The 576,716-nt window shown below is 43.5% G+C and overlaps 3 protein-coding genes and 1 non-coding gene across 10 annotated transcripts in view; 1 reads left to right on the top strand and 3 right to left on the bottom strand.

Annotated features, from left to right (window-relative positions):
* The first annotated feature begins 63,932 nt into the window (after positions 1 to 63,932).
* On the top strand, positions 63,933 to 253,282 carry map3k4 (mitogen-activated protein kinase kinase kinase 4). Of its 3 annotated transcripts, none has more exons than XM_078230123.1 (27): positions 63,933 to 64,172; positions 97,063 to 97,244; positions 138,623 to 139,998; positions 152,021 to 152,266; positions 154,183 to 154,338; positions 156,888 to 157,045; positions 159,476 to 159,592; positions 162,195 to 162,294; positions 162,417 to 162,500; positions 164,986 to 165,252; positions 165,912 to 166,061; positions 170,911 to 171,072; positions 175,792 to 175,925; positions 176,015 to 176,093; positions 177,107 to 177,173; positions 178,870 to 178,966; positions 204,362 to 204,478; positions 206,595 to 206,695; positions 211,157 to 211,237; positions 215,455 to 215,646; positions 218,055 to 218,125; positions 222,646 to 222,762; positions 225,986 to 226,145; positions 228,157 to 228,279; positions 239,934 to 240,040; positions 252,104 to 252,283; positions 252,752 to 253,282. In XM_078230123.1, the coding sequence occupies exons 1-27, from the start codon at positions 64,135 to 64,137 to the stop codon at positions 252,770 to 252,772; spliced, it is 4,683 nt and encodes a 1,560-aa protein (XP_078086249.1). In that variant the 5' UTR covers positions 63,933 to 64,134; the 3' UTR covers positions 252,773 to 253,282. The 3 variants fall into 3 exon arrangements, with proteins under 3 accessions (XP_078086249.1, XP_078086250.1, XP_078086251.1); XM_078230124.1 differs by lacking the exon at positions 63,933 to 64,172 and adding an exon at positions 65,397 to 65,496; XM_078230125.1 differs by lacking the exons at positions 63,933 to 64,172; positions 97,063 to 97,244; positions 138,623 to 139,998 and adding an exon at positions 151,165 to 151,213.
* Positions 96,124 to 96,312, bottom strand: LOC144504957 (U2 spliceosomal RNA). Its single transcript, XR_013499738.1, has one exon. It is a non-coding gene; the product is annotated as a U2 spliceosomal RNA (small nuclear RNA).
* A 9,517-nt stretch (positions 253,283 to 262,799) lies between the features above and the next one.
* Positions 262,800 to 368,663, bottom strand: agpat4 (1-acylglycerol-3-phosphate O-acyltransferase 4 (lysophosphatidic acid acyltransferase, delta)). 3 transcript variants are annotated; one of them, XM_078230128.1, is made up of 10 exons: positions 368,420 to 368,663; positions 367,408 to 367,465; positions 353,853 to 354,084; positions 319,245 to 319,414; positions 308,148 to 308,309; positions 306,214 to 306,367; positions 304,410 to 304,512; positions 298,362 to 298,437; positions 295,402 to 295,600; positions 262,800 to 268,829 (listed from the first exon to the last, which is right to left on the bottom strand). In XM_078230128.1, the coding sequence occupies exons 3-10, from the start codon at positions 354,028 to 354,030 to the stop codon at positions 268,741 to 268,743; spliced, it is 1,131 nt and encodes a 376-aa protein (XP_078086254.1). In that variant the 5' UTR covers positions 354,031 to 354,084; positions 367,408 to 367,465; positions 368,420 to 368,663; the 3' UTR covers positions 262,800 to 268,740. The 3 variants fall into 3 exon arrangements, with proteins under 3 accessions (XP_078086254.1, XP_078086253.1, XP_078086252.1); XM_078230127.1 differs by having other exon boundaries at positions 367,408 to 367,665; XM_078230126.1 differs by lacking the exon at positions 367,408 to 367,465.
* Positions 368,664 to 520,168: 151,505 nt separating this feature from the next.
* prkn (parkin RBR E3 ubiquitin protein ligase) overlaps positions 520,169 to 576,716 on the bottom strand; it is a 1,119,547-nt gene continuing 1,062,999 nt past the window's right edge. Inside the window, exons 10-12 of one of the 3 annotated variants that reach the window (XM_078230129.1) lie at positions 573,480 to 573,566; positions 529,387 to 529,504; positions 520,169 to 523,308 (exon numbers count right to left, since the gene is read on the bottom strand). In XM_078230129.1, coding sequence (XP_078086255.1) covers positions 523,199 to 523,308; positions 529,387 to 529,504; positions 573,480 to 573,566 — 315 coding nt within the window. In that variant the 3' untranslated portion in view covers positions 520,169 to 523,198. Of the gene's footprint in view, positions 523,309 to 529,386; positions 529,505 to 555,241; positions 555,750 to 573,479; positions 573,567 to 576,716 lie in introns of those variants that run through there. The other 2 variants (XM_078230130.1, XM_078230132.1) reach the window with 2 other exon arrangements.

Here is a 576,716-nt window from a genome sequence, read left to right on the forward strand (position 1 = left end):
CTGGAGTGAAATACCTTATGCTCACCAATGCCAAATCAAATGTAAAACTTAAGCTCTAGGCTAACTTCACAAAACACTTTAGAGTTTCGGGCCTGGATCTTAACAATTGGAGGCTCTTTGTGGGATTAAAATCTATATTCCTTCTTTGGTTTGGGATTATTGGACTCAAAGACAGTGAGTGGCGAGTACATTTGTGTTTTCTTTTCTTGTGTTGCGTTTAGTTTAAATAGGGAGTGCCTTGTGGCATAATGGCTCTTTCAGTGACTATAAGTTTCCTGGGTGTGGAAAAAGTCACTCGGGATGGTTTACAAAAGGTGATTAAAACAAAGCTTTTGGATTTGGCAAAAACACTGCAGTTGACATTACCTGAAGGGGTGAGGAAGATGGAGATAATTGCGGTGATGGCTGAGTATTTAAAATTGCCAGAAACACAGTCAGAATCATTAGAAATGGCTAGAATTCAATTACAAATAAAACAGCTTGAATTAGAAGCAAAAGAGGAGGCAAAAGCAGCAGAAAAGCAAGAGTAAGAGAGGAACAAAAAGCAAAAGAATTGAAACTGCTTGAATTACAGGCAAGGGAAAAAGAAAGGGAAAGAATAGCCTTGGCAGAGGAAAAATAAAGAAAGAGAGAATTTGAATTTCGAAAACCGGAACTGAAAAAGTCAACTTAAACTGATGGAGGTAAAAATACAGTCTGGGAATAGTGATGAGGACAGTGAGGAACAGCAATCATGTCATAATCAAAGGCCTGATGAGGATCTGTTTAATTATGTGTAAGTGCTGCCAATGATTGATGAGAAGGATGTAGAAGTCTTTTTCATTTCATTTGAACAAGTAGCTAAACAAAATGAAATGGCCACAAACCATGTGGATATTATTGATGCCAATAAAGTTGGTAGTTATAGCTAGTGGGGTGTTTGCATCACTATCAGAGCAGGTATTTGTGGATTATGATGAGGTGAAAAAAGCCACCTTAAGTGCATATGAACTAGTGCCAGAAGCCTACAGACAACAGTTTAGAAATCTAAGGAAAAAGCCTGGTCAAACATACATAGAATTTGAAAGGATCAAACAAAGTAATTTTGATAGGTGGATAAGGGCCTTGAAAACAGACCAGATGTATGATACTTTTGGAGAAACGGTTATTTTGGAGGAGTTTAAAAATTCACTTCCTGAGGTAGTGAGAACTCATGTGGATGAACAGAGAGTTAAAACTGCAAGGTTAGTAGCAGAAATGGCAGGTGATTATGAATTAGTTCATAAATCAAAGTTTGGGTTCCAACATCAGTTTCAGCCTGGGGAAAAGAGAAATCCTTAGATGGTAAAGGCAAAGGAGCTCTTGTGGGAGATAGTAAAGACAGTGTACCTCAGGTTAAAAAGGAAACACGAGGGTGGAAGAGAAATAAAAAGCCTCAGATGTTTTCCCAGCAATAAAGTAGGACACACAAAGCTAGATCAATAGTGTGTTTGCACTGGGCTGCACACTGACATCATGGAAATGAGTAAGCAGCATGAATGCTGCTTCTGGAAATCAGCTCTTTTTCCTTTGTTTGGACCAAGGTTGGAACAAGGTCTGAAACCGAGTGACCCTGGTGAAACTTAAATTGAGTAGATTGCTGCTGAGTAAATGTCACTTGTCAGCATTGTCAAAGACACCTTCTATCACTTTGCAAATGCCTAAGAGTTGACTGATGTGGGACTAATTGCCCGAATTAAAATTGTCCTGCTTTTTGTGGACAGGAGTACCTGAGCAATTTTCTATATTGCCAGAGTGATAGCTGTACTGGAAGGGCTTGCTTTAGGTCACAGCTACGTATGGAACACACGTTTTACAGTATTACAACCAGGATGTTGACAGTCTCATAGTTGTCCCTGCATTTGGTGCCTTCAGGGATTTCTTGATATCACGTAGAGTGAATCAGATTGGCTGAAAACTGGCATTTGTTCTGCTGGGGGACCTTTGGAGGAGATCGATCAGCCATTTGACACTTCTGGATGAAGATGATTAAAAAATGCTTTAGCCATATCTGTTGCATTAACATTCTGGGCTCCACCATCATTGAAGAGCTTTTGGTTGTGGAATCACTTAGCTCTATGAATGTAGCATGATGCTTCTATTGTTATGGATGTGCTATGATTTTGAGAGGGACCAGCAATGTTTTTTCTAAAAACAAATCTAAAATCTCAACTATTAAGAGAATGAAGTCTCAATTTTCTATAGTTTAAACTAGTAGAATTTTTACTATACAAGAATCAAACAAAGCAAACACAAATCGATGGGTGTGACTCTACCAAAGCAGGACTAAGCGTCCACGCCAGTGAGAAAACCAGAGTGTTTCCCACTGGCACTGGCTGCATCTGTCAATTGGGATTCTTCCACCTAATGGATGGGAATTTATGCATCCTGCAAATTATGCCGGCCAGCCTGGCGTTTAAGAGATCAGAGTGCCCCTTTTTAAAGGGCGCTACGATCTCCGCAGTTGCAGGCAGGTCCCATCATGCCAGGAGTGATCTTTAGGTTTACCAGGGCTCGAAGGGGCAGTCCAACCATGGGACCCCCATCCCGTGAAACAGTACAAAGATCAACCCCTTGCCCGCAGCCCAAGCCCGCCCAACCCCCAGGACCGTTGGGGATCCTCCCTCTGCAGCCTGCCAATGGGGCACATGGCTATTGGACCTACCTCCTTGACCACCCCACCTCCCCTCAGGATCTAGCATATCCACACTGGTCATTACCAGGACCAAAGGCCGCTCAGTGCATTTCCCACTGGGGAAGCGGGTGCATGGTGGGAGGTCGCTGAATGGGCGGTCCAGCCCTCTAATTATATTACAATCAAATTTTTACGTTCCCATGCAGTCCGAGTAGGAGTTTAAGCGTGGTGATCTTGATTGCCTTCACACCCAGTGGCAATTCTGATTTTAGGCTGACGCCCATTTAGCAGGGCATCGGGATTCCCACAGGCCGTTTAATGGGGCTGGAGAATCCCAACTATATCTTAGGTGCTCTCCAATACTCTAAAACATACTCTCCCATACTCTAAAACCTAGAATCAACATAAATTAAAAACAAATTCAAATGCAGCCAATTATAAACTATAAATTAAATGGCAGATACAATTAAAATGAGGCAGGAGTGCTGGTGAGAGATTGATTGAATTATTTATTTAGTCAGTGTGGTGAACCATAGATGGTTACCACTATGGGTACTTGTACATATGTTACTCTTGTTACTGTTGGGGTTAGGGTTGGGGTGTTCCACCTGTTAGCATTGTTCTGTGGTACACTCCGTTTGGCTCCGCCTTCTTACAGGAGTATAAAGGTCACTGCTACTTCCTAGTGGCCCTTAGTCTGGGATAGTATTGTTAAGCAGTATGCTCTATTCTTGTTGTGAATAAAAGCCTTTATTCCCGGGTACGTCCAAGCCTCCCGAGTGAATTAATCGCGCATCAATTTTATTCACAACAAAATACCGAAAATTTTGTTCGAAGAAAAATGGAGCAGATGCTGAAACCCGATCGGCTAACCTTGGATCCGCGTGCCGCTGGAGCGTCAAATACTTTCAACCATTGGTTGAAGTGTTTCGAGGATTACATTGACGCCTCGACAGCAGTCCAGTCCGACGCCAACAGATTGCGGGTCCTCCACGCAAGGGTGAGCGACACTGTGTATGCAACAATCTGTGATTCCCAAAATTACAAAGAGGCCATCGAATTACTCAAGAAGCTGTACCATAAACAGCCGAACGAAATTCATGCTCGTCACCTATTAGCCACTCGACGGCGGCAACCCGGCGAAACTACGGGACAGCACCTGCGCGAACTCCAACAGCTAGCCAGAGCCTGCAATTGCAAGGAGGTGTCGGCTATTCAATACACCAACGATCTGATCCGAGATGCGTTCGTGGCGGGAATCGGCTCATCCTATATTCGCCTGCGGCTGCCAGAGCAGGGTAACTTGGACCTGGCTAAGACGGTAGAATTGGCCGATGCAATGGAAACGGCCTCCAGAAGTCTTGAAACCTACCCCACCGACCACATGAGAACATCGTGGCAAGTACAGCCACCGCCTCAACTGTACCCGGCGGCCCCTCGGAACTGCGCGATAATGCTCTCAACTTCAGACCTGACGGCTGCGGCAGCTCCTGGAGGCCTACGGTGCTATTTCTGCGGATTGGCGAAGCACCCTCGTCAGAGATGTCCGGCCAGGACGGTGTTTTGCTCCGCCTGTGGGAAGAAAGGGCACTATGCAAAAGTGTGCCGAGCGAAGACCCCTTCCAAGCCCAGCAGTGCTGCGTGTGACTCCCCAGGATCCATCTCCTCGTCTCCGGCCTCGTCGATGTCTTCAGCCACGTGCGATTCACGGGCGCCGCCATTTCCTATGACGACGATGCAAGCCACATGCAACCTGCGGGTGCCGCCGCTTTCAACATCATCAACCACGTGCGATTCGTGGACGCAGCCATTTTGGTCGACACCGGCCGCAGAAGACCAGCAGGGGTCCTCGTCGTCGGCTATCTCAACTGCCTGCAGTTACACTCGGGATCCAACAGTGGCGTCAATCATCCTGGACCAGGCCAAGCCTCACAGACTCGACAAGTCCATGATGGACATAAGAGGTAAACGGGCGCCTGGCACATTGCCTGTTTGACAGCGGGAGCACGGAGAGCTTCATCCATCCGGATACAGTGAAACGGTGCGCTCTCCGTGTGCAAACTGTCAGGCAGACAATCTCCATGGCGTCGAGGTCCCGATCTGTTATCGTTCTTGGGAGCTGTGTGGTAACCTTAACGGTGCAGGGCACAGTTTACGAGAACTTCAGGCTCCTCGTGTTATCGCACCTTTGCGCTCCGGTACTCCTGGGGCTAGACTTTATGGTCCACCTGAAGAGTGTGACCCTGCAGTACGATGGGCCACTCCCTCCACTTTCAGCGGGAGAACAGCAGCCTCCAAATTGTCCAGCGCGCTCCACATGCAGTCTCTCGACACTCAAAATTACCCCGCCTTCCCTATTCGAAAATCTTGTGCCAGGCTGCAAGCCCATCGCGACTAAGAGCAGGCGTTACAGCGCTGAGAATCGGATCTTTATTCGATCTGAGGTTCAGCGGCTCCTCAGGGAAGGGCTCATTCAACCTAGCACTAGCCCATGGAGAGCACAAGTCGTGGTGGTCAAGACTGGAGACAAGCCCCGGATGGTCATAGACTATAGTCAGACCATTAATAGGTACACGCAGCTGGATGCGTACCCTCTCCCGCGCATATCTGACATGGTCAACCAGATTGCGCAGTACCGGGTGTTCTCCACCATCGACTTGAAGTCAACCTACCACCAGCTCCCCATTCACCCAGAGGACCGCAAATACACGGCCTTTGAGGCGGATGGCCGTCTCTACCACTTTTTAAGAGTCCCTTTCGGCGTCACAAATGGGGTCTCGGTCTTCCAGCGTGAGATGGACCGAATGGTGGACCAAAATGGGCTACAGGCTACCTTCCCGTACCTGGACAACGTCACTATCTGCGGCCATGACCAGCAGGACCACGACGCCAACCTCCAGAAGTTTTTACGCACTGCGACTCTCCTGAACCTGACCTATAACAAGGAGAAGTGCGAATTCAGCAAGCACCGCCTCGGATATGTGGTGGAGAACGGGGTCATCGGCCCCGATCCAGACCGTATGCATCCCCTCCTTGAACTTCCCCTACCCCCACTAGCATCAAAGCACTGAGAAGATGCGTAGGCTTCTTCTCGTACTATGCACAGTGGGTTCCCAATTACGCGGACAAAGCCCGTCTGCTCATAAAATCTACCTCTTTTCCCCTGACAGCAGAGGCTCGCCTAGCCTTTGAAAGGATAAAAGCCGACATCGCGAAAGCCACGATGCATGCTGTCGATGAGTCCATCCCCTTTCAGGTGGAGAGTGATGCATCTGATTTCGCCCTGGCCGCCACACTTAACCAGGCGGGCAGGCCTGTCGCTTTTTTCTCTCGCACCCTCCAAGGCCCTGAAATTCGGCACTCCTCTGTGGAGAAAGAGGCTCAGGCCATTGTGGAGGCCGTACGGCATTGGCGCCATTATTTGGCTGGCAAACGGTTTACCCTGCTCACGGACCAGCGGTCCGTGGCCTTCATGTTCAACAACACGTTAAAGGGAAAAATTAAGAATGATAAAATCTTGAGGTGGAGAATCGAACTCTCCACCTACAACTATGATATCATGTACCGTCCGGGGAAGCTCAATGAGCCCTCAGATGCCCTGTCGCGTGGAACATGTGCCAGTGTGCAGGAGGACCGGTTACAGGCCCTCCACAATGATCTCTGCCATCCGGGGATCACTCGGCTCTTCCATTTTGTAAAGGCTCGGAATCTGCCCTACTCTATAGAGGATGTCAGGTCGATAACTCGAAGCTGCCAGGTATGTGCAGAGTGCAAGCCGCACTTCTACCGGCCTGACAGGGCACACCTCATTAAGGCCACTCGCCCTTTTGAACGGCTGAGTGTCGACTTCAGATCCTTCGACAGATCGGAATGTGTATTTCCTCAACGTGGTTGATGAGTACTCCCGATTCCCCTTTGCCATCCCCTGTTCTGACATGTCCTCTGCCACGGTCATCAAAGCCCTGCTATTTACCCTGTTCGGCTACCCCAGTTATATCCACAGTGATAGGGGTTCGTCGTATATGAGCGAAGACTTGAGGCAATACCTGCTCTCTAAAGGAATTGCCCCAAGTAGGACTACGAGTTATAACCCCAGAGGTAACGGACAGGTCGAGAGAGAAAACGCGACAGTCTGGAAGGCTGGTGTAATCAGCAAGTTTGCGGATGACACGAAAATGGCTGGAATTGCGGATAGCGAAGAGCATTGTCGGGCAATACAGCAGGATATAGATAGGCTGGAAAATTGGGCGGAGAGGTGGCAGATGGAGTTTAATCCGGATAAATGCGAAGTGATGCATTTTGGAAGAAATAATGTAAGGAGGAGTTATACAATAAATGGCAGAGTCATCAGGAGTATAGAAACACAGAGGGACCTAGGTGTGCAAGTCCACAAATCCTTGAAGGTGGCAACACAGGTGGAGAAGGTGGTGAAGAAGGCATATGGTATGCTTGCCTTTATAGGACGGGGTATAGAGTATAAAAGCTGGAGTTTGATGATGCAGCTGTATAGAACGCTGGTTAGGCCACATTTGGAGTACTGCGTCCAGTTCTGGTCGCCGCACTACCAGAAGGACGTGGAGGCATTGGAGAGAGTGCAGAGAAGGTTTACCAGGATGTTGCCTGGTATGGAGGGTCTTAGCTATAAGACCATAAGACCATAAGACATAGGAGCGGAAGTAAGGCCATTCGGCCCATCGAGTCCACTCCACCATTCAATCATGGTTGATTTCAACTCCATTTACCCGCTCTCTCCCCATAGCCCTTAATTCCTCGAGAAATCAAGAATTTATCAATTTCTGTCTTGAAGACGCTCAACGTCTCGGCCTCCACAGCCCTCTGTGGCAATGAATTCCACAGACCCACCACTCTCTGGCTGAAGAAATTTCTCCTCATCTCTGTTCTAAAGTGACTCCCTTTTATTCTAAGGCTGTGCCCCCGCGTCCTAGTCTCCCCTGTTAATGGAAACAACTTCCCTACGTCCATCCTATCTAAGCCGTTCATTATCTTGTAAGTTTCTATCAGATCTCCCCTCAACCTCCTAAACTCCAATGAATATAATCCCACGATCCTCAGACGTTCATCGTATGTCAGGCCTACCATTCCTGGGATCATCCGTGTGAATCTCCGCTGGACCCGCTCCAGTGCCAGTATGTCCTTCCTGAGGTGTGGGGCCCAAAATTGCTCACAGTACTCCAAATGGGGCCTAACCAGTGCTTTATAAAGCCTCAGAAGTACATCCCTGCTTTTGTATTCCAAGCCTCTTGAGATAAATGACAACATTACATTTGCTTTCTTAATTACGGACTCAACCTGCAAGTTTACCTTTAGAGAATCCTGGACTAGGACTCCCAAGTCCCTTTGCACTTTAGCATTATGAATTTTGTCACCGTTTAGAAAATAGTCCATGCCTCTATTCTTTTTTCCAAAGTGTACGACCTCGCACTTGCCCACGTTGAATTTCATCAGCCACTTCTTGGACCACTCTCCTAAACTGTCTAAATCTTTCTGCAGCCTCCCCACCTCCTCAATACTACCTGCCCCTCCACCTATCTTTGTATCATCGGCAAACTTGGCCAGAATGCTCCCAGTCCCGTCATCTAGATCGTTAATATATAAAGAGAACAGCTGTGGCCCCAACACTGAACCCTGCGGGACACCACTTGTCACCGGTTGCCATTCTGAGAAAGAACCTTTTATCCCAACTATGAGGAGAGATTGGGTAGACTGGGGTTGTTCTCCTTGGAAAGACGGAGAATGAGGGGAGATCTAATAGAGGTATACAAGATTATGAAGGGTATAGATAGGGTGAACAGTGGGAAGCTTTTTCCCAGGTCGGAGGTGACGATCACGAGGGGTCACGGGCTCAAGCTGAGAGGGGCGAAGTATAACTCAGACATCAGAGGGACGTTTTTTACACAGAGGGTGGTGGGGGCCTGGAATGCACTGCCAAGTAGGGTGGTGGAGGCAGGCACGCTGACATCGTTTAAGACTTACCTGGATAGTCACATGAGCAGCCTGGGAATGGAGGGATACAAACGATTGGTCTAGTTGGACCAAGGAGCAGCACAGGCTTGGAGGGCCGAAGGGCCTGTTTCCTGTGCTGTACTGTTCTTTGTTCTTTGTTCTTCTGTTTTACTGGCGTTAAGGTCTAGGGGTCTTCCAGTCTCCCGTTGGCAAGAGGTACTTTCTGATGCGCTCCATTCAATCCGGTCCCTCCTGTGTACGGCAACCAACGCTACCCCACATGAGCGGATGTTTACCTTCTCTAGGAAGTCTTCCTCTGGGACCTCACTGCCGTCTTGGTTGACGTACTCAGGACCTGTCCTCCTGCGGCGGCATGTTAGGGCCCGCAAGTCCGACCCTTTGGTTGAACAGGTCCATCTCCTCCACGCCAACCCTCAATATGCCTATGTGGCATATCCTGACGGGCGAGAGGACACGGTCTCTATCAGAGATCTGGCGCCTGCAGGGGACCTGGAAACCCCCGTCACTCCCGCACCCCTGGTTAGGATTCCTTTGCCCATTCTCTCCCCTCCTGACACGGCGTGGGCAGCATCGGGACCTCAACTTAATCCTCTTACTCCCGTGTACAGCTTGACTCAGGAGATTGTCGCCACCTCGAGGTCCACAGGCGTGTGAGGATCTGGAGGAGTCACTGGACACCACCTCGGAGAGACGGTCGTCACCACGGTCACCAGAACCGGCACTGGAGCCAGTGCTGCGGAGGTCGCAGAGACGGTGCGGACCTCCGATACGGCTGAACTTGTGAACATGTGGACAGTTCGTATTGTCTCCTTACCCCACCGGCCTTTGTTTTTAAAGGAGGGGTGAATGTGGTGAACCATAGATGGTTACCACTATGGGTACTTGTACATATGTTACTCTTGTTACTGTTGGGGTTAGGGTTGGGGTGTTCCACCTGTTAGCATTGTTCTGTGGTACACTCCGTTTGGCTCTGCCTTCTTACAGGAGTATAAAGGTCACTGCTACTTCCTAGAAGCCCTTAGTCTGAGATAGTATTGTTAAGCAGTATGCTCTATTCTTGTTGTGAATAAAAGCCTTTATTCCCGGGTACGTCCTAGCCTCCCGAGTGAATTAATCGCGCATCAGTCAGTTAGTGTGTTTTTTTTTTGGCCTTTACTTTTGTAGTAGTATTTTTCTTAAGTTTAAAGTGAAAACCGGAAGTGGGCTGCTAAGGAGTCTGGGAAGGGTTTTTTAAGCGTGTGAAGTATAAAAGGTAGGCTGCAGTATACAGCGGGCAGCGTCGGGAGCGGGCAGTGGAGTGTGTGGGAAGCAGAGTGTGAGCTATAAGGGCTTTGGCTTAGGCAGAAACGGCGAGCATGGGTGAGTTTAATTCATTTTTGCTGTTTCTACCTGGTACTGGCAAGGTATCTAGAGGGGATGGGTGTGCAGGCAGTGCTATGTTCCTCTTGCACTATGTTTGAGGTGAGGGACTCCGTCAGTGTCCCTGCTGATTACACCTGTGGGAAGTGCACCCATCTGCAGCTCCTCCAAAACCGTGTTAGGGAACTGGAGCTGGAATTGGATGAACTTAGGATCATTAGGGACGCAGAGGTGGCCATAGACAGAAGCTTTAGGGATACAGTTACTCCGAGGAATGAAAATAGATGGGTGACGGTGAGAGGGGCTGGGAGGAAGCAGTCAGTGCAGGGATCCCCTGTGGTCGTTCCCCTTAGCAACAAGTATTCCGCTTTGGATACGGTTGAGGGGGACGACACACCAGTGGTGAGCCGCAGTGAGAGGATCTCCAGCACTGTGTCCGTCTCTGTGGCTCGGGAGGGTAAGGGGGAGAGCGGGAGGGCAATAGTTATTGGGGACTCGTTAGTTAGAGGGATAGATAGGAGGTTCTGTGGCAGCAAAAGAGACTCGAGGATGGTATGTTGCCTACCGGATGCCAGGATCCGTGATGTCTCGGAACGTGTTTTCCGGATTCTTAAGGGGGAGGGGAAACAGTCACAAGTCGTGGTACACATTGGTACCAACGACATAGGTAAGAGAAGGGACGGGGATTTAAAACAGGAATTTCGGGAGCTGGGCTGGAAGTTGAGAGCCAAGACAAAACATGTGGTCATCTCTGGTACGTTACCGGTGCCACGTGATAGCGAGTTGAGGAACAGGGAGAGAGTGCAGTTAAACATGTGGTTGCAGGGATGGTGTAGGAGGGAGGGTTTCAGATATGTGGATAATTGGAACACATTCTGGGGAAGGTGGGACCTGTACAAACAGGACAGGGTGCACCTGAACCAGAGGGGCACCAATATCCTGGGAGGGAAATTTGATACGGCTCTTCAGGGGGATTTAAACTAATTTGTCAGGGGAGTAGGAAAAGGAGTTGTAGTCCAGATGTCAGTGTTGAGGGTGGTGAGGTATTGGGGAAGGTATCAAGGTCAAGGGTGGGTACCGGTAGACAGGAAGGTGGGTTGAAGTGTGGCTACTTCAATGCAAGGAGCATCCGGAACAAGGTAGATGAACTTGGGGCGTGGATTGGTACTTGGGACTACGATGTTGTGGCCATTACGGAGACGTGGGTAGAACAAGGACAGGAATGGTTGTTGGACGTTCTGGGGTATAGATGTTTCACTAAGTGTAGGGAAGCTGGTAAAAGAGGTGGAGGAGTAGCATTGTTAATCAAGGATAGTTTAACGGCTGCGGAAAGGCACTTCGAGGGGGATCTGCACACTGAGGTAATATGGGCTGAGGTTAGAAATAGGAAAGGAGCGGTCACGTTGTTAGGAGTTTACTATAGGCCCCCAAATAGTAATAGAGATGTGGAGGAAGAAATTGCTAAGCAGATTATGGATATGTGTTGGGGTCACAGGGTAGTGGTCATGGGGGACTTTAACTTTCCAAATATTGATTGGAACCTTTGTAGGTCAAATAGTTCGGATGGGGCAGTTTTTGTGCAGTGTGTGCAGGAGGGTTTCCTGACACAATATGTGGATAGGCCGACAAGAGGTGAGGCCACATTGGATTTGGTACTGGGAAATGAACCGGGACAAGTGTTAGATTTGGTTGTGGGAGAGCACTTTGGAGATAGTGACCACAATTCGGTGTCTTTTGTTATTGCAATGGAGAGGGATAGGGCCGTACGGCAGGGCAAGGTTTACAATTGGGGGAAAGGTAAATTTGATGTGATTAGGCAAGAATTAGGGGGCATAAGATGGGAACAGAAACTGTCAGGGAAAGGCACTAATGAAAAGTGGAACTTTTTCAAGGAACAAATACTGGGTGTCCTTGATAGGTATGTCCCTGTCAGGCAGGGAGGAAATGGCCGAGTGAGGGAACCATGGTTCACGAAAGAGGTGGAATGTCTTGTGAAAAGGAAGAGGGAAGCTTATGTAGGGATGAGGAAACAAGGTTCAGATGGCTCGATTGAGGGTGACAAGTTAGCAAGGAATGAGCTGAAAAAGGGGCTTAGGAGAGCTAGAAGGGGACATGAGAAGTCCTTGGCGGGTCGGATCAGGGAAAACCCCAAGGCTTTTTACTCTTATGTGAGGAATAAAAGAATGACCAGGGTGAGGTTAGGGCTGGTCAAGGACAGTAGTGGGAACTTGTGTATGGAGTCAGTAGAGATAGGCGAGGTGATGAATGAATACTTTTCTTCAGTGTTCACCAAGGAGAGGGGCCATGTTTTTGAGGAAGAGAAGGTGTTACAGGCTAATAGGCTGGAGGAAATAGATGTTCGGAGGGAGGATGTCCTGGCAGTTTTGAATAAACTGAAGGTCGATAAGTCCCCTGGGCCTGATGAAATGTATCCTAGGATTCTTTGGGAGGCAAGGGATGAGATTGCAGAGCCTTTGGCTTTGATCTTTGGGTCCTCACTGTCCACGGGGATGGTGCCAGAGGACTGGAGAGTGGCGAATGTTGTTCCTCAGTTTAAGAAAGGGAATAGAAATGACCCTGGTAATTATAGACCGGTTAGTCTTACTTCGATGGTTGGTAAATTGATGGAAAAGGTCCTTAGGGATGGGATTTACGACCGTTTAGAAAGATGCGGATTAATCCGGGATAGTCAGCACGGATTCGTGAAGGGCAAGTCGTGCCTCACAAATTTGATTGAATTTTTTGAGGAGGTAACTAAGTGTGTTGATGAAGGTAGGGCAGTTGATGTCATATACATGGATTTTAGTAAGGCCTTTGATAAGGTCCCCCATGGTCAGCTTATGATGAAAGTAAGGAGGTGTGGGATAGAGGGAAAGTTGGCAGATTGGATAGGTAACTGGCTATCTGATCGAAGACAGAGGGTGGTGGTGGATGGAAAATTTTCGGACTGGAGGCAGGTTGCTAGCGGAGTGCCACAGGGATCAGTGCTTGGTCCTCTGCTCTTTGTGATTTTTATTAATGACTTAGAGGAGGGGGCTGAAAGGTGGATCAGTAAATTTGCTGATGACACCAAGATTGGTGGAGTAGTGGATGTGGTGGAGGGCTGTTGTAGGCTGCAAAGAGACATAGATAGGATGCAAAGCTGGGCTGAAAAATGGCAAATGGAATTTAACCCTGATAAATGTGAGGTGATTCATTTTGGTAGGACTAATTTAAATGTGGATTACAGGGTCAAAGGTAGGGTTCTGAAGACTGTGGAGGAACAGAGAGATCTTGGGGTCCATATCCACAGATCTCTAAAGGTTGCCACTCAAGTGGATAGAGCTGTGAAGAAGGCCTATAGTGTGTTAGCTTTTATTAACAGGGGGTTGGAGTTTAAGAGCCGTGGAGTTATGCTGCAACTGTACAGGACCTTGGTGAGACCACATTTGGAATATTGTGTGCAGTTCCGGTCACCTCACTATAAGAAGGATGTGGAAGCGCTGGAAAGAGTGCAGAGGAGATTTACCAGGATGCTGTCTGGTTTGGAGGGTAGGTCTTATGAGGAAAGGTTGAGGGAGCTAGGGCTGTTCTCTCTGGAGCGGAGGAGGCTGAGGGGAGACTTAATAGAGGTTTATAAAATAATGAAGGGGATAGATAGAGTCAACGTTCAAAGACTATTTCCTCGGGTGGATGGAGCTATTACAAGGGGGCATAACTATAGGGTTCGTGGTGGGAGATATAGGGAGGATATCAGAGGTAGGTTTTTTACGCAGAGAGTGGTTGGGGTGTGGAATGGACTGCCTGCAGTAATAGTGGAGTCAGACACTTTAGGAACATTTAAGCGGTTATTGGATAGGCACATGGAGCATACCAGGATGATCGGGAGTGGGATAGCTTGATCTTGGTTTCAGATAAAGCTCGGCACAACATCGTGGGCCAAAGGGCCTGTTCTGTGCTGTACTGTTCTATGTTCTAAAATAGATTTTACAAGTTGGCTCAGATGTCCACTCATGTTATTAATCTCAATCAAAAAGTCCTTCAAACTCTGTCTTCTTCACAAAGAATTTCAGCTCCTCTCCTGCTAGGGTTTAGCCTGATCCTTAACCAATTACAACACACAACTAATTTGGGTTCCATGGACATGCTCTTCACCAAAAATGGCAGGCATCTGCAGAACCTCCTCAACTCTGCTTACAATAGTCTTGATGGTCTCGATTCACCATTTTTATCAGCAACAACTATGGCAGGGATTCTCCTAAAACAAAACTAAGTGCCCAATGGGAGAGAAAATGGGAGAATTTCCCACCCATTTTTTGGGTATACTTACCTGAATGAATCTCCGACGCTCTGTGCAATGCAAAGTTCCATAGAAAGATTCACACTGAGAAGTGGGAGAGGGGACCTTATCCTGCTCGGGAGGCCGACAGCATGGTGCTGAGTGGGCCACTGCGAAAGCACCAATCTGTGAGTGAGGAGATCAGAGCATGCGCACTGGCCCCCCATCGCTGACCTCCTGATCGTTGGCCACCCTGATGTTTCTGAAAACTACCTCCCCCCCCCAATCACTCTCCTCTTGACACCACCAACCCCTCGATCGCTTGCCTTCTCGAAAACCCGCCCCCCAGTTGCTGGCTTACCGGAACCCACCTCCCCAGCCAGCCACAACCTCTGCCCCTCAGCCCCAATCTACCCCCATGATGAGCCCCAACCCTCCTGATGACCAGCTCCAATTGCCCCCTCACTCCCTCCCCCACCGATCCCACTTGCAGAGTGGCAGCAAGTACCCCCCACAATCAATCAGCCCTGCCCCCTTGGCACTGCCCGGTGCTGGGTGGGCAGTGCCAAGGTGCCTGGTGGCAGTGCCAGTGTGCCCCTTGGGCAGTGCCAGGGTGTGAGGCTGGCACAGCCCAAGGGGCAACCTCCTTGACTCCAACCTCTTGGGGGGGTGCCTCAATGGTTTCTGTCCCCACCAGCAGGGTGAGGACACCTGTTGCCTGTTAGTGGGGAGCAATTGTAAATCCTGTTGGTGGGAACCTCTCCCAGCTGGGTGGGAGACACTAGCGAGCCCAGTGACTACCGTCCCGAGCTCACTAATCATATTGAAAAAGCGATTTCAATATGATAATCAGCTCTGCACTGATTTCCGGCACGGAGCTTATTTGTGATGCTTGTGTACCTTTAAGAAAAGTTTTTTAAAAAATCATGTTTTTTCATTGTTGCCGGGCTGTCTAGTTAGAAGTCCTTTTGTTGCTGCTTCAATGGCTTAAATTAGGTTTTGTTTATTTTTACTCTGGACCTCAGGTACTGTCTGGGATTTTTTATGATCTTGCATTGTGAGAGGGAAGATTGACTGACAAGTCAAAGTCAAGTGGTTCCTCCCCAGAAAAATCTAAGGATTCATTTTCAGTTTTAGTTTAGAAGGGGGTGGACAGCAGACAGAAAAGCATTGTTTGTTTCTCCCTCCCTGGCATTGGAAATTCTGCTGGATAGCTGGAAGCAAGGCTTTTTTCCTTCCTGGAGTGCAAAAATCTGCTGTTGGTAGTTGGCTTGCCTCAGGTCTGTCTCTCCCTGGTGTTTTGGGGAGTTGTTCTGTAAATGCATCAAGAGAACTGCAACATTCGATCAAAGGTCTAAGTTTCAGCATCACTTGAGCATTTGTATTTTCTGTGCTAAACTTATGGCCAAGGTTTTGTGTAAGGAAGTTTGTTTGATTGGAACATTTCTTATATTCATTAATGGATATAAAATATCATGGCTGTTTTCTTTTGTTCATCGATGTCAGTGGTAGGGAAATTATTGGAGAGGATTCTTTAAGACAGGGTTTACTCCCAATTGGAAATAAGTGGACGTATTAGTGAGAGACAACATGGTTTTGTGAAGGGGAGGTTGTGCCTCACTAACTTGATCGAGTTTTTCAAGGAAGTGACGAAGATGATTGCTGAGGGTAGGGCAGTGGATGTTGCCTACATGGACTTCAATAAGGCCTTTAACAAGAATCCTCATTAAGAAGTCTCACAACACCAGGTTAAAGTCCAACAGGTTTATTTGGTAGCACAAGCTTTCGGAGCATTGCCCCTTCATCAGGTGAGTGGGAGTTGTGTTCACACAACTGATGTTGTGTGAACTCCCACTCACCTGATGAAGGGGCAGTGCTCCAAAAGCTTGTGCTACCAAATAAACCTGTTGGATTTTAATCTGGTGTTGTGAGACTTCTTACTGTGCTTATCCCAGTCCAATGCCAGCATCAAGGTCCCTCATGGCAGACTGGTGCAGAAGGTGAAGTCGCTTGAGATCAGAAGTGAGCTGGCAAGGTGGATACAGAACTGACTCAGTCATAGAAGACATGGGGTAGCAGTGGAAGGGTGCATTACTGAATGGAGGGCTGTGACAAGTGGGCGTTCCTCAGAGATCAGTGCTGGGACCTTTGCTGTTTGTAATATATATAAATGATTTGGAGGAATATGTAACTGGTTTGATTATTAAGTTTGCAGACGACACAAAGGTTGGAGGATTTGTGGATAGCGATGAGGACCATCAGAGGATGTAGCAGGACATAGATCAGTTGGAGATTTGGGCGAAGAGATGGCAGATGGAGTTTAATCCAGACAAATGTGAGGTAATGCATTTGGAAGGTCTAATACAAATAGGAAATATACAGTAAATGGCAGAACCCTTAAGAGTATTGATAGGCAGAGGGATCTGGGTGTACAGGTACACAGGTCACTGAAAGTGGCAACGCAGGTGGAGAAGGTAGTCAAGAAGGCTTACAGCATGCTTGCCTTCATCGGCCGAAGCCGTGAGTTTAAAAATTGGCAAGTCATCATGCAGCTTTATAGAACCTTAGTTAGGCCGCACTTGGAATATAGTGTTCAATTCTGGTCACCACACTATCAGAAGGATGTGGAGGCTTTGGAGAGGATACAGAAAAGATTTACCAGGATGTTACCTGGTATGGAGGGCATTAGCTATGAGGAGAGGTTGGAGAAACTTGGTTTGTTCTCACTGGAACGATGGAGGTTGAGGGGCGACCTGATAGAAGTCTACAAGATTATGAGGGGCATGGACAGAGTGGATAGTCAGAACCTTTTTCCCAGGGTGGAAGAGTCTAGTATGAGGGGGCATAGGTTTAAGGTGTGAGGGGCAAGGTTTAAAGGAGATGTATGAGGCATGTTTTTTACAGAGGGTGGTGGGTGCCTGAAACTCGTTGCCGGAGGAGGTAGTGGAAGCAGATACGATAGTGACATTTAAGGGACATCTTGACAAATACATGAATAGGATGGGAATAGAGGGATATGGTCCCTGGAAGGGTCGGGGGTTTTAGTTCACTCAGACAGCATGGTTGGTGCAGGGTTGGAGGGCCAAAGGGCCTATTCCTGTGCTGTAATTTTATTTGTTCTTTGTTCGTAATTGGTAAAAATTATTGCAAATTTTCTCTCTATACATGTTAACTGTATTCTTAAATAAACTTTGTTTGATAAAATCTCCCTAGTGGGTCATTTGAATCATACTGAAGTGAAATAACTCATGCTCACCCTCGCCAAATTCAAAGTGCAAAACCTCTGATCTGGACAAACTACATAAAACACTTTGGAATTTCTGACCTACATTATAACAGACTGCACTAAAAAAAAAGCACCTCAGAGATTCACGACTGGCCGGGCCTGGCTGTGAAAATCGCTAACAGCCCCTGCTGTTGTCTCTCAGCCTGCTGCGCTACTTGAGCAGCACAGCAGGCTGGGAGAATCCCGGCCTATATCTTTACTTATTCTCAGCTTCTGGGTCTAGCCTCTATCTTCCTTACCCTTCCTATATTGCACCACTGGAATCATTAACTTCTGCTGATCTTGAATGCCTCTGCATGCTTTTATATGTTTTAACCAGTATCAGTTTCCCCAGATGTCATGGGGAGGAATTTTCCATTCTATGCACTGTGTCGCAGTGGACATGGGGAACAATGTTTTCCCGCTGACCACAATGACAGGTTTCCATAGTGTATGCTCCCCAACTAATTAAATATGCATCCATGTGAAACCCACCAGATCACTGGCGGGTGGGCACTGATTCAGTTGCCCCAATGTAATCTCACTGCTTCCTCAGCCCAGACACCATATCTAAAACACACCAGAGAACAGCCTCCTTCATGTCTGCAGACCATGATTGCTCCAGATGAGAGATAACCCCAAAAAATGAAAACATCTGTGCCCAAATTTAGTGACGCCCCCCTGGGTTACCTGCTGTCCACGGAGGAGGATCACCGAAATGTCCCCTACCCTTGTGAAGGTTGTAAGTCCAACCTCCTCACCACTCCAGCTTGGGAGGTGGTAGCAAAGGCAGGCAGTTCCAACTCTTCACACAAGAGTAGAGGAAGAGGATGAATGATATCATCTATGCTGCCGGGTAAGTCCATCATTTCATTTTCTTAACTCACGGATTCACCAGCTCAGCATAGTTTCACATTGACCTCACACACTGCCAGCTCAAAGAACATCATCACTTACTCTCACTCACACCTCCAACAGGCTGCATCTTCTCAAGCTCACATCCTCATTCTGTCCATGGCTTCACTCGCCACATACACATGCCAGGCATCCTTACTATCTGCTGTGGTGTGTATCCTGCTCACATTCTTTCCATCTGTCTTTATGCAGAACAAGTTTGCACATAACAACAGGGAGAGGTTCCAGATCAGAGGTGAAGGGGCTAATGTTTGGCTCCTCATTCCCTGTGAAGAGCTGGAGAGGACGTTGACTGTGCATCTGGTAATGGGGAAGTGGGTGGCGCACACCCAAGTGAGGGTTCTCCACCAGCTCATCTGTCAGGAAACCGAGATAATTTTAAGTAATCAGTATTTATACGCATGGGTATTAGGAATAAGGTATATCTGTAAATAAGTTTCTTTTTCCGTATTTGAAAGGCTTAATGACTTCACTTTGGTTTAGATCCATGCATGGTAATGAGGGTTTGCAGAGTGAAAATAAACAGAGCTTAAATGAAAACTAGGTTGTTGCTTAGCAACCAGGGGCCACCCGAGGACAGAAATAACTTTTGAGTTATTTATAAGCTAGAGCCAGGAAGGCTGGACACAAGGAAAGGAACTGCTGAAAGCAGATTTCCCAAACGAATAAAAGAAAATCTGTGGTAGATGAATTTACATATCAGTACTTGAGTGAAGGAGTTCAATCATTGAATTTGAAGAGTACTGCAGCCAGATTGTTATTTGGCTTTTAATTTAAACAACTAGGGACGGGTGTGGTGCAGTGGCATTGTCACTGGACAAGTAATCTAGAGACCCAGGGTAATGCTCTGGGGACCCGGGTTCGAATCCCACCACGGAAGATGGCGAAATCTTATGGTCTAACTTGCAAGCATTTCAGTTTAATGAGACAAAAAAGAACATTAGTCGACTCTTAAATACAACATAAACAGTTGCATCTCATTAACTGTTTTACTTAACTTTAACTCTTCACTGAACATCAACTCTCAACTGAACTTTAACTCTTAACTGCATATTAACTTTAATTATTTAACTGAAAATAGATACTACTGAGTTTAGGAAAATCCTTGGCCAAGAAATATCCCTGATGTAGAATCTATCTCCTTCTCTGAAGCATACTGCAGGATGCATATCTTGTGAAGGTTAGTCTCTATCGCTGGCAAACAAAGGACTACAGTGACTTTTATCCACAAATCCTCCACTTGCTCCAGAAGATTCTCTGTCATCTAGCCAACTGTGTAACCAGAAACCGATCACATGGCTCAAACATCCAATGAAATTACTTGTGAACACATACTTCAAATTGCATGTTCCACACATAATATAATTCGAGGCCATGATGTCTGTTCGAGTGTAAACAACTTCCCTTATTTAGTCAACACGGGAAGCTTCAGATCACAATTCCCAGACCAGACCAGGTGGCACAGTGGGGCGGCACGGTGACACAGTGGTTAGCACTGCTGCCTCATAGCTCCAGGGACTCGGTTCGATTCCCGGCTTGGGTCACTGTGTGGAGTTTGCATGTTCTCCCCGTGTCTGCGTGGGTTTCCTTCGGGTGTTCCAGTTTCCTCCCACAATCTGAAAAATGTGCTCGTCAGGTGGATTGGCCATGCTAAATTCTCCCTCAGTGTACCTGAACAGGCGCCGGAGTGTGGCAACTAGGGGATTTTCACAGTAACTTCATTGCAGTGTTAATGTAAGCCCACTTGTGACAATAATAAATAAACTTTAAACTTTCAAGATCCTGACTTAGAGCAACTTTACGACCTGCATCTGATTTTAATTATAAATTGACCAAAAATCCCAACATGCTTAAGCCTCACCCAGAATTGCCATGTTAAAGCCACTAATGCCATTATTGTTGTTAAATCATTATTGTAGCTGTTCTTTTGCCATCTACAGTCCCTTCTCTTGATCCTGGACCATAAAGCGAAATGGATCACAGACCATAACCAAACTCTTTCCCAACAGGCAGTATCAAAATCCAGCCAAATTAACGATGAACATATTACAACTGTTATCTTTACAATTAACAGAATTTTGTTTTCATAATAACATTTCAATATGCAACTGTTGTATTATTTCTTTTTTTCATCTTACAGACTGATCAGTAAACAGTATCAAATAAATTGAAGTGGACAATATAATCAATCGTGCAATAGGGGACATCAGACAAACTAAAGGATGAATTAGTATATTTAGAACCCCAATTTCAGAAATCATCCCACCAATTTGTTTCCTTATATTCTGATCAATAGTTGAAGAGTTATCACTTGAATGAAAATGTGATAAGCAGTAGCTAAACGTGGTTTAATATATTCCAAATTTTAAACCATTTTAGGTCCAGAGTTAGGCACAGGATCATAATTTGTCATTGGTAGAGATGGAACAGGGAAACAAAATTTAAATTTGGATTTAGGAGGGTCATGTACCAAAAGATGCTGAAGGAGTAGGTTTAACTCTTATTTAATAATTAAAAATGATCCATATTTGCATAATAAAGGTGTTTGTCACAACTACCATATGGGCCTGATTTTACCATTCGGTTGCGCCTATTTCCGGGCGCAATAACCTGGTGAAGTTGGGGGTGAGGCAAGTAACGTGATCCACGCCCATCTCTGCGCCAGTTCCCCCCTTTACCAAGGCCCGAAAACGGCTGCGATTGGGACCGCGCCCAAAACAGATGCGATGGCCATTTAAATGCATTTGCATGCATTTAAATTGACTTAATGGGAGGCACGCCCAACTTTACCAGCACTTGCCCCTTTACCACCTCGTTCGCCCACTCAGAATCGGCGCGAAACAGACATACTCCATAGAAATCCAATTTGGGCGCTCCAGTTAGTGAGGGGGTAGGTGCCGAGTGTCCGACGGCTCTCTGCTTGAGATCAGTGGGGGTGGGGGTCCGCTGCCATTCTGCTTGAGATTGGTGGGGGGGAGGGGGGTCCATTGCCACTCTGCCTGCGATCAGTGAAGGGAAAGGGGGGTCCACTGCACTCTGCTTGAGATTGGTGAGGGTGAACGGGTCCACTGCCATTTTACCTGAGATCGGTGGAGGGGGAGGGGGGTCCATTGTCATTCTGCCTGAGATCGGTGGGGGGGGGCCGTGATTGGTATGGGTGGTGGAGGGGGTGGGTGGATAACGGGGTCAGTAATATTGTGGGGGTGGGGCAATGTCTGTGGGAGCCAGGGGAAGGCATTATCCAGCCCAGGAGGGATGTGGCAGGGGAACAGCATTCTATCACTTCTTCTGCGCATGGGCAGTTGGAGGCATCAATCGGAGCTGCAGGGTTTCAGGCGTGTTAAACCCCGCCCACAGGCTTCTGCAGCGTGATTCAGAATTGCTGATATTTTTTCAGGCAGAGTGCATATGGGGGCGCCTTAGAACTGGTCTTAAGGTCGGATTTGAAACACTCCCAGTTTTAAGTCCACCCAGCACTTAGAATTAAAATGGTAAAATAGGGCCCTATAAATCTGAACTTCCAACTATCACAGCTCAAAATGTATCTCCTATTAGCATACACATGCTATGTTCTTTTATGACTCTATTAACCCGATGTATCCAATATACAAGCAAGAAGTAATTCAAGTGATTTTCTGCCAGTTGAACAAATTGTAGAGAAACTCTTCCATCATTGCCTCAGCTTTTGGCTTTTTATTTACGAATAATATGATCTGCACAAATTGTTTATTTGTTCCTCTCCTAAGAGTTTTGACTCCTGTAACCCCAGATAACTAAATAATAGGAAAACCTGTCATCTGTTGTAATGTCACTGACACTTTCCAGAGCCCTTACCTTTCACAGGAAATTAACTCCTAACTTATTAGCATTTAGGTACATTGAATCAAACAGATTTTACATGTCCACATATGCATTTCCTTAGATAATATTTACTCAACATAGGAAACACACAAAACAAACAGATATTACTTTGTAAAATGATTCCAGATTCAAATGGTGACATCATAAACTGATAATATGGCCGCGATTCTCCCAAAAGTGTTGAATTGGTGGTATAACTGTTCTAAATCCTGACTGTTCTGTCAGTTCAGCTTCTCACCTGAATCTTCACACTCTGTGTAATGCAGAGGTCCCAGTCGTGAATCTCATTAAAAACCCAGGGGGGCGCCGTCTCTTCGCACCAGGGTCTGAAAGCTCTGGAACTCTGCGCATGTGCAGTGGCTCTGATCTGTCAGTCTCCCCATTTGTTGGCCGGCTCAATCGCTGGATCCCCACAGTGTTGCCCCTCCAACCCCCCGCCACGGCCCGATTGCAGCCCCCATAGCAATTCCCGAGCCAGCCCTGACACCCCCCCCTCCCCCCCTGCCCTGGAGCGCCCTGATGTACAGCCCATCCCCCCCACCCCAGCAGTAGCGATCCCCCCACCACCCTTACCCCAGCAGACCTCCCTCCCGCTGACCTCCCCCTCCGAGGTCAGAACCCCCCCCCCCCCAAAGGGGCAGCCCTCCTCCCGGCAGACCACCCCCCCAGCCTGATCCTGTCTGCAGAGTGACAGCAGGACCCTCTACCCCCTAGCCTCTAGGCCCTGCCCACAAGTGGCCCCACCCCCTTGGCACTGTCCGATGCCCAGTGGGCAGTGCCAAGGTGCTCCCTGCATGGACACTTTGCCCCTTGGGCAGTGCCAGTGGGCACAGGCTGGCACTGCCAGGGTGCCCATGCCCAGGGGGCACCACCCTCCCACCGCCCGACCCCCTGGGGGGGCCAAGATTGCCCCCTCTTCAATCCGGCGGGGTCTCCTGCTAGTTTCCCGAACGTGGGGAGCTAGTCTGAACCCTGCCGGAATGAAGTACTCCTGGTGGGGTGGGAGATTCAATGGGATCTGAAAGGTCCTGATAATGAGCTAATAAACATATTTCAAATACATGCAAAAAGATTTAAATGACTTACCTGCCTTCCCGTCGGTTTCCAGCATGGTATCACTGGCTCTGGGAGATGGGCATGCATTCCCGACGCAAATCCCTGTTCAAGGCCGGAGATATGCGTCTCCCACCGTGACCCGACTGAAAGGTTGTGGGTCACAATGGAAGAATCATGGCCAATATTTCAATTTATCCCTCTTCAGCAACAAATAAAAAGTTTATTTCCTCAAAACACAAGGCCCATACAGATTCTCTTTACATTACCCTTTATTTGTCAAAAATAATAATTTATTTATCCTTTTAGAATTTAGGTAACTTCCCATTTATATGAATTGGCTATTGCAAGCACTCAATTTATTTAATCAATTAAATATTAGAAACCGTAATACTTAAGTATAGCCAATCACTTTAATTCAAAGATTAACAGTGAGAAAATCTGAATGAGACAAAACCTTCAGGTCTCAATTATCACTAAGTTGTGATAAACAATATTGAAGTCTTGAAGCTGCTGGACTCGAATATTATCTGTAATTCACGATCCACCTGTTTAAAACTAAACACAAAAAATACATTTGGCTTGGAGCCAAATGAGTTAATTTGGTAACATTTGGAGGGTAACATTTCTCACTACCCCTTTTTTGGAAGCAAAGGGCCCCTTGTGTTCTTTGTGATGTCAGTCAGAGTTTGAGTTTGTGCTCCTTACCCCACATGGTCTGTTTTAATGGGATTCATGAGCATAGCATTTTCTAATAGGATATAAAATGACATCGTTCACCAGATACAGCAGGAACCTGCAGTCAGCAATGGCGCCAAAACCAAAGAAATAGCCACAAGGCGGAAATCGACTTGAGCCACTAATAGGACAAGAAGATTTAGAAAAGGTAAACAATCAACAAAGTTTGAAGTGGAATATTACTGATGTGGAGATAGACACTCCCCGAATCTTGGAGTCACAAGAAGGCTGAATGTTTTTTATTGTCATAGGAGGGGCAACTTAAGGCATAGGTGCAGAGCCAAGTCAGGCCAACTGAGTAGCCGATTAAAAATACGACACCAGTAAACAATGTGGAATAGTCTAACACCAACAATTTAAATACTCACTCACTGTATAATATAAAAGCAGATGAGATAGCCTCTATTACTGTAATGTACTAGGTAAATGGGAAACCTATTAAGATGAAAGTTGATACAGCGGCAGCAGTTATAGGTGAACATACATATTGGTACTTGAATGAAGGAGTTCAAAAATTGAATTTGAAGAGTACTGCAGCCAATTTGTTATTCGCCTTTTAATTAAACACCTTGCAAGCATTTCAGTTTAATGAGACAAACAAGAACATTACTCAACTCTTTAATTCATTCAACAGTTCCTTTATTTATTTTACACTTGCAGTACCAACTCAGACATAAACAGTTGCAACTCATTAACTCTTTTACTGAATTTTAACTCTTAACTGAACATCAACTCTCAACTGAACCTTAACTCTTAGTTGTACATTAACTGTAATTATTTAACTGAAAATAGATATTACTGAGTTTAGAAAAAACTTTGGCCAAGAAATATCCCCGCTGTAGAATCTATCTTCTTCTCTGAAGCATCCTTCAGGGTGCATGTCTTGAGATGGTTAATCTCTATAGAGTTGTCGCTAGCAGACAAAGGACAGCAGTGACTTTTATCCACAAATCCTCCACTTGCTTCCAGAAGATTCTCTGTCATCCAGCAAACTGTGTAACTAGAAACTGATTATATGGCTCAAACATCCAATGAAATTTCTTGTGAACAACGCCATTATGCTTACTTTAAACTGCATGTTCCACACTTAACAGCAATATAATTCGAGGCCACAGTGTCTGTTTGAATGTAAACAACTTTTCCTTATTTAATCAACACAGGAAACATCAGATCACAGTTCCTGAGTCAGAGCAACTTTACAACCTGCATCTGGTCTTAGTTATAAGTTGACCAAAAATCCTAGCATGCCTATCTCATCCAGAATAGCCATTTTAAAGCCACTATTGCCATTATTGTTGTTAAATCATTGCTGTACCCTTTCTTTCTCCTACAAATTTAACTTATGCTGGAGAAGCTGTAAAAAATAGTGGGCACTACAATGGCACATGTTAGTTATGGGCAACGGTCTGCCCAATTCCGAGTGTTCTTAGTGACAGGCAGAGGACCAACTCTTCTCAGCTACGATCAGCTTAAGAAAATCAAGTTAAATTTTACCAGGAATTTCCAAGTGCGGGAAGGAGGACTTCTAGAAGAAATATGACAGTGTCTTCAAGGATGAATCAGGCAAAATAAAAGGCCCGCAAGCAAAGATCTATGTGGACACAAATGCGATCCCTCAATTCTTTAGGGTGAGACTAGTACCACATTCTTTTTGAGAGAAAGTACATACTGAATTAAAGTGATTGGAAGAACTGGGCATTATCCAGTCAATTCAGTTCTTGGAATAGACAGCACCCATAATTTCCATATTGAAACTGGAGAAGACCGTCTGCAATTGTGGTGATTAACTCGAGCTGCCATGTTAGATAAATATCCAACCCCGAAGATTGAAGACCTGTATGCAAAGCTGGCTGGAGGTCAATCATATACAAAGATGGATATGAGTCGTGCCTATTAACAACTCAAAATAAATGAGGTTATGTCACAATAATATCACAATAATATCCCTCCAACACTGGTACATTGATTGCAGTATATGCCATCTGTAAGATGCACTGCAGAAATTTGTCAAGGCTTCTTCAACAACATCTCTAAAATCCATGACTTCCACCACATAGAAGGGCAGCAGGAACATAAGAATACCATCACTGCAAATTCTTCTCCAAGTCGCAAATTGTCCAGACTTGGAAAAATGTTACTCTTCCATTTTGGTGCTAGGTCAAAATCCTGGAACTCCCTGGCTAACAGCATGTGGATATACCTACACCCCCCATATAGACTGCAGCAGTTCATGTCAGTGGATTCCTACCACCTTTTCAGGGGCAATTGGGGATGGGCAATAAATGCTGGCTTTGTCACCAACATCCACATCACATGAATGAATTTTAAGAAGTGCCTCAATGAAGTACAATTTGATGTGTTTCCACATTGAAAACATTATATAAATGCATGTTTTTATTGTGCTTAAACATAATTGCGGCATATTTTACATTCACTCAAACAGCCTCATTACCTTACATCTCTGTTTAATGTTCTTATCTAAAAGGCAGCATCTCCAATGGTGTAGCACTTCCTTAGATGTGAACATGACCTGAAGTGGGGCTTGCTCAGTGACCCACAATAAACCTATTTTTTTACCTTCCACTCTTTTTGAGCTTGCAAGAACCCCATGCCTTTACGTACCATTATGCCCATGTTTATTCCCGTATTTGTATTTGTCCTTTTGCCATCTACACCCTTTTTTGATCCTGAATCTATCTCTAGCTCTCTCTGTTATTGTTCCTCTTCCATCACCACATTGAACATAAGAACATTGGCTCAAATATGGAATTTTCTGCCATATACTCCTATTAGTATCTGATAGATTTGCACTTTGAATATTTTGTTGAATTGTGGTCCTTGCCCATGACAAAGAATATCAAAACTCTGACCAAGGTGCAGAGAAAACAAACCAAGATTATGCTAAACCACAGAGCTCTGAGTTAGAAGGATATGATCCAGTTAGGACAATTCTGTATGGAGAAACGCAGGCCAGAAGAAAATTTGAAGTTCAAGAAAGATTAGTGGGACACTGATTTATTTGAGATGGATACAGATGGTGGGTCTGTCATATCTACTTAGTCCATAGTCAAAGAGTTAGGTTCAAATGTCAGGTAATATTTAATTTTACAGAGGGCCACCACCTTCTGGAACAAACTGGAAAGACATTTGTCACCAATACTTTGAATAAGTTGCATTTATTAATGGTTATGAGAGGAATGTGAAACTGCTGTCTCCAAGAGCTAGCTTTGTTTTCTTGCAAATTTACCAGAGTTGTTCCTGAATTGACTCCATATTTAGTCTTTGGATTCTTGCCTCTCCCAGGAACTAGTGTATTTAGGGGCCGGTGGAGCTAATGTTCAAAGTACAACAGATGAAAGTGGGCTGGAAACATTAGACATAAAAGCCAATAGCTGGAAATGTAAGTTGCAAGGCTTCCAAACAGCCTGAAAATATGGGAGAGGTGTCATTTACAGCCTGGGTGAAATTTGATAATTAAAGCTAAACCTGTTTGCCTAACCAATATAGTTGAGGGAAACTTTGCGTCGCTCACCTTTAATGGAAAGAGTTTTTCAATAAAACAATTGATAATCTGAATAAAGAAATCACTGAATTCTCACTTGGCTGTTGGCCCTCACATGATGGAAGTTCTTCAAAGCATTCTGTCGCAAACATAGGAGGCAGCTTTAATAAGTGGGATTGTACATGACTTATGTTTGAAGAATTTCCAACATATCACGAATCATCAAGGCATTGCCTCCAGGACTGTCATTGTCTTCGTCTCCTCAAGAAATCTTCTCTTGAAGCTCCAATCTCATAGTCCCCAGGTCCTAAAAAACTCACTTCTACCTCTTTCCCAAGATCCAAGACTTGTTGTTTCTGCCTTGCAAAATTGATTGCTTCCCAACTCTTTTTCTTTCTTGTCCAATCTCTTCAAACCTACATCCATGCCTTGGATCTTTCACTATTTTCATACAATTTCCTAATTGTACTCCCTCTGAACTCATCTTGGCCATGAGACATATCTCCTTGATCGTAATCTGACACCCCTTCCCCTGCTGGCCTCCATGTTAGTCAATGTTGTAAATGTTGTTTTAAGTGTTGTCCCTCTTTAAAACTGCCTTTATCATCCCTCTCGTCAGAAAACTAAGACTTGACCCCACATCCGAGCGAACTACTGTCCCATCTCTAATCTTTCCTCATGAAAGCTGTTGAATGTGATGTCGCCTCCCAAATCAATTTCCATCTTTCCAGGAACTCCATGTTTGAATCCCTCCAATGAGGTTTCTGCACCTACCACAGTTCTGAAACAGTTCTTATCAAAAGCCACAAATGATATTCTATGTGGCTGTGACAAAGGTGAACTTTCCCTCCTCATTGTCCTCTACCCGTCTGTGGCCTTTGACACAGTTAACCACACCATTGTCCTCAAACACCTTTCCACAGTTGAATGGAACTACTCTCATCAGGTTCCATTCTAAACTATCTAATTGTAGTTGACAATCACTTGAAATGGATTATCTTCCTGCTCCCTCGGCATTACCTCTGGTGACTCTCTCCTATTTCTCATTTATATCCTACCCCTCTGCGACATAATCTGAAGCAACAGTGTTAGTTTTCACATGTATACTGATGACAACCCCAGCTCAAGCTCACCAGCTCTCTTGACTCCACTACTATTGCTAAATAATCAGACTGCTTATCTGACATCCAGTATTGAGTGAGCAGAAATTTCCAGCAATTAAATATTGGGAAAACTGAAGCCATTGTTTTTGGTCTCTGTTCCAAACTCCAATTCCTAACTATTGACTCACCCCTCTTCCTGGCAATAGTCTGAGTTTAAATCAGCCTATTTGCAACTTTTGTGTCTCATCTGGTCCTGAGATGAATTTCTGACCTCATATTTGTGCAAAGTAGCAAACCTGAAGATTGGGCACAGTTTAGAATTCTGCAAAGGAGGATCTAGTGATTGACTAAGAAGGAAGAAAATGGAGTACGAGAGAAAAACTTGCAAGGACTATAAATGTCTCGATAAGTACGTAAAAAGAAAACAATTGTAGGTCCCTTATAGTCTGAAATGGGAGAATTTATAATAGAGAACAAGGAAATGGCAGAGCAATTAAACAGCGACTTTAGACAACTTTAGTTCTGTCTTTATGGAGGAAGGCACAAATAACTTCCCAGAGTTTATTTATTAGTGTCACAAGTAGGCTTACATCAACACTGCAATGAAATTACTGTGAAAATCCCCTAGTCGCCACACTCCAGTGCCTGTTCAGATACACTGAAGGAGAATTTAGGCCAATGTACCTAACCAGCCCATCTTTCTGACTGTGGGAGGAAACCGGAGCAACCGGATGAAACGCATTCAGACACGGGGAGAACTTGCAGACTCCACACAGACAATGATCCATTCAGGAATTGAACCCGGGTCCCTGGTACTGTGAGGCAGTAGTGCTAACAGTGTGTGCCACTGTGCCAAAATGCTAGGGAAGCAAGGCTGCAGTGAGATGGAGGAATTGAAGGAAATTAGTATTACTAAAAAAAAGTAATGATGTGGAGTTGCCGGCATTGGACTGGGGTAGGCACAGTAAGTAGTCTCACAACACCAGGTTAAAGTCCAACAGGTTTATTTGGTAGCACAAGCTTTCATCAGGTGAGTGAAGAGTTTGGTTCACAAACAGGGCATATATAGACGCAAACTCAATTACAAGATAATGGTTGGAATGTGAGTCTCAACAGGTAATCAACTCTTTACAGGTGCAGACAATGTGAGTGGAGAGAGGGTTAAGCACAGGTTAAAGAGATGTGTATTGTCTCCAGCCAGGACAGTTAGTGAGATTTTGCAAGCCCAGGCAAGTCGTGGGGTTACAGATAGTGTGACATGAACCCAAGATCCCGGTTGAGGGTGTCCTCATGTGTGCGGAACTTGGCTATCAGTTTCTGCTCAGCGATTCTGCGTTGTCGTGTGTCGTAAAGGCCGCCTTGGAGAACGCTTATCTGAAAATCAGAGGCTGAATGCCTTTGACTGCTGAAGTGTTCCCCGAAAGAAAGGGAACACTCGTGCCTGGTGATTATCGAGCGGTGTCCATTCATCCGTTGTCGTAGCGTCTGCATGGTCTCCCCAATGTACCATGCCTCTGGACATCCTTTCCTGCAGCGTAACAGGTAGACAATGTTGGCCAAGTCAAAAGAGTATGTACCATGTACCTGGTGGATGATGTTCTCACGTGAGATGATGGCATCTATGTTGATGATCTGGCATGTCTTGCAAAGGTTGCTGTGGCAGGGTTGTGTGGTGTTGTGGTCACTGTTCTCCTGAAGGCTGGGTAGTTTGCTGCGTACAATAGTCTGTTTGAGGTTGCGCGGTTGTTTGAAGGCACGTAGTGGAGGTGTGGGGAAGGCCTTGGCGAGATGTTCGTCGTCTTTGATGACATGCTGAAGGCCCAGAGAAGATGTCGTAGCTTCTCCACTCGGGGGAAGTACTGGATGACGAAGGGTACTCTGTCCGCCGTGTCCCGTGTTTGTCTTCTAAGGAGGTCTGTGTGGTTTTTCACTGGCGTGTCGAAAGTGTCGATCGATGAGTTGAGCGCCATATCCTGTTCTTATGAGGGTGTCTTTCAGCGTCTGCAGGTGTCTGTTGCGATCCTCCTCATCTGAGCAGATCCTGTGTATACGGAGGGCTTGTCTGTAGGGGATGGCTTCTTTAACATGTTTAGGGTGGAAGCTGGAGAAGTGGAGCATCGTGAGGTTATCCATGGGCTTGTGGTACAGTGAGTGATGAAGTGACCATCCTTGATGGAGATGCGTGTGTCCAAGAATGCAACCGATTCTGAAGAGTAGTCCAAGGTGAGTCTGATGGTGGGATGGAACTTGTTGATGTCATCATGTAGTTGTTTCAGTGATTGTTCACCATGAGTCCAAAGGAAGAAAATGTCATCGATGTATCTAGTGTATAGCATCGGTTGAAGGTCCTGTGTGGTGAAGAAGTCTTGTTCGAACCTGTGCATGAAGATGTTGGCATATTGAGGTGTGAATTTGGTCCCCATGGCTGTTCCATGTGTCTGGATGAAGAACTGGTTGTTGAAGTTGAAGACATTGTGGTCCAGGATGAAGTGAATGAGTTGTAGAATTGCATCTGGAGATTGGCAGTTGTCGGCGTTGAGTACTGAGGCAGTTGCAGCAATGCCGTCGTTGTGGGGGATGCTGGTGTAGGGTGCCAAGACATCCATTGTGATGAGGAATGTTCCTGGTTCAGCTGCTCCATGGGTGCTGAGTTTCTGTAAGAAGTCTGTAGTGTCACAACAGAAGCTGGGGGTCCTTTGTACAATGGGTTTCAGGATGCCCTCAATGTAGCCAGAGAGATTCTCAGACAGGGTCCCATTGCCCGATACGATGGGACGGCCGGGTGTGTTTGCCTTGTGTATCTTTGGGAAACAGTAGAGATCTCCAACGCGAGGAATACGTGGGATGAGAGCACAGAGGGTGCTCTGAAGGTCCAGTTCAAAGGTCTTGATCAGTCTGTTGAGTTGACGGGTGTGTTCTTTCGTTGGATCTGCAGGTAACTGTCTGTAATGTTCCTCGTTGTTCAGTTGTCGGTACACTTCTTTGCAGTAATCCGTTCTGTTCAGTATGACGGTGGCTCCTCCTCTGTCTGCTGGTTTGATGACAATGTTGCGGTTGGTCTTGCGAGCATGGATGACGTTGCGTTGTGCTTGGGTGACATTCGGGGCTGTCTTGTGAGTGCGGCTGATGAATCTGGCATTGACGCACCTCCTGACAGCTTGAGCATACATGTCGAGTCGAGGGCAGCGGCCTTCCGGAGGAATCCAATTTGACTCTTTCCTCTTTGGTCGCTGCACCGTAGATCTCTCTGTCATCAGTTCTGGTTCATTGGCTGTCTCATTGGGTTCGCTCTTGGCCTCTTGGGGTTTGTGGAAAAACTCCCAGAACCTCATTCACCTGATGCGAAAAAAAAATGCTGGAGAAATTAATGGGACTGAAAACCAATAAATCCCCAGGGCCTGACAATTTACATCCCTGGGTACTAAAGGAGGTGGCCATGGAAGTAAGGGATGTGTTGGTTGTCATCTTCAGAAATTCTGTAGATTCTGGAACAGTCCCCGCAGATTGGAAAGCGGCAAATGGAACCCCACTGTTTAAAAACAGAGGGTGAGAGAAAAGAAGGAATTACAGACTGATTAGCCTAACATCAGTAATATGGAAAATGCTACAGTCTATCATAAAGGATGTGATAACAGGACACTTAAAAAATATCAACAGGATTAGAAAAACTCAACATGGATTTACAAAAGTGAAATCATATTTAACAAACCTACTGAAGTTTTTTGAGGATGTAACTAGCAGAAGTGTCTCCATCACATCATGGTGGTGATCTGTGGAAGAGGTGTCTTTCATTTGTAGAATTGGAGAGTTCTGGCAGTGCATCTAAGATCCTATTCTCGATGGCAAAACCAATTCTTTGGACACAATAGTTGCTGCCATCTGGAATGGAATATTGGATGCACTGCCAAAACTCCCCAATTATATAAATGAAAGACTCATGACATTTCACCTACAGCATTGCTGGAACCAATATGCCACCATCATCAGCCCTAATGCCTTTAACTCCAATGAAGATGTTCAGGAAAAATTGTATTCTAATCTTGATGAAGTCCTCACTGCCATCCCAAAAGAAGAAAAGATCATCCTTCAGGGGGACTTTAATGCCAGGATTGGCCATGACTGATGTCTGGAGATGAACCATTGGGAAAATGGGGTGGGAAAGGCCAGTGTAAGTGGCATCCTCCTGTTGATGATACATCAGCTCGGGTGTGGAATGCTTCCATTCTATGAGTGTATCATTCAGCCCTAAAGGTCAGGAGTCTCCGGTCTTGTCAGTCTCATAATTGCGAGCAAGAACAGAAAACTTGAGATTCGAAATCAAAGCCACGAACGAGGAGGAAGATTTTAGTCAATATCTCCCCTAATCAGTACTGGCACCCCAAATCCCTTTTTCCTTCCCTATCTTTTCTGAACACTTTATGTCCTTAAATATTAAGTGCCCAGTTTTCAACATTTTTTAGTGACATTTCCATTATTGCCACTGCATCACAACATTTCCACACAGCTATTGTAGCTCCCAATCCTAAACAAAATATAGTGCAACCTTGAGCCTGGCCACTAGATGTCAGTATGTATTGGCATGCTTGGCCTTATTTGAAAATGTTGAAGTTATCGAGATATCACTTGTTTTGAAACATCCTAAGCATTGAACACGAGAATCTGTAAGAATAGATCAATTGACTTCTCTTATTTTGCTTATTTTGTGAAATGTAAACTAGACTGGAAATTAATATTGAGTCAACAAAAATTGACTTTTTAAAAATACCATATGAAATAAGAGAAAAATTTTCTAATTAATGTAAACAAAATATCACAAAACAGAACTCATATTCAAACTACATGTGTTTGAACAGAACAGTGTTGTTTGACTGCAAGTCAACCATTGTTCCAATAACTTTAAAGAAATGTGCTATTTGGTTCAGCCCATCAATATGGCTTTTCTATTTTTGGAGTGATTACTTAGTCCAGTTTCTAAATCTACCTCCACTCCACCATGTAATCTTCCCTGTGGCTCAACAGCCAGAATCCTAGCTATATTTATGGCATACAATAAGCTTACACTCTGTCAACAATCTCTTCTTCATCCAACGGAACCTGGGAGGCCGATTCTCCCAGAAGTGCTGAATTGGTGGGAAAACTGTTCTAGATCACGACTGTTTTTTCAGTGAGGCTTCAGTCCTGAATCTCCGCACTCTGTGCACTGCAGAGGTCACAATCGTGAACATCATTAAAAACCCAGGGGGCAGGGCCTATTCGTGTCGGAGTCTGACAGTTCTGGAACTCTGCGCATGCGCAGTGGCCCTAATCTGTCAGTCTCCCAGTTTGCTGGCCGGCTCAATCGCTGGCCAGCCCAAGACTCCCACAGTGCTGCCCCTCCAGCACCCCCCCACGACCCAATCACGGCCCCCACAACAATTCCCAGGCCAGCCCTGACACCCCCCCCCCCCCCATTCCGGGGCACCCCGATGTCCAGCTCACCACTCCCCCCAGCAGTGAAGAGCCCCCCACCCCCTCACCCCAGCAGATTCCCCCCCCCACCTCCACTGAGCCCCCCCCGGAGTCAGACCCCCTCCCCCCCCTCCACTGAGCCCACCCCGGGGTCAGACCCCCCCTCGGGAGGCAGGCCCCCCCAGCCTGCCCGATTGCTGGCCTCCCTCCAGCCCAGACCGAGCCCAATGTAGAGTGGCAGCGGGACCCCCCCCACCCCCACTCATCGCCCCTAGGCCCCCTTGGCACTGCCCGATACCTGGTGGGCAGTGCCAAGGTGTCCCCTGGGCATGGGCACTTTGCACCTTGGGCAGTGCCAAGGGGCACAGGCTGGCATTGCCAGGGTGCCCATGCCCAGGGTGCACCACCCCCCCACTGCCCGACCTCCTGGGGGGCCTCAATTGCCTGCCTTCACTCTGGCGGGGTCTCCCTCTAGTTCCCCGAACATAGGGAGCTACTCTAAACCATGCCAGAATGAAGTACTCCTGGCGGGGTGGGAGATGCTATCGGGCCCAGCAAGTTCCGTGCCACGCCCAATAATGGCATTTAAAATACATTTAAAATATATGTTAAATATATTCAAATGACTTACCTCACTTCCTCCCGGACTTCTGCGCGTTCCTGGCGGCGCCATTTTCTTCCGGTTGGGAGATGGATGCGTGTCGTAAAAGCTCGCAGGGAGCCCGTCAAAATGGCCGACACACGCATCTCCTGACCTGACCCGCCAGAAAATTTGCGGGTCACAATGGAAAAATTGGAAGATTGCTCAAATCTGCTGCAAGGCTCGTTAAAGGTTCACTTGTGGTCCCTCTAGTTCAAAGATGTTCTCAAGCATAATCCTGAGACTTAAGCCCTGATTTTAACTCTATTTGGGAATTGGGTAAGCAGCAAACTGACCTGTCCTTGGAAGCATAAACCTTCAGGAGATTTTAACTCTCAGGCCTCGTCTACATTCTCCCTCCTTCTCCTATTTTGTTACTTTCTGACCCAAAACCAGAGAGAAATACTAGCTGGCCATCAGGCAAGATAGTGATGTCAAGTGGCAGGAGGCCACCAGGGAGGGAAAGAATTGTCCCTGGCACTCTGATAGTTAGCACAGAGGATCACATTAACACCAATGCATTTGCTCTAGGCAGTGGGACTTCACTGCAATAACAAGACAACATTACATGTAAGTAATGACAATTTTATTTATTCATGGGATGTGAACATCAGTGGCAAGGCCGGCATTTTCTGCCCATCCTTAATTGTCCCTAATGAACTGCTTTGAAACACTGTAGTCCTTGTGGTGTAAGTACAACTACAATGTAGGAATGGAGTTACAGGATTTGAATGAGTGACTTCAAAGGAAAGATCTAATTACAGCTAGGCTAGCTTCGTTGTCGTCACAAGTACTTAAAAGTTAACAGCATCAAGCCACTGCTTTAGAATTCAGTTTTGTTCTCTCCAGTCCAACAGGTGTCCCTCTGAGCTGAGGAAGGTCTGCTGTTTCAGAAATTCAAAAGCTGGGCAAAAGGTAATAGGACCTCCCTTCTTTGAACAAAGCAGTTTTTAGCTGGGAGAATACATTTGAATTTAGAATCAATCAATGCTTAGAATGTGCCTTCTTGGAGACTGAAATCAAATGGCTTTCAATGTGTGTGCAGAGGTAATAGACACTATGTAATAAACACTCCACAGATAGTAATGACCACGTATACTAAAAGCAACAAATGCAGTGAATTGAATTTGTAATCCAATGTTATTCAAGCACCTACTTCAGAACATTTTGGAAAATTAGGGTTGGTATATTTCTTTCAAGATTAGTTTTTTGCACTACTTTGTGTGTAAGTCCCATTGTAACACCTTCTTTAATGCCGGAAATGAACAGTAATATGCGGGCAAAGTTTTTTTTATATTCATTCGTGGGATGTAGACGTCATTGTCTTGGCCAGCATTTATTTCTCATCCCTAATTGTCCTTGATAAGATGATGGTGATCTGCTTTCTTGAATTGCTGCAGTCCACCTTTTGTCAGAACACCAATGGTGCTGTTAGGGAGGGAGTTCCAGGACTTTGATCCAGCACCAGTGAAAGAATGGCAGTGTAGTTCAAAGTCAGAATGGTGTTTGTCATGGGGTCATCCAGTGTTTTAATTAGTCTGGTGCTGCAATGTTGTTTGATGTCTAGGGAACAAATTGACTAAAGCATGGAAAAAGGCATGAGAGACCTATCCTCAGGAGGAGAAGTATCAGTGGAGACCTATGTCCAGAGGTTTGCTCCAAGAACATTGTGTTACATCCCCATGAAGGCCGATAACTTATTTAAATTCTCAGAGACAAATTGATGGAATTGCACAAGGTTTCAAGTTTTAACACTTTTAATGTGCCAAAAGAATTAAAAACAACATTGACTAAACATGACTAAGTAGGTAACTAGCTAAAAACAAACCATGGATTGCTAATTAACTGTTAATACAAACAAAGCCCAATGCCACAGTTATATATTACACTGTCCTCTAAGATGACACTTCGTTCTTCAGGAAGCAGCCCAAAGTTATTTTCTTTCCAGCCAGGCAACTCTTCATCCCAGAAATGATTTGAGGTACCCTGGAGATTCCTTCCTCTAGTTAATCTTGGAAAATTTTCCAGCCTCCTTTAAATGCTCATGAACTTGATCTCTTCAATCTGAGCATGAGCTCGCACCCACATTCTGTGTGTTGACTAACAGAAGCAGCATTTTCTTTGCTAGTTACAGAACTGGCTGTTTCTGTCTCTGTTTTCTCTATCTCTTAGATCACAGAAGACTGCTTGTTTCTGTCTGTGAATTTTTGTAATCTCCTAACAGCTGCAACCCAATATCACAATGACTATGAATCACATGGGCCTTGTATCCTGGTAGAAATGTTAATTATTTCTCTTCTAGGCTCCAGAACTATCCCATTTTGGAATTAGGTATACAGTTTAAAGTATAACTTGCGAAAATTGCTGAAAAATGAGACATGTTGAAGCTTTTTGTCTTGCAGTCACCAGGACAAAAACAAGGATGCCAAATTTCAAATGATCACAATTTATACTACTGGAGAAAAAGAAGCTGATTGGTTCTCATTGCCATGGAGAAAATAACAGGGAACCACAGGCAGGTAATCCAAAAAAGAACGTCTTCCTTTCATTTACAAATAATGGGTCCCTGCATATGAATGTAGGTTGCTTCTAGCAAACATGAATGAAGCACATTGAGCATGACTGACTATCTTAAATTGGTAGTTACTGAAACTTTTGGCATTTTCAGAATTGTTCAGCACATACTGTCCAATCGCGGAATCACATCTAACAGTAAATATTTTGTTTTGGGTTTTGCAAGAGTGGGCTAGTTGAGTACAGCCTGTACTCTGCCTATTATGAACTGAAGGAACATGTTGTTTGACTGTACTGCCTCTAATGTAAGTATATCCATCCTTAAGTATGGAAACCACATTACTCCATGTGTGGTCTCACTAAAGCCCTGCACAAATGTAACAACACTTCCTTATTCTTGTACTTCAATCCCTTTTCACTGAAGGCCAACATGCCACTTGCCTTCCTAATTGCTTGCCGTACCTGCGTGCTAACTTTCTGAATTCCTTGTACGAGTACACCAAATTCTCTGAACATCAACATGCTTTTCTATGACATTCTACGTGAACAACCTCATATTCCCCCATATTATACTCCTGCCATCTTGTTTCCCACTCACTTAATGACTCTGCATCTCATTGTAGCTTCTCTGTGTCCTCCTCACATTTCCACCTAGCTCTGTATGATCGGTAAAATTAGATACATTACTCTCTGTCTCTTTGTCTAAGTCATTAATATGCACAGATCCTGGTGGCACGCCAGTAGTCACAGGCTGCCAACATGAAATTGTCTCATATACTCTTTGCTTCCTGTCCATTAATCAATCCTTTATCCATACTAACATATTATCACCAACTTCATTAGCTGTTTGCATATTATTATCATTTGTATATTAACATTTGGGTGAGATCTTCCTAAAAAAATTCAAAGTGCCGAACAACCAAGAAAATGGGAAAGTTTCTGACCCGTTTCTTGAGTGAGTTTGAAAATGCACTCAGTCACTTTTTTGGACAGAAGTGCGATTCTCACCAGTAGCGGGGTGCTACTGTAAGCTCATCAATGAAGCTGGCTGCAGACTGCTTGGGGTGCCATTGGGCAGGTGTCCCAATCTCACAGTGCACTGTGAGATCTCCCGCCACCCCCTCCCCCTCCTCTGCTGATTGCTCCCTGGACTGGTTCCGCACCCCCCCCCCCCCCAATTGTTCCCTCTGCTTGGCCATGCCCCTGCCCACCCAGGGGCCTCCGAGCACCCCCCAATATGGCCATCACATCTCATCCCCATTGGTGAGACCTCTCTGGCCTTGCCAGATGCGTTAATGACATGTTAAGCACGTCATTAATATTTAAATTGGCTTTGTGCCCTTTTTGGGTGTGAAGCCGATCACACTGGCAAAACAGAGCCAGGAAGATAGCTTTTGAGGCGAAACTGGTTCGCGCCCGGCGCAAAAGCCTCTGTGCTATCTTCGATTGGCACAGCAGGCTGAAAGGCACTTATGTGGCATTTTATTGAATGTATTTTGAAAATCCTAGTATACTGCAATTATAAATACCTTTATCTATCCTACCGGCAACATGCTCAAAAACCTCTAATAAATTTGTCAAACATGATTTCCCTTTCGTCAAACCACGTTGACATGTCTGATCACACAATACTATTTTAAGTGAATTGTTAAGACTTCCTTAATATTGGATTCCTGCAATTTTCTGATGACAGATGTCAGATGAACTAGCCTGTAGTTCCCTGGTTTCTCTCTCCATCTTTTGTTCAATAGCTGTGTTACAGTTGCTAACTTCCAATCTACTAGGACCATTTCAGAATCTAGGGCATTTTGGAAAATCATAGCCAATGCATCAACCATCTCTGTAGGTATCTCTTTAGAACTGGAGATACCCTGATAAGCAGATTGGCTGCCGGTTGCACAGAGGAGGGCAGCCAATTGACGTAATTAAGGCCTCAATAAGGGGTGATATTGTGGCCTTACCAATATTTTGCCTGTGGCAGAGTAACCGTCCCACTACACACAGAGACCATCACCTCAATGTAAGCAGTCTCCCTGGTGCAGGCTGACAACCCATCAGAGACAGAGGCTCCATGCCCCAAAGAGTGTGCTGCATTAATGAAAGGCAGCAGCCATGGAGCCAGCAAATGGGATCTCCCTCCAGACAATCACCTGTCCAGATGACAGACATTTGTTGATTGATATGCAGGCCACTGAGAGCACCTCCTGGTTGAAATGCTCTTGGGATCATGTGCCTATTTCAGCAATGCCTACCTTTCCTAAAGGGGCTGCCAAAGCTCTAGAGCTGGCAGTTCTCTAATTGGGCCAGCAGCATCAAGACCCCACCCATCATCCTTAACAGAATGGCAATCTCAGAAGTGGCCAATTAAGAGGCTGCCTCCAGGAAGCTTGCTCCCCTGGTCTTGCTGCAGGCAACTGCAGGTTTGGGATTCTTATTTGGTTCTGATGTAGTGTTCTGAAGCCGGCGGCAAAATCCAGCTTTTATTTTCCAAGATGTAAGTGGGCCCCTTATCCCTTCTACCAAAATGCACCACCTCACATTTATATATATTGAAATTAATTTGCCCATTCTAAAGTTTATTCATATTTTCTTGAATTTTATCACAATCTTCCTCAGTAATGTCTAGAATGTGGAATTTTCTGCCATATGGGGCAGTTAAAGTGAATGGATTAGAAGCATTTAAGGGAAAGCAATATAAAACACATGGGAGACAAAGAAATATAGTGATAGGTTATGATGACAGAGTTAGATGAATAAGGTGCCCATGGAGGTTCATGTAGAGCCAGATGAATTGAATGACTGTTTGTGTGCTGTACATTCTATGTAATTTTGTAATTGTACCCTGAATGTATTGTTATACACCAGTATTGAAATCTGACTTCTAATTCCCAAGATCAAATAGTTTATTTAAGTGATAAACAAGGGCCCCAGCACAGATCCTTGTGGAATGCCATTTCCCACCTTCTGCTAGTCCAAGTCATTACGTATTTTCTATTTCCTACTTTCTGTTTTCTATTTTGTAGCCAACTTGGTGTGAACTGTTATATTGTTGGAGAAGTTTTGAATGGAGCTGAACTCTACATAATGATCAATTATGCTGTATAATTGCTGTAACATTATGGCGGCATGGTCACTGATGAAACAATTGAAGATAATTAGAGCAGTGGATCATATCCTGAGGCATTCATGCATGACGCGTCAACTAGAATCTTTGGGCCCTTTCAATGAGGAAAATGAATCAGAAATGCAGAGCAGTTTCAGTACTTTGTGCAAGCAAATAAAGTTGCAAACAAGATACTCATACCAGTTTTTCTCTGCACAATATTAAGTCTAACCTTTAATTTGCTCCAAAGCTTGGTTTATCCAGCACAGCCATGATAGAGATCCTTGAAGAACTCTCCAAAGGCACTGATCATTGGGGAATGGTTCAAGTTCCACTGAACAAATCAAGTGGAATGGTGAAAGTATTGCTCAGTTTGTGGTAACCTTAAAAATTCGGCACAACATTGTGAATTTGGTGTGATTAGCATATACTGCTTGAGATTGTCTAGTTTGTGGTCTCCAAAATGAGACTACCCAAAGAAGATTGCTTACCAAACATGCTTTGACCTGAAAGACAGCAGTAGAAATCACATTGTCAATGGAACTGGCTGCCAAAGAGGTTTCACAGTTTGGTGCAGGAATGAAGATCCACAATGTGGGAACTGCCTATAAGAAGTCAAAAAGCAATAAGCATTTCAGATTTCATTGGCAGAGGTGTCAAAATGGACCATTCAGCCAGTGAATGCTGGAGCAAGAATAGTCAATGAATTATTTGAATTATATGAAGAATTGTGGCAAAATGAGTCACATTGCAAAAGCTTGTTGGGCTAGACCAGCTTACCCTGAGAAGAAGAATCTGGGTACCTTCAAGAAAAAGAACAAGTTGCATTCTAAAAAATAATTTACAACATAGAACAAAGAGAACAAAGAAAAGTACAGCACAGGAACAGGCCCTTCCGACATCCAAGCCTGTGCAGATCATAATGCCTAACTAAACTAAACAGAAAAACCTTCTGCCCTCACTCGGTCCGTATCCCTCTTTTCCCTCCTTATTCATGTACTCATCCAGATGCCTCTTAAACATTGCTAATGTGCCTGCTTCCACCACCACCTCCATTCCAAGCACCCACCACTCTCTTCATGAAAAACTTCCCCGCACATCTCTCTCAAACTTTTCCCCTCTCACCTTGAACCTGTGCTCCCTTGTAATTGACAATTCCACCCTTGGAAAAAGTCCCTGACTATCCACCCTATCGATGATTCTCATAATTTTGTAGGCCTCTATCATGTCTCCCCTCAGCCTCCGTCTTTCCAGTGAAAACAATCCTAGTTTATTCAACTCCTCCTCATAGCCAACACCCTCGGGACTAGGCATCATCCTGGTGAACCACCTTTGCACTCTCTCCAAAACTTCCACGTCTTTCTGGTAGTGTGGTGACCAAAACTGCACACAATACTCCAAATGCGGCCTACCTAAGGTTTTATATAGCTGCAACATGATTTCCCAACTCTTGTACTCAATGCCCCAACTGATGAAGGCAAGCATGCCATATGCCTTCTTAATCACCTTGGTCACTTCTAGGGAACTGTGGACCTGCATGCCCAGATCCCTCTAGATGTTTGGGTTCCTAAGGGTTTTGCCATTTACAGTATAACTCATACCTAAATTTGATCCTCCAAAATGCATCACCTCACATTTGTCTGGATTAAACTCCATCTGCCATTGTTGTGCCCAAGTCTGCAATCTATCTATATCCTGTTGTACCCTCTGGCAATCAACAACTCCACCAATTTTCATGTCATCTGCAAACTTACAATCAGACCATCCACATTTTCCTCCAGATCATTTATATATACTGCAAAGAACAGAGATCCCAGCACTGATCCCACTACTAGCTACAGATCTCCATTCTGGAAACCACCCTTCCACTGCTACTCTCTGTCTTCTATGACCAAGCCAGTTGTGTATCCATATAGCCAGTCCACCCCGAATCCCATGTGATTTTAATTTTTGTACTAGTCTGCCATGTGGGGCCTTTTCAAATGCCTTATTAAAGTCCATATAAATTACATCCACAGCCCTTCCCTCATCAATAATCTTTGTCACCTCTTCAAAAACAAATGGAAGAAAAGAATTACGACTGTGAAGAAGAGAATATCCAGAAATATGATGAGGTGCTTCAGCTGAACATCTTCTTCATATAGGGTGAATCACGTAGATGTTGGATGATTCTGAAGTGAAGTGGACAACCTATTAGGATGGAAGTTGATATTGGTGCTGCTGTATCTTTAATTGCTGAGATTACATACCAGCAAAAGCTGAAGCATCTTCCTTTAAAACCAGTTGATGTGATTTTAAGGTCATAGAAAGATGAGATCGTGCCATTAAAATGTTACATCATGGCCAATGTAGCGTTGAGTGGACAAACAGTGGAATTACCTCTCCATGTGATCTGTGGTAATTTTCCAGATCTATTTGGGAAGTCATGGTTGGAGAAGATGATGCTTAATTGGACTGTTGACAACGGATTGGTCGATGCCAAAACAGACCTACAACACCTTTGTGGTGATTTTTGTGATCTTTAAAAGTATATTTGCAGATTAATGTAGTTGCTGAATCTCAACCATTGCTTACCACTGTTACTCAGAAAGGGATTTTTCATTATAAAAGTTTGCCTTTTGGAATAACATCCACACCAGCCCTATTCCAAAGATTGATGTTTCAGATTTTAAGTGATCTCTCTGGTGTACAATGTTACCTGGATGATATTCTAATTACAGGCTCCAATGAACAAAAGCACTTGAATAATTTAGAAGCAACATTAGAACATCTTCAACCATATGTCATTGTATTAATAAAGAAAAGTGAGACTTTTTCCAGACATCAGTCCAATATTTGGGTCACGTTATTGATAGTAAAAGTCTACATAAAATACCTAAAAATATTGGAGACCATTTTAGAAGCACCAGATCCGACGAATATGAAGCAATTGAGGTCCATTCTAGAGTTAATAAATTATGATGGCAAATTGGTTCCTAACATAACTACATTATTGAAGCCATTGCATAATTTACTACATATGAAGCAGTTATAGACTGGACAACAGAATGTGAGAAAGCATACAAGGATGTCAAAAATGCTTTGCAGAAGTCTTAAGTATTGGTTCATTTCAATCCGAAGCTTCCTTTACTGTTTGCTTGCGATGCTTCACCTTATGGAATAGGGGCAGTCACAGTGCAGCACACAGGCAAAGTGAGGCGGAATGTTGACATTTTGGTACTATGGCAATCATTTCACATATACCTTCAGGAGAACAACCAATAATGTTTGCTTCGTGTACGCTGACTAGTGCTGAATCTAACTTTGGTCAGCTAGAAAAAGAATCATTGGGTATACTTTTAGGTGCACAAAAGTTTCATCATTATTTATATGGTCATCATTTCACATTATTGACTGACCCTTAACTACTATTTTTGGGTTGTATAAAGACATACCATCATTAGCTGCTAGCCAATCGCAAAAATGGTCACTGATCTTATCTGCACACTCCTACAATATAAAGTATCGTCAATCAGAGTGTCATGCTAATGCTGATGCATTATCACACTTACCTTAACCTATTGAGCAGATGCCATCAAATAGTTTTGCTAATATTTTTATTTTTCGCTGGTAGATCATTCTCTTGCGCCACCTTCTCAACTTTGGAGACATACCGGAAATGATCCCATGATGGGAAAGGTAATGGATATGGTCTTGAAAGGAATGATAGCTAGAACATATTGTACACATCCTGATTTGAAACCATATGTGTTAAGAAAGCTTGAGTTGACCGTGCAAGGTGGGTGTCTATTGTAGGGAATCCAAGTGATCATTCCACCTAGTCTGCATAGAAGAGTTCTTGAACAACTAAATGAAGGACATTTTGGTATAGTCTGGGTTAAGAAATTAGCACATAGTTATTTTTGGTGGCCAGCTCTGGATGCTCAGATTGAAGACAAAGTGGGACAGTGTCAATCCTGTGCACAAATAAGAAATACACCACCGTTATATGTGTATGGTGTATGTGTGCATAGATCCCTGAAAGTTGGGAATCAAGTAGATAAGGTTGTTAAGAAGGCATATGGTGTCTTGGCGTTTATTGGTAGGGGGATTGAATTTAGGAGTCGTAGCGTTATGTTGCAACTGTACACAACTCTGGTGCGGCCGCACTTGGAGTACTGTGTGCAGTTCTGGTCCCCACATTACAGGAAGGATGTGGAGGCTTTGGAGAGGGTGCAGAGGAGGTTTACCAGGATGTTGCCTGGTATGGAGGGGAGATCCTATGAGGAGAGGCTGAGGGATTTGGGATTGTTTTCGCTGGAAAGGCGGCGGCTAAGAGGGGATCTTATTGAAACATATAAGATGATTAGAGGTTTAGATAGGGTGGATAGTGATAGCCTTTTTCCTCTGATGGAGAAATCCAGCACGAGGGGGCATGGCTTTAAATTGAGGGGGGGTAGTTATAGAACCGATGTCAGGGGTAGGTTCTTTACCCAGAGGGTGGTGAGGGATTGGAATGCCCTGCCAGCATCAGTTGTAAATGCGCCTAGTTTGGGGGCGTTTAAGAGATCCGTAGATAGGTTCATGGACGAAAAGAAATTGGTTTAGGTTGGAGGGTCACAGTTTTTTTTTTAACTGGTCGGTGCAACATCGTGGGCCGAAGGGCCTGTTCTGCGCTGTAATGTTCTATGTTCTATGTTCTATGTTATCCCTTTACACCTTTAGGAGTGGCCAAAAGTGCCATTCCAATGATTGCATGTAGATTTTGTTGGTCCCTGTTGGGTTACATGTTCTTAGTCATAATTGATGCACACTCAAAAGCGGCCAGACATTATCATGAGATCAACTACATCTGAACAATCCATGGAGAAACTTGAAATCTTTGCAAGATTTGGCGAACTGGAACAGATTGTTAGCAATAATGGTTCACAGTTTACTTCACAAGAGTTTGAGGATTATTTCAAAGTAAATCCATGAATCAATGGATTAGCTGAAAGATTTGTAAAAGCCTTGAAACATTCTTTAAAGGCTTCAAAAGAGCAAGGTTCATTATCATGTCATGACAATAGCTTTTTGGCATCTTATAGAAACACAAGCGTGCAACTACCTGCATTGCTACTCAAGTTGCGAACTATGTTTGATCTGCTATTACCTCCAAAAACTTCAGAGATGATAGAGCATCAACAACAATCTCAAGTTGCTAGATGAGAAGGGCAGAACAACACTCATTTCAACAAGGAGATTGAGTGTTAGCATGTACTTATGCTACAAATGAAAAATGGATACCTGCCATAGTTTTGGCAAAAACAGGTGCAATTTCTTTTACAGTTCAAACTGAAGATGAACTAGTTTGGTGATGCCATGCTGACTAATTGTTGTCATCTCGGAATGTTTTCTCTGGATTATCTCCAAAAGTACCAACATCTTTAGTCCCTAGTCTTGTGAATACTACTACAGAAGACTTAGTTGAATCTGCATTGCCTGATGATTGTATGTTTGCTGGTAAACCACGTGAGAATTATGCAAAATTAGTTCCAAGAGAAGCAGTGTCTACCGCATTTTCAGATTAGTCTTCTAGGGTCAAGGACAGCCAAATTTCAGAACATCATATACAACCAAAGAGGAATACGTGTCCTGATTGACTTTCATATTGACCATGTATAGTGATTAATAGTGCATAGCACTGTGTCTAGAGAATCATTGATCCTATGTATAACATCATTGTAATTTGTTTCATGACCACAGAAATAAAGGGGGAGAGATGTTATATATTTAAATGGTTGCATGATTGCTTTCAGAGCTGATCACCTGATGTGATGGTGATGTAATTAGGGTGTTGCACAGGCTGCTGTTTTTGTTTCAGTTTGCATTCTATACAGGCAACACTTCTAGAATAAATCTGTTGTTGATAGTTTGAATCTACATTTGCAAACAATGTATTTTTCTTTTTATGTAAAACACACAACCCTTAATGTAGTTAGGACATTACAGTTAGTATCCTAATTCGAATAAGAGAGCAGCAAATTCTAGCCCACAGGTCTTAAACACGACAACCATGAAGAATCCGGAGCCTTTGCTGCATTCAGCATACTCAGCTGTTTCCTAATATCAGAATGAACCAAATTAACTGAACAGTGACATTAATGAGGCTGGAGACCTTGATAAGAGAGGCACAGTAAGATTATCTGTTTCTTCAAGTTGAAGATGCTTGCAAAAGGCCCCTTCCATTCACATGCATCACTAAAGTTTAACATGATGTTCACTGAACCGTCTCCTCCTCCTATTTGATAGTCCATTAGCATTCTGAAATGAATGTGGTAGGACCATAGAATTGTTGGCTATCAGATCACTTAACACAAGCTGTAGCCTGCTCCTTTAGTGTGCCAATATCTCTGTACTGCAACTTCACTAGGTAGAGACCACTTTCTGTTTCAGAAAGAATAGAAAACTCATATATTATTTTAAATGGACAGAGATTGCAGAACTCAGTGGTACAGAGGGATCTGGGTGTCCTGGTCCGTGAATCACAAAAAGTTAGCATGCAGGTGATGAAGAAGGCAAATTGAATGTTGGCATATATTGCAAGGGTAATAGAATATAAAATAGAAAAGTTTTACTGTAGCTGTATCAGGCCTTAATTAGACTACATCTGGAATACTGTATGCAGTTTTGGTTTCCTTATTTGAAAAAATATATAACTGTATTAGAAGTAGTTCTGAAAAGGTTCACTTGACTCATCCCTTGGATGAAGAGTTTATCTTACGAAGAAAGGTTGAACAGCTTGGCCTATGCTCACTGGAGTTTAGAAGAATGAGATCTAATCTTGCGATGGTAAAATCAGGCCATTATGTCCATGTGAACTGTCTGATGGGACTTTATGTTGGGGACTGTGGTAGTTTGCAATGCTCTGCAAAAAAGTAGTCATTATATGTAAATATGTTCTTGTTTGTATATATGTTCTGAGTTGGGAAGGTTTGGACTAAGGGGGAAGGGTGTTCATAAGATATAGGAGCAGAATTAGGCCATTTGGCCCATCGAGTCCGCTCCGCCGTTCGATCATGGCTGATATGCTCCTCGTTCCCATTTTCCTGCCTTCTCCCCATAATCTTTAAACCCATTACCAATTAAAAATCTGTCTAACTCCATCTTAAATTTACTCACTGTCCCAGCATCCACCGCACTTTGGGGTAGTGAATTCCACAGATTCACAATCCTTTGGGGGAAGTAGTTTCTCCTCAACTCCGTTTTAAATTTGCTACCCCTTATCCTAAGACTATGACCTCTCATCCTAGAATGCCCCACCAGTGGAAGCAGCCACTCCATGTCTACATTATCCATACCTTTTGTCATCTTGAATACCTCTATTTGATCTCCCCTCATTCTTCTAAATTCCAGAGAGTGTGGGCCTAAACTGCTCAATCTCTCTTCATACGACAAACCCTTCATCTCTGGAATCAATCTAGTGAACCTCCTCTGAACTGCCTCCAATGCCACTACATCTTTCCTCAAAGATGGGGACCAAAACTGTGCACAATATTCCAGGTGCAGCCTCACCAATGCCTTGTACAGTTGGAACAATATTTCCTTACCTTTATATTCTATTCCTGTAGTTATAAATGCCAACATTCCATTCACTTTCTTTATTATCTGCTGTACCTGCATGCTAGTTTTCTGTGACTCATGAACGAGATCACCCAGAGCCCTCTGCACCGGAGCACCCTGAAGTCCCTTCCCATTTAGATAATAAGTCGCCTTCCCATTTTTGTGACCAAAATGCATGACCTCACACTTATGTGTGATATATGTGTATATATTGTATGCCCCTTTAAGAGTGCAGGTCTGGTGACCCCTGAGCAATTAGCTCCTCCCAGTGTGGGACCCTGTTGGGCAGTCTTGGACCTGACTGTGAATGCGTGCACACCTGAAACAAAGAACTCCCAATGTTCAAATTATCAAGCCTATCTCGTGATTCTTTATGCGCCCTTAGTCCATAGGGGCATACATAATGGAGGAGGCCAAATGCACCAAGTAAAGCTGGATAGACCACATGACAAAGTCCCTTTGCCCACATATGTCAATGAAGTGCAACAGCAGACACATCACGCTTTATTCAGCATTACGTCAACATACAAAAAATAATTACTGTTGTGTATCTCTTTAGAGCCTAATTTCAAGTGCCCTTGCTTAGTCCATTGTTTCTACACAGTGCTACCCCTGTGGCTGCAGGGCTGGTGGAAGGCAGCTGACATTCACTGGTGGAGACAACAGATGGTCTTGCAGCTGGCCTCAAGTAGCTCTGGGCCTTGAAAGCCTGGCTTCTGACTGCACCACCTTGGCATGGGCAGCAACAATCTGGTTTGACTGATTGAGAGGCAATAGGAAGGGCACTGGCAGAGTGGCAATGGTGAGAGGATGAATGCTGCCATCCTGAAGGGCAGTAGGTTTGTGTTCCACGGTGCCAGTGTCACTCCCATGAAGCAGTACCTCAGCAATCCTCATAATCTGCTGGAGCATAGGTTGCTGGATTGCTGTCAGAGACTGCATGTCCTGCACTGGAACCCCACCCATCAATTGTGGCAGTCTGAGACTCCTATGCAGTGTGAAGGAGGCACTGAGACATTAGACTGAGGCCAATCTACTCTCTCATGTAGATGAAAGTTACTCCATGGCATTATTTGGAGAAGTCTCACAACACCAGGTTAAAGTCCAACCTGGACTATTTGGTAGCACAAGCTTTTGGAGCGTTGTAACCCCCATGACTTGCCTGGGCTTGCAAAATCTCACTAACTGTCCTGGCTTAAGACAATTCACACCTCTTTGACCTGTGCTTAGCCCTCTCTCCACTCACATTGTCTGTACCTGTAAAGACTTGATTATCTGTAAAGACTCGCATTCCAACCATTATCTTGTAAATTGAGCCTGTATCTATGTATGCCCTGTTTGTGAACACAACTCTTCACTCCCCTGAAGAAGCAGCAACGCTCCAGAAGCTTGTGCTACCAAATAGACCGGTTGGACTTTAACCTGGTGTTGTGAGACTTCTTACTGTGCTTACCCCAGTCCAACACCGCATCTCCACATCATTATTTGGAAGAACAGGGAATTCTTCAAAATGCTTTGGCCAATATTTGCTCTTTAAACAACATTACTAAATTATCAGATAGTGGGACTTTGCTGTGCACTAATTGATTGTATGCATCTTACATTATAACAGTGACTCCATTTGAGTTTTGAGGTCATGAAAGGCTCTATATTCGTGGGTTCGTGGTGGGAGATACAGGAAGGATATCAGAGGTAGGTTCTTTACGCAGAGAGTGGTTGGGGTGTGGATGGACTGCCTGCGGTGATAGTGGAGTCAGACACTTTAGGAACATTTAAGCGGTTATTGGATAGGCACATGGAGCACACCAGGATGATAGGGAGTGGGATAGCTTGATCTTGGTTTCAGATAAAGCTCGGCACAACATCGTGGGCCGAAGGGCCTGTTCTGTGCTGTACTGTTCTATGTTCTATATAAATGTAGCTTATTTACTTAATTTCCTTCTGTGCTGACATATTCTTTATCACCTGTTTACTTGGTTGTGGTTTGCAGTGCTCTGTAAGAGCCAAGTAAAACATTACTTACTGTTCCAATTCTTAGTATTGGGCTCTTACAGAACCTACATCCGTAATAAATTGCACACCCAACAACCATCACCTTCATCGCCTTTTCTCTTTAACCTGTTCAGGATTCAGCAAATTAAGTTTTGCTACTTTTGAATCTTCTCAAATCCTCAGTTTTTTTAATTACTGGGGTTTTCAAAAGCTCATAATCCAATCAAAATTCAATGCATCCCCTCATGTAGCAATTCTGCTCAGATCTAAACAATTAAATAATTTGTTACATATTACATAAGCTATCTGCCCTGGAAGGTTTGAATCAATTGGTTGGTTAATTAAATTTGACTTGTCATTATCATCTTTGCTGTCTGAAATCATTCTTCGATTTCTCAGAACTATTAACTATTTGCTTTATGTCAGTGCTTCACAAGGCTACTTATAACTGGTAACTGCGGGTTAAGCTGCACATTCCTCCTTTAGCTCAATTGCATTGACCAAACTTGAGGATATGTTCCAAACCATGACAGCTTCACAATTGATATTTGCGTGTTTATAATATGAAATGTAAACAACACAATTTAGTGAATAATCCCCGAGTTGGGCCTGCTGTGGTGTTGTGGACATAGTGCCTTTATGTTTGCTGTAATGGTTTGCCTGCTGGTTTACTTTAAAAATTCATTTTCTTTCACAAATTTATTGCAAATTAATGCACAAAAACATTAGGTTGAATTTTCTCATTTTTGTCAGAGTGCCAGCTTGTATGGGAAAAGCAGTGGGTAGCCTGTTGACTGTACTGCTGGTTTTTCCCACTGAATTTTTAAAGACTGAAAAAAATCCTGAAAAAAAAGGAATCCCCACAGACACAGAACAGAACTCCTCCCCCGAGAACTCCCCCACCATGAAATTGAAACCCTCCCATCCCCCGCCACAGACACTCAACTGCTGGGCACCACAGGGGAAGTGCCAGGAGGTGGTGCTAGTGGGCAGTACCAGGGAGCAGTGCCAAGGTACTGCCTGGGTATAACCCTCTTCCCCATGGACATTATACTAACCTGTGGGCCCCTGGTGGGTTCTTGTTCGCCAGTGAAATCACACTGCCAGGGTTGGGGAGGGGGGGATTTTCCAGTGGGGAGGCCCACTAATTACATTTAAATGTATTACAATTGGGTTCCCATCATTGCATAGCAGGAACTCTGTTACTTCACTGGCAGGGGTGGAGACAATTGAGCGGGGAAATCCCACCAGTGTAAATGCTGTTTCAGAAGTCCTCCTGTGATTTTCCACCCCTTTGGCATTCATGACCACTGGAAGTGGGGGCAGAAAATCAAAGAACAAAAAACAAAGAACAATACAGCACAGGAACAGGCCCTTCGGCTCTCCAAGCCCGCGCCGCTCCCTGGTCCAAACTAGACCATTCTTTTGTATCCCTCCATTCCCACTCCATTCATGTGGCTATCTAGATAAGTCTTAAACGTTCCCAGTGTGTCCACCTCCACCACCTTGCCCGGCAGCGCATTCCAGGCTCCCATCACCCTCTGTGTAAAATACGTCCTTCTGATATCCGTGTTAAACCTCCCCCCCCTCACCTTGAACCTATGACCCCTCGTGAACGTCACCACCGACCTGGGAAAAAGCTTCCCACAGTTCACCCTATCTATGCCTTTCATAATTTTATACACCTCTATTAGGTCACCTCTCATCCTCCGTCTTTCCAGTGAGAACAACCCCAGTTTACCCAATCTCTCCTCATAACTAAGCCCTTCCGTACCAGGCAACATCCTGGTAAACCTCCTCTGCACTCTCTCGAAAGCCTCCACATCCTTCTGGTAGTGTGGCGACCAGAACTGGGCGCAGTATTCCAAATGCGGCCGAACCAACATCAGACCCCAACTTTTATACTCTATGCCCCATCCTATAAAGGCAAGCATGCCATATGCCTTATTCACTACCTTCTCCATCTGTGACGTCACCTTCAAGGATCTGTGGACTTGCACACCCTTTATGGTTCTGCTATTTATCGTATAGCTCCCTCCTACGTTAGTTCTACCAAAATGCATCACTTCGCATTTATCTGGATTGAACTCCATCTGCCATTTCTTTGCTCAAATTTCCAGCCTATCTATATCCTTCTGTAGCCTCTGACAAATTTCCTCACTATCTGCAAGTCCAGCCATTTTCGTGTTGTCCGCAAACTTACTGATCACCCCAGTTACACCTTCTTTCAGATCGTTTATATAAATCACAAACAGCAAAGGTCCCAATACAGAGCCCTGCGGAACACCACTAGTCACAGGCATCCAGCCGGAAAAAGACCCTTCCACTACCACCCTCTGTCTTCTGTGACCAAGATGTGGAGATGCTGGCGTTGGACTGGGGTAAACACAGTAAGAAGTTTAACAACACCAGGTTAAAGTCCAACAGGTTTATTTGGTAGCAAAAGCCACACAAGCTTTCGGAGCTGCAAGCCCCTTCTTCAGGTGAGTGGGGATTCTGTTCACAAACAGAGCATATAAAGACACAAACTCACCTGAAGAAGGGGCTTGCAGCTCCGAAAGCTTGTGTGGCTTTTGCTACCAAATAAACCTGTTGGACTTTAACCTGGTGTTGTTAAACTTCTTATTCTGTGACCAAGCCAGTTCTCCACCCATCTATCCACCTCCCCCTTTATCCCATGAGATCCAACCTTTTGCACCAATCTACCATGAGGGACTTTGTCAAACGCTTTACTGAAGTCCATATAGACGACATCCACGGCCCTTCCCTCGTCAACCATTCTAGTCACTTCTTCAAAAAACTCCTCCAGGTTAGTGAGGCATGACCTCCCTCTCACAAAACCATGCTGACTATCGTTAATGAGTTTATTCCTTTCTAAATGCGCATACATCCTATCTCTAAGAATCCTCTCCAACAACTTCCCTACCATGGACGTCAAGCTCACCGGCCTATAATTTCCCGGGTTATCCTTCCTACCCTTCTTAAATAATGGGACCACATTAGCTATCCTCCAATCCTCTGGGACCTCACCTGTGTCCAGTGACGAGACAAAGATTTGCATCAGAGGCCCAGCGATTTCATCTCTCGTCTCCCTGAGCAGCCTTGGATAGATTCCAGCAGGCCCTGGGGATTTGTCAGTCTTTATATTCCCTAAAAAACCTAACACTTCCTCCCTTGTAATGGTGATTTTCGCTAACGGGTCAACACTCCCCTCCGAGACACTCCCAGTCAACATATCCCTCTCCTTTGTGAATACCGATGCAAAGTATTCATTTAGGATCTCCCCTACTTCTTTGGGCTCCAAGCATAACTCCCCACTTTTGTCCCTGAGAGGTCCGATTTTTTCCCTGACAACCCTTTTGTTCCTAACATATGAATAAAATGCCTTGGGATTCTCCTTAATCCTGTCTGCCAAGGATATTTCGTGACCCCTTTTTGCCCTTCTAATTCCTCGTTTGTGTTCTTTCCTACTCTCTTTGTATTCCTCTATTGGTCAGCATTTTTCCCTTATTTGTTTCCTATTAGTCTAAACAAAGCTGCACCGCTGTTTAATGATTCAAATAATCACACCCTAATTGTAACTGTTCTTGGTGTTACAGTTCCTTTTTATCCTTTACCTCTTTGTGACCTACCACAGACAAACAGTAAACCAACTCCTTTCAATCAATTTTTCTTTACCTACTTACGAAAATAGTATTCCATCAGTAGTAGAATCCTTGATATCACCCATTGCAATATAATCACAAGTATCTACTTACATCTTTTATATATTTAAAATGTTGAGAAGATACAGTTGTGTGTGTTGATGGTGCTGTTAGGATAGCATTTGTGCAGATCATCTGGTCCCAACAGTGTCAATCACTGTGATGTTCGCTGCCATTGAGGGCTGCAATAGAATTATTGGGGATCTGACTCATGCTAGAATTCCAAATGTCTGGTATGCCAGAAATGGCTCGATGGGAGATTCCACTGATGGTCTCTTCAGGACCAGTCAGCTTGTAAACTTGGATGTTTTGCCTGGAGCTTTCCCAAATCTTTAACATTGTTTTTTTCAAACAGGGCTAAATAAAACATGAAACATTTAAATCAGGATGAGTAACTTGACACTCCAACACCACCCCCCCCCCACCCCCCGCCCCCCGTGTTGCTAACTTCCATAACCATCACCCCTGACTTAGCCCCCAACTCGCATCCCGCTCACACCCTAACTCATCCCCCCAATCGTACCCTTGGCTCACTACCACAGGTGCATCTGTGGTTGGTTCTCTCCCCTCCCCTCCACCAGTACCCCTGGTGCCATTCACCACCCATGCCCTACACTTCTGATGATGCTCTGACACTCTCCTTCCCAATCCCCATCATTGCTCAACCCCAAATGGCACCATCAGCTCTGGTCCAACATCTACTAAGAAGCCGGGCAGGAAGGGTGGGCTGAGCCAGGGGTGCAAGGTGGGGGTAAATAGAACCAGTGGTGTGTGGGATGGAGGGAAGTGAGTACCACCAGGAATGCAGAAGGGTGCAGGCTGATGAGCAGAATCAGGATGTTGACAGTGTGGGATGGAGAGGGTGAGCCAGAATGAAAATTTCATTAAATAATATGTTTAAAATGCTTTTATACACCGCAAAGGGTGTGTCATTAGTTCATGATGACTGCAATTATGCCTTACTACGAGGTCTTGTGTTTCTTCTTGTCCATTTTGTAGTGGAAGATGAAGTTCTCAGAACTGCCCTTAGTGAAAAAGGTGCAAATGCAATCTAAAATGCAGTCAGCAGCATAAGCCACAGCTTCACCACTGACAGGAAGATCGATGCCATTACATTAGGCTAAATCTACGCTAACTGCACTGTGGGTGTTCCTTGATTAGCTGTGTTTATTTACCTTTCTCTTCACACTTGAATGCATCTAAACTATCCCCCCCTCCCCACGCATTGTTCCTAACTGCAATGTTCACAATGATTCTAAGCCCAATTGATAGCTGTGGTTTTTCAAAGGGAATAAGTGGTCTACAAAAGAGAGTGGTCTGCAAATTTAACCCCTTTGAAGAAACCACAGCTATTAGGTCAGGGTTAGGTTGATTGGCCATGTTAAAATTGCCCTTAGTGTCCTGAGATGCGTAGGTTAGAGGGACTAGTGGGTAAAATATATGGGGGTAGGGCCTGGGTGGGATTGTGGTCGGTGCAGACTCGATGGGCCGAATGGCCTCTTTCTGTGCTGTAGGGTTTCTATGATATGATTAGGAGCAATGGTGATGGGGTGGGGCTACTTCAGATGTTTTCAACAATTAAGGGAAAGGTAAATAAACACAGCTGACTGGAGCCTGATTTGAAACCATTAAGCTGTCAATCAAATCCTATTTCAAAGCACTGCACTATGAAATTGAAAAAGATCAAAGGTTTTTCAATGGAATAGAGAGGGTTTCAAAGCATTTGAGTTTGCTAGGAAGGGTCAGAGACTTCAAATGAAAGCTGTATGAATAGATTCAGGCTGAGTGAGCAGCTGTGGAGAAGGGAAACCCTCCTCAGTAAAACTGACATCTCTTATCTGTTGAAGAGGTCTTCAAAGAGGTCTGCTCACACCTGCAGCTTCTGACAGAGAGAAAGGGAAATCCCTGCTGCAGGGGCATAGAAATTAAAGTGACCAGGCCACTTCAAAATTTTCATAGCTCACAGGCAGGAATGAAGATGTTGATCACAGAGCTGTCTGCAATCACCATGCCAAGTGTGATCTTCAGGTCTAGAAGGGGCAGACCAGCCACAGGACCCCATACCCAGGGGACAGTGCAGAGATCAACCCCTTGCCACCAGCCCGAGCCACCAAACCCCCCAGGACCTTTGGGGGACATTCTCTCTGCAGCCTGGCAGTGGCAGAAGGGCAAATGGCTATTGGACCTACGTCCTTGACTCCTTCAATGCCCAACATGCCAGGTCCACACTGGTCATTATCAGCAGAAAAGCCCATAATTTACAGTTCCCGGTGGGGTGGCGGATGAATGCTGGGAGGGCATGAATCAGGCTTCAAGTTCGCAAATGGGATTTACAACAGGGGTTTTGAATAATAACTGGGTTCCCACCCGCTTACATTTCCAACTAATTGTGTCTCATCAGCAAACTTAGATACAAAAATCTTGATCTCTTTGTCTAAGTCATTAATCCATATTGTAAATAGCTGAAATCCTAACACTGATCCTTCTGGCACTCCATTACTCACGGACTACCAACTCAGAATTCCCCAATCCGTTTAAGCATGGTTGACCAGGAGTCTCTCCCACTCTTACCACCTGCCACTGGCGTGTATTGGAGAAATTTTGCGGATTGATCAACCTGTTGGCCACACTATGGACACATTTTCCTTGACCATCAAATCTCGGGGTGAGACTCAAAAGCTGAGCTGCTGGCACAGAGCAAGAAAATAACCCACTGCAGCACAACACACCCCCTTTCTTGTACAATGGAATCATATTTGCTAATCTTCAATCTGGTCAGTCCATTCTAGAATCTAGTGAATTTTGGAAAACCACAACTAGCAGATCCACCAACTCTGCATTACTTCATTTAGAACCCTGGAATGTAGACCATCGGGCCCTGGAGGTTTGTCAAGTTTTAGTCCCTTAAGTTATTAAAACAATTTTTCTTTGGAATTAATTACCTTAAGTTGCTCAGTCTTAATAGCCCCTTAGTTTCTGATATGCAATTTGTATCTTCGAGGTGAAGACACGCACAAATATTGATTGAATGTCTCAGCTACTTCCTAATTCTCAATGATAATTTCTCCTGTCTGTGCCTCTACAGACCAAAGTTTACTCTGGCTACACACCTTTTTCTATCCTTGTTGAAGCTCTTGCAAACTGGTTAGATTGTTGTGGACAGGTCAAACTGATTTCTTCTCACCACCTGTTCATAAGCAGAGTGTGTTTTGAATTATTTTTAAAGTATGCAGTGGCATCCCTCAGTTTGCATGATCCAATTTACCAATAATCCATGGCAAACTTGCATTACGAATTACTCAGAAGGTCAATTAACTTCACATTCAAAAACCTGGGAAAGGAGTTTTCATAACTTCCATATACTATACTCACATAGTAAAGGGTGGGATAGAAAAAGCAGTTTTACAGTATAAGAATTGTAGAAATGAATCCAAAAAATGAGTCCAAAGATGTGCGGGTTAGGTGGACTGGCCATGCTAAATTGCCCCTTAGAATCAGGGGGACTAGCTAGGGGTTATGGCGATAGGGCCTGGGTGGGATTGTGGTTGGTGCATACTCAATGGACCGAATGGCCTCCTTCTGCACTGTAGGGATTCTGTGAATCAATTGCAGAATGTTAACTCATGCGCTTTTCAGAATTCAAAGTCAGAGTCCAATGAGGAATTCTTTCACATAGGATTTTGAAGTCAGCTGGTTGAAGACAGGAGTTGTAGGGTTCACTTCAGAATTAGTGTCAATACTGCAGATGAAGTAGGTGCACAGAAATTGGGTCAGTTCTTTAGATGATGGTAGAAAATCTTTCAGCAGAGACAGATTTGGAGAAGCTGAGAGATGGTAACCAACTGCTTGCTCAGCTGGGCAGCTGGAGTTCTTTACAGTTGATGTTAAAACAGCAGGTTGAGGATTTCTCTCAGCAAGTCTGGTCTTTTATAGGGAAGATATGTCAATGTTCAGCTTATCAAGTTCCATGTTGATCCCAGCTGTCTTGCCTTATTGGCCAACTGCAATTCGTCTGTCAATCTCATGCAAGTGGTTCTGATGTTCCAGCTTGTCAGTGAAGAGTAGCATCTACATCCTTTTCATTTGTTTTGTTTGCCCGGTGCAATGGATTTTGTTCTCTTGTTGAACAGAGACTCTAAGTTCCAAGCACCCATTGAAGCTGATGGTTCATCGGCGGGTTAGCACCTTACTAGTCAAGGGCACCCAACTTGAATGATAGGTGACTGACTATTAGAACATGATGGTCCCCTCCACTGTCGAAGACAGTCTGTGGCACATGCTCATTATGTCAATAGAGTTGGGCTTATCATTCCCCTGTGCTATGTCTCTCCAAGAAGACATAAACCTGAGCAAAACATGGGCTGCCCAAACTTCAGAGTTCCCCTCTTGACCATCCTGGTTGAATCCAAAGGAATGCAAAGCACTGTGTCCAGAACTGAATTGGTTGCAGGAGGTGCCAGGAAGATGACACATTTAGGCATTGGTCTGTCTTTGGGCCCCACCCCTGATTTTTTGTCAAAGTTTTATTCCTTTAGTTTTCAACTCTCCCAAGGTATCCAAAAGGCCAAAAGCTGGCAGTTTAGTTCATGAGTGCCAGTGCTTGTCCACACGCAGGTGTGCCTTCACACTGCATGTCTTGGGGCCAAACCTCCCCCAAGTTCATCTGAAGCTTTAATGAGATACCCAGTTTCTACATGTTGCCATGAGAACTTGCTAATGGAGAGGTTGTGCACTGACAGAGAGAGGCTTACACATTTGTCTCTCTTTTTCACACTACTGCCAGCTATCACTGTAGCCTGAAAAGACAAGCAACTAGAGCACAATAGTGGAAAACATGCTAACCTCTTCAACCACACATTAGTCACATCACGTCAACCTGACACAATGTACATATTAATGATCTGGACGGTGGGCTCACCGTGCTAGAAGGAGGCATTGTAAGTGAAAGATTAAATGTAAAATCCTGAGGACAGAGGGCAAGAGATATTTTATTGCAAAAGGCTTGTGATACTGCACAATGCATTACCAAAGTTAGCTATTGAAGCAGAGCTCCTATCAGCATCCAAGAACAGCTTAGGTAGGTATCAAAATGAAAGAGGGATGAAAGGATCGGAGACTATTGTTTGTATGAGAGCATAAAAATAACATGAACACGGTGGGCCAAAAAATCATTTTCTGGGTTGTAATTTTATATATAATTAATAAAAAGAACATTATTAAACATGGCAAAATGAGACAGATGCAAACCAAGCCCATGTGACAAGGAATGATTGTATTAAATGTCATTATTTTTTAAATTCACAATTGGGATGGGAGTGTCACTGGAATTTATTGCCCTTCCCTGTTTATCCTAAATGCCTAATTTATATATCCATATTAAAATCTCATGTATAGTACATTCTTCCTGCATGTGTCATACTTACTTTCCTGTAACAATTTCCATTATACTTAAAAATTGGCATTGTTAACCTTATTTCTTATACTTATCTCTAGCTAACATATATAAGTAGTAACACTTTTGTTTTGAGTTTATTAACTTACAATAAAATCTTTGATTACAAACCTATCCATTTTATCCATAAGCAAGAAAGTGGTAAATCAATGTGTTGAGTACATATTGTGACTACAAAACTTTAGACAACTTCTGGAATGTCCGAACTATGTTAGGGGTTGTCACTCTGTGGTTTGCACATGTAGATTCAAACTAACAACAAGATTTATTCCAGGAGGTCTTGCCTGCACAAACCTGAAGAAAAACAGCAGCCTGTGCAATCAGCCTCATTACATCACCATCAAATCATGTGATCAGCTCTTAAAGCAACTATTTAAATATATAGTTTAAATAGTTGCTTTATGACAACAAATTACTAATTTTTTATACATAGGATCAATAATACTTGAGAAACAGTACTACGCATCATTAAGCATTATACACAGTCAATAAGAAAGTCGATCAGGAAAATATCTATTCCTTGTTGATTGTACACAATGTTCTGGAATTTGGCTGTCCTTAACCCTAGAAGTGTAATCTGGAAATTCAGTAGACACTTCTTCTCTTGGAATTAATTCTGCATCATTCTCACATGGTATAGTAGCTAAAACACAATCATCAGGCAACTCAGATTCAACTAAATCTTCCATAGTGGCATTCATGAGACTAGGGACTAAGGAAGTTCTGGAGATGATTCGGAGAAAACTAGTTAATCCTTGGTTTGAACAGTGTAAGAAATTGGACCGGTTTTGCTAGAATTTTAACTGGTACCCATTTCTCATTTGTGGCATAATTATGTGCTGATACTCCATCTCCTTGTTGAAATCAGTGTTGTTTTTCCCTCACTTCTCATTTAGAAACTTGAGATTGTTGTTGACAATTTACTATCTCTGAAGTTTGTGGAGGTAATAACGAATCAAACATAGTTCTCAACTTTCTCTTTAAGAGTAGTAATGCAGATGAACTTTGGGTAGTCACATGAGTTGTGTTTCTCTCAGATGCCAGAAAGCTATTCACATGACCTGATAATTAATCTTGCTCTCTTAAAGCTTTTAAAAAACATTTTAAGGATTGTCTGAATCTTTCAGCTAATCTATTGGCTGACGGATGATAAGATGTGGATTTTATGTGTTGAATATCTTTACTTTGAAATAATCCTCAAACTCTTGTGACATAAATTGTCAATCCTTATCACTGACAATCTGTTCCAGTTTACCAAATCTTGCAAAAATTTCGTCAAGTTTTTCATTGGTTTGTTCAGTTGTAGTAGACCTCAGGATAACAACTTCTGGCCACTTTGTGTGCATCAATTAGGACTAAGAACATAAGATCCTCAAAGGGAACAGAAAAATCTACATGCAACCATTGCCATGTGTTTTAGGCTATTTGCAAGAGTGTAATGGAGACAATGATGGCGTTATTCTTATTCATGCACAGAATTGACACTGTCCCATTTTTTTCTTCAATCTGAACATCCAGAGTTGGCCACCAAAAATAACTGTGTGCTAATTCCTTCATCTGGACTATACCGGGATATCCTTCATGTAGTTGTTCAATAGACTAAGAGAAATGATCATGCCGATTCCCCACAATAGACACCCACCTTGTATGGGCAACTCAAACTTTCTTCATATGATTTCAAATCAGGAAGAAAATGATGCTTTTCAACTATCGTACCTTTCAATACCATATCCATCAGTTTCCCCATCAGGGAATAATTTCTGGTATGTTTATGAACTTGAGAAGCTGTCACAGGCAAATGATCTACTAGTGAAAAATTAAGACTATTAGCAAAACTAGTTGGTGGTATCTGCTCAATAGGTAAAAGTAAGAGTGATAATGCATCAGCATTAGTATGACATTCTGACTGATGATACCTTATATCATAAGAGTGTGCAGATAAGATCAGTGAACATCTTGGCAATCAGCTAGAAGCTAATAATGGTACACTTTAAAACGGTTGCAAAATAGTAGTTAAGGGTCAGTGATCAGTCAATAATGCGAAATGATGACCATATAGATAATGATGAAACTTTGAATGCCAGAAATTATACTCAATGCTCCTTTTTCTAGCAAAAAGCACACAGAGCATTTTTTTCTTATTCGGTTTTCCTGCACAGGCACTTAAATCTTTAAACTGTTGTTGCTTTTTCCCAGCCTTTTAATATTGGAAAGGACCCACAGTGTTTTTTCTTATACTTAGGATCTTTTCTTAATGTTCTTGCTGAAACAAAATCCCATCCTCATCGTCAATTTTCTCTTCGTAATGTCCTAACTATGTTAGGGTTTGTGTGTTTTAAACAAGTAAAAGATGTGGTTTGCACATATAGATTCAAACTAAAACTAATAGAGTTATTCTAGGAGCTCAGAGTAGAATATAAAACTAAAAAGCAGCCTGTGAAACACCCTAATGACATCACCGTCAAACCATGTGACCAGCTCTTAAACCAATCATGCAACTACTTAAATATATAACAGGCCTCAACTTTTTACAATTCATATAAGGGGATGAAAGGACCAAATGTATGGTTGCTAAATTTGCTGATGAAATAGATGAGTAGGAAAATAAGTTTTGAAGAGGACATGGAATACAATATGGGAAAATGTGAAATTGCCCATTTTGGCACGAAGAATAAAAAAGCATATTATCTAAATGGTGAGAGATTGCAGAGCTCTGAGATGCAGAGGATCTGAATGTACTGGGGGTGCATGAATTGCAAAATGTTACTATACAGTACAGAAAGTAATTAGGAAAGCTAATTGAACGTTATTGTTTATTGCAAGGGGAATTGAATATAAAAGTAGGGAGGTTATGTTTCAGTTTTACAGGGCATTAGTGAGCCAATTCAGAGAAGCTTTCCTAGACTAATACATAAGGGTATTTCAGAAGGGAAGGTTGGGCATGGTTGATATGTATCCACTGGAGTATAAGGCAACTTGATAGAAATCTACAAGATTCATGGTAGATGTGGAAAGGATGTTTTCCCTTGAGAAAGAATCTAGAACTAGGTGTCACAATTTAAGGGGTCACCAATTTAAGACAGAGCTGAGAGGAAATTTCTCTGTGGGTTGAGAGTCTTTGGAATTCTTCCTCAAAAACTGGTGAAAGCAAGTAAGACAGTGAAAAATGCCGTTTGAGGTTAAAATCAGAAGAACCAGGACCTTATAGAATGGAGGAGCAGGTTCAAGGGACCGAGTTGCCTACTTCTGCTCCTAATTTGTATGTTCATATGTATGTTCACATATCACACCACTATTTGTTTTGGATGTAGCTGACTCTCCACAGGAGCAGCAGCGCAGGAGAGCCCCTCCACTCTCAGAACACTCTCCCCTGGCTGCTTTGCCCTCCACTCTGGCCAAACGCCCTCCTCTCTGGCCCCTCTGCTTGCTGAACACTCTCTACTGGTCCCTTTGCTCTCTGAACTATTGCTGCTGGCCTTTCTGCTCTCCAAACTCTTGCCACTGGCCCCTCCACTGGCTGAAGTCCCTCCGCTGACCTCCTCCACTCTCCCAACTCTCTGGCCCCTCGCTCTCCCACTACCTGCCATTGTCCTTGCGTAGCTTCTCTTATGGGCTTTTAGCCCTGTTGTTCTCATGAGGGGAAAGAAAGTTGAGAGGAGATTGGATAAAGGTGTTTAAAATCATGAAGGTTCTAGACTGGGTAAACTGTAGTTTCCAGTGGTGGAAAGGTCAAAAACCAAAAAATCATGGATTTAAAATGATTGGCAAAAGAGCCAATGACACCAGAAGGAAAACCCTTTGTGTTGAGTGAGTGGTTAGCAACCAGAAAGTACTACTTGAGAGCATGGTGGAAGCACAATCCAAGTTTTCAAAAACAATTTTGCTGGGCCCCTGAAGATAAAAATAATTGCCAAGATATGTAAGGTGGGGTTGGGAGTAGGGGAGTTGAACCAGCTGACTTGTTCTTGCAGAAAGATGCTATGGACACTATGGTCAATACCCTTATTCTTTGTCATTACTATTTTATGATTGTATAGTCATTGTATACCATTTAACTCTCCCTGCAACAGGCTATTCCCATCTCCCTCAAAAAATATACAATGTCTCCACTGTATGGCAAACTAGAAAGATCTACTTCATTCACATAAAACAAGCACAACACTGTGGATGCTGGAATTTGAAACAAATACAGAGAATGCTGGAAACCTCAGCAGATCTTGCGGCATCTGTAGGAAGAGAAAACAGAATTAATGTTTCAAATCCGTTTGACTCTTCACTCACATTGTGCAAGGAAACATTGCCTGTGCCACAAATAAAAACACTGCTGGCTCTCTTGCACATTATGGTATTTGAATGACCGGAGCCTTACATAAAGCCTTATAATTGTAACTCTGCTGCCATAACTAGAAGTATAATGATGGTCTCCCCCACCCATACAAATCAATTTACAAATTACAGTTATTAATCTGGAATCTACATGAAGTTATTACATTGTTTTATGAACTTGCCAAATCTCCCCAGGACGCCTAATTTTCATGTTGGAAAACTGGGTAGCCTTTTTGTACAAGGTTTTTTCTGTTTTAAATTTAGAGAATTTTTTTTTCGTTGGCGTGTTTCTCTCAAACAATCCCTCTGAATGAATATATTAGAGTAATTGTGCATGAGGTAAATCACATAATTAAAAATGAACTAATGCAGCCTAACAAGTGTACACCTGAAGGTGGTGTATTCAGGCTCTGAGCCGCCTTGCTGCCCTCTGCCGGCCGCGCTCTCCCTCTGGCCGCAGCGGGTTGCCGTAGTTACCACATACCGGTCGCAAGATGGCCGCCCCGGCAGCAGAAAGGCGTTCGAGCGCTGGCTGAGGGCTCCGGTCTCTGCAGCTCGCAGGCGCCGGGCCGACTTCAGCATTTATTCTTTTTTTTAAAAAAAACAAAAAACCTCCAGCCCCCTCCCTTTCGACGACAACAAACGCAGCTATGCCGTGCACTTTGCACCAGTAAGAACCGACATGGAGCCGTCCGAGCTGCAGCCGCCTCGAATGCAAAGGTGAGAAATGGGAGACGAAAGGGTAAACGGAATGTACATATTATATGTTGATCATGCAGTGATGGACTTGCACGGTGGAGGAGGTTTCGACAGGAAAAGGGCTGCAGACTGGGCCTCTGGCACCTTCTGCCAAATAGTGGTCTCCCGCCGACAAACATTGGGGTTGCAGCCGCCGCGCCTGCGCACGGCTGTCCCCTCCGCTTCCTGCCACATAGTGCACAGAGGGAAGAAATGAATGCAGCTTCTAATTTGCACTCTGAATGAGGGGAGGGGAGGGGACGCCAGTGCAACATTTTAACTTTTGCATTGCGCAGAAAAGTAAACGAGGTCAGCTATGCACACGCGTGTTTCGGCGTGAATTGCCTTTAACAGCAGGAAACGAACGAGTGAGTTTCATTTGCGACAATGCATCAACGAAAAATGTCAGGTTTTTGCAGCAAAAAAGGGGAGAAATGCATAAAAGATGCTGAGTGGCCGTGCTGCAGATAAAATAAATCTCTCTTTGGAGGCACTGAGCTGGGTGGTGCTGGCGATGATTCTTACAGAACCTATCACAGCCCACTGATACAAAGGAATTTGGCGAAAGGTGCGTCAGGTCACGCACAATGTGCCCAAAACTGCACGAATGCAGAATGAATTTTAAAACATCAAAGTGCTTGGGGCGCATCAATGTTCGAGTGTAAACGTTTGAAGAATTGCAACGAGTCCTGTTTGCAGAGTGAAGCTAAGATTCAATTTGCAGTTTCTTAACTGTAGAAAGTCCAACAGATCCCTCCACCCAGTTCTCTCACGGACAACCATCTCTCGAAATGCGAAGCCATGCTAAATCCAAGAGCTTTCTGAACCAGAACTCTCCTCTTTCCCTAACTCTGCCTGGTTCACATAAGACAAGGTGCGTGTAAAACATTTCTACATCGTCACCTCGAGTTAAAGCCTATACTGGTAACCTTGCAGCACATAACTTTTTTAAAATTTCACAAAGCTTTTGTTCAGCGTTCTCCCGTCCGGCTCTTTTGTTTACCAGAATTGTTCTGTGCAGCAGTCATCTAAACCGTTTTCCCTAGGGAGCACCTTCCAAGCGAGTAATATATCACCAATCTTTAGTTTGGCACATTTTTCTTTTAAAATTAAAACAAACTTCAGTGGAGAGCTGCACAAAAATAGCCAAGTCCCGGGGTATTTTACATCTACAGTGTGGTTTTGTGCAGGGAACTGGGGGGGTTTGCTGGAGGCAATGGATTTGAAACTATGCGGGTTGTTGGGTAGCTTGTGGAGGTGGTGTGCGTTGTCCATTTATCGAGAAATCATCTACAGTAGTTGCAAAGTAAGTTATGGGAAGAAAGTTTTTACGGTTAGAGTTTTTTGCGTGGGTGTTTGCGACAATGTGGCATTGCAGCCGGAACATAATTAAAACAACTTTTCACTGATTAGCTCGTGTTACCTCTATCCTTGTGTATCTACGAATTTGTACAGGACTTTTGAGAGGGGTTATGTCGGTCGGACAGTGGAATTTTTCAAGCTGTGCCTTTTTAAATACATATTAAAGGCAACGCCGCATTTCCCGGAATATTTTATTTTCCTTGGGTGCGGCCGTGTCGTTTGCCATTTAGTGCGTGTAAGTTATCCTGGAATTCGGGATGGCAAAGCAGTTTGCGGTGCAGTGAGGCTTACGATTAGTATGATATAAAAGATGTTGGCGTTAATGCTTTATTCGTTAGGCATTTTTGAAAGATCCGCTTTTAGATATCGGCATGCAAATGTCAAATGTTTTCTAATCGATTACATTTAGCAACAGTGCGATTTCTATGAGCAATGACAAATCTTTGGAGGAATTGTAATCCTCCATTTCTCCCCTCCCCCGAAACTAATTTCTGTTTCTGGCGAGTGAGATGGGTGTTATTTACTATTTGTAACATCTTGAGGTTTTTTTTGATGGCTGTTGAAACTTGTACTGCATGTCCGAATCTTGTTCGAATCATACAATCCCTCCGGTGCAAAAGAAAGCAATTCGGCCCATCAAGCCTGCACCGACGACAATCCCACCCAGGCCCGATCCCCGTAACCCCATGTATTTGCCCTGCTAATCCCCCTGACACTGAGGGGCAATTTAGCATGGCCAATACACCTAACCTGCACATTTTTGGACTGTGGGAGGAAACGCATGCAGACACGGGGAGAATGTGCAAAGTTACAAGTATTTGGGAGACAAAAGTCATCCTCTTCAGCCCCTGTCACAAACTCTGTTCCCTGCTTGAGTCCATCTCTCTCTGGCATCTGTCTGAGGCTGAACCAGACCATTTACAGACTTGGTGTCTCATCTCATCCTATGACGAGCTTCAGAACTACACTTCAGCTCCCATTACCTCCAAGACCATTTAAGTTCATCTGCCTAACGTTGCCTGCCTCTCTCCTGACCTCTGCTCAGCTGAAACCCTCATCCATACCTTTGTCAGTATGAGATATGGCTGTTAAAATGCTTTCCTTGGTGGCCTCCCATTTTTATCCTCAAGCGCAAGGTCATCCAAAACGCACCTGCATCCTCAGTCGCATTGAGTCCCATTCATCCATCATCCCTATGTTCGCTGACCTAAATTGACTTCCAGTCCAGCGAGGCCTCAATCTTAACTATTTTCTTCAGATTCCTCCATGGCCTTTACAACCTATTGCTTTCTATGCTTTTTAAGAGGTGACTTAATAGAGGCATACAAGATGATCAGAGGATTAGATAGGGTAGACAATGAGAGCCTTTTTCCTCGGATGGTGATGGCTAGCACGAGGGGACATAGCTTTAAATTGAGGGGTGATAGATATAGGACAGATGGCAGAGGTAGGTTCTTTACTCAGAGTAGTAAGGGCGTGGAAAGCCCTGCCTGCAACAGTAGTGGACTCATCAACTTTAAGGGCATTTAAAAGGTCATTGGATAAACATATGGAAGATATTGGAATAGTGTAGGTTAGATGGGCTTTAGATTGATTTCACAGGTCGGCGCAACATTGAGGGCCGAAGGGCCTGTACTGCACTGTAATGTTCTATGTTCTCTGCTTTCCTCTTATTTTTGGCCTTCTGCGAATCCCCTGTTTCAGCTGCTCCATCATTGGGTGTGCCTTCAGTTGCCCGGGCCTTGAGTTCTAGAATTATTTCCCTGAATTTCTCCATCACTCTTCTTTAAGATGCTCTTTATAACTTATTTGCCCTATTATCTGTTTCAAATTTTGTTTGATAATACTCCCAAGAAATACCTTTCCTTCGTGAACGGTATTATACAAATTATTGAGATTGGTATCAGGGAAATGTGATTTGAAGCAGGTGGACTTACTGTATTTCTGTTACAGTAAGACCAACCACACAGGATTACTGTGCTATGCTTTTTGAGCCACTTATTTTTAATATTAGAAAGTAGTTAAGATGTTTATTCTCTTGAAACATCATTTAAAAAATAATGAAAAGTTTTAGAAGATTCCAGATTGTTAGATGAATCGCTTGGGGTGCTTTTTGCCTTGGAATTAAAGCACACTAAATGTGGGGGCATTGCACCATTTACTACTATTAATGTGGTAGCCCATCCGGGTCCCACCACCTGAAACCACTTGCTGTCATTGTGAAAGTGGCAGCGCTTTTGTTTTACTTGCCCTTGTTTTCTTCTCTGCTTTTGGTTATTCAGCAGTTGAAAATGGTTTTCCCCCTTTAGACTTCTTCCAACGAAGCAGCAAAATAATTTATCATGATACAGTTGCCATGTAAATTCTTCATTCCAGTGTTATGCTCCTAATGACACTCTGGTTCTGCTTCTAACAAATTATAGGGTAAATAGAACAAAAAGATCACAAATTTCAAAGAAAGGGCATGTATTTCAAAAGTGCCCTTCACAACTTCATGATTCCCCAACGCTAATGTAGTTAGTACTTTTGAAGATTACTCGCCATAGGAAGTGTAATATAAGAAACACAGTGACTGATTTCTGCACAGCAAGACCCTTCAAACAGCAGGGAGATGCAATTTGTGACATTGGTTATGATAAATATTGGCCAGGGAAGAATTTCCCTGCTCTTCAAAATAGTCTTGTACAATCCTTTATGTTGCTTGAGAGGGCAGTTGCGCCCTTGGTTTGATACCTCTGACACTTGATGGTGTAGCACTCCCTCAGTACTGCATTGAAGTTTTGGCCTAGACAATGAGCCTGAACTTCTGCAGAGTGGCAATCAGAGTTGGATGGCCACTTTCCTGTCTGAAAATATTTTGGATCCTACTTTGCCTGATGTTCTGACTTGAGTTGGATGAGATCCAAGCAGTGCAGCATGTCCCTCGGAGCTTGCATTGAAGATGCATCAGTTGGATGCAAGGAGGCCATGCTCACTTTTTATGGCACTAATTGCCGTAAACCAAGTACGTTATTAAATTATAGGTCCTTGACTGACCAGGGAAAAGATAAATGTATAAATTGAGTGGGTAGGATCTTGTAATGGTCGGGTCAGGTCATTACAAAAGGGAGCGGTTGTGGCCTTGAAGGTCAGAATCAAGCTTTTGGTGGGAAGAGAAGGGATCGTGGCCGTAAAAATCTGAGTCGGGTCTTTTGGTGGGGGGGGCTCCCTATCCTGCCCTATCCCATCCTGTAACCCGGCACATTTATCATGGCTAATTCACCAAACCTATACATCTTTGGACTGAAACCAGAGCACCTGGAGAAAACCCATGCAAACAGTGGGAGAACATGCAAACTCCACACAGTCAGCCAAGGCCGGAATTGAATATGGGTCCCTGGTGCTGTGAGGCAGCAGTGCTAACCACTATGCTGCCCACGAATATTTCTAAGAAACTAATATTGAGTTAGGGCCAGTTTCTATGTCAGACAATGTAACAAATCAAACAGTAGATTTTCTTTAGCCCTCTTTATTTAGAGTTGTTCCAAGCAAGCCTTAGTGCGGCACATCCTGCCATCTCCCCTCTGTACCCTGTCTCCACTGCCCAAAAAAGCGCCTCAGCACTAAATCTTGCATTTGTCCTTGACTATCTACACTGAGCCAACAAAAAGTGCTAAAAATGCAATTTATAATGCAGTCAACTGTGTAAGCCACAGCTTTGCTGTTGACAGGAAGATCTTGCCCACTGCATACGCTCTACAATTTCAGATGCAATGTGCATGTGTCTTGCAGTGATTGACGCTAGTTTACATTCATTCCTTACCTTTCACTATTTTTCACTTTACTTCAAAATCTTATCACCACAATAATAGATATTTTATTGTACCGCCTAATCCTCTTATTAATTGTCTGGAATGAAATCTTGCAATTGCGCAGTGCCTTTTAAAGTAGCAAAGCATCCCAATGTGTTTTACAAGAGTATAACAAGACAAAATTTGACACCAACTTTGAAACAAATAGGAGATATTAGGACAAGTGATCAAAGTTCTGGGAACAACTTAGGTAGACTAGTGGATGGGTTGAGGGAGGCTGAAGGCAAAGGTGCTATTAGATCATAGTGGATGCGTAAGAGGCCATAATTTGAGAATTGCCGTTTTCAAAGGGATGTAGGTAGGGATGAAATGCGTTCTAGATCCTAAATGAATATTTCTCATCAGTATTTACTGTTGAGAAAGGCATGGATGTTAGGGAGCTTGGGAAATAAATAGTGATGTCTTGAGGAGTGTACATATAAGAGAATGAGGTGCATCATCATTAAAGCGCATCAAGACAGACAAGTTCCTGGGACCCGATGACGTGTATCCCAGGACGTTGTGGGAGGCTAGGAAGGAAATTGCGTGTCCCCTAGCAGAGATATTTGAGTCATTGACAGCCACAGGTGCGATGCCTGAAGATTGGAGGGTAGCAAATGTCGTGCCTTTGCTTAAAAAGAACTGCAGGGAAAAGCCTGGGGAACTACAGGCTGGTGAGCCTCACATCTGTAGTGGGTAAGTTGTTAGAGAGAGACAAGATCTACAGGCATTTAGAGGGGCAAGGGACAGTCAGCATGGCTTTGTGAGTGGAAAATCATGTCTCTCAAATTTGATTGAGTTTTTTGAAGGGTAACCAAGAAGGTAGATGAGGGCAGTGCAGTTGATGTTGTCTACATGGACTTTAGCAAGGCCTTTGACAAGGTACCGCATAGTAGGTTGTTGCAAAAGGTTAAATCTCTCAGGATCCAGGGTGAGGTAGCCAAATGGATACAAAATTGGCTGGATGACAGAAGACAGAGGGTGGTTGTAGAGGGTGGTTTTTCAAACTGGAGGCATGTGACCAGCAGTGCCTCAGGGATCGGTGCTGGGTCCACTGTTATTTGTCATTTATATGAATGATTTGGATGAGAATTTAGGAGACCTGGTTAGTAAGTTTGTAGATGACATCATGGTTGGTGGCATAGTGGACAGTGAAGATGGTTATCGAGGATTGCAACGGGATCTTGGATCAATTGGGCCCGTGGGCTGACGAATGCTAGATGGAGTTTAATTTAGATAAATGCAAGGTGATGTATTTTGGTCGATCGAACCAGGGCAGGACTTAGTTAATGGTAGGGCGTTGGGGAGTGTTTTAGAACAAAGAGATCTAGGGGTACAGGTTCATAGCTCCTTGAAAGTAGAATCACAGGTGGACAGAGTAGTGAAGAAGGCATTCAGCATGCTTGATTTCATTGGTCAGAACATTGAATACAGGAGTTGGGACGTCTTGTTGAAGTTGTACAAGACGTGGTATGGCCACACTTGGAATACTGTGTAGAGTTCTGGTCACCTTTTATAGAAAGGATATTATTGAACTAGAAAGAGTGCAGAAAAAAATTACTAGGATGCTACCGGGACTTGATGGTTTGAGTTATAAGGAGAGGCTGGATAGACTGGGATTTTTTCTCTGGAGCGTAGGAGGCTGAGGGATGATCTTATAGAGGTCTATAAAATAATGAGGGGCATAGATCAGCTAGATAGTTAATATCTTTTTCCAAAGGTAGGGGTGTCTATAACTAGAGGGCAGAGGTTTAAGGGGAGAGATACAAAAGGGTCCAGAGGGGCAGTTTTTTAACAGAGGATGGTAAGTGTCTGGAACAAGCTGCCAGAAGTAGTAGTAGAGGTGGGTACAATTTTGTGTTTTTAAAAAGCGTTTAGACAGTTACATGGCTAAGATGGCTATGGAGGGATATGGGCTAAACGCGGGCAATTGGGACGAACTTTGTGGTAAAAATTGGGTGGCATGGACAAGTTGAGCCGATGTGCTTGTTTCCATGCTCTATGACTTTAAAAGTGGAGAGGGGCAAGCCCATGGAAGGATTTGAGCACAAGGATGAAACGAGTGGCTGAAGGGAGCTTGGTCTGAATCAGGTTATCAGCAACTTCGAATGAGCTGAAATTTATGGAGAATGGAAGGTGGAAAGCTGGCCAGGAGAGCATTGTAATAATATTTCATTTTCAATGAGAAATGTCATAAATGTATGTACTCCACAGTTTAGTATATTAACTTTGTCATGCCCTAGATTGGAAGGCTTTAAGAAAAACATAAAAAATATGTGGAGCTGGAGGAAAAATGCAAAAGCTGTCACTTGTGAAAGCCAAAGAGCATAATACAGATGATCGCTGTTCAAAAAGCAAGTTACTAGAGGGGAATAATGAGCAGGAAATCTATTCCAAGTGGCGGAAAAAAGGCTGAAAGCAAACCGAGGCAATAAAAAAAAGCAAGTTAAAGAAGAAAAGTTTAAAAAAATAGCAAGGCCATTGGTAGGACGAGAGTGCTTGGTAGTTGAGCACATCAGGAAAAATAAAGGTGAATGGCTGGATGAACGTAATAAAATATGGTAAATAGGAAACCAAATTGGGAGCAGTTTAAAAAACAGGTGAAACATGGAGGTAAACATTGGAATTTATTGGGGCTGGGTTCGGTGAACAGGCTAGCAGCAAAAAGCACAGTGAGTCCTTCGAGCAGCAATTTATTTTGTGTTTTCCGTTTTAAAAAAAAAGTTAAGGAACACAGCTCATCAAATAGGCGATCAAGGTTGCAAACAGTCTGATTCGTTGGGACAGTGGTGGTAGAGAGGTTGGAATTGAAGGCAAGGGTTTGGAGTGTGAGTTGGAGCTGAATGAGTATCAAGCATACTTCTCCCCTTGCAGCCCCACCATCGCCAGAGGCTCTGCCACATGCACTAACTGCCTACACTATATGGACTGCAGCGCTTCAAGAAGACAGCTGTACAACCTTCCCTGGGGCAATTGGGGATGGGTAATAAATGCTGGCCAAGCCTGACACCCACATCCTGTGAACAAATAAAGCAAACTTCATTATGAAGGATATAATCGGGAAGAGTGACACTCGGCAATTGATTTGGAGATCAGAGGCAAAGGATAAGGAATTATAGATGCTAACAAAGAACTGGGATTTATTTTTTTAAGGTGTCAATTTCAAAAATAGTGGTTACATTACACTGATATAGGATCCTAGTCAGACCACATTTGGAGTATGATGTACAGTTCTATTCTCTACTGTAAAAACAGCATAGAAGCACTGGAGAAAGTGCATACAATTACAAAGGTGAATAAATCTACCCTGAAAAGTTGAACAGGCTGAGGCTTAGTGAAGACGGAGAACAATTGAAAAAAAGCTGAGTTGGACGGGGTAGTAATCGTAGAATCCCTACAGTGCAGAACGAGGCCATTTGGCTCATCAAGTCTGCACCGATCACAATCCCACCCAGGCCCTATTCCCATAACCCCACATATTTACCCTGCTAATCCCCTAACACTAGGGTCAATTTAGCATGGCCAATCAATCTAACCTGCACATCTTTGGACTGTGGGAGGAAACCGGAGCCCCCAGAGGAAACCCAAGCAGACACTGGGCAAATGTGCAAACTCCATACAGGCAGTGACCAGCGGCTGGAATTGAACCCATGTCCCTGGTGCTGTGAGGTAGCAGTGCTAACGACCGTACCACCCAGTTGTGTGGAGAATTGTGTAAGAATTCCAAAACTAGGGGCCATCAATGCAAGATGATTACTGATAAATACAAAAGGAAATTAGAAGAATTTTTTTTTTGGCGAGTGGTTAGAATTTGGAACGGCAGCTTAGATGCTTCCAAAAGTAAACTATGAGTAAATGAAAGAAAAGATAATAGAAAGATGTGCTGTAAGGTTGAGATAAGGTAAATGGGATGCGAAGGCTTGTGGATTTATAGGCATCAGCTCAGAGTTTGACTGAAAGACCTATTTCTATGTCTCGTGGGAGACTGGCTGCAAAGGATATGAATGTGAAAAAGTGAAATGGTGATTTGGATATGAAGGTGAAAGAGTGACACGGTGATTTTGAAGATTGGAGGCAAAGTGTGTGAACGTGATGAGTGACACTGTGATTAATTTGGTGTTACTCTGCCAAAACTGGACTTGAGGCAAAACATTCATTGTTAAATGGTCTGAAATTCTCCTCAATTCAAGTGTTGCTGTTTTAAGTGTAAATGAAGGAATATGGTGTTGACCAAGTGCTAATTTCTGAAGGTATGGAATATGATCAAAAGAAAGCATAAAATTAGCCAACCCCAGTTCTTTGGAGTGATTATTGTGTACATTACCTTCACACAAGTTTCTGCAGGAATGCTACAAGTTGGATTATGTTATTCTTGTATGTTCTTTTGATTTGAATTGACTTGATTTATTATTGTCACATGTATTAGCATACAGTGAAAAGTATTGTTTTTTGCGCGCTATACAGACAAAGCATACTGTCCATAGAGATGGAAACGAGAGAGTGCAGAATGGAGTGTTACAGTCATAGCTGGGGTGTAGAGAAAGATCAACTTAATGCAAGGTAAGTTGGTTCAAAAGTCTGGTGGAAGTAGGGAAGATGAGCTACATTTGCGACTTCCTGTAGTTTCTTGCAGTCTTGGGCAGAGCGGGAGCCCAAGCTGTGATACAACCAGAAAGAATGTTTTCTGTGGTGCATCTGTAAAAGTTGGTGAGAGTCGTAGCGGACATGCCAAATTTCCTTAGTCTTCTGAGAAAGTAGAGGCGTTGGTGGGCTTTCTTGACTATAGTGTCAGCATGGGGGACCAGGACAGGTTGTTGGTGATCTGGACACCTAAAAACTTGATGCTCTTGACCCTTTCTACTTTGTCCCCCTTGATGTAGATAGGGGCATGTTCTCCACTACACTTCCTGAAGTCGATGACAATCTCCTTCATTTTGTTGACATTGAGGGAGAGGTTATTGTTGCCGCATCAGTTCACCAGATTCTCCATCCCATTTCTGTTCTCTGTCCCATCATTGTTTGAGATCTGACCCTCTACGGTCGTGTCGTCAGCAACTTGAAAATTGAGTTGGATGGGAATTTGGCCACACAGTCATAGATGTGTAAGGAGTAAAGTAGGGGGCTGAGAACACAGCCTTGTGGGGCACCAGTGTTGAGGATGATCGTGGATGAGGTGTTGTTGCCTTCCTTACTGATTGTGGTCTGTGGGTTAAGAAGTTCAGGATCCAGTCGCAGAGGGAGGAGCCGAGGCCCTGGCCACAGAGTTTGGAGATGATTTTCATAGGTATAATGGTGTTGAAGGCCGAGCTGCAGTCAATAAATAGGAATTCATCATTTTAACTTGTATTCCTATAAAACATACAAGCCAACTTGTCAGTCCAAGTTAAGTGTGAACTGTTTTGCTAATTCGCTTTGGAAATTTGATATATTTAACACAATTGATCCCATAACGTATTTGGAGAGAGTTCCATGTTTGCTTTTGAGGTTTTAGTTTACATCAAAGTTAGTATGTTTGACTGTTGCATTTCATTTTGAATAATTTAAAATTATCTGACGTAGGGCAAGTCGGTAGCAGTCACTTGGATACCCCCCCCCCCCCCCCCCCCCCCCCCCCCCGGCCGGTTGTTGATGCTCTTGTGTGTGAGATACAAATGTTAACTGTGTGTGATTTTTTGTTCCTAAATGGTGTAATTTTTATAGCATTTTTGTATATTGGGCAAAGACAGAGCTCTATAATGGCTGCAGAGAAGAGAAGTTTAAAAGTTTATTTATTAGTTACAAGTAAGGCTTATATCAACACTGCAATGAAGTTACTGTGAAATTTCCCTAGTTCTCACACTTCGGCGCCTGTTCAGGTCAATGCACATAACCATAAGACCATAAGACCATAAGACATAGGAGCGGAAGTAAGGCCATTCGGCCCATCGAGTCCACTCGATGTATCTCACACACCAGCACATCTTTCAGACTATGGGCGGAAACTGGAGCATCCGGAGGAAACCCATGCAGCCACGGGGAAAATGTGCAAACTCCACACAAGCCGGGAATCAAACCCAAGTCCCTGGCGCTGAGAGGCAGTTGTGCTAACCACTGTGCCACCGTGCCACCCACATGTTCTTGAGAACTTAATACATTTATAAATGTATATTATATTATTCCTATTTGACATAACACACGTCAGATTTCAGCAGAGTTTTGATTTGATCGTACTTCTCGCCACTCTCTGACTTGCACGCTTGAGCGTCATGTTTTGATTTGCTCAAATTTCATATTAAAACTGTTAAGTGTCACCTAATCCTGCGGTGTATGACAGTTGAACGTGAACCCTTAAGTGGCTCTGGCTGTTGCCAAAAGGACTGGAAATTATCAATCAAAACTCTCAAACTTCTTGTTTCAGTAAAATTACTAACTGATAAAATTGTGGCTTACAAATTTTGTTTCATAAATAAGACGAAAGAGATAGTGGAAGAAAGAAAAGACTTGCTAAGAACTGCTAAGGAGAGTAAAACATAGAGTACAGCAGTAATATGGACGGGAGGGGGAATTAATTTAAACAGCCCTGATTACTCAGCTTACAACATGTCTAAACAGGTGATTTTGATTTCCCCTTTTATAAGTAGCGATGTATTTTCCCCAACCCTTGGTTTGGAGTGTTCAAAACATCTGTCAATAATCCCACAGCAAACTTGAGATAATATCACATGAGAGGGTTGATTTAGTTGCACACAGAAACAAGCCGGTAAAGGAGTTTTGCAATATCTGGCTCCTTTTACATTCAATCAGTAAAAGAGGGATAAGGGGTACAGGGCAAGACCAGAATATAAATAAGATCTATGAATTTTATGAGAGTCCAAAATTGAAAGTGCAGTAGCATACTTCAGGATAGTAGGCTTACTGTTGCAAGGTGATTTGCCTTTCCAAAAGCAAGGACTTCCGTGATGGGAGATGGCATGTTGAATTAGACTTGAAGGCACAAGTTCCACTGTTCCATTATTCAATGTAGATGAGGGACAGATTTATTTCTGCTGCTGTCTGCTCCATGGTAAATTGGTAGACAGAGACAGGCTGTTGGCTTAAGAGTCCTGCTTTCTCTTCTTGAGGTCAAACAGTGACCACCTGAGTTCAGTTCCACAGCAATTTTACAGGTTCAGCAGCTTAGGAGAGTTGTGACATACCTCCCACTTCTACTCCTGGGTCTTGGACAAAGAATATATTTTCTCAAGGTCTGGAATCTTGAGGTGTTTGATAGGAGTTGAGGGTCCTTTTTGTTCTTTGCATACCATCCCTGGTGGCCAGAATTATTCTTTAGAAACAAGAAGATACTTTGTGCCATTCCAGGAAAGGAGCATTAATTTTTTTTTAAAGAGATATTGAATCTTTGTTTGTCTGAAGGTTAGAGGCTAGCCTTGGTCCATTTAAGAAAAAAAACAATTTTATAGAGTAGCCAGGTTGGCGTAGATATATAATTTCCTACTGGCCCTTGACATTCAGTTGCATTACCATCATCAAATTCCCCCCATGGTGAACATCTTGGGGGGGGTTTCCATTGACCAGACAATGAACTGGACCAGCTTCACATGTACTGCGGCTACAAGAGCAGGTCAAAGGCTGGGATCACCTACTTGCTCTCCAAGCCCTTCGCACCATCTAAAAGGCACGAGTCAAGAGTGTGATGGAAGTCTCCCCACTTCCCTGGATGTGTGCCGTTCAACAATACTGAATAAACTTTGTGGCATCCTGGGCAAAATACGCTGCTTGATTGGCACCCTGTTCACCATCTTAAATTGTCACTTCCTTCAACACCACTGTTGCTGTAGTGTGTACCATTTACAAATTGTACTTTAGCAACTTGCCAAAGCCTTTTTGACAGCACCATCCAAAAAATACAACTGCTTACCAAACAGAGGAATTACCTGTAGAAGTAGGCCCTTTGGTCCCTTGAGCCTACTTTGTCATTTTTAATAAGATCCTGGCTGACATGTTTGTGTTTCAAATTCCACGTTCCCCTGATAACCTTTGATTACTTTGCCTAACAAGAATTCATCTACTTCTGCCTTAAAAATATGACCTGCCTCCACTGCTTTGAGAGTTCCAAAGTCTCACAATCGTTGGTGAGAGAAAAAAATTCTCCTGTGATTTGATTTATTGTCACATGTATTAGTATACAGTTAAAAGTATTGTTCCTTGCACGCTATACAGACAAAGCATACTGTTCAAAGAGAAAGAAAGGAGAGAGTGCAAAATGTAGTGTTACAGTCATACCTAGGGCGTAGAGAAAGATCAACTTAATGTGAGGGAGATCCATTCAAAAGTCTGATGGTGGCAGGGAAGATGATGTTCTTGAGTAGGTTGGTATGTTTCCTCCTACTTTAGTATCTTTTTCCCAACAGAAGAAGGTGGAAGAGAGTATTTCCAGGGTGCATGGGGCCCTTAATTATGCTGGCTGCTTTTCCGAGGCAGTGGGGAGTGTTAACAGTGTCAATGAGTGGGAGTTTGATTTGTGTGGTGGAGTGGGCTTCGCTTATGACCCTTTGTAGTTTCTTGTGGTCTTGGATAGAGCAGGAGCCATACCAAGCTGTGATACAACCAGAAAGAATGCTTTCCATAGTGCATCTGTAAAAGTTGCTGAGAGTCGAAGCGGACCTGCCAAATTTCCTCGCCCTTCTGAGAAAGTAGATGCGTTGGTGGGCTTTCTTGATTATAGTGTCAGCATGGGGGGATCAGGACAGGTTGTTGGTGATCTGGACACCTAAAAACTTGACGCTCTTGACCATTTCTACTTCATCCCCATTGATGTAGATCGGCATGTCCTCCACTACGCTTCCTGAAGTCGATGACTATCTCCTTCGTTTTGTTGACATTGAGGGACAGATTATTATCGCCACACCAGTTCACCAGATTCTCTGTCTCGTCATTGTTTGAGATCCGACCCACTACAGTGGTGACATCAGCAAACTTGAAAATCGCGGAGGAGAGGAATTTGGCCGCACAGTCATAGGTGTATAAGGAGTATTGTAAGGGGTTGAGGGGACAGTCTTGTGGGGCACTGGTGTTGAGGATGATCGTGGAAGTGGTGTCATTGCCTGTCATTACTGATTGTGGTCTGTGGGTTAGGAAGTTCAGGATCCAGTCGCAGAGGGGAGAGCCAAGTTCCAGACCATGGAGTTTTGAGATGAGTTTTGTAGAAATAATGGTGTTGAAGGCTGAGCTGTAGTCAAAAAATAGGAATCTGACAGGTGTCTTTGTTATCTAGGTGTTCCAGGGTTGAGTGCAGGGCCAGGGAGATGGCCTTTGCTGTGGACCTGTTGTGGTGGTAGGCGAACTGTAGTGGATCCAGGCAATCTGGGAGGCCGGAATTGTTTCGTGTCATGACTAACCTTTTGAAGCCCTTCATAATGATGGATGTCAGAACCACTGGACGATAGTCATTAAGGCACACTGCTTGGCTTTTGTTTGGTACTGGGGTGATGGTTGTCTTCTTGAAACAGATAGGAACCTCAGATTGTTGTAAAAAGAGATTGAAGTTGTCTGCGTATACCCCCGCCAGCTGATCCGTGCATATTCTGTGTGCTCATCCGGGCCAGTCGCTTTCTGTGGATTGACCTTCGAGAAGGCTACTCTGACATCTGCACTTGTGACCTCGGGTACAGGTTCATCCAAGGCTTTCGGGATGGAGAGCGTACTCTCGCTGACCTCTTGCTCAAAACGGGCATAGAATGCATTGAGCTCATCAGGGAGGGGTGTGTTGGTGTCGGCGATTTTACATGCCTTCAGCTGTCCTCACCTCTGTCCTAAATGGATGACTCCTAATTCTAAACAGAGCCCCTTAATTCTGGACTCCACCCTAAAGCAGAAACTTGTTAAGAACATTCAGGACCTTGTACTTCAATCGTCACTCCTCACTCTTTGAAACTCCAGTGTTCAACCTTTCCCCATTACAAAATCTGTTCATTTCAGGTATCAAACCTCCTTTTGCATCCTTCCTTGCATAAGGAGATCAAAACTGTACCCAATGTTTGAAATGTGTTCTCACAAATGCCGCGTGTGACTAAAGAATATAATCCTTACTTTAATGTTTAATTCTCTCATAATAAAGGATAGCATTCCATCAGCCGCCTTAATTACCAGCTGTATTTGTATGCTGACATTTGTGGCTCGTGTACTAGAACACCTAGATCTCTCTACACCTCGGAATTCTGCTAATTTTCCATTTAAGTAATATTCTACTTTTAAAAAAATTTTTTGACAAAATTTATATGTAGATTAAAGTCGCCCATTATTATTGTGGTCCCTTTATCATAAGCACCCAATATTTCTTCATGTATACTTGTCCCATTTTACTATTTGGGGATTGTAGACCACTCTACCTGTAGAAGGGCAAGGTCAGTAGCAACGTAGCATTTACACCACCTGCAAGTTTTTCTCATGCCACCCTATATCATTCCATCATAGTCCATTGTCGCTGAGTCAAAATGCTGGAACCTTCTCGAGGGCAGTTGAATATGGGCAATAAATGCTGCCCATGTCAATGACACCTACATCCCATAAATTAATTTTTAAAAGTACAGTAGAAGTATGGCAACAAAAAAAACCTTGTTCAGTTTACTGAAACTTATTTGGGATTCATAAACAGAAGCAGCATTTCAGTTCTTTAGGAATTTGCATGTCCATTTGTTGCTGCCTCTTACAAATTCAATACAAATGCTCACTTTGAAAAAGGTTTTTGTTTGTCTTGATTTTTTTTCACTCAGGTGGGTTATTGCCAGAGCCAGTAAATGTAAATCAATCTGTTTGAGAGTCATGCCTTGTGTCTGTTCTTGGGTTACAATGGAGCTAGTGCAAAAAATATTTTGGCTGAATGCATTTATCGTTATAATAAAACTCTAAAACTTGATATTTTTTACATTGATGAATGCTGAATCCCGCCACTATGAACAGGATACAATAACTTGGCTGTAGGAAAGCTGATTGTTAAGTAATTTCAAAACTGTAGCGTTGGTCGGTGCTAAATATTTTCTTTTTATAAAGTAAAATTTCATCAGTGTTTCTGAAAGACACTATGCCAGATTTTTTGATGGCCAATTTTGTAGAATAAGTCCAAGTTTTTCAAAGAGGTTAAGGAGATGCAAGCGGTGTAATAAGGAACTGATGATAGGACAGACCGGAGTACAAAGAAAGGTATATGGCCCACGCAAAAGTTTTAAAATTGAGGTCAAGTGCCATTTGGGATCTTGAAGCCTTAACTTTTGAACCACCAAAGTAGTGTCACATTATTTGCTTTGCATTGGGCTATAACAGACAAATAGAGTCATCAAACTGGAAGAACCAAATACTTCAGCAATAGTTCAGTAATCTATAATAACCTTGAAAGGAGTGAGAGGCGAATTGGGTGCAGGGAAGAGTTCAAAAATATGGGGTATAAATATAACAAGTCCAATAAGTAATCTGGAAGAGACTTCTTTGCCATAACAGTGGGTTGAATGTAGACTTGTTTCGCCCACCCCATGTAGTAGCAAATATCATGGTAATATTTAAGGGGAAACTACATAAATGCATGAAGGATATGCAATTGGTCTCAGATGAAGTAGGGCGCGAGGAAGTTTGTGTGGAGCATAAACATTGGCATTGATTGGTTACTCTGTTTCTTTACTGTAAGATCTATATATTTTTTAAAGTATTCATTCTTTCGGAATTGCATGCTAATCTAATGGGAGCTTGTTTCTTAGTTTCTGCTTTGTGGCTTGTTGAGTGCACAATGATCGAAATGTGGAAAATCTACTTGGTTTGCATTCCTCCGCTGAACGGTTTGTACATAATCACAACAGCGGGGGGTGACAATCATACAGGATTTCAATAAATAAAGAAAAATAGATGGTGAAAGGGGCAATCCACTGCAACCTAAAACACAAACTCGTATTACAATGTGTGGGAGTTCCAAAGAAGAGTCATATTCGACATGAAAGGTTAACTCTGTCTCTCTCACATGCTGCCAGACCAGCTGAATATTTCCAGCACTTCATTTTTATTTCAGATCCTCAGCATCTGCAGTATTTTGCTTTTATTATAACGTGTGGGGACTTGCGCATAAAAGTTAGTTAAATTAATAGGTTTTGCTTGCTAGTAAACAAGGAGTTATATTGTGCTTGCAGCAAATCTAGTAAACAAATTTAATTTGTACAGGTCTATAGCTGGAATTTGAGGGGCCTAAGCAGTAATTACCCTCATCGTCTAGACACCTTCAGAGAGCTATGTTGTGTTTAGCTTCCATTTAAGTTCAACCTGAGGTTTGGGACCATATTTACTCCTGGTGGACATTTTTAATATGTTAGTCAGGGATTGTTTAAAATTTAAAGCTGATCTGATGTGGGAGTGAAATTTGTTTGACTTTTATAAAAAATTGAATTGCGCATTCTTGTGATGTGTAATCATTCTATTTTAGATGAACAAAGAATAATTAACATATTTAGTGATCGCTTTCTGAAGACTATAGTAAAATGCCATTCACTTGAGAGATTAGCCAAGATTGTGCTGGCTTTGGCACAGTGATATTTTTTGCCTGAGTTCACAAATCCAGGGCTTGAGTACATAATCCAGGTGGATGCTTCACTACAGTAACGAGGGAATACTGCATTATTAGAAGAATCTAGCCTTGGAGAATGTTTTAAATTGAGGCATCATCTGTTTCTGGTGGAAATAAAAGATCAAATGGCGCTATTCAAAGAAGAGGAAGAAATTGTGGGCACTGTTTATCCTTCAAGTAACACCATCTGAAATCCTTTTGGACTTTTAAGATTTAGTTATTATAAATCAGTGACCCTCATGTTATACTTTATGGTATAAATCCAGAGTCCGAGGAGAATGACCAATAATATGTAGAGAGCTGATATCAGTGTATGCTTGCTGTCTACAATATAATATTTTCTGTCGCACTTTTGTCTGCTATTTTCATTAAAATTACAACGCCTGCGTTTTAAATGGAAATTTATGTTTTTCCTCTACAAAATGTTTGTCCATTTTTTGGTTAACAGTGAGGTTGTGTGTCTTGGACCACACGAAGATATAAACAGGATGGTCAAATGAACAGATAAATGGCAGATGGAATTTAACCCTGAAAAGTGAGGTGATACACTTTGGAAGGAGTAATTTGACAAAGTATTCACTGAACGGCATCACACTAAGAAATTTTGTGGAACAAAAAGACCTTGGTGTGTTTGTCTACAGATCTCTGAAAACGGAAGGGCATGTTGGTAGGGTGATGAAAAAAGCAGATGGAATATTTGCCTTTATCAGGTGAGGCATAGATTACAAAAGCAAGGAAGTCATGTTGGAGTTGGAGAACTTTGAGGCCACAGCTAGAGTACGGTGCGCAATTCTGGTTGCCACATTATCGGAAGGATGTGATTATACCAGAGAGGGTGCAGAGGAGATTCACCAGCATGCTGCCTGGGAGGGTGGTAGAGGCAAGTTGTCTCACTTACTTTAGAAAGTACCTGAATGTACACTTGTATGTCATAACATGCAAACTGTGGGTGATGTGCAGGTAAATGGGATTAGGTGGGAGGTCAGGTGTTTCTCATGTGTTGGTGCAGACTCGATGGGCCGAAGGGCCTCCTCTACTCTATGATGCTATGATTCTATTTTATTTCAATAATTGCATCTTAATGTCCAAAATAAATGTTTTTATTCACACAAAATACACATTACATGATAATACACTGAATAAAAACCTTTCAGTTGCAATTACCTCCTACTGGGTCACTCCTCAGCCTTAACTCTTCAAAAGAAAGAGACCCTTCTACTCATCCTTTCCTGAGAGATAGATAGAATCTTGCAGTTCTCCATCATCCTTGCAAATATTTTTGCACCCTCATTAGTGCCTCTATACTTGTTCATAATATGGCATTGAAACCTTCAGGGTGCCAGAACTCTTCATTCTGCTGATTCTGCACTTCTTTCTTCTTTTGATCCTCTGAACTGATGCGCCATGCCTTCAGCTCTTTTCACTTTCCTCTCCTCCTTTCAGATCCTCCCTCAATACCCACCTTTTGGACTAGGTTTTTGCTCTCCCCTCCTGCTACCACCTTTGGCTGGTACCCAGCTTTGGTTAGACTTCTATGAAATTTCAATGTTTTTCCTATGTTAATGCTATTAAATGCAAGCCATTTTCTCTCTCAAAATAGTTTGATTGACTGCTCACTGTATTGAGGATATTTGTGTTATAATGACAGTGAACTGTTGTCACTCCTTTGAATAAACCCCAGAGGAACTAATGTGACATACATGCATGGTAACTGAGTGCTGCCCATATTTACCCCAGTCCGAATGTCAGTTCAAGATTTTTTTCTAAACTTCAATTTGTCTCGCGTTATACAGATCTTGAATCATATTGTAGGCTGGGAACATATGATAGACAACTCTAAGCTCATTCGTAAAATGGTAATTTGTTAGCCCAGAAATACGCTGCATACCATTCATTTTTCATAAGGTTCTTTTTGTTGAATAGGGAGTCTAAGTCTGCCTATGGAAATGTGCCTTTTGTAGCAAACATGAGCATTGAGAGAATCTGAATCATGACCACTCTTCGTCCATTTTTGAAAATTATTTGGCTTTTTTGTTAAATGTTGGAAATATTCAATGTTCTTTGAAGAAGGATTATTTGACATTGTTTCACTGTTCTTGAAGTCCACTCTTATTTTAAGTGTGGGTTTTTGTTTTGGTGCTGATTTCCCAATGATGAGTTTGGGCAGCATGATGGCACAGTGGTTAGCACTGCTGCCTTACAGCGCCAGGGACCCAGGATAGATTCCCGGCTTGGGTCGCTGTCTGTGTGGAGTTTGCACATTCTCCCTGTGTCTGCGTGGGTTTCCTCCAGGTGCTCCGCTTTCCTCCCCCAGTCCAAAGCTGTGCTGGTTAGGTGGGTTGGCCATGCTAAATTCTCCCTTAGTGTAACTGAACAGGCGCCGGAGTGTGACGACTTGGGGATTTTCACGGTAACTTCATGACGGTGTGAATGTAAGCCTACATGTGACTAATAAATAAACTTTACTTTTAAACATATTGTGGTCGCTCTCTGCCTACATGGGTAGCTTTATTATGGAACTTAATGTATTTGCAAATTTCTCCTCCAATGAAGGTCCATAACATCTTGATTCACAAAATAATCCTGTACCATGTTCATTTGTGACTCTCCAGCATACACATTCCACAAAGGGCGGCACGGTAGCACAGTGGTTAGCACTGCTGCTTCACAGCTCCAGGGTCCTGGGTTCGATTCCCGGCTCAGGTCACTGTCTGTGTGGAGTTTGCACATTCTCCCCGTGTCTGTGTGGGTTTCCTCCGGGTGCTCCGGTTTCCTCCCACAGTCCAAAGATGTGCGGGTTAGGTTGATTGGCCAGGTTAAAAATTGCCCCTTAGAAGCGTAGGTTAGAGGGATTAGCGGGTAAATATGTGGGGATAGGGCCTGGGTGGGATTGTGGTCGGTGCAGACTCGATGGGCCGAATGGCCTCCTTCTGCACTGTAGGGTTTCTATGATTCTATGAAAGGCAAATGGCATGGTACCATCTGAAATATATTTAGCAATAACTTAGTTTGTGCCTTGCTGCAGCCTTGTTCCCTACCAGCAGGGTAATTGATTGGGTCCTACGAACTAAGAACTCCAAAAATGCTTGCAGATGATATCTGGGGACGCATGGATGTCAGCTCATTTTCACTGCATTTATTTATTCCTGCTGACAACATAGATTTACTCAGTCCCTGTAAGTGTTCCAATGCAAAATTACCTGGGCATTCTAAATGAATTGGTGCACAAAATAAGGATTTTTGCAACTTGGGGGGTGGGGTGGGGAGTGGAAGGAAAGAGAACCCCAATAGTTTGAGCTTATTCGTTGTATGACAAACAATCACTATAATTGCGTAGTTATATTTTATTTTTATTGAAAGAGTTTTGCCCTGTGGCTTTTTAAAAGTAGTTTTTCAATCCCAAAGCAGATACTTTATCCGATTACTGCTTAATTCAAGCAATATGCTTTGGTTTGTTTCAGCAAGACAAATTTATGGCACACCTTTAAAGGTCATCTAATCTAGGGGTCAGGTTTGGGTTTCCAGTGTGGTGTACCTCAGTTACCAAATGGGGATGTTCGCTTTGCATAACTGTTTGAGATTTTTGCAATAAATTAAATGCACCAGCTGACTTAGTTAATTTGCCATGTGCATAAATGATATTCTTGTTTGCATGTGTCCGTTGATATTTGGAACAGTTTTTTTTTTGAATTTGAAGATTTTGCATTTTATTTGATCATTTATATTATATTACTACAGTATATTTTCCTTTTTATACTTTGGAAGTATGCTTCTTGTCTGTTTTCTTGAATTACCTTAATTGGTTTTGCAAACAATAGTTCCAGAGCTATACTCCCTTCTAGTGTTGTATAGGTCAAAATACTCTGCAAGCATTAGTCCAATTAGAAGAACAAAATGTAATATAATTATACGCCTGATTGTTTGTTTTGTCGCACTTTTAGAATTGTCCTGTTTATTGAAATCCCAGGATTAGAAAATGTTTACAATAGAGGCATAATACTAAAATCCTTGCGGACATGTAGTAGCTTACACGGGCCAACTTTTGGACGACCTACTTGATAACTGTGCAGCTCAGCGGGGACATTATCTGCCATCTGTCTGCCCATTGTACCAGCCTCTGTTCTGATATCTACTGTTATCCCCTTTCCCGTTTACTATTTTGAATTTCATATTATCTGTAAACTTGTGCCCTGTATACCCAATTGCAGGTCATTAATATATATCAGAGTAATAGTCCAATCCAGCATCCTTGGGAGCACAACTACATGCTTCCTTCCAGTTTGGAAAAGGAACCATTTACCTCTGCTTTCTGTCAGCTAATTTCATATCCATGCCGCCACTGATCCTTTAATCCTACGGGTTTCAATTTTGTTTACAAGTACTTATGAAATGTTTTTTGAAAGGCTATGTAGTCAACATCAACAGCACTACCAGGGAAGGTGTTCACATTTTCTCTTCCCCTTCACCCCTCCTAAATAGCTTGTTTGTGGTTCATCTGGGTTGGCAACTCTGTGCTCATCCTTCACATCTAAAGTCTGGACCTTGAATTTTTGCAAGCTATATAGTCATTCAGGGTATCCCAGATTAATCCAATTTTGTGATTTTTTTTTTTTCTCCTACTGGATAGTAATGAGAAATGGAACACTGAGCTAGCAGGAGTTTGAGAAAGATAATGCTTGTTAAATATGGTGGTGTTCTTAAAATAATCTTTAGTTGGAATGTTATCTTTTGCTCAAAATGGTGGAAGGTTGAATCATGGAATGAAAGTGAGATAATGTTGAAATTTTTATGTCCTGTGTTTTAAGGGAAAATAATGTTGGTCCAATTCAGTTATCTGACCTACATTTTGCAAATCAAGTATGCAGTTGCATTTCACCCCCAGGTGGCATATGGCATGCATTATTTTCTATCATTTGCTCAGACAGCCTGAGAATCTCCTTACTCATTCTAAATAGGAAGCTTGGGATGGAAAAAAAAAATGCCACTAGTGTATAAGAAATGGCCCCAGTTATGTCTGGTATGGAATAAGCTGGGCTCATTGTGTAAAATCATGCCATATGTTAGTGCTATAAAATAATGATCTCTAAATGATTATGACGGTAGCACAGTGGTTAGCACTGCTGCTTCACAGCTCCAAGGACCTGGGTTCGATTCCCGGCTTGGGTCACTGTCTGTGTGGAGTTTGCACATTCTCCTCGTGTCTGCGTGGGTTTCCTCCGGGTGCTCCGGTTTCCTCCCACAGTCCAAAAATGTGCGGGTTAGGTTGATTGGCCATGCTAAAAATTGCCCCTTAGTGTCCTGAGATGCGTAGGTTAGAGGGATTAGCGGGTAAATATGTAGGGATATGGGGGTAGGGCCTGGGTGGGATTGTGGTCGGTGCAGACTCGATGGGCCAAATGGCCTCTTTCTGTACTGTAGGGATTCTATGATAAAAATCCCACTTTTTTTAAGAGTTAAAATATTCAGCCAAATTATTGGCAGAACAATCGTTAAATCTAATTCATTTTTCTGAAGAGACTGGTATCTGTCACGAAGAAATCCTTTGAGAATAAATATATGGCTTCAAAATCCAGTTTAGTGTTTCCCATGCCCTGTTTGCTTTGACCTCTTGAATAAACAATATCCAAGAGACATACAAGATAGATTGCATTTGCAGTAATTAGGTTTGCTGGCTTTTGAGAAGCTTAGTAGCATTAATGTATTGGGCTTCTGGAAAATTATTTTTATGACAATTTCAAATAAATACACTAATGAACCAGTTTTTTCATGGCTGATATATTTAATGTGCTGTGTTTAGTCTGATAACTTTTTGATAGCTTCCTGATGATGAATTTCTCTGAAGTGCATGCAGTCAGGATACAGAATTAATTCATTTAAAAAGAAAGTTATGTTGGGAACCTGTGATATACAGATTCCGTCCGCTCAGAACTATCAGCTGAATTACTGTAAAGCTACCATCTGAAACTTGTACGAGTTGGACCAGTATTAAGAAATGCTTATTCTGGCCTATGCATCCCACACATTCCTACAGGGAAATAAAAGGAACCATAATGTATCCATTGCTTTTTAAAAAATACTTTTCCAATTCAATCAAATCAAATCCAATTCAGAGTCTCAACAAGTTGAGACATTTCAGATCCAGGCTGACAAGACAGGGCGAGCGACCAAACCACCCTGTCCTGGGCCTGATCTACATGAGCCAAGCTGATTGGAGAAGGGGGAGGTTTCTCCTCCAAGACTTGAGCTCATTTGCATCTTAGCCAAAAGGCCGAGATGCCGCTTTTAAAAATTGCTTCATATGAAACATATGAAGCTTCAGTGTAACCTAATGACCTCGACCAAGTGCGGCCGACCATGGGCTGCCGACCATACTACACTTGATCTTAGCCAAAAGGCCTTTTTTAAAAACAAAAATTGCCAGCTAACACTGAATCATAATTCTCGTTCTATGTCTTAATTGATGTTGTAGAGATTAGATAAATGTAGATGTGCAAATATGGTGTATGTGTGTAGTCATATCAGACAGATTTGATTATTTAGAGCTTTTTATGGAGTTGTAGAAATGGCTTCATTGAGGTCAGTCTATCCCCGCCAGCTATGAGAATTAAATCAGAAATATGTAATATAAGCATCTACATTTATCTTCTCCATACTGCACAAACTGAAGTACTGAGCAGAATTTTGTGTCTCTGCAGAAGGATGGCACCAAAATTGAGAACTTAAAATCTTTAGGACCAACTGAACAGGCTGAGCCTTTTTCTTTGGAAAAGTGAAGACCAAATGTGATCCTCAGGGATCTTAGTAGTGTAGAAGAATGATAATCTTACTGGACTAGTAATACAGAGACCCGAACTAATGATCCCGAGTTTTCAGTTCAACTCCCATCACAACAGCTAGACACTCTTAATTAAAATAAGTAAATGTGGAATTGAAACTAATAATGATGACCTTAAAAAATTGCCAAGTGTTTGTAAAAACCGGTCTGATTCATTAGTGTCCGAAGGATGGAAATCTGACCTCTGACTCCTGACCCATGAAAATATGATGGACTCTTAACTGCCCACTGTAATAGCCTAGCAACGTAAGAAGTCTCACAACACCAGGTTAAAGTCCAACAGGTTTATTTGGTAGCAAATACCATAAGCTTTCGGAGCTTGCGTAGCCTAGCAAGCCACTCAGTCAAAACAAAACTGTTAGATAAAAGCATCATTAGAATAAACCTGGACAGAGCACCTGACTGGTCTAGGCAACAGATACCGTGGAGGGAGGGACATCCAACTCAGTTGACCCTGCAAAGTCCTCATCAGTAATGTCTAGGGACTTGTATCAAATTGGGATATGGTGAGAAGCTGAGTATTCTGCGGTGTGTAATTCACCTCCCGTCTTCCCAAAGCTTCTCTATATAATTCTCAAATGTGATGGAATACTCTACACTTGCCTGAATAAATGCTGCTCCAACAACCATCAAGAAACCCAAAACCAGTCTTTTGGCATTTATTTCCACTACATTAAACATGCTCATCCCAGCATTGATACATTTTGCAGCCATGGTACATCATTTGCAAGATGTGCTGTGGCAATTCGCCAAGGTTGCTTTAACAGAATTTTTTCAAATCTGCAACCTCTACTGTCTAACAGAACATGGACAACAGGTGAATGGGACAAGTTCTCGTTCAGATCACATGCTGTCTTTTGACTTGGAAATGCCATTCCTCCTTCATTGCTGAGTCCAAACTCTTGGAATTCTCTACCCATTAGCACTATGGGCATGCCTACATTATACAGACTGCAACAGACTTGTTGAACAGAAATAAATGCTGGCTTTGCCAATAGTATCCATGTTGCATAAATGAAAAAGCGTTGAAAATTATGTAGGTGTTAGAGTAAACAAAGAAAAGATGTTTCCAGGGAGGAGTCCAAAACAAGTGTACACATGCACTAATGTATTTAAATCAAAATTCGGGAAAAATGTCTTGCTCAGAGTACTTAGAATGTGGAACTTGCTACTCATCTCGACTATTCTACATGTTATTATGAAGTTACATTGAAGGGAATGCTAGATAAATACGTGACAGGAAAAGAATAGAAGGATATGTTAAGGTTGGCTAAAGTAGGGTTGTGAGGAAACCAGTGTTGAACATAAACATCAGCGTAGACCACTTTGGCCAAATAACCTGTTTCTGTACTGTAAATTCTGTGTAGTTTCATCAGCTTGTGAACAGCTAACTTCCTTTGGTTAACATGGGATTATCTTTTTTAAATTAATTACAAAGATTGGCATTTGCATTGTGAATCTACAAACTGAATCTTTTTTTAAAAATTAGCTTTTTGATGGTTAGTAGGTGATCATTTGAACAAAATGCACACTTGTATGGTCACCATGCACAAGAGTTTTTAAATTGAGCGAAGCATCTTTAAAGCTTTTGAAAAATGGTACAAAAATGTTTATTTGTCCGTTGTCCTCCTACATCAGGATGTGCAAAAACATCAGGTGGAGATTACATTCTTCATGGCTCTTACAACCCGTGCCCATCCACTCCTGGGGAAATAAATATATGCTGATGGCCAAGCGAGGGACAGGGTTAGGTATTGCTTGATGAACTCCATGGTTAAGTAATTTGCTAACATTCATTGTTTCAGCTTACTTATGAAGCTTGGTGAATAAGAAGAGCTACTGAAGACTGCCAGCACCTTGTTAAACTCTGTAGAATGAACAGGGCAAGCAGAAACTTCAAATAGTGTTTTACCTGCACAGTATATAAGTCCAATTTTTCAATGGCATATTATGGAAAATTATAGTTTAAAAAATTCTAAAGAACTTGGTCTATACAGTGTTTTAATCTGGTATAATTGGATTTTATTTGTAGCAAGGTATGCACAGTAAGTAGTCTCACAACACCAGGCTAAAGTCCAACAGGTTTATTTAGTAGTACGAGCTTTCAGAGCGCTGCTCCTTCACCAGGTGAGTCAACTACCCCAGTCCAACGCCGGCAACTGTACGTCATGCAAGTGGTATGCCAGTTCATTTAAAGTGTATGTGCCTGAAGAGGGTCGGTTAGCTCAGTTGGCTGGATGGCCACTTTGTGATGTGGAGTGATTCCAACAGTGTGTGTTCAATTCCTGTACCAGCTGAGGTTATTCATGAAGGCCCTGTCTTCTCAACCTTGCCCTCACCTGGAGTGTGGTGACCCTCAGGTTAAATCACCAATGGCCAGCTCACTCTCTTTAAGGGGAACAGCAGCTTATGGTCTTCTAGAACTTTGACTTACATGTGCCTGTGGTTATTGTACTGAATGGAAAGGTGTGATTGCCCTTCTTATTTTGTGATGTGGTTGTTTGCGTGTTTTTAAATAGCCATTAATTCTGCTTGGGGCAGTCATGGAGGGAATTGTCACAAAATCACAAGATAATTACAGACATTTTAGATCATTTGTCATATCTTGGTGAGGATGTATATGCTAATAGATGGTAAAAGTAATCCTCATGTCCCTTTATTGCATCCAGTTATTTTTAAATGACTCCAGGATTTTAACCTTGAAGTTTAATCTATCTGAAAGTCTGTTCCACATGTTGATCTTATTATGTGAAGAATAATTTCTTGAAATCAGTTCCAAATGCTAATTTGATCCTGAGAACCCTAGTTCTGCCCCCATTGTTAAGTTAGTAGCCTTCTGCGTTATTCTGAATCCTTAATTTGTATATATCTAAAATCTTCATTCAGAGTTTTCTTCCTAGGTTTAAAAAAACAAGATTCTTGAAACTTATTGCTGAGACTTAAGATTTAATAAAATGAACCCTTCAAACCTGGCATGTGTAAAGCGTTTGACAAAGTCCCTCATGGTAGGTTGGTGCAAAAGGTTGGATCTCATGGGATAAAGGGGGAGGTGGCTAGATGGGTGGAGAACTGGCTTGGTCACAGAAGACAGAGGGTGGTAGTGGAAGGGTCTTTTTCCGGCTGGATGCCTGTGACTAGTGGTGTTCCGCAGGGCTCTGTATTGGGTCCTCTGCTGTTTGTGATTTATATAAACGACCTGGAAGAAGGTGTAACTGCGGATGACACGAAAATGGCTGGACTTGCAGATAGTGAGGAACATTGTCAGAGGCTACAGAAGGATATAGATAGGCTGGAAATTTGGGCAAAGCAATGGCAGATGGAGTTCAATCCAGATAAATGCGAAGTGATGCATTTTGGTAGAACTAACGTAGTGGGAGCTATACGATAAATGGCAGAACCATAAAGGGTGTAGATACGCAGAGGGACCTGGGTGTGTGCAAGTCCATAGATCCTTGAAGGTGACGTCACAGGTGGAGAAGGTAGTGAATAAGGCATATGACATGCTTGCCTTTATAGGACGGGGCATAGAGTATAAAAGTTGGGGTCTGATACTGCATTTGTATAGAACGTTGGTTCAGCCGCATTTGGAATACTGCGCCCAGTTCTGGTCGCCACACTGCCAGAAGGACGTGGAGGCTTTAGAGAGAGTGCAGAGGAGGTTTACCAGGATGTTGTCTGGTATGGAAAGGCTTAGTTATGAGGAGAGATTGGGTAAACTGGGGTTGTTCTCACTGGAAAGATGGAGGATGAGGGGTGACCTAATAGAGGTGTATAAAATTATGAAAGGCATAGATCGGGTGAACGGTGGGAAGCTTTTTCCCAGATCCGTGGAGACGTTCACGAGGGGTCATAGGCTCAAGGTGAGGGGGGGGGAGGTTTAACACGGATATCAGAAGGATTTATTTTACACAGAGGGTGGTGGGGGCCTGGAATGCGCTGCCGGGCAAGGTGGTGGAGGCGGACACACTGGGAACGTTTAAGACTCATCTAGATAGCCATATGAACGGAGTGGGAATGGAGGGATACAAAAGAATGGTCTAGTTTGGACCAGGGAGCGGCGCGGGCTTGGAGGGCCGAAGGGCCTGTTCCTGTGCTGTTTTGTTCTTTGTATGTGTCTTTGGAGTCAATCTGATTTGGCCCACAAAAGAACCTGCAACATTGCACGCCCTCCCATCAATAAACATGTTTACTGAGCTGGTTGGACAGAGCATTAAGTAAGAAATAATTGGAGCTTGTAACAAAACAAATGTAATAATCACAGCACCTTTAATCTTATAGACTGGACAAATCAAATTGGCAAAAAGTAGTCTGGAAGATGAGTTTATTAAATAATTATGTGGCAGAATTTTGCAGTAGCTTTCTACAGTTGTTGGGGAGAAACCAATTTTAGATCTAGTATTATGTAATGGGGCAAGATTAATTAGTAATCTCATTGTAAATATCCTTTTGGAAAGAGTGATCATAACTTATATGGAATTCCATTGTATTATGAGAAAGACATATTTGAGTCCAAACTTTCTTAAACATAAAGCCGATTGTATAAGATTGAGGGGGACAGCTAGCTAAGTTTGACTGGGTAAATAGAATGAAAGATATGGCAGTGAGTAAACAATGGAAAACATTTTAAATGTTCAGATCTTTAACCAAAAATATGTTCCATTTACAAATAAGAAATAACTTCCCTAGTAATCATGGATAGATAAGTATGGTATTCGATTATATATAATATTGTGAAGGATAGTAGTAAGCATGGGAATTGGGTGAGTTTTAAAAAGGTGACAAAAAGTAGAATGAGAGTATGTAAGGAAAGATAGTAAGAGCTTTTACAAATATGTCAGTGTAGCTAAAGTAAATATTGCTCCCTTAGTGCAGCAGAAATTATCATGGGGATTGAGAAAATGGCAGAACCAGTGAACAAATAGATGGTAATTAATGGGCTGCTGTGGAACCTAAGGTAATTAATATTAGCAGAGGCAACGTATTGAAGAAGCTTAGGGACAAGAAACCAACAAGTCCCAAAGGAGCTTTGGTCTATAGCCTAAGGTTCTAAGAGGTAATGGTCATGATTTAAATACATTTCCTTGATTCTATAATGGTCCAAGTAAATTGTAAGTTAGCAAATACAGGCAGTCCTCGACTTTACGATGTTAGAGTTATGACAAACGGCATTTTGTAACATTTATAAATTGAAATCTCATTTCGAATTTGCAATGTGGTTTTGCCTTTATGGCACTATGCCAGCATGTTCATATGTGCGCATTGACATTTTGTGCTGTCCATCAGTATGATTGGACAGGTTGAACCAGCTTTATTAGATTGGGAACAAGTATTTTATTCTGTTAAATTTTTTGACACAACCGCTGCAATTTTAATACATTTATATCCTTGTGTTGTAGTTAATATGTGCTCATTCTCAGAAGCTCAAGGTTAAACAGGCAACTGACAGTGATCATATGGCTTTCTGATATCCCACCCAATAACCGAGGAACTTGTGCTATGGCATGCAGACATCAGCATTCAGCTCAGCGACTTGACATGGCAAGGTCAAGCATTTTACACTGCTGGCACAGTGGTGCCAGTGGTTAGCACTGCTGCCTCACAGCGCCAGAGACCTGGGTTCAATTCCGGCCTCAGGTGACTGTCTGTCTGTGTGGCGTTTGCTTGTTCTCCACGTGTCTGCCTTGGTTTCCTCTAGGTGTTCTGGTTTCCTCCCAGAGTCCAAAGATGTGTGGGTAAGGTTAATTTGCCATACTAAATGGCCCCTTGGTGTTGGGGATTAGCAGGGTAAATACGAGGAGTTATGGGGAAAGGGCCTGGGTGGGATTGTTGTCGGTGCAGGCTCAATGGGTTGAATGGCCTCCTGCACTGGAGGGATTCTATGACTCTGTCTCTTCCCTCCCATCCTTTGTGCAGTTTGGTTTATATTTGACTTCATGAAACATAATACTTAAATTTCATCTGCCAGTTGTCTGCTCATTTTGTCCAACTATGTGTTATGTCTGTATCCTCTTGAAGCCTGCTTATATCCTCCTCACTCTTATCACATTTTTAAGTTCCGTATCAGCTGTGTACATGAAATTATGTCCTGTATACCAGAATGCAAATAATTAAGGAATATCAAAAAGAGCAGTGGTCCTAAAACTCTTGGAGGGTACCTTTTGGTGTACTTCCTTCTATTCTGAAAAATAACCATTCACCCCTACTCTGCTTTCTGTCCCTTCACCAATTCTCTTATCCATTCTGTCACTGACCCATTACTCCAGTGGGTTTCAATTTTGCTAACACATGATACTTGATGAAGGTCCTTTTTGAAGGTCCATATACACGACATCAGTTGTACTGCCCTCACCAATCATCTCTAGTGGATGAACAATCTTAATATGGTACAAAAAGCCATTCAAGGACGGGGGTCGAATAGGAATGTTGTGATAATGTGGAATGGTATAGTTGGGGACAGACACAGTTCACAGGCTATATTGCCTTTTCAATTCACCAAAATTTGCCCCCTCCCAGTTGAGTATTTTCACACTTGATTCATGTCCTTTTTACATAACTATTCAAAAAACAATATTGTTGTTTCTGTTTTCCAAATGCTCCACTCCTGAAATATGCTGCACTTTCCCACTTTATTTCCAGAACTAGATCCAGCAATACTTCCTCCCTTGTTGATGACCTGGAAACACATTGATTGAGAAAGTACTTTAGGAATTCTTCCTCCTTGTTGCTCTTTATAATTGAAATTGCTTTTTATCACTATAGAATTCTTCCATCTTTCTGCAAGTTGTCCACAAATTTGTTCCTCCTTTATACTTTCTATGATTTGGTAACCTATTGTGTACACCCAGCAGAGTAATAACTCTTAATGTTCCTTTAAATCTAACCAAATAGATTGTCTTGAAACCCTCCATTATATCAACCCTTTCCAGTGCTGTAGCTAGATCATTGATCAATATTACCATGCTCTTTTTTTTCTTTTGCTATCTTACTGGACAACTTTATAGCCGGGAATATTATGTTTTCCGTCCTCCCTTCCTTGTCTTGGCTATTGCCACCGTATCATTTTAAGTGGCATGTTGTGCCTGCAGCTCACCAACGTTCTATATCACACTCGTACATCTATGCACATGAGTTCCAAATTCTTCCAAGTCTACCTCTTGTTTTGGCCCATGTCTGATCCCTCTTATTTTTAAATTGCATATTCTAATAATGTTTCTTTTTAATCCAATTCAATCCAATCAAGTCCAATTCAGAATCTGAACAAGTGAGACGTTCCTGATCCAAGCTGACGAGACAGGGCTCTCACCTCCTGTCTTGGGCTTGATCCACATGATCCAAGCTGATTGGAGTAGGCATTGCACCTCCTCCAAAGCTTGATCTCATTGCATCTTAGTCAAAAGGCCGAGCTGCTGCTTTTAAAAATTGCTTCAAATGAAGCTAAAATGTAACCTAATGACTTCAACCAAATACAGCATGTCGATACTACACTTGATCTTAGCCAAAAGGCAGAGAAGCGATCTCCTGGGCACCTTGTTTCTCCTATCTGATGCTTCATTTTGGTGCCCCTGGTGTCATGGATATGTTATGTCATGGAGATTTCCACTCCATCTGACGAAGGAGCAACGCTCCGAAAGCTAATGGCATTTGCTACCAAATAAACCTGTTGGGCTTTAACCTGGTGTTGTTAAAACTCTTACTGTGTAAATGTGTCATGGATATGCACCAGACTGCATTCCACAAGGTGTCACACTCCTTCAGCACTAGGAGTGCTGAAAACTGATTTGAGAGTACGATAGTTTTGGAGGGATCCTACACTGCTTGCCTCTTCCTGCCATGCCAGATTGCCACCCATTGACATTTAATGGCAAGAGTGAATAGGGATTTTTAGACTAGTTGTGGCTTGTCATAGGCCTTTTCAAAACCTGTTTTGGTTGAATATAATTTTATGGTGAATATGCAATGTTTTATTTAGCTTCATGCAATATTTCTAGCGCCATATTAGATTTCTCATCACTGAGACATTGTTCTCCCCCCGCCAGTGTTTTTTTTATCATTTATAAAACATACATGGCATATAACCTATAAGTCTGCATGCCAATTCATTGAGCTGATATAGTGAAACCAATTTTTAAAGGTATTCTCCATTCAGACACGTTTGTGGTTATTTGCATGTTTTTAACCACAAGGCCTTGCTTAAAGCAAAACATAGTTATTTTTATATATGTTGTTTGTAGAACAACTGGAGTAATTTATTTTTCCTTTTCTCAGGGAAGACAAAAGATCAGAGGATGTAGCTTCTGAAGATATTGAATCAGATGACTATTCTGATGAATCTAGCATTGAAGGTTTTTATGGAACTTCACCACCTAATACCCAGCGGCAAATGAAACGCATGTCAACTAAACACAGGAATAACGTTGGGAAAGCAGTCAGTCGTTCTGGTAATAAAGGTTAGTACGATGCAAAAGTTTGCTTTGCTTTACTTGGAAGACCGTGCCACAGTTGAATAATCTCATTTTGCAAGTTGCCGACAGTATAGTATTTAGTAGTAGTGGACCTGTCTGGAATAAGATGGACATTGAATTTTTTTGGCATTCAGGATACTCCAATTCGGTTTTCAGTGAGCATCAGGCAAGCTGAACTATTTTCCATTTTACACCTACGTTTTAGTGCATTTAACGTAAAACATCCCAAGGCACTTCAGAGTTATATAACAAATGATGACATGGAGCCCCATAAAGAGACAGTAGTTAAGATGACCAATAATTCAGTCAGAGGTAGGTTTTAAGAAGTGCCTTAAAGCAGGGTAGAGAGGTCAAGAGCTGTAGGGAAGGTATTCCAAAGTTTGGGGCCTAGGCAACAGAAGGCTCCACCAGTGGTTGAGCGATTTAAAGTTGGAGATGCACTAGAGGCCAGAGTTGCACAAGTGCAGATGTCTGAAGGTTGCAGATTGGAAGATGGGAGAGGCAAAGCCACAGACAGATTTGAAAACAAAGATGAAAATTTCAGAATCAAGACTTTGACCGGGAGTCAGTGTAGGTCAGCAAGCAGGTGTTAGGGGACTGGGATGGGCTGAGAGTTAGACATGGGCAGCAGAATTCTGGAATCCGAGGAATGATTCAGAGCGGGTTGAGAAAACCGTGGAAGTGATTCTTTGGCTACAATTACATAAGAATGGAAGTAGATGAGAATAGTCCAACTCAGTTGGGTGACTGTGGACAGATATTGGAAGAAGTTGGTATGGTGAACTATTTCAAGGGCCTCAAACAGATCAGAAAGGACAAGGAGGGAAAATTTACCTTTGTCGCAATCACAGAGGATGTCATTTGTGACTTTGATAAGAGCTCTAATGGGTGGAAACCTAATTAGAGATCTCTGGGAAAGGTGGGAACCAATTTGGGGGTTGTGATGACTTCAGCCAGACTAATGAGGTTGGCTTGCTAGAGTATGAACCAAAAAAAAAGCGGGCACCTGGTGCGAAGAGGGGCGGGTCGGGAGGATGACCTCCTCGTGAACCTGCTCCTGGGCCTAGCGAGGCGAGCCATCATCAGGTCCAGGCAGTGGGCGATCGACGGGGTCGTCCATCCTGACTGTCTGCCCCTTTACCGCAGTTATATTCGTGGTCAGGTGTTCCCGGAGAAGGAGCATGCGGTGTCCATGGGTGCAGTTGACGCCTTCCGTGCCCGCTGGGCACCGCAGCGGCTGGGGTATATTATAGACCCCAATAATCACCTTTTGATTTAATGTTTTAAGTTTCCTTTCTACTTTGATTTTTGGTTCGGGCTGTTCCCCCTCCTTTTGGGGAGCTGCCCCTTTTAATTTGTCCCTCAGTTAATTTGAGTTCGTTTATTTGGTTGGTATCAAATAAATATCTGATGAGCCTTAAATTGGTGAATCAGGGAGCCTCATGCTCCCTATTTAACGCAGGTGTGTCAGACTCCCAGCCTGCATTTCAGCAGGGAGCAACTGGAGAGCTGGCTGTATACAGATGTATGGTGTAAATAAAGTAACGCGGTGACAGGACTGTTGCCTCTGCGGAGTTATTACAGGGGTCAACAGCACGTTCAAGAACTTTGGAGAGAAAAGGGATATTGGAGATGAGATTGTAGTTTGCGAGAGGTGTCGAGGCTTTTTGTTTTAGGGTTGTGATGATGATAATAGCAGATTTAAAGGAAGGAGGAACAACATCTGGAGTGAGAGAATCATTGTCATCCAATATGGGGACCGGGGGGGGAAAGTTGAATTATTGGTTTAGTGGGAATAGGGTCCAGGGAGCATGACGTGATATAAACATGGCAATATATAAATCAAGTCCCATTTCTTCCTCCCCTGCCTGTTCTCTCTATTTACTTCTCCCTTCCTCTTTCCCTCTGCCCTTTCTTTCCCCATTCTAGCCAACACTTTATTATTTATTAGTTGTGGAAGGAAATATTAAGTAATTTGCTTTGGGGTATCTCTTGGCTTCACTGCTGTTTAGTCTTCGTGCCCCAGTTAGGTCAAAAATATTTTGCTCACAAGCCGTCTGAAGTTTTGAGCTGATAATGGTGCAATGAGAACATCAGAATTTTGAACAGTAGGAAAACAGTGTGCCTCTTTGACAAATGACATTTAAAAATTAAGAAATAAAAAGGAGGAAGATTGAGGAGGGGGAGTGCAATGTCAAATCAGATGGAAAAGGAGAAAGGGAAGGAAATAAATGTTGAATTGCAAGAGAGAAAAGACAAGGGAAAGTAAGTATTTTTCAAATATAACATGTTAATAACTCACTAAATGTAGGTATGATATTCTGCACTTTTGACTTTCCACTTTTTGGGTCATGATGGTTAATTAGCAGTCATTACCAGTTACCATTTCATTACTGGATTTGATTTGGGTGTCTTTAATAGATATTAAAAGACAAAAACAGAAACTTCATGAAAACCACAGATGCCATTTCCGTGAAACTAAAAATGGAGCTTTGCAAATTGTTTATTCTCGATTCACAGGTGTTTCTTTCTTACAAGTTGACGGTCAGTTTTCCTAATGATGATGTGCATCATCTTTTATTAATAATTCACCCTGATATCTCTAACTGTTGATGCACTAGGTCATACCAGCCTTACCCGTATCACCAATAGAAGAATTGCTCTTTTCCACCCAAGTCATTTCCCTGGTATACCGCTCAACTCTGCTCTGTCCAAGGGAGTAAGAAGTTTAACAACACCAGATTAAAGTCCAACAGGTTTATTTGGTAGCAAAAGCCACAAGCTTTCGGAGCCTTAAGCTCCTTCTTCAGGCGAGTGGGAATTCTGTTCACAAACAGGGCATATAAAGACAAACTCAATTTACAGAATAATGGTTGGAATGCGAATACTTACAGCTAATCAAGTCTTAAAGTACAAACAATGTGAGTGGAGAGAGCATTAAGACAGGGTAAAGAGATGTGTATTGTCTCCAGACAGGACAGCCAGTGAAATTCTGCAAGTCCAGGCAAGCTGTGGGGATTACAGATAGTGTGACATGAACCCAATATCCCGGTTGAGGCCGTCCTCGTGTGCAGAACTTGGCGATCCGTTTCTGCTCAGCGACTCTGCGCCGTCGTGTGTCATGAAGGCCGCCTTGGAGAACGCTTACCCGAATATCAGAGGCCGAATGCCCGTGACCGCTGAGGTGTCTCCTGTCTGGAGACAATACACATCTCTGTAACCTGTTTTAATGCTCTCTGCACTCACATTGTTTGTACCTTTAAGACTTGATTAGCTGTAAGTATTCACATTCCAACCATTATTCTGTAAATTGGGTTTGTGTCTTTATATGTCCTGTTTGTGAACAGAATTCCCACTCACCTGAAGAAGGAGCTTAAGGCTCCGAAAGCTTGTGCGGCTTTTGCTACCAAATAAACCTGTTGGACTTTAACCTGGTGTTGTGAGACTTCTTACTGTGTTTACCCCAGTCCAACGCTGGCATCGCCACATCCTGTCCAAGGGACACAGGCTTGAATGTCTTTGGTGAACAAATGGTTTAACCATTCATCTCCATATTGAGCTGGACCACTTAAACTATTATTAGGCTATGCTCACCATCTCTCAAATAGCCCACTGTAAAAGGTCACACCGGAAGGCAAAGATAGCACCTGGCTTCTCCCTTCTCTTTTCTCTTCTCCTTCACTTTTCTCTCCTTTTTTCTCTTCTCCTCTCTCTTCTTTTCTCTCTTCTCTTCTCTCTTCTCTTTTTTCTCTTCTCTTCTCTCTTCTCCTCCTCTCTCTCTCCTCCTCCTCTCTTCTTCTTCCCCCCCCCCCCCCCCCCCCCCCCTACTCAGTCCTTCACATTAAGGATTGCATAGTTAAAGTGGTTCAGGACATTGTATGACTTAGAGGGGATCCTTTTTAGGTGTTGATGTTCCTGTGCATCTGTTATTCTTGACCTTCAAATTGGTAAAGGTTGTGGGTTTGCACAATGTCACAATGAGTCTCGTTGAGTTGCTGCAGCACATCTTCTAGATGGTACACACTGCAGCCAGTATGTGGGTGGATGGTACAGGGAGTGGATGGTGGATTTGGTCTCAATCAAGTAGGCTGCTTTGTTCTAGATAGTGTTGAGATTCATGAGTGTTGTTCAAGCTGTACTCGTGCAGACGAGGGGACAGTGTTCCATCACACTCCTGACTTGTGCCTTGTAGATGGTGGACAGGCTTGGGGGAGGCAGGAGCTGAACGACTTGCTGGGGAATTCCCAGTTTCTGTGATCTGATCTTGTAGCCTCAGTATTTATATTGGCTAGTCCAGTTCAGTTTCTGGTCAATAGTCACCTCCAGAATGTTGATAGTGGGGGATTCAGCAATGGTTGTGCCATTGAATGTCAAAGGAATACGTTTAGATTTTCCCTCATTGGGCAGAGTCATTGCTTGGCACTTGTGGTGTGAATGCTACTTGTCACTTAACAGCCCAAGCCTGAATGTTGTTGGATTTGGACATGGACTGCTTCATTATCTGAGGAGCCGTGAATGGTGCTAACATTGTGCAATCATCTGCGAACATCCCCAGTGTCCTTAGAAAGGAAGCAAGGTTATGATGAAGCAGCTGAAGATGGTAGACGCAACCCTGAGTAACCCCTGCAGTGATGTCCTGATGTAGCAATGTCCAGAGACCGAGATTATTGATCTCCAGCAAACACAACCGTCTTCCTTTGCGCTGTGTATGACTCCAGCCAGTAGAGATTTTACTCCTTGATTCCCATTGATTCCAATTTTGTTAGAGCTCCTTGGTGCCACAATGAGTTAAGTGCAGTCTTGATGTCAAGACGGTTACACTCACTTTACCTCTGGAGTTCAGTTCTTTTGTCCATCTTCAGTTCAGGACGATACTGAGGTCAGGAGCCGACTGGCCCTAGAGAACACAAACGGAACATCAGTGAGCAGGTAAAAGTTCTGATGAAGGGTCATCCAGACTTGTAAAGTTAGTTCTATTTTCTCTCCACTGTTGTCACACCTGCTGAGATTTTCCGGTATTTTCTGATTTTACCAGTGAGCAGGTTATTGCTGTGTAAGCGCTGCCTGGTAGCATTGTCAACCTTCCTTCCATCAGTTTGCTGATGATCAAGAGTAGATTGACGGGCAGTACAGTAATTGCCTGGGTTGGATTTGTGCCGCTTTTTGTGGCAGGGCACAGCTGGGCAATTTTCCACATTGCTGGGTAGATGCAATGTTGTAGCTGTACTGGAACAGCTTGGCTTGGGGCATGGCTAGTTCTGGAGCATAAGTCTTCCGTACTATTGCTGGAATATTGTCAGGGTCCACAGCCTTTGTAATATCCATTCCTTGATATCACATGGAGTGAATCAAATTGTGTGATTTCAAGAAGAAACTAGACATCAGTCTTGGGTCTAAAGGGACAAAGGGATATGAGGGGAAGGTGGGATTAGGATATTGAATTTGACGATCAGCCATGATCAAAATGAATGGCAGAGCAGGCTCAAAGGGCCTACTCCTATTTTCTATGTTTCTATGTAAATTGGCTGAAGGCTGAAATCTGTGATGCCTGGTACCTCCGGAGGCCAGGATGGATCATCCACTCAGCACTTCCAGCTGAAATTGGTTACAAGCTTCAGCTTTGTTCTTTGCATTGCTTAGCTGTGCTCCCCCATCATTTTGAGGATGGGGATATTTATGAAGCTGCCTCCTGTTACGTCTGGATATGGTAGGACTGCAGACCTGATCCATTGTTTGTGCAATTGCTTTGTACTGTCTATCATTTTGAAATAGTCAACGATTTGTTAACAAAATACAATGTAGAGACTACAATATTGAGCTCCTGTTTCCTGTCAGAAGTATATGATTAAACTCTCACCAGGTATCATGTTTCAAGCTTGGTCTATTTGATACTGTTTATAATTAGAGATATAATGTTGCCTGACAGTGAGGTTCATCATTATGATTTGCCTCAATGTTGCAGGCTTATTTGGATCATCAGCAAGAAGCTGTTAAAGGTCGGCAAGCATTTTCTTACGGGAGAGTGAAATCTGGTTGTTGTTGTCTATCTCCCTCTACGGGACTACTAAAGGTTCTTAATTGGGTGTGATGTTAGAGGTGAATGATGGTGAGGGTATGGAGTCAGAGCCAAGTTTGTGGTTCCATAGGACATTGAGATTATGAACAGGGCCTGTACTGTGCTGTACTGTTCTATGTTCTTGATGCCTCTGCCTTTGCAACCCTACTGTTTTGTGTCTCTGTATAGTGAACTTGCAGCTTCTGTTCTACCAGTGGTATATGCACCATCAGTCATTGCATTCCTGTCTGCAAGAATTATTTTTCCAGGACCCCCTTTGTTGTCATAAATGTCTTCAAACACTTCCTTCACTGCCTTCAATTTTCCATGTTCCAGGCTCTCAATTTCTCCCTTTTCCGCCATGCTTGGTTTTCCAATTGATCCTCTGCATTGCAAAGTGCTTTGAGTTGACTTCCAAATTTTAGATGAGATTTATAAATCTAAGTTGAACTACAACAGCTGGCAAAAAGTGTCTTGATGAAGCCACTGAGTATCCTAATCAATAGATGACTTGTATTTCTATTATTATTACATTATTAATCCTATTCTGCAGAGAAGCTCCCTTAACTTGATCTCACTGTTCCTGATAAACCCCACAAACTGTAAACCTGATGCAGCAGCTAAAGCTTCATCATATCCAGAATTCGAGTGGAACCAATGCAGTGGCACGTGGGTTGCTAGATCTGTGCTTGAGATTTATATTGAAAAGCCACAAGATACTCCAACACATTGCAGTTGTGTAAAGTTTAAGTACATCGTGTGCTGTAGGTCAACATTTTTTTTCATTACGACCCGCAAAGCCCAGCAATTCCTTATTAAACGAAGCCCTGTAACTTGCTGGCACCCCAGTGTCGGATTTGGAGGGCGCATCAAAGATGCGCTGGGGGATCACTGTTGGAAGTTCCCAGGTAAGGGTTTACCTGACAATTGTCCCAAAGTGCTAATTTCCTCTGGACAATTGCATTGCATTGGGAACTGTCTGACAGAGTGATTTAAATTGCTAACTTTGGACGGTTCTGCCAGTATACATTGATGGTTGCTTTGAAAGAGTTAAGAGGAAATAAAACCTCTTCTAATTTCAGCGTAACTATTTTAAGCCCTAGACCAAACTCTGCACAGGACATCCCTCACACTCCACACTGCCAAAGCCCTAAGAGACACTTTCCTTCCACCTGACACTCTTGACACCCTGCGCCCTCACGGGATCTTACGATCCGCACACCCGGCCTGACCCCATGTCATTTCCACTTATTTTGTTAGGATCGTTGAACTCACTCACATTACGGCAGCTAATGCTGTAACTGGGGGCATGTCCTCCATCACTCCGCTTATTTCACACTTGGACGCTGGAGCCAGGGATGCATTGTGTTGCCTGGATCTCACCCAGCCTGAGTCAGGGATGTTTGGCGAGACAGGCCCTTTAAAATTTTGGTGTAGGTATGGCGTGGCAGTCCGATGCTGGTTGCCACTTTGAGGAAGTTATGGTAGCTCATTTTGCAGTTTTGAAAGATCAGCATAAATGATAACTGAGGAATATTCGGCATCAAATGAAACTTGTCATGGTCTTACAATTAAGATTTGCAAAAATATAACTAGAACAAAAAGGATGTGGTTAAACTGTGGCCTTTTGCACTGTGCAGTGAAAGACTTCAAACATTAATATTATGAAAGCATTTTCCCACTGAATTCTGAAAAGATTAGTTATTAAAACTTTTGCTGTTTTCTAGGATAACCCCAGATAATGTGTGAATGATTCAAGATGCAGCTGTCATCACACTGGGTAGGATCACACATGGACTTTAATGACATTGAAGGTCATGTGGGAGCCTATTCTCCTTTGGTGAAATGTCTCGAGTTTGTCTTCTAGTCAGGGAGAAAGTAAGATATATTTAGATGGTATTGATGTTGCTTATTGAAATGAAGTTCATTGCAAGTGTCAGTCTAATGAAAATGATGGCTGTTGATTGCAACAATCTTTGAATGATTGGACATATACCTCACTTCTCCAGTTATCTGTGAAATAAACCAGAAAGGCTTTACCCTTTTGACATGTTCTTAAAGTTGAGGGCACTCCAGCATGACCCACCAGAATCCACTCTAAGTCTTAGTTAAGAATCAACTTTTTTCCTACGGTTTTATGTGTAGCTTTGTATTTCTAGGTACTAGAAATTGACTTGATCTATTACTTTTTCATTGGTATGCTGGGGGAAGCCGTTATGGTTTGAAATTGAGGTCAAGTCCATTCACATCTTAGCTGATACAGTGTGAATGGTTGTGATGCCACCAGGAATGGAGATCTCAATTTCTTTATAGAATACAGAAGAGTTACTCCTTCAATGCAGGAGTTCAACATGTGGTCAATGGTCTGACTTGGATGCTAGTCATATTTTGATCTCCATTCGTGTTCTACCTGTGAAGTGGCCACATCCTCTCTGATCTGTCCTCAAGTGGTTGAGGGTTGTCCAAATTTTCAATGGAAGCTTGAAACCTGGGTCTTCACTCGGGCCACTTACCAGGCTGTATTTGGTGATGTTTGTAGTCACCCTGGAGGTGTGCTGTCAAGAGCTGGGGTTGTTGTCAGTTTTAGGATATGGAGTGTGTTCCAACAGAGACAATGTGATTTCAGATTAATGCATGTTTTTGTTTTGAAATCTTGTGGGAATGTTTTGTTGGCAATTAACTGTAGTGTTCTTTGTGGAGGAGGTTTCCCCTATGGATATCAGGAGGTTCAGTATGTCTTGGTAGTATTGAGGAGGTGGGGAGGCTGCAGAAAGATTTAGACAGTTTAGGAGAGTGGTCCAAGAAGTGGCTGATGAAATTCAACGTGGGCAAGTGCGAGGTCTTGCACTTTGGAAAAAAGAATAGAGGCATGGACTATTTTCTAAACGGTGACAAAATTCATAATGCTAAAGTGCAAAGGGACTTGGGAGTCCTAGTCCAGGATTCTCTAAAGGTAAACTTGCAGGTTGAGTCCGTAATTAAGAAAGCAAATGTAATGTTGTCATTTATCTCAAGAGGCTTGGAATACAAAAACAGGGATGTACTTCTGAGGCTTTATAAAGCACTGGTTAGGCCCCATTTGGAGTACTGTGAGCAATTTTGGGCCCCACACCTCAGGAAGGACATACTGGCACTGGAGCGGGTCCAGCGGAGATTCACACGGATGATCCCGGGAATGGTAGGCCTGACATACGATGAACGTCTGAGGATCGTGGGATTGTATTCATTGGAGTTTAGGAGGTTGAGGGGAGATCTAATAGAAACTTACAAGATAATGAACGGCTTAGATAGGATGGACGTAGGGAAGTTGTTTCCATTAGCAGGGGAGACTAGGACGCGGGGGCACAGCCTTAGAATAAAAGGGAGTCACTTTAGAACAGAGATGAGGAGAAATTTCTTCAGCCAGAGAGTGGTAGGTCTGTGGAATTCATTGCCACAGAGGGCTGTGGAGGCCGAGACGTTAAGCGTCTTCAAGACAGAAATTGATAAATTCTTGATTTCTCGAGGAATTAAGGGCTATGGGGAGAGAGCGGGTAAATGGAGTTGAAATCAACCATGATTGAATGGTGGAGTGGACTCGATGGGCCGAATGGCCTTACTTCCGCTCCTATGTCTTATGGTCTTATGGTCTTATGGCACAGAAAGCCACTTAACTTCTGTTATTGATCATGGCCCTGTGTTGGTTGTTGGCTGGAACCCTCAGTAGCAACACTTCTGCCCTCATGGCTTTGATGTATGCTGTTGAACACCAAATAGAGTAAACTATTGTTAATTAACAAAATCGCATTATTGCATTTAACAGTGGACTTTTGCCTGTGAATTTATTGACAGTGCAAAGGCTGCTATTGTCACATTGACAGAGTTCAGGTCATTATAATGTACATTGTGGAAGTGTCATTCTTTGTAGAATTTATTGGATCCATGACATTTTTTTCTTTCTTTAGCTCTCCCCCTCGTAATAATGAGAATCAAACTTAAGACCACAAAAATCAACTTCTTGAAGGATAATATTTGATGAGTTTCTGAAGACCTTTGAAGTTTGATTTCAATGTTCCATCAGATTATTTTCACTGGTTATGACATGGCAAAGCTGGGCTTAAATAAACAGCATTCGCTTACTGTAAAGACATTTAAGGTGCTGTACAGGGAATTGTTAGTGAGAAAGTGAAGGGATAAAATGATATGGATGCAAGGGGATAGACAAAAAAGAATGAATGGCTTAAGGAAAGGAATGGAAGAGCATGTGTCCCACCCTAAATGGAGCTTGCAGTCTTTATTGGCTTTTGTTGCAGTGTACCACGCCTTCAACTATCTCATGTCCAAAAGTAAAGAAAAATTCAGGGAAAGAAGTCAAATGATAATGGGAGAGAGAGAAATGGGGAAAGACAAAATTGTCTGGTCTGCAGAGGCAGGTTAGAGACTATTGGACTTTTCACATGGAGTGCCTTGGAAAATCAACTTGTTAAATTTTCAAATCCTGCGCCTCCATTCTTTTTCCTTTGTAATTTCCTTTAGTCTTCCTGATAATAGAAACTTTCTATGGAATATAGGAACTGGAGTAGACCATTTAGCCCCTCAAGTCTGTTCTGTACCTTAGCACTCCATATCCCTTTATACCCTTGCCTAAGATAATTTACAAGTTCTACTCACTCGGCATCCATAGCCTTTTGGAGGAGAATTGCAGATTTCAGCTACTGTTTAGGGAACATGGTGCAATTGATCTCTCCTGATAATTCTTTACCTTTGTGCAATGCCATGGGAGCCTGTCTAGTTTATTTTTTGTCACTTTTGAGCTATTGTATTTTCTTGATGTACTACAGGTTGAGTATCCTTTATCAGAAACACCTGAGATTGCGCTTCGATGTTCAGGTATTTTTGGTTTTCGGATGTGATGTAGCTATATGGTAGGCCTAGGCCTACTTGCATTATTATAATAGGCTAGCTATGGGCCACAAATATTAAGTTGTTCGTCCATTTGCCAACTCTCTCTCACCCTACTTATTAGCTGTTAACACTTATTGCACCTATAATATGCATTGCTTTACAAATATACAAATTTACTGTAAAGCCATTCAAAAATTTGTTTGGTTTTTGGATGTGTTCGGTTTTTGGATGTACAGATAAAGGATATGTGACTATTATATTGCACTGACCAAAGGAAACATAGATAGGAGCAGGAGGAAGCCATTTGGCCCTTCAAATCTGCTCCACCATTTATCATGACCATGGCTCATCGTCCAACTCAGTAGCCTAATTCTGCTTTCTCCCCGTAACTGGATGGAATTAAAAGAATTTTCTTCCACAGAAGAAAGAGGTAGCTTTGGGCTCTCTTACTTGACGTTTTTAGATCCAGTGTTGGATGTAGAATTGTCATGATCAAATCAGGTAAATGAATACAAATCTAATATTTGAGCAGAGCAGCAGCATTGAACTCTACATCAAGCTTTTATTTCATCTGGGCAACAAGAAACAGATTCCAATTGTGATGGCGATTGCAATAAAACAAGTGGAGAAACTGTCCTCCTTCCGACAAAAAGAAACTACATGAAATTTAGTCAAGCTATCTTTTTTTTAAAAATGAGTCCTCAATCTCTACCTCAAAGTTAGTATGCCAGCCTGCATGTAGAGGTGTCAGTATCCTCTGCTTCTAATTTTTTTACTTTTAATTGTAAATGATATAGTTTTCCTTAATTGATTCTGGTTTTACCATCAGTCCAATTTCATGTAGTAATTGTTTCCCACATTATGGAGATGTTCCTGCTTTCTTTGGTGATATGTTCGTAATGATGTTTCGATGATTCAGAATTTTTTTCAAATGTACCAAATTTCTGTTTTGTAGCACAAGAATTACAATCCTCATGGTATAGAATTCATGCTCCTCAGCCTCATCACATCTTTGCTGCTGAAGGTGATGATTTGGCTCATGATAGAAAATGGGAGTTGAATAGCCTTCAGGTATAATTAAGTCATCTTCCAGATTAACTGCAGTAGCAATGAGATGATAACTCAATCATGTTCATTGTTATGATTGACTTTTTTTTTCAACATAGCTTTTGTTTGTACAACAGGCAGATCGGGTCTGGAATGAAATTAAGCCTTGGGACTTTTGCTCCCTGGCTCACAATCAAGATTGTAACACTTAGCCTTGATGATGCTTACTTTATTTCCCTTCAATTGGGAAAGTGAAAAGGATTTGCCATTATATATTAGTTTGTACAGGCAAGAGTCCTCACCAGCTAGTTCAAATGGTTCTCACAAGATGCAGTAGAGGCAATTTTTCAATACACTTAAGGTATTATTTTTTCAGAATCTGTTGTTTTCCCCAAAAGAGAAAATACCAGCAATGTGCAGGAGACTAGCTATCATTTGTTGAGTGAGAAGACCAGCTGAAATTTTGGGCAGTGCGAATTAGAACTCTCAAAGATACTCTCTGCCCAGTGCCATAACCCATCTTCTGTCTACACATACTGACTGATCTGTATATTTTGAAAATCTGCAACCTCTACCACCGAGAAGACAGGGGCAACAGATGCATGGGAACACCACGATATGCAAGATCCCCTGCAAGGCACACACTTGTACTAACTTGGGACTACAGGTGTGGTATCTCAAAACTGACAACCTCGAGACCAAGTCTTTGCTGGATTCCGGATCTTGTTGGTTTTCAGTTTGGATTGGGTCGGTCATGTATGATGTTGAAGGTAAGTTTTTCAAGTAAAGTTTACAAAGGGCAGTTTTGAAAAGAATAGAGACAATGCTGCAAGAAAAGCTGAGAAATTCTTTGGAGCTGCTACAGATCCATCAGCGTTACATTGCTGGAAGCATGGCAGAAGCTCTAATAATGCATGTTAAGTGGTGGTGGCGGAGTGGGAGCAATCCAAGGATTTTCCCAGCCACATTGTCGATGAGGAGGGTATGTCTGCTGGTCGCAGCTTTAAATTCCAGTTTTTGGACATGCTAGCTTTCAGATAGCTGGATTTGGGTGGCAATGTGGCACAATGGTTAGCACTGCTGCCTCATATCACCAGGCACCTGGGTTCAATTCCAGTCTTGGATGACTGTGTGGCATTTGCACATTCTCCCTGTGTCTGTGTGGGTTTCCTCCAGTTGCTCTGGTTTCCACAAAGATGTGCAGGTTAGGTGGATTGGCCAAGCTAAATTGCCACTTAGTGTCCCAGGATGTAACAGGTTAGGGAGATTGAGGTGTAAAAAATGTGGGGTTACGGGAGATAGGTTGGTGCAGAATTGATGGGCTGAATGGCTTCCTCCTCTGTAGAGGTTCTATGATTCAATGAGACACTATACCTAATATATTACTGTCACTGGGTCAAAATCCTGGCGCGCACACTCCCTAACAGCACTGAGGGTACCCATGCCACATCGACTGCAGTTAACTGCCACCTTCTTGAATACAATAAATGTTATCCTTGTCAGTGACACTCGCATCCCATCAGCAAGTTGTATTTTTTTCTGATCTTTCACATTCAGTTTTTTGCATTTTGTTTGTTAGAACCCGTGGGAGTACTTTGAGGGGTGACATTTTTTAAATGTAGAGTTGTGATCCGGAATGCATTGTTTAAAGGGTGTGCAAGCAGATTCAATGCTAACTTTTAAAAGGGATATATATGCTTAAACATTTTTTAAAGGGGGCTATGGGAAACAACCAGGAGTTGGACTAAATTAGATAGTATTTTCAAAGAGTTAGCAAAGGTCCAGTGGACTGAATTTCCTCCTGTGCAGCATGATTCTGTGATGTCTTTACAACTTCTGGCAAACTCTTGAATGCACAGTCTTTGGCAGTAATAAGCAAAAGATTGATTATGTACATATGTATGGCCCCACCTTATTAAGATAAAAGAGAACCAACGTATGGTAAGCAGGCTTGGCAATTTTACATTGGAACCCCTTTGGGCAACAATTTTCATTTGATGAAATAACAAAAAAGGAGTTAGCCAGGTACTTGTTTAACACTTTTTTTCTAACAAATTCAAATAGTCTTGTTTTTGGGAAAGTGTGCGAAAGGACACAGTTTGTCCAGGATTAATTATTACTGAATTCATATTTTAAGTATCCTGTCCCCTCTATTGAAGATAACTAATTCATGAACAAGTTAATCATACCTGTACCTATGGTTTGGTCAGGCATTTGATCTTTCTGAAGGCGCATCTTCTGTTTTTAGCTTGGGTTACATGATATTTTAATCTATGTGAAACTAAAGGCCAAATAGCAAAACAATCCAATCTTTGTCACATAATTTGTTGTCTGGAAAACTTGCACTGGCTTCAGATGGATGAAAATTCAGTTGCTATTTTCTTGGCTCTTTCACATTTAAAATATGCTCCGATGAATAGCGGGAATTGTACTCTGCTTGTCCAAAAGATTCTTCGTAACAGTTCAGTTGACATGTTGGTTACAGCATCATAGTAATTCTGCTCTCAACAGTGCAATTAAGACACTGCATTTATTCAAGTTCATACCACAGTCCAGTCAGCAAGCATTTTCCACTGCTGGTTTTAGAATAAAGTAGCATGTCATTGAAGCATTTATATTAATATTTCTTGAGGTTCAATTTTACACATGGGTGAGTTGAGTACAAATTTCTGTTTTGGGCACTAACCCACTATTCATTCTGTAAACTGTCAATCTTTTGCTCTGGTGGCCTAAAAGAAAACAAATATTTATTAAAGCGCTGTATTAATAAAGAAATGCATTGTATTCCTTATTTGATTACTGTTCATTTTACGGTTCAAGTTTATTTATTAGTCACAAGCAGGTTTACATTAACACTGCAACGAAGTTACTGTGAAAATCCCCTATTCGCCACACTCCGGTGCCTGTTCGGGTACACTGAGGGAGAATTTAGCATGGCCAATGTACCTAACGAACATGTCTTTCGGACTGTGGGAGGAAACTGAAGCACCTGGAGGAAACCCACGCAGGCACAGGGAGAACATGCAAACTCCACACAGGCAGTGACCCAAGCTGGGAATTGAACCTGAGTCCCTGGTGCTGTGAGGCAGCAGTGCTAACCACTGCCACCATGCCGGTTTACTGATATATCTAATTGTGGATCAAGCATTAAACAGATTGTAAAAATTGAACATTGGTTTAAAATATAATTACCTAGGTTATTACTACAAATGTAGAATGCATCACATATCTTGCTGTTACTAATTTCAGGTCTGATTAGGTATTTCTCTACTTCAGTATTTTAAGATTGATTATAAATAGGCCCAATCCCCCCTCTTTTTCCCCTTTACAATTTGAAGTTTTCTTTGTACAATCCAATATATAGCCATACAATACTATCCTGAGGATGGTAAGATAAGAAGCAAGTTGGAATGTTGTAATGATGAAACCTCTTGTTACATGGACTGAGTATTATAAATCCCAAACATTTATTTCTCCAGTCTCCTAAAAAGCAATGTGATGAGCACATTGGTGGGGCAGGCTAATTATAAATCAAACCGATTGATTTACTTTGCAAACAATAAGGAAACAAACTGACTAGTGGCTTGTGTTAAGTCTGCCTATTAATTTAATTTATTTTTATGTTATGTGGATTATGGAAATGAGTAAATAAGCTACGATCACTGCTAACAAGACTGCCCAAAACTGGTTTGGCCTCCGAGAAGGTAACTTCATTCTGTAGCTCCAGCTTTCCCACCAGCACTCAAATAAACTGCTTTAGATATTCCTTCATTGTGCTTTCAGATGGACAGAAAGCTAAGAACTTTAACTCCTGAACCTCTCCCATCTCTGTTACAGAATTGGTCACCAATCAAACCAGATACAGCTTTCTATCTTCTCACTGTGGCACAGTGGTTTGCACTGCTGCTTCACAGCACCAGGGACCCAGGTTCAATTCCCGACTTGGGTGACTGTCTGTGTGGAGTCTGCACATTCTCCAGTGTCTGTGTGGGTTTCCTCCGGGTGCTCCAGTTTCCTCCCACACTCCAAAGATGTGCAGGTTAGGTAAATTGTCCCTTAGTGTTAGGAGGATTAGCAGGATAAATATGGGGTTATGGGGATAGGGCCTGGGCGGGATTGTTGTTGGTGTAGGCTCGATGGGCCGAATGGCGGCCTCCTGCACTGTATTAGGAAATAGCTATACACTCCAGCATGGTAGAATTTTTGAACTCTTCTGCAAAAAATACTTTGAGAGATGAAATTTCAGTTTTAAATATGAGATTGATAGATTTTTGTTAACCAAGGGTATTAAGAGATATGAGAGAGGCAGGTGTATGGAGTTAGGTCACATGATTTCAAAACATGCTCAAGGAGCTATATGGTCTACTCCTATTTCGATGTATGTCATTCTATTCTATGATTCTATAAATACCTGCAGTTGGAATGAACAATTACTGAAATGTTTTTAACGGATCTCTGTTATCTTGAGCAGTCTGAACAGATGAAATTTCTCAGTTTTCATCTGCATTCCAAATACATAACTGCTTTGTGAGCTGAATTTAACTTAAGATTGCTTAAATTGCACCGCAAGTACCTTGGCTAAGTTAACAGAAGTTCAAAATGTGGCTTGCATTAATGTAATATATATCTATAATGAGTAATTCTTTCATGAAGTGGATCTCCAGTAACAACCATCTTTGTCATTCAGACATCTGAGTATAAATGGGAGCACTTAAGATCAAAATATACTTTGAAAGTTAATGATTGTATTTCAGATAAGATTAGGGTGTTTGATTTCTTAGAAAATGTAAAAGCTTTAAAACGCTTGAAATTAAATTAGGTCAGAAGCTTTTTTTTATGTGAACCAGGATGTAGGGAATGAATGACATGTATCGGAATAGGAGTGGACCATATAGCTCCTTGAGCATGTTTTGGCATTTAATGAGATCATGTGACTTAACTCCATACACCTGCCTTTCTCCTATATCACTTAATACCCTTGGTTAACAAAGATCCACCAATCTCGTATTTAAAACTGACAATTCATCTAACAAAGTATTTTTTGCAGAAGAGTTTAAAAATTCTACCATGCTTGAGTGTATAGCTATTTCCTAATTTCACTCCTGGATGATTTTGCTCAAATTTGTAGATAATGGCTTGAATCCTAGACTTATGTATCAGTGGATATAGTTTCTCTCAACAACAACTGTGTTTATATGGTGCCTTTTAATGTAATAAAACTTCACAGGAGCATTATAGAATAAAATCTGACACTGAGCCAGAAAAGGAGAGATGAGATCAGCTGACCAAAAGCTTGGTGAAATGTAAATTTTAAGGAGCGTATCTTAAAGGAACAAAGCGAATTAGAGAGGTGGAAAATTGTAGGGAGGGAATTCCAGAGCTCAGGATCTAGCCAACTGAAAGCACCGACACCAATGGTGAAGCAATCCCTAATAGCTCATAGGAAGTGGGAAGGCAAAGTGCCGGGGAACAAATCTGGTTTGGCAGCAACCCACAGTCTTATAGCCAGGCTTTTAAAATGTTTTGCAGTTTCTTGAACACCGTCCAGCGGTCTTTTTTAGGAATTGCTGGATTGGTTGCTCAAGACCTGCCAAGGCTAGGCGGTGCTTGCACAATGCAGGCTACACTCAGTTGTACCTTAATTTTGCATGTAAGTACTAAAGCTTTTAAAAATGCATACCATTACAGGTGACCATCCTGTACACCTCGTAGACACCTGCTTCCAATGTGGTGACTGGATTTCTTGAAGAACAAATCAGTCATTGGTGGTCATTTTGTTGCTCGTCCTCTTATTGTCCATTTTACACCCAAAAAATGGCAGAAAGAGATTTTGACTTGGGAGATCAAAAGTAGGGGTCATTATTACAGGAGCACCTCTAATAAATAGAGAATTCAGGAGAAAATTCTTTATCCAGAATCTGGTTATGCTGTGAAACCAGCTGACATGTGATATAGCTATACTCATGAAGTAGTTGAGAAAATTTGGACAGATGCATTTGAGGGATACTTGATAGCGAATAAAATAGAACCCCTACAGTGCAGAAGGAAGCCATTTGGCCCATCGAGTCTCCATCTACCACAATCCTACCCAGGCCCTATCCCCGTAACCCCACATATTTACCCTGCTAATCCCCTGACACTAGGATCAATTTAGTATGGCCAATCAACCTAACCCTCATATCTTTGGACTGAGAGGAAACCTGAGCACCTGGAGGAAACCCACACAGACGCGGGGAGAACATGCAAACTCCACTCAGACAAATGAGGGATAAAGTAATAGATTATGCTGGTGGAGTTGGTTAGGAAAGATTGTGTGAAGCAAAGAAGAACACATTGACCTGGACGGCCAAATGTCCTGTTTATGTGATGTATGTTTTGTGTAATTCTACATAAATGGTTCATCAGATTTGTATTCTGGTAAGCTTAAAAATTGAAGACCATTAAACTGAAATACACTTGTTCAAACATCATCTGCATCTCCTGAAACTCGGCTTTGAGACAAAATAATATTCTGTCTCTAAGCTGACAGAATACTATCCAGTCTATGAATCTTTGCTAAAGATCTTGCCATCTAAGTATCCCATGACTTGTCAAATTTAGCTTTTGTTTAAAATGGTGTCCTTCCCTAATTCATTTCAAAGGAGACATGTTGGTTGGGAGAATTGCCCAATAGGCTTGCCATGCCGCTCAAAGACTTCTGTTTTACAAAAAACATTTAAATGACCAGACAGTTATTTCTAATTGAAGTAAATATAAATCTCTCCAAACAAAAACTACCTTCCAATTTGTCATTACAGAAAATTCATTATTAGTGTGATTTTAATATCAAACCTTCTGGCTTAACTGTGTATTTCTGTATTATTCTGTACAAGGATAAGAGAAGCAAAGTGAGTCTAATAAATTCAGAAATGCCTGGTTGGCGTCACCAAAGCCATGGTAATATCCATCAGTGTTCAGGAAACACCAATGATGCTGAGATCTCTACTTCAGCTGATGCAGGAGAATTCTTTCAAATCCCTCAAAAAAATACCAATAATGGCTGGCACCAACAGAAGCTAAATTCTGTACAGATCACTTTAGGTGCTAACTACTCATTTGGTAATATGGAATTCCTCTCCTCTTACAGGTCCTGACAAAATCCAGAATATTGCAGTTAAAGTAACCCCAGTGTCAGTCAGAAATGGAAACCTTTTGACCTCTGAAGAAGTTACACAAATTCAAAATGTTAATTCTATTTCTATCTCTACAGATACTGTCAGACCTGCTGAGTTTTCGCAGCATTTTCTGTTTTGATTATGTCTAACATTTGTTTTATCTGGCTCATGCTGTGGCTGTTTCAGATCTTATGAGCCTGGGCAAGTTGCTAATTAAAGTTGAGATGCCTCATTATTGATTATTTTTTATTCTGGAAGGACCAGACTTAAAACTGATGCAGAGATTTAAGTCATTTCCCCGTTTCACTTGATGGCCTGCTGTTCAAGTCAGAACTGAAGTATAATTTGCACTGTAGAAACAGGACATAGGGCCCTGAACAACTTAGGCAATCCTGACAGTTATTGACTTGCTGTTGTCTACTAGTTCCATTACACTGAAAAAGGCTTTGGGTGCAGACTGTACACTTTTAAGTATAAATTCCTGTTTTAATGTTGATGGCTAAATGAATTGAAGAAACCCAGGTTATATGCCATTGCATTTCTCAATCGGGTTCCAGTTTATGGTGACTGCATGACTGTTAAATGGAGCAATCTTCGCACACTTTCTAAATATTGTTGTCTAGATTCAACTCCAATTTGACAACGGCTGTCGATATAGCTCCTATAGAGCCATTCCACTTTGTCTGATTACTTTATTCTATTCCTCCTGTACGTGGAGGATTTGAATTAAGAAAGCTACATTGAACAGTGTACCTTCTCCAATGTATGACAAAACCATCCAATCATATCCTCAAGGTTTATGGTTTTGATTTTGGGAAGTTTGTGTTTTAAACTCCAGCCAAAGCTATATGGGACAGTGGTGCTGATCCTGGGCCTTGTACAACTAGGATCACCTAGCTACAGTATATTGACAACATTCAACAGGGGCGGCGGCAAAGTGGTTAGCACTGCTGCCTCACAACACCAGGGACTCGGGTTCGATTCCCAGCTTGGGTCGCTTTCTGTGTGGAGTTTGCACGTTTTCCCCGTGTCTGCGTGGGTTTCCTCCGTGTGCTCCGGTTTCCTCCCACAGTCCAAAGTCATGTTGGTTAGGTGCATTGGCCACGCTAACTTCTCCCTCAGTGTACCCAAACAGGTGCTGGAGTGTGGCGACTAGGGGATTTTCACTAACTTCATTGCAGTGTTAATGTAAATCTCCTTGTGATTTAAAAAAAAATAAAAATACAACATTTTTGTGTGCTTAGCATGTGGTTTCCTTAAAACCTTTCAAGCTAAGCTGTAACTCTAATGGTATGTGAAGAATGCATCTAATTTGAACAATGGTTGCAGGTAATCCATCTTCTCTGAAGATTATAGTGTTTAAGGTATAATTTCTACTGAAACCTAATGTTTCCCAAACAGCTGAATTGCTTTTTGGCTTCTGTTTCAAGAAAATAACTTTGCCTTTTGCAATGTGCGAGTGGAACTTTTTAATGAACTGTTGTAGATGAGCAGTTTTTAAAAAAAAAAAGATTTTTCAGTTTCTCTGTGGGACTGCTATATAAAGATGCTGATGGGCTGAAAAAGTAAAGAAAGATTGCAGAAAATGTCTTTTTGAAGTGCCATCAGTAGCCAGGAATGTATGAAAGATTACAAAAGCTGTGGTCATTGGACAATGATGGCATGTAATTAAGTAGAAGAGGGATGAGCTACAATATTCAAGAGAGAGCATCAGAAGGGAGGGAGAATCATTTCTAATATTTTGAAGCTTAAGTTGGGTGTAATGGAGGGGAGGACATATTTTCATTTTAAAATCTTCCACCGAGGATAGAAGTTCTGCTTTCAGGCCAATGATGGCTCTTCGTCAAACCGTTCATTCTGCTTATTCCATAGAGGTTGCCTTACCTGCTTCCAGCGTTTTGTTTTTTCAGATTTTTCAGTATCTGAAGTATTTTGCTTTTGTAGCAGTTCACCTTTCAGTTCATCTGTTCTAAGTTTGGATTTAACAAACCAAGTGTTCCAAGGTCTGTGGGCGCAGAACATTGCAAAAGATGTACACGCAAAGTCCGATTCTTAAATCAGAGTGCTCAAGTAGTTTGTTGAGAATTAACTGAGTAGGTTCGTTCTGTTAAATATCCAGGTCAAGGATATTGGAACCGTGACTAACTTGATCGTTAAATTTGTATGGTTACTATAGCAAGACCTGGGCCATATCCAGGCGTAGGCTGATAAGTGACAAATAATATTCATACCACGTGCCAGACGATGACCATCTCCAACAAGACAGCATCTAACCATCACCCCTTGACATTCAATGGCATTACCATCGCTGAATACCCCATTATCCACATCCTGGGCTCATCATTGACTAGGAACTGAACTGGACTAACCATCTAAGTACTGAGGCTACCAGAGCAGGTCAAAGGCTAAATTAGTGTCACAAGTAGGCTTACATTAACACTGCAATAAAGTTACTGTGGAAAATCCCCTGGTCGCCACACTCTGGCGCCTGTTTGGGTACACTGAGGGAGAATTTAGCATGGCCAATGTACCTAACGAACATGTCTTTCGGACTGTGGGAGGAAACTGAAGCACCTGGAGGAAACCCACGCAGGCACAGGGAGAACATGCAAACTCCACACAGGCAGTGACCCAAGCTGGGAATTGAACCTGAGTCCCTGGTGCTGTGAGGCAACAGTGCTAACCACTGCCACCATGCCGGTTTACTGATGATATATCCTGACTCCCCAAAGCCTACCCACCATCTACAAGGAACAAGTTAGGTGTGTAATGGAATACTCTCCACTTGTCTCGATGAGTGTAACTCCAACACTGGGTGCACCTACACCTCAGACTGCAGCGGTTCAGGAAGGCAGCTTATCACTACCTGAAGGGCAAATTATGGTCCAGCCAGCGATGCCCACATTAATATGAACTAAAAACTATAACTGGGCTATTTTGTTGAATGTTGATCTAGGAAGTGAAATGGAATCAAAATTATGTATCGCTAAATGTAAATTAACTACCATACTAAATTTACCCAACAGTGTGGGAAGATACTCCGATATCTCCGATCCACAAGAAGTGTGACAAATTGAGTTGAAACAATTATCAGCCTCCTCCCGATCATTGGTGAAGTAATGAAGGAGTCATCAAAAGTATCTTCAAATCCCACCTGCTGGTTAATAAGATCCATGCTTAATTTGAGTTTCACCAGGCCCACTTTACTCCAAACCTTGTCCCAGTCTTGATTCATATCTGGATTAGAGATTTGAATACTAGAATAAGAAATAAGGGTTGCTGCCCTTGACATCAAGACAGCATTCAGCCAAGTATGGTAGCAAGAAAACTAGCAGGATGGAGGGCAGTGAGGGTTAGAGGTGGTTAAATTATACTTGATACAGAAAGGTGGCTATGGTTGTTGGAAGCTTTCAACAATGTAACTTATGTTCCTAGTTGGTGTTGTAACTGGACAGCAGGATCCCAGAATGAAACCCTGGCTCAGAAGATTGCAATAGTTATTTCTTGTTAGTTTCAATGTCACCAGACTGCGAATTAGTTTTTAATAAAAGAAAACATTTTAAAAATGGATTATAATACAATATTCCTTCTTTTAGCCTTGGTTTTAATATTAATTTGATGACAAAATACATTTGAAGCTACAATCACTTCAGCACACAGTCAATATTTGCGGATTTCACCTCAGAATCCCACCTCAGATAATTGTCATATTAGAGTTTCCGAACTCCGCTCCAAAAATATGCTTTAAAATCTTCTCTTGTAGTAATGCTTTCACTTAGCGATCTCTATTCAAAAGATCTAGTTTGTGTTTTCCCAAAGATCCAGTTGGCCATGGTGGGGCAGCACGGTGGCACAGTGGTTAGCACTGCTGCCTGCTCCAGGGAGCTGGGTTCGATTTCCGGCTTGGGTCACTGTCTGCGTGGAGTTTGCACGTTCTCCTCGTGTCTGCGTGGGTTTTCTCCCACAGTCCAAAGATGTGCGGGTTAGGTTGATTGGCCATGCTAGATTGCCCATAGTGTCCCGGAATGTGTAAATTAGAGAGATTAGTGGGGTAAATCTGTGGAGTTGTGGGGATAAGGCCTGGGGTGGGATTGTTGTCGGTGCAGACTCGATGGGTCGAATAGCCTCCTTCTACACTGTATGGTTTCTATGTAAGAGTTTTAACAACACCAGGTTAAAGTCCCAACAGGTTTATTTGGTAGCAAATACCATTAGCTTTCGGAGTGCTGCTCCTTCGTCAGATGGAGTGGAAAAGGAGCAGCGCTCCGAAAGCTAATGGTATTTGCTACCAAATAAACCTGTTGGACTTTAACCTGGTGTTGTTAAAACTCTTACTGTGTTCACCCCAGTCCAACGCCGGCATCTCCACATGGTTTCTATGACCAGAGCTTCCACTCTACATTTAGCAGTGAGTCCATGCCAGGATTTTGGAGCAGCTCTTCGTGACTTCCACTGCCTTAACGGGATTATGCTGTTATACTGCTTTTGAGATCCCAGTCACTACTTTACAATTTGTTCACAAACAGTAATAAAAGCGTATCACCTGGTAGAATTACTTTTAGAAAGTTTTTTTCTAGTATTTCTCAACAATCTCTTATCTTTGTCTAATTTTCTGAAACAGGAGTCTGTTTTTGATCTCTGATCATTGACTTTTCAGATGTTCTGAAATAATCTTGTTGCAGGTCTCTGGATTTTCCACTACTTCCTTTCTGGTTTTCTCTGTGGAATGCAAGCACTGGCTGTTTGAACCATCACTATTATGAGGTTCTAGCTTCAAGCAGACCTGAGAGACCCTTCCTCCCCCTCTTCTAGTCTCCAGCTGAGCTAGTTTTTTTGCTGCAGACTCCGGAACAAAAGCTGCTTGCTCCTCCCTCAGGTTGCTAGGCAATTATCAATAGTCTGCATTCTGAAGCTCTAAAGTACAAACTGGATACTGAAATTGAACCCCCACACAGACAAACATTGTTTACTCAGATGGAAACTAATCACTGCTTCCGTGCAAGAACAAATATTAAATCTACCTAAAACTGTACCTTATTTTGAATGTTTACCCATATGACTATAAATTCCTTAAAACCAACTCTGTTTTCCTAACAGTAACTGACTGACCAGTCTCAATAAATTTAATGTATTATAAGACCATAAGGCATAGGAGCAGAATTAGGCCACTTGGCCCATCGAGTCTGCTCCGCCATTCAATCATGGCTGATATTTTTCTCATCCCCATTCTCCTGCCCTTTCCCCATAACCCCTGATCCCCTTATCAATCAAGAACCTATCTATCTCTCAAAGACACTCAATGACCTGGCCTTCACAGCCTTCCACGGCAAAGAGTTCCACTCTTTGTGCAGAAACACCAAGTCTTGAGTGGGATCACTATTGCTGAAGAAAATAATTCTACCCACAGGCAATCCTCAAATGCAATATGTATCTCCATTGGCCAGGATTTGTACATTTTCACCATCCAATCATATACAGTACTATGCTAATTGATTTGCCAAGGACAGTGCTATAATTTTAGAACATGATAACAAGCCTACATTTAACAAGGCAACAAACCTTGAATAATAATTAGTGCGTCACAAATGACCTAACTGAAATGCAAGCAAATCACAATCTGTAGAGGGAAACAGAAAATAAAGCAAATCTTTATGCCTTTCTAACAAAAATAATTCTTGAGATTTTCTGTGGACCAACTTTAAAACAAAAATATTGGTACACCTTTAGAATCAATTGTATGATAGTTAATGATACTTGACTGATAACCAGCAATTGAGAATTCAGATTTCACCATGGTAAATTGAGTTGAATTTGATGAAAGTTTAGTCCGGGCGGCATGCTGGTGTAGTGGTTAGCACTGTTTCCTCACAGCAGCGGGGACTCTGGTTCGATTCCAGCCTTGGGTGACTATTTGTGAATTTTGCATGTTCTCCCCATGTCTGTGTGTTTCCTCTGGGTGTCCAGTTTCCCCTCACATGATTGCCTTGTGTGAAGTTTGAATGTTCTCCGTGTCAGTGATTTCTCTGAGTGCTGCAGTTTCCTCCCATGTTCCAAAGATGTGCAGGTTAGGTGAATTGGCCATGGTAAATGTGTGGGGTTACATGGATAGGAAGGGGAGAGGACCCAGCTAAGATACTCTGTGTTGTAGGGAAATATCCCTTACCAGTGCAGAATAGAAGTTGAGTCGCAAATCAAGGTTCAAAGCCTGTCTTTATTGTACAATTACTGGGATCCCAGGGAGACCCCCGTAGCCAGCACAGAAACAGTGGCTTGGCCACGTTGATCTCAATTAAATCACATCAGCTCTGGATCTTTATAGGGATCCAAAATTCGCGCGGGAACATTTGATTATGCTTTTTTTACACAATGTATAAAGTGGTCTGTCAGTTTCAAAAGCCCCTAGGAAGTTTCATCGATTAGCATTTGTATGGTGTGTGTTCGTGTTAATGGGATTACTTGGTCCTGCCCCGGTGTCTAAATGCGTTTCCCATTATCATCTCTATGTGTCCTCTTATTTGAATTGATCCTATTGTTCCGTGTCTGTGTTTCCTGCTTGTGAGATTGAGTGTTAATGTCATCCTGTCCTGTTGGGTGTCTGGAGTATTTCATTCTTAACCTTTTATCCTTATCTCTTAGTTTATCAGATTTTTATGTCTGCCTTGGCCGAATTGGTAATATTTCAGTGATAGCTTGGTTTTGATAACCCACTCTATGTCTCGTTTCATAGGGATCTTGATCGTCCTTGGCCAGTTTAAAATGCAGCTGCGCGCTGTTGCTAGGCAGATTAGGGATCTTCCGTAGTTTCTGAAATTCGTGAGTCTCTCAGCTGTGCAGGGGGGGACCCGATCGAATATCCATCCGGGGGTGCCCCTCTGCATTGTTGGCCCGTTATGAGTGGTGCCAATTAGTCCAATATGTAAATATGTTTGATGATACAAATATGGTTTTCTGGAAAATTTCCTCCTTCAGTCCCTCCTCTCGTCCAGGGGGTGCCATTCATGGCTGACCCCCCATGGACGACCTTCAGAGGAACAGTGATTTGTACAGCTGTTGTCCTTGCCGTTGTTCCTCTTCTTCTGTGTCGTTGTTAAGTTCTTGCATCTGGATACTGGCAGTGGGTAGCATTCTTGATGTAATATTTGCACATATCACTTTAATACAGGTTAGGCCAAGGCAGAGTGTGAACAGGATGGCTACTACTAGGATTAATCCCTTCATAATATATGCTCCCCAAACTGTGTTAAACAGCCATCCTAACCACCCATCAGTCCCTGTTAACCCCTGTTTAAAGTTATCCAATTGCTTTTGTATCCCAGACATGGCTGCTGTTATGTTTAGTGTCTCGTCGTGTACGTATGTGATGCATTTTTCCTTGATGATGGTGCATACCCCCCCTTGTCTGGCTAGCTGATAGTCCACCGCATATCTCGTTTGTTGTGTGTATAGTCTGAGTTCTGCGAGTTCTTGGTCAATTGCGCCTAATGCTTGTAGGGTGTTGTTTCCTAAAATGGTCAGTCCACATATGAAGAAGTTCCTATTACTGGCACTGATCACCCCTGCGGCGCCTCCCAGGGATAGTGTCCCCAGAAATCCATATCCTAAAGAAGACCCTAGTGTGACAGGGGCCTGCCAGTCGGAGCAAAATTCTGCGCTGATGGCCCTGGTCACTATGCGTTTCTGGACATGCCCTTCACTTGGGCATGGAACCGTGAGAGGTCTGATTGTCCCTACGGAAAAGAACCTTGGAGGCCTGTCTGTGGCCGTCATATATACATTTTTAAATAAAAACACGTACCCGTCTTTAACCCGATAACATGCATTACCCCGGGGTCGTTTGACCGCATGGCCCCATCTTGTGGAACCTTCCCTCCCCCTGGACTGTCCACTTGATTGTACCTCTTGGTGAGAATCAAATGGATATGTCCCTGAGGCTGAGCTTACGTGGGTGCCGTTGCACTTGCCACACATAAGCTGCCTACCCGCGGTGACTGCAATGCATTTTTGTTGCTTGCAGTCACAAGTGAAGTGTCCTTCCCGGACCCAGCACTCCTGGAGAGCACAATGTGCCTCAGCTCACGAATCATTTTTAGGGACAAAGGCATGCACGCACCCCCATCCCTCTCCCTTAAAACATTGTGGGTAGTTCCCAAGTGTCTCCTCCGGTTGGGGTCCCGTCCCCCTTAGAATTCCCGGCTCAGTGAGCTCTACACACCTTCCTTGTATCCCTTGCTTAAAGTACCCAATATGTTCTTTGCAGGGTGCCCCCGATGTGTCAATAGTGAATAACTCTTGTGGGAGCCACCCTGGTGTTGCGATGAATAGGGAGTTTACTGATCGCGCTGAGGGGTAACAAGCGGTCCTATTCCCATAGATCTGGATGTGTGTTTTCAGGAATAGGTTTCCTTCCATGATTGGTGGTTCTGCTCCCCTAACCCCCATATGTTGGAGTGTATTTACAATGGTCAGGGTTATTATCAGATATGTCCCTGTTCCCATATCGCTCTTTTTTTTTCAACAGTATTTTACAATTACAGTATATACAGAAAATAAACAGGCAATCAAATTAAAAGTAGTTGGTTCCGACGTCTTGATAGTAGATCTGGTCCTGGTTCCTGTGGAAGTTGAATGAGCAAAACGGTATTTTTTAGTTCATTTGTCCTCATATAGTTTTAATTGGGTCCAGTGTTTCCAGACCCCCTGTCCCCTTATATCTATACAGGCACAGGTATCTCCGCTAACAATGACCTCGTAAGGTCCGTGCCATCTTGGGGCAAATCCTGGTTTTGCAGGAAGCACTTTTGTTAATACCCGGCTCCCGGCTTTTGGGACTTCTGGTAATATTTCTGAGTCCCCCTCTGCGTCGACCTGTGCCTGATTAGAAATTACGGACCGGCGCATCCCCTTCAATTGGGTGCTAAGGTCTCGGATGTATTGTCGGATACATCCATTCATTTGTATGTAGTCTTATCAAAAGACATCGCTTTCCCCATTAAAATCACATGCCATACAGTTCCGATCTTTATATGAGTACTCTTACACTATCTCTAATTTGATCATTTGTTTGCGTGCAAGCGCTACACCACAGTACTTCACAAAATAATTATGTCTTTATCAATGCCCAATATAGTATATGAATATATCATACAAAGTTGGTTAAGGCTTTTCAGGATTTGATGTTATTCTTGTGTCTATATGGCAGTGCTATACTGTATAATAAAAATAATCAAGCGGCAGTTGTATCATACCACTTTACACATCGTACCCGTGATATCCAAACCCTTTCAATTTAAGCCGTTTCTTTTTTTTAAAACTGAGCTCCAGATCGAAACCCCCGCACTCTAGGAAAAGTAACAGGCGCCGAATCAAAATCAAAGCAGGTACAATACATACCAGTTATTTGATTAGGAACATTTTGGTTTCTTAACTGGCTAGGTTTTAAGCTTTGCAGTGCTTTTATATTTGGCAAACCTTGAACCTTGATGGCTCATGAAATTCCGACGGCAGTACATAATTTTAACTAGTTCAGAATACTAAACTATCTGACGTTCGCAAATCGCGATATTCTGCGATTAATACTGTATTTCACTGACTTGATACACTTTAAACTAATTCATAAGACCTCAGTCTTTTGTTCCTGCTTTTCTACCTTTCCACAAAATAACTTATTTTCTTCTCTTAACTCCTCAACTAACTCTTATAATTTCTACTTCAAGACAAAGGAAAGAGCACATGCTTCCTTCCAAGGTTTAAATCCTTTCTTAACATTAAAACAAACAACAACAAAGCATCCACGCAACCACTTTGTTTAAACACACACACACATACACATGGAAGCTTCCAAAAGTCATTCCACAGTACATCCTTTTTCATTCAAACTTATCATTTCAGACTGGGATGAGTGTAAAACATTCAAAGAGAATACAGAACATTGATTAAGACAATCGCTTTTATTCTTCTTTCTTCCAAACTGTAATTAACTCAAAACAGAAGTAAATTCAAGAAATCCTATCACTTTAATCTTTAACAGTTTTAACACTCTCCCAGCCCCCTGAGGCTAAACCAAGGTGCAATACACTGCACCCACTGCCTGTAGCAAACATTCCACAGGAACAAAGAGCTCCCTGCTCTCAATCTAATTACAACAACAACCACCTACATTCGACAAGCTACCAGATCTCACAAACACACTGAAATACAAAAACTAAGATCTCTCCTATCCATCTGCTGCCTTTCCCCTGGCGTAAAAGGCTTATAGGTTGCCTTTGGTTGTGCTAACGTCCCTCCTCTCGTGACTGGCGCTAGATTATAATTTTCTACGTTTTCTTCTGATGCTGGAGTGGCTGTATGTTTCTGCACTGACTCGTATGGGCGCCGAGGGTCCGTTTCCTCTGATCTCTGCGTTATCTCCGCAGTGTGTCTTCTGTGTTCTAATTCCCTCACTCTCTCCTGTAATACTTTAATTTGTTCTGTCTCTTTGTGTCTCTCCTCCATTGAGGCATTTACTTCCTCAATTAGTCCAGCTAACTGGGTCTCTAATATTACTCCCATTACTTTTGTTTTGTCCCGTTTAACTCCGTCTACCCACTTTCTTTGATCTTCTAAAGTTTGTGATGCGTTCCACCCGTTCCGTTTCATCTTTGCAACAATCGCTTCTCTGGCTAACAGATACTTCAAAATGAGAGCTACTGCAGTTTCTCCCTTAACAACGTGGTCTGCCATTTTTCTGTCTAGCAGTCCTGCAACCCCCGTATGCTGGCTGCTACAGTAAAAGTGCCTCAACTCTCTCCCTTATCTCCTGTCACTGATACTGTCCCAGCACCGTCTGTATTGCTGTAGGGCCTCGTAGTGAGGTTCCAGTGGGTCTCTTTCCCCTGGGCTCCCCCAACTATTCCTGACACCTCACGCTTGGACTATTTTGTGTTGTCTTATTGGGATGTGTGCTGGTTGTTTAGTGGGTTTGTCCGCCCCTGTTCCCAGCCCCTCTAAGTACAACGCCTCCCGCTCGGCCACCACCCCCACTAGCAGGGTTGATCCGTTACCCCAAAACCGGGTATCCTGCTATGGGCTGTGGTGTTCCCTACAGACGAACAAGGTTATCAAACTCCGCCCGGGTCCCTAATGGATCCTCCGTCGTCGTGTCTCTTGGTCAGGATGGATCGGGTCCCCTTTTCCTCAACACTTACACACATGTATTCTGTTATCAAAGCCCCTGTTATAGTTAGTAACTGTATCGACTCTGAGGTTGTTCGTCCCTTCAGAGTCAGTGTTGTTACCCGATTTACACTGTCCGTGCCTTGCACCCTGAGTGCCTGTGCCTCTTAGCGCCCGCTTCAAAACCCAACCTTAGCGTGGGAGATTTCTCCTCTTAACGTCCAGTTTAGGGTAGGGCACCTTGAGTCAAGCACTCCCTTGTCCTATTGCCTTGGCACAGACAGCGGTTTCATTTACAATCCTGGGTTAGTTACACCAATTAGTTCTGCATGCGGTACTTATCTTTATATTAGTCTTAATTCCTGTTATCAAATAGCCCAAAACCTGTTATCTTTACCTCTGGTCCTTTACTCCTATTAAAGTTAAAAGTTACTTACCTTCTTCCACGCGGTCGTTCTGACCTGTACCTCTTTAGTGCGGACTTCTGTTTCAATTTAAAAACTTAGGCAAGATTATACAGTTCTACAAGACAACAATACTTAAAACAGACAAACCCTAACCCTTAAAGGTACCTCACTTTGAACGGAGACCTGCACTCGCCTTTGACTGCTCTGGATTTGTATCAGATTCGTTTAAATTTGATCCCGACTTTCAAACTGTGGCCATCAGTCAGAAGTCAGATATCAAATCCTGCCGTGACTACGCCATTTTGTTGTAGGGAAATATCCCTTACCAGTGCAGAATAGAAGTTGAGTCGCAAATCAAGGTTCAAAGCGTGTCTTTATTGTACAATTACTGGGATCCCAGGGAGACCCCCGTAGCCAGCTCAGAAACAGTGGCTTGGCCACGTTGATCTCAATTAAATCACATCAGCTCTGGATCTTTATAGGGATCCAAAATTCGCGCGGGAACATTTGATTATGCTTTTTTTACACAATGTATAAAGTGGTCTGTCAGTTTCAAAAGTCCCTAGGAAGTTTCATCGATTAGCATTTGTATGGTGTGTGTTCGTGTTAATGGGATTACTTGGTCCTGCCCCGGTGTCTAAATGCGTTTCCCATTATCATCTCTATGTGTCCTCTTATTTGAATTGATCCTATTGTTCCGTGTCTGTGTTTCCTGCTTGTGAGATTGAGTGTTAATGTCATCCTGTCCTGTTGGGTGTCTGGAGTATTTCATTCTTAACCTTTTATCCTTATCTCTTAGTTTATCAGATTTTTATGTCTGCCTTGGCCGAATTGGTAATATTTCAGTGATAGCTTGGTTTTGATAACCCACTCTATGTCTCGTTTCATAGGGATCTTGATCGTCCTTGGCCAGTTTAAAATGCAGCTGCGCGCTGTTGCTAGGCAGATTAGGGATCTTCCGTAGTTTCTGAAATTCGTGAGTCTCTCAGCTGTGCAGGGGGGGACCCGATCGAATATCCATCCGGGGGTGCCCCTCTGCATTGTTGGCCCGTTATGAGTGGTGCCAATTAGTCCAATATGTAAATATGTTTGATGATACAAATATGGTTTTCTGGAAAATTTCCTCCTTCACTCTGTCAGAGAGTTCGCGCAGACGCGATGAGCTGAATGGAATTCTATGATTTGTGGGATAGCACTACACAAAACAAAATTGCTTTTTAAAAAACATTTAATTGCATTGACTCCTAATACATGTCTAATTGGCCTAAGTGATCTTAGCTGTACAAACAATTACTTTTCTGGGCATTTCAGGCAGTATTGCCCTCACCCTTTTTTTTTACATTCATTTAGAGAATGTGGGTGTCACTGGCTCAGCCAGCATTTACTACCCATTCCTAGTTGCCCTTCAGAAGGTGGTGGTGAGCTGCTGCCTTTAACTGCTGCAGTCCCTGCGGTGTAGGTACACCCACAGTGATATTATGGAGGGGATTCCATGGTTTTAATCCAGCTACAGTGAAGAAACGATGACATATTGTGGTTGTGAACAAACTCCTCTATGTTTTATGTTTTTTATGTTTTCAAGGATTGTTGTGCGAAACTATTTTTCTTTGTCTAATCTGGATCTCCTGCACCCTCTGCAATTGTGAATTTGTTTTCATTGCAGCAGCAAATGGTGCTGGTCACTGAGGCTCATCAAAGAAGCATCTGATTTACGTCCCCAGCTTTGGAACATGAAGGGTCTGATACAAGTGCAAACTCTTTTAATGTGGGGAGAATAAAACACACTCCTTTACAAAGAATTGACAGCATAGAAACAGCCATTTGGTCTAATAGGTCTCTATCAGTGTTTTATGCTGTGCAAGTACCACTTCATCTCTCACTTTTGGCATAGCCTTCTATTTGTTTCTCCCTCAAGTGAACAACTAATTTGTATCTGTCTTCACAGAAGTTACAAGAAACATCCCTAGAATAATAGATAAGAAGGGGGCAAAAGACAGGAACATAAAATAATCACGATCACTAGAGAAAATGTGCTAAGAACTTTGGCTAAAGGTACACAGCAAGTAGTTAGGGTCTGGAATGCACTGCCTGAGAGTGTGGTGGAGGCAGGTTCAATCAAGGCATTCAAAAATGAATTTGTAAAGGAACAATGTACAGGGTTACAGCGAGAAGGTAGGAGAATGGCACCAAGTGAAATACTCATGTGGAGAGCTAGTGAAGAGACAGTGGGCTGAATGGCCACGTCCTGTGCTGTAACAACTCTGATTCTATTTCTCTCAAGATGACTGTTAGAGACACTTCACACTCAATCTGAACCATTTGAATCAACAAACCAGTGTTTGTGCTGGTAGCTGATCTTGGCTGGGGCAATCTATTTGGTATGTGTCTCGGGTTTAGATAAAATAAAGAAGCAGCTTGAATTTATACAACATTCTTCGCAATTCCAGGATGCGTCAATCTGTTCCACAGCCAACAAAGGACTGCTGAAATGCAGTCACTGGTGCAATGTATTGGTAACCAGCCTTCACACATCAATGCCCCAGCATCAGTAATGCAGCAATAAACAGACAACTTGTTTCCATGATGCTGGATGATGAATTTATAGCGTGATACTCTGTTGCCATTGAATTCTGCTTTCAACACCTGGCACAAAATATTAGTACACTGCTTAAAGAACATCATTCTACGCAGCATGTATTTCTTGTGCTGCTTCAAAACCTGAATCAAATCATCTGCTTGATCACAGGCAGCAGGAAAAAATTAGCTCTTGCATTTACATGCGAGCCTTACAATCAAATATGTTCTCCAGCTTGTGATGCTAAGTAATGGAGCAACTCCTGAAAAGAATCCTCAGTAATCCAACCCTTGTCATTCCTGTTTGGTGCAAACAAAGTAATGGCCCCATGGAACTATCATCCAGGAGGGGATATGAAATTCCAGTCACTTGCTGTTCATTCTTCCTCATCTCTCCAGTGCAATACTGGGTGGGTGTTGCATTGTTGGTGTTATCTGCTGGATGAGATGCCAAACCAAGGCTCTGCTTGCTTTCCCTTCCGGTCACACAAGATTCCATGATGTTATCCGCCAGATAACAGGGAAGCCTTCCCCTGACTAAAATCCATCACTCATCCAAGCAGTTGACTACTTAATCTCCCCAGCCCTTTTATAGTTTTGCAAAATGTATTTTAATAAAAGTTCATGTATTTGACTTTCGCAAAACCTCTTGTGGCTTTCAGAATAGGCCTGCTTTACTGTTTTCATGTTTCTCAGTGATACCCATTTGAGCTGATATTGTCCCGAAGTAAAATTATCTCTGGCTGTTGTTTGTGCCTCGCTTATTGTCAAGACTTTGGTTCATAGTTCTTGGGTGTGTGCCAGTGTTACCTAGCTCTCAATAGTTCACTGTACTAAACACGTCCCCTCAGAACTCAACAGAAAACCTTAAAATACTGGTAAACGATCTTGTAGGGTATTATAGTGTTACCTTATGTGCCACATTGTGGAAGTTGAGAACCTAGCTCCTTGTTAATGGATGTAGACAGATTAAACCTGGATAGTTGCAATTCCTAGAAGCAAAACAAAGTATTTCAGTTGGCTTCGTGCAGGATTACATTTTTGTGGATTAAATCTATTCTTGTGGCAAAGGTGTTTGCAACATTTGGACAAGTTCTTGTTGCTGTCAGTTGTGGCTCAGTTACCAATGTAGATAAAAATAGACCGCTCTTCCCACAACTCATAAAAGGGTGAAGGAAGTGTTGTGCTGCACAGGAAATGTTGCTGTGGTATTAAAAACATTGAGTTTTCCCAATAGAGCTTCATACCTAGTCTCTAGGCTTAATGGGGAAATGTTTAAGACACAATCAAAGCTTCAGTGGAATCCCAGGTTTCCTCCTCCTGCGTGCATTGTTAAATGCCCCGCTGAGGTCTGGGAGGAGGGCCCTAGAGAAAATGTTGGCATATTCAATTGCACGTTTCAATGTTGTAGTAGTAATGCCTCTTCTGACATCAACATGATTCCCAATAGGGTACTGCACCTGATATTTATGCATTTAAATTCACAAAATATCTTTTAATAATTCCTGTTTGTCCCTCCAGAACAAACAGGCAATCTGAGCAGGTCATTACCCAAAACCCTGCTGCCTTTCTGTTGTGGCCCCATAGTTCTCCTGAAATATGCCTAACACATCAATAAAGAACTACAAGGAATAATTTCGCACTCCCACACTAGGAATGCTGTTCTGAATGTTGATCACCCTTGAAGAAAATGTATCTTGTGCGCTAATTTTCTGTTTTCCCAATTGAAATGACTATGCACTAGTTCATGCATCACCCCAAATAATCTTATCCACATGTATGTTATTAATGCCTTAATAGAACAGAATCCAATTTCGTAAACCGGTTTCTTCAGCTAATCCAAAGTGCCCAGGATTATTATTCTTCCTTTGAGTAAATGGATTTTGAGAAGCGCTACTCTATTTGGTAACTCACCAAAGCCTTGTATAAACCTATTCTTATGGACCTACTTTTGTACTAAGTCTATACAATAGAGCTCAGGATATTGCTCTGATAATTAATTCATCTTGGCCACAGCACCTAAACCTTTTAAGGAGAAATCAGTGACCATCTCCAAGTTTCTCCTTAATTGTCATTTTAATCTACGCCCACGTGTATTATAAATGTAAATTCTGTGGATCTGTGCATAATTGCACATCAGTTTAGCCTGAACATGTGCCTATTTTACATCCACTTCTGAAAGATACTGATCCTTTTTTGCAGTGCATGAATTCAGTGACCATACTATGTTCCTTACTCTAATTTGTTGATAGGACGGCCCAACACCAATCCTGGATGTCCCCTCCCCCTATTTTTAAATGATTATTTTCAGAATAGGCAGCATTTTCCTGCCTCGGAACCTCTCTTGAGATGCATTAATGTTGGGCAGGGAAACTTCATTGCTTTGTCTCCTGATTGATTGGGAGGTTTTGACTTCTGTTGGCCAATAATAGTGTTTAATTTCCAAGTTCTAAAAGAAAAGTTAAAGTTAGTGATGTTAGTGCCTCTAAATCAGTCAGTATGTTTTAAAAAAAATTGGCTCATAACTGTAGTCTTCAAAGACATGTACTTTTACAGTGAGATTAAAGAACCCATAGGAAGTAATGTAAACTGAATCAATTAGTAAGGAGTTCTGTTACTTATCCTGACATTGGGGTCTAGAGTTCTGAGAGCTTGTTGGTTATAAAATTTCTTCACTGCATATACATGTGTGTCTGTGTTCATATTTCTTGGCAACTGCTGACTATTTTTTTTGATTACCGTTAGCTTCTAAAACATAGAACATAGAACAGAACAGGCCCTTCGGCCCACGATGTTGTGCCGAGCTTTATCTGAAACCAAGATCAAGCTATCCCACTCCCTATCATCCTGGTGTGCTCCATGTGCCTATCCAATAACCGCTTAAATGTTTCTAAAGTGTCTGACTCCACTATCACTGCAGGCAGTCCATTCCACACCCCAACCACTCTCTGCGTAAAGAACCTACCTCTGATATCCGTCCTGTATCTCCCACCACGAACCCTATAGTTATGCCCCCTTGTAATAGCTCCATCCACCCGAGGAAATAGTCTTTGAACGTTCACTCTATCTATCCCCTTCATCATTTTATACACCTCTATTAAGTCTCCCCTCAGCCTCCTCCGCTCCAGAGAGAACAGCCCTAGCTCCCTCAACCTTTCCTCATATGACCTACCCTCCAAACCAGGCAACATCCTGGTAAATCTCCTCTGCACTCTTTCCAGCGCTTCCACATCCTTCTTATAGTGAGGTGACCAGAACTGCACACAATATTCCAAATGTGGTCTCACCAAGGTCCTGTACAGTTGCAGCATAACCCCACGGCTCTTAAACTCCAACCCCCTGTTAATAAAAGCTAACACACTATAGGCCTTCTTCACAGCTCTATCCACTTGAGTGGCAACCTTTAGAGATCTGTGGATATGGACCCCAAGATCTCTCTGTTCCTCCACAGTCTTCAGAACCCTACCTTTGACCCTGTAATCCACATTTAAATTTGTCCTACCAAAATGAATCACCTCACATTTATCAGTGTTAAACTCCATTTGCCATTTTTCAGCCCAGCTTTGCATCCTATCTATGTCTCTTTGCAGCCTACAACAGCCCTCCACCTCATCCACTACTCCACCAATCTTGGTGTCATCAGCAAATTTACTGATCCACCCTTCAGCCCCCTCCTCTAAGTCATTAATAAAAATCACAAAGAGCAGAGGACCAAGCACTGATCCCTGCGGCACACCGCTAGCAACCTGCCTCCAATCCGAAAATTTTCCATCGACCACCACCCTCTGTCTTCGGTCAGACAGCCAGTTACCTATCCAATCGGCCAACTTTCCCTCTATCCCACACCTCCTCACTTTCATCATAAGCCGACCATGGGGGACCTTATCAAACGCCTTACTAAAATCCATGTATATGACATCAACTGCCCTACCTTCATCAACACACTTAGTTACCTCCTCAAAAAATTCTATCAGATTTGTGAGGCACGACTTGCCCTTCACGAATCCGTGCTGACTATCTCGGATTAATCCGCATCTTTCTAAATAGTCGTAAATCCCATCCCTAAGGACCCTTTCCATCAATTTACCAACCACCGAAGTAAGACTAACCGGTCTATAATTACCAGGGTCATTTCTATTCCCTTTCTTAAACAGAGGAACAACATTCGCCATTCTCCAGTCCTCTGGCACCATCCCCGTGGACAGCGAGGACCCAAAGATCAAAGCCAAAGGCTCTGCAATCTCATCCCTTGCCTCCCACAGAATCCTAGGATACATTTCATCAGGTCCAGGGGACTTATCGACCTTCAGTTTATTCAAAACTGCCAAGACATCCTCCCTCCGAACATCTATTTCCTCCAGCCTATTAGCCTGTAACACCTTCTCTTCCTCAAAAACATGGCCCCTCTCCTTGGTGAACACTGAAAAAAAGTATTCATTCATCACCTCGCCTATCTCTACTGACTCCATACACAAGTTCCCACTACTGTCCTTGACCGGCCCTAACCTCACCCTGGTCATTCTTTTATTCCTCACATAAGAGTAAAAAGCCTTGGGGTTTTCCTTGATCCGACCCGCCAAGGACTTCTCATGTCCCCTCCTAGCTCTCCTAAGCCCCTTTTTCAGCTCATTCCTTGCTAACTTGTAACCCTCAATCGAGCCATCTGAACCTTGTTTCCTCATCCCTACATAAGCTTCCCTCTTCCTTTTCACAAGACATTCCACCTCTTTTGTGAACCATGGTTCCCTCACTCGGCCATTTCCTCCCTGCCTGACAGGAACATACCTATCAAGGACATCCAGTATTTGTTCCTTGAAAAAGTTCCACTTTTCATTAGTTCCTTTCTCTGACAGTTTCTGTTCCCAACTTATGCCCCCTAATTCTTGCCTAATCGCATCATAATTACCCCTCCCCCAATTGTAAACCTTGCCCTGCCGTACGGCCCTATCCCTCTCCATTGCAATAACAAAAGACACCGAATTGTGGTCACTATCTCCAAATTGCTCTCCCACAACCAAATCTAACACTTGGCCCGGTTCATTTCCCAGTACCAAATCCAATGTGGCCTCACCTCTAGTCGGCCCATCCACATATTGTGTCAGGAAACCCTCCCGCACACACTGCACAAAAACTGCCCCATCCAAACTATTTGACCTACAAAGGTTCCAATCAATATTTGGAAAGTTAAAGTCCCCCATGACAATTACCCTGTGACCCCCACACATATCCATAATCTGCTTAGCAATTTCTTCCTCCACATCTCTATTACTATTTGGGGGCCTATAGTAAACTCCTAGCAACGTGACCGCTCCTTTCCTATTTCTAACTTCAGCCCATATTACCTCAGTGTGCAGACCCCCACGAAGTGCCTTTCCGCAGCCGTTAAACTATCCTTGATTAACAATGCCACTCCTCCACCTCTTTTACCAGCTTCCCTACACTTAGTGAAACATCTATACCCCGGAACGTCCAACAACCATTCCTGTCCTTGTTCTACCCACGTCTCCGTAATGGCCACAACATCGTAGTCCCAAGTACCAATCCACGCCCCAAGTTCATCTACCTTGTTCCGGATGCTCCTTGCATTGAAGTAGACACACTTCAACCCACCTTCCTGTCTACCAGTACCCACCCTTGACCCTGATACCTTCCCCAATACCTCACCACCCTCACTGACTTCTGGACTACAACTCCCTTTCCCACTCCCCTGACAAATTAGTTTAAACCCCCCTGAAGAGCCGTAACAAATTTCCCTCCGAGGATATTGGTGCCCCTCTGGTTCAGGTGCACCCCGTCCTGTTTGTACAGGTCCCACCTTCCCCAGAACGTGTTCCAATTATCCACGTATCTGAAACCCTCCCTCCTACACCATCCCTGCAACCACATATTTAACTGCACTCTCTCCCTGTTCCTCAACTCGCTATCACGTGGTACCGGCAACGTACCAGAGATGACCACATGTTTCGTCTTGGCTCTCAGCTTCCAGCCCAGCTCCAGAAATTCCTGCTTTAAATCCCCGTCCCTTCTCTTACCTATGTCATTGGTACCAATGTGCACCACGACTTGTGACTGTTTCCCCTCCCCCTTCAGAATCTGGAAAACACGGTCTGAGACATCACGGACCTTGGCATCCGGTAGGCAACATACCATCCGTGAGTCCCTTTTGCTGCCACAGAACCTCCTATCTATCCCTCTAACTAACGAGTCCCCAATAACTATCGCCCTCCCGCTCTCCCCCTTTCCCTCCCGAGCCACAGAGACGGACACAGTGCTGGAGATCCTCTCACTGCGGCTCCCCACTGGTATGTCATCCCCCTCAACCGTATCCAAAGCGGAATACTTGTTGCTAAGGGGAACGACCACCGGGGATCCCTGCACGGACTGCTTCCTCCCAGCCCCTCTCACCGTCACCCATCTGTTTTCAATCCTCGGAGTAACTGTATTCCTAAAGCTTGTGTCTATGGCCATCTCTGCGTCCCTGATGATCCTAAGTTCATCCAACTCCAGCTCCAGCTCCAGTTCCCTAACACGGTTTTGGAGGAGCTGCAGATGGGTGCACTTCCCACAGGTGTAATCAGTAGGGACACTGTCGTCGTCCCTCACCTCAAACATAGTGCAAGAGGAACATAGCACTGCCTGCACACCCATCCCCTCTAGATACCTTGCCAGTACCAGGTAGAAAGTGCAAAAATGAATTCAACTCACCCCTGCTCGCCCTTTCTGCCTGAGCCCTGTGAGCCAAAGTCTTATAGCTCACACTCTGCTTCCCACACACTCCACTGCCCGCTCCCGACGCTGCCCGCTGTATACTGCAGCCTACCTTTTATACTTCACGCGCTTAAAAAACCCTTCCCAGACTCCTTTGCTGCCCACTTCTAGTTTTCACTTTAAACTTGAAAAACTGCTGTTAAAGTAAAGGCCAAAAAAATACACACACTAGCTGACTAATTAAATAAATAAACAATTCAATTAATCTCTCACCAGCACTGCTGCTTTCAATCACCCCTCTCAGCTTGCTCCAGTGGATCAATGAGGGGGAACCTCCCAGGTAACTGACTTTTAAAGTTAAAATAAAAACCCTTCCCAGACTCCTTTGCTGCCCACTTCTAGTTTTCACTTTAAACTTGAAAAACTGCTGTTAAAGTAAAGGCCAAAAAAATACACACACTAGCTGACTAATTAAATAAATAAACAATTCAATTAATCTCTCACCAGCACTGCTGCTTTCAATCACCCCTCTCAGCTTGCTCCAGTGGATCAATGAGCCACTCTGTCGAAATGCGCAATGTTTGTTGTTTACCCCAGTCCAACGCCAGCATCTCCACATCATGACTACCATTGACACCGCAAACTGCCAGCTGCAAGTGGAGAGGATCTCCAAGAAGATCGCGCATATCGACACAGACATCAAGTTTCTCCCTGTTTGCTGTGTATGAGCAGATCTCCCACTCACCTGACGAAGGAGCAGCGCTCCAAATGCTAGTGGCGTTTGCTACCAAATAAACCTGTTGGACTTTAACCTGGTGTTATTAGACGACTCACTGTGTTTACCCCAGTCCAACACCGGCATCTCCACATCATGACTTTTCAAGGGAGACAGAAGGAAAGCAAAAGCCTTAAGTAGTGCGAAGTATTTCTTGGATTGGTATTGTTTAGTTCTCTGTGCTGATGATAGATCAATTCAATTGCATGTTGATAGAATATAAAATGTATTCCAATATCAGGAAGGATTTGAGATGATGGCTGTGGCAGCGATTATTGAGGACGCCGGCAGTGTCTGAGAGGAGCAATGTTATGGACACTATAGATTCAAGTTTGCTATTTTTTCTAGCTTTTTTTCTTGCTGTTCATTGGTATTAATCATGCTGTGCTATACTAATGCTTGGCATGCACCTGTCTTGAGGCATTGAACCATGCTGGATATACTTTTGTTACACGTTTCCAATTTTTTAGTGGAATTGAATTGGAGCAGCTATTTTGTGCTCATTTTTAAAAAAGAAAGGAATTTCTACTTTTAATGTTGGAATATATTTCTGCCTTTAATATATAATGCAGCATCTTCTCAGTAATGTTTCTTTGTTTACATTTCAGAAAAGGTAAACGTGCCAAAGCAGCTGACACCGAAAGAGAAGACCATTGAAAATGTGGCTATATTCAGTGATAAGCAAGGAAAGAAGCTACGTTCCAATATGCGAACAACAGAAAGAGACCATAAGAAAACCGTGCAATGTGCATTTATGTTAGACCCTATCACTGGGTCTTCTGCAAAGAATTCAATTCCTAACAAGCCTTACCTCTGCCTTAGCTGTAGTAACCCCAGCCCTCCAGTCTCTGTGCCGGTGAGCAGACCCACACGACAAACTTCCAGAACTGATTGCCCAGCTGACCGCTTGAAATTCTTTGAAACTTTGCGATTGCTTCTTAAGCTTACCTCAGTTTCTAAACGAAAGGAGAAGGAACAGAGGGGGCAGGAAAATACCTCGTATGAATTGAACAGATCAAATGAACTTATCTGGCTGGAGTTGCAGGCCTGGCATGCAAGTCGTAGCATAAATGACCAAGATGTTTACCTATATACTGCACGCCAAGCTGTCCCTGATATTATTAATGATATTTTGAACTTTAAGGTAAATTATGGAAATCATTGTGCTTGCAAAGGAGATGGTCATGTTGATGCTGCTGGAGAAGATGAGATTTTTGAACAGAAGACCGAATGTGTTAGGACTTCAGGAATGCATGTCTTCGGTCATAGTGATTATCAGGAACACCTCCAGTGTCAGAGAGTAGCGTTTGAACAGGTTAAAAGTATTATGGAGCTGCTAGAGTCTGTGGAAGCACTTTACCCATCATTGCAGGCCCTCCAGAAGGACTATGAGAGGTATGCTGCAAAGGACTTTCAAAGCAGAGTGCAGGCACTCTGCTTATGGCTAAATATAACTAAAGACCTGAACCAGAAATTGAATTTGATGAGAACGGTCTTGGGCATTGAGAAATTGCCAAACATTGGCTGGCCAGTGTTTGAAATCCCATCTCCTCGTCCTTCTGGAGCGAGTGAGCCAAATGGGGAAGAGGACAATAATGAGAACTGCTCGCAGACTTGCTCATTGGAAAATGAAGAGGAGCATTGTCATGGAGATGAAGTCACTGGGTTAGAAAACAGAGAACACAGTGCATATAGGCACAAAGAAGGAGTACATGTTCACTTTCAGCCTTTGGATGTTTTCCCAAAGAAGTTTGAGACATCTATGTCTGAAGATGAGACATGCTTCATGGGATTTCAGTCTGCTGAATGCCCATTTGACACTAGTTTCAACAGAAATTGTCAAACATCTATTTATAGGCCTTTTGTTGATAAAGCACTGAAACAAATGGGACTACGGAAGCTCATAATGAGACTTCACAAGTTAATGGATGGGTCCCTACAAAGGACTCGTATAGCACTGGAGAAAGATGTTAGTACACTGGAGGTAAGGACTCTGATCTACATTAGTAAAAATGCTGCAATTCTGAAGGTTATCGAACATTTGGTTCATGACATTGGCCATTTTTAAAATTTGTATTTGCCTTTCATGTTAATCTGTCCACAAACTATCTTTAATATTAAATGTAATAAGACTACAACTTGACTGGATGCAGGACGTTGCAGATGATACCTGTTATTAAAGTAAAAACAGAATATGTTGGAAATGTTAGCATGTCAGACAGCATCTGTGGAGAGCAAAAGCAGAATTAACATTTCGGATCAATGCCTTTAATCCAAACTGGAAAACATTAGAGATTTAGCAGTTTTGAGCAAGTGCTGAACCGGAAAAGTAGTGGGAAGGGTAAGGAAAGAAGAAAGGTAAGGTCTGTGAAAAGGCAGGAATGATAAAATGACAAACAGGATGATGGTGTATGGCAAAGGGCTGATAATAGAACAAGTTGTGTTTAGTAGTCAAACTTGGATAGGAAAACTAAAACAAGTTGCATAAATGTGGTACCTTTAATGCATTAAAACATCCTAAAGTGTTCCACAGGAGTGTTATCACACATAATTTGATACTGAGCCACCCAAAGAATTTACCAGGACAGATGCTGAGGCAAATTTTAAGAAGTCTCTTAAAAGATAAGGGCAAGATGGAGAATTTTAGTGATAGAATTTCAGACTTTACAGTCCAAGTAGTTAAAGAATGGCTGCTGATGACAGAGCAGCGAAAATTAGGAATGCACAAGCAGCCAGAATTGGAAGAACACAGATTTCAAAGGAATTTGGGCTTGAGGATGTTACGGAAATGGGAATGAGCGAGGCTTTGGAGGAATTTGATAACCAGGATAGGCTCTGATGGTCCGTGAGCCAATGTAGATTGGCAAGTATGGGTGATGACTGAATGGGACTTGCTAGAATTAGGATATGGGAGCAGCAGAGTTTTAGGTGAGCTCAGGTTTACAAAGGGTGCCAAGTGGATGCCAGCCAGAGAGCAGAAAGTAATACTGGTGGAATAGTGATGGCGGAAAGGTCAAGTGGAAATCCTAACTGAGGAGAGTCGAACTCGTTCAGAGTGGGAGAAGTGCTCGAGAATTAAATGCCAAAACAAAAGCAAAATATTGTGGATGCTGGAAAGCTGGTTTTTAAATTAGATTTTGTGTGTATAATTGTTCTTGAAATGGACAGGGTTTAGTTAGAGTAGATAGTATGAATAAGTTTTGTTAAGATAACCAGAACTCACGCCTTCTAAATTATGGGCAGAATAACCGGGTGGGAGGGGAGAAGGGGATTGGGAGAATAAGAATTAATTTTGCGTAGTGTTTCAAAATCTGGAATGTACATAACCTAAATGGCAGGAGGAGTATGCCAAAGAGCTTCTCGAGCATGCTCTGCCATTCAAGAAGACTACAGCTGATCTTCAACTGAACTCCACTTTCTTGCTGGATCCCTTGATTCCCAAATTCAAAAATCTTATCTGTCTTGGACTTGAATGTAATTGATGGCTAAGCATCTATGGCCCTCTTGGTAGAGAATCCCAAAGGTCCACATCCTTCTGAGTGAAGAAAGTTTTCCTAATCTTGATATAAGGATTGACCTTTAGACTTGGACAGTGATGCTTAGTTCTAGCTAGTTTTCTAGTTGCCCCTGGTCCCCATCTAAATGGATCAAGCTTTCAGCAGGTCTGTCAGGCTCTCTTAGAATCTTATATTTCAGTGAAACCACTTCTCATTCTTGAGCAACAGAAGAGTATGGGCCCATTCTTCTCAATCTTCATTGCGTAATAGTCCCATCCCAGGAATCAATCCAGTGAGTATTCATTACACTCCAGGAAAGGCAAGTATAACTTTCCTTGGCTGTGAAGACCAAAACTGTACTCCAAGGTGAAGTTAAAAGCTCTGTACAATTGCAGCAAGACTTCTTTACTCTTGTACTTGCTATAAAGGCCAACGCACAATTTTCCTTCCTAATTGCTTGCTGTACCTGTATGCTAACTTCCTGTTAACTAAATCCATCTGAACACCTACATTTGATTGTTTCTCTCCATTTAATAAAAAGCAATTTTTCCTATTCTTTCTCCAAAAGTGAATAATCTTGCCTTTCTCCACATTGTACTCTGTCACTTTCTTACTCTTACTTTCTATTCATATGCAGATTCTTTGGGTTGAATTTTAGCTTCACAAAAAGGTATCTTTGGTGTAATTGCCTAAAATTTCTTTCTCCAAATCTATCTCTATCCCATCTATTTCTAGCTTAACTCAGGCTGGAAGTAAGGAAAAAAGAAAAGTATAGATGGAGAGATGTAGATAGTGTATGGCATCTGAAGGCATGGCCATCAGTGGTGGTGTAATTGACACTGGGGATGCACAAGGCTAGAATTAATGGAACTCGACTCTTGAAGGTTGTGGGGCTAGAGATGGGGAGGGCTGAGGACATGGGAGGATTTGAAAATACGGATGAAAATTTTAAAATTATGTTGCTTGACTGGGAACCAGTACAGGTCAGTCAGCACGGGGATGAAGAAGAGAGGGATTTGCCTATGACCAGTTGTGGTCCATTTTGAAACTCTTTCTCTGTTGGACTTAAATACGACAACAGTGATGATTACCTCATTTAGCAGCCAGTCTTCCCCAGGAACTAACCCTTTCATAAAAATGGCATGCAGTTTTATTTTTTTCATCTAAAGGGCTTCTTGATTTAAAATTCCTATAGTGCTGTGTTTAATCTTGCAAACAAAATTATACCTACTATAAGCCTTTCGCGCACAAACCAGAAATGCAATCACAAATATTAATTTGCTGTATGAAAGCATATAAATGTTGATTTATTGTTTTAACCTTTTATAAGTGTTTAAATGTTGTTTTCTGTTGCAAATAAGTACCCACGTGCAATTTAATAGTATTTCTAGTTTTAAAATAGATTTAGAAATTGCTAAGCACATCAGTAATTTGAATTCCAATTTAAAATATCAATCACTGTTTTATTTGGTTTTAAAAGTTCTAATTTATTCCATGCTCTTTATACTTGAGACATAAAGAACACATTCTTATGGTACATGTGATTATGAATATAAAAATAACTGCAAATGCTTCTGAAATATTATTAGAGGGAGCAAGCAGAATATAGAGATCATATCAGGATACAGCAGCATTTCTCGGTCTATTTGCTGTACATTTCAGGTTGTAATGTATGTTTAGATAAAACTTAGGCATTTCAAAATAAGATTGTTCACAAGGACTACAGTAATACTCTTTTAAAGCCAAAAATATTTGTTATATTTATTGGGGTCTAACATGCTTTAATATATTTGTATAATATTACAGCACAAAAAGGCCATTTGGTTCTACAGGTCTTTGCTCCTGTTTGTTACACACAAACCTTCCCTCATCCTCTTCTAACTCATCAATGTACCCTTCTGTTATTTTTCCCTCATATTTTTATTAACCCTTGAATGCATTGTTTGCTATTTGTTTGGCAACTCTTTGTGATAATGAGTTGAATGTTCTAATCACTCTCTGGATAAAGAAGATTCTGCTGAATTCCCGATAGGATACATTAGTACCAAGCTTATGTTAATGGCACCTAGTCCTGGTCTCTCCCACTCCTGCACACTCAAACGTTCCATAATCTTGAAGATCTTGACCGATCCCTTTTCTAGAGGAGTAGAGCTCCAACTTATCCAGTTTTCCCGAATGGATATAACCCCTCAGTTCTGATGTAATTTCAGTAAATTGTTTTTACCTGTTCTAGTGCCAGTGTATTCTTTGTATGATATGGAGAGCAGAATTGTTCATAGTCCTCGTGCGATCTAACTAAGGTTCTTTACAAATTTAATAAATTTCACTGCTTTTAAATTCTATCCCTTTAGAAATGGACCCCAGTGCATAGTTTTTTTTAATGACAACCAACATTGCCACTTCTATTGATCTATGTAACTGTCCCCAGACTCCTGTGCCCAATTTAAGACAATTATTTTCCAAGAAGTATGTGGCCTTCGTATTTGTTCTGCCAACTTGTATTACTTCACTCCTATGTATATTGATGTCTATATTAGTCAGTTGTTGTTTCACTTAAGTTTTGGCACCTTCCAGCACCTCGTGCAGCTAACAAGGCGTCACATGTATTTCTATTCATCTTTCCTTTGGATACCATTCTACAAAATGGAGAGGCAGGTATAAATGCTCAGGAGCCTGTACATCCTAAACAATACCTAGGCTAGACAGCAAACAAGGCAAGGTAACTTTTTGGCTTGGAAGCTGAAATGTGAGGACCATGTGCCTTGGTATGAACAATGATGCATATTCTACTGCAAGTGTATACAAGGTGGACCTGATTGACCAAGAGCTACACAAGTTTGGTGTTGACATTGCCATTCTCCAAGAAACCAGATTAGCCAAAACAGACAATCATGAGGCCTATTCCACTTACTGGCATGGACAAAGCGCTGAAGAGCAACATGGGTATGGTATAAGCTTTACACTGAGCAAGCGGCTGATGGTCAGTCGCAACAGCCTGTCAGGGCTATATCTCCCTGCATCTGTCATATGATGGCACAGTCAGCATTGAATGCACCTGAACACCCAGTCTTCTATGCCAGCATCTCTGGCAAAGAGCTTTTCTGTGACTCCCTCGGTGAAGTTTGAGGGACATTCCAAACTACCAAGAGGCTATTATTCATCCTGGGTGACTTCAGTATATATGTGTTGGGACAGATGATTCATGGTCTGTGTGCCTTGGTCTCCATTTTGGGCAAATAAACAGTAACAAATAATACTTTCTTGGACTTCATGCCCTGAATGAACTTTGTCACAAACACTTTTTTTTTCCAGATCAGACAAGGTATCATGACACACCCTCCCCCAAACTCTGGGCATTGGCACCAGCTAAGTAATCACAAGGTGTCATCTGCCCAATGTTCTCCACATCTGCCATACTGCAGATTGCAACATCTACTTGCTTGTCAGCAGGAGAGTGAAGGTGCACTATGAAAGTTTCAACATTTCCAAATAGGATGTCCTGCCATGCATCAACATTCTATGCACATGTAATGGTGCCAAATACCAGCATTTTGCACTTTCACTACAATGATTGCTCCTCATCAAAGGTTTACCGATAAACTCTGGATGCTGGTATTGATGAAGCTTGGAAGTCTCGGAGCTCCTCAATCATCTATGATTATGGTAAATGTGGAATCCACAACTCGTACTGGTTTGAGATCATCTCGGCTGAGATGACATCTGTCATTGATGTTAAAAAGAACCCTACATAATACACAAAGTCTTCACTTAAAACACTGCACAACTCGAAGGTAGCAAAATAAAACTGCAAAAATTAGGGCGTTAATGCGCCAATAAACACTGGATCAATTAGTGATTTATGAAGGAGGTCAAGAGGATGCTTGGTCCTACTATCACTTGAGTTGCTGCTCTGAAGTCAGCAGATGGTGAACTACTTACCGACAAAACTAAACAGATGTCCCGTTGGTTGAACATCGCTACTGTAAGCTGTACTCCTGTCAGATGTGGGGATGCCGGCATTGGACTGGGGTAAACACAGTAAGAAGTTAAACTTCTCCTGTCAGATGGTCATCTTCCAGACGCACTTGACACTTTTTCCTGCAGTTTCCTGTTATGGATGAATTGGATGAAGAACCTGTATCACTTTTATCAACCCCTCTGGTTCACTGATGTCCTGAACGGAAGTCTCCCATCTCTACCTGATCTGGCCTACATGTAAAAAACTTTCTATGTAACTCCGACCTCAGGTGACTGACTGTGTGCAGTTCACACGTTTTCTAAATGTTGGCTTTTCTAAATGTGGGTTTCCTCCGGGTGCTCCAAACCGTCCAATGATGTGTGGGTAAGGTGGATTAGCCATGGTAAACGTGTGGAGTTACGGGGATAGGGTGGCAAGGTGGGCCTGGGTAAGATGCTCTTTGAAACCCATACACTGCTTAGCAAACAAAGACACCTGGCAAGGATGGAATCCTAGCCAAAATGCTTAAGCACAAAGTTCCATCTATTGCTATACCTTTATGACCATCTCTGCTATGGGAAGGAATGCTCCATTCCACAGGAGATGTGAGATTCAGAAATCACACTATGCAAAAACAGAAGAGACTGCATCAACTGCAGGGGATCTCACTCCTTAGCATCATTGAAATTTTCATGCTTGCGTTCATATTCTACCAATGGTTTCCCAAAAAATAGACAGGAAGGGACAGAAAGAAAATACAATAGGATGGTTTGGAATACTAGATCTGTGAAGATCAGGTAACAAGGGTCATACTTGGAACCATAGAATCTCTACAGTGCAGGAGGCCATTCAGCCCATTGACTTTGCACTGGCTCTCCAAAAGAGCATCTTACCCAGGCCCACCTTGCCACCCTATCCCCCTAACTCCACATGTTTACCATGGCTAATCCACCTTACCCACACATCATTGGACGGTTTGGAGCAAGAGGAAACCCACATTTAGAAAAGCCAACATTTAGAAAACGTGTGAATTGCACACAGTCAGTCACTTGAGGTCGGAGTTACATAGAAAGTTTTTTACATGTAGGCCAGATCAGGTAGAGATGGGAGACTTCCGTTCAGGACATCAGTGAACCAGAGGGGTTTTTATGACAATCTACTGTGGTTTCATGGTCGCCGTTGCTGAGACTTGTTTTTAATTCCAGACTTTTAAAGTTTAATGTAAATATCTGGTTACTGTGGTGGGATTTGAACCTATGTCCTCAGAACATTAGCCTCCACCTGTAGATTACTAGTCTAGTAATTTAGTAATGTCAAACTTGGGTACCTCATTGTGAAGTGAAAACCCAGGCATATTGTGTCTACTTTAATACCGTTGTTTTTTTTTTGTTAAAGAACTCAATAAAGTTGGTCCAGCGTGACCTTCCGTTTTGGTATCTGTGCTGACTTCTCTTTATTATCATTTCAGTTTCTAGTTGATTTTTTGTTGCATCTTTGAAAACTGATTCTATTATCTTACCGACTACTGACAAGCTAATTGGTCATTCCCTAGGCTTATTTAACATGCACTTTTACGGGATCACAACACGAGGAGGCCATTTGGCCCTCTGTGCTGCCACTCTGAAGGAGCACTTCACCTCGTGTCACTCCCCTGCTGCCTTCCCGTAGCACAGCACATTCTTTCACTTCAGATAATATCCAATTCCCCCTCGAATGCCTCAATTGAACCTGCCACCACCAAACACTCGCCCTCCTGTTGCCTTTACCAAAATCCACCAATGGGAACAGTTTCTCCCTATCTACTGTGGCCAGACATCTCATGATTATGAATACCTCTATCAAATCTCATCAAATTTCTTTTATCCAAGGAGAATAGTCCAACTTCTCCAAGCTATCTACATACTGAAGTTTCTCATCCCTAGAACCATACTAGTAAATCATTCTGCACTCTTTCTAATGCCTTCATATCCTTCCTGATGTGTGGCACCTAGAAGTGGATGCAATACTCCAAGTCAAATCAGTGTACAAGTTCAACTTAGCATCCTTGTTTTTTGTACTATTAGTCAAATCCTTTATTGCTCTCTCAATCTGTCAAACCATCTTCAATGATTTATGCACATATACATCCAGGTGCCTCTGCTGCTGCATTCCCTTTCGAATTATATCCTTTATATTCACTCTCCGCATTCTTCCTATCAAAATGAATCACTTCACAATACTCTAAATTTCATCTGTCATTTGCCTGCACATTCCACCAACCTATATCCTTTTGATGCTCTGTACTAAATTTTGAAATTGTGGCAAGTGCACTAAATTCTAGGCTATTAATATTTATCTGGAAGAACAGGAATCCTAACACCACTCCTGGGGAGCTCACTAATAAACCTTCCTGCAGGCTGAGAAACAATTGTTCACCCCTGCTGTCTATTCTTGTCACTCAGCCAATTTCATATTCATGTTGCCACTGTCCCTTGAGCTCTAACTTTGCTTACAAATTTGTTGTGCAGCACTTACTCAAATATCTTTTAGAAGTCCATATATCTACATAACAGCATTACCCTCATCAACTGTCTCTGTTACCTCATCAAGAAAATGCTGAGTTAATTGGAGATGATTTGCTCTTAACATTTTTAATTAATCGGCATTTACCCACGTGACTATTCATCTTGTCTTGAATCATTGTTTCTAGAAGCTTCCTCACCACTGAGGTTAAACAAACTGGTTTGTAGTTTCTGGGTTTATCTTCACATCATTGTTTTTGAATAAGGGTGCAGCATTTGCAATCTCTAGTCTTCTAGTACCATTCCTGATCTAAGGCAGAAAGAATATGGCCAATTTCCACTCCCGTTTCTCTTTATCCTCGGACTTCTCAATCACTTTTATGAAGACAATCTTATTTTAAAATCACTCAAGCAGTTGTCAGAAGTAAAATGTTGTTGCTTCAAGCTACCTCAGTAATAATGTGGCCATAAATGTTGCCACGGTACTGTTATTGATCAAAATATAAATAGAAACCTCACAGTAACTAACCTTCTGCGTACCATGATGTTACCAACTGCAACGCTTGCTTTTCAGACCTACTTTGTGGATTAGAACGCTTAGACACCTATATATTCAACACAACTGGATAATAAAGCAAAATAAATCAATTTGAAACTTGTGGTTTTACTGATTTAATGAGGTTCATTTCTTAACGTAATGGTGTACTTCCAATGACAGCTTAATACGTTTCCAGAAAAATAGTTGTTGCTGGACATTTTCTTTTGGTGTTCTTAAAAAAAAAACCTTTTTGCCCTTCCTCCCTCTTGCGTCCTCCACTTTAGGTTTCTGCAACTGTCAATTCCTCCCACATGGCACCAAATGTGATGAAGAGATGGCGAAGTTAATGCCTTTGTACTGTTGTTCCTTAATATGCCACAGGGGGATTAAGCAGGACTGATTCTGCTCTTTGGATTTTCCACTTTGCACTCAGATGATGTGCACCATCTGCTGGCTAGGAATTTACTTCAATTGAATGATTTGAATGACCGATGGAACTGACTTTTAGATTGTTTTTCTACTGGTCACCTACTTGGAGCTTTTTATGAATGCAATAGCATTTTTTCAGGATCCTAAAATAGACTAATGAAAATTGTTGCAAATTTAAAAGTTGGTACAACAACACCTTGCATGCCTTTGGTGTAATAAAATGTCCCAAGGCATTTCATAGGAGTGTTATCCAGCAGGATTTGAGAGTGTGCCAATAAAGGAGCTAGTAGGGCAAATGACCAGAAGAGAAATGTTTTAAGGAGCATAAGGGATGAACAGGTTATTTAGGAAGGAAAGTACAGCTTTAGAGCAGCTGAAGGCAGCACCATCAATGGGTGCTGCACTGAAAATTAGGGAAGCATAAGTGGCTAGAATTGGAGGAGTCCAGATCCCTTGCTGGGCTGTAGGGCTAAAAGAAGTTACCGAGATGGGGAAGGGATTTGAAAACAAAGTTGAGAGTTTAAAATTTTAGGCTCTCATTGTTTTTCTGTTCCAGAACCAGCGTAAGTCAGTAAGCTCAGTTCTGATGGATGAAATAGATTTGGTGTGAGTTAGGATACAGTCAGCAGAGTTTTGGATGAGCTTAAGTTTATGTAGGATAGAAGACGGGAGGCCAGGCAGCAGAACGCTGGAAAGTCAAATCTAGAGGTAAAAAGGGCACAATGAAAGTTTCAGCATCAAATAAGATGAAGCAGGATTAGCAGCAGCACATTTATTTACAAACAGAATCAGTGGGTGCACCAGGCGTACCTGAAAAGTCGAGGTACCCAGCCTGGTGAACCCACAACACATCTGTGCTAAACTCTGCAAACAAACTGAGCTAAGCAGTCCCACAGCCAATGGATCCGATCATTTCTGCTGTCCTGTTGAGAACCATCACCTTTGTCCCAGTCATGCAAGATATGTTTGCTAATTCCAACACTCATTGGGCTAATATTGGTATCTGCTTCATTACTTGCAGCATTTGGTAATGCCTTTTTTCCACTATTGTTTGGCTGCAGAACTGACAAAATCTCATTGATCAGAAATGAGAATTCTGGAGACACAATCTTTGAATATTTTTAAGGCAGAGTAGGGTTTGGATAAGCAAGTGGGGTGAAAGGTTATTGGGGGTAGATGGGAATGTGGAACTGAGGTTGCAATATTGAATGGCGGAGCAGGCTTGAAGGGGCCAAGTGGCCTACTCCTAGTTTATATGCATTATCTCTGAATTTTATTATTTTTTTGTGCTTGAGGCAAGACGGGGCTAATCAAGTAGTTCTGTGCCCCCTGTGCCATTGAGTTTAACTGTGGTGTCTTTCACCCAAAAATGCATGGTACATTGCTGCTGTTTGCAGTAGAGATGTAGCCTTGAGCAGCTTTTTAAAAAAGATTGCTGAGTGCATTTGACAATTTGGACCAAGTTAACTCAGAAGGCTAATTTACAGGACATCTATGGAGCTGCCATTTGGATTAACTATTGAATTTTTTGTTTTGATTTGGCCAAGCATCTTGTATGTCATGGGGAAAAATGCTGTCAATAAAGCCTTTATTGTTTTATGCATTCAGAACTTGAGTCTTTAATTTACAGGGGCATTTTGTAACTAAATGAATTAGGTGGTTTTGTGGAAATAGTTATAATGTTAACTAAGTGATTATAAACAGCCCATAATCAATTTTTTAAAATCTTGCTTTCCATCTTTCTTTCCACTGTCTCCCCTTTCTCCAACCCATTAGGGCCGGCCATCTGTTACATGTTTCATGTTATCCTTTGACACACAGTTTATCTTTATTCTGCCATTTACACATCCTGATCTGTATATGGGCCGCCACGAGCACACTTCTTCATGATCACTACCATCTACATTCCCTTTGTCTTTTTGTTTATGACATCTTTGTCAATCTCTCCCATTTCCACCAACTGCTGGCTATCTATCCAGCCCTCATGTTTCCCCTTCCCCTCCTCATAACACTGTATGTCTCATCCTATTCTGTATTGTCTTCAGCTCTGACAAAGAGTCATCCAGACTCAACGTTAGCTCTGTTCTCTTTCCACAGATGCTGTCACACTGCCTGATTTTTACAGCCTTTTCTGTTTTTGTTGCATAAAAATCAGCTTCTTGAAGGCAGAGGGGACGGGTCTTGTCTATTAGCAAGAATCCGACAAGAACGGTTCTGGGAAAAGAGAGACATAATGATGCAAGGGAAGGGAAAGGAAGAAGTGAGTGACCATGAAGGTGAGCAGGGAGGGGGCAGAATCTAGGACAGTGACTTTGCATGGGGGAGGAGTGACAAGAAAAGCTGAGTTGGACAAGGAAGGAATGTGCTTGCATAAGGTGGGTTCGATACAAGGGGTGAATGGTTGATTAAATAGAGGTGGCTGGCATGGTGGAAAAATATGAAGTGGAGGGTTGGAAGAAGATTGGGTTTTTATTGGAAACAATGCTAATGTGAACTGATTCTAGAGGCAGGTAGAGTACCTCCCGAGGTGGAATGGAGGTGGAAAAATGATGGTTTGGTTGGTGTACTCTAGATATTTTGGTCTAAAAATGTATCAATTGTTAAATGTAACATTTTTAATGCGAAGATTCAAATTTTTTTGAGGGAACATGTAGCCAGCTTCTACACCACCAATTTTATCCCTTTAAGGTTTTACTATATTTATCTCTTTACAAGGGAGGCATTTGAAGAATTTCTACAGCTTAAGTTACAATACCCATGTAATTACTTTATTAGCCTTCCATATAGAAATTAATCAGGACTGTTCTTGGCTTGGCAACTGTGCTAGTTTTTATTTGAAGCTGTTGGTCAACTTATTGCTACCACTGCATCTTCAAAGAGGAGAGAGTGAGAGAAGATCTGGAATAGTAGTTAAATATGTACAATGGCAGAAACCATGATAAAGGCTGTTTTGTAATTGGTCAAACACTATCCACTGGTTTGCTGTGTATGATTTAACCTCTTGTACATTGAAGGTTTGATCAAGTACAATCTAACTGTGGCATGCAATTATGAATTTACGCACCCTTTTGTCTGTATTCCAGTTCTCTGCTGTTCCGGAGCCTTTGAGATGCCATGACTACCTGCCTGAATTGTCGCACTCGTCTTCTTGCACAGAGCAGAAAGGCAGCACTGTGTCCTGGGAACAGCTGGAGGCCATGGAACTCCCATCTTTTCAGCCGGCCTACTTGGTCTTATGTCGAGTTCTCCTCAACGTTATTCATGAGTGCTTGAAACTAAGGTTGGAGCAAAGACCTGCAGGAGAACCATCATTGCTCAGCATTAAACAGGTAGCCTGCCAAAATTATTTTAGTCATAGCACAGGAGTTTAAAATTTGTGCCTGCTTTCATCTTTCTATTGGAACACTGGTGTAATTTCACATGCATTTTCTTTATGTAGTATTGACGTGTTAAAAAGTTCACTTTCCGACAGAGTGCTTTATAACTATCACAATTTATCTGCTGGCATGGATTATCTCTTTTAAGTAGAAAGAATTCACATGTTTTTATAGCTGATTTTTGCTTCTCAAATTTCATTATAAAACCTATTGTTTTGAATGTAGATAATCAAGAATTCTTGTGTCTTAAGAGTACATTTAAGGGATTAATTCAAATTACAAAATTTGAACATTTATATTTGAGCTGCACTGTAAATGTTCTGGATTTATGGGCTATTTTTAATACCAGTTTAATCATAAAATGTGCATTTTTTTTAGTCTATTGCAGTAACTCAATTTTTAGTCGATCAATAAAACAAATATGTTGGGGCAAATCTTGCTGGAGTGAGGCATCTTACGGTTTACATGATTAGACTTCTGCATCCTTCAGCTTGAATTTCTTTTTCAGATGTAGAGCACTGGAAGTGCAAGCCGATAATGGTGTGGAGTGGCAACAGGGCATTGGAGACCTTGATGAATGATGGGACCAATAATGTACCTCAATCAAGGAGATTTAAAAGATTGCAAAATAGGAATGATAGAGGTTGATCATGGCTATTGGAGTGGGTGAATTAAGAATTAAATCAGCTGGAGAGAAGGGAAGGAAGATTGAATTAAGAGTAGAGAGAAATGGGAAATAAAAATTAAAAGTCAATTTTTGTTAATTTTAAAAGATATTTAAATTGTTTCCTTTCTTGACCCAGAAGATTGATGATTATTGTAGTGATTGTCATTAAAAGGGTACTTATAAATTTCAGCCCTATCTTTCTGCTGAGAGTTTGATAGGCAATTAATATGCAAATCTAACCGGTTCTTAAGATTAACAGGGAGGCTCAAAAGGTGCAACGCTCTTTGCTTGGCACAGTGTAGTATAACATATGGAGATTTATAAATCTCAGAATTTATAAATTCTCCAGAACATTTTGGCTGATTTATGCACTTTTAACGTTGTGTCATTAACGCATTGTTTCTCATGTTTTGATACAAATACTGTTGCTACAAACATTTGTTTTCAAAACAATTCAGTTATATTAAAGAAATTAAATACTTCAAACAACAAGTACCCGGAGGTTAGATCAGAACCCAATAGTTTTGGTAATAAAGCTTGTTTTGCTATGTAAGAATGTCTTTTCTAACTTTTGGTCAATTCTCAGACTGCAATCACAGGGCTCCTATGTACTATCAATAATCTAGATTACAACATAGTTTTAATACTGACTTCCTATAACCCACATTATCAGCCCTTATAATGTACATCAATTTTATTTTTGCCTATTCACTTTCTCTCATGTAGATATTGATTTTTTTGTTGGAATAGTATTCCATGGATGCCATTAGCCCTGTGGTATCTTGCTTCAGTGTTGGCACTCTGCCTGTTAATGTCATCAGGGTATTAAGTCACGGGGAAGTTTTGATGCCAAACCTTACCCTGACGTCACTTGACATTCACACAGTTAGCAGGGGTCTCTTTTTAGTGATCAAGAATAGATGCCCTGATTGGAATTTCCCCTTGTGCATAGGAGTTCTGACCAATTGTGGTGCCCTACCATCAACTTGCCTGAAGTCAACTAATTCAGAGCTACAATATTTAAATCATTCTTATACAATGTCAAAAACTCATTGGTATATTTGCATTAGTTTTCTTGCCACTGTTGGAAATTAAAAAGCAATAATTGCCCCCATGTCAATCTTGCCAAAGAACTCTTTAGTGTTTGACTTGAACTCTAAATGTTTCCATATTCTGCACATAATGATTATTTGTTTTACAGTTGGTTAGAGAGTGCAAGGAAGTGCTGAAGGGTGGTCTACTTATGAAGCAGTATTATCAATTCATGTTGCATGGGATCATGGATGAATTCCAGAGACAGCAAAAGGTTAACAGTGATATTGATGAATTTGAGGAAGATCTACATAAAATGTTAATTGTGAGTATATTAATGAGTGAAGCACACTCAAACACGAGTTGAAGCCTCAGTTTTCATGATTTTTCTCTTGCAGCTGACAAGCCTTACCACATTGGGTAAAAGCATTCAGAATTGTATTGCATTATTGTGTCTGAAAATTAATTCTATAGCAGCAGCTAGGAGACAAGCTGATTCAAATTAACTTGACTCTTTTGAGTTAATAATGCTGAAAATACATGCTGTGTAAATTGTCGTCATGTTTTTAAAAAATATTTCACTCTAGTACCACTGTCAAACTGCTGCTTCCCATCAAGTTTTTAAAAATCACAACCATGTCTTTCAAAATGTTTGTTAAATTTTATATTTTGTATTAGGATATACACTTGCAAAGTTAGTATAGCTAACTGGGTAACTTCTGACCCAATAAAATGAATTTTGCACTGGTAATTTATATAAACTTTGTTCCATAGTTGTTTGTCATATGAATTTTTAATTAAAAAAAAAATGGCATAAATCATGTGTCTTATCTTTGTGCGCTAGTAGAATTTTTGTTAAAATCATTGCTGTTCTGCATTAAAACTTCAAACCGTGAAATACCATTGCTTAAATGTGATGTATTAGCTGCTTTAAGTGGAATACAACCACGTTTAAAAAGATCATTTGCAATTTACCCGTGGGTGACATTCTTTGTCGAGTATCCTGAACTGTCAGATTTTACGCTGAGAACTCCAGTCTATAACATTGTGGTTGGAGTGCACCATTGTTTTCCCTTTCCCTAATGTATTCTGAATAATTTTGTTCCGTTGTGATGTCCATTCAGTACCTATTCTGTAATTTTTAATTTATTTTTTATTTATACTTTTCCAATTCAATCAAATCAAATCCAATTCAGAGTCTCAACAAGTTGAGGCATTTCAGATCCAGGCTGACAAGACAGGGCGAGCGACCAAAATCACCCTGTCCTGGGCCTGATCTACATGAGCCAAGCTGATTGGAGAAGGGGGAGGTTCCTCCTCCAAGACTTGAGCTCATTTGCATCTTAGCCAAAAGGCTGAGATGCCACTTTTAAAAATTGTTTCATATGAAACATATGAAGCTTCAGTGTAACCTAATGACCTCGACCAAGTGCGGCCGACCATGGGCTGCCGACCACACTACACTTGATCTTAGCCAAAAGGCCGAGAACCTATTCTGTAATTTTGCTGAAGGTAGTGGCTGGAGTTAGGATACTGTATCCTGAAATGACTGTCATTGTGTGAACCCAGTAAGGTTGAAATGGTGTACACTTTTGTGTAAAGTGTTTTCTACATGCTAACCATTCAGTAAAGATCATTAGTAATGAGCAGAATATATTCATTAACCAGTCACCCCTCCCCCACAGTCATGGGAATGATGGCGTGTTTTATAGCACCTTCCATCTATCCTGCCTGAGTAATGGTGCATAAATCACAAATTAAAAATTGGTCTGTATGAATTGGGAATTACATTTTGCTCTCTGGAGGTATCTGGGAGCTCTCCTCGATTTTAAAAACATAGTTTTCTTCTCTTGATCTTGGATCATAACTGTTCAGAGCTGTTATGTACAGAGCTGTTATGTTTCATTCGTGTGAACTAGGCATCTTTCTTGACTTTTAAGTTGAGCTTCATGCCCCAAAGGCATTCCATCACCTACTGCCGACTTCCACCCATTTAGTATCGAATATCTGTTTCCAAAACCCTCATCCATGCTTAAGTTTCACTATTAAAATGCTTTCATGGCCAGACTCCCATCTTCCACCCTATATTAATTTGACTTCAGTCGAAAATGCTGCCGGTCCCTTTAACCCTATTCATGAACCGATATTACCTCCTGGTCTGGCAATACCATGAGTTTCTTTTCTGAAATCCCTCCATTATCTCCTCCCTCTGTAACATCCAGCCCTACAACCCTCTGAGACTTCTGCCCCTCCAACTCTGGTCTTTCCCGCCTCCTTGATTTTAATTATTCTATTATTGGCAGCCAAAACTGCACCTGTTTGGACTTTGGCATCTGGTCCTAGCCTGTTTCGTCTCTATCTCTCACCTCTCACTTTGGTCAAGTTTTTGATTGCATGTCCTAATATCTTTGTGGCTCAATGTTAGGAAAGATTATGGGATTTTATTTGTGACGACATGATTGAGTCTTGACCACCCCCAACCTTCGGTGATGTGGATTATTGCGTAAATGTTTAAACAAAAATTGTTCTCCATGGCGTCAGTCTGCCTCTGAGATTTGTGCAGAATGGTGTTCATTTTTGGCTTCTATCTTCTTTGATATTGGTATTTTTACAACTCTCCCATGGGCCCTTTAGCTGCTTCATTCCTGATATTGTCTCTGCTGGCTGTGTATAGATAAGATTGCTTGGAGCTAATAGCTATGTTTTATTGCAACAAATTTTATAATTTTATTGCAGCAAAGACATTCAGAGCTGGGAAAAGCAGGCTGGAAGTGAGTGCCTCTGTGTTCAGGTGTTAAAATATGCATTGGAACGTTTGCACAATTCATCTTTTTTTCCAGAATCTTTATGTATATGTTTCCTTTGGCATTATAGGTTTATTTTGATTACATGCGGAGCTGGATTCAGATGCTACAGCATTTACCTCAAGCCTCCCACAGTCTGAAGAACCTTCTAGAAATAGAATGGAATTTTACCAAAGAAATAACCCCTTGCATACGAGGAGGAGAGGCCCAAGCAGGAAAGCTCTTCTGGTAGGATCTATGTTGTTATGATTCCTGTAGAGGCTGATAACGTTAAAACAAAATACATTCAAACTCTCAGTTGATGGGTGAAAGGATGACATGACAAGATTTCATGTTTTAAGATTTTTACTGTAACAAACCAACTAAAAGCACTACTGACTAAACACTAGTGGACAACTTATACTTTTAACTACAAAACAGGGCTGCCCCCTTTTTACTTGTAACACAAATGAGGAACCCACTTCACAAGTATACTGTACACATCCCTTAAGTAGTCATTTGATTTTTCCCAAAGTGAATCTTGGCTCCTGAGGGTTTGTTTCTGTTCTTTTCCTTTCCCAGCTTCATAACTTTTTAAATTTCAGACTTGTCTTTTGCATTTAGATTTATTCTGGAAATTTTCCCTCTATCTAGGTGAATCTCCCAGTCTTGTTTCAAATCCTCACAAATTTGGCTCTTCCAATCCAAGCATGAGTTCCCACCTGCATTCCGCATTGTAAACCATAGCGATTTCTAGCCTCTAGCTCGTCCTTCTGTCCTGAAATCTGACAGAGTGCCTAAGTCTGTGAATTTTAGAAATATCTTGGGACTATTGTAGGAGCCCTTTCATATTGAAGTGGGCTTTGTATCCAGGTAGAAATGCTGATGAGGTAAACTTGAGACCTCAGTTCTCTCATTTTAAGCGTAAATGGCCAGTTTAAAGCACAATTGCTTACAAACTGCCATTTTCAACACATTCCTGGGACTTTGGAGACCAGCGGTGTAACGACTGCAAACATGTTTGCAATGCATTGTCTCCAAGTGTGAGCACCTTGTATCTTCTTTTGATGAAACAGCCCGGAGCACTCATCAATATTTAACAGCCATGTCAGCCAGGCCTGATGTTAGGCCAACTTCAGAACAAGTCACATGACCCTGCTTCATTTTACCTTAAATCAAAAACATTGTCGCAAAACATAATCTTATGAAGCTCATAATTGTAACAATGTACATAACACCATGTGGTTAACCACTGAATGCAATTTTCTAATTTAGGTGATCAAGTCTCACATTAGCAGTCTCACTGGTCATTTACCAACCTCTATAGACAAATTTGTATCCATTTTGTGTAATTTTTTTATCAGACTGAGCGAACTTATTAAATCTGATATTCTGAGTATGAGAGAGATTCATGAAATTGTTATCACAGGGCCAGAATTTTGTGGAGTAGGTGGGAACTGAGCACACATGTTTCCTTTAGAAAGGCCCTTTCTGCCTGCTATATTTTCATCCCAGGGAGGTGGTACAAGATGGAGTCAGTCCCAAGAAGACCCAAGTTGGTAGCAGAGGTGGGCACCACCCACCCCACATACCTCTTCATATCATCCATGCTCCTTCATATCACCAAGCACCTCTATGGCCACTCATCCAATATCCATTGTGGGCAGATCTCAGGATATCTTTGAAATGGGCATTTAAAAAATGAAATTCTAAAAATTTAATTTCGCTCAAACATACCATGTGGAGAAAAAAATACTCAAAAAAAGTCATTCCCAAAAAAATGAAATCCCCTCAAATATCATTCAAGATGTCTATATAGCCCCTTGATGAGTTAAGTATTTCCGACTTGTTAAAATTAATCCACAGTAGGCTGAATTGTCAGAACAAAATATATCCCAGACAACAGAGCCTATTGAAATTGTAAACACCGATGGCTAAATTTAGAAAACTTAGCTACACCATTTTTTCTTATGAACTTATGAACCAGGTGGCCTGTCAATGCACTCCAGCAACAAAGGTTTTTTTCATATGACAAAAATTAAAAACATTTTGCCCTAATTTGAAAAGGTTCTGTGCCTTTAAATCAATTGAGATAGTTATACCAATGTTTTCATCATTTTTGAATGCATAAAAGCACATTTTCTAATGGGAAAAGAACTCCAATGTAATAGTCAACTTATCTTTGCAGGACAGAACCATACAATTAATCATGCACTGAAAATGTAGCTACCTTACACTACAGCGTCTTACAATTGATACTGAAAGAACACTTTTTTCATATTTCAAAGCTTGTGAATGACAGAATTGTAGGAGCAGGTGATGATTTTTTGGTTGCTAACTTGGGGCTGGGGTTCCCCATAGTTCATGCCTCCTTTGAGCAAAAATTGCCGGAAACAGGAATGGGGACCGGAATCCCAAAATCAAATGAGTCATCCTGACTCCAAACTTTGGCTCTATTCTCGCTCTACAGATGCTGTCAAACCTTTCCAGCCTTTTCTGTTTTTGTTTGTGTTGCATATTTTACAAATGACTGATTTAATATTTTATGTACACTTTCGATGTTCTCTGTGGAATAGGAGCTATCAACTCTGTTCAGGAATGATCCTGTACATTATGTTCTAAGTAACAGTTTGGAAGTGTTGTATAGTTAGACTTGTAATTTTGCATTTTCCCAATTAGTGATATAGCTGGAATGCTGCTAAAATCCACTGGAGAGTTCTTAGATTCTGGACTTCAGGAAAGTTGTGATGAATTCTGGGCAAGCGCTGATGATAGTACTGCATCAGATGAAATCAGGTACTGTAAACATGTTTGTAATTCTTCAACAATTAGTACACAACTGTTCTGTATTTTTTCAAAGTTATTTGAGAAGAGTCTGTTGCAAATTGAATGGAGCATGACTTACTGTACTAATATTACAAGTGATTAGAATTTATTTTGTGCTTGTTTCTATGGCCATTTTCAACTGAAGTTAGATGAGGCACCAATGATGGGGTCAATTTATTTTAAGCAGAATAACTTATGTTACAGTGGGGGAAAGAGAGGGTTGTTTTAATTGGAGCTACTGCGCGTAAACTGAGCCTGAGCAGTGCATTTTGGCCGTAGTTTTTAAAAATTAGGACACTTGTGTGCACAATTATTTCCAAACTATTTTCTGATTGGCAGGCAGTGACTAGTGGGGTACTGCAGGGAACTGTGCTAGGACCCCAACTGTTCACATTATATATTAATGATTTGGAAGAGGGAACTAAATGCATTATCTCTAAATTTGCAGATGATACAAAAATTGGGTCGGAGGGTGAGCTGAGAGGAGGATGCAGAGATGCTTCTGCATGATTTGGACAGGCCGAGTGAGTGGGCATGTAGTATAATGTGGGTGCATGTAAGGTTATCCACTTCAGTGGCAAATATAGGAAGGCAGATTATTATTTGAAAGGCTCTAAATTGAGAGAGGTAGATACTCAGTGAGACCTTGCTGTTCTCGTGCATCAGTCACTGAAAGTATGTGTGCAGGTTCAGCATGCAGTAAAGAAGGCAAATGGTATGTTGGCCTTCATAGCAAGAGGAGTTGAGTATAGGAATAAGGATGTTATACTGCAATTGTATAGGGCATTGATGAAGCCACACCTGGAGTATTGTGTGCAGTTTTGGTGTCCTTATCTGAGGAAGGATGTCCTTGCTATAGAGGAAGTGCAGCAAAGCTTTACGAGGCTGATAACAGGTTTGTAATATGAGAAGAGACTAAGTCAGTTTGGATTGTTTTAAAAGAGTGAGAGGGAATCTCGTAGAAACTTAAATTTCTAATTAGATAGGGTTGATTTAGGAAAGAATGTTCCCGTTGGTGGGCGTATCCAGAACTAGAAGTCATAGTTTGAGGATAAGGGATAAACCTTTTAGGACTGAGGTGAGGAGAATCGTCTTCACTCGAAGTGGTGAATCTGTGGAATTCACTACTGCAGAAAGTAGGGCGGCACAGTTAGCACTGCTGCCTCACAGCACCAGGGACCTGGGTTCAATTCCTGACTTGGGTCATTGTCTGCACGGACTTTACATGCTCTCCCCGTGTTTGCGTGGGTTTCCTCCCACAGTCCATATGCTGGTTAGGTGCGTTGGCCGTGCTAAATTCTCCCTCAGAGTACCCGAACAAGTGCTAGAGTGTGGCAACTTGGGGATTTTCACAATAATTTCATTGCAGTGTTAATGTAAGCCTACTTGTGACAAGTAAATAAAAAGTTGAGGCCAAAACATTGTGTGATTTCAAGACGAAATTAGCTTTAGCTGTTGGGGCTAAAGGGATCGGGGAATTTGGGGGAAGGTGGGATTAGGATATTGATTTTGATCAGCTGTGATCAAAATGAATGGCGGAGCAGGTTTAAAGAGCCGAATGGCCTACTCCTGTTTTTATTTTCTATGTTTCTATGCCTTGTGGATAAAACAATAAGAATAAATAAATGACAGTTGTTGAAACAAGGCCCCAGGTGATCATAAAACCAGACCAGACCCTCAGGTGATCATAAAAGATCCCATTGCGCTATCCGAGGAGGGGCACAGGAGTTTCCCGACAGTGTCCTGGCGAATATTCATCCATCAGTCAGAATTACTGAAATCGATTAACTAGTCCTTACCAGTTTGCTGTTTGTGGGGGCTTGCTGAATGCAGTTTGCTTACATCACAGTAACTACATTTCTAAAGCACTTGATTTACTGTAAAACACTTGGAACATTTTCACCTTTGCTAAAGAAAGCTAATGGCAGATTACTCTTCATTTATAATACCATTTTTGATGCAAGAATAAAATGGGCAAAATAAATTTCATTGGTGACTTTTTTTTCTATTCCTGGGATGTGGGTGTTGCTGGTGGGCCAGCATTTGTTGCCCATCCATAATTACCCTTCAACTGAAAAGCTTGCTAGGCCATTTCAGAGGGTAGTTAAGAGTCACCACATTGATGTGGATCTGGAGGCACATGAAGGCCAGACCAGGTAAGAACAGCAGATTTCCTTCTCTAGCTCCTGAGAACTCCAAAAATTAAAAAATATGAGAGAACTGTCGGGCATCATTTTATACAGAATAAGGTCTCAAACACATATTTGTGTTGTCATTAGACCTCAGTAATCACAATGCTACTTTGTTTTATTCATTTTGTTTTGCGTCTCTCATTTGAGTTTGAAATGCATTTTGGAGAATGTAAAACAGTTACTCTACAGTGACTACATTTCAAAAGAATGCACCAAATACTCTGGGACATTCTGATGTCACTATATCACTATTTCCTTTTCTTTAATTGATGAAACTTGAGGGATTTCAGAATGAAGATTGATATTTTCCCCTTTGCCTACTGACTTGTGTGTTATTATTTCCAAAAAGATGAATTTGTGATGTAACATTGTCTTTACAGGAGGTCCGTTATAGAGACCAGTCGTGCATTAAAAGAGCTCTTTCATGAAGCTCGGGAGAGAGCGTCCAAGGCTCTGGGGTTTGCTAAAATGCTAAGAAAGGTAGTATGCATATGCCACTTGTATAAATACTTGTAAGTATAGCGTGGCACAATGTTACATTACTTCCTCAACAAAAAAAATTAGAATTTGTGCCAAAAGTAAAACTCTCTCTTCTGATTTAGGACCTAGAAATAGCAGCTGAATTTTCTGTGTCAGCTCCTGTTCCAGATGTTTTGGAAGCTCTTAAAACAAAAAGATATGTCAAGGTAATGTTTTTGTTTTGAATGTTGTCAATCAGTTTCCATATTGAAACCATGACATGCATTTATAGTCTGGAGTGTTCAATAAAGCTGGTATTTTGAGATAAAGCTAGACAGGAAAGGTTTTCCTCTTCCCTGCATTTAGCTAAGGTACTAATAAATCCTCAGTATTAGTGAATATTGTCACTTATTGTCACCATTCAGGTGATTTTTGAGTTTAACATTGTCGATCCAATGCTGCATTTGATTATCCAGCATTTGTTTACGTTAAGTTGATGATGAAGCCAAAGTTGTTATTTCAAGGTATCACATACATTTGATTGGCTAGACAAGCCTGAATTATACAATGGGCAGGATCCTGCCCTCGGTGGGGGAGGTGAGAGGCAAAAGTTGGCCGCCACTGGCTGACATGTGAGGGATTGTGCGTGTGTGCGCGCGGCAGCCTTACTCCCAGGCTCAGATTTCTCTCTCTCTCTCTCTCTCTCTTTCACCACCATATACCAACTGATGCTCACATAGTTGGGGAGGGGGGGGGGGGGGGGGAGAGAAAGAGCCATTGAGCATCCTGTGAATGAGCCTAGCATACACATTTTGGTCTTTTTTTATTAATTAACTGTCCTCAGCCTCTTGAATGAGGGCAAAAAATGGAAATGTGGCCTCAATTCCCAGTTATTTATTGAACATGCTTTTAATCATTTTAACACTTTGGATGATGCAATTTAGCCTTCTGATTGGTGATATGACATTTTTGACAATGTCTTTAGGCTTATCTTTGCGTATATGGTGCTTCATTTTGACCACTATCTGCATAATCTTTGTAGTTAAATATGTTATCTGTAGCATAAATATATATCTGATTAAAAGTCATGTACATCACACTGTTGTTGCATTTATATGTGTACAAAACATTATTCTTTTAGCATAAACTAGATTAATAGATGTATTTTTATATGCGTATGTTTATTATCTTATAGTTGATCACAATGTGTTCCGGTATCCCGTTGCAGGACCAATCAAATTGATAAATAAATTCTGCAGCTACTTTTTGTAGCCATGCATCTCTGTCACACACAATCTACGTACAGTTAAAAATATTTTAGTGCAGAGGAGATAATGTCATCAAAAAGATAAAAGTTATACATTTACAGAATGGAATGCAAATCTTTGCAATATTTTTCTTCTTTTGGGCCTACATTCTGACAGGATCCTGAATTCAGGCCCCAGGGATGGTTGCTTTAACCAGTCTTTCAGATTCGAATACTTAGTTGGAACTGTGCACATGCTTCACTGCTCCAGGCAATCTATACTTGGAATAGGGAATTAAGGGCTATGGAGATAAAGCAGGAAGGTGGAGTTGAAGTAGAAGGTCAACCATGATCTTATTAAATGACAGAGCAGGCTTGAGTGGCTAAATAATCTTTTATTTTGTATGTTCTTGTGAACCGTCCTACTGCAAATGATTTTTTTTCCAAAAAAAAAGCTTATGAGATTAAAATTATGTAGAGAGGTAAAAGAATATGTCTGGGTTTTCACAGATGAAGCACTGCACATGGCGTTCCCTTAAGGCACCGCAGCACAGCTGTAAAGTTCATTTGCATGGTTGAAGGTGTTGCTGATCATCCGCTTCAGATGACTATATCTCCAGTCTTCATGACTTGCCAAGCCACTGGGAATGGATGTGCAAGAGTGAGAAACTGAGGTTGGCCACGCACAATCCATCTCCTCTGTATTCAACTCATGCAACGTGCAAGAAGTAGCCATCCTCAAACAAAGGGAAATCAGCAATAACGGAAGGGATGAGCACAGTAAGATGTCTCACAACACCAGGCTGAAGTCTAACAGGTTTATTTGGTATCACAAACTTTCGGAGTGGCCACTCACCTGATGAAGGACTTCAACCTGGTGTTGTGAGACATCTTGCTGTGCCCAGTCCAACGCCAGCATCACCACAGAAGGGATGAGGCAAAGTGAAAGCTGGAAATACACAAATCTTGAGAGAAAATACACTGAAATTAAAAAAAGAACCTGTTGGCTATACAGAAAGAAAATTGTAGGCAATGGACTGAGCGAGTTAGAAAATAACTGGAATTGTAAATGCAGTGATTAAAATGAGCTGTATGCTATAATAGTGCTTAAATGTGCTGTTGTATTAAAATGCGCCTAATTTGCTTGTATAATGAATGTGACTGGAGATAACCTCTTGGAAATTATACAAACCTCTGCATTGTGCAGCACAATCTTGTAGTGCCAGTCTAAAATCTCTTTCCAATGGGATTAGGCAGTTTACTTACGTGGTGTATGCCCATGGCATAATAATAGTAATTATCGTACATAAAGGTCTTTTGATTAACTAAACTATGGTCAAGTAATCCAGTGGTGGTGATTTTACTTTGGATGTGAGTTAATTAATACTAGGTATAGAAAAATACAAATGTTGTATGGAAAATACTTTTGAACCTATTGTTTTTATTGCCATCGCTTTTCTTTTCAGGTTCAAATCCCTGGACTGGAAGACTTGCATATTTTTGTTGCATTTGACCTTGCAGAGCGAAAATCTCAGATACTCCAACTGCTTAATGCAACAGCTGGAAAGGACTGCTCAAAGGAATCTGATGAATCAACGGATGAAGCTTACTTACTTCTCATCAAAGACGACCCTAAGGATAGAGATCAGGAGGATAACTGGAAATTGTGGGGAGGCCAGTCTATCAAAGTACTGCCCCAGGTAGAAACTGTGGATACATTGAGAAGCATGCAGGTATGTAACTTAATGACTAAATCATTAGTTTGAAAGCTCATTTATATGTGATAGTATTTTATTCATTTTAATGTGCGACACCTTTCATTCCATAAATAGAATATTTGAAATTGATATAAGTAACAGTTTACAATTAGTTAAAACATTATTAACTTGTAATTATGTTATACCGTTAATGTAATAACATACAAAGGTGCATCATAGGAACATTCACAAGCCAAAACAAAATAGGGATTACAAGATAGAGAATGGTGAGAGCTGTTTCTGAAATTTAACACTAGCAGAACTTCTGTAGTTTTCTTGATGGATCATCTGGAGTTTAGAACACAGGTGATTAGGTGCTAATAGGCCAATATAGTTAAATGTAGCTACTTGGAAACTGCTTAAGCAGATTAGAGAGCATTAGAATGTGGAAATGATGAGATTGGGGGATGGATGGGCTTGGTTATGGAAGTATGAGGGTGATTGTACTCAAGTGGAACTAGACTAGGAAGAGCATTGTGGCATAAAGCAGGGAGCTCTGAGAAAGATTTGGAGATTGGAAGGACTAATGAGGGTTTAGTTACTATTTGGAATAAAGCTAGGCTCTGGTTCACTAGCAAATGGGGAATAAATTAACTACTTAATCTGCTCATTTTTTTTAACTTCACACTCCTCAGATTAATAATTTATTGTTGGTCGTCATGCAATCTTCCCATCTTGTGAGTCAGCGTAAAACGTTTCAACAATCCATAGAAAGTCTAATCTCTCTACACCGTGAACAGACATCCAGCCAACCTGTCATTGCCAAAGCTTTGGAGCAGCTAAAGGTATTTTCTCTCATGTTCACATTTATTTATTTTTCCATGCTTCAGAACTTTGTAACTAAGAATAGAAGATCCCATGACACAAATTCAATATTATGAGTAATTCAAATTTGCTCAGTAGGACATGGCTTTTAATGCTGTTAGTTTTTAAAAGTCCAAAGATGTGTCAAAAGGAAGAAGTGGTTACGATTATCTTACAGTTACTTAATTAAGCTTATAACCCCTATAATCATACCACCATCATTTTGTATTTAATTCTCAGCCTTTGTTCAATTGTAGTCAGTTGGTCACTGAAACAGAACATTTCTACACTTGGGACATACTGTTTTGCTACATTTGGATTTACGACTATAAGAAACCTGTTTTGGTGTTTTGGATGCAAAAGGAGACAAAAGCAGAGAGAAGATAGTTGAGCATGGTTGGGATCAGGCAAAGCACATTGAATCACTTAAACCAGTTGTTCCCAACTTTTTCCTTTATGCGAACTACTCGATAGTCATTAAATGCTTTTGCAGACCATAATGTGCACAAGCCGGTTTAAATAAGATTTTTCATGGAGCCTATCGCTAATGGGAGTCGAACTTGTATATCAATGGGCATGAAAAATGCAGCTACTTCTAATAGTTTATGATGCACACTCACAAATATATTGCGCTCGACACAGCACGTTCACCTTCAGTAGGAATGAGAAGGCTGATCTTGTTTCGCAGATGTCAGGTTCCAGGGATGACAGTCTCAATCTGGTTCAACATTAAGTTTATTCTGATATTTGGTGTTCAATGTGACGAGCTCTGAAAATCCAGTTTCACAAAGGTGGTTTGCAGGAAAAGGCATTAGAACTGCCTTGCCAGACAATTCTGGGTAAACCGAAACAACTTTAAGGCAAAAGTCAATCAGGTAGTTCTGAGAAAAACCCAGCTTTAAAGCGCTGTCACAGTAGGCTGTCTTGCTCTCAAGGTCAGGCTTGCGAAAATATCATCATCCAGGCTCGCAAAGGGATTTCATATCCAGTTGAACATTGTGTCGGGAATAGGGAAGGACTCACGTAGCTGTGTTTACAAATTTTGCAGGTGCTCTTTGATGTCATGTTTCAAACTATTTAGAAGCTGCATTTCTACCCTGGCCAAAATATGTGACATTCGCAAATGAGTCATATGCTCAAGTCATTTGGCCCAAATCTCTCTCTTCTTGATCATCGCTTCCATTTTGTCCTGCACATGAAAAACTATCACTGATTTTTCCCTGAAGACTCGGATTGAAACCATTTAAGTGATCAAAAATACCTGCGATGTATGCCAATTTGGCAAGCCATTGAAAATCACGAAAGAGTTGTAAGAGTTCAAATTGTGTCAAGTAAAAAAAATTCTCACTTTATCACGGGACTCAAAGACATTTCCTTGGGAGATCCAGTGAACTTCGATGTGCAGAAGTTGTTGATGGTAATCACTGACTATCTTGTCACATGAAGCTGCAAATATTCGCAAATTCGGTGGACATACCACCGATAAAATTAACTGTTTCCTCAAACGGTCATGAGATCAGCAGACATTTTCTTTACAACTAATGCCTCCCTATGGATGCTGCAGTGAATGGATGTTGCTAGTGGGGCCATTTCTCTTACACGTAGCAACCTCACTATGTTGGCCTAACATCTGTTAACTCCTACGCATTTTGACCAATCCTATTACAAATACTGTAATATTGATTATGATACGAGGTACGCGTAATTATATATTTTTTCCACTGACCACTGTAGTACCCTCATGGACCACCAGGTTGGGAACTACTGACTTAAAGCCTAGTTTTAACTTTGTTTTGTTATGAAGCTGCAACTGAAAGATTTGGAACATTCAAACACTCATGATCAAAGTGTTATAATTATCTTTAAGAATATTTTGACCTTATTGTGAAAGTAATTTTAACATTTGATGAAGCTCCACTTAGTAACTCCAAGGCCCTAGCTGATTATTTTAGTAAATAATTGACACTTTTGGGATAATCAGGTGGTCTGGTGATGGAATACCTGTGTCGCACATTGATAAGTTGCAGTTGTAAGACCATTTGAACCTGACAAAACATATGGTTGCAATGTAATCCTTTTATTGCCCATATCCTGACACATGCAATGCCATTACGCAGTAGCCATGTAGAGAAATAAATGCAATTGTTCGCTTTTTCTCTGGGTCGAAACATAAATGATAATTTTGACCCCACCCCACACTGCAAATTATTAAGTAAAGCATAAAATCTCGATCCATCACTTTTCATGCAGTGTCCTTGTTGATTCATGATGGCATGACATTTCTTATTATAAATAAGTCCCTCAGAAATGAGAGAGTTGTGATTAAACGCCAGATGTCAACTTGTTTACCATTCAGCCCTGTTATCCCACTTTCTATCTCGAGACTGTCTTGGCTATCTTCTTTCATAGCGGGGCTATAAAAAAGACATCAACATGAATCTCACACCCTGCAACCCACATCCTGCACCTCAGCAAAAGCAGAATTGTACAGTCAACTAAATTGTACCATGCAGCATTAAATCTTAAATCATTGTAGGAAAGAACAACATTTCAGCTATTGTACGAATCCACAAGAACTTACAAATAAACAAGTGAAAAGCTTAATCCTATAACTGTCTATTTGTAAAGTACCTTGCATAGTTTACTTCCTTCCCCTAAAGGTGGTTATCAGTCGAGTAACCTGAATGAACAAACATAGAGCACTCTGCAGATATGAATATACACTACCCTGCAGTGACCATAGTGAGTAAATCACCAAGGGTCTGTTCACCAATGTCCTGATCTGTGACCATACTTATGGAGGAAAGTATTGCAGAGTTAGAAAAAGGGAGAGATGTGAAACTTTCAGTCCCTCTTAATAGTTCCTGCCAATTACTACTTGGTCTTGTGGCTGAAGTCTCAGTAGAGCGCTAGTGGTGGGGATAAGATTGAAATGACATTGTTTAATTGCTGTTCAGGGTTAAAAGAAAGACTTGCATTTATGTAACACCATACTTAGCAAATATTGAAAGAAGGCTATTCACCACATTTTGAGTAAAACATTAAACTTCATTAGGGCCATAAAATGGGTGGTAACAGAGCAACTCTTCATGAGGCATCATACCCATTTTCCTTTTGGAAAATCGAGTTGGATGTATAAATGAACAATCCACTACCTCCTGTTTTTAAACCTAGCTGATGTTGAAAGTTTTGGCCACTTTGTCTTGCAGTGGTATTTGAAAAATTTCTCTGCCCTTCAACTTTGGTCATTGTGAGAAAATGGCAGAGGACAAGTCACCTTGGACTTGCAGATTGCTACAGGGTGGTATTCAGGCAGGTCAGCTCATCAACCTAGCTTAAAAAATAGTGCTAAGAGCAAAATACTGTGGATATTGGAAATATAATAAAAACAAAATATGTTGGTAGCATCCGTGAAGAGAGAAAATTGAAGATAATCAAATTGCCGAGTAATTCTAGCATCTTCTGTCTTAAATAACATATAGTACTGGGTGTTGTATTTAGGAATGCACAAAGAATTAGAAATGTGATAACTGGTGAGAAAACTAAACCGTGTAAAAAGAAAAATAGCAAACAGAATAAAGATTAGGAAAGTAGCCTTGGGGCATCAAAGCCAAACAGTTTTTTACAGTTAGGAGGTTGCCAGAATGAGAGCAGTCTTTACCTTTGTGTTTAAAAATGAGCTAGATTTGTTTCTTTGAGTTTGTCATAATTTTAACTTTCACTTTTAATGTTTTGCTGTTCTAATGGCTTTGTATTGTGAGCTTCGAAAGAACAGTGGGAAATATTTATAAATGTTTAAGATAACTAATTGTCTTCCTGTAAGCAACTTGCTTAAAGGCAGATTTTCCCCATTTTAAGTTAGTGTACCCAATGCATAATTTCGATCAAATCTGTCAATGGATTGAGTTCTTTAATTTTTGTTTTCATAGAATCATAGAAACCCTACAGTGCAGAAGAAGACAATTCGACCCATCGAGTCTGCACCAGCAACAATCCCACCCAGGCCATATTCCCGTAACCTCAAATATTTACCCTGCTAATCCCCCTAACCAATGCATCCCAGGACACTAAGGGGCAATTTAGCATGGCCAATCAACCTAACCCACCTTTTGTGTCCATTCATTGGAAATTGTTCTTCAACACTCAGTTCAAGAAAGTACTGCTAAATATTTTTGCAGTACTGTCATTAATGCACCATTGTAATTTATTATTTCATCGGATGTGTTTGTTTTCCGTCTTTGATTCCCCTTGAACTGAGTGGCTTGTTGAGGCCATTTCAGAGGGTAGTAAAGAGTTTAATCACGTTGCTGTGTCTGGAGTCGCACATCGGCAGATTTTCTTCCCAAAAGGACTTAGTGAACCAGATAGATTTTTATGACAATCAGTGATAGTTTCATGGAACCATTACTAAGACTTTCAATTCTAGATTTATTCATTGAATTCAAATTCCACTAGCTGCTGCGGTGAGATTGGAACTAATATCCCCAGAGCATTAGTCAGGGTCTCTGGATTACTAGTCCAATGACATTGCTGCTATGCCACCCCCAACCCCCCCTACATTTTGCTGAAATTATTTGTTAAACCCAACTCTGTAAAACCTTGTCCTTTGTGTATTACTTCAGAACACTTAGTTTTGAGGATCTCGGACAAACTGGGGATGTGGCAAAATTAGATTAGAACTGTGCAGGATATATACTTCAACTGTAATAAGATATGTTTGTTTTGTTTATTTTGTTTGAATGTCCTTGAGTGCTGGATGGAAATATTAACTTGAAAAAAAGTCCAACACCTAAAGCATGATAATTTAATGATTTTCAATTTAAATTTCAGCAAGAAGCCTTATTTCTGTGCAATAAGATTAGTAGTGCGATTGATAGGATTGACAAGATGTTTAATTCCGAGTTCGAAGCTGAAATGGATGAATCTGAATGTGCAACTTTACAGCAATACTACAGGGAAACCATGATTCAAAGCTATAACTTTGGTTTTGAGGTAATGTTTCTAATGCATTTGATCTTTTTTTAAATAAAAACCTATTCTATCAAGATCCCTTAAAATGAACTAATTGGGGTTTAAACTATTTAAAATCACTTGCAGCTGTTCTATAAAATGATTAGTAATTTTATACGTTAAAAATGATCCATATGGTGGTTTTTAGAATTTTGTTTGTCATTAAATTGCATATTTTAAAAATATTTACTTTTACAAATTAATCAACACCACCTCAGCTAGGATTATATACCTTCTCCCTGTTCACTGCGCTCCAACTGTTGCCATCAATATTGCTTCATGATTACTGGCTGTGGCTCAATTTAATTAAGAAGTGACTGAAATTTCATAAAGCAACATGCATTCGTTATACTGAGTTAGACAGCTTCAAGTTACAAGCAATCTTGGATTTGAACCTGCCAAACTGTTAGCGATCAAGCAAATGCTGTATAGCATAGATGTTTGAGGTTGTTTTCGAAATTCCATTTGTTAAGTTATGTTGCACAAAATGCCTCTTTAGTTTTGGTGCTGCTTTTCTTTGCCATTATCAAAGGTGTCAATTTAAAACAAGTGAGATTAGAATATTTGGCGTGTATATATTTTTTGCTTTCTATTCTGAAGAATGAAGCATATTTTTTAAATTTGGGTACTCAGTAAAGGTAGAGCCCCACTACACCACAATATGAGAATTAATTTATCAGTTTTTGTCTGAGTTGTGCCATGTAAATAACCACTAGAACCTTCACAGATGCACTTCATGGAGACTCATTATGACCATTAAAAAGAAAAGTAGGAATGGAAAGAGGTCATTCAGTCCTGAATCATTCGGTTAGAGCTGCACCTCAACTCTGTAGATGCTTTTGCTTCTTATTCATTGATACATTTACCTAACAAAAATTGATCAATTTCATTCTTGAAAATTGCACTTAACCGTGTTTGTAGCCTCTTGGGGAGAAAGTTCCAGATTTTCGCTACCCTGGTTTCACTTCTGAATGGCTTGGTTGTAATTTTAAGATAATGCCTTCTTGTTTTGGATTCCCCTTAGTTTCATTGTGTCTTCGCTGTTGCATTCCTTTATCATTTATGTTATCATGATTAAACTCTTGAAAATATAAGCCATATTTATCCAACCTGTCCTTTAATAAATCATATCTTTTGAGTGAATATGCTGCACATTTCTTCCAAAGCCAGTATGTACTTCCTGAGATGTGATGGCCAGATCTGAATGTAGTACTCCAGATATGGTCTGACCAAGACTCTGTACAACTGAATCCTCACTTCCTCCCTTTGTAAACCAGCCCCCTTGAAATAAAGGCCAACATTCCATTGGCCTTTTTGATTACCTTTTGCAGTAGCTTAGTAGAACAAGAACAACCAAATCCCTTTGCAATTCCCACAGCTCCTAGTCCCTGCATTAAGAACACATTCCAATTTGCTTTATTGGATCATAAGAAATAGGAGCAGGAGTAGGCCAATATGTCGAACACAGCCGTGAACATGTAAAATGGACCCAGTCCCCACATATCTCTCTGGGGGAAGAAAATTCCAAAGACTAATGACCATCGGAGGGAAGAAATTTGTCCTTATTCCCATCTGAAATGGAAGAACTTCCCCCCTCCCTCCCTCCCCTCATTTTGAAACTGTCCTTTAGTTTCCCATAAGGGAACCATCTTCTTAACATCTACCGTCATATTCACTCAGAATCATCATAGGTTTCAATGCTCAACCTTTCCTCGCAACAAAACCCCTCCATCCTAGGAATTAATCAAGTAAACCTTCTCTGAAATGCTTCCAATGTAAGTATGCCCTCAAGTAAAGAGACCAAAACTATATATAGTACTCTAGGTGTGGTCGCACCAAAGCCTTGTTTAGTTGTAGCAAGACTTCGCTACTTCATCCTCTTGCAATGAAGGCCAATGTCCCATTTGGATTCTCAATTGCTGTTTCTGCATGCTAATTTGTGATTCATGTGCAAGGACACCCAGATCCTTCTGTAACATTTTTGCAGTCTGTCAATTTGCATAATATTCTGCTTCTCTGTTCTTTGTATCAAAGTGAACAACCTCATATTTTCCCACTTTATATACTGGCATCTGCCAAATGTTTGCCCAATCACTTGAAAATCTGCGAAGATATATAGAATGGTTGTGTGCACCTCAGTTTCCTTTCCAATCTATCTTTCAACAGCAAATTCTCCTTCATCCAAGTCATGATTATAGATCGTAAATAGCTAAGGCCCTAGCATTGATTGGTTTGGCACTCTACTAGTTAGTTTGCCAACCTGAAAATAATCCATTAATCCTGATTTTCTGTTAGTTAGCCAATCTCTGTTTATGCTAATATAGTATGCCCAACACTGAGCTCTTATCTTGTGCAGTGATCTTTTATGTGGCACCTTATTTAAGTGCCTTTTGGAAATCCAAATGCAATATCTAATGGTTTGTTTGTTACATCCTAAAAGCACACTAATAAATTTGTCAAACATGATTTGCCATTCATAAACAATGTTGACTCTGATTGTATTTTGATTTTCTAAATGTCCTGCTACTAAACAATGGATTCTGTCACTTTCATCATGACAGATGTTAAGCTAACCGGCCTATAATTTCCTGCCTTCTGACCCCTTCCTTTCTTGAATAGAGGTGTTACTTTTGCAGTTTTCCAAATTGCTGGGTCCTTTCCAGAGTCTGAGAATTTTGGAAGATTGCAACCAATGCACGCACTGGCTGCGATTCTCCCATCTGCGCCCGCCACCTTTCTGTTGGGTCCGGCCAGGAGACGCACGTCTGCGGCCTTGAGCAGGGATTTGCGCATGCGCGGGGAACGCATGCGCATCTCCTAGACCAGTCACCGGTCAGACCACACTGGAAACCGGTGGGAAGGCAGTTAAGTAATTTAAATGTTTTTAGAATCTATTTTAAATATGTAGATTTGCTAATTATCAGAATCTTTCCGGTCCCGATCGAATCTCCCACCCTGCCAGGAGTACTTCATTCCAGCAGGGTTCAGACTTGCTCCCCACGTTTGGGGAACTACCGGGATACCCCGCCGGGACGAGGGGGGGGGGGGGGGGGGGCGCAATGGGGGCCCCCCCAGGAGGTTGGGCAGTGGGGGGTGGTGCCCCCTGGCAGTGCCCAAGGGGCAGTGGGGGTCCCACTGCCACTCTGCATTGGGATCAGCCTGGGATGGAGAGAGGGCAGTGATGCGGGCGGGGGGATGGTGGTGTTGCCTCCAGGGGGTCTGACCCCGGGGGGTGGCCTGCTGGGGTGAGGGGGGATCGCCATTGCTGCGTCTGGGCGCTCTGGCCGGGGGGGGGGGGGGCGGGGGGACACACGGACTGCGGGGGTCCCGGGCTGGCCAGCGATCGGGCTTTTGACAGTTTGGGGCCATTGCACATGCACAGAGTTCCAGAACTGTCAGACTCTGGTGGGAATAGGCCCCGTCCGCCTGGGTTTTTAATGAGATTCACGACTGGGACCTCTTCAGTGCACAGAGTGCGGAGATTCAAGTGAGAAGCTGAACTGTCAGAACTGTCGCGATCTAGAACAGTTTTCCTGCCAGTTCAGCACTTTTGGGAGAATCGCCCTCACTATTTCTGGAGCACTTCTAAGATCCTAGGTGCAGGTCAACAGGTTTGGGGGATTTGTCAGCCTTTAGTCCCATACAAGTTTCCCCTGTATGTTTTCTCTTGGTGATGGATTGTTTTAAGATTCTTCCTCCTCTTTGCCTTTTAATTGTCTACTATTCTTGGGATGCTTTTTCATCTTCAGAGTAGAAGGCAGATACAAACTACTTGTTCAAAGCCTCTTCTATTTCCTTGTTTCCCATAATTTATTCCCTGGTATCAGCCTCTAAAGGACCAATGCTTACTTTAGTCCTTTCATGTACTGTACAAACTTTTACTGTCTGTTTTATATTTTTTGCTAGTTCACTCGTATACCCTTGTACCTTTTTTTTCAGTTATCCTTTGCTGGTTTTGAAAATTTCCTAATCCTTTGGCCTACCACTGATCTACACAATATTGTACTCCTTTTCTTTCAATTCAATACCATCCTTAACTCACTGACTTAGCCACAAATGGTTCATCTTTTCGCAAAGTCTTTCCTTCTTAATGAAATATATCTTTGTTAAGAGTTATGAAATATCTCCTTAAAATGGTAATGTTGTGGTGCACATTTTTTTAACCTATTTTCCCAGTCTACTTCAGCTAACTCTGTTTTCATACCCTTGTAATTACCTTTATTTACATTTGTGATTATTTTGCCTTGCCCTTTTTCTTGAACTTTCCATTCCCCAACATCATTGCTTAGTTTAAAGCCCTCTCTAGAACCCGAGCTGCAAGTTTCACCAGGTAACTGGTCCCACCCTGATTCAGGTAAAGACTAAATGGTACAGCTGAATAGGACTGGTGCTGGTGACACATTGTGCTCATGAATCAAAACTCATTTTTCTCACTCATTTGAACTTCAGCTGCCTCAGTTTTCCCTTTCCCATCAGTTGACTTTGAACCTTAGTCATAGAACAGCCAATTTCCATAAAAATCCCTTTGTCACTGTAACTTGTTAATCTTGTCAAGCCTTTACTTACTGAAAAGCTATGTTTTTTGATTGTTATATCCTTCAGCTTCCTTTGTTGTTAAATATTATTTTGTTAAAAGCTGGAGTTTAAAAAAACACACATTTTGCATCTATAAATGTTTTAAAATTGCTTTTGTCTTTTCAGTATCACAAAGAAGTTGTACGTCTGATGTCTGGAGAATTCAGACAGAAGATGGGGGACAAATTTATAAGCTTTGCTAGAAAATGGATGACCTACGTGCTTACAAAATGTGAAAGTGGGAGGGGAACAAGACCCAGGTTAGATATGTACTTTTATTAGAATATATTTTCAATTTGTCTTCCTCCCAGATCAGTACTATCCTTCTAATATTATGATCCGTTTGCAGGTGGGCAACCCAAGGCTTTGATTTCCTTCAGGCCATTGAACCAGGATTTATTTCGGCTCTTCCAGAAGATGACTTTGTGGTAAATTGCCTTTTTCTACTTTGTTAAAATCATCGCACCATCTTTTGTGGTCTATACAGTGTCACCTGGTGATCATGTTTGGATGTTTGTCAGTAAATCAGGTAGGAACACTTCAGTAAATGGCCACTGAATTTGTAAATGAGTCATGCTAGTTTCTTAAGCTGAACATTAACGTTTTTTTTGTTCAAGTGCTGTTGCCTTAACTACGCAGTCCATATTACTGATCATTTTTAGATCACCACTGTGTTTAACCATGATGCAAACCTGTCATAATGAGGGGCATATGCTATTATCCCAGCTGATGGTTCTTCTCTGCTTTTAATCTCATACAAACTTCTACAGGAGCGCCTGCTAATTCCTGCCAAAGCTGTACGGTGCTGCATTCTGAACGTTCTAAAATGTTTTACACCCCTTATATACGTTTAAAGCCATCGCTGTTCTGACATAGGAAACGTGGCAGTCAATTTGTATAGAGCACAAACAATAAGTTAAATCACCAGAGTTTTTTTTAAAGTAATATGATCATATATTGCATGGGATAACTCCTTTACTGTTCTTCAGAATAGTGCTGTGGCATCTTTTATGAGTAGTGGAAGGCCTCATCTGAAAGATGGATGATGTACTGCTTCTCATGAATTAAAATATAAACCATACAACTACGCTAATCGTTTATTTTCCAACCGTAAAAGTAGGAATAATATATTTGATACCCTTCCTTTCATTGTGTACTCCTTTAAACAGTTTTAGATTCCAAACCAATAACATTTAGTTCAGAGTTCACATTACCATAACTTAGTGTATGTTACGTATTGACATAGGCTGTTATTTTCTGGGAAACGCACCAGTAAAATCTCTGTCAGCTTTGATTTTCATGGTGTACAGTCTGATGTTTTACAGAATGTTCATTGGGTTGTAATACTTTACTATTGATTTAAATCTTGGTGAGTGAGCTGACAGAATTCTTAACTATTGGTTGAGCTCTAGTGTTGAAGTGTATCCTTTACATTTTGCAGAGTTTGCAGTCTCTAATGAATGAGTGCATCGGCCATGTGATAGGAAAGCCTCATAGCCCTGTGACAGGTTTGTGTTCAGTGTTGTATAATTAATACAAATAATTTTATTTTATGTTTTCAGACTAGTTCAAAACATAATACTGTGGACTCTAGAAATCTGAAATCGAAACTAAATGCTGAACCTACTCACATCATGTTGCATCTGAGGAGGGAGAAGCAATGTTTCAGATCAATGACCTTTCATCAAAACATCTGCTATCTTTGTTTCTCTCTGCACGGATGCTACTCAACCTGCCGAATATTTCCAACATTTTCTAATTTTAGCATTTTTAATACACATTATTAAATATTGCCATTCTATGCCAACAATGCCCATTTTGACCTCTCCACTCTCACTTCTCTTTTAATCAGTTGTTGTGTTGACAAACTCCTGGCACATTTGTACTTTGGGATAGAATATATTGCGAGTCTCTGCTAGAGGTCTCAAGCAGATTACCCTTGATTGTACCCATTCCTTAGCTGGGTATCCATACACATTCAAGTGGACTGCATGCAAGCTCAATGTATTCCTTGTTACAAAAACAGAAAATGCTGGATAAACTCAGCAGGTCTGGCAGTATCTATGGAAAGAGAAACCAAGTTAATGTTTCAAATCCGTATGACTCTTCAGAGCGGGAGAGAGAGAGAAAAATGTGTATTGCTTGTTGCTAGGTTGCAATAATGGATGTTGGCAGTAAAAATGGTGCTGATAACACTTGTCACTTTTCTTAATCTGTGTCTTTTTACATGTACCTCTACTACTTAGAATTGTCAGTTCAGGTAGCATACCTGAAAATATGCCAAATTATTCAAAGCCTTTATTAAAAAAAATGATCCTAAAGAGTTTCTGCACCTGTAGTCTTGATTAATTATTTTTATTAATTGTCCTGGTAAACCCGACCATGCTTTTTTATAATAAAAGTATAATAAAACCTGGGGTTTTAAACACCATCTATAAAAGCCTAGTTTATTTTTTATGTCAATTATCAACTAAACTAGTAAAAAAAACAGTTGGAAGCAGGATTTAGGATGCAACAAGATTAAATTTAGAACAAATTGTAGAGGTTATAAGATCATACAATCGTGCAAGTATTCCTAGGGTGACTCCGTGTCACAGTGGTTAGCATTGTTGCCTCACAGCACTGGGGGCCTGGGTTCGATTCCAGCCTTGGATGACTGTCTGTGTGGAATTTGCACGTTCTCCTCATGTCAGCGTGGGTTTCCTACAGATGCTGTGGTTTCCTCCCACAATTAAGAGTTGCAGGTTAGGTGGATTGGCCATGCGAAATTGTCCCTTAGTATCTAAAGATGTGAAGGTGAATTAGCCATGGTAATTGCGCAGGTTTATGTGGATAGGGCACAGAGTAGGGCCTGAGTGGGAATTCGCAATTTCTGTTTTAAAAGTTACCACTGAATCTGTTTCCACCACTCTTTTTAGGCATTGCACCCCAGATCATAACTTGCTGCTTAATTTTATAAGATGTTGTTTTGTATTCATTTTGTATTGATGTACCATCAATAGTGTGTAGCATTTGGAAGAACTCGCTCCATTTGTTGCCATGGTGCTTGGTATTCAATTTGTAGCATTAATGCTTATAGCTTCACACCAGTATTCGTTCTGTTTAGAAATGTTTTTATGTTTCCTGAATATTATCCCTAATGATATCACAGATGTAATTCCAATAAGCATCTGAACTTGCATTAACTTCATTATGTACCTTCAGGAATTCATCGAAATAGCCCTCGTCCTATCAAAGTACCTCGATGCCATAGTGACCCACCAAATCCACATCTTATCATCCCTACGCCTGAGGGATTCAGGTATTGTACTCTGGTTCTCTCCACTTTGGCACAACTTGAAAACAGCTGAAAATTTTATTGACTTGTCTACTGTTAAGCCATTTTTTGGATAAAATTACAACACCAAAAACACATTTCTTAATACAAAAATTTATTTGTCGGTTTAAGTTACAAAAAGTTCTTCAGTAATGTCTGATTCCAGTGTTCGTCCTTGTATTAGCCGATGAGAAATGGACTCCTGCTGGAGATTCTGAAAATGCCTATCGACTATATTTGAGTATTTTCTAAACTCAGACTAAATCAACCAAAATTATAGTAGTTTCCTGCATGCACTTTGACCAATCTTTATCTCCTTGCAGTCTCTCTAACAAGTCATCGCCGTCAAGCAAAATTCTCTGACTAATAATCATTCTTCTGCAATCTTTTTTAAAAATGGTTTTATTCAAGATTTTCCCTATTTTTACTCAACGCAACTGACCCTCCAGAATTTATACAGTACTGCGTAATCATTTTGCTACATATACAGAAAAGACCACCAAATATCATTACAAATAATTTGGCATATCAATAATCAATTACAATGCATTATAATCATTGTTGCAATCAGTGCCTCTTTCCGTATGGATAATGAAAAGATATTACGCAGATTGGAGGATAAAAGGATAATGCCATGAGCGCATAGCTCAATGGTGCACACCCTCACCCAGTGGGTAACGAGGACCGAGCTACATAGCATAAGAGAACCCCTATGGAGGGAAATAAACCAATCAGAGCCCAAAACCTCCAAATAGTGAATGGGCACCACAGAAAGAGGGTAACATCAGGATACAACCCCAAACCCAAGACGCAGCCCCACGAATAACAGGATACCTTCCAGTAGGGAGACCTATGATATAGAAGGGATTCTCTGGGCCTGCTAGCTGCTGGCGAGAATCACGATGGCCTGGAGACTAGGGTGTCAGGCAAAAAACAGTTTTGGCACCCGGTGCCAAATGCATTACAATGCTCCTTGCTGGCCCCGATTTTGATCCCCGCACATAATGGGTGGCAACCCGATAATTATGCAAACCTGATAATTTTAATACAATTAGCAAGTTTGACGACCCATTCACCAGCCCTCTGCCATTCACCTGCCTCTCCAGTGAGTAATGTATTCGTTGGCTTTGGTTTTTAATGGACCTGGAGTACTGCACCCTGTAGAACCAGGGGCGCACCACTAATCCCTCAGCAAAAAGAGGCCTCCTCCTCCTCTCTCTTTTCCCCGTTCACAGCTACCATTCAGATAACGGGTCACCCCCACACCAATTAGCCATGAGGGTGCCTGATCCCCTCTACTCAGGCCCACCTTCAGGCCATATACCTTGGCAATGCCAACGGTGCACTGCCCCCTGGTACTGACACCCTGGACCCTGAGAAGGGTCAAGGGCATATGTCCAGTGGCCTCTCTCGCTGCCAAGACCCTTCAAGGATCCTGGGGGTTGGGTGGGTTCAGGCTGCAGGCAACAGGTTGACCTTGCCACTCTCCTCCGGGATGGAAGCCTTGTGGCTGGATTGCCGCTTCTAGCATTGGAAGACCTGAAGATCACTGCTGATGTGGTGATTTCCTGCAGCCTTGTGATTAACATCTTCACTCTTGCCTGTCAGCTGTGAAAATTTTGAAGTGGCCAGATCACTTTGTATTCAGAGGTTTGCTTTGAAGTCTCTGAACCTTCCAAGCAAATGAAACCTTTGAAACTCTCTATTGAATTCAAAACCTTTAATCGCAGCCAATTTCAAAGTGCCGTGCTTTGACATAAGCTTCCGTTGACAGTTTAATGGATTTCTACTCAGCCTCCAGTTATCTGTATTTATTTTCATTTCCCTTCACGCTTGAATGTATTTCAAGTACCTCCATTGTTCCTCACTGCAATGTTTACATAGACCCTAAACCTGATTGACAACTGTCATTTCTTCAGAAGGAATAAATGGTCTGCAAAAAAGGAAGTTAAACCCTGGCTGGTAGGTTTCTTGGGATGCATGAATTTGCACCCATCAAGTGGGTGGATTCCACCTTACCAATCCTGCCAGCGGGAATCCCTCCTGTTTTCCTGCTGGCATGGGCACTTTGTCCCAATTTGGGAGAATCGTGACCGTAATCTCCATACCTTGTAAGTATGAATTTTCAAAACATCTGCTACCTTTGCCTACACAACCTAAGAAAAGTAAGAGCCAATAAGCCAAGTACTCTCTCTCACCATAAAATAAGCCCCATTCATCTCCAACCACACCGGATGTGTCACTCAAGCCTCACCATCAGCTGGAAAATTTAATCTATTTCCCCACCAAGGAAACCCCACTAGCTGGAAGAAGAATTGTCAAGACACCCACAGATGGGATATCTCGGGGAAAGATACAAACCTTCTCCTCCCCACAGGATGAGGAAAATCCCATGGGATCAAATATAATAAATTGGAGCCTAAATCAGCACTCTGCCGACCCAGATAATGAAAGGAAACCTCAGAGAGAGGAACACCACAACAAGACCATAAAGACATGATTTGACAGTGTATGCTCCAACATGCAGGATATCAATAACATGGCCACATAATCTCTCGGGAGAAACTCAGATACCGTGGAGCCCAAGTGTCTGGGTTCACAGGCCCCGCAAACAACAAGATACTACCCCTCCCCAGAAGTCCGTAATAGGAGACCACTCGGGGGAGTACAGCCTACTCCCTCATCTAGAATGTTCTCTGCTGGGTCCAGGAACAGATACTCAAAGTAGCTACTGTTCTGACCTAACCAGCCAATGTAAACATAGAACAACAACACAGTTAAAAGGAAGGCTGACAGGCGAGGAATATTCGTACCACCTCCTGGGCTTCAAACAAAACAAACTACCCCTATCTCCAGTCACACCTAATACACTATTCAGTCCCTGCCATCAACAGAATTCCACCCATTTTCTCCCCATCAGGGAAACCCTACCAACAGGATGAGGAGTCGTCCAGACATCCACAGTCAGGATATCTCGGGGAAGGACAAGAATCTCCTCCTCTCAAGAGGATGATGTGCTCACTGTACATTCCAGGAGCGAAACTACCAAGTAGCCACTGTCACAACTCGCACAGCCAAGATAAATATAGAACACCAACCCAGAAAAGGCTAGCGAAATGAGGACTTCCTGACTAGGTCTGGATGTGCACCAGTATAAATTTCCCCCAATTCCAGTTATGCCAGAGGCATCAACGACAATAAAACCCAGTCTTTTCCAGGATACCTTCACAGGAGACCAACAAAGATTCTTTAACCCCAAACTAACTACAAAATAAAAGAAAAATGGACAGCATTAATTTTAAAGGAAATTTTCCTCACCCACTATGAGGTCATACCTACCACCTCTAGCCAACCACTCTGTTGTGATAAAGGATGCCATATAATATAAGCCTCCATTATAAATGCCAGGATTACAATACAAAAAAAGGATGAATATAGCACAACCCTGATGCCAAACAACCAACCTAGCATGCTCCCCAGTGGAACAAAGGAGACCCATTATCAGCCCACAAGCAAAGAAAATATCTCCGTATTACAAACCTGTAATGGATTTGTATTACAGGTGTATGGATTTGAGACACGGCCAGAAGCAGGGTGGGCAGATCGCCGTACCCACCCCACTCTCCCAGTGCCACATGGAAAGACTAAGATTAAATGCAAATGGTAACACATCTTAAACTAAGGTCTCCCTTCTTCCACCACCAGAGCATACCAGTGGATGAATTCCATTATGAATAAGTGGATATCCCTGGCTTTCAAAGAACAACAGGCAACATATGCCTCCATGCACACATGTTAAACACCCTTGTCAGGATAAACGACAGCATCACAAAGTCAGGAGTATAATCACAAGGGGAAAACAAAGAAAATTACAGCAGAGGAACAGGCCCTTCGGCCCTCCAAGCCTGCACCGACCATGCTGCCTGACTTAACTAAAACCCCCTATCCTTCCGGGGACCATATCCCTCTATTCCCATCCTATTCATGTACTTGTCAAGATGCCGCTTAAAAGTCACTACTGTAGTCTGGAGTAGTCAGGATTAACAACAAACTGCAGGATAGCATAGCCACTCACAGAACCTAAAAAGGCCAACGACTTAGCAGGATTGTCAAGCAACCTCAAGGATCCATCCGTAGTTTCACCGAAGCCTCTGTGCCTCTGTTGTATCATCACTCAGAAGCCCCGGTAGAAAGAAACCCAGACCATGGCAGGTGGCGAGGTCCAACTACTGCCTCTAGGCTCTCTTGTCGAACACGGAGGTCACAACAACGTGACACTAGTAATCGGGGCCTATAAACCAATCTCATCATAAAGACTAGATACAATATATTTCTTTGAACTTGAAACGCCTAGCCTTCAAACTGAGGTTATGGAAGCTTGGCAGCCAGTTGTCAAATTCAGCCCCCCCCCCCAAGAAGATCAGATGCACGGACATTCCTTCTCCAGCGTCATCTCTCCAAATCAACTGCCCCCTTGACTGACAGGGTTCTTTCCTCCGCTTCATCCATTTTCTTTAGGGTACCTTGCAGCTCATCAAAATGAGCACCAATGATTTGTGCCAGAGATCTGAGACCATCATCCACAACTTAACCTACAATGGATGCCATCATCTCATTACCCACAACATTGCCAGAGCATGGACCCGCTCACCAGCTACACCGCTACTGTAAACAAGGTACCGCCCCAGCTGTTTCTGACTGCCTTGATCAAACGAGGATTTTCTTGATTTTACATGGCTCCCCATCAGCCCAACTTAACCAGGATCTTCCAGGAACAGAGCACAGAGTGTACACTCCAGGATTAGATAATTATGGGTTGTGCATCAGGATAAATAAAAGGAGTACATTGGTGCCAGAGTTCATGAAAATGAAGCCACTCCTGCACTTGCATCACGTGACCCCTTCTGCAGTCTTTCTGATCAGGACATTCCTCACCTGCTTGCTCTACCACCAATAGTCATTCTGTTGCTTTCTCTCTGACCAATACTTATTCCCTGTGACTCCAGTAGTAATGCTCTTATAACCTCTGTGACCGATAGTCATGCTGTTTAGTAAATAGTAATTTAATTTATTCCTGCACCACAATCAGAACAAACATAGCTGTGTGTGTTGAGAATACTGTTCAAAGCACATTCCTGGTGATGATTATATTCAGCTGGTATCAATGCCCTGATCTTAGATGCCATCAGGACACCTTGTGGCATCATTTGTTCTGAAAGAAAGTGTTGGTTACACAAAGCTTGAGGGAAATAAGAAAGCTCAAGGGAAGAAATAAAGCATGTAGTCTCTGTTCTCATTTATCTTTCCCAAGCCATAAAATCCAAGGCAATAAAGCCATGCCTCATGGACCACTCCCTCCTGTGTTGCATTGCTCTGGTAGGTAAAGATGTTCTGACTTGGAGTTTTTTCTGATAACAATGGCAAGCTTATCATAGAACTGGTTTTTCACCTCTGTAGTGGAGCACTGTGTTGTAGCATAGATACTCATGACGTTAATATGTCCTGCTTGAGTTGAGAGGCTTATGGAGAGAACCCTTTCTAAACCACTTATTCGGGATTCTGTTGTCAAGAGTAACAAGTTTCTTATAGTGTAGCCTACATCTTGTTCACGCATTTCCTCTGAAGTGTTACCCTGCCAGATGAATGCAAGATGAACATAAAGAATGGGAGCGAGGAACATCAGAGACAGGCCACAGCACCTAAAAGAGCAGTGTAGAGGATGACCTGAAGACGGACAGCAGCACCTAAAAGAATGAAAGAGTGGAGAACCCAGAGATGGGCAGCAGCACCTGAAAGAACAGGAGAGAGGAGGACTCGGAGACTGTTGTCAGCACCCAAACGAGCGGTCGGACTGACTGCATTCTGAAACAAATCAATGTGATCTCACAGGAAGAAGTCTCACAACACCAGGTGTCTCACAGGAAAACAGGTAGTTCATTGGTGAGCGTTGTTCTTATTTATCTTTCAAAACTTGGATAATTTAGAAGTTTTATCAACAGTAGTAAAGCTGATTAGATTGGTGAGTATTTCCTATTTATCTTAACTGGGGAATTTTAGCCAGTGTAAGTACAACATTTATTGAAATAATATAAGCACAGGCTGGACTAGAGATATTAATTAAAATGTAATCAGTAAAATAATTAAATCCTATATAGGTGGTAGAGCAGATGTATGCTGACTGCAGAGTGAGAGTTTGTGGACGCCTATGTGATCTAGGCAAACACATCTGCAGTGAGTGTCTGCAGCTGCAGGAACTTCAGCTCAGACTCATTGAGCTGGAGGCTGAGCTGCAGACACATCAGGGAGGGGGAAAATTATGTACACACTTTATTGCAGGAGGCAGTCTCCTCCCCACAGACAGAGTTGTCCGATTTGTTTCGTGGTCAGGGACAGGAGGGTCTGACTGTGAATGAAGCAGATAAGAGGATTGAGAAGGCAGAAGTAGAGAAGCCTTTGCAGTTGCCCAAACGTTTGAGGTTTTTGCAGCCTGTATGGACAAAAGTAGGGGCTGCTGGCTGGATGAGCGAACTGACCACACCAGTGTGATCCTTCAAGCAGAAAGAGTCAATAGCAAAGTAGCGGTAGTAGCAAACAGTTTAGTCAGTGGGATAGACATAGTTCCCTGCGGCCAAGAGTGAGAGTCCAGATGGGTGTGTTAGCTAACTGAAACCAGAGTTTGGGTTATCTGCTCTGGGCTGGAGAGAACTTGCAGTGGGAGGGGAATAATCCAGTTGCCATGGTCCACCTGGTCACCGGCCTAGGTAAGATTACTAAGAGATTCTGCTGGGGGAGCCTTTAGCAGCTAGGGGCTAAATTAAAAATTAGAGCCTCAAAGGTTATTACCTGAGCCACTAGAAAATTAGAGTAAAGTGAGTTAAATGTGTGGCTCACAGATTGGTGTGGGAGAAATGGGTTTTGATTCATGGGGCACTAGCATCAGTACGAGGGAAGCTGTACCATTTGGACAGTCTTCATCTGAACCATGCTGGGATCAGTGTTCTGGTGAGTCATATAACTACGTGGTAAAGAGGGCTTTGAACTAAATAGTAGGGTGGGGGGGAGAAAAGCAAATTACTGCGGATGCTGGAATCTGAAGCCAAAAGAGAAAATGCTGGAAAATCTCAGCAGGTCTGGCAGCATCTCTAAGGAGAGAAAAGAACTGATGCTTCAAGTCCAGATGACCCTTTGTTCCAAAGCAAAAAGTCATAGAAAGTGGGAGATATTTATACTGCATGGTGAGGGAATGAAAGAGGAGTCATAGCCACAGAAACAAGGGGAAAGGTTGCTAATGGCAGTCCATAGAGAGAATAAAAGGTGTGAAGCTGAAATCAGAGGGTGAGCTGTGAGTAGGATGGGGGAAGATGTCATAAATTGAAGCGAAGACAGCAAGGTAGCAATAAGGGAATTGATAAACTCACTGTTGCAGGATGGGAACTTGAGTGCGCCAGCAGATGAGGCTTGAGGTTACAGAACTAATACAATTAAAAGCACTCTATCTGAATGCACACAACATTCGCAAAAAGCTAAATGGAAGTAAACAGTATGATCTAATTACCATTATAGAGGTATGGTTGCAGACTGGGGACTGAATGTTTAAGGGTATTCGATATTTAGGAAGGATTGACAGAAAGGAATTTGGTAAGAAAGGTTGAGATCAGTACATGAATGTAAGACAATCTTTTGGAGGATCAAGATGTCAAATCAGTTTGCATGGAACTACGAAATAGCAAGGAGCAGCAAATATTATTAGTTGTTTCTCAACCAACAACAGTGGTGGTAATGTTCAGCATGGTATGAATCAGGAGGGTTAATACAGTAATCATGGGGAACTTCATTCTGCTTCTAAACTGGGTAAATCTAATTAGCAGTATGTCGAGGAACCAGTTGGAGATCAGGCTATTATAGATTGTGCATTGAGAAAGGGCTAATTAATAATCTTGTTGTAAAGGAGCCTCGAGGGCAGAGGACCTGGGACCTCGAGGGAAGCTCATCTATGTGCGGATCCACAAGAGATGGATGAGATCCTAAATGAATATTTCTCATCGGTATTTATTGTTGAGAAAGGTATGGATGTTAGGGAACTTGGGGAAATAAATAGTGATGTCTTGAGTGTACATATTTACAGAGAAGGGGTGCATCATCATTAAAGCGCAACAAGGTAGATAAATCCCTGGGACCCGATGAAGTGTATCCCAGGACGTTGTGGGAGGCTAGGGAGGAAATTGTGGGTTCTCTGGTAGAGATATTTGAATTGTTGGCAGCCACGATTGAGGTGCCTGAAGATTGGGGGGTGGCAAATGTTGTGCCTTTGTTTAAGGGCTGCAGGGAAAAGCCTGGGAACTACAGGCCGGTGAGCCTAACATCTGTACTGGGTAAATTGTTAGAAGGTATTCTGAGACAGGATCTACAGCCATTTAGAGAGGCAAGGACTGATTAGGGACAGTCAACATGGCTTTGTGAGTGGAAAATCATGTGTCTCAAATTTGATTGCGATTTTTGAAGGGGTAACCAAGAAGGTAGATGATGGCAGTGCAGTTGATGTTGTCTACAAGGACTTCAGCAAGGCGTTTGACAAGTACCGCATGGTAGGTTGTTGCATAAGGTTAAATATCACGGTATCCAGGGTGAGGTAGCCAAATGGATACAAAACTGACTTGATGGTAGAAGACAGAGGGTGGTTATAGAGGGTTGTTTTTCAAACTGGAGGCCTGTGACCAGCGGTGTGCCTCAGGGATCGGTGCTGGGTCCACTATTATTTGTCATTTATATTAATGATTTGGATGAGAATTTAGGAGGCATAGCTAGTAAGTTTGCAGATGACACCAGGATTGGTGGCATAGTGGACAGTGAAGAAAGTTATCTAGGATTGCAACTGGATCTTGATCAATTGGGCCAGTGGGCCGATGAATGGCAGATGGAGTTTAATTCGGATAAATGCAAGGTGATGCATTTTGGTAGATCGAACCAGGGCAGGATTTCCTCAGTTAATGGTAGGGTGTTGGGAAGAGTTATAGAACAAAAAAACCTAGGGCTACAGGTTCGTAGCTCCTTGAAAGTGGAGTCACAGGTGGACAAGGTGGTGAAGAAGGCATTCGGCATGCTTGGTTTCATTGGTCAGAACAATGAATACAGGAGTTGGGGAGTCTGGTTGAAGTTGTACAAGACTTTGCTAAGGCCACACTTGGAATACTGTGTACAGTTCTGGTCACATTATAGAAAGGATATCAAACTAGAAAGGGTGCAGAAAAGATTTACTAGAATGCTACCGGGACTTGATTGAGTTGTAAGGAGAGGCTGGATAGAGTGGGACTTTTTTTCCCTGGAGCGTAGGAAACTTCGGGATGATCTTATAGAGGTCTATAAAATAATGAGCGGCATTGATCAGTAAGATGGTCAACATCTTTGCCCAAAGGTAGGGGAGTCTAAAACTAGACGGCATAGGTTTAAGGTGAGGGGGGCAGGGATACGAAAGGGTCCAGAGGGGCAATTTTTTCAGAGGGTGGTGAGTGTCTGGAATGAGATGCCAGAGGCAGTAGTAGAGGTGGGTACAATTTTATCTTTTAAAAAGCATTTAGACAGTTACGTGGGTAAGATGGGTATAGAGGGATATGGGCCAAACGTGGGCAATTGGGACTAGCTTAGTGGTTTTAAAAAAAGGAGGCATGGAAAGTTGGGCCAAAGGACCTGTTTCCATGCTATAAACCTCTGACTCTATGACCAAAATTTAATAGAGTTTTACATTACGTTTGGAAATGATGTAGTTCATCATGTGGAGTCTTAAATCTAATCAAAGAAGACTGAGGTATGTGGGCAAATTGGCTATGGTAGATTGCAAATCTACATGGCAGTATGGCAGTAAACAGGTAATGTTTAGCATTTAAACAATTAATGCATTGTTTACAACAAATATACATCCCTTGGAAGCACAGAGAAACTCAACAGGAAAGGTAATCCTGGCCAACGGAGAAGTGAAAGATTGTATTAGATCGAAGGAAGAGGCTTATAAAGTTGCCAAAAAAGCAGTAAGCCTATAAAGCTTGTGAACATTTTAGAATTCAGCAAAGGACCACCAAGAAATCGATTTTTAAAAAAAATAGAGTATGAAAGTAAGCTAGCGAGAAACGTAAAAACAGACTTTAAAAGCTTCAATCGGTATGTAAAGAAGAAAAGATTAGCAAGGCAAATGAGTCCATTACCAGTAGGGACATGGAAATGGCAGAAAAACTGAAATAATTTGTGTCTGTCTTCATGGAGGAAGATACAAAAGCCTCTTGGAAATACTGGAGAACCAAGTGGCTATTGAGAATGAGGAACTGAAAGAAATTAGTAAAAAAAAAAGTAGTAATGGAGAAATTAATAGGGCTGAAAGTTGATTTAAATTCCTGGACCGGGTGATCTTCATCCCAGATTGTAGAAAGAGATATCTGCTGAGATAGTGGATGAATTGGTGGTCATCTTCTAAAATTCTTTAGACCCTGGAACGGTCCCAGCAGATTGTAAAGTATCAAATGTAACCCCACTGTTTCAGGAAGGAGGGAGGAAGAAAATAGGAAGCTACAGACCTGTTATTCAAGAGGCGGCTAGATATAGCACTTGGGGCAAATGGGATCAAAGGTTATGCAGAGAAAGGAGGACTAGGCTATTGAGTTGGATGATCAGCCATGATTGTGATGAATGGCGGAGCAGGCTTGTAGGGCTAAGTGGCCTCATCCTGCTCCTATCTTCTATGTTTCTGTTTTCTATGTTAGCCTAATATCAAAGAACAAAGAAAATTATAGCACAGGAACAGGCCCTTCTGCCCTCCAAGCCTGCACCGACCATGCTGCCCGACTTAACTAAAACCTCCTACCCTTCAGGGGACCATATCCTTCTATTCCCATCCTATTCATGTACTTGTCAACGACGCCCCTTAAAAGTCACTACCGTATCCGCTTCCATACCTCCCCCAGCAACGAGTTCCAGGCACCCACTATGTGTAAAAAATCTGCCTCGTACATCTCCTTTAAACCTTGCCCCTTGCATCTCAAACCTATGCCCCCTAGTAATTTTCTCTTCCACCCTGGGAAAAAGCTTCTGACTATCCACTCTGTCCATGCCTCTCATAATCTTGTAGACTTCTATCAGGTCTCCCCCTCCACATCCGTCGCTCCAGTGAGAACAAACCAAGTTTCTCCAACCTCTCCTCATACCTAATGCCCTCCATACCAGGCAACATCCTGCTAAATCTTTTCTGTACCCTCTCCAAAGCCTCCACATCCTTCTGGCAGTGTGGCGACCAGAATTGAACACTATATTCCAAGTGCGGCCTAACTAAGGTTCTATAAAGCTGCAAAATGACTTGCCAATTTTTAAACTCAATACCCCGCCAATGAAGGCAAGCATGCCGTATGCTTTCTTGACTACTTTCTCCACCTGCGTTGCCACTTTCAGTGACCTGTGTACCTGTACACCAGATCCCTTTGCCTATCAATACTCTTAAGGGTTCTGCCATTTACTGTATATTTCCTATCTGTATTAGACCTTCCAAAATGCATTACCTCACATTTGTCCGGATTAAACTCCATCTGCCATCTCTCCGCCCAAGTCTCCAACTGATCTATGTCCTGCTGTATCCTCTGATGGTCCTCATTGCTATCTGCAAATCCACCAACCTTTGTGTTGTCTGCAAACTTACTAATCAATCCAGTTGCATTTTCCTCCAAATCATTTATATTATAAACAGCAAAGGTCCCAGCACTGATCCCTGAGGAACACCACTTGTCACAGCCCTCCATTCAGAAATGCACCCTTCCACTGCTATCCTCTTGTCTTCTTTGACCGAGCCAGTTTTGTATCCACCTTGCCAGCTCACCTCTGATCCCATGCGACTTCACCTTCTGCACCAGTCTGCCATGAGGGACCTTGCCAAAGGCCTTACTGAAGTCCATGTAGACGACATCCACTGCCCTACCCTCATCAATCATCTTCGTCACTTCCTTGAAAAACTCGATCAAGTTAGTGAGACACGACCTCCCTTTCACAAAACCATATTGCCTCTCACTAATACGTCCACTTATTTCCAAGTGGGAATAAATCCTGTCTCGAAGAATCCTCTCCAATAATTTCCCTTCCACTGATGTAAGGTTCACCAGCCTGTAATTACCTGGATTATTCTTGCTACCCTTCTTAAACAAAGGAACAATATTGGCTAGTCTCCAATCCTCTGGGACCTCCCCGATAGCCAGTGAGGACGCACAGATTTCTCTCAAGGCCCCAGCAATTTCCTCCCTTGCTTCTCTCAGTATTCTGGGGTATATCCCATCAGGCCCTGGGGACTTGTCTACCTTAATGTTTCTCAAGAACCCCAATACCACCACCTTTTTGACCTCAACATGACTCAAACTATCTACACATCCTTTCCCAGACTCATCCACCAAGTCCTTCTCTTTGGTGAATACTGACGCAAAGTACTCATTTAATACCTCGCCCATTTCCTCTGGCTCCATGCATAGATTCCCTCCCTTTTCCTTGAGTGGGCCAACCCTCTCCCTGGGGCTACCCTCTTTCTCTTTATATATGTATAAAAGTCCTTGGGATTTTCCTTAATCCTGCTTTTTCATAACCCTTTTTAGCCCTTCTTACTCCTTGAACAAAGAACAGTTCAGCACAGGAAACAGGCCCTTCGGCCCTCCTTGCTTAAGTTTCTTTCTAGTTGTGTTCCACACTTGCTTCAGGTGTTCCCAGCCTCTTAGCTTTGACAAATGCTTCCTTTTTCTCTTTGACTAGGCTCACAATATCTCTTGTTATCCAAGGTTCCCAAAACTTGCCATACTTATCCTTTATCCTTACAGGAATGTGCCAGTCCTGAATCCCTATCAACTTGCACTTGAAAGCCTCCGACATGCCAGATATTGATTTGCCCTCAAACATCTGCCCCCAATCTACATTCTTCAGTTCCTGCCTAATATTGTTGTGATTAGCCATCCCCCAATTTAGCACCTTAACTTGAGGACTACACTTATCTTTATCCATCAGTACCTTAAAGCTTACTGAATTGTGGTCACTGTTCCCGAACTGTTGCCCTACTGAAACATGGACCACCTGACCGGGCTCATTCCCCAATACCAGGTCCAGTATGGCCCCTTCCCTAGTTGGACTATCTACGTACTGTTTCAGGAAGCCCTCCTGGATGCTCCTTACAAACTCTGCCCCATCCACGCCTCTAGCACTAAGTGAGTCCCAGTCAATATAGGGGAAATTAAAATCTCCCACCACAACAATCCGTAGTGGAGAAAATGCTAGGAAAAGGATGTGATAACTGGGCACTTAGAAATTAATGGTATGATTAGGCATTGTTAACATCTACTGTGAAAGGGAATTCATATTTGACAAACATGTTGGGAGTTTTTTGAGGATGTAACTAACATAATAGATAACAGAAAACTAATGGAGGTAGTGTATTTGGATTTTCAGAAGGCTTTCGCAGTAAGTTTCCACACAGGCAGTTTGTAAACAAAATTAGAGCACATGGATTGGGGATAATATACTGGCATTGAGAATTGATTAACGGACAGAAAAAGGAGCAGGGATAAATGGATTATACTCCGAGGAGGAATTTCTTCAGCCAGAGCGGCGAATCTGTGGAACACTTTGCCACAGAAGGCGGTGGAGGCCAGGTCATTGAGTGTATTTAAGACAGAGAAAGATAGGTTCTTGATTAATAAGGGATCAGGGGTTATGAGGAAAAGGCAGGAGAATGGGAAAAATAACAGCCATGATTGAATGGTGGAGCAAACTCAATGGGCCGAGTGGCCTTATTCTGCTCCTATGTCTTATGGTCTTATGATTCGCAGGCTGTGACTAGTGAGGTACTGCAAGGATTAGTGCTTGGGCCCCAGCTTTCACAATCTATATCAGTGATTTGAATGGGGGGAGCAAATGTAATATTTCCAAATTTGCTAATGATTCAGAATTAGATGTGCATGTGAGTAATGAGGAGGATGTGACGAGACTTCAGTGGGACTTGGACAGGCCAGGTGAGTGGGCAAGAACATGGCAGATGGAATGTAATGTAGAAAAATGTTAAGTTATCCACTTTGTAGGAAAAATAGAATTACAGAATATTTCTCAAATGAGGAGAGATTGAGAAGTGTTGAATGCCCAAAGGAATCTGGGTGCTCTTGCTCATAAGGTTTTTTTAATTCATTCATGGGACATGGGCATCACATGTAGGCCAGATGAGGTATGGACAGCAGATTTCCTTCCCTAAAGGCCATTGGTGAACCAGATGTTCTCGAGAACAGCTTCTTCCCTGCTGCCATCAGACTTTTGAATGGACCTACCTCATATTAAGTTGATCTTTCTCTACACCCTAGCAATGACTGTAACACTACATTCTGCACGCTCTCGTTTCCTTCTCTACGAATGGTATGCTTTGTCTGTATAACATGCAAGATGTGGAGATGCCGGCGTTGGACTGGGGTAAACACAGTAAGAAGTTTAACAACACCAGGTTAAAGTCCAACAGGTTTATTTAGAACATAGAACATAGAACATTACAGCGCAGAACAGGCCCTTCGGCCCACGATGTTGCACCGACCAGTAAAAAAAAAACTGTGACCCTCCAACCTAAACCAATTTCTTTTCGTCCATGAACCTATCTACGGATCTCTTAAACGCCCCCAAACTAGGCGCATTTACTACTGATGCTGGCAGGGCATTCCAATCCCTCACCACCCTCTGGGTAAAGAACCTACCCCTGACATCGGTTCTATAACTACCCCCCCTCAATTTAAAGCCATGCCCCCTCGTGCTGGATTTCTCCATCAGAGGAAAAAGGCTATCACTATCCACCCTATCTAAACCTCTAATCATCTTATATGTTTCAATAAGATCCCCTCTTAGCCGCCGCCTTTCCAGCGAAAACAATCCCAAATCCCTCAGCCTCTCCTCATAGGATCTCCCCTCCATACCAGGCAACATCCTGGTAAACCTCCTCTGCACCCTCTCCAAAGCCTCCACATCCTTCCTGTAATGTGGGGACCAGAACTGCACACAGTACTCCAAGTGCGGCCGCACCAGAGTTGTGTACAGTTGCAACATAACGCTACGACTCCTAAATTCAATCCCCCCTACCAATAAACGCCAAGACACCATATGCCTTCTTAACAACCTTATCTACTTGATTCCCAACTTTCAGGGATCTATGCACACATACACCTAGATCCCTCTGCTCCTCCACACTATTCAAAGTCCTCCCGTTAGCCCTATACTCAACACATCTGTTATTCCTACCAAAGTGAATTACCTCACACTTCTCCGCATTAAACTCCATCCGCCACCTCTCGGCCCAACTTTGCAACCTGTCTAAGTCTTCCTGCAAACTACGACACCCTTCCTCACTGTCTACCACACCACCGACTTTGGTGTCATCAGCAAATTTGCTAATCCACCCAACTATACCCTCATCCAGATCATTAATAAATATTACAAACAGCAGTGGCCCCAAAACAGATCCCTGAGGTACACCACTTGTAACCGCACTCCATGATGAATATTTACTATCAACCACCACCCTCTGTTTCCTATCCGCTAGCCAATTCCTGATCCAATTTCCTAGATCACCCCCAATCCCATACATCTGCATTTTCTGCAGAAGCCTACCATGGTGAACCTTATCAAACGCCTTACTAAAATCCATATATACCACGTCCACTGCCTTGCCCCCATCCACCTCCTTGGTCACTTTCTCAAAAAACTCAATAAGGTTAGTAAGGCACGACCTACCTGCCACAAAACCATGCTGACTATCACCTATCAATTCATTACTCTCCAAATAACTATAAATCCTATCCCTTATAATTTTTTCCAACATCTTGCCGACAACAGAAGTGAGACTCACCGGTCTATAATTCCCGGGGAAGTCTCTGTTCCCCTTCTTAAACAATGGGACAACATTCGCTAACCTCCAATCTTCTGGTACTATACCAGAGGCCAACGACGACCTGAAGATCAGAGCCAGAGGCCCTATTTGGTAGCAAAAGCCACACAAGCTTTCGAGGCTCTGAGCCCCTTCTTCAGGTGAGTGGGAATTCTGTTCACAAACAGAACTTATAAGACACAGACTCAATTTACATGAATAATGGTTGGAATGCGAATACTTACAACTAATCCAGTCTTTAAGAAACAAAACAATGGGAGTGGAGAGAGCATCAAGACAGGCTAAAAAGATGTGTATTGTCTCCAGACAAGACAGCCAAATTCATCAGCCGCACTCACAAGACAGCCCCGAACATCACCCAAGCACAACGTAACGCCATCCACGCTCTCAAGACCAACCGCAACATTGTCATCAAACCAGCAGACAAAGGAGGGGCCATCATCATACTGAACAGAACGGATTACTGCAAAGAAGTGTACCGACAACTCAACAACGAGGAACACTACAGACAGTTACCTGCAGATCCGACCAAAGAACACACCCGTCAACTCAACACTCTGATCAAGACCTTTGATCCGGACCTTCAGAACACCCTCCGTGCTCTCATCCCACGTACTCCCCGCGTTGGAGATCTCTACTGCCTCCCGAAGATACACAAGGCAAACACACCCGGCCGTCCCATCGTATCGGGCAATGGGACCCTGTGCGAGAACCTCTCCGGCTATGTCGAGGGCATCCTGAAACCCATTGTACAAAGAACCCCCAGCTTTTGTCGCGACACGACGGACTTCCTACAGAAACTCGGCACACATGGAGCAGTTGAACCAGGAGCGCTCCTCGTCACAATGGATGTCTCAGCACTCTACACCAGCATCCCCCATGACGATGGCATTGCTGCAACGGCCTCAGTGCTCAGCGCCAACAACTGCCAGTTTCCAGATGCAATTTTACATCTCATCCGCTTCATCCTGGACCACAATATCTTCACCTTCAACAACCAGTTCTTCATCCAGACACACGGAACAGCCATGGGGACCAAATTTGCACCTCAATATGCCAACATCTTCATGCACAGGTTCGAACAAGACTTCTTCACCGCACGGGACCTTCAACCGGTGCTATACACTAGATACATCGATGACATTTTCTTCCTTTGGACTCATGGTGAACAATCACTGAAACAACTCTATGATGACATCAACAAGTTCCATCCCACCATCAGGCTCACCATAGACTACTCTCCGGAATCGGTTGCATTCTTGGACACGCGCATCTCCATTAAGGACGGTCACCTCAGCACCTCACTGTACCGCAAGCCCACGGATAACCTCACAATGCTCCACTTCTCCAGCTTCCACCCTAAACACGTTAAAGAAGCCATCCCCTACGGACAAGCCCTCCGTATACACAGGATCTGCTCGGATGAGGAGGATCGCAACAGACACCTCCAGACGCTGAAAGATGCCCTCATAAGAACAGGATATGGCGCTAGACTCATTGATCAACAGTTCCGACGCGCCACAGCGAAAAACCGCACCGACCTCCTCAGAAGACAAACACGGGACACAGTGGACAGAGTACCCTTCGTTGTCCAGTACTTCCCCGGAGCGGAGAAGCTACGGCATCTCCTCCGGAGCCTTCAACATGTCATTGATGAAGACGAACATCTCGCCAAGGCCATCCCCACACCCCCACTTCTTGCCTTCAAACAACCGCACAACCTCAAACAGACCATTGTCCGCAGCAAACTACCCAGCCTTCAGGAGAACAGTGACCAAGACACCACACAACCCTGCCACAGCAACCTCTGCAAGACGTGCCGGATCATCGACACAGATGCCATCATCTCACGTGAGAACACCATCCACCAGGTACACGGTACATACTCTTGCAACTCGGCCAACGTTGTCTACCTGATACGCTGCAAGAAAGGATGTCCCAAGGCATGGTACATTGGGGAAACTATGCAGACGCTGCGACAACGGATGAATGAACACCGCTCGACAATCACCAGGCAAGACTGTTCTCTTCCTGTTGGGGAGCACTTCAGCGGTCACGGGCATTCGGCCTCTGATATTCGGGTAAGCGTTCTCCAAGGCGGCCTTCGCGGCACACGACAGCGCAGAGTCGCGGAGCAGAAACTGATAGCCAGGTTCCGCACACACAAGGACGGCCTCAACCGGGATATTGGGTTTATGTCACACTATTTCTCACAAATATTTCTGCTTTTTTCCTCCTGAGTCTTTATCATGCGATCCTAGAATCAGAATTTATGTCACACTATTTGTAACTCCCACAGTTGCGTGGACCTGCAGAGTTTCACTGGCTGTCTTGTCTGGAGACAATACACATCTTTTTAGCCTGTCTTGATGCTCTCTCCACTCCCATTGTTTTGTTTCTTAAAGACTGGATTAGTTGTAAGTATTCGCATTCCAACCATTATTCATGTAAATTGAGTCTGTGTCTTATAAGTTCTGTTTGTGAACAGAATTCCCACTCACCTGAAGAAGGGGCTCAGAGCCTCGAAAGCTTGTGTGGCTTTTGCTACCAAATAAACCTGTTGGACTTTAACCTGGTGTTGTTAAACTTCTTAACATGCAAGAAACAATACTTTTCGCAGTATACTAATACGTGACAAATCAAATCGGATGGTGCAGCAAGCAATTCGGAAGGCAAATGGTGCGTTGGCTTTTATTGCAAAAGGATTTGAGTATAGGAGTGAAGAAATCTTGTTGCAATTGAATAAAGCTTTGGTGAGACCTCACCTGGAGTATTGTGTACAGTTTTGGTCTCCTTACCTATGGACGGATATACTTTCTATTGAAGAAGTGCAACAAAGGCTCACCAGAAATATCCCTGGGATGATGAGATAGACTTATAAATCGAGATTAGAGAATATAGACCCAGTCTCTTCAGAGTTTAGCAGAATGAGAGATGATCTCATTGAAGCATACAAAATTCTTACAGGACTCAACAGGTTAGATGCAGCAAGGATGTTTGCTGGCTGGGAGAGCTGGCTGGATGGTGGTCTCGAACCGGGGGCGGGGGGGCAGTCTGAAAATAAGAGGCCATTTAAGACTAAGATGAGGGGGAATTGCTTTAGAACCATAGAAAATTACAGCTCAGAAACAGGCCTTTTGGCCCTTCTTGTCTGTGCCGAACCATTTTATGCCTAGTCCCACTGACCTGCACTTGGACCATATCCCTCCACACCCCTCTCATCCATGAACCTGCCCAAGTTTTTCTTAAATGTTAAAAGTGACCCCGCATTTACCACTTTATCTGGCAGCTCATTCCACACTCCCACCACTCTGCGTGAAGAAGCCCCCCCTAATATTCCCTTTAAACTTTTCTCCTTTCACCCTTAACCCACGCCCTCTGGTTTTTTTCTCCCCTAGCCTCAGCGGAAAAAGCCTGCTTGCATTCACTCTATCTATACCCATCAAAATCTTATACACCTCTATCAAATCTCCCCTCAATCTTCTACGCTCCAGGGAATAAAGTCCCAACCTATTCAATCTCTCTCTGTAACTCAGCTTCTCAAGTCCCGGCAACATCCTTGTGAACCTTCTCTGCACTCTTTCAATCTTATTTACATCCTTCCTGTAACTAGGTGACCAAAACTGTACACAATACTCCAAATTTGGCCTCACCAATGCCTTATATAACCTTACCATAACACTCCAACTTTTATACTCGATACTCCGATTTATAAAGGCCAATGTACCAAAGGCACTCTTTACGACCCTATCCACCTGTGACGTCACTTTTAGGGAACTCTGTACCTGTATTCCCAGATCCCTCTGTTCAACTGCACTCTTCAGAGTCCTACCATTTACCCTGTACGTTCTTCTTTGGTTTGTCCTTCCAAAGTGCAATATCTCACACTTGGCTGCGTTAAACTCCATTTGCCATTTTTCTAGTTGGTCCAAATCCCTCTGCAAGCTTTGAAAACCTTCCTCACTGTCCACTACACCTCCAATCTTTGTATCATCAGCAAACTTGCTGATCCAATTGACCACATTATCATCCAGATCATTGATATAGATGACAAACAACAATGGACCCAACACCGATCCCTGCGGCACACCACTAGTCACAGGCCTCCACTCAGAGAAGCAATCCTCCACAACCACTCTCTGGCTTCTTCCATTGAGCCAGTGTCTTATCCAATTTACTACCTCCCCATGTATACCCAGCGACTGAACCTTCCTAACTAACCTCCCATGAGGGACCTTGTCAAAGGCCTTGCTGAAATCCAGGTAGACAACATCCACCGCCTTCCCTTCATCCACTTTCCTGGTAACCTCCTCGAAAAACTCTAATAGATTGGTCAAACATGACCTACCACGCACAAAGCCATGTTGACTCTCCCTAATAAGTCCCTGTCTATCCAAATATTTGTAGATCCTATCCCTTATCACACCTTCCAATAACTTGCCCACCACTTACTGGCCGATAATTTCCCGGATTTCTTTTGGAACCTTTTTTAAACAACGGAACAACATGAGCCACCCTCCAATCATCCGGCACCTCCCCTTTGTTAGAGGGTAGTTGGAATCTGGAACATACTCAACGAGTCTCCACACAGCTCCATGGAGTAGAGAATTTCAAGACAGAGATCTATAGATTTCTAGATATTAAAATTATCAAGGGATATAGGGACAATGCAGGAAAATGGTGTTGAGTTAGTAGGTTAGCTATGATTTAATTGAATGGTAAAGCGGGCTCGAAGGGTTGAACAGCCTGCTGTTCATATGTTCCTAATATTTCAATGATCCAATCTCAGCGAACCTGGTCTCTTATAGGAAAGCTATATGAAAGAATGTTCAGCCTATCAAGTAACATATTTCTCACCACTCTCTTGCACACGTTATCAGCAAGCTGCAAGTTGTCTGTCAGTAGTCTTGATATTCCAATTTGCCAGTTGAAGAGTTGGCATCTTCTTTCTTTTGCTTGTTTTCCTGGTGTGATGAATTCCTTGCAGTTGTTTGGCAAAGACTTTAAACCCCAGCACCCATTGAAGCAAATGGACTGTGATGGGTCAGCATGTTATGGGGGCTGCCCAGCTGGAGGTGAGTAGTGGCTGACCAATGGGACAACCTGTAGTACATGTTCTCTACACCATTCAGTTTGTATCTGCTATTTCCCAAGTTCGTTTAATGCCTTCCAGCGAAAGCGCAACCCTAGGAAAAATTTATGAAGAGAAGAGCTGTCCAAACATCAGGGCCCTTCTCTCACCCTGTTTGAGTCCAAAATAATGTCTTGCGAACATTGATTGCCTGAAAGATGGCTGACATATTTCAACATCAGTCCACCTTTGGGCTTCACTGCAGATTATTTCTCCTTTAGCTTTCAACACTCATGAGGTATCCACCAGGCAGTGGAGCTATTCACTCAAGGCCGGGAGTTTGGTTCATGAGTGCCATGGCGCGTTCACATGCTAGTGGGCTTTAGCCTAGAAATGCAAGGAACCCAGTTTCCATGAGTCACCAGAGAGAATTACACATGTGACTCCTTTTCACATTGCTGCCGGCCAGTGGTGCAGGCTGAAAATGAGAAACAAGCTGGTACACAAAAACTGAAAGTATGCTAACTTACTTCACCCGCGCACTATCCACATCACATCGACCTTTGCAGAGGACACAAAGAAGCTGCAAAGAGATATAGACAGGATAAGGGAGTGGACAACAAGATGACAGATGAGTAAGTATGAGGTTATTTGCTATGGTAGTACAAATAGAATGCGGAACATTTTTTTAAAATGTGAAACTTCTAAAATCAGAGATGGGTGTATTTACAAGGGAACACAAAGTTAGGATGCAGGCACAGCAAATAGTTAGGAAGGCAAATACCACATTGACCTCTCTCATAAAAAGATTAGAGTACAAAAATAGGGAAGTCTTGCTTTGGCAAATAGGATTTTGATTTTCATATCTAAGGACAGTTATACCCGCCCTACAGGTGGTACAGAGGAAATAGACTGAATTGGTTTGTAGTAGGAGAGGGTTGATGATGAGAGGCTGAGTAAATTGGGACTGCCCACGCTGGAGTTGAGGAGAATGAAAACTGATCTCATTTGAAACATACACAGTTCTGAAGGGGCTAGACAGAATAGACACTTTGAGGTTGTTTTCCTTGGCTGGGGATTCTAGAACACAAGGACACAGTCCCAGAATAAGGACTCAGTTGTTTAGGACTAATATGGAAAAAAAACGTCTTCAGTTAGAGAATTGTGAATCTTCGGAGTTGTTTACCACAGTAGGTTGTAGATGCTCCATCATTAAATGCATTTAAGGTTGAGATTGATAGCTTTTTATTCTCTCTAAACAATCGAGGGACCTGGCAAGTAGCAGAGAAATGGAGATGATGCAGAAGATAAATCATATTCAATGGAGGCTTGATGGGCCTTATGGTCTACTCCTGCTCCTATTTTTTATGTTCTTGAATTTGTATGAACCAATGTTAATTGCCTGCGTTGGTCATAATGGTCAGGCGAGCAATATGTTAGGCCATGAGATCACAGATTGCAATATAATAGAATCCTGCAGCTGTTTGCCCATAGTTCTTTATTGGTGCCAAGTCTGGTGCTGCTGTTCTCCATCTATCGCTTTTAGCATGGTATTTGTGCTGCACTTGATGGAGTGTGCCCTGCATATGAAGGTGTGACTTTGTCTCCACAAGGATTTATGCAATGGGCAGTCATCCAGTCCTGTTGTGCATAAACATGCCAGCGAAAGATAGATTGGTAATGCTGAGGTCAAGTTATTTTTTTTTCTGCCCTGTCGACTTATCAGCTGCCACAGGACCAGTCTGGCAGCTGGTCCTTCAGAAGAGTCAGTTGTGCTGCTCTTGGTGATGGATGTTAAAGTCCCCACCAGAACAAGTCTGTGTCTTTGCTGCTGTTGATGCTTCTTACAGGTGGTGTCCGTCATGGGGACTGCTGATTTATCAACTAAGAAAGGCAGCAGATTTCCTTGCCCATGTTTTACCAAATGCCATTTGATATCATGGATTCCAGAGTCAATTTTGAAGACTCCCAAGGCCACTCCCTCCACACTATACCATTGTGCTGCTGTTTCTGGTGAGTCTGCCCTGCTAGTGGAACAGAAGATACCCAGATGTGGAGTCTGGGTGTTGGTAAAAAGATTTGATCCCCTGAGTATGACTGTCAAGCTGTTACTTAAATAGTCTGTGAGATACCCCTGCCAATTTTGTCACAAATCCTCCGATATTAATGAGAAGGATTTTGCAGGGCTGGCTGTATCTTTGACATGCCTGAAACTGGTGTCAAGGCTGATGCCAGGTGATCCGCCAGGTTTTATTCTTAATACTGTTTTTTAAAGACTTGATAAACGTGGTTTCTAGGCTGTTTCAGACAGCAAAGTCAATCATGTTGCATTTGGTCTAGACTCATATGCCAACCCCACCAGGCAAGGAGAATAGATACCTTCCCCTAAAGCAATTTGTGAACCAGATGGGCTTTTATGAAAATCAGGTAGTCATTGCTGGTCCTAGCTTTTTAAATTCCAGGTTAACTAAATTAATTAATTGAATTAAAATTCCTCAACTGTTTGGTGGAATTTGAACTAATGTCATCAGATAATTATCCCAGACCCCTAGATTACAAGTTCAGTAAAACCACTATGCTACCATACCCCTTTTGTCTGTGATTCTTTGGCTCTGCTATCTGCTGTCAACATTTACAATGGTAGGTGTCAATTGTACTGCACATTGTTAGTATGTGCGTGAGATCATTGTTACATGATGTATGTATAATGGAAACCAAATTCTAAACTTTGTTCTAAATCAAGAGCTAGCCAATTTAGTTTGCTGTACTTGTTAACCAACTGGTAATGTTTGTTACCAATAGTATATCAACTTTTAGTTTCTAGTGGTGGCCTGAACTGATGGTCAGAATGTTGCCTTAAAAGTTCTATCTTCAAATTAAGGATATTTCAGCTTTGTTCACCACTTAGTATTTCTGTGCAACTCGGTTAATTTTCAGATCCTGATGAAACTAATAACTTGGGGGTGAGGATCCCTCACTGTAGAATTATAGCATTCTTCAACTGCACTTCATTAGGCTTTTTTTCTGATTGCTACGCAATAACCTAGCAACCTGCAGCAACACAAATAAAAAAAAAATAGTATACACTAGCGAAAAACATTATTTGACATTAGCAATAGTGAAACATAGAAACGTAGAAGATAGGAGCAGGAGGAGGCCATTTGGCCCTTCGAGCCTGCTCTACCATTCATTATGATAATGGCTGTCATCCAACTCCATAGCCAATCCTGCTTTTTCCCCATAACCTTTGATCCCATTCGCCTCAAGTGCTATATCCAGCCGCCTCTTGAATACATTCAATGTTTTGGTATCAAGTACTTCCTGTGGTAATGAATTCCACAGGCTCACCACTCTTTGGGTGAAGAAATGTCTCCTCACTTACATCCTCACTTTCGACCCTGAATCCTCAGACTGTGACCCCTGGTTCTCGACTCCCCCACCATCAGGAATATCCTCTCTGCATCTACCCAGTCTAGTCCTGTTAGAATTTTATAAGTCTCTACGAGATCCCTCTCATTTGTCTGAACTCCAGCAAGAACAATCCTAGTCAATCTCTCCTCGTACATCAGTCCCGCCATCTCCAGATTCAGCCTGGTAAACCTTCACTGCACTCTCTCGTGAACAAGAACATCCTTCCTCAGAAAAGGAGACCAAATCTGCACACAATATTCTAGGTGTGGCCTCACCAAGGCCCTGTATAATTGCAACAACATATCCCTACTCCTATACTCAAAACCTCTCAATGAAGGCCAACATGCCATTTGCCTTCTTTACCGCCTGCTGCACCTGCATGCTTACCTTCAGTGACTGGTGCACAAGGACACCCACTACACACATCCCTCTCCCAATTTACAACCATTCAGGTAGTAATCTGCCTCCTTGTTTTTGCTTCCAAAGTGAATAACCTCATATTTATCCAAATTAAACTGCATCTGCCACTGATTAGTCCATTCACCCAACCTGTCCAGATCATTCTGAAGGATCTCTGCGTCCTCGTCACAGTTCACCCTCCCACCCAACTTGGTATCATCTGCAAAATTTGAGATGTTACATTTTGTTCCCTCATCCAAATCATTAATATATATTGTGAATAGTTGGGGTCCTAGCACCGATCCCTGTGGCACCCTGAAGCTCCATTCACCATATTGCAAAACAACTTTAAGGCAATTATAGTTTCTTCTATGATTCTGTTATGTTCAGTGCACAAAGTAGAGCGCATGTTCATTTTGCCAATATTTATTCAATTAATTCTGAGCTTTCTCTTAGCATCAAACCACAAATGTGAACACTGTAGAAATAATACTGCATCAATCTTCTTTTATTTTTCTTTGTATAAATTATCAGGTACATTTGTATGTTCTTGAATTGTTTTCTACTCTGTTCATCACAGCCCGAGGAGTCTTGGCTCTGAAGTACGGAACCAATGCACCGCTGCTATTCGCTCAGCTCCAGTTGTTGGTAGTGACCTCAATTACATCAAGTCTGCAGGCACTGCGAATGAACTAAGGTAGTTTTACAGCATGAGTAGATGGCATTTGTGGCACTGTATTCTTTTTCAAGTATCAATTTCATCAACTAAATTGCTTAATTCAAATTTCCTTGTTGTACCAAAATCGCATGTTTCCAATAATGCTAATTATTAATTACATTGCTGAACTCTCAACCCAGCGATTGAATTTTGAGGGATGAGTAAGAATAATAAAAGAAATGCTATTCCTTAGCAATAGAAGTAGGCTTTTTTGCCCTTTGAGCCACCTTGCCATTTTTAATAAGATTGTAACATGGTTTTTCTATCTCAAATTTGCCGCCTTATACCAAACCCATAATCCTTGGTTCCCTCAAATCATAATCCAACACACTCTAAGTAGGCGATGCCCATTAAATCACCTTGTGTCTGACATTTGAAAGCATATCATTAAGGAGGAAATATACTACGGGAACCCAAGTATTTTTAATTCTTTCACGGGATTTGAGCATTGCTGGCAAGGTCAGCATTTGTTCCTCCTCCCTAATTGCCTTTGAGAATGTGGTGGTGAGTTGCCTTCAGGAAGCAATGAATTCCATTTGGAGTAGATACACCTACAGTGCTGTTAGGAAGAGAATTCTGACCCAGTGGCAGTGATGGAATGGCAATAATAGTTCCAAGTCAGGATGGTGAATGTCTTGGAGGGGAACTTGCAGGTTGTGGTGTTCCCATCTGCTGCCCTTCTTTCAGCAAGTAGAGGTTGTGGATTCAGAAGATGCTATAGGAGAATAGGAATTAGGAACAGAAGTAAGCAAATTCAGCCCTTCCAGCCTGCTCCACCATTCAATCAGATCATGGCTGATCTCTCCCTGGTCTCAAATTCACCTCCCGCTTGTTCTCCATATCCCTTTTATTAGAAATATATCTTGTTCTTGAAACTATTCAATGATCCAAACTCCATCACGCCATGGGGCAGCAAGTTCCACAAATTCACCACCTTCTGCGAGAAGTAGTTCCTCCTCATCTCAGTTTCAAATCTACTGCCCCTCAACCTGTACCTGTGATCACTTGTTCTAGATTGCCCCATAAGAGGAAACATTTGGTCTATACTTACTTGATCAGTCCCTTTTTAAAATATTATATAACTCGGTCAGATCCCCCCTCATCCTTCTAAACTCCAGCAGTATAAGCTCAGACTAATGTCAACCCTCCTCATATGTCAACCCTTTCATGCCCAGAATCAATCTGGTGAACCTCCTCTGAACTGTCTCCAATGCCACCACATCCTCCCTCAACTAAGGAGACCAAAACTGGACACACTAGTTCAGATGTAGTCTCATCAACACCCTATACAATTGAAACAGCGAGTTGTAACAACTATCAAAGGACCCTTTGTGAGTTGCTACAATGCATTTGTATGTAGTGCACATTGCTGCCACAGTTCATCAAGGTTGTTGTACACAGTGTTACATTTAAACGCAGTGAGTAATCACAATGCACATGGAAGAATATATAATGGATAAGTGAAAACAGAACTAAACACTCCTTTATTAAAATCTAAAATCTTTTATGTTGGTCTTTTCGCGTTGAGTACAAATCACTGGTGACCTTTCACAAAAATGGAAAGTTGTTACACTCTGTGTAACTGTATTAAAACAAGTATGCCGCATCAATTAGTCACATTTTCATCAGAAACTGTATTGGTCAGTTTTTCAGAATAATGTGTAGTAAACTGCCTGTAAGCCTCTTTCAGTCAGTCAATCATCATTAAAGCCTGAAAGCGTGCCCCTCTCCGGGTTATTTATCAACAGTTAAGCAACTGAAAGTTGATTTCATGAGCCTGCTATCTTGGATTAACATGCCTGCAGAAGCCAGTAATGTACCCTTTCTTGCTGTAAGCATGCAGCAGGCATCTGAGACCTTTTATCTGCCAGTTGATATCCCTTTGATTAAAAGAGTAGAACTAATATGGTTAGTGACAAGAAATCTGAAATAACGCCCTCCTGCCCTGCTCCTTGAAGTGCACAGAGAAGCAGTTCCTTTATATTTAAAGCTATTCATATGATACGGTATCAAGTGCATTGCCAGTAAATGTTTGAACTCTGAAATGCAGATGCATTTGAATGTTTCCAACGTGATGTTGTTTATTTCAAAATAGGGGTTCGAGTGTCCCTGAAAACGACCGCTTAGCGTCTATAGCAGCTGAGCTACAATTTAAGTCACTGAGCCGACATTCCAGTCCCACTGAAGATCGTGAGGGTAAGGAAGAGACTATTGAGTGTCGTCAATTTAAGGCGTGGTGCTTTATAACAGTCATTCTGAACTGTATTGTAGCCTTGATTTTGTCCGTGAGGTGAGGTCCACCTCCTGCTCCCTCCAAACTGCTAATCACCCAACTTCCTTTACTGGCCCCCAAGTTAGAACATATCGTTGACAGTTTATTGCCACACATATTGCTTTCTCCTTTGAATCAGACACTATCACCTCCTCTAATAAACAAGCCTTGATCACCCTGTCCCTTCCCCCTCAAGCTGCCACCTCCAATATGCCATTGCAATATGTGCTGTTTTTGTGTAGGATACACAAATTTACACCAGAAATAGCAGCAGGTTACCAAGGGACTAATAAAAGTGAGGAACTTAAGATAATTAGTATCAGTAGAGAAAAAATCTTGGAGAAATTTAACGAAATAAAAGTCAACAAATCCTTCTGATCTGATGGGCTATATCCCACAGTTCTAAAAGTGATTGTCACAGGGATAGTGGATACACTGGTGTGTTTATTTTCCAAAATTCTCCAGATTCTACAATGGTCCCAGCAGTTTGGAAGTTAGCAAATGTAATACTGCTATTCAGGCAAAGGAGGGAGAGAAAAGCAGAAACTATGCTGACACCAGACATTGGGAAAATGATTAAATCTATTATTAAGGAAGCCTTAGAACATCTTCGCATGATCAGACAAAGTCAGCACGTTTGCAGGGGCAACAAGAAATGGGAAAGCAAAGACATGTTTGCCTTGCTGCCAGGGGATTGACGTATAAGAATACAGAAATCTTACCATAATTATATAGGACTTTGGTGAGACCGCACCTGGAGGACTATGCACAGTTTTGGTCTCCATATTTAAGAAAGAATATACCCGAGTTGGAAGCAGTACAATGAAGGTTCACTAGATTGTTCCCTGGGGTAAGAAGATTGTCCTTTGACTGACTGACAGTGAAGTGGGACTATATTTCCCAGAATAATGGGAGGTGAGCTCATTGAAATATACAAGATTCTGAAGGAGATTGACAAAATATACACTGAAAGGTGTTTCCCCTGGCTGGAGAATCTAGAACACCGGAGCACAATCTCAGGGCAATTTATTTAGGACTGAGATGAGAAGTTTCTTCACTCAGAGGGTTATGAATAGTCATTTGGTCAATACACAGCACTTGTGTATTGCTCAAAAAAAGGTATTTTGTCAAAACCTTTCATCTTGCAAGAATACCAAAGTCAGGGAAAATAACTTCATTCTGTACGAGAAGAGTTCTGATTGGTAAGTGGACTCTGGCAAAGGCTGTGGAAAATGTACCAGTTGATGGTGACTGACCGTTAACTGCCGAGCATTGTTTGAAAATTTAAACCAGGCAGCTTGCCTCTGGTTAAGGCTTTGCCCTGAGGAGTGAATCAGCGAATGGCTATCACTTGTTTTTAGCTGGAACAGAAGAAATATGTGTACATGTTCCTTCTTTCTCCAAAGGACAGGAAGGGTTCTGTTTATTATATGTAGTTTCTAGTACATGCAAATGCCCCACACTGTAAATGCAACTGACAGTCTTAAATTGATGGTCGGTGTAATTTTTAGCGCAGAGAATTATTTAGTTGTCCATTCACGGAATCTAATGTTAGATGCTCTGTTTTGAGTTTTACACGCATGGGTATGGGGGTTTATTTGCCTGTTACGAACAGTGGAGGAGTTATGCTGTTTGGTACGATCTACCAGACTGGGATGTATGGCCTACATACCAAGCATTGCACTAGGACTGGAGTTCATAAACCATGTTACTCTCATTTGACGGAAGCATTGTATTCATGGTGGGTACCACTAGTGTTGCTACTGTATAGTAACAGCGTGAAATGGCTAGTTTCGTGTGTTGCTCAAATCATTGAGATACATTGCTCTTCCAGGTAGCTCAGCACTTTTCAGGGCCAAAAGTTACAGCTTGGGCCTGTTTGAGCTTGTGCAACATACAGCGTGAAATGATCTAATCAGGGTATCCATTATCCTACAGGATGTCTGTTATGTGTCCTATTTCAGTATCAAGCTTGCATGGTAAGTGAATGGCTTGAGCCCTATTTACACAAGGTTGCCGATAAGGCCAATCTTGTAGCTTGTGGAACTGTAAGAATCCCAACGTGTGTATTGACCAGTGAAGGTAGGCTTATGGTAGACCATGGTGGAGAACCCCCTGGCACATTTCTCAATTAGTATGTCGAGGGAAGGGAATTAATTTGACTGCTCCATTTCAGATGTGAATTTGAGCACAGGATGGGGCCATTAAGACATGAAATTATTACATGCAGCTGCAGATTTAAATATAACATATCATTAGAAATATGCAAGGTTAGGAGGTTAGGCGCCATTCCATCGAAGACCTATTTCTCATCGAACCCAACAAAGGTTTTGAGAGCTGAACCAAGAGGGGATCCCATGGCAACGCCATCTATTTGGTAATATATGGCATATACAATTCAGCTACTTGCACAGTTGAGTTCAGCTTTAACACCACATGCGATGTGCATCTCAAAGACTGACGGATCGTGTCAATTAGCATGTCCCTCAAAACGGTTTCCAAAGTTTGCATGTGATTCTACGATTGGATCATATTTGCTAATAAAAAGTACACTGGCAACGAATTTAAGATGATCAGTCGGGCTCATGGTGTGATGTATTTGTGTGTACTGGATGATGCATGTATTAATACACAGGCGCTGTTCTTTAAAGACAGAATACATACACATGTTGCATCTGTTTCAGCTAAACAAAATAAGTGACAGTCATTCTCTGGTTCTTTCCTCAGGGTAATACCATGACCAATCGGAGTCAAGCTGTCTGGTTTAAATTTTCAAACAATGTTGGGCAGTTAACTGTCAGTCACCATTAACTGATGCATTCTTCATGGCAATGCCTCTACCAATTAAGAGTCCATTTGCGAACCAATCACTCTTGTCGCATACAGTATAAAGTTGTTGTTCCCCTGACATGGTATTCTTAAAATTGTCCTGATGAGTGCAACATTAAAAGCTTTGACAAACCGTCTTTTTTTTTTTCCAGCGTGTTCAGGGTTGTGAATTTTGGAACTGTCTAATGTGGGGATTATGGATGCTCCATTGTTGGGCATATTCAAGACCGAAATCAATAGATTTTTGATCATTTTAGGAAATCAGTGGATATGGGCAGGAAAACAGAGTTGAGGTAGAAGATCAACTATGATTATATTGAATTGTGGACCAGGCTCATGGCGCTGTATGGTCGCCTACTCCTGTTTGTCAAAATTCTTTATAGAACATAGAACAGTACAGCTCAAAACAGGCCCTTCGGCCTACGATGTTGTGCTGAGCTTTATCTGAAACCAAGATCAAGCTATCCCACTCCCTATCACCCTGGTGTGCTCCATGTGCCTATCCAATAACCGCTTAAATGTTCCTAAAGTGTCTGACTCCACTATCACTGCAGGCAGTCCATTCCACACCCCAACCACTCTGAGTAAAGAACCTACCTCTGATATCCTTCCTATATCACCCACCATGAACCCTATAGTTATGCCCCCTTGTAATAGCTCCATCCACCCGAGGAAATAGTCTTTGAACATTCACTCTATCTATCCCCTTCATCATTTTATAAACCTCTATTAAGTCTCCCCTCAACCTCCTCTGCTCCAGAGGGAACAGCCCTAGCTCCCACAACCTTTCCTCATAAGACCTACCCTCCAAACCAGGCAGCATCCTGGTAAATCTCCTTTGCACTCTTTCCAGCGCTTCCACATCCTTCTTATAGTGAGGTGACCAGAACTGCACACAGTATTCGAAATGTAAATACCTGTGATAATAATACATCAAATCCAATTTAATTAATCAGCGGTGCTATGTAAATGCAAGTTGTTGCGTGTGATTATAGTAATGGACAAGTGCAGCTGACGGCATACTGCCATCGTATTTTGTTGTAGGTGGTGTCCTCATCATATTGGAATAGTAAATTAATTCAGTGTAGACTTCTTCACGTGGGTGCTGCGTGCTGTCAGTCCCATTGGGGGCGGAAAGAAGAGAAAGGCTTGCATTTGTATAGCGCCTTTCACAACCTTGGAACATCTCAAAGTGAGGAGGGGGGAATTTTCCCATCCTGCCTGCCAGGGGAATTGGGGGGTGTGGGGGGGGCATGCAAAGGTCCATTGACCTCGGGCAGGATTTTCCAGTTTCGGGGTGAGCGAGGCTGGAAAATTCCACCCACAATGTGTTTTCTTTTACAGTCCATCAAATACTTTAGAGACTCAGTCACTCTCGCAATGTGAGATTTTCAAAGTATCTTCCACCATAAAGACTGTTTAACCCCTCTGCCATTTCCTTGTTCCCCAAAACTTTCTCCCCAGATTCATTTTCTAAGTTGTCTGGTATATTTCCACCATTAATCACTTTGCAATTGTAAAATTCAGTGAATGTTTTCATTCCCCCTCTTCCCCAGAACCTGTATATCCTAAAGGAGATCCGAGTATTAGTGCACGAAGAAGCTGGGAGCTTCGGTCTCTGTTGAGTCAATCAAAAGGTAAATGCATAATTCTAGGAATATGCACGTGATGGCATTTAAAAGTTGTTCTGTAAAATAAGTGATTTGACAGAATTCTAAATTCCTGTCATTTTATTTTGCTGCCTTGGTTACATTCAAAGAGTATGCCCTCCTGCCTTGAATTTTTTTATTAAGTAAATGCATAGTGTTATGTCACATTATGCACATTTCCCTGAGATAGCTAATTCAAAGTAACTTGAGTTATAAACACAGATCTCTGTTCATTCACATTTAATAATTTTTATTTTCTGATGATCCTGATATCTACAGAATACACAAATGCATAATCCTGTAAAGTATTCGACATAATCCTGTAAAGTATTCTTATGTGGTATGAGATATTTTGCTTCACTCTTTTCTGGCAGTCTTATTAATTTCAATCAGAACTTCTGAAGTTAATTCTACCAGGGGAGCAATTGTTCATATAAGTTGACCATAAGACACATTGGGCTTGATTTTACCGTTGCGTCGGGCCCATTTTCGGGTGTGAAAACTTGGTAAAGTCGGGCGTTCGGCCATTAACGCGATCCGCGCCCCGCGTCTGCGCAGATCCCCACTTTACCAAAGCCCGACAATGGCTGTGATCCGAAATGAGCGCAACGGTGATTTAAATGCATTTGCATGCATATAAATTGAATTAATGGGCTGCCCGCCCAACTTTACAGCATTTCCCCCTTTGCCATTGCATTCGCGTGTCCAGATTCGGTGCTAAACAGACATGCTCGGCAAAGATCTGTTTTGGGCGCTCCAGCTTCTGAAGAGGTAAATTCAGAGCTTCTGGCAGCTCTCTGATACAGATCGGTGGTGGTGGTGGAGGGCGGGAGGCGGGCCAGATCATTCTCTGGTGGAAGGGGGAGGGAGGAGGAGGCTGGTCAGATGTATCTCTGGTGGAGGGGTGGGGGGGGGGGGTGGTGGCGGATGGGAAGAGGCCAGATCATTCTCTGGTGGTGGGGGGAGGAGGGAGGTCCGATCGTTCTCTGGTGGGGGGTGAGGAGGGAGGCCTAATCATTCTCAGGTGGGGGGCGCTGATGGATCTCCGGTTGTGGGGGTGGGGGGGGCTGACCACTCACTGGGGAGGGGGGGGGGGGGAAGGCCAGATGGATCTCGGGTGGGGCAGGGGGGTCCGCTGCCACCCTGCGGGTGATCGGTAGGGGGAAAGGGGGCAGAGGGTCGCATATGGTCTGGTTAGTAGGGGGATGGATGGATAAGGGGGACAGTTATGTTGTGGGGGTGGAGCAATATCTGTGGGGGCTATCACTCCTGCTTTTCGCTCCCAGGCCGCTTTATCCACTTTTTGCGGCCCAGGAGCAATGTGATGGGCACGTTTTTCACATTTTTTTCTCGCTGCGCATGCACAGTTCAAAGCTCTGATCGGAGCTGCAGCATTTCGGGCGCAAAATGCCCCACCCACAGCGTGATTCAGACCCGTGATTTTTTTCAGACTGTGTGTGTATGGGGGTGCCTGAGAGCAGTTTTCCAAGTCGGATCTGAATTGCGCTCAGATTCAGCACTTAAAATCAAAATAATAAAATCAGGCCCATTATTAGGTTTGAGGGAGCTTTAATTCTCACCTGGCTCACACTCTTCCTAACCCGAGCATGCTTTAGTCCTTTACATTCATTACTCTGACATATCTCACCTTGAATGTAAAATAAGAACTTAGAAACAGGCAGAAAGATGAAGGAAAGGAGCGAATGCATTATTGTCCCTGTTGCAGTTGGACTATTTTGCATTTGTAAAATTGCTGTACCAGCCAAATATTTGAAAAATGTAATTTAGTTTATATTTTTTAAAAATCTGTTCCCAATTTTAGAAAAATATCGACCTGACTTTAAGGCCCTGTTATTCATGTAATAGTTTCTATTTGTGAATGAAGGATTTGGAATTGTCTTCTCCAGATTTGCACAATAACTAGTAACAATACTTGACGTAGGCTTGAAGAAATGTACAAGAGATTACATCAGCTTTCTGAAAATAGTTGCCACGTATAGAATGAGTTTGCATTTGCTCCAGATTTATTGCAACATAAAATTACTGTTCTTATTATGAAAGGCTTTTTGGCCATTTTTCCCCACCTTTCCCACCCCTTACCAAATGTTCAACTGGTTGACCCAACCTTATGACCCCTAGTGAGATAGGCTATCAGCGGGAGAGAAGATTGTAGCCAAGACCTATCCTGCTATAACCCAATGTTTGTGCTTTCCAGAAATCACTCTAATGACAAGAAGCAAAACATTCCAAACATTTTCTTCTCTTTCTCCTTCCAAGCCACCAACTCCCCAGTTCAGGATAGCTAACGCCAATTGTCATACCTGACTTGGTGCCATAACTGAAATCAGCTGATTTAGCATAGACTCTGTCCAAGGAACTTCAAGAAGAGTCTCATATTGTTAGTTCATTTATTGATTGACTATAAAAAAATTGAGTCAGTAAAAAGGAACTGTCGATTGCTATAACATTAATTGCATTTAGTGTTTTATGTCATATATGGGTTTATGCTTAACAAGTGTGTAAAGAATTGAATAAACATAATGTAGTTGTGTTGTGATGCCTTGAAAAATGGCAAGTTTTATTTATTCGGAGGTAAAACACAAACAAATCTCCTCGAGATGTGTATATGTGTGTATATATATATATATATATATCAATATCATATTGTGCGTGTGATTGATGCATTGCTATAGAAGTTCTACACAGTATTAATGCATCATTTTCTTCATGGAAGTATTATCTTTCGGAAACAAAAACTTCAAGGATTTTTTTAATGTATGAAATTTTCACTCTCAGTTTAGGTTATTATTTTTCCCAGTGACTGTTTCTTGTATCCCAACCGATCCCACTTGCCATTGTTTTGATGTTCAGCAATGCACCGGGGCCTGATGATACATTATTGCACTACAGCTTTATTCCACATTTTTAAGTTCTTAAATCAGTACCAATTGTGTTTATGCCAGATAACGCATGGAAAATAATAATGATTGAAAAGGCAGACAAGTGAAAACTCTCCACTCAGCAGTTGGAAAACCCTTTGTTCAATTTCCATTCTTCAGTGGTGGAGTTTTGTTCCTCAGCTTTCATACCTCTACCTCCGATTTGCATCCATCTCTACTTGATCTTTGCTCCTTCCCCCCCATTGAGCATATGATAATTAATCTGAATGACCAGCTAACGGAGGAAGCACAAAATCACTTTGAATCTGAAGCACAGCAGCAAATTGAAAAATAATTGAATCATTTTATTTACAAAAGTGCCTTCTAATCCACAGGCCTGTGACCAGCAGTGTGCCCCAGGAATCAGTGTTATTTGTCATTTATATTAATGATTTGGATGAGAATATAGGAAGCATGGTTAGTAAGTTTGCAGATGACACCAAGATTGGTGGCATAGTGGACAGTGAAGAAAGTTATCTTCAATTGGGCCAGTGGGCTGACGAATGGCAGGTGGAGTTTAATTTAGACAAATGCGAGGTGATGCATTTTGGTAGATTGAACCAGGGCAGGACTTACTCAGTTAATGGTAGGGCGTTGGGGAGAGTTACAGAACAAAGAGATCTCGGGGTACATGTTCATAGCTCCTTGAAAGTGGAGTCACAGGTGGACAGAGTGGTGAAGAAGGCATTCTGCATGCTTGGTTTCATTGGTCAGAACATTGAATACAGGAGTTGGGATGTCTTGTTGAAGTTGTACAAGACATTGGTAAGGCCACACTTGGAATACTGTGTGCAGTTCTGGTCACCCTACTATAGAAAGGATATTATTAAACTAGAAAGAGTGCAGAAAAAATTACTAGGATGCTACCGGGACTTGATGGTTTGAGTTATAAGGAGAGGCTGAATAGACTGGGACTTTTTTCTCTGGAGCATAAGAGGCTGAGGGGTGATCTTATAGAGATCTATAAAATAATGAGGGGCACAGATCAGCTAGATAGTCAATATCTTTTCCCAAAAGTATGGGAGTCTAAAACTAAAGGGCACAGGTTTAAAGTGAGAGGGGAGAGATACAAAAGTGCCCAGAGGGGCAATGTTTTCACAGAGGGTGGTGAGTGTCTGGAACCAGCTGCCAAAGGTAGTAGTAGAGGCGGGCACAATTTTGTCTTTTAAAGAGCATTTAGATAGTTCTGAAAATTTTACAAATTACTATAGGTCATCATTTGTTTGGTATGTTACAAATTGAACAGATGTATATTTAATTTTCTAGATGTAGCTGCCAAGCAGAGTCGAATTGATGCCGTCCGCAAGTCAATTAAATCCTTTGAGGAGCAACAGAATCGACAGATGAAGCAAAAGAATATCATTGGCCAAGTCTGCGACATTCCTAAATCTTATGATAATGTCATGCAAGTTGGATTAAGAAAAGTGACGTTTAAATGGCAGAGGGGAAATAAAATAGGTAATATCAGAGTTTTGGATATAAATTGAGCATTTAGTTTACACAGCTCTAGTGCACAAGTTTGAAAATATTAATTTTAAAAAGTTGATCTCATTTCTGCTAGGATCCAGACTCTCAGCAGGATGCTGACACACGTGAACCTTGTGTTTTTCCCCAAATAACAATTCCAAATGTTTGTAGATGGCGCTTAAGCAGGATATTTCCCCATGGAAGAATTGCAGTTGAACCTGAGAAAGAAGAACTTGTATTAATATAGAGTTTTTTCCCACAACCACTGGCTGTTCCCAAAGCACTTTACAGTTCACAAAGTTCTTGAGTGTACTCAAATTGTTGCATTGTAGGAAAAATGACAATCAATTTGCATACCGCAAGCCCCCACAAACAGCAGCGTCCTAATAGCCAGATAATCTGTTTGTAATATTGATTGAGGGATAATTTTTGGTCAGAATACCAGGGATAAAGACTCGTTTTGCAGATAGTGAAATTGGCTCTCTTATATCCATCTGAAAGGGCAGATTAGACCTTAATTTAATCCGTCATCCAAAAGACAATGCATCCAATAGTGCAAAACTCCCTCAGTATTGTCCTGGAGTGTCAGCCTTGATTTTTCATTTTGTGCTCAAGTCCTGGAGTGGGACTTGAACCCCTGACCTTCTGACCCCAAGGTGAGAGTGCTGTCAACAGTCAGAAGTCTGATGCAAGATTCTTGACTTGGCCTTATTGTGAAGTTCACACGCACTCCCATTTTAAGCAAGGGATATGTGGCATTGAATAGTGATCAACAGTGCAAACCCAGTTCACCTTGTTACCGTCTCAGCATTGATTAACCAACTTCACACATTTCATGGCTCAATCAGTGGGCCTTCTGGGTCAACGTGATTCTATAGCCACAACAATTTAAAAATGCATTTTTTTTTTAACATGACTAATCACTTGGTGCATGACAAAATAGTTCAACTCAAAAGCTGCTGATGAGCAATTTAGGAAAGCAAATGAACTTAATATCCTGACTTTGTGTAGAGGAATAGGGTTCAGTATTCAAGAAAGACAAACTGTAGAGATAACAAAATATGTGAATGGCAAAAAGCTGAAATGGCAATAAAAATTCTCAAGTGTCAAATTTGTTGTTCAACATTTGAAATAGAAATGCTTTGGCTGGAATCCTACATCACAATTTGCCAGATTGTTGACTAATATTTGCTCTTTTAACGTACTGTGTATTTCCAGCCTCCCCTTTCTGTAAATTATTTATAAACAATAACTGTTTTCATTTTTATCCTCTAAATTCCTTATCTGCACCAGTACAATACTCAAAGCAAAGGTTTAAATTGAACCTATTGCCATAACCATCCGGTCTGTGGTTTGCTGTTGTTTAATATTGTAAGGAGTCTAACAACACCAGGTTAAAGTCCAACAGGTTTATTCGGTAGCAAACGCCACTAGCTTTCGGAGCGCTGCTCCTTCGTCAGATGGAGTGGAAATGGCAGATTTCCATGACGAAGGAGCAGCGCTCCGAAAGCTAGTGGCGTTTGCTACCAAATAAACCTGTTGGACTTTAACCTGGTGTTGTTAGACTCCTTACTGTGTTTACCCCAGTCCAACACCGGCATTTCCACATCACGTTTAATATTGTGCCAGTATTTCAATTACAATGAAGTCAAAATACTACTTGATGCCTGATGTATCATTAAGCTTGGGTGAAAGACATAACATGCCCCTTGTTTATCTGAAGTGGTCAACACTCGAGTACTGGTGATTTGCAAAATGTAAAACAGATGCTCATTAAATCTGTTACACTTTGACGTGCATCGAACTGCTAGATTTTAAAAATCCTGTTACTTTTCAAGAAATGCAGCAACCTTGCTTGTATTTGGCAACTGAATCTGAGCTACACATGCAACTTATTTGTTGGTTTCACTCATAACCCCAATATATTTTTAAATATCAAATAAAATTAGCAGCTTCTTAGATGTGGCTTAAAAGAAACAAACTTTGTTTGCAAAGAATTAGATTAGCATAAATTTCATAAATTAGTTTGTGTTTTTTGTAAGAATTTTCTGATTGATAATACATAGTTTCAGGCAGTTAGTTGCTTACATCTTTTTAAAGAAGCTTTCCACTTTGCTCTGCTGTACTGAGTTCACATAATTTGTGTGATATAGATAGTTAAAATAAGCTTTGTAAATCAAATATTACATTGTGTTTATAGATTTTAATTTGTAAAAAGGTGGTGACTTAATTTATAATAATTTAGGCCAAATGATTTAAGCATGATATTCCCTTGTTCTGGTAGAATCTGCATCTTTTATAAATGAGCCACGCTGTTTGTAACAAAGGTGGGCCATCTCACTTACTCAGTGCTACCCAAACCGCTGGCAATGATATAACAATATTTTTTGTTTCCCCAGGTGAAGGACAGTATGGGAAAGTGTACACATGTATAAATGTTGATACTGGAGAGCTAATGGCAATGAAGGAAGTAAGTATTTTTTATTTTGGGACGGTTGCCTTCTATGTACTGGCAGTTTTCTGGAGCACTTTGTTCTGTCTAATAACAATTGGGACTGGATATCAGGTAGATCACGGAGTACTTGGGAAGGGTAGATACCTTTCACAGGCGCTGGGGGTATATTTTCCAAAAAGCTGCTCAGAAATCAAAGTAACAAAACTCAAAAATCATAATATCTCCTGGCATTTATTCACTTTCAGCCTTAGCAGTTAGAAGTTTTATTTACTTCCCCTCTGCAAACTTTGCTCTAACTGCATTAGAATTAATCCTTTCTGAAATTAATTATAATTCTTGTTTCCATTTTTAAAAAAAAGATCAGAAGCTTTACAGGGAAATCTGTTTCTGCCTACAAAGCAAAAAAGACTTTTATGTGAACTCACCTGTACTTTCCAAATTCCTGCAGCCAGTCTTGCTGTCTCTCTGCTCCATCCTCTGTTCTGTCATACTTATCCTCTCCTTACCAGGAGGCACCAGGTAGGCACTTCTGTTAACACAGTCCTTGACCGGTTGTGACAAAGTCCAACTAACTATGTGCATTTCTCCCGGCTTGGAGGTCTGATCAGAAATTAAGTCATTCCACTGGAATGTAATGAGCAAGTATTTTGTTGCCTCATTTTTAAAAAATATCTCAAGGCTGACACTATTCTCAGAGTCTATTTCACTCCATTGTATTCCCCATTCAATTGCTCTCTGCTTGCACTGGCTCATTCATATTCATCATGTACTCTGGAAACTAGAGCAATCTAAAGATGAGAGTTGACAATCTCGATCTCATCCCAGGCTAACCTTCATCTTGTAATTGTTATTCATCTTTCTAATGGTTAAAGGTAGCCAATGGATCAAAGGAAGGCAAATGTGCAATCTTAGCCAGTGGGAAATTAAAAGGCAAACCAGCAATGATGGATTCACTCTTGCCATTTGCAAATAATGAATAACCTACTTAGTCCCTGAATTGGTAACTTTTTGTACATGTGCCCATGTATCTGGGATCGTGTACGTGCCTGATGGGTATATTCATGAAATTTTGCTCTAACACAGATCCTTAACTGTTGGAGAACATCTCGGGGTTACAAACATGACTCTCGCCCTTGCTGGTCGAAATGCCATGAGAAGAGCAGGTGCCAAAATACATCTCAGATGAATAAGATTCTGTACCAGGAGTGTGATTTTTGTAAAATTATGCCATATAGTTTCCCATAAAGTCAAAGGTACCCATGGATGAAGGTCTGAAAAAATTTAGTGTAGGAATGGAAGAAAAGGCATATCCAAGATCCCTCAGAGAATAGACAAAACTTTTTTTACTTTGTTAGATGGGGTGAACAATATATTGAGTAAGTTTTGTCCTGTCCATCGGTGTTTAATTTTTTGATCAATTTGTTGGGCAAGAAACTTTGTTTTCTGGCATATATAATTGAGTGGTTAGGAAATAAACATGGGGCTCCAGAGAGGGGATTAATGGAGGTATAATCAACTCCCTGTTTTGTGGAAGGATATTTTTTGATGGATAGTAATTTTAGGTTTTGTGTCCCACAGCATGTTTTGCATGCTGTGCTAAATACATTTTTTGAGTGTGTGTTGTTTGGGTAGCACATAGGCTGCAGTAAATTACTGATGGTCTGTTCAAGTGGAAATACATCAGCATATCTTCATTTGATCCCACTACACAATTGTATTTTTTTGCTGTATAAAACGTTTTGAAAATTGTTAAAATTGGATTGACAAAGAAGTGCAATAATCTGACTTTCACTTAAGTGAAACTTGAATGATAATGTTTGCAACCCATTTCACTATTTTCATTCATGACTTATTTATTAGCAGTCTCACCTCCTGAGTCAGAAGGTGTGGGTCAGTTCAACAGCAGAGATTAAAGCACATAATCTATGTTGACACCTCAGTGCAATTCTGGGGATGTGCTGCATTGTTGGAGGTTTAACATTTTAAAGTTTATTTATTAGTGTCATAAGAAGGCTTGCATTAACTCTGCAATGAAGTTACTGTGAAAATCACCTAGTTGCCGCACTCCGGCATCTGTTCAGGTACACTGAGGGAAAATTTAGCATGGCCAGTGCACCTAACCAGCATGTCTTTCGAACTGTGGGAGGAAACCAGAGCACCCAGAGGAAACCCATGCAGACACGGGGAGAATGTGCAGACTCCACACAGACAATGACTCGAGCTGGAAATCGAACCTGGGTCCTTCGTGCTGTGAGGTAGCAGTGCTAACCACTGTGCTGCCCTCCATGTAGTCTCAGATGAGAAATTAAACCAAGGTCCTGTGTGCCCTTTCAGGGGTCATAAAAGGTTCCATGGCACAATATTGAGAAGCACGGGAGTTCTCTGCGGTGCCCTGGCAAATATTTATCCTTCCAAAGCATCTAAGAAAGCATACTTAATCTTGTTGCTGTTTGGGAGATCTTGCTGTGCATCCACTGGCTACTGTATTTCCATAATAGCAGTGACTATGCTTCAAAAACAAAAGTATTTAATTGTCTGTAAAGCACTTGGGGCACCCTGTGACCCTACTGTGCCTTTAATAAACGTATTTTTTACCATGTTTCTTATATGGAGTATTTTTATATTTCAGCTGTCTGCACAGTGCCGATTTGTCTGCACCAGGCAGCTCTCATGCTGAGGTTGCAGGCTAATGATTGATCTTGGATAATGGGGTGTTTTAATCTGAACTAATGCGTTTTTGTTTATTTTTGACTTTTCCCCTGGGGTTTTAGAGAAGGGTTTTAGTTAGGTTGACGAGACAGAATCATATGCTAATGGGAGGAGTTAAACTTGCATGGAAAAATATTTAGTTTTCTGCTTGGTTTTGAAAGAAGCAAGAGATCTGTCTCTCTTTCCCTGGAGTTGCTGTGTGGGACCTGGTAGGAGAAATAGGTGTCTCTCTCCAGAGGGGTTCTAGAGGACTGGCAGCCCACATACCAGCACACAAACCTGTGTTGTTTGCTAACTGATTTTTGAAGAGGAGTTTTAAGTCTGAGGAATATTGCTTGAATTTGAACTAATAGAGATAGATTAGTAGTGAAGAATTGTATCTTGTCATGTTTAAGTATTTTAATTGGTGTAAGTTAAGCTAATTCATTTGTTAAACTGTATTGTTAAATGAAGTTTTTTTTGATAAAGTGTGTCAAGAGAATCACACCTGGAATGATTATCCTCTCACTAATGTTGAAATAAAGAGTGTTTGGGGCCTAGCCTAACTTCATAATATATCTTGGGCTTTCTGATCTGGTCCCTAACCATAGAATGATAAAAATGGTACAGTGCAGAGGGGACCAGTGCACTTGGACGCCAAGATCTCTCACTTCATCTATCCCTCTCAGTAAATTCCCATTTATTGTGTATTCCCTTTTACTGTTTGACCTCCCTTTTTACTGTTTGACCTCCCTTTCTCCTGTTTGACCTCCCTTTCTCCTGTTTGACCTCCCTTTTTACTGTTTGACCTCCCTTTTTACTGTTTGACCTCCCTTTTTACTGTTTGACCTCCCTTTTTACTGTTTGACCTCCCTTTTTACTGTTTGACCTCCCTTTTTACTGTTTGACCTCCCTTTCTCCTGTTTGACCTCCCTTTCTCCTGTTTGACCTCCCTTTCTCCTGTTTGACCTCCCTTTCTCCTGTTTGACCTCCCTTTCTCCTGTTTGACCTCCCTTTCTCCTGTTTGACCTCCCTTTCTCCTGTTTGACCTCCCTTTCTCCTGTTTGACCTCCCTTTCTCCTGTTTGACCTCCCTTTCTCCTGTTTGACCTCCCTTTCTCCTGTTTGACCTCCCTTTCTCCTGTTTGACCTCCCTTTCTCCTGTTTGACCTCCCTTTCTCCTGTTTGACCTCCCTTTCTCCTGTTTGACCTCCCTTTCTCCTGTTTGACCTCCCTTTCTCCTGTTTGACCTCCCTTTCTCCTGTTTGACCTCCCTTTCTCCTGTTTGACCTCCCTTTCTCCTGTTTGACCTCCCTTTCTCCTGTTTGACCTCCCTTTCTCCTGTTTGACCTCCCTTTCTCCTGTTTGACCTCCCTTTCTCCTGTTTGACCTCCCTTTCTCCTGTTTGACCTCCCTTTCTCCTGTTTGACCTCCCTTTCTCCTGTTTGACCTCCCTTTCTCCTGTTTGACCTCCCTTTCTCCTGTTTGACCTCCCTTTCTCCTGTTTGACCTCCCTTTCTCCTGTTTGACCTCCCTTTCTCCTGTTTGACCTCCCTTTCTCCTGTTTGACCTCCCTTTCTCCTGTTTGACCTCCCTTTCTCCTGTTTGACCTCTCTAAATGCATTACCTCACATTTAAAAGTGTTGAAATCCATCTGCCACTTTCCTGCCCGGACCACCAACCTATCGATATCATTTTGGAGCTTACAGCTGTCTTCTGCACTGTCCACTGCACTGCCACTTTTTGTGTCATCTGCAAATTTCCCAATTGTGAAATTTGAAAAATGCTATGTAAATGCAACTCATTCTCTTTAATAACTTTGTATTTCGTTGTCCTTGATATTTGTAGATCAGATTCCAGCCAAATGATCATAAAACAATCAAGGAGACAGCAGATGAGTTGAAAATTTTTGAAGGTATCAAACACCCAAACCTGGTTAGGTATTTTGGTGTAGAACTGCACAGGGTAAGTACTTTCTGATCACAATAGTTCAAATCACCTTTTCACTACTTATTCTAGTACAAAGCTAATTGCCTTGACTTCTTCCAAATTTCCTAAAGGCAAGGTAGCATTTTAAGATATGAAAAGCAGAGGGGCAGAGAGCTTCAATAATTCGAGAGAAAGGGAGTCTGTGAGGAGGAATAACAGTGTTCTGATTGAAAACTGTACTTTCAGACTGAGTTGAGGATATCCTGACCATCTTAGGCAGTTCCAGGGAATCAATGGCGACTTCCTTCTCTGCTATGATGAGTTCTACAATGACTGATGAGTCCAGTGCATAATCTTCAGACTCTGCCACACTAAGGCCCATTTTTTCATATGTTTTGGTGAAGGAGTCAACAGTGACCTGGAGCTCCGTTCCTGAGTGAGCACATACACAAGTGTCATCTGCATACTGAAGCTTTATGACTGAGGTTGGAGTGGTTTTGGATTGAATGTTCCTGTCTGTTTTGTAGCTGATCCCCACTCCTATGGGTAATTTGCTGAAGGTGAAATGCTGCAGTGAAGATGATGGAGCAAAACGTTGGTGCAATGACACGTTGTTTCTTCCCGGTTTGCACTGAGATGAGCTCATTGGTAGCTCCATTGGTGAGGATCATGGTTTGCATGTCACCTTGGAGTAAGTGGAAGATAGTGGCAAATTTAAGGGCAGAAAGATTTGAGGAGGATACGCCAAAAGCCTTTGCAGTTGGTAGAGTTGAAAGTTTTCATGGGGTTGTAAAAAATCAGCAGCTGGTACTGTTCCCTTGTATATGAATTTGTCGTGCAGTGATGCCACTTGATGGGTGAAAATTGCAGTGCCTCTGGAGGGAGCTCCTTCGCCATTGGGAGGGGATGGTTGAGGAGGATCCTTGCAATGATCTTCCTTATAGCAGATACCAGGGAGACTTTTATGTAGTTACTATACTCAGACTTGTCTCCCTTCTTGAATATAGTCACAATCATAGCATCCCTAAGAATGCTGACGTGTGCTTTACTTCCTTGAAAGAGGGATATGAGGATATACAGCCCTACCAGGTGTGTGTTTCTGCCGTGTTTCAGAATTTCAGTGGGGATTCTATCTGTTCGATAGAATTTGTTACTTTTCAGCTGTTGAATGGCTTTTTCAACTTTGCTTGAGACCTTGGGTAGCACCAAGACCAGCTAGGCTATTAAGGACGGCATGTTGGTGCAGTGGTTAGCACTGCTGCCTCACAGCGCCAGGGACCTGGGTTCAGTTCCAGCCTCTGGTCACTGTCTGTCTGGAGTTTGCAAGTTCTCCCTGTGTCGGCATGGGTTTCCTTCAGCTGCTCCGGTTTCCTCCCACAGTCCAAAGATGTGTGGGTTAGGTTGATTGGCCATGCTAAATTGACCTTGGTGTCAGGGGGATTAGCAGGGTAAATATGTGGGGTTATGAGAATAGGGCCTGGCTCCGATTGTAGTCGGTGCAGATTCAATGGGCCGAGTGGCCTGCTTCTGCACTGTGGGGATTGTTTGAATGGACTTGGGGAAATTTGAGTCAAAGGCAGGGTCTCAGTTGAAGAGCTCTTCAAAATGTTCTCTCCAGCGAGCACTGACTGCCCTCCGGCCCTTGATGAACCCTCCTCCATGTTTGGCTGCCAGTAGGATGGGTTTTTGAGTACTTGGCCATGGATTGTTTTGACAGCGATGAAAAACATGCACCTGATATGTTGGAGCTACATGCTCTTTCTACCTACCATTTGTTCTTTGTCGTGTATTTTATGCTATATCACTGCCTTCAGCAACACGTAGAACTGTTTTTTTTCCTTGAGCTGTAGTGAAGTTTCCAGTCAGTTAAAGCTGTGTTCTCAACTCAGTTAGGTCCTGGATCTCTCGGTTGTTTTGTCAAGCCAGTCACAATGTTTCCTGGTAGGTACACCAAGGATCTCTTTGCAGGTGCTTGTTATGTGAACTTTGGGGTCAGCCAGGCACTATGGGCACACTGGCTACTGGTCACTGGAGGTTAAGAAGTTAAGAGGTGCTAACTGAGATGGGTTGCTTCAGTAGGATCTTTAAGGCTTTTGTTAATTTTCTTTGGGTGTTTTTCTGTTGCCTCCACTGTTTGGGGCCAGGCTGATGGAAATGGTAGATCAGATGAGGATCCTCGTGACAGATGGTCCATCAACCAGAGTCTCCTCTAGGGTTTTGACAAAGGAGGTGATCTTTGAAAGTACCAAAGAAAAATAGCTCAACAGGACCGAAGATTGAGAGTGAACAGTAATTATCTGCTGAGTTTTCATTCAAGACCATTCTTATGTTTTCACAGTTATAAATCTGTCACTCTTGGACAACAGCATATCAAAGGCTGAGGTCTTTCTACTGTGACTGTCAACTATCAGCAGCACCTCATAAACCCTGTTTCCTGTAAACTGTCTTATCCTTTCAGAGAATTAAAAAGTAATTTAGTCAACCTGAAACATTAACCCCACTACCTTTTAATAGATATTTTCTGACTTAAGTGTTACCAGCATTTTCTGTTTTTATTATCGTTGGTCAGTGCTAAACTAGATGATTACAGTTTAAAGTGGCATTGCTTTCATAAGTTATATAAAGTGTTTAGCAAAGTAGAATTGCAGTCAACTTGTGTATAATGACAACTCTTTGTGTATGTGTTCCTAGGCTTGCTTCTTGTCCAAAGGTTGAGAACCAAATCAAGTTATGTAAATGTTACGTGCTTTCCTTTCATCTAGGCCCATTGATTTCGAATAAAATGCTCTTGGATTAGATGAATGTTCACTTCTCTGTTCAATGATTTAATAACCACTTAGAATGTTAAGTCTATATCTCTTCCTCAAATTATACTTTAGCTCGACTGTGATGGTACAGTAGAGACAAAAGCTAGTTCTGAGTGAGGTCCCTTACTGTCGGTGACTGGAACTTTCCTTTCAAAGGCAGAAGGACCAATCGTGCACTATCAGGACAGAGTTGTATTTGCAAGAAACCTGTGGGTCTCTTCCTATTAAGCCTATGACCTTCCCTTGAATACTACGCCAAATCACTCATATCAGTTCATTCACTTACTGGAATCTATACCTTAGATTAAAAGTCACTCTCTCCAAATGTAGTTGCCCCTTAAGTTTGTATGCATGTATTTCCTGTGATTAAACGTAACGTTATTATGTCTCTCAATATTTGGACACCATACAGCCACCGTACATGTTGACCATGGTGTTTATCTTTGGATCAGGAAGAAATGTACATCTTTATGGAGTATTGTGATGAAGGCACACTCGAAGAGGTGGCCAGGCTGGGTCTCCAGGAACACGTAATACGATTATACACAAAGCAAATCACCACAGCTATCAATGTACTACATGAACATGGAATTGTACACAGAGATATCAAGGGTAATGCACTTGCATAAAAGCACATGTAATTGAAACTGTAGAGCAAGCTAATCTCAGTAATTGTTATATTTAATTGTATTCTAAGAAGTCTCACAACACCAGGTTAAAGTCCAACAGGTTTGTTTGAAATCACAAACTCGTGATTCCAAATAAACCTGTTGGACTTTAAGCTGGTGTTGTGATACTTCTTACTGTGTTTACCCCAGTCCAACGCCAGCATCTCCACATCTTAATTGTATTTTAAACATGCTTCCATAGGTTGTGGCAGCGAGTAATGTATAAAACTGAGGGCAGCGTGATCGGCTCTGGGGGGGAATGGGTGGCGTGTGATTGGGTTGGGGGTGAAGGGCAGCGTGCAATCAGATCCGGGGGGGGGGGGATGGATAGTGTGTGATTGGGTCTGGGATGTGGGGGCAATGTGCGATCGGATCTGGCGGGGGGAATGGGCAGCGTGCAATCAGACCCGGGGGTGTGAGTGGGCAGCCAACAATCAGGTGGGGTGGGGGGGGGGCAGTGGCGGGATGGTGTGTGTGTAATCGGGTCAGAAGGATGGGAGATTGGCAGAGGTAGAGGTGGGTTGTCTCTCATCCTTTAAAAAGCACCTGGATGAGCACTTGGCATATCATAATATTCAAGGCTATGTTGGTAAATTGGCTTAGGTAGGTCACGTGTAGGTGCAGACTCAACGTGTCGAAGGGCCTCTTCTGCACTGTGTGGTTCTGTGGGAGAATCCGTGGTTTATCATTCTTTCCCTGTCATGATGTCTCTACCCATAGAATCCCTACAATGCAGAAGGAGGCCATTCAACCCATCAACACCATCTCTCTGAAAGAACATTTTACCCAGGCCTTCCCTCTGTCCTAACCTACACATCTTTGGACCCAACATTGTAGCCCTGCAAGATTATATACATTGGGATGACTTCATGTAAAGTTGATCATTTCTGAAAGACTGTTGCAATTTGTTCTGATGTTTATTCTAGTTTATGACAGCTGCTCCAATGCCATCCAGAAAGAACAGGGTAGCTCCTCTGCAACCTTGTCCATCAATTAATGCCTCCCTCCATCCCTGTGATGATTTGCCATGGGGCCATTGTGTGGGAACCTTGGCTGATTTTTCTTTTTCTGCTGTTTTTTCCCCTTGTCCCTAACTCTGAGGCCAACAGTAATCCACCCTCACTGTTAGGTTAACTCTGCACAGACCAGGCACCAAAATCCCAGATGAGCATGATTCTACCCTAAACTAACATTCATGTTCCTAGCCTCCACATACTACCACTAGCTGATAGACACTCAGGCCAAGTTTCTGTATCACCCTGTATGAGATGTATGTTTTAGTAGAAACCTACCATCAAAGTTAGGACTTGTGATCCGGCAAACATTTGCCGTGATTGAACCAACGTTTGAATAATGGCAGTACACCATTATTGGGTGCAGTATATATCTAGCAATGTATACTCCAATTGCTGCAAGAGTGAAAAATAAAAGGGTCATGCTGAGGCAAAATGTATTTGCTGTCTTTAAGTAGACCGTTTATGTTTTGGGGTCACTTGCTGCATATCCTTCTATAAAATGAGCTGGTTTCCTGGATATCCCATTTTCTGCTGCAGGGCAAATTCTCTGCTATACTGCACAATAAATCATAACTTTCCCATTTTGGCAATGAACTTCTCCCATTGCCAGGAAAGGTGCGCATTTTCTATGATACTGAAAGGACATTGTGGCCTCTGAGCAAGCTGAAGATTTCAGTGCCTCTGGTGGCACTACTGCCACATTGCTTATACAATACTAAAAGTTTCTTTAGCCTGCTTGCCTTCAGAGGCTACCAAATGAGATATGGTGTTTATTTCCATTATTCCAACTGCAGTCTTGCACTGATTTTGCTTTACATCGCCAGCTTCTACAGCCCTGAATAAATAGGATGTCTTCCAGGGAGCCCCAAAACTATATTTGGCAGTAATGTCCTTTTTACTTTATTATATGCTAAAATTGAAGCTTTCTTCATATTTTAGGTGCCAATATCTTCCTCACCTCATCAGGTCTAATCAAACTGGGGGACTTTGGTTGTTCAGTAAAACTGAAGAATATTGCACAGACCATGCCTGGTGAAGTGAACAGTACTCTTGGAACTGCTGGTAAGAGAATTCTTGGGGGAATTTGCTTTTTAGTATAGTCATTCAGTTAGATCAGTGTACATATTATTCATTTGATGCAAATGGTTTCAACTTTACATTGACTCTCAGTTGCGGGTTGCTTTTCAAATTTCATTTTGTTTTCTGTGTCATTATCTTAAGTTCTGGTTGGCTCTCTGTTAACTTTTTGGCCAAGATTTGGATGGTGGGAGAGTAGAGCTCTCTACATGTGTATAGGCACTAATGTAAGCAGCTAACTCAACCAACAATATGCCCCATAAATTACAAGTACACCCTAAGAAGGGGGTGCAGAGTAGATGCGGGTTACATTGCAAATCTCCATGCTGAGCAGTATAGCTGGTTTGATGGTGCTTATTGTTTGACTTTAGAGAGCAGTTGACATTTAGTAATACTCTAACCTTAATATTCCCATCCTACCATTGTGCAATTATACCATGGTTCCTATCATTGCAACCACACCTCTGACATTCCATTGCACAACATGAATGATAATTTAGTCATGTTTGAAGTGTTGACAGCAGATCATATTCTTGTATACAAACTAAAAGCTGATTACACCAGGGGTAGTGCACTTGGTATAACAATCGTTACTGCATATTTTGAAAAGCCTTACTCGAATTTTTCAGAGATGTAGATGATTGATGTACTGTTCTGTGTGCAGTTCCAGAATGATTCAATACCGAATGTTGCAGTATTGAGCCTCTTGAATATGGATTGTTGCTGTAGAGACCATTCTTGTAGAACCTGCTGCAGAGTTGACATTTTCCTATTGGTTTGATTTCACAATTTCTATTTGTTTTCATGGATCATAATCCATTTCAATTTAGATTTGTTTTATACTTAGAATTTCACCCAACTCCAGTTTAATTAAGAGCATGGAAATTGCAATAATGTAAAATATCCTTGGATTCTTATTTTAATGCCAGCATTAGCTTATTTATTTTTGGTGGATTAAAGCAGAGCAATGAATGGCATTTGTATGTAAATCAGATAGCAATGTAGCCAGTGGTAATTTCTAGGTACCTTGGATTTAATGCAGTGAATAAATTTGCCTGCATCCTGTTGCTCATGTATTAAATAAATGGGTCTTTATTTTCCACCTAATGTAATTTTTATGTTAACTTTGAACTAAACTACAGTGGGTAGAACATCTGGGGATATTAAGACAGATTTGTTTGTGAATGTTTGCTGTTTGCATAGAATATGCATTCTTGCTGGCTGAATATTTCTCCAGTGTTCCCCTCTGGAAGGCACTGTTTCATGGTGGGGTTGGGTTTTGTTATGCTTTCTGCCCTGTGTGATCTAGCCCATGAGGAGGCCAGCCAGCTTCTATGTGAAGTTAAATACAATGGACGACATAAAAGTTTGAAGGCAACTCATCTGTAATCACTCTCGCACACATTCTCTAGCAGAAGTCACTGTGTAGTGATTTGGAACAAAAGCCCTGGCTGCTTTCCACCTCTACATGTTTCGAAGATGCTGTTGAAGGATGCTTGGTGGGTTGTAGACAGTGCATCTTGCAGATATTATGCACTGCTACCTGTGTCCAACAGCAGTGGTGGGAGTGAATGTTTGAAGTGCTAGATACTGTTCTGATCAAGCAAGCTGCTTTGTCCTAGTTGGTGTCAAGCTTCCTAAGCATTGTTGAAGCTGCACTCATTCAGGCAAGTGGAGTGTATTCTATCACACTTCTGACCTGTGCCTTGTAGATGGTGGACAGGCTTTGAGGAGTCAATAAGATAGATATTCACTGCAGAATTCCCAACTTCTGACCTGCTCTTGTAGTCACAATATTTATATGGCTGTTCCAGTTCAGTTTCTGGTCAATGGTAACTCCCAGGATGATAGTGGGGGATTCGGTGATGGTAATGCCATTGAATGTCATGGGGAGATAGGTAAATTTTCTCTTGTTGGAGATGGTCATTGTCCAGCACTTGTGTGACATGAATGTTATTTGCCACGTATCAGCCCAAGCCTGAACGCTGCTCAGATCTTGCTGCATACTGGCAAAAACTGCTTCATTATATGAAGAGTCATGGATAGGACTGAACACTGCAACAATCAGTGAATATTGCCACTTCTGACTTCATGATAGAGCGAAGGTTATTGATGAAGCAGCTGAAGATGATTCTGACAACGTCCTAAGGTTCAGGTGATTAGTCTCCTGCAACCATCTTCCATTTGTGCTGGGTAGGACTCCAACGAATGGAGTTTTCCTCTTATTCCCATTGACTTCAATTTTACTAGGGCAGGTAATGCACCACCTGGTCAAATGCTGCTGTAATGTCAAGGCAGTCACTCTCATAACGAGTTCAGCTCCTTTGTCCCTGTTTGAGCCAACGCTGTAATGAAATCAGGAGCTGAATGGCACTGATGGAATCCTCAGTGAGTAGGTCATTGCTGTGTAAGTGCCACTTGAAAGCACTGTCAATTATCCCTTTCACCTTGAATAGACTGATGGGGTGTTAATTGGACAGCTTGACCTATCATGCTGTTTGTGGACAACTAACTTGGGCAATTTTCAACATTGTTGGGTTGAAGCCAGTGATGTAGCCGTCCTGGAACTGTTTGGCTCGAACTGCTGATCATTCTAGAGCACAAGTCTTCAGTACTATTGCCAGAATGCTGTCAGGACCCTTAAGCTTTGCTGTGTCAAATGTTTCAGCCTGTTTCTTGGTATCACATGGTACCTGTATTTGGCATGCATGTAGTTCCGTGTTGTGGCTTCACCAGGTTGGCACCTGATGTTTTTAGATATGCCTGGTGCTCCTGGCACTCTTCATTTAATCATAGAATGGAATCATAGAATCCCTACAGTACAGAAGGAGGCCATTCGGCCCATTGAACCTGCACCGATGACAATCCCACCCAGACCCTGCCCCAATAACCCCACGTATTTGCCCTGTTAATCCCTCTGACACTAACGAGCAATTTAGCATGGTCAATCAACTAGCACACACCTTTTGGACTGTAGGAGGAAACTGGAGCGCCTGGAGGAAACCCACACAGACATGGGGAGAATGTGCAAATTCCACACGGTCACCCAAGGCCGGAATTGAACCCGGGTCCCTGGTGCTGTGAGGCAGCAATGTTAACCACTGTGCCACCGTGCTGTCCCACATTTAACCAGAGTTGCTGGTGATGGTAAAGTGAGCGATATGCTCAGCCATGTGATTACAAATTATGGTTCTATACTAAGTTACTGATGGCCCACATCGCCTCATGGATGCCCAGAATGAGCTACTAGATCTGTTCCTGTCTACATCAATGGGTTGAAGTATAAATGGTGGAAAGCTTCAAGTTTTTAGTTGTCCAGATCAACCTGTCCTGGTCCCTCCATGTCGACACTATAGTTAAGAAAGCCCATCAACCCCTCTACTTTCTCAGAAGACTAAGGAAATTTGGCATGTCAGCTACGACTCTTACCAACTTTTACAGATGCACCATAGAAAGCATTCTTTCTGGTTGTATCACAGCTTGGTATGGTTCTTGCTCTGCCCAAGATTGCAAGAAACTACAAAGGGTCGTGAATGAAGCTCAGTCCATTATGCAAACCAGCCTCCCATCCATTGACTCTGTCTACACTTCCTGCTGCCTCGGAAAAGCAGCCAGCATAATTAAGGACCCCACACATCCTGGACAATACTCTCTTCCACCTGCTTCTGTCGGGGAAAAGATACAAAAGTCTGAGGTCACGTACCAACCTACTCAAGAATAGCTTCTTCCCTGCTGCCATCAGACTTTTGAATAGACTTGCTTCTCACTATGTTGATCTTCCTTTACACCCTAGCTATGACTGTAACACTACATTCTGCGCACTCTCCTTTGAATGTCTGTATAGCATGCAAGAAACAATACTTTTCATTGTATACTAATAGTCATAGAGGTTTACAGCATGGAAACAAGCCCTTCAGCCCAACTTGTCCATGCTGCCCTTTTTTTTTAAACCCCTAAGCTAATCCCAATTGCCTGCATTTGGCCCATATCTCGCTATACCCATCGTACCCATGTAACTATCTAAATGCTTTTTAAAAGATAAATTTGTACCCGCCTCTACTACTACCTCTGGCAGCTTGTTCCAGACACTCACCACCCTCTGGAAAAAATTGCCCCTCTGGACACTTTTGTATCTCTCCCCTCTCACCTTAAACCTATGCCCTCTAGTTTTAGACTCCCCTACTTTTGGGAAAAGATATTGACTATCTACCTTGTCTATGCCCCTCTGTTTTATAGTCCTCTATAAGGTCACCCCTCAGCCTCCTACGCACCAGAGAGAAAAGTCCCAGTCTATTCAGCCTCTCCTTATAACTCAAACCATCAAGTCCCGGTAGCATCCTAGTAAATCTTTTCTGCACTCTTTCTAGTTTAATAATATCCTTTCTATAATAGGGTGACCAGAATTGCACACAGTATTCCAAGTATGGCCTTACCAATGTCTTGTACAACTTTAACAAAGACGTCCCAGCTCCTGTATTCAATGTTCTGACCGATGAAACCAAGCATGCCGAATGCCTTCTTCACCACTCTGTCCACCTGTGACTCCACTTTCAAGGAGCTATGAACATGTATCCCGAGATCTCTTTGTTCTGTAACTCTCCCCAACGCCCTACCATTAACTGAGTAAGTCCTGCCCTGGTTCAATCTACCAAAATGCATCACCTCGCATTTGTCTAAATTAAACTCCTTCTGCCATTCATCAGCCCACTGGCCCAATTGATCAAGATCCCGTTGCAATTGGAGATAACTTTCTTCACTGTCCACTATGCCACCAATCTTAGTGTCATTTGCAAACTTACTAACCATGCCCCCTATATTCTCATCCAAATCACTAATATAAATGACAAAATGACAGTGGGCCCAGCACTGATCCCTGAGGCACACCGCTGGTCACAGGTCTCCAGTTTGCAAAACAACTCTCTGCAACCACCTTCTGTCAAGAAGCCAATTTTGTATCCATTTAGATCCCTCACCTTGGATCCCGTGAGATTTAACTTTATGCAACAACCTACCATGCGGTACCTTGTCAAAGGCCTTGCTAAAGTCCATGTAGACAACATCAACTGCACTGTCCTCATCTACCTTGGTAACCCCTTCAAAAAACTCAATTAAATTTGTGAGACATGATTTTCCACTCACAAAGCCATGTTGACTCCCGAATCAGTCCTTGCATCTCTAAATGCCTGTAGATCCTGTCTCTCAAAATACCATCCAACAATTTACCCACCATTGTGACAGTTGGTGTCTCAGTGAGGGAGTGCTGCTCGGGCTGCAGTAGAGTGTGACAGTTGGTGTCTCAGTGAGGGAGTGCTGCTCGGGCTGCAGTAGAGTGTGACAGTTGGTGTCTCAGTGAGGGAGTGCTGCTCGGGCTGCAGTAGAGTGTGACAGTTGGTGTCTCAGTGAGGGAGTGCTGCTCGGGCTGCAGTGGAGAGTGACAGTTGGGGAAGTGTGGGGAAGTTTTTTTTTTTGTTTTCTTTTTTTCTTGCTGGTAATGGCTTCAGGGATGGCAGTTCAGGCAGTATGCTGCATCTCCTGTGGGATGTATGTCGTGAGGAATTCCAGTAGTGTTTCAGGAGATTTTAGTTGTAAGAAGTGCATTAGATTGCAGCTTCTGGAGGAGCGTGTAAAGGAGCTGGAGGGGGAGGTAGAGGAACTCCGCATAATTCGGGAGGCGGAGGTGGAAGTTGATAGGAGTTATAGAGAAATAGTAACTCCTAGAAATGAGGCTTGGGTCAATGCCAGGAGGAGGGGTAAGAAGCAATCGGGAAGACAATCCCCTGGGGCGGTTCCCCTCCATAATAGGTTTTCGGTGCTGGAGGCTACAGTTGAGGAGGAATCAACTGAGCATAGAGAGCAGATCTCTGGGGGTGAGCCGAGTGAGAAAGCTCAGGTGGTTAGGGGCTGTAAAAGACTGGGCCTTGTGATTGGGGACTCCACAATTAAGGGGACAGATAGGAGGGTCGGAACTAAAGGTAGGGACTCAGGGTTGGTGTGTTGCCTACCAGGGGCTGGGGTCCGGGATGTGTCTGACAGGGTATTCAGGACTCTTAGGGGGGAGGGAGATAAACCACAAGTTATTGTACATGTGGGGACACACGACATAGGGAGGATAGGGGAAGGGGATATTAGGCAGGGATTTATGGAGTTGGGGTGGAAACTAAAGGCCAAGACTGACAGAGTGGTTATCTCTGGACTCTTGCCTGTACCACGGGATAGTTTAGAGAGGAATAGGGAGAGGGAAGGTTTGAATTCATGGCTGAGGGGATGGTGCAGGAGGGAGGGGTTCAGGTACTTAAGCAATTGGGGCTCGTACTGGGGAAGGTGTGACCTCTATGAGAAGGATGGTCTACACCTTAATCAGAAGGGGACCAATATCCTGGGGGGTAAATTTGCTAAGGCCATGCAAGGAGGTTTAAACTGATTCGGGGGGGGGGAGGGATCCTGAGTAGTGGGGCTGAAAGTGAGGGATGCATGGATGGGGACTGCAATGCACGGCATTGCAGAGGTGGGGTGGAGCAGGGTTTGAAATGTGTATACTTCAATGCCAGGAGTATTCGCAATAAAGTGGGTGAACTTGCAGCGTGGATCAGTACCTGGGACTTCGATGTTGTGGCTATTTCAGAGACATGGATAGAGCAGGGGCAGGAATGGATGCTGCAGGTCCCGGGGTTCAAATGTTTTAGTCGAAGTAGGGAAGGAGGTAGAAGAGGGGGAGGGGTAGCATTATTGGTCAGAGATTGTATCACAGTGTCAGAGAGGAGGTTTGATAAGGACTTATCTGTTGAGGTAGTATGGGCGGAGATTAGAAATAGGAGAGGAGAGGTCACCCTGTTGGGAGTCTTTTATAGACCTCCTAAAAGTTCTAGAGAGGTTGAGGAAAGGATTGCGGAGTCAATCCTGCTTAGGAGTGAAAGTAATAGGGCAATTGTTATGGGGGATTTTAACTTGACTAATATTGACTGGAATTGTTATAGCTCTAGCTCGTTAGAGGGGTCAGTTTTTGTTCAAAGCGTGCAGGAAGGTTTTTTGACTCAGTATGTAGACAGGCCAACTAGAGGTGAGGCTATATTGGATCTGGTGCTGGGAAATGAGCCAGACCAGGTGCTAGACTTGGAAGTTGGTGTGCATTTTGGTGATAGTGACCACAATTCGGTTACGTTCACCTTAGTGATGGAAAGGGATAGGCATGAACCTCGGGCCAGTGGTTTTAGCTGGGGGAAGGGTAATTATGAGGCTATTAGGAGAGAATTAGGAAACATAGGTTGGACTAGGAGATTACAGGGACTGGGAACGTCCGACATGTGGAGTTTTTTCAAGGAGCAGCTACTGCGAGTCTGTGATAGGTATGTCCCTGTCAGGCAAGGAGGAATTGGTAGGGCTAGGGAACCGTGGTGCACCAAAAAGGTTTCTTTGTTGGTTAAAAAGAAAAAGGAGGCTTATGTTCGGATGAGACGTGAGCACTCGGGTAGTGCACTAGAAAGCTTTAGATTGGCTAAGAGGGAGTTGAAGAGCGAGCTTAGAAGGGCTAAAAGGGGACATGAGAAGACTTTGGCGGATAGGGTTAAAGAGAATCCTAAGGCGTTCTATAGGTATGTCAAGAACAGAAGGTTGGTTAGGGCAAGTTTAGGGCCAGTTATAGATGGCAGAGGGAAGTTATGTGTGGAACCGGAGGAGATTGGTGAAGCATTGAACCAATATTTCTCTTCGGTGTTCACGCAAGGGGACATGAATATAGCTGAGGAGGACACTGGGTTGCAAGGGAGTAGAATAGACAGTATTACAGTTGATAAGGAGGATGTGCAGGATATTCTGGAGGGTCTGAAAATAGATAAATCCCCTGGTCCGGATGGGATTTATCCAAGGATTCTCTGGGAGGCAAGAGAAGTGATTGCAGAGCCTCTGGCTCTGATCTTCAGGTCGTCGTTGGCCTCTGGTATAGTACCAGAAGATTGGAGGTTAGCGAATGTTGTCCCATTGTTTAAGAAGGGGAACAGAGACTTCCCCGGGAATTATAGACCGGTGAGTCTCACTTCTGTTGTCGGCAAGATGTTGGAAAAAATTATAAGGGATAGGATTTATAGTTATTTGGAGAGTAATGAATTGATAGGTGATAGTCAGCATGGTTTTGTGGCAGGTAGGTCGTGCCTTACTAACCTTATTGAGTTTTTTGAGAAAGTGACCAAGGAGGTGGATGGGGGCAGGGCAGTGGACGTGGTATATATGGATTTTAGTAAGGCGTTTGATAAGGTTCACCATGGTAGGCTTCTGCAGAAAATGCAGATGTATGGGATTGGGGGTGATCTAGGAAATTGGATCAGGAATTGGCTAGCGGATAGGAAACAGAGGGTGGTGGTTGATAGTAAATATTCATCATGGAGTGCGGTTACAAGTGGTGTACCTCAGGGATCTGTTTTGGGGCCACTGCTGTTTGTAATATTTATTAATGATCTGGATGAGGGTATAGTTGGGTGGATTAGCAAATTTGCTGATGACACCAAAGTCGGTGGTGTGGTAGACAGTGAGGAAGGGTGTCGTAGTTTGCAGGAAGACTTAGACAGGTTGCAAAGTTGGGCCGAGAGGTGGCGGATGGAGTTTAATGCGGAGAAGTGTGAGGTAATTCACTTTGGTAGGAATAACAGATGTGTTGAGTATAGGGCTAACGGGAGGACTTTGAATAGTGTGGAGGAGCAGAGGGATCTAGGTATATGTGTGCATAGATCCCTGAAAGTTGGGAATCAAGTAGATAAGGTTGTTAAGAAGGCATATGGTGTCTTGGCGTTTATTGGTAGGGGGATTGAATTTAGGAGTCGTAGCGTTATGTTGCAACTGTACACAACTCTGGTGCGGCCGCACTTGGAGTACTGTGTGCAGTTCTGGTCCCCACATTACAGGAAGGATGTGGAGGCTTTGGAGAGGGTGCAGAGGAGGTTTACCAGGATGTTGCCTGGTATGGAGGGGAGATCCTATGAGGAGAGGCTGAGGGATTTGGGATTGTTTTCGCTGGAAAGGCGGCGGCTAAGAGGGGATCTTATTGAAACATATAAGATGATTAGAGGTTTAGATAGGGTGGATAGTGATAGCCTTTTTCCTCTGATGGAGAAATCCAGCACGAGGGGGCATGGCTTTAAATTGAGGGGGGGTAGTTATAGAACCGATGTCAGGGGTAGGTTCTTTACCCAGAGGGTGGTGAGGGATTGGAATGCCCTGCCAGCATCAGTAGTAAATGCGCCTAGTTTGGGGGCGTTTAAGAGATCTGTAGATAGGTTCATGGACGAAAAGAAATTGGTTTAGGTTGGAGGGTCACAGTTTTTTTTTTTTTTTTTTAACTGGTCGGTGCAACATCGTGGGCCGAAGGGCCTGTTCTGCGCTGTAATGTTCTATGTTCTATGTTCTACCACAGATGAGGCTCACTGGCCTGTAGTTCCCAGGCTTTTCCCTGCAGCCCTTCTTAAACAAAGGCACGACATTTGCCACTCTCCAATCTTCAGGCACCTCACCTGTGACTATCGATGATTCAAATATCTTGGCTAGGGGACCTGCAATTTCCTCCCTAGCCTCCCACAACGTCCTGGGATATACCTCATCAGGTCCTACAGATTTTTCTACCTTGATGTGCTTTAAGACTTCCAGCACCACCTCCTCTGTAATATGTACACTTCTCAAGACATCACTGTTTATTTCCCCAAGTTCCCTAACATCCATGCTTTTCTCAACAGTAAATACTGATGAGAAATATTCATTTAGGATCTCACCCATCTCTTGTGGATCCGCACATAGATGACCTTGTTGATCCTTAAGAGGCCCTACTCTCTCCCTTGTTACTCTTTTGCCCTTTCTGTATTTGTAGAAGCTCTTTGGATTCTCCTTTGCCTTATCTGCCAAAACAATTTCGTGTCCCTTTTTGCCCTCCTGATTTCTATCTTAACTCTACTCCTGCACCCCCTATACTCTTCAAGAGATTCACTTGTTTCCAGCTGCCTATGCATGTCATGTGTCTCTTTCTTCTTCTTGACCAGGACCTCAATATCCCGAGTCATCCAGGGTTCCTGACTTCTGCCAGCCTTGCCCTTCACTCTAAGAGGAATGTGTTTACCCTGGACCCTGGTTAACACGTTTTTGAAAGCATGCCACTTACCAGATGTCCCTTTGCCTTCCCACAGACTCCCCGAATTAACTTCTGAAAGTTCCTGCCTGATACCATCAAAATTGGCCTTGCCCCAATTTAGAATTTTAACTTTTGGGACAGTCCTATCATTCTCCATAGCTATCTTAAAACTAATAGTTTTAATACATGTGACAATAATCAAAATTCTAAATCTATCCCATTTCGCACAGTGGCAGTGCCACACAATACAATGGATGGTATCCTTAATGTGAAGGTGGGACTTTGTCTCCACAGGGTGGTCACTGCTACCAGTGCTGTCATGGACGGATGTATCTGTGACAGGTAGATTGGTGAGAATGAGGCCAGGTAGATTTTTCCCTTTTTCTTTGGTTTTGTTTCCTCGACACCTCCCACAGCCCAATCTGCCTGATATGTCCTTCAGGACCTGTTAGTAGTAGTGCTACTGAACCACTCTTGGTGATGGCCATTGAAGTCCTTTACCCAGAACACATTCTGTGCTCTTTCTTCAGTGTTTCTTCCAAGTGGTGTTCAACATGGAGTTGTACTGATTCTTCAGTTGAGGGAGGATGGTAGGTGGTAATGCACAACAGTTTTCCTTTTCCATATTTGACCTGATGCCATGAGAATTCATTGAGTCTGGAGTCTATGTTGAGGACTCCTAGAGTAACTCCCTCCTGAGTGAATACAACTATGCTGCTATCTCAGGTATGGTGATGGAGCTGTCACAGCATTGGCTATAAGGTGAGTATGACTATATCAAGTTGTTGCTAGTCAGCAGAACAGTTCTCCAAATGTTGGTACAAAATCTCAGATGTTTGCAAGGAGAACTTTGTAGAATCGACTGGACTGGATTTGCCATTTTGTTTCTAGTCCCTAGGTCTATGACAAATGGTCTATCCTGTTTTATTTGTAACTCTTCTGAAACAGCTTGCTTAGGGCATTTTTAGAGAGCATTTAAAAATCAACCACATTCTGGACCTGGAGTCACATACAGGCCAGACAAGGATGGCAGATTAGTGAACCAGCTGGGTTTTTATGAGAATCCAATAATTTTATCACCATTATTGACACTAGCTTTTAATTCTAAATTAACTGAATTATATATCGATTGAATTGATAATTAATTGAATTTAAACTCCATCAGCTGCCACAATGGGATTTGAATCTGTGTCCGCAGAGCATTTGCCTGGACCTCTGAATTACCTCAGTAGCTTAACCACTACGCCACTGTCTCCCCACTCCCGCCCCTGCAATAAATCAGCATTGGTGTTTCTTTGGAGAAATGGTGGTTCCAAGAGTACAAACTTTCCATAAAGTACATACTGGGGAGAGAAAAAACTTGCATTTGTATTGCATCTGATCACATCTCAAAGCCATCTTATAGCATTTTAAAATGCTTCAAATTGAATGAGTTATTTTGAAATGCAGCAATTACTGTTGTGTTATTGACACAGTAGCCACTTGTAAACAGCAAGATATCCAGATGATTTGTCTCATTTTTGTTCTTTTAAAGCTTACATGGCTCCTGAAGTTATCACTAGAGCAAAGGGTGAAGGGCATGGACGTGCTGCAGATGTTTGGAGCTTGGGGTGTGTCCTTGTGGAAATGGTCACAGGCAAGGTGAGAATTTAAATGTTAGTAGGTATGTAGCTGAATATTGAGAATAAAATGTTGTGTGCAAAGCCATCTTATAGCTATGGCAAGATACAGGCTGGTGGTTTGGGTTGAATTGGAACAGATTTTTCACTCCTGAAGTTCAGGTGCACCTGGGCAGGTGACAAAAGTGTTTTTATTTTTTATGTTTTTATGTATGTAGTGTCCTAAGTTCCTATTTTAGTCGTGGTGAATAAAAACATAACACCATCTCTATATTTGTATGCAGAATTTGCACTGGTTACATGAGTAATGTACCAGATCTTTGCATTTGTTTATTGAACCGATAGCCCCCATTTTCCCCCCAGTGAATGAAATGAGGTTGAGCAGTTCCTGCTTAATATTCAGCGGACATTAATCCGCGCTGCCTCAGTTGATTTTCTGATTTTGATGACCTTGCATAGTGCAGGATCCTGAAATGGTCATTGTACCTGTGACAGGAGAAGCAGGGATTACACCACCTCCACATTTTGCCTGACTGGGAGTTCTTGAAGTCTTTGTTAGATTTGAAATAGATGTATTCTTCAGTTCCATTATCCCTCATTTTTTCTGGATATAAATAAACAATTTTAAAATTGTGTAGTATATGCTGTGTAGAATTCAAACTCTTGTTTGTGAATTTCAAACTGTTTTGTTTCTGGCTGTAAACTTCAATGATTCATTTAAGTAGCCAGAGCTTTACTCAAATGCCTTAGAATATGAATCATTAAAAGCTGGGATCTTTGAAATGTAACAATGTTTTGAGTGGTTCCTTCACCCTGCACATTCAGAAAGAAAATGTTTTGCTCCAGTGGTGAATCAGACCACACCCTGTAGAGTACAAAGGATGAGTCAGCCTATTGAAACTCATCACTTCATTTTAATTGTAAAGTTGAAGGTGATTCACACTCGAGGAAGCTCTTTGACTATAGAATTAGATATGTACAGGGAACTCACTTCCTGACCACATTGTGTACAAAGAAAATTACAGCACAGGAACAGGCCCTTCGGTCCTCCAAGCCTGCACCGACCGTGCTGCCCATCTGAACTAAAACCCCCTACCCTTTCGGCAACCTTATCCCTCTATTCTCATCCTATTCATGTATTTGTCCAGACGCCCCTTAAAAGTCACTATCGTATCTGCTTCCATTACCTCCCCCGGCAGCGGGTTCCAGGCACCCACCACCCTCTGTAACAAAAAAAAACAACAACTTGCCTCGTGCATCTCCTTTAAACCTTGCCCCCTAGTAATTAACTCTTCCACCCTGGGAAAAAGCTTCTGACTATCCACTCTGTCCATGCTCTTCATAATCTTGTAGACTTCTATCAGGTTGCCCTTCAACCTCTGTCGTTCTAGTGAAAACAAACCAAGTTTCTCCAACCCCTCCTCATTGCTAATGCCCTCCATACCAGGCAACATCCTGGTAAATCTTTTCTGTATGCTCTCCAAAGCCTCCACATCCTTCTGGCAGTGTGGCGACCAGAATTGAACACTATATTCCAAGTGCAGCCTAACTGAGGTTCTATAAAGCTGCAACATGACTTGCCAATTTTTAAACTCAATGCCTCAGCCAATGAAGGCAAGCATGCCGTATGCCTTACTGATTACCTTCTCCACCTGCGTTGCCACTTTCAGTGACCTGTGTTTTATATGTTTTACAATGACTGAAAGACGGATATCCTTCTGATAGCTAACTAGATGGAGTTTGGAATAACATACTGTTGCATTTGAGTGATTGCTTTAAAGTTCAGTTTCTTTCTTCTGTACTTCACATGGTTGTAATCTCTCGAACTTCGCAGTGCCATTTTCTCCACAGAATTACCTTTGATGTGAACTACGCCACTTTACACCTTTAAAATAAAAAGTAAAATACTGCAGATGCTGGAGATCTGAAATAAAAACAAAAGGTGCTGGAAGAACCCAGCCAGTCTGGCAACATCTGTGGAGAAACAGTTAATGTTTCGATTCTGTAATGACGCTTCTCCAGAACTCACCGATGCTGCCTGATCTGCCAAGTTGTTCCAGCACTTTTTGTTTTTTATATAAAACAAATAATTTGCCTGAGAATCACAGGACGTCCCAAAGGTTTTTTTCAGCCAGCAGGGTATTTTTGAAGTGTTTCTTGCATTACATACTGGAACAATTGTTTGTGCTTTAGAGACTAAATTAAGTGGCATTTCAAGAAAATAAATAACTCATGTTAAAAGCATAAGGAAATAGAAAAGACTTGCATTTATGTGGTGCCTTTCGTGACCACCTAATGTCTAAAAGCACTTTACAGCTGATGAATTCTGATTTGAAATGTAGTCAGTGGCCAATTTGTGCACAGCAAACTCCCGCAAACATGAATATGACCAGGTAATCTTTTTTCCTAATGTTGATTGAGGGCTAAATGTTGACCAAGACTAACTCTTCTGCTCTTCCTTGAAATATTGCCATGGGATTTGGCAGATGGGGCTTTGCTTTAACATTTCATTCAAAGCCCGGCACCCCTCTCGCTGCAGTGGTCCCTCAGTAGTGCACTGAAATGTCAGCATAGATTTTTGTTCTCAAGCTCTGGAGTGGAACTTGAACTTGGGATCTTGTGACTCGACAAATGCTAAAATTGCTAAATTTTGATTAAATTTTGCTAAAATTGCTAAATAAAATTGCTAAAAATTGCCCTTAGTGTCCTGAGATGCGTAGGTTGGAGGAATTAGTGGGTAAATGTGTAGGGATATGGGGGTAGGGCCTGGGTGGGATTGTGGTCGGTGCAGACTCGATGGGCTGAATGGCCTCTTTCTGTACTGTAGGGTTTCTATGATTTCTATGATTTTTTTCTATGACAATCATGTTAATCACTGTACCAAGGCTAGCACCCTCAAGTTAGGTTTACTATGCAGGGTATTGGAGGGTATTGCTAAGTCTTTCTGGCGAAACTGTTCTGAATGTTCAAAGGCTTGCGTGGCCAGACACATGCTCTGTTTGCTTCTATGAGAGGTACAACATTGTATATTTTTGATAGATAAAAGATCATCTTTGCTTCTGCTTCTCTATTAAAAAGTGATTTTACAAAGATATTCAGCAGCCATGAAGGAACCTCTGCAAGGTTACTGTTGCCAAACATTTTACAATGGAGGTTGGGGGGGGGGGGGGGGGGTGCACACAGTAGCATAGTGGTTGGCAGTGCTGCCCAGGGACCCGGTTCGATTCTAGCCTTGGGTGACCGTGGAGTTTACACGTTCTCCCCATGTCTGCGTGGGGTTCCTCCGGGTGCTCTGGTTTCCTCCCATAGTCCAACGATGTGCAGGTTAGGTGGATTGGCCATGGTAAATTGCCCCTTAGTGTCCCAGGATGGGTAGGTTAGGGGTATTAGCAAGATAAATGCTCAGGGTTATGGGGTAGGTCAGGGGATGGGCCTGGGTAAGATGCACTTTCGGAGAGTTGGTGCAGACTCGATGGGCCAAGTGCCGACCTCCTGTACTGTAGGGATTCAGTGATTCTAACTGGCAGTGAGGGCTGAGAACACTGCCAAGTGTGCAGGAGATTGCTGGCTGATGAGTTGGCATCACTGTCCTATGGACTAATCGACGAGATGATTGGTGAGCAGATTAGAACACTGCCTGTGCACCGATCCATTAGATTGCTGTGGGAATTGATGATCTGCACGTATAGAAAACTGGAGGTAAATGATTTGATGGCAAGGGAATGAATGCCCATTAAAAATAGGAATGACCTCCCTGCTTCTCTCAGTTGCTGATATGAAAGATAACCATTGGTCTCATGTTGTACTTTTCAAGGTAACTTTTGTCCTTTCAATACTGAAATATTGCACAAACAAGCTGCCCAATCAGACCATGCTTCAATTGACCATCAATAACCAAACAAAGCCTCTGTGATGGTTCACTTATATGCGTCAGAAGCTCAGTGCAGGAATTGAGTGTATATTCAAAGCTGGTATGTAAATACAGCACTATGGGTTCATTGTATTCTCAAAAGTCTTGTAGAATCATAGCAATTTGCAGCAAGGAAATTGGGCCCAATCTGACCTCACCAGCCAAGTAGTCATCTAACCTAATCCTGTTTTCCAGCTCTTGATCCATAGCCTTGTATGTTGCATAATCCAAAAGCATTTTAAATGTTGTGAAGGTTTCTACCTCTACCAGTCTTTATAGACAATGAGTTTCAGCTCTTGCCATTCTCTGAATGAAAAGATAAACTCTCTAATTTCCAACTAACCCTCCTACATTTTAGCCGAAAGATGTGCATCTTGGTTATGTGTCCCTCATCCAGGGGAATTAGAGCCTTCCCAACCCCTCATTTTTATGCACTTCAATTTTATCTGCCCTCAGCCTCTTCTGTTCTAAAGAAAACTACCCTAGCTTACCTAATCCTCCCTCGTAATTAAACTTCTCAAGTCCAGACAACATCCTCAAAAACCTCCTGCTAGTGCAATCTCGTAGGAGCAGGCCATTCAGCCTGTCGAGGCTGCTCAGTCACTCAATTAAATCACGATTGATTATCTTTCATGCCATTTTTCATATTATCATTTTATCCCTTGATGTCATTACTCTACAGAAATTTGTCGATTTCTGTCTTTAACCTGCTCAATGATTGAACTTCCACAGACCTCTGGAGTAAAGAATTCTTAAGATTCGCCACCCTCCTTGAGTGAAGAAATCCCTTCTTGTCTCCATCTTAAATGGTCTGCTGCTTATTTTGAAACTGTGTCCCCTGGTTCTAGACTAACCAGCCAGGGACATAATTACATCTAAATGTTTTGTACAGTTTCAGCATATAGCCTTCCAGCCATTATTCATTTAGTGTGTCAGCCATGCTTGTGTAACTTTCCTTTATTGAACTGAATCAGCCACACTCCTTTTATCACCTTTTACTATTTATATGCCCAGAAAATATTTCTGGATTTCCTGTTGTTAGATGCCAATCTCTTCTCATAGTCTCTCTTTGCTTCTCTCTTTTTTCCAATTTCTCTCTGCATCTTCTATATGGTATTATCTGCCTGACATCGTGTCAAAAGCACACTTTATTCTACTCCATCTTAATCTCTATCTCTTCCTCTCTTTCATCATCCAGGGAGCTCTGAATTTGTTTGCCCTAATTTCCCCTTGACTGTACCTGACTATCTCTTCTTTAAGGGAGCTCCTGGTTCAGCTACTGTTTTACCTGTTGATCAGTTTATCTGGCCCAGATCCATTCTTACCCCGTTGGGGTTTCCCCAGTTAATTGTCTTTATTCTAGATCGTTTCTTGTCCTTTTCCATAGCCAACCTAAACTTTATGGTACAGTGATCATTGTTTCCTATATGTTTCCCTACTGACACTTGATTCCCAAGAACCTGGTCCAACAATGTCTCCTTTCTTGTTGGATTGGAAACGCAGTGCTGTAGAAAATTATTCTGAACACACTCTAAGACTCTTACCCTTCTGTCCTTCACACTGGTACTAACTCAGCCTATATTTAGATAATTAAAGTCCCCCATTATAACTAATAATGTGTGCTGTTGTCTCTAATGTTCTTGCAAATTTGCTCCTTCACATCTTTTCCACTAGTCGGCGACCTATAGACTTTTATTGGGCTATGGCAAAATAGATTCTGTCCTTGTCTCCTTTGGGACCTTGTCTCTAAACCCAAGTTCAGAACCAATCCCTTTCTTGTTGGACTTGTTACGTACCAATTTTAAAAAGTTCACCTGAATCAATTTCAAGCATTCTGTGCCTTTCATACTAATTCTATTCTGGTTGAAAATTCCCACTATTGCCGCTATTATTTTTGCATTACATATTTGCTCCTCTATCTTCCCCTGACTGTTTGTTTGGCGAATGGGGTGGAGGCATGGTCTATAGTAGAGTTCAAAATATACATGTTGACAGGCAAATTTGTGCATCAACCATCACAAGTAACCCACAAGGAAGATGGGGCATGAAAAATTCAAGCAAAATCGTTCATGTACAGTATTACTATGTTATGGATCCTGCACAGTCTGCGACTGTATATTTGTCAAGGCGAAGGCATCTTGTTGAGAACTGGAAAGCATGCAGAGTTTGAATATGGGAAAGATGGAATCTGTCTCTCCCATTCTGCTGCTCTTAATTCCTCCAATCGCAGATTCCATCTCTCCCACACTTGCTGTTTCTCCCGAGATAGAATCTATGACTGGAGGAGCAGCAAGAGTGGAGAGAAGAAATCTGTGATTGGAGAAGTGGCATGGGGAAAACAGGAGAATTGAAAGCAAAACAAAATTGCCTATGTTGAAGTGAGAGAGAGAAATGGATGGAAACAGTTTCCTTCAGAACAGGACCTCATAATTTGGATAGTTAACACTTTGGAATTATTTATTTTTTACAATCCTTATAGAATTGTGTATTTTTTAGAGGGGCGGTGGGTTGTTCCTGGCAGTGGCCAGGGAAAATGCACTGAGGTGGGTATTTAAATTATTTTAATGAAAGTTCCCTCCCCACATCCAGTCTTCTCCTAATGAACACAACCTTCCTATATAAGAGAATTGGGATCTTGGTTCTGCCATCCGAGGATGAGGGGGGAACCAAGATGGCAGTGTATCCAATGCCGGTAAAGCAACTGCAGCTATGTTTGTATGGGGTGAGGGGTTCATAGGAAGGAGAGGGGAAAATGTGTGGGGGTGGGGGGGTTGGAAAGATGGCCTCTCAGTGCATGAGACAGTGCATCGAATACTGGTTAGAGAACCAGATACACTCATGGGATCCTATTCTCTCTTTGCTTGCACATTGTAAAATGGGACGATGCTTCTGGAAATGTACAATCCATGAAGCTCTCAGCCTTGCAGAGACCCCATTGTGACTCTAGCCACAGGTATTGCTGGCAGTTCTTGTATGTTGTCTAGGATTTCCAATGTGGCACAGTACATTGTCATTTTATTTAGTTAGTTTATATTGTTTGTCAACATTTACTGACATTCATGGGGGAGTAGAGTGTAGTAGTGGCCTTGCCAGCATTCTGCCTTGGACCAATGCCATCAAAAAATAACTTTTCTCATTTAATTTATTGTTGTCACTTGTATTAGTATACAGTGAGAAGTTTTGTTTCTTCTGCCCTATACAAAGCATACTGTACGTAGGGTGCAGAATGTAGTGTTACAGTCATAGCTAGGGTGTTGAGAAAGATCAACTTAGTGTGAGGTAGGTCCATTCAAAAGTCTGATGGCAGCAGGGAAGAAATTGTTCTTGAGTCAGTTGGTACGTTACCTGAGGCTTTTTGTATCATTTTCCCGATGGAAGAAGGTGGAAAAGAGTATGACCAGGGTGCGTGGGGTCCTTGATTATGCTGGCTGCTTTTCTGAGGCAGCGGGAAGTGTAGACATAGTCAGTGGGTGGGAGGCTGGTTTGCATAATAGACTGAGCTTCGTTCATGACCCTTTGTAGTTTCTTGCAGTCTTGGACAGAGCAGAAGCCATACCAAGCTGCGATACAGCCAGAAAGAGTGCTTTCTATAGTGCATCTTTAATAGTTTGTGGGAGTCGTTGTGGACAGGCCAAATTTTCCTTAGCCTTCTGAGAAAGTAGAGGCATTGGTGGACTTTCTTAACTATGGCATCGATATGGAGGGAAGGTTGGTGATCTGGACACCTAGAAACTTGAAGCTCTTGACCATTTTGACTTCATCCCCGTTGATGTGGGCAGAGGCATGCCCTCCACAACGCCTCCTGAAGTCGATGACGACCTTCGTTTTGCTGACATTGGGGAGGAGATTATTGTCGTTTCATCAGATTCTCTACCTTTTTACTGTACTCCTTCTCATCATTGAAATCCAACCCACTATGGTGGTGTCGTCAGCACACTTGAAAACTGAGTTGGAGGGGAATTTGGCGCCACAGTCATAGGTGTATAAGGAGTATAGTAAGGAACTGAGGGGACAGCCTTGTGGGGCACCGGTGTGTTGAGGATGTTCGTGGAGAAAGTGTTGTTGCCTATCCTTCCTGATTGCTTACTTTCTGGTCATTCACCCCATTGCTGTGGTGGGACCTTGCTGTGCATGTATTTGGCTGCCTTATTTGTCTATGTAACAATGACTGCATTTTTAATGCAAGTTGTTGGCTATTCTTAGAACATGAAAGGTGCTGTTTAATGCAAGTTTATCCTTTCCAAAGGGAGCTGCTTAAACAATACCTAATCTAGATTTCATGATTTCTGTAAATATCTGCATACCAGGATCCAGTAGAATGTGGTATTGCAGTATCTCTGTGACTGTATATAATTACTTATAAACCTTTGTTCAATTTTTCAATAAATCAGTTGTTTTGTTCAACTCCACTATCCTCGAGTACTTGTGGGTGTCATTGTGACATCTCTTTGCATCTTTTGATGCATTTATTTGATTTTTTCAGTGCACTTTTCACTTTTCAGTGGCAGACAAGGTGAAAGTTTGCAGTTGCTTCTCCACCAACCTCCCAATTACATGAACGCTTGGAGTATCATTCCAACATCTGTCCTGTTGACTCTGGATTTCTCTTTACAATGTCGTCTTCATTTTAGAAATTATGAACATATGAAACTAACTGACAGGGAAAGATCAGGTGGTCCCTCGAGACTACCAGACGGTGATATTTAAACTAAGCAACATGAGCATCCCTCAAACTGCCGCACCCCATATACCCCACTCACTCTCTTGGGCGGACAAAAGAAACAGATTTTTAAAAGACTTTTGCCAATTCAAGGGGAAAATTAAATTTTGAAATTTCTCAGACCTTAAAGAAATCAGAACATAAGAACATAAGAAATAGGAGCAGGGGTAGGCCATCTAGCCCCTCGAGCCTGTCCCGCCATTCAATAAGATCATGGCTGATCTGAAGTGGATCAGTACCACTTACCCGCCTGATCCCTATAACCCCTAATTCCCTTACCGATCAGGGATCCATCTATCTGTGATTTAAACATATTCAACGAGGTAGCCTCCACCACTTCAGTGGGCAGAGAATTCCAGAGATTCACCACCCTCCTGAGAGAAGAAGTTCCTCCTCAACTCTGTCCTAAACTGACCCCCCTTTATTTTGAGGCTGTGCCCGCTAGTTCTAGCTTCCTTTCTAAGTGGAAAGAATCTCTCCACCTCTACCCTATCCAGCCCCTTCATTATCTTATAGGTCTCCATAAGATCCCCCCTCAGCCTTCTAAATTCCAACGAATACAAACCCAATCTGCTCAGTCTGTCCTCATAATCAACACCCCTCATCTCTGGTATCAACCTGGTGAACCTTCTCTGCACTCCCTCCAAGGCCAATATATCCTTCCGCAAATAAAGGGACCAATACTGCACACAGTATTCCAGCTGCGGCCTCACCAATGCCCTGTACAGATGCAGCAAGACATCTCTGCTTTTATATTCTACCCCCCTTGCGATATAGGCCAACATCCCATTTGCCTTCTTGATCACCTGTTGCACCTGCAGACTGGGTTTTTGCGTCTCATGCACAAGGACCCCCAGGTCCCTTTGCACAGTAGCATGTTGCAATTTTTTTCCATTTAGATAATCCAATTTGCTATTATTTCCTCCAAAGTGAATAACCTCGCATTTGTCAACGTTATACTCCATCTGCCAGATCCTCGCCCACTCACTCAGCCTGTCAAATCTCTCTGCAGACCTTCTACGCCCTCCACACGATTCACTTTTCCACTTATCTTTGTGTTGTCTGCAAACTTTGTTACCCTACACTCAGTCCCCTCCTCCAGATCGTCTATATAAATGACAAATAGTTGAGGCCCCAGTACCGATCCCTGCGGCACGCCACTAGTTACCATCTGCCAACCAGAAAAGCACCCATTTATTCCGACTCTCTGCTTCCTGTCGGATAGCTAATCCCCAATCCACGCTAACACCCTACCCCCAACTCCGTGTGACCCAATCTTCTTCAGCAACCTTTTGTGAGGCACCTTATCAAACGCCTTTTGGAAATCCAAAAACACCGCATCCACTGGTTCCCCTCCGCCAACCGCACTAGTCACATCTTCGTAAAAATCCAACAAGTTCATCAAGCACGACTTTCCCCTCATGAATCCATGCTGCGTCTGCTTAATCGAACCATTCTTATCCAGATGGCCTGCTATTTCTTCTTTAATGATGGATTCCAGCATTTTCCCAACCACAGACGTTAAGCTAACCGGCCTGTAGTTACCCGCCTTTTGTCTCATTTCCGTTTATAAACAGCGGCGTAACATTAGCCGTTTTCCAATTCGCTGGCACTACCCCAGAATCCAACGAATTTTGATAAATAACCACTAACGCATCCGCTATTACCTCTGATATTTCTTTCAGTACCCTGGGATGTATTCCATCCAGGCCCGGGGACTTGTCCACCTTCAGTCCCCTTAGTCTACCAAGCACTGCCTCCCTGGTAACATTAATTGTATTGAGTACCTCTCCTCCTACCAACCCTCTATCGTTAATATTCGGTAAACTGTTTGTGTCTTCCACCGTGAAGACCGACACACAAAACTTATTTAAAGTTTCAGCCATTTCCTCATTTCCCACTATTAAATCTCCCCTCTCGTTCTCCAAGGGTCCAACATTCATTCTTGCCACTCTATTCCTTTTTATATATTTGTAAAAGCTTTTACTATCATTTTTTATATTTAGAGCTGGCCTAGCTTCATAACCTATCTTTCCTTACTTTATCGCTTTCTTGGTCGTTCTTTGTTGTTTCTTAAAGTTTTCCCAATCTTCCAATTTTCCACTATTTTTGGCCACTCTGTACGCATCGGTCTTTAATTTAATACTCTCCTTAATTTCCTTCGTTATCCACGGCTGGTTATCCCTTTTCTTGCAGTCCTTCTTTATCACCGGAATATATTGTTGCTGAGTACTGAAAAGGATCTCGTTAAAAATCCTCCACTGTTCCTCAGCTGTCCTACCTACCAGTCTGCTTTCCCAGTCCACCTTAGCCAATTCAGTCCTCATCCTATCGTACTTCCCTCTGTTCAAACAGAGGACACTGGTATGGGACCCTATTTTCTCCTCTTCCATTTGTACCAGAAATTCGACCATATTGTGATCACTTGACCCAAGAGGGTTCTTCACAAGAACATCCTTAATTCTACCTACCTCGTTACACATTACCAGATCTAAGATAACTTGTTTCCTCGTCAGTTCTGTAACATACTGTTCAAGGTAACTATCCCGACAGCATTCTAAGAACTCTTCCTCCATCCCACCCCTTCCAACTTGAGTTAGTTGGATAGCCAAACATGGACAGCCACCATCCTGCCTTCGGGCGAAATCGAGCTGGCAGCTTAGTCCCTCTAATGTAACCTAATTTTGTGCTTAAGTAACTTATTCGCACATGCCTTGATTCTCCTTGACCTGTCTAGTTCAAATAATTATCTATGCAGACACCATCTAGTCCCTTCATTATTTTAAATACCTCAATCAAATTTCCCCAAAGTTGACATTTTCCAAAGTAAAAGGATCTAACTATATAAATCGATTGCGATAATAGCTAAGGATACTTAAACTATCGATCAGCCTACAAACATTCTTCTCTGAACTTACTGAGGCATTTATATCAGCCATTATATTTAGGGACAACAACTGGGCACAGTGCTCTGGTTGAGGCCTAACTAAAATCCTGTAAGAGGATGTTATGATGCTTGTTCTTTTCATAGAATCCATAATTATAGAATCGCTACAGTGCAGGAGGCGGCCATTTGGCCCATTGAGTCTGCACCGACCACAATCCCAACCAGGCCCTATTCCCACATCCCCTACTCCCTTTAATATTGGATTGTCCTACATCTCCATACTATTGTTAGCTTTTGCTATAGCCTTGCAGCACTGCTTGTGAACACAAGACACTCATTCATCAGAGTTTTTAAAAAATACGTGTTATCGAAAGAAACTGATTTACCAGAAGAAAAATGCATTACACCACAAGAACACTGTCAGGTATTGGCATGCACCATGCAAGTGTGTACATCAAAACTAGGGATTTCAACATGTTGTGATCTCAGTTTCAATCTAAGTTTATTTTAACAAGTGAAATGATGCAAATCTTTCTTATTAATAAAGTTTTGTTTTTTCCAATTTTAGAGGCCCTGGCATGAGTATGAGCATAACTTCCAAATAATGTACAAGGTTGGAATGGGTCATAAGCCTCCCATCCCGGAGAGATTAAGCCCAGAAGGCAAAGATTTCCTCTCTCATTGTCTGGAAAGTGATCCAAAATACCGCTGGACATCGAGTCAACTCCTAGATCACCCATTTGTTAAGGTGACTTGTTAGAATTTAACACTTAGCAGAAGCTTGCTTATTTTTTCCAAACTCAGGACTTTTCTATTAAGTTGCCAATTTGGTAGATTGTCAACATAAATGCAAGCTATTGCATCATCTATTTGGTAGCACGGTCTTGCCGAGCAATGTGCAATGGTGCAAATTCATAGTTTACCTCTTTTGGAATATGCTGATATCACCTTTTAATACTCAACCTGTTAGTTGGACTTTGTTGACCGCCTTGTTATAAGGTTGTTCTCATTGGACTAAGTCTAAAGCTGATGCTAATAAGACCTTGTGTAGAGTAACAAGTGGATGTCAGACACGTACAAATGTATTATTTAATTGTCCTTCAGATCACATCTATGTGTAATGACAATCACCCAGTCCTTGATTATGTGCAACTATTTTGGACCAAGCTGCTATCATTCAAATCCTAACTCATCCTGAAGTGCATGTTTTTTCCAGGTTTGCTGTGACGAAGAATGAAGCTGCCTGAACAAGGGCTCTAGTGGTTTCCCGGACACGAGAAGCAATCACTACTGCAAGTGCCAAGAACACTGTACAACGGAGGACCGCACTGACAGCTGTACCACTGCTTCTGTGAAGCTGATAGGCTGAGACTGCACATGTTGGGCAATTGACTGCCCAGCAATTTAAAATAAGCTGCATGCTCAAATGGAAGTGCCATTACTACTGTACAGACTGGTGTGGTTTCTGTCCCTACCGCCCCTGCCCCACCCCATCACATCTGGGAACTGTAATACCGATCCGTAAATATCTCAATTTTCTATAGGTTCTTTACAGTTTTGTGTTGTCAAATATTCTGATTTGTAAAATGTTTTTATCTCTTGTTTGTTGTGCTACACACACCTATTATACTGTGGAAATAAGAATGCACTGACACCCTTGAACGTTTGCGTATTCAAGTTTGTTCTGGAAGGACTGTAGACTGATTGATGAAATACAATTGTTTTCCAATAAATTCTTTATTTTAGGAAAGCTGTGGTGTTGACGTGAGAATGGTCTATTGTGGAGTCTCTAAAACTGAAGGACACTATGATTAAAAAGCATGAGCACAGCCTCAACAGGGACATTTTCCAAAGATGTGCAGGTTAGGTTGATTTGCCATGGTAAATTGTCCCATGATGCATAGATTAGGGGAATTAACAGGGTAAATATATGTGGGGGTTGCAAAGTTAAGGCCTGGGTAAGATGTTCTGCCAGAGTTGGTGCAGACTCAATGGGCCGAATGGCCTTTTGGACTGTAGGGATTCTATGATTTTGTTGGTTCAACTTATGTGGAAGGAAAATGTCACTCCACTTAACATTAATAGTGAATTGTGTATATTTTTGAGACTTAAGGGATTTGAAGTTGAGAATTTGCATATGTAAACTGGCACCTTTATTCATTGGACATGGGTGTCGCTGGCTGGCCAGCATTTATTGCCCATCCCTCGGTGCCCTTGGAGGGTAGTTGAGTCAACTACATTGCTGCAGCTCTGGAGTCACATGTAGGTCAGATCGGTTAAGGACGGCAGATTTCCTTCCCTAAAGGACATTAGTGAACCAGATAGGTTTTTCTGACAATTGACAATGGTTTCACGGTCATCAGTAAATTCTTAAATCCAGATTTTTTTTTATTGAATTCAAATTCTACTATCTGCTGTGACAGGATTCGAACAAAAGTCCCCAGAACATTAGCTGAGTTTCTGGATTAATAGTCTAACGATAATACCATTAGGTCAACGCCTCCCTTGCCATATTTATTTATATTCATTAAGGATGGTGCACCTCATTGGAAACAAAATGCCATTTAACTTGTGCAAATACATCCCATTTTAATTAGGCTATTTGAACACTTAAGTTAAACATTTCAGAAACCATAATGATTCAGTCAGTTCGATCTGTTTCCAGTTACTGTGCTCCTTTTACAGGAAGAAGATTCCAATAGTGATCATTCTATCCTGGAAATAAAATTTTGGATGGCGAATTCAACTGGAATGAAGCTGAGTGCTGCTTAAAAGATTGGCTTGGATAATGAGACCTAAGGGTGAGATCGTCTGGTTCAGCAAGCCCTGGGCTGCACATCAAGAAATCGCAAACCTCCAATCCATGATTTCATTACACTACATCTTCCCACTAGTTAGTCCCTTGTGAATTAAAGCAGTCCTGTCTCATCCAGTATTGGCATTAGGATTTGGTGACTATGAAGATTTTGTATTTTGGGCATGGTGGCAAATTAATCTCAGTACTAACAATTTTTGAGGATGAGCTCCTTTGTAATCATTGACAGAGAACTGTCAGGAGATGGCCAAGAATTCCACCAGGGTTCAGATGCTCTCGGAAGTCAAGGATGGAGTGTCTGTTGTGGACTTGAGTCTGATTAGAAAGAGGAACCTGAAGATGGTGCCCATTCAGGGTTTTCAATAGCAGCTCTACTCCAACTTGGTCACAATCTACACGAACATCTACTCTCCCCAAGGCACTAAACCCAACAAGCAAGTATTACTATTGCTCTTTCAGGGCTGGAAAAGCCTGTCTTTTTGATACAAATGGATGACCTGCTAGCCACTTTAGGGAGAAAGCTAAGTTAAGAGTTAACTACTTTGGTGTTGCATATAGCATTTTGCAGTTCTCATCTCATTACAAACCTTGTTGTCAGATTACCAATGGCGATCAAAGTAGCTTTAATTCAGTAAGATTATGATCACCATTGATTTGTAATGGGGTATCAGAGCAATACTTATAAACAGCATAATGTAAAATTCTTTGAAAATTTTGATGTGATGCAAGGAATGACATCAGTCACAGCATTATTTCCTGGTACCTATGCACCAGAAAATGGACCCCACAATGTCCCAAGTCTCCAGGAAATTTGGGGCTGTGTTTGATTAGTTTTTTCAGCTGTAGTAGCAAATACAATACTCGAGCAAAATGCTTTTTGTTCCAAAACTCAATTTTGATAAATTTAGGTTGATGTGCCCTTCTAGAAGGTCAAGTGTGTCACTTCTAACCATTACTTTTAAATTGCATGTTTGTCCTGACTACCCTTAATTTTCTTTTCAGGAAATAACTTTTTTAAAAACACTGCCTTTCAGTGTGTAGTATATAGCCTGGTGGAGTGAGATTTATTTTTAAGAGTTGTATTTCATTGACCATTTTGTTCCACAGGTAGAAAGAAACCTGGCAGAAAGGAGATGAATAGTTTTGTGGATGCTTTTTTGCTGTCACGTTTATCATCCTTGCTTTGCCGTTAAATGAGAGTAAAATGGGCAAACACGGCGTCCACCTAGTGGTGTTCTTCACTGCAGTGACTATATGTCAGTGTTGCTACATTGCATGTTGATTGGTGTCTACATCCTTGTTGCAGAGTTTCCACTGTTCGTTTCGGATTGAAAGTATCCAGGTAAATTTTGACGGTCGCAAGCATACATATCCGTTAACATAATAATGATTATTTAGGATGACTGAGCTAAATCACGTTATTTGTTTTAACTCGCTTCATCTCAGATTTCAGCAGGTAGGTAGGCTCGAATCCATTTTAGCATGTGGAAATTGGCCGGGTTAGTATTCAAAGTTGGGTGATGGTGGGAGAATGCTGCAATGTTAATTTTTTGCTAGTATATAATACTAAGAAATTCGCCAAATTTTGAAACCAAACTTTCTGTTCAACCTATGATTTTTTTTAACCTAATTCAACATTTTGATTCATTTGGGTTCATGATTGTACAATTTTATCACCATCTGAATGAAGTGAGGCTAACTCGACCAGAATGTCATAGCCACAGCATACTTGATGCAACACTCAGCTTGCAACGTTTAAGCCAGGTTGATGATAAACATGTAATTTATTTCTCATCCAGCTTCTTCCACAAACAAACCTGTAATGTGACTGGAGGATCTTTAGCAGACACAAAGAGATTACAGTAAATTAAAATGAGGCTGTAATTAAAATACAACACAACTGCACACTACTGCTTATTTTTCCCTCTTCTATTTTTATTTCATTTTTAACTACACAAGTACCTGAACGTAAACTTTTTTTAAAAACCGGTTTCTTCAAGTGGATATTCAGGAGCTCCTGAAATACATTTGCAGAGTTATTGAAACTTATTCCAGTGCACTAGGGAGGGGGGAAATTTACATAGTTAAAGGAATTTTTTATAGTTTATTCAAATCCAAAATGATTAGTGGAAGTAACTTTGGGTGTGTGGAGCGGGGAAAGGTCAAGGGAAGAGACAAAGACAGTGCATAAAAGACATTTCAGTTCACTGGTGCTTGTACTTCAATAACTGTCGTAATATAGGCAAAGACAGCAGCATTCCTTCAATTTTTTTTTGTTCATGGGATGTGGGCATTGCTGGCTCAGCTGATATTTATTGCCATTGAGCAGTTGGTGGTGTGCTTCCTCAAACCATTGCAGTACCTGCATTATAGGAAGACCCACTATGCTTTTAGGAAGTGAGTTCCAGAATTTCAACCCAAAAGGAAAAAACAGCAATATAGTTCCAGGTGTGGTGGGGAACTTGCAGGTGGTGAAGCATCTGCTGCCTCTGTTCTTGGTGATAGAGGTAATTAGTTTAGAAAGTGCTGTCGAAGGAGCTGAGTGGAGAGGAGACAGTGGCATAGCGGTAATGTCACTGGACTAGTAATCCAGAGGGTAGGGTTCAAATCACAGTTGATACAAGTGTTTAACAAAGTTTGTATGTGATAAAAATACAATGTACATTATATATTACATTGAAAAATAGTGCATTGGATACATACACCACCTATCAGTTACAGTGCAACTGAATTAATTACTTTAGTTGTATGACATGATAGATTTAAATCATTTAGTTACACTCTTCCCTTGAGACCTTGCATGGGAAAATCTACATTAAAAAAATTACATGCAAAGGAAAGTGGACAGTTGAAAAAAAATCAATGAATTGGATTCCAGAAATATGAGTACAAAGTTTCAACTTTTATTTCAATCCATCATCTTTGAAATTAATTTCCAAAATAAGCTGGAGGACGCATTACACACTTCTTCACTTTTTGGTTGTAGAATGTGTCAATTACTTGAAAAAACCAGAACAAAAAATCTGTTAAGTACACTAATTGTTACTAAGAACATAGTTTGAGGTCTCAAGTTCTAAAATTTTGATGTATTGTAATCTTTGATCTAACCCCAAGGAGTTGGGAAAATTAAAGGCTGGGTAATTCTTAGGTGGGGGGAAGAATGAAAATTAGTAACTAGATCATTCAGCTTTCCAAGAATTAATGAATGGTACTGCAGTAAAATTAACATACAAATGCCCATCCTCTACCCCATCACAGAAATGAACCTGAGGGCAAATATGCATAGTTTCAGCATATTTGTCACAATGAACTCTTGCACTTGAGGGAGTAAATGCATCTACTTCCCTCAAACAAATCACCCAGTTACAAACCCTTGAACACCAGGCATTTCCTCAGAACATCTACTCCACCACTATTTTTCAACAGTTATTTGGCCCATTTAGCTCTGGCAGAACAAGAAATGACCTGAGAAATACCAAATGCTATAAAAGACAAAAGGAGCCAAATTCTGGTTTGTAGAAATGTTACAATCTAAATTGTGGCTAGTTACTTGTCTTAAAGCCAGTTTTCTCCTCACACCAGTGTTGATAGTTGCTAGCATGTGATCCACAAAATCAAATGACCCGATAGCTCACCAATCAACCAATATAAAAGCAAGGGTCAACAATGATGGAAAACAATGATCTCCATTTTGTTGCAAGCACTAGACGTTGATTAGCAGCCAGAAATGGCGTGGTTTGTACTGAATATTGCCCTTAGCTGGTTATACAGGACATATGGGGGAATAGTTACAAATGCAAAGGTTTAGGCAAGGAAAAGGAGGAGGGGTTAAAGTGATAAAAATCTGCGATACAATGAAAGGCAGGAGAAACAAAATGAGAAATTTAGAGTAAATGTAGATGGCTATAGCAGCAATCAAGTGTTCAAGGAAAAAATGGGGTCAGGTTAGTGCAAGGATCTAGCACAAAGGGTTAACATGGAAATGTAGTCTGTATCGCCTACAGTGATGATAAAACGTGACCCACAATTAAGGCACATCCTAGTTGGACATAACTGTGCATAAGCCAGCTCAAGAGCTTGAATCGGTTAGTGTAACTATGGGCAACATGATGGCATAGTGATTAACACTACTGCCTCAGCTCCAGGGACCTGGGTTCAATTCCAGCCTTGGCTAACTGTGTGGAGTTCACACAATCTCCCTCCGTGGGTTTCCTCCAGGTGCTCTGGTTTCCTCCCACAGTCCAAAGATGTGCAGTTAGGTTAATTGGCTATGCTAAATTATGTGAGGTTACAGGGATATGGCCTGGATGGGATTATTGATGTGGAGATGCCGGCGTTGGACTGGGGTAAACACAGTAAGAAGTTTAACAACACCAGGTTAAAGTCCAACAGGTTTATTTGGTAGCAAAAGCCACACAAGCTTTCGAGGCTCTGAGCCCCTTCTTCAGGTGAGTGGGAATTCTGTTCACAAACAGAACTTATAAGACACAGACTCAATTTACATGAATAATGGTTGGAATGCGAATACTTACAACTAATCCAGTCTTTAAGAAACAAAACAATGGGAGTGGAGAGAGCATCAAGACAGGCTAAAAAGATGTGTATTGTCTCCAGACAAGACAGCCAGTGAAACTCTGCAGGTCCACGCAACTGTGGGAGTTACAAATAGTGTGACATAAATTCTGATTCTAGGATCGCATGATAAAGACTCAGGAGGAAAAAAGCAGAAATATTTATGTGAAATAGTGTGACATAAACCCAATATCCCGGTTGAGGCCGTCCTTGTGTGTGCGGAACCTGGCTATCAGTTTCTGCTCCGCGACTCTGCGCTGTCGTGTGTCGCGAAGGCCGCCTTGGAGAACGCTTACCCGAATATCAGAGGCCGAATGCCCGTGACCGCTGAAGTGCTCCCCAACAGGAAGAGAACAGTCTTGCCTGGTGATTGTCGAGCGGTGTTCATTCATCCGTTGTCGCAGCGTCTGCATGGTCTCCCCAATGTACGCTGCAAGAAAGGATGTCCCGAGGCATGGTACATTGGGGAGACCATGCAGACGCTGCGACAACGGATGAATGAACACCGCTCGACAATCACCAGGCAAGACTGTTCTCTTCCTGTTGGGGAGCACTTCAGCGGTCACGGGCATTCGGCCTCTGATATTCGGGTAAGCGTTCTCCAAGGCGGCCTTCGCGACACACGACAGCGCAGAGTCGCGGAGCAGAAACTGATAGCCAGGTTCCGCACACACAAGGACGGCCTCAACCGGGATATTGGGTTTATGTCACACTATTTCACATAAATATTTCTGCTTTTTTCCTCCTGAGTCTTTATCATGCGATCCTAGAATCAGAATTTATGTCACACTATTTGTAACTCCCACAGTTGCGTGGACCTGCAGAGTTTCACTGGCTGTCTTGTCTGGAGACAATACACATCTTTTTAGCCTGTCTTGATGCTCTCTCCACTCCCATTGTTTTGTTTCTTAAAGACTGGATTAGTTGTAAGTATTCGCATTCCAACCATTATTCATGTAAATTGAGTCTGTGTCTTATAAGTTCTGTTTGTGAACAGAATTCCCACTCACCTGAAGAAGGGGCTCAGAGCCTCGAAAGCTTGTGTGGCTTTTGCTACCAAATAAACCTGTTGGACTTTAACCTGGTGTTGTTAAACTTCTTACTGGGATTATTGTCAGTGCTGGCTTAATGGGCCAAAGGGACTCTTTCTGCACTGTAGGGATTTTTTGATTCTATGTACATAGTTTTTGTAGTTAATAGATACAGTTAAAACGATTTGAAATTAAGGAGACTTCATTTAGACCTAGCATTCAGTATCTGACACCCTACAACATGGTGGTGGTGAAAGGAAAATCCTCAAAACATTCAAAAATGCAGAGGAAAAACATCCTGCAAGACAGGAGAAAAATTTGAAACATTCTGATGCATAGAAAACTTAGAAGCAGACATGGAGCAAAAAATCACTGGGGAAAATTTCCAAAGGAAGGCTTGGAAGCTGAAGACATATTTAAAATTCCTCACTGCAGTAGATGGAACTCCATAGGATTGCTTGGTTCAATTCCCAGAATGCGGAGCCAGGAGATCTAGAAGGGGTGAGTTAAAGTTTTCAAATGCCAAGATAAAGCAAGTCCTTAGAAGTTTTTAAGCATTTCAGAGGTCAGAAATGGTCTTTTCATCAGTGCCTGAATACAAGCTTGCTCCAAATACTTTTTCTTCAAATGAATGGCGGTGTGATCTTGAATTTCAGCGATTCCTTAAAGCTGACCCTACACCTGCCATCCATACCAAACGTGCCTTTAATAAATTTGAATCGGGTACATTTCATTTTCTAGGGATGGTTTGGTCAGAAGTTTATGAATTCCTCTTTTCCATACCATTTACCTATGTTAAAGGTTCAATCTTCTCAGACTGCTGTATTTTGACTTGTCAATATTTTTTATTGTAACATTCAGTGCAGACATGAAAGTATTACATTTTTTTTAGTTTCTTCTAAAATGGAGCCTAAAGGATCCAACTGAGGTGACAGCTGAGATCTGACTTTTGCAACTTAATAGCCTTGGAAACTTTCTGGAAAGTTCCAAATTAGATTATAGTGGGCAGGGTCTAAACTGCATTCTTCTCCAACCGGTTTTGAACAGCTCAGAATTCACCTGTAAGAAATTGGGCCTGCATTTGTATCAGCAATCAGGGGCCTGGCTACATAACTTGCTGAACATTCTAAACTTTGAAGGAACCCTGCTTCAATCTGGGTTTAATCCAAGATTTATGTGAACTTTAATTCCATATTGGAAAAAGCTGCTTCCTTCACTAGCCCTAACAACACATGAACTCTGCTGTTTTTCATTGCATCCTTCTAGAGCATGTATCAGGTGATTGACATAGGCTTAGCACTAGGTGGTTGGGTGTGAATAAATAACTTAAATCCATGAAGTATGGTGCTGGAAACACCAACTGTATCAAAATTAAATCATTGATTATATCTCCTGTTTGTTTTACTAGTATAGGGTTTTTACTCTGTTGCTTTTAGAAGCCCCACCCTATCCCCATGCATTTACCATGGCTAATCCACCTAACCTGCACATCTTTGGACTGTGGGAGGAAACCCACACAGACACAGGAAGAAAGTGCAAACTCCACACAGTCAGTGACCCAAGGCTGGACTCGAACCCAGGTCCCTGGTGCTGTGAGGCAGCAGTGACAACCACTATTCATTCTATATAGATCACTTAACTACCAAAATATAAAATGGTAAAACTATTCTATATGATTCTAGACACTCAGCTCAGGAACATTGAGGATGGGAATGCATCTAGAAAAGGGATAAGAGCAGAGTTGAAGGTAGTGAGACACCATTGCCTACTCTTTCCCCAAAATATTGCTCATCGCCTTCCCTCGCTCCATACCCAAACACTGAAAATTTCATGTACAATGGTCATTTCCAGCAGTGATAATTCACCTCATTAGCTTTTTGAGTAACACCTTATACAAACTCTAACTCAAACCTCCACCACCCTGTCCTACTGAATAAAGTCCTCACCAACCCCATTGGCTCACCATCCTGCCCTCAGCAATAACTTCCAAAATGTTTATCCTATTCTACAAGTTCCCTTGATCTACCATGTCTTCTCCAAACCTACATTCTTCCTCAAACTGCTTTAAATGACAGAACAGCCATCTGACCCCAAATTAACTTACAAAATTCAACTTTTGTGATTTCCTTCCTACGTGGATAAGAGTAATTATGAAATGCCATGGGACATTAGATATATGTAATTGGGCAGCAGCTAGTATTTTGTACTGTCTTGTAGGATATAGGGATCCTCAGAAGGCAAATGGCACTCCTGGGTACTGCAAGTTAATTCCAAGGCACCCCCAGATGGCCAACCAAGTACATGAAAAATCAGTTCTGACCAAAACTGTTCCCCTCACCACAGATGGTGCCTGCCTTCAGTATTTCCAGAATGTTCCATTTTTGTTTGATGAATGAAATTATCTAAACTGGAGCAGGAATCATTCTAGATGTTGATAGAATGTGTAAAGTATTCTCAAATGCAAATAGTCACATGTAGGAGGAGTGGCAATTACATAAATTTGCTGCAGTACTGAACTGAAAGAGGTGCCATTTTTTGGATAAGACAATTAAATCAAAGCCCAGCTGCTGATACAAGAAAATTCTATTGCGCTATTTATACAAGAAAGCTCTTCCCCTGTCCTGATCAATAATCTTCCAATCAACATCACAAAAAACAAATTATCTGGTCATTAACACATTGCTATTTGAGTTTACGGAGCACAAATCTGCCTGCTATAACAGTGACCACAAAGTATTTTATTGGCTGGAAACAGTGTGAACAGCATTAAACAAATATCTTCAAAATTGAGCAATTCATAAAGATTTCATATGCCAATTATATGCATAAACTGCAACATTAGCTTTTAGTAAAGGTGTTTAATTTTCAAATTTTTATTCCATCCAAAAAAAAATCAAATTCCAAATCATGGTTCCCACAAGAGACGATGTGGAGATGCTGGCGTTGGACTGGGGTAAACACAGTAAGAAGTCTCATAACACCAGGTTAAAGTCCAACAGGTTTATTTGGTAGCACAAGCCACTAGCTTTTGGAGTTTGCCCCTTCATCAGGTGAGCCACTCACTTCTTTCAACTTCATTGGCTACATTGACTCATCCCTAGCATGGGAGATCAACGTTGAAGCCAGAGCTAGGAGCAACATCAGGATGGTTAAGGTTTGATTGACAATTAAATTGTCCTCAAGCACTCATTAAAGAGGCTGCAAGTCATTTTGATGATTGTTGCACTTAACTCTAACAAGAACCAGCTGAACAAGAGCACCCAAGTCTTGCAGAGAATTGAGCACAACTTAAATCTATGCCCAGCTTTCACTGTTCACTTGCTGCTGGATTTCAGCTGCGCTTGAAGTGCACCTTAGAGAAACCAAAGGAGACTTTCAAAAACACAGTACTGTGGATGCTGAAGATCTGAATAAAGAGTATTCAAAAAAAAACTCAGCAGGTCTGGCAGCATCTGGGAAGTGAGGAAATGTTCTGAGTGCAATATGACTTCAGATCAGTTCTTAATCTCCTTATTGGAGAACTTATAGGAGTGATTAATGCATATTGCTAAGGTTTTCAGTTGGTCTGAAGGAGGACATGGGACCAGGTTGAGTAGCTCCTGCACAAGAGAGGAATAGGACAGGGAGCTGGATACCTTCCTCCTGTGGGTATAGTACATCTTTCTCTCTGGACCTCTTCCACCAGGGCTTCCACTGCCACACTGTGGATCTTATGCACCCTCTCCATTAGTCCTTCAGCCATCCTGAAATGTTCCATTGTGCATCACACAATACACTCCATACCTTCAGTTGGATGCAAGTGAGTGGAGGCATCCTGCACAAAAAATGCTTCTGAACAAATCTGTTTTAATGCCTCCAGGCAAGTTTAAATCATGGAGTTAATTGATTAGCACAGCACTGTTTTCCACAATTCACTAAAACCATCAACTATGAGATGATTACATTAATTCAAATTGGAGATTATTCAGTTATCATAGTTCCTGAAACCTATCAATTCACAATTATTAAATGAATTGAACTTCAGATCTAAACTTTCCCATTGAACATAAACACATTAGGAGAAAGGTTTGCCACAAGCTAAATGTTGTTGTATTACCATTTCAGTACACTGGATGGCACAGGTGCACATTGATTTCTGATGATTAAGAATCCATAGTAAACCTTGTAGCTGAATGCAAGTGCACTTGCTGCTGACATTTGTTCAAAATTTGAGGCACAAATAACCCCCAGAAAGCTGCAGATGAATACATACTTTCAATATATTGATTTCAGTAATAAAAGCACATTCTGAGTTCAACATCTTTTCAAAAACTGATCACTGCAGCTTAGTTACAGGAATATTATAAATGGATGATACATTTGTGAAGTATGCAGGCAGTTTCAGAAACCGACAGAATTGACATCTTTGCATCACCTTTAATGTCACTGCAAAGATCAAAGACAATTAGAAACTAAGCTAACAATTCACTACCTGGGCTTTTTTGTTTCTGCTGAATGGGTCAGCAAAAACAAACCTCTGGCTAGTCTTGAGCAGGATTTCACTTAGAATACAATTCCAGATATTTTACAAAAACAAGCAAAGCACCAACACAAACTTAATGAGGAATATTGTGCTCTTGTTTAATTTTAACCTCACTGTTGATAATAGGATTTTAATAATCACCTTGTATCTCAATGATGAGCATTGTTTTCATTCAATCAGGATATACAGCAGCTATAGAATAGTGAAATTTCCATGATTTTTTTTATTTGTGACTGGTTTTTCTTTTGAAGGTTTATTTGGCCAAGTACAATGCACACATCATAAAAATCAGCACTAGCTTTTCCACTGTCCTCCTGGAGACTCCTGCACAACTGAGAATAGTTGCTTTGGTAGTCTGTTGTCAGACATGTTCCACCCAGCGGAGTTGATTTTTAGCAATTAGCACTCGGATGCTGGGCATTTGGGAGGGGATGCCATTGTTGGATTGCCTTTCTTGCCACCAGATTTAGAGGATCTTGCAAAGGCACTGCTGGCGGTACTTCTAAAGTGCTTTGGCTTATCTGTTGTAGGTTATCCAAGTCTCCTGACACAGCCTTGTTTGACCCAGTCTTCATCGAAATAGTGTGTGTGATGGTTCTGTTGATGAGGATAATTGCTTGCTTGTAATTGTGGAGTAGATAGAGAATGGTGACAAATGTCTGATGACAGCCAAATTTGAGGCTACGTCAAAAGCTTGAGGTCGAAAAAGGGTATGTCCAGTGATTGGTGCAGTTTGTTGCATTTTTCTTGACTTCATCATGCAGTGAAGATCATGTCTGTATTGCCTCTCTCGTGGGCAAAAACTACAGTGCGACGCTGGAAGGAACCCTTTGACCACAGGAAGGAAGCGATTGAGAAGAATCCTTGTTATGATCTTCCCTGTGGAAAACAGCAGGGAGAAATATGCAAAAACCTAACCACCAACAGGAAATTACTGATATTCTCTGCAATTAGCAAGATTACAAACTATTGCTATTAAATGGCATATGGCACCATTTAAAGCAAAACACTAACATCTAATGGTTTTTCAAGATGATAGTTCTCAGCTGATTTATGCTGACAAATATTTGAAAGCCAACTGCACACTGAATCCACATTTTAAAAGATTCCAGTTGTGACCAGTCATAATTCCAAATTCCCTCAATCATTCACATTTTACATGATTTAACTTCAAAAACCACAATTGCAGAGAAACATTAATCCCTGATAAATGTTAACTAATGTCATCTAAGCTGCACTCTAACTGTATGGAATTTTGCAACTATCAGTATATCTGCAAAGTGATTTCAACATGTCTGATGACCAGAAAATACATGGAAAAATGAGAATATTCAAATTGTACTTCTCCAAATGTGTTCTGAAGGGCACAAAGTATTACAGAAATGTTGCGAGAAGGATAACGTTTACAAAATATTTGTCAGATAAAACTAATTTTACACACTGATTAATGTGACTACTTAAAATATATCCAGTTTGGTCAACTTAATACTCACTTTTCTGAGGTATTGCTTCATTTGGTCAAAGACTAACTCATTTTTCCAGTGGGGAAGAAAACAGAACTTAGCCCAAACAAAAGGTTTGAGAACCTAATGGGTTACAAATACCATACATACATAGAGGTCAATCTCATTTAATTGGCCATAATTTATGATTTAATAGTTTGTAACGTTTTAAAGATATAATATATACACCTCATAAAAGTTGACTATAATTTTTCAGGGATGATAGCCCAAAACTTTCAGAACCAGAATATAATTCAGGAAATGTTTAGAAGGTTAAAAACATTAACGAAATGTGCAAGAACCCTCATTAGCAACATTGTATTAATGGGTTATAGAATCAGGGAATGAACTTAGTTCCAATATTGTCAAAAAATCATTTCTAAAATGTGGAATATCAAATGCATTCATCAGTGCCAAGGACGATTAGGACATTGTGCGCTGATTATGCTGAAGCTGCCATTTTTTGACTTTACTGTGTTCATTTTGTTGGATCGTACTTCAATTATTTAAAAGATCAGACAAAGAAAATAACTGCCACCAACATTAGAAAGTCAGCCTGCAACTTCATACTTTTTCGATTTCACTCCGGTCTGTCTGTTAGATTTGGCCTAAAAAGGCAGGAACAGTCAATCCCTCAAAAACATGAATGTAAATGTCAACTCTGGAGACTACCAGTTGCATCATTGCAGTGAAAAACATCTTAAAATGATGAGGGTGTCACAATTAAAGTCTACCATCTTGCACAGCAGTTCTTTTCATTGATTCCCAGCAGGTAAAATGCAATAATATGCACACCGAATAAAGACAAAATAAAAGCAAAAATCATGCCAGCTAGGGGACAATTTAAGCACATTATATTGTACACTTTGCAATCATTAAATCTTAAATGTTATGCTTAAAGCAGCAAAGATTAATTTTTGCCAATTTGACTGACATAGTAGTTGCATCCATTGAAAAATGAACACCAATAAACTGATCCCGAGCAGTCTAGGAGGGTGACGAATAGAAACTGGATCTCAAATCTACCGCAGATTGTTTGCACACACCTAGTTTAGCCTATGGCAATATTTGTTGGACAGGGGAGGAATTTAAACAAATAAACTAACATCATTGACACCTACAAATGCAGCTGAAATTAGAATGCTCATTTCTCAGTTCATATACCTACATGCCAAGGATGAATGAATCACTGATAAGGGATGTATTCCCATTCTGCTGCCAACCAATCTCTGAAAATCTGAAAAAGTTAGTGGAGACATCTGAAGCTATATTTCCTGGACAATGGAAGGGCAGACTGCCAAGGCGCGAGATGAGAGAAAAATAAGGAAATCCAGTTTCTTTTTCACCAGAAGAGTAGCAAAGAATTAGACAATGTTGTCATTATTGTTCAATTAATGTGGATATTATTCTGTCAACACCTCAGAAATAAAGTTCCACAAAACTCAAAGATGAAGAAAATTACATGTATTATTTTGTAGTAACATTTCCAAGAAATCACAACAATTTCATTCAACTCTCCCAATCCATTCTGTGTTATATTTCAAGTACATTCTCAGGATCTGATGGACACTATGACAATATCTTGGTAAGTTGACAAGAAGTCCTGAGATGAGTTATTGTACAGGTCACAATAACTTTATACTGTTAAGTTACAGGGCATCACTGATTCTCAACACTACAAAAACAGATGAGAGATATTTAGGAGCAGTCCACAGATCCTTTCACAGAAATTTGTTTTACACCACGTGAGGAGACCAAAGCACAAATGAAAATAACACTTTTCCCCACTTGATAAGTAATTATGTTCTCTCAAAATTCATTAATTAAACAATTCATCTATTAAAAATCATCTGCAAATTGCATACTGTGGGTAAATGAGATCCTTTACAATGGATTCACCAGTTATTTTACAGTTCCTCATGCCCATATATATTTTATATGGGACTCCTTTTGAGTCACACCATTCTCTGCTAAGATGGCCAGAAAATAACCCACTCCCGATCTAATAGCATCAAAATGACACACTGGGAGATGCTGCAGAGCAGCTTGGGGTGCAAGGCCTGACGGTCTTCCCAGCCCATGGGGAAGTGTCACACCTCCATTCGTTTTCAGGGCAGAGTACAAGATGACCCCTGGGGTCTTGGAGAACTCAGATACAAATTTGTTAACTTTGACCCTGTGCTACAGCATCAATCTACAACACCAGATCCACCTACTTTGCAGATCAATGCACCACACCCTATATCAGGGATGGGACCACATACCAAATGTTTCAACACTTAAGTGACGAAAAATACAATCTTGATTCATGTAGCGCTTCAGAATGACTCAGATTCAGTAAAGTACAAATGTATTTGAATAAGTTAGAAGCACAATTTTATCTTATTAGAAAAAGGCTGAATTCTTCTGTTACACCAGGTTTTCTTTTAAAAAAGTAATTTCCATTTAGATTGAAATGTCATATAATATTAAAAGCCGCAATATGTCAGATCTGTAAGTGACCCTATTGGCATGGCATTGACAATATCCAATTTCACCATTTCTTATTACTGTGTGAATGGCTTCACACACCACATATATCACAAAAGGACACCAATTCACTTTATCCTTTTGCGCAGATTAAGATGCCACTCTACACAGTGATCTGTACACTAAGAAAACAGCTATTTAGATTCATCATCCCATTGACCCCAGAATTTGCCACAACTCCTCTTCAAAACTGCACATTTGCTCCCATTAAGGTAATAGCAGTCGCCATGGAAATTATTTTTTTTGGTTGATGCCATTGTCGCCATAGCTGGAGCCTTTTTCTATTTCTGTCACTCCGATCATCCATCGCATACCAATGGAGGCTGAAAAACAAAGATAGCATTTTCAATAAATTATATAGACATATCTCTGTGCTAACTGTAAGAAAACAAATTATAGTTTGTTTGCAAGTTTACAAGTCATTTAAACAGAACCTTTCTATATTAAGAGCTTAAATGAGATTTAGTACATCCTTGGTCAATCATTCACAGAATTGTTATAGCGCAAGAGACTATTCAGCCCATTGTATCTGCACCAGCTTGCCAAACAAGCAATTCACCTAGTGCCATTCCCCCACCTAAGCCCTGCACCACCACCTTTTTCAGATAACAATCCAATTCCCTCTTGAATGCCTCAATTGAACCTACCTTAAGTGGACTCAGGCAGTGCATTCCAAATTTTAACCACTTACTGCATGAAAAATGTTTCCTTCATGTTACCTTTGCCTCTTTTGCCATTACTTTAAATCTGTGCCCTCTTGTTCTCAATCCTATCAGGAGTGGGAACAGTTTCTCCCGAAACACTCGTGCTTTTCACATTAAATTTCAAATAGCAGTGAGTATTCACAAAGAGGCAGCAGACAAGAAGAATGGATAGCTAAATAGCTGCAAGACCGAAAAGGGCAGCTTTTCATAGTACCAGAAGGTGGAAAGCAGAACATAGAACATTACAGCGCAGTACAGGCCCTTCGGCCCTCGATGTTGCGCCGACCAGTGAAACCAATCTAAAGCCCATCTAACCTACACTATTCCAATATCATCCATATGTTTATCCAATGACCATTTAAATGCCCTTAATGTTGGCGAGTCCACTACTGTTGCCGGCAGGGCATTCCACGCCCTTACTACTCTGAGTAAAGAACCTACCTCTGACATCTGTCCTATATCTATCACCCCTCAATTTAAAGCTATGTCCCCTCGTGCTAGCCGTCACCATCCGAAGAAAAAGGCTCACACTGTCCACCTTATCTAATCCTCTGATCATCTTGTATGCCTCTATTAAGTCACCTCTTAACCTTCTTCCCTCTAACGAAAACAGCCTCCAGTCCCTCAGCCTTTCCTCACAAGACCTTCCCACCATACCAGGCAACATCCTGGTAAATCCTCTGCACCCTTTCCAATGCTTCCACATCCTTCCTATAATGCGGCGACCAGAACTGTACGCAATACTCCAAGTGCGGCCACACCAGAGTTTTGTACAGCTGCAACATAACCTCATGGCTCCGAAACTCAATCCTTCTACCAGTAAAAGCTAACACACCGTACGCCTTAACAACCCTATCAACCTGGGTGCCAACTTTCAGGGATCTATGCACATGGACACCGAGATCTCTCTGCTCATCCACACTACCAAGTATCTTACCATTAGCCCAGTACTCTGTATTCCTGTTACTCCTTCTAAAGTGAATCACCTCACACTTTTCCGCATTAAACTCTATTTGCCACCTCTCAGCCCAGCTCTGCAGCTTATCTATGTCCCTCTAACCTGCAACATCCTTCCGCACTGTCCACAACTCCACCGACTTTAGTGTCATCGGCAAATTTATTAACCCACCCTTCTACGCCCTCATCCAGGTCATTTATAAAAATGACAAATAGCAGTGGCCCCAAAACAGATCCTTGCAGTACACCACTAATAACTGAACTCCAGGATGAACATTTCCCATCAACCACCACCCTCTGTCTTCTTACAGCTAGCCAATTCCTGATCCAAACCACTAAAATCACCCTCAATCCCATGCCTCCGTATTTTCTGCAAAAGCCTACCGTGGGGAACCTTATCAAACACTTTACTGAAATCCATATACACCACATCAACTGCTTTACCCTTATCCACCTCTTTGGTCACCTTCTCAAAGAACTCAATAAGGTTTGTGAGGCACAACCTACCCTTCACAAACCCGTGTTGACTATCCCTAATCAAATTATTCCTTTCTAGATGATTATAAATCCTATCTCTTATAATCCTTTCCAAAACTTTGCCCACAACAGAAGTAAGGCTCACTGGTCTATAATTGATGTGGAGATGCCGGCGTTGGACAGGGGTAAACACAGTAAGAAGTTTAACAACACCAGGTTAAAGTCCAACAGGTTTATTTGGTAGCAAAAGCCACACAAGCTTTCGGAGCTCTAAGCCCCTTCTTCAGGTGAGTGGGAATTCTGTTCACAAACAGAGCTTATAAAGGCACAGACTCAATTTACATGAATAATGGTTGGAATGCGAATACTTACAACTAATCAAGTCTTTAAGAAACAAAACAATGGGAGTGGAGAGAGCATCAAGACAGGCTAAAAAGATGTGTATTGTCTCCAGACAAGACAGCCAGTGAAACTCTGCAGGTCCACGCAACTGTGGGAGTTACAAATAGTGTGACATGAACCCAATATCCCGGTTGAGGCCGTCCTCGTGTGTGCGGAACTTGGCTATCAGTTTCTGCTCAGCGACTCTGCGCTGTCGTGTGTCGCGAAGGCCGCCTTGGAGAACGCTTACCCGAATATCAGAGGCCGAATGCCCGTGACTGCTGAAGTGCTCCCCAACAGGAAGAGAACAGTCTTGCCTGGTGATTGTCGAGCGGTGTTCATTCATCCGTTGTCGCAGCGACTGCATTTGTCTACCTGATACGCTGCAAGGAAGGATGTCCCGAGGCATGGTACATTGGGGAAACTATGCAGACGCTGCGACAACGGATGAATGAACACCGCTCGACAATCACCAGGCAAGACTGTTCTCTTCCTGTTGGGGAGCACTTCAGCGGTCACGGGCATTCGGCCTCTGATATTCGGGTAAGCGTTCTCCAAGGCGGCCTTTGCGACACACGACAGCGCAGAGTCGCTGAGCAGAAACTGATAGCCAAGTTCCGCACACACGAGGACGGCCTCAACCGGGATATTGGGTTCATGTCACACTATTTGTAACTCCCACAGTTGCGTGGACCTGCAGAGTTTCACTGGCTGTCTTGTCTGGAGACAATACACATCTTTTTAGCCTGTCTTGATGCTCTCTCCACTCCCATTGTTTTGTTTCTTAAAGACTTGATTAGTTGTAAGTATTCGCATTCCAACCATTATTCATGTAAATTGAGTCTGTGTCTTTATAAGCTCTGTTTGTGAACAGAATTCCCACTCACCTGAAGAAGGGGCTTAGAGCTCCGAAAGCTTGTGTGGCTTTTGCTACCAAATAAACCTGTTGGACTTTAACCTGTTGTTAAACTTCTTACTGGTCTATAATTACCAGGGTTGTCTCTATTCCCCTTCTTGAACAAGGGGACAACATTTGCTATCCTCCAGTCTTCTGGCACTATTCCTGTAGACAATGACGACAAAGATCAAAGCCAAAGAGTCTGCAATCTCCTCCCCAGCCTCCCAGAGAATCCTAGGATAAATCCCATCCGGCCCAGGGGACTTATCTATTTTCACACTTTCCAGAATTACTAACATCTCCTCCTTATGAACCTCAATCCAGTCTAGTCTAATAGCCTGTATCTCAGTATTCTCCTCAACATTGGCTTTTTCCCATGTGAATACTGACGAAAAATATTCATTTAGCGCCTCTCCCATCTCTTCAGACGCCACGCACAACTTCCCACTACGGTCCTTGACTGGCCCCAATCTTACCCTCGTCATTCTTTTATTCCCGACATACCTATAGAAAGCTTTAGGGTTTTCCTTGATCCTACCTGCCAAAGACTTCTCATGTCCCCTCCTGGCTCGTCTTAGCTCTCTCTTTAGGTCCTTCCTGGCTAACTTGTAACTCTCAAGCGCCCTAACTGAGCCTTCACATCTCATCTTTACACAAGTCTCCTTCTTCCTCTTCACAAGAGATTCAACTTCTTTCGTAAACCACGGTTCCCTCGCTTGACCACTTCCTCCCTGCCTGACAGGTACATACTTATCAAGGACACGCAGTAGCTGTTCCTTGAACAAGCTCCACATTTCAATTGTGCCCATCCCCTGCAGTTTCCTTCCACATCCTATGCATCCTAAATCTCGCCTAATCGCATCATAATTTCCTTTCCCCCAGCTATAACTCTTGCCCTGCAGTATATACCTATCCTTTTCCATCGCTAAAGTAAATGTAACCGAATTGTGGTCACTGTCACCAAAGTGCTCACCTACCTCCAAATCGAACACCTGGCCTGGTTCATTACGCAGTACCAAATACAATGTGGCCTCGTCTCTTGTTGGCCTATCTACATACTGTGTCAGGAATCCCTCCTGCACATATTGGACAAAAACTGACCCATCTGTTTGGATTGGGCGGCATGGTAGCACAGTGGTTAACACTGTTGCTTCACAGCTCCAGGGACCTGGGTTAGATTCTTGGCTCGGGTCACTGTCTGTGTGGAGTTTGCACATTCTCCTAGTGTCTGCGTGGGTTTCCTCCAGGTGCTCCAGTTTCCTCCCACAGTCCAAAGATGTGCGGGTTAGGTTGATTGGCTATGCTAAAATTGCCCCTTAGTGTTCTGAGATGCGTAGGTTAGAGGGATTAGCGGATAAAATATGTAGGGATATGGGGGTAGGGCCTGGGTGGGATTGTGGTCGGTGCAGACTCGATGGGCTGAATGGCCTCTTTCTGCACTGTAGGGATCTATGATCTAAAGTACTCGAACTATAGCATTTCCAGTCAATATTTGTAAAGTTGAAGTCCCCCATAACAACTACCCTGTTACTTTCGCTCCTATCCAGAATCATCTTTGCAATCCTTTCCTCTACATCTCTGGAACTTTTCGGAGGCCTATAGAAAACTCCCAACAGGGTGACCTCTCCTTTCCTGTTTCTAACCTCAGCCCATACTACCTCATCAAACGTCCTTTCTGCCACCGTAATAGTGTCCTTGACTAACAATGCCACACCTCCCCCTCTTTTACCACCTTCCCTGATCTTACTGAAACATCTCAACCCCGGAACCTGCAACAACCATTCCTGACCCTGCTCTATCCATGTCTCCGAAATGGTCACAACATTGAAGTCCCAGGTACCAACCCATGCTGCAAGTTCACCCACCTTATTTCGGATGCTCCTGGCGTTGAAGTAGACACACTTCAAACCACCTTCCTTCCTGCCTGCCGGTACACTCCTGCGACCTTGAAACCTTATTCACGACCTCGCTACTCTCAACCTCCTGTACACTGGAGCTACAATTCAGGTCCCCATCCCCCTGCTGAATTAGTTTAAACCCTCCCGAAGAGCATTAGCAAATTTCCCCCCCCAGGATATTGGTACCCCTCTGGTTCAGGTGTAGACCATCCCGTTTGTAGAGGTCCCATCTACCCCAGAATGAGCCCCAATTATCCAGGTATCTGAATCCCTCCCTCCTGCACCATCCCAGTAGCCACGTGTTCAACTGCTCTCTCTCCCTATTCCTCTCCTCGCTAGCACGTGGCACGGGTAACAAACCAGAGATAACAACTCTGTTTGTTCTAGCTCTAAGCTTCCACCCTAACTCCCTGAATTTCTGCCTTACATCCCCATCCCTTTTCCTACCTATGTCTTTGGTGCCTATGTGGACCACGACTTGGGGCCCTTAAGTATCCCGAAAACACGATCCGAGACATCACGGACCCTGGCATCTGGGAGGCAACACACCAACCGCGAGTCTCTCTCGTTCCCACAGAATCTCCTATCTGTCCCCCTAACTATGGAGTCCCCAATGACTAATGCTCTACTCATCTCCCCCCTTCCCTTATGAGCAACAGGGACAGACTCTGTGCCAGAGACCTGTACCCCATGGATTACCCCTGGTAAGTCTCCCCTCCCCCTCAACAGTATCCAAAACTGAATTAGAAGACTCAGTCTTTGGGCCCACAGCAGTTCACAATTTAGATAAACAATGTAGAGTTTGGAATCAAAAATACAATTTCTAAATTTATCGATGACACCAAATTGGGAGGAGGGGATAGTCAATATGGAGCAGCACAACAAACAACATTAATAAAATTGAAGAATGGGCATATAATTGGCACTCTCTCAATGTTAAGTGTGATCTATTACAAGGTGCTTAAGTAAATAATGAGGTTGGATATTGCTTGAAAAATAAGAATATCTATGTAGGGTAGAGCAGCAAAGGGATCTGGGAGTACAATTACACAAATCACATAGTAGCGATACTGCTTACTAAAGCAAACAAACAGCAGGGGTCATTTTTCAAGAGATAGAATTGACGGGAGTTATGTTTAACTTGCATCAAACCTTGGTTAGTACTTGGATGCTGAGCACAGTTATATGATCTTTTGCCAGACCCGCAAGCTTTTGGTATGATCCTATTAGGGATCAATATTGTTTTGTTTAAAAGTAGATCGAGTTTGAGATCCAAGATGCTTGCTAAAGTCCCAGGATTCCATGGGTTTTGAACAAACTAAGTAAACTTTACTATACAAGGTCAGAACAATAAAAAAAATTACAATATCAATCTTATACTCTTCATTCACGGTTAATGAGGTACATGATTAACATGCAAACTGTGGTCAAACATATCACAATGCACAACAAATGACCAAGATAGATTCCATAGATTTCTGAAGAACCCGGTAAACCAATCTCATTGAAACTCTTTCACAAGGGATTCCAGCTTTCACCTTCAAAGATCATACATTGGAATGCTCCCAAAGGTGGCTCCAGCTCTTAACGTTGACCGCCCACTTTGCAGGGTTTCAATCTCATCGAGACTCTATTCCGCTGGATTCCCAAGTATGCGCTCAAGCACCAACTAGCAGGCACAATGTCAGCTCATTGGCCACACCAAGCAGAATACCACAGCCAAAGGGTTACCTTCAACTCAACAGCCCACAACACAGAATCACTAACATTTAGCAGCCTTCTCCAGGGCAACATCAGAGCCCTCTTTGATCACCAGGACTTTGCCCTGAGCCCTCTTCACTCAAGATCTGCAGCTCTTTCTGCTTCGAACTCTTCATGCTACTCCTCTTTCTTCTTAACTGGGACCTCTCCCTATCCCCTACCTGGGACACTTCGCCAATATGGTCATCACTTCAAGATCACATAACCCATTTACCCACAGTTTTCCTTTTGCAGAGGTGCGCCAGGTCGATCCATGGTCCAAATAATTTTAAAATGCTGAATTGCATATGCACTGCCCACTCCCCCTCTAGACATGTGCAGAAACTCCCAAGGACTGATGTGTTTCTCCATAGTGAAGATTTCTTTACAATGGCATTAGAATTTCTCAAATCCCTCCATGGTCTCACCCTCTCCTTGGTATAACCTCCAACACTCATGCCTTCCTTCCTCCAAATCTAACCTCTTGAGCACCCCGATTTTAATTGCTACAAGATTAGTGATCATGCCCTCTTGTTAGGTCAAACCAAATAAACAAACTCAAATTAAATGCCTTCATCGGCCAATCAACGTCCCACCCCCAACCAAGCTCTGGAATTCCTTCCCTAAATATCCCTATCTTTCCCCGTTCTTAAGAATATCTTTCAAACCTGTGACCCAACTTTTGTTCATCTGCCCCAATACCCCCTTATGTGACTCTGTCAAATTTTGTCTGATAATGTTCCTGAGAAACATGTTACAATGTCTAAAGTGCTATATAAATGTAAATTGTGGTCGGACAAGCCTCTCAACCCCACCCTCTTGCCACCTATAAAGAAATAGATGGCAGATGGAAATACCACCACCTTTAAGTCACACATAATATCGATTTAGAAATATGAATCACTGTACTTTCACGATTCCTAGCCCAAAATCCTGGAACTCCTTACCAACAATGATATGGAAGAATCTACACCACACTGACTACAGTGATTTAAGATGGCGGCTTACAAGCTTCTCAAGAGCAATTAGGGATAGGAAATAAGTGTTGGCCTTTCCAATGATACTTCCACTTAGTGAATGAGTTACAAAAACGGCATGAGGAAAATAGCGAAGACTTTGAAAAATAACAATCTTGAAGGTATAATGAATGGAAGGAGGACAACCAAGAATAAATGTTGAAGTGATCACAAAATATTTGCAAAACAAGTTCTTCTAGGGTAGATTTTTATCCTGCCATCTGTGTATAAAGATAATCGAAAAGCTACCCTTTATGTCTGTCCTCTAAATGTGTCACAATACACAATGAGTTTAAGACCAAACTCGCACCAAGTTTAACTCTACACAGATGCTGGGGAAATACTGACTTTGAATTATCCAGCTACATGCATTAGAGCTGGTTGTTGTTGAATGAAATCAGCACGCCCTAGTGACTAACAAGCTACAGGTCAAAGATGGTAGGAATTTGCAATACATAGACATGGCAGAGATAAAAAGAAACATATTCTGGGTTGTATACAGAGAACCTTCCCACTTACTCCTGGTCCTTTGTATCAAATAATCAAAGAAATGTTAGATTTGGTACATCAGCGTTTCAGTTGTCTGTGCATACAAAATTTTACAGGGTGAACATGACTGAAGTGCCAATTTGTAATGTCACACAAAATGTGGTCAGCTTTCATGCATGATATATCTAAAGGGCTCCAATGTAGGTGAAAAATAAGAAAAGATCAAGGACGGAGCTCTGCAGCAGATCGCAGAGGATCATGCAATCATTAAGGAAAAACTGTTTGAGATGCCATTCTGGTACCAGGAGAGAAAACTGGACTGTAGAAGAATGGGATAGTTAACAGTGCCAAAGATGGTGCAGAAGTTGAGAAGGATCAACAGTCATGTCATATTGTAACTTGCAAAAATAATTAGAAATTAACATATAAAAGACAATACCACCTGAATGAGCAACTCTGCAATCAGGCAAATTGCATGTAGGGTCACCAATAATGCTAAAGGGTGACTGTGCTCCAGGGTTATAACAGGACACTTGAAGTGAATAGCCAAGTCATTGCTTCGATTTCTTTTTAATTTTTAAAAAAAAAGGCAACTATTGGCAAATAACAAAAGAACGGATTGGTGTCAAAATTTTATCAATAAGAGGAATTCATTTTGGTTTAAGGATGTGACCCACTTTGAGTACATCATTCTGAATAAAGAACTCTTACTTTGTAGTCATAATCTTGCTTTGAGAAGATTTTACAGTACAGGAGATATTCAATTAGTTAAGGAGCATATTGTACTTCCTATAGCGTGGTGTCTTTATAATTTCTTACAAGCCACTTTGTTTTGAGGGTTAGAACAGCATGCATCTAAAACAGTGAGAAAAATGACAAACATGGAAATGGATGTTCCATCATATGTTCAGATAATTTAGAATATAATTTAGGAGAAGAAATTAAGCATCTATTTTCATTTCCTTATACATAGCATAACAATAAAAAGAAAATCATAGTTAGTGGAGTGAAAAAACATCCTAAAACATTCTTGAATGCATCTTAACCAAACTCTTAGAATCTCAACATCATATCAAGTTCTAACAGTACAGGTCAAAGCAACAGTGCTATGGAAAATGACTAGATTGAGTATGGTCAAATCTGAAAATGGAAACCATCACTACTTTGGAAAGGCACTGGACTAGTTTAAATGTTCTCAAAACTAGAAAAGCACAGTACAGAACAAATGCTGAAGGAATAAAAGATAATTACAGCACAGACTGGTTGGACAGAATGCCTGTTCCTACACAATATCACAATGCATTGTATTTAAAGCACACAAACATTGCATTTGGCCTTGCACGTCTACGACGGTGTTTACGCTCCACACAAGGCTCTTGCTAACCTACTTCAATTAGTATCAACAGATCCTCTGTTCATTTCATACTCTCATATTTATCCAGCTTCTCCTTAAAACACATTTTTACCCCTGGTGGTAGTGTGATCCACATTCCAGCCACTCGCTGGGTAGTTTCTCCTGAATTCCACATTAGATTTATTAGCAACAATCTTATATTTTGACACCTCGTTCTGGAGTCCCCTGCTAGCAGAAACATCATCTCTACATTTATCCCATCAAATCCTTTCATAATCTTAAAAGGTCTCTACCAGGCGACCACTCTATATTTTTCCCAGAGAAAAGAGCCCGAGCCTGTTACTTCTCAGTTTTGGTATAATTCTAAAATCTTTTCCCACTTTCTCTATTGCCTCTACATCCTTGTTATAATATGGTTACAGTTCACATTACTACACTCTAACCACGGTTCTATACATGTTTTATACAACTTTTCTGCTTTTCAGTTCTCGCTCTCTATAAATGAACACCAGCGTTTTGTTTACTACTTTTATAGCCTTATTAGCCATCATTACTCCTTTTAAGTGACATTTGAATCTGTGACTCCAAATCCCTCTGTTCCTGTACACTTATTTTCCTAGCCTCCTTATGCTTCCTGCCAATATTTATGGCCTTACTCTAAACTATATTGAAGTTCATTTATCAATTAAACACCCACTGGGTAACAAACTCCAATTCAGTTTTCTGTTTTATCGCCAGCTTGCCATCCTTTCGACTACTTGTCCCCAACCTTGGTCATGAGTATACTATTAAAAAGTATTTTAAAAACCCAAAGATATTACATCTATTGCATTATCTTGTACTACCTATTCTGTTGCATCAAAAGATTTCAAGGTTGGTCAAGCAGGATCTTCCTTTATGAAATCTGTATCGACTGCTTTCCATTAAATTTTCAATTTCCATATGTGCTTCTATTGCATCCGAGTAAGGATTCCATTGTCCTTTCTACTACTGATATTAAACTAAATTGGTCTATAGTTCCTGGAGTGTGTTCCATCTCCCATGTTAAATTAGAGAATCACATTAACATTGCACGTATATGCCATTCTTTTTGACATATCACACAACCAAAGCTACAAGTTTCCTACATTGTTCCAACATTCAAATTATGTGGTGCCCACAATAGAAAAAGTATGACACTAAGCTAACAGCAACAATCTTATTACATGCGATTAATTTAATCACACGTTACATTCTGACCAGATTCACTCAGTCTCCATTCCATATCAAAAAGATTCACCACGAATAATAACAAACACTTCTTGCATCAAAGCTAATATCAAGATGTTGCCAGTCAAGTGCAATTTGAGGGGACTGGCTAAATTAAAAGTAAAAGAAATACTATTAGGATATTTCCTTCCCATTTTCACACTCACCTCCTTGGCTGGTCTCTGCATTTCACATTTGTTTTTATTAACAGACATATAATATTAGCAAGCATACAATAACTTATCAATTCAGATTTTTTGTGGCAGAATGACCAGTTTTCAAAACCTATTTAGTAGGCCCATCTACATTTTTGAACAGTAAAAATTGTACTGTGGAATTCACTTGTCTGCAGCATGGCTAGAAGGGAGCAATGCAGCTAGTTCTTACCAGGCAGAACAGGAATGGGCTGTGTCTTGCAGAATATTTGTTTATGCAAAAAGCTTGATCCAAAATAATAGTTACTTAGTTGGTACAACTATTTTTCAGAGCACACATTAATGAATGTTTAGGAGTAGATAGGAGAATCTGATTAACCCTGCAATGGAAATCTGTACTCCCATCCGGAGCAGACTGCATTGCAGACAGGCTTACTCAAAGAACAAAGAAAATTGCAGCACAGGAACATACCCTTTGGCCCTCCAAGCCTACACCGACCATAGTGCTCGTCTGAACTAAAACCCCCTACCCTTCCGGGGATCATATCCCTCCATTCCCATCCTATTCATGTATTTGTCAAGACACCCTTTAAAAGTCACTATTGTATCTGCTTCCACTACTTCTCCCAGCAGCGGGTTCCAGGTACCCACCACCCTGTGTAAAAAGCTTGCCTCGTACATCTCCTTTAAACCTTATCCCTCGCATCTTAAACCTATGTCCCCTAGTAACTGACTCTTCCATCATGGGAAAAAGCTTCTGACCATCCACTCTGTCCATGCCCCTCATAATCTTGTAGACTTCTATCAGGTCGCCCCTCAACCTCCGTTGTTCCAGTGAGAACAAACCAAGTTTTTCCAAACTCCCATCATAGCTAATGCTCTCCATACCAGGCAACATCCTGGTAAATCTTTTCTGTACCCTCCAAAACCTCCACATTCTTATGGTAGTGTGGCAACCAGAATTGAACACTATATTCCAAGTGCGGCCTAACTAAGGTTCTATAAAGCTGTAACACGACTTGCCAATTTTAAAACTCAGTGCCCCGGGCGATGAAGGTATGCATGCTGTAGGCCTTCTCGACTACCTTCACCACCTGCATTGCCACTTTGTGACCTGTGCACCTGTACATCCAGATCCCTCTACTTTTAAGGGTGCTGCCATTTACTGTATATTTCCCATCTGTATTAGATCTTCCAAAATGCATTACTTCACATTTGTTTAGATTAAACTCCATCTACCATCTCTCCGCCTAAGTCTCCAGCCGATCTATATCCTGCTGTATCCTCTGACGGTCCTCATCATTATCCGCAATTCTACCAACCTTTGTCCGCAAACTTACTAATCAAACCAGTTACCTTTTCCTCCAAATCATTTATATATAATTACAAACAGCAAAGGTCCCAATACTGATCCCTGAGGAATGCCACTAGTCACAGCCCTCAATTCAGAAACGCACCCTTCCAATGCTACCCTCTGTCTTCTGTGACTGAGCCAATTCTGTATCCATCTTGCCAGCTCACCTCTGATCCTGTGCGACTTCACCTTCTGCACCAGTCTGCCACGAGGGACCTTGTCAAAGGCCTTACTGAAGTCCATGTAGACAACATCCACTGCCCAATCTTCATCACTTCCTCGAAAAACTCGATCAAGTTAGTGAGACACGACATCTCCTTCACAAAATCATGTTTCCTCTCACTAATGCGTCCCCCCACTTATTTAGAGTGGGAGTAAATCCTGTCTCGAAGAATCCTCTATAATAATTGCCCTACCACTGACGCAAGGCTCACCGGCCTGTAATTACCTGCATTATCCTTGCTACCCTTCTTAAACAAAAGGAACAACATTGGCTATTCTCCAATCCTCTGGGACCTCCCCTGTAACCAGTGAGGATACAAAGATTTATCTCAAGGCTCCAGCAATTTCCTCCCTTGCCTCTCTCAGTATTCTGGGGTATATCCCATCAAACCCTGGGGACTTGTCTACCTTAATCTTTTTCAAGATCCCAAATACCTCCTTTTTTGATCTCAACATGACTCAAACTATCTACACACCCTTCTCCAGACTCAATCATCCACCAAGTCCTTCTCTTTAGTGGATACTGATGCAAAGTACTCATTTAATACCTTGCCCATTTCCTCTGGCTCCACGCATAGATTCCTTCCCGTGTCCTTGAGTGGGCCAACCCTCTTGCTTTTATATATGTATAAAAAGCCTTGGGATTTTCTTTAATCCTGCTGGCCAATGACTTTTCATGACCCCTTTTAGCCCTCCTGACTCCTTGCTTAAGCTTCTTTCTACTTTCCTTGTATTCCACACTTGCTTTGTGTTCTCAGCCTCCTAGCCTTGACAAATGCTTCCTTTTCCTTTTTGACTAGGCTCACAGTATCTCTTATCCAAGGTTCCCGAAACTTGCCATACTTATCCTTCATCCTTACAGGAATATGCCAGTCCTGAATTCCTATCAACTTACACTTGAAAGCCTCCCACATGCCAGATGTTAACTTGCTCTCAAACATCCGCCCCCAATCTACATTTTTCAGTTCCTGCCTATATTAGCCTTCCCCCAATTTAGCACCTTCACCCGAGGACTACACTTATCTTTATCCATCAGTACCTTAAAGCTTACTGAATTGTGGTCACTGTTCCGGAACTGCTCCCCTACTGAAATGTCACCACCTAGCCGGGTTCATTCCCCAATACCAGGTCCAGTATGGCCCCTTCTCTAGTTGGACTATCTACATACTGTTTCAAGAAGCCCTCCTGGATGCTCCTTACAAACTCTGCCCCATCCATGCCCCTAGCACTAAGCGAGTCCAGTCAATATGGGGGAAAGTTAAAATCACCCACCACAATAACCCTGTTACTTTTACACCTTGCCAAAATCTGCCTACATATCTGTTCCTTTATCTCCCGCTGAATGTTGGGAGGCCTATAGTAAACAACCAACGTTGTGACTACACCCTTCCTATTCTTGAGCTCTACCCATATTGCCTCGCTGTATGAGCCCTCAGGTGTCCTCCCACCATACAGCTGTGATATTCTCCTTGACCAGTAGTGCAACTCCCCCACCCCTTTTACATCCCCCTCTATCACGCCTGAAACATCTGCATCTTGGAACGTTAAGCTGCCAATCCTGTCCTTCCTTCACTCTGCATTACTTTCTTTGTAAAGGGGAGATGGTGGCATGAAAAGGCAAGAGAGTAAGTTTAATACTGTAGGGTACACAGTAGCATGGTCACAGTATAACTGCACTGTGAATTTCACCTTTAAAGTAGATAGGAGACCCAGACCAAAACCAGCATTTGAAGAGGTTAGAGACAAAGACAAATATTTTATGCTCACAAATGTAAAGGGGTCTAGTGCGCATTACCTTTATAAACCAGAGGTTTCATCACTTTGGTGACTTCACAAATTCAGACAAGGTAAGCTTTACAAACTAGAACAGATGAAGAAAATGATATTGACTGGAAAAACTAGCAATATTCTGCACCCCTTCACAGCATCATATTGAGCTTACAAACCAATCACACATATTCCCAGGTCAGTTGGTAAAATCTATCCCTCTAGGCAAAGCACGACTTTTCTCAACAGCAGCAACACATGCAGCACACACATGCTTATCAAAGCGATAGAAACATGATATTGTCTCACCAACCTTAAAGGGGTAGACCTGCATATAGGGAGACATAAAAGTCTTGAGGAAAAATGACAAATCTGAGTAAATGCCTACCCAGGTTATACAAATAGCTAAAAGCAGCCTGATTTTTCTGTTAATCACATGCTCATTTGCTTTCAGATTATTTCTTGCTCAGAAAATTCTGTTTTGTAAAGTGAAAAAGATCAAGTTTTTACTAATACATATCCATTATTAACAAAGCCAAGCCTATTTTGTTCATGAATGAGTGAGCATAGTTGTGGCCACATCATTAAACTGTTCAGAAATAGGTAGGTCCAAACTCTCCTGATGGCTCAAACTTTGTGCAAAGATTGGCTAGGCAAGGCTTAAAGATTGAATCTCTGCTGTTAGCCCCCACAACTTGCCTCCTGGACTTGCAGAATCTCACTGGCTGTCCTGTCTGGAGACAATACACATCTCTTTAACCTGTGCTTAATGCTCCCTCCACTCACATTGTCTGTATCTTTAAGACCTGGTTGGCTGTAGAGATTCGCATTCTAATCAGTATTCTGTAACTTGATTTTGTGTCTCTGTATGCCCTGTTTGAGAGCAGAAAACCACTCCATCTGACGAAGGAGCAGCCCTCCAAAAGCTAATGGCATTTGCTACCAAATAAACCTGTTGGACTTTAACCTGGTGCTGTTAAAACTCTTACTGTGTTTACCCCAGTCCAACGCCGGCGTCTCCACATTGTTAGCTGCTGGGACAAAGGAAGGAACGCGGGGGAGGGGGGGGGGGTAGATTTTAGGATTCTCACCCATAATCAGAGTAATCCCTACTTGAAATACACATCAGTGAACATTGAATAATCAGTTGCCTATCAAATAGCTTACCAACACACAATGTGAAGGCTCACTTGAGTAATAACCACTTGTAAGGTACTGAGAGTCAGCAAAAGAGTCAACACCTTGAGATGGCAGAAGATTGGGTGAAAAAGTATAAACAGAAATAGTTCCATGACTTGCACTGAATCCAATGGAAGTGCAAATTTGACTCCTTCTAAAGACCCAAAGCAGAATGTCAATCTCCTCAAAAGGAAGAAAACGTAACTGTAGGCCCATCATGCACAGGCTCAGCAGACTTCCAACAGCAGCTGAAAAAAAAACAGCCCCCAGAAACACCCTCAAAGTCTGTGGAATAAAAGGGACTCAAGTGGAGCTTCCATGCATACAAGTTGCTGTGCAAATTACATGAGGCACAACCCAGTAGACCAATAATCTACTCCAATCCCCTTACAATAAGGCAACTTGCCTTCCTAAATGCTTGCCATATCTGTATGCTAACTTTGTGTTCCTTGTCCCTCTGAACACCAACATTTACAAGTTTCACACCTTTTTTAAAAATTCCGCTTTTCTAGTCATACTACTAAAGTGAGTTCCCTCACATATGCCCACATTATACACCATCTGCCACCTTGTTGCTCATTTACACAACTTATCTACATCTCTTTGTAGCCGGTGTGTCATCCTCTCAGTTTACATTCCCACCTACCTTTGTATTGCCGCCTCCTCATCCAAGTCATGAATATCAATAGTAAATAGCTGAGGCCCTAGCACTGATCCTCTGGTACTTCACTATTCACAGTATGTCCATTTTAAAATGCCAGTTATCCCAACTCTCTCCTTCCTGCCCGTTAAAAATCTTCCATCCTTGCTAATATACAACTCCCAATTTCACAAGCGACCTAATTGTGTATGGGAACTTATGAAAGCCTTTAGGAAATTCAAGTATACTACTTCCAAAAAAAATTGATTTTTTTTGTCAAAGCTTTTCATCTTACTCATTCAGCAGGACATCCGCAAGCATACAATGCAAGGAAATTCAACAAATTTACACTGATTGAGTGCACCGATTGGTAGAGGCGTTGACATGGAGAATGCACCAGTTAAAGGTGACAGGCAGTTAACCGCCAAGCACCATTTGCCATTTAAACAGCTATTTCACAGCAAAAAAAAAAAGGGACATCAACATCATGAGAATGTTTGGAGTTCCCCAATGCTCTTGGGAGATCATTAGATGTTCCATGGCTCAAAGTTGGGGAAACCTTGCCATTGAGAATGCACCAGTTGATGGTGACTGAGTTAACTGCCATGCATTGTTTGAAATTTAAACCAGGCAGCATTGCCCGGACGAATGAACCAGTGAATGGCTATCACTTATTTTGTTTCGTTGAAACAGACGCAATGGGTGCACATATTCTCAAGGTCTGCAATGATAGGTTAATTATTATTGAATTTTGCATGTTCGAATCGGCATTTACTGGTCACGTGGCGGCCAGCAGTTTTGCGGACCCCTTGGAGACCCTTCACAGACCCTTGGGGGTCAGTGGACACCAATTTGGAAACCCCTGCTCCATGGCAATGTCTTTTACCAGAGTTCACTTGCCAACTAATCAAGACTCTCTTGTCATACAATATAAATTTGCTAATGTCCCTCGCATTGTATTCTTGCAAATGTCCTGTTAAGTGCAAGACAAAAAGCTTTGGCAAAAAATTGTCTTTTATTCATTCTACCAAACAACTATTTATTTGGTTTCCACTTGCCTATCCTACAAATTACATCGTCAAAAACTGTAATGAATTTGTCATTATGATTTTGCTTTCATAAATCAATGTTGACTTTGTCTGATCATACTATGCTTTTCTAAGTGCAGTAGGACTTCCTTAATAATAGATTCAAGTATTTCCAACAACTGATATCATGCTAACTGGCCTGTAGTTCACTGCTTTCTCTCTTCCTTTCTTGAATAGCGTAGTTAAATTTATTAACTTTCAATCCACTGGGGGTTATTCCAGAATCAATGGAATTTAACCAGCACATTATTACCTCTGCAGTGATAGCTCAGCATTTAAAATTGCCAGAAGCACTGGAATTGGCTAGAAGTCAGTTGCAAATGAAACAGCTTGAATTAGAAACAAAAGAGAGAAAGAGAATGGCAAAAGCAAGAGAGGGAGGCAATCGCAGTGGAATGAAAATAATTAATACAGTTTGAACAGGTAAAAAAATTCAGACAGTTAGAACTGCAATTAAAAGCAGTGGAAAAAGAAAAAGCAAGAATAGCCCTGGGAGAATAAAAAGATAAAGAATAGAAATTGCAGAACAAAAAGCAAGAGAAAGATGGGAAAGGGAAAGAGATTTTTTGAATTTCTGAAACTGAAAAGCAAACGTCAACTTAAACTGGCGAGGCAATGTTAAGAGCTGAGTAGTGATGAGGACAGTGAGGAAGAAACAACCCATTGTAGTCAAAGGCCTGGTGGAGATCTGTCTAAATATTTTCAAGCATTGCCAAAGTTTGATGAGAAGGATTTAGAAGCTTTTTAAATTTCATTTGAGAAAGTACTAAACAAGTAAAATGGCCACAGATCATGTGGATATTGTTGGTTCAAAGTTGGTAGGTAGAGCCAGTGAGGGGTTTGCATCACTATCAGAGGAGGTATGTAGGGATTATGAGGAGGCAAAAAATAGCCATTTTAAGTGCATATGAACTAGTACCACAAACCTACAGACAGAAGTTTAGAAATCTAAGGAAGGAACCAGGTCAAACATATATAGAATTTGAAAGAATCTAACAAAGTAACTTTGAAAGGTGGATAAGAGCATTGAAGACAGAACTGACACTCTTAGGGAAATTTTAAAGAGTTTAAAAATTCACTTCCCAAAGTAGAGAGAACTCGTGTGGAAGAGCAAAGGATTAAAGCTGCGAGATTGGCAATAGAAATGGCAGTTGATTATGAGTTAGTTCATAAATCGAGGTTTGGCTTTCGACATTAGTTTCAGCCTGTGAGGAATAGAAACTGGGGAAAAGAGAAATCCTCAGGTGGTAAAGGCAAGTGGATTCTTGTTGGAGACAGTAAGGATAGTTTACTCCAGGTTAAAAAGGAAACACATGAGGCTGGAAGAGAAATAAAAAAACCTTAGATATTTTCATTGTAATAAAGTTAGACACAAAGTCAATGTTGGTGGCTTAAGAAAAACACTGGGAAGACAGTCGTAGTAAAACAGGATAAGCCAGTGGGGTTTCTCAAAGTAGTAAAGGAAACCATAGTCAAAGCTAAAGAGGTGCAAAGCCTGTTCAGGATTTGGTTAAGAAGTGTCAGTTCTCTTTAAAGAATTTACTTGTGTGGTTACGGTTTATCCATGTGTACAAGGAGTAGGTGGTAAAGAAGTTACTATCTTGAGATATGGCAGCAAGTCCATTTTTAATGGCAAGAGATGAGGAGATATGTAGTTCAGGAGAAGTATTGCCAGAAAAGGTGGCTGTATGTGGAATTCATGGTGAAAAGAGTAGTGTTCCTTTATGTAAGGTACAGTTGGAAGTCTGGTGAAAAATGGTGAAGTGGTGGTTGGAGCAATAGAGAAATTACCTTTCTCAGGGATACAGTTTATCCTGGGTAACAGCATAGCTGGTTTGTAGGTGGGAATGGTGCCTACTGGGGTTGAAAAGCCAGCGGAAAACCAAACTGAGGTGCTGCAGGAAGCATATCCTGGGATTTTTTCCGACTGTGTAGTAACAAGATCACAAAGCCACAGGTTGAGACAGGAGGAGAAATCAAAGAGTAAAGATAAGGAGACTGAGGTTCTGTTATCAGAAACCATATTTAAAATCAAGAGTTGTTGCTGACCAGAGCTGTTTAAAAGAGGTGGCTCTCTCTCTAACACTCTGAAAAGATTCTCTCTCTCCAGAGGTGTTCAAAAAGCTCTAGGATATCACACAAGCCTGTGTTTGCTAACTGATTTTGAAGGGTTTTAAGCCTGCAAGAGGAATATTGCTCGAATTGGAAAGATTGGCGATAGTTTAGCAGTTAAGAATTGTATCTGGCCATGTTTAAATATTGTTCAAATGTTAACTGTTAAGTATTTCATTCGTTACAGTTAAACTGCACTGTTCAATAATGTTTGTTTTGATAAAAGTTCCCTAGTTTGTCAATAAAATCTTGTCTGAAGTGAAATATCCTATCCTCACATTAATAGCAAATAGTTGGGGTTGAGTCTAACTTCATAATATACCTTGGGGTTTCAGATCTCATACCCTAACAATGCTTTAACTGGATTTGCTCTAAATTTTACTGATTCATTGTTAAGACTGTGTTTGTACTACAAATACATTGGCGAAAAACAAAGGGTGGCACAGTGGTTAGCACTGCTGTCTCACAGCTCCAGGGACCCGGGTTCAATTCTGGCCTTGGGTGACCGAGTGGAGCCTACATGGATTTCCTCCAGGTGGTCTGGTTTCCTGTCACAGTCCAAAGATGTGCAGGTCAGGTAGATTAGCCATAGTAAATGCGAGGGGTTATGGTGGGGAAGGGAGTGGGGCAGAATTGATGAGACGAATGGCCTCCTTCTGCACTGTAGGAATTTCCATTCCATACAAATATTAAACTATATGTATAATTAAGAATCAGGGCTGGTCCTGTCCAACCAGAGCGAAGTGGAGTGAGATCCCCTGCAGAAGGCAATCTTGTAACCCATGTCACTAACACAAAGCAGTCATGCAAACAACCAATTACCCTGTGCACATCAGCCCTTTGGTCACCATCAATTCTCATTCAAGTTAAAAAAAAGGTGATTTACCTCCCAGCAATCAACGATGGCAAGATGCAAGTGGTGGAAACCAGTAAAAGTCATGTAATTTTACTAAAGAACGTAAATTTCAAAACACATTTTCTCATGCACATAATCCTTGTGCAATTACAAAATACTTCCCTTTCCTACTGCCCTAAGTGGTGCAACCCCTATGACTTCAGCAGAGTTAGAGGCAAGCTGTTCAAATCTCTTCTCCATCATCCAAGAGTATTTCAGCAGTGAATCTCCAGATTTTGGAGCCCCATCAGCACCAGCAAATTGCCACTGGAACACTAAGCAGCACGTCAGGTACAAATTGAAGTGGGGATGGGTGAGAAATGCAATTGCCACATTTCACTGTTACCATCTCAGCTGGAGGAAAGCTTCTGAAGCCTTGTAAGGCTAAAGTATCTGCTATTCTTTTCAAAACAACAGACATGTTAGCATCCAGACAGAGTGCACAGCTATGCACCAAGGTATCTGTGGAACATTTGATTGCCATGTTTGATGTTCCATGGAGTTGGCTATTCTGTCCATGCAAAACAAAATCATAATGTCCTGCAACATCATCCCACTCATGCTCAAGGTGGACCTTTCCAATCCCTCTACAAGCACAATTTAATTGGAAAGCCAATCAGTATGTTGCATATTCTCTGCTGCTTCTCTAATGAATATCCTTCACATCAATAGTTATTATGGAATTGCACGTGTTCAGATGAACAGAGCTTGGAAAGAAATGCACCTCAGATACAGACTTTCCACAGCCATCCCCGTCACCACTGACAGCTCTTGCTCACTTGCAAGTCATCAGCTGAAAACCTATCCATCTATCTAACAGACCAAATGAGAATATCTGAATTGGTGCGTGGTAAGCAGGAGTCATGTGACAGTGCTCCTTTAGAACAAATCATCATCTTTTTGAGAGGTCCATGATCTCGTACTCTTGCGGCCCTGGTGGAGAGAAAAGATATTCATTAGTAGTGCAAGCCAAAAATAGTGCAACTTATCATTACAATGATGATCATATTTCACTCCCTGCTTCAATGAAGCTAACGTGACAGTGTTATGCGGCATGCATTATATTTAAATCAGTCACCAGTAGGATCTCCACTTCCGATGGTCAGGGATGCCGGGATGTCACCCATCTCCATTGCTTTCTCCTCTGCAATCGTCAATTGTGGAGACTCAGCTCGAGTTCTCTCCCTCTCCCTTGTGTTGTGCACCTCTCTCTCCTGAAAAAGGGGAAAGGGCAGACATATGAAAGAGAGTACACGGATACAGTGCATTTAAAGTGAGGGTGATTATTAGGAATAGACTGCAAGTTGTCCAAGGATGAAGGTGGGTTGCAGTGATGGATGGATGGATAGATGGGTGTGTAAGTAAGTGCATAGAAAGAAAAGGATGAGCACACTTGCAAGATAAGTGTATGTGAGGATTGATGTCATGGAGTAGGTTTGACAAGGCAGAGGAAGCGGAGGGATGCGTTTAATAAAATGTCGGCGAATGTGTCACTAAAGTGCTTCCGGCACTAAGTCAAGGAGCATGGCACAATGTTCTGACTGATCTCCTCAGCCACCTCCTGTAGCAGCTTTTTTATGGAAGTAGCAAGTTTCTTCCTCCTATTGTTGGGGAAGAGCATCTTTCTCTGCCTTTTCACTGCAGATTAAAGAGGGTGCCAATAAAGCAGGCTTTGACTTTCCCAAATCCATTCATCTTCTCTAGCTCCCAAGTCCCAAGGTCTCCAAATCTACCTATGGTGTGGCCCTTTAAATAATCCAGGTGATATCATTCCTTGCAGTTCCAAACCATGCCACTGATGCTAAACCCAGAAGTAAAATTACAGTGAGATGGCCATGTTAAAATGCCACTGATCAAAACACTGTACTTACTCTTGGGTTTCCCATGTAAGATTAGGACCACAAACTTCCAATGTGCTTCCAAGTTATTAGAGCGGCCAATGCCTCCTGACAGTCATAGTACACGTGATGTGGAGATGCCGGCGTTGGACTGGGGTAAACACAGTAACAGTTTTAACAACACCAGGTTAAAGTCCAACAGGTTTATTGGACAGCAGCCTCAAAATTGTGTGATCCTGATGTGTCAGGAAAATCTTTTTTTTAAAGGAAATTAAATAACAGGATGCAGATTATGCACTTTCCAGGTTCATTAATTTAATTGCTTTTGAATTGATGTGACCCGTTATATTTATTCTCCGCGTGTCCACATATAAAAATAGTGACAAAGTAAAAAAGTTGCTTTTCTAATTTACAATGCAAACATTAACAACCATTAGAGAAAGAAAAAGTAAATTTCAATAGTTTGTGCCATCGGAGTATATTGCTTACCTAAAACTCATTATTCAGCAGTGACTCAAACATCACAATGCTAACATTACACCAATTATTTAAGTGTTAAATCATTTCCAGAATCAATCAGCTCGAGTATCTAAATTTGAATTAAAATTTAAATTATTCAGAAATAAATGGGTATTAGTATGTATTTATGTGAAGGCAAAAAGCACTTTCATGGGCTGTGAACATGCTAGCAAGGCCAGCGTTTGTTACCTATCTCTAAATGCCCTAAGAAGGTGGTGCAAGCCTCCTTCTTGAACCATTGCATTCCACCTGGCACTGGTACACCCAGTGCTATTAGGAAGACGAAAAGTCAGCCTTTTTATGGTTTTTCTGTTTCTTGAGGGTCAGTTTAAATCTGTTCACACAGGATTTTTGTAGAGCTGTGGAAGTGAGCTAGGAGGCAGATGTGCCAACAATTTTGTGATAGCAGCCAGCCTCTGGCATATCTTGAAGGTTTGAGGGGTGGGATTGTTAACTGCCCGCAAGCAGTGAGTAGATAATGAGACCAATTTACAGGACCTATTAAAGGGCACTCTCTTGACCTGCCTGAAATTTTCTAAGTTGCACAATGACAGCCTAGGAGATGTGGACATTTTAAAATATTGTAAACTCTTCAAGTTCTCTCATCTACAACGGCAGCGTCCATTTGATGGTTTCCTATTGGCACTCCAGATTCGGGAGCCCATCATTAATTGAACAGAGTGCCCAGAGACAGCCATTAATTGGCTGCTTCCTCTAAAATTTCCCTCTGGGACCTGCCATCAGCATTGGTGGGCTCCTGATCTGCAGTTTACGCCAAAGGTAGGATTGGAACCAGGGAATGAAAATCCTACCCCAAAATGTGTTATGATCAAACTAAAAATTTCCCTGATTTACAAGTGACAAAATTTGGAAATTTCATCAACGTATATCAAACAAACATATTTTGAATAACTCCTTCAACTCTTCTACCGTCCTTATCTCTGATGCAGGAGTTAATACATTTCTGGATCGCCAAAACTGAAGTTTGCTGCTTAGCTCTCTGCTGCAGCCCAACCTCATTCCAAGATCCAACCCACAATTGTTATTACTCCATCACCAAACCAACCAGACTCGTATCTCGTTGTACTCACCCAAAACAGCGTTCCAGTAAACAACTTTCTGTACTGAGGTCAGTATTCATATTGCTACCTTTCTTTAGGCATGCTTACTGCTTCTTCGTTTTCACAACAATCAACCGTATCCTTCAGTCGCCTGACATCTCCCCCGCCATCCTCACCTATCAACACATCTTTAATTTTCCATCCTCTTTATGCAGCTTAAAATGTGACAGACCCAAAATCGAACTAATGATTCCTGCCAGAAACTTTGCGCATTACCCCTTCCTGACAATTAATGAGTGAACTTCCATTACCATTTACTTCAAATCTCCAAAATACTTGGCATACCCATGTCTATCTTTCACCCACCACCCATCTGCCCTGTCCCACCAAATAACACAAACATCCATCCACACCTTTGTCATCGACGAGATTGCCTTCAACACCTGCCTCACCAGACTTGTCGCCAGATTTTAAATAGAACTTTCACCAACCATGTTCTATCTTGTACCAAGGTCCACTTACAAACTACCCCTTAACTTCTGGCTTTGCATTCCTCAGTGCATTGGAGTTTCAAAATGTTATTTACAAATCCTTCCAGAGCTTTGCTCAATGCAAATCTTCCCACCAGCTCCCATGCTTTGACCTCCTTTCTAACATGGATTCTAATCTTTGCTCCACTATTCTAATGCACAGCCATTGGTGGTAACTTTATTCCATCTTTTTGCTCTTTTCTGGAATTCTCTTACTAAACCCATTGCCTAAATACACTTCAACTCTTTCCATTTCAGATCCAATGCCACATTGTGTTTTGGTGCATTAAAATCACATAAAAGTTGTTATTCAAAAAAATACATCATCATGTAAATTGACAATGGTTTATAAACCAATACTTGCAAGAACCGCAATACCCAAGAAGCCCCCGTTTCGCCTCTCTCTTTAGTCTCTTTTCCCTTCCTGAAGATGTTGACTGCTTGCTAGTGTACAACTTCGCAGATGCCATCCATTCTCCTGCACCTCGTCCATACAGCCATTACTCATGATTCAGATACGATATTAGCTGGTCACAGATCATTCAATCAAGAACTTGGAAGTTTTACCCAAATTTAATCTTACCTCATTAACTGCATATAGACTGCCTTTAAAACATACAAAATATCTCATGGTACTCAATGAATGTCAAAGGAGGAGGAATTAGTACGAATGCTTGAAGAAATGGTTTTGAAAAGATTGAGATTTTTTAAAACTATGAATAGATATTAAGATAGAAGAGCTTTGAGAAAAGTCAGCCAAAAGCCCTACTAAAGAAACATTGTCATTGGCTGTCCCTTGTTTGAGGAGAAAGTCTACTCAGGATCAGGAGTTTCTACCACGGATTTTCATGAAAGTGAATTTTGAGCCCACAGATCTTTGGACACATGGTGCAAGATGTCCCATGAGGGAGTGGGATCAGAACTGCAGGATTTCCTTCATTTTCTTTTCCGCAGCCGCATTGCTTCATCCAGACCGGACTCAAAAGCGTGATGGACAAGTTGTTGACATTTGGAATGATTGATAGCAAACTCCTTTCAAATCATTGTCAACACTGCTGTTCAAGGAAAGCTCAAGACTGCCTTTGAAGCATTTTCTTTAGAACATTGGCCATTTGAGAAAACAGGATCGGTTTTGTTTATTCATAGTGTGCGAGTGTCGCTGACTAGGGACGCATTTATTGCCCATCCCTAATTGCCGAAACACTTTCCAGCCATCCAGTGTCCAATCTATTAAAGTTGATTTTGCAGGAGTTTGCTCTCAATGCTTGTGGAGTTGGCTAAATGATAGTCATTTTTGTTGAACAGTCACTGAATTGGGAGGATGCAGCAGAGGCATTGCTGAAAGAATGTTTCTAGCACTCTTACGTGTCAGTACCAGAGCTCACTGCTGTACAGGGGTATGTTGAACAGAACTGTTCTATACGCTTAGGACTTTCGTTAACTAACGAGGTGCTTCCTGTCAAACGCTCACCGTCACAGTTTGTAGAAGGCTGATCTGGCGTTGGATCTCCTCAATGGTGACCTTTCGAGACAGAGAGCTGCCAAGATATGGGAAGTGCTTGAAAAGAGCAATGAGGGAAGGAACTAGAAGAGTGGAGGATGTACTGGTCAAGCAAATATTTGTAGATCAGGATCAAATTCAATACTTTTTGGGAAAGAGTGGAATCATAAAATCAGCAGCAGCAGATATGCGGGGCTTAATACAAGAGTGGATTTGGGTGTCTAGCAATGAGGAATGAAAAGTTGACTGCTATCCCCTGCCTGACAGAGGAACATGGAGGCTTCCTGCGGAGCCTTGGTAATGAAGAGATCAGTAAATGCAAGCATAGACAAGATTTTATACACTGAATCATCTCTTTGAATTTATATATTGCCCAATAATAATAACAGTTGCTGACCCAGTCTTTCACTAGCTATCATTTAATTGCAGGTAAAGGAGTTAAAACATGAAGGACAAGGAAAATACACAAAGGATAGATTAAACAAGATGAAAAAACATCACATATTTCAACCATGATGCCCATCTTCAGTCCAAGATAGCATGCACATGCATTACCATCAAATCTCTACATGCAATTGTGACATAAGTTGACGTCCAGGAATAAATCTTTTAAGACAGAATCTGAACAAATTCTGAAACATAATTGTTACTCAAAAAAGTGCAGCAGCTGTATATATTAAACAGGAACTCAGAGGTAAAAAAAAATGTTTTGGAAATCAGCAACGGAGCCTTCAAAAAGGGAATTTTTGCCAAACCTCCTCCAGAATCCAGAAGGCATTTAGCAGAAACAGCCTGTTCATTTTTCACAACTCAAACTCATGCTGAGCACATGCTTCACATTCTAGATGGGAACACAAATCCACATGACTTACCTGCAACAATGATAAGTGAAAAAGTGATGAGGGTCAAGGAAGATCGATTGCAGATCATATTAGCAACTAGTTTAAATAAAGGAAACAGCAGCAATGCAGCCCAGAACAGCCAATTTACAAGGACCCATGGTCGCTTTGGTGGTACAATTGGAGTGCCTGGATAAGAGCCTCTTTTGAAGTATTCCTCCTGCAGTGTATCCTAGAATTAGGAACAGGATAGTATATTTAGTAAAAATTATGTTTCTAAACAAAGATTCATCCATCATATTGTCTATACGGTACTGCTTAGATAGTTTTAGTAATTTCTGTAAACAAACAGAGTATTAACGGGCCAAATCATCCAATCTCCGGAAAGGAAACTGAATGAATGACTGAAATGCATGCCGTGACATGTGGAATTTCAGACACATTGAATTCTGTTGCAATTGCCCAAGAAGTTTCAACTTCTTCAAGCTGCCTCACAGCGCCAGTGATCCGGGTTAGATTCCTGGCTTGGGTCACTGTCTGTGTGGAGTTTGTATGTTCTCCCCATGTCTGCCTGGGTTTCCTCCAGGTGGTTTGGTTTCTTCCCAGTCAAAGAACAAAGAACAGTACAGCACAGGAAACAGGCCCTTTGGCCCTCCAAGCCTGTGCCGCTCCTTGGTCCAACTAGACCAATCGTTTGTATCCCTCCATTCCCAGGCTGCTCATGTGACTATCCATGTAAGTCTTAAACAATGTCAGCGTGCCTGCCTCCTCCACCCTACTTGGCAGCGCATTCCAGGCCCCCACCACCCTCTGTGTAAAAAACGTCCCTCTGATATCGGAGTTATACTTCGCCCCTCTCACCTTGAGCCCGTGACCCCTCGTGATCGTCACCTCCGGTCATACGACCACAGGTTGTCCCTTTGTCTGGGGTCAAAATAATTATTTTCTCAACCAGTTGTATCCTGCACCTCATTGTACAGACCCTTGCAATCACAGAAACCAAAAAGATATTAAAATTCATTATGCTTGCAGATCTGCTAACAGACTCTTGTTAGATTTGTGACTGCCCAAGCCCATTTCAAAAGGGCCATAGGGTTGGTATTTGCATTCGATTAGCTCACCTTCCTAGTGGAGTCAATGGGTGGGATTTTACGGCCTCGCTCATCCCAAAACCGTAAAAGCCCACCCGAGGTCAATGGACTTTTCTATGGTCTGCCCCTCGCCCGCTCAGATTCCTGTGGCGGGCAGGGTGGTAAAATTCCTGCCGAGACAATGGCTTCCAGACACCAGACCTTCAATGCACATGGTAACTCTTCCAGCAACTAATGACTGCGACGTTATCAGTCCTGAAATCAAAACTAGTTTCAGGCACTGCACACATATCCTTTTTGGAAATTGTGGAGAACGATCATATGATTTCAGTGACCATTTTAAAGTCTCTGTATGCCTTTGAGAACGGAGAAATCCTCAGTGTGCTGTTTTATCTACTGGAAAGGACTCCAGCTGCTCAGCTGAGCAAGCAATTGGTTACCACCTCTCAGCTTCTCCAAGCCTGTCTCTGTTGGACGATTCTTTACCATTGCTTACTGAACCAACCCAGTCTGTGTATGCCTACTTCAACTGTGATATCCACACCAACTGCAAAACAAACCCAAAACTCTCATCTTCAGCCAGCTGAACTCCAAATCCTATGTGAAGGTCTTCCATATTGGACATTGGCTCGGGAAATAACTTTAATATTAATGTCTGTGGTCCTTGTACTGTTCATAGCTTGTGTTGTAAAACTTCTTTTTCTGCCCCCTGTCCAGGTTTTGAATTTGAAATAAACTAACTTTGAGTTATTCCTACCACACGTTTGCTGTGGTTTATTAATAAATTGGATCTCACAAACAAGGGTTTGGCAAAACATGTCACTGCATACTTCAAAAATAATTCAAAACACCGTCTGCTTACAGACAGGTGGAGAGAGAAAATCAGTGCAATTTGTCTATCTCCATCCTGTCAGTAACATAACCAAACTGATTTAGCCTGATACATCATTACTTCAATCTAAATTTAGACTTTTGAGGTTTTCCTGCCATTAGGAAAGTGGCATGAAATAACAAGAGAGGGGTTGAGGTAAAACAGACTTACAATATTTCTGTTTGCAGCCTGGGCCTAACAAGTGCAATATCACAATGCGTGACCTACATAATAAGGTTGCATGATGGAAGACAAGTCCTTTTTGCCACATTTACAAATTCCAGTGATTTCTAGCTCTGGTAGGGGCACAGCATAGTCTGTGGCTAAGCAGTGCAAAACAGATCACAACTTAATCTGCCCACATGCTAAATCCTGAGGTGCAGTTAGTTTAAAAGGGAAATGATGGCAAGTACTGACAGTTCACTGTCAAATCCTTCTGCAAAAGTATGGACCTTCTAATGAAGCACTTCACAGCCTTGTGACTTAACATTAGGTTCAACAATTCCAGATCAAAATCTCTGCCACCATTTGTTCATCAAGTCACAACTGTTGGTAACAATTCTGCTATTCCCATTTGCCTCAGGACAAATCTGCTCTTTAAATTTTCCTATTACCATCCTTTTGCCTTGCGTCGTCAAACCTCTGGTCATTATCTTGCTTGCCCTCCAACCATCACACATGTAATGTTCTTTTCTTTCCTTGCTCCTTTACCCTTAAATCTGAAACATCTCAACATTTTCTGGTTCTGATGAAAGATCAAACTAAAATATTAATTTTGTCATTGATGTTCATATACATGATCAATGTATGATACGTGCACAATGCTACAATTTCAGCATACAAACAGAAACAAGTCATGTTCTGTCCTCTTTGGTTTGCCATCCACTTGTGATTAAAAATTTCTTATGGTCTTAAATCACTCCAGGGCCAAATATGAATTGGGTTACTGTCGCCTTACAGAAAACGGGGTACATCTTGGTCTGAATAATGAGTCAATTAATATTTCTTTACCATTGAACTGACAAACTCACCTTTTCTTGGTATAGTTTATGAAGCCAGGCAGCACATCCCCTTTCATCTTCAGGAATCTCTTCCAATGGGATTCGTCTGCAGATCAACAAGGAAAGCTTTAAAACATTAATACATCAAAAATATTCATACTACATAAATTTGAAACAAACACCATGTCTCTTTCCATTTATAACAATAAACAAACTTTATGGGCTGTGATTTTTAATACAGTTAAAAAGAAAAATATATGTTTTCTCATTATTCCTTCTTGGGATGTGGATGTTGCCAGCAAAACAAGTATTTATTGCTCATCCTTAATTGGTTTTTGGGCTACCTTGAACATACACATTGGCCAGAGAATCCAAGCCATTCACAGCAGCAGGATTCCCTGGTCCCACTGACAGCATACCTCCGCATAAGGATTACCCCATTGAAGACGTGGGGTGGCTTCAATGGGAAATCCCATTGACAGTGGTGAGACCAGAGAATCCCACCACCAGTGAACACCACGCCGTCTCCCATCTTTGAAAAACTGGAGAAACCCACCCGTAGAATTCCACCTGCAGAAAGTGGCCATTCAGCCCATCGTGTCTGCACCAACTCTCTGAAAGAGCATTCCATCCTGGCCCATCCCCACCCTATTCCCGTAACCCCACACATTTACCCTGGCTAATCCACCCAACCTGCACACATTTGGGCACTAAGGGTCAATTTAGCATGGCCAATCCACCTAACCTGCACATCTTTAGACTGTGGGAAGAAGCACAGACACAGGGAGAACGTGCAAACTCCACACAGTCACCCAAGGCTAGAATCGAACCTGGGTCGCTGGTGCTGTGAGACCACTGTGTTAACCACTGTGCCACCATGCTACTTTTTGGTGAAGGTAGTCAAAGTTCTATTTGTAGTGCAGTGCTGTAGACATGAAGTATGATATACAAATCTGAAGTCATCATTTTTCTTTTTAGGGAATAACCAGACTAACAGACACACCTGAGAATTTATGTGTTATTTTTGGAAGTTTGGAAAATGCACTCAGACCATCTCAAAATGTATAGGATTTGCTGATCATGAGTTTTAGTGCCTTCAATTTATTGAACTGCCCATAAAAACAGTGGGGGTAAACTATCAAGATGCCACTGCCATCAGTGAGTCAGTCATTTTCAGATTATAGGTATGTAACCATCAGATAAGATCTGGGCTCAGACAGCATTTACTTCACATGGAACTCCACCATCTCTGATAGGAGGCCTTCAAATATAAATTCCATTCAACAGGTACGGAATATTATTTCAACCTATTCAAAATTGATTCCTTTTCCCAAAATACCTTAGTAACTTCAAGTTTAACAAATTTATGAAAGTCAACTTTAAGGGAGAAGATTTTAGTATTATGCATTTTTTTCTTAAAATTGCAAGATTATGATCCTAAAATAACAGTGCAAAATGCAAGCTCCTGTGTACAGCTGCCAGTTGTTGATAGTAAGCGTTGAAGAACAAAGCTTGATGGAATGCATTGCCTATTGTGCTTTGCCCAATTTCACCCTTCTCCGAAATAATCTGACAATTGAGGATAAATGTTAATGGCAGGCATACTTTTAAGGACAATTAATTGGAATTTGAAAAGTATGGTCAAAGAAATGAAAGTTAGCTCAGATTTGTTGAAGGTAAATTGTGTTTGACTAATTTGTTAATACTCTTTGATAAAGTCATGGAGAGGGTTAATAAGGGTATTGTGGTTGATGTTTGAGTATATGGGTTTTCAAAAATATTTGACAAAGTATCACTTAACTGGATTAACAAAATGAATCAAAGGGACAGAGGTGGCATGGATAGAAGATTGGTTAAGGAATAGAAAACACTAGTGGTTAACAGTCGCCTTGCAGACTGGACAGAAGTATACAGTGGTGTTTCCCAGGGATTGGTATCAAGCTCACCATTTCTTTTGAATACATGTTAACGACTTGGATTTGGTACACAGGGAATAATTAGATAACGGAACAGAGTTGTAGTAAACAATGAGAAGGACTGTAACGTACTTCAGGAGGTCATGAATAGACTGGTAAATGGGAAGACATAGTGGGTGAAATCTAGCACAGAGAAATGCAAATGATACATATTAGTAGGAAAAATGAAGAGTTGCAAGTGAAATAAATGGGACACTTTTAAAAGCAAATTGGTGAGTTACAGGCTCAGATTGGAAATACGATGTTGTGGCTGGAGCAGAGACCTGATCCGAAGAGGAGCAGAACTGGGGATTAAATAATTCTGGACACAAGATGCTCAGCAAAATAGAAAAGGACGAAAAGGATGAGGGTGGCATGCCAGGACAAAAGGATGTTTCAGAGGGGTCAAGGATTGAATCTATTTGGCTGGAGCTAAGGGACAAAAACAAAATGTAATGACATCACTATGGACCACCAATTAGTGGGAGAAATGTAGAGGAACACATTTGCAAGGAAATTACAGGCTGATGCAAAAATTATAGGGAAGGAGGGGGTTTGTGTGTGTGTGTGGGGTGGTGGGCGAGCTTTAATTGTCCAAATACAGATTGGGATAGCAATAGTGTAAAAGGAGAAAAGAGCAACAATTCCTAGAGGTGTTCAGAATTTTTTTTTTTAAATAGCGCAGTTGTGCAAAGTTATAGCTCTTAGAATAAATGGGAGAGTAGAAACATGGATATGAAATTGACAGAGTGACAGGAAACAGTCATGATTAATGGATGTCTTGCGGTCCAGATGGAGGTTTGTAGTGCCGTCTGTACATTCTTCCCATGTCCGCGAGGATTTCCTCCCACAGTCCAATGATGAGCAGGTTAGGTGAACTGGCCATGTTAAATTGCACCTTAGCGTCCAAAGATGTGTAGGTTAGGTGGATTAACCATGGTAAATGTGCGCGATTAGGGAGATAGGGCAGAGGGGAGAGCCTGGGTGGGATGCTCTTTCGGAGAGTCGGTGCAGACTCGATGGGCCAGATGGCCTCGTTCTGCAATGTAGGGATTCTATGATTCTTGCTCTTCCTAATTTATATTAATGGCCTCAGACCTCGATATACATAGCACAATTCCAATATTTATGGATGATACAAAACTTGGAAGTATTGTGAACAGAGGGTAGTGTAGAACTTGAAATGGTCTAGACAGGTTGGTGGAATGGATATTCAAGTAGCAGGTGAAATTCAATGCAGTGAAGTGTAAAATGATTCGTTTTGTTAGGAGAATGCAGAGAGACAATGTAAAATAAAGGGTACAATTCTAGAGGGGCTGTTGAGGGTGTATATGTGTGTAAATCATTGAAGATGGAAGGACAGTTTGAGAGAGCCATTAATAAACAATATCTCACCTTAGCCTTTTTTAACAAGGGTATAGAGAACAAAAGCAAGAATATTGTTAAACTTGCATAAAACATTAGCCTCAAATGGAGTACCAAGTCCAGTTCTGGTACCGCAGTTTAGGAAGATGTGAAGGTATTAGTGAGATTGCAGATGTGAATGGTTCCAGGGATGAGGATCTACAATTATGTGGACAAATTGGGACTGTTTCCCTTAGGGAAGTAGAAGGTTGGGAGATTTGTTAGTGGTATTCAGAATTATGAGGGGTCTGGACAGAACAGACAGGGAAAGAACTGTTCCCACTGATGGAAGGATCAAGATAAGGAGGGCATAGATTTAAGGCAATTGGCAAAAGAAACAACAATGAGATGAGAACTTTTTCATGCAGCAAACGGTTAAGATCTGGAACATACTACTGAAGAGTACAGTGCAGGCAAGTTCAAGCGAGACATTCAAGACAGAATTGGATTATCTAAAAAGTAAGAATGTGCAGGGTTATGGGGAGAAGATGCGGGAGTGGCACTGATGCATTGTTCATTTGGAGAGCTGGCACAGAAATGAGGGGCCAAATGGCACTTTCTGTACAGTAACAATTCTGATTCAGAGGATGTAGGAACAGAATGAGGTGAGGTGCCTTTGTTTAAGAAGGACTGCAGGGAAAAGCCTGGGAAGTACAGACCGGTGAGCCTAACATTTGTAGTGGGTAAATTATTAGAAGGTATTCGGAGAGACAGGATCTACAGGCATTTAGAGAGGCAAGGACTGATTAGGGACAGTCAGCATGGCTTTGAGTGTGGAAAATCATGTCTCATGAATTTTGAGTTTTTTGAAGGGGTAACCAAGGAGGTAGATGAGGGCAGTGCGGTCGACGTGGTCTACATCAACTTTAGCAAGGCCTTTGACAAGGTACTTGGTAGGTTGTTATACAAGGTTAAATCTCACAGAATCCAGGATGTGGTCGCCAATTGGATAAAAAAATTGGCTTCACAACAGAAGACAGGTTGTAGAGGGTTGTTTTTCAAACTGGAGGCTGCGACCAGCAGCATGCCTCAGGGATTGGTGCTGGATTCATTGTTATTTGTCATTTATATTAATGATTTGGATAAGAATTTATGGGGCATGATTAGTAAGTTTGTAGATAACACCAAGATTGGTGGCACAGTGGACAGTGAAGGAAGTATCTAGGATCTTGATTAATTGGGCTAGTGGGCCAATGAATGGCAGATGGAGTTTAATTTAGATAAATGTGAGGTGATGCATTTTGGTGGATTGAATTGGGGCAGGACCTACTCAGTTAATGGCAGGTGAGGAGTACAGGTTCATAGCTCCTTGAAAGTGGAGTCACAGGTGGACAAGATGGTGAATGCAACATTCGGCATGCTCAGCTTCATTGGTCAGAACAGTGAATACAGGAGTTGGGACGTCTTGAAGTTGTACAAGACATTAGTAAGGCTACACTTGGAATACTGTGTACAGTTCTGGTCATCCTATTACATAAAGGATATTATTAAACTAGAAAGAGCGCAGAAAAGATCTATTAGGATGCTACTGGGACTTGATGGTTGGAGTTAAAAGGAGAGGCTGGATAGACTGGGACTTTTTCCCCCTGGAGTGTAGGAGGCTTAGGGATGATCTTATAGAGGGCATAGATAAGGAACAGAGTCAACATTTTTCCCCAAAAGTAGGGGAGTCGAAAACCAGAGGGTATAAGGTTTAAGGAGAGAGGGGAGAGTTACAAAAGGGTCCAGAAGGGCATTTTTTTTCCACTCAGAGGATGGTGAGTGTCTAGAACGAGCTGCCAGAGGCAGTAGTAGAGGCAGGTATAATTTTGTCTTTTAAAAAGTATTTACAGTCACATGGGCAAGATGAGTACAGGGGGATATGGGCCAAATGCAGGCAATTGGGACTAGCTTAGGTGGTAAAAACTGGCCGGCATGGATAAGTTGGGCCAAAGGGCCTGCTTCCATGCTGTAAACCTCTATAACTCTATGACTAAAGATCCGGACCTACAAGTGCACAAATCTTTGAAGGTGGCAGGACAAATTGACGAGGTTGTTTAAAATAAAACATGCTAGGGTTGTTGTCCTTACAGCAGAGGAGACGAAGAGAAGGTTTGATAGAAGTGTTCAAAATCATTGAGGGTTTTGATGGTGAATAAGGAGAGACTGTTTCCAGTGGAAGAAAGGCCTGTAACCAGAGGACACAGATTTATGGTGATTGGCAAAAGAAGCAACTTTTTTTCTTTCCTCAGTGAGTTGTTGTGATTTGGAATGCACTGCCCTCCTTTTAATATTTTAATAAGGCTGCCTGCCAATGATTTTCTCTCTCCTTCAGCTTTTAACACTGGCTGGCTGGGGTTCCCAGGCCTCAAGAAAACTGGAAGCTGAAAGGAAACAATGACTGTTGGACGAGACAGGCAAGTTATTTTTTCAGCATTTTTTGCAAGGCTACCACCCGATCTTGTTAACCTCCCCTGAAATTGGACTCCACCCTACTCCCTTTTCCCTCACCAGCAATCTAATGAGCTCCACAGCCCACAATCGCCTTCCTGGCCTGCGATCCCCGAACTTACGCCACCCCACCACATCATTCCTGGCCTGCAATTTTATCAACATGTTGCAATATCTCATACTCCACACTCATCATTTCCTCCACCCACATAAATATTGGAGCCAAACACTCTACAACAAAAGACAACAGAAATTTGTTGCATAAATCACATGCACTCCAGTATCTTACCGAACATGCAGATCTGCATGATATTTTTTTCCATGCAAAGTTCCTAACAATGTTGGGTTTTCACCATTTCTGAAATTTAATGTAGCATCATACACAGCTGGAACTAAAGGAAATAATTTCAGATGAAAACAATACAAAAGCCAAATATAATCTTCAATTATAAAATGAATCGTGTTCAAATAAAACCAATAATAACACAGGCCAATTGCTAAAAGGCAAAACATATTTAGTCAAAATTGCATGTCTGATGTATATCACTGTAGTTTCATCATCTTGTTGAGGCAAAAGGGCGGATTTATCTTCGAAGCAGGAATTGGGAGATGGTGGATTTCCCAACATTGCGATTCCACTTCCTGACAGGCAGTGCCCCACTGCTCCCTCCCAATTATTTTCCTAAGAGGGATAGGCTGAATTCAAATCTGCTGCTTCCTGTAGAGAGCCCAAGTCAAATATAGAGGCATGTGGATGCCAAGATGACTAGGTTAAAAGGTTTACCTTCATTATAAACCTTTTAACTGGTCATAAATCTTTCAATGTAACCTAACTCAGTCCCCTGGACAGCAAGATCAATAACCCATGTTGTGCTGAAACAATTACTGGATTTGGAACTCAGCCAAACATTTGTAATAAGAGTCTATAGGCATATGTTTTTAATCAGTAAGAGAATCAAGGGTTATGCGGATAAGATGGTAAAGTGGAATTGTGGATCATATCTAACCAGTCATGATCTCATTGAATGGCAGAGCAGCTGGACTGAATGGCCCACTTATGCTCCTTATTTCGAGATCTCCAGTGCTCAATACATAAAGCCGTGGAACTCAGCCAGAAACTCAGCCACCTGTCAAGGTTTTGAAACAGCCAGATACCTGAGCTGAACTTCAAAAACAAACGCAAACGAAACAACTGACAGTCAAATCTGAATTTAAATATTTTATAATATAAAACAACATTGTATCCAGCAGATAATGTACTCTAACATACCCGAAGACATTTTCACTTTTGCAACACCATTCAACTTGATGGGCACTAACTTTTTCAAAACAAAGCCCTTTCATCCATCAAAATTGTATCATGCAGCATTTCATTATGACGAAGTTGGCAACACCTTTTGAACTTAGCTGTTATATAATTCTGGTCTCCAAACCAGGGTTCCATCGTGGTTCATGAACTTCTGAGCTAGTGTGAACTACATTGCCTCCAAAAGCCAGCCTGACCACACGAAAATTGTAAAGGAGGAAAGAGTCCAAAATGGCCACTTCGCAATGAAGTCAGCAACATGTGAATAGCCGGATGTGGGTTCACAACTCGGTCTGATCAAATGTGACAGCAATAGAAGTAGGTACAGGAATCCTGGAATAGAGTTGTACCCACCATTTATAAAGCCTGCATGAATCATGCTGGCCCAAATTCTTGGGTTATACATATAAAAGTTATGAGAAGAATTTTTTGGTTTTGAGGCCATGATGTTTGCATTATGTAACAAGTGTGATGTTTTATCAATATTTTCATAAGTATATATTTTCCAAGAAGTTAAGCTGCAGCAATAAAATAATACCCTGAACCCAATTTGTAAGCACATTGTCATCAGCATGGGGCAACAAGGATAACATTGCAACAGAATCAAGAGCAGCTTGTATTCACTTCTACATGGATTGCTTCACATTCCTACTTCTGAACAAGCAAGATAGAACTTGTAAACCATGCAAACTCAGTTATAAAATACCTTGTAGACAAATATTTTTTGCATCTCAAGAGCAGTATACTGTAGCTTCCATACAAATATTATAATCACCTGTGCCCTTACCTACATTCCTTAGACATTGCACAGTGAGCGCAAAGCCTTTTGTGCGGGGGAGTAGGTGGTACTTTAGCTTGGGTAAACCTTTTGCTTCAGCCACCTGCATGCTGATCTGGTGTTTTTTCTCTGTAAATCGTGTTCCTTCACAGTGAATCAGAAACTGCAAGTCAGGAAAGGTATCAAAAGGAAGAAAGTGATCGAGATGGTATGCCTGTAGGTACTACGGCAAAAAATTGTGCCACTAAAAATAACTGCAGATCCAGAAATTGCATTTTTGTTTTGTTGGCAACAAAATCAAATCTGTTTCAGTTGCAATGGTGGGACCCTTCAAGTAGTTTCATATGAAGCATTAAAAATATTCTCTCAAGCGTTGGGCCATGAGGCACACCATTAAGACACCAATTTAGGCAATGAAGTGAAGGAACAACTTCAACATTTAATTTCTGTGAATGCAATGTGAAGACTGCATTAGGAAAAGAACTGTAGTGTGCTTACTCAAGCCTTCATTCACACCATTAGGGGTTTGTGTTTTTCTAACACTATAGCTGAAGACTTCTTTAGTCTTTAATTAAGACTCCCCTTGTTTGGGTCCATGACATCTTTGTCAATCTATCCTTAGCTTCCACAGATCCCTGACCTTTTCTGCACCCCGAGCTCCAACTATATAATGCGTCACATTTCTACCCCTCTTCAATTCTGAAGTCATGTACACTTGAAATGTTAACTCTTTCTCTCTCCACAGATGTTGAGTTTATCCAGCACTTTCTGTTTTATATCAGATTTCCAGCATCCACAGTATTTTGTTTTTTATTTCAGTGTTAATGGATGTTTTTCAGGCTGGAGGAAGGTTTGTACAGAGATGTTAGTGGGACCCTTGTTTCTTCCGGAAATATATCAATCTAGACCTGTGCATAGAGGGCACAATTAGATAGAACTCTTGGGGCTAACAGGATCAAGGGATATTGAATTTGACGATCAGCTATCATCAAAATGAATGGCAGAACAGGCTCAAAAGAGCCAAATGGCTTACTCCTGCTTCTAATTTTTATGTTCTATGTTTCTAATTTCAAAATTTACAGATGATACGAAGCTTTGATGCGTTGACTTGAGGAGGATAGTGGAGGACTTCAAAGGGACATAAATAAGTTAGTGGAATGGATGGATAAATGGAAAATGAAGTTCAATGCAGAGAAATGTGAAATGATACATTTTAGTAAAAAGAACATGGGAGGTACAAGATAACGGGCACAATTCTAAAGGGAGTGCATAAACAGAGATACCTGGATCTATATTTGCATTAGTCATTGAAGGTGGTATGCAGAGAAGTTGAGAGCATGGTTCATAAAGCATACAGTATCCTAGGCTTTACTAATAGGGGCACAGCCAAATACTAGAGCAAGGAGGTTATGCTGAACCTGGACAAGACACTAGTTCTGCCTCAGCTGGAATACTTGGCCTCACACTTCAGGAAGGATGTGAAAGCATTGGAGTGAAGGCAGAAAAGATTCATGAAAATGGTTCCTGGGACGAGGAACTTCAGTTACAAAGACAGATTGGAGAAGTTGGGACTGTTTCGTGTGGTGAAAAGGCGACTGAAAAGGAGATTTAACAGGAAGCATTCAACATCATGAGGGGTCTGGACAGAGCAGGTAGGGAGAAAATGTTCTCATTTGTGAACCAGAGGGCACAAATTTAAAATAAGAACCAAACGTAGGCCCCAAAACTTTCAATCCTCATCTAGTGAGCTATCAGCATATCACTCTCCCTCTTAAATGGTTTGAATGTTTCACGATCAAACATTTTATTTTGGAATAGGGAACAGGCCATGAATAATTAAAAAAACATTAGGATCAAGAATTCTACTACAACTACAGATGACTTTACTGCCATTATTACAGAAATCTCAGTTGTGAATTTTTTGAATTAAATACTATACCTACCCAAAAGATTTCAGGGTAATCCCGGAGATTAAGCAAACTCTGGACTACATTTCTGCGATCTTCCGTCCACTGTCGCTTGCAAAATACTATCTCCAGAAAATACCACATCCAACCAATCAGAGGAACATAAGCCAGCTCCTTTTTTGCTAGTACTTTCGAACTCTACACAAGAAAACAGATTTTTAAAACATGTTAGATTGAGATAGAAAACAGGAGCAGGCCATTTGGCCCTTCAAGACTACCCAGCCATCCAATACGATAATGGCTGATCCACTATCTCAACGCCATACTCCCACATTCTCCTCATACCCCATGACACCTTTAGAGTTTAGAAATCTATTTCCTTCTTAAGTATATTCAATGACTTGGCCTCCACAGCTTTCTGTGGTAGACAATCCCACAGGTTCACCATCCTCTAAATAAAGAAGTTTCCCCTCATCCCATTCTTAAATGGCCTACCCGAATCCTGAGACTGTGACCCCTTGATTCAGATTCCCCAGCCAAAGGAAACAACATCCTTGCATCTAGTCTATCCAACCCTGTCAGAATTTTATATGTTTCAATTAAATCCCCTCTCGCTTCAAAATTCCAATGAATACAGGCCCAGCTGACCCAAGCTCTCCTCATACAACAATTCCATATGGTGGAGGAATAATACAGAAGTTTGTCTTTTACTTTTAGCAAGTTTATTCTTCATATAGCTCAATAAAGTTACAAACGACTTACCAACTGTCCCAGCTGTGTCCATTTACACTCTTTTGAAGGTTGAGCCAATGATCATCTGTCTTTAACAATGCAATTGCTGATACATTGACAATCCTGCCATCCTAAGAATCAATCTGGTGAACCTTCCCTACATTCGCTCGATGGTAAGGTGGCACAGTGGTTAGCACCACTGCCTCACAGCTCCAGGGACCCGAGTTCGATTCCCGGCTTGAGTTACTGTCTATGTGGAGTTTGCACGTTCTCCCCATGTCGATGTGGGTTTCTTCCAGGTGCTCCGGTTTTCTCCCACAGTACAAAGATGTATGGGTTAGGTGCATTATCCATGCTAAATTGCCTCTTAGTGACCCGGGATGCGTAGGTTAGAGAGATTAGCGGGTTAAGTATGTGGGGTTAGGGGGATAGGGGCTGGGAGGGATTGTTGTCGGTGTAGACTCGATGGCTGAATAGCCTCCTTCTGCACTGTAGTGTTCTATGATTCTATAAATATATATTTTTAGATAAGGAGAACAGCACACAATACTGCAGGTGTGGTCTCAACAAGGCCCTATACAGCTGCAGGAAGACATCTTTGTTCCTGTATACAAGTCCTTTTCCAATGATGGCTAACATGCCATTTGCTTTCCTAACTGCTTGCTGGACCTGCACACTTGCTTTCAGGTGACTGGTGTACTAGGCCATCCTCTCTTTGTACATCAACATTCCCCAATCTATCACCATTGAAATAATACTCTTTTCTTTATCCAAAGTGAATAAATTCACATGATACTACATTTGCCACAAATTTGCCTGCTCTAGTCAAATTGCCTAAATCACCTTGAAGCATCATCCTCCTTACCATTCACATACCATGTCATCAGCAAACTTGGATATATTACTTTTGTTCCCTCATCCAAATCTTTTAGGTAGACTATGAATATCTGGGGTCCAAACGCTGATCCCTGCAGGACCCCACTAGTCATTGCCTGTCACTTCAAAAGACCCATTTATTCCTACTCCGTTTCTTGTCTGCTAAACAACTCTCAATCCATTCTAATACATTACTCCCAGTTCCAGAAGTTGTAATTTCGCACACTAACCTGTGTGGGACTCTACAGCTTTCGGAATGTTCTTTTTCTACTTGTCCCTTCATCATCAATCTCTTGGTCCTTTGCCGAATTCTGAACTGCTCCCAATCTTGCTACATTTTCTAGCAACTTCATATAACTTCTCTTTGGATCTAATACTAGCCTTACTTTCTTTTCCCCTGTTGAGCTGCCTTTCTTGTTTTGTTTTTGCGCCAGAAAGGAATGTGTAACTGTTGCAATGCAAATAATCATCCCTTAATTATTGCCTATCCACTTATGTCTTTTAATGAAGTTCTCAATCTATATTAGCCAACTTACAATTCATATCTTCATAGTTTCCTTTATTTAGATTTAGGACCTTAGTTTCAGATTAGACTTCTTCACTTTCCATCCTAACCAAGAGTTCTATCATGTTGTGGTCATAGTTCCCTAAAGGACTCCCCATAACAAGATTAATTAAACCCTTTTCTTTGTATTATACAGAATCTAGGATAGCATATTCCCTATTTCATTCCTAGATGGTCTAAAAAAAAAAACACCACCATTTCATACACACTCCAGGAATTTATCTGCTACAGTATTGTTGCTAATTTGATTTGCCCAATCTATATGTAGATTAACGTCACCCATTACTGGAGCACCCTTGTTACATGCATCTCTGATTTCATGTTTAATGCCATTCCCCACCTCACCACTACTGTTTAGAAGTCTATAAACATCTCCCACTAATGTCTTCCATTTCTTATTGCTTCTGAGCTCCATCCAGACTTCTTCACTTTCCATCCTAACCAAGAGTTCTATCATGTTGTGGTCATAGTTCCCTAAAGGACTCCCCATAACACGATTAATGAAACCCTTTTCTTTGTATTATACAGAATCTAGGATCTACATCTATATTTTATAAGCCAATATCCTCTCACTATTGCATTGATTTCAACACCAGTGCTATTCCAAGGTTTGCAATCTTTAAAAATGCTGAAATATAGGAAAGCAGTCAAAGCAAACATGTGCCCTCAAAGCAAATGGTAAGAGATATGGGTGAGGGACTACCTTAAATGGGATCAATTGGCATTACAAAAAGGGAGTCTTTTTAAAATTCACTGCCAGGGAAGAAGCCTGGTAAATATAAATCACTTGCCTGTTACAGACCTTCCCAATATATAGTCTATCCTGAGCAGGGTTGCCTGTGCCATCCTATTTCTCCTCTAGACAGCAGAGGATGTCAGGACTACCACTGTGACTAGCCAACCAGAACAGCACTGTTGAGTACTCAAACACCATTTGAATATTCAGACTTTGATTTCACCGATCTCTCTTCTCGCAGCAGGTTTGTCCATTATCAGTCCAAGTCCCAGAAAGTTCCCAATAATCTGACCAACGTGGAGATTACCATGACATGTCCAGTGAAAGTGGTACCAGAGAATGATCAGCAGTCTGAGAAACGTCCACCTCCAACTACAACGGTGCTACACAGCTGGTTGACACAGCAACCACTAACTTCATGCCAGCATGCTGCAGCCACAAGGGATGCTGAAACCTTGTATCAGTTTCACTGCCAGGGAAACTGGCAGTGAGTATAACGTTGATAAATGCGAGGTTATACACTTGAGGAAATAATAACAAATGGGATTACTATCTCAATGGAAACAAATTAAAACATGCTACCGTGCAAAGGGACCTGGGGGTCCTTGTGCATGAGACGCAAAAGCCCAGTCTGCAGGTACAACAGGTGATCAAGAAGGCAAATGGGATGTTGGTCTATATCGCGAGGGGGATAGAATATAAAAGCAGGGATGTCTTGATGCACCTGTACAGGGCATTGGTGAGGCCGCAGCTGGAATACTGTGTGCAGTATTGGTCCCCTTATATGAGGAAGGATATATTGGCATTGGAGGGAGTGCAGAGAAGGTTCACCAGGTTGATACCGGAGATGAGGGGTTTGGATTATGAGGAGAGGCTGAGGAGATTGGGTTTGTACTCGTTGGAGTTTAGAAGGATGAGGGGGGATCTTATGGAGACTTATAAGATAATGCGGGGGCTGGATAGGGTGGAGGCGGAGAGATTCTTTCCACTTAGTAAGGAAGTTAAAACTAGAGGACACAGCCTCAAAATAAAGGGGGGTCGGTTTAAGACAGAGTTGAGGAGGAACTTCTTCTCCCAGAGGGTGGTGAATCTCTGGAATTCTCTGCCCACTGAGGTGGTGGAGGCTACCTCGCTGAATATGTTTAAAGCGCGGATGGATGGATTCCTGATCGGTAAGGGAATTAAGGGTTACGGGGATCAGGCGGGTAAGTGGTACTGATCCACGTCAGATCAGCCATGATCTTATTGAATGGCGGGGCAGGCTCGAGGGGCTAGATGGCCTACTCCTGCTCCTATTTCTTATGTTCTTATGTTCTTATGTTTCTCACCATCGTCAACAAAATGCATAGGTGAGCATACTGCTGAACTGCCTTTGGAACGTTCTTCCTCAGCTTCAGAGGGCTGCAAGATGGTCCACATGGAAAAAGAAAAAGCAGCGCCAAGGAGACAAATACCATGTCCACCCCACAAGAAACAATCAAGTGTAATAGCAATCATGAATCTATGCAACAGCCAAACAAACCTATTCATGGGTCAATATTAAGCAATGGAAGAAAAGAATGAAAGTGCCAATCCAAAATCCAAGCCAACAAGGAGAACCAGGAACAACAGAGCCCATCACTTGTTCAACAGAACTGCAAATGAGATGTGGAAGGGTTGTAAGGCCTCCAGACTGCCCCGAACCCTCTAACTTTAAGAACTTGGAAGGGGAAAGGGCAGAGAGAGAAAAAAAAAAGAGGTAGTGAGAATGCTGTTAATGCTAATGCTCTAATACCAACAATGTTGGAATAGCAGTAAGATTGTATAGGACTTCACACTTGAAGTAAACTATATCCATGGGGTAATGTAGTATTAGTATTTGGTACATACAGCGTTAATGTGGGACTGAGTACAGTACTGCCCACACAGTGATGGAATAAGACACATGACCACAGCTAAGGTCAGTGTGTTGTTGAGCAGAGACACTCCTTGCCTGCACTTTTTACTGTATATGTAGTTACAAACAGTTAATAAAGACTTGCTGTTAACATACAGAAAACTACAAAGATTTCTTTAACAGACACGCTTTGTAATCAACACCATTACAACAAGTTCTTCAGAAGGATGGGCTCCAAAGCGCTATGGAAAGTCACTGTCAAGTTTGTGTCATATTTTTCCATATTCTTAAAGTGGACTGGAAAGCTTGTACTAAACATTTGGTTACATCATCTGACTTCCCTGCAACAAAACTAATATGCAATCTCAATTTTTGGTATGCTGACACCTGCTCTATCCTTTTCACTCTGCAAGCCACTCCTCAGGCTCTCATATGCCCGACATCTCAGCACAGGCAAATCTCCTCTATGCCCGTCTTCAAAATACAGTATCAGCATCCAAGCTGATAACTCTTTCAGCATGGACAAAGAAGGCTTCCGTTCTTGGCTATCTGAAGTGAAAAAGGGACAAGAGTTCGGCTTTGGTGAATGGAGAAGTGAAAGTTAGTACATCGTCTGCAGCTTGAAGGTCAGAAGAGATTGTGTGATAAGGAAGTCTTGGGATGTGAGGAAAAGGAAGTATGCAGATACGGTAATGTTTGATTATTTCAGCCCTGTTAGTGGCCAGGGTCTTGATGATGATCCTTCGAACGATGGCCAGCACTGCCTCTTCCATCCTGAAGGCACACTTGTCTCCCAGTTCTTTGCTGCTGCATATGTGAACTGTATAAGTGAGTGCTCAGCAGTGTGTTTGGGTGATGTGATTGCCGTCGCTGAGTAGATGTCATTCTGTGCAAATTAACAGTTGTGTTTGTGAGGCCTACAACAGAATGGCTTATTCAAGGATAAAAGATAAAGCATTCATCCATTTAACAACAATCTTAATTAGTATCAACCCATATTACAATGAACATCCCTGTACTAAAGAATAATAGTGGCAAAAAATGTGTTGGGTATTGTGCAAGACATGCAGAAAAATCTAATTCAAGAAAAGCCAAACATCCCAGAGGTAGAACACTTAGGACCATTTCTGACCCCAGTCTTTGATAGGATGAGGTTTTGCTGAGGACACAAAAATTGATCAAATGAGTATTTGAGGACAGGATTGGGTAATTGATGGATGATGGGGGTGAAGAATCGAGTCATGGATGAGGTTAAGGGTACAGTTGATAGGTTATTCCATTTGAAGATGATCTCACTTATCTTGATAACTTGAGAGATATTGTATTTCTTCCTACACACTATATAGGTTCTAGGAGCAACATTCCCTGCAATAACACCACCACTACTGGTTCTCACTGTCTCATGCCTATATACATAGAGAGTCCCCTGCCTGCCTCCCAAAGAGGAGAAATTTCCTCTTCTTTCCACTTCTTCCACTGAGATATGAAAACCTTGGTGCATGGTCTCTCACATAAACAGCCCTGGCTCAAAACATTACCGCCCAAATTGACTCTTGAAAAAGCTCCTGGATCAGTTCTCCTGCTAATGCATGCAGTTGATGAACTGTGTTGCGACAAACAATACAATGAATGGGTATGGGTTACGTCCACAATTTCCACATCCATTTTTGGGGATTAGCCAATATCTACCTCAAATAATCTAACTTGCGCATTCAGTAACATCTAACCAGAGTTATTCCACTGAATTTGATAGAGATAGTTTTATTAATCTACTTCACACTTTAGAGTTTTTACTAATTAAAGCAGTTTACTAACACAAATGTCACTACCAATTACCCATACAATCCTCAAATACTCATACGATCACCTTTGTGTCCTTGACATAACCTCATCCTATCAAAGCAGTGGGGTCACAAATTGTCCCAAGTGCTCTCTCTCTGGAATGCTTGGCTTTTCTTGAATTAAATTTTTCTGCACATCTTGCACAAATACCCAAACCACTTTTTGGCCACTGTATTATTCTTTAGTATGGAGATGTTCATTCTAATCTGGAGTTCTGCATACCTCGGTTGGATGCATCAAAATCTCTCCACTAGGACAATGAATCCGTAGAACCACAAGGCCTACTTGTTTAAAAATATATTAAGTTACAGAGAACAGACCTCGAGTTGATAACACACTAGATCTCCGTATCTGCTGAATTAACAATTTCAAATGCTATGCTGGTAATTTTGGTCACAAACAAATCCAGCAGCCTTTGCTGTTCAAGCTGCCCATTTTTACAAACCATGCTAAATACAGATTGCTTTCTCATGGATCTTAAAACTGGCCGCAGCCCTGAAGAGTGTATGAATTAATTTAGTGGTTCCCCAGCAGAGGGTCGTAACCCCAACTACAGTCACAAGCTCCCCCTCCTCCAAGACTTTTAACCCCAGCTCCAACAGCCCTGCCCTGCTTATAGACAGTCTACCTTTCTGGGCCACAGGCTCATGATGTGGCAACTTCACCAAGTCTTTTGTCATCAGGGAATATAGACAGTTTGGCAGGAACCTCAATGGCCAATAACTATTTCACATTATGTTCAAAGTCTGTTCAGAAGCACTCCACTTTTCTCAAAGTCTGGTCCCAACCATGAAATCAGTAACAATGTGTTCATTGCTGAGTTGCAGCCTTTCTGAGCCCAACCCTGTTAATTTAGCCTTGTGAAATGACCTCCAACATCAGCCACCTAGGTACATTTAACCCACACTTCTACTGCTTCCTGGCCAAGGTCCAAAAGCTGGAATAGCAGAGATGAAACAATGGACTGATGAGTGCATAAAATAACATCTTTATTAAGTATTTTAGAAACACAGATTTTCATACAATGTATTATAAATTGATCCATAATACATTAACTTTAATAATTATTTACTGAATGCTGCTATGCTGCTTCATACTTTTTGTTGGCATCTGGGATTGCATAAATTTAAGTGCTGAAATGGTATCGTATTGTTAAATAGTATATTTGCCTTGATAATATTTCTTCAAATATAAGATTTATAACTATTCTTTCACTAAAAATGTTAACAGAACCAAAACTTCTCATTGTGAAAAAGCTACATAATTCTGCCCATGTGTAAAATCAGGCACGGGATACAAATACAAAACTTTCAGAGTCTGGCCTCATCACTTGATCATAATCATAGAATATGGAAGTCTAATTGGAAACTATTTCCTCCTCAGTTGAAAAGGCAGGTTTATATCCAATGGACTTAATACTATTCAAGGATTAACACTATTTCCTGGAAATATGCCAATTATAATTTTGGCATCCATCATCGAAGAAAACAACTCCCTAACTTCCAATCTTGGTGCATGACAATGCTTGTTTATATAATTCAATTTTCGTAGCAACATACAAGTTCTCCTGCCTCGAGTCTAAATTTGTGCATTAACATGCCCATTGGAATTAGACTGGAAGATATAGACTGTTGCCATCTTCATCTATTGAATCAATGCTGATGTATTATTTTAATTTACTTGAGATTTTTTTTTTTTTTAAATGCTTCCACTCAAATCTGGTTATTCTTCATTTTTAGCACAAGAAAACAAAGCACCCACATGCATGCACAGTGAACAGTTGCCAGAAATACTCTGAAATAAAACCAAAAAATACTAAGTAATTTGATCATGGAAATTCACCATTTTCCACGATATCACCAGTGTCAAAATGGTTTAAAACTATTTTCATAAATGTAACTGTGAATTACTTAAACCGCCAGCTTGAGTATTGCTGGAACATGACAAACCAGAATTTAGATCATGTCGATAAATTGTTCAGATTTCCTATCACAACTTACATGAAATTCACCCCTTGCTGTATTATTGCCTGCAAACTTTCCAGCCTGTTCATTTCCACACGTATAACGTCATTGGCTTATGATGGTGCCCCAATGCAACCTTTCCAGTTGAAGCGCAAGGATACTCTCGCATTAGAGCCAAAAATGATAACTACACAGGAAACTACCTATATCCCATTGCAGTACATCTATTTCCAAGCTAGTCCAAGTCTAAAATTTGGATGGAATAGGAAAATAAGTTCATTCCTGACTAAGCAGAGCAACAAAAAAAAAGACAGCTACCAGAAATTGAAAAATAAGCCAGAATTTTTAAAAATTATTATTACAATTTAAAACTGCAGTTACAAAAATAGAGGTAAAAACTGGGCTTCTCCTCATCCAATCAATAAAGAGTAGGAAAATTTGCACAGCTTTTACAATGCGAGCCCTTTAATAGAACACAGTTTATGATTTCTGAAGGTTTCCTCAGGTGCTCAAGGGCCTCCAAGTTAGTCAAGATGGGGTCTTAAGTTGAGATGTTAGTTTAGTTCACAACACACCATTTGGTAAAGGAGTTGAAATGAATACTAGAAAAAAAAATCACCCAGAGAATCACCAAGGAAATCATTAACAGGCTGATTGCCATTTAAAACTAATGAGCTCGAACTGTATTTTGGTGGATGCACCAAAATACAGCTCCAGCTCAATACCTTAAGTGACTAGAATATTGACCGCAAGCAAGTCATTGCTGAAACCAAAAGAGAAAACGTTGGAAAATCTCAGCAGGTCTGGCAGCATCTGTAAGGAGAGAAAAGAGCTGACATTTCAAGTCCTGATAACCTTTGTCAAAGCTAAAAGGCATAGAAAGTGGGAGATATTTATACTGCAGGGTGAGGGAATGAAAGATGAGTATAGCCATAGAAACCAGGGGAAAAGACTGCTAATAGCTGTCCACAGAGAGAATAAAGGGTGTGAATGGCCAAACGGCAGAGAAGCTGTAAGCTGTGCCAGATGAAGATGGATGGGACAGAGGTAGAATGTAGATAAGGGGGCGGGGGGAAGAAACATTTTGTACTTCACCACACGTGCAGAAATTCCAAGGACTTCACCTAAAAAAAACAGAGAGCCATACTACTCCACCACCACCACCACCACCAGAATGAAGGTACAGACTATCTAGTTTGGTGCAGGAGGAATAGTAGAAATTACATGGTAGCAAGCAGAGCAGCATTAGCTGCTGCAGGTGAGAGGAATAGGAGGACAAAGTGAATCCTCTACCAATACCAAAGCAGCACATCCCTATTCCTCTGGATTTCCTTCAGCAGAACTTCCAGTGGCAAATCCAAGAACCTGAGCACCCTCTCTCTCGGTCTCTGCCATTCTGAAACCTGTGCTGTATTAGTCAGGCCTTCAGTGGAACTAGGAGCATGGAGTACATATACTGCTTCACAAAAATTGCTCCTAAATCAGCACTCAACCTACAGGTATATATTTTGGAACTTCTAGGCAAGTTCAAACTGTGGCAACCAAAAATTAGGATAAAAATGGTGCGATAAAACTAGATTTCAACGAAGCATGTCTTATTAGCAAAGCATTCACTTCGAGCTCTTTTCACCCTCTCTCCAAAATAACTTCCAATGTCTTTGGATACTTCAACATTTACAACATAAAGGAAGGCAACTGCATCAATTATGTACAAATTTAGAATGATCAATCATTGCTTTGGATTTTGCTGTGGTTTCATTTGTTTAGTCTCATTATTTACTAAATTACATTTTTGTCCATCATCCTGCAACCCTAAATCACTAAGCATGTGATTCTTTCTCAGTTCATAACCAGCCATATTCCAGATACTTCCAATTCCTTGATATCGGAAGGGAAAAATAAGATGAACGCTTGCAAATGTCTTCACCCAAGATTCTGCTACTTTCTAAAGTGTAAAAGACAAAATCACAATTTATAAAATAAACCTATATTTTTTAGTTTGTTAGATGTGCATTCATTTTTACTGAGCGAGAAGGCCTTCAGAAAGCTGAAACACTCCACTGTGGCTTCAGAGATGGTGGATGGATTGGTTGTAATCTTCTGGAAAGGTCCCAATAGATTGGAAGATCACAAACGTATTGTTGCTCAGCACCACCAAGTTTCACATCATGTAAATAAAAAGAGTGTTCAACAGTACAAATAATTTTTATACAGAAAAAAATGTTGCATTCTGGGGGTGGGGTTGGTGATGCATGGAATTTGTCTAACGTCAGAGGGGGCCTCGAAAGTAAATGCATCGTGTAAACTCCTGGTACAGACCAAGAATTAGCATTAGTTTTTTTTAAAAAAGATGAACATGCCCCACCTCAAAAAAAACTAATACTTTCACCAAGCATTTTCTGAACTAGATCCTGGGTGAAGACAACGTTGATTTGAATAAGTTTTTTTAAAAATGCACTTTGGGAGAGAAAAATGATTTGGAAGGCTTGATCTAGAAGCTGTATCCTGCAAATAATTTCATTCATGATAAAAACACACTTACCCCCAAAACACCAAATCTTTCACAGAAGTCCCATCCACAAAGGAAATCAATCTCATAGTTATGATTGAGAATAACTATGGCATTCTCTTTACCATATTGAATGTAACTCTTTCGATCAGTGTATAGAGTACATTCTGTGCATGACCACCATTCCAGCAACCACACCAATTCTGTAATTAAAAACAAAGGTTACACCATGAAAGTCTTGCCCATCACAACCAAATATAAGAAAAGTCCATTGTGTGCATGGCTCTTATTGAAATGATAGGAGGAAGTTAGTGTGGCCAAGATTTTACTGGCTCAATTTCTATTTTAGTAGGTCAACAGAAGAGCTGCACGGATAGTGGGTTTGGCACTAGACATTTAAGTCTGGAGCTGGGGCTTGAAAGAGGGAACAGACAGAGGTGGTGAAATTTAATTTGATGGCTGTAAATAATTTACAGGCTGAAAGTCACAATCCAATTCCTCCAGCCATGAGCCAAAAGCACAAAGTTGAGTCTGACTTGTACGGATTAAAAATCTCATCTACCAAGAGTACAAGATGACTGATGTGGAAAATGGAAGTGTTACACTGATCAAGTAGGATGCTTGGCCTTGGTTTTGGCCAAGGTATACTGTTGGAAAGAACAGGAGATAATGTCAGCAATGAGCATTCATAGAGTCATAGAAACCCTACAGTGCAGAAGGAGGCCATTCGGCCCATCGAGTCTGCACCGACCACAATCCCACCCAGGCCCTACCCGCTAATCCCTTTTTTTTACCCGCTAATCCCTCTAACCTACGCATCCCAGGACTCTAAGGGGCAATTTTTAACCTGGCCAATCAACCTAACCCGCACATCTTTGGACTGTGGGAGGAAACCGGAGCACCCGGAGGAAACTCACACAGACACGAGGAGAATGTGCAAACTCCACACAGACAGTGACCCGAGCCGGGAATCGAACCTGGGACCCTGGAGCTGTGAAGCAGCAGTGCTAACCACTGTGCTACCGTGCCGCCCTATTCAAAATAGAAATAAATTATTTCCCTAGCACCATTCTTTGCCATCAGTACAAACGTTCCCAAAAATAAAAGACAAATATAACCATTAAGAACTATTAATTTTCTACCATGAATTTATAACTTTCACTGTGCCAAATACCAACAAAAATCTCAAAAGGTCAACAAGCCAGTATTTCGCATACAATCTGTTATACCACAAACCACAGAATCCATTCTCAAATCACAAACTGAGTTGGCAAAGTTTAAAAAGAATAGAAACACCAGGGCAAACTTAATTCAGAGCACATGCATCTTGTGAGATTCACCTTTAGGATAACATTTCCAGCAACTCAGTGACTCTATTGCCATCAAGTTCTCATTCTAATAAACCTTCATCTAGATTTTTCTTGAAAAGGATTAATAACTTTCAACTTGGTGCCTATTCCAAATATCTATTGTTGCTTTTCTGAGGCAAGTGACAGGAGGAGCAAGGAGGAAGTAATTCCTTCAGGAACATTGCTAAACACTCGTATTGCTTAAAACTTTCACCCAATTGGCTAATCATTAAGTAACAATGCACAGGGGAAGAAATAATAACCCTAAAATAAGAGAACACTCCAAGACGCTTAATCAGACAAAGTTTGACAACAAGCCAAAGGAGATTTAGGACAGTTGAGCAAATGTTTCATCAGAGATAGATTTTAGAGGAAGATTTTAAAACAGAAAAAAATTCAGTCTTCCCCTCCTAAAGGGATATTGCACTGGATGGGATGAGGAAGGAACACTATATGGGAGTGGGATTGGGTGGCCACAGAAATCAACTTCTAGACTCGAGCTCCCAGAACTTGGCAGCAGTGCCAGAAGTCAAATAAACCTTACATGTGCCAAATCTCATTCACCCATCACACTTGTGCTCATTATCTATATTGGCTCCAGTTCAAACAACATCTTGATAAAAATTTTCATTCTGGTCAAGATAATGAATGGATCTTTAAAGAACATCTTATATCCACTGCACCACTAAACTCTCATGCTGCTCAAGCATCAAAGCCTCATCATTCATTCATCAGCAGTCCAGAGCACTTTTGCCTCACATCCAACATTCATAAGAACCCATCCTCACACCTTCCAATAGTGCTAGTCTCTCATCTCTTGCTGCCTCAAATATATGACAGTTGTTCATCTACGGTAGGCAAAAAAGGTATATTTCAATTTACTTAATCAACCCATTTAATCCAGGAGCCATATATCATACTCCATTTGCTACCATGCTGCCCATTCACTTCACCCGTCTCTCTCTCTCTTTGCATCCTTCTGAGTCCTCCTCACAGCCTATATTCCCACCACCTTTATATTGTCAGCAAACTTAGATACATCACTCCTGGTCTCTTCATCTAGTCATTAATATAGATAGTAACTAGCAAAGTTTCCAGCATTGATCTTTGCGGCACTACACTAGTTACAACCTGTCAACTTGAAAATGCCTCATTTATTCCCATTCGTTGTTTCCTCCATCCATGCTAATCTATTATCCCTAACTCCATGGGCCCTTAACTTGTGCATTATCCTTCTGTGAGGTACCTTATCAAATGCTTCTATGTCTACTGGCTCGCCCTTTATTTAATCCTACTAATTACACCCTCATTTTCTAACACCATTTCCCTTTTGTGAAACCATGTCAACATAGAAAATCATATTAATGCGCAAAATCGTTTTCCTGATGACCAGTCAGGTTAATTGGCATTCGGTTTCCAGTTTTCTCCCTCTTTTTAAAAAAAAAATAGCTTAAATAAAATTGCATTTGATTACTTCGGATAAGCTTCGATTCTTCTAGGACATTGGGAATTTTGGAAAAGCACAACTAGTGCCTCCACTATGTCTGCAGCCAACTCTTTTAGAACCCTAGCATATAGACCTGGGGGGTTGTCAGCTTATTGTTCTTCAAGTCTCTCCAATACTCTTTGCTGATATTAAACATCTTAAGCTCCTTACTTTTAGTAGCCCCTTTGTTGTTATTCTCTATTGCTGGTATGTAATTTGCACCTTCTACTGTGAAGACAGACATAAGATATTTGTTCAACATCTCTGCCATTTCCTCATTCCCCATGATAATTTCTCGTGTCTCTACCTCTACAGGACCAGTGTTTACCTACTCTCCTTTTCATATACTTGAAGCTCTAACAGTCTGCTTTTATATTCCTAGTTAGTTTATTTTCAATCTATTTTTCCCCTTATCAATCAATTGTTAGATAGTCCTTTGCCAATTCCTAAACAATTCCAATTCTCAGGCTTACAACCATTCTTTGCAGAATTTTAAACCCTCTTTTAATACAATACAACTATCAACTTCCCTAGTGAGACATGGATTAATCTTGTTTTTTTACTGGAATTTTTTTATGAATGATTGTGAATTCATAGAATTCATAGAATAGTTACAGCACAGAAGGCGGCCATTCAGCCGAATCATGTCTCTTCCAGCTCTCTGCAAGGGTGACTCACATTGTTTCATTCCCCTGTCTTTTCTCAGTAACTCTGCAAATTTTCTCTTTGGGTAATTGTCCAATTATACTTTGAAGGACACAACTGAATCGGTCTCCACCACAGCCTCAGGCAACACATTTCGGATACCAATAACCCATTCCATAGAATGAGATCAACTAAACCTTGCTGCCAGTTTCCTTACATGTGCCAAATTCCATTCACCCATCATACTTGCGGGTGGGTAGATGCTCATCATCTATATTGGCTCCAGAGCAAACAACATCTTGATTAAAATTTTCATTCTGGTTTTCAAATCTCTTCTTGGCCATGCCCCTCCCCATCTCTATAATCTCCTTTAACCCTAGAGCCTCAAGAGATATTTGAGCTCCTCCAATTCTGTCCTCTTGAACATCCCCAGTTTTATTTAAGCTATCATTGGTAGCTGCAATTTTAGTTGCCCAGACCCCAAGCTCTGGCACTCACTCCCCATACTTCATGCTTGTCTACCCACTCCATTCACTTAAGAGGCTCCTTAAAACCTTCAACTTTGACCAAGCTTTTGGTCATTTGGCCTATTATCTCAGGACATTTTAAGAGTCTTATAACAATTTGAAGACAAACAAACTAGATGGATCTAAAATGTTCAATGAACACAAATTTTCCCCAGAATCCAATAAATAGCGTTAGGTCTGTTCAAAGCCAAGTCCTAATGCAATCAATAGAGCTACTTTAAGCTAAATTAGTCTTACGCACATTTGTATATCCCAGAAGCAACAAACTCACCCACATTTCAGCTTTGCAACAAAATGACCCAAAAAACCTGCCATTAAAAAATTACTTTTCCTTTCAGTTGCATTAATTTTGAATGTGCTCGGTTATCACAATTAAGTCTCCAGCCCTTAGGTAAGGACTTTGAAGCCATATAATTAGTTTACTTTGTGGTAACTTTATTAGTTTTGACAGGAGATTTTTGCCAAAACTACCAGCCAGCTTCAATCACCACAACACTTAATATTTTTCTATAGCTCTGCCTGGGCTAGAAGATGGCAGATTTTATGACTGGATTTCATTTGGCTCACCAATCTTCTTCTCCCCCCTTTCCTGAGAGCAATCAAACTAAGAACAGTGGAAATTTTGCTGGAACATACATTAACAAATGTCATTATTTCAGATTATTGGGTGTCAAAAGTTGAACATTAGCAAACGGGCCATCACAGCTGAAACCAAAGCCTGTCTTCACACGTGCAGTATTAGTGTAGATTGCCGAATGGTGATGAGGAGTGGGAACCCCAGATGATTTTCATTTCCCCAATGCAGTGTTTCCATCACTGCATTGGGGAAATGAAAATCACTTTTACTAATGCACACTCAAGACCTATTAACATGGCAGAGTCGTAGGATTGAATCTGGAACTGTCTTGAGTATGTATGGCTTGGTCACTTTATTTGCAGTAATAATTCTGGGGTCAGTTCACAGAATTGTTACAGTACAGAAGACAGTTATTTGGCTCATGGTGACTGCACCAGCTCTCTGAATAAGTAATTCTCCTACTATCATTGCCTCCCTTTTCCCTGTAACCCTTCATATTTCTTCTTTTCAGATAACAGTCTAATTACCTTTGGAATGCCTCAATTGAAAGAGTCTCCATCACTCTCGAAACACATTCCAGCTCTTAACCATTCGCTGCATGAAAAGGTTTTTCCTTGTGCAACCTTGGCTTCTTTAGCCAATTGCTTTAATTCTGTGCCCTCTTTTCTCAACCCTTTCATGAGTGGGAACAGTTTCTTCCCATCTATTCTGACTACATCCCTCAAGATTTTGAATACCTCGATCAAATCGCCTCTCAGCTTTTGTTTCTCAAAAAAAAAAACAGTCCAACTTCTCCAATCTATCTTCATAACCTATGTTCCTCATCTCTGGGTCTCAAATCTTTTCTGCACCCTCTCCAATGCCTTCTCGTCTTTCCTACAATGCCAGAACTGGACAGAATACTTCAGCTGAGGCCACACCAGTGTTTTATACAAGTCCAACACAGCTCCCTTGCTTTTATACTCAATGCTCCTAAAGTGGTTAATTTTAGCAGGAAGAACAAGGAGAAACAATATAAAAAGATGGGTACAATTCTAAAGGGGGTGTAGGAGTAGAGGGACTTGGATGTATATGTGCAGTCTAGGCTACTGAATGCTTTAGTAACTGCGCTCTCAACCTGTCCTGTCACCACTGAAAATGGTACATATACACAGAGGTCCCTTTAGAGTTGTACCCTTTATTTTATATTGTCTCCATGTTCTTCCTACCAAAATTAATCACTTTACATTTCTTCATCTGCCACTTCCCTATCCATTATACCAGCTAGTTTATAACCTTTTGAACTCCTCACATTTCACAATGTTTCCAAGTTTCAAATTATCTGCAAATTTTGAGATTGTGCCCTGTGCACCAAGGTCTAGGTCATTAAAGTACATCAGGATAAGCCCTGGGGAACTCCATTATTAACATTTCTCCAGTTCAAAAAATATCCATTAACCACTACTCTCGGTTTCCTATCACTCAGCCAATTTTGTATCTTTGTTGCTACTTTTCCATGTCATTCCATGAGCTATAACTTTGCTCATAAGTCTGTATCAAATGCCATTTGGAAGTTCATGGACACCAGACCAATAGCATTTCCCTTATCAATCTCCTCAAGAAAGCTCCAGCAAGTTAGTTAAACATGATTTTCATGAATAAATCAGTTATGATTTTCCTTAATTAAGCAACATTTGGGCGGCATGGTGGCAGTGGCAAGCACTGCTGCCTCACAGCCAGGGACCCGGGTTTGATTTCCGCTTGGGTTACTGTCTGTGTGGAGTTTGCACGTCCTCCTCGTGTCTGTGTGGGTTTCCTCCCACAGTCTGAAAGATGTGCTCGTTTGGTGCATTGACCTGAACAGGCACCGGAGTATGGCAACTAGGGGAATTTCACAATAACTTCATTGCAGTGTTAATGTAAACCTTACTTGTGACTAATAAATAAACTTTACTTTGTGACAATTAATTTTATCCCAAATTACTGTTTCCAGAAGATTCCCCCACCACTGAAGTTAAGATGACTGGCCTGTAGGTGCTGGGCTCATCTTTATACCAGTTTTTGAACAACGGTGTAATATTTGCAATTCTCCAGTCCTCTCACACTCTAATGCCATCACCCGGTCCCAAGTCTAAAGAAGACTGGAAAATTATGGCCAGTGCCTCCAATTTCCCCTCTTTCTCTCAATATCCTTGGATGCATCTCATCCAATCCTGGTACCTTATCAACTTAAGTACAGATAACCCATCCAATACCACCTCTATCAATTTTTAAGTTAGCTGAAACAGATGCAGTGTGTACATGTTCTTTCCTGTCTGCAAAGAACAGGGGCTGGTGTATTAATATACATAGCTTCTAGTACACACACATGCGCCACACTTCTTGCCCGACTGACAATATTCAATTGGTTGAAGTGACAGCTGTTTGCTGATTAGGGTCAAGCTGCCTGGTTTAAATTTTAACCAACACTTGGCAGTTATCTGTCAGCCACCACTAACTGGTGCACTTGCCATGACAATGCCTCTGCCAATCAGAGTCAGCTTGCCAACCAATCAGCACTCTCTTTTCATATGGTATTTGCTGATTTCCCCTTATACTGGTATTCTTACAAAAAAAGTGTCCTGATGAATGAAACGTCCAGACCTTTGAAGGAAGTTGTGACTATATCCATTAGATGCTACACCATGGTGGGTTCCATAGGTGTGCTGATGAGACAATTCCCGTTCTGTGAAAGGTTGGGTTCCAAAACTTCTTGTGCAAAATGCTCAGCTTGGTTGGGCTGAACTCTTCAATGCTCCTCAATATTGAATGCAAGTCTTTTAGCAAGCTTTATAATGCACCAAACATGTGTACACCCATCAGCCTTCTTGTGTACCTTGCGTCATCAAAGTCCTCATCTGACTTATCTGGTGCAAAACACATGAAACTCGTTGTCCATTGAGCTGACACCTGCATTACTTCATCCTCCCGTCCTGGAACATTCCTACACTGGTTCCTGCACATTTGTGCCCTATGTGTCACTACATACAGTTCTTCTACCCAAGCTCTTAAAATATATGCAGTCTCAGGCTAAGCTGGTGGCAGAGAGTGGCCACGTGGCTTCACCTTCACCTTCACGGACCTTTTTTTATTCTTCCACAGACTGATGTGGCATTCTTGGATATCTGAAATGAATGCAGTGGCAAGCTTGAATTGTGGTGAAGGTGAAGAGAAGAAGTTGCTTATTGACACCATCTGAAGCTTGTGGATGAGAAGAGATTGTGAAATGAGGGGAGTAAGATAGAAAGAGGATTAGTTATACAGATACCAACCATCATCATCTATCCCTCCAGCATTAACAGTGGCCATAACCTCAGCAATGCCCCTTTCTTGAGCTCATCATGGTCTTCCCCACGGGTATCAAAATGTAGAGGGGCTTGTCCTTCTCCAGTTCTCCTGTTAGGTGCCACCTTTTCCTGCAAGCAAAAGTTGAATATCTTGCAGCATATTTGCGTAATGTGGCCATCAAAGCTGTCAGCATGTGCCAGCTGTGAATGCATAGTTTGTAATAGTGCCAAGTGTGAGAGAGTGAGGTAAAGCATAAGAATTGAAGGGGAAAGCCTTGATAGAAAATGTTGGTTGGTATGTTATGGAGGTGTAGCAAATGAGGCTAGTAATGCAGTTGAAGATTTGAATTGTGATGAAGGAGAAGAGAAGTTGTGTATTGACGCTTGTGAGTGAGGAGAGATTGTGAAATGAGGGGAAAAGATAGAAACATGATTAGTAATAGAGATACCATCATTGTCTCTCTCTCCAACATTAAGTGGCCATGGCCTCTGCGATGCCCCTTTCTGGAAGATTTAATGCACTGAGCTTTAAAACTGTATCAGAGCATTCAACTTCTTATTGCACCACATCCATGTTCTTGGAACTATACTCCTGGTATTGACCTCCACTGCCTCCTGAACATATCTCAATGGTCTTTTACTCTCCCCTCGCCAATGGATAAAAGGACCTCGCTCCTTTTCTCCAGGTCTTACACCAAAGCCTCCAATGTATTTTTGGAAATCTTGCTGCAAACTCTTATAGGCCACCTTCAATTTTTTACAGCACAGATTTGGTTCACAAAGGACTCTCACCAGCTCTTCCCCACCCAAATATAATTTATCAAGTAAACTTTAAACTGTTCTGTAAAGAACAAATCAGATTAGCTTCCTTCAACAGTCACAGATGGCTCCTTGCACTGCAGCAAATTTCAACTAGACCAAGGACCTCTTTCACAGAGTTATTGGTTCTTCAACTGCAGTGATGTTTGCCTCAGTGTGCATCCATAGAACACAGGACCCCATAGAAACTGCTTGGAATGAACCTCAACAAAAGCCACTCCATCAGGCCCACTGATTATTTGTGTGTAGTTAATGTAGCTGGCCACAAGCTGTAATCATGTAAAATGGTAATGCAATGCAATGAATGGGTAACTTCCCATGCCTATTTGAGATAATCCAATTTAGCCCCCATAACATTCAGATGAAAGCCAACTACCAGGCTCTCTTTCCTGTCCAATTTTCCAAGAACACAAATTAAAAAGAGAAATTATTTACTAGAACACGAAGCCCTGTAGAATAAAACTGCTTCAAGGTGGTGATCTGTGAGGCACAATGTTCGGTACAAAGAAAAATACAACTCGTCACTGAATGGTTCAATGGGAAAATACAAAAACAAGTCCTGAAGTGCAAATCAAACTCTGTTTAGGTGAAATGCTTGCCAAAAATATTTGGTTACATTTTAATTGACAAAAGCATTCCACTACCTATAATTTTTGTTTACATTTCTAGCTGTACATGCAGATCATCACTGGAACTCCAATGACCAAGAACTAGTTTTTCCACAGGGTTCACATATTGACAAGTCAGAGAGAAACTAACAGTTTTACCAAAAAATGCATTTCATATTTATTTAGTTTGAAAGATGATCAAGCAGTATAAATCTGAATCATTTGATATGCATGGTGCCCCACAATTATTAATTTGATGAGAGCACTGACTCAACAGCATTGATAAACCACCATGATGACTGGATAATTGAACTGCCAGTTCCTAGTACAAAAAAGCCAAGCATTAAAATACTACGTCCCTTTGCCAAAAAGTTAGATTTAAAGATACTGTGTGATCAACATTTCTAAAATCAGTATTAAGGAGCCTCCCGATAAAAGACATAATGAATAACAAGCCCGCCCAGAAGGCCATTCTAAAGTCATATCAGCAATTGCAAATTTAGAGAGTACCGATAATTTGCATATTTAGTAATCTATTGTAGGAATAAGAGGAGATTCAGCCTCTTGAGCCTGCCATTTGGTTACATTTAATCTGCATCAACTCCATTACCCATCTTCATTCTATAGTCCTGAATGCCTAGAACTAACATAAATCTATTGATTTCAATATTGAAAATTTTGAATGACCATATTGGGCAAAGGCGTGTTACACTATCCTTTGCAACAAGGTTACCTCCAATTCCCTAAGCTTAATTTTTGCCAGTGTGGAATCTTACAAAATGCTTTCTGGAAGGCCAGTAACATTATCTATCGATGTTTCACTTCCATCATTCTAGTGACCTCCTCAAAAGATTCAGTTATTAGTCAAACATAATCTTTGATCAGCCCCTACTTGTCCAAGTGCTCAGTTAACTTTATTATTGCTCCAGTAACCGCCCCACAACAGACTTTAAACTGATAGGTCTGTAGTTACCTGGTTTCTCCCGCCTTCTTTAAATAACAGAGTGACATTTATAATTTTCTAATCCACAGGCACAATCCCCAATTCTAGAGAGCTTTTGAAAAATTATGACCAATCCAGTGGCAATTTCTTCCAGTTACTTTCAATAGTGGGATGTGGAATCTCGTGTCTATCTTAGTCCGGTTACCTTCTCCAGTAACATGTTTCTTCATAAATATACAAATATTAAAGCCAAGGTCTGCCCTTGACTTATTTTTAGATTCTGTTGTACATTATTATCTCCTTCCACTGTAAAATGGACACAAAGCACTTAACAAATCTATTTCCTTCTTGTCCATTATAATCTCACTTGCATCGATCTTTAATCGGCTTAGCCTCGATATCACTAGCACTTTGTATTGCACTATAAAAAGGAGCTGTCTGGATTATGTTTATTGAATGACTAATCAACTCTAAGAGACATTCCAAACCAACATAACGATGCGAGTAAAAGTCAAGCCTATCTTAAAATATCTATGGACCAGAATTTAAGATCCATATTGTCACAAGCAGTAATGCATGTTATATGGCTGACTTCATGCTTGGAATATGACACTGTAGTGAACATAGATTAAAATGAAACTTCCAAACCGAACATACTGCATTTGGTAAAATACTAATTTGTATCTTTAATGATGCCAATCTTCTTTCCTGCAAGAATGTGTGTTTACAGAAATATTTTTCTAATCAGGTGTCATGCTTCAGCATCACTGGGTTTCTTTCGTGCAAGAATAGTTTTAAATAAATATATTATGAAAAAATCTTCTATTTATATAGCAGTTTTAACATTAGAAAATGTGCAAGGTGCTTCACAAGAGCAGAACTTGACATCAAGCCATGTAAGATAATAGGAGGGTAGAAGGTAGGGTTATCAACCTTCCCAGAATGGCAATGAGTGTCCTAGAATAGGCATTAATCTCCCGGTGGCCAACTATTGCCTTCCAGGAGATTTTAAATAGCAAAAATCAATAGCAGGACAGGCGAACAGGCCATACTTACCAAAGCAGGGGATTTTCACTCACATCTGTTTGTTTGGTCTGTGCCATTTTAATTCAGGCAATTGCACATGTGCGGGGCCTATAGTTATACCTTCAGTGCTTGTTGAACATTCTTCCGACACTCTAGCTGGCTGCTTCAGAGTGGAAAGTACGACATTATAGCAGTATGGACCACAACTTAAATAATCCAGGGGCAGCAGGAGCTAGGCTGCATTTAAAGGTCGGATCCCCTTTTACCTAAAACAGGCCAAAACCAAGGGAGAGGCTTTCCCCATGTTAAATTCCTTTAGGCAGGGAGATATTTCAAACATAGATAATTCCCTGGGAATGTGTTCATATTTTCAAGCGTTCCCAGACATGCGCTTGCCACACTGCCTGGCAGTTTCCCATTAAGGCATTTTTGCTGATGTCTCCCAGAACATATCCAGCCAGAGTTGGCAACCCCAGAAAGGCTAAAAGTTTGAACAGAGGTAGGTTTTAAGGTATATCTTAAAAACAGAAAAAGAGGTGTAGCGAAACAATTTCAGAGCTTAGGGCTTAAACGGCTGAAGGCATGTTGAAGCAGTTAAAATTTGGGATGCAGACACCTAGGCTGGAGGAGATTAGAGGTAAGGAGTGGCGAGGCTAGCAGGAAGGTGAAGACAAGCATGATAATTTTAAGGAACTGCTTAGCTGGGAACCAATAGATCAATAAGCAAGTGGGTAGTGGGTGAACAGGATTTGGCAGGAGTAAGGATGTGGGTAGAAGAGTTTTGGAAGATCTCAAAATTTATGGAGGGAAGAATTTGGGAGACCATTCAGGCATGTGTGGAATATTCAAGTTTGAAGGTAATAAAGGCATAATTGAGGGTTCCAGCAGTAAATGAGCTGACACAAGGGCCCAAATCTGACCATATTACAGAAGGCAGTCTTAGTGATGGTGTGGTTGGAAGATAATCTCAGGTTTAAATATGACACCAAGATTGCAAATCTCAGTTATCAAGAAGAAAAATGAAGTCAATGGCTAGGGAATGTAGCAGGGGCCAAAGTCATTACTTCAGTCTTTCCCAAATCTAACTGGGAGGAAATTTTTGCTTGTACAGTACTGGATGTCGAACAAACAGTCTGATAATTAAGTAGCAATGGAGAAGTGCACAGGTCAAGAGAAGTGGTGTTGTAAGGAAACGTGTGAAAACTAGTGCTGTTTTCAGATTATGTCACCAAGGATGTATGAGAAATAGGAGAGGACAAAGGATAATTCTTGGTGATGCCAGAAGGTAAAAATGTGGGTGCAGGAACAGAGTCACTGCAGGGTGATACTGTGGTTTCAATTAGATAGATAAGAATGGAACCAAGCAGATGCACTCTGGTGAAGAGGCACTGGAATATGTTGACATAATCTATCATATCAAAGACTGCACAAGTCATGAAGGATGACAAGGGATAATTTACCTCTGTCACAGTCACATCAGTGTAATTGGTTTTGGTAACGAGGCAAGGATTGAAATCAGATTTCAGCAATTCAAACATGGATTGGTGGGAATGATGGGCACAGATCTGGGAAGAGACAAAGTTAAGCGCTTTGGAAAGGAAGACGAGGTGGGAGATGGTTCAGTAGTTTGCACGTGCAAATGCATGCCATAAAAATTGAAGATACATGGAAGCTCATTTATAGAAATGATAATTCTGAATTCTAAATCAAGGAACAAATTGGCAGTTAATTCAATTCCCAGAACCATTGCAGAATTTTAAAAATCATTTAACATAGCTTTAATATCCAAGCACTCAATCCTCAAAAGAACATATATGTATTGGACAAAGGAAATTCAGTAAACAACCAAGGATTGAAAATGGTTCTGAGCATTAAGTTTTAGAAGAAAGGGGTATGTAAAGTGGAAATTTTCAATAATTGTACAACGGTGACTGCACATCAAATGTACTTCACTTATTACATCCTGTAGTTGTGAAAGGCACTATACAAATGCAAAACATTATTTTCTTTCATTATAAACAAAGCACATGCCTTTTTGGCATCCTGGCAAAATGTTAACATTAATACACACTGCCAGGTTACTTGATATAAACTAAAAGTCAAGTGTTTTCTTTGGGCTGTTTACCTCCTGTATTTGGGTCAACAACTGGGACCCCTGACCACATAGAATAAGTACCTGCAAGTACGTACAAGACTGATTTAACCCAATTAATGTTTGAGAAATAGGATGGAGAAGGTGGATGATGGAGAATGTGGCAGAGAAAGCAATTATTGGAATAATTTGAGTCATAAGCCTTGAAAATTAACATTGCTGAACCTGGATGCGAATCAAATACACAGACGGATCACTTTCACTTTATTCTACTGATTTAGTTTGAATTACCATTCAGGGTCTATCTTTTCAATGCCATTGATCATCTCATATCACTATTCAAATTTTATTTCAAAATATTTAATTTTTATGTTAAAAAATCAAGAATCTAATTTGGCATTATTCCTAAAAATTATCAATATTGCCACAAGGATGATTCAAGTTGGTCTACCATCTTGCCAAACCACCCTGATGACATTATCTATTGGGCACACCCCAGTGTGCCCAAGAGCAGAGGTTCCCAACCTGGAAGTCAAAGAAGCTTTCAAGGTGTTCACCGAAATTAACCACCAGGAAAAGAAAAATCAAATTTAGTTAAAAAGGGAAAGTTACATCATATAAAAAGTGGGATCAAGCTGAACAAACTGACATGTTTTCAGCCCTCAATTGGACCTCTGATTGCCCCTTCCCAAATGCTGGTGTGAAGATGGCAGCAATCGCCATGGAGCCCAGAATCGCAATCATTAAAAGAGGTGCTGTGACCACAGAATACAGATTCCCAGGCCAGAGCTCTCCATCTTACTGCGTTGTGTTCCCACCATGATTTGTGAACTCTTGGCTTGGTTCTTGGTACAGGCACACGTGACCTATTTTCACGAGACAAGACTGTAGTCTTACTCTGGTAGTTGCTTTAAACTGCTTTATTAACAGGTTAGAAGTGTCTCCCGAGTGTGTTCCATCCTCTCTCTCTCTATCCCTCGAGTCTAGCACATGGCTGTCTGATATCATTGACACATTATCAACACTACTCATTAGCAAATCCATTCCATCAATCCACTCCACACCCCGCCCCCAGTATTCTCCCCTCCATCCCAGCCCCCACAATATTCTATCAACCTAACAATCAGAATCTATGTAGATAGTTAAAACCATTACATTTAACTTTTTATTGCTACAAGGTACTCTAGCTCCTACTCTTCCCCCTTCAAGTCACCGGAGGGTTTTTACAAACGGTGACAGATTGTTAATTCTCATCCTTGATGAGTGGCAATCTTGGTGTACTCTTGGGAATGCTGAAAAAAATGACCAGCAGTTGAATAACTCCATGGGCAGGATATTCCAGCCCTTCCCGCCAGCAGGATCTTGCAGTCTTGCCAAAGGCTGTGGCACTTTATTGGAAGATCCGTGTCATCTGCACCTTGCAATTTGATACCTCATGGATGGAAGGAGTATTGGCTGAAGCCAAGTCTATATGATCTGCTAGTATGCTAATACTAGCCCCAGTTACAAATTTAAAGTTGTCATTGAAGTCTTTAATTTGCAATGTAACGGTCCTCGAGAAACCCTAATTTTTAAACTTGATCTTGTCTTTATTTTGAATTCCAAATTTTAGAATATAGGGTTTCATAAATATTTTCATTGTCTTCCGCAATTAAAGTTGTTAAGATTAGCAAAACTGCTTAAATGGCCAGTCTTCCCACACTGGAAACATTCCATGACTTCTGCAAGGCAGCCTTGGTGTCTGTGTTGTTTCTTTACGTGATGTGGAGATGCCAGTGTTGGACTGGGGTAAACACAGTAAGAAGTCTCACAACACCAGGTTAAAGTCCAACAGGTTTATTTGGTAGCAAATACCACGAGCTTTCGGAGTGCTGCCCCTTCGTCAGGTGGAGTGGGAGATGTGCTCACAAACAGGGCATACAGAGACACAAACTCAATTTACAGAATAATGATTGGAATGCTAATCAATGCTAATACAGCTAATCAAGTCTTAAAAGGTACAGACAATGTGAGTGGAGGGAGCATTAAGCACAGGTTAAAGAGACGTGTATTGTCTCCAGACAGGACAGCTAGAGAGATTTTGCAAGTCCAAGCAAGTTGTGGGGGTTACAGATAGTGTGACATGAACCCAAGATCCCGGTTTAGGCCGTCCTCATGTGTGCGGAACTTGGCTATCAGTTTCTGCTCAGCGACTCTGCGCTGTCGTGTGTCGTGAAGACCGCCTTGGAGAACGCTTACCTGAAGATCAGAGGCTGAATGCCCGTGACCGCTGAAGTGCTCCCCAACAGGAAGAGAACAGTCTTGCCTGGTGATTGTCGAGCGGTGTTCATTCAGCCTTTGTCGTAGCGTCTGCATAGTTTCCCCAATGTACCATGCCTCGGGACATCCTTTCTTGCAGCGTATCAGGTAGACAACGTTGGCCAAGTTGCAAGTGTATGTACCGTGTACCTGGTGGATGGTGTTCTCACATGAGATGATGGCATCCATGTCGATGATCTGGCACGTCTTGCAGAGGTTGCTGTGGGAGGGTTGTGTGGTGTCGTGGTCACTGTTCTCCTGATGGCTGGGTAGTTTGCTGCGGACAATGGCCTGTTTGAGGTTGTGCGGTTGTTTGAAGGCAAGAAGTGGGGGTGTGGGGATGGCCTTGGCAAGATGTTAGTCTTCATCAATGACACGTTGAAGGCTCTGGAGGAGGTGTCGTAGCTTCTCCGCTCCGGGGAAGTACTGGACGATGAAGGGTACTCTGTCCACCGTGTCCCGTGTTTGTCTTCCGAGGAGGTCGGTGCGGTTTTTCGCTGTGGCATGTTGGAACTGTCAATCGATGAGTCGAGCACCATATCCTGTTCTTATGAGGGCATCTTTCAGCATCTGAAGGTGTCTGTTGCGATCCTCCTCATCCGAGCAGATCCTGTGTATACGGAGGGCTTGTCCGTAGAGGATGGCTTCGTTCACGTGTTTAGGGTGGAAGCTGGAGAAGTGGAGCATCGTGAGGTTATCCGTGGGCTTGCGGTACAGTGAGGCGCTGAGGTGACCGTCTTTAATGGAGATGCGTGTGTCCAAGAATGCAACCGATTCTGGAGAGTAGTCCATGGTGAGTCTGATGGTGGGATGGAACTTGTTGATGTCATCATATAGTTGTTTCAGTGATTGTTCACCATGAGTCCAAAAAGAAGAAAATGTCGTTGATGTATCTAGTGTATAGCATCGGTTGAAGGTCCTGTGTGGTGAAGAAGTCTTGTTCGAACCTGTGCTTGAAGATGTTGGCATATGGAGGTGCGAATTTGGTCTCCGTGGCTGTTCAGTGTGTCTGGATGAAGAACTGGTTGTTGAAGGTGAAGACATTGTGGTCCAAGATGAAGCGGATGAGTGTTAAAATTGCATCTGGAAACTGTCAGTTGTCGGCGTTGAGTACTGAGGCAAGTTCAGGAAACCAGGATGTAGAAGCAGTTTGGGTTGAGATGTGAAATTATAAAGGCAAGAAGTCATTTGTGGAAGTGCTGTACAGGCTCAATCAGGCAATATTTCTCTCAGACTTAAACCTCTCTATAATTTTTATAATACTCTGAAACCCCAGGCAGAACCCAAGTAAACACAGATGCATTAGTTCTGCTTAAACAGTCATTCTATGTCTAAAATGAGTACTTCTCTTGTTCCTCCAGCTACTAAATTTAAGCATTTCCCAGACAAACCATCACCCTGCAAATCAGAGCTGAACTTTAAACATATCCCTTACAGAAAACATGATATAAATATACTATAAAGGAAGAGTATCATCACACTACAGTGGAGCTGGTCAGAAAGGAATGGGCTGTTTAATTTACATATAGATTAGAAAAATCAGATGGGCAAAGGCAACGTAGATGAGTTTCATAGAAAGTTTGAGATAGTTTCTTAGAACAGCACATTCAAGAGGTAACCAGAGAGCCAACTATGTAAGATTTGGTATTGTATAACAAAGTGAGATTAATTGATAACCCCATAATGAACTCACCCCTAGGTAGCAGTGATCATAATATGATTGAATTTCATTCAACTTTTTTGGAAGAGAAGTGTGCATCCAAGATTAGTATTTCAAAAACTTAAACAAGGACAATTATGAGGACCTGAAAGTAGAGCTAAAAGTGAACTGGCAAACATGCTCAAGGAATAGATCAATAAAGGTTCAGTGGCAGACATTTAAAGAGATATTTCAGAATACACAGGTTAGACACATTCCAATGAAAAAGAAAAATTCCGAGGGGTCATCATCCATGGTTAACTAAAAAAATTAACAGCATATATTTGTGCAAAGATGGAGGGCAGGTCAGAAGATTGGAAAGACTATGAACAAAGAATTACAGAAAAAGTGATAACAAGAAAAAGTCTACAGTACGAGAAAGCTAGTAAATAAGGACATTTGAATGAGTGTTAACAGTGTGCATTGGTCCTAAAGAAAATACAAACAAGCAAGCAAGGAAGGCGCAATCAACTGAAAGATAGAGCTGAGACAGTATAGAAGGGGAAAAAAGTCGCAGTGGCTTTGTATTCTCACGCTGCATTTTCTCTGCTTCCCAATTTGTTGCAGCAGCCAAACAAATAGTCAAGTTGTGAATCAGTGGATATGTGAAAAACATTTCCAGAAACTGGTGTTTCTGGACAGGAGAGGTTATAAGTATATAGAAAAAGTACTTGTGGGCTCCATGGAATTTTGATAACATGGAAAAACCTCAGAAGAACACATCCTAGAGCACCTGCACACAAGACTTGGGCCACAATTTAAAACCAGGCTCAAGGAGATACATGATACTTGGAAATATAAATCACTGGATCTTAAAATTAATTTCTTAACTTCCTGTAGCTCTGTCCAATTATGATCATGCCTTACTATGCAAACTTTTCATAGCATTCCTTAGCAGTAATACCATGAGATTATCCAAGCAAGGACGGCTAACCAACTGAATATTGAAGTATGCAAGAAAACCGATATGGTTGCATGTTGGGTATTTCGACCCAATATAAAAAAAGCCATTGCCTTCAACACCCCCATGAATTATTTTCACCCGAGCTCGATGGCTTTTAGTTCCTGGTTTAGCAGTGCCTCAACTTTAGAATTCTCATTCTAGTGTTCAAACACATCCATGGCCTTGCCTTTCCCATCTTTGTAATCTTGTTCAATCCTACAATCCTCTCGGGTCACTGTACTCCCAATTCTGGCCTCTTGCACATCCCTGCTCTCCTTTTCATCTGAAGGCACAGCCATCTGGCATACCACATAGGCCCCAAAGCTATGGAATTCTCACTTTAAGCCTCTCCACTTCTCTCTCCTCCTTTAAATCACACCTTAAAACCTAGCTCTTTGACCAAGCTTTTGTTCACATAACCCAATATACGTGGCTGAATGTCAAATTTTGTCTGATGACGTATTTGCATAATGCCTTTTAGGAACAAATTATTATGGTAGCATGAATGAGCACATTGAGGAAGACCACTTCACCTAGACTTCCAGAGATCTCCAAGCATGCACTCTCAAAAAAATGCACAACTCTACTCACTTGCTTCATAAATCAGTACAGTTCATTTAGTTACTAAAAAAGGTGATCAATGACAAAAAACTGAACAGAGTACCCACATCAATGCACTGAATTCAGTAGATAAAAATTACATATTTAACTACATAAAATTATTTTAGGAAACAACAGTTAAGTTATACAGCCAACTCATGAATAAAAGTTTCACTTAAGTTTTGTCCAACTCTCAACAATTGGGGGCAGGCAGATGGCTTCTAAACACACATCAAGTGTTAATTTATTCCTAGAATCATACTTTTTGTTGTATGACAACCAATACAATTTCATCCAAAAATAATTATTAATTCAGGCTCCTTACCAGAAGGGTGTCATCCTGGTACTGAGACACATATTTACGACTCCTATTCTGTCATTGGAATACTGCATACCTAGCTGTCATTTTCTGCATGCTATGAAGTGTACTTATGCTACATAAATGATATACTTTTTAAAATCTGAATGTTTCTTTGTCTACACAAATAGGATAAATACACATAGCAACACTCAGGACACCAGAATCATTCGTTAGCTCTAATGGCTTCACTAATTCACCTCAGCAATTCCATAGACAGCTCACATTGCACTACAGCATTTCTGTACAATTGGTACAATGGCACATTGGAATGTCCTACAAAATATGCTTAAGCAATTTTTGGAAACCAATAATACAGCTGCCAGTTTAACCTTGAAGGAATATATAATACATCTTTCAAGATTCATGAGCACCAAAGGGTTCAACAGCGAAAGAGCTGAAACTGCATCTAGTGTATCATTAAAGTAACATATATACTAGCAGCCAACTTCAAGCATGACACATCTCTTCCTGCAGGTCAAACAATTACAAGGTCCTTTCAACAATAGGTTTTATTACAGAATCTGCAAACTACCCTGAAAAGACCTACACATTCATTTTCATTAGTAAAAAGGAAAATTCAATTACCCTTCACAAATTGTAGTAAGAACAAACCATTTTCATGATGTTGAACTAACAAATTGTTAAAAGATCCAATTAGTTAAACGATCTAATGTCACTACTTGGTCTGATAATTCTTACAGGAATCAAAGATATAAATCAACTCTTAGGCACAATTTGCATTACTGCGGTATGGCCATAGACTGAGAGAAAATAGCCTTCATGGAGTAAACATCAAGAATATTTACGCAGTGGCAATGCACAAAGGAGAAAGCTGAAGAAGGGAGAGTGGGTTGACAAGAGTCCATTAGTATGATTGCAAAGCTATTTTTGATCAGTTCATGGGTGGGGTGTGTGGGGCAAGAGACCATGCTGGCCACTAAGATGTTTTTCTGAGGCATTAGCCACCATTTAAGTAAATCTACTTGTCCTCTCATCTTATTGTCTCTTCTGAGTACAAGGCTGGTCTTACTTCACTACAACCCTACCTTTGACCCTTTCTCCTTTTTGATATTACAGAATGGTAATCAGGACTGTAACCTTCCAGGTATTGAAGTACCTTTAAGACTTGATTACCTGTAAGACTCGCATTCCAACCATTATCTTGTAAATTGAGTTTGTGTCTATATATGCCCTGTTTGTGAACACAACTCCTCACTCACCTGAAGGAGCGACACTCAAAGCTTGTGCTACCAAATAAACCTGTTGGACTTTAACCTGGTGTTGTGAGACTCCTTACTGTGCTTACCCCAGTCCAACGCCGGCATCTCCACATCACAGGTATTGAAGAACATGGAGACAATGAATATGAAGACAAACTTTCACCTAATTTTAGCCATGGTCATCAGCTCAGATATTATGCTTTTCCATTCTTCCCAAACAAATGTATAATTTCTCAACATTTTGCTCTCCTTTTGCACAATCATTTAACTGGTCAATATTTCTTTGCAGCCTGTTTGCACCTTCCTTCGATCTTTCTTTCCTACTTTGCTTTGTATGAGCTGCAAACTTAGATATATTACACACAGTCCCTTCAAGTCAGTGATGTTCAATTCAGGAAATTCAATGGTGAAGGATGATATTGGTACCAATCATTACTCATCTTACATTTATTGACAGTGAAATGTTGCAAGTATATACCTCTTACCTTGTTTCAGTGAAGGCTCAATTAATGTTCTCCACCTCATAATTAAACAATAGTACAATTAATAATTATAGATCATCAATAGCTGAGCTCTAAGCACTGATCCTTGTGGCACTTCACTACCACACCCTACCACCCCAAAAAATGACCTGTACTGTTTTCTGTCCATTAACCAATCCCAAATCCATGCTAATCTATTACCCCAATTCCATGAGCCCTTTTCTTGTGACAATCTCTTGTGTAGTACCTTAGTGAATGCCTTCTGAAAATCCAAATATATTAAGTCCACTAGTTTCCCCTTATCTGCTCAGCTAGTTAGACGATCAAAAAATGTTAATACATTTGTTAAATAGTTTCCCTTTAATAAAACTATGTTAACTACCTAATCATTTCACCAAGTACCTTGTTATTACATCCTTAATTGATTCTTGCATTTTCCTTATTACAGATGTCAGGCTAACCAACCTATAGGTCTCCACTTTTTTCTCCCCTTCCTTTTTTGGAATACAGGGTTACATTTGGTTGTTTCAATACACATGAACCAATACTAAAATCTAGGCATTTCCAGAGGGTCAAACATAATGTACAAAGGATGTTAATGTTTGTGGAAAAAGTCAGAACCAGGAGCCATTAATACAACGTAGTCATTAATCAATCCAAAAGGAAATTTTGGAGAACCTCCTTGAGCCAAAAAGTGGAATTTGTTACCACATGAAGGTATTTTGTACTTAGAGAAGCTAGATAAACATCTGGTAGCGAAAGAAACAGAAGAGTAATTTGATGGAGTTGATGGGAAGAGGCTTGTTTTGAGCACAGACACAGCATGGACCTGTGGGACCAAACAGTTTATTTCTGGACTATTAATGCTAACTGATATGCAGTAACAATTCAAACCACAAGGGAACAATTCTCTGAAAAAAAAATTCTAAGTGTCAAATTTGCATAAACACGGAGTAAATCACACTGGTTTTTTCAGCGGAAGTTTCAAAATGCATCTCCCACACTGCACTGCTGTGTGCACTAGCATTAAAAAAATCCAAAAATCAGTGGGCGGGACCTATTCCCCCCGGAGAAGCCGGCAGCATAACATTGAGTAGGACACTGCACACGCACCAATCTCCGCCATGACAGGTCGGTGAATGCACAGTGACTCCGCACTGCCGACCTCCTGAACATGCCTGGGCCAATCCCGACCCCCCCCCCGCCCCAAGCAAGCTGACCCTTCCACCAACCCGATGGCCAGCCCTGATCGCTGGCCTCCCTCTGTCACTCAGCCGAAATGCAGTGTGTCAGCAGGAACGCCATCTCCACTGATTGCCCCCAGTGCCCCCCCCCCCCAATCAGGCCCCACCCTGTGCCTGGTGGGCAGTGCCCATGTGCCCTGAGCATTGGCATTTGCCCCTTTGAGCAGTGTCAGGGAGCCCAAGCAGCAATGCCCAGGAGATACCCCTCCGGTGCTTGACTCTTTGGGGGGCTTCGACATAGCTCTCTGCAAGTGGGGAGCAATACTAAACCACGCTAGAGTGAACCACTCCTGGCTGGGGAGGGGGGGGGGGGGGGGGGGGGGGGATAGGAGAGACGCTAGCAGCCCGGAGCTTTCAATCCCAGGCCCGCTAATAGGATTTAAATTGTATGCAAATTAGAATCTGCATACATTATGCAGCTCTGCGCCGAATTCTGGCACGGAGCTGATGGCACCGGAAATCCGGCACTCAGACTCGCGGAGGCCATGGCACACAGTGGGAAGCCCACAAAATGGCCTCCACTCAAGTCTCCCAGCCCGCTGCTCTACAAAAGCAGCACAGCAGGATAGAAGAATCGCCCCCTGTTTCTCACATAATTTGGAACTGTTGGCAAACATTACTGTCAACACAAAAGTCGAAGTGTGCTTGTTTCTTCCTTCAATCAAATTGACCTACAGATAAATCAAACATACTCAATTAGGCTGATCATAATACCGTAGTTAACTTTAGGAACAGGGGGCTTTTTTGTGGTACCTTTCGGTACTTAATTGGCTTTTTTGATCAGGAATAAAGTCCAATCATGGTCCCCACGAGGGACAAACCAGATCCAAGCTGACAAGACAAGGATATTGCATCCCCTCTTGGGCTTGGTCAAACAAGATTGTAGCTGACAGAATGAGGCATTACACCCCCTTCCAGGCTTGATCTTATCTAAAAGGCCAAGTTGACTTTGAAAAATTGCATCAGGTAAAGCCTCGTTTTAACCTCTTGGGCTATCCTGATCCCTCACTCTACCCAGGGCAAACAACGATTGCATGCATCAGCACACCCAAAGTGCAATGGGCTAGCCACGTCATGTGCCTGATCACGGTTTCACCCCTGCCAGGTAATTCATTCACCGGTGTTGATGTAGGTGATGAGGCAATAATTGGTCACATTGGATTTGTCCTGTTTTCTGTAAACAGAACATACTCAAACAACTTTCAATTGTTAAATAACAGTGTTTCCAGGTGTTCTGGAATAGCTTGGTTAGAGGTATGTCAATTTTTGAAGTACAAGTCTTCAGCGTTGCAGCCAGCACGTTGTTTTTGTTGTACCCTGCATGCTCAATGTTTTATCATGTCACCTGAGTAATTGAAGAGGCGAAGACTGACTTAGTGATGTCACCTGGAGTAACTGAAGAATTGGGCAAAGACTTAAGGGGGAGAAGAATTATCTATTCATTACTTCGAGCTGAAAATGGTTGCAAATGCATCAAACCCATCTTTTACACATGTGCTGCAATCTGCCAGAATTCAGGATTGTTCATGGAACTTCCTCCTTCCATTAGTTGTTGAATTCACAATAGGATGCGGCAGAGCTTTAATGTAATCTAGTAGCTGAGGGATCGATTAGCGCTGTCTATAGCATGCTGTTTCTGCCGTCTGTCATGCATGTGATCTGGTTTGCAGCTTCACAAGGTTGGCACCTCAGTTTTAGGCATTCCTAGTGCTATTTTTAGCATCCACACCCCGAACTGAATCGAGGTTGTCCCCTGATTTAATGGTAACGGCATTGAGAAGGATATACAAGGCCATGAACTTATAGATGCACAAAAAAATACTGCAGGTGCTAGAATTCAAATTAAAACAGCATTGGTGGAGAAAGAAACATAGTTAAACTTTCAGGTCTGTAGTGGAATACAGTTTGCCTTCATGACTATTGTCCGGTGGCTCTGACATCCATCATTATGAAGTGTTTTGAAAGGTTAGTCATGGCATGAATCAATTCCAGCCTCCCAGACTGCCTGGATCCACTACAGTTCGCTAACCGCCGCAACACGTCCACAGCAAACGCCATCTCCCTGGCCCTGCATACAACCCTGGAACACCTAGATAACAAAGACACCCATGTTCAACTCCTATTTATTGAATACAGCTCAGCCTTCAACACTCTTATTCCCACGAAACTCATCTCCAAACTCCATGGTCTGGGCCTCAGCTCCTCCCTCTGCGACTGGATCCTGAACTTCCTAATGCAGACACCCCAATTAGCAAGGATAGGCAACAACACCTCCTCCATGATCATCCTCAACACCAGTACCCCACAAGGCTGTGTTCTCAGCCCCCTACTATACTCCTTATACACCTATGACTGTTTGGCCAAATTTCCCTCCAACTCAATTTTCAAGTATGCTGACGACAGCACTGTAATGGGTCAGATCTCAAATAATGACAAGACAGAGTACAGGAATGAGATAAAGAAGCTGGTGAACTGGTGCGGTGACAATAATCTCTCCCTCAGTGTCAACAAAACAACGGAGATAGTCATTGACTTCAGGAAGCGTACTAGAGGGCACTTCCCTGTCTACATCAAAGGGGACAAAGTAACAAAACGAAGGAGATTGTCATCGACTTCAAGAAGCATAGAGGAGAACATGCCCCTGTACTACATCAATGGGGATGAAGTAAAAATGGTCGAGTGCTTCAGGTTTTTAGGTGTCCAGATCACCAACAACCTGTCCTGGTCCCTCCCCATGCCGACACTATAGTTAAGAAAGCCCAACAATGCCTCTAATTTCTCAGAAGACTAAGGAAATTTGGCATGTCAGCTATGACTCTCACCAACTTTTACAGATGCACCATCGAAAGCATTCTTTCTGGTTGTATCACAGCTTGGTATGGCTCTTGCTCTGCCCAAGAGCACAAGATACTACAAAAGATTGTGAAGGTAGGCCCAATCACGCAAACCAGCCTCCCATCCATTGACTCTATCTACCCTTCCCGCTGCCTCGGTAAAGCAGCCAGCATAATTAAGGAGCCCACGCACCCCGGACATTCTCTATTCCACCTCTTCCGTCGGGAAAAAGATACAAAAGTCTGAGGTCACGTACCAACCTACTCAAGAACAGCTTCTTCTCGGCTGCCGTCAGACTTTTGAATGGACCTACCTTGCATTAAATTGATCTTTCATTACACTGTAGCTATAACTGTAACACTACATTCTGCACTCTCTCGTTTCCTTCTCTAGGAACGGTACGCTTCATCTGTATGGCATGCAAGAAACACTACTTTACGCTGTATACTAATACACGTGACAATAATAAATCAAATCAATACTGAAGTTAGAAATAAATAAGCATGATCTTATAGCTGTTACAGAAACAGGTTACAAGGTGGCCAAGGCTGGTATCTGAATATTCAAGGGAGTTTGACATTTCAGGAGGACAAGAAAAAAAGGAAAAGGTATTGGTGTAACTCATTATTAAAGAATGAGATTAATAGAGTATTGAGAGATGTCCTTGGTTCAGAAGAACAATATGTAGAATCAGTTTGGTTTGGAAAACAAAACAACAACACTCACCCCAAGACAGAGTATTCAAAGAACAATACAGCACAGGAACAGGCCCTTCGGCCCTCCAAGCCAGTGCCGCTCCCTGGTCCAAACTAGACCATTCTTTTGTATCCCTCCATTCCCACTCCGTTCATATGGCTATCTCGACAAGTCTTAAACATTCCCAGTGTGTCTGCCTCCACCACCTTGCCTGGCAGTGCATTCCAGGCCCCCACCACCCGTGTGTAAAATATGTCCTTCTGATATCTGTGTTAAACCTCCCCCCCCTTCACCTTGAACCTATGACCCCTTGTGAATGTCACCACCGACCTGGGGAAAAGCTTCCCACCGTTCACCTTTCATAATTTTATACACCTCTATTAAGTCTCCCCTCATCCTCCATCTTTCCAGGGAGAACAACCCCAGTTTACCCAATCTCTCCTCATAACTAAGCCCCTCCATACCAGGCAACATCCTGGTAAACCTCCTCTGTACTCTCTCCAAAGCCTCCACGTCCTTCTGGTAGTGTGGCGACCAGAACTGGACGCAGTATTCCAAATGCGGCCGAACCAACGTTCTATACATCTGCAACATCAGACCCCAACTTTTATACTCTATGCCCCGTCCTATAAAGGCAAGCATGCCATATGCCTTCTTCACCACCTGTGATGTCACCTTCAAGGATCTGTGGACTTGCACACCCAGGTCCCTCTGCGTATCTACACCCTTTATGGTTCCGCCATTTATCGTACAGCTCCCCCCTACATTATTTCTACCAAAATGCATCATTTCGTATTTATCAGGATTGAACTCCATCCGCCATTTCTTTGCCCAAATTTCCAGCCTATCTATATTCTTCTGTAGCTTCTGACAATACTCCTCACTATCTGCAAGTCCTGCCAATTTTGTGTCGTCCGCAAACTTACTGATCACCCCAGTTACACCTTCTTCCAGATCGTTTATATAAATCACAAACAGCAGAGGTCCCAATACAGAGCCCTGCGGAACACCACTAGTCACAGGCATCCAGCCGGAAAAAGACCCTTCCACTACCACCCTCTATCTTCTGTGACCAAGCCAGTTCTCCACCCATCTAGCCACCTCCCCCTTTATCCCATGAGATCCAACCTTTTGCACCAACCTACCATGAGGGACTTTGTCAAACGCTTTACTAAAGTCCATATGGACGACATCCACGGCCCTTCCCTCGTCAACCATTCTGGTCACTTCTTCCAAAAACTCCACCAGGTTAGTGAGGCATGACCTCCCTCTCACAAAACCATGTTGACTATCGTTAATGAGTTTATTCCTTTCTAAATGCGCATACATCCTATCTCTAAGAATCTTCTCCAACATAGTCCCCACCACGGACGTCAAGCTCACCGACCTATAATTACCCGGGTTATCCTTCCTACCCTTCTTAAATAACGGGACCACATTAGCTATCCTCCAATCCTCTGGGACCTCACCTGCGTCCAGTGATGAGACAAAGATTTGCGTCAGAGGCCCAGCGATTTCATCTCTCGTCTCCCTGAGCAGCCTTGGATAGATTCCATCAGGCCCTGGGGATTTGTCAGTCTTTATATTCTCTAACAAACCTAACACTTCCTCCCTTGTAATGGAGATTTTCTCCAACGGTTCAACACTCCCCTCCGAGACACTCCCAGTCAACACATCCCTCTCCTTTGTGAATACCGACGCAAAGTATTCATTTAGGATTTCCCCTACTTCTTTGGGCTCCAAGCATAATTCCCCACTTTTGTCCCGGAGAGGTCCGATTTTTTCCCAGACAACCCTTTTGTTCCTAACGTATTCATGAAGAAATAATGAGGGCATACAAGTACTATAAGTTAAAGGTGATTTTAATCTTAATATAGATTAAATGAATCAAATTAGCAAAGGTAGCTAAGGATATCAGAGGTAGGTTCTTTACGCAGAGAGTGGTTGGGGTGTGGAATGGACTGCCTGCAGTGATAGTGGAGTCAGACACTTAAGGAACATTTAAGCGGTTATTGGATAGGCACATGGAGCACACCAGGATGATAGGGAGTGGGATAGCTTGATCTTGGTTTCAGATAAAGCTCGGCACAACATCATGGGCCGAAGGGCCTGTTCTGTGCTGTACTGTTCTATGTTCTATGTTCTATGTAGCCTGGACTGTGAGTTTACAAGGTGCATTCAAAACAAATTTCTTAGAGCAATGTGGAGCCAACCAGGGGGCATGTTATTTTAGATCTGGTAACATATACTGAAACATGATTAATTAATGACATGATAAAAAAGCCTCTAGGCAACAGTGATCATAACATGATAAATTTCACATTCATTCAGTTTGAGCGAGAGAAATGCAGGTCTAAGACTACTGTCTTGAGCATAAATAAAGGCAATTACAAGGGTATGAAGACAGAGCTGGCTAAATTGGAAAAATAGGTTAAAATGGCAGACATTTAAAGAGATATTTCATAACTTTCAACAAAGATATATTCTACTGAAGAAGAAAGATTCTATCTGAAGGATGCACTATCCATGGTTAATTAAGCAAGTCAACAAAATAAATTTGAAACAAATGCATACAACACTGCAAACATTAGAGATAGATCAGAAGATTGAGCAGAATATAAAAGCAGCAAAAGAATGGCTAAAATGAGAGAAAGAGAAAACTAGCTAGAAATATAAACAGATGAGTTTCTACATGCATATGTTTTTTTAAAATAGGTAAGTGAGCACGAGTTCCTTTGAAGACATGACTGGGGAATTGATAATGGGAAACAAGGAAGTGGCAAAGTATTTTGTATCAGTCTTCAAGGTAGAAGACAGAAAATACGTCCCAAGAATAGTTGAAAATCAAAGAGGAAAAGAGAGGTAGGAACTTAAAAACAATGATCATTTAATAAAGATACTATTGTGACTAAAAGTTGACAAGTCTCCCAGGCCCAATGACCTGCATCCTAGGGCTTTAAAGAAGTAGCTGCAGAGATAGTACATGCATTGGTTATAATCTCTTAAAATTTGCTGCATTTTGGAAAGATCCCAGTGGTTTGGAAAACTGCAAATGCAACAGGGCAATTCTCCCAAAAAAATTCTATGTGTCGAGTTTGTATAAAAACTGGAGTAAATCACACTTTTTTTTCAGTGGGAGTTTCTGAATGAACCTCCCACATTCCTATACACTGCAGAGTGCACTAGCGTAAATTAGTCCAAAAATCAGTGGACAGGACCTATTCTCACTGGAGAGGCCAGCAGCATAACGCTGAGCGGGCCACTGCGCATGTACCAATCCGTCAGCGCCAAGGTCAGCACATGCACAGTAACCCCGCAATGCTGACCATGTGCCCCCCCTCCCCGCCCCATCCTGCTCTCTCCTTCCCCTCCACCCCTCTCCCCCAGTCCCGACTTCCCCCCTACCGGCAGACCCAACCCTATGCCCCCGGACATTGGCACTTGGCAATGCCAGGGGGCCCAGGCTAGCACTGCCAGACTAGGCTAGCAATGCCCAGGGGAACCTCTCCCCCATGCCCAACCCTCTGGGGGACCTTGATTGCCCCCCCTCTTCCCTCCAGCGGGGGCCCGGGACACACTAGCCGGCCCACTAATGCAATGTAAAATAAATGGTCATGAATATTCGCATAATGGCCCTGGAAATCCAGCCACCGGAAAGTCGCAGAGGTCGTGGCGCCCAGCAGGGAGCCTGCGAAATGACCTCCGCTTGAGTCTCCCGGCTCGCTGCGCTACAAAAGCAGCGCAGTAGGATGGGAGAATCGCCCCAACATCTCTATTCAAAAAGAGAGTTAAGAAAAGAAAGAGACAGAAAGTAGGAAACTATAGGCCAGTTAGCCTAACAAAGGTCATAGGCAAGATTTGAATCCATTATTAATGAAGTTATAACAGAATACTGAGAAATTCATAATGTGATCAGGCAGATTTCAACATAGTTTTGAGAGAGGAAATTATGTTTGATTAATTTGTCAGAGTTCTTTGAGGAAGTAACAAGCATGGAGTATCCAAGGTCACCATTGCTGACGTCAGAGCAGCATGCTCAAAAGTCAACCCACGGAAAGCAACTGGCCAGATGGCGTACTCAGACCAGCACTCAGGTCCTGTATGGACCAGCTGGCGAGGATATTCACAAATACCTTCAACCTCTCTTTACAATCAATCAATCTGAGGTCCCTATCTGCTTCAAGACGACGACCATCATCCCAGTACCAAAGAAAAGCCAGGCAGCGCGCCTTAATGACTATCGTCCGGTGGCTCTGACATCCATCATTATGAAATGCTTCGAAAGGTTTGTCATGGTACAAATCAATTCCTGCCTACTGGACTGCCTGGATCCACTAGAGTTCGCCTATCGCCGCAACAGGTCACAGTAGATGCCATCTCCCTGGCCCTACATAACGCCTAGGTAACAAAAGACACCAATATCAGACTCCTATTCATAGACTACAGCTGATCCTTTAACATTATTCCTAGGAGACTCCTCTCCAAACCATGGCCTGGGGCTCACCTCCTCCCACTACAACTGGATACTAGGCTTCCTAACCCACAGACCGCAATCAGTAAGGATAGAAAACAACAGCTCCTCCACGATCATCCTCAACACCGGTGCTCCACAAGCTGTGTCCTCAGCCCCTTACCATGCTCCTTTGACTGCATGGCCAAGTTTGCTGATGACTCCACCATTGTGGGTCGGATCTTAAACAATGTCGAGACACATGACAGGAAAGAGATGGAGAATATGGTGTACTGGTGCAACGACAATAATCTCTCCCTCAAGTGTCAACAAAACGACAGAGATAGTCATCAACTTCAGGAAGCAGAGTGGAGGGCACACCCGTCTTCACCAATGGATTCGAAGTAGAAACGGCCAAGAGCTTCAAGTTTCTAGGTGTCCAGATCACCAACAATCTGTCCTGGTCCCTCCATGCAGATGCGATAGTTAAGAAAGCCCATCAACACCTCTACTTTCTCAGGAAACTAAGGAAATTTAGCACATACGCTACAACTCTCACCAACTTCTACAGATGGACCATAGAAAGCATTCTTTCTGGTTGTATCACAGCTTGGTATGTCTCCTGTTCTGTCCAAGACCACAAAAAACTACAAAGGGTCGTGAATGAAGCCCAGTCCATCACTCAAACCAGCCTCCCATCCATTGACACTGTCTACACTTCCCACTGCCTCAGAAAAACAGCCAGCATAATCAAGGACCTCACGCACCCTCGACATACTCTCTTCCACTGGGAAAAAGATACCAACCAACTCAAAAACAGCTTCTCCCCTACTGCCATCAGATTTTTGAATGGACCTACCTCGCATTAAGTTGACCATCCACTACACCCTAGCTATGACTGTAACACTATATTCTGCACTCTTTTCTTTCCTTCCCTATGTATAGTATACTTTGTCTGTATACTTGCGTCTGTATAGCGCGCAAGAAACAATACTTTTCACCTGTATACTAATACATGTGGCAATAATAAATCATATCAATTGATAAAGGCGCAAGAGTAATATTGGATTCCAAAAAGGCATAATTGCCATATAAAAAGGTTATTACACAAGTCTTTGTGGTGTTGAAGTTAACATATTAACATGGATAGAAGATTTACAGGAAAAATAACCAAAATATCATTTAAATGGAAAGAAACAATGGAATCCATAGTATAGAGGAATCCATGTCCTAGTATAAGCATCACAAAAAGCTAGCATATAGATACAGCAAGTGATTGGGATTGCAATTAGAACAAAGTATAAAAGTAGGGAAGTATTGCTACAGCTGTGCAGAATATTGGTGAGAGCAACCCTGGAATGCGGTGTCTAGTTTTGGTTGTCTTGGCGAAATAATTGGCAGGTCGTGAATGACTTGGTGAGTGATATAATTGCATTGGAAGCAGTTTAGAGAAGACTCACTGGGCTGATGCTTGGGATGAAGAGGGTGTCTCGTGAAGAAAGGTTGAACAGGTTGAGCCTAAATATACCCTACAGAGTTGAGAATGAGGGGTGATCTGAAACCAAAAAGATTCTAAAGGCAAGGTCCATGCTGGGAGGATGTTTCCCCTTGTGGGAAAATCTAGAACTTGGAGGCATGGTGAAAAAAGGATCTCTCATTTAAGATAGATGAAAAGGAATTTTTTTCTCTCCAGAGGGTTGTTTGGGAAAAATAATTTGAAAGCCTAAGAGCAGTGGAGGTTGGGTAATTGAATATATTGAAGACCGAGTTAGACAGATTTTTGATCACCAAGGGGGTCGAGGGTTATGCAAGACAAGCAGAAAGTGGAGATAAGGCTACAATCATATCAGCCTTAACGTTATTCAATAGCAGAGCAGACTCAAGGGGCCCAATAGCCTACTCCTGTTCCTACTTATGATCTTATGCTGTTACAGATAGCCCACATCAACTCATGAATCCAGTCTTAAGTATACAGAACTTTCTGAATTACCCCATTTGGAATTGTGTTAGTGGCCCACAACACAATGAAGGGCACCCTCAGTATGAAGACGAAACTTCATCTCCCTTTGGGGCAACAAAAATTAATGTACCATTTGCTTTCCTAATTGCTTACTGTACATGCATATTAGCCAGAATTCTGATCTTGACTCCGGCGGCTGGGACTCTCTGGTCCTGCTACTGTGGAGATTTGGTTGACATGCTTGCTGTCAGCAGTAGCAGGGTGTGCAAGACTGGAGAATTCCAACCATTAACTTTGTGATTCATACCCAGGTTTCTTTAAATACAAAGATTTCCCAATCTCCCACCATTCAAAAAAAAAATCAGCTTCATTTTTCCTATCAAAGTGAATTACTTCATATCTCCAAATTCTTCCACGTTCTTGTTCATTTACCCAACTCGCCTATATCCCCCTGTAGGCCCTTTGCACCCTTCTCACCAATTATTTTCCAATTTAACTTTGCATTGTCAGCAAACCTGGAAATGCTACACTCAGTCCCCAAGTCATTAATATAGACTGCAAAATAGCAGAGGTCCAAGTGCCAACTCTTGCATCACACGGCCAGTTGCAATCTGCCAAACTGAAAACGTCCCTTTATTTCTACACTCTGCTTTGTCCATTAATCACTCCTCAATCCATGTTAATATATTATCCCCAATCCTAGAAGTGTGAATGTTGTGATAACTCATGTGACGCCTTATCAAATGCTTTTTACAAACCTAATTACACTACATCCATTGATTTCTCCAAACCCATCCTACTAGTTAAATCCTCAAAAAATTCTAACAGATTTGTCATAACACAATTCCCCTTTCATAAATCTGTTTTAAGTTAACACATCCCTAATATACTGATGCAAGGACCTACTGTTCCCTATTTCCTCCTTTCTAAAATAGCAGTTATGTTTGTTACCATCCATCCAAACCTTGGGAACTACCCTAGAATCCAAAGAGTTCTGAAGATCAAAACAAATGTATCCATCATCTCTGCGTTTGCCTATTTTTAAAAACCTAAGATACAGATCCTGAGGTTCAGGGAATTTATCGCCACTAATTTCCCCAGTACCATTTCTTTATACTGATTTTGCTATGTTCCTCAATCTCTCTAGATGCTTGATTACCTCATGTTTATCCATTATTTAAAAAGGGGCCTAGGCAGGAATAGTTTACTAACCATCACACTGCTAATTCCATGGCTGGCTGCCTACATTTCCTAATTCAGGAACCTACGACAATTCAAATTTTAATGTTCTCAGGAATTCATAATATGTTTGCAACATTACATAAGGCAGCATGTGACATGCTGCAATGTTGATCTTCGGATTAGAAAATGATAGTAAAAAAAGCTATCATATTTTTAAAGTATCCCAGACTCTAACAATCTTGTCAATCTGCAACAAAATACCCTAGTTATCATCAATACAGTGTCTTTTAAGGACATGGTGCAGGATTTTTTACTACTCAGAAGCTTTTTCACTTCACCCACCACAAGTTCCCAAACACAACTGAGCAATGTTTCCTTCATTTTTTTTAAAAGTTTGAGAAAGATACAAATTTAGCCCAGTTTGTAGCGGAATGGAAACAAGAGCCCATGATTAAAGCTATTCCGGAAGCCAACTGACTGTCAATAATTTCAGTGCTTTATTTGCCAAGGCTGGCACAGTGGCAAGCACTGCTGCCTCAGTGCCAGGGACCTAGGTTTGATCCCCAGCTTGGGTCACTGTCTGTGTGGAGTCTGCACATCCTCCCTGTGTCTGTGTGGGTTTTCTTTGGGTGCTCCAGTTTCCTCTCAGTCTGAAAGAAAATGCTAAATTCTCCCTCAGTGTACCCAAAAAGGCGCCGGAGTGTGGCGACTAGGGGATTTTCACAGTAACTTCATTGCAGTGTTAATGTAAGCCTACTTGTGACTCTAATAAATAAAAATTTAAAAATAAACTTGAGCTAAGACCAGTGCCTTCAGACCTGGTGAGAAAAAATAGCTTGAGGACAGGAAAGCGTAGCATGATTATTTCAATCTGGAGACAATTTTGTTTCACGTTTGGAACTGTTGAATTTTTTTTTGAGGGTTCCACAGGAGTTCATACTGTCTAACTACATCACCATTAGTAATCTTTCACTTTAAAGTACTGTCTCAGAATTCCAAAGCTTTTTGAGTAGACTGTGAATTATGTTTCCAAACACACAAAGATCAATTTGCATCATGACAATAATTTGTCAATATGTAAACCATCAGATCAACACAAACAGGGCAACATGCACTTCAAAAATACAATTCACACAATCAGAACTGCAATACGATATGTTGATGAAATTACTTAGCTCCCCAAGCTGGTTCTTTTCCCAAAAGGTCACAATGTCAACTGACTGCAACTATGGCCATCCAACTCCACATAGGTAAAATAGACCTCAATAATAGATTTGAATAAAGATTTCCTTACGGCTGGCAATGCAATATGCCAATCTGCAATTGATTCGTCTGTAGAGTTGCTTGTTGATTGGCCATATTATCAGTGTACACAGCTGAAGGAAGTTGATGATGAGTCCAGTCACTACAAAGATGTAGCATATTAGAAGGTGGCAGATGAACTGAGATTTCAAGAAGGCTATGATACCCATTGCTTACAAAGCCTCCAATATAGCCACCAAATGTCCAGAGTTCATAAAGAAAATCTGCAACACAAAGACAGATCATTAAATATTGAAAGTGACTGGAATTAATTTGAAAAAACAAACATCAATTAGACTACAATTCAAAATGTTGACGGACAAAATTCTCTTTTCCTTAAAATGTGACTTTACTAGAGACGTAGAAGCAAAATACTTATTAACAGTTGGTATTTGGCTAACATGATAACACCTCACAATGGCCAATGCTAGGAAATTGCAACACTGTTAGGCAGCTTTGGTTCAAATCTAACCTTCCCCCTTTGACATTTAATGGCATTACCATCATTGAATGTCACAATGTCAACTCACCATCAACATCCTGAGGATTACCATGGACCAGAAACAGAACTGGATCAATCACACAAATACTTTGGCTAAAAGAGCAACTCAAGCAGCTGGGAGTTCTGAGCAAAGATACTCACCTTCTGATTCCCCAAAGCCTGTCCCCCATCAGGAGTGTGATGGAAAACTTTCCACTGGCCTGACTGAATGCCGCTCCAACAACATTCAAGAAACTCGACTTCATACAGGACAAAGGAGTCTGTTTGACTGGCACCCTATCCACCACTGAAGCAGTGTGGCAACAGTGTGTACTATCTACAAGATGCACTACGGAAACTCACCAAACCTCCTTTGACAACATCTTCCAAACCCGCTACCTCTACCAACCAGAACAGGCTTCACCAACCTTTTCACTTGGACGGGGGCACATTTCAACTTTTCCTCACTCAAGGGGCTGATGAGCACATTTTTGCCAAGATTTGGCACAACATTTAACATGAATTTCATAAAAAAACAATGTCAAAGCAAGAGTATTTAATAAAAATGAACGTCAAAAAGTACCAAGCAGCACAGTTACCAATAAAACATTTTTTGCCTTTTCACTTAAGAAGCAATGCCAGAAACAGACAGACTAAGCCCAAAGTCATGGGGACCAGGTAAGGGGTGGAGACTGGGGCCAAGCTAATGAGTTGGGTTTAACTAACACTGACCTTGCATTCGCCTCTGGTGGCACACACACTGTTCATACAATCCCTACAGTGCAGAAGGAGGCCATTCAGCCATTGAGCCTGACCGACAACAATCCCATCCAGGTCCTATCCCTGTAACCCCATGTATTGGCCCTTCTAATTCCCCTGACAGACAGGGCTATTTAGTATAAAAGTGAAATACTGTGTGGATGCTGGAATCTGAAACAAAAACAGAAAATGCTGGAAAATCTCAGCAGGTCTAACAGCATTTGTGGAGAGACAATACAGCCAACGTTTAGTCAAGATGACCCTTTGTCAAAGCTGCATTTTAGCAATGGCCAATCCACTTAGCATGCACATTTCTGGATTGCAGGAGGAAACCGGAGCACCCAGAGAAAACCCACGCAGACACAGGGAGAACGTGTACCTTCAAGATAGACAGTCACCCGAGGCCAGAATTGAATCTGGGTATTGGTGCTGAGACACAGCAGTGCTAACTACTGTGCCACCCATTCTGTTCTGGCCTCAGCAGAGTTCAAATGAAAGTGAGGATCGGAAGCTGGTTGTCCATCAGGCTGGGTATTCCTCATCTACTTGCCTACTTCGTGGATAAGTTTTTGGGGGAGGGAGGGAAGGGTGCATGCATGTCTGGCTCATTCCCAATCTCAGGGTTCTTGCTCTCACCGACTCACTCACCAGACTCCCCACAAACTCTGTCACTGGGTCAAAATCCTGGCACTCCCACCAAACAGCATTGTTCATGTACCTACATAACCTGGATGACAAACGGGTCAAGGCGGTAGCTTAGCATCATTTTCTCAAAGGCAACTACAAATTGGTAGTAAACGTTGGCCTAGCCAACAAAATCCACATCCCGTAAAATCTCCCGTTGACCACTTCCTTCGCTATGCACTTTTTCATAATCTTTCAAGTGTTCTGTATATAAACACTTTTTCTGGACCATAAAATGCACCACTGAAATAGGCCCAGTAATAATCAGCAGTTCTGGTAGTGTACTTGAAGATTAATGCTTCCAATCATGTTTAGATACATTCCTGAAGGTGTCATCAAATGATCTCATCTCCATCAGTTCTGCCCCCACCAATGTTTACCCAACACACCCAGTCTTGTAATGGACCGCTTTTCCATATTAAGCATAGAGTTAGCTATTTGACCGAATAATTCTTGACTGTCAAACAGCCAAATTTCCCACTTCCAATATTTTAAAAGTGATAAAAGAAAGTTCTCAAAGATTTCTAAATGTACAGTTTTTGTTAAAGACCCTATAATTTTTCACCCAGGTTTGCAGCAGTGTCCCAACTACATATCATCCTGACTCAGAACTATATTGCCATCTCCTCACTATCACTGGGTCAAAACCCTGGCATTTCCCTCCCTAACAGCAGTGTATGTATACCTACCCCACATAGACTACAGCGGTTTAAGATGGCAGCTCACCACCACCTCAAGGGCAGTTAGGGATGGGCAATAAAAATGCTGACCTAGTCATCAATGCCCACATCCCATGAAAGAATAACAAAAATCCTATTTACATTTTTGACAACGGCCAAACATCGGCTTTATACAATGAAGGATCCATGTATTGTGACTCAAAATTCATTTTCAAATCTATATTCACCAATAGTTTCCCATTCCTGTAATTCCTTTGTCTGTTCCTTATTCCAAAGTGCATTACTTTATATTTGAATACATTAAACTGCATGTGTGTTCCCACCACTCCCAAACAATTTAGGTACGCCTGTAGATTCTATCCACCCTACTTTAATGAAATCTACAAATTTTTAGATGCTCTGCTGACACATTTCTAAGTCTTCCATTACCTTGAAATTGACGATGATTCCAGAAATTTATTTGGCCCCATTGCCCAAATATAGTAGTTACCCAAATGTCCATGTTCCCTGTAAAATAAGAATTTTATATTTGCTATTCTCCAGTACTTTAATGTTTGCTCTTCTCTAGCAAACCCCTAACCGTCTCTGCTTGTGGTGTTGCTATATCTTCCTGCAATTCTTGGGCGTACCCTATTTGGTTGAGTTTTTAAATAACTTGAATCTTATTTGCATATCTAGCTGCCAAATCAATGGAAATGTTTGTTTTATTACACACCTCCTTTTGACTCTGAACATCCATCTGCTGTTTTTCATACTGTTTTTCTTCTCACCTAAATGGTGAACAAAAAACTGTTCTAATGTTTTGGCTATGTTACAAGTCAGGTTGGATACTTCACGGTGTTCTATGAAGCTCGCCTGACTTGTAACATTTTACATTGAATTTGGCTAGGATGAGCAGGAGAGGTTTCACTCCAGGTGCGATTCAACTGACCCACGAGGAGCTTTTATCAAAAACAAAGTTTAATTAAGAATACTGTTGACATGTATAGTAAGACAATTAGCAAGAACTTTTAACAACTACCAACAAGAAACACAACAATCATGATAATGTATAACTCTTAAGGAAATATCTCTAAATGTGTTCCAATCAAAGCCAACATCCAATACACAAAACCCTCCAAATAAATACAATACAGCATAGGTTACTGCTCACTTGTTACAGGAATCCCACCTCCTGGGTTTAATGCCGAAAATCCCTCAAGAAGAAAGGGTTGTAATCGAATCTGTTTCCCAAAACACAGCTTCTTAAAGAGAAGAACTGGGAGAGAAAAAGACTGCTTCTTGGCTTGCTGCTAAACTGCTTCCAACACAAATTCCAAAACAAAACTAAAAAGCCCAAAGGAAAAAAACCCTATCACCTGACAGTCACAAATGAAACTGAAAGTCCTATCACCTGACTGACAGCTTAGCTCTACCTCCCAATAACATCGCTGAAGCTGTAAGCTGCATGATTTTTTTTTAAAAACCCTTTCTTAAAAGGTACACTCACATGACAGCTATATTTACATCTTCACTAAACTCGACTACAATTTCTTACGATCTGGAACTCTGGTTTTCATTTCCTCTGTTGTGTATTTAAAAATGGTTAGTCAGTTCTTTATTTTTTGAGCTCAATTGTTTGCTTTGTTACCCAAGTACATACTATTTTCCCTACATATCCTCGTTACATAATCAGCAACTGCCTATTCAATTATCGTAAAAAAGTTCAGGTGCCAGACGTTAAAAATCCAAAATAAAAATATACCATGAGCAGCATGGAGGGAGTGGTGCACTGTTGGAGGTGTTGCCTTTTAGAAGAGATATTAAGTTGATGCCTGCATTCTCAAGTGGCGTGAACAATACATAGCACTATTTTGAATAGCAGGGGAATTGCGCCATGGCTGAGAGTTGCATTTTCAACCACAAAATCAGATTATCTGGTCATTTTTTTTTCTAAATTGCCACTTGCTCGGTGTTCAAATTGGCTGCCACATTTCATACAATCCAACAGTGGACACTGGCAGCCAAGTGTTTCAAGGCATCCAGTGGTCATGAAACATGCTATACAAATACAAGTCTCTCTCTCCTCACCCCCCCCCCCCCCACCATCATCTTAAGACCTTTTAGCTTTCCCTTACAAACCCCCAATACATGTACGAATTCTATCTTTGCTCTTTACTGCTAATCCTGCCCATAAATCTTTCTAGATCTCATTAGTGCAGGAAGACAATTACACCATTATCTAAAGCTGCCTGGCTATCTCGTTCCTCTTTAAATCTCCCATTTCCCCTTCTCCCTACCTTAAAACCACATTACTTTACTTTCCCACCTCTTTTCACTCCAAATTAAGTATCCTCAAGTCTGAGAAGTAAAAATGATTGATTTCCATTGCTATGCTCAGGAGGGGCACAACTTCACCTTTGAATGCCTGCCCAGCCACTTTCCATCATATCTAAACCACTATACATGTTCATGACCTTTTACACTTTAAACACAGGTCTACTCATCTTCCTAATCTATTTTTAATTCCCCTTCTCTCTTGTCCCACTAGAATCTTGTCGCACTGCTTCCTAAACAGCACCCCCCATCCCAATTCTCCATTTCCAAAAGCCTACTAAAAGCTTTTCAGCAGTCTACCAACTGCTTTACACGTAGTGTTGTGATCTGTAAAACACTCTTGGGGAAATCATTCTGACATTGAAAAACACCACCTACAATTATGGAAACTGTTGCCCTAGTTACAGTTGTTGACGTAAATAACTGAAACATATTGAACATTCCAACAATAATTCTTACCACCAAATCAAACTTTTTTTAAAAAAGTTTAATTCCTTTCAGTCACATATTATTCTCCATGGAGCTCAGTACCTACAACAGCATGCAATGCCAAAAAAAGTTAAGTTTACCTACAAGGTATTCAAAGTAACACAGGGTTTTGATAAGAGTAAATAAACTGTTCCTGGTGGCAAGACTAGTCACCAGAGGACACAGATTTGGTAATTGGTCGAGAATCAGAAGGGATAAGGAAAATTGTTTTATTTTAAACACGTTATGCAGTGCTTGAAAGGTGATGAAAGTAGGTTCAAAAAGGGAATTGCATACATACTCGGAAGAACAAAATTGCAGGTCTTTGGGGAAAGAGTAGGAGAGCGAGACTAATTGGAAAGCTCTTTTCAAAGTTATATTTATCCACTTGCATTCAACCCTCCCCCCAAAAAATCAATTGTTTGCTTGCTACTGGAGCAATGTTGTACAAACATCCTTCACTGGAGACATGGATCCATTCCCCCACCACAGTAACGGCAGAGATGTCACAGAGCAAATGATAAATTCCTGATACATCTGACAATGATAATAGGCAATGAAACAAATAAAACATAGAAACTATTAACATGAGATGGACAAAGAGAGAGAGAGAGAGGGAAGACAAGAAACGGAGGGGAACAAAGATAGGAGAGAAATAAAAACAAGAAAAATGATAGCAAAAAAAGAGACATGAGAAATATGTACAGAATAAGGATGTAAAAGAAATAGGAAGAGGAAAAATATAGGCTTTTGTTCTATTTTGGGGCAACTGCTGTTGGTGAGATATTTCTGCTTTTCCCATTTACATTTCCTTTAGAGCCTTTTTGTTGTTTCTTGTCCTAAAACCATCTCATTTTGTCTGAACCATCAGCTATTTGTTATTTGATTTCAATCAAGCAGTCCTTCCCTTTTGAGTTTACTCTCTCTCCCTGCATCTGTACTTTCTGAAGTCTGTTCCATTTTATCAGAACTGGAAAAGTTAGAAAAGATCACGGGCGGAATCTTTAAAAAAATCTTGTAAGTGTCCAGCTAACGTGAAAACGGGGGAGTTGCTGGTCCGCTTTGCAGGCGAGAGTTTTCACGCCGAATCTTAAGCACTCAAGTCTTTGAAAATATGGGCTAGACCATTTCTTGCCACCAGAGGCAGTCAGCAGGCTTCATTTGCCAGACAGCCTGCAACTCAGATCGGAGCCACAAACTTCATAGGTGCAGAAAAAGCTAAAAAAGGAGCTTCTCTCCTGACACAACACTCCTGGGCCAGATACAGCCTCTCCTCCCACCCACATTACTGATCCCCTTACCAACTCCCCACCCCAGACCCCATTGCACATGGCCCCCTCCACCACCACTACTCACCCACTTCCCCGCCCCTCCCCCAGCTCACTGACATGACCCTCTCTCTCTTCCCCCTGCCCCGCCATCAGCACACCTGCAACTGCTAACTTGGCTTCCCCTCCATGGTAACAAAACTGCATTTAACTCACAGGGGTGCTCTAATGGTCACGTGACTCACCCAAACTGCCTTCAGCTGATCTGCCCTAACAAGGGACAGCTCCATTAAAAAACCCCAAGGATGGACAGACTGGCAGCAGTGCAGGAAGAAACGGCCTCCAGAAAGACAGCTCCCCGTTTTTCTGATGGTGACCTGGCCAGGTTGCTGAAGGTGGTGGAGGCAAGGCAGGACACCCTCTTACCCCCCAGTAGGACAGCGTCCCAGGGGTAGGAAGGCAATGGCAGCATGTGTTAGTGCCAGGGCACGGGCCAAGAGAACCGGAAAGCAATGCCGCAAAAAACTAAATGACTTAATCTGGGCAGAAAGGGCAATTCGCACCTTCCCCCTAAATGATCTCCGACTCCCCCACCCCCAGCATGCTTCCAACCAATGGCCCCCAAGCACCGCCCTCCTTTCCCCCTAAAGAGAATCACAACCCTTGCCCTCAAGGGCTACCGCTGGCACCCTGTAGGACTCGTGCCATCAGATTTTACATGGCTCCTTCTGTCTCGACAGGAGACGAATGTCCATAATCACTGGGAGAAGGCCAAGGCAGGGGTAGTGTGCCTGTGATCCGGGTTCTCACCCCCTTCGAGGAGCAGGCACTGGAGAGGAGGGGATGCGGACCATTAGCGACGGCATGGTTGGGCTGGAGCATAGAAGCGAGTGCCAATCCTCCACTTGTTGGTGAAATCTCAAGTAAGTTGCATGTAGCCCAGATTCCTCTCCCTCCCTTGCACTTAAACTGGTGTCCTGTGTTGCAGGAAGGGACCCTGATGCATGTGGACCATCTGGCATCATGGCCTCCACTGCTGCTCCCACCCATCCTGCCCCAACAGCTCAAAAGACTCCTCGGGGGAAGCCGATGCAGGGATCTCCGAGGCCGGCACCAGTTTTGCGTCAGCTTCCACCTCGCAACTCACCATCCCAGAGACTCTCACATCGGTGTGTCAAGCTACTGGCGAGGCATCTGGGTCACTCTCTGGTGTGCACGACACATCTGCTGATTTACATCAGGTGGAGGAGGGAAGATCCGAGGCCTCTGGCATGCGGGGTCCTGGCGGAGGCGAGGACTCAGCTGGTCCCAGGCTACATGCTGGACCTTTGCGAGCACTTCTCCCTCAGCTGCTGGAGACGCAGCAACAGAGCCAGGGAATGCAGGAGGGGCTGACAGTAACACTGCGAGGCTTGTGGGAGGAATACCAAAGCTTTCAGGTGGACCGGCTATGGCTCGTCTTGCGTAGTTCCCAGGCCAACACTGCAAGGGTGACAACCGCGGTGGAAAGTCTGGAGCAGGAAATCCTCACCATGAGTGACAGAGTCCAAGCGATGTCCAAGTCACAACAGGCCATGCCAGAGCCCCAGAGAGCCTGGCCGAGTCATAGCAGGGGTCAGCTGAGGGCCTCAACAGACTTCGCGATTCTGCGACCCATGGCTGAGAGCTTGAAGGAGACCCAGCGGGACAGTGCTGGGACACAGCGGGCTATGGCTACAGCCCCTGAGAGCATGGCCCACTCACAGAGGGTCATAGAAGAGAGACTGCAGAGCTTGCAGGAGACCCAGCGGACTATGGAGCAGCCTTTGAGAACGTGGCACAGAAAGTCATGGCTAAGTGGCTGCAGAGCACAGCCCAGTCTCAGAGGGCATTTGCTGATGCCGTTGACTGATGGTCCCCGACTCAGAGGGCCGTCGCCATCATGGCAAGAACGCAGGTGGTCCTCCAGGACTGGCAGTACCAGGTGACACCAGAGCTTCTGGAGCTCACTGCAGAAGCACCGCCATTCTATGGAGTGACCCAAGGGCCAAAAGGAACTACGAGAGAGGAGGAAGGGCTCGAGCCTGTGCCAGGGCCTTCCACTTAGGAGACAGCTCACCTTCTGACTGCCCCCTTCCAGACACTGGGGCATCTGAGGGGCAGTGGGATGAAGAGGGTGTCATGGATACCCCTGACACCTGGAAGCCAGCAAGGGCACTTAAGGTCGAGGCCCTCCAGAGGACAATCACAGGCCACAGGGCGGTACGCAGCTGGCCACCTCCAATGAACATCCTGGGGAGATGAGACATAGTGGTAGGCCACTTAAAGTTAAGTAGCAGCAGCACTAAGATGGCACGGGTGAAGGGCAATACTAGTTTAGGTAGAATATTTAGGCACTTTAAAGTCTCACGTTCACACGTTTTTATATTATCACTTATTTGGAAGGCATTTTTATTGGCACCAATAAGTGTTATTTCACCTCATACCTGTGACTAATTTGTCTTTGATTGGCCTCTGACAGGAACGTACTTACCCTAATGGTTGCTGAGGGACCCTGTACATTGATGATAGTGGGGGAGGCCCCTCATCACACCGTCATAGAGGTTTACAGCATGGAAATAGGCCCTTCGGCCCAACTTGTCCATGCTGCCCTTTTTTTTTTAAAAACCCCAAGCTAATCCCAATTGCCCGCATTTGGCCCATATCCCTCTATACCCATCGTACCCATGTAACTATCTAAATGCTTTAAAAGATAAAATTGTACCCGCCTCTACTACTACCTCTGGCAGCTTGTTCCAGACACTTACGACCCTCTGAAAAAAAATTGCCCCTCTGGGCACTTTTGTATCTCTCCCCTCTCACCTTAAATTCAGGAAAGTCAGGGGGCAGAGTTGAATATGGTTGCCATCACAAAGGAGAAAGTGCTAGAGAAACTAAAAGGTCTGAAAATTGATAAATCTCCGGGCCCAGATGGGCTACATCCTAGAGTTCTAAAGGAGATAGCTGAAGAAATAGTGGAGGCGTTAGTTATGATCTTTCAAAAGTCACTGGAGTCAGGGAAAGTCCCAGAGGATTGGAAAATTGCTGTTGTAACCCCACTGTTCAAGAAGGGAACAAGAAAAAAGATGGAAAATTATAGGCCAATTAGCCTAACCTCAGTTGTTGGCAAAATTTTAGAATCCATCGTTAAGGATGAGATTTCTAAATTCTTGGAAGTGCAGGGTCGGATTAAGACAAGTCAGCATGGATTTAGTAAGGGGAGGTCGTGCCTGACAAACCTGTTAGAGTTCTTTGAAGAGATAACAAATAGGTTAGACCAAGGAGAGCCAATGGATGTTATCTATCTTGACTTCCAAAAGGCCTTTGACAAGGTGCCTCACGGGAGACTGCTGAGTAAAATAAGGGCCCATGGTATTCGAGGCAAGGTACTAACATGGATTGACGATTGGCTGTCAGACAGAAGGCAGAGAGTTGGGATAAAAGGTTCTTTCTCAGAATGGCAACCGGTGACAAGTGGTGTCCCGCAGGGTTCAGTGTTGGGGCCACAGCTGTTCTCTTTATATATTAACGATCTAGATGACGGGACTGGGAGCATTCTGGCCAAGTTTGCCGATGATACAAAGATAGGTGGAGGGGCAGGTAGTATTGAGGAGGTGGGGAGGCTGCAGAAAGATTTAGACAGTTTAGGAGAGTGGTCCAAGAAGTGGCTGATGAAATTCAACGTGGGCAAGTGCGAGGTCGTACACTTTGGAAAAAAGAATAGAGGCATGGACTATTTTCTAAACGGTGACAAAATTCATAATGCTAAAGTGCAAAGGGACTTGGGAGTCCTAGTCCAGGATTCTCTAAAGGTAAACTTGCAGGTTGAGTCCGTAATTAAGAAAGCAAATGTAATGTTGTCATTTATCTCAAGAGGCTTGGAATACAAAAGCAGGGATGTACTTCTGAGGCTTTATAAAGCACTGGTTAGGCCCCATTTGGAGTACTGTGAGCAATTTTGGGCCCCACACCTCAGGAAGGACATACTGGCACTGGAGCGGGTCCAGCGGAGATTCACACGGATGATCCCAGGAATGGTAGGCCTGACATACGATGAACGTCTGAGGATCGTGGGATTATATTCATTGGAGTTTAGGAGGTTGAGGGGAGATCTGATAGAAACTTACAAGATAATGAACGGCTTAGATAGGATGGACGTAGGGAAGTTGTTTCCATTAACAGGGGAGACTAGGACGCGGGGGCACAGCCTTAGAATAAAAGGGAGTCACTTTAGAACAGAGATGAGGAGAAATTTCTTCAGCCAGAGAGTGGTGGGTCTGTGGAATTCATTGCCACAGAGGGCTGTGGAGGCCGAGACGTTGAGCGTCTTCAAGACAGAAATTGATAAATTCTTGATTTCTCGAGGAATTAAGGGCTATGGGGAGAGAGCGGGTAAATGGAGTTGAAATCAACCATGATTGAATGGTGGAGTGGACTCGATGGGCCGAATGGCCTTACTTCCGCTCCTATGTCTTATGGTCTTATGGTCTAAACCTATGCCCTCTAGTTTTAGACTCCCCTACCTTTGGGAAAAGATATTGACTATCTACCTTGTCTATGCCCCTCATTATTTTATAGACCTCTATAAGGTCACCCCTCAGCCTCCTACGCTCCAGAGAAAAAAGTCCCAGTCTATTCAGCCTCTCCTAACTCAATCCATCAAGTCCCGGTAGCATCCTAGTAAATCTTTTCTGCGCTCTTTCTAGTTTAATAATATCCTTTCTATAATAGGGTGACCAGAATTGCACACAGTATTCCAAGTGTGGCCTTACCAATGTCTTGTACAACTTCAACAAGACATCCCAACTCCTGTATTCAATGTTCTGACCAATGAAACCAAGCATGCCGAATGCCTTCTTCACCACTCTGTCCACCTGTGACTCCATTTTCAAGGAGCTATGAACATGTACCTCTAGATCTCTGTTCTGTAACTCTCCCCAACGCCCTATCATTAACTGAGTAAGTCCTGCCCTGGTTCAATCTACCAAAATGCATCACCTCACATTTGTCTAAATTAAACTCCATCTGCCATTCGTCAGCCCACTGGCCCAATTGATCAAGATCCCGTTGCAATTGGAGATAACACCGTCGACTATGCCACCAATCTTGGTGTCATCTGCTACTGTGAAAATCAAGGCGCTCAAATAATTCACTGGCTACAGCGAGTGGTATGCATTGGCAGCAGCTTACAGCATCTGCTATGGCATCCCCAGTACCAAAGGGAGATTCTCTCTCACCCCACAGCACTGCATGGGTGTTTAGTGCTCCCTTACCCACCACCCAGATGTGGGCCCAGGTGCCGGCATGCATGTGAAGCTCAGGTAGGAATCAGACTAGTTTGCACCAGAGCATCATCACAATGGCACAAAGCAAGTCATCATCACCCTCCTGCCTTCCACAGAAACTCACTAAACACAGCATACCCAGGCCCATCTCTCTGGTGTTACAATGTTGCAGGAGATTGTAGGACAGCACACCACCACAACATGGGACAATATCAGGGGGCTATATTGGAAGGCCCCACCAGAGCAGTCCAGGCACCTGGACCGCATTTTGAGGAGCCCCATGCACTGCTCCACTATTGAACAGGTGGCAACATGGGCCTCATTATGTCGGGTCTCAGGCATCCACACAGGCGCCATCAGCCATGCCCCTCATGAGCCATCTCTGCAACCTAGGCTCCTCCTCAAAGACCTCCAGGACATCCGAGCTCCTCAATATAAAACTGTCATGCACACTGCTGGAGTATCTGGCACAGACGTTCATGATGTTCAGCTGATCGTCACACACCAACTGCACATTTATTGAATGGAAGCTCTTTCTGTTCATAAATCTTCCTGGATTCTTCACTGGGGCCTTAAGGGTGACGTGGATGCAGTCTATAGACCCGTGTACATTTGACATCCCTGCGAATCCTGCAGCTCAGTCTTCCTGCTGGGCCTGGTCCAGGTCAAATTTAATATACTGGCCAACCCGGGCATCCATGACCTCCTTCACATACTTGTGGATGGATGATTGGGAAATGCCACAAAAGGTCTCCACTGGTGGTCTGGAAGGACCTGGTGCTGTAAAAGATTAAGGCGGCCATCACTTTCATAGCCACCGGGAGTGGGTGCACCCGTGCCCAGGTCCTGCAAATGGCACAGGTGTCGCACTGTCTCCTTTTGGAGCTGGAGCCATTGATAGCACATGATGTCTGCAATTGCTCAAAGGACACTCGTGTGCGGAACTGCCAGGGTCTCTGCTCTTTCCTTCTCCTGCCAACCTCTTGCTCCCTCAGGGCGAATGGCGGCCACATCCTGCCTCCGGCAGCTGTCTCTCTCTACTTCCGAGGGTGGTGGGGCCTGGGTCTCCTCTGCCCACAATCCAGCAGCAACCAAAACAACAGCAAGATCAATTGGTTGCACTGCAAAAGCCATCTTGTCACTCTGAAGAGGGGAAGAGAGACAGATGGAGGGGGTAAAACATTTCCACTCACTTCCAGCAACACACACACACCCCACATTCCCCCCCAACACACTCCCCATATCCCCTCCCCCTCCCCCCACTCACAAACACACACCCAGAGCCTAAGCAGTAGTGGCCCCAGACATTGCTGCTTGACAAGTCCCGAGGCTGCAGCACTGCCACTTCAGAGAGTTTCCAGCCCATCCCCCAACAGCGCTTGCTGCTACCAGCACTAGGACCCAGAATCAGCGCTAAGTCCCAAGGTCAGCACTTTAACCCAGGTCTGTGCCAAGAGGCTGAAGTTGGACCCCGTGAGTAACAACAGCCCCTCACACACTTGCAGGCCCCCCAATTTGAAACGCAACATGGTGCCACAAACCCCCCCCCCCCCCCCCGAGCAGATTGAAAGCAGAAACTTAGACTTACCTCCTCGCTCACGCACCTGAAACCGACTTTTATACTTGTTTTTTTCCAACTGATCCAGCTGCAGTGAACAAGATCGTTAAGGCAGGTGAGCTGGGATGATTGGGAGTGAAGCTCGCTAATTACATTCGTGATGAATGCAAATTGACGTTTTGGATGGGGTCCCAATCGTGCCAATTTATCGCGTTAAATAGGAATGGGCGTGAAAACGAGCACCATTCCTGCTAGTCGCATCATACCCGATTTTACTACTTTTTCCCACTGCAAAACAGACACAATGAGGTCGTAAAATTCTGTTCCATAAGCCAGAAACATTAACTTGTTTTCCCTCTCCATAGGTGCTGCCTTTTCCCACCATTTTTTTTTAGTATAATATAGTACTTTGCTTTCCAATACAGTAAAACATATTTGGATCCTCAAATAAACATTCACTGGGAGGGGGGGGGAGGGAGGGGGAAACGAGTATTTAAACGTAAATATTTTTAAGTTATAGAAAACAATTTCTGGTCTCCGTCCTTAAATTGACAAGTTGGACGTTTCTACGACAGTGCAATGGCACAGGAGTTTGTATAAATGGTGCACAGTGTAATTTTAAATTCTCAAAGAATGCTGCGTGACAACTGTTGGATGTGACAGTAAGTTTTAAATGCTAAACCTGCTCACTCAGGTGCAAGTAAAATGGTCCCACGGTATTATTTTGAAGAGCGGGGAGCCAACCCGCGTCCTCTTTACTATTATTTATCCCCTGACCACTTCACAAAAAGATTATCTGGTCATTGTCACGCTGCCCGCTGTTTGTCAGAGCTCGCTATGTGGAAATTGACGATGAGGTTTCCACATTATAACAGCGAAGACACTTCCGAAAGGGCGTTATAGCCAACGAAATATTTTTGGATGTTCCGAGAAGTCGCAATAAAATGCACAGCTTTTGATTAAACTCCAACGCTGCTGCCCGGGGCGAGAAAAGATGTTCAATACCAACCTAACCGGGTTTATTTATCCATTCTGTGCTTACCAATACACCATCGGCATGCAGTCAACCTCTTGGTTCTCCACTGAAGGGAGCGAGCTTAAATACTTTCTCCGCATCCCATGCCTTCAATTTAGTTAAGTTACTGTCTTCCTCTCTCACTCCATTGTCGCCCGCATTTTCAGCAGCTTCTTTTAAAAACTTCAACAGCCCTGCTCTCTGCCTGTGTCAGTTTTGACTGAAATCAAACTGAGACGGTCACCTTTAAAAAGACGCCCATTTGGTGTGGAGCGTCTGGCGGTTCGGCTCGGATGGAGAGCGCACTGGGGCCCATCCCCCTCCCTTTCAGGCGCCGGCCTCCCACTGAGCACGCGCCCCGCCCTGCCCCGCCCATCCGGCTCGAGAGCGCAGGCGGTTGGAACGAAGAGCCTGGTTTGAATTAGCAACGGCTCGAGTCACCTCAGCAGGATAAAATTCACCGAGGATTGGGCTAGGTTCTGACAGCCACCAGTGTGTTTGACTATAAAAACGTTTCCGTTCAGCAGTCTTACAGCGTTAACTCATATTTCTTTCTCTACAGCTGCTGCCAGACCTGCTGAGCAGTCGGTATTCAGTTCAGATTTTCCAATAGCTGAGGTATGAAGTGAGATTGCGATGAAGGCAGATTCAATTGAACAATGCTGCGATTCTGCTTTTGCAGCTGGTTTGAATACTATTTTCATCTTGACCCCCCCCCCCCCCAACCAAACTCTCGGCGTTGAACACTAGGGTGGTCAGGAACAACTAACCCAATTTGGTCCTCACAACTCCACATATTCACTGGCTGGAAATCAAGTGTATCGGAGCCCCAGTTGATTTTCCCACCCTGTCGCCAGGGACCCGGAGGTTAGCGGTGGTGCCTTGTCAGCAAATTGTAAAACCCTCCTGCCGTATTGCCGCCAACAACTCTATTGTCTGGTTATACAAGGGTGGCTTTTGGCCATAGAATGAGTATTCATCTCTCAGCCTGTCACCTCGTTCATTAGCATTTTCCAAGAGAAAAGTTTGAAGTATAAAAACGAACAACTGGGTGGCATCAGCATCAAAAGCCATGCAATATTAGATGGGAAGATCCTTTTGGGCTAAATGAATGCAAGGGTGAGAGTTAAAGAGCTTCTGGCGACACCTGAGGGTGTAAAGTGCAACCTGCTGTGTAAACATCATCTTGTAATGTTTGAAAGTATTTTAATGTGGTATGATGGGGAGATAATGACTGGAAGCAAAATATGCTTGGAACACTTAATATTGTTTTCTTGGATTTGCTATGGTTCTTAAAAGGGCTTTCTGTATTCAATCCAGGTGGATGGAGTGATGGTTACATCATTCAAACTGATTGTGACCACCTTCAGTTCCCCCACCTGCATATTTGTGGCCTGCACTGCTGACTGGAGATAAGGCTTTCAAAGCTTCCCCTAAAGGACACCTGTGGCCCCATTTTAAAGATCTTTTCAGGCAATATGAGCATTTTGTTGCCCATCCCCAGTTGTCCAGGAGAAAGTAGTGGTGTGGTGAAAGTACACCTACAGTGGTGTTTGGAAGGGAGTTCCAGAATTTTGATCCAATGACATACAGTCCCAAGTCAGGTGCTGGTCAATAGCAACCCCAGGTTGTTGATCGTGGGAGAATTCAGCAACTAAATGTCATGGGGAGATGAAGGCAAAATACTGTGGATGCTGGAATCTGAAACAAAAACACAAAATCTGGAAAATCTCAGCGGGTCTGACAGCATCTGTGGAGAGAGAATGGAGCCAACGTTTTGAATCAGGGTCATCCTGACTCAACGTTGGCTCTATTCTCTCTCCACAGATGCGGTCAGACGGACTTAAATTTTCCAGCATTTTCTGTTTTTGTGTCATGGGGAGATGGTTAAATTGAAAATGGTTATTTCCTGGCACTGAAGTGACGGAGGTGGTCACATAGTAGTCTTGTCACTGGACTACTAATCCAGAGACCCAAGTTCAAATCCTACCACGATAGCTGGTGTGATTTGAATTCAGTTTTTTTTTAAATGGTCATTAAAAACCTTTTGGGAAGGGAACCTGGTCTGGCCGACAGGTGAATCCAAAACCATAGCAATATGGTTGACTCTTAAATGCTCTCTGAAATATCCTAGCAAGCCACGCTACAAAAGAGGAATGAAACTGGACAGATCACCTTAGGCATCGACCTAGGCACTGGAAATGATACTGGCTCTGTAAAGTCCTCCTTACAAATATTTTGAGGGCATGTGCCAAAATAGTCATGCTCATGGAATCATACTTCACAGACAATGTCTCCGACATCACCAGGACACATCCAGCAGAGGTGGCACAGTGACATACAGTCAGGAGGGAGTTGCCCTGAGAGTCCTCAACATAGCCTCCAGTCCCCATGAAGTTTCGTGGCATCAGGTCGAATATGAGCAAGGAAACCCTCAAGTACTCCATGTTGGAGGAAGTACAGAAGGGGACAAGGATGCAGAATGTACTGCAAGCGGGGGGCCTTCAATGTCTATCACCAAGAGCGCATCGATAGCACCACCACAGACCAAACTGGTTGAATCCTAAAGGAATCTGAAAGCTGCTAGGCTAGGTCTGTCGCAGGTGGCAAGAAGAGGATAAAACATACTTGGCCTCAACCTCACTAACCTGCCTGCCACTCATGCATCTGTCCATGACATGAATCAGTAGGAGTAACCACCACAGTCTTTATTTCGTGGAGATAAAGTCCCATCTTTACATATCCAGTGTTGGGTGGCACTACCACTGCGCTAAATGTGATAGACATTGAACAGATCTAGCAACTGGGCATCCATGGAGATGCTATGAGCCATCAGCAGCATTATACTCAACCACGATCTGTAACTTCATGGCTCAGCATATCCCGCATTCCACCAAGCCAAAGGACCAACACTGATTCAATGAAGAGTGCAGGAGGGCATGCCAGGAGCCACACCTAGCATATTTTAAAAATGAGGTGTCAACCTGGTGAAGCTATAACACAGGACTACATGCGTGCCAAAAACAGCAAGTGATAGTTCAAAGTGATCCCACAACCAGCAGATCAGATCTAAGCTGTAATCTTTTCACAAACAGCCAGTGACTGGTGGTGGACAATTAGACAACTCACTGGAGAAGGCAGCTCCACAAATGTCCCATCTCAATGATGGAGAAGCCCAGCACATCAGTGCAAAAGATAATGCTGAAGCATTTGTGACAATCATCAGCCAGAAGTGCTGAGTGGATGATCCATCTCAGCCTCCTCCAGAGGTCCCCAGCATCACAGATGCCAGTATCCAGCCAATTTTAGAACTGAAGGCACCGGATACTGAAAAGGCTATGGACCCTGACAATATTCCAGCAATAGTACTGAAGACTTGTGCTCCAGAATTTGCAGTGGCCCTAGCCAAGCTGTAACACTGGCATCTACATGGCAAATTGAAAAATTGCCAAGGTATATCCTCTACACAAAACAGGACAAATCCAACCTGGCCAATCACCGCCCCATCAGTCTACTCTCAATCATCAGCAAAGTGATGGAAAGAGCCATCAACAGTGCAATCAAGTGGCACTTGCTTAGCAAAACCTGTTTACTAACACTCAGTTTTGAGTTCCATCAGAGCCACTTAGTTCCTGATGTCATTACATTCTTGGTTCAAAGATAGGCAAAAGAGCTGAACTCCAGAGATGAGATGGCTGTCTTTTATATTAAGGCCTCATTTGACCACGTGTGGCATCAAGGAGCCCTAGCAAAACTGGAGTTAATGGGGAGGAAACTCTCCACTGGTTGGAGTCATATCTAGCACCAAAGGAAGGTGGTTGTTGAAAACTCTTCTTTCCCAACCAAACAAACAAAATCAAATTAACTTAGGGACAACTCAAAAGGGGCAGCTCCCTAAAAAGGAGAGGAACCGCCTGAAACAGAAGACAAAGCAGAAAGGAAACTTAAAACATGAAATTAAAATGTGATTAAAGGGATCAATAGTACTCCCCAGTCCCTGCGGTGCCCAATGGGCATGGAAGGTATCAACTGTGCCCTCAGACACCACATGCTCTCTTTCCAGGGACACCCGGCCGTGAATGTAGCCACGGTAGAGGGGCAGACAGTCAGGTTGTTCGACCCCCTTGATTGCCCGCTGCCTGGACCTGTAGATGGCACGCCTCGCCAGGCCCAGGTTCACGAGGAGGTCATCCTCCTTCCCCGCCCCGGGTAGTCAGGAGCGTGGGACTGAAGTACAAATAAATCAGTAAAAGGTTTTTGAGAAAACTGAAACATAGACATGGTCCATAGACTCCATAAGGTTGCAAAAAGGGCATGCTAGGGAGCCCGTGAACCAATGCAACCTACAATTGGATGGTACTGCTGCGTGCAACAGCCTCCACCCCAGGTCCCCGACGGGGGGAGAAATCTCTCCATAAGGGACCTCCGCCACCTGTTGGCAACAAGGCCACCAAGATGTATCTGGGTGACGGGCGAGGACGCGGTAGTAGAAGGTGTGCAGCAGCAGCCCGTACAGGAAACGCCTCAGTGTGGTAGCAAAGGGCACGGTAGGCATTTCCACGAGGCGGCTCAAGCTGTGGGGCACCTGACCTAGGGGGGTGGGTCTAGGCTTGGGGCCAATGTGAAATTCCGTCCCAGCAGGGCTCGGGCGGGATCCCACCGCACAGTTGCACCTCCGAGACCACATGTGCCCTCAGGTCTGAGCACGACCATCCTAAGGTCTTGGATGGCTTTGGCCGCGTGCCTAATAGCCACCCCCATGCATTCAGCCAGCTCGTGGGGGTTTAGTCAGCCCACTCCTCTGCCACCCAGCACGTCCCCGATCCTGGTCACCCCAGCATCCATGGCCCTCCTCTCCTCCAGTCACCTGATGTTATATGGTTGGAGGAGCGGATTCCTGGGCAGCGGCTCTCGCACGATAGCCGCTACTCCTGATGGGGGAGAGCTGCGGCGCAAGGCGAGCATGTTCCAGACTTTGAGGAGGTCCAGGTAAAAGATAGACAGCGCCTTGCAAGGAGGTCCGAAGACGCCCCAGATTTATGTACAGGAGCTGCACATCATAATTCAGGCTGTGCACCTGGCCGAAGAAATACGTTACCAGGGCACACCATTGTGGAGGAGACTCGACTAAAAGATAACTGCAGGGTCTGGAGGCGGAAGGTCACCACCTAGGTGCGAAGGCACACCAGTGCCTGACTGCCCTCCCTAAGCGGGAGATACAGAACCTCAGCATGGACCCAGTGCAGTCTGTTGTCCCAGAAGAACCGGACGAGGGTTCTCTGGATGTTTGTGACAAAGTCAGAGGGCGGGGGGGGGGGGTCACAGTGACCAACCGGTACCACAGCATGGAGGTGATCAGCTGGTTTATGACAAGGACTCGTGCCCTGTAAGACGGCACTTGGAGCAGTCCTGTTCAGCAACTCAGGCAAGCGGTGACTTTGGTCTCCAGCTCCTGCCAGTTCACCAGCCAGGATTCCTCAGCCAGGCAAAGGTGGACTCCCAAGTAGAGGAGGTTGGTCCTGCTCCAGGTGAAAGGCCTGAACTCCTTCGGGAGGGGGTTCATCTGCCACGGACCGACCAGGAGTCCGGAGCATTTGGCCCAGTTGATCCTGGCAAAGGGTCAGTCGGGTCCATGAACATGAGGAGCACGTCATGGGCGTAAGCCGACAGGACCACCCCGACACCCGGCCCGCACAGAGTCAAACTTGACAACCTCCTCTGCAAGAGGTGCAGGAATGGCTCCATGCAAATCGAATACAGTTGGTCAGACAAGGGGCAGCCCTGCCACACTCCTCTCCCAAAGTAAAGGGGCACTGTCAGGGACCCGTTAACTAAGGTGGTTGTTGGAGGTCAGTTATCTCAGCTTCAGGACATCACTGCAAGAGTTCCTCAGGATAACCATTTTCAGCTGCTTCAATTACCTTCCTTTCATTATAAAGGCCAGATGGAGGAATGATAATTGAAGCGGTTACTAGGACACTATCCCGAGAAACTCCTGCAGTGATTTATTGAAACGGAGAGAATTGGCCTCCATCAACTATCTTCTTTTATGCTAGGTATGACTCCAGCCAGTGGAGAGCTTTCCCCGCATTCCCATTGCTTGGTCAACTGCTGCCTTGAATCAATGTTATTAAGGAGCCTCAGCAAAATTCATGTCAAGGGTAGACTCTCTCACCTCTCCTCAAGTCCAATTCTTTTGTCCATGTTTGGACCAAGGCTGAGGTCAGGAGCCAAGTGGCTCTGGCAGAACCGAAACTATGCATGTTATTGCTGTGCAAGTGCTTCTTGATGGCACTGACAACACCTTTCATCTTTTTGTTGATGATTGAGAAGAGGCTGACGTGGACAGTAATTGGCTGGATTGGATTTGTCCTGCTTTTTGTGGGCAGGACATACTTGGTAGCTTTTCACATCATCAGGTAGTTGCTAGTGTTGTAGGATATGCTACAACAGCTTAGCTAGGGGCACAACTAGTTTTGGAACACAAAAGTCTTTCAGTGCTATCACAGGAAGGTTGTCAGGCCTTGAGCCTTTTCAGTGCCCAGTGCCTTCAGTTGTTTCTTCATATAGGAAATAAGAGCATAGATCATTCAGCCCCTCAAACTTACTCCTCCTTTCAACTAGATTATAGCTGGTCTTCTATCAAGGCCATTTCTCCACATTATCCCCATATTCATCAATTTCTCTATAAAGACATCAATCAATCTTTGTCTTGAACATACTCATCCACAGACCTCTGGGGTGAAGTGAATCAAATAGGCTGAAAGCTAGCATCTGTTATGCTTGGGTCCTCAAAAGAGAAAAGTAGAGATGGACCATCCACTCTGGCTAAAGATGGTTGCAAAAACGTCAGCCTTGTCTTTTGCACTGCTGCCTAGATTCCTCCAGTCAAAGTATGGGGATATCTGTGGAGCCTCCTGTTTCTGTTAGTTGTTGAATTGTCCACAACGAGACGTGGCAGGACTGCAGAATTTTGATATGATCAGTTGGGAGATCACTTAGCTCTGTTTATCTTATGCTGCTTCCACTGTTTGGCATGTAAGTAGTCCTGTCTTGTAGCTTCACCAGATTGACATCCGAGAAATGAGGTATTTTTTGATCTCCATCACTTCCAAGCTCTTCTCTAATTTTGACCAATTATACCCGAAATCCTAGAGCCTGTATTCAGCTGCATGTCTACAGACAGGCAAGTTCTGATTCAGAGGATGGTTTCTAATCCAAGAGTCAAGTGATGTGCCCATTGGAATGACAACTCGGAACAGAGGACACTATTCCCCAACTACCCACTTTCAGTCAAGCTTATGAAAAGTTTTAATTGTATAGCAAGAAAGGAAGTATGCCTTCAGATGTAAATTCCTACCTACATATTGATATTAGAATTAAGAAATATTATTTGATGATTGACTTCAAAATTTAATTTTCTATCTGCATGTTTATCTTCTGTAGTTTGCAATATGGTCAATACTGCAGCTTAATTACAAGGTTCAACTTATTTTATAAGCATCTGGTGGTTATGACCAAACCCCTTTCAGATACTTGTACAGGTAACAAAGCTGTTTTTTTTCCAAAATCTGAGTGAAGGGCAGTGAGAAGATAATTGCCAATTAGCATGCATTCTCTATAATAAAATAGCCTTGAATTAGTAGGAAAAGATTCCTGTAAGCCATTGGTCCTATTCAGCTGGGCAGGGTGACCCTGAATATCGGAGTCACACCACAATACAGTGGGGAAAAAATAAAAATGAACCATAGTTCCTCAAATCTCCATTAAATTCTTCCACATCACTCAGGAAATTGTAACCATTTATCAACAACTGGTCTCAGTTCCTTATCATCTCATTAGCTACATTGGAAGCAGAGCCTAGAGTTCAAATTTAAAGTGCACAGCCATTTTTTAAAAGTCAGTTGGGTGGGGGTAATTTTATGGAACCCACAAGAGCAAATAATGTGATGTGTGGGATGACTGAATTAGGCATTTGGGTTGAGATGCAGAGATTATGTCAGTGTGTGTGTGGATTTTCACATCATCCAAGGCAAATTCATACATGTAATAGGTTTTCATTCCATGAATACTCATTAGCATTAATTATATCCTATCTTTAGTGGCACACAAGAATTATGGCATGTGGTTCATACTTGTTTAAAAGTTGGTGTACACCAGTTGGCTTTGTGCAGTTGTGTCTGAGGTCAGCTGTTTTCCTTGTTGAATTCTGTGGAACGAAGGAAGGGGAGTAGGAGAAATGCAGCTTGCATGGATACTCAGGACTAGTCAGGGGCAGGAGGGCTTGGTGGAGGTTAAAATGGTTGGGTTCGGGTGTATGCAGGAGTGGAAGCACGATCCAAGGGAGGACAGAAGATGGGGTCAGCAGCATGACACATTGAAGTTGGAAAAAGCTGGGCATGCAAGGGAACAGTAAATTAAGATAAGATTAAGGGCCTAAGGGTGGTGTCAGTACTATCCAATTGTGGGTCCATCTCCAGGCTTTGAATTTACCTATAACATTTCATAGAATCCTGACACGGCCTCCTTTTGCACTTTGGCCCATCAATGCTGCACCAACAACCATCCCACCCAGGTCCTAGCCCCGTATTTACCCTGCTAATCCACCTGACACTAAAGGGGCAATTTAGCATGGCCAATCCACCTAACCTGCACACCTTTGGAGCGTGGGAGGAAACCCTGCCGAGAATGATCTCGGGCAATCTCCTTTACAATGTATAGAAAGGAAGGCCAGCTGAGCCTGCAATATATGCCATGTTCAGAATGGTAAGTACACAACATAATGCATTGATCTAAATATTCAATAAAAGTGTGAAAAAAGAGTAAAACGTTTTTTCTTTTATTGTGGAAGAAACAATGTTCCCTACTCCCCTGTTTTCATCAATGCATGCTAATGATTAGGCAGTACATTTAGATTGCGAGCTAGTATCAACAAATAATGATGCAGTTGCAAATAAAGTGAAAACAATGTAATGGGAAATATTTACAAGTGAATTTTAAATTAGATTAAAAAAATACCCATGCCACCTTAATATTCTCAAAATCTCAAGTTAATGGCCATGGAGTTGGGCAGGAAAGTTCTGGTTGTGATGTGGGGACTACAAGCTGACAGTGAACCAGTCTGCGAAATTGGAAAGGTACTCCATCCTCAAAAACAGAGGATCTGTATGCAAACTTGGCAAATATACCAAACTGGACATGAGTGGATAGAGGATACTCTCAGATAGAAAAAAAAAGGCTCAATTATTATCTATGGCATCAAGAAGTTTAATCAATACATATATGGGAGATATTTTACTATCATCACTGACCAAAAAACACTTTTGGGGCTTTTCAAAAGAAAACAAAGCGATTCCACCGATTGCTTCTGTTAGAATACAACAATGGACAATGTTCTAGTCAGCCTATGACTATACCTTTGAACATCAGAAAAGGGCTCACATAGCAATGCAGACGCCTTAAGTCACTTTCCATTACCAGAAAACACGCCACCCCTTCTCGTACCCCAAGAAATTGTAATAGCCTTATTTAACCTGTGACAGCACAGCAAATCAAGTACTGGACAAATAGAGACCCACTGTTATCCAAGTTAAACATGATACTGAATGGACAAACGAGAGCGCTTCTGAGAAAACAAAGCCTCATCAGCTCCGGAAAGATGAGCTTAGTTGTGAGGAAAGTGTTATCCTTTGGGGTGCGAGAGTGGTTATCCCCTTTCCAGGAAGAGTTACTGCTTGAAAAATTGCATAGTGCCCACCTGGGTATGTCAAAGATAAAAATCCGAGAAAGAAGCTATGTTTGGTGGCCTGGCATCAATGTTTTACAATCCTTTATCAGCAATGTGACCAGCACCAGTTACATCAGAAGTTTCCTGCTACAGCCCCCTTGCACCCTTGGGAATGGCCAGGTCGGCTATGGGCGAGAGTTCGCGTGTATTATGTTGGCCACTTATGGGCGTAATGTTCCTTTTGTTAGTGGATGAAGGTATTTGAAATGAAGTCCACAACTTCAGATGCCATAATTGAGAAAATGTGCCAATATTTCACCACCCACAGCATACCAGAAGTACTCGTTTACAAGTACCAAATTCCAGAAGTTCCTGATATCTAATGGAATAAAGCATATCCAAACTGCACTCTTATCACCTACCTCATCATTGAATGGACTGGCTGAACTTTCAAGACGACCTGAAGAAACAATCACCTGCATCACTAGAAGGCAAGATAGCACGGTTCCCATTAGCCTATAGAACCACCTCGTACACCACTCCTGGAATAGTTCTAGCTGAGTTGCTAATGGGTCGACACTTGAGAATCTGGTTGAGCCTAGTTCCAAATTTGGTGGGGAGGGTGGAAGGCAGAGTTGCCAGAAAAGGAACCAGGATTTGTCAAAAGTGGAAAGAGCATTTGAGATAAATGATCCAGATTTTGTGAAGAATTTTGGAAGCTGACCAAGTTGAGTCTCCGAAGTTGTTGTGGCCAGGATGGGATCACTGTCCTATGGAGTGGAAGTGCAGGACAAGTTTTTTAAGAAACACACTGGGAGTCGAGCCCAAGAGCCAGTGTTACTGTCTGATCCAATTGTGCCACCAACTAGTGTTGTTTGTCCAAAGAGTGAAGTGGCTGATCAGCCAGTAGCAGGCCAGAGTGCTGCTCCCGATGAAACCAAGAAAATAGTGCAAAGTTATTGTTAGTACCAGGAGAGAGTCCTAGTGAAGCAAGTCCAACCAAAACTGCTTTTTCAGTTGAACCTCAACCAATTGAGCTACTTTGTTCCCAGAGAAAGTCACCTAAATTGAGTTCCTGATAAACTGTTAAAAATGTTCATTACTTATACAATTTTCAGAACATTAGCAATAATGTACTGTGTAATAAGGGACTTAAAAGGGGAGGGATGTAGTAGCTAGCCCCATGGGGTGGGCATTGCAAGGGCCATATGACCCGATCGCCCAATTTGAAATGAGTGCAGGGATCTCAGGGCAGCATGTAGGCTTTTGCAGCCAGCTTAATCCTAGAGCTGAGAATGAACACAGGTCAATTATAGTACTCTGTCTATAGTAATAAACCTGTTGTTGTTTGTTTGCTAACTGGTGGTTGCCAATTACTGCATTTATTACAATCACGAAATTAACCAGCCTATAATTACCCAGATAGGCTCCGTCTCCCTTTATAAAAGCAAATGCAGATGCTGGATAATCTCAGCAGGTCTGACAGCATCTGTGGAAAGAGAATAGAGCTAATGTTTTGAGTCTGGATGACTGGCTGAGATTTTCCAGCATTATCTGTTTTTGTTCCATCTCCCTTTTGTTTGTGTGAAGCAGGTTTATTTGCACAAAAGCTTTAGAACAAAGTACAATACAGCACAGGAACAGGCCCTTCGGCCCTCCAAGCCCACGCCGCTCCCTGGTCCCAACCAGACCATTCTTTTGTATCCCTCCATTCCCACTCCGTTCATGTGGCTATCTAGATAAGTCTTAAACGTTCCTAGTGTGTCTGCCTCCACCACCTTGCCCAGCAGCGCATTCCAGGCCCCCAACACCCTCTGTGTAAAATACGTCCTTCTGATATTCATGTTAAACCTCCCCCCCCCGCCTCACCTTGAACCTATGACCCCTCGTGAACGTCACCACTGACCTGGGAAAAACCTTCCCACCGTTCACCCTATCTATGCCTTTCATAATTTTATACACCTGTATTAGGTCACCCCTCATCCTCCGTCTTTCCAGTGAGAACAACCCCAGTTTACCCAATCTCTCCTCATAACTAAGCCCTTCCATACCAGGCAACATCCTGGTAAACCTCCTCTGCACTCTCTCTAAAGCCTCCACGTCCTTCTGGTAGTGTGGCGACCAGAACTGGGTGCAGTATTCCAAATGCGGCCGAACCAACGTTCTATACAACTGCAACATCAGACCCCAACTTTTATACTCTATGCCCCGTCCTATAAAGGCAAGCATGCCATATGCCTTATTCACTACCTTCTCCACCTGTGACGTCACCTTCAAGAATCTGTGGACTTGCACACCCAGGTCCCTCTGCGTATCTACACCCTTTATGGTTCTGCCATTTATCGTATAGCTCCCTCCTACATTAGTTCTACCAAAATGCATCACTTCGCATTTATCTGGAGTGAACTCCATCTGCCATTTCTTTACCCAAATTTCCAGCCTATCTATATCCTTCTGTAGCCTCTGACAATGTTCCTCACTATCTGCAAGTCCAGCCATTTTTGTGTCGTCCGCAAACTTACTGATCACCCCAGTTACACCTTCTTCCAGATCGTTTATATAAATCACAAACAGCAGAGGTCCCAATACAGAGCCCTGCGGAACACCACTAGTCACAGGCATCCAGCCGGAAAAAGACCCTTCCACTACCACCTTCTGTGACCAAGCCAGTTCTCCACCCATCTAGCCACCTCCCCCTTTATCCCATGAGATCCAACCTTTTGCACCAACCTACCATGAGGGACTTTGTCAAACGCTTTACTAAAGTCCATATGGACGACATCCACGGCCCTTCCCTCGTCAACCATTCTAGTCACTTCTTCAAAAAACTCCACCAGGTTAGTGAGGCAGGACCTCCCTCTCACAAAACCATGCTGACTATCGTTAATGAGTTTATTCTTTTCTAAATGCGCATACATCCTATCTCTAAGAATCCTCTCCAACAACTTCCCGACCACGGACGTCAAGCTCACCGGCCTATGATTTCCCGGGTTATCCTTCCTACCCTTCTTAAATAACGGGACCACATTAGCTATCCTCCAATCCTCTGGGACCTCACCTGTGTCCAGTGACGAGACAAAGATTTGTGTCAGAGGCCCAGCGATTTCATCTCTTGTCTCCCTGAGCAGCCTGGTATAGATTCTATCAGGCCCTGGGGATTTGTCAGTCTTTATATTCCCTAAAAAACCTAACACTTCCTCCCTTGTAATGGAGATTTTCTCTAACGGGTCAACACTCCCCTCCGAGACACTCCCAGTCAACACATCCCTCTCCTTTGTGAATACCGATGCAAAGTATTCATTTAGGATCTCCCCTACTTCTTTGGGCTCTGAGCATAATTCCCCACTTTTGTCCCTGAGAGGTCCGATTTGTTCCCTGACAACCCTTTTGTTCCTAACGTATGAATAAAATGCCTTGGGATTCTCCTTCATCCTGTCTGCCAAGGACATTTCATGACCCCTTTTTGCCCTTCTAATTCCTCGTTTGAGTTCTTTCCTACTTTCTTTGTATTCCTCTAGAGCTCCCTCCGTTTTTAGCTGCCTGGACCTAACGTATGCCACTCTTTTCTTTTTGACCAATCCCTCAATTTCCCTGGTTATCCACGGTTCTCGAATCCTACCCTTCCTATCCTTTTTTACAGTTTTTTTTACTGGTTTTATAACCATCTTTAATTTATATACCAATACAGATATCTGCATGTATACAATGCCAATATTGGTTGTTTGTCAGAAGACTTAGCAGGGAATGTGCATATAAATCATTGTTTTCCATGAAACATTGAAAATTTTTCTTTCAAATTTGACACATTTAGCATGTACAATTTCAGCAAATATGATTAAACCTATACAGAGCATCCAGTGGGGTATGGAGCATGATGTCTTCGTAGTGGACTGTGTTTGGCAGTGTTGGAGCTGCTGAAAAGCTGGATTGCACAGGACCTCATCATTTAAAACATCAAATGACTAAAGAGCATATTTATTCAGCACCTATTTTCCTTCATAAATTGTATACAAAAGTATAAAATTTGTTATAGCTAAAAACACACTTTATAATAAGAAATAGGTTTATTTTGTATAGCACCTGTCAATCTCGGTGTCTCAAAGCGCTTTTGCAGCCAACTAATTAATTTTTTTTAAGTAGAGACACTGTTCTAATGTAGCAGACAGCAAATGTTGGCCAAAACCTGAAAAGTCCCCTTCTTTAAAGTAGTGCTGTGGGGTCTTTTTCCTCCAGCCAAGAAGGCAAATGTAAACTTGGTGCCATTTGTTGGGGAAATGTTAAACATCCAGCATTCACTCGGTACTGCTCTGACACGTGAACCTTGATCATGATTCAACAGTCTGCACCTTCCTGGCATTTAATTTGTGCCTCCTAAACTTGGTGTTTTATTTGCAAGGAGAAATTCACCAACAAATCAAACTTTTACTAAGCACTGTGCCTTAACCAAATGTTATCCAGCTAGAGAAACCCAAAAAGAAAGTGGTGGAGATGCCGAGGAACTGGGCAGAGAAATCTAGGAACATGTTCATTATGTGGGTGAAATCATCAGGTAGTTCAAGAGACTGAAATGAGATGATGTTTATATATGGTGAATATGTAAAGGAGTGCTTTATCAAATTCTCAAAACAGAGTACAGGCATTTTAAAAATGAAATTATTCCAAAAAAGACATGGGGCGTGATTTTTCCAGCCATTTACACCACGCTCCTGCTGCAGCAAAGTTGGAGAATTTGGTGGCCAGCCAAATCTCCGTTCACTGCGGCGGGATGGGAAAATCTCACTGGCATGAATAGTGGTAAGATTCCAGCCATGATCTTTATCGATGAAGACAATGAGGGTCAGAGCAATGATAATGGCAAGAGATATGGATATACTTTCAACTCCAGTTGAGAAAAACTGTTTTCAGGCAAGAATTTCTTAAAGAAAATTGAAGGATGAGAGTTTACAGTCCTGCTCAAGAATGAAGACAACAGCATAATATCCAAATATCAAATGATTCTCGAAAGAAATCCAGCAGCAGAAAGTCACATTGAGTTCCATTTAAAAGACAAGAACTAGGAGGTGTAGTCAATCAGTCTTTTGAGCCTGCACCGCCATTCAATGGCATTGTGGCTGATCTACTTCCACTGCTCTTCTCCACTTCATATACTATCAAGATTCACCACCCTCCAAGTGAAGATATTCCTCCTCATCTCAGTCCCAAATGATTTATCCCTTATTCTAGACACCCCAGCCAAGGAAAAAATCCTGCATCTAGCCCATCAAGTCCTGCAAGAATTTTGTATGAATATAATCACTTCTCATTCGTCAAAACTCCAGGGAATAAAAGGTCCATTCTATTAAATTGTTCCTCATAGGACAATGACATTTTTAAAAGATCTTTCTTTGTCACATGGAAAATATCAATTATTAACTTATCAAAATCTAAATGTCCTCTTTCATGGATATCAATACCTGTTTATAAGTGTCAGTAAAACAGGAAATCCATTACTTTGCCTCTGTCTTGCTTTTCTGTTCCTATGAAGTTCCTATGAGTAACAGAATTGTGACTATTCAAAATGAAGTCAAAACTCTATCTTAAAAATGGCTCGTCATTAAGGTTGCTGTAGTAGCATCGCCCTTGAAGGAAAAGAGTGTTCTGAGGGCCATGTGATCAGCAAGGACCCTATGGATCACTCCAGCAGGAAGCGGAGCCAATTGGCAAGAGGGTGCAGACCACGGGTTGAGGAGGGACTGGCAATTAGAGCCCGGGAGTCCAGATGAGCATTTGCACCTGTAGTCTAGTCTTACCCCGTTGTCAATGTATATAAATACACTGACAATAAAGCCATTATAGTTAAAGCAGCATTGAGTTACCCTCAGTCTATTACACTGGCGACAAGGCAAACATCAAAGTTGTTGAGGCCCAAAGCATCCAGCTAGAGGGAGAGGAGACTTCAGCAATCGAGAGCAAGAAGAGGGTACATTCGTTTTGCAATGCCTATGATAGGAAAGGTAGCGCCATTAGACCCAGAAGTCATTGACAGGAGGAACAATATATTGAAAGGCTGCAATATTACTTTGTTGCAAATGAAATAACTGCAGAAGACAAGAGGAAGGTTATTTTGCTTGCCAACTTGCAACTTGAGAATATTAAGATTGCCAGATGCAATGACATAAAATCATTTGACCAGATTGTGGAGCTGGTGAAAAATTATTTTAACCACTGGCCCTTGATTATACCGAGATACAAATTTCATATAGCAATCTGTGAGTCAAGGGAGACCATTTAAGGTTTTGTGGCAATACTTAGGGGATTAGTAGAACACTGCGAATTCAGTCCATCAGTAACTGAAATGTTAAAGGAACAGAATAGTCTATGGCATAAATAGCTCAATAATTCAAGAAGGTTATTGGCAGAGACCAAAATTACCTTTGCAATAGCTTGGAGCTGGCCCAGGGTGATTGAATATGCAGAGCAGGGACTAACAAGAGTGCAAAGTTTGCAAGGAGTGCCGAACGAGGTAAATAGTTTGTGGTGGGAAACAACTGTGATGCATAACAACCCAGGAGCGGGCGCAAAAGTGCCTGGTTGAAGAGGTGCAACATTGAACATGTGTTTTCGACACAGAGGAAGAGCACTTCCAAGAAGTTTGCCAATTTAAGAACTGTGTGTGCTTCAAGTGTCAACACGGATTCGTGAAGGGTAAGTCTTGCCTCACAAATTTGATTGAATTCTTTGAGGAGGTAACTAAGTGTGAAGATGAAGGTAGAGCAGTTGATGTCATATACATGGATTTTAGTAAGGCGTTTGATAAGGTTCCTCATGGTAGGCTCATGAAGAAAGTAAGGAGGTGTTGGATAGAGGGAAATTTGGCCGATTGGATAAGTAACTGGCTATCTCATAGAAGACAGAGGGTGGTGGTGGATGGAAAATTTTCAGACTGGAGATCAGTTACCAGCGGTGTACCACAGGGATCAGTGCTGGGTCCTCTGCTATTTGTGATTTTTATCAATGACTTGGAGGAGGGGGCTGAAGGGTGGGTCAGTAAATTTGCTGATGACACCAAGATTGGTGGGGTAGTGGATGAGGTGGAGGGCTGTTGTAGGCTGCAAAGAGACATTGACAAGATGCAGAGCTGGGCTGAAAAATGGCAGATGGAGCTTTAACACTGATAAGTGCGAGGGGATTCATTTTGGTAGGACAAATTTGAATGTGGATTATAGGGTCAACGGCAGGGTTCTGAGGAATGTGGAGGAACAGAGAGATCTTGGGGTTCATATCCACAGATCTCTGAAGGTTGCCACTCAAGTGGATAGAGCCGTGGAGAAGGCCTATAGTGTGTTAGCGTTTATTAACAGGGGGTTTGAGTTGAAGAGCCGGGGGGTTATGCTGCAACTGTACAGGACCTTGGTGAGACCACATTTGGAATATTGTGCGCAGTTCTGGTCACCTCACTATCAGAAGGATGTGGAAGCATTGGAAAGAGTGCAAAGGAAATTTACCAGGATGCTGCCTGGTTTGGAGGGTAGGTCTTATGAGGAAAGGTTGAGGGAGCTAGGGCTTTTCTCTTTAGAGCGGAGGAGGAAGAGAGGCGACTTAATAGAGGTTTATAAGATGATAAGGGGGATAGATGGAGTGGACGTTCAGAGACTATTTCCTCGGGTGAATGTAGCTGTTACTAGGGGGCATAACTATAAGGTTCATGGTGGGAGATATAGGAGGGATGTCCGAGGTAGGTTCTTTACTCAGAGTGGTTGAGGTGTGGAATGGACTGCCTGCTGTGATAGTGGAGTCGGACACTTTAGGAACTTTCAAGCGGTTATTGGATAGGCACATGGAGCACACCAGAATGATAGGGAGTGGGATAGCTTGATCTTGGTTTCGGACAAAGCTCAGCACAACATTGAGGGTCGAAAGGCCTGTACTGTGCTGTACTGTTCTATGTTCTAAGTGTAACAAGAAACGCCACTTAAAGTCATGGTGCAGAGCAAATTGATCAGGACAGTCAGTGCAAACGAAAAATCAGCGACTGCTGGCTTAACTCCTGGAGGAGGAGCCTGGTAAGGGATCAGAGTCGTTCATCCTAAACCAGGTCCAATTAAACAATTGAGACCTGAGATAACTTTGCAGGTAAATGACGAAGCATAAAAATGGAAATGGATACAAGGGCACAATCAGAGGAACAGGTTTTGTTATCTGCAAAAAAGAACTCCAATTATTAAGACTAAGTGAATCAGGTGCCGTTTTGAAACATTAAACCTGAGGATGGAGGTTTTCAGGAGCTACTGTATAAATAAATACTAGAGGTTTTCAGAGACAAATTAGGATGTATACTGGGAGCTAAAGCTATCTGGATCAAGAGGCTACGCCTAAATATTATTTTGGGCCAGCCCAGTACCTTATGCCCTTCATCAGAAAGTGGAAATTGAGCTTAAGAGGCTGGAAGATTTGGGCATGATAAAGCCCGTACACTTCTTCGACTGGGCCCCAGAGGTCCCCATTTTAAAAACGGATTGGACAATTACAAATTAACTGTCAATAAAAAGAGCACAAAAAGATAGGTACCCCGTACCCAGAATTGAAGATTTCTATGCTAAACTGGCTGGAGTTTTAAAGTATACTAAATTGGACCTCAGAGATGCCTATCAGCAGCTGGAGTTGGATGAGGACACCCAAGTTGCATTTTGGAGTCTCATCAGCCTGTGCCATATTCCAGTGACGGAGAGGCATCCCCATTGTAGCGGTTTATCTGGATGACAGACTAATCACTGGAACTTCACCTGAAGAACATAGATCCAATTTAGAAGTGTTGAAACGTTTTAAGGAAGCAGGGATTAGGCTGAAGCAGGAAAAATGTACATTTCAATTAGAAGTAGTTATCGATTTAGGATACAGTGTTGATTTGAAGGATCTACATCCTTTGGAAGAAAAGGTAAAAAGCATCAAGGAGGTCCCACTGCCAAAGACATAATCAGAGCTGAAATAATTTCTGGGTATGGTCAACTTCTGTGGTAGATTTTTTTTTAAAACATTTCTACCATTTTAGCCCCACTTCACCAAACACCAGAGATGCATAAAAGTGACTGCAGGACCTGTTTCATCAGCCTTGTTGGTGCATTTTGACCCAAACAAACCTTTAATTGTATCCTGCGATGCTTCACAGTATGGAGTGGGAGCTGTTTTATCCCACCAGATGTCCAATGGTGCAGAAAGACCCATTGCCTTTGCTTCAAGAGTGTTGTCCGACGTGGAGAGAAAATACTCCCAAATGGACAAGGAAGTTTGGCTGTCATCTGTGTGGTACAAAAGTACCATCAGTATATCTTTGGCTGACTTTTTACAATAGTCTCAAACCACAAACTGTTAGGTATTCTGTACGGGTGCAGAGATGGGCTCTTTTGTTAGCAGCCTACAATTATACCTTTCAACATCACCCAGGTAAGTAGATATTACATGTAGATGCACTGAGTCGGTTACCTTTGCCACAAACAGTAGCATCACCAGTGGTTTCATTATACTGGCTCTGCATTTGGTAGACACTTGCGAAGCTCAACAGGTTTTACCACCACCAGCAAATTTGCATCCTTGGGAGTGGCCAGATCATCCATGGGTGTGGCCACACCATCCATGGGCAAGGTTAGACACAGATTTTGCTGGGCCCTTTATGAGTCATATGTTTCTTATACTGATGGACGCACACTCCAAGTGGTTAGATGTGCAAGTGATGATGTCAATAACAGCCCCGACCACCATTGACAAGTTAAAGGAAGATTTTCACTATTCATGGCATTCCAAAAATGATGGTGTCAGACAATGGCACATAATTCATGGCAGGATTCCAAAAATTCCTCAAGTTTCCAATGTGAGTTCAGCACCTTACCACTCAGAATCAAATGGGCTGGCAGAGTGGGCAGTACAGACATTTAAGTCATCAATGAAACAAAACAGGTGAACAGACCCCTTCCTTTATGCATAACCTTTTTCTATCATATAACACCACCCCAAATGTGACCACAGGTGTCCCCCTCAGCTGAGTTACTGATGGGACATTGGTTATGAAAACTGGATAAGATATTCCCAAATTTGGCAGGAAGGGTGGCAGCTAGGCAAGCCTCCCAGAAGCCAGAGTGTTTAAAGTGGGGGATGCCATCTTGGTTAAAAACTTTGCAGCAGGCTCGGAATGGGTGGTTGGTAAAATAGGGGAGCAAACAGGACTGGGGATCTGCATCATGGAAGTACAAGGCTGGAGGCTTAGGAAAGATGTAGATCACCTGGGGAGGAAAGCAGTAATGGACATACGGGATTCCCAGGCGATCCCTGCAGTTCGTTCGAGGCTGTCAAGTCTGGCTACTGAAATTTTGGTGGAGAATGTGTGGCCTAAGCAATTTATGGATGAGGAGATGGTGGAGCCTGAAGCTACCAAAGAGCCATTGGATCCAGGATAAATGTAACTGCTGTTCTCGTCTTGCCCTTAAAATGCAGACGAGCCTGCCACCGAATTGAGGCGTTCTAACATAGCCACAAATGCCCCGGACTGTTTGAACCAAGAGTTTTTCAGAGGTTTTCCTGGATACCCCATGATCTGCATACTAATGTTGTTCTTTGCTTCTCATTAGGAATGTTTCAGATTTTGGGTGGGGCAGGGGTTGTAAGGAGTATAGTGGCATGGCCCTTGAGGGGCGGGGGGGGGGGGGGGGGGGGGTCTGATTGCCACGTAACCGGCAACAACCTTATGGATTGCTCCGGCAGGAAGCTGAGCCAATCAGCAGGAGGGCCCAGACCACAGCTCGAGGTGGAATTGGCAGTTGGAGCCCGGGAGTCCTAAGGAGCAGTCACACTTGGAGTCTAGTCTTATAGATGTATATAAATACTCAGTTGACAATTAAGCCTTTATAGTTAAAGCAGCATCACCCTTGATCTATTACAGTTGCAGACGGAATCAGACTAGCAATTTTCTGATTCTGGAGGCAAGTTTGCTAATAAGTAAGCTAATAAATGGTTGACACTGTACTGCCAATCGGATTTAAAGCAGAACTTTTAAAATGTGTGCAAGGGAAACCACCATAATCTTCTATCAGCATATATTTGTTCACTACTTGTTGTTAAGTTGCAACATGGTAAGTTTTTTTTTAAAAGTTAGTAGTATACTGTGACATGTTTGCTTTTGAATGGGTGGAAGAGAGTTAATTTCTCCCATAAGCTTCTGGGATAACTCTGCAATCTGCTTTCCAGATAGCATCACATACAAATTGGAATTTGATCCACCTTCCTTTCCCACCCCTCCAGATCTACATGGCAGTCAGGATTCAGAACGAGGTACAATGGAAGATGGCAGCACATTACAATACATTTCCCCATGTGTCTAGCTCCCTATTAAGATTTCACCCATTAAGAGGCTTCAGCTTCAAACCGGTTTGGATTTCAACCTTGCAATTCACATCAAACATGCCTAGACAAAAATTAGAAAATATTATTTTCTATTAATTGTAAATGGGGGCAAAACAACAAATACTTAGGAGTGAATTAAAAGCATAAATTCAATCTCTGGGTTTAGAGATTAGCCAAATATTCCTTCTGCATTACCTTTACGCATCTTGATGTCACACTGCAATTGTAAAGCTATAATTCCAGAGCACAGTTCCAGTCACTTATAAAATTGACCAAATAAAATACTGCAGATGCTGGATCAGCAAGGCAGGAAGCATCAGTGGAATCAACGCCAGAGTCAACGTTTCAGGTCTGGTCTATGACCTTTCATCAGAATTCAGATCTGAAATGTTAACTGTGTTTGTCTTTCCAGATGCTTTGTATTTCCAGCAGTTTTGAATTTATTACTTAGTCTTTAAAGCACAATACTAACAGTTTGATTTACTTGCCAGACTTTGAATAGAGAGTAGAATATATTCTAATTCATTGTTAATCCTCAGATCGCTGCTTTATTTGTGCTAACGAGATTAGTTTTTCTGTTTGCTGCAGAGATTTTTTTTTACAGGTGCAAGATAAGTCTCAGGCCACACTTGCGTTTAAACCAGTGGTTCCCAAAGGCTGCGGCGAGAGAGGATGGCAAGTGTGGCGGGAAGACTCAAGGACAATCAAAGAAACATTTAAACATGGTTTAAACAAGCATTGTTTTATACTTTCTGGATGTCCCATGATCATATTATAAAGTAGTTGTGTTCTATGTTATGAATCAAGCACTGCTGGGAGTTGTTTTCTTTTTGTTTTTGAATGTATTTCTTATCAATAAAAAATTTGGTGTGGTGCGAGCAAATTTTTATTCCGAAAGTGCGGCCCAGTGAAAAAAATTTTGGAACCACTGGTTTAAACCATCACTTTCAAATATAAATAATGAGTAACCATACAGCATCAAAACAAAACTGAACTCATTTAAAAAGGGTGCAGCCAAAATGCTTAATTCTCCGAATGTGCAGTGTGTGTGTTTGTGTGGGATGGGGAGGGGGATGGGTCAAGAGGCAGCAGGCATCCATACATACTAGTCAGGAGCATCTGAAGTAATTTCCAAAGACTAACTAGATCAGGTTTTCAAATCTGCACCTTGTAATAACTCAAGAGGTAGTGAATGCTACTCCTATACCAAAAGATTCTAAGAAGGGAATTGCTATCTATTTATTTACTGCACTATTAAAAGGTATTTTCCTCCACAGGTCATATTTCTATTTATACGCTGAGTAAACAGAATTAAGATTGCATTTATGCTACGAAAACAACAGATTCTTACAGTCATTATGTTTTTGGAATTAGTTCTCTTTTGGCTATTTCTTACTCCTGTTCTTTAATAACCTAGCACAAAAAAGAAAGCAAGAACTTGCAGCACCACACAAGTTATCGCAAAACATTTTAGAACTAGTGTAGTATTTTTAAAATACAGGAAACTGTTCTAATGTAGTAAGCACATCATCAAGTCTGATCTTTTGCATATTTCTAATTGCTCAACCTTTGGCAATGTTGCCTATAGCTGCCGATGATCCAAGAGTTGAAATTTCATCCTTAAACCCATTTCCTCCTTGATTCCAATGTGGGACTGAGTACAGTACATCCACACGCTATGGTATAAGAAGACACCTGATCCAGAGTCAGTCTGGAGATGGACACAGTTAGGTTAAAACCAAGAATGGGGTCAGATCCATACCTGTACCTTTCTACTGTAAATAGGGAAGTTGTTAATAAAGTCTTGTTTTTTTTTATTAATTCATGGGACTTGGGCATTGCTGGCTGCCTATCCCAATTGCCTGAGGGCAGTTGAGAATCAACCACATTGATGTGGCTTTGGAGTCACATGTTGGCCAGATCAGGTAAGGACGGCCGATTTCCTTTCCTCAAGGATAGTAGTGAACCAGATGGGTTTTTCCGACAATTGTTTCATGGTCATCAGTAGATTAATTCTAGATAATTTTGGTGTTAAACATACACCAGATTACGAAACCTATTTCATAGTGTCCGCCTCAGGATTAAAACCCCCATCCTCACAAGAATGCCGAGAAACTAAGAAAAAAGTACTCTTTCAAAGAATGCTTCACTGAACCCAACTCCGAACTGAAGCTATAGAAGAAAGAGAAAGCTCCAGAGACACTGGAAGCAAATAAGAAAAGCAAGCACAAGACTCCATTACTCAAGTCTCGGGGATTTTCACTAACTTCATTGCAGTGATAGTGTAAGCCTCCTTGTGACGCTAATAAATAAACTAAACCATTACATTCCTCTTGGAAATCCAACTTCAGCAAACAGTACTCACACAGAGAGCCAGCTAGCCCTGAGAAATCTTTAAGTTGCTCAGTCAGAAGCGCTGTTTGAAAGCGACTCAATTGTTAAACCAGATTCCAGACTCCCAAGTTTTGGGGTGTAGCTCCAGAATCCGGCAAGAAAGAAAGAAAAACGTTCATAGTTTAGTATTGCTGAAAAAAAAGACAATTCTGCCAAAGCTTTTCACCGGGACAATTTACAAGAATACCTGTGTAAAGGAAAACAATAAATTTATACTGTACAAGAAGAGAGTGTTGATTGGTTGGCAAGTGGACTCTGATTGGTAGAGGTGTTGCCACGGATAATACATCAGTTGATGGTGATTGACAGTTAACTGTCAAGCACTGCTTGAAATTTAAACCTGGTAGCTTGACTGTGATTGGTCAACATTCTGCCTGAGGAATGAACCAGCAATTGGCTGTCACTTATTTTGTTTAGCTAAGAACAGGCACCAGGTATTTACTGTTCTGTCTGCAAAAAACAGGGCCCTCAATGTGTAGCTTCCAGTACACACAAATGCAGCAGACTGCGAGCCCAGCTAACAATCTTACATTAATTGTCAGCATAAGTCTTAGCACACTGAGGATTGGCAAATGTTGTCCAAACATAAAATCACATTGAAGATCAACAGCTTCAATAAAATGTCTCTGGTAATACGTTCAACTCTATCAAACAACTAATAATAGTTCATTTTGTCCACCCTGGTACCACAGATTTACAAACAGCAAGCGTGATTTGTAACATGATACTGCCAAATTAATTAAAATTGACAGCCAGCTGACCTCGCCACAATTGTGGTCCCTTCTTCTTCAGGTAAATGCGCATCATTTTGAAAAGCCTGCCAACCAGAAATATTCTTTTTTACAGCAGAGACCAGGCAGATGCTATCTTGGATGCCCGTAATCTCTTAAAGATGTATCCACACTTTTGAAAGGCTTCCAGAACAAAATGGATTACAATTCCACAGTTCCAGCTCCACTGGAATTCACCCATGGCCCAGACCAGACTCAGAATTGGAGTCTTTGGGGAGAAGAACTTTTAAGATACAGCACTGTTTCAGACAGACAGACAAGGCAATCCAGCTACTTAGACTATGAGCTATGCAAGCAATAGAGGACCATGCTGATCAGTGAAATAGGCAGAAACCAATCCTCAGTCCACTATATCTGATGACTAAAAACACTGGAATCATCCAAATCAGGGAAAGCAACCTCAACTGCCCAGGGAGACCTCACCAGTATTGCTTTGCGAAGCACCCTCAAAGGAAAGATCAGTGTCTTGTGAGCACTTCCCATTGCTTCCACTGCAACCAACAGGGACACTTTTTACCGTTAAAGTCAAAATTCCAACATCACAAAGGTAGGCCACAAAGTCAAGACCAAAGACCCAGAAGATGCACATCCATTCTTCTTGGGAGCAAAGAATGCAGTTGTTTGCTTTGGAATGCTGATATCCTGGTAAATGATTATTTACCCAATTTTAAATTAGATTTGGGTGCCAGTGTGACAGTCCTGTCAGACATGTAACTATGGCTCCAAGGTCATTGGATTCAAACAGCTGATACTGCATTGTATGTAGCAGCAGGAGTCCAACTCCTAGTCCTCAGCATGATCCTTGAACCACCAAAGTACAGTGACAAACAAATCTTTGAGTGGGTGTGTCATCCACAATCAGCGTCTCTTCTGAGCAGAGATACTTGCATAGTCCTCAATCTCCCCAGCCGTCAGAAGATATCAAGACTACCACAGTCATTAGCTAGCCAGAACAGCACAGTCCCAAATCCTCAAACCTATTCAGTCTTTGATTTTACCAGTGATTTTTCTTTTTGCAGAGCAGATCTGCCCATCATCTTTCCAGGTCCTGGAAAGTCTTCGATGGTCAGACCAATCTATCACATTATTACCATTGCACATCTGATGGCAGTACAATTAGAGAAGCATCAATAGGCTGAGGAGCATCTACCTCCAGCAACAATGGGTCACTGTGCATACAGCAACTTCCAACCAGCCTGTCAAAACCACAAGACATGCTGGAACCTGATAGTGTGGTGTGCAACTTCTATCAACAACAAAAAAGAGGTGAACATGTTACTCAATCTTCTCATCACAGGAATGCTCTTTCTGAGCCTCAGCAAACTTCCAGATAGCCGAAACTGAGAAAGGAGAAGAAACACCAGCAAGCAGACAAATATCTATTTTGTCCAGGCCACAGGAAATAGTCCAAGAGTAAGCACCAAATGTGGTTTCATCTCAAAACAATGGAAGAAACAGATAAAATCATACCCAGACACCAGCCCAATCTCCAAGTTAACATAAGAAACACAAGAGTATACCATTCTTAACAGAAAGGCAACCAAGATGTGGACCATCTGAATCCTTGAGAGAGATGGGGTAGTGATAATGTGGTTTGTGTTAATATTGTAATAACAATTTAGATACCATCAGCATTGTAACAATGCACAAGACCTGGAAGTGAACTACGATAACCCTTTATCCATGGGATAAAGACTTGAGTGGGCTGAAGGGAGGTGTAGTAAAAGTGTCTGGTGCATCAAGAGTTAATGTGGGACTGAGTACAGTATCATCCACATAAGATGACATTTGACCCAGAGCAGAGATTGGCAAAGTTGTGTTAAGACTTAGAATGGGGTCAGCTCAATATCCGTACCTTCCACTGTGAATATGAGTTGTTTATAAAGATTTGCTGTTAACATACTCATGCTCCCTCTAAGTAAGGCTTGCAATATCCATACCTCGTCTGCTCAGCAGTGAGCAACCTGATTCTATGTTCAATAGGACAGAAGGAATCATTCCTGATTTTGGAAGGTTGTTTTCATTCCTTCTGAAGTTCTGACAACTCATCAGCTTTTAAATTGTCTTCCTTCATTAGCAGAGCAGAAGAAATTCTGGACTGTGGATTTAAAATAAGATCAGAAAATGATCAAGGGTGATGTGAATCTGGAACCCAGAGGTGGGGACCCTCAGAGCATTTAGAGGAGCACCATAAAACACCATAGCATACAAGGCTACAGACCAAGTGCTTGAAAATGGGATTAAAATAGATAGGTGCTTGATGGCTGCCACAGACACGATGGGCCAAATGGCCTCATTCTACACTGTAAAATTCTGACTTCTACAAAGACAATGCCAGAGAGTGATCTGCTGCATCAAAGAAAGATCAGTAGGCTGACGTGACCATTGTTGAGCTTGGGCAAGCAACCTGAGAAGTGAGCTGACATCAATTGTGATATTATTTGATAGTGTGGCACACTGCTCCATTAATGACCCAAAGAATTTATCTCTGGCAAAGATATTTGAGATGACAATCTCCCAGTGATGATTGAGTGGAATTGTCCAAAACTCCACAACTAGCCCTACCATGCTACCTGAAAATAGTAATTTTCAAAGTTAATTTTCCATATTGGTGGTTGGAGACATTTGCTTCAAGAAGGGAAAAAAACCACAGCAAATACACAATATTTCCAGGTCATTTTGTTAACACTCACTGATGGTGTTTTTAAAGTGTGCACTTCCTACACAAGCATTTCAATAGCCCAAACAAGGAGCCAAATTCCTGCAACAAAGAAACTGCCACATTTTAGATTATGAATGGGGCTAAAGGAAGATTCTGTTAAACTGAGAAGCATTGTTAAAGCAATAATGAATTCCTTGTTTCACTCAGTCTGCTTTGCAACTGACTAGATATAACATTTAAAGAAATTAATAGCTATGCTGATGGGATTAAGATAAAATGGTTTTAATTAATTTTATGGCAATGGGGTATTACAAGTTTTTTTTTCAAAAAACATACCTGCAGTCACTTCCTTTCTGGGAGACAGTCATATTTGAAGGTCCAACACAAGGCAAGAACCCGATGAATAGCTGCCCTGATTGCGGCCTGATTTAGTCCCAAACCAAACAAGCAACGAAGTCACCATTCTATGTTAAGTTAGCTGGTCTCATTTGAGGGTATTAAAATGGTCCTCATCATCCTTACAGTCAGTGAGGAGAAAAATAAGGGTTGTAATGTCACTTTGGTCACCATCAGGAGCAAATATGAAGCATATGGGCAGTGGATGAATTATGGATAATTTGAATTGCACAGCTGGCGATTTTCAAAAAAGTGAGAAAAATGGATCTCGGCTTCACTGGAATTAACATATTGAAGTAAACTTATAACACAAAAAAAAGAGTTGCACCAATTGTATTGCTCTAAGAATGCAATAAGCACACTGGGCTGAAAGACCATGACCAGTAAGGTCATGGTAGGAATATTTATAAGAATCAACAGAAAATCAGGTTTTGCAAAGCTTTAACTGTCTGTGAATGATAGATTGGATACAGCAGAGAAGGTGGCTATTTGTCATGTCTGAAGGACCATCTCGTGCCTCACCCCAGTACATTCTTCTTATTCAGATAATAATCCAATTTACTCTTGAATGCCTCAATTGAACCTGTCTCCACGACACCCTCATGTAGTTCACTGCAGATTTTAACCACTCATTGCATGAACATATTTTTCCCTCATATAGTCATTCTTATTTTGTCAATCACCGTAAATCTGTGCCCCCTGGTTCTTGATCTTTCCACAAATGGGAACAGTTTCTCCCTACCTACTCTGTCAAGAGCCCTCATTTTGAATGCCTCTTAAATCTCCCAAACTTCTCCATGGAAACCAATCCCAACTTCTCCAATCATCCCTGGAACCATTCGTGTGAATTTTTTCTACCTTCACACTATTCCTAAGCTTCAAGTTTTTAGGTGTCCAGATCATCTGGACTGTCCTGGTCCCCCCCATGCCGACGCTATAGTTAAGAAAGCCTATGACTCTCACCAACTTTTACCAATGCACCATAGAAAGCATTTTTTCTGGTTGTATCACAGCTTGGTATGGTTCCTGCTCTGCCCAAGACCACAAGAAACTACAAAAGATCGTGAATGTAGCCCAATCCATCAAGCAAACCAGCCTCCCATCCATTAACTCTGTCTACACTTCCCGCTGCCTCGGCAAAGCAGCCAGCATAATTAAGGACCCCACACACCCTGGACATTCTCTCTTCCACCTTCTTCAGTCAGGAAAAAGATACAGAAGTCTGAGGTACCGACCGACTCAAGAACAGTTTTTTCCCTGCTGCCATCAGAATTTTGAATGGACCTACCTCGCATTAAGTTGATCTTTCTTTACACCCTAGCTATGACTGTAATACTACATTCTGTACTGTCGCGTTTCCTTCTCTATGAATGGTACGTCTTGTCTGTATAGTGTGCAAGAAACAATACTTTTCACTGTATACTAATACATGTGACAATAATAAATCAAATAAACTGTAGTGCCCAGAAATGGATGCAATATCGCAGTGGAGGCCAAACTAGTGTCTTATATAGTGTTAAAACAGAAAATGCTAGATAAATTCAGCAGGTCTGGCATCATCTTTGGAGTGAAACAGAGTTAATGTTTTGGATCTAAATGACCTTTCTACAGAACTGAAAGTAAAAATGTACAGGATTATATAATTGGAAAGGGGGCAGAGAAGGTAGGGCAGAATAGAAGACCAGGGATAGGTTAGGGCAAAGGAGATATTGACAAATTTATCATGGACACAAGAAAAAGGGGAGCATTAATGGTGCCATTGAGGGATGAAGAATGGTAATGGTGGCAAAAGAGAAGGTAGCAACTGGACAGCAAGGAACAGGTGGCCAAGTGAGGGAATTGTGTTAGGCAGGCCAGGGAGCTGAAAAACAACTGACAACAGATTACAAAAGGTGGGGGATTAAGATGGAGGGGGAAGTTTACTGTCTAAAGTTGTTGAACTCAAATTGGAAGACAAGGTGGGCGAATCTCCCAAAAAAATTCTAAGTGTCGAATTCGCGTGAAAATGAGTAAATCACGCTGATTTTTTCAGTGAAAGTTTAGAGAAGAATCTCCCACACTTGTGTGCACTACAGAGTGCACTATCATAAATCATGTTTGAAATCAGGGGATGAGGCCTATAGCCGCTGGAGAGGCTGGCAGCATAGCGCTGAGTGGGCCACTGCTCATGTGCCGATCTGTCAGCACTGGGATTGGCGCATGCACAGTGGCCCCGTCTGCAGGCCTCCCGATCACTGGCCAGCTCGATCACTGGCCAGCTCCGCAACACCTGCATCACCGGCCATATGGTCTGGGCGTGCTGGCCCCCCAGCACGCCCAGGCCCAGCCTTGGCTGCCTCCCCCCCCCGCAGCCATGATCGCCCGCCACCCTCTCCCCACAGCAGTCCTGTCCCCCTCCTGATGTGTCTGCCCCCATCCAGCAGGCTGCCCCCCCTCCCTCCCTCCCTCCCCCCCACCGCAGCCCTGACCCCTCTCCCACAGCAGACTGCCCGCCCCCACGCAACCCGTCCCCCTGACCCCCAACAGGCTGCCCCCGCCACGCAGCCCCTCCCACTACCCTGAGCAGGATGCCCCCTGCCACACAGTCCCTCCCCTTGCCCCCCACCCCCAGCAGACTGCACCCCTACACCACCCCTCCCCCTATCCCTCAGCCTCATCCCCAACCCCCCAGCGGGGAGAGGCTGCCCTCCATGCAGCCTCTCCCCGCCCCCCCCACCCCATGCACCCCCTACCCCACTAGCAGGCTGCCCCCCCCCCACGCACCCCCTCCCTCTCCAGCAGGCTGCCCCCCACACGCACCCCCTCCCCCCAAGCACCCCCTCCAGCAGGATGCCTCCCCCCCAGCACCCCCTCCACCTCCAGCAGGATGCCCCCCCCCCAGCACCCCCTCCCCAGCACCCCCTCCCCAGCACCCCCTCCACCTCCAGCAGGATGCGCCCCCCCCCAGCACCCCCTCCCCCTCCAGCAGGATTCCTCCCCCCCAGCACCCCCTCCAGCAGGATGCCCCCTCCCAGCACCCCCTCCCCCTCCAGCAGGATGCCCCCCCCCCTCCAGCAGGATGCCCCCCCCCCTCCAGCAGGATGCCCTCTCCAGCAGGATGCCCCCCCCAGCACCCCCTCCCCCCCCAGCACCCCCTCCCCCCTCCAGCACCCCCTCCCCTTCCCCCTCCAGCACCCCCTCCCCTTCCCCCTCCAGCACACCCTCCCCTTCCCCCTCCCGCACCCCCTCCCCCTACCTTCCCCCTCCAGCAGGATGCCCCCCCCAGCACCCCCTCCCCCCCCACTCCCCCTCCAGCAGGATGCCCCCCCCAGCACCCCCTCCCCCTCCAGGAGGATGCCCCCCCCAGCACCCCCTCCAGCAGGATGCCCCCCCCCAGCACCCCCTCCCCCCCAGCACCCCCTCTCCCTCCAGGAGGATGCCCCCCCCCAGCACCCCCTCCCCCCCAGCACCCCCTCCAGCACCCCCTCCGCCCCCAGCACCCCCTCCCCTTCCCCCTCCAGCAGGATGCCCCCCCCAGCACCCCCTCCCCCTCCAGGAGGATGCCCCCCCCAGCACCCCCCCCAGCAGGATGCCCCCCCCCAGCATCCCCTCCCCCCCCAGCACCCCCTCCCCTTCCCCCTCCAGCAGGATGCCCCCCCCAGCACCCCCTCCCCGCACGCCCCCCCAGCAGAATGCCCCCCCCCCAGCACCCCCTCCCCCTCCAGCATGATGCCCCCCCCAGCACCCCTCCCCGTCCAGCAGGATGACCCCCCCAGCCCCCCCTCCCCCTCCAGGAGGATGCCCCCCCCCCCAGCACCCCCTCCCCCTCCAGGAGGATGCCCCCCCCAGCACCCCCTCCAGCAGGATGCCCCCCCCCAGCACCCCCTCCAGCAGGATGCCCCCCCCCCCAGCACCCCCTCCAGCATGATGCCCCCCCCCCAGCACCCCCTCCCCCCCCCCCTTCCCCCTCCAGCAGGATGCCCCCCCAGCACCCCCTCCAGCATGATGCCCCCCCAGCACCCCTCCCCGTCCAGCAGGATGACCCCCCCCAGCACCCCCTCCCCCTCCAGGAGGATGCCCCCCCCCCAGCAGGATGCCCCCCCAGCACCCCCTCCAGCAGGATGCCCCCCCCCCAGCACCCCCTCCCCCCCCAGCACCCCCTCCCCTTCCCCCTCCAGCAGGATGCCCCCCCCAGCACCCCCTCCCCCTCCAGGAGGATGCCCCCCCCCCAGCACCCCCCCCAGCACCCCCTCCAGCAGGATGCCCCCCCCCCAGCACCCCCCCCAGCACCCCCTCCAGCAGGATGCCCCCCCCCAGCACCCCCTCCCCTTCCCCCTCCAGCAGGATGCCCCCCCCAGCACCCCCTCCCCGCACGTCCCCCCAGCAGAATGCCCCCCCCCAGCACCCCCTCCAGCAATGATGCCCCCCCAGCACCCCTCCCCGTCCAGCAGGATGACCCCCCCAGCAGGATGCTCCCCCCGCAGCACCCCCTCCAGCAGGATGCCCCCCCCAGCACCCCCTCCCCCCCAGCACCCCCTCCCCCCCCCAGCACCCCCTCCCCCCCCCAGGACCCCCTCCCCCCCCAAGCACCCCCTCCCCCCCCCAGCACCCCCTCCCCCCCCCCCCTCCAGCAGGATGCCCCCTCCAGCACGCCCACCCCCCCCCTCCAGCATGATGCCCCCCCAGCACCCCTCCCCGTCCAGCAGGATGACCCCCCCAGCACCCCCTCCAGCAGGATGCCCCCCCAGCACCCCCTCCAGCAGGATGCCCCCCCCAGCACCCCCTCCAGCAGGATGCCCCCCCCAGCACCCCCTCCAGCAGGATGCCCAGCACCCCCTCCCCCCCCTTCCCCCTCCAGCATGATGCCCCCCCAGCACCCCTCGCCGTCCAGCAGGATGACCCCCCCAGCACCCCTTCCCCCTCCAGGAGGATGCCCCCCCCAGCAGGATGCCCCCCACCCAGCACCCCCTCCAGCAGGATGCCCCCCCCAGCACCCCCTCCCCTTCCCCCTCCAGCACCCCCTCCCCTTCCCCCTCCAGCAGGATGCCCCCCCAGCACCCCCTCCCCGCACGCCCCCCCCAGCACCCCCTCCCCCTCCCGCATGATGCCCCCCCAGCACCCCCTCCCCCTCCAGCAGGATACCCCCCACCCCCACATGCCCTCCCCCTCCAGCAGGCTGCTCCCCCCCCCCACGCACCCCCTCCCCCTCCAGCAGGCTGCTCCCCCCCCACGCACCCCCTCCCCCCTCCAGCAGGCTGCTCCCCCCCCCCCCCACGCACCCCCTCCCCCCCACGCACCCCCTCCCCCCTCCAGCAGGCTGATCCCCCCCCCCCCCAACCCTTCCAACAGGCTGCTCCCCTCCCCAACGCACATCCTCCCCCATCAGCAGGCTGCCCCCCCCCCAAACACACACCCTCCCCCTCCAGCAGGCTGCTCCCTCCATGCACCCCCTCCCTCTCCAGCAGGATGCCCCCTCTACGCACCCCCCCATCCAGCCCTGACGCCCAGCTGGGGGGAGAGAGGGCCCCCCTTCACTCCAGCGGACACTAGCTCCCCGCAAGTGGGGAGTTTTGGTAATCCCCGCTCGAGTGGCGGGAAAGGTGGGGACAGCGGTCTAGCAGGTGCAGATTTCAGTCCCAGGTCTGCTAATTACATTTAAAAACAGATTCCAATGAAGCACTGCATTTGTAATGCAGCTTCTGGCTGGGAGTTTTGATAGCGCCGGAAAATGCACTCAGGGCCAGACGCCCAGTGCAGATTGCACTAACTGGTCTCTCTTAAATCTCCCGGCCTGCTGCGCAAAAAATCAGCGCAGCAGGATGGGAGAGTCACCCCCAAGGTGTTTGCATTGGGCATCACTGGAGCATTGTAGTGGCATAGGTATGTGAACAAGATGCCGAGTTGAAATGTCAAGCGACTGGAAGGTCACTGCCATGCTTGCTGACAGAGCAAAGCAGTCACCCAGCCTGTGTTTAGACTGAATTTGGAGCAGCAAATGTAGTAGAGCAGGTTGAAGGAGGTGCAGATGAAATGTTTTAAAGTATATTTATTAGTGTCACAAGTGTGCTTACATTAACACTGCAATGAAGTTGCTGTGAAAATCCCCTGGTCGCCACACTCGGGCACCTGTTCGGGTACACTGAGGGAGAATTTAGCATGGCTAATCCATCTAACCAGCACGTCTTTTAGACTGTGGGAGGAAACCGCAGTACCTGGAGGAAACCCATGCAGACACAGGGTGAACATGAAGACTCCGCACAGACAGTGACTCAAGCTGGGAATCAAACCTGGTTCCCTGGCGCTTTGAGGTAGCAGTACTAACCACTCAAAATGAGTGTTTGGGTCCTTGGACAGTGAGGAGGGAGGAGGGAAAGGGGCAGGTGTTGCACCTTCTGTGCTTGCATGGGCAGGGTATAAAGAGTTAGGGGCAATAGAGTGGACCAGGGTGTCACAGAGAGAGAGTGGTTCCTGCGGAATGCTGACAGTAAGGGCAAGGGGTGGTCACATCATGCTGGAATTGCTATTTATCCAGCAAATTTCTATTTTTATTTTAGACTTCCAACATCCAGTATTTTGCTTGTATTTTAATGTCTTGTACAACTTCAGCATAGCCTCCTTGGTCTTGAATTGTGTGACCCCATTCACAAAACCTAGGATGCTGTCTGCTTTATGAACTGCTCTCTCATCTTGTCCTGCCACATTAAATGATTTGTGGGAGTCCTCCATACCAGTTTTTCAGTGAAATCTACACTGCAATCTTCTGAGAATGTCACTTTTTTGACAGTTGGGAGCTTGGTGCCGATACGGGAGGATGGAGCCTAAACACGTCGGTGGAATTTCATGCTTCAGTGCGCTCAGGCGCCATTTTGATTGGCAGATTGGGGCGCCCTATGAGAGACTACCCCCGCCCGGACGATCACAGCATGTTCTTCCCCCACACTGACACAGATTGCCAGCAATGGAGCATCTCTCCTGATGGGTCCCCTGGCAGACTCCCGAAATGCTCCCCCATCATGACACCCTTTGCGATCCATCCCTGCACGACGCCACCCCCCTTTGCAGAGGCACCCACCCATCTGTCATAGCTCCCTAATCACAGCCAACCTGCTGCAGCCCCACCCACACTCATACCCCAGCTCCACTCAGGCCCCACCCCCTTGGCACTGCCCCGCCACATTTAACCGCCCCCCCCCCCCCCCCCCGGCCTCCTTGGCACTGCCCCGCCACATTTAACCCCCCCGGCCCCCAGTGGTGGAGACTAATAGTGATTCGCACCGGCGTGACATCTGAGAGGTGGGAAACATCCATACCAAACTCCTTACTGACTTGGAAATCCAGGCAATCTGATGTTAATAAGCTTCACACCCAAAAGATAGCAAATTGCATGAACATATTTTTGGTCTCACACTATTTTCCTGGCTTGCCACGCTGATCAATGTGCATTTTGAGGTGGTAAGATTGCAGCCATACACTCAGGTCCCTCTGCTCCTGCACCCCCTTTAGAATTATAGCCTTTATTTTATATTGTTTCTGTGTTCTTTCTCCCACAATCAATCAATCACTTCACTGCATTACACTTTATCTGCCATGTGTGTGTCCATTCCACTAACTTGTCTATATTCTTTTGAAGTGCTACACTTTTCTCCTCACCAAATTTTATATTGTCCACAAATTTTAATATTGTACCCTGTATACCAAGGTTTAGGTCATTTAATATACATCAAGGGTCTGAACCTCCACTATAAATCCTCATGTAGTCTGAAAACTACATTAACCACAACTCAGTTCCCTATCACTCAGCCAATTTCACATCCATGATGCCACTGTCCCTTTTATTCCACAAGCTCTAACTTCGCTCATAAGTATCGTGTGGCACTTCAACAAATGCCTTTTTGATGTGAAATAACTTCATGCTAATCAATTTCGGGGTGGCACAGTGGTTAGCATTGCTGCCTCACAGCGCCAGGGATCCAGGTTCAATTCCGGCCTTGGGTCACTGTCTGTGTGGAGCTTGCACATTCTGCCCATGTCTGCGTGGGTTTCCTCCGGGTGCTCCGGTTTTCTCCCACAGTCTAAAGATGTGCGGGTTAGGTTGATTGGCCATGCTAAATTGACCCTAGTGTCAGGGGATTAGCAGGGTAAATATGTAGAGTTACGGGAATAGTGTCTGGGTGGGATTGTGGTCGGTGCAGAATCGATTGGCCGAATGGCCACCTTCTGCACTTGTTAGGATTCTATGATTTTCCTGCTATGAAATTTAGTTTACAATCTTTTTAGGCAGCTATATCAATCTTAAACCAATCCCATTCTGAACAGGTGAGAAAGGTTCATTATATTGAGAAAGTGAGAAAATCAATATTTTGAAGAATGCAGTAATAGCTAAATTGTAACTTTGAGAGTGGTAGGTACACAATGTTGAATCTGTATAATGGACTCTTCTTCAGACTTCCAGCATCTGCAATATTTTAGTGAGTAAACTAAATATGTTTAATAACATCTGCGCGGTAAGAGAGAAATTTGGTCTTCTGATGCTCACGTCACCGGTCTCTCCAAACCTCGTTATTGTTACAGAGCCTGGAGTTGAACTCTAGCTCCTCCTGATCAGCTATAGCTCAGTTGTTTTAATCTCTACCCAAGGTGGGTAGTTCAAGTTTGGAAATGTGCTGGCTTGGTTCATCCACTTCAGGAAAAGTGCTCCCAACAGCACAATTTTGCTCTGCGAAGGTGGGTGCAATATGGTGTCAGACCCCCCAGATGCAGATTGGAGGCAGCCATGGGTGCTGAGTGCCAAGGGCAGCTGTTCAAAACTCTTCTCTTGGACTTTGTCCCAGTTATTTTGTTAAATATTAGGCCCTCTATTAGGAGTTAGCCCCATGCCATAACATGTTCTTGTGCTAAATCACCTAGTATCCACCGTCGACAGATCTCAGGAGCCATGTTGGGATTTAAAAAAATTAAGATCTGATTATCTATTACAACTTTTCACTCAAATATTAAAACACTCCCATTCAAAACTTTAAATTCACCTCAAGTACTTAATCCCTAAACATGCTTGTATTCACAACTTCTCAAAGAGGTAATCCTTTATTATTTCTTGGAGCTATCAAACTGTGATCTTACAATCTCCCTGCTGAGATAACTGTAGGTTGTGGAAAGCAGCCAACCATGCTTGAAATGATATCCCATGGGGCAATGTCAACAACCAACCATTATTTTTCAAACTTTCATTGGCATAGGCTAGCTTTAAGGGTTGTGTGTTTGGATAACTTAACACAGTTCTATAGACCTCATCTGCCTTTCATGAGCTCTTTCATAAATTTGAGACTTCCACACTGTGGGAAAGGTCTTTGCTACAGTGAGAATAGGGTCTGTTTAAACTCAGCACAGAGTTCAAATGGCCCTGCTGAGGTACGGCTGAGCACCATGCCGGTGACACGGTAACACAGTGGTTAGCACTGCTGCTTCACAGCACCAGGGACCCGGGTTCAATCATCTGCTTGAGTCACTGTCTGTGTGAAGTTTGCATGTTCTCCCCGTGTCTGCGTGGGTTTCCTCCAGGTACTCCAGTTTCCTCCCACATTCTGAAAGACATGCTGGTTAGGTACATTGACCTGAAAGGCGCTGGACTGTGGCGATTAGGGGAGTTTCACAGTAACTTCATTGCAGTGTTAATGTAAGCCTTATTTGTGACTAAATAAACTTTAGTTTGAGCTTCCTCACATGTGGGAGTCACGCCCCCTTCCCCCTACTGGTAAAAAATGGGATATATTGGAAATTTGGGTAGGACACCCGAATCCCGATTCTGTTCACCATTTTTAAAGATCTGCAAAGTCTCCACGACTCTGCAAAAAGTCAGGCCTCTGAGATCAAAAGCCACTCCATACTCTTGAGCAAGGATTTATGCTCACACACTCAGTGCAATGATGAGAAGTGTTGCAATGTTGGTGAATATTGTCTTTTAGTTCAGATGTCAACCTCAACACAGGCAGGATGTGAAAAAAAAAATTCCAAAGCACTATTCTGAAGAAAAGCAAGGAGTTTTCTCCAATATCCTGGTTAATAGTTATCTTTCAACCAACATCACTAAAGCAGATGATTTGGTCACTACCACATTACTATATGAGATCTTGTAGTATGCATATTGGCTGTCATGTTTCCCTATGAAAAATGCACTTCAAAATGACTTTTTGGAATGCCCCAAATACAAATTCTTTTTTCCAGACAGCACAATAATATTTATTTTTCCAACTACCTTCTTGGGGTACCTACCTTTTTTCAGTGCACAGTTTAAAATGTGTATGCTGCACCTTCCATTCACTTGGACCTGAATTTTTAAAACAGTAGAAGTCAATTTGCAGATTTCAAGCAGCCTTGCACCTCATTCAGGCAAGCAGGCTGCTGGCCCATTTGCAGGCTTGCTCGGATGTTGTATCAAGCAGACCTTGAGCATCACATCAATTGAAGGCTGCTGATTGACTGCCTCCCTCAATACTGACTCCCTCAGCATTGTTCTTCCAGCAATAAGGATATTCCAGTAGGAAGCAATTTAAAAAAAACCTTCACAAAATAAAGAATAAGAAACTTCATTACATCACCTCTTGGGCCACAAATGCACTCCCCAATCCCATCTGCTTTCTATTTATACCAGGCCAGCTGACCACCACAGCATGTTGCCATTGGTTACATTGTAACAAATATTTCTAAGAGAAGCCACGCCATTAATTGATAAAAATTATCCAAGCCTTATACATACTTGTAAGAAATCAAATTTTACACCCAACATTAGGAAGAAACATTGTGGGTCATTTGAGGAAAGTTGATCAAACACCATTCAACATTACCACGATAATTGATGTCTTTCACATGAAGTTTTCTCTAATCACATCCAAAGACAAGCAGTAAAATGAATGCTTCAAACCAGTAGCCACCAGACTATCATGGAAATCTGATAGAATGAACCGGACATATGTCACAACACAAATATTTAAACGGTCAGCAAATACCAGAATCCCACAGAAAAACAGGGACATTCCAATCCCTACTGATACATTCTAGCATTGTGGATAGATACAGGAGATAAGAAGAGTTAGTGCTGGGAGTCATACACTATACCATTTTTTCTTAAAATGACAGGCCATCTCAGAATGTTTAGTGCTTCTGAAGCCTATCTCCTCCCTCTTTTTTGGAAAACATCACAAGTCTCCCTCTTTCTCTTCCAACTTTCATCCCTCCTTTCCTGAAACCAGGGACTCAGATTGGGGTTATGGCAGCACAAGAAGTGGCAAATCCCTGTGACTAAACAGATGTAATAGTAGTTTATATGTCAAGGAAAGAGTCATTAGAAGTCATAGAAGTCATAGAAACCCTACAGTGCAGAAGGAGGCCATTCGGCCCATCAAGTCTGCACCGACCACAATCCCACCCAGGCCCTACCCCCACATATTTACTCACTAATCCCTCTAACGTACACATCCCAGGACTCTAAGGGGCAATTTTTTTTTTTAACCTGGCCAATCAACCTAACCCGCACATCTTTGGACTGTGGGAGGAAACCGGAGCACCCGGAGGAAACCCACGCAGACACGAGGAGAATGTGCAAACTCCACACAGACAGTGACCCAAGCCAGGAATCGAACCCGGGACCCTGGAGCTGTGAAGCAGCAGTGCTAACCACTGTGCTACCGTGCCGCCCACGATACCACGATTTGGCGAAAATAATTTGATATTTTTCCTTTAGAAATTAATAGAAATATTTGGTTCCAACATTGGCGAGGCTAGTACCGTCTTTACCTGATGTTTATCTAAATATTTACATTTTCTAGCAAGAATTGATGGATAGTCCCAACTCAACAAAATGGCACAAGAATACTAGGAATATCAGTAGGTAATTCAGCCCTTGAACCAACTCCACCATTCAATTACATCTGTACCTCAAAATGCTATCAATAATAATGAAAGAAAAATAGTCACTGGAAATATATTTTTTAAAAAAATCAGTTTGGCTGCTTCTGGTTATCATGACATAGCCATGGAATTTCAGTTCATTTTCCAAATAAATTACGTAGGATATTGAAATCAAATCGTAAGGAAAATAATTTGATATTTTTCCTTTAGAAATTAATAGAAATATTTGGTTCCAACAATATAGTCAATGAAGCAGATGCTGTACTTGCATTGTACAGAGGGCTATTGCTAAAATGATCAAGTTGCAAATACAACCTTCCAAAATAACCTTAGCTGATAGGCATATTGATAATGTAGGAAACCAGTCCAAGTTCATGATAGATCAGTATTTCAACCGCGACAGTTTAGGTTCCATTGCAATTTCTGTGGTACCCACACAGGCAATAATCTCTTCCTGTCTATGTGTGCAATACAACAATTTGAGCAAAGCAATTAGATTGCCAACTCACTGTTTTTCAATCAGTTGTGATAAGGGCCAAAAGGAGTCTTCCATTTTGGTTTCCAAGTTTCCCCCATGACCTTGTTGTTTCCTATCTTTGTAACCTTCTCCAATGCATAGTAGTCAAGAAAGCATACAGCGTGCTTGCCTTCATCGGTCGGGGCATTGAGTATAAAAAATTGGCAGGTCATGCTGCAGCTGTACAGAACCTTAGTTAGGCCTTATTTAGAATATTGTGTACAATTTTGGTCGCCACACTACCAGAAGGATGAGGAGGCTTTTGAGAGGGTACAGAAGAGGTTTACCAGGATGTTGCCTGGTCTGGAGGGTATTAGCTATGAGGAGAGGTTGGATAAACTCAGTTTGTTCTCATTGGAATGACAGAGGTTGAGGGGTGACCTGATAGAGGTTTACAAGATTGAATGGCATGGACAGAGTGGATAGTCAGATGCCCTTTCCTAGGGTAGAAAAGTCAAGTACTAGGGGACATAGGTTTAGGGTGCCTGGGAAAAAGTTTAGAGGAGATGTGCGAGGCAAGTTTTTTTTTTTTACAGAGGGTGATGAATGTCTGGAACTCGCTGCCCGGGAAGGTAGTGGGAGCAGGTACGATAGAGGCATTTAAGGGGCAACTAGATGAACACATGAATAGGATGGGAATGGAAGGATACAGACTCCATAAGTGCATACAGTTTTAGTTTAGGCAGGCATAGTGATCGGCACAGGCTTGGAGGGCCGGACGGCCTGTTCCTGTGCTGTACTTTTTGTTCTTTGAAAACATTGCATTCTTCTAACTCTGGCCTCTTGTACATTCTATACAAATGTAGTTTGTTGTCAGTTTTGTATTTCAAATTTAACCCTTCTCCTTTGAGTGATATCCTTTTTCTTAGGCATTCAAGCCCTAGAATCCAGCAGATGTTAGTTAAATAATGGTTCCAATAGGTGTCAGAGATATTTTCACCTGATAAGGAAGTCATGCTGTTAGCAGAGTGGTGCCTATCAGAGGCTAACTTCTTCCCCAGGGGAGGATGAATGTTGCACATCTCCTACTGAGAGGAGGTTACTTGCTCTCCCTACACTGGGATTTTTTTTGCTGCTGGGTGAGGAAAACAAGGAACAAAATAAAACAAAAAAGGAACAAATCAGATACAGAATTAGGCCTGGAGAAGTCACTTGCAAAATTTGTAAAAGGTTTATGCTGCAAAACACATTCAATTTGGTGAAGTTCAGATTTTTTATCACCACATTTTGAGTCTATACCTTTGTTGAAATTTTGAATTGGGTCAAAATGCTTATGAAAATTTAAAAGGGCACTCACTCCATGTTCTCTCAAGGGAGAAAGGTGATTCAGTCAACATTTTCATTGTTGAACTTAACAAGAGGACAATACCGTTTTATTTTTAAAAACACAGTTTGCGTAAGTAGGCTTTGTGGAATATACTCATATCCATGGGGAATTGGGTTATGATCCCCTTAGTCCATTTAATTTGAAAATGACTTCAGAGAACAGGAACACAATCTATTGAATATCAGACCCTGGATATAAAAGTAGTGTTCAGCATTTTCCCCACTAATGGTAGTTAGATGCATGATATGTTCACCAAGAACTGAAGTTTGCCTAGGCAGCAACAGGAAAAAGGTCATTTCATCTGTTCATTCAATTTATGCTGGCCTTGATTCCTGATCCATTTTAATACTATTCAGATGGAGAACAAATGGACTTTGGAAAAAGGAATAAAATAACCCTCATGTGGGTGTCACTGGCTGGCACGGCTGACATTTATTGCCTTTGAAAAGGTGGTGCTGAGTGCATTGGCATGATTTTAAAGCATTTATAGATTTCATTTGATTGCTGCAAATCATTCATATTTGATTCGTGCAGGTTCATTGAAATTAGCTTTAGAAATGCATAGACTGAAAGAGAGATATGCAACAACATAAATCCTTTATGTGTTTTATTCTAGAACACAGAATCATGCCATTAATTTATTCCTTTTGTCCCCCTCACAGCCTTGGCCCAGTGACAACACTCTTGCCTCCAAGTCAGAAGGTTGTGAATTCAGAATCCCATTCCAGAATCAAGCATATAATTTACGTTGACACCAAAGGTCAGTACTGGAGATGTGCTGCACTCAAGGAGACATCTTTCAGATTATACACTAATCTGTCTGCCCTCTTGGGTGAACATAACAATCCTAAATACTGTGAAGGGCAGAGGAGTTCTCTCTCAGTCAACATATAAGTAATTAGCCCATTTATCTAACTGCTGTTTGTGACTTTGCTGTACCTGCTGTATTTCCTACTTTTGGGCAGTTTAAGAGTAGCTGTCAAGTCCTTTTGGGCATCCCGAGGAAACAGAATATTTAAAAAAAGTATATAAATACAAGTTCTTTCTATCTCACTGTTTAATTCTTACAAAGCCATCTTTCAAAATTAATATACAATCTGGACAATATACAAGCTCAACTTCTGATGATTCCACTTCCATTTTGCTCACACTTCCCAAGGGGATTGGCAGCTCTTAAACCATAAAGGACGCAGAGAAACAGTAGTGTCTGATTAAGCTGTTCTTTCACAGACACTAAGTGTATGAGTGTACCCAGGGTAATCTGGCTTCAGATTAGCTTGATTGGTAGCAGTCATCTCAGAGTCTGAACATTGTGAATTCATGCCACATTCATGCAAAGACTGGAGTTCATAATGTGGACTGACGGTTCAATAAAGTATTAAAGGAGTGCTGTCCTTTGGAAGAGGTGTTAAACTAAAGCTTTGCCCACTCAGAAGGGCATTAAAGACTGAGGAACATCAACATTCCCCCCCCCCCCCTCCACACATTAACACAACCGAACAGACTAGCTGTTTTTGCACAAATGGGATTGCTGTATTTTCCCTAAAGCCATTTGTGTGAAGCATTCTGACATGCTTATTAGAGACGTGTTAAAAGGTGCTATTCAAAGACAAGTTTTTTTTACTTTATATTCTACAACTAAAATTACAGTGAAATATGTTTGAGATTAATATGCTAAGCATCAATCCTCATCAGCCGCTTTATGTTACTCAGGGCCAAAATTTGCTGCAGTGGGGCAAAACATGGTCTGAATCATTAGCTAACCGTTTTCCTGTACCCTTCATTCAGTTCAATAACTTTTGTCCTAATACCGGCTGAAAGAATGAAATAATGGCAGCATAGCAAGGGCAATGGATCATTTGGGACCTTGGTGACTTTGCTATATGCAAAGTACCTGCGATATTTCCTACTTTTGGGCAGTTTAAGAGTAGCTGTCAAGTCCTTTTGGGCATCCCGAGGAAACAGAATATTAAAAAAGTATATAAATACAAGTTCTATCCCACTGTTTAATTCTTACAAATAAGTCTATCATCATAAGCAATAACATTTAAGGATTGAGTGGGGAAAAAAAGAACAGGAAGGCAGAATAAATTGTCAAACCAGAAAGAAATAAAGAGGGGGGAAAAAAAATTGGACTGAGTGTGAAGGGAGAGAGAGAGAGAGACAGAAAGGTGAAATATTTAGAACCTTTCAGACGAATTTACTGCATTCAGGAACAAAGCTGAACAGTTTAAGCTATTTCCTCTCTGGACTGGAGAAGTTGAGTGGAATGACATTAATTATCTATTATTTGGATTTTTTTTTTTAAATACAAAGGTTATGACATTCTTCTTCTTAACAGATTTGCGAGTCAGTTTATATATAATGACCTGCAATGTGAATTTGCTGTTATTTCTCCAAGCAAAATTTGGACTTTTGTGTAACCACAATATTTAACATGGATATTAGGCACAAGTTTTCAAAAGTCTTTCCCGCACAGCTTTGACAATTTTACATCCAGACAATAATAATTATTGAATAGTTTAAATGTGTCATGGAAAGTCCCTATATTTGTAAAGCATTAAGAAAACCCAGCAGCTAAAGGTTGGCTGAGTCTTGATTATCCTTATTTTTGTTTCTAGGTACAAACTGAATTTTCACTTTCATATCAGTGAAGTATTTTGATTATTGAAACTACATTAACACTACTCCCTAGAGAATTTATAAAAAAAACAGAATATTTTTTTAAAAAGACAATTACTTCGCGGTAGGCAAAGGCCTCTTGAAGTGGAAACTCACATTTGGGAAGCAGCTGTTGCCAGTTGCCGTGACAACGAGTACACCCCTTGGAAGAAAATGAAATTATAAATGTGGTGTGGCTTTCTCTATTTGGAACGCTGTGCTTTTCATGATTCAGATACTATTACTAGAATGGATTCATAAGAGCATTTCCGAAACATTTTGCCATGGACGTAGCCATAGCAACAGAAAAGGGGAGTGTAAAGGATGACATAAAGCAGCCAGCAGAGCTGGATTGATTCATCAAGCACGTTCTATCGCTAATGCTAAAAGTAATCTTTTCCTATTCTGGCAGGAATCAGTACAAATACTTTACCCACCATGTGTCTATATTCAATTTGGTGATTTATGACTGAAGGTTGTTGCCCAACTCCAAAACAGCCCAGGTATTTTACCGAGTTCTTACTCTGTTATCTCTAAACTATCTCGACTAGCTGCCTGTTTTTGACATCCCATAAGCTTATTTACAAATAATATTCAAGCGTCAGAAAATATGCTGTGTAAAAACACAAATCGTAATTGTTCTACATACCTTCAAACAAGTGGCCTTGGCACGTGTATCCCAGTACCGGAGAGCGAAAAAAAACTATCACGTTTCAAAAAGCAGTAAAGTCATCCAGTGCTAATGGGACTCCACAGTAAGAAGTTTAACAACACCAGGTTAAAGTCCAACAGGTTTATTTGGTAGCAAAAGCCACACAAGCTTTCGAGGCTCTGAGCCCCTTCTTCAGGTGAGTGGGAATTCTGTTCACAAACAGAACTTATAAGACACAGACTCAATTTACATGAATAATGGTTGGAATGCGAATACTTACAACTAATCCAGTCTTTAAGAAACAAAACAATGGGAGTGGGGAGAGCATCAAGACAGGCTAAAAAGATGTGTATTGTCTCCAGACAAGACAGCCGGTGAAACTGTCTTGTCTGGAGACAATACACATCTTTTTAGCCTGTCTTGATGCTCTCCCCACTCCCATTGTTTTGTTTCTTAAAGACTGGATTAGTTGTAAGTATTCGCATTCCAACCATTATTCATGTAAATTGAGTCTGTGTCTTATAAGTTCTGTTTGTGAACAGAATTCCCACTCACCTGAAGAAGGGGCTCAGAGCCTCGAAAGCTTGTGTGGCTTTTGCTACCAAATAAACCTGTTGGACTTTAACCTGGTGTTGTTAAACTTCTTACTGTGTTTACCCCAGTCCAACGCCGGCATCTCCACATCAATGGGACTCCACCCAGGGGATGGGCTTGGAGGAGAAATATGTTCTCAGCTGACGTCTCTCCCTACTCTATGTCACTTCCTTTTAAAGCTCTGACTTAGCTTGGAGTGTATGAGGTGCTTCTGTTCTGTATGATTCATTCCTTCACACCTCCCCCTCCCTCCTTCCCTTTCTTGGAGGTTGGCCCATGTTTTTTTTACCGTGAACCATGCAAACAGAAGGCTGCTCTGTGGACTCAGCTTCATGTGTGTTTAAATTGCAGCTGCCCAGACTTATTTCTTCATTCTCTTGTCCTTCCCTTTTCCACAGAGAAACATTCTGTAAGTTGTGCTGTCTCTGTCCTTGTGACTTCTAGACGCCTTTCTTGAAATCCAATTATCTGAGCAGATTCTATGCTTTGGGGACAAATTATACTAAATAATCAAGCAAGTACTAGGCAGGCACACACCAGAAAATGGAAGGTGGCTGAGATCAGCTACTCAATACAATCAACAGAATTTTGTTTAAACCTTCCCTCTTATAGTGGGTTAATTAGACTGAAGACCCAGGTTATCTCCAGCGGTGAGTGCTGGCATCCTCAATTCACCTCGAGAATCTCAGTCCAGGGCTGAGAAGACATCTGGCATGATTCACCTCTCCAGTGGCCATAGCCATATTTGGATTGTCTGATCATTCTGTAATGCACAAATCCATTATTTCAGCAGATTTGTCTTTTCTGTCAATCCTTCTTTGTGCACTTATGGCATGCTAAACTACACAGCAGGCACTAAACTTAGATAAATATGTAATTTTGCGGGATTCATAATTATTTTCAATAACAAGAATATTATCTATCCTCCCCATCATTGAGATCTTGAATTCCTCTCAGGAAGAATGTGAAGCATGTGAAAATGTGCATTCTGGGCTTTTAAAAATATTTGGAAACAGTAATTAAAGTAGTTTTATTCTCTTGCATTTCCTTTCTTGTACGCTTGTAAGAATTTTAAGTTGGAGATAAGGGTAGTTCAGCTCATCAAATGTTCAATACCAGCATTGATATATGGTACAAAAGCCTCCAGAAAAAAAAAAATGCTATGAAAAATAAAAACCTCAAAAATCCCATAAGTTTAACATGCTACATATAGAATAGAATCCCTACAGTGCAGATGGAGACCATTCAGCCCACCAAGTAAAGTTTATTTATTAGTCACAAGTAAGGTTTACATTAACACTACAATGAAGTTACTGTGAAATTCCCCTAGTCATCACACTACGGCACCTGTTCAGCTCAATGCACCTAACCATTATGTCTTTCAGACTGTGGGAGGAAACTAGAGCACCCAGAGGAAACCCACACAGACACAGGGAGAACGTGCAAACTCCACACAGACATTGACCCAAGCCAGGAATCAAACCTGGGTCCCTGGTGCTGTGAGGCAGCAGTGCTAACCACTGTGCCACCATGCCACTTCAGTCTGCACCAACTCTCCAAAAGAGCATCTTACCCAGGCGCATCGTCATAACTAGATTAGGTGGCAAATCCACCTAACCTACACAGTTTTGGACACTAAAGGGCAAATTAGCATGGCAAATCCACCTAACCTGCATACCTTTGGACTGTGGGAGGAAACCAGAGCACCCGGAGAAAACCCAAGCAGACACAGGGAGAACATGTAAATTCCACACACACAGTCACCCAAAGCTGGAATCAAACCCAGGTCCCTGGCACTGTGAGACAACAGTGCTAACCACTGTGCCACCCATGCTGTGTAAGTGCACAAAGCAAAAATATACGTAAAAGATAAATCTGCTAAAATTATTGTGCATTACAGCATGACCAGACAACCCTCAGATGATCAGGTGGATAAAGTTACCACACAGTGTTATTGCTAGCTGTGGCTCAGTGCTGAGTTTACGATCTCAATAGTTGCCACCAAGGCATTAGACCTCCTTGTCAAAGGAGAAGTAAAAAAAAATACGGAGCAGAAGCCATAACAAGCTGTGATACAAGCAGAAAGAATGCATTCTATGTACATTTGTAAAAGTTGGTGAGAGTCATAGCAGACATGTCAAATTTCCTTAGTCTGCTGAGAAAGTAAAGGCATTGGTGGGCTTTCTTAATGATAGCATCGGCATGGAGGGACCAGGACAGGTTGTTGGTGATCTGGACACCTAGAAACTTGAAGCTCTCGACCACTTCCACTTCATCTCCATTGATGTAGACAGGGGCATGTCCTCCACTACGCTTCCTGAAGTCGATGGCTATCTATTTTGTTTTGTTGACATTAAGGGGAGATTATTGTCATCGCACCAGTTCACCAGATTCTCTATCTCTTGCCTGTACTCCATCTCATCATTGTTTGAGATCCGACTCACTACGGTGGTGTCATCAGCAAACTTGAAAATCGAGTTGGAGGGGAATTTGGCCACACAGTCATAGGTGTATAAGGAGTATAGTAAGGGGCTGAGGACACAGCCTTGTGAGGTACTGATGTTGAGGATGATCATGGAGGAGGTGTTTCTATCCTTACTGATTGCAGTCTGTGGGTTAGGAAGTCTAGGATCCAGTCGCAGAGGGAGGAGCCAAGCCCCAGACCACGGAGTTTGGAGATGAGTTTTGTAGGATAATGGTGTATTTATATTCTCATGAGTTTAATATATTTTTCAAGTTTCTGGGGCAGTAGGGAGAAGATCATTTTCTAGTATGAATCCAAAGAAGTACAAAGAGAAAAAAGCAGTTTGGACCTGTAATCTTACTTCCCAGTTTTTTACTCGTGTTCCATTATAAGATGGAGAGGACCAATTCAAACCAGTTTTGCTATTTCCCCGTTTTTACAGTTCTTTTCCTTCCAGCAACAGCTTCTCTGATTCATGTTAGCAATCCATTTTGATGCCTTCATGTGAACTATGGGCCCTGCAACTCACCAGTTTTCTAGAGCATCAGGTAGCTCCTATAACAAGGAGCCAGCAGCACACAGCCTGAAGAGACTATTTCTGGGATAGAGTGGGAGTTTTGAACAGGCCAGAGTTCCTTTTGTAAGGCTTGGAAGAGAACTGGAGATTTCTTGGGCCATTCTTGGTATTGATTGTTTCTATGGCCTTTTCTTGAGAGGCCTCCAGCAGTCCTTAGCTCACTCACTGCTGATACAAATGAGGAAGCCTGTACTTTGAGGCAGCAGGCTGCTCATCCTTTTACAGACATGTCTGAAAGCTGCTTTTTGGTGAGCCTTTGACAAGGTCCCTCATGGGAGGTTAGTTAGGAAGGTTCAGTCGCTGGGTATACATGGGGAGGTAGTAAATTGGATAAGACACTGGCTCAATGGAAGAAGCCAGAGAGTGGTTGTGGAGGATTGCTTCTCTGAGTGGAGGCCTGTGACTAGTGGTGTGCCGCAGGGATCGGTGTTGGGTCCATTGTTGTTTGTCATCTATATCAATGATCTGGATGATAATGTGGTCAATTGGATCAGCAAGTTTGCTGATGATACAAAGATTGGAGGTGTAGTGGACAGTGAGGAAGGTTTTCAAAGCTTGCAGAGGGATTTGGACCAACTAGAAAAATGGGCTGAAAAATGGCAAATGGAATTTAACGCAGACAAGTGTGAGATATTGCACTTTGGAAGGACAAACCAAAGAAGACCGTACAGGGTAAATGGTAGGACTCTGAAGTTTGCAGTTGAACAGAGGGATCTGGGAATACAGGTACAGAGTTCCCTAAAAGTGACGTCACAGGTGGATAGGGTCGTAAAGAGTGCCTTTGGTACATTGGCCTTTATAAATCGGAGTATCGAGTATAAAAGTTGGAGTGTTATGGTAAGGTTATATAAGGCATTGGTGAGGCCGAATTTGGAGTATTGTGTACAGTTTTGGTCACCTAGTTACAGGAAGGATGTAAATAAGATTGAAAGAGTGCAGAGAAGGTTCACAAGGATGTTGCCGGGACTTGAGAAGCTGAGTTACAGAGAGAGATTGAATAGGTTGGGACTTTATTCCCTGGAGCGTAGAAGATTGAGGGGAGATTTGATAGAGGTGTATAAGATTTTGATGGGTATAGATAGAGTGAATGCAAGCAGGCTTTTTCCGCTGAGGCTAGGGGAGAAAAAAACCAGAGGGCATGGGTTAAGGGTGAAAGGAGAAAAGTTTAAAGGGAATATTAGCGGGGGCTTCTTCACGCAGAGAGTGGTGGGAGTGTGGAATGAGCTGCCGGATAAAGTGGTAAATGCGGGGTCATTTTTAACATTTAAGAAAAACTTGGACGGGTTCATGGATGATAGGGGTGTGGAGGGATATGGTCCAAGTGCAGGTCAGTGGGACTAGGCATAAAATGGTTCGGCACAGACAAGAAGGGCCAAAAGGCCTGTTTCTGAGCTGTAATTTTCTATGGTTCTATGGGTCTCAAATGGGCACACATGGTTTTCAAAGTTCTGTACAAGGAAAATTGTTGAAAATTGCTCTCCTAATGTTAATCAATAGGAAGTAACATTAGGCTGTTTCAATAATAAAAGCCAAAATCACAATATTGATTTTACATTCCAGTTGAATATTATTCCTCATTGTCTAAGTTCACACATGAAGAATGATTATTTTGGGAAAGTACAGGTCGGCTGTTAGTACCAAAGCAAGAGAACCCCCTCACCTCATTATCTATTTTGCTTTCTTTGGCTTGGCATCCTTTTCCCCTTTTATATGCCAAGGGTGTATTTTTCAACCAGACATTGTAGTTTACCTGTTGTTATAGAACTGCACAAAATCAAATTGCCCCCCACTGAGTTTCATTGAATTTATGGTTATAACATTGAACTCACTTTCAATAGCGCAAATGACAAGTTTTGTTAAGTATGTACAAAGGACCTGAATATTAGAGAGAGAGAGAGATGAGGCTCAAACTTTCCATGTCCCCTTAGTCTTTTGTACAGAGTAGTCTTATAAATGCAATCTGCAATACAGTTGATCTTTACTTGCCCTTCACACTTATATAAAATCATTGGACCCTACAGTACAGGCCATCATACCATATAGAATCATAGAATCCCTACAGGACAGAAGGAGGCCCATTGAGCCTGCACCGGCAACAAATCCCACCCTATCTCCATAACCCCACATATTTAACCTGCTAATTCCAAAACCAGGATCAATTTAGCATGGCCAATCAATCTAACCCATACATCTTTGGACTGTGGGAGGAAACCGGAGCACCCGGAGGAACCCACACAGACACATGGAGAACATGCAAACTCCACATAGACAGTGACCCAAGACAGGAATCATACCCAGGTCCCTGGCACTGTGAGGCAGTAATGCTAACTACTGTGCCACCATGTCACCCTAAAAGAGCAATTCGATTAGTCTTACTCTCTGCTCTTTCGCCATAGGCCTGCAAATTTCTCCGTTCAAATACATATCCAATTCTCTTTTGAAGGTCACTTTTCATCTGCGTCAGCCTCTCTTCAGCATTGGACTTCAGATTAGAACAACTCAGTATGTAAACAAAAATTCTTCTCATTTTCCCCTTTCGTTCTTTTGTCAGTTACCTTAAAGATTTCATCTTCCTGTTGAAATTCAGAGACAAAACTTATCTGGGTTGACATTCCAATGCAACATTGAGGAACTACTGTATTGTGAGAGGTACCATCCTTCAGATGGATAGATCATGACAGCAGCAATCTTCTGGCCACCTGCAGGGGCTTCTCGGTCCTTTGGCTAAGATCAAGTGTGAGCGCTCAGGGTAGTCAATGAGGTTAAACTGAGACTTCACCTGATGCAATTTTTTAAAGCCATCTCAGCCTTTCGTCTAAGGTGAAACTCAGATCCAGCCCAGGAGGGGTGTAATGCCTCATCCTGTCAGGTTGGATCTTGCTTAATCAAGCCCAATATGGGATGTATATCGTTGTTTTATCAGCTTGGATCTGGTTTGTCCCTCATGTGGGGACTGTGACTGGACTTAATTGGATTCTTAATTAGGAATGAAGCACCAAAAGGTGCAAAAAAATCCCTGAAGGGGCAGTGATGGGGAAGCAGCAGAAAGCTGTAGAGAGTACTGTGAGCAGATACCAGCACAGAGGCAAAGGTACCCTGGGGCTAGGATGCACAGACAAATGACAAACTACTTGCAAATGTCGGAGAGGCAGTGTTGCTTAATTAAGACTTCACCCTTCCTGAGAGGCCATGACCGATTTGTGTGCCATGATGGAGGAGGAGATGAGCTTTGAATCCATTACAAATCATCCAGTCCAGTCATCATTGTGGGCCTGAACATCTATGCCTCAGGTTCATTTCATGGGCCCACTGGAGACATAATTAGCATCTCCCAAATCAGTCACATATCATTGAATCAAGAAAGTGACAGATGTAGGGCCAGGCGGTACATACATTGCTGAACTGATGCAAACAGCCAGGCCAAGAAAACCAGAGAATTTGGCACCACTGCTGGATTCTGCCAGGTGCAAGAACTCATAGACTGTGGCCACAAAGGCTCCCAACGACCTTTGTTGAACTGGAAGTGATTTAATTCTCTGAATGTACAGCTCATCAGTGACCACTCCCCACTCATCCTACATGTGTGTTCTCATTATCCTAGGAGCAGCCATTACATTCTTCGGCATAGCCAGGTAGCGCAGCTTTTCACCCTTGCCCACCTTTCAAGCAAGTGATACCCACCAAAGGGATCAAAGCAAAATACTGTGGATACTGTAAATCTGAAATCAAACTTTATTTTACCCACTAAAGAGATGACTACTGACTACAGTCAGGTACTATCAGATGGAGGCAGAGGAGCCATGGTGCAACCAGAACCACTATCAAGCAGAACATCAATCTCCTAAAGTTGAGATTCCAGTGCCTGGGCGTTCTGGTGGAACACTTCAATATGCCCAGTGAGGGTCTCCCAGATCGTGGTGGTTTGCTGTGCTTTACATAAGCTGGCAGTGAAGTGGGAGGATGCTGAACACTTAGTGGTGTGTGAGGCATCGTCAGACCAGGATGAAGACAAAGAAGCTGATGACCAACTGCATCATCCTGAACTACATGAGGAATTGCTTGGAGGGTACCAAAGTATAAGTGCAGGGAAGGTTTGGGAGGCACTTATACACTCTCGCTAATGGCATTCATATTTGCTCTAAGCCCAGACCACATCGCCCAGTTGAACTGTGTGATTCCGCAACGTGCAAAACGTTACCATGCGTGCCATGGTCACCCCTCTGCCAGCCTTTGGTTCAACCCATATCATGCTTGCACTGCCAGAGGGCCACCAACAATGGATGGGAATTTACAGAAACCAAATCAAACATTTATTACACAATCCATTACACAAAAGCAGTGAATCATCCACTGTCTACTCATGAGGCCCAAGTTAATCAAACGTGTTTCCTTAACTATTTTTCGAGCACTTCTATAAGGTGCTCCCGCTTTGCTGCCAGCTGTAGTGGAGGCAGACTGCTGACCTTCCTGCCAGCTGGTTTGGGGTGACCTCAGCAGCTATCCTCTAGCTGCCTGAGGCCTGGCACGACCCAGCATGCTGAGAGAGCAGGACTTTCCTATCTTGTCGTGGAGACTTGAGGTGCTAGTGTCAATAGAAGAGAAGCTGAGGAGTTGCAGTCCAAAACAGATGTGCCTGAGAGGAGCCCCCAGATGTGGAAGACAGCTGTTCCTCCTCCCTTGTAAAATGCACCTGAACCTCTTTGCTGACCTTAAAACAATGAGAACCTGATGAAGACTCCAGACAGCTTGTTTCCCTCTTGACTTGTCACTGCTCCCTTGATCTCATGAACAAGGTGATGGCATCTTCTTTTCAAATCATCTGATGTGATTTTAAGAACATACATGAAAGAGATTGTGCTGTTAAAAGGTTACATCATGGTCAACATAGAGTTGAGTGGACAAACAGTGGAGTTGCCTCTCCATATGGTCTGTGGTAATTTTCCAGCTCTATTTGGTGTAATGGTTAGAAAAGATAACAATTAACTGGAGTGCTGTCAACCGATTGATCAATGTCGAAACAGACCTATAGCACATTCTGGATAAATGCAAGAGTATATTCGATGAGACACTGGGCTTAATTAAAAGAGTTCACGTGAAACTCATGATAAAGCCTAATAGTCAACCAAAAAGTCTCAATGCAAGAGTGGTTCCATATGCCATCTGTCCCAAAGTCGAAGAGGAATTAATAGGAATTATTAACATTGGTGTGTTAGAGTTGGTTACAATGAGTGACTGGGCTACCCCCATCCTACCTGTCATGAAACAGATGGTTCAGTTCATATTTGTGGTGATTTTAAAACAACCATAAATCCGGTGTTATCTGCTGATCAGTATCCACTTTCGTAAATTGAAGATTTGTTTGTGGGGTTATCAGATGGGCAGAAATTCAGCAAGATTAATGTTTTACAAGCATACTTACAGATAAATGTAGTCACTGAATCTCAACCATTGCTTACCATCATTACCCATAAAGTATTCTTTGCTACAAAAAATTGCCTTTTGGAATAACGTCGGCACCGGCATCATTGCAAAGATCGATGGATCAAATTCCAAGTCTGGTGTATAATGTTACCTGGATGATATTCTAATTGCAGGGTTCAGTGAACAAGAGCACTTGAATAATATCAAGTAACATTGGAATGTCTTCAAACACATAGTCTGTGTACCAAAAAAGAAAAGTGCGGCTTTTTCCAGACATCAGTCCAGTATTTGGGTCACATTATTGATAGTAAGGGCCTACATTGGGCACTAAAAAGATGGACGCTATTTTGGAAGCACCTTTGCATGTGGTTGCATCAAGCTGTGCCTAGATCCTCAGTATGCAAACATCAAGTGTCACTAGGTGCTGAGGTTCTACCTGTCCCCAGTGTTGTGAAGGGTGGGTCTGGCCATGGTGCTGCAGAACGCTTCAAGTAGTTGGAGCCTGCAGCACCACCTGTCCCTCATGGGGCGGCCAGGGACCTGCGTTCAATTTTCGACTTGGGTCACTTTCTGTGTGGAGTTTGCACATTTCCCCCATGTCTGTGTGGGTTTCCTTCAGGTGCTCCAGTTTCCTCCCACATTCGGAAAGACATGCTGGTTAGGTGCATTGACCCGAACAGGCGCCGGACTGTGGCGACTCGGGAAATTTCACAGTAACTTCATTGCAGTGTTAATGTAAGCCTTACTTATGATTAATAAATAAACTTTTTAACTTTAACTTTTTTGAAAAATTTATGCAGCGAAACAAGTCCATCAGGCAGTGGTCATCCTAGAGGCCCTATGGGAAAAGGAGATGGTGGATCCTGTTGGATGATTCCCTGAACAGACTGTCAAGGTCATTTGGCAGAATGCCTCATCACAGAATGTTCAAACAAACACCAAGCTTAGCTTGGCAGGTGGTAAGAAAGGCCCTCCATGTAAGATCCTTCCTACACATCCGGAGTCTCCCCCCCCCCCCCCCCATCTACACGTTTCCCTTGAAGTGACTATGGAGGTGAAGAGACTGTCGCCACCTCCTTCTGGAATGTGCCTTTGCAAAGAAGGTCTGGAGAGAGATGAGGTGATTCTTGTCATGGTTCATCCTGAGCAGCTCCGTGAAGCAGACTCTAGTCTACAGGCTATTCCCAGGGATGCACACTGAGACAAACATCAACTGTTACCGGATGATCATCAACTCGGTGAAAGACACCCTTTGGTCTACCCGAACTTGTTAGTCTTCCAGTGCAAAGAGCTGTCCCCGGCCAAGTGTTGCAGACTGCCGGGATCACTGAAAACTGGATATTGGAGAGGTCACTAGTAACAGGATTCTGGAGGGGTCAATGTTCCTTGGAATCTTGCAAGTCCTTTAAATATGGCATCAATACTTACATCCATATCAGATGAGAATGTGACTGCCCCTCAAAGCTCATCTCCAGATGCTGAACGCTCGACCACTTCACCTACCGTCCTCTAACTAGTCAGCTGACACATGATTGTTCAAGGAATGGGAGTCGGGACAGGCAGGTATTCACACCCACTTTCAGTTCAGCCTCCTTACTCTAGCCGAGTCTCAATACACAACACTTTCAATATTTGCTTCCAGTTTCATGCAGGGATTAAACAAAGTTTAATACAACCACATGAGCTGGAAAATAAAACTATTTAAATACTTTTAACTGATATGTCAAGTTTATCAGCCAGATAGGAGCAAAACGTTACTCCTCAACATTGTGGAATCTCTTGACTCAAGGCTAAAGTGCATATTTCTCATAGACTCAATTCATTTAGATTCCGGTCCCTCGTAGGCACTTTCTTTTGACACAGGCTCCATTGATGTAAGCAGAATAATATGAAATTCTGCAGAAGCAATTTGGAAGAATTTTGAAATCAACCATTGCCAAACTGGAAAAATAAATTATGTAGTTATCCCAAAGACCAATGACAATAGACCAGATCTTCCAATGCTGACAGTGACAAATTTAGTTGTTCTCTGCTGTTGTGCTTTAAGACCCTGCAGAAATCCTGACATGAGCTCAAGCACTGTAATTGCTCTGCAAGTTTAAACTTCTGATGGACGTGTTTCACTGTCCTTGACATTCCGCAAATGTGTCTTTCATTGAATTCAGTTTTGGAAACTTGGTTTACATAGGAGCTACTTTTCTGGAATCTTACCCTAGAATTGTTACACTGTTTAATCTCTGCTGTAACTCAATGCTTAATAATGTAATTCAACCTATCACCCCAATCAACCCCAAACCACAACCCATCAACCTGATTGTTCAGCATCCCCCCAACCTGATTTCCCACCCAGACGTGACTACCCAACCCCACTGACCCAATTGGCCACCCCCTTTTAACCTCACAAACCCCCCAAGCCAGCTACCTATTCCCTGACCCGCCCCTGCCACCCCCGAATTATCCCCACTCACTCACTCACTCACTCACTCACTCACTCACTCACTCACTCACTCACTCACTCACTCACTCATTCACTCACTCCTCTCCCACCCTTACACATATTCACTCACTTGCTCACTCACTCAAAACCTTTGAGATCCTTAAGCACTGATCTGGATATGGCAGATGATATTATAAAAAGAGGGTGTGTCTTCTGTGCTACTTATTTTTGCCATTCCTTTCCATGGCTGGTTGAGCTGAAGGATTGCTGCTGCAACTGGGACCAGAAGTCAGGGCGGCATGGTAGCACAGTGGTTAGCACTGCTGCTTCACAGCTCCAGGGTCCCGGGTTCGATTCCCGGCTCGGGTCACTGTCTGTGTGGAGTTTGCACATTCTCCTCGTGTCTGCGTGGGTTTCCTCCGGGTGCTCCGGTTTCCTCCCACAGTCCAAAGATGTGCGGGTTAGGTTGATTGGCCAGGTTAAAAAAATTGCCCCATAGAGTCCTGGGATGCGTAGGTTAGAGGGATTAGCGGGTAAAATATGTAGGGGTAGGGCCTGGGTGGGATTGTGGTTGGTGCAGACTCGATGGGCCGAATGGCCTCCTTCTGCACTGTAGGGTTTCTATGATTCTAAGTCCCAGCAGGAAGCAAGCAAAATGGTTGGAATTCAGGGTTCTTTGCAGTCAGTGGCGATTGCCGCAGCATTGCTGCTAACCAGAATGTCTGGGCCAGTATTATTGTGGGGTTGGTTGTCTTTGAGGCAAGGTTTCCCTCTCCTCCAATGACCTGCCAAATGTGCTGATTTATGTTAGTATTCCCATGGGCATTGAAAACATTTGTGCTGCACACTAGTAGCCCTTCCTCATGTATGAGAACTGAGTTTGAGTATCAGTAGATATTAATTGTGGCTCAGTGATACCACTCTGAGCTAGAAGGCTGTGGGTTCAAGTTCCACTTCAAGAAATTATCTAAGCTAACACCTTAGTGCAAAATTGGAGGAGAATGCACTGTCAAAGCTATTAATTTTCAGGTGCAAAGCAACTTTTTTCTTTTCCGCTTCCTGTTAAAAATTACTATTGATTCTGCATCCATCACCTACTGGATGGGGATTCCAGATTAGAATTCGCTGTGAATTCTTCCCATCTCTCTCCCCATCAGCTTTTTTTGGTTGTAACGTTAAGAATTGTTTTGTCTTGTCATGATTCAAATGCAGGGTTTAGGGACAAAATCCAGTGTAGCAATTAGGGAGAGTTGCAATTCTGGAGGTGCCATCTTTCAGATGAGATGTCAAGCATATCCTCTCAAGAGAATTTAAAAGATTACAGGGCACTATTCAAACAGAATGTTCTTCTGAGTAAATTCTCCTTAGTGCCCTAACCAATATTTATTCCTCATTTAATAGCACTAAAAACAGATTCTCTGGACATTATCATATTGATGTTTGTAGGGTTTTGCTGTCCGTGATTTGGCTGCTGTATTTCCTACTTTCGAACACTGACCACACTTTGAAAATGACCCATTGGCTGAAAAACAATTTGCGAAGAACCAAGATCATGTAAGGTACTATATAAATGTAAGTTGTCTCTTTGGTCAATTTTTCCTTTACTTGCCAGATGGGATATACCCCAGAATACTGAGAGAGGCAAGGGAGGAAATTGCTGGGGCCTTGAGAGAAATCTTTGTATCCTTACTGGCTACAGGAGAGGTCCCAGAGGATTGGAGAATAGCCAATGCTGTTCCTTTGTTTAAGAAGAGTAGCAAGAATAATCCAGGTAATTACAGGCTGATGAGCCTTACATCAGTGGTAGGGAAATTATTTCAGAGGATTCTTCGAGACAGGCTTTGTTCCCACTTGGAAATAAATGGACGTATTAGTGAGAGGCAACATGGTTTTGTGAAGGGGAGGTCGTGTCTCATGAACTTGATCGAGTTTTTCGAGGAAGTGACGAAGATGATTGATGAGGGTAGGGCAGTGGATGTTGTCTACATGGACTTCAGTAAGGCCTTTGACAAGGTCCCTCATGGCAGACTGGTGTAGAAGGTGAAGTCGCATGGGATCAGAGGTGAGCTGGCAAGATGGATACAAAACTGGCTCGGTCAAAGAAGACAGAGGGTAGCAGTGGAAGGGTGCGTTTTTGAATGGAGGGCTGTGACAAGTGGTGTTCCTCAGGGATCAGTGCTGGGACCTTTGCTGTTTGTAATATATATAAATGATTTAGAGGAAAATGTAACTGGGATTGATTAGTAAGTTTGCAGACGACACAAAAGTTGGTGGATTTGCGGATAGCAATGAGGACCATCAGAGGATACAGCAGGATATAGATCAGTTGGAGACTTGGGCGGAGAGATGGCAGATGGAGTTTAATCTGGACAAATGTGAGGTAATGCATTTTGGAAGGTCTAATACAGATAGGAAATATACAGTAAATGGCAGAACCCTTAAGAGTATTGATAGGCAAAGGGATCTGGGTGTACAGGTACACAGGTCATTGAAAGTGGCAATGCAGGCGGAGAAGGTAGTCAAGAAGGCATACGGCATGCTTGCCTTCATCAGCCGGGGTATTGAGTTTAAAAATTGGCAAGTCATGTTGCAGCTTTATAGAACCCCAGTTAGGCTGCACTTGGAATATAGTGTTCAATTCTGGTCGTCACACTACCAGAAGGATGTGGAGGCTTTGGAGAGGATACAGAAAAGATTTACCAGAATGTTGCCTGGTATGGAGGGCATTAGCTATGAGGAGAGGTCGGAGAAACTTGGTTTGTTCTCACTGGAGCAACGAAGGTTGAGGGGAGACCTGATAGAAGTCTACAAGATTATGAGAGGCATGGACAGAGTGGATAGTCAGAAGCTTTTTCCCAGGGTGGAAGAGTCAATTACTAGGGGGCATAGGTTTAAGGTCCAAGGGGCAAGGTTTAAAGGAGATGTTCGAGGCAGAATTTTTACACAGAGAGTAGTGGGTGCCTGGAACTTGTTGCCGGGGGAGGTAATGGAAGCGGATACGGTAATGACTTTTAAGGGGCGTCTTGACAAGTACGTGAATAGGATGGGAATAGAGGGATATGGTCCCCGGAAGTGTAGGGGGTTTTAGTTAAGTCGGGCAGCATGGCCTGTTCCTGTGCTGTAATTTTCTTTGTTCTTTGTTCTTTGCCCTTTGAGCCTTTTGCTGCTCTACTTGGAAGGTATGACTCAAGCTTCATTAATCTTTGAAGCACTGCATTTTGTACATTTACATGCGAACATACGAATCAGGAGCAAGCCATTCAGCCCCGTAAGCCTGCTCTGCCACTTAATAAGATTATAGTTGATCTGAGTGTAACCTCAATTCCACATTCCCAACGACCCGAAAAAACCTATCACCTCCGTTGCTGATCAAAAATCTATCTACTTCGGCTATTAAAATATTCAAAGGCTCTGCTTCCACCACCTTTTGAAGGAGAGTTCCAAGCACTCTGAACCCTGTGAGAAAAAATTCCTCCTCATAGTATCCCTACAGTGCAGAAGGAGGCCATTCAGCCCATCTAGCCTGCACCAACAATGACCTCACCCAGGCCCTATCCCCTTAACCCCACATATTTACCCTGCTAAACTCCCTGACACTACCGGACAATTTAGCATGGCCTAGCCACCTAACCCACACATCTTTGGGTTGTGGGAGGAAACCGGATCACTTGGAAGAAACCCCTTATTTTTACACAGTGACCCTAATTCTAGATTCTCTCACAAGAAATATCCTCTTCACAACCATCTTGTCAAGAACTCTCAGGATATTCATAGAATCCCTACAGTACAGTCGGGGCATAATTATAGGGTTCAGGGGCATAACTATAGGGTTCATGGTGGGAGATATAGGAAGGATATCAGAGGTAGGTTCTTTACGCAGAGAGTGGTTGGGGTGTGGAATGGACTGCCTGCAGTGATGGTGGAGTCAGACACTTTAGGAACATTTAAGCGGTTATTGGATAGGCACACGGAGCACACCAGGATGATAAGGAGTGGGATAGCTTGATCTTGGTTTCAGATAAAGCTCGGCACAACATTGTGGGCCGAAGGGCCTGTTCTGTGCTGTACTGTTCTATGTTCTATGTTCTAAGTACAGAAGGTGGCCATTCAGCCCGTTATGCCTGCACTGACAACAATCCCACCCAGGCTATCCCCATAGCCCCATGTATTTACCCTGCTAATCCCAGTGACACTAAGGAGCAATTTTAACATGGCCAATCCATCTAAGCCACACATTTTGGACTGTGAGAGGAAACCGGAGCACCCAGAGGGAGTGTCATGGCAGCATGAAAATGGGAGTCTTCCACACCTGTTCTTTTGGTGAGCTCTGGATCACAATTTTTCGGGACTCAATCATTTTCCTGGACAGCTGGGAGCTTTGTGCCGGTACAGGGGGTGGAGACTAAACACGCCACCTTCAATAATTTATGCACATATAGGCCGGGACTCTCCCAAAACAGAGCTAAGTGCCTACTGGACGGGAAAACAGCAATATTTCCCGGCCGTTGTTTGGGCATACTTATCAGAACGAATCTCTGACACTCTGTACAATGCAGAGTGCCTCAGCATGATTCTGTCTGAAAGGTGCTGGGCAGGGCCTATTCCTGCCCAAGAGGCCAGCAGCATAGTGCTGAGCAGACCATTGCACATGCGCCGATCTGCCTTTGCGGAGATTGGCACATGTGCACTGCTCCCCCATCACTGACCTCCAATCGCTGGCATCCCGATTGCTAGCCTGCCCTGCAACCCCCCGATCGCTGGATCTCCAGCCCCCACCTCCTGATTGATGGCCTCCCGGATCTCCTTGGGTCAGCCCCGATCTCCACCTCCCACCCCACCACCAGCCCTGATCTCCCCCCCCCCCACCCCTGGCCAGCTCAGACTGCCCCCATGACCAGTCCCAACCCCCTCCCTGCACCCCGATGACCAGGCCTGATACCCTCCCCACCCTGATGACCATGACCAGACCCAATACCTAACCCTCCCCCACCTATGGCTAGCCCTGATCGCCCTCCTCCCTCCCTCCCCCACTGATCCTGCATGCAGAGTGGCAACGGGTTCCCCTCCCCACCGATTACCCCAATAGGCCCTGTCCCCAGTATGTCCTGCCCCCATGACACTGCCAGTGCCCAGTGGGCAGTGCCAAGATGCCCAGTGAGCAGTGCCAGTTTGCCCCTTGGGCAGTGCCTGGGTGCCAGGATGACATTGCCCCCCCCCCCCCCCCCCCCCCCCGCCACTGACCTCCTGGGGGGCCTCAATGACCTCTGTTCCCATCAGTGGGATGAGGACACCTGTTCCCATTAGTGTGAGCAGTCGTAAACCCCACTGGTGCGAACAGGGGTGAGGGGGAGATGACAGTGGTACCAGAGATTTTGTTAGGGTGCCCCGATCTGCCAGTGAACCAAAAGACTTCCTCCCACCCCCCTATGGACATCGGACCCCCCCCCCCACTTCATTGACAGCATGTTCTCCTCCCACATGAACACGATCACTGTCATCGGGGTATCAGGGCTTTCCTGATGGGTCGCCTGGTGGACCCCAGCATGATCTCCCCCATCATGACCCTCTTTGTGATCTACACTGCACGTCCTCCTCCTTCCCCGCCCCCCCCCCCCCCCCCCCCCCCCCCCTCCCAGCATTGGCACTCGGTGCATAGGCAACCAACATACCATCATAGTTGATAGGCACCCCATGCATAGGCACCCATCATAGCCTACCATGCATAGGCACCCGTCCTAGCCCTTGCTGCATAAACACCCTGCCGTAGCTCTCCCCATCATAGCTTCCCACACCAGAGCCCCCCCCGTCGTACCTCCCCCATCATAGCTCCCCCATCATGATGCCCCGCACCCCCGTCATAGCCCTCATACAGGCCCCACCCCCACTCAGATCTCACCCCAATGGCACTGCCCTTTTCACATTTGCAGTACCCAACTGGTGCTGCCAGTATGCCAGGTGGGCACTACCAGTGTGCCAGGTGGGCACTGCCAGACAAACCTGTCCAAAGGGCACTGCCCAGCCATGCCCCCAACGACCTGGGGGTTTCAATGGCCTCTGATCCCCCAAAGTGGCCATAACTCCTGGTCTCCGCTGGCAGAGACTAATAGCGATTTGCGCCAGCACGATGTTACACTGGAGAGGTGGGAAACATCTGGGAGGGGGAAACAATCGTGCCAAACTCCCTAATGAGATGGAAATCCAGGCAATCTGATGTTAAACTTCCCGCCCTTTCTGGGTGTGAAGCGGTTCTCGGCAATAATAAAGGGCCAGGAAGATAGATTTTTGGCCTCTCGCTATTTTCCTGGCTCGCCACGCTGACCAACGGGCACAGCGAGCTGCTAAGACCGTGTCCTGTGTGTTTCTATGAAGTTGCCTCTTACTCTTCTAAACCACAGTGGATACAAACCTAGCTTGTCTATCCTTTCCTAACAAGACAACCTGTCTATTCCATGCATTTACTTGGAGACAATTTGCATATCATATAGATTTCATGGTTAGGATTTTGCGGGACCATCCAAATCATGTGCAAATCCTGTTATGGCTGCTAACTCTCATGATTTCTATACTGATTTCTATCAATTTAAATATATTTAAATATACATAAATGGCTTTACACCAAGGCTTCCGGGCTCCCCATTTGCACTGGCAGATATCACGACTGGTTTCCACAAAAAAGGAAACTGGTTATGATGACCATGCTGGGGGCTTGGAGGTGAGTATAGTCTCTGGCTGGTGAGCAGCTGGGCAGTATCCTGGCGCTGCCCACTGCCACCATGGCATTGTCAACCTGGAAGTGTCCTGGTGATGCCCTATGGCACCGGCACTGCCTGGTTGATGGTGCCAGGGGTAGGGCCTGTAGGAAACCACACCAGGCACTTCCCACTGTGTGGTGGGCAGACTAGCAATGCTGGGGGAAGAGGGAGGATGCCTACATTGCTGGGGGTGGGGGGGAGGATGGGAGCTCTGATGCCCTGATGCTGGCCTGATGGAGAAGGGGGTCTTTAACTTCAATTTGAAATCGGGGTATCCTTTAAAAAAGGGCGATCTCTGTGGAGCCGCGCTTGCTGGCGTGATTAGGCCCTGACTCTCAGGAATGACAGCGCAAAACATGCCCTCCTGCTTTTTTTTGATAAAGTGTCAGAAAATGCGGAGAGCAAACCTGCCTGTTTCTCTTGGGAGAGACACACCAGTTGTCAGTCAAAACCCGATACTTGGCCATTGTTTTTGGAAATTTCCACCTCATATTTTAACAACAGTGCAGGTTGCTAATTCAATTTTATGTGTGGCATAGGTCTGAAGATGTATCCCCACTCCTAATAGGGCTACTGTCACTGCAAGAGAGGCAGTGTTTAAAATGCAGTTGTTGCTTATTAGGGGACATATGCTTTTTGAGAGCAGAAGACACAGGTAACGGAACATTTGAAACATAAGCAACCTCAGGGAAGGGCAACAGAAGGGAAGTACCTCAAAACTCTCAACTGTTGAAAAGATTCTTTTCAAAATGAGGGCAAAGATGGATTGTCTATTTGGAAATAATATGGTTCAGAAGGAAGCCATTTGGTTCATTGTCACTGTATCAGTTCTTTGAAAGAGCTACCCAATTAGTCCCATTCTACCACCCTTTTTTCATAACCACACAAATCTCTTCTTCTCAAATCTATCCAATTTCCAAGCAAATATTCCAATTGAATCTGCTTTCAACATTCCAAATCATAATTTGCTGCATAAAAAAAGCTTCAACTCTACTCTGATTCTTTTGCAATTACTTATCAGATAACAAAGAACAAAGAACAAAGAACAATACAGCACAGGAACAGGCCCTTCGGCCCTCCAAGCCCGCGCCGCTCCCTGGTCCAAACTAGACCATTCTTTTGTATCCCTCCATTCCCACTCCGTTCATATGGCTGTCCTGATAAGTCTTAAATGTTCCCAGTGTGTCCGCCTCCACCACCTTGCCTGGCAGCGCATTCCAGGCCCCCACCACCCTCTGTGTAAAATATGTCCTTCTGATATCTGTGTTAAACCTCCCCCCCTTCACCTTGAACCTATGACCCCTCGTGAACGTCACCACTGACCTGGGGAAAAGCTTCCCACCGTTCACCCTATCTATGCCTTTCATAATTTTATACACCTCTATTAAGTCTCCCCTCATCCTCCGTCTTTCCAGGGAGAACAACCCCAGTTTACCCAATCTCTCCTCATAACTAAGCCCCTCCATACCAGGCAACATCCTGGTAAACCTCCTCTGTACTCTCTCCAAAGCCTCCACGTCCTTCTGGTAGTGTGGCGACCAGAGCTGGACGCAGTATTCCAAATGTGGCCGAACCAACGTTCTATACATCTGCAACATCAGACCCCAACTTTTATACTCTATGCCCCGTCCTATAAAGGCAAGCATGCCATATGCCTTCTTCATCACCTTCTCCACCTGTGACGTCACCTTCAAGGATCTGTGGACTTGCACACCCAGGTCCCTCTGCGTACCTACACCCTTTATGGTTCTGCCATTTATCGTATAGCTCCTCCCTACATTATTTCTACCAAAATGCATCACTTCGCATTTATCTGGATTGAACTCCATCTGCCATTTCTTTGCCCAAATTTCCAGCCTATCTATATCCTTCTGTAGCTTCTGACAATGCGCCGCACTATCTGCAAGTCCTGCCAATTTTGTGTCGTCCGCAAACTTACTGATCACCCCAGTTACACCTTCTTCCAGATCATTTATATAAATCACAAACAGCAGAGGTCCCAATACAGAGCCCTGCGGAACACCACTAGTCACAGGCATCCAGCCGGAAAAAGACCCTTCCACTACCACCTTCTGTGACCAAGCCAGTTCTCCACCCATCTAGCCACCTCCCCCTTTATCCCATGAGATCCAACCTTTTGCACCAACCTACCATGAGGGACTTTGTCAAACGCTTTACTAAAGTCCATATGGACGACATCCACGGCCCTTCCCTCGTCAACCATTCTAGTCACTTCTTCAAAAAACTCCACCAGGTTAGTGAGGCAGGACCTCCCTCTCACAAAACCATGCTGACTATCGTTAATGAGTTTATTCTTTTCTAAATGCGCATACATCCTATCTCTAAGAATCCTCTCCAACAACTTCCCGACCACGGACGTCAAGCTCACCGGCCTATGATTTCCCGGGTTATCCTTCCTACCCTTCTTAAATAACGGGACCACATTAGCTATCCTCCAATCCTCTGGGACCTCACCTGTGTCCAGTGACGAGACAAAGATTTGTGTCAGAGGCCCAGCGATTTCATCTCTCGTCTCCCTGAGCAGCCTGGGATAGATTCCATCAGGCCCTGGGGATTTGTCAGTCTTTATATTCCCTAAAAAACCTAACACTTCCTCCCTTGTAATGGAGAGTTTCTCTAACGGGTCAACACTCCCCTCCGAGACACTCCCAGTCAACACATCCCTCTCCTTTGTGAATACCGATGCAAAGTATTCATTTAGGATCTCCCCTACGTCTTTGGGCTCTAAGCATAATTCCCCACTTTTGTCCCTGAGAGGTCCGATTTGTTCCCTGACAACCCTTTTGTTCCTAACGTATGAATAAAATGCCTTGGGATTCTCCTTCATCTGTCTGCCAAGGACATTTCATGACGCCTTTTTGCCCTTCTAATTCCTCATTTGAGTTCTTTCCTACTTTCTTTGTATTCCTCTAGAGTTCCCTCCGTTTTTAGCTGCCTGGACCTAACGTACGCCACTCTTTTCTTTTTGACCAATCCCTCAATTTCCCTGGTTATCCACGGTTCTCGAATCCTACCCTTCCTATCCTTTTTTATAGTTTTTTTTACTGGTTTTATAACCATCTTTAATTTATATACCAATACAGATATCTGCATGTATACAATGCCAATATTGGTTGTTTGTCAGAAGACTTAGCAGGGAATGTGCATATAAATCATTGTTTTCCATGAAACATTGAAAATTTTTCTTTCAAATTTGACACATTTAGCATGTACAATTTCAGCAAATATGATTAAACCTATACAGAGCATCCAGTGGGGTATGGAGCATGATGTCTTCGTAGTGGACTGTGTTTGGCAGTGTTGGAGCTGCTGAAAAGCTGGATTGCACAGGACCTCATCATTTAAAACATCAAATAACTAAAGAGCATATTTATTCAGCACCTATTTTCCTTCATAAATTGTATACAAAAGTATAAAATTTGTTATAGCTAAAAACACACTTTATAATAAGAAATAGGTTTATTTTGTATAGCACCTGTCAATCTCGGTGTCTCAAAGCGCTTTTGCAGCCAACTAATTATTTTTTTAAGTAGAGACACTGTTCTAATGTAGCAGACAGCAAATGTTGGCCAAAACCTGAAAAGTCCCCTTCTTTAAAGTAGTGCTGTGGGGTCTTTTTCCTCCAGCCAAGAAGGCAAATGTAAACTTGGTGCCATTTGTTGGGGAAATGTTAAACATCCAGCATTCACTCGGTACTGCTCTGACACGTGAACCTTGATCATGATTCAACAGTCTGCACCTTCCTGGCATTTAATTTGTGCCTCCCAAACTTGGTGTTTTATTTGCAAGGAGAAATTCACCAACAAATCAAACTTTTACTAAGCACTGTGCCTTAACCAAATGTTATCCAGCTAGAGAAACCCAAAAAGAAAGTGGTGGAGATGCCGAGGAACTGGGCAGAGAAATCTAGGAACATGTTCATTATGTGGGTGAAATCATCAGGTAGTTCAAGAGACTGAAATGAGATGATGTTTATACATGGTGAATATGTAAAGGAGTGCTTTATCAAATTCTCAAAACAGAGTACAGGCATTTTAAAAATGAAATTATTCCAAAAAAGACATGGGGCGCGATTTTTCCAGCCATTTACACCACGCTCCTGCTGCAGCAAAGTTGGAGAATTTGGTGGCCAGCCAAATCTCCGTTCACTGCGGCGGGATGGGAAAATCTCACTGGCATGAATAGTGGTAAGATTCCAGCCATGATCTTTATCGATGAAGACAATGAGGGTCAGAGCAATGATAATGGCAAGAGATATGGATATACTTTCAACTCCAGTTGAGAAAAACTGTTTTCAGGCAAGAATTTCTTAAAGAAAATTGAAGGATGAGAGTTTACAGTCCTGCTCAAGAATGAAGACAACAGCATAATATCCAAATATCAAATGATTCTCGAAAGAAATCCAGCAGCAGAAAGTCACATTGAGTTCCATTTAAAAGACAAGAACTAGGAGGTGTAGTCAATCAGTCTTTTGAGCCTGCACCGCCATTCAATGGCATTGTGGCTGATCTACTTCCACTGCTCTTCTCCACTTCATATACTATCAAGATTCACCACCCTCCAAGTGAAGATATTCCTCCTCATCTCAGTCCCAAATGATTTATCCCTTATTCTAGACACCCCAGCCAAGGAAAAAATCCTGCATCTAGCCCATCAAGTCCTGCAAGAATTTTGTATGAATATAATCACTTCTCATTCGTCAAAACTCCAGGGAATAAAAGGTCAATTCTATTAAATTGTTCCTCATAGGACAATGACATTTTTAAAAGATCTTTCTTTGTCACATGGAAAATATCAATTATTAACTTATCAAAATCTAAATGTCCTCTTTCATGGATATCAATACCTGTTTATAAGTGTCAGTAAAACAGGAAATCCATTACTTTGCCTCTGTCTTGCTTTTCTGTTCCTATGAGGGGCGGCACGGTAGCACAGTGGTTAGCACTGCTGCTTCACAGCTCCAGGGACCTGGGTTCGATTCCCGGCTCGGGTCACTGTCTGTGTGGAGTTTGCACATTTTCCTCGTGTCTGCGTGGGTTTCCTCCGGGTGCTCCGGTTTCCTCCCACAGTCCAAAGATGTGCGGGTTAGGTTGATTGCCATGCTAAAATTGCCCCTTAGTGTCTTGAGATGGGTAGGTTAGAGGGATTAGCGGGTAAATATGTGGGGATATGGGGGTAGGGCCTGGGTGGGATTGTGGTCGGTGTAGACTCGATGGGCCGAATGGCCTCTTTCTACACTGTAGGGTTTCTATGTTCTATGTCTATGAAGTTTCTATGAGTAACAGAATTGTGACTATTCAAAATGAAGTCAAAACTCTATCTTAAAAATGGCTCGTCATTAAGGTTGCTGTAGTAGCATCGCCCTTGAAGGAAAAGAGTGTTCTGAGGGCCATGTGATCAGCAAGGACCCTATGGATCACTCCAGCAGGAAGCGGAGCCAATTGGCAAGAGGGTGCAGACCACGGGTTGAGGAGGGACTGGCAATTAGAGCCCGGGAGTCCAGATGAGCATTTGCACCTGTAGTCTAGTCTTACCCTGTTGTCAATGTATATAAATACACTGACAATAAAGCCATTATAGTTAAAGCAGCATTGAGTTACCCTCAGTCTATTACACTGGCGACAAGGCAAACATCAAAGTTGTTGAGGCCCAAAGCATCCAGCTAGAGGGAGAGGAGACTTCAGCAATCGAGAGCAAGAAGAGGGTACATTCGTTTTGCAATGCCTATGATAGGAAAGGTAGCGCCATTAGACCCAGAAGTCATTGACAGGGGGAACAATATATTGAAAGGCTGCAATATTACTTTGTTGCAAATGAAATAACTGCAGAAGACAAGAGGAAGGTTATTTTGCTTGCCAACTTGCAACTTGAGAATATTAAGATTGCCAGATGCAATGACATAAAATCATTTGACCAGATTGTGGAGCTGGTGAAAAATTATTTTAACCACTGGCCCTTGATTATACCGAGATACAAAGAACGTCACCACCGACCTGGGGAAAAGCTTCCCAACGTTCACCCTATCTATGCCTTTCATAATTTTATACACCTCTATTAAGTCGCCCCTCATCCTCCGTCTTTCCAGGGAGAACAACCCCAGTTTACCCAATCTCTCCTCATAACTAAGCCCCTCCATACCAGGCAACATCCTGGTAAACCTCCTCTGTACTCTCTCCAAAGCCTCCACATCCTTCTGGTAGTGTGGCGACCAGAACTGGACGCAGTATTCCAAATGCGGCCGAACCAACGTTCTATACATCTGCAACATCAGACCCCAACTTTTATACTCTATGCCCCGTCCTATAAAGGCAAGCATGCCATATGCCTTCTTCATCACCTTCTCCACCTGTGACGTCACCTTCAAGGATCTGTGGACTTGCACACCCAGGTCCCTCTGCGTATCTACACCCTTTATGGTTCTGCCATTTATCGTATAGCTCCTCCCTACATTATTTCTACCAAAATGCATCACTTCGCATTTATCTGGATTGAACTCCATCTGCCATTTCTTTGCCCAAATTTCCAGCCTATCTATATCCTTCTGTAGCTTCTGACAATGCGCCTCACTATCTGCAAGTCCTGCCAATTTTGTGTCGTCCGCAAACTTACTGATCACCCCAGTTACACCTTCTTCCAGATCATTTATATAAATCACAAACAGCAGAGGTCCCAATACTGAGCCCTGCGGAACACCACTAGTCACAGGCCTCCAGCCGGAAAAAGACCCTTCCACTACCACCCTCTGTCTTCTGTGACCAAGCCAGTTCTCCACCCACCTAGCCACCTCCCCCTTTATCCCATGAGATCCAACCTTTTTCACCAACCTACCATGAGGGACTTTGTCAAACGCTTTACTAAAGTCCATATGGACGACATCCACGGCCCTTCCCTCGTCAACCATTCTGGTCACTTCTTCAAAAAACTCCACCAGGTTAGTGAGGCATGACCTCCCTCTCACAAAACCATGCTGACTATTGTTAATGAGTTTATTCCTTTCTAAATGCGCATACATCCTATCTCTAAGAATCTTCTCCAACAACTTCCCCACCACGGACGTCAAGCTCACCGGCCTATAATTACCCTATAATAAGTGAAAACATGAATCCATTTGCACATTTTTAAAATCTGTTCAATACAGGACTCACCTTCAAATCCATCGAGCCCCCACTGTGTCAATTACTGGCTGGCTGAAAAACCATAATATCCAGAAGTAAGCTCTGGAATCTTTGATTCATCTTTTAACCACCGTGTATAACCCTACTGCCTGGCAAATATTCCCTCTGATTATTTTGTCAACAGCCCTAAATCTTTGTCCTCTGGTTACAGATTCACCTGTCACTGGAAACAATTTCTCCTTATTTATTCTATCAAACCCTACGTAATGTCTAAGTCCATATTACCACCTTTAATAAGTAAATAAACAAAGTAGCATATATAATCTGCATGGCAACCAAAGCTATGTTCAATGAACTCCAAATACTTCTTGTACATGCTTGCACCTCTCAGCATTGTTAAATGTTGATATGAAGACACAATGCAGAGTTCCCTCCCCGAATTGATTTTTGCCCAAAATATCAAAATAGTGGAAATATTTAATGCCCTCAGTTTTCCCTTGATCTTACAATCTGTAAGCTTTAAAAACCTAAGCTTAAATCTACTAACCATTATTTTTTATTATTTACCTGATCGTATCTTCTACTCGCTTGGATCCATAGTGGCACACTATATTTACTGTTCTCGGAATATCTGTCTCATTGGAACTCACATCTCAGCAATTTTGCATTACTGAATTTCAGAAAACTGAAAGTGAAATTCTTGTAGTTTTACAGCCATTGTGCAAAAATGCCTGGTAAGTTTTAGAAAGCTGAGTCTGTCACAGGCAGTTTGGTTTGCTGTTCTATTGAGTTAATCTTTATACAGTGTCTAGCTGTACTTTTTATTTCCAGACGAAGTGAAATGAATGCTATCTCTGTAAACAGAAGGGTATGTGATTACAGGCTGGTACGCACAACTCCCTTTTTGGATGCAAAATTCAGTGCAAAGTTATGCAAAGTGCTATGGGCTGGCGAACAATGTCCATTCAATTTTATGGGTAAGGATGGAACAATGCAATCGGATGGTTGTAAAATTCTGGACCCTTCCATCCCTAAAGGCTGTGGGTGTTGGGTCGACTGAAGTTTGAAAACTGAGATTTTTGTTAGGTAAGAGTATCAATGAACATAGAGCAAAGTTGGGTAAATGGGATTGAGTTTCAGATCAATTTGAATTGTGATACAGGCTCAAGGTGTTCAGTGGCCAACTGTTACTTTTAAATAATGGCCACCCAAAGGTTCAGGGTTTCCTGTCCAGCAAACACAACTAACAGAATTCTGTCACAGAATTTCTGGAGATTTTCAAATATCACTAAGGATCATTCTAGAAAGAAGAGAGGAAAAGAATGGGCTAGGATGCCAACATGTGCCTACACTTCAAGAAGTTTCTTTTAATCATCAGAAAACATTTTTATGCAAGCACCATGCCTCGAGCTGCAGTGTTAACAAACTCTACATCAAAGACATTTATCTTTGGTACTGACGACATATTGACATTTGAGCTTGCTAAATAGGCCATTGTTAGGCTTCAAATAAGTCAGAAGCCTTACTTAATACTCCATTTGGAAACCAAAACACACGGCGAACAATACAGCGAGCTGGAAAACTAGCGTGTGACGCTAAAGTCCTCAATTGGTGCCCGGCAACAAATGGTTTGCTATGTTCCCAGCCCTTCTCCAATGGTGTGAATCACTTTGCACCCAAAAAAGGTGTGAAGTCCATGAGCATATTTAAAGTAGCATTTAAATATGCACAGCCCATTTGAAATCCAGTGCATGGAAACTTCCGGCCTTTGGGCGTGGCACCATAACAGCAATAATTGGTACAAAGTCTCTACAAATGCTGACCTGGCATGCTGATCACACCAGGGGTTCGGAGACTATTGAAGCCCCCTAGGTAATCAGGGCATGGCTGAGTAGTGCCTATCGGGCAGTGCCCACCGGACATCCTGGCAGTGACCACCAGACACCCCGGCAGTGGCCACCAGGCAATTGGGCACCGCCAGTGTGCTAGTTCGGAAATGTGTCAGGATGAGTGCAAAGGAAAGGGGTTGAGGCCTGGGTTGGGGCCATGATGGGGCGGGGGGGAGGGGGGGTGGTTGGCGGGTGCCGGGGGGGGGGGGGGGGTTAATGTGGAGGGCCCTGATGCCCCGATGAGGATGACCGATGTCGGGTGGGAGGAACATGCCACCAATGAGGCAGGGAGTTCCGATATCTATGGACAGTGGGAGAGGGTCTCCCAGTGCGTTTTGAGATCAGGGCACCTTTACGAAATGGTGCCTGAGTTCTCTGCAGTTGGCTCACCGGTGTGTTTAGGCCCCTCAGTACTGGCACACAACTCACCACTCTCCCAAAGAATGACTGAGTGTGGGTTGATTGTGGTTTGGAGCATGCCTGAGAGACTGGCACGGTTCACCCCATTTATTTTTTACAGTAATGAAGTAGGGTGCGATTTTACCACTCTCACCACACCTGGCGATCAAAGCGGCGAGCTGGGAAAGTAGCATGCAAAGCTAAAAATCCGATTCGCACCTGGCGCAAAACAGTTTCTGATCTTTCCGGACCCTTCTAACTGGCAAGAACTGTTTCACGCCCAGAAAAGGCACGAAGCCTATCAGCTTGAAATTGATTGGATTTTAATATCATGAGCAAGTTCGGCACACATTCTTCCCCTCTCCCAGAAGCTTCCACCTCTCTGATATGATGTCACGCCAGCACCAATTAGTACTTCTGGGGAGGGAGTGAGGGGCTCGGGATTAATAACCTTACAGACTGTCTTTCTCTCTCTCCTTCTTTCTCTCAGTTCCCACCTCTGCCCCCCCCCCCCCCCCCCCCCCAGCCCCCCAACCCTCCCCCTTCCTCGCCCTGCCGATCAACAATGGATTTGGCAGTTACGCTCGTGGCTGCTGTGGCATTAGAGAGAGCAGCACCCGCAGCAAGGCCAGCCCAGGCTAGAGACCACAGCAGGTGGACAGGGGGCCGCCAGTCGGGGCCTGGGCCCATTAGCTGAGGGGAGGGGGGGTGGCAGAGCACGGCAGAGATGGAGACCTCATCTCCATAGGACTCGCTTGTTCTTTAATGAGCTGCCGGACATGTGTGCCACTGCAGGCTGCGTTTCAGCAGGGAGCCATTGCGGCACCTGTGCCAGGTCCTTGTGGATCTGGCACCTTGTGGAGCAGGAGGACACCTTTGGCAGTGAAGGTCACTGTGGCCCTCAACTTCTACACTACCAGTCCTTTCAGGCCTCCAGTGGAGACCTTTGTGGCATTTCCCAGTCCTCTGCTCACAGATGCATCTGACAGATGCCCTGTATGCCCAGGCAGCCACTACATCCACTTTGATGTGGACTGGGTCCAACAGGATGCTCGGGCTGCAGGCTTCGCAACCATTGCTGGGATGCCCCATGTGCAGGTGGTTATCAACAACATGCACATTGCCCTGCGGGACCTGTGGGATCAATGGGTGCGCTTTATCAATCGGAAGGGATTCCACTCCCTTAATGTCCAGATTGTGTGTGAGCACCGGATGAATATCATGCAGGTGTGTGCATGGCATCCGGGGAGCATGCATGATAGCTACATCCTGCACAGCCTGGACATCCCCGGGATCTCTGAGGACTATCCCAGGTTGCCCAGATAGCTTGTGGAGGACAAGGGCTACCCGCTGAGGTCATGGCTGAAGACATCAGTGCAGACGCCTGAGACTGAGGTGAAAACCCACTACAATGAGGCCCATGCTGCCATCCGGTCCATCCAACATGTGTCCCAGCCCTCCTTCCTCCCCCGGTGTGTTCATGAACCCCTGAGACACGCCAAGGGTCGGAGGGGCAGCTGGAGTGAGCTCCAGAGCGTCTGTGTCACCTGGCGCTGCCAGTCCTGGAGGCCCAACTGAACCATGGCGTGCAAACCATCAGTGATGGCCCTCTGAGACTGGCCCCAGCTCTGGAGCCCATCAACGATGGCCCGCTGTGACTGGGCTATGCTCATGAAGCCCTCAGCCATGGACCATTGTGTCTCGAGCATGCTCCTGATGTCCTCTACCATGGACCTCAGCGACTTGGTCATACCTTGAATCCTGCCACCCATGGCTACCATTTCCTGCCCCAGGCTTTCCATTTCAGGTCACCACCCTTGCAGTGTTGGCCTGGGTGCCACACAATGTCAGCACTATCTCACTCACCTGAAGACTGTGGGATTCTTCCAAACAGTCTCGCTGTTGCAGGAATGTTGCTGACACCTCTTCCTGCAATCCTCAGCTCTGCCCCTGCATCTTCAGCAGCTTCTGGAGAATTGATCGCAGTGGCTTGGCACTTGGCTGGGTGTCAGCTGTTTCCTTGGCTCTGGCAGACCTGTGGCTGCCCGATTTCTTGGACGTTCCCATCTCCACCTGATGTGCATGTATGGCTGTGAGGTGCGCACCAGAAAGTGACCCAGAAGTCTCGTCACAAACATGTCTCATTGTGGTGACCATATCTGCACTGGTGGATGTGCATGTGATGCCTGTATTGACTGCTAGGTGCTGTCCTCAGAAGTTTCCTCAGAGCTTTCCTCTGCGGTTTCTCGGAGCTTTCCTCCAAGGTGTCGAAGGGGGTCACAGTGGCGGCCGCAGTGTGGGTGGAGGCTCCAGATGGGCCAGCCTCATTGAGGTGATCTCCTGCAAAAGAAGACACATGGTTCAGTGCTGGGGAGGGACAGCTATTCAGGCAGATTGCTACTTACTTGAGATAGGTCATATGAATGAAGGTTTTGTGAATCCTCACTTCCGTGGTGCACGTCAACCTGGCCGTTGGTCACAGCTCTTTGCTCGGTGTCCCCTGACAGCTCCATGACACGCTCCTCAAAGGGAGTCAGGGGATGCAGCTCGGAGTCCTCGCCTCCAGTTTTCTTCCGCTTCCTCCTGTTATGTCCAAAGATGTGCGGGTTAGGTTGATTGGCCAGGTTAAAAATTGCCCCTTAGAGTCCTGAGGTGCGTAGGTTAGAGGGATTAGCGGGTAAATATGTGGGGGTAGGGCCTGGGTGGGATTGTGGTCGGTGCAGACTCGATGGGCCGAATGGCCTCCTTCTGCACTGTAGGGTTTCTATGATTTCTATGGGCCAACTTCTGCGGGGACAAAAGGGGGGATTGAAGGCCTGATGGTTGGATGCTGCGGGGTGTCAGGGATGGGTACAATTGGGTGGCGTATGTCAACACTGTGCCTTGGCAGGCAGGAGTTGTGATTGGAGGGGGAGGGGTGCCAGAAGGGTTGGGTACTCATGGATAAGGTGCTAGAAGGCCGTGGGGTGTCAGGCAATGGATTGATGTTGGCATTCCAGACACAACAGATGGGACTGATGCCAGGATGGGATGGACACTCACCCTTGCTGCCTGAATGAGGTCAATCATTTTCCTTCTATGCTGGCCGCCGATGGGCACTGACAGTCGCTGCCACCACTTCCCAGGCCGCATTGCCAGCCCGACCCCAGGTCATCGACTGTGTCGGAGGAAGAAGATGGCCCGCTTCTCCTCCATGGTGTCCAGCAGCTGTCCTGACTCTCCTTCAATAAAGTGTGGGTCGACTTTGTGTGGTGCCATCTTCCTGGTGTGACTGGCTGCGGTTGCAGTGGGAGGGTTTAAATGCAGTTTCCCCTAGTAAACGGCGCACAAGCCTCCATGATGGCGTGATTCGCATGGGGGCTTTTTCATTGCACCAGGTGTTGAAATATTGCGATGCAGAGCATGCCTGTGATATCGGCATTGTTCACCCCATGTTTCTCTTACCAATTTTTGGGGAAAATTCTGCCTGTAATTTGGCCCACATGTTTGTGCCAGTGCTGTGAAAGAACTAACCAATTAGTCCCACTTCTTCATTTTTTCCCCATAGCTCGGCAAATATTTCTTTTTTAAGTGTATATCCAGTTCTCTTTAGAGAGTTACGACAGAATTTGCTTTCACCAACCTTTCAGGCAGTGCATTCCAGATCACAAAAACATGCTGTATAAAAATAATTCTTCTCATGTCTTCTCTAACCTGTGTCGTCTGATTATCAACCTATGTGTCAGTGGAAAAAGTTTCTCCTGATCAAAATTCCTTATAATTTTGATAAACACTATTAAAACCCCACTTAACATTTTAAATGTGTATTAAATATTATAACATTAACACTTATTCTGTACCAAGCTGATAAATAAAATGATTTAGAGGCAGTTCAGCCATCAAACATTTTTTTAACCCTACCTAAAATTCATTTGGCTTGTGCAAGACAGAATTACACTGGAATTACTCTCGAGCTTTACTACTGATAATGGATTCAGTCACATGTTCTGTGTAAATTGATTAAGGTACTCACAAAGATTTCACCAGTCCAAACTCCAGGCCTTATCTGATATACTTCATTCCTCTTCACTCCTATAGTCTTCCCACCCCATTCAGTCTCAGCTAATTTTGACACAGATGTGATTCATATTCTCAACAAAAAATACTTTATCTAGGTGTGGATAAGTTTCTAACCAAACTAAATTCAACCTGAAGGGATAGTCTTGTTTGCCAATGGTATCTGTTTCCCTGATGGTACTAGATAAAAATTTTTTTGCTGATTAGTGCCAAAACCAACAACTTTGTTAACTGCTGAACAGGGCCATCACGCTGAAGTCAAAATTTTATCTCTAGCATTTGAATAAAGCTCGGAATCATGAGAAAACTATTGTAGGTGGGGATGACTGACAGAATTGAAAGCCACAATGATCATAGTCACCATTGCTTATAGTGGGTATGTTCATGTGAACATAATCTTTTCACTTTACACAATAATCCATATAATGTAATGGCATTAATAAGATTACAAAATAAAGTATAGTACCAGCAGAGATGGCTAATGTTACTAAGATGCCTGGACAGCATTATCCAGGCACCTTAGTAGTGGTGGTTTAACCTGAACGGTCAGTTTCAACACATATACTAACAAATTACTGAAGTTGCATCACAACACCAATGACAATTTGGACTTATTTTGCATCTTTAGTGTAGGGAAACATCTCAAGGTGCTTAACAGGTGAGTTATCAAACAAATTTGGCAATGAACCACATGAGATTATTAGGACTGGTGACCAAAAAGGTGGGCTTTGAAGAGGGACAGAGAAGTTTAGGTTGGCAATTCCACACTTAATGGCCGCAATTTTCCAGCCACGTTGCACCCGGCACAGATCGCATTGGGGCGACATGGGGATGGAGAATTGCGGGTGAGGGTCTAACGCATTCAGCACTGGCGCCAAACCCCATTGCGATCCTCCTGGCCACCGCACCTGGACGTAATCTGGTTCACATCCAGTGAATTTAAATAAGTATTTAAATATGCTTTGTCAATTTCAAGCTGGATTCTCCCTGTTCCTGGGATTCTCTGACCCTCAAGTGCAGCATGAACATGGTGAGAATCACTACTGGTCTCCACAAATGGAGACCAAACATGATGGCTATGCCGGGGGGGTTCAGAGGCCATTAAAGACCCCGGGTGGTCGGGGACATGACTGAGCAGTGCCAACCTGGAAATGCCACTTTGAATAGTGTCATGGGATATTTTACACCTGTCTAAGAGGCAGAAGGTTTTATCTTTTGTAATGCAATAACACAAATAACGCAAATTAAAACACAGCATTGTCACATGAGATTGATTGATATCTGAGTTATTAATTGAGTTTGATTTTGTTGTGGAGAATTAAGTGCACAGTCAGCCTCCTAAATTTGAAACCAAGTGGAATCACCGACAGCAGCCTGTGAAATCTTAGCCTCACTTGTCAACTATGAGGACAACAAATAACAACTATGAGGACATCTAATTTTCTGGTTGGTGGATGGTAACTAGTGGCGTGCCGCAGGGATCGGTACTGGGGCCTCAACTATTTACCATTTATATAGATGATCTGGAGGAGGGGACTGAGTGTAGGGTAACAAAGTTTGCAGACGACACAAAGATAAGTGGAAAAGTGAATCGTGTGGAGGGCGTAGAAGGTCTGCAGAGAGATTTGGGCAGGCTGAGTGAGTGGGCGAGGATCTGGCAGATGGAGTATAACGTTAACAAATGCGAGGTTATTCACTTTGGAAGAAATAATAGCAAATTGGATTATTATTTAAATGGAAAGAAATTACAACATGCTGCTGTGCAGAGGGACCTGGGGGTCCTTGAGCATGAGACGCAAAAACCCAGTCTGCAGGTGCAACACGTGATCAAGAAGGCAAATGGGATGTTGGCCTATATCGCAAGGGGGATAGAATATAAAAGCAGAGATAAGACCATAAGACATAGGAGCGGAAGTAAGGCCATTCGGCCCATCGAGTCCACTCCACCATTCAATCATGGTTGATTTCAACTCCATTTACCCGCTCTCTCCCCATAGCCCTTAATTCCTCGAGAAATCAAGAATTTATCAATTTCTGTCTTGAAGACGCTCAACGTCTCGGCCTCCACAGCCCTCTGTGGCAATGAATTCCACAGACCCACCACTCTCTGGCTGAAGAAATTTCTCCTCATCTCTGTTCTAAAGTGACTCCCTTTTATTCTAAGGCTGTGCCCCCGCGTCCTAGTCTCCCCTGTTAATGGAAACAACTTCCCTACGTCCATCCTATCTAAGCCGTTCATTATCTTGTAAGTTTCTATCAGATCTCCCCTCAACCTCCTAAACTCCAATGAATATAATCCCACGATCCTCAGACGTTCATCGTATGTCAGGCCTACCATTCCTGGGATCATCCGTGTGAATCTCTGCTGGACCCGCTCCAGTGCCAGTATGTCCTTCCTGAGGTGTGGGGCCCAAAATTGCTCACAGTACTCCAAATGGGGCCTAACCAGTGCTTTATAAAGCCTCAGAAGTACATCCCTGCTTTTGTATTCCAAGCCTCTTGAGATAAATGACAACATTACATTTGCTTTCTTAATTACGGACTCAACCTGCAAGTTTACCTTTAGAGAATCCTGGACTAGGACTCCCAAGTCCCTTTGCACTTTAGCATTATGAATTTTGTCACCGTTTAGAAAATAGTCCATGCCTCTATTCTTTTTTCCAAAGTGTACGACCTCGCACTTGCCCACGTTGAATTTCATCAGCCACTTCTTGGACCACTCTCCTAAACTGTCTAAATCTTTCTGCAGCCTCCCCACCTCCTCAATACTACCTGCCCCTCCACCTATCTTTGTATCATCGGCAAACTTGGCCAGAATGCTCCCAGTCCCGTCATCTAGATCGTTAATATATAAAGAGAACAGCTGTGGCCCCAACACTGAACCCTGCGGGACACCACTTGTCACCGGTTGCCATTCTGAGAAAGAACCTTTTATCCCAACTCTCTGCCTTCTGTCTGACAGCCAATCGTCAATCCATGTTAGTACCTTGCCTCGAATACCATGGGCCCTTATTTTACTCAGCAGTCTCCCGTGAGGCACCTTGTCAAAGGCCTTTTGGAAGTCAAGATAGATAACATCCATTGGCTCTCCTTGGTCTAACCTATTTGTTATCTCTTCAAAGAACTCTAACAGGTTTGTCAGGCACGACCTCCCCTTACTAAATCCATGCTGACTTGTCTTAATCCGACCCTGCACTTCCAAGAATTTAGAAATCTCATCCTTAACGATGGATTCTAGAATGTCTTGCTGCATCTGTACAGGGCATTGGTGAGGCCGCAGCTGGAATACTGTGTGCAGTATTGGTCCCCTTATTTGCGGAAGGATATATTGGCCTTGGAGGGAGTGCAGAGAAGGTTCACCAGGTTGATACCAGAGATGAGGTGTGTTGATTATGAGGAGAGACTGAGCAGATTGGGTTTGTATTCGTTGGAATTTAGAAGGCTGAGGGGGGATCTTATAGAGAGCTATAAGATAATGAAGGGGCTGGATAGGGTAGAGGTGGAGAGATTCTTTCCACTTAGAAAGGAAACTAGAACTAGAGGGCACAGCCTCAAAATAAAGGGGGGTCGGTTTAGGACAGAGTTGAGGAGGAACTTCTTCTCTCAGAGGGTGGTGAATCTCTGGAATTCTCTGCCCACTGAAGTGGTGGAGGCTACCTCGTTGAATATGTTTAAATCACAGATAGATGGATTCCTGATCGGTAAGGAAATTAGGGGATATAGGGATCAGGCGGGTAAGTGGAACTGAGCCACTTCAGATCAGCCATGATCTTATTGAATGGCAGGGCAGGCTCGAGGGGCTAGATGGCCTATTCCTGCTCCTATTTCTTATATTCTTATGTTCTTAAAGGAACCTTGCTTCAGTTGAGAAACTTTGCTTCAGTTGACAACTAGTTCACAGCCTGCTTTATTGTATATTCCTCACTCTGTGAAAGAATTCATTGGGACTCTGGTAATATTTTTAAAAATACACTGACTCAAAAGTTTATTTCACTAACTGGAGCATAACTTCAACATCCCTCACTCAACTCTGCCTCTAACTTCTCACTGTGGAGTCTCAGCATTAGACAACTAATGCACCAAAAATATTAAGAAATCCAGTAAGGCAGCATCACCTGTCACAGTTGGTTATATTTAAAATTGAAATGTTATGTGGCTGAACTACCAGATCAATTGGCTAAACTAGATGTGGTATTGGCTAGTTAAGCAGGCACATGTAGTGAACTAATCAAAATGGTAATCATTCATAACACAGTGTGCACCATCATGAGAAAGGCAGGACCTTTCAGTGAAATATCCATCAAAAGATCAATGAAATCCTAATAGAAACAAAGTCAAGAGAATTTTTAAATTTAAATTTGGCAAGTGAGAATCCTTCACTATAACAACTATCAGACAAAGATACTCTTGAGTAATGGATCCTGTTTCACTGTCCCCTGCCATGCACAAATTAGCTCTCCTTTCTTTCATAGGTTCCACTGGAAAGCTGCAGATATCAGGCTCGAGCTAGGCTATCAACTCCAGCTCTGAGGAGACCTCAGAGGATCCACATTGAAGACCATCACAAAGCACACCCATATCCTCCAGTAGCACAGGCTCACATATCTCAGTGAGTCCTAGAGTAGCCTCAGGGTCGCAATCTAGTGAACACAACACAATATCTTATCCACAGCAGGTGGAGACAGGGACATCCCATGTTACCAAAACTTGCAGGATGCTAGAGCACTAGAGGCCAGGAATCTGCTAAGTTCCAGTCAGATGATGAGCCACTGGACTCAACTCTAAATCAGTTGATAGAGCTTCAGTGACTGTCAGTCCTGAGATGATGTGCTGTCTTGAGATACTCTTTCCAGCCTCAGACATCAGAAAGTGCTGCCTCCTCATATGTTCACCCAGCAGCCCAGGCACCCGACTGACTCGTGGAAGAGGCAGCTGGAGTGAGATTGAGATGCTCTGTCCTCTCTCACATTGATACTGATGAATGCCACCAATGGCTATAGCAATGGAGGGCATTCCAAGGAAGATCAGGAAGTAATGTCAGTTGCACTCCTTAGATTGCAATGCACGATGGAGGAATCCATCCACTTCAGGCTGAGGTGATAGTGTGGCATGCCAACTCAAAGAGGTCAAACAAACTGGAAGGTTGGCAGCTGCCATGGAAATGTTGGCCTACAACCACTACTGGAGCTGCCCTCCATTGCTATAGCCATTGGTGGCATTCATCAGTATCAATGTGAGAGAGGACAGAGCATCTCAATCTCACTCCAGCTGCCTCTTCCACGAGTCAGTCGGGTGCCTGGGCTGCTGGGTGAACATATGAGGAGGCAGCACTTTCTGATGTCTGAGGCTGGAAAGAGTATCTCAAGACAGCACATCATCTCAGGACTGACAGATGTCCTTGAGGCGTCATCATAAGACCATAAGATATAGAAGCAGAATTAGGCCACTCGGCCCATCAAGTATGCTCCGCCATTCAATCATGGCTGATATTTTTCTCATCCCCATTCTCCTGCCTTTTCCCCATAACCCCTGATCCCCTTATTAATCAAGAACATATCTATCTCTGTCTTAAAGACACTCAATGACCTGGCCTCCACAGCCTTCTGCAGCAAAGAGTTCCACAGATTCACCACTCTCTGGCTGAAGAAATTCCTCTTCATCTCTGTTTTAAAGGATCGTCACTTTAGCCAGAGGTTGTGCCCTCTGGTTCTAATTTTTTCTACTAGTGGAAACATCCTCTCCACATCCACTTTATCCAGGCCTCGCAGTATCATAGATCATAGAATCATAGAAACCCTACAGTGCAGAAGGAGGCCATTCGGCCTATTGAGTCTGCACCGACCACAATCCCACCCAGGCCCTACCCCCACATATTTACCTGCTAATCCCTCTAACCTACGCATCTTAGGATTCTAAGGGGCAATTTTTAACCTGGCCAATCAACCTAACCTGCACATCTTTGGACTGTGGGAGGAAACCGGAGCACCCGGAGGAAACCCACGCAGACATGAGGAGAGTGTGCAAACTCCACACAGACAGTGACCCGAGCCGGGAATCGAACCCGGGACCCTGGAGCTGTGAAGCAGCAGTGCTAACCACTGCGCTACCGTGCCGCCCTGTAAGTTTCAATACGATCCCCCCTCATCCTTCTAAACTCGCAACGAGTACAGACCCAGAGTCCTCAACCGTTCCTCATACGATAAGTTCTTCATTCCAGGGATCATTCTTGTGAACTTCCTCTGGACCCTTTCCAAGGCCAGCACATCCTTCCTTAGATATGGGGTCCAAAACTGCTCACAATACCCCAAATGGGGTCTGACCAGAGCCTGATACAGCCTCAGAAGTACATCCCTGCTCTTGTATTCTAGCCCTCTTGACATGAATGCTAACATTGCATTTGCCTTCCTAATGCCGAGTGAACCTACACGTTAACCTTTAGAGAATCTTTAACAATGACTTCCAAGTCCCTTTGTGCTTCTGATTTCCTAAGCATTTTTCCATTTAGAAAATAGTCTATGCCTCCATTCCTCCTTCCAAAGAGCATAACCTCACACTTTTCCACATTGTATTCCATCTGCCACTTCTTTGCCCACTCTCCTAACCCGTCCAAGTCTTTCTGCAGCCCCCCTGCTTCCTCAATACTACCTGTCCCTCTACATATCTTTGTATCATCTGCAAACTTAGCAACAGTGCCTTCAGTTCCTTCCTCCAAATCAGTAATGTATATTGTGAAAAGTTGTGGCCCCAGCACTGACCCCTGAGGCACACCACTAGTCACTGGCTGCCATCCTGAAAAAGACCCCTTTATCCCCACTCTCTGTCTTCTGCCAGTCAACCAATCCTCAATCCATGCCAGGATCTTACCCTTAACAGCATGGGCACTTAACTTATTTAACAATCTCCTATGCAGCACCTTGTCAAAGGCCATCTGGAAATCTAAATAAATCACGTTCACTGGTTCTCCTTTATCTAACTTTCTTATTGCTCTTCCATTATCATAATCTGCCATTATGTTACTCTTCCATTATCATAATCTTCCATTGATAGGCGGCCCTCGACTCAGAGGGCCATCGCAGAGGGCTCGGCCACCATAGCAAGAAGACACGTGGTCCTCCAGGACTGGCAGGGCCAAGTGATCATGATTTTGCATGAAAGCTCGCCTGAAAAATGGATTAGGAACTGTTCCATTTTCACGGCAGTTGGACACTTAAAAAAATCTCATAAAATTCCACTCAACTTGTTTATTTACAAGTTGGGCAAAATAAAAGGCCTCTAAGTAAAAATCAATGTGGACGCAGAGGCGACCCCTCAATTCTTTAGGGCGAGACCAGTACCATATGCTTTAGGAGAGTAAATAGATATTGAATTAAAGCAATTGGAAGAACTGGGCATTATCCAGCCAGTTCAGTTCTCAGAATGAGCAGGATCCATAGTTCCCATATTAAAACTGGACAAGACCATCTGCATTTGTGGCGATTACAAGTTAACAGTTAATCGGGCTGCCATGTTGGATAAATATCCAATCCCAAAGATTGAAGATCTGTATGCAAAGCTACCTGGAGGTCAATCTTATACAAAGCTGGATATGAGTCGTATATCAGGAACATGAATTAGATGACACTTCCCAAGGTTATGTCATGATAGACACATTCAAAGATTTTTTCGAATACATATGCCCACTTTTTGGTAAGTCTTCAGCATGTACAATTTTCCAGAGGACAATGAAGAGTCTATTGCAAGAGCTGTCATGAGTTGTGGTATACCTTGATGATCTCATAACTGGATCGACAGAAGCAAAGCATCTAGCAAACTTAGAGGAGGTGCTGAAGAGATTTCAAGAGGCTGGAGTTCGTCTCAAGAAAGAGAAATGTGCTTTTCAAGCCATTGAGGTAAACCATCTGGGACACCGTGTAGATACACAATTATTACACCCAATGGAAGACAAATTCAAGGCCATAGGAGGCACTGGCCCCCAAAAACACATCTGAGCTCAGGTAATGTTTGGGAATGATAGATTACTATGGGCGATTTTTACCAAACTTGATGTTATTGGCCCCCTTGCGTATTCTGCGAAAGACACAAAAGTGTTGGTCTTAGAAGACTCCCCAGAAAGAAGCTTTCAACAGAGTAAAATATTGCTGCATTCTTTGAATATGTTAGGACATTTCGACCCGTCTAAAGAACTGGTTTGACCTGCAATGCCTTTCCATATGGCATTGGTGCAGTGTTATCCCATAGGATGAACGACAGATCTGAAAGGCCAATGGGATATGTCTTGAGAACCTTCTCAGAAGCTGAAAAAGACTACTCACAAATTGAGAAAGAAGGATTATCAGCAGGTTTTGGTGTTAAGAAATTCCACCATTATTTATTTGATAGGCACTTTATCATCGTTTCTGACTACAAGCCGCTCTTGGGTCTTTTTAAAGAAGATAAGGCTATTCTCCCAATCGCAACAGCAAGAATTCAACATTGGGCCTTAATTCTGTCCACGTATGAATATACATTCCAGTACCAACCTTGGACACCGACCTAGTGCACTTAGCTAGCTACCTGACAAGAAAGTGTTACAGCTGCTCCAGTCCCACAGGAAATTGTCATGGCATTGAATTGTTTGGACAAGTTGCCAGTCTTGGCAAAGCAAATCAGGTACTGGACCAGTTGGGATCCATTTCTCACCAAAGATAAATATGTTTGGGAGCAAGGATAGTCATCCCTGTACCAGGCAGAGTACCACTTCTAATGGAATTACACAGTGATCATCCGAGCATCTCAAAGATGAAGATGCACGCCACGTGTAGTGGCCTGGCATTGATATTGACATCGAGATCCTAATCAAGCACTGTAAACAGTGTCAATTGTAACAAAAGTTGCCTGCTGCAGTCCCACTGCAACCTTGGGAATGGCCTGGCTTGCCATGGGCATGAGTCCATATTGATTATGTTAGTCCATTCATGTGCACAATGTTTCTGCTTATTGTTGATGCACATATGTAGATGGACGCTTTTGAGGCGAAGTCTCCTACATTACATGCTACAGAATTACATCAATGTGTTTCCACCCATGGAATACCTGAAGCTATAGTTTCTGACAATGGAACAGTATTCAGAAGTGATGAGTTTCAAAACTTCACCATACTCAATAGTATAAAGTACACTACAACTGCGCCTTACCATCCAACATCCAATAGACTGGCTGAGCAAGCCGTCCAAACTTTTAAGTTTGGCCTAAAGAAGCAGTCAGGAGGAACTCTGGAGACCAGAATCTCATGCTTGCTTCTTGGCTACCGGACCACTCCACATGTAACAACAGGAGTCTCGCCAGCAGAGTTGTTAATCAACCATCGTCTCAGAACGAGAATGAGCCTTGTGTTTCCAAATTTCCTGGGAAGGGTGGAGGCCAGCCAAAGCTGTAAGAAGGCAAGTAATGATTCATGTCGATTAACATGGTCATTTATGGTCGATGATGCTGGGTATGTGTGGAATGTATGTGTAGTAGGTCAAATTGGGTCCCTGGAATTATTATCTCTAAAACTAGACCCCTGTCCAATCAAGTGGACGTAGAAAGAAGGATTGTCTGAAAACACATAGAGGCTGTGTTCTCAGCCCTCTACTATACTCCTTATACACCTATGACTGTGTGGCCAAATTCCCCTCCAATTCGATTTTCAAGTTTGCTGATGACACCACTGTAGTGGGTCGGACCTCAAACAATGATGAGACAGAGTATAGGAATGAGATAGAGAATCTGGTGAACTTTGCAGCAACAATAATCTCTCCCTCAATGTCAACAAAACGAAGAAGATCGTCATCGAATTCAGGAAGCATAAAGGAGAACATGCCCCTGTCTACATCAACGGGGACAAAGTAGAAAGGGTTGAGAGCTTCAAGTTTTTAGGTGTCCAGATCACCAACAACCTGTCCTGGTCCCCCATGCCGACACTATAGTTAAGAAAGCCCACCAACGCCTCTACTTTCTCAGAAGACTAAGGAAATTTGGCATGTCAGCTACAACTCTCACCAACTTTTACAGATGCACCATAGAAAGCATTCTTTCTGGTTGTATCACAGCTTGGTATAGCTCCTGCTCTGCCTAAGACTACAAGGAACTACAAAATGTCATGAATGCAGTCCAATCCATCACGCAAACCACCCTCCCATCCATTGACTCTGTCTACACTTCCCGCTGCCTCGGCAAAGCATCCAGCATAATTAAGGACCCCACGCACCCTGGACATTCTCTCTTCCACCATCTTCCTTCGGGAAAAAGTTACAAAAGTCTGAGGTCACGTACCAACCAACTCAAGAACAGCTTCTTCCCTGCTGCTGTCAGACTTCTGAATGGACTTACCTTGCATTAAGTTGATCTTTCTCTACACCCTGGCTATGACTGTAACACTACATTCTGCACTCTCTCGTTTCCTTCTCTATGAACGGTATGTTTTGTCTGTATAGTGCACAAGAAACAATACTTTTCACTGTATGTTAAAACATGTGACAATAAATCAAATCAAATCAAATCAAATCAGATGATTTGAGAAAAAGAGAGATTCCCCTGCAGCCAGTTTTGCCATCAGGAAGTATATTGCCATCAGGAAATGTTCCTGGCTGTTTTAGCGCTGAAGTACCTGGTTGTCCTGTAGCAAGTACAATCGACGTATCCATGGAAATAGAACTGAATTGCCGATGCCTGAAGATGCACCCTGTCATTGTGGTTTCAACTGACAGCAATCTTGTGCAAGCGTCCCAGCAGAGGTATTATGCCGCTCCACAAGGATTTGGAAATCCCTTGAAAGACTTAATTTATAATTGACTAAATTCATGTACTAAAGGTTTAATTACCTTGGACTGTGTAAATTGAGTATTGATATCTATATAAAGGGGCTTAGAGGGGGAGGGGTGCGGTGATTGTCCCCTTAAGAATCCATCTGCAGAGTAAGGGTTACATGACCTGGAGAAACAATCAGGGAGCCGGGTGAGGGATCACCCTGGAACGTGTGGGCTTCTGTACTCAGAGCCACCTTGGAAGTTGATTGCAGCCATGAGGCTGCAAGCCTCTGGATAGTTCATGTAAAGAAATGAGTTATGTTTCCCTATATGGTGAACAAGCATCTTTGCAGGTAGACCTATAGAAGAATGAGAGATAATCAAAATATTTCAAATTCCTCAGGGGCTTGATAGGGTAAATGCTGAGAAAATGTTTCCCCTTGCTGAGCAATCTAGGATTTGGGGTCACAGTCTCAAAATAAGGGATCATATGAAGATACATGTGAATTAAAACAGAAGTAGGCCATTTGGCCCCTCCAGCCTGATCCACCCATTCAATAAGATCATGGCTAATTGGTTTGTGTTTTGAATTCCACATTCCCATCTATCCCCGATATCCTTTGATTCCCTTGCCTAACAAGAATCCATCCATCTCCTCCTTAAAAATATTCATTGACCCTGCCTTCACCACCTCCTGAGGCAGAGAATTCCAAAGTCGCATTATCCTCCGTGAGAAAAAAATTCCTCTTCTCTGTCGTAAAAGGACTACTCCTCATTTGAAAATAGTGCCCTCTTCTTCTGGACTCAGCCACAGAGGAAACATTCTTTCTCCATCTAGTTTGTCAAGACTATCCTGGATCTTAAATACTTCAATCAAGTTATAGAACATAGAACATTACAGCGCAGAACAGGCCCTTCGGCCCACGATGTTGCACCGACCAGTTAAAAAAAAAAACTGTGACCCTCCAACCTAAACCAATTTCTTTTCGTCCATGAACCTATCTACGGATCTCTTAAACGCCCCCAAACTAGGCGCATTTACTACTGATGCTGGCAGGGCATTCCAATCCCTCACCACCCTCTGGGTAAAGAACCTACCCCTGACATCGGTTCTATAACTACCCCCCCTCAATTTAAAGCCATGCCCCCTCGTGCTGGATTTCTCCATCAGAGGAAAAAGGCTATCACTATCCACCCTATCTAAACCTCTAATCATCTTATATGTTTCAATAAGATCCCCTCTTAGCCGCCGCCTTTCCAGCGAAAACAATCCCAAATCCCTCAGCCTCTCCTCATAGGATCTCCCCTCCATACCAGGCAACATCCTGGTAAACCTCCTCTGCACCCTCTCCAAAGCCTCCACATCCTTCCTGTAATGTGTAATGTGGGGACCAGAACTGCACACAGTACTCCAAGTGCGGCCGCACCAGAGTTGTGTACAGTTGCAACATAACGCTACGACTCCTAAATTCAATCCCCCTACCAATAAACGCCAAGACACCATATGCCTTCTTAACAACCTTATCTACTTGATTCCCAACTTTCAGGGATCTATGCACACATACACTTAGATCCCTCTGCTCCTCCACACTATTCAAAGTCCTCCCGTTAGCCCTATACTCAACACATCTGTTATTCCTACCAAAGTGAATTACCTCACACTTCTCCGCATTAAACTCCATCCGCCACCTCTCGGCCCAACTTTGCAACCTGTCTAAGTCTTCCTGCAAACTACGACACCCTTCCTCACTGTCTACCACACCACCGACTTTGGTGTCATCAGCAAATTTGCTAATCCACCCAACTATACCCTCATCCAGATCATTAATAAATATTACAAACAGCAGTGGCCCCAAAACAGATCCCTGAGGTACACCACTTGTAACCGCACTCCATGATGAATATTTACTATCAACCACCACCCTCTGTTTCCTATCCGCTAGCCAATTCCTGATCCAATTTCCTAGATCACCCCCAATCCCATACATCTGCATTTTCTGCAGAAGCCTACCATGGTGAACCTTATCAAACGCCTTACTAAAATCCATATATACCACGTCCACTGCCTTGCCCCCATCCACCTCCTTGGTCACTTTCTCAAAAAACTCAATAAGGTTAGTAAGGCACGACCTACCTGCCACAAAACCATGCTGACTATCACCTATCAATTCATTACTCTCCAAATAACTATAAATCCTATCCCTTATAATTTTTTCCAACATCTTGCCGACAACAGAAGTGAGACTCACCGGTCTATAATTCCCGGGGAAGTCTCTGTTCCCCTTCTTAAACAATGGGACAACATTCGCTAACCTCCAATCTTCTGGTACTATACCAGAGGCCAACGACGACCTGAAGATCAGAGCCAGAGGCTCTGCAATCACTTCTGAAGATCAGAGCCAGAGGCTCTGCAATCACGACCTGAAGATCAGAGCCAGAGGCTCTGCAATCACTTCTCTTGCCTCCCAGAGAATCCTTGGATAAATCCCATCCGGAAGTTGCCCCGGAAGTTGCCCCTCACTCTTCGACATTTAGGACTGAGATGAGGAGAATTCTGAAAATTCTATATCCCAGATAACAATGGATGGATAATAAATGCTGGCATTGCCACTGATGCTCACATCCCATGAATGAATTACAAAAAAGGATACATAATGCAGGAAGGTGGAGCTAATATATGTGGTTTATATGGATTTTAGCAAGGCGTTCGATAAGGTCCCCCATGCAAGGCTTCTAGAAAAAGTGAGAGGGCATGGGATCCAAGGGGCTGCTGCCCGGTGGATCCAGAACTGGCTTGCCCAAAGGAGGCAGAGAGTGGGTATAGATGGGTCTTTTTCTAAATGGAGGTCAGTCACCAGTGGTGTGCCCCAGGGATCTGTTCTGGGATCCTTGCTGTTTGTCATTTTCATGAATGACCTGGATGAGGAAGCAGAGGGATGGGTTGGTAAGTTTGCCGACGACACGAAGGTTGGTGGGGTTGTGGATAGTCTGGAGGGATGTTAGAAGTTACAGAGGGACATAGATAGGATGCAAGACTGGGCGGAGAAGTGGCAGATGGACTTCAACCCAGATAAATGCGTAGTGGTCCATTTTGGCAGGTCAAATGGGATGAAGGTGTACAATATAAAGGGAAAGACTCTTAGTACTGTAGAGGATCAGAAAGACCTTGGGGTCCGGGTCCATAGGACTCTAAAATCGGCCCCGCAGGTGGAGGAGGTGGTTAAGAAGGCGTATGGTGTGCTGGCCTTTATCAATCGAGTGATTGAGTTTAGGAGTCCGGGGATAATGATGCAGCTGTATAGGACCCTCGTCAGACCCCACTTGGAGTACTGTGCTCAGTTCTGGTCGCCTCACTATAGGAATGATGTGGAAAAGATTGAAAGGGTGCAGAGGAGATTTACAAGGATGTGGCCTGGATTGAGTGGCATGCCTTATGAGGATAGGCTGAGGGAGCTCGGTCTTTTCTCCTTGGAGAGACGAAGGATGAGAGGAGACCTAATAGAGGTGTATAAGATGTTGAGAGGCATAGATCGGGTGGACTCTCAGAGGCTTTTTCCCAGGGTGGAAATGTCTGCTACGAGAGGACACAGGTTTAAGGTGCTGGGGGGTAGGCACAGGGCAGATGTTAGGGGTAAGTTTTTCACACAGAGGGTGGTGGGCGAGTGGAATTGGCTGTCGTCAGTGGTGGTGGAGGCGAACTCAATAGGGTCTTTTAAGAGACTCCTGGATGAGTACATGGAGCTTAATAGGATGGAGGGTTATAGGTAGGTCTAGAAGGTAGGGATGTGTTCGGCACAACTTGTGGGCCGAAGGGCCTGTTTGTGCTGTAGTTTTTCTATGTTCTATGTTCTAAAGCAGATCAACTGTAATCTTGTTGAATGGTGAAGCAAACTTGAAGGACCAAATGGTTTGCTCCAGTTCTTATTTATTATGTTCTTTTGTTCTCTAATTTGGACCTCTGATGAGGAACAAGGAGCAACATTAGCAATAGCAGCAGCATGCATTCAACTCAGTTACCTGGCTCTTACATAACAAAGAGAATGAACACAGAAATCCAACACAAAGAGTTGATACCTACAAAAAGAGGTATGCAGGCCAACATTCCCCATCCTCAATTGCCCTTCATAAGGTTGTGGTGAACTACATTCTTAAACTGCTCCAGTCATCGGGGTAAAGATATTCTCCGTTAGGTAGGGAGTTCCAGGATTTTGATTCAGTTACAATGAAGAACAGCTGAGATATTTCCAAGTCAAAATGGTGTTTGACATGGAGAGAAATTTGAAGTGTCATGGTTTTCCCATATGCCCATTGACCTTGTCCTTCTAAGTCATATAAATCATGGGTTTGAGAGATGCTGGGGAGATCTTCAGTTCATCTTATAGATGGTGTACACTATCACCATGCTGTGCTACTGTTAGAGTGAGTGAGAGTTTGGCTGCCAATCAAACAGGCTGCTTTGTCCTGAATGGTATTGACTTCCCCAAGTTTTATGGGAACTGCACTCATTCAGGCAAGTAGAAAGCACCCCATTTGTGCCTTGTGGATGGCGGAAAAAAATTTGTGGAGTCAAGAAGTCAGTCACTCACTGCAGAATACCCAACCTTTATCCTGCTATTTGTAGCCATATTTTTAATATATAATATTTTTGATTAATGGTGACCCAACCACACCCCCCCCCCCCCCCACCCCAATCATACTCATGAGAAATCCAACGATGGTAATTGTAAGAATATTGAAGAAGTGATTTGAATTGTCAAGCTAACCCAGCATTCATTTTGCTTACAGAATCACATTTATGAATTGCACATTTTAGAAGTGCACATTTCAGTCATTTTGCTCGTTGGCAAATTTTAGGATTAAAATGGGTTGTCTTCCCATTTTTTCCTCGAGCAAAATAAAATATGCTCCATTGTGATTCAGTCATTAGTTTTGATCCCTGCCTACTGAGAAGGTATAATTAATCCCTCAGTACTAATCAATGTAATGATTGTATTTATAATTCCTGAGACTAATTTATTTCTATCCACAGGGCATAATTATACATGAGCTGTCAAATCCAATAATTGTTTATAATATTTTATGGATCACATTTGTTTAAACTGACAACAAAATAGTGACATGATATAGAAGTTATTTGAAATTAAAACAGGTTTCTGATTTTAATAATTGTTAAAATACAATCTTTATGATAGCAAGTCAAGCCACTAAAAAGATATTGCCATGTGTCTGAGTTCACCTACTATAGCTTATATGACTATGTTTTTTCAGTATGGCAAGCTTTCCATTTAGAGGAGAGACCGACATCGTTAGATGAAAGATCAAACAAAGACCTGGGGCGATATTTTACGGCCTCGCTCGTCCCAAAATCGTAAAATCCCACTCGAGGTCAATGGACCTTTCCATTGTCTGCCCCTCACCCACTCCGATTCCATGGCGGGTGGAGCGATAAAAATTCCAGCCCCAGTCTAGCCTCTCAGGTGGACATAGAGGAATACAATACCTCCATTTTGAAGAAGAGCAGGTGAGTTCTTGCCAGTGTCTTGGCAATGTTTATTCCTCAACCAAAATCACTAAGAAACCGATTATCTGTCCGTGTGGTGACCAGCAGAATGTCAGACCCTGCCTGAACTATATCTAGTACCCATCAAAGTGTGTGGCTCTGCATTGGTGGAGGGTGCAGGTGACTGCTGTGATGGCTCTGTGAAGGTGCACTTTCTTCTTCCTTCCCCATGTCCTTGGAGCTGGAGGTACTTCGAGACAGAGCTTCCTCTTTTACCCTCCCCTCTTCCTACTGGCACCTGTAAATCAGAGAGGAGAGGGCAAGTGACTGAATGAGATACCTCCAACATGGAGGAATGCAAGACCCAGTGCCGGATTTAGGCATAAGCTAAACAAGCTATAGCTTAGGGCCTCACAATCCGCAGGGGCCTCACAAAATTTCGGAAGGTTTACAATGAAGAGAACATTTAACAGCGGACACCAGAAAAGAAAAAGAAAGCACCAGCTTGAAGAGCAACTCAAAAAATTACCAAAATCTACGAGAGAGATCAAGCCAGCCAAATGATAAATATGTAATCAGTAAATGCATTCATTTGAAAATAATTTGTATTTTTCACTTTAAATACCTTGCTATTAAATAATTAAAAGGCATAATTATGTTTTCAATTTTTTTGTGGCGACCCAAGGTCCTGTTTTGGTACGCACCTTTGTGAGACCTTTTGGTGTAACTTTTTAACAAGGGGCCTCCAAGCTTTATATAGCTTAGGGCCTCACCAAGTCTAAATCCGGCACTGGCAAGACCCTTAGGCTTCTATGTGGCTACATTATGCATATTTTATGGTTGGCATTGATGGGACATTTCCTTTATTGTGCAATAAACAATGTTGTGCTTTTATTTGTCGACTCTTTATTAAATGTTCATGTAAGTGTCCAGTGCTGAGCTTTCAGGCTCTGTTGGCCCCCCCTTCTTCAGATAGTATTGACACTGCCCTTTAGGCCTCTCAATTTCTTCCATTAACTGTCATCACCAGTCCCCCATCACACCCAAAATTCCAGGCCTTTCATACTTCACTTCTCCAAGCTCCTAATCCTACCTCTTGGATCCCTCCACCAATGCTCTATGCTCCCCACTCACTCCTCATGCCCCCCCAACCACTGATTTACCCTTCCCAGTCGCAAGACTCTATGTAAGCTGTCATTCTCCTGCTCTTATCCTTTGTGCCACAGAATTTAACAAGGAAACTGCTAACCTCAGACACAACTGCACAAACCAACTGGTTCACACCACCTTTGAACAAATATGAACAAGGTGCAGTGAGATTGTCATTGCTCATCCGGGGGATGGAGACTGTCCCTCCTCTCTGTTAAGACCCAGGCCAGAAAGTCCAAGATGTTTTGTGAAGTTAGCCTAGACCCTAAGTTTTACATTTGATTTTGCCATTGGTGAGCATAAGGTGTTTCACTCCAGCTATGATTCAAGTGACTCATTAGAGAGCTTTTATCAAACAAAGTTTATTTAAGAATACAATTAGAATATAACAAAAAGAATTAGCATACCTTTTACCAATTACAAGACTTAAACATGACACAGTATAACTCTTAACAGCTAGCTATCTCTGTTGTTCCAATGTAAAGCAATATCCTACAGATATACACCTTTCTCCAGCAAAAACAAGTATGCTCATGTGATGCCAGATTTCCAGCTTTTTAACACGTCTGGACAGCAAACTTGACAGTTGTCTTCAGAGAAGGATATATCCTCCAAACAGCACAACCTCAGAGAGGTAAACCCAGTCTCTGGCAGCTTCCAACACAGCAAAAACTCCAACTTCAGAGAAGGTGAAAAACATTGCTGTTTCTCTCCACTTCAAGAAAATTCTGAAAGCAAAACTAAAACTAGAATGCTGTGTGAAAAAAATAGCTGTCCCTCACTCATGTGACATGACCCGTCAGTCATCTCCAATCAAACTCCACTCAATAATCCCAGTGGAACATTAAAACTATAGAACACTGTATTAGCTCAGATCAACATGATGTAAATTATACTGCTTCAGAAACAGTAAAGGACACTCCCTACAATCAACACGGTGCCGACAAAACATCCTGCAGAGAAACATGATTAAAATAAGTTTCTTAAAGGCACAGTATCATCACATCTCCTCCACAGCATCCAGCAAGCGGCCCAGCTCTCCCTCAGTGAATCTTGGAACAGTTCTTCTCTGTGCCATCCTCTTGGCATAACTGCCTTTGTGTCCATCATTAGCGGTTATATGCAGCTGTCCATTGTTAACGCCACACAGCTGCAGCCACTTTGGGTGATGTACACACCTGGAGAGTCCATGGTGGCGAGAATCGCATCGAGGCTCTTTTATAGAGCCTTGTGAGGGATCCTCTTGGAATGAGTGATCACAATATGGTTGAATTTCTAATATAGATGGAGGGTGAGAAAGTAGGATCCCAAACCAGTGTCCTCTGCTTGAACAGAGGGGAGTACAATAGGATGAGGGCGGAGTTGGCTAATGTAGACTGGGAGCGCAGACTAATTGGTGGGACAGTTGAGGAACAGTGGAGGATTTTTAAGGAGATTTTTCTCAGTACTCAGCAAAAATATATTCCAGTGAAAAAGAAGGAATGTAAGAAAAGGGATAACCAGCCATGGATAACTAAGGAAATAAAGGAGAGTATCAAATTAAAAACCAATGCATACAGAGTGGCCAAAATTAGTGGGGAACTAGAAGATTGGGAAGGCTTTAAAAAACAACAAAGAACTACTAAGAAAGCAATAAAGAAAGGAAAGATAGATTATGAAAGTAAACTAGCACAAAATATAAAAACTGATAGTAAAAGTTTTTGCAAATATATAACACGGAAAAGAGTGGCCAAAGTAAATGTTGGTCCCTTAGAAGATGAGAAGGGGGATTTAATAATGGGAAACGAGGAAATGGCCGAGGCCTTAAACAAGTTTTTTGTGTCGGTCTGCACAATGGAGGACACAAATAGCTTACCAATAATTGGCGGTCATGAGACTGTAGGGGGTGAGGACCTTGAAACGATCACTATTACTAAAGAGGTAGTGCTGGGTAGGCTAATGGGACTAAAGGTAGACAAGTCCCCTGGTCCGGATGGAATGCATCCCAGGGTACTAAAAGAAACGGCAGAAGAAATAGCAAATGCATTCGTTGTAATTTATCAAAATTCATTGGACTCTGGGGAGGTGCCAGCTGATTGGAAAACAGCTAATGTAACGCCACTGTTTAAAAAGGGAGGTAGACAAAAGGCAGGTAACTATAGGCCGGTTAACTTAATATCCGTAGTTGGGAAAATGCTGGAATCTATCATTAAGGAAGAAATAGCAGGACACTTGGAAAAGAATGGTTCAATCAAGCAGACGCAGCATGGATTCATGAAGGGAAAGTCATGTTTGACTAATTTACTGGAATTGTTTGAGGATATAATGAGTGCGGTTGACAGAGGGGAACTGGTGGATGTGGTGTATTTAGATTTCCAGAAGGCATTCGATAAGGTGCCTCACAAAAGGTTGCTGCAGAAGATAAAGGTACATGGAGTTGGGGGTAAAGTGTTAGCGTGGATTGAGGATTGGCTATCTAACAGGAAGCAGAGAGTCGGAATAAACGGGTGCTTTTCCAGTTGGCAATCCGTGACTTGTGGCGTGCCGCAGGGATCGGTGCTGGGGCCTCAACTATTTACCATATACATAGACAATCTGGAGGAGGGGACCGAGTGTAGGGTAACAAAGTTTGCGGATGACACAAAGATGAGTGGGAAAGCAAATTGCGTGGAGGACACAGAGAGTCTGCAGAGAGATTTGGATAGGCTAAGTGAGTGGGCAAGGATCTGGCAGATGGAGTATAACATTGGTAAGTGTGAGGTTATCCACTTTGGAAGGAATAATAGTAAAATGGACTATTATTTAAACGTTGAAAAATTACAACATGCTACTGTACAGAGGGACCTGGGGGCTCTTGTGCATGAACGACAAAAACTCAGTTTGCAGGTGCAGCAGGTAATCAAGAAGGCAAATGGAAGGCCTTTATCGCGAGAGGGATGGAGTATAAAAGCAGGGAGGTCATGCTGCAGCTGTACAGGGTACTGGTGAGGCTGCACCTAGAGTACTGTGTACAATTTTGGTCCCCTTAGGGGGTACAGACAAGGTTCACCAGGTTGATTCCAGAGATGAGGAGGTTAGCTTATGAGGAGAGATTGAGTAGACTGGGCCTGTGCTCATTGGAGTTTAGAAGGTTGAGGGGAGATCTAATAGAGACATATAAGATCATGAAGGGGCTAGACAGGGTAGAAGCAGCGAGGTTATTTCCACTTACAATGGAAACAAGAACTAGGGGGCATAGCCTCAAAATACGGGGGAGTCCATTTAGAACAGAGTTGAGGAGGAACTTCTTCTCCCAGAGGGTAGTGAATCTTTGGAATTCTCTGCCCAATGAAGCAGTAGAGGCTACCTCGTTAAATGTGTTTAAGTCACAGATAGATAGATTTTTAACCATGAAGGGAATTAAGGGTTATGGGGAGCGGGCGGGTAAATGGAACTGAACCCACTATCAGATCAGCCATGATCTTATTGAATGGCAGAGCAGGCTTGAGGGGCTAGATGGCCTACTCCTGCTCCTTGTAATTACATACCTGCTCCATACTTGTAAGAAAACAGAGGGTGGTAGTTGATGGGAAATATTCATCCTGGAGTTCAGTTACTAGTGGTGTACCGCAAGGATCTGTTTTGGGGCCACTGCTGTTTGTCATTTTTATTAATGACCTGGATGAGGGCGTAGAAAGATGGATTAGTAAATTTGCAGATGACACTAAAGTTGGTGGAGTTGTAGACAGTGCAGAGGGAAGTGGCAGGTTACAGAGGGACAGAGATAAGCTGCAGAGCTGGGCTGAGAGGTGGCAAATGGAGTTTAATGCAGAAAAGTGTGAGGTGATTCAAAGTGAGTAACTTTGAAGGAGTAACAGGAATACAGAGTACTGGGCTAATGGTAAGATACTTGGTAGTGTGGATGAACAGAGGGATCTGGGTGTCCATGTGCATAGATCCCTGAAAGTTGGCACCCAGGTTGATAGGGTTGTTAAGAAGGCGTACGGTGTGTTGCTTTTATTGGTAGAGGGATTGAGTTTCGGAGCCAGGAGGTTATGCTGCAACTGTACAAAACTCTGGTGCAGCCGCACTTGGAGTATTGCGTACAGTTCTGGTCGCCGCATTATAGGAAAGATGTGGAAGCATTGGAAAGGGTGCAGAGGAGATTTACCAGGATGTTGCCTGGTATGGTGGGAAGATCGTATGAGGAAAGGCTGAGGGACTTGACGTTGATTTCGTTAGAGAGAAGAAGGTTAAGGGGTGACTTAATAGAGGCATACAAGATGATCAGAGGATTAGATAGGGTGGATAGTGAGAGCCTTTTTCCTCGGATGGTGATGGCTAACACGAGGGGACATAGCTTTAAATTGAGTGGTGAGAGATATAGGACAGATGTTAGAGGTAGGTTCTTTACTCAGAGAGTACTAAGGGCGTGGAATGCCCTGCCTGCAGCAGTAGTGGACTCGTCAACATTAAGAGCATTCAAATGGTTATTGGATAAACATATGGATGATATTGGAATAGTGGAGATTAGAGGGGCTTTAGATTGGTTTCACTGGTCGGCGCAACATCGAGGGCCGAAGGGCCTGTACTGCGCTGTAATGTTCTATGTTCTATTTCTTATGTTCTTATGTTCTTACAGCACTAAATGCCGAAAGATTGAGCCTCGCGGCTCATTCACTCACATTTTCCTTAGATTAATTTTCATAAGTGTCATAATGGTGAGAAAACAGGAATCCTCTGCGTCAATTTTTTCGGCCAGCTCTGTACTGCAATCTTCTGGCACTCTTGTCAGTTTTTTTGACAGTTAGGAGCTTTGCCCCAGTACAGAGGCATGGAGCCTACACATGCCAGTGAAGCCAGTTTCAGAGCGCTTGGGTGCCATTCCGCAGGGTGCCCCGATGTGCTGGTGAACTGAGAGACATCCTCCCACCATTCCCCCACCCTCCCATGAACAACGGACACCACTCCCCGCCCTCGGTGGAGCGGCATTGAACTCCTCACCAATGTGGCTCGCCATCCTTGGGGCATCAGGACCCTTCCGATGAGTCCCCTGGCTGACCCCCAACATGGTCCCCGTCAAAATCCCCTTCCTGGCCCTTCATGCATGACCCCCCCTACACAACCACCACCCCCCTCCCCCCCCCGCATGACTCCCACAATGCATAGGCCCCACTCATGTATAGCACCCCAACCCCCCCACCCCCATTCGTAGCCTCCCCGTCGTTGATTGAAGATGATTGAAGAAGCTGGTTTAAGGAGTGTCTTAAAGAAGAATAGCAAGATAGGGAGGCACAGAGGTTTAGGGAGGGAATTCCAGAGTTTAGGGCCTTGGTCCTGAAGGCATGGTAGAGCAATCAAAGTTTGGGTAATAATTTAAACAGAAAAGGCGAGTGAGTGAGTTCCTCTGTATTTGAACACTTCTAAGTGGAATGTAATCAGCTCTCAGAGACTTATCCACAGATGGTTGTTTTATGGCCTTGGTGATTTCAGCTTCAAAAGGACTGAAAGCAAATTCATCCAGAACACAATGATGTGGAAGTGATTCAATTGTGTCATCTCACACAGTGGATTCTTGGTTCAAGAGATTATTGTGATCTGTCCAACAAAAGAGAGCCTCATACCTATCGTTAGGAGCTGATTAAAGCTGCCAAGAGAGCTGGTGTTGTACCATTGGTTTTGGAGCCATAGACAGATTGGAAACCTTCTTGGAAAAACTTTAGTTCATGCTTTCTGAACTATGCAGCCTTGTTCTCACATCAATGACTCATTGGATGGAATTTTATGAGATTTTTTCTAAAGTGTCTAGCTAGCGTGAAAATGGGAGAGTTGCTGATCTGCTTTTTGGGCGAGCTTTCATGCCCAATCTAATACACTCTGTCACTGAAAAGATGGGCTAGTCAGTTTCTAGCCAGAGAGGCTGTGGAATAATTTACCTTTGTCTCAATCACATAGGATGTTATTTATGATTTTGTTTTGGCATTGTGACAGGGATTAGAGGAATTCAAACAAGGAGTTATGGGAAAGATCAGAATGGGTTTGAGAGGTGACATTTAAGGACTTTGGAGAGGAAAGGGAAGTTCATGATGGGATGGTAGTTTGCGAGGACGGTAGGGTCGGAGCTGTTTTTGTGAGGAGAGGGGTGATGATGGCAGGTTTGAAGGAAAGAGTGACAACACATGAGGAACAAAAAGTGTTAACAATATCAGCTGACCACGGCTGGAAAGAAATTTAGGTAGTCAGGTGAGATAAATGTAGAATGAATGCAAGGAGAAATTTGAGTAAGATTGGAGAGTTACAAGTTGAGGGTTAGGGCACTAGGAGCATTAGAGAATGTTTGGTCCACTTGATTAGAACAAGGGAAGTACATATCAGAGGCAGCTGATCAGTTTCAATCTTAGTGAAAAATAAGTCATGAGTTAGAAACATAGAAACATAGAAAAACTACAGCACAAAACAGGCCTTTCGGCCCCACAAGTTGTGCCGAACATATCCCTACCTTCTAGGCCTACCTATAACCCTCCATCCTATTAAGTCCCATGTACTCATCCAGGAGTCTCTTAAAAGACCCTATTGAGTTTGCCTCCACCACCACTGACGGCAGCCGATTCCACTCGCCCACCACCCTCTGTGTGAAAAACTTACCCCTAACATTTCCCCTGTTTTTTACCCCCCAGCACCTTAAACCTGTGTCCTCTCGTAGCAGCCATTTCCACCCTGGGAAAAAACCTCTGAGAGTCCACCCGATCTATGCCTCTCAACATCTTATATACCTCTATTAGGTCTCCTCTCATCCTATGTCTCTCCAAGGAGAAAAGACCAAGCTCCCTCAGCCTATCCTCATAAGGCATGCCACTTAATCCAGGCAACATCCTTGTAAATCTCCTCTGCACCCTTTCAATCTTTTCCACATCCTTCCTGTAATGAGGCGACCAGAACTGAGCCATGCTGAGTATTCTTGAGCATACTAAAGTGGGGTCTGACGAGGGTCTTATATAGCTGCATCGTTATCTCCGGACTCCTAAACTCCATCCCTCGACTGATAAAGGCCAGCACACCATACGCCTTCTTAACCACCTCCTCCACCTGCGGGGCCGATTTTAGAGTCCTATGGACCCGGACCCCAAGGTCTTTCTGATCCTCTACAGTACTAAGAGTCTTTCCCTTTATATTGTACTCCTTCATCCCATTTGACCTACCAAAATGGACCACGACGCATTTATCTGGGTTGAAGTCCATCTGCCACTTCTCCGCCCAGTCTTGCATCCTATCTATGTCCCTCTGTAACTTCTGACATCCCTCCAGACTATCCACAACCCCACCAACCTTTGTGTCTTCGGCAAACTTACCAACCCATCCCTCCACTTCTTCATCCAGGTCATTTATGAAAATGACAAACAGCAAGGGTCCCAGAACAGATCCCTGGGGCACACCACTGGTGACTGACCTCCATTTAGAAAAAGACCCATCTATACCCACTCTCTGCCTCCTTTGGGCAAGCCAGTTCTAGATCCACAGGGCAGCAGCCCCTTGGATCCCATGCCCTCTCACTTTTTCTAGAAGCCTTGCATGAGGGACCTTATCGAACGCCTTGCTAAAATCCATATAAACCACATCTACCGCTTTCCCTTCGTCAATGTGTTTAGTCACATTTTTGAAGAACTTCACCAGGCTCGATCTGCCTTTGACAAAGCCATGCTGAGTATTCTTGAGCATACTAAACCTCTCTAAATGCTCATAAATCTTGTCCCTCAGGATCTTCTCCATCAGCTTACCAACGACTGAGGTTAGACTCACCGGTCGCTAATTTTCTGGGCTATCCCTATTCCCCTTCTTGAAAATAGGAACCACATCCGCAATCCTCCAATCCTCCGGCACCTCTCCCGTCTCCATCGACGACGCAAAGATCATCGCCAGAGGCTCTGCAATCTCTTCCCTCGCCTCCCACAGTAACCTGGGGTACATCCCATCCGGACCCGGCGACTTATCTATCTTGATGCCATTCAAAGATTCCAGCACAACCTCTTTCTTAAAGTCCACATACTCAAGCTTTTCAGTCCACCGCAAACCCGCAGTACATCCACCCAGGTCCTTCTCCTCTGTGAAAACCGAGGCAAAATACTCATCCAGCACCTCTGCCATTTCTACTGGTTCCGTACAGACCTTCCCGCCTTCACCTTTTATAGGCCCTATTCCTTCATGTCTCATCCTTTTACTCTTCACATATTTATAGAACGCCTTAGGGTTTTCCTTAATCCTACCTGCCAAGGCCTTCTCGTGACCCCTTCCGGCTCTCCTAATTTCCTTCTTTAGTCCCTTCCTACAAGCCGTATACTCATCTAGATCCTTATCTTCGCCAAGCTCTCTGAACCTTTTGTACGCTTTCCTTTTCTTCTTGACTAGGTCCCGCACAGCTTTCGTGCACCACGGTTCCTTTAACCTACCAACACCTCCCTGTCTGCTTGGAACGTTGTCCTGTAGAACTCTAGACAGACATTCCTTGAAAAACTGCCACCTCTCTTCAGTACATTTCCCCGAGAATACCTCCTTCCAATTTACTCCTCCAATTTGCTGCCTTATGTCTTCATATTTCCTCTTACTCCATATAAATGCTTTTCTAGCTTGCCTTATCCTCTCTTTCTCCAATGCAAGCATAAAGGAGATAGAGTTATGATCGCTATCCCCAAGATGCTCTCCCACTGAGAGATCTGATACCTGTCCAGGTTCATTGGTCAGTATCAGATCAAGTACAGCCTCTCCTCTTGTAGGCTTGTCCACATGCTGTGTTAGGAAACCCTCCTGAACACACCTAACGAACTCCTCCCCATCCAATCCCCTTACCCTAGGGATATTGCAATCTATGTTTGGGAAATTAAAGTCTCCCATCACAACAACTCTTCTATTACTGCATCTTTCCAGGATCTGTTTCCCTATCTGCTCCTCCACCTCCCTGTTACTATTGGGCGGCCTATAGAAAACTCCCAGCAAAGTGATCGACCCCTTCCCACTCCGAACTTCCACCCACAGAAACTCTGTGGACAATCCCTCCACAGCATACACCTTCTCTACAGCTGTGACACTATCCCTGATCAGCAGTGCCACTCCACCCCCTCTCTTGCCTCCCTCCCTGTCCTTCCTGAAACATCTGAATCCCAGTACCTGGAGTATCCAGTCCTGTCTCTGAGACATACATGTCTCCGTAATGGCCACCACATCACACTTCCAGACATCGATCCACGCTCTGAGCTCATCCCCTTTATTCATTATACTCCTGGCATCAAAGTGAACACATCTCAATCCTTTGGTCTGAGCTCTCCCCTTCTCTATTCCCCGTCCATCCTCCCTCTTGCACTGTCTATAACCCTACTCTGTTTGCGAGCTAACTTCCTCGCTCCCAGTCACCTCGCCTCGATCCCCTCCCCCCAACCTATCTAGTTTAAACTCTCCCCAGTAGCCTTAGCCAACCTTCCCGCCAGGATATTGGTCCCCCTGGGATTCAAGTGCCACCCGTTTTTTGTGTACAGGTCACACCTGCCCCTAAAGAGGTCCCAATGGTCCAGGAACCTGAATCCCTGTCCCCTGCACCAGTCCCTCAGCCACACATTCATCCTCCACCTCACTCCATTCCTGTCCTCACCTTCCCGTGGCACAGGCAGCAATCCTGAGATTACTACCTTTGCTTTCCTCCTTCTCAGCTGTCTCCCTAATTCCCTATACTCTCTTTTCATGACCCCTTCCCCCTTCCTTCCCACATCAGCGGTACCAATATGTATCGCTACCTCTGGCTCCTCTCCCTCCCACCTCAGGATTTCTGGGACTCGACCAGCGACATCCTGGATCCCGGCCCCAGGGAGGCAGACCACCATCCGAGACTCCCGCCTGCCTCCGCAAAAACGCCTGTCCGACCCCCTTACTGTTGAGTCCCCGATTAACACTACCTTCCTCCTCTTTTCCTTAGCCCTCTGAGTTCCGCAGACTTGTTGTTCGCAGTGAGAGTGGAAGAGGCAGGGAAGAGGGGTTTAAGAAGATGGTTTGCAGAAGAAAAAAAGAAACTAGAGTTATCTTTGCATTCCAGGATGGTCTTGAAGTTGAGGGCAGGACCCGACAGTGTTTTATGTGGCTTGGCTGTATCTGGTGGTGAATGGTTAAACCAGTTGCTTGCCATTTCCATACAAGTCTGAGTCCTTCAGACATAAAAGAGCAGATATGAGGGCCATACCAGAGAAAATGGCAAAGGTGAGAGAGAGCAATGGTTTTAATGAAGACAAAGACATCAAAGATGGAGGCGAATGTGTAGTTAAACAAATCAATAACTGAAGAAACATTGGGCCTGATTTTACCATTGCGTTGTGCCCGTCTTTGGGCACGAAAACTTGGTAAAGTCGGGCGTGAAGCAAGTAGCGTAATCCATGCCTGCCTCTTGCGCCGGTTCCCCCTTTACCAAGGCCTGAAAATCGCTGTGATCGGGACCGCGCCCAAAATGTAGCGGGATCCCCTTTTTAACTCCACTCGTGGGCTTATCTCAGGTTTGGTTCTCCATTACCCAAACCCCACCAATGCCCGAGTGATTCTCTCTCTCGCCGATGGAACAACGGCCACCTTGCGCCTACTTCACTAGAGTAGCGCTCCCAAGAGAGAGAAAAGGAAACTGCTGCCTATCCACTCCCTGGCAGCCTTTCCTGAGTGGGCGGTTTTGAAGCGCCCAGAGTACCCTCAGTTCTAGACTCCGGAATTATGGTAAGGGATATTTAAGATTGTGACTTGGTCAGAGATCATTGGTGAGAAATTGAAAAGATCAAAACGGACTCCAATGGAAGTCAAAGATATATATATGTATTTGTTAAAACATCAAGGTCAAGATCACCAAACACCAGGAAAACAACACACAATGCCTTATGCTCTATAAGGCTATAGCTATGGAAGGAACACTAAAACGGGCACAACGGGAATGCTTACTTTACACAGGTTTACCAGTGTCTTAAACTATGAAAGGTGCATGCAAAAGCCCCCCCACTTTCCCCAAAGCCTCATCCACTAAGATGATCTCGGGAACTTCGCGAATTACCAGAGGATACTCACAATCCTAGTTTAAATTGCTCAGTGGGCTTTGGGCTGCGTGCTGGAGACGAACAAGAGGCAGGCAGGAACAGGAGAAGAGAGAGGAGAGAGAGAGACCAGAGCTTGCTTGTCCCTTTTTAAAACCTGAACCAGTGATTCTCTCACACAAAACAGTTTCTGATCATTGGTAGTTTTGATTCACTGGAACAAAAGGGCCGGAACTGTCGGGACCGCCCTTAATTGATATTTTAATGTCTTTTAAATGTTCTCTGAGTCAGCCTGATTGGAATCCCATCAGCGAGATGGGTCTTAATGTTGTCCGTGGATGGAATGATCTCTGTTCTCATTGTCTTGCTGCTGGGCTATTTATTCCTCATCTGCTGGCCATGGTTTCTCCTTTGTTTCCTATTGATTAGATCATCCCTGTCTCGACCTTCTTGTTATTCCCAGCCTCCTGCATATTCATGTAAAGTTCCAGCCGGCCATTTTCCTCATCCCTGGGTTCTTTAATCATGGAGGATTTGCCCTAAAACTTACAGAAACGAGCGCGATGGCCATTTAAATGCATTTGCATGCATTTAAATTGACTTAATGGGCTGCACGCCCAATTTTTCCAGCACTTCCCCCTTTACTACCGCGTTCGCCCATCTGGAATTGGTGTGAAACAAACATGCTCCATATAAGTCCAATTCGGGCGTTCCGTCAGTGAGGGTTAGTGAGGAGGTAAGTGCCGAGCGTCTAACAGCTCTCTGCTTGAGATCAGTGTGGGGGTGGGGAGCGGTGGGTCCGACAGCTCTCTGCTTGAGATCGGTGGAGGTGGGGGGGAAGGTGGGTCCACTACCACTCTGCTTGAGATCGGTGGGGGGGGAAAGGGGGGGTCCGCATTCACTCTGCCTGAGATCAGTGGGGGGGAAGGGGGGTCTGTTGCCACTCTGCCTGAGATCAGTGGAGGAAAAAGGGGGGTCCACTGCCTTTCTGCCTGAGATCAGTGGGGGGGAAGGGGGGTCCACTGCCACTCTGCCTAAGATCAGTGGGGGAAGAGGGTGGTCCGCTGCCACTCTGCCTGAGATCAGTGGGGGGAAGTGGGGGAGGGGGCTGCGATCGGTCTGGGTGGTGGGGATGTGGGGGGAGGGGGTCAGTAATGTTGTGGAGGTGAGACAATGTCTGTGGGTGCCAGGGGGAAGCATTATTTGGCAGGGAAGGATGTGGCAGTGGAGCAGCATTCTGTCATTTTTTTTCTGCGCATGCGTAGTTAGAGGTGCCGATCGGAGCTGCAGGGTTTTGGGTGCGTTAAGTCCCACCCACAAGCTTGTGCAGAACAATTTGGAATCGGTGATATTTGTGTAGGCAGAGTGCATATGGGGACATCTGAGAACGGGTCTAAAAGTCGGATCTGAAGTACTCCCAGTTTCAAATCCGCCCAGCATTTAGAATGAAAATGGTAAAATAGGGCCTGTTATGGTGAAGGGAGGGCCAAAGACTAAGAGGTGGAAGTTTGAAAGTGCCATTTAAGTGAATTATAAAGCACAGAAATAGACCATTTGACCAAACTAAATGCCAATCTACCCTCCACACAATCTTCCTCCCTCCCTTTTTCATCTAACCCCATCTTTTTCTATTAATTTCTCCCTCATGCATTTATCTAGCTTCCCCTTAAAACCTATTATGCTATTTGCCTCAACCATTGCTTATGATCCCATGAGTTTACTGCACTCCAATTCTGGACTCTTGCACATTCCTGATGTTAATCACTGCATTATTAGAGGGTGTGTTTTCAGTTGCCTTTGTCCTAAACTCTGTCATTTCCTCCCTGAACTTCTCTGCCTCTCTTGCTTTCTCTCTGCCTTTAGAATGCCCCTTTAAACCTACTTCTTTGATTAAACTTTAGATAATTTGCCTGATATCTCCTTCTGTGGCTCGGTGTCAAAAATATTTTTTATTAATATAATAACAATACATGCAATGGGTTTGCTACATTAATTTGCTACATTAACAGTGTTATAGAAATGCAAAATGTCATTATTGCAACTGGTTCCATATTCTAACATCATTCCGTCGAAAGAAGATGTGAATTCCTTATTAGATTTATTATAAACTTTATTATAACTTTATTATATTATCTTATGTTTATCGTTTCTAATTTTTGTCTCCCCCTCGAAGCGAAAAACTCTTCTCTATGTATAATCTATCAAATTCTTCCACAATTTTTGAGATCTCCATCAGGTGAGCACTCATCCTTCTCTGCTCCAGGGTAAAAAGCTCTAAAATGTCACCAACAGCAACTTGGATTTATATAGCACCTCTGATGTAGCAAAACATCCCAAGGTGCTTTGCAAGCAGGTAATTAAATAAATTTGACACCGAGCTAAAAGAGTTTCTTAAAGGAGAAAATTAAAAGAGGAAGGCAGCAGGAGTTTAATGAGGGAATCCCAGGGCTAGGGCTTTGTCTGCTGAAGGTACGACCGTCCCTACTATGTCCCTGGAAGATTTCTGATTAAGTTTTGGAACAAGATGGCAAGTAAAGTCATGATAACCCTCGATGGAAAGAGGTAGTCAGAGGCAGGTGGAGCCGAGCGCTCAATATAGCGATTTGATCAGTGAGAAGGCTCTCGACCTGGCAACATCTCAGGCATTGTAAATGATAACTGCCAGTAGGGTTATAGATGACAAACTCAGCTTTTTGGCACAGAATTTCAGTGCTCATATTGCTGAACTGCAGAGTACCAATAAGAAGCTTGATGAAGCGAAGGAAAGAACCCTTATTGTCAAAAATGCAGCTTCCTCAGTTGAGGCCCGCTTTCATTTCTGGAAAATCCGCTTTCCATCCTGATCTATCTGGAGAGCCAGGGCTGGGGGAGGAATGTTCATGTGACCATCTTTCCAGAAAGAACTGAGGGTGAGTTGTTAGCTTTTTTTTTTGAGAACTGGCTACCACTTTTTCTTAACATCAGCAGAAAAGCATTAGTATTGAAGGGGCACATTTTATCCTGTTTCTAAGGCCTGAGCGCCCCATCCCTTGGCCTGCATTTTCATAGCTTCAGTTGCAGAGGTCTTGATGAGGCTGGAAAGCATCTGAAAGCTCCCTGAATGCAGTTTGCCTTGCTTTATCCTGCTATCCTGAGGTTGATAACTGATGGATCCTTAAGGCTGTTTGACAATCCTACTAAAGCTTGCCTCCCTAAATTCCATGGATGGCAATAATTTGGAGTCATAAACTGCAGCTCATTGCTAATTCTGGACTTTACCCCTTGTCGTTACACACCTTTTTTGATGTTGTAATATTATTTATTATCACAGGGGTGATCTCGGGCTGGATTTTCAAGTCTCATGAAATGGCCCACAGGAATCCTGTTGCCCCACAGAATAGGGCATCAGCCAAAAATTGGGATTCCTAATGAGCATCAAGGCAATCTGGATTCATCTAACCTGCCCCATTGACTCCGATTGGGTTCCCGCCACGAGCAGGTGGCAACCCAATAATTATGCAAACCAGCTAACTGTAATACAATTAGTGGGTTTGATGGCCCATTCACCAGCCCCCCCCCTGCCATGCACCCAGCCACCCAGTGGAAACAGCACCGGGCAGGCTTTGGTGTTGGCGATCACAAGCGGAAACGTGGTGTGCTGGACCCCAAAGGTCCAGGGAAGTACCATCAACTCCTCAGAAAAGAGGGGTATCCTCCCCCCCCAGCACTCAAATTGTGGGTCAACCCCCCACACTATGCAGGCCTGAGGGTGACCTGACCGCCTCTTAGGTCCCCTTCTCCCTCAGACCTCTCGCTCAATTCCCCCTCCCCCTGAGACCGCCCACAAGCCCCTCCCCCTCAGATCTCCCACTCAAGCCCCCCCCCCCACAAAGACCACCCCGCTCAGGTCCCCTCCTCTCTCACAGTCTTCACTCAAGCTTCCTACCCCCTCAGATGCCCCATTCATAGAGTCATAGAGTCATAGCGTCATAAAGGTTTACAGCATGGAAACAGGCCCCTCAGCCCAACTTGTCCATGCCGCCCTTTTTTTTAAACCCCTAAGCTAGTCCCAATTGCCCACATTTGGCCCATATCCCTCTATACCCATCTTATCCATGTAACTATCTAAATTATTTTTAAAAGACAAAATTGTACCCGCCTCTACTATTACCTCTGGCAGCTTGTTCCAGACACACACCACCCTCTGTGTGAAAAAATTGCCCCTCTGGACACTCTTGTATCTCTTCCCTCTCAACTTAAACCTATGCCCTCTAGTTTTAGACTCCCCTACCTTTGGGAAAAGATATTGATTATCTAGCTGATCTGTGCCCCTCATTATTTTATAGACCTCTATAAGATCGCCCCTCAGCCTTCCACACTCCAGAGAAAATAGTCTCAGTCTATCCAGCCTCTCCTTATAACTCAAACCATCAAGTCCAGGTAGCATCCCAGGGGGAGGGAATGAAAGATGAGTCATAGCCATAGAAACCAGGGGAAAAGACTGCCAATAGCTGTCCCCAGAGAGAATAAAGGGTGTGAATGGCCAAACGGCAGAGAAGCTGTACCAAATGGAGATGTTGGGGGAGTAGGGGAGTGGGGATGGGATGGGACAGAGGTAGAGTGCAGAAAAGGGTAAGCGGAGGGGGGAGAAAAGGTAAGGGTAGGGGGAAGCAAAGAGTGGAGGAGGGAAGAAAAATGATAAAAGACCATAAAGAAATAAAAGGTAGAGAACAGTAAAAAATTAAATAGTTCTGTCCAAAAAAAAGGAAAATCTAATCCAGCCAATTACCATCCTATCAGTTTATTTTCAAACATCAGCAAAGTGATGGAAGTTGCCATTTGCAGAGTGGCAGTATATAGGAGACTGTATTGTGTGTAGTGAATGCAGCAGATTAAATTGAAAGAAATGTAAGTGAATTGCAGCTTTGCTTGAAAGGAGTGTTTGGTGCCTTGGACAGTGAGGAGGGAAGAGGTGTTATACTTGCTGCAATTGCATGGGAAGGTGCTTGGGAAGGGGATGAGGTGTTGGGTGTGATAGAGGAATGGCCCAGGATGTCACAGAGGGAAGTCTCTACAGAGTGCTGATGTGGGTGGGGGAGGATAGGGGAAGATGTGTTTGGTGGAGACATCATGCTGGAGATGGTGGAAATGGGAGAAGATAATCCTTTGAATACAATGGCTTGTGGGGTGGAAAGTGTAGACAAAGCGAGCCCTACCTTGATTCTGGGATGGAAGGGAAGGGGTGAAGGCAGAGGTTTGGAAAATAAGCCAAACAGGGTTGAGGGCCCTGTGAACCACAGTGCAGGAGAGACCTCGGCTCAGGAAAAAGAAATTAATGTCAGGGGTGCTATTGTGGAAGGTGGCATCATTGGAACAGACATGGAATTCTTCAGAGATACCTGTAATCCTGGGTAGATTTGAAACATGAAGGATAAAACTTTAGATGGCTTGACCATGTGGTTTGAAGCAAAATATGACGAGGGGCAGCATGAAAATGAGAAATAAGAGGAGGCAAGGATATATAGGCAATGGTGTGGGGAAGGAAAATAAGCCATTGCAGATAATTCTCTGACTGTGACTGGATATATAAGAATAGAATAGAATTCAGTCCCACCCCGCTGGAAGAAAGTGGAGAGACGTTAGAGGATGATGGCATGACCAACCATGTCAAAGGTTGATTCTGATATCATCCTTATAAATCTTTTATGAACCTTCCCCAGTGCCTGCTATCCTTTTGATACTATATAGTCACAAACTAGCATAGTACTCCAAATGTTGACTAATCAAAGATTAATAGAAGTTTAACACAACTTCCCTATGGAGCTGTCGTCCCTCTGTAAACACACATGGACTGGACTTTGCTCTTTGGCGAAAAGCCCACCAGAACAATAAGAGTGTACTTTTGAACCAATTGGATTTTTGGTACCTGGCAAAATTGTATATTGTTGGGTGACTTCCAAACAGGATATCTGTCAGAGCCAGAGTGAATGCCTCTTCAGGATAGGCAGAAAATCAGAGCATAGCCAACCGTCTTCACGGCAGCTTGAGAGCTGACAAATTTGTGAACATTTCCAACTTGGCTTGCTTGCTGACTGTGGTCAGTCACCCTGTAATTGGCTAGCTGCCCAGTTAAAGTCTCAATCAATCCTCACCTCTGTTTTTAAGCAATACTGGCTAGAAAGTAACAGTTCTTATCATCCAGCATGGCTAAGGTGTAAATAGAGGTGACATATTCCCTTCATTTACATGCTGCAGAAATATACCCATCTTAAACTGAGTGGCTATATTCATTGCCCCTACTGCCACCATCGCCATGGAGGAAAATCCCAGAGTGGACGGGAACTGGGTCAGCTTTTCAGCTAATTCACTCACACCACCTCCCATTCCCTTCCCCCAGCCACCCACCAACTGCCTGCCTCAAGTGTCGAAAAATGGTTGATAAGGAAGAGGAAAACCTAACCTATCATCTTGTGCCAGTTAATAAAATGCAACTAATCTGAAAGCCAGTGCAATTCTATGAATTATGTACAAGGAAGCCTTGTAAAAATATCAATCACTGTGAGAGGCTATTTTATAGACACACACTTAAATCAGGTTAACCTGAGCAACACAGTGGTTATCACCTCACAGCGCCAGAGACCCAGGTTCAGTACTGGCCTCAGGTGACTGTCCATGCGGAGTTTGCACGTTCTCCCCGTTTCTGCGTGGGTTTCCTCCGGGTACTTTGGTTTCCTCCCACACTCCAAAGTTATGCAGGTTAGGTTGAGTGGCCGTGCTAAATTGCGCCTTGGTGTCAGGGGGATTAGCAGGGTAAATGAGTGGGGTTACGGGGATAGGGCCTGGGTGGGATTGTTGTCAATGCAGGATCGATGGGCTGAATGGCCTCCTTCTGCACTGTAGAGATGCTATTCTGAATCTAATTTCTACCTATCCTCAGAAATTGAATAATCTTCTCTATCCATTATTCTCCAGAACTATTACAGATAGAAGTCTCTGCAAATCTTATATTCCTTGAGAAATTGGAATCCTGTATCTTATTAGCCAAGCAATTCTTCAATTTTAGATAATTATAAAATATGAATTTACCATAATATTCTAAACTTACTTTGCTATAAAGTATCTGGCACTCAAAATTCTTCCGCTCAGATACTTATTTAAACTTAGAATCCTATCTGTCAATATAGACTTGCTATATTCACTCAAAGAACTTGCTGCCCTGAACAATTGCTTTAACCTTGCAAACAAATGTAGTTCCACTTTTAACATCTCTGGTAAAAATGAATGTTTCTGTGCCTTTTTACTGATCAGTATTGTGAAGTAGAATGGAAGGAAGGTTTCGCAAGTCCGAGATTGTTAGGATATAGAATTCTATGGTTGCTGGATCTAAATACAGTCCTGAAAGATTTAACTCAGAGGGGATTAGAAGTTACCAACCTTCTGAAAATGCACAAATATGATTATCCCATTCATATAAACTTTGAAGGACTTAAATCCACCCACAGTTTTTTAATAAAAGGGTGGAGCTTTGTGTAAAAACAGACAACACTTCACTGAGAAAGGTCAGGTTAAGACCTTAAAAGGCTTATCAAGCTGCCCTTGTGGATCCATGAGCCATCAGAATAAAAAAACATAATACAAGATCTGTGCACAGCTCTGTTTGATTGACCAAATTTATTGAAGACTGCAGAAAATCAGCTACTGACTCTTTACCTGCCAGTACAATGACCTTTGCCACGCTGCTTGTGTTCGGCTGTTATTCGTTTTCTATCTCTCCCTCCCTCGCTCTGGCATATCATAGAAATCATAGAATCATAGAAACCCTACAGTGCAGAAGGAGGCCATTCGGCCCATCGAGTCTGCACCGACCACAATCCCACCCAGGCCCTACCCCCACATATTTACCCACTAATCTACGCATCCCAGGATTCTAAGGGGCAATTTTTAACCTGGCCAATCAACCTAACCTGCACATCTTTGGATGTGGGAGGAAACCGGAGCACCCGGAGGAAACCCATGCAGACACGAGGAGAATGTGCAAACTCCACACAGACAGTGACCCGAGCCGGGAATCGAACCAGGGACCCTGGAGCTGTGAAGCAGCAGTGCTAACCACTGTGCTACCGTGCCGCTTAAGATTATTCAAAATCAGCGCTTACCTATCACAGAGGAAGTGACTTGGCAAAAATGAAAAATGCAATCAATCAGCAGCCCTAAAGTAAAGTAAGAATCTTGGAGAAAATCTACTCTGCACTCTTAAAGGAGAAGGCCACCTCATAATATAACACAATACTCACTGATACAATTATGTTCCAATTGTTCTGAAAATTAGGCTGTTGGTAAATTTACTTCATGATTTAAAATGATCCCTTACCCCTCTATTTTATTTCAGGCACTGAAAATGTCATGGCCCTGACATCAGTGCAGCAAGAATGGGGCTTCCTCCTTGAAATACAGCATCACTCAATCAACTAAAGCAAACACCAGTTCAGAGACTGTCACCATGTGTAATTAAAAAGATGGATATGAGGAAGGGCTCCTTGTGAACAGCAGGAAATTTGGCCGGTTTTCCCAAGTCCGACCTCCTCCACCATTTAAGACGATTTCATGACTCAGTTAGCTCAGATCATTACTGGGGCTGGGGGTGGGTGGGAAGGGGTTAGCAGGGAAGAGTAGTATAATTTATATTTGCAAATTAAGGGTGGGGATCCAGCAGAAGACTCCACCACCCCATTTTCTATGCTACAACAAAAAAACATCACTAGGCCTAAACAAAATCTGGAATTAAGAATCTACTGATGACCATGAAACCATTGTCAATTGTCGGTAAAACCCATCCGGTTCACTAATTGTGGTGAACCATCGTTGGTTCCCACTAGATAGTACTGAGCCAGGATCTGGCCAGTACTACAAGTATGTATATATGTTGCTGTTGGGGTTAGGGATGGGTTGTTCTACTTGTTGCTGTTGGGGTTAGGGTTGGGCTGTTACACCTTGTATTATAGTTATTGTGGTACATCCCAGTCGGGCTCCGCCTCCTGGGAGAGGTATAAAGGTCTCTGCTCTGTCTGGGACCCCTCAGTCTGGGATCGTGTATATAATTAGTAGCTGCCTTGTTACAGCAAATAAAAGCCTTTATTTCCTGAGCATCTCAAGCCTCGTGTGTGATAACGCGCAACAATTTTATTTGCTGTAAATAAACTCTCGTCGAGAAAAAAAACGATATAGAGAGTATGGAGCAGATACTGAAGCCTGAACGCCTTACACTGGATCCACGTGCGGCGGGCGCCTCTAACACCTTCGACCACTGGTTGAAATGTTTTGAGGACTACCTGGCAGCCTCCGCAGCGGTCACCACAGATGATGACAGACTCCGGGTCCTCCATGCGAGGGTAAGCGACACCGTCTACCTCGCGATCCGTGCGGCCACCGACTACACAAAGGCCCTCGAGCTTCTTAAGAAGCGTTATATTAAACCGCCCAACGAAATGCAAGCTTGTTACCTCTTAGCCACTCGACGACGGCAGTCCGGTGAAACGACGGAAGAATACGCGAACGAGCTCCTACAGCTAGCCAGGGGCTGTAACTGCAAGGCAGTGTTGGCAGATCAGAATATGAACGACCTCGCTCGAGATGCGTTTGTGGCGGGAGTCGGATCATCTTACATCCGACTCAGACTACTGGAGAAAGGTAATCTTGACCTCACCCAGGCAATAGAACAAGCGGATATGTTGGAGACGGCCTCCAAAAGCCTAGTATTGTATCCTGAAGACCATGTGGAGACAACGTGGCAGGAGCAGTCGCTGATCCCTCCTTGTCCCTAGGGTTCGAAAAGCTGCGTGATGGCGTGCTCACACTCGGGCCAGACGACGGCAGCAGCTCCAGGCAGCCCGCGGTGTTACTTCTGTGGGGGAGCGAAGCATACTCGGCAACGGTGTCCCGCTAAAGCTGTGTTGTGCTCCGCCTGCGGTAAGAAGGGGCACTATTTGAAAGTGTGCCGATCTAAATCTGCTTCTCGGAACAGCAGTGCGGCCTGCGATTCCTCGGAGCCCGGTTCTTCGTCGTTGGCATCGTCGAGGGTTTCGTCCACGTGCGAGGCCCGGACGACGCCATTACGGTCGATGGAGTAGGAGAGGTGTGACCACCAGGGGTCGCTGAGTTTGGTGCCATCACCCACGTGCGACCTATGGGAGCGGCCATGTTGGTCGGCACCGACCGCGAACGACCAGCAGGGGTCATCCTCGTCAATCTCAGCCGCCTGCAGTGGCGCTCATGAACCAACGGTGGCGTCGATCATCCTGGACCAGGCCAAGCCTCATAGACTTGACAAGTCTATGATGGACATTCAGGTAAACGACCACTTGATTTATTGTCTGTTTGACAGTGGGAGCACTGAGAGTTTTATCCACCCAGACGCTGTGAAGCGGTGTGGACTCCGGATTCAACCTGTCAAACAGACAATTTCTATGGCATCAAGGTCCCGGTCTGTCACCGTGCTAGGGAGTTGCATGGTAACTTTAACGGTGCAAGGCACAGTTTACGAGCGTTTCAAGCTCCTGGTGTTGCCGCACCTTTGCGCGCCAATACTTCTCGGACTAAACTTCATGGTCCACTTGAGGAGTGTAACCCTACAGTACGGTGGGCCACTCCCTTCGCTTTCAGTGGGAGAACAGCAGCCTCCAAATTGCCCAACGCGCCCCGCCTGTAGCCTCTCGACACTGAAGATTACCACACCCTCCCTGTTCCAGAATCTTGTGCCAGGCTGCAATACCATTGCGACTAAGAGTAGGCGTTACAGCGCTGAGGATCGGGTCTTCATTCGATCTGAAGTTCAGCAGCTCCTCAAGGAAAGGATCATACAACCTAGCGCTAGTCCGTGGAGAGCGCAGGTCGTGGTGGTCAAGAGTGGAAACAAACCCTGGATGGTCATTGACTATAGTCAGACCATTAATAGATACACGCAGCTGGATGCGTATCCCCTCCCGCGCATATCTGACATGGTCAATCAGATTGCGCAGTACCGGGTGTTCTCCACCATAGACCTCAAGTCTGCCTACCACCAACTCCCCATTCGCCCAGAGGACCGACAATACACGGCTTTTGAGGTGGATGGTCGCTTGTATCACTTTCTCAGGGTTCCCTTTGGTGTCACCAATGGGGTCTCGGTCTTCCAGCGTGCTATGGACCAAATGGTGGACCAGAACGGGCTGCGGGCTACCTTCCCGTACCTGGATAACGTCACCATCTGCGGCCATGACCAGCAGGACCATGACACAAATCTCCTGAATTTCCTACGCACTGCATCTCGCCTGAACCTGACCTACAACAGGGAGAAGTGTGAGTTTCGTACGCGCCGTTTAGCCATCCTCGGATACGTGGTGGAAAACGGGGTAATTGGCCCTGATCCAGACCGTATGCGTCCCCTCTTTGAACTTCCCCTGCCCACTAGTGCAAAAGCACTGAGAAGATGCTTAGGCTTCTTCTCTTATTATGCACAGTGGGTTCCCAATTACGCGGACAAAGCCCGTCCGCTCATCAAGTCCACTTCTTTTCCCCTAACACCAGAGGCCCGATTGGCCTTTGATAAACTAAAAGCCGACATCGCGAAAGCTACGATGCACGCTGTTGATGAGTCCATCCCCTTTCAGGTGGAGAGCGATGCATCTGATTTCGCCCTGGCCGCCACACTTAACCAGGCGGGCAGGCCCGTCGCCTTTTTTTCCCGCACCCTCCAAGGCCCTGAAATTCGGCATTCAGCGGTGGAAAAGGAGGCCCAGGCCATTGTGGAGGCCGTCAGGCACTGGCGCCATTACTTGGCGGGAAAACGGTTCACCCTGATCACGGACCAGCGGTCCGTGGCGTTTATGTTTAATAACACGCTGAGGGGCAAGATCAAGAACGACAAGATCTTGCGGTGGAGAATTGAACTCTCCACCTATAACTATGACATCATGTATCGTCCAGGGAAACTCAATGAGCCCTCGGATGCCCTCTCGCGTGGAACATGCGCCAGTGTACAGGAGGACCGTTTGCGGGCTCTCCATAATGACCTATGCCATCCTGGGGTCACTCGGCTCTACCACTTTATAAAAGCCTGCAATCTGCCCTACTCGGTGGAGGATGTCAGGTCCATAACAAGAAGCTGTCGGGTATGCACGGAATGCAAACCGCACTTTTACCGACCTGACCGGGCACAATTAGTCAAGGCCACTCGTCCCTTCGAAAGACTGAGTGTCGATTTTAAGGGCCCCCTTCCCTCAACAGATCGGAATGTGTACTTCCTCAACATCATTGATGAGTACTCGAGATTCCCTTTTGTTATTCCCTGCTCTGATACATCCGCTGCCACGGTTATCAAGGCATTCCGTGACCTTTTTACCCTGTTCGGGTACCCCAGCTACATTCACAGCGACAGGGGCTCATCGTTCATGAGCGATGACTTGAGGCAATATCTGCTCTCATACGGGATTGCCTCTAGTAGAACCACGAGCTACAACCCTAGGGGTAACGGACAGGTGGAACGTGAGAATGCTACAGTCTGGAAGGCTGTCTTACTGGCGTTGAAGTCAAAAAGCCTTCCAGTCTCCCGTTGGCAAGAGGTGCTCCCTGATACGCTCACTCCTGTGTACGGCAACCAACGCTACTCCCCATGAGAGGCTGTTTTCATTCCCTCGGAAGTCTTCCTCTGAGACCTCATTACCGTCTTGGTTGACGTACTCAGGACCTGTCCTCCTGCGGCGACATGTAAGGGCCCGCAAGTCCGACCCGTTGGTCGAACAGGTCCATCTCCTCCACGCCAACCCTCAGTATGCCTATGTGGCATACCCTGACGGGCGAGAGGACACGGTCTCGATCCGAGACCTGGCGCCAGCAGGGGACGTAGAAACCCCTGTCGCTCCCATACCCCCTGTTACAAACCCCATAACTCTTGTTTCCCCTCCAGACACGGCGCGGGCAGCATCGGGACCATTACTTAACCCTTTTACTCCCGTGTACAGCTTGCCTGAGTCCAGAGGATGGTCGCTACTTCAGGGCGTGTCGGAACTCCATGGATTACCATCACCTCAGGGTCAACCGGCCCGTGAGACTGTGGAGGAATAGTTGGACATCGCCTTGGGGAGAATGCCACCGCGAGTGCCTACTCCGGTGTCATCGCCGGTATTGAGGAGGTCACAACGACGGTGCGGTCCCCCTGACCGTCTGAACTTATAGACTGATGACAAATTATTCTGTTTTTTTTGTACCCCGCCGGCCTTTGTCTTCAAAGGAGGGGTGAATGTGGTGAACCATCGTTGGTTCCCACTAGATAGTACTGAGCCAGGGTCTGGCCAGTACTACAAGTATGTATATATGTTGCTGTTGGGGTTAGGGATGGGTTGTTCTACTTGTTGCTGTTGGGGTTAGGGTTGGGCTGTTACACTTTGTATTATAGTTATTGTGGTACATCCCAGTCGGGCTCCGCCTCCTGGGAGAGGTATAAAGGTCTCTGCTCTGTCTGGGACCCCTCAGTCTGGGATCGTGTATATAATTAGTAGCTGCCTTGTTACAGCAAATAAAAGCCTTTATTTCCTGAGCATCTCAAGCCTCGTGTGTGATAACGCGCATCACTAATGTCCTTCAGGGAAGGAAATCTGCCCTTCTTACCTGGTCTGACCTACATATGACTCCAGAGCCACAGCAATGCGGTTGACTCTCAACAGCCCTCGGGCAACTAAGGATGGGCAATAAATGCTGGCCAGCCAGCGATGCCCATGCCCCACGAAGATATAAAAAAACCTATTGATTTCAGGCGGTGAATCAGAGGAAAATCCAGCCAGTCGGTACAGGAACTGTTATAGACTGGGTTGTAAACATAATTCTGATTTTCGTTTTAACCACTTATCAGAACATTAGATAAGGTAACTCAGCTGTTATGTTAATAATCCAGAAGCAAGAACTAGTGATCCAGAGACAAGTTCAATATGGCAGTTGGATAATTTAACTTCAGTTAATTAAGTAAAATCTGGAATAAGATATATGATGGTAAACATGGAACTACCAGATTGTTGTAAAAATCCCATTTGGTTCACTAATGTCCTTTTAGGAAAGAAATCTGCTGGTCTCACCTAAATGTAACTCCAAACCCACAGCAAGGTGGTTGACTCGTAACTGTCCTCATAAATGACCTAGCAAACCATTCAATTGTATTAATCCGCTTTGAAAATCTCTAGTTAGAGTAAAACTGGAAGAACCATCCAGCATCAACCCAGGCATTGGACACGACAACAACACACCCAGTCCTAACAACCCAAGCAAACTCCTCCTCATTAACATTTGAGGACATATTCCAAAATTGGAAGAGTTGTCCCACAGACTAGTCAAGCAATAGCTTGGCATAGTCCTACTCACAGAATCATGCCTTGCAGCCAACGTCCAAGATCTTTCCATCACCATCTGGATATATCCTGTCCTACAAGCACAGCAGATCCACCAGAGGTGGACCCCAATTGGAGTCTTGACCCATTGTTTGGGAGCTGCTTTCTAATCATCTTGTTGGACCAAGATTTGTTTGTTTGATTTCAATGCAGCTGTCAATTACTCACTTCTGCCAGTGCAGTAATTGAAATTGAAAATATTAGCCCAGATCTTTCAGTCTCCGAATGGTTATACCCTGGAGAAAGGTTGGGGGACCCCTTGGAAATTCCAATGCAAGACTCTGAGAATTATCCAGGAGATTTCAACTTTTGCTAGGCCATTACCCTGCATTGGAACCCAAGTTCTGAGTCAGAGTCAGAGACATGGATGGTTGCGACTCAGTTGCCAGAATAGTTACCCAGGAAAAGGACTAAAATCAGTTCTAACTCTTAGGTAATGATACTACTGATGCCCCGACTTCCCACTGGATTCCTTAACCACCCCCATGACTGAATTACCCCCCTGACTACCCCGCACCATCCAACTATCCTCCAACTATTCCGCTGATCACATGACCCATCCACCACCGGACTACCGCCACCCCCTGACTACCCCCCATGCCCCAACTACACCCCCACCTCACACTGAGTTTCTAACCCTGTGACTACCCTTCCGACAGTTCAACTCTTCCCCCCCCAACCTCTGAATATCCGCTCAATAGCCTGATTACTCTCAGACTCTGGGACTGCCCACCTGTAATAACTCAGGAAGTCCGACTGGAAAAGAACAGTATTTATTGTTAAACACAAAATAAAGCCACTACTTCATGATGCACATACACAAGTCCCAATGTTCTTTTATTTTAAACAATTTATCTAAATACATTACAACTTATCCAAATACATTATAGATTCCAATCCAAATACATTACAATTTCAGTCCATTTTATCAGGCTCTTCAAAATAGGGGCTGCTGAAACATGGTTTAGAATTAAGCATGAACAGGTTGGTAGAATTGGCCTATTTCCTTATCAATGAAGTTGAAAAGGTGGCCAATTTCCCATTAACTGTCATCTGTATTAAACAAACTGCCAGTCATGCTTGACACAAAACCATGGCAACCCCATTAACATGGTAGACAGCCAGCAGCAGTCTGCTTTTTACAAAGCTTGAATGCATTTATACAATGATAAATTATTAAAACTACAAGCTGATACAATCACAGTGTAGAGACGCAGAGGGACCTGGGTGTGCAAGTCCACAGATCTTTGGAGGTGACGTCACAGGTGGAGAAGGTGGTGAAGAAGGCATATGGCATGCTTGCCTTTATAGGACGGGGCATAGAGTATAAAAGTTGGGGTCTGATGTTGCAGATGTATAGAACGTTGGTTCGGCCGCATTTGGAATACTGCGTCCAGTTCTGGTCGCCACACTACCAAAAGGACGTGGAGGCTTTGGAGAGAGTACAGAGGAGGTTTACCAGGATGTTGCCTGGTATGGAGGGGCTTGGTTATGAGGGGAGATTGGGGAAACTGGGGTTGTTCTCCTTGGAAAGACGGAGGATGAGGGGAGACTTAATAGAGGTGTATAAAATTATGAAAGGCATAGATAGGGTGAACGGTGGGAAGCTTTTCCCCGGGTCGGTGGTGACGTTCACGAGGGGTCATAGGTTCAAGGTGAAGGGGGGGAGGTTTAACACAGATATCAGAAGGACATATTTTACACAGAGGGTCGTGGGGGCCTGGAATGTGTTGCCGGGCAAGGTGGTGGAGGCGGACACACTGGGAACGTTTAAGACTTATCTAGACAGCTATATGAACGGAGTGGGAATGGAGGGATACAAAAGAGTGGTCTAGTTTGGACCAGGGAGCGGCGCGGGCTAATTGTTCTTTGTTTCTCGTTTCAAGGCTTCATTCTATGATCATCTTGCTGGTGCCAGTACAGAGCGAGACTGCGGATAGTTGGGAACCTGTCTCGGGGGCAGGGAATTCAGATGGTGTTCGTAAAGCAGAAGTGGAAATGAATAGGGTTGGGAAGCATTTTCTGATCAGGGCCAGTGTGATCTCCTGGACTCGTTTCGATCGCCACAGGGGGTCGGAGAGGAATTTCCCAGATTTTTTTTTTCCCCATATTGGCCCTGGGGTTTTCACTCTGGGTTTTCGCCTCTCCCTGGAGATCACATGGTCTGGAATGGGGGGTGGGGGTGAGTTAATAGGTTGTGATGAACAAAGCATCGTAGCTGTGAGGGACAGCTCGGTGGATAGGATATTAGGATGTAGATAGGCTGGAAAATTGGGCGGGGATCCTGGATTCAGGATTCAATCCTGGACCGGGGAGCGGCGCGGGCTTGGAGGGCCGAAGGGCCTGTTCCTGTGCTGTATTGTTCTTTGTTCTTTGTTCTTGTCAACAGCAAATATATCTCATACAATGAAACAATTCATGGCAATCAATACTATTGACTATTATGCTTACTATTTCTACTCCTTAATACAGCAGCAAACAACCGTCCTTCCAATGGAAATGGAGTCCATTGGAAGTTACGTTATCTGCCACCTTCCGGGGTGTCAACTCCACAATGTCGCTGGGGGAGCAGGTCTGGGCTTGGGGCCAATGTGAAATTCCGCCCGAGCAGAAATATGCTCAGAGGGGATTCCACTGCACAGTTGCGTCTCCTCGAGATTATGGGCTCGATTTTACCATCAAGTTGTGCTCATTTTTGGTAAAGTCGGGCGTGAGGCAAGTAGCGTGATCCGTGCCCACCTCCGTGCTGGTTCCCCTTTAACAAGGCCTGAAAATGGCCGCGATTGGGACCACGCCTGAAACGGGCGCGACGGCCATTTAAATGCATGCAAATACATTTAAATTGACTTAATGGGCTGCATGCCCAATCTTACCGGCACTTCCCCCTTTACCACTGCGTTCGCCCATCCAGATTTGGCGCGAAACAGACATGCTCCACAAAAGTCCAATTCGGGTGTTCCATTTAGTGAGGAGGTAAATGCCAAACATCCGACAGCTCTCTGCTTGAGATCGGTGGGGGAGGGGGGGGGGGAAGGGGGGATCCGCTGCCACTCTGCTTGAGATTGGTGGGGGGGGGGGGGGAGGAGGGGGAGGGTCCCATGATCGGCCTGGATGGTGGAAGGGGTGGGGGGGAGAAGGAGGTCAGTAATGTTGTGGCGGTGGGACAATGTCTGTGAGGGCCGGGGGAGGCATTATCTGTCCCGAGTGCGATGTGGCAGGGGAACCCCATTCCAACTTTTTTTTCTGCACATGCGCAGTTGGAGGCGCCGATCGGAGCTGCAGGGTTTTGGGCAGGTTAAGCCCCGCCCACAGGCTTCTGCAGCGCGATTCGGAATAGCTGATATTTTTTTCAGGCAGAGGCATCTGAGAACGGGTCTAAACGTCTGATCTGAAACACTCCCAGTGTCAAGTTCACCCAACACTTAGAATCAAAATGGTAAAATAGGGCCCTACGTGTGATGTCGGGCCCGTGTATGACCATTTTGAGGTCACAGATGGCATCGGTCGTGAGCTGAACAGCCACCACCTCATGCTAAGTCAACTCGTGGGGTGTCATCCAGCCCTCACTTCTGCCTCCCAGCATGTCCCTGACCCTGGACACCCCGGCAGCCACAGCCACATCAACCTGCTGAAAGAAATACGTCACCAGAGCACACCATTGAGGAGGGGGCTCAACATAAAGGTCTTGCTGCAGGGTCTGAAGGCAGAAGGTCGCCACCTGGGTGCGAAGACACACCAACACTTGACCGCTTTCCCTAAGTAAGAGATTCAGAACCTCAGCAGTGACCCAGTGCAGTCTTTTGTCCCAGAAACAATGTATGAGCATTCTCTGGTTGTTTGTGAGAAAATCAGGGGGAAGGGTCAAAGTGACCAGCCAGTACCACAACATGGAGGCAATTAGCTGGTTTAAAATGAAAACTCGAGCCCTGTAAGACAGCATGCGGAGCAGTACTGTCCAGCGATTCAGGCATGAGATGACCTTGGCCTCCAGCTCTTGCCAATTCGCAAGGATTCCTCAGCCAGGCAAAGATGGACTCCCAAGTAGAGGAGGCTGATTCTGCTCCAGCTGAAAGGCCGGAGCTCCTTTGGGAGAGGGTTCATTTGCAGACCGACCAGGTGCCGGGAACACTTGGCCCAGTTGATTTGGGCAGAGTACACAGCCTGGCACTTGTGCATCCTCCGCAGGTCAGCCGGGTCTGTGAACATGAGGGGCCGACAGGACCACTCCAATGTGCGACCCACAGAGTCAATCCCGACAACATCCTCCGCAAGAGGCACAGGAATGGTTCCAGTCAGATAAATTCAGTTGGTTAACACAGAGTTGACAACCAAGATCCAAACTAATGTCATATGGGTTGGACGGCTGTCACCAAGGGTGTTAAGGAATATGAAACAGGTAAGTGAAATAAAGCCATCGCCCAGCAACGCATGTGAGGCTGAATGGCTGACACTCCTATCTTTTTAACCTCAGATGGTTACCCCCTCCCCTGGATCTATAACATTTGTCGTAGTGTTTGGCAGTGTTTGTCTAATACAGGCGGGTAAAACACTAACTTTATTGGAACACATTTTACTATGGGCCATTTGGCCCTTCAAGCCTGCTCCACCATTCATTTTGATCATCGAATTCAATATCCTGATTCCCCCCATTTCCCTTGGTCTCTTTAACCTCTAGAGCTATATCTAATTTCTTCTTGAAATCAGACAACATTTTGGCCTCAGCTACATTCTGTGGGAGTGAATTCCACACATTCAGCACCCTCTGGGTGAAGAAATGTCTCCTCAGCTCAGTTCTAAAAAGTTTACCCCTTATCCTCAAACTGTGACTCCTATTTCTGGACTCCCTCACCATTGGGAACATGGTCGCGATTCTCCCATCATGACCCGCAACTTTTCTGGCAGGTCGGGCCAGGAGATGCATGTGTCGGCCATTTTGCGGGTTCTCCGCCAGCTTTTATGACCCACGTGCATCTCCCAGCCGGAGAAAAATGGTGCCGCCGGGAACCCGCTGAAAATCAGCGGGCCGCTGATTAGCATGAATTTACATACCTTTAATTGTCATTATCGGAATCCACACGCAATCTCCGCCCACGTCTGCGTCTCCCACCTCTTTGGCGTGATGTAACTTTGGCGTGAATCAGACTAGCTATTTAAGTCGCAACCTCGCGTGGCAGCCTTGAACTGACGTGAGGAGCGCGGGGGATGTTGCAGGCAGGCCCTGGAGATGCCTGGTGGCCTTCCTCCTGCTGCCTTCAGGTGTTGGCCCATGGACCAGTGATATCTGTGGGAGGGTCTGGGGGGTTTCTATTTCCTCACAGCTCTCTGGGTGAGGTTCCGACAGGGAGTCCGCCCCCGTACCCCACCCCTCAGGCAATGCTGTAGTGCATTGTGGGAGGCAGCCTCGAGGGCTCATGCTCACCCTTCCCCTCTGCAGCACGTTGCAGTCGCGTTGTCTTGCTGCGGGGTGTGGTCAGGGACTCGACTGAGTGCTGGTGTTCCAGGGTGGGGGAGGAGTGCACCATGTGCTGACTGAGGCCTAACCAGATGAAGCAGCTGCTGCTCCAGGCCGGGGTGCAGAGGTTCAGACATGGACTGGATGGAATCTGCTGTCACTGGGCACACATCCAGTGCCCAGTCTGTCCCTGTCCTGGTGACACGGACCAGCAACACATGCCTGTAATAGATGCTGCAGTTACACACATAGCAATGGCTCAAGGGTTCGCATTGGCTATATCTGCACACCAACCTCGATAATCTGTGCCAGCATTTGTCATGATGGGGATCTCACACAACCCTAATCGGGCCACTCGTAGCACCATGGATTGTGTGGGGTTGCCAGCTCCCACAAGTGGGGATTCTGGCCCAAGTGAGAGATTGGGATAGTGCTGGGTCTACTCAGCCAATGAGAATAATCCATCATTCTGTGCTCTTTCCAAACTCCAATGTGCAGCTGGATCTCGGTTTGCTCGATCTGGAGCTGGCCATGTTGGTGACAGCAGGGGCGGAGGAGGAGGAGGAGGTGGTGGCTCAGGAGGTGGCGGGCTTGGAGAGACCACCGCAAGAGCAGCCACCGCCAGACCCTCAGGAAGGAGGACAGGGGGCTGCCGCTGAGGGCCAGGAGGTGGGGGAGCAGCTCCTGAGAGGGGGCACAGAAGGCAGAGGGCAATTCCTTCGAGGCCCTCTCGGAGGAGATGTGCCATCGCCGGCTGCGCCTGTCCAAGACCACAATGCGACACATTTGTGAGGTGCTTTCACACCTGGCACCTCGGGAGAACGGTGGCCAAGTGCTCCCTGTGGACGTGAAGGTGACGGCAGCCCTCAATTTCTATGCCTCCGGGTCATTCCAGGCTCCCAGTGGCGTCCTAGTTGGGATCTCCCAGGCCTCCGTGCACAGATGTGTGCGGCAGGTCACAGATGCCCTGTATGCCCGGGCAGGGCAGTTCATTAATTTCGATGTGGGCCGTGCACAGCAGGAGGCCGGGCTCTCAGCTTCGCCTCCATCACCGGGATCCCAAATGCAGGGTGCAGTGGATGGCACTCACATCGCCTCATGGGCCCCCCATGCACGGCCGCAGCAATTTTTGAACCGGAAGGGGTTCCACTCCCTGAACGTCCAAATTGTCTGCGACCATTAACTGAAGATCATGCAGGTCGATGCACGCCACCCAGGGAGTGTCCATGACAGCTTTGTGATCTGGCAGTCGGACATCCCTGGGCTCTTTGAAGACCAGCCCAGGCTCCCGGGATGGCTACTGGGTGACAAGGGTTACCCACTAAGGTCATGGCTGATAGAACATAGAACATAGAACATAGAACATTACAGCGCAGAACAGGCCCTTCGGCCCACGATGTTGCACCGACCAGTTAAAAAAAAAACTGTGACCCTCCAACCTAAACCAATTTCTTTTCGTCCATGAACCTATCTACGGATCTCTTAAACGCCCCCAAACTAGGCGCATTTACTACTGATGCTGGCAGGGCATTCCAATCCCTCACCACCCTCTGGGTAAAGAACCTACCCCTGACATCGGTTCTATAACTACCCCCCCTCAATTTAAAGCCATGCCCCCTCGTGCTGGATTTCTCCATCAGAGGAAAAAGGCTATCACTATCCACCCTATCTAAACCTCTAATCATCTTATATGTTTCAATAAGATCCCCTCTTAGCCGCCGCCTTTCCAGCGAAAACAATCCCAAATCCCTCAGCCTCTCCTCATAGGATCTCCCCTCCATACCAGGCAACATCCTGGTAAACCTCCTCTGCACCCTCTCCAAAGCCTCCACATCCTTCCTGTAATGTGGGGACCAGAACTGCACACAGTACTCCAAGTGCGGCCGCACCAGAGTTGTGTACAGTTGCAACATAACGCTACGACTCCTAAATTCAATCCCCCTACCAATAAACGCCAAGACACCATATGCCTTCTTAACAACCTTATCTACTTGATTCCCAACTTTCAGGGATCTATGCACACATACACCTAGATCCCTCTGCTCCTCCACACTATTCAAAGTCCTCCCGTTAGCCCTATACTCAACACATCTGTTATTCCTACCAAAGTGAATTACCTCACACTTCTCCGCATTAAACTCCATCCGCCACCTCTCGGCCCAACTTTGCAACCTGTCTAAGTCTTCCTGCAAACTACGACACCCTTCCTCACTGTCTACCACACCACCGACTTTGGTGTCATCAGCAAATTTGCTAATCCACCCAACTATACCCTCATCCAGATCATTAATAAATATTACAAACAGCAGTGGCCCCAAAACAGATCCCTGAGGTACACCACTTGTAACCGCACTCCATGATGAATATTTACTATCAACCACCACCCTCTGTTTCCTATCCGCTAGCCAATTCCTGATCCAATTTCCTAGATCACCCCCAATCCCATACATCTGCATTTTCTGCAGAAGCCTACCATGGTGAACCTTATCAAACGCCTTACTAAAATCCATATATACCACGTCCACTGCCTTGCCCCCATCCACCTCCTTGGTCACTTTCTCAAAAAACTCAATAAGGTTAGTAAGGCACGACCTACCTGCCACAAAACCATGCTGACTATCACCTATCAATTCATTACTCTCCAAATAACTATAAATCCTATCCCTTATAATTTTTTCCAACATCTTGCCGACAACAGAAGTGAGACTCACCGGTCTATAATTCCCGGGGAAGTCTCTGTTCCCCTTCTTAAACAATGGGACAACATTCGCTAACCTCCAATCTTCTGGTACTATACCAGAGGCCAACGACGACCTGAAGATCAGAGCCAGAGGCTCTGCAATCACTTCTCTTGCCTCCCAGAGAATCCTTGGATAAATCCCATCCGGACCAGGGGATTTATCTATTTTCAGACCCTCCAGAATATCCTGCACATCCTCCTTATCAACTGTAATACTGTCTATTCTACTCCCTTGCAACCCAGTGTCCTCCTCAGCTATATTCATGTCCCCTTGCGTGAACACTGAAGAGAAATATTGGTTCAATGCTTCACCAATCTCCTCCGGTTCCACACATAACTTCCCTCTGCCATCTATAACTGGCCCTAAACTTGCCCTAACCAACCTTCTGTTCTTGACATACCTATAGAACGCCTTAGGATTCTCTTTAACCCTATCCGCCAAAGTCTTCTCATGTCCCCTTTTAGCCCTTCTAAGCTCGCTCTTCAACTCCCTCTTAGCCAATCTAAAGCTTTCTAGTGCACTACCCGAGTGCTCACGTCTCATCCGAACATAAGCCTCCTTTTTCTTTTTAACCAACAAAGAAACTTTTTTGGTGCACCACGGTTCCCTAGCCCTACCAATTCCTCCTTGCCTGACAGGGACATACCTATCACAGACTCGCAGTAGCTGCTCCTTGAAAAAACTCCACATGTCGGACGTTCCCAGTCCCTGTAATCTCCTAGTCCAACCTATGTTTCCTAATTCTCTCCTAATAGCCTCATAATTACCCTTCCCCCAGCTAAAACCATTGGCCCGAGGTTCATGCCTATCCCTTTCCATCACTAAGGTGAACGTAACCGAATTGTGGTCACTATCACCAAAATGCACACCAACTTCCAAGTCTAGCACCTGGTCTGGCTCATTTCCCAGCACCAGATCCAATATAGCCTCACCTCTAGTTGGCCTGTCTACATACTGAGTCAAAAAACCTTCCTGCACGCTTTGAACAAAAACTGACCCCTCTAACGAGCTAGAGCTATAACAATTCCAGTCAATATTAGTCAAGTTAAAATCCCCCATAACAATTGCCCTATTACTTTCACTCCTAAGCAGGATTGACTCCGCAATCCTTTCCTCAACCTCTCTAGAACTTTTAGGAGGTCTATAAAAGACTCCCAACAGGGTGACCTCTCCTCTCCTATTTCTAATCTCCGCCCATACTACCTCAACAGATAAGTCCTCATCAAACCTCCTCTCTGACACTGTGATACAATCTCTGACCAATAATGCTACCCCTCCCCCTCTTCTACCTCCTTCCCTACTTCGACTAAAACATTTGAATGATGATGATGATGATGATGATGATGCCTGTGTGGAGGCCCGAGACCGAGGCAGAGACTCGCTACAACGAGGCCCATGCAGCCACCTGGTCCGTTGTTGAGCAGAGCATCAGCCTGCTGAAGATGCGGTTCCGCTGCTTGGACCGCTCTGGGGGGGGCCCCTCCAGTATGACCCTGTGCGTGCTTCACGCACCGTGATCGTTTGCTGCGCTCTTCACAGCATCACCCAGCAGTGGGGAGACCAGCTGGAGCAGGAGGAGAAGGAGGAGGAGGAGTGGTGAGGGAGCAAAGTGGACATTCCGCCATCTGAAGAGCCAGAGGAAAGATGGTGGGCAGCAATGGCAGGTGTCCGGCAAGGAAGGGCCCTGAGGGACGGCTTGATTGCAGCCCGCTTCACCGAGCTGGTGCAGTGCAGTGAGGGGGAGTGCAACCAACACACACCCACCACGCCCCAGGAGCAAGTGCAGCTGCTATTCCCTCTCCAAATCGACCTGGGCCCTCAAACCACCAAATCACCCTTCTCCTGTTATCCCACCACCCTTTTCCCCAGAAACATCTGACCCTATTAATGTGCCTGGGCTGGCAATGGTTGCGAATCTTGTTTGAAGGGTGGATGGTGATGACAACTCGCTGGAATCCTGCGCCTGGTGCAACTTATAGCTGTAAGGGTTGGGGACACATGGTTTTTGGCTTGGGGGGGGGGGGGGGGGGGGGGGAGGGGGGGGTGCACTTGCACCAAGAGCCTGGTGGAGGTTGGGGAAGGTAGGGCAGGCACTCTGAAATATGTGGCTGAGTCTGCAAGGCTCAACAGACAGCGCCTCTATGTTTGGGAGTTGGGAACACTGAGCTGTGGTGGCGGGGAGAGGGGTGGGGGGAGTGGTGGAAGAGAATCAGAGACACATTAGTCACAGCATGATGTGCAATTAACAGTTTATTGTGCTCATAACATAAATGATTACCAAACCCTGACTAATGCTGACCTTCACTCGTGCCCTCTAGTGAACAACAACTTTCTAACTTTGTGCTGTCTACTGCTTCTTCTAGGTGCTACCCCAGGATGCACATTGGAGGTGGAGGTATCCAGCTCTGATGCACGCCCCGTTGATGCCCTTGGCAGATGTCCCCTGGGTGGCCGGGACCTGGAGGGCCCCAGCTGACTTGCAGATGGCAATGTTTTGGTGTCACCCTGTTCATCTCGCTGGCCCCGAGATGCCCCACTGTGAAGAACGGGGGAATTGGAAGGTCTCGGGACGTCCTGGAACTTCTGGGTGGGCTCATGCCGGGGTCTTCCTCCTCCCTTGGGGTGTCCAGAGGCCCCGGGGGCACTCCATGGGATGCCAGGTTGGCTGGACTGAGCTCCAGAAATTCTGACATCACCTGGCTCTGCCAGTCCTGGAGGCCTAGATGCATCTGCCCCATGATGTATGATCCCTCAGCCCTGACCCTCTGAGACTCGGCCAAGCTCCGGAGCCCCTCCGCTATAGCATTCTGTGAGCAAGCCAGGCTCTGGAGCCCCTCAGCAGTAGCCCTCTGAGTTTGGGCTAAGTTGTCGAGGCTCACAGCCTGCTGTGTCTCCAGAATGCCAGCGAGATCCCAGCCATGGCCAGCAGTGTCTCCCACATGCCCCCAATACCCATGGCCATTGAAAGCTGTACCTCTTGGATGCTGGAAACACACTCATCTGTGGCCCGTGGTGTCTCCAGGATGGCCTGGACCCTGTCACCCATGAGGACAGACCCCTGAGCCAGACTTTCCACTGCAGTCACCACCCTTGTAGTGTTGGCCTGGGTCTCATGCTGTGTCGGCACCACCTCCTGCAACAGCACTCTGTTTGACTCCCCTAAACATCCTTGCAGTCGCAGCTTGGTTGCTGACAGCCCTTCCACAACTCCCCGGGTTTCCTGATGCATCTCCACCAGCCTTGGGAGGAACAAACCCAGAGGTCTAGCAGTTAGCTTGGGGACAGCTGAATCCTGGCCTCCAGCAGATCGCCGTGTGCCCGAGCCCTCGGATGTGCCCGCCTCCACGCGATATGCATCAGCAACTGTGATGTGCTCACCAGATCGTGACCCAGAAACCTCAACACTAAAGGTACCCACCGTGATGATCACCTTTGTGTGGTGGGTTGTGTGGTAAATGCCGGTGACGCTTTAGTGGTGCTGTCCTCAGAGGTTTCCTCAGTGCCTCACTCCGCGGTGTCATCCAGGGGATCGTGGGCAGTTTGCTCCAGAGCAGCGAGGGCAGTGGCAACACCCGAAGGGCTGGGCTCCTTTCAGTCCAGGGCTGTAAAAAAGACCACATATTAGGGGGAGGCAAAACATTTCATGCAGCATCGCACTTACTTAGAGGAGGACCAAGGTTGAGGGTGTGGTTTCTGTTCACTTGCATGCTGTATGCCGACCTGGCTGTCGGTGACCATTCGGTATGGCCCATCACCCCCTGCCAGCTCCATGGCATGCTCCTCCATGCTACTCAGCTGCCACAGGTCAGGCACACCACCACCAGTCTGTGTCATCTCCTGTGCATTGTGGATTTTCTTTTCCTGCGGGAACATAAGCTGCATAGCAAGCATTAACATATTGCAGTGCATGGTGCGCAATGCGTGCCTGTGTCTCGGGCATTGTGCTGACAGTTTCGGGGAAAGCGGTCACCACTAAAAGGTGCTCATTGAGGGGTGAGGGGAAGGGGTTAGATTCTGTTCCTGGGGGAAAGTCCCTTCAGGTGTCTAAGCAGGGTTGGAGATCTGTGCCAAGCATGTGTGCGGTTCCAAGTGGGATGCTCACTCACCCTTGCTACTCGCAGAAAGTCGCACATTTTTTTGAGACACTGCTGGCCAGAGCGCGGTGTCAGGCTCCTGGCATTCACTACTTCTGCCACCTCCTCCTTCAGTGCTGTGGCAGATGCACCCCTTGGCCGGAGAACAGATGATGACACCTCTCCTCTACAGCATCTAGCAGGTGCTCCTGGTCGGCCTCTGAAAATCTGAGAGCAGGTTTCCACGCAGCCATCTTTGTGGCGTGACTGGCTGTGTGTCCATTCCTGCAGCTTGTATACAGCTCTGGCTTATTAGGTGGTGCAGGTGCAGTGAGTGCGGCCAGTCAAGGGCCCGTTGGCAACAAATACTTGTGAGAGATTTTGAAGGCTGCATTCAGTTGAGTGTCATTCATCCCTCAGGGTGCTGATTGGCTATCATTCAATAGGCTGCTGTGTCCAGGGGGGTGCGATACTCAAGGCTCCCATTCAAGAGAGGGAATGATCACAAGCTGGAGCTGTGCAGGTCAGCACAATGCTAGTTCTCTGCAGGACAGCAGTGAGGACAGTATGTTCAAGGGATGGGGGATTGGGTACCCGCATTATCCGGATCCATGAGGTGAGCGGGCAGGCCATGTCGGTGTGAGGGGGGTGGGTGAGTGGGCAGCAATGAGGCCAGCGATGTCTCTGTGGGGGGGTTGTGGGGGCCAGCGATGTCTCTGTGGGGGAGTTGGAGTTGTGGGGGCCAGCGATGAGGCCAGTGATGACTCTGTGAGGGGTTGTGGGAGCCAGCGATGAGGCCAATAATGTCTGGGGGGGTTTGAGGGCAGTGATCTGGATGCTGGGAGGCCTTTTCAGCGATCTCCCAGTGATGTGCGCATGCACGGGTTCCTGCTCATCCCGCCGATTTCAGGTTCTTTGGCGTGAATAGGCCCCCCCCTCCCCCCCCCTGAGCGTTTAATGAGATTCACGACTGGGACCTCTGCAGTGCACAGAGTGCAGTGATTTGGGTGAGAAGCTGAACTGAGGAAACAGTCAGGATTGAGAACAGTTTTCCCGCCAATTCAGCACTTTTGGGAGAATTGCCCCCATTCTTTCTGAATCTACCCTGTCTAACCCTGTTAGAATTTTATAAGTTTCTATGACACCTCCCTCCCCCCCCCCACCTCACTCTTTTAAACTCCAGTGAATATAATCCTAACTGACTAGTCTCGCCTCACATGACAGACCTGCCATCCCAGGAATCAGCCTAGTAATCCTTTGCTGTACTCCCCCTATAGCGAGGACGTGCTTCCTCAGATAAGGACATCAAACTGTGCACAGTACTCCAGGTGTGGCCTCACCTGCAATTGCAGGTGATACAATTGCAGCAAAACACTCCTATCCCTATACTCAAATCCTCTCATTATGAATGCCAATATACCATTTGCTTTATTTACTGCCTGCTGTACCTGCGTGATTTCAGTGAGTGATGCATGAGGACACCAAGGTCTCGCTGTGTATCCTCCACCTCTCTAAATTTACACCCATTCAAGTAATAATCTGTCTTCCTATCAATGCTACCAAAATGGATAACCTCACGTTTATCCACATTACACTGCATCTGCCACGCATATACCCACACACTCAGCCTGTCCCAAATCACACTGAAGCATCTCTGCATCCTCCTCACAGCTCACTCACCCACCCAACTTTGTATCATCAGCAAATTTGGAGATGAAACATTCAGTTCCCTCTTCCAAATCATTAATATATAATGTGAACAGTTGGGGTCCTAGCACAGATCATTGCGGAACCCCACTAATCACTGACTGCCAATCAGAAAAAAAAACATTTATCCCAACTCTTTGCTTCCTACCTGCTAACCAGCTTTCTATCCATCTCAAGACATTACCTGCAATCCCATGTGCTTTAACTTTACATTGTAGTCTGTTATGTGAGACCTTGTCGAAAGACTTCTGAAATTCTGAATAAACCACATCCACTGGTTCTCCTCGGCCAACTCTACTAGTTACTAGTTATTTTATTTTCCTTTCTTTCAGCAAGTCTAATTATATTCCTGGATTAAATGGAAACAGTAAACTATTCTGTAATTAATAAATTGCAAATGTGAGTCCCTTTATAATTGCTGACAATTAAAATTAACTAGCAGCAACTTGCACTTGTTTTTGTATTAGTTTGTTATCAGTGATGGTGAAGGTGGGGGTGGTCTAAAATATGCCAGCTTCTGGGGTTCATTCCAGTGTTCCGCCTTTACACGACTCCGCTAGAGAAACAGTTTGCCTATTAACTTAAATTGATCATTTTAATATATTAATATGGACTCAGTTTTTTTAAATTTTAACTTTGGGTTCATGGGTTTCTTAAGTTTCTTGGAACTTGCCAGTGAAGGAAAAGCCATGGCCATTGAGAGGGTTGAAGCAATCTTAGGGAAAAAGCCAATAAATACTCATTAGTCGCAGCTGTTTTCATACCTGTAAATAAGAAGGGTTTGCTCACAATACTTTTGCTAAGTTCTCCAAGGTTTCTGCTACGTTTTCGAGGTGTTAACTACACATTGGAGGCCTGATCTGCAACTTAGAGGGCTGATCTATCAAACTAAGTGGATTAGTGCCACATATGCTTCCTTATAATAGATGGCAGGTAAGGATCAAGATAACCAGATATAGCACCAGCAACTGCTTGCTGGTTGACAGAGGAGAGGGAGCAACAGGTTAATTCAGATTTTAGGATACCAGCTTACATCGACAGTGTAGAGGCAGAGGATAATCTTAGAACCATAGAACCATAGAAAATTACAGCTCAGAAACAAGCCTTTTGGCCCTTCTTGTCTGTGCCGAACCATTTTATGCCTAGTTCCACTGACCTGCACTTGGACCATATCCCTCCACACCCCTCTCATCCATGAACCCGTCCAAGTTTTTCTTAAATGTTAAAAGTGACCCCGCATTTACCACTTTATCCGGCAGCTCATTCCACACTCCCACCACTCTCTGCGTGAAGAAGCCCCCCCTAAGATTCCCTTTAAACTTTTCTCCTTTCACCCTTAACCCATGCCCTCTGGTTTTTTTCTCCCCTAGCCTCAGCGGAAAAAGCCTGCTTGCATTCATTCTATCTATACCCATCAAAATCTTATACACCTCTATCAAATCTCCCCTCAATCTTCTACGCTCCAGGGAATAAAGTCCCAACCTATTCAATCTCTCTCTGTAACTCAGCTTCTCAAGTCCCGGCAACATCCTTGTGAACCTTCTCTGCACTCTTTCAATCTTATTTACATCCTTCCTGTAACTAGGTGACCAAAACTGTACACAATACTCCAAATTCGGCCTCACCAATGCCTTATATAACCTTGTAAGAAGTTTAACAACACCAGGTTAAAGTCCAACAGGTTTATTTGGTAGCAAAAGCCACACAAGCTTTCGGAGCTCTTAGCCCCTTCTTCAGGTGAGTGGGAATTCTGTTCACAAACAGAGCTTATAAAGACACAGACACAATTTACATGAATAATGGTTGGAATGCGAATACTTACAACTAATCAAGTCTTTAAGAAACGAAACAATGTGAGTGGAGAGAGCATCAAGACAGGCTAAAAAGATGTGTATTGTCTCCAGACAAGACAGCCAGTGAAACTCTGCAGGTCCACGCAACTGTGGGAGTTACAAATAGTGTGACATGAACCCAATATCCCGGTTGAGGCCGTCCTCGTGTGTGCGGAACTTGGCTATCAGCTTCTGCTCAGCGACTCTGCGCTGTCGTGTGTCGCGAAGGCCGCCTTGGAGAACGCTTACCCGAATATCAGAGGCCAAATGCCCGTGACCGCTGAAGTGCTCCCCAACAGGAAGAGAACAGTCTTGCCTGGTGATTGTCGAGCGGTGTTCATTCATCCGTTGTCGCAGCGTCTGCATAGCTTCCCCAATGTACCATGCCTCGGGACATCCTTTCTTGCAGCGTATCAGGTAGACAACGTTGGCCGAATTGCAAAAGTATGTACTGTGTACCTGGTGGATGGTGTTCTCACGTGAGATGATGGCATCTGTGTCGATGATCCGGCACGTCTTGCAGAGGTTGCTGTGGCATGGTTGTGTGGTGTCATGGTCACTGTTCTCCTGAAGGCTGGGTAGTTTGCTGCGGACAATGGTCTGTTTGACGTTGTGCGGTTGTTTGAAGGCAAGAAGTGGGGGTGTGGGGATGGCCTTGGCGAGATGTTCGTCTTCATCAATGACATGTTGAAGGCTCCGGAGGAGATGCCGTAGCTTCTCCGCTCCGGGGAAGTACTGGACAACGAAGGGTACTCTGTCCACTGTGTCCCGTGTTTGTCTTCTGAGGAGGCCGGTGCGGTTTTTCGCTGTGGCGCGTTGGAACTGTTGATCAATGAGTCTAGCGCCATATCCTGTTCTTATGAGGGCATCTTTCAGCGTCTGGAGGTGTCTGTTGCGATCCTCCTCATCCGAGCAGATCCTGTGTATACGGAGGGCTTGTCCGTAGGGGATGGCTTCTTTAACGTGTTTAGGGTGGAAGCTGGAGAAGTGGAGCATCGTGAGGTTATCCCTGGGCTTGCGGTACAGTGAGGTGCTGAGGTGACCGTCCTTAATGGAGATGCGTGTGTCCAAGAATGCAACCGATTCCGGAGAGTAGGCTATGGTGAGCCTGATGGTGGGATGGAACTTGTTGATGTCATCATAGAGTTGTTTCAGTGATTGTTCACCATGAGTCCAAAGGAAAAAAATGTCATCGATGTATCTAGTGTATAGCATCGGTTGAAGGTCCCGTGCGGTGAAGAAGTCCACCAGGTACACGGTACATACTCTTGCAATTCGGCCAACGTTATCTACCTGATACGCTGCAAGAAAGGATGTCCCGAGGCATGGTACATTGGGGAAACTATGCAGACGCTGCGACAACGGATGAATGAACACCGCTCAACAATCACCAGGCAAGACTGTTCTCTTCCTGTTGGGGAGCACTTCAGCGGTCACGGGCATTTGGCCTCTGATATTCGGGTAAGCGTTCTCCAAGGCGGCCTTCGCGACACACGACAGCGCAGAGTCGCTGAGCAGAAACTGATAGCCAAGTTCCGCACACACGAGGACGACCTCAACCGGGATATTGGGTTCATGTCACACTATTTGTAACTCCCACAGTTGCTTGGACCTGCAGAGTTTCACTGGCTGTCTTGTCTGGAGACAATACACATCCTTTTAGCCTGTCTTGATGCTCTCTCCACTCACATTGTTTCGTTTCTTAAAGACTTGATTAGTTGTAAGTATTCGCATTCCAACCATTATTCATGTAAGTTGAGTCTGTGTCTTTATAAGCTCTGTTTGTGAACAGAATTCCCACTCACCTGAAGAAGGGGCTAAGAGCTCCGAAAGCTTGTGTGGCTTTTGCTACCAAATAAACCTGTTGGACTTTAACCTGGTGTTGTTAAACTTCTTACTGTGTTTACCCCAGTCCAACGCCGGCATCTCCACATCATGACTACCATCGACACCGCAAACTACCGGCTCCAAGTGGAGAGGATCGCCAAGAAGATCGCGCATATCGACACAGACATCAAGTTTCTACAAAGATGCAAGAAAGCAGACAAGATACCGAAAGGACTACAGATCACGCACCCACTCAGGTCAACCTATAACACAGACTACGCTGAGAGACTTTGCCGTCGCACCTCTCTCACCCTCCTCAAACACCTCATACACCAACTCTACAGCAAACGCCGCAGCCTGGAAACCAAGATCGAATCCATCTTCTCAACTTGCGCTCAGGACGCAGACCAGCTGCGAAACTCTGCCAAGCGGACGAGACAAAGGAACTACACCAGCTACATGCACACCAAGAACAGGAAACGTGAGAAACTCGGCATCACCACCAGCAGCAACCAAGCCTCCCCCGGTACCACAGTAGAAAACAGTACCACTGCAGGGAAGTCCATTGTCAACTTGTCCGACTACACACTTCAACCAGATGAAATCGAAGTTCTCAGCCGAGGGCTTAATTTTTGCCCCACCACCAAAATAGACCCCATCAGTCTCGCAGCAGACACAGAGAAATTCATCAGGCAAATGAGGCTGAGGGAGTTCTTCCACAAACCCCAAGAGGCCAACAACGAACACAATGAGACAGCCAATGAACCGGAACAGCTGACAGAGAGATCCGCAGTGCATCCGAAGAGGAAAGAGTCGAATTGGACTCCTCCGGAAGGCCGCTGCCCTCGACTTGACATGTATGCCCAAGCCGTCAGGAGGTGCGTCAACACCAAATTCATCAGCCGCACTCACAAGACAGCCCCGAACATCACCCAAGCACAACGTAACGCCATCCACGCTCTCAAGACCAACCGCAACATTGTCATCAAACCAGCAGACAAAGGAGGGGCCATCGTCATACTGAACAGAACGGATTACTGCAAAGAAGTGTACCGACAACTCAACAACGAGGAACACTACAGACAGTTACCTGCAGATCCGACCAAAGAACACACCCGTCAAATCAACACTCTGATCAAGACCTTTGATCCGGACCTTCAGAACACCCTCCGTGCTCTCATCCCACGTACTCCCCGCGTTGGAGATCTCTACTGCCTCCCGAAGATACACAAGGCAAACACACCCGGCCGTCCCAACGTATCGGGCAATGGGACCCTGTGCGAGAACCTCTCCGGCTATGTCGAGGGCATCCTGAAACCCATTGTACAAAGAACGCCCAGCTTTTGTCGCGACACTACGGACTTCCTACAGAAACTCGGCACACATGGAGCAGTTGAACCAGGAGCGCTCCTCGTCACAATGGATGTCTCGGCACTCTACACCAGCATCCCCCATGACGATGGCATTGCTGCAACGGCCTCAGTGCTCAGCGCCAACAACTGCCAGTTTCCAGATGCAATTTTACATCTCATCCGCTTCATCCTGGACCACAATATCTTCACCTTCAACAACCAGTTCTTCATCCAGACACACGGAACAGCCATGGGGACCAAATTCGCACCTCAATATGCCAACATCTTCATGCACAGGTCCAAACAAGACTTCTTCACCGCACGGGACCTTCAACCGATGCTATACACTAGATACATCGATGACATTTTTTTCCTTTGGACTCATGGTGAACAATCACTGAAACAACTCTATGATGACATCAACAAGTTCCATCCCACCATCAGGCTCACCATAGCCTACTCTCCGGAATCGGTTGCATTCTTGGACACACGCATCTCCATTAAGGACGGTCACCTCAGCACCTCACTGTACCACAAGCCCACGGATAACCTCACGATGCTCCACTTCTCCAGCTTCCACCCTAAACACGTTAAAGAAGCCATCCCCTACGGACAAGCCCTCCGTATACACAGGATCTGCTCGGATGAGGAGGATCGCAACAGACACCTCCAGACGCTGAAAGATGCCCTCATAAGAACAGGATATGGCGCTAGACTCATTGATCAACAGTTCCAACGCGCCACAGCGAAAAACCGCACCGACCTCCTCAGAAGACAAACACGGGACACAGTGGACAGAGTACCCTTCGTTGTCCAGTACTTCCCCGGAGCGGAGAAGCTACGGCATCTCCTCCGGAGCCTTCAACATGTCATTGATGAAGACGAACATCTCGCCAAGGCCATCCCCACACCCCCACTTCTTGCCTTCAAACAACCGCACAACGTCAAACAGACCATTGTCCGCAGCAAACTACCCAGCCTTCAGGAGAACAGTGACCATGACACCACACAACCCTGCCACAGCAACCTCTGCAAGACGTGCCGGATCATCGACACAGATGCCATCATCTCACGTGAGAACACCATCCACCAGGTACACGGTACATACTCTTGCAATTCGGCCAACGTTGTCTACCTGATACGCTGCAAGAAAGGATGTCCCGAGGCATGGTACATTGGGGAAACTATGCAGACGCTGCGACAATGGATGAATGAACACCGCTCGACAATCACCAGGCAAGACTGTTCTCTTCCTGTTGGGGAGCACTTCAGCGGTCACGGGCATTTGGCCTCTGATATTCGGGTAAGCGTTCTCCAAGGCGGCCTTCGCGACACACGACAGCGCAGAGTCGCTGAGCAGAAACTGATAGCCAAGTTCCGCACATACGAGGACGGCCTCAACCGGGATATTGGGTTCATGTCACAGTATTTGTAACTCCCACAGTTGCGTGGACCTGCAGAGTTTCACTGGCTGTCTTGTCTGGAGACAATACACATCTTTTTAGCCTGTCTTGATGCTCTCTCCACTCACATTGTTTCGTTTCTTAAAGACTTGATTAGTTGTAAGTATTCGCATTCCAACCATTATTCATGTAAATTGAGTCTGTGTCTTTATAAGCTCTGTTTGTGAACAGAATTCCCACTCACCTGAAGAAGGGGCTAAGAGCTCCGAAAGCTTGTGTGGCTTTTGCTACCAAATAAACCTGTTGGACTTTAACCTGGTGTTGTTAAACTTCTTACTGTGTTTACCCCAGTCCAACGCCGGCATCTCCACATCATTATATAACCTTACCATAACACTCCAACTTTTATACTCGATACTCCGATTTATAAAGACCAATGTACCAAAGGCACACTTTACGACCCTATCCACCTGTGACGTCACTTTTAGGGAACTCTGTACCTGTATTCCCAGATCCCTCTGTTCAACTGCACTCTTCAGAGTCCTACCATTTACCCTGTACGTTCTTCTTTGGTTTGTCCTTCCAAAGTGCAATATCTCACACTTGTCTGCGTTAAATTCCATTTGCCATTTTTCAGCCCATTTTTCTAGTTGGTCCAAATCCCTCTGCAAGCTTTGAAAACCTTCCTCACTGTCCACTACACCTCCAATCTTTGTATCATCAGCAAACTTGCTGATCCAATTTACCACATTATCATCCAGATCATTGATATAGATGACAAACAACAATGGACCCAACACCGATCCCTGCGGCACACCACTAGTCACAGGCCTCCACTCAGAGAAGCAATCCTCCACAACCACTCTCTGGCTTCTTCCATTGAGCCAGTGTCTTGTCCAATTTACTACCTCCCCATGTATACCCAGCGACTGAACCTTCCTAACTAACCTCCCATGAGGGACCTTGTCAAAGGCCTTGCTGAAATCCAGGTAGACAACATCCACCGCCTTCCCTTCATCCACTTTCCTGGTAACCTCCTCGAAAAACTCAAATAGATTGGTCAAACATGACCTACCACGCACAAAGCCATGTTGACTCTCCCTAATAAGTCCCTGTCTATCCAAATATTTGTAGATCCTATCCCTTATCACACCTTCCAATAACTTGCCCACCACCGACGTCAAACTTACTGGCCGATAATTTCCCGGATTTCTTTTGGAACCTTTTTTAAACAACGGAACAACATGAGCCACCCTCCAATCATCCGGCACCTCCCCCGTGAATACTGACATTTTAAATATGTCTGCCAGGGCCCCTGCAAGTTCAACACTAGCTTCCCTCAAGGTCCGTGGGAATACCCTGTCCGGTCCTGGGGATTTATCCACTCTGATTTGCCTCAATATTTGACTTAATATCAGTTTGGGTTTAATATCAGTTGTTTGGGTTTAATATCAGTTGTTTGGATTTAATATCAATTGTTTGGATTTAATAGGGCCCCTAGCCCTATAAATTGGTGCAGAGGAGATACCCGATCCTCTACACTGGTAGAGGATCCCACCCTTCCATCCTCCTCTAACCTAATTATAAGTGTGGGGAAGTTTTTTTTTTTGTTTTCTTTTTTTCTTGCTGGTAATGGCTTCAGGGATGGCAGTTCAGGCAGTATGCTGCATCTCCTGTGGGATGTATGTGGTGAGGAAATCCAGTAGTGTTTCAGGAGATTTTAGTTGTAAGAAGTGCATTAGATTGCAGCTTCTGGAGGAGCGTGTAAAGGAGCTGGAGGGGGAGTTAGAGGAACTCTGCATAATTCGGGAGGCGGAGGTGGAAGTTGATAGGAGTTATAGAGAAATAGTAACTCCTAGAAATGAGGCTTGGGTCAATGCCAGGAGGAGGGGTAAGAAGCAATCGGGAAGACAATCCCCTGGGGCGGTTCCCCTCCATAATAGGTTTTCGGTGCTGGAGGCTACAGTTGAGGAGGAATCAACTGAGCATAGAGAGCAGATCTCTGGGGGTGAGCCGAGTGAGAAAGCTCAGGTGGTTAGGGGCTGTAAAAGACTGGGCCTTGTGATTGGGGACTCCACAATTAAGGGGACAGATAGGAGGGTCGGAACTAAAGGTAGGGACTCAGGGTTGGTGTGTTGCCTACCAGGGGCTGGGGTCCGGGATGTGTCTGACAGGGTATTCAGGACTCTTAGGGGGGAGGGAGATAAACCACAAGTTATTGTACATGTGGGGACACACGACATAGGGAGGATAGGGGAAGGGGATATTAGGCAGGGATTTATGGAGTTGGGGTGGAAACTAAAGGCCAAGACTGACAGAGTGGTTATCTCTGGACTCTTGCCTGTACCACGGGATAGTTTAGAGAGGAATAGGGAGAGGGAAGGTTTGAATTCATGGCTGAGGGGATGGTGCAGGAGGGAGGGGTTCAGGTACTTAAGCAATTGGGGCTCGTACTGGGGAAGGTGTGACCTCTATGAGAAGGATGGTCTACACCTTAATCAGAAGGGGACCAATATCCTGGGGGGTAAATTTGCTAAGGCAATGCAGGGAGGTTTAAACTGATTCGGGGGGGGGGAGGGATCCTGAGTAGTGGGGCTGAAAGTGAGGGATGCATGGATGGGGACTGCAATGCACGGCATTGCAGAGGTGGGGTGGAGCAGGGTTTGAAATGTGTATACTTCAATGCCAGGAGTATTCGCAATAAAGTGGGTGAACTTGCAGCGTGGATCAGTACCTGGGACTTCGATGTTGTGGCTATTTCAGAGACATGGATAGAGCAGGGGCAGGAATGGATGCTGCAGGTCCCGGGGTTCAAATGTTTTAGTCGAAGTAGGGAAGGAGGTAGAAGAGGGGGAGGGGTAGCATTATTGGTCAGAGATTGTATCACAGTGTCAGAGAGGAGGTTTGATGAGGACTTATCTGTTGAGGTAGTATGGGCGGAGATTAGAAATAGGAGAGGAGAGGTCACCCTGTTGGGAGTCTTTTATAGACCTCCTAAAAGTTCTAGAGAGGTTGAGGAAAGGATTGCGGAGTCAATCCTGCTTAGGAGTGAAAGTAATAGGGCAATTGTTATGGGGGATTTTAACTTGACTAATATTGACTGGAATTGTTATAGCTCTAGCTCGTTAGAGGGGTCAGTTTTTGTTCAAAGCGTGCAGGAAGGTTTTTTGACTCAGTATGTAGACAGGCCAACTAGAGGTGAGGCTATATTGGATCTGGTGCTGGGAAATGAGCCAGACCAGGTGCTAGACTTGGAAGTTGGTGTGCATTTTGGTGATAGTGACCACAATTCGGTTACGTTCACCTTAGTGATGGAAAGGGATAGGCATGAACCTCGGGCCAATGGTTTTAGCTGGGGGAAGGGTAATTATGAGGCTATTAGGAGAGAATTAGGAAACATAGGTTGGACTAGGAGATTACAGGGACTGGGAACGTCCGACATGTGGAGTTTTTTCAAGGAGCAGCTACTGCGAGTCTGTGATAGGTATGTCCCTGTCAGGCAAGGAGGAATTGGTAGGGCTAGGGAACCGTGGTGCACCAAAAAAGTTTCTTTGTTGGTTAAAAAGAAAAAGGAGGCTTATGTTCGGATGAGACGTGAGCACTCGGGTAGTGCACTAGAAAGCTTTAGATTGGCTAAGAGGGAGTTGAAGAGCGAGCTTAGAAGGGCTAAAAGGGGACATGAGAAGACTTTGGTGGATAGGGTTAAAGAGAATCCTAAGGCGTTCTATAGGTATGTCAAGAACAGAAGGTTGGTTAGGGCAAGTTTAGGGCCAGTTATAGATGGCAGAGGGAAGTTATGTGTGGAACCGGAGGAGATTGGTGAAGCATTGAACCAATATTTCTCTTCGGTGTTCACGCAAGGGGACATGAATATAGCTGAGGAGGACACTGGGTTGCAAGGGAGTAGAATAGACAGTATTACAGTTGATAAGGAGGATGTGCAGGATATTCTGGAGGGTCTGAAAATAGATAAATCCCCTGGTCCGGATGGGATTTATCCAAGGATTCTCTGGGAGGCAAGAGAAGTGATTGCAGAGCCTCTGGCTCTGATCTTCAGGTCGTCGTTGGCCTCTGGTATAGTACCAGAAGATTGGAGGTTAGCGAATGTTGTCCCATTGTTTAAGAAGGGGAACAGAGACTTCCCCGGGAATTATAGACCGGTGAGTCTCACTTCTGTTGTCGGCAAGATGTTGGAAAAAATTATAAGGGATAGGATTTATAGTTATTTGGAGAGTAATGAATTGATAGGTGATAGTCAGCATGGTTTTGTGGCAGGTAGGTCGTGCCTTACTAACCTTATTGAGTTTTTTGAGAAAGTGACCAAGGAGGTGGATGGGGGCAAGGCAGTGGACGTGGTATATATGGATTTTAGTAAGGCGTTTGATAAGGTTCACCATGGTAGGCTTCTGCAGAAAATGCAGATGTATGGGATTGGGGGTGATCTAGGAAATTGGATCAGGAATTGGCTAGCGGATAGGAAACAGAGGGTGGTGGTTGATAGTAAATATTCATCATGGAGTGCGGTTACAAGTGGTGTACCTCAGGGATCTGTTTTGGGGCCACTGCTGTTTGTAATATTTATTAATGATCTGGATGAGGGTATAGTTGGGTGGATTAGCAAATTTGCTGATGACACCAAAGTCGGTGGTGTGGTAGACAGTGAGGAAGGGTGTCGTAGTTTGCAGGAAGACTTAGACAGGTTGCAAAGTTGGGCCGAGAGGTGGCGGATGGAGTTTAATGCGGAGAAGTGTGAGGTAATTCACTTTGGTAGGAATAACAGATGTGTTGAGTATAGGGCTAACGGGAGGACTTTGAATAGTGTGGAGGAGCAGAGGGATCTAGGTGTATGTGTGCATAGATCCCTGAAAGTTGGGAATCAAGTAGATAAGGTTGTTAAGAAGGCATATGGTGTCTTGGCGTTTATTGGTAGGGGGATTGAATTTAGGAGTCGTAGCGTTATGTTGCAACTGTACACAACTCTGGTGCGGCCGCACTTGGAGTACTGTGTGCAGTTCTGGTCCCCACATTACAGGAAGGATGTGGAGGCTTTGGAGAGGGTGCAGAGGAGGTTTACCAGGATGTTGCCTGGTATGGAGGGGAGATCCTATGAGGAGAGGCTGAGGGATTTGGGATTGTTTTCGCTGGAAAGGCGGCGGCTAAGAGGGGATCTTATTGAAACATATAAGATGATTAGAGGTTTAGATAGGGTGGATAGTGATAGCCTTTTTCCTCTGATGGAGAAATCCAGCACGAGGGGGCATGGCTTTAAATTGAGGGGGGGTAGTTATAGAACCGATGTCAGGGGTAGGTTCTTTACCCAGAGGGTGGTGAGGGATTGGAATGCCCTGCCAGCATCAGTAGTAAATGCGCCTAGTTTGGGGGCGTTTAAGAGATCCGTAGATAGGTTCATGGACGAAAAGAAATTGGTTTAGGTTGGAGGGTCACATTTTTTTTTTTTTAACTGGTCGGTGCAACATCGTGGGCCGAAGGGCCTGTTCTGCGCTGTAATGTTCTATGTTCTATGTTCTATGTTCAAGACAGCAAGCACCTCCTCCCCTTTAATCTGTAACGGTTCCATGGCCTCCCTACCAGTTTGCCCTATTTCCGTAGACTCCATGCCCGTTTCCTCAGTAAATACGGATGCAAAAAACCCATTTAGTATCTCCCCCATCTCTTTTGGTTCCATACACAGTCTACCACTCTGGTCTTCAAGAGGACCAATTTTATCCCTCACTATCCTTTTGCTCCTAACATACCTATAGAAGCTCTTTGGATTTTCCTTCACTCTGTCTGCCAAAGCAACCTCATGTCTTCTTTTAGCCCTCCTGATTTCCCTCTTAAGTAGCTTCTTGCACTTTTTATACTCCTCGAGCATCTGATGTGTTCCTTGCTGCCTGTACATTTCATACAACTCTCTCTTCCTCTTAATCAGTGTTACAATCTCCCTCGAGAACCAAGGTTCCTTATTCCTATTTACTTTGCCTTTAATCCTGACAGGAACATACAAACTCTGCACTCTCAAAATTTCTCCTTTGAAGGCCTCCCACTTTCCATTTACATCCTTACCAGAGAACAGCCTGTGCCAATCCACACTTCCCAGATCCCTTCTCATTTCATCAAATTTGGCCTTTTTCCAGTTCAGAACTTCAACCCGAGGACCAGATCTATCCTTATCCATGATCAGGTTGAAACTAATGGCATTATGATCATTGGATCCAAAGTGTTCCCTCACACTCACATCCATCACCTGCCCTAACTCATTTCCCAATAGGAGATCCAATATCGCATCCTCTCTAGTTGGCACCTCTATATACTGATGTAGAAAATTCTCCTGAACACATTTTACAAACTCTACGCCGTCTAAACCTTTAACAGTATGCGAGTCCCAATCTATATGTGGAAAATTAAAATCCCCTACTATCACAACTTTGTGTTTCTTGCAGTTGTCAGCTATCTCTCCGCTGATTTGCTCCTCCAATTCTCACTGACTATTGGGTGGTCTATAATACAAGCCCATTAATGTGGTCATACCTTTCCTGTTTCTCAGCTCCACCCATAGGGCCTCTGTAGACAAGCTCCCTAATCTATCCTGCCTGAGTACCACTGTAACATTTGCCCTGACCAACAATGCCACCCCCCCACCTTTTATCTTCTTCGATGGGGCTCAATAGCAGTGTATCCAAGAGGCTCAGGGTGTTGTGTCTACTGATAGCAGATATTCAAAGCCTGCTTTATTTTTTATTCATTCAAGGAATGTGGGCTTTGCTGGCCAAGTCAGCATTTATTGCCCATCCCTAGTTGACCTTGAGAAGGTGGTGGTGAGCTGCCTTCTTGAACCACTACAGTCCCTGAGGTGTACGTACACCCATAGTTCTGTTAAGGAGGGAGTTCCAGGACTTTGACCCAGCAACAATGAAGGAACAGTGATGTATTTCCAAGTCAGGATGGTGAGTATCCTGGACAGGAACCTCCAGATGCTGGTGTTCCCAGGTATCTCCTACCTTTGTCCTTCTGGATGGTAGTGGTCGTGGGTTTGGAAGGTGCTGCCTAAGGAGACTTGATAAGTTCCTGCAGTGCTTCTTGTCGATGGTATATGCTGCTGCCACTCTTCACCGGTGGTGGATGAATTGAATGTTTGTGGAAGGGGTACCAATCATGGGGACTGCTTTGTCCTTTCAGAGTGCATTCTTCATCACTGTGTATTAGAGATTACCTGCTTCAATTTGATTTGATTTGATTTATTGTCACATGTATTAGCATACAGTGAAAAGTATTGTTTCTTGTGCGCTATACAAAGCACACCATTCATAGAGAAGGAAATGAGAGAATGCAGAATGTAGTGTTACAGTCATAGCTAGGGTGTAGAGAAAGATTAAGAAATTGAATGAGAGCATTGTTAGAGAATTTAAAAGAGTTAGAATGAAGTTTTGGATGCATAGAACGTGAGTAAAAGATAGAATTAGAAGGTATGCTGGGCACAGCTTGCAAGAAGTCGCCTCGCTCATCAGCTTATCTTTCTGGAGCTATGCTTGCTAGGATGGACTCTGGACTAGATCCTGCCTATGTGGGATGTCATTGGGCTCGGGCAACTTTCTGGTCCTCTGTTTTCTCAATCTTTTCATACATTTGTGGAAAACCTATTGAAATTTACCCCATTACTGATATTTTTGAGGTCATTTCTATGATAGCTGTAGATTATCACCAGTCTTGGTCTCGGCCTTCGCCTCATTGGCTTATTTTATTCAATTAGAATAAATCCTGCTCTGTTGTCTTGGGGCTAAAAGGATCAAGGGATATTGGAGGAAGGGGGAGATTAGGATATTGAATTCGATGATCAGCCATGATCGAGATGAATGGTGGAGCAGGCTCGAAGGGCCAAATGCCTACACCTGCTCCTAGATTCTCTGTCCCTGCTGAGTGGATCTGCCCTTGGTTCCACTTTTCAATCTCATCATAGTCAGAGTGTCTCCAGCTATGACTTCTCTTACAATCACGATACATTTGCATCTGGAGCCCCTCAAAGGATTTATCCTTGGCTGCTTTTTTTTTGTTTTATCAGCATCCAGATTCCTGGCAACATAATTTGCAAATTGGGATCAGTTTTCATATGCTGACCCCTATCCCTCTATTACATCTTTCAGTGGCTCTACTACCTCTATGTTGTCAGACAACCTTTTTTTATTAATGGGATGTGGATGTGGCTGGCCAAGCCAACATTTATTGTCCAACCCTACTTGCCTTGGAAAGATGGTGATGAGCCACTTCCTTGAAATGTTGCAGCCTTTTCATGTAGGGACACACACACTGCTGATAGGGAGAGAGTTTGAGGATTTTTATCCAGTGACCGTGAAGTAATGGTGATATATTTGCAAGTCAAAATGTTGTGTAATTTGAAGGTGATGCTTTTCTTCTAGATGGTGGATGGTATCTTCAAAGGAGCCTTGGCAATTTGCGGCAGTGTATCTTGCATATTACACTGGTGGTAGAGGGAGTGGATGTTTGAGATGGTGGATGGGCTGCTAATGAAGTTGTGTGCTATGTTTTGGATAGTATTAAGGTTAATAATATAATGATAGATTAAATCTCACGTGATCCAGGATCAGATAGCTAAATGGATACAAAATTGGCTTGATGACAGAAGCCAGAGGGTGATTGTAGAGGGCTGTTATTCAAACTGGAGGTCTGTGACCAGCGGTGTGCCTCAGGGATCGGTGCTGGGTCCACTGTTATTTGTCATTTTATATTAATGATTTGGATGAGAATATAGGAGGCAAGGTTAGTAAGTTTGCAGATGACACCAAGATTGGTGGCATAGTGGACAGTGAAGAAGGTTATCTCGGATTGCAACGAGATCTTGATCAATTGGGCCAGTGGGCTGACGAATGGCAGATGGAGTTTAATTTAGATAAATGCGAGGTGATACATTTTGGTAGATTGAACTAAGGCAGGATTTACTCAGTTAATGGTAGGGCGTTGGAGAGAGTTACAGAGCAAAGAGATCTAGGAGTACATGTTCATAGCTCCTTGAAAATGGAGTCACAGGTGGACAGAGTTGTGAAGAAGGCATTCAGCATGCTTGGTTTCATCGGTCAGAACATTGAATACAGGAGTTGGGATGTCTTGTTGAAGTTGTACAAGACATTGGTAAGGCCGCACTTGGAATACAGTGCATATGGTGCCACAAGCAGCCTCTGGAAGTGAAAGGAATGGGAGACTGGGAATCCATAAAGAAATAAATGCCTGATGGCTGGCAGCAAGGACAAAGCAGCGTGCTTGATTGCTGGAAACCCCATTCACAAACATTCACTCCCTCCACCATTGATGTACAGTGGCTGCAGTGTGTCCCAAATACAAGGTGCACTGCAGGAACTCACCAAGGCTCCTTAGGTAGCATCTTCCAAATGTACAACCATTACCATCTAGAAGGACAAGGGCAGCAGACACATAGGAGCATAACCACCTCAAAGTTCCTCTCCAAGCCATTCACCACCCCGACTTGGATTGACTTTGCTTCACTGTAGTTGGATCAAAGTCCTGGAACTCCCCCGTTAACAGAACTGTGTGTGTACCTATACCACATGGACTGCAGTGGTTCAAGAAGGCAGATCGCCACCTCCTTCTCGAGGGCAATTAGGGATGGGCAATAAATGCTAGCTGAGCCAGCAAAACCCACATCCTTTGAATGAGTAAAAAAAGATATGGTTCCTGTGTGGGGTTAGTTAGGGTAGCATGGGAGGATCAAGGACCAGCAGGGATGCAAATAGTTATGAATGAGTTAGGTTCACTTGATGTTCCATTGCAACAGCTTGAGATGAGCTTTGTAAACTGGGAAGAATCAACAGTCTAGCTCTCTACATATAGAAATAGACTTTTTTTAAAAATTGAATTTCTTGCGGCATAAATCAAGTTCAGAGTAGCAGCAAAGACAATGGTCAGAAGACCCCCACACCTGACCTGCGATGCATTTTTGATGGGAATTGATGGGGTAAAATAAACTTTTATTCAGAATTTTTGCACTTGTTATGCTAGAATTGAATTTCATAACATGTTATCAGAAAACATGGTCGTCCATTAATTATTCAAGAAATATTTTTTAAGTGATGTGATTAATTTGGTATCCCCATCTTAAAATCATTTGCAAATGAGTGCCATGTCCTGGCACTTACCTCCAGTAAGAACACTACTTTTCAAATGCAACCGATAAAGCACTATCAATTCTTCCAGATGATTTGCATCTTTGAACGAATGCGCACACAGCTTTAATATGACTTTCAGAAGTTTCATGATCAGCAAGATCTCTTCCAACATTTTTCCAGGAAAGGTACACGTTGACGAATGTGTTTCCCTTTACTAGAATAAGGGAATAATTTGCAAACATAACAGGGGACGACCTAAGAGGTTAAGTCGGGCAGCATGGTCGGTGCAGGCTTGGAGGGCCAAAGGGCCTGTTCCTGTGCTGTAATTTTCTTTGTTCTTTAGAATTCTTTAGCTCCACCCTCACACTTGCAATGTCTCAACGAGATGACATTTCTTGAACGAGGAAATATTAAATATACCTGACATGAATCAACTAAAAAATTTGATTCAGCTTGTTATTTTGACAACCATTCTTTTTCCTCAGTTTGTTCTTCTCCCTTCTTTCACTCTCTTTTTTTCTAACCCTTTCCTTGCCTGTATTGTATCATGTACCTTTTTTGTAAAATAAAGTTTTGAAACAAAAAATTCTGAGGGAGGTTGACAATGGAGATACTGGGAGGATAAAAGTAGTCTTACTGGGGCGGCACGGTAGCACAGTGGTTAGCACTGCTGCTTCACAGCTCCAGGGTCCCGGGTTCGATTCCCGGCTCGGGTCACTGTCTGTGTGGAGTTTGCACATTCTCCTCGTGTCTGCGTGGGTTTCCTCCGGGTGCTCCGGTTTCCTCCCACAGTCCAAAGATGTGCGGGTTAGGTTGATTGGCCAGGTTAAAAAATTGCCCCTTAGAGTCCTGGGATGTGTAGGTTAGAGGGATTAGCGGGTAAAATATGTGGGGGTAGGGCCTGGGTGGGATTGTGGTCGGTGCAGACTCGATGGGCCGAATGGCCTCCTTCTGCACTGTAGGGTTTCTATGATTTCTATGAAAAGTAAAGTTTATTTATTAGTCACAAGTAAGGTTTACATTAACACTGCGATGAAGTTACTGTGAAATTCCCCAAGTTGCCACAGTCCGGCACCTGTTCGGGTCAATGCACCCAACCAGCATGTCTTTCAGAATGTGGGAGGAAACTGGAGTATCCAGAGGAAACCAATGCAGACATGGGGAGAACGTGCAAACTCCACACAGACAGTGACCCAAGCCAGGAATCGAACCCGGGTCCCTGGCGCTATGAAGCGGCAGTGCTAACTACTGTGCTACCGTCCCGCCCCAGTCAAAATCTACACTGAAATCACAAGGGTGTTTCCTCTTGGAGGAGAATCTAGAACGAGGAACCATTGTTTCAAAATAAGGAGTCTCCCATTTAAGACAGAGATGAGGAAGCCCATGGATTTTCTCAGAAGATCATTAGTCTTTGGAATTTTCTTCCCAGTGAGCAGTGGAGGCTGGGTTGTTGAATACATTCCAAGTTGAGTGAGATAGATTTTTGATCGATGAGGGAATTGAGGGTTATGGAGACTGGCAGGAAAATGGAGTTAAGACTAAAATCAGATTATCTATGATTTTATTGAATGGCAGACCAGGCCCGATGGGCCAAATGGTCTACTCTTGCTCTTATTCCTTATGACCTTGTAAAGAATTATTTACTTTTGATAGTTTATAAATCCTGATTACTAAAAAGCCTAAGTTTAGTTATATCACTTTGCCATTGATTTAAACATATACCCCCTAAATTTAGTGGTAACATTAATCCGTTAAAAGGTTCAGGTCAATACTGACCCATTTGATCGTATTCTCCAGAACACAACCCCATCTCTTTCCCATCACAACATTTGTTATTTCTCAAATGAACAGACGGCTCTGTTGAACACCCTTGTGATTCAGTGTAGATTGTGATGCTGCTGTACTCAGCAACAATGTAAAGAAGCTCTTTGTATAATTTCCAAATGTTGAAATCATGGGGTGATTTTCCCAAAAAGAAACTAAGCACCCAATGAGCAGGAATAAGGGAGATTTTCCCACCCGTATTTTGGGGTATTTAGTTGGATGAATTTCCAGCACTCTATGCTTCACAGAGTTCACCAGGGGATCCACGCCAGTAAAGGGGGAATGGGGCCTAATTCCACCCGACAGGCCTGTATTAGTGTGCTGAGTGGGCCACTGTGCATGTGCTGATCTGTCAGTAGGGAGATCAGGGCATACTCTCTGCCCCCCTCACCCCCCCACCCTCATTGCCGCCCTCCCAGTTTCTCCGTGTTCACCGGTCTCCTTGACTCCTCCCCTCTGGGCCAGCCCCGATCGCCCCCCCTCCAGCCCCCAACATCCCTAATGCAGAGTGCGCAGCAGTTCCCCCCACCCCGTTGGGCAGTGCTAGGGTGCCAGGCTGGCACTTTCAAGGGGCAATAGCCCTGCCCCTGACTTCCCAGGGTGCCTTTGTCCCCACCAGTGAGCCCTTCACATCTAGTCCCCATTGATGGGGACCAGCTGTAATCTCCGCTGGTGGGAACATCTCCTGGTGAGGGTGGAAACATCAGCGAGCCCAGACGATACCATCCGGGCTCACTAATGATATTGAAATTGATTTCAGTATGGTAATCAGCCTTATGCTGTTTGCCAGCGCAAGGTAGATTATGCCATAAAAAACGGCCTGGGAAAGTCACAGTCAGTTGGACACCTGTTCCGAATCCCGCTACAGCACCCCTCCCCATCCGCTGACATTTCCCAGCTTGCTGTGCTTCTTGAGCAGCGCAGAGCGCCAGGAAAATCGCACCCCACGTTTGGTCAGAGTTCTTCTCTAAACTCCAGGTTGGTGCTAGCCATGGCTTAGTGGTAGGAAAGGAAGTTGTCAAGAGGAGGTAAAGAGTCTACAAAGGGATAAAGATAGCTTAAGGGCATGAAACCACCTCCTTCCAATGCTGTGATGTAAATGTCTTTTTTAAAAGTCAGCACGTAATTCAATCAGCTCCATTTGTGAATAAGTGGAAGAAAAGGTTTTTCACTCCTGTTTAGATTTGTGCACATGTGAGATTGATCAAACAACTGGAAAATACATTCCTATTGTTCCACTCTGAAGTGATAAATTAAAGTTTGTTCTGTACAAATGAACTGAAAATTTGCGGTAGAATGTTGATTTTCACTTCACAGTTTTCGTCCAAAGTATTTAATTAATACTTAAATACAGAAGAAATGCAGCTGAAATGCACAAGTTTAAAGCCTGTATTAAGCAGACACTGGGGTAGAAATTTGTCCCAGGTGATGGGGAAAAGTGGACGTTATTGGATTAGCTCCTGATAGAGTTACACTACAGTTTATGAAATTGGAACAGATCTGCTTAGGCCCCCGCTATTCACAATATACATCAATGATTGGATGAAGGCGCCAAAAGTAATATTTTCAAGTTTGCTGACAACAGAAAACTTGGTGGGAATGTGAGTGGCGAGGAGGATGTTAAGAGGCTTGTGATTTAGATAAGTTGAGTGAGTAGCCAAATACATGGCAGATGTGGGATAATATGGATAAATGTGAAGTTATCCACTTCGGACAGAGAAACAGAATGGCAGAGAATTATTTAAACTGTGATAGATTGGGAAATGTTGACGTACAAAGAGACCTGGGTGTCTCAGTACACCAGTTACTGAAAGCAAGTGCTCAGGCGCAGCAAGCAGTTAGGAAGGCAAACAGTATGTTGGCCTTCATTGCAAGAGGATTTGAATACAGGAAAAAAGATGTCTTACTGCAGCTGGACAGAGACTACACCTGGAGCATCGGGTGCAGTTTTGGTCACCTTACTAAGAAACTGTCTGGGTCACTGTCTGTGTGGAGTCTGTACACTCTCCTGCCCGCGTTGGTTTCTTCCAGGTGTTCCGGTTTCCTCCCACAGTCCGAAAGACGTACTGGTTAGGTGCATTCGTCATGCTAAATTCTCTCTCAGTGTACCCGATCAGGCGCCAGAGTGTGGTGACTAGGGGATTTTCACAGTAACATTCCAGTGTTAATGTAAGTCTACTTGTGACATTAATAAATAAATTTAAACTTTGAAAGGATGCTATAGAGGGAGTGCTGCAAAGGTTTACCAGACTGATTCCTGGGATAACAGGATTGTGATAGGAGGAGAGATTGGTTTGACTATTCCGTTATTCACTGGAATTTAGAAGAATGAGGGGGTACCTAAGTGAAACATATAAAATTCTGACAGCGTGGACAGACTGGATGCAGGGATGTTGCTTCCTCTGGTCGGGGGATCTAGAACAAGGGGTTACAGTCTCAGTATCCAGGTAGGCCATTTATGATTGAGATGAGGACAATCTTTTTCACTCAAGGGTGGTGGACCTGTGGAATTCTCTACCACAGAAGGTTGTGAAGGCCAAGTCACTGAATATATTTAAGAATGAAATAGATTTCTACACTCAAAGTGTCAAGAGGTACATGTAGAACATGGGAGTGTGGTGTTAAGTTAGAGGATCAGCCATGGTCGTGTTGAGTGGAGGAGCAGGCTTGAAGGGCTAAGTCACCTACTCCTGCTCCTATTTTCTGTACCACCCATTTTGTACCATCTCCTGAGACAAAAAGTCTTTATTTAACAGTGCTGATCTGACTAAAATGCTACATTGGATACATTTCCACTTACTATGGATAATGTTTTAACCAGCTCTACCGATAGTTTATAGATACATCCAAAATACATTCTTATTTGTGTAGCAAGGTGTCCTGATTTTGCTATGTGAAGAAGACAGAAGCAGCCCTTTACACAGAGGTAAATATAAGGATGATAATTGAGAGGTTATAGTTATCTGGACAGACTGAACAGACTTGAATTCTTTTGTCCAGAAAATAGATGGTTGTGGGTGATCTAACAGAGTTCTTAAAGATAATGAAGGGGTTTGATAGGGTAAATGTAGAGAAGCTGTTTCCACTTGTGGGGAGTCCAATCTAGAGGACACTAATATAAGGTTGTTTGTCAATAAGTTCAAAAGGCAATTTGGGAGAAATCTCAGGTAGTAGTTAGAATATGGAACATGCTACCACAGGGATTCAGAGTTCAGATTAATAGCTTAAATGCTGCATAAGTACATGAGGGAGAACCAAATAGAAGGGTTTCCAGATAGAGTTAGATGAGGGAGGGTAAGAGGAGGTATGGAGTATAAACACTGGCATAGATCATTTGGGCCACATGGCCTGTTTTCATCCTGTAAATTCTATGTAAGTGTGTGTAAATCATCCTTCCTGAAGAAATGGAAATGAGGCTGAATTTCATGCATTGTGACAGGGTACACTAAAGGACTAATCAGATCCAAACCTTATGCCTATCCCTAGTCACTAATAAATTCAATGTAGTTTCCTAAAGCTCTGTTTGTTCTGCTTTTTCTTTTCAGGTTACTCGAACCAGTGGTCTCCCATGCAGTCACGATTCCATTCCTTACTGCATAGCCAGCACCATTGAAAGTGACAAGACGTTCTGGGACATTTCATGTGCATGCAGCCTCCTGTGGTGGGAAGAAGCATGCAGTCAGATACATGAAACAAATACCTTACATAGCAATAAAACAAACCAATTGGATAAGATGAAGGATGGTATGGGGTGATATTTTTTCCCTGGATACACAAAGAGTGCACAGTTTGTGGATGCAAAGGAGAGGGGTAAAAAAGGAAAGGTCCATGATCTCCAACCCCTTAGTATCCCCAAAGAGAAAGTGTGGTGTGGGTAGACTCCTCAGCATTCATGCAAAGCAGCCAGGAAGTAGAGGTCAAGTAAAAATAGTTGTGTGAAGGATAATTCCCCATGGAACCTCTGCAGCATTGCTCGGAGCTGCGTCAATTTGTTTCTGAAGACCATTGGAAGCTTTTCTGTCTGACCCCCCATTGAACTCAGTTGCACGAGAGTTGTATAATAGTCTGGCTGTTAGTCTAACCTCTCTTATGGCATTTAGTTCTCATGTCCATGCCTGGGTCAAGGCTGTGCTGAGGTGTGGAGCCAAATACTTCTTGAGGAAACCAACTGAACATTGGTGAGCAGGTGTGGAATGATGGTAGCATTGATGACTCTTTCAATCAATGATTGGAAAGTTGATAGGGTGGTAATTTTGTGGGTTGGATTTTACCTATTTATTATGAAAATACCTTGGCCATTTTCTATATTGTCATGCAGATGTCAATATCATAGCTGCACCTGAACAATTTGACCAAGGGAGAGATTAGGGTGGAATTTTTCAGTTGCACACACCCAAAGACTGGAATTTCCTACCTGAGGTCAATGGATCTTTATAACGGTCCGCCAAATTTTCTGCTCGCCCACTACAGTTCCCACGGTGGGCGGGATGGGAAAATTCTGCACATTATCACAAGTCCACAGCCAGGCCAATGTCAATACTGAGGAAGACTTTGCAAGCCTAACTAAGTCTCGTCCTAAGCCAAAGAGTCAATCACATAATATGGCAGAGTGGGTAGAAGTGGCAGACTCCCTTTCCTGAAGGGCACGAGTGAACCAGTTGGATATTTACAATAAAATTGTAGGTTTCATGGTCATTATTCCCATATGTCAAAGTTGGATTCATAACTTGCCATGATTGGATTTGAACTCTAGTTTGCTACTCTAACACCATAACCTCTATATTACTATACCCAGGTAATATTTTGGAAGCCAGTGAATAAAGGTAGTTTCCACAGTTGATGATACCATGAAATATTTTACAACATCTGCCATTTTGAAAATTGATAGATAAATACTTCTGACCTGTTCCAACCTTCATTAATCAGGTGAAATGATGTTTCCAGAATGATATGAGGACTAAAAGGCTTAAATTATGAGGACATGAAAGTATGAACTAGGTGTTTAAAGTGGTTAAACATAATAGGGTAGATGGAGATAAATTAATTTCTCTAGTGTGCTGTCCAGGGAACTTACCTTTTTTTATTTTATGGGATATGAGCATTGCTGGCAAGCATTTGTTGCTCATCCTTAATTGCCTTTGAGAAGGCGGTAGCAGGCAACCTTCATGAACAACTGCAATCCATCTGCTCCAGATACATCCGCAGTGCTGTTTGGAAAGGAGCTCCAGAATTTTGACCCAGCAAAAGACTGACGATGAAGTTCCAAGTCAGGATGGTATGTGGCTTAGAGGGCAGTTTGCAAGTGATGATCCCATGCGTCTGTTGCCCATATCCTTGTAAGTGGTCGAGGTCATGGGTTTGGAAGATGTTTTCAAAGGAGCCTTACTGAGTTGCTGCAGTGCAGTTTGTATATGGTACACATTGCTGCCAATGTGTTCGGTAATGAAGGAAACAAATGTTTAGGACGGTGGATGGGATGCCAATCAAGTGGACTGCTTTGTCCTTGATAGTGTCAAGCACTTGAGTGTTGTTGGAACTGCACTCATCTAGGCAAGTTGAGGGTATTACATCATTCTCCCAACTTGTGTCTTTTAGGTAGGTAGTAGACAGGCTTTGGGGAGTCAAGAGGTGAGTTACTCACCACAGAATTCCCAACATCTGACCTGTTCTTGTAGCCAAAGCATTGATATAACTAGTCCAATTAAGTTTCTGTTTTCCCATTGACTCCAGTTTTGCTAGGGTTCCTTAATGCCGTCTAATCAGTCATTCACACCTCACCTCTTGAGTTCAACTCTTTTGAGCTAAGACTGTAATGAGGTCAGGTTCCAAGTGGCCCTGGTGAAATCCAAACTGAATATCCATTGGCAGGCTATTGTGTGTAAGAGCCACACACAGTATCGGATTCATCTTCTATCACTTTGCTGGTGATCAAGAGTAGACTGATGATGCCATAGTTAAAGTTAGGCCTTTAGGGATGATGTCAGGGAGAATTTTGTCACAAGGGTTAGTGGAAATCTGGGCCTCTATCCTTCAAAACACTTCTGAAGTAGGTCAAATTAAAATGTCAAAACAGATTGGTAGATCTAAGTTAGGCATGGGTATAAAGGGTTATGTAACCAAGACAAACAGATAGAGTTTAAATACAGAGCCATCCAATCTAACCGAATGACAAAACGGGTTAGCGGGCTGGAACACCCCTACTCTGTCCCTATGCCTCTACCAGAGAAATAAATAACAGCAGTAAAACAACAATGCACTTTTCAAACAAATAAAAATAAAAAGTGTGGAAGTTGGTAAATCTAATTTTGTATTTAGGTGAGGGATCTCACTGATTAAAAATGCAGCATGTTTTACATTTGGCACCAACAACAATCTTAAGTCAGATAAAATCAGGATGCAGAACATGTAATAACAGTCCCTCGAAGTGAATAGTATACTTGCCACAGAGACGTCAAATAGACAGAGAGAAAGAAAAGGGAGAGAGAGGCTATAAGAAATAGATGTGAATTCAGTCCATGGAAAACAGAGATGGAAAAGGGAAAACTAAGGAAGAAACATCATTAAGAGGGGGAAGGAAAATCCAAAATCCAGGCAGGCACGCTGACATCGTTTAAGACTTGCCTGGATAGTCACATGAGCAGCCTGGGAATGGAGGGATACAAACGATTGGTCTAGTTGGACCAAGGAGCGGCACAGGCTTGGAGGGCCGAAGGGCCTGTTTCCTGTGCTGTACTGTTCTTTGTTCTTTGTATTCCACAACTGCAGTCAGTCTTTGGTCAGTCAGTTGGTCCGTTCACAGCCAATGAGGTGTTGCATGCTTTCTTGATCTTTCTTTTTGCTCCCACGTCTTTGTCCTTCAAAACCAGCTTCATCTTGGTGAAGCTTGATGCAGAATCGTGGATGGTCCAGTACACTCTCCTCCCAGCTGTGAAGTCAGAACCAATCTTTTCCAAACAGGCTTTCAGGGTATATTTGAAATATTTCAGCTGGCCACCCTGTGATCTTTGACTAGTCACAAATTGAGACTAGAGAATGCACTTCAGAAGGCGAGTGTTCAGCATTCTGATGCAGGGGCCTGTCCACTGCAGTTGTGTGCAAGATAGGTACATGTGCTCAGGACACCTGCTCATGTTCATACAGCAACCCATCCAAGTGAGATGTACGATCTTCTGTAGGTAGCACTGATGCTTTACCTAGAGCTTTCTCAAGTATCGGTGATATATCACAGGCTTCTTAGCCATAGAGGAGTGTTGTAGATGGAGACCTTTTTGTTTTTTCTTTTTCTCAGTCATGGCTAATGAGGGCTCATCTGAGCAGCTTTCCAAATGAAGAGCTCGTGCACTGGATCCTGTGAAGGATCTCCAACTCTGTGGTCGCTAACTGGGACACAAAGCTACTGAGGTAACAGAAGTGGTCGACTGCCTCCAGGTGGTGACCTGCAGCTGTGATGCTGGGGGTTTTGGTGTGAGACACAGTTTTGGTTGAAGGAGGACCTTTGTTTCATTGACATCCAAATGCAGCCAGAGGGCTTGAAACTTTTCTTTGAACCAGTCAAATGTGGCCTGTAAGTCTTCACCAGGATAACACAATCATCCACGTGTCAGAGATCTGATAAGATTAAATGCAAGACTTTGGTCTTCACTTTCAGCCTTTGATGGTTGAATAATTTCCCTTTGAACCTATACTCAATTTGGACCCCAGATGAGAGGACATTCTTGACTATGTTAGTGATGGCCACTAGGAAGATGGAGAAAAAGGTGGGCGGAAGCGCACATCCTTGCTTGACACCAGATCTGGTGGAAAAAGCCTCCAGTTCATTGAATAGTTTCATCACAAAGAAGCTGCACAACTTTGACGTGTTTCCGCAGACAGCTGATGCAGCCCAGGATATTCCAGAGCTTCCTGGTTGACTGAGTGGAAGGCTTTCGTCAAATCAATGGATTTGCTGAAATGAAACCATGAGGGATTCCAGCAGATTATGTTCTGCAAGTGGGAGTAGGCACTGTAGTCGTATTATGCAAGGATTTTGCTTTGGGGGAGAGTAGAGTTATGCCTTGATAGATGTCACATTCAGCCCTGTTTCCCTTCTTGAAGATTGAGACAATCTTAGGACCCATCAGGTCTTCTGGGAGCCTCATTTGATGCCAGATAAGTATAGGCTCTGCACAACTGAGTTCCACCAAACTTGTACCTCCCAATTGTACAGGCCAGCAGCCTTGGCTTGTGCAATGGCTTGGCGAAATTTATCCAGGGACAGAGGTTTGGCAAGGGGCTTGTCCACTGGAAACTGGTGTACAAAGTGGAGTCCAAGACCATTCAATCGTGGCTGAGAAAAGTCTCAAAGTGCATTCTCCGCCTGGTCCTGATGGACTAGCTGTCTCTGAGAGGGCAGACTTGTCAGCTCCTAGGACAGGTGTGAGTCTGGACGGGCATGGACCACAAACAGCTTTCATGGCCTAGCAGATGCTTCTTAAGCCATGTTTTTCAGTATACAACTGTAACTCCTTGGCTTTCTCTTGCCATCAATTGTTCTTGATCTCACGGATTATTTTCTGGGCTTCCGCCTTGGATTGCCAGTATGAGGCCGTTAAGGAGTTGTTCACGGGGTCGTTTTGCCATAGGCAAAAGGCAGCTCTCTTCTGATTTAGCACATTTTCAATTGTGTCATTATTATTGAACCAGTCCTAGCAGCGATGACTGGTTGAGCCCAGTGCCTCAGTACATGCCAGTCTTGAGGCCGATCCAGATGGCCACACCCCCAGATGCATTGGCTTCGAGGGGGGGGGGGGGGGGGGGGGGTGGCAAGGATTTACTGGAAAAATTGGGCTGGAAGGATTTACAGGTAGTCCTTTCCAGGAGGGAGTATGTGTTGGAATTCCCATGGATAGCCTTCACCTGCCTATGCTGACATTGGCCAGGCTGGAAGTTCACTATCCACCTGACTAGATGGTGGTCAGAGTCATCAACCGCTTTTATGATGCGGACATCTCTTTGGTCTCAGGCATTGATGGTGATGTAAATTATCAGATGCCATCGTTGGGAATAGGGATCCTGCCAGGTGGTCTTGTACCTATCACATTGGTGGAACACTATAGTTTGGAGCTCATGCCCAGCACATTTGCTCAAAAGATGCCATTGAACAACAACAGCACCACCCTTGTTTGCAGGAATAATGACAATTTTAGAGTGAGAGAATGGCCTAAGAGAATGGAATGCTGCAAGCTCAGATGAAGGTCAGTTAGAGTAAGTGAGGGGAGCAGAGAAACTGAAATGGCTAATGTCACACTGGCAGCTCTCAATGAAAAACTCTGGAGAGGGTAAGAGGTGGAATGAAAATTCTGAAGCTGCCAGAAAACGTTGCTGTGCCGGGAAGACTCCTGGCCAAAGAAACGGACATGGAGGCGAAGGTGATTGAAGAAGAGCTCAGCAGTCTGTTGATCTCAAAATTCTTTGAGGTGGGGGTTTAAGGGAACCAAGCTGAGGTCTTTGCTGACTGTTTGGGATCAGAGGGGGGAGGGGAAGGTCAGATCACGTGGCCAAGTTAAAAAGATTTTGTGGTTGCTTATTTCACACTCTGGATGGCAGGAAATTGTGTACGATGTTTAGTAATCTGTTATTTCTTTTTACAGCATATCTCTATGGAACTCTGATTTCCTTAAATGATATTTAGTATTGCTGTTATCATATAAAGTTATGCTACTATTGTTTCAATTCAAATAATAGCAGGTACAGACCATTCTTCTCCACTGGTACTTGGCACTTCGGACAAGGTTTAGTTGTTTCCTTGATTGCTTGTTTTGAAGCCTCTTCCCAGAGAGTTTGCTGTGCAGCTTGCTGATTGATAACGTAATTCTACAAACATAAGAATGAATACACCATTATGCCACTGCATCTTCACATTTATTCAAGCACTAAGAAAGAAAACAGGGTACTTGTCTCCTCTCTGTTCCCTTCCTGAAGACATTGAGCCCTTGCTGGCATCTTAGCTCTATGGGAGCTAGTCACCCCCTGGAACCTTGCTCAAAAGGGCCATTAATCATCCATTAGCTTAACCAGGCCATAATTAGAATGCTATTTGACTGTTAGGCTAACATAACTTTTAACCTTTTCTTAAAATTCATTCTTGGAATATGTGTATTGCTGGAAAGGTTAGCATTTATTGCCTGCTGCAATGTGGGCGGTGAAAGTGCATGTCAGGTGAAGAGTTGCAGGATGTTGAGCTAACAGCATGGTGACTTGGAGGGGAACCCTGAGGCTCCATGCAACTGCTGCCCTTGTCCTGCTATGTGGAGGAGGTCAAAGTGTTGTCAAAGAAGCCTTGGTGTCTTATTATAATGTATCCTGTAGATAATACAGTGCAAACCTGGTGGTAGAGGGAGAGAATGTTTAAACCAAGCCCAATCATGTCCTGCACGTGCATTCTCCAGTGAAGCACTGTAGAATGCTTTACTACATCAAAAGTGCTATTCAGATGTAAATTGTTATTGCTATTATGATCAGGAGCAGGAGTGTTACCCAATTATTCACCTCTCCTCACCCCCATCTCAGTAAGAGGTCCTGAGGCTTATTGTGGTGCCACTTCTATTGAGATTATTGAATTCACTGGGGGAGCTGGAAGCTTCCTGATTTGTGTGGCTCAGTTCCTCACTGGAGTCACCACCAACGAAGCCAAACAGGAAAGGATTGTTTGTTGTATTCATGCTAGATTTTCTGGAAAAACTCCAGCAAATGAGTGAAGGGAGGGCAAAATGTGCCTCATGAGTTCCCTGCCCATCTCTGCCACTTCTGTGTTGCTTCCCCTGGATATGTCCTCTCAAATATGGATTGGCCCATTCTGATGATGTGCAAATTTTGGCAATATGCTGCCTTATGTAGTTTTCATCATTTGCCTCTAGCATTTCTGTTGCTTGAAGAGCCGGCGTGTCACTGCTATGATGTGGAGATGCCGGCGTTGGACTGGGGTAAACACAGTAAGAAGTCTCACAACACCAGGTTAAAGTCCAACAGGTTTATTTGGTAGCAAAAGCCACTAGCTTTCGGAGCGCTGCCCCTTCGTCAGGTGAGCTGGAGCTCTATTCATAAACAGGGCATATAAAGACACACTCAATTTACAAAATAATGATTGGAATGCGAGTCTTTACAGGTAATCAAGTCTTAAAGGTACAGACAATGTGAGTGGAGAGAGCGTTAAGCACAAGTTAAAGAGTTGTGTATTGTCTCCAGACATGACAGTTCGTGAGATTTTGCAAGTCCAGGCAAGTCGTGGGGGTTACAGATAGGTTCATGTCACACTATCTGTAACCCCCACGACTTGCCTGGACTTGCAAAGTCTCACTGTCCTGTCTGGAGACAATACACATCTCTTTAACCTGTGCTTAACGCTCTCTCCACCCACATTGTCTGTACCTTTAAGACTTCATTACCTGTAAAGACTCGCATTCCAATCATTATTCTGTAAATTGAGTTTGTGTCTTTAGATGCCCCGTTTGTGAACAGAACTCCCATTCACCTGACAAAGGGGCAGTGCTCTGAACGCTAGTGGCTTTTGCTACCAAATAAACCTGTTGGACTTTAACCTGGTGTTGTGAGACTTCTTACTGTGTCACCGCTATACAGGGCTGCTTGTGTGCAGGAAGAAAAGGGATTGGCAACGATTAAAACTGTTTCAAACCAGGATTTAAAAAGGAAACCCACTTTGTGGCCATTTCCAGAGGCTGCTGGTCACACAGTGGTAGGTGTCTGAGGCCTGTAACAACCATATTGTGCCTTCCCTTGTGGGACTGAGAGTTGCTTTACAAAGGCAAAAACTTCACCCTGTGGTCAGGCTCAGATAGATCTAAAATTATTGCAACTTTGTTTGGATGTACTTGCGAACTCAGTGTTCTGAGGCTTCTTGGAAAACACTACACCAAAGGAGATTATTTGAGTCTTTGATTATAGTCAGACAGTTCACTTTATAGGACTGTCTTTACGATGAAGCATTAAAGGCAGTTTAGGTTTGTTCTGTGATGTGGATGTTATTCAGAATGGAGACTGTGGCTGCATGTGGCTACAGCTGAGTTGCTGTATTGCTATTGATCAATTCTGGTGTTAGTAACTATTAGAATTGATAATTTGAAATTGATATGTGTACTGTTTATGTTTGCTTTTGCGGTTGCGGAGGCTTTTGTAATAATTCAGTATTTTCAATTTTATTAATTGTTTCTGTACTGAGTTTTTAATGCTACTTATTTCTCCACTTTTCTAACTTAAGTTTAACTTAAGAATGATTATATGAGAACTCTTTCCACAATATATTTATGATATATTAAAATACTCTTATGAGTAGAAAGAGGAAAATGCTACAAATGTTCACCCATAAACCCAGCAGGTTGAACATTAAGCTTGTGAAAATCACTTACAAAAACAGTCAAAATATCATCAAGAATATCACCGTAAGATAAGAGGCCTCCTTTTTTAAAAATCACAAAAAAAGAATTGAATAAGGTCGCCAGTTTCCTCCCACAGTCCAAAGATGTGCAGGTTAGGTGGACTGGCCATGCTTAATTGCCCCTTAGTGTCAAAAGATGTGTAGGTAGGTGGATTGCCCATGGCAAATGCACGGGGTTATGATAATAGGGTGTGGAGTTAGATGTTCTTTTGGAGAGTTGGTGCAGACCTGATGGGCCAAATGGTCTCCTTTTGCACTATAGGGTTTCTATCGTTCTATGGTTGTAGCTCAGCAGAAGACCATTTGGCCCATCATGTCTACACTGGCTATCCGAATGAGCAATTCACTTAATGTCATTTTGCCTGCCTTCTTACTATGAGCCTGCACATTCTTCCTTTTTAGATATCTCGTGAAGAACCACAAACCAAGGGAAGGGCTTTTTCAACATCTCTGCTAATGGCACCAAGTACAGCTGCTACTCGGTATGTGGATGGATGTGATCCAGGTGACTCATTTGATATAAATTCCTCTGCTCAACACCTCTCCTGCAAGCAAATCTGTGGTTAGCATCCAGCCATGTTGAGAAATTGCCTCAGAAGTTATAAAGGTGAGTCAGTACAGTCTAAATGTAACATCATTGTGCCAGTTTATGGGCCTAAAATGGGCAGTCAAATCAATGGAGCAAAGGCCTGTGCCCAAACTGCATGACGGCTAAATTGGTCAGTGTTTATCTGTAGGAAAAATCAACATTGAAATAAAATTTCTGTGCTCGTTTCAGAGCCAGACTCCTAAATTTATTTGCCGCAGTCAGGTGATGATTTTGATCTGCCTTACCTAAGCCACCTCAGAAAATATTGGAAATTCTCTTAATATTTTGTGAAATTGAAAGGAACAAACTGCTCCTCCTCATAAAATAACATAAGAACATAAGAAATAGGAGCAGGAGTAGGCCATCTAGCCCCTCGAGCCTGCCCTGCCATTCAATAAGATCATGGCTGATCTGAAGTGGATCAGTTCCACTTACCCGCCTGATCCCTATAATCCCTAATTCCCTTACCGATCAGGAATCCATCTATCCGTGATTTAAACATATTCAACGGGGTAGCCTCCACCACTTCAGTGTGCAGAGAATTCCAGAGATTCACCACCCTCTGAGAGAAGAAGTTCCTCCTCAACTCTGTCCTAAACTGACCCCCCCTTTATTTTGTGGCTGTGCCCTCTAGTTCTAACCTTGGTCGCTACTGTTCCTCATTCACCCCACCCCAGACTCAGTCTTGGTGTTGGGTGAAATTGGTAAAGTCCCAATAGGTGAGCTGAATGCTGCCTTTTTAGTACCAGCGACTCACTTAATTTAGTTTGGCCCTCGTGTTTTTCTGTTCTGGCATTCTGGTGTGGTACAACACTGGAATAAATCTGAGTGTTAGGGAATATACATCCATAACCTTTGAAATGACGTTACAAATCCAAGTTCCAATCCAGTGTCCCATCCAATCATTAACCAGCTTTTCCTCTTTTAGAAGTTGATTGACCTTCCTTTCAAACATTTACTGCCTTTTTAAAATTTTAAACCAAAGGCTAGAAATTAGTGATTGAAAAGCAGAATACTGCGAATGCTGGAAGTCTGAAATAAAATCGAAAATGCTGGACATACTCAGTGGGAAGTTTAACAACACCAGGTTAAAGTCCAACAGGTTTATTTGGTAGCAAAAGCCACACAAGCTTTCGGAGCTGCAAGCCCCTTCTTCAGGTGAGTGGGAATTCTGTTCACAAACAGGGTATATAAAGACACAGACTCAATTTACATGAATAATGGTTGGAATGCGAATACTTACAGCTAATCAAGTCTTTAAGAAACAAAACTCATACTCAGTGGGTCAGGGGGCATCTGTGGAAATTATATGAAAGGTCATTAACTTGATTCAGTGGTTGTTTATTTCTCCGCCAATGTTGCCTGACTTTCTAAGTATCTCCAGCATTTTCTGTTTTTACTTTCGCTAGACATTACCGCTGATGGTAATAGCGAATGAATGCTTAAGAAATTAATCTCTTTATTAACAAGGGTGTTACCTTTACACTCTGTATTTTGCTTTCGACAGCCAGAAAGATTGAGGGCACAATTTATCTTACGAAATCCTGCAATTATCTACAATTACTGTAAACACAGCCTACTATTGATAATTTAAAGTTATCTCTCACACTAAGAAAACGCTAATAACCCAATGATATCAATTAAACAAATTAAATAGCACAGCAAGGTGTCTAAAAATACTGAGCCCTGGCCAACATTTCTGGTAAGGAGTCTAACAACACCAGGTTAAAGTCCACCAGGTTCCGCACACCTGTTGGACTTTAGCCTGGTGCTGTTAGACTCCTTACTGTGTTTACCCCAGTCCAACGCCGGCATCTCCACATCACAACATTTCTGGTCCCATTTTATCAAATTTGTGGGATCCTGCTGTGTACAAATTGGCTGCTGCATTTCACTGTTTAAAACACTTAATTGGTTGGGAAAGCTTTGGACCACGCAGAGGTCAATGCGCATATGCTCAAATGCCCATGCAGAAATGGGGACCTCGGTACAACTCACCATAACTAGCATTGCCAATACTCCTGGATTGCCCTGGAATCTCCAGGAATTGAAAGTAAATGCACTTTGTTACTGAGTTGCAGTCCCGTGGAAGAAAATTTTCTGTTAAGAAAATCAGGAAGCACCAAAAAGACAATTTCTGCGAAGTTTCGACCAACAATGGGGCTGTTCATTAACCTGTGTGTGTGGTTTTGATGCTGTGGGAGATGAGGTGAAATCCTGGAAAGGTGCAAGCAGTTGGGAAGCTGACTCTAACCAGCTGACCTTGGTATTTCATTCAAGCATGCTAGGCTGTGTGGAAAAAGGGATGAATGTATGGTTGCTAAGTTTGTTTTTGACACAAAGTGATGCACGATTAAATCACTCGGGAGGCTAGATTGTACCCGGGAAATAAAGGCTTTTATTACTAACAAGAATGGAGCACACTATATATAATACAATCCCAGACTAAAGGGTCACCAGGCAGTGCAGTGATCTTTATACTTCTCCAGGTAGGGGGAGCCAACTGGAGTGTACCACAGAACAATATCAACAGGTAGAACAGCCCAACCCTAACCCCAACCGTGACAACAGTAACATATCTACAAATACCCATAGTGCTGACCATCTATGGTTCAGTACTCATAGTGGTAACCAACTATGGTTCACCACATTCACCCCGCCTTTAAAACAAAGGCTGGCGGGGCAAAAAAAACAGAACAACTGTTCATATATTCACAAGTTCAGTCGTATTGGAGGACCGCACCGTCTCTGCGACCTCCTCAACACTGGCGGTAACGCCGGTTCTGGTGACCGTGGTGACCTTCTCTCCAAGGCGGTGTCCAGTGGCTCCTCCAGTTCCTCATGGACGGGTGGACTATGAGGTGGCAACAATCTACTGGACTCGAGCACGCCTCGAGGTGGCGACAATCTCCTGGACTCAGGCAAGCTGTACACGGGAGTAAGAGGATTAAGTGGTGGTCCCGATACTGCCCGCGCCATGTCAGGAGGGGAGATAAAGGTCAAGGGGTCCCTAACTAGGGGTGTGGGAGCGACTGGGGTTTCCAAGTCCCCTGCAGGCGCCAGATCTCTAATAGAGACCGTGTCCTCTCGCCCGTCAGGATATGCCACATAGGCATATTGAGGGTTGGCGTGGAGGAGATGGACCTGTTCAACCAAAGGGTCGGACTTGCGGGTCCTAACATGCTGCTGCAGGAGGACAGGTCCTGAGTACATCAACCAAGACGGTAATGAGGTCCCAGAGGAAGACTTCCTAGGGAAGGAAAACATCCTCTCATGTGGAGTAGCGTTGGTTGCCGTACACAGGAGGGAGTGGATGGAATGGAGCGCATCAGAGAGTACCTCTTGCCAACGGGAGACTGGAAGACCTTTAGACCTCAACGCCAGTAAGACAGCCTTCCAGACTGTAGCATTTTCTCATTCAACCTGTCCGTTACCCCTAGGGTTGTAACTCGTAGTTCTACTTAAGGCAATCCCTTTTGAGAGCAGGTATTGCCTCAAGTCGTCACTCATAAATGACGAGCCCCTATTACTGTGGATATAGCTGGGGTAACCGAACAGGGTGAAAAGATCCCGTAATGCTTTGATAACCGTGGCAGCGGTCATATCTGAACAGGGAATGGCAAAAGGGAATCGTGAGTACTCGTCAATCACGTTGAGGAAGTACACGTTCCGATCTTTCGAAGGGAGGGGGCCCTTGAAGTCCACACTCAGTCTTTCAAAAGGGCGAGTGGCCTTAATGAGGTGTGCCCTGTCAGGTCGGTAGAAGTGCGGTTTGCATTCAGCACATACCTGGCAGCTTCGGGTTATGGACCTGACATCATCCACTGAGTAGGGTAGATTCCGGGCCTTTATGAAATGGAAGAGCCGAGTGATCCCCGGATGGCAGAGATCATTGTGGAGGGCCCGTAATCGATCCTCCTGCACACTTGCACATGTTCCACGCGACAGGGCGTCTGAGGGCTCATTGAGCTTCCCCGGACGGTACATGATATCATAGTTGTAGGTGGAGAGTTCGATTCTCCACCTCAAGATTTTATCATTTTTGATCTTACCCCGTGTTGTTGAACATGAACGCCACGGACCGCTGGTCCGTGAGCAGGGTGAATCGTTTTCCCGCCAAGTAATGGTGCCAATGCCGAACGGCCTCCACAATGGCCTGGGCCTCTTTTTCCACCGCAGAGTGCCGAATTTCAGGGCCTTGGAGGGTGCGAGAGAAAAAGGTGACGGGCCTGCCCGCCTGGTTAAGTGTGGCGGCCAAGGCGAAATCAGATGCATCACTCTCCACCTGAAAGGGGATGGACTCATCAACAGCGTGCATCGTGGCTTTCGCGATGTCGGCTTTTATCCCTTCAAAGGCTAAGCGAGCCTCTGCTGCTAGGGGAAAAGAGGTAGACTTGATGAGCGGACGGGCTTTGTCCGCATCATTGGGAACCCACTGTGCATAGTATGAAAGGAAACCTAAGCATCTTCTCAGTGCTTTGATACTAGTGGGCAGGGGAAGTTCAAGGAGGGGACACATACAGTCTGGATCAGGGCCAAGGACCCCGTTTTCCACCACGTATCCGAGAATTGCTAGGCGGCGCTTGCTAAATATGCACTTCTCCCTGTTGTAGGTCAGATTCAGGCGAGACGCAGTGCATAAAAATCTAAGGAGGTTGGCATCGTGGTCCTGCTGGTCATGGCTGCAGATAGTGATGTTATCCAGGTACGGGAAGGTAGCCCGCAGCCCGTTCTGGTCCACCATTCGGTCCATTGCACGCTGGAAGACCGAGACCCCATTCGTGACGCCAAAGGGAACCCTTAAAAAGTGGTAAAGACGACCATCCGCCTCAAAGGCCGTGTATTTTCGGTCCTCTGGGCGAATGGGGAGCTGATGGTAAGCTGACTTCAAGTCAATGGTGGAGAACACCCGGTACTGCGCAATCTGGTTGACCATGTCAGATATGCGTGGGAGAGGATACGCATCCAGCTGCGTGTATCTATTAATGGTCTGACTATAGTCCATGACCATCCGGGGTTTGTTTCCAGTTTTAACCACCATGACTTGCGCTCTCCATGGACTAGTGCTAGGTTGAATGATCCCTTTCCTGCGGAGCCGCTGAATTTCAGATCGAATAAAGATCCGATCCTCAGCGCTGTAACGCCTGCTCTTGGTTGCGATGGGCTTGCAGCCTGGCACGAGATTCTCGAATAAGGATGGTGGGGTGATTCTGAGTGTCGAGAGGCTACATGTGGAGCGTGCTGGGCAATTTGGAGGCTGCTGTGCTCCCACTGAAAGTGGAGGGAGTGGCCCATCGTACTGCAGGGTTACACTCCTCAGGTGGACCATAAAGTCTAGTCCCAGGAGTATCGGAGCGCAAAGGTGTGGTAACACGAGGAGCCTGAAGTTCTCGTAAACTGTGCCCCGCACCGTTAGGTTGACCACGCAGCTCCCTAGCACGGTAACAGACCGGGACCTCGACGCCATCGCAATTGTCTGTCTGACAGTCCGTACTCGGAGACCGCACCGTTTCACGGTGTCAGGGTGAATGAAACTCTCCGTGCTCCCGCTGTCAAACAAACAATGAATTTGGCGTCCATTTACCTCTATGCCCATCATGCTGCAGGAGTGGGGGGTGGGGGGGACGGAGGGGGTGTTGAATCAATCCTTGTTGCAATTTGGGTGGGGGTGGGGGGATATTAGTGCTCACAGGGTCAGACTTCGGCCTCTCAGTGCTAATCTGAGTCTGCGCGCTGACTCCGGGTCAGCAGGAAGCGATGTCGGTAATGGGGGAGGAGGGGGATGATCTGGAAAGTCTCAGAACCAGCAGCGCTGCATCCTCGGAGCTTGTAAAACAGCGCAATCTCAGGCCATTCTGCTTGGGTTTTGGGTGGGGGAGTGTGGCTTGTCTGGGGGGGATGTGGGGTTCATGGGGTGTGTGTGGCTTCTCTGGGGGGTGGGGAGGGTTTTGTGGGGGGTGTGTGTGGCTTATCTGGGAGGGGTGGAATGGTCTGTGTGGGTTGTCTGGAGGGGCTGGGGGAGCAGAGTTCTCTAACTTTTCCATCACTCTCTTCCCTTCCCCCAACATCCCCTCCCCCCGGATTGATGATGGTTTATGCAGTGCAACGGATTGAGCTTGCTGTTCCTATGGTTACTGCTGGAGGAGGTGCAGGCCATCCCATTCGCAGAAGCTGGAGGAGAGGAAGACAGCCGCCGAAGGCAGGAAGGGGTTGCCAATCGCCCTGAGAGAGGGGAGGTGGGGGGGGGGGGGGGGGGGGGGGGGCGGTTGGAGAATGAGGGTGCAGAGACCCTGGCAGTTCAGGGTGCAAGTTTCGCTCGATCAGCTGTCGACATTGAACACCGCTGACGGCTCCGAAAAGAGACTGTGTGCCACCCTGTGTCATGTGTTCCAAGACCTGGCACCTTGGGGCACAGGAGGGCACCCACTCCCTGTGGCTGTGAAAGTGATGGCTACCCTAAATATTTACGCCACTAGGTCCTTCCAGCCCACCAGTGGCATCCTGCAATCATCCGCGCACAAGTGCGTGAGGGAGGTCACGGATGCCCTGTTTGCCTGGGCAGGCCAGTATATAAATTTGAAGTGGGCCAGGCCCAGCAGGAAGCTCAAGCTACAGGATTCGTGGCCATCGCGGGGATGCCAAATGTGGAGGCAGTTATAGACTGCACCCACGTCGGCCTCAGGGCTCCGGAGAAAAATTCTGTGTGATTCATGAATTGAAAGAGCAGGCATTCAATCAACATGCAGTTGGTGTGTGACCGTCAACTGAGCATCATGCAAGTCTGTGCCAGACACCCTGGCAGCGTGTGACAGCTTTATCTTGAGGAACTCACATATTCCGGAGGTCTTCGAGGAGCAGCCCAGGGTGCAGGGATGGTTCATGGCGTACCTGCTTTGGACTTGGCTGATGTCAGTGTGGAGGCCTGAGACTGAGGCGGAGGCCCAATATAATGAGGCCCACATTGCCACCTTGTCAATAGTAGAGCAGTGTATAGGGCTCCTCAAAATGCGGTTCAGGTTCCCAGACCGCTCTGGTGAGACCCTCCAGTATAGCCCCCTGACAGCGTCCCGCACTGTGGAGGTCAGTGCCCTGCACAATCTGGTACAACAGCAGGAAGACCTCCTTGAGGAGGTGGTGGAGGGTGACCAGCTGGACGTCACTGGTGAGGAGATTGCCCAGGAGGATGTTGAGGAGGAGGGCGACGATGATGACCAACACCCCCCCAGGCACTGGAGGGCTGGAGGCAGCAAGGGTCCGGCACGTGAGGGTGGCTAGGGAGGCCCTGATCAACACACGTTTCGACAACTGGGGCCTGCGTTGCCACACATGGGTTCGAAACGTGCGCACCCTGCCAGTCCTGGAGGCCCACCTGCATTCAGCCCATGGTGTGCGAGCCTTCAGCGATGGCCCTCTGAGTTGGGGGCCACCTGTCAGTGGCAGCAGCAAGTGCCCTCTGTGACTGGGCCACGTTCTCAAGGCAGCATAGCTGTCTCGGCGCTGTCCCGCTGGGTCTCCTGCAAGCTCTCGAGCCTCTCAGCCATGGGCCGCAGAACCTCGATAAGCCTGTTGAGGCCCTCAGCCATGGCTTGCTGTGACTCAGCCATCACTTGGACCCTGCCACTCATGGTGCTGATTTCATGCCCCAGGCTTTCCACCGTGTATGCCACCCTGTCAGTGTTGGCCTGGGAACCATGCAAGACCGAAAACAGCGGTCCACGTGAAAGCTTGGAGCTCCTCCCAATAGCCTCGCAGTTGGTCCAGTGTTGCTGTCGGCCCCTCCTGCATTTTGTGGCTCTGTTGCTGCATCTCCAGCAGCTGAGGGAGAAGTGATTGCAAAGGTCCAGCACGTAGTCTGGGGCCAGCGGGGTTTGGGGGGGCAGCGGGGGGTGGGGGGGTGGCGATGCCAGATGGGCCCAGCGCACCTGGGTCCCTTCTTGCAACACAGACCACAAGGTTGAGTGCAAGGGAGGGACAGGAATCTGGGCTGCAGGCAACTTACGAGATATCTGCAACAAATGGAGGATTGGCCGGTGCTCACTTCTGTGCTCCAGCCCGGCCTGGCTCTTGCTGATGGTGCCCGCCTCCCCCACAAGCTCCAGTGCCCACTCCTCAAATGGGGTGAAGGCCTAGATTTTTGGGCATACAACCCTGTCTTGGCCCTCCCCCGGCAGTAATGGGCATTCTTCTCCTGTGGGGACAGAAGGAGCCATGTAAATTCTGATGGCAGAAGGCCTGCATGATGTCAGGGGGTGGCTCGCAGAGGGCAAGGATTGTGAGCCGTTGTGTGGGGGAGGGGGGGGTTGTGATTGGAGGGCGGTGCTGTGGGTTACGGGCTGAAAGCATGCAGGGGGTGGGGGATCTGGGAGTCACTAGGGGAAAGATGCTAGGTCAGGTTTAACACTCACCCTTGCTGCTGGATTGGGTTAGTTTCTTCCGACACTGTTTTCCAGTTCTCCTTGCCAGTGCCCTAGCACTGACATGCTGCCACTGCCTCCCAGGCTGCATTGCCATCCCTTCCTCTGGGGCGGTGTCCCTTCCAGGTGTGGGGGAGAAGAGGGTCTCCTGCCTAGCCTCCACTGCCTCCAGCAATCTTGCAAGATCTCCGTCTTGCAGGGGGGGGGGGGGGGGGGGCGGTGATGAGGGGCTGTGTGCAAGGGGGTCAAGGGTCCCCGATATCCATGGGGGTGGGGAGCAGAGAGGCTGTATCCGCTCTAGGGGGTTTTGGGGCGTCTGTCAGGACAGTTGTTTGAGAGCTTTTTTTGCGCAGGTGCAGTTTGTGGCTCCAATCGGAGCACCAAGTTCGCTGGTGAGTTAAGCTCCGCCCACTGCCTCTAGTGGTTAGAAATGGTCTAGCCCATTTTTTCATGCACTAAGTCCGTAAGTTGGGAGTAAAGACTTGCCCAAAAAATGGATCTGGATCTCTCCCATTTTCATGCTAGCTGGCCACTTAGAATTTTTCTCATAAAATTCCACCCATGGAGTCTACAAAGGGATGTAGATTGGTTAAATGTGCGGGCAAGAGTTTGGCAGATGGAGGATGATGTGGGAAAACGTAAACTTGTTTACTTAGGCAGGTAGAAAAGCAGTTTATTATTGAAATGGAGAGAGACTCCAGGACTTTTGAGGTACAGAGGGATCTGGGTGCCCTGGTACATGAATCACGAAAGATTCGTAAGCAGGTGATTAGGAAGGCAAATAGAATATTGTCAGTTATCGCAGGGGGAATGGAATATAAAAGTAGGGATGTTTTGCTACAGTTGTACAGGGATTGGTGAGTCCACATCAAGAGTACTAATATCTGGGATGAGAGAGTGGGGGTGGTTCCTTATGAACAAAAGTTGGACAGGTAAGGCCCGACTGGGGGACAATTTTTATAGAAGAGGTCTTCCATTTAAGACAGAGACGAGGGGAAATTATTTCTCCCAGAGGGTTGTCTTCCACAGAGCATGGTCAATTAATTAATATCAATTATTACTTTTAAGACAGAGGAAGATACATTCTTGACTAACATGGGAGTCAAAGGCAATTGGGAGTAGGCTGAATATGAAGTTGAGGCCACTATCAGATCAGCATGACCTTATTGAATGATGGATTGGCTTGAGATGCTGAATGATGTACAGCCTACTCCTGTTCCTAGTTCATATGTTTGTATGCAAGCTATCTTGTGGGAGAACTAGATTGTCAATTTCAATACGTTAATTGATCAGTTCGTAACATAGACACGGATTTTGCAGTTTCACTTTGATTCAAAGGGTTCTTGGAACTTACCAATGAAAGCAAGTATGAAGGAAATAGTCACTGAGAGGGCTGAAAACATAACAGGGAAATATGTCAATAAGTACTCTAATTGCCATCAGTGCTTTCTTGCTTGTTTGTGTGAAAGGATTGCTCACAGTACTTGCTCAGAGATTACTTCACACAGTTTTGAAGTTTGGTGGTTTGATCTGCACTTTGGAGCTCTGACCTATCAGTTCAGTATGGGTTTGTATTTGCTATGTTACTCTGGATCTCAGATTAGGACTAAGATGACCAGTAGGAACAGCTGCTACAGCAGGAGTAGCAACAGCAGAAGCAGCATAGACAGTGGATAAGCTTTCTTGATGTGTCAAAAAACCATCATTTCAGGACAGTCAGTGTCATGTCAGGTGGTCTTTGCAGCCTGTTGGAATGAGTCTTGCTGTCTACTGGATCTGGTGGCCATCATTTACTAGTGGTTCTCAAAGTCATCATTGCTCTCAACTTGGCCTCTGGGCATTTGTAGGTTCTTGCAATTGTCCATATTTAAATGTACAAGATAGCTTCTTTGCCATCAATTACGCCAGCTTTGCCATCAACTATGTCAGTCAGAATGAGTAGGCACTCAAGTTTGCAACTCTGGCCAACTTCCCACAGGTGCAGGATAATGTTGACTGCATAAAAGTAACAGTTAAGGAATTCACAGGTCACCCAGGGGTATTCATCAACTGCAAGGGCTTCCACCCTGTCAGTGACCAGCTGGTGTACAACCACAAAGGTGTTTATTCCAATTGTGTGCATGATTCACGGACAGCTGCCATGATCCTTTCATTCCTAATCTTTTTTGCACCTCAAAGAGTTACCAGGTAGCCAGTTGTGTAATTGGATGAGCAATTGACACATTGAAGATGTGCTTCACGTTCCTGGACTGATCTATAGGTATCCAGAATGGTTGAGGTGTTTTGCACTCTGTACACTCTGTACATTTCACAGTTTGGACCTGCAGCAGGTACTAGGCAGGTACTAGGCATAAAACATAGACTCCTCAGACTGCTTTAAGATGCGGTGTTTTGTTACAAGCAGTTGGTTTGTCTGGAAGGAATACAGATGATGCTGGAAAGCAGGATAATTTTGGCCATGTAAGTGCTTAGTTAGCAGAAGGCTTAATGACCTTTTCCTTACTGAAGAAAAGGACCCTTGGGATGTTTTCTTGATTTAAGTCATGGAAGGTGGGTTAGGTATACAGGGTCATACAGTCATGTGATACTTGAAATGGGAGGAGCTAGGCTTGTATCTGAAAAAGACAGCTGGAAAGGGCTGTTTAAAGATAGCAGCCTACAACCAGGTCTCTCTCTTCTTCTCTGAAAAGTCTCTGGAACCTTCACCGCTGCTACCAAAGTCAAAGCAAGTATGCTTGGATTTGCTAACTAATGTTAAAGTGGGATTTAAGTCTATAAGAGAAATATTGCTTAATTGGAATTGCATAATAAGTTAGAAGCTAAGAGCAGTTTACTTTCATGTTGAAAGGTTGTTCAATAGTTAAGAGTTAAACTGTTTCATTTTATTAGTAATACATTAAACTGCGTTATGAATAAAGCTTGTTTTGACAAAAGATCCCCAATTTGTCAGCGGAATTATTCCTGAGGTGAAGCATATTTTCCTTACATTTATGTCAAAATAGAAAAATTGTTGGAGTCTGGTCTGGCTTCATAATTAATATATCTTGGTGTTTCTGATCTGGCGCCCTAACACTATCTGGTAACAGAATTAACAATCATTTGGTCCCGATGTTAGGGTCCTGAAGCATGTGGTAAAATCCAGCTCTTGGTATGAGGAATGATATGCTGGAGTAGGCAAAGTGGGGTAAATGAGGAGTTGGGATGATAGGCACATGGGGTGTAGGTGAATGTGACATTACTCTCAACTTTCCTGCGCTGCCTAGTTAATTGACTCCTTTGCAACACTGCGCACCCAGCATTTTCCTACTGCTGACCTCTGGTGTAACCTCTAACCATGCCTTTTTGGTGCCTAACGCTGGCTTCTTCCTTCCATTGATTCTCAACAAAAAATGATCAATCTCAGTCTTGAAAGCTTCAAATGATTCTGCAGCTACAGAATTTTTGGGGAAAGAGAGTTGTGTGGAAAAGTGCTTGCTAATTTCATCCCTTGTACCTCTTGTACTCCCCCCTCCCCTTGGCTAGAGTGATCCTACATCTCAATTTTTTAAAAAAACAATAAATGCAAGTCTAGAGTGTCCATAATGATAGAACATAGAACATAGAACATTACAGCGCAGAACAGGCCCTTCGGCCCACGATGTTGCACCGACCAGTTAAAAAAAAAACAAAAAACTGTGACCCTCCAACCTAAACCAATTTCTTTTCGTCCATGAACCTATCTACGGATCTCTTAAACGCCCCCAAACTAGGCGCATTTACTACTGATGCTGGCAGGGCATTCCAATCCCTCACCACCCTCTGGGTAAAGAACCTACCCCTGACATCGGTTCTATAACTACCCCCCCTCAATTTAAAGCCATGCCCCCTCGTGCTGGATTTCTCCATCAGAGGAAAAAGGCTATCACTATCCACCCTATCTAAACCTCTAATCATCTTATATGTTTCAATAAGATCCCCTCTTAGCCGCCGCCTTTCCAGCGAAAACAATCCCAAATCCCTCAGCCTCTCCTCATAGGATCTCCCCTCCATACCAGGCAACATCCTGGTAAACCTCCTCTGCACCCTCTCCAAAGCCTCCACATCCTTCCTGTAATGTGGGGGCTTTGGAGAGGGTGCTTAATGTGATAACAGTCAAATTCAGAGGGTGCTTAATGTGATAACAGTCAAATTCATAGAATTATATGGCATATCCAGCTCAGAAACAGACATTTGGCCAACAGTTCAGTCTGGTACTTATGCTCTACTCACGTCTCCTCCCTTCCTTCCTTAATTAGCTATTAACATTTCCTTCTCTCTCGTATGCTTATCTAGCTTCCTCTTAAAACACATCAACAGTATATTACTTGCTTCAACCACTCTTTAGTAGTGAGTTCCACTCTCTGGGTAAGAAATTTCTTCTGAATGCCTGATTTGAATTCAGTGATGATAATGCCATTGAATGTCAAGGGGAGATTGCCATTGCCTGGCACTTGTGTGGCATGAATGTTATGTGCCATTTTACAGCCTTGTCCTGAAACATTGTTTTGGTTTTGTTGCATGGTATCCGAGGATTGCAAATGGTGCCAAACATTGAGCAATAATCAGTGAACGTCCCCACTTTTGACCTCATGCTGGAGGGAAGGCCATTAATGAAGCAGTTGAAGCTGGTTGGGCCTAGGACACTACTCTAAGGAATTCCTGCAGCAATGTCTTTGGACTGAGATGATTAACCTCCAAAAACCACAACCATCTTCCTTTGTGCTAGGTATGACTCTAACCAGCGGAAAGTTTTCCCCAACCCTCATGGAGTTCAATTTTGCTCGGGGCCCCTTATGCTACACTCAGTCAAAAGCTGCCTTGATGTTCAGGATGGTGACTCTAAACTCACCTCTGGAGTTCAGTTATTTTGTCTATGTTGGACCATCTTTCACTTTATAACACTTCTGTGAAACACCTTGGAATGTCTTATTACATTAAAGGTGCCGCAGAATTACAACTTGTGGCTGTTATTGATAGGTATAACTTTGCATTTCTGGTATCATCCCTGTAAATCTTCATTGCACCCTCTCCAGTGTCTCTACATCCTTTTTATAGTAAGGGAACCAGAACTGCACAGAGTACTCTGGTTGAGATCTAACAATGCTTAATAGAAGTCTGGCACAACTTCTCTACTTTACTAAAGATAAGCCCTTTTTCTTGATTGGTTTTATTTATGGCTTTATTTAACTGTGTCGCTACTTTTAGTGATGTGTACTCCCAGCTCCCTATTCTCTGCTACCTCAGTTAGATTCTTATTTCCCAAATAATATGAACGTGATTCTATGGCCTTGCTCAGTCCAAAATTGTAAAATCCCACTCAAGGTCAACGGACTTTTTCATGGTCCACCCCTCACCCGCTCCGATTCCCGTGACAGGCGGGACGATACAATTCCCGGCCTATGCGGCCTTTAAAAACAAAAATACAATTCCTCACACTTACCCATGTCAAATTTCATTTGCCATTCTATAAGTTTATTCATGTATTTTGTAATTACTTGAATTTCTCATTATTAACTACTGCACTATTTTGGAGTCATCAACAAGTTTAGAAATTCTGTTTTTGGTTTCAAAGTCTAGATTGTTAACTAGAAGGAGGAGGAGGCCATTCGGCCCTTCGAGCCTGCGCCGCCATTCATTTTGATCATGGCTGATCATCGAACTCAATATCATGATCCTGCCTTCCCCCCATATCTCTTGATCCCTTTAGCACCAAGAGCTATATCATAACAGTGGTCCCAACATTTATCTTTGTGGGATCTCACTTTCTACCTGCTACTCTTTAACCCTTACTCTTTGCTTTCTGTCTTGCAGCCAGTTAACTATTCATTACAACCTGTTGGTTTTCCAGCCAGAGCAGCAGTTTTGGAAATCTGATAGCAGGAGAGACAAGGGTCTATTAGTGACAAGAAATGTAATGAGGGAAGACGTTTGTAGGGGAAGAAGTTATAAATAAATAAATTAAAATGAGGTGATCTACTTAAGATACTTTTATATCTTTTGAAAAATTATGGTTCACAGAATCACAGAATTGTTGCAGTGCAGAAGGATGCCATTTGGCCCATTATATTTCTCACAGGCTCTCCAAATGAGCATCAAGTGTCATTCTCCTACCTTTTCCCCATATCCTTGCACATTTTTAAAATTCAAATAATTATCCAATGCCCTCTTAAATGCCTCGATTGAACTTGCCTCCACCACACTTGCATTCCAGACTCAAACCACTCAGTGTGAAAAGGTTTTTTGTCACATCACATTAAATTATTTTGCAAATCACTTTAGATCTGTGCCCTCTCATTCTTGTTTCTTTTACAAGTGGGATCAGGTTTTCCCCACCTACTCTATTCAGTCCCATCATGATTTTGAACACCTCTATCAAATCTCCTCTTAGCCTTCTTTCCAGCAAGGGTAATTTTGAGATAATTTGTCAAAAACACAGGAGCAAAGAGTGAGTTAACCAATACCTGGCTCTTTTGAATGACATTGATGAAATATTTTGCAACATAACTATGTCCAATTGCATGTCAGAAAATCATACAATATAAAGAAATCTATTTCATCCATTGGCCTACACAGGCTCTTTGGAAAACTATTCAATTAGTTCCAGATTCTTGCTCTTTCCTCAGTCCTGCAATTTTCTCCTCTTCAAATATTTATCCAATTTTCTTTTGAAAATGCTTTCACTACCTTTTCAGTTCGTGCATTCCAGAGTGCCTGTGCTGGGATTCACAATGCATCAGGGGTAAGAAATTCATCTTTGTAGTGTCGCTGATGGTGGCACTGTGCAAGTCTAGTGCCATTTTGCTGGGATGCGCTATGCCATCAGCTACTTCCAGTATGGCTGATGGGATGCATCCTCAAGAGTAGTGACGACGTTAGCATCTCCAGCACGTGCCAGGAGACTGTAGAGCAATGCTGCCCTAATGACATGCAGCTCAATCTGCTGATGTGGTACCAGGGTATTTAAACTAAAATGCACAGTTCTTGGCAATGAATGTGAATATAATTCAGAATCCAACAAGTATTCAGCTGTGAACTAGGTTCCTGCACCAATGTTCATTTAACAGGTCAGGCATTCAAATAGTAGGTAAGGTAATTTTTAAGAACTTTTGCAATTATCGAGCATCTGTAGATATGCTGGAGTGTTTTGGGAAGTGTTATGGTGAGTTCCTAGTTTTTCAGGGAGTAATGCTGCATTCTCACAGGGGTGGCAGAGGATTGGGTGATCTGTCCACCTACTGGTATGGAGGCAGTGCCTCTAGAGATCTGCAGCATTTCGGAGAGTGGATTAGAGGCTGTAAAGAGGGCAAACAATGGCTGATGCCCTCCATCAACTTGAAGCTGCACTCCTCTGTGCTCCTTGACAGTCATGATGTGGAGATGTCGGCGTTGGACTGGGGTAAGCACAGTAAGAAGTCTCACAACACCAGGTTAAAGTCCAACAGGTTTATTTGGTAGCAAATACCATAAGCTTTCGGAGCACTGCTCCTTCGTCAGATGGAGTGGATATCTGCTCTCAAACAGTGCACAGACACAGAAGTCAAGTTACAGAACACTAATTAGAATGCGTATCTCTACAGCCAGCCAGGTCTTAAAGGTACAGACAATGTGGGTGGAGGGAGATGTGTATTGTCTCCAGACAGAACAGCTAGCGAGATTCTACAAGCCCAGGAGGCAAGCTGTGGGGGTTACTGATAATGTGACATAAATGCAACATCCTGGTTTAGGCCGTCCTCATGTGTGCGGAACTTGGCTATCAGTTTCTCCTCAGCAACTCTGCGCTGTCGTGTGTCGTGAAGGCCGCCTTGGAGAACGCTTACCTGAAGATCCAAGGCTGAATGCCCGTGACTGCTGAAGTGCTCCCCCACAGGAAGAGAACAGTCTTGCCTGGTGATTGTCGAGCGGTGTTCATTCATCCATTGTCGTAGCGTCTGCATGGTTTCCCCAATGTACCATGCCTCGGGACATCCTTTCCTGCAGCGTATCAGGTAGACAACGTTGGCCGAGTTGCAAGAGTAGGTACCGTGTACCTGGTAGATGGTGTTCTCATGTGAGATGATGGCATCCGTGTCGATGATCCGGCACGTCTTGCAGAGGTTGCTGTGGCAGAGTTGTGTGGTGTCGTGGTCACTGTTCTCCTGAAGGCTGGGTAGTTTGCTGCGGACAATGGTCTGTTTGAGGTTGCGTGGTTGTTTGAAGGCATTGTACAAAGAACCCCCAGCTTTTGTCGCGACACTACGGACTTCCTACAGAAACTCAACACACATGGAGCAGTTGAACCAGGAGCACTCCTCGTCACAATGGATGTCTCGGCACTCTACACCAGCATCCCCCACGATGATGGCATTGCTGCAACGGCCTCGGTACTCAATGCCGTCAACTGCCAGTTTCCAGATGCAATTTTACAACTCATCCGCTTCATCCTGGACCACAATATCTTCACCTTCAACAACCAGTTCTTCATCCAGACACGCGGAACAGCCATGGGGACAAAATTTGCACCTCAATATGCCAACATCTTCATGCACAGGTTCGAACAAGACTTCTCCACCGCACAGGACTTTCAACCGATGCTATACACTAGATACATCGATGACATTTTCTTCCTTTGGAGTCATGGTGAGCAATCACTGAAACAACTATATGATGACATCAACAAGTTCCATCCCACCATCAGACTCACCATGGACTACTCTCCGGAATCGGTTGCATTCTTGGACACACGCATCTCCATTAAGGACGGTCACCTCAGCACCTCACTGTACCGCAAGCCCACGGATAACCTCATGATGCTCCACTTCTCCAGCTTCCACCCTAAACACGTAAAAGAAGCCATCCCCTACGGACAAGCCCTCCGAATACACAGGATCTGCTCAGATGAGGAGGATCGCAACAGACACCTCCAGACACTGAAAGATGCCCTCATAAAAACAGGATATGGCGTTCGACTCATCGATCAACAGTTCCGATGCGCCACAGTGAAAAACCGCACTGACCTCCTCAGAAGACAAACACGGGACACGGTGGATAGAGTACCCTTCGTCGTCCAGTACTTCCCCGGAGCGGAGAAGCTACGGCATCTCCTCCGGAGCCTTCAACATGTCATTGATGAAGATGAACATCTCGCCAAGGCCATCCCCACACCCCCACTTCTTGCCTTCAAACAACCACGCAACCTCAAACAGACCATTGTCCGCAGCAAACTACCCAGCCTTCAGGAGAACAGTGACCACGACACCACACAACTCTGCCACAGCAACCTCTGCAAGACGTGCCGGATCATCGACACGGATGCCATCATCTCACGTGAGAACACCATCTACCAGGTACACGGTACCTACTCTTGCAACGCGGCCAACGTTGTCTACCTGATACGCTGCAGGAAAGGATGTCCCGAGGCATGGTACATTGGGGAAACCATGCAGACGCTACGACAATGGATGAATGAACACCGCTCGACAATCACCAGGCAAGACTGTTCTCTTCCTGTGGGGGAGCACTTCAGCAGTCACGGGCATTCAGCCTTGGATCTTCAGGTAAGCGTTCTCCAAGGCGGCCTTCATGACACCCGGCAGCGCAGAGTCGCTGAGCAGAAACTGATAGCCAAGTTCCGCACACATGAGGACAGCCTAAACCGGGATGTTGGATTTATGTCACATTATCAGTAACCCCCACAGCTTGCCTCCTGGGCTTGTAGAATCTCACTAGCTGTTTTGTCTGGAGACAATACACATCTCTTTAACCTGTGTTGAATGCTCCCTCCACCCACATTGTCTGTACCTTTAAGACCTGGCTGGCTGTAGAGATACGCATTCTAATTAGTATTCTGTAACTTGATTTCTGTGTCTGTGCACTGTTTGAGAGCAGATATCCACTCCATCTGACGAAGGAGCAGTGCTCCGAAAGCTTATGGTATTTGCTACCAAATAAACCTGTTGGACTTTAACCTGGTGTTGTGAGACCTCTTACTCCTTGACAGTGACAGGAAGCTGTCTGGCAGGCCAGTCAATGCACCAAGCATCTTGGTATGCATGCCTATCTGCACTTTCCTTCTCCTAGGTCATCAGGTCTAGACTTCAGGAGTTGACCTCCCCGGCCAACTGTTCCCACTACCTTCTGAGGGTGATCCTTGAGGGCCTCCTATTACTCTGTAAAATGTGACATCTCTCTTCTTGCCCACCTTCACTAGTAATGTTTCCTGTGCTGCATCTGTCACTCTCTCTGTACTGATGTTCAATTTTCTTTCTTTTAATTCTGACAGCTTTTCTGTAAGGGGGACAGCCGGCTCTCAGCACAGGGCTATTCGGTTCAAGTGTGGAGGCAGTTGACAGCTTGAAGACACTAGCAATGAGGAATCCACTCAGCTCCATGCTGCATTCATGGCAATGCGCTTGAAGTACCAAGTTTACATGCTGACCACCTCTAACACCAGTCTAAGCATGTTACGAATCATGAAATGCAAGTGAACTAATCACCCCTTCACTCAAAAAAGGCAGAGGTGAAATTTTATCCCCAGAACCATGTGGTACAGGCTAGCTGGACCAGTTGGGCTTTACCTGTCTGACTATTTTCATATGTGCATATGTGTTGCATATTTTAACTATCCTACTCTTCTTCAAAGCAATCCTCAGCCCCAGTGGTGGCCATTGAGCCATGGCTGACGCCTTTCCACAAATGTGGTTTCCTAAATCTGCAAAAGCAATATTACTCTCCCCTCAAAGATGGACTGCCTGGTACAGTCAAAATTCCATTGTCAACTCACGCAATAATATTTAGGTTAGCTGACTTAGAATAATCCACCTGGGCCAGTGCCAGGAACTGCTTAACCTGAATGCTTTTTGGCCATTCAAACCCTACATGACAATGGAATGCAATGTTAGAACTTTCCCCTCTCATCCTTTCGAACTCCCTGGGTCATGCATTGTTGCCTAACCAGTGTAGACAGCAGACCTATTGGCAATATGCCAGCTCTTTGACACTATGGCCAGTTGTAGTTGCTCTACTGATCATCCATCCCAGAAAAGAGCAGAGATTGAACCTGGAATCAAGCTGTTATAACTATATCTGCAGCATTAGAATTTTCCCAGCAGGGAGCCTGTTAACGTCTTAAAATTTCAATTTATATGCATTTTTAATGAAGCTTGTGAATAATCAGGAGTACTATTTGACAATGTTTCTTTGAGCAAGTTGTGACTAGTTAACTTGCATTTCTATCGTGCCTTTCCTGATGTCCCAAAGCGCTTATGTCTAATGATGTACAGGCGCCGCTGAAACATAGAAAATGTGGCATCCAATATTCATACAATAAGCGTCCATAGGAAACCTGATTTTGACCAGATAATCTGTTGTAGTGATTATTTGGGGCTAAATATTGGCCAGGAGAGGGGTTGGTTAGCTCAGTTAGCTAGGTAGCTAGTGTGTGGTTCAGAATGATGCCAACAGCTTGGATTCAATTCCTGTTTTGGCTGAGACAGTCTTGAGGTCCACATCCCTGCCCTGCCCCAGAGTAAGTAGAAGGCAATGGTAATCCACCACTGATTAAAACAAATCAGCCAAGAAAATGTCTTAGGATTAAGCGTGCAGCAGACAACAAGTCAGGGACCTGCTTTTGGGTAAAGCACACATCCTTCACTCATTCACCAGGACACTGAGGTCAACTCCCTGCTCTTTTTCAAATTGTACCATAAGACAGCCTGTTCTGGCAAATGAGGTATCGAGCTGATCCAAGATGGCTCCTTTGACATAAAAAAAGACTATGGATGCTGGAGATCTGAAATAAAAACAGAAAGCCCTGGAAAAACTCAGCACACGGAGAGTTACTGTTTCAAGTCTAACATGACTCTTCTGATAGTGCAGCACTTCCCTGGAAGCATCAGCCTTCTCGGAATGGTCTTGAACCCGCAGCTTTCTGATTCAGAGGCAAGAGCACCACCACAGAGCAATGGGTTGATTAGCAAGTGGTGAAAACTTGAGCAGTTTATATCGTCAATCTCAGAAGTGCAGCTAACTGAGAAATATGAATTTAAACCACATTAAGAATGAAATTGGAATATTTTACTCCAATCCCCAATTCCTATTTAGTTATTTCTTTAAATGTTTGATGTTTAAATTTGAATAATCCTGTTTTAGTGAAGGATAGGAAGAGGAAGAGTACAATTTTCTTCCCATATAAACAGTTAAAAGTTTTCATATTTCAATGTGACATGAACACGCCTCAAACTGATAAAATATTTTCATGTATGGGGGAAAGCAAACTTGGGATCATAAATATGCACTAGTGATGAATAAGTAATCCAGTAAGGAATTCAAGAGAAATTTACTTATCTGGAGACTAGATAGAATGAGGGATTTGCCACCAAAGGGTGTAGTTAAGGCAACCCGCATAGATACATTTAAGGGGAAGTTAGATAAATACATGACAGAGAAAGGAACTGATGATTAACCATCAGTACAGATAAATGGCTGGTAAGTCTTAAGTGTCATAGCAGTGAGAAAACTGGAGCGGCGCAGACCGGCCTACAATCGTCCTACACTCGGTTGTTTTTTTGGGAGAGCGGCGAGTTGCGTAGCAGTCCTGGGAGTGACGGGTGCACAGCAATTGGGCACCGTTTTGAAAGGATGTCTCAGTGCACTGGGAGACCCCCTCCCTTCCTCCACAGACATTGGAATAAGATGTGCAGGTTAGGTGGATTGGTCATGGTAAATGCACAGGGTTACAGAGATAAGGAAGGGGTAAACCTGGGTGGAATGCTCTTTTGGAAAGTTGGTGCAGACTTGATGGGCCCAACGGCCTCCTTCTGCACTGTAGGGATTCTACGGTTCTAACAGTCACCCAGGAATAGTTAGAAAGACTAAAATCAGTTCTAACTCCTGATTATACTACTAAACTCTACTCCTTACTGGACCCACTCCCCGATCACCTCAACTCCCCCCACTAGCCCCCGACTATCCCTCTGAATTCTCCTGACTACACACTGATCATCTGACTAACCTCCCTGACCACCCAACTACATCCGGACCATCTGACTATCTCCCCAACCGACTCCATCACACCTCCTCATCTACTCACCTTCCACTCAACCTCTTCCCCCAAACTACCTACCTACCCCCTCACATACCCTACCGTCTCACCTGTTGTATTTTTATGCTTGCTTAATACAAACTTACCAATCTCACACAGGACTGGCAAACTAAGGTTCCGTTTATTTGATGTAATATAGATTGCTCAGCAGACACATTTACTGTAAAGATTCAACAGCTATTGTTAACAAGATAATACAGCTGCAATTAGTCATAGAGTCATAGAGGTTTAGAGCATGGAAACAGGCCCTTCGGCCCAACTTGTTGATGCCGCCCTTTTTTAAAAACCCCTAAGCTAGTCCCAATTGCCCGCATTTGGCCCACATCCCTCTTTACCAATCTTACCCATGTAACTGTCTAAATGCTTTTTAAAAGACAAAATTGTACCCGCCTCTACTACTACCTCTGGCAGCTTGTTCCAGACACTCATCACCCTGTGTGAAAAAATTGCCCCTCTAGACACTTTTGTATCTCTCCCCTCTCACCTTAAACCTATGCCCTCTAGTTTTAGTACTCCTCTAACTTTGGGAAAAGGTATTGACTATTTAGCTGATCTATGCCTCTTATTATTTTATAGACCTCTATAAGATCACCCCTCAGCCTTCTATGCTCCAGAGAAAAAAGTCCCAGTCTATCCAGCCTCTCCTTATAACTCAAACCATCAAGTCCTGTTAGCATCCTAGTAAATCTTTTCTGCATTATTTCTAGTTTAATAACATCCTTTCTATAATAGGGTGACCAAAACTGTACACAGTATTCCAAGTGTGGCCTTACCAATGTGTTGTATAACTTCAACAAGATGTCCCAACTCTTGTATTCAATGTTCTGACCAGTGAAACCAAGCATGCTGAATGCCTTCTTCACCACTCTGTCCATCTGTGAGTCCACTTTCAAGGAGCTATGACCATGTACCCCGAGATCTGTAACTCTCCCCAATGCCCTACCATTAATTCCTTTACACAAAATGCAGCCAGCTAAACTGAAAGCTCCTCTGAGCAATGTCTGCTGGTTATGAGATTGTCATTCTGGCCACTTATTCATTAATATATTCTCTCTTAAAGCGATATCACAATATCCCCTTTATACCAAGATAACATAACATACATTACGAAAGAAACTACATATGTTAGGATAGTTGCGAAAACTATTTACACAAAAAATAAATCTCTGTTCAAGAGTTTAGGATTTAAAAGTTTAAGGGTCTGAATAACATATTAATGATTTAACAATCCTCTCGTGTTGGTATGGCTTCCTGTGATCTAGGCTTATCACTTGGGTGTTCTTGACTTGCAGATGTGATGGTAATTTGTGTATTTTCAGAGTGTTGATTTTTTTCATGATGATCTTCCACGATTTTGCTCTCTGATTCCATCCTTGGGTATGTTCCAGACACAGTTGGATAGCTTGGTGTTATACAGTTATACAATTCTTTTAGCTGGCTCCTGTTCCTTTTTAACATCACTTAATTTGGTGCTATGACTTCATAGGATCTAGGCCCTTTGCACACTTTGGATGCTTCTGCGGGTAACCAAGTTCCCAGAATCGGATGCATAACTCGAACCTTTTGTCCTAGATGCAGAGAAGAGAGTTCTGCAGTTGCATGTCAGTCATACACCATCTTCATTCCACCTTGTTTTAAACAACAACAACAAAGAACAAAGAACAATACAGCACAGGAACAGGCCCTTCGGCCCTCCAAGCCCGCGCCGCTCCCCGGTCCAGGATTGAATCCTGAATCCAGGATCCCCGCCCAATTTTCCAGCCTATCTACATCCTAATATCCTATCCACCGAGCTGTCCCTCACAACTACGATGCTTTGTTCATCACAACCTATTAACTCACCCCCACCCCCCCATTCCAGACCATGTGATCTCCAGGGAGAGGCGAAAACCCAGAGTGAAAAACCCCAGGGCCAATATGGGGAAAAAAAAATCTGGGAAATTCCTCTCCGATCCCCTGTGGCGATCGAAACGAGTCCAGGAGATCTCACTGGCCCTGATCAGAAAATGCTTCCCAACCCTATTCATTTCCACTTCTGCTTTACGAACACCATCTGAATTCCCTGCCCCCGAGACAGGTTCCCAACTATCCGCAGTCTCGCTCTGTACTGGCACCAGCAAGATGATCATAGAATGAAGCCTTGAAACGAGAAACAAAGAACAATTAGCCCGCGCCGCTCCCTGGTCCAAACTAGACCACTCTTTTGTATCCCTCCATTCCCACTCCGTTCATATAGCTGTCTAGATAAGTCTTAAACGTCCCCAGTGTGTCCGCCTCCACCACCTTGCCCGGCAACACATTCCAGGCCCCCACGACCCTCTGTGTAAAATATGTCCTTCTGATATCTGTGTTAAACCTCCCCCCCTTCACCTTGAACCTATGACCCCTCGTGAACGTCACCACCGACCCGGGGAAAAGCTTCCCACCGTTCACCCTATCTATGCCTTTCATAATTTTATACACCTCTATTAAGTCTCCCCTCATCCTCCGTCTTTCCAAGGAGAACAACCCCAGTTTCCCCAATCTCTCCTCATAACCAAGCCCCTCCATACCAGGCAACATCCTGGTAAACCTCCTCTGTACTCTCTCCAAAGCCTCCACGTCCTTCTGGTAGTGTGGCGACCAGAACTGGACGCAGTATTCCAAATGCGGCCGAACCAACGTTCTATACATCTGCAACATCAGACCCCAACTTTTATACTCTATGCCCCGTCCTATAAAGGCAAGCATGCCATATGCCTTCTTCACCACCTTCTCCACCTGTGACGTCACCTTCAAAGATCTGTGGACTTGCACACCCAGGTCCCTCTGCGTCTCTACACCCTTTATGGTTCTTCCATTTATCGTGTAGCTCCTCCCTACATTATTCCCACCAAAATGCATCACTTCGCATTTATCAGGATTGAACTCCATCTGCCATTTCTTTGCCCAAATTTCCAGCCTATCTATATCCTTCTGTAGCCTCTGACAATGTTCCTCACTATCTGCAAGTCCTGCCAGTTTTGTGTCGTCCGCAAACTTACTGATCACCCCAGTTACTCCTTCTTCCAGATCATTTATATAAATCACATGTAGTTTCTCCTGTACTTTTGAGAAATGGGATGTGATAGTTTGACCAGGTTGTCCTAACCTGCCTTCCAGACATGATTAATTATCGGCAAAAGTAAGTCTATGTCTAAAGGTGTTGCTCTTGAATGTAACAAGGTGACACAGAAATCTTGTTTATGTCCCTGAACTTCATAATGAATGACTTAACAGTGTGAAATTTTTGCTTGGCAAGATAGTTGGATCTGGAATAGTGTAGTGAGGCTGTCACATGATTTATGCTCCATTTAGCGCACATGTCCTGAAGATGTGTATTGAGGTCCATTGTCTGATTTGACCTCTTCAGGCATACAGAATAAACTGAAAATTTAACTTGTTGGGCAGAATCTTCCCAAAAAGATTTTAAGGGTGCGATCTTGTCGGCTCGTCGTGCTGGTCAATTGGCATGGTGAGTCTATAAAATTGCCTGAGGCGCCAAAAATGTGGATTATGACGGGTGTGAACCTGTTTTTCGCCACATGCAATCTTATGGGCCCTGTTTAGCTGGCAAGTTCGGCTTTGATACCAGAAAGGGCGTAAAGCCAATTTAAATATTGATGACATGATTTGCATGTCATTAGTGAGTCCCAGATGGCATCGTCTGGGCTCAGTTACACTTACCCACCTCGCTTTACCTTTGGCTGGAGCTTGCACTTTTCTGTTTTGCATGCTATCTGCCTTTAGAATGGGAATGGCAACCGAGGATTTCTCTGCAGTTTGTACTGTCTTGACTCAAAATAGACTGCCTGGTTGATCTCTGATTCAGAAACTCCAAAAATCAGGTATTCACTGCTCTGTGAAATATCCTCTGTAGAGGGACTCTGTCTCCTAGGGTCTTCAATGCCCATATAGCCTTTGTGTAGCACAAAGTCTTATCTGTGGCTTTTTCTTGTGATCTTGAAATCTTCATCATTTCGTTAAGAAGAACCACTGTTGCTCACCACATTGTATTTCTATGTTTGCTTAATACTAACTTCTATTAGTATTAATACAAAAGTGGTAAAATAAACATAAATATCCTCTGTAGAGGGACTCTGTCTCCTAGGGTCTTCAATGCCCATATAGCCTTTGTGTAGCACAAAGTCTTATCTGTGGCTTTTTCTTGTGATCTTGAAATCTTCATCATTTCGTTAAGAAGAACCACTGTTGCTCACCACATTGTATTTCTATGTTTGCTTAATACTAACTTCTATTAGTATTAATACAAAAGTGGTAAAATAAACATATTTGAAGAGATAGTACAGGTTTAGCCAACAGACAGATTTGCTATAAACATTCAACAGCTATTGTTAACAGGAAAATGTAACTGCAATTTCTTTACACCACATGCTGCTAGCTAAAACTAAAAGCTCTTGTGAACAATGCCTGGTGGTCACATAGTTTACCTCCTGTCTACTTACTCATTAGCACGTTCTCTCAAAGCTACATCACAACCTGCCACCCTACCCCTTTACCCACTTGCCTTCCAACCTAGCCCTTCGGTCACTTGCCACCTTACCCCACACCCACCCACCTGTCACCTTACCTCCTCACCCACCACCTGCTATCCTGTCTTTTCCCCACTTACCTATCACTCTATCCCCTCACCCACTGAGATTTGTCTTCTCCCCATAGCTTCTCAAAGGGCTTTGGGCACTTTAAACTTACTAGAATGAGGCAGCTCATGTCGTAACTTTGCTTCCTGCACCAGGAGGTAGGGCTCCCAAAATAGGTACACTCTGCATTTCTGAATAACCTGTTTCAGAGGTCCAGGAGAAATGCAGATCTCTAAAAATATGTTTTGATGCCAAAACATTGAACGTATTCAACAGGCGGCTGGATATAGCACTTGGGGCGAATGGGATCAAAGGTTATGGGGAAAAAGAAGGATTAGGCTATTGAGTTGGATGATCAGCCATGATCGCAATGAATGGCAGAGCAGGCTCTAAGGGCCAAATGGCCTCCTCCTGCTCCAATCCTCTATGTTTCTAATGCAAGATAAGAAAATAGGACCAGAGTATATTCTGATGGTGATTGCCAGTCCTTGGAATACTTGGCTTATTCTCAATTAGCTTCTAAATGGTTTTTTGACACTGCAATGAGACACTGTAGATGCACTGGGCCAAAGTCAGTTCAGTAGATAAACTGATTTCACATGCCACCCAGTGTCTGTTTGAAGCAGGTGCAAGTTTATAACACTGCCCCAATTTCACTCCTTAACAGTTCTCCTATCTTTGGTCTGTCATCTCTACAATTGAGAAGAACATGAGCATCTATGTTGTGGGGACACCATCATCCCTCCGTGTCCTTCAAATCAAACATTATTCTGACTTAGAATTACATTCTTAGTCATTGATTGTCACTAGCTCAGAATCCTGGATTTACCTACTTATCATTATGACGGTACCATCTCTGCAATGATTCAAGGAGAAATCCCATTGTCACTTTCTCAGGACAACTAAGGCTGGGAAATAAATGCCAGCCTTGCCAGCAATGCCCACATCCCAAGAGTAATTTTTAATAAGAGTGAAGTAATGAACATTCAAGGTAATGAATTACATTATCTAAATGAAATTACTCAGGTTGAAAAGTAAATCCTAGCCCTGGTTCAAACGGCCTACGTGCAGTCTAGCATTCTATGGAATATCACCACTTGCTTCACAAGTTAGGCCTGAGTGAAAGCTAACAGGAAGGCATTAAGTTTTTTTAGTTCTTGCAGGAAAGGAAACAATTGATGATGATTATGTTTGAACTTGTATTCATTTCTTGGAGGGATCAAGTCATAGAAACATAGAAACCCTACAGTGCAGAAGGAGGCCATTCGGCCCATCGAGTCTGCACCGACCACAATCCCACCCAGGCCCTCCCCCCACATATTTTACCCGCTAATCCCTCTAACCTACGCATCCCAGGACTCTAAGGGACAATTTTTAACCTGGCCAATCAACCTAACCCGCACATCTTTGGACTGTGGGAGGAAACCGGAGCACCCGGAGGAAACCCACGCAGACACGAGGAGAATGTGCAAACTCCACACAGACAGTGACCCGAGCCGGGAATCGAACCCGGGATCCTGGAGCTGTGAAGCAGCAGTGCTAACCACTGTGCTACCGTGCCTTCAGGTAATGGAACATTCTTCCACTTTTGGCACCTGGTATCAGCATCAAGTACTCCAAGGAAAGGTGCATCCAGCAAAAGTCTCGCTACCCTATTTTCACAATATACCCTGTGTTGAACTTTAAGCCTCCCTGCCAGCTGATTTGCAAGCATGGGATAGGCATGTAAAAACCAGTGGGTCTCGTGCCCCCTGCCTTACATGCCTGACCCTGCCACCTTGCAATTATATACAAGTTGCCCTTCGGCCAATTGAGAACTTTAAGTGGCCAATTAATGACCACTTAAGGGCCTCATCCCACTGCCAACCATGTCATGTGGGAAGCTCAGCAAGGTCCTCCCAAGGTCCTCTGCCCCATTACCCTGCCCTCTGGCATCTCAAACTGAGCTCCCCAACACCTTCACACCAAATGCTAGGGCCTGCAAGCCTGAAAAATGAGACCCTGGACTTATGTATGTATACAGGTGCAAATCCGCGAGAGCCTGAAACCAAGAATCTTGCCAGCAAGATCTTGGGTTCTGATTTAGTCCACCCCCCTCCACCAGTAGTGAGATACCTGACCCCTAGGAAGGTCAGGAACCTCATTTCAATACATTTAAGTATTAGGAACATGCCTGGGCAGTGCCTCCTGGCACTGCCTAGCATTGCCTCATGGCACCCTGGCACTGCCCTGGTGTACCCCAGCACTGTCCAGGGGTCAGGGCTAGGGCCGGGGGGTGGTGCCACGGTATTACTCTGGGGACCTACATTGGGGTGGCATTCCCATATACATGGGGGAGGGGGGGTGCAATGATGGTGCAGTCTTTATGTCAGTGGGGGAGATTCTTAGTTTTTTTTGTTCTGGAGATAGGGGCATCCTTTAAAAACGCCACCCCGATATCTGGAGAGCAGACGTTGCTGGCTCTTTCAGGTCCTGCCTGCCATGTGATGGCATGAGACATGCCTCCAACATTTTTTTCCTATGTGCTGGATAAGATGGAGAGAAACTTGGCCCTGCAGCAGGCGAGTTGCACACCAGGTTTTTTGCCTGGCCCAGCACTTAGAAAAAGGGGAAAATTCTGCCCATTATGTCTATAAGATTCCCCGCCTCTAAAGCTGGGAGAAGTGGCATGAAGATGCCAGGTTAATCCATTTCTCTTTTTTAAGTGCAGGTGTAATGTTTGCAGTCTTCCAGTTCTCCAATCCTCTGGCACATCCCCACATTGGAATTGGAGGATTGTAAGATTGCATCCAGAACCTCTGTTGTTCTCACCTTTTATTTGTCCCATTTGAAATATTGGAATTTCCTGTTTTGATAACAGCCATTCCTTTAAGTACTACTTCTTCATGTATTTTTATCCTATCCCATATTGCTACTACCTCTTCCTTTCCTGCTACATTGGCAGTATTTTCTTTCAAATTTAAGAGGGATGCAAAATAAATCAGTATTCCAGCCGTGGCCTCTTCTCCACAAGAATATCTCCTTTTTGGTTGTAGTCAGCCACACACTCTATTCCACTATTTTATTATCATTGCACGTTTACAAAATAATTTTCAGTTCTCTTTTAAGGTAACAGCTAATCTATTCTTACGCTTTGAGAGAAACAGAATTTGGGCTGCCGATTCACTATCACCTGGGTTTTACACTATCGTCTGAAGTCCAGGTACACCCCAATGTTTTCACTCTCTGTCATTTATAAAATTGTTCACTTTGTCAATCACTCACATAGGCAACAAGATTATTTTTTACATGAACAATTTGAGGCAAAGGGAACAAACGCGAGCAAGAATGTTCAGAAGAAAGTTTCAGAAAACATTTAATGATTAAAGTTTTGCATTTGGTGCCTTTGTTCTGTTGGATGAAAAATGTTACACAATATTTTTTAGGCATGTTAAACAACCACTGCTTACCTCAATTTTCCTTCCTTAAAATTATTTCCATTAAATATTGAGTTTGTGAAGTAATTTCCTTCCCTTCTATTGTGAAGACTAAGTTTGGAGGACAGTCACTATCTGTCAATGTCGGTGCATTTTACATTTCCTGTAATTGCAGGCAGTTTCAGTTGGCAAGGTGTTTGGGAAGAAATTAAGGATTGTGCATGATTCATGAAAATAAAAATAAAGACTAATATTTGAACACACATAAAACAATTCAGGAGCCTATTTTCTGTTCATGTTATATTGGATATGACAGTGTATGACCAATAAGCTTTAGATTTTTTCTTGAATGCTGTATTTTCCATGGGAGAACCATTGCAGACTAAAGTTCTTCTAGCTACTGCTGCATCGACGTTAGCATTTGGTGAGAATAATCAAGTTTTGCCATGAATTGACAAACAACTTTCATTTATAAAGTGCCTTTGACATAGTAAAACATCCCAAGATATTCCACTGATGCATAATCAGCAAAGAAATAACACCAAGCCATGTAAGGAGATACTAAGATAGGCAACCAAAAGCTTGATCAAAGAGATTGGTTTTATGGAGTGCCTTAAAGTGGAAGTGGAGCAGTAGAGAGATTTAGGAAAAGAATTCCAGAGCTTACCGTTGAAACAGCTGAACCCACAGCTGTCAATAATGGGGAGAAGAGTAGTAGGGCATTGGCTATGAGGAGAGGTTGAATAAACTAAGATTGTTTTCACTGGAAAGATGGAGACTGAGGAGGGACCTGATAGTGCTCTACAAAATTATGAGAGGCATAGACAGGGTGGATAGTCAATCTTTTTGACTAAACAATTAAACTAGATCAGATTAACTGAGGGACAAATTAAAAGGGGCAGCCCCCAAAAAGGGAACTGCCCGAAACAAAAAAAAAGCAGAAAGGAAATTTAAAACATCAAACTAAAATGTGATTAAAGGGGTTGATAATACACCCGAGTCCCTGCGGTGTCCAACAAGCATGAAAGTCCTCAATGGTTACCTCAGACACCACATGCTCCCTCTCCAGGGATACCCGGTCGTGAATGTAGCCACTGTAGAGGGACAGACAGTCGGGCTGAACGACCCCCTTGGTTGCCCGCTGCCTGGACCTATTGATGGCAAGTTGTGATGTGGAGATGCCAGCGTTGGACTGGGGTAAACACAGTAAGAAGTTTAACAACACCAGGTTAAAGTCCAACAGGTTTATTTGGTAGCAAAAGCCACACAAGCTTTCGGAGCTCCAAGCCCCTTCAGGTGAGTGGGGGTTCCCACTCACCTGAAGAAGTGGCTTGGAGCTCCGAAAGCTTGTGTGGCTTTTGCTACCAAATAAACCTGTTGGACTTTAACCTGGTGTTGTTAAACTTCTTACCATGGCAAGTTTGACCAGGCCCAGGTTCACGAGGAGGTCCTCCGCCTTACCCACCCCCCTCTGCACCAGGTGCCTGTAGATCAAAAGCGTGGCACTGAAGTGCAAACAACATCAATAAAAGGTTTTTAAGGTAATGGAGAAGGGAGTACAGACTATAACATTTAAAGTAGACATAGTTCACAGACTCTGCAAGATGGCAAAAAGGGCAAGTTTCTTGGGAGCCCGTGAACAGGTGAAACCTATGGTTGTATGGAACTGCTGTATGCACCACCCTAGGTCTCCAAGATAATGGGGGAGGATCCCTCCGTAGAGGGACCTCCAATGGAGACCTCCGCCGCGGAATGGAAACAAGGCCTGCCAAAGTGTATCCAGGTGACGGGCAAGGACACTGTAGTGGAAGATGTGCAGCAGCAGCCCATACAGGAAATCCCTCTGTGCAATGGCAAAGGGCACAAAGGGCATTTCTGCGAGGTGGCTCAAACTGTGGGGCGCCTGACCTGGAAAGGGAGGTCTAGGCTTAGGACAATATGAAATTCCGTCCGAGCAGTGATATGCTCAGACAGGATCCCGCCGCACAACTGTGCCTCCTTGAGACCACATGTGACCTCGGTCTGAACACGATGGTTCTGAGGTCTTGAATGGCATTGGCCGCGAGCCGGATGTCCATCCCCATGCGCCTGGCGAGCTTGTGGGCTGTCATCCAGCCCACACCTCTGCCACCCAGCACATCCCTGACTCTGGTCACCCCGGCAGCCACAGACCTCCTCTCTGCCAGCCACCTGAAGTTGTATTGGCAGAAGAGTGGATTCCTGAGCAGTGGCTCTCGAACGATAGCCGCTAGTCCAGATGGGGGGAGAGCTGCAGCGCAAGGTGACTGTGTTCCAGACTTTGAGTAGGTTCAGGTAAAAGATAGGCTACACCTCCAGGGAGGTCTGAAGGCCCTCCAGATCTATGTTCAGGTGCTGTCATAATTCAGACCGCTCCCCTGGCAGAAGGAATACTTCTGAATTATGTACAGGGCACACCATCGAGGAGGGGGCTCAATGCTTTGGGTCTGAAGGAGGTGTCCAAGCACTTGCAGTTCTGACAAGTTGGCCAGATTCTCTGACCTTGACAGAGGCTGGGATTCTCTGGCACTGCTGCTGTGAATGGGGATTTGGCCGAGTGCCAAGATAGACAGATTTTTAATCAGTAAGGGGGTCAAGGGTTATGGTGATAAGATGGGAAAGTGGAGTTGAGGATTATATCAGATCAGCCATGATCTCGTTGAATGGCAGAGCAGACACGATGGGCTAAATGGCCTACTTCTGCTCTTACATCTTATGGTCAATTGTCTTATTTCCTTGTTTTTACAGTGTTTTCCTTATGGGCGGGAGGAGTTCAAATTATTAACGGGAACATCCCAGGCAGAAGTGGCCTCTGGTGCCTCAGAAAATTTGAAAGATACCAACACTGTTATGCCAGTATATCTTTCCTTAGAAAAGGGGACCAAAACTGTTCACAGTCTTCACGGTGTGGTCTAAATAGTGCCTTGTATATTTTTAGCAAGATTTCCCTATTTTTATGCTCCATTCCATTTGAAATAAATGGCCTACATTGATTTTGGCTTCCCAATTACCTGCTGAACTTGCATGTTAGCTTTTTGTGATTTATGCACAAGAACCCCCCAAATTCCTCTGTGCTGCACTTTTCTGCAGTCTTTCTCTATTTAAATAATGCTTAGCTCCTTTATGCTTCTTGGTCCGAACTGGTCATGTACACCTTAAAATGGAACACCAGTAAAAACTGGGGAACAAGAATACTGTTCTGAACCAGTTTTTTTTTTCTGAGTGCTGTACACCATGATGATAGGTTGATAAAAGTTATCCTTAATCCAGTAAATTGTGCTGTAGATGTGGCTTTTTAAACCCATGCAAATTTATTTTGCTTTAGTTCTAAGCAGAATTCATTTCCAAATGCACACTACAAGAATAATGGTCAAATGTCGTGAAAAGTGACAACCACACAGAGAAATATGTTGGAATGAGTGACAGAAATTAGACATTTAGCACTGTAAAAATTCAAGAATAAATCATGGTTCAAGGGAGAATGGGAAAGACGAGAAGAGGATGCAAAGTGGCAACAATAAGTTGGGTCTTCAAGATGGCTGTGCTTTGTCTATTCAGCATAAGCTATGGGATGAAAATTTAAATACCAAGAGTATGGAAAACAGTGTTTGGAAAGCTGCACAATAAGAACACTGAATAGTATCTGAGAGATCTAAACATCAAAAGGAAGTGCCCCAATTTTTATTTTCCTTTATTTTTTCATGGGATATGGACATCGTTAGCAAGGCTAGCATTTGTTGCCCATCCCTAATTGCCTATAAACTGAGTGGCAGTTAAGAGTCTACCACATTGCTCAGAGTCGAGAGTGACATGTAGGCCAAACCAGTTAAGGACAGCAGATTTCCTTCCTTCAAGAACATTTGAGAATCAGATGGGTTTTTTGAACAATTGACAATGGCTTCATGGTCATCATTGTAATTCCACTTTTTTGAAAATTGAATTCAAATTTCACCATTAATCTAGTTCAAATAACCAGTAATCCTCCAGAATAATGTGATGTCCCAATCTGGGCACCACAGTTTTAGAGAAAGTATGCCAATGCCTTAGAGATGATGCAAAAGAGAGTTAATGGAATGGTATTCAGGGTACTGAAAGAAATGTCAGAGGTAATAGCGGATGCTTTAGTGGTTATTTATCAAAATTCGTTGGATTCTGGGGTAGTGCCGGCGGATTGGAAAACGGCTAATGTTACGCTGCTGTTTAAAAAAGGAAATAGACAAAAGGCGGGTAACTACAGGCCGGTTAGCTTAACGTCTGTAGTTGGGAAAATGCTGGAATCCATCATTAAAGAAGAAATAGCAGGCCATCTGGATAAGAATGGTTCGATTAAGCAGACGCAGCATGGATTCATGAGGGGAAAGTCGTGCTTGACGAACTTGTTGGATTTTTATGAAGATATGACTAGTGCAGTTGACAGAGGGGAACCGGTGGATGCGGTGTTTTTGGATTTCCAAAAGGCGTTTGATAAGGTGCCTCACAAAAGGTTGCTGAAGACGATTGGGTCACACGGAGTTGGGGGTAGGGTGTTAGCATGGATTGGGGATTGGCTATCCGACAGGAAGCAGAGAGTCAGAATAAATGGGTGCTTTTCTGGTTGGCAGATGGTAACTAGTGGCGTGCCGCAGGGATCGGTACTGGGGCCTCAACTATTTACCATTTATATACACGATCTGGAGACGGGGACTGAGTGTAGGGTAACAAAGTTTGCAGACGACACAAAGATAAGTGGAAAAGTGAATCGTGTGGAGGGCGTAGAAGGTCTGCAGAGAGATTTGGACAGGCTGAGTGAGTGGGCGAGGATCTGGCAGATGGAGTATAACGTTGACAAATGCGAGGTTATTCACTTTGGAGGAAATAATAGCAAATTGGATTATTATCTAAATGGAAAAAAATTACAACATGCTACTGTGCAAAGGGACCTGGGGGTCCTTGTGCATGAGACGCAAAAACCCAGTCTGCAGGTGCAACAGGTGATCAAGAAGGCAAATGAGATGTTGACCTATATCGCAAGGGGGATAGAATATAAAAGCAGAGATGTCTTGCTGCATCTGTACAGGGCATTGGTGAGGCCGCAGCTGGAATACTGTGTGCAGTATTGGTCCCCTTATTTGCGGAAGGATATATTGGCCTTGGAGGGAGTGCAGAGAAGGTTCACAGGTTGATACCAGAGATGAGGGGTGTTGATTATGAGGAGAGACTGAGCAGATTGGGTTTGTACTCGTTGGAATTTAGAAGGCTGAGGGGGGATCTTATAGAGACCTATAAGATAATGAAGGGGCTGGATAGGGTAGAGGTGGAGAGATTCTTTCCACTTAGAAAGGAAGCTAGAACTAGAGGGCACAGCCTCAAAATAAAGGGGGGTCAGTTTAAGACAGAGTTGAGGAGGAACTTCTTCTCTCAGAGGGTGGTGAATCTCTGGGATTCTCTTCCCACTGAAGTGGTGGAGGCTACCTCATTGAATATGTTTAAATCACGGATAGATGGATTCCTGATCGGGAAGGGAATTAGGGGTTATAGGGATCAGGCGGGTCAGTGGAACTGATCCACTTCAGATCAGCCATGATCTTATTGAATGGCGGGACAGGCTCGAGGGGCCAGATGGCCTACTCCTGCTCCTATTTCTTATGTTCTTATTTGGAAGACCTGATGCACGTCAATCGAGCACAAGACACAAGGCTTCGGTAACTGAAGGCTTTTATTGCCTAACAATGGAACTATTAGAACATAAGTACACCACTCCAGACTGACGAGGTCCCGCCCGAGCAGAGGGTCTTATACCTCTCCCAGGAGGCGGGGCCCGACTGGGATGTGCCACAACAGCAACAACCACAGGTGTATTAATCCCACAGTGTAAACACCCTAGCCCAACAACAACATTAGAACAATCCCACAGTGTGAACACCCTAGCCCAACAACAACATTAGAACAACCCCACAGTGGGAACCAACGATGGTTCACCACATTCACCCCTCCTTTGAGAACAAAGGCCGGCGGGGTGCGAAAACAGACTATATGAAAAAAAAGTCAACAATCTACAAGTCCAGACGGTCTGGAGGACCGCACCGTCGTTGTGACCTCCTCAATACCGGCGGTGACACCGGAGCAGGTGCTTGCGGTGGCGTTCTCTCCAAAACAGCGTCCGGCTGTCCTCTCGCGGACTCACGGGCCGGTTGACCCTGATGAAGCGGTAGTGCAGGGGATCCCGGTACATTCTGCGATGGCGCCGATCTGAGGCAAGCTGTACAGTGGAGTATAACTGTTATGCACTGGTCCCGGTGCTGACCGCGCCACGTCCGGGGGAGAAATAAGAGATAAGGGATTCGTGACTGGGGGTATGGGAGCGACAGGAGTTGCTACGTCCCCTGTGGGCGCCAGGTCTCGGATCGAGACTGTGTCCTCTCGCCCGTCAGGATATGCCACATAGGCATACTGAGGGTTGGCGTGGAGGAGGTGGACCGATTCGACCAAGGGGTCGGACTTGCGGGCCCTTACATGTCGCCGCAGAAGGACGGGTCCTGGGTACGTCAACCAGGCTGGTAAAGATATCCCCGAGGACGACTTCCGAGGGAATGAGAACATCCTCACGTGGGGAGTAGCATTGGTTGCCGTACACAGGAGGGAGCGAATGGAGTGAAGCGCATTTGGGAGGACCTCCTGCCAATGGGAGACTGGAAGGCCTTTGGACTTCAGCGCCAATAGGACAGCCTTCCAGACTGTAGCATTCTCTCTTTCCACCTGTCCATTGCCCCTAGGGTTGTAACTCGTGGTCCTACTAGAGGCAATCCCGTATGAGAGCAGGAATTGCCTCAAGTCATTACTCATGAACGACGAGCCCCTGTCGCTATGTATATAGCTGGGGTACCCGAACAGGGTAAAAAGATCACGGAATGCCTTGATCACCGTGGCAGTCGACGTGTCCGCACAGGGGACAACAAACGGGAACCGGGAGTACTCGTCTATGATGTTAAGAAAGTACACGTTCCGATCTGTTGAGGGAAGGGGGCCCTTAAAATCCACACTCAGCCTCTCGAAGGGGCGAGTGGCCTTGACCAAATGTGCCCGGTCAGGTCGGTAAAAGTGCGGTTTGCATTCCGCGCAAATCCGACAGCTCCTTGTCACTGACCTGACGTCCTCCACCGAGTAAGGCAGGTTGCGGGCTTTGATGAAGTGGTAGAGCCGAGTGACCCCAGGATGGCACAGGTCATTATGGAGGGCGTTCAAGCGGTCCTCCTGCATAGTAGCGCATGTTCCGCGCGAGAGGGCATCCGAGGGCTCATTGAGTTTCCCTGGACGATACATGATATCGTAATTATAGGTGGAGAGCTCAATTCTCCACCGCAAGATCTTGTCGTTCTTGATCTTGCCCCTCTGCGTGTTATTGAACATAAACGCCACGGACCGCTGGTCCGTGATCAGGGTGAACCGCTTCCCCGCCAGGTAATGGCGCCAGTGTCTGACGGCCTCCACAATGGCCTGGGCCTCCTTTTCCACCGCTGAATGCTGAATTTCGGGACCTTGGAGGGTGCGGGAAAAAAACGCGACGGGCCTGCCCGCCTGGTTTAGTGTGGCAGCCAGGGCGAAATCAGATGCATCACTTTCCACCTGAAAAGGGATGGATTCGTCCACCGCGTGCATCGTGGCTTTCGCAATGTCGTGTTTCAATGCCTTGAAGGCCAATTGGGCCTCTGGCGTGAGTGGAAAAGTCGTGGACTTAATAAGCGGACGGGCTTTGTCCGCGTAGTTGGGGACCCATTGCGCATAATAGGAGAAGAAGCCTAGGCATCTCCTCAGTGCTTTTGCGCTAGCGGGCAAAGGAAGTTCAGCAAGGGGGCGCATATGGTCGGGATCAGGGCCAATGACCCCGTTTTCCACTACGTATCCCAGGATGGCTAACCGGCACGTACGGAATACACACTTCTCCCTGTTGTAGGTCAGATTCAGGCGAGATGCAGTGCGCAAAACGTTCTGGAGATTTGTGTCATGGTCCTGCTGATCACGGCCGCAGATGGTGACATTATCCAGGTACGGGAAGGTAGCCCGCAGCCCGTTCTGGTCCACCATTCGGTCCATAGCACGCTGGAAGACCGAGACCCCATTGGTGACACCAAATGGAACCCTAAGAAACTGATACAGACGACCATCCGCCTCAAAAGCCGTGTAATGTCGGTCCTCTGGGCGGATGGGGAGTTGGTGGTAGGCGGACTTAAGGTCTATGGTGGAGAACACCCGGTACTGCGCAATCTGATTGACCATATCAGATATGCGCGGGAGAGGATACGCATCCAGCTGCGTATATCGATTAATGGTCTGACTGTAATCAATGACCATCCGGGGTTTGTTCCCGCTCTTAACCACCACGACCTGTGCTCTCCACGGACTAACACTGGGCTGTATGATCCCTTCTTTGAGGAGCCGCTGAACCTCAGATCTGATGAAGATCCGATCTTCAGCGCTGTAACGCCTACTTTTAGTAGCGATGGGCTTGCAGCCTGGTACCAGATTCTTAAATAAAGAGGGTGTGGTGATCTTTAATGTGGAAAGATTGCATGCGGGGCGCTTTGGACAATTTGGAGGCTGCAGCTGGTCCCCTACTGTCAGCGAAGGGAGTGGCCCACCGTACTGTAGGATCACACTCTTCATGTGGACCATAAAGTTTAGTCCGAGGAGAATTGGTGCGCAAAGATGCGGCAACACAAGGAGCCTGTATCGCTCGTAAATTGTGCCCTGCACTTTCAGAGTTACCACACAACGTCCTTGAACCGGTACAGATCGGGACCGTGATGCCATAGAAATTGTCTGTTTGGCAGGTAGAACCTGGAGTCCACACCTCTTTACTGTGTCAGGGTGAATAAAACTCTCAGTGCTCCCGCTGTCAAACAGACAATAAACTGTACGACCATTTACCTTAATGTTCATCATTGAACAGTCAAGCCTGTGGTGCTTAGCCTGGTTCAGGGTGATCGACGCCACCGTTGGCCCTTGGACGTCACTGCAGGCAGCTGAGGTCGATGCTGAGGACCCCTGCTGGTCGCTCCTGGTCGTCGTCGACCAAAATGGCCGCCCCCATGAATCGCACATGGTTGAGGGCGCCAAGCGTAGCGACTCCTGGTGGTCATCCTCCTCCGACTCCGCCGACCACAATGGCGTCGTCCTGGACTCGCACGTGGACGGACCCCGTGGGTACTTCGACGTCGATGGTGATGATCCCCTTTCTGGAGGGTCACAGGCTGCACTGCTGTTCTTGGGCTTCGATCTGCAGACCTTCGCGTAGTGCCCCTTTTTACCGCATTGATTACAGACCACCGCTTTAGCAGGACACTTTTGTCGTGGATGCTTGGCTCCTCCGCAGAAGTAGCACCGCGGGCCGCCTGGGGCTGCCGCCGTCGTCGGGTCTATATGGGAGCACACCATAATACTGCACTTCGAGCCCGTGGGGCGAGGAGGGATTTGTGACTGCTCCTGCCACGTTGTCTCCACGAGGTCCTCCGGATACAGGACCAAGCTCTTCGAAGCCGCCTCAAGCATTTCAGCCGTCTCCATAGCTTGGGTCAGGTTGAGATTCCCCTTTTCCAGCAGCTTGAGACGGATGTACGAAGACCCTACCCCTGCCACAAACGCATCTCGGGCGAGGTCGTACATGTACTGCTCAGCCGACACAGCTTTGCAGTCGCAGCCCCTGGCAAGCTGCAAGAGCTCATTGGCGTAATCCTCCATGGTTTCGCCCGACTGCCGACGTCGTGTAGCGAGGAGGTAACGAGCGTGGATCTCGTTGGGAGGTCTCGTGTAGCGCTTTTTTAAAAGCTCGAGGGCCCTCGGGTAAGTGGTGGCCGCACGGATCGCGAGGTAGACAGTGTCGCTTACCCTCGCATGGAGGACCCGGAGTCTGTCGTCATCTGTGATGACCGCTGCAGAGGCTGCCAGGTAGTCCTCGAAACACTTCAGCCAGTGGTCGAAGGTGTTAGAGGCGCCGACCGCACGTGGATCCAGCGTCAGACGCTCTGGCTTTAGTATTTGTTCCATACTCTCCTTTCCGTCGAGAGCTTAGTGTTAGGCAATAAAATTGATGCACGTCAATCGAGCACAAGACACAAGGCTTCGGTAACTGAAGGCTTTTATTGCCTAACAATGGAACTATTAGAACATAAGTACACCACTCCAGACTGACGAGGTCCCGCCCGAGCAGGGGGTCTTATACCTCTCCCAGGAGGCGGGGCCCGACTGGGATGTGCCACAACAGCAACAACCACAGGTGTATTAATCCCACAGTGTAAACACCCTAGCCCAACCACAACATTAGAACAATCCCACAGTGTGAACACCCTAGCCCAACAACAACATTAGAACAACCCCACAGTGGGAACCAACGATGGTTCACCACAAGACCAAAGCTCAGTTATCTGGAGAAATCGGAGAAGTTGTGATTAATCTCCTTACATCAGAGGAGACTTATAGAAGGGTTTGGTTAGAATGGGAATGGGGAAATGTTTTCACTGGCAGGTTAGTTAACCCTGCAGAGGGTATGGATTTAACATAATGGGCAAAAAAAATTAGGAGCAAATTACGAGTATGTTTTAATGCATTGTGATATTGTAATCTAGAATGCACTGCCTGAAAGAATTCATTAATAACTTTCAAAAGAGAGCTGGATATTCACTTGAAAAGGAGAGATTTGCAGGGCTATGGGGAAAGAGCAGTGGAGTGGGACTAACTGGCTATTTCTTCCAAAGAGTCAGAACAACATGACTGGCCTTCTTCTATGCTATATCATTCCATTAGAGTTAATGATGAACACCCCGAAATATTTCAAGGAAGAAATCTAATCTCAGAGTTCAGATGATGCTTATAAGCCATTTAAGAAATGCTCATGCAGCTTTACAACATCATTCGATCTCCCTGATTGTATTTATAGTTTTGTAATCCGCACTGTGCCATTTGTTATTTTTCTACACATCTGTCAGGACTGAAATAAGTGCACAAGATTCTTTAGAAAAAGGAAAAATCTATTTGTCCCCTTTTGATGGATGAACCTGCACATTTTCACCGTATCCATCAATTCCCACTTTAAACCATGGCTTGAAAAAAATGGAATACTATTTCACAGATATAGCCATCATACTTAAGGATAGTACATGTACAGCACAGAAGCAGGGATTTTTTTCAGAGCAAAATTCTAAGTAACAGTTCGTAATTGCAGCACCAAAAAGCATTAGAAAGATCCTGACTTTCCAAGAATTTACTCTCTTACTTGCTGGTTCACAGTTGTTTCTCTAGTATGAAGGTCACTGCACTCCTCCTCATGGTACACTTCCTTGCACTCACGGCAGAAAACAAACTGAAAGAGGATGAATGTAAAGAGTATGAATAATATGAAAATAATTGGGAAACTCTTAAGGCGGATAAATAGTTAACTCTATATCCTAAGGCATCCCAATCTTTAGACACCACCACCCCCTTCTACTCGTAGGCTAAGACGCCCCCTCCTCTTTTGCTGGTACCAGCAACCACCCCCTGTCCCCCCACAAATGAGCGATACCCTGCTAACTTTCCCTTTAGGCCTACCCCTTTCAGGAACCCCCCTTTAGCACTGTCAACCGGGTACCGCCAACCTGGCACCCTTCTGGTGCCAACCTGGCAATGCACTACCCAGCCATTTCCCCAACCACAGAAACATAGAAAACTACAGCACAAAACAGGCCCTTCGGCCCCACAAAGTTGAGCCGAACATATCCCTACCTTTTAGGCCTACCTATAACCCTCCATCCTATTAAGTCCCATGTACTCATCCAGGAGTCTCTTAAAAGACCCTATTGAGTTCGCCTCCACCACCACTGACGGCAGCCGATTCCACTCGCCCACCACCCTCTGTGTGAAAAACTTCCCCCTAACATTTCCCCTGTACTTACCCCCCAGCACCTTAAACCTGTGTCCTCTCGTAGCAGCCATTTCCACCCTGGGAAAAAGCCTCTGAGAGTCCACCCGATCTATGCCTCTCAACATCTTATATACCTCTATTAGGTCTCCTCTCATCCTTCGTCTCTCCAAGGAGAAAGGACCGAGCTCCCTCAGCCTATCCTCATAAGGCATGCCACTCAATCCAGGCAACATCCTTGTAAATCGCTTCTGCACCTTTTCAATCTTTTCCACATCCTTCCTGTAATGAGGCGACCAGAACTGAGCACAGTACTCCAAGTGGGGTCTGACAAGGGTCTTATATAGCTGCATCATTATCCCCGGACTCCGAAACTCAATCCCTCGATTGATAAAGGCCAGCACACCATACGCCTTCTTAACCACCTCCTCCACCTGCGGGGCCGATTTTAGAGTCCTATGGACCCGGACCCCAAGGTCCTTCTGATCCTCCACAGTACTAAGAGTCTATCCCTTTATATTGTACTCCTTCATCCCATTTGACCTACCAAAATGGACCACTACGCATTTATCTGGGTTGAAGTCCATCTGCCACTTCTCCGCCCAGTCTTGCATCCTATCTATGTCCTTCTGTAACTTCTGACATCCCTCCAGACTATCCACAACCCCACCAACCTTCGTGTCGTCGGCAAACTTACCAACCCCTCCCTCCGCTTCCTCATCCAGGTCATTTATGAAAATGACAAACAGCAAGGGTCCCAGAACAGATCCCTGGGGCACACCACTGGTGACCGACCTCCATTTAGAAAAAGACCCATCTATACCCACTCTCTGCCTCCTTTGGGCAAGCCAGTTCTGGATCCACAGGGCAGCAGCCTCCTGGATCCCATGCCCTCTCACTTTTTCTAGAAGCCTTGCATGGGGGACCTTATCAAACGCCTTGCTAAAATCCATATAAACCACATCTACCGCTTTCCCTTCGTCAATGTGTTTAGTCACATTTTCGAAGAACTCCACCAGGCTCATAAGGCACGATCTGCCTTTGACAAAGCCATGCTGAGTATTCTTGAGCATACTAAACCTCTCTAAATGCTCAGAAATCTTGTCCCTCAGGATCTTCTCCATCAGTTTACCAACCACTGAGGTTAGACTCACCGGTCGGTAATTTCCTGGGCTATCCCTATTCCCCTTCTTGAAAATAGGAAGCACATCCGCAATCCTCCAGCACCTCTCCCGTCTCCATCTGGGGGCTTCAATGGCCCGCAAGCTGGCCATCACAACTGGTTTCCATTTATGGAAATGTGTAGTGATTCGAGCTGAGTTCCCACTGTGCTCGAGGGTTGGAGAATTACAGGAGCCGGGAGAAGCCGGCTCCAAACTGACTCTGCATATTTAAATGAACATTTAAATATGCTAATCTGATTCAAGCCCTCGCTGGTCATGACCTAGATTATGTCGAGACGCAAGGACAGGGAGAATCCCATAAAGAGTTCTCGCCGATACTAACTGTGTTACGGTCCCTCCCTGTGATTTGCACATTCGCGTGTGGGCCAGAGAATCATACCCGATGTGTAGCCCACCGGCTGTGTTGCAGTCCAGCAGGAAAATCATGCTAGCCTAAAAGCCTTTTTGGGACTCTATTCTCCTCCTCCTCTGCAATTCACACCCACAGAAAACATGGGCAGAAAATCCCGCCCCTCGAAAGTGTTTTGTTTGACGAATACTGTCATGTGACTCAGCTGTTGAAACAAGAAGCCACACTTCTGGACTGACAGTATAACTCAAAAAATGAATCAACGATCTGCACATAAACTTGAGTTCATCCGTAATTCTGCTACTCAAATTCTAATTGCCACCAATACATGTCCACCCATCACCCATGTAGTCACTAATCTATACTGGCACCAGGTCTGGCTAGGCCACAATTTTAAAATTCTCACCCTTGTTTTCAAATCCTTCCATGAATTCAACCCTCACTCCCAATGTAAGGTCCTCTAGCCCCACAAACCTCCAGGATCTCTGTGTTGCTCCAAGTCTGGGAAAAGGTGTGGGGTGTGGAGGGCTGATGCATATTGAGTGGGGAAGGTTGATGTTAAGGGAATCGGTTGGGAGTAGGATTGCGAGTCGGTTTGGGAATTGGATTGCAAGTTGGTTTAGGAATGGGAATGGATTTGGATGTGGGATTGGGAATGAGGTTGGGAGTATTGATATTTGGACTGGTTTTGGGAATTTTGGAGTTGGTATTGGGATTGAGAGAGTTAATATTGGAAGTGAGGTTTGTGAGCATTAAAATGGGCGAGTGAAGGTGTGTGTCAAACCAGGTCAGGTTATGCAAAATACTATGTTTTGTTCAAGTGGAGACAATTTTGAGTGTTATTGCAGTCAGATCTTAACTTCTGTGATTGAATACAAACTGCTTCATTTCAGGCAACACATGAGTGACCAATTGTTTGCCCTTACCGCTACTGGATTTGGATTCTATGAATCTAATGGCTTTAACTTGAGTGGTGAATGTTAAAGTATATAAAAACAATCACAAAGTGAAAAATATATAACAACTTTCTTTGGATAAATACATTCAAAATTGGGTCAAAGACATTACTGCAATATTCTA

The sequence above is a fragment of the Mustelus asterias genome, chromosome 15 (assembly GCF_964213995.1).
Source record: "Mustelus asterias chromosome 15, sMusAst1.hap1.1, whole genome shotgun sequence".
Taxonomy (NCBI): Eukaryota; Metazoa; Chordata; class Chondrichthyes; order Carcharhiniformes; family Triakidae; genus Mustelus; species Mustelus asterias.

Coding starts and splice junctions, on each gene's coding strand:
- agpat4 (XM_078230126.1), bottom strand. CDS start 354,030: ATGGGTATCATAGCCTTCTTGAAATCTCAGTTCATCTGCCACCTTCTA. Junction 298,438..304,409: donor CATGCAGATCTGCATGTTCG/GTAAGATACTGG, acceptor GTTGATCTGCAG/ACGAATCCCATTGGAAGAGA. Junction 295,601..298,361: donor ATAAACTATACCAAGAAAAG/GTGAGTTTGTCA, acceptor TCCTAATTCTAG/GATACACTGCAGGAGGAATA.
- map3k4 (XM_078230123.1), top strand. CDS start 64,135: ATGGAGCCGTCCGAGCTGCAGCCGCCTCGAATGCAAAG. Junction 222,763..225,985: donor TTGGTGTAGAACTGCACAGG/GTAAGTACTTTC, acceptor TCTTTGGATCAG/GAAGAAATGTACATCTTTAT. Junction 228,280..239,933: donor CAGTACTCTTGGAACTGCTG/GTAAGAGAATTC, acceptor GTTCTTTTAAAG/CTTACATGGCTCCTGAAGTT.